This window comes from Notamacropus eugenii, chromosome 5, assembly GCF_028372415.1.
Source record: "Notamacropus eugenii isolate mMacEug1 chromosome 5, mMacEug1.pri_v2, whole genome shotgun sequence".
In the NCBI taxonomy this organism is placed as follows: domain Eukaryota; kingdom Metazoa; phylum Chordata; class Mammalia; order Diprotodontia; family Macropodidae; genus Notamacropus; species Notamacropus eugenii.
In genome coordinates this window covers 271190038-271659304 of record NC_092876.1, presented here as the reverse complement: position 1 = coordinate 271659304, position 469267 = coordinate 271190038, and the positions used below count along the sequence as shown (strand labels likewise).

Here is a 469267-nt window from a genome sequence, read left to right as displayed (position 1 = left end):
TGCTGTGAATATTGCCTTGGCGATACACCTGGACACTCTCATTTCCTGAGTAAGGTATCAAAGCTCAGTGTGACTTGAATTCCATTTCACAGCCTCCCCTTTAATACAACTTTATCCCCTTCTACTCCATACACCAGATGCCTGGCTAAGTAAGGGAGGTCCCAGAATGGTCAAAGGATCATAGATTTAGAACTGGAAGACACCTTAAGGGGCATCCATTTCAATTCCTTCATTTTACAAATGAGGAAACTGAGGTACACAGAGATTAAGTGAATTAAAATGACTCTTTTAGTTTTTCATGTCCTTGATGAGCTCTTTTCCACAACTTCCTATGTACAAGATAGCATGATGCCACCTTTATTTTTTTAATTTTAAAATATATTTTACTTTTCCCCAATTACATGTTAAAATAATTTTTCTTTTTCTTTTTAAGTTTTGAGTTCCAAATTCCATTCTTCCTTTTGCTCTCCCCTGCTGAAGATGATAAACAATCAGATATAGGTTATACATTACAATCAGAGAAAACATTTCCATATTAGTCATTTTGTACAAGAAGACTGATATAAAAGGGGGGAAATGAAAGAAAGAAAGTAAAAACTGGCATGCTTCAGTCTGTATTCAAACAATATCATTTCTTTATTTGGAGGCAGACAGTAGGTTTCTTCATTGGTCCCTTGGGATTGTCTTGGATCATTGTGTTGCTGAGAATAGCTAAATAATTCACAATTCTTCATAGAACAATATTGTTACTCTGTACAATGTTCTCCTGGTTCTATTCTCTTCATTTTGCATCAGTCCATATAAGTCTTTCCAGGTTTTTCTGAAATCATCCTGCTTGTTATTTCTTATAGCATAATAATATTTCGTTACAACCACGTACTACATCTTGTTTAGCCATTCCCCAATTGATGGGCAGGTGCCACCTTTAGCAATAAGGCTGCTCATTAGACACAATTATCAGGAATCTATGCCTACCTAACAGTGAAGGGACATTTATTTAATCTAGTTCCTTACTATTTTCAGTGATGATGTACCTTGGTTAGAGGGGCTCATCTTTATAAGACTCAGTGTGCTATGATACTCTGATTATTCCACCTTTCATCTCCTTTTAGATTACTGCATATGGTTTTATTTTCTATACCTTTGGGAAAGGTAGTCAGGAGAATATATCTCTCTATCTTTCTGTCTCTGACTCTGTCTCTGTCTGTCTCTCTCTGTCTCTCTGTCTCTCCCTCTCAAGTTTTAAGTTACTTACCAGATTTGCCTGTGCTTCTTGGAAGATAGCACACAGAGTAAACCCAAGATGTCTGAATAGTAATGAAATTCTCTGCTATTCTGGCTTCAGAACTAGTTATTTGTTGCTTCACAATTGAGCTCAATCACCCATGACTGGGAAAAATTACATTGCAATGTACTTCTTTGTGACAAATGACAATATAGCCTGTTTATATCCACCCTGGATCTTTTCCACTGACTCTTTGGTAACCTATAATTTCGGCTCTTCTAAGATTGTGTTGTTTTATGATATAGCCACATAGCATCTCTAGGAGCATATTAACGTTAAAGACAATAACTTCTGTGGCAGCAAGTAATTTGGAATCGTTGAAGTTACTGTATAATTCTTAAAATAGAAGCAACATGGTAAGGTGAATAAAATTACATGCATGGATTGGGACACCTAGGTTAGAATCCCATTTTGGATCCTTACTAACATTGCAATTTGCAATGGCAAGTCATTTCACTTCTAAAAACTTGACTTTCCTCATGTCAAAAATGGGGATAATTTTTGCACTATTTATTATATAGGACTGTTCACAGAAAGTACTTTGCAAATGTTAAAATATTATGTAAATGTGAGTTATTATCTAATATTTTAATAGATAATACTAGTGATCCCCTTATCCTGTTAATACTTTGAAATAAAAACAGAAAAGATATAGGGATTATAGGTTCACAAAGGGACAGATTTTGTAAATAATGTTTTTCAATATTTTATTGATGTTTGTTAATAATATAATGTTTATTAATGAAATCTGCTACCACCTGCCTCTATTCTCCTTCACCAAGATGCCTGTGTTTATCCAACTATTACTTTGGGAGTAGAAATGGATTGTGAAATTGTAACTATTTGTCATTGCTAGTTTTCCCTCTCACAAAACATCATCCAATGTTTCTGACATAATCAGAATACAGGGTAAGATGGAACGGTGATCTGACAATGCGGCATGTTTTATATTCTTACATTCTGTTCTTAGATCCAGTATGACCTGATCCACCCTTAAATCCAACTGTACCTTGTAACAGCAGAGGAAGGGTCAGGGTTAGAAAGAATGTGTGTTTGTATGTGTGTGTGTGTGTGTGTGTGTGTGTATGTGTAGACATGAAGGGATCACACATGATGTGACTTCACATAATGGAAGCTAATGTCTACATACAAAATACCACCACATATAAGGACTTCCTGAGTGGGTCTCAGTTATAAGATCAGTTGAAATATAAGAAAAGGAGAAAATTTACCAAAAAAATCAAGCCAGACTTAATCATCATCATTATTAGATGGTGTTTATTAATCATCAGTACCTAACATGTGTTACCATAAAATAGAGAACAATCAATAGCTCTCCAGGGAGGTTACGTTCTGAAACAAACCTATCAGTATCCACCTGTTAGAAGGGCTGTTACGTGGCTGAAATGAGATGATGTATGTAAAGTGCTATATAAAGATCAGTGATCATTTCAGTAATGGTCTAACATACGTCCTCACTTACATTTAATAGGTTTAGCGCTGTAAGTCTGAGGTGATAATAAACCCCCAAATGTTTATAGGCGAGAGGCTAGTTTCTTTGCAGTAAATGAGTGTGTTTTCTATTTAAGTATGGAACGCCACATCTTAGCATAAAAGCAAAATTGAGTATTTATTATTAGCACTTTTTAAATACAAGCCAGAAATAAATGGAATCACATATATTTGCTTTCCCTCCACTCTTCAGATCTTTAGAAAAACTATTCACAAAGGCTTATTAGTCACCGAGGATTTATTGAATGCCAATTTGGTAGAATATTGACTTGCTTCAGGAATGGGGCAAAGTAACACGTGGGCATCTCCTGCTTTGAGAAAACTGACTACGTGAATATACAAAACTTAAGAACCAATAAAACAATAATAATGACGATAATAATAATGTGTGTGCACGTGTGCGTCTGACATCCATTCTGCAGCAAAAGATAAGATTTTTTTTCACAAGAAAAAATAAAATAAAAATTAAAAAAACATTTGTTTACTTAATGTATACCATGTAAGATGAACCCCATTTAGGAAAAAATGCTAAAATCTTGGGTTTTTCACAGTCATTATTTACCTTTTGATTAGAGCCATGTTTTCGCCATTGAGCAAACTCTAATGAAATGTAAAATGTTACAAGTGGAAAGGACCTTTAAGATCCTCATGTCTAACCCCTTCCTTCTATAAATGAAGGACACAAAGATTCAAGTAAGCTAAAGTCCGTTATCAACAGCCCACTTGCTCTCTCAAATGGGATCTAGCGCCAAGGAAACATGTCTTAGGATAAAGGAGGCACAAATTTCTACTGAATTTTATTATCCCAACCTTGATTTTTATGGCCTCCCTTGGTTTCTGACACTATTCTTAGACTTTGATCCTGCTTTTCTGATGCAGTATCTTACTGACCGATGAATGTCTGATTTTTAATTTTGGATCATTTAATCTGTTCATTCCAAAATGTGGTCATATTTTAGGACTTTCCTGATCCACTGTCATAGTATCATTGATTTAAAGCTAGAAGTGATCTTACAGAGGTCTTACAACTTATCATGTTTATTTTAAAGATAAGAAAATTGAGGCCCAGAGAAGATATGTGACTTACCTAAGGTCACACAGATAGTGCAAGAACAAGAGTACAAACCTGGGTCCTTCAACTGAAATTTAGTGCTCTTTCCACTATATCATCCTTCCCTTTCCTAGGGGCTCTGACTCTCAAGCTGAAATTTCCACCTGTTAATCACTCCACCAATCTCTTGAGTATTTGGAGTATCCTGGCCCCTACCTCTTATCCAATAGGGACCCAGGGAGATATGATAATGTGTAAAAATGCTAGTCACATGAACTCATATGTAATTTATCCATCATATGTTCATGAAACAATGGGAAAAAAACATGCTAGAGGAAACAGGCTAGAAACTATGCTTTTCATTTGGTCTTCACTGTCTAATAAGGATAGCTATAAAAATCTGAGCAGTGAGGGTGGTTGTTGAATGTACTCTAAATACAGAATTAAAAGTATTGATTTGCCAAACTCCTAACAGATTGTGGAAATTAATGTTTTAGATATGTTATCATAAAGCATAAAGAAATTACAGGGATCGATTCTCCATTACCAAGTGTAATCAAAATCTCTATCACATCGCCTCCCTAAATTTGTTGTTGATTCATATGCGAATGTCCCAAGGAATATAAGATCCAGGTTCATCCTTTGGAATCTAAAAAAAAAAAAGAAGAAGAAATTAGGATATGTGTCATTTTATTAAAGGTGTGATAACACCTTTACTTTTATTTTACTTATTATTATAGCAAATCATCTGTCATTTTCCACCCAACCCACTCCTTTTTGTGCACATACCCTGTCCTAGCTCCTCTTCTCTCTACACTCTCTCAATGATCTCATTAACTCTCATGGGTTTATTCTTCTCTATGTATACACCTTCCAATCCTATATCAGCAACAACTTATTACACGGCTCTACTTGGATTTCCCATAAGCATTTCAAACTTAACATATTCAGACCAGAACTGGCTATCTTCCCAACTTCCAAGTCTTGTCCTCTTCATTACTTCTATAGAAATCACCAGCCAGTTCCTCAGGTTTACAACCTTAATATCATTCCAAAATCTTCTCTCTCACTCTGTCTCTCTCTCTCTGTCTCTCTCCCTCTCTGTCTCTCTGTCTCTCTGAATCTGTCTCTCTGTCTCTGTCTCTCTATGTCTTTCTCTGTTTCTGTCTCTCTGTCTCAGTCTTGTCTCTCTCTCTCTCTCTCTCTCTCTCTCTCTCTCTCTCTCTCTCTCTCTCTCTCTCTCTCTCTCCCTCTCTCCTCTCACATCCAATCACTTGTCAATTCTACCTCCACAACATTTTTCTCATTCATTGCCTTCTCTCCACCTCTCAACTCATCACCTCTCACCTGAACTGCCATAACAGTTACCAAATTGGTCTTATACAGCTTAGATTTGAGGAGAAAAGACATCAAAGGGTGCAAAGAAAGGATAGGTAGGATCTCAGGGACTAAAATTCTACAGGGAAGTCTACCAAAAAAGGATGTCAATAATGAAATTCTGAAGACAAACAATTCTGATGAATATAAAAGGGGGAAATTGTCTAAAGAGAATACCATAGATATAGAGAGAACTCATCAGTCAACTTAGAAATTGGAAGAGTAAGGACCTGAACACAAGTTTTCAAAATCCAGTGCTCTCTTCACTGTAGCATGAATACAAAGTGTGACATAATCCTGTAAGAACAATGTCAATAGTACTGAATCTCAGAATAAGCTGAGGCTGAAGAAAGCTGAGGAAATTTCTAAGGTTTTTTTAAAAAAACTTCTAAGATAAGGACTGAACCTGTAGAAGGAGATGCCAAGATGAAGAAACTACCTCTACTAAAGCAAGTCAACACCTTCTCTGCAATTTATAGAGAACTGATTAAATTTTTTAAGAGGTTAAGTAACACACAGGGTCACATGGCCAGCATGTATCAGAGGCAAGACTTGGACTCAAGTCTTCCTGGCCCCAAGACCAACTCTCCATCCACTCCACCATTCAATCTCTCCTTTTAATATTGTTGAAGAGGAGAGAAGAGTAATAAAGAAGGAATAAGACTGCTGCTTCAAAAAGGTGGAACAATAATGGAGATAAGGTTTCTTTTGTTCCTCTGGATTTCTCTGGCAAGAAGGATGATCTTAGGGGCAGAGTCAAGATGGTGGAGAAGAAAGACACACATACACTAGCTCTTACCCCACAGCCCATAAAATACATGTAAAGAAGAACTCTCAACAAATTCTAGAGCAGCAGAAGCCACAGAACAATGGAGTAGAGATTTCTAGCCCACAGTGACCTGAAAGACCAATGGGAAAGATCTGTTGCACCAGACTAGGAGCAGAGCCCAGCCCTGCCTTGGCCATGAGGCACCAAGAAAAGCAGATCTGAGCAGGCTTCAGGGACAGAATCTCCAACAGCAGCATAGATCCCTCAACCCACAGGTGCCAAAGGTCAGTGAGAGGGTCTTTTTGGCTGGCTGAGAAGGGAACAGGGTGTCCCCATAACTCGGGCCTCCTCAGGAGGCAGCAATAGAAGCAGCAGCGGGCCTTCCAAAGCAGGCAGTAGCCCACATCCATTGTTGAAGGTCTCATTGGAAACCCCCTGAAGGAAGTGAGCCCCGTGTGGTGGCCCTGCCCCCACCTGAGCAGCTGATCTTAATCTCACACTGAATAGCAGCCCTGCCCCCACCTAAAGCCCCTGGAGCAGCTCATCTGAATCTCAGTCCCCACTGCTTGCTTGGCAAAACTAGAGGAGAGGTGGTTGTGGAGAGAAAACTCAGAAGTCAAGTAACTGGCTGGGAAAATGCCCCAAAAAGGGAAAAAAAATAAGACCATAGAAGTTTACTTTCTTGGGGAACAGGTGTCTCCTCCATCCTTTCTGATGAGGAAGAACAAGGCATACTGTCAGAGGAAGTCAAGGCCTCTGCCTCCAGGGCCTCCAAAGGGAAGTTAAACTGGGCTCAGACAATAGAAGAGCTTGAAAAGCAAGTTAGCAGTTTACTAAAATAGAACTAAAAAAAATGCTGAGGAAAATAACAGCTTTAAAAAGAGGCTAACTCAATTGGAAAAAGAGGTCCAAAAAACCAATGAGGAGAAGGAGGCTTTAAAAAAGCAGAATTAGCCAAATGGAGGAGAAGGTTCAAAAGCTCACTGAACCAAATAATTCATTGAAAGAGAGAACTGAGTTCAGGGAAATGAATGACTATGAGATCAAGCAGTTAGTAAGCAAAACCAAAAGTTTGAAAAAATAGAAGAAAATGTGAAACATCTCATTGGAAAAACAACTGACCTGCAAAATAGATCCAGGAGAAACAATTTGAAAATTATGGGACTACCTGAAAGCCATGATCAAAAGAAGAGCCTAGATATTATCTTCCATGAAATTATCAAGGAAAACTGCCCTGATATTCTAGAACCAGAGGGCAAAATAAATATTGAAAGAATCTACCTGTCACCTCCTGAAAGAGACCTGAACAGAGAAACTCCTAGGAATACTGTGGTCAAATTTCAGAGTTCCCAGATCAAGAAGAAAATACTGCAAGCAGCTTAGAAAGAAACAATTCAAGTACTGTGGAAATACAATCAGGATAACACAGGATCTGGCACCTTCAACATTAATGGATCGAAGGGCTTGGAATGGGATATTCCAGAAGTCAAACTGAGAATGAAACCAACAATCACCTACCCAACAAATCTGAGTAAAATACCTCAAGAGAATAAATGGTCACTCAGTGTTATAGGGGATTTTCAATCATTCATATTGAGGAAAAGACCAGATCTGTATAGAAAATTTTACTTTACAATACAAGAATCAAGAGAAAGATGAAAAGGTAAACAGGAAAGAAAAATAGTAAAAGATTCTCTAAAGCTGAACTGTTTACATTACTACATGGAAAGAAAATATTTATAACCCTTGAATCTTTTCTCAGTATTTGGGTAGATGGAGAGATTGTACACACACACACACACACACACACACACACACACACACACACACATATAGACAGAGGTACAGGGTGCTTTGAATCAGAAGAGATGATATCTACATAAAATAAAATAAAAATTAAGAGGTGAAGGAGGAAAATACTGGGAAGAAAAAAGGGAGAAATGAAACAGGGCAGGCTATAACTCATAAAAAAGATAAGAAAAATCTTGTTCAGTGGAGGAGAAAAGAGAGAAGGGGAGAGGGGAAAAATGAAGCTACTCTCTCCACATGTGGCTGAAGGAGGAAATAACATGCTCACTAAATTTGATATGAAAATTTATATCACACCACTGGAAAGTAGGGGAGGAAGCAACAAGTGGGGTGAGGGGAATGATAGAAGGGAGGGAAAATGGGAGAAGGGAGTTACTAGAAATAGACACTTTCAAGAAAGGACAAGATCAATTGTGTGGGGGAGAAATAAGAGGGAACAGAGTAGGACAGAGGGCAATATAATTAGTATTACACAACATGATTATTATGAAAGTCTTTTTGCAAAACGTCACATATTTAGTCTGTATTGATTGCTTGCCTTCTCAGTGGGGTTGGGGAGGGAGGAGAGGAGGGAGAGAAGTTGGAATTCAAAGTATTAGCAACTAATGTTGAGAATTTATATTGCATATAATCAGGAAATAAGTAATGCAGGGAATGGGGTATAGAAATTTATCTTGCCCTAGAAGAAAAGAGAGAAGATGGGGATAAGGGAAAGGTGGGGTATGATAGAAGAGAGGGTACATTGAGGGAAGGAATAATCAGAATGCAAGGTATTAGGAAGCAGGGGGAGGGGAGTGATGCGGAGAAAAATTGGACATGTTACAAAGTGAAGTAAAAGCAATTAGTATTAAAACAACTGACTGAATTAATTACTGAGAATAAATCAATGACATCTTTAGTTTGGGGGAAAGAATTTTAGTCTAAACTTCCTAAAGGAAGGTAACCTCTGGTAAAATATGGCACTGATGGAAAAGTTAAGGTTTTAATGGTAAATTTCATTTTATGATTGCTATTTAATCAGGAACTAGAACATGTATAGAAAGGCATGCCACTTAAGACTTGCTCAAAAGATGTTCCTTAGCCAAAGTGAAATTATAATCATATTTGAAACCTGGTTATTGGAACTTGCCATTTTTAGATACTATGGGACTATTAAGTGACTGTTCTTCTGAGTCTAACTCCAGGTATGGATAGCAAGAAAGACAGTCTGAGCCTCCAATTCATGATGCCAGTAAGCTGGTGAGATGCTGGTATGAACTGAAAAAGGTGATCTCATGGGAAGAGTGGGAGAGTGGCTGTTCAGCCTGGTCTGAAGTAGGATTCTCCTGACTCAATTTCCCCACTGACATCCAGCAGATTTTAAGCCTGAGTGAATGCAATCTAATCCTGCCAGGAATTACCATGAAGTTGGAGAGATATTGTATCCCTGCAATGTCCCTACTCTCAGTGGCAATTTCCTATAGTCAAAAGGTTTGTAAGCTTAATACCAGATCTATTAAATTATAGAGCATTGGTAGGGGAACATCTGAGGTTAAGTCTAAAATTAGGCTATTAGGCATAGGATCTTAGACCAACAACAATAAGTTAAGGTCCTTTAATTCTTAGTAATACTGTAGAGACAATTAAGTCAAGAGCTTGTGAAGTTAGCAAACATAAATATTATTTGTGTCTCAGTTGGTTACTGTTTAAAAAAAAAGTTCTTTTGTGGTCCATTTTGTAAATGCTTTAAAAAGAAGTATCAATTGATCAAAAGTTTGAATTGTTTTATCTGTTATAAATTGTGTTAAAAATGAAAAATAAAATAAAAAATAAAAATAAAGGATGATCTTTCAATTAGAAAGTTTAAAATAAAAATAGCTAAGAGATATAATTAATATGTATTATATTATATATATAATTAATTAATAAATTAAAACCAAAGTTAAGCATAGAGATCATAAGTAAGCGCTTAGACGCCATTGATAAGTTCAGATCACCTGGCACAAATGAACTGCATTCCAGGGTACTGAAAATTGTCAGATGAGATTGCTGAGCTACCGTCAATGATACCTGCAGATCATGGGGAAGGTGAAAGGTACTAACAGATTAGACAAGGGCAGATGTCCTAATATTTTAAAAAGTGCAGAGGACAGAACTTGCAAACTCTAGTCCAATGATTTTAAATTCAATTCCTGATTAAAGGGATGGTTTGCAAACATTTAGATAAAGACGCTGTTTGAAGTAGTCAGTCAGCCTTTCAGGCCTTGTCCAACAATGGAGAAATAGTGAAATCATCTGGAGTTCTTGATCTTGGCCTTCCATGGTCCATCTTGTCTATTTAGGAATTAACTTCTTTTGTTAACGGGAGGGGGAGAGAGCGACAGAAGGAGAAACGGAGGAAGAAAGAGACTGTGAGTTTGTGTCTTTGGACATGGTAAGAGATGATGAAGAGTTATTCCACAACTAAAATATTTGATAAGACAACCCAAAAATGCCACTTGTTTTCAAACAGAAAAGAGCTAAGCCTGATCATGAATGGATTAGGGGACAGGTTAAATTATAAAGGCCACCTATATCAGACTTTTTAAACCTAACTATTTCTTTGCAGCTAGATGACAAAATTGTTAGAGTATGGAACCTGAAGTCAAGAAGACTAATCTTCCTGAGTTCAAATCCAGTCTCAGATATTTACTAGCTGTGTGACCCTGGGCAAAGCACTTCATCTTCTTTCCCTCAGTTTCCTCATCTGTAAAATGAGCTGGAGAAGGAAATGGCGATCCATTCCAGTGTCTGCCAAGAAAACCTCAAATGGGATCATGAAGAGTCAGAATGAACAACAAAAGTCCTCTTCATTGTATTTTTTTCTTTTTCTTTTATAAAAGGAACAATGAAAACTTTTGAGTTTTTCACTCTAGAGCTACAACTTTATTATTTCATACCCTCAGTAATCTGAAGGGCTCTATTTAGATACAACAATTATTCTAAAAATTATAATTCCCTCCACCTCTCATTTTCCTCTACTTTGCTTACAGGGGAAAATTATTTTCGTGGTTCCTTCAGTCTAGTTTCAAAAAGAGAAAAGTTTTAATTTTGTTTCTTTTGAAAGATACGTACCATTTTTGTAAATTTGTCTTCACAGGCCATTCTAATCTTTTCAGGGGTCAATGGACTGTTCAACGTGAAGACTCCAGAAAATCCTCTTTCTTGTCGAGCTGCAAGTATTGCATCATGCAGGGCAAAAAACACAGAGGATCCCAGGAATAATGCAGACTCGCCCAGACCCTTGGAGGAAAACAGATGCAATGGCTAAAAAAATCCAGCTTTCTTTATATTTATGTATTTCATTTATATTTAATCTCAGCATAAAGATGATCTAATAGCTGCAAAATGCTTTGCAAACCTTAAACTGCCAAACAAGTTTTAGCTATTGTATTTCTTTCTTTATAGTCCTCGTTGAGTACAAACCATTAGCATTAACATTATCTGGTATGGTGCTTCACACCTAAAGAAGAAGCATTAATTTGCTCCCAGCAGAATGTAAACTCCTTGAAGGCAAGGGAATTTTATTTTTGTGAGATTTCCTGTTTTTTTATTCCCAGTATCTACTACAATGCATCTCAGAAACATGGTTTAATAAATACTTGCTTTATCCTGAATTGAATTCCCTCCTCAAACACTTTCCAGTGAAAAAGTCATTCCTGTCCAGTGTACCTTACCTTTGATGAATACAGAGTGCGTGCAACTTCAGAAGCAGGCAAAAAGGAAACATTGAATTCAGCAGGAACATCACAGAATGAAGGGATTTTGTAATGTTCTGGCCCCCGAGTGTAGAGGATTCCTTCAGGTGAGTATTTCAGTTCCTCTAATGTATAAAGACCCACACCTTGAATAAACGCACCTTCAATCTGATGTGAAAAAGTGATAAGGAATTAATTTTTCCATGTACAGTCAAATATCATCAGGTATGTTAAAACAAATGTTCTGCAACTTTAAGATAATGTTTATTTTTAAAATATTTTAACATTTTACAGCAAACCACATACTCAGGCTATGACTCAAATAGCAACAATAAATTTAGAAGAAGGAGATCTGGGTTCTAGTCCTGACCCAGACATGAACCAGCTGTGTGATGGTAGGCTGGTCAACTTACTTTCTTGAGTCTCAGTTTCTCATTTGTAAAAATGGAAGAATTGTACTAGATGATCCCTAAGGTCCCTTCTGGTTCTGTTAATAACAATTTCTTACCTTCATATAAGTATGGGACAGGAAATAGACTCGTAATTTGATTGGTAGGAGTTCCTAGGGAGGAGAGTCCTTCTGATGGGGTACTAATGATGGACCTCTGAAAGGCCCTGAACATTCACATGTGGCCAAGGTCCCTGGCATTCACCTGGAGAACCCAGTCCTTCCCAGTTAATCTTTTCAACTGTCCTTTCCTTGTGGCCCTTGTTGGCTGCATCTGGCTCCACCCTAGATGGCCACTCCTTGATTCCATCTATACTCTTTCTCCATTATAAAGGTTCGATCTGGCCTCCAATAAAGTGCTCATATTCAGTTATCAATACAAGTGTCACAAATGCTCAGATTTCTTAAGAATCTGGCCCCATTGTCAATATAAGTGTCACAATAGCTCATATTTTTGAAATATTGCCTACCCCAACTGGTGTTCTAATAAATCTTGTTTTTGAAAGAAGTCTTGGGTCGAATTCATTCAAGGCAGAACCCGTGTCGTTTGCCCTTGAATTTCAGGGTTCCTAGCATCCCTAGACCTCAACACTTCTACCAGCAGAGGTCATTGCCTTCATTGCATCTTGAAGTCTTAGACACTTGCCTAGAGCCTTGAGTATTTAACCTATTTTTTCAGGGACAGATAGACAATAGCATATCAGAAGTAGAATCTGAACCCAGGTCTTCCAGGCTTCAAGACCAACATATTTCTACTTATTTCATGGTGAACCTTTAATAGGTTCTAAGTCAAAACTGACTTGTACCACTTCTTTCAGACTTATTATTCTTTCAGTTTGCCCTCTCCCTATCAACCCATCCAGCAGGAGCCATGGTTAATCATGCATAGGAATGCTAAACTAATCTCATCTCTTTTTCTGATAGGATTTCCAAACTGATAAATATGGGAAATGCCACTTGCATTGAATATGTCTGAATTTTGGAAAATCACTTTATAAGGTTTCTCTTGACATGCTTGTGGACAAAATGCAGAAATATGGATTGAAAAATAGTATAGTTAAGTCAGTTTGGACCTGACTGAATTAATGGAGCTAAAAGGTTGCAATTAAGGGATTGATGTCAACTTGGCAGGAAGTCTCCAGTACAGTGCAGCCTTTGATCCTGCTCTACTCAGTATTTTTGTCAGTCACTTGGAGGAAAGTATAGAGGGCATGATTATCAGATCTGAGAGGGATAACTACCATACTGCAAGTATGACATAAGATCCACAAATATTTCAATAAGTTAGAGAAATGTTCTTATCTGAGGAGATGAAAATTATTAGGTATTAGGTAAAATCCTATATGAATCCAAATATCAACTTCACAAGTATTGGATAGGGGAAATATGCTAGATGAGAGTTCATGTGAAAAATATCTAGAGGTTCCAATCAACTGCAAGACCACTAAGATCTTCCTCCTATACTGTTAATCCTTTTCTCTCTTTTGAAGAAAGTCTGGTAGAGTTGAAAGAGAACCAGACTTTGAATCAGAAATATCTGTGTTCAAATCCTACCTGAGACATAAGCTATGTGTTACTCAGCAAGTCACTTAATTAGTTAATCTCTCTAAGGCTCCGATTGGTAACCCATAAAAACTGAGGATACTCACAGCACCTACTTCAAGGGATTTTTGTTTTTTTGGTGAAGATCAAACGACATACTGTACGTACAGCCCTTTTTACCTTAAAGCCCTATGTAAGTGTTAGCTACTATTGACTTCTGTTGCTGCGTTTGGCTCAGTCTCACCCATGTTCACAGTCAGAATTTTTACTCTTGCTATTTGTTTCCTGCATCTGTTCCCTCTTCACTTACTGAATCCCTATTGATCATTTTAAAATTCTATCTCAAATGGTATCCCTTTCCATAAAGTCTCTCCAGGCCCCCTACACAATGGTAATATTTTCCATCAGACCTCATTGAGCACTCTGTTTTTAATTCTAAGATGCACTTATCCTGTAACAACCTCCAGTATTCACCAAGAAGTATCCTATTGCCACTCTCATCAGATTGATCTAATCAGGAATGAATGATAAAGAAATTTCTTTAAGCACTGACTGTATGGTCAAGCATGGTGCTAAGCACGAAAATACAAGTAATGAAACAGTCCCTGACCTCAGAGAACTTACATTCCAATGGGGGCAAACAAAAAATAAAGAAGCGCTAGGGGGAAGGGTTACATATATGTTGGTATAGTTTGGAAATGGACAAGAAATGACTCGGAAGCTTGTTTTCAGGCACATTAAGGCCAAAACAAAAACAAAAACACAACTGTTAGAGCCCAGTATCCCAGGGTTATGAAGGGGAAAAGGAGGCTAACCAGAATGTAACCAACATAGTCTGGAAATGTTTGTACATTTTTAGCTGTCTTTACAATGCTCATTCTCTCCTCTGCGTCTTCATTTACGCATTTCCTATGGCCTGTTATGCCATATCCTTTACCTAATTAACTAATAAGCCAAGCTTTAGAGCCCAATTCATACTTTACTTCAGCATACCATGATGACTTCCCATTCTCTGAATTCCATTAGTACTTTTTATGTGATAAAGGAAAGCAAGTCTGGGAGAGTTTAATATTCTTTATCAACTAATTTTATTCTTAAGAAAATGATCTAGATTAATGGTGTCAAACTCAGATAGAAATGGGGGCCACTTAACTATTTATAAAGATTTCTTTGGGCCATGTATTGACTTAGAAAATCACACCTATTTACATATTTAAAACAATTAATATATCACATTTTAAACATCATTATATACTCAGATACTATTCTCTCACTGATTCCTATGTATTAGTCTTATCTCTCCAACTAGACTCTAAGATCTATGTTCAACATTTTAGTCTTTGAGGCCTTGTGGCCAAAACATTTATCATCCTATAGACAAACTCTTGATGATTTTTAAGCTTAGTATACTTTAGAATACCCATACTTTTCTTGCCAACTGGGTACATAGTAGGTGCTTGATAAATATTTAGTGTTTGGTTGATTGGTTTTGTAGTATTATGGCCTCAGAGAACCTTACACTTCACATTCTATTTAGTGGTGGGAAATTTTTGGCCTCGAGGCCACATGTGGCTCTCCAGGTCCTCAAGTGTGGCCTTGAAGTCACAGGTTTCCCACCCCTGGATAGGTTAGTCTTTTTTCATACCCAAACTTCTTTAAAACAGCCCAAATATTTTCTGTCCTGATATGAGGTAATAGGAATAATTTTGGGCCCAGAAAGAAGAGAAATCCCCAGGACGGGGGAAGGATAGCCTTCCATAAAATTATGGCACATGAAACTAATGAGTAACTATGTCCCTGAAAAACCCCACAGCATCCTTTCACTCCAGTCGCACCTAAAGTCAAGTGTTAGAAATACAGAAAGAATGAAAAATAACAATACTTACCTGACCTATATCGAGAGCTGGGTTGATACTGTGACCAACATCCATGACAATGTCTGTTCTTATATTCTGTTAAAAAAAAAAAGATCCATGGATGCTTTTTGAAAACCAATTCTAGGCAGAGGAAAATGCTGCCTCCGGCTTGGCGCTCATTCCTGAGTGATGCCACCACATCCCCATTTCTTTCAGGAGAAAGAAGTGACAAAAGATTCTATTGAGTGAAAAGAGTTTTCAGAGTGATAGCAATAAACCAACCATCTTATTAGTTTGGCCACTATTCTCTCTGTAAGAAATAAGTAGTTAACAGAAAATATGACACGTCATAAATTATCAATTAAATAAATTGATCCTAATTCATCAAAGGACACAACATATTAGGAACAGCTTATACTTTTTTCTGTTTTCTTATACCTCTAGCACTGTAGCAAGATAGGATAAGAAATAGTATTCATATTCCTCCTGCTAATGAATCGTTTATAGAACTTAGTGTGCCACAGTAACAAGAGCAAGAAGTAGTTCATCTCTTATTCCAGGTTTTTATTTTCCTATTAGTGAAAGGGTGGAACCTCAAGGCTGAAACTGAGAAACCAGAACATCTCTACTAATCTGCAAATGAAAAGCAGTGTATGGAGGCAGTCAGCCTCTCCCAAGAGACCTGAGGATTCTCATCTGTCCTGGGAACAGGATTAGCTACAGAAATCAGTGGAAGGGAAAGTATAAAAACTGAAAGGTGCGGTGTTTGAGGGTATGTCTTTGTCTAGATCAGACATGCCCAACATGCATCTTACTATACTACTGAGATAGACCCCAGGGTGTCTGGAATGGAGGGAGGGAAAGAGACCAGAATAAAATGTAGTTTTCATCTGATTTTGATGTGTCGCTATAATAATTTTTAAAAAAGAAATGCGTAAGTAGGTTTGGTTTTCTAAGTCAGTACGGGCCCAAAGAGATCCTTAAATATATTCAAGTTTGACACAATTAATCTAGATCATCGTCTTAAGAAAATTAGTTGCTGATACAGGATTCTAAACCCTCACAGACTTGAAGCATTCACCTTACATGTTTAGCAGGGTAGAGTAAAGAAAGAGCACTGAATTAGACTTTATTATACTTGGTGCCATTTACCTTCATCTCTTCTATCCTCCCTACCCCCTTTTCAGCTTCCTTCTTCCTTTTATGTGTTTTCTTCCCCCATTAGAATATAATCCTCTGAAGAAGAGGGACAATTTTTATTTCTTGCATTTGTATAATCAACACATAGCACACTGCTTTACACATAATAAGCACCTAAAAAATGCTCATTGTCTAGACTTATTAATTGGTCTGGGGCTCAGAATATTTGGGTTCTAGTCCCAACTTTTTTCACTAACTCTTTGCGTGACCCTGACCAAGTCATGTCACTTTTCTGGAGCCTGTGTTTCCCCTTCTACAAATGAGAGGTCAAACGAGATGCTCTCTAAGCTTCCTTCCAGGTCTGGGGGTCTCTATTTTGGTGAGTGAAGTTACAAAGGACAAAGTTCTGCTGGATGCCTACAGGCCAAGGAAGTCTACAGGAGATAACCATCCAAGTGGAGGATGCGAGACAGTCCCCAAAACCTGCCATGACAGGAACATGTTCTGTTTTCAAAGGAGCAGAATCTCCTGCCCTTTGCCACAACCTAAGCATGGAAAGGGTGGCAGGTGACACCAACAGGATGAGAATCAAATGCTTATCCCAAAGAAAAATAGCACACCATGGTACAACAACAAGCAAGGAGCATTCATTCTAGTACCATCTTCTGCTAAGTAAATGACTACCCACCCAACTGAATTGCTAAGAACTACCGGGACTACTCAGGATGCTCGCCTTGGGAGAAGAGAGAGCAGTGGGAAGATTATAGCTTATTAATCAAATAGTAGTAGCTCCTATTTGTATGGTACTTGAAAGTTTACAAAGTATTTTCTTCATAATAGCCCTATGAGGGAGATAATACATGTATTATTATCCCTATTTTACAGCTGAGAGAATTGAGGATTAAAGCCATTAATTATAAAAGAGGAATCCTCCTTCTATTCTGCCCCCTCCCCTGGGTCTCTGCCCTGCCCCCTCCCTCTCTCCCCCTGCAGTCCCCCACTCGAACTTTCTGCCAATAAACAAAATTCCTGGGTATTTCTCAAATTATATTTTAGACTGGTCATAGTTTTCTTCATCATGTGAGGAAACAACCTCTTCTGGGGGAGATCATGACATTCCCATGATTGCATAGAGAATCTATATTGGGACTAATGTATATACCCAGGTCTCCTGATAAAAAGTCCAGTGTTCTTCCCACAACAATGGGTTGCCCCTCTTAAGAAAGAGTAAGGTCAACTATGACAGCAGGTCATCTAGAATTCTGTAGGCTCTGCATACAGTGAATTCCAAGCCCCCTGCTAAGACAAGTCAGCAGGGATGTTTTTGTAGAACTCCATGAATTATGTTCATAGTATGTTACAACTTTTGCCTAGGACCTTGGCAGAACTACGCACAATCTGGAAATTTGCAAGTCTAGATGATCCAGAAAACCTTCTAATCTCCTTTCTCATGGGAGAAGGGCTAGAGAAGTCAGATATATTAAGGAGAGATGAAATGTTGTGTAATGATACTTGAAGATCTCTCTAATATGTACTCCAAGTCCCAGTGATAAGCATTATGTCTGGATAGAGACCATGGAGAGTTGACCTTGCTTGAGTTTCATGGCCAGAGCCTTGAAAGCTTGGGGTTAGAGAAGCAAGGCTCATGAATCTTAAAAAAAAAAAAAAAAAAAGAATTCCATTACGATGATATATTCAGGCCACATGTTCGTGATAAACTTAGTCCTGCCCATAGTCCAAAGACATCACCATGAGAGATGCTGGGGTTGTTTTGGATCAGTGCATATCATCAAATCAGTGTATAACAGAGCCTTTGGGCTAGTGGTACATTATTCTCACATTAGCCTTGGGATTGTTTATGCCTATCCTGATAGCTTGTTCCTCTTGTCAGCTATAAGCATATCATTGTTTACAGTAATCAAGGTCATGGGCACATGTATTTCCTAAAACTGATCAGTCAACTTTTTTTTTTAACCCCAGAAGAGTTTATTTACTCACATGATGAGGAAACTTATGACTAGTTTAAAAATATCATTTGAGAAATACCCAGGAATTTTGTTTCTTGGCAGAAGGTGGAGGGAACGGGTAGAGCAAGGAAGGTGGCAGAATAGAAGGGAGACTACTCCTCTTATATAATTCATAAAACTATAAAGGTAGTACAATATTCAATGAAAAATTGTATGTGGTCCATTACCTGAGTAAAGGAAGTCACTTCTCTGACAACCAGAAAATAGAATTCTTAGCTTACACACAATAAATTTAGATTGATGGCCTGAGACTGACTCAGCAGGTCATTAAGAATGCTCTATTATTATTTTTCACATAAGAGCTTAGAATCACTGGTCACCCTGGTATGATAATACCTATACATATACTTGATAACACTTTCTGGGCTATATATTCATCAGTGGCTTAAAAATTCTTGTTTTAGTTTGTCCCTCCCAACTCTGAGATTCTGTGATTCTGACATATAAGACTCGCATCACCTGCTTCAAGGGAGGGATGGAATTCAGACTACAAATTAGGCCTAGGTTGGAGACTGTATAAGGAAGCAGTTACCTTATGATCTCCTGTCAGACAGTCGACTTCAACTTCTGAACAGGCGGTTCCATACACAAAGTAGGCAAATGGATTTCCTTCACCTTTTTCCCAGTCCATGTCAGACTCATATCCCCTGTTGGAAATATAGTTCTTTAAGTATCTTACAAGGGGTAGTTTTAACTGGGAGCATATTGTGGTAGAAAAAACATTGCACTTAAAAGTAGAAGACCAGAGTTCAGGTACTGGCTCCATCATTTACTGGACTACTAGCTGAGTAACAGTCTGTTGTTATTCAGTCATTTCAAACGTGTCTAACTCTCTGTAACATCACTTGGAGTTTTTTTGGCAGAGATCCTAGAGAGGCTTGCCATTTCCTTCTCCAGCTTATTTTACAAATGAGGAAACTGAGACAAACAGTTAAATTTACAGGCTAAGTGCTTTGCCCAGGGTCACACAGCTAGTAGGTATCTGAGGTCGGATTTGAGCTCAAGTCTTTCTTACTGTAAGCTGCACACTGTCTCTACTGTGTCACTTAATGGCCTATGTGTTGGCATATGGATCATTTTACTTGTCTGAGACTGGCTCTTAACCTCTTTTCTTCATTTGGCTCTTCAGTTTCCTCATCTGTACACTATGGATATAATACTTGGATTAACTACTTTAGAGAGTTGTTATAAGAAGACCACTTCATAACTACAAAAAATTTAAAAGTGAACCAAGATCAGTTTTTATTATAGCAAAAATTCTGGTTGAATTGTATTTCACAGCTATTGTAAGCTGTGTTTAAAACAAAAGACCTAGAGAACAACCAGACCTCTGGAAGATGCAGCAAATTGTTTAGACCACTGAAAGGCAGAAATCTTGCAAAATACCTAACCATCATTTCATTCATGCTAGTGTTTCCATGCCACTATAACCACATTCACACACACACACACACACACACACACACACACACACACACACACACACACACACACACACACCCCTCTTGTTTGGGACTCATTTCAAACCTCTATAAAAGTCTTAAACAAATGCTCTAGGTCATATGAATGTCCCTCCAAAAGTATTCCCCTCTCAAAAAGAGTTTTGACTGATCTGGGGCTTAATCTAATGTGAAAGTCTCAATACTTGCTTTTTCTGATAAATACTCAAAGCTATCCATACCTTCTGGGCCAGAGGAGTCAAACGTATGGTTCAAAACACTCTTGAATGTAGCCTGAACCAGATTAAAATGTAACTGGGAAATATTTGACAGAATATATAACAATACAATAAAGCACAGATAATGTTAATGTCTGGTTTTCTAGATCAATATATGCCCACAAGGATCCTTATATTCGATTCAAGGGTTCCCATTTCTTTCTGAGTTTAACACATTTCTGTTCTAGACTAACACTAGGCCACTAGGAGACAATTTAAGAAGCTTACATCCAAATCCCTTGGTCTCCACTGCCAAGTCCTAGCCTCCTATGACCTATCCCTGTAACACTGTAATGGCACCACTCTCTCCATCATTTTCTATCATTAATCTGGACTTCCATTTTCAGACCAGACAATCTGCGTGTGTTCCTTGTCTACCCTTTAGTATTTCAATGTCAGACACATTTTGAGATTATAGAGTAGGACAGGGACAACTAAGGTCATTAGTTTGTTAACACAAATTCTTCCCTTCTTTCTCTATGTTTACTCAAGGCTGAACATGACTCCCCAGGAATGATGAACAATTATTTTAAAGTGATAAAAAACAATCAGATGTAGCTCTCCTGCCCTCTCAGGAACTTTTGCTGGGCATTCCTGGTAAATTTTGTTTTTGTTGCAATATCATCTTTACAAATTCTCCCATGAACCCATCCAGCCATTGGTACTTTTAAATAAAAAACAGCAGCTCAATGTTAGTGCCTTATACTACTAGAAAATATAAAATACCTTTTGTCAAAATTGCAAACAGAACCAAAAGGTCCCTTGGTTCCATTATCTTTTAAAGGCATGTTTTTAAGAAACATTTTTATCTGTTTCTTTGAAATACTCTAGATTAGTCTTTATCTTTGAAATTCTTCCTGTTCTCACTTCAACAGAGATGGTACGGTCTCACTTCACATTTTAACAATTCTAGGAGAAGGTTGAAAGAGCTTTTTTACCTGAAATATCCAGTTGCTGAAAGACTAATGCTTTGATTAAAAGCTTCTTGTGCCTGCAAAAGAGGAGCATAGCTTCTTGTATGATGCAGTCCAAAAAAATGCATTTAAAAAGAAACAAAACCTAAATATAACATTTCATCTATGTTTTCATTTCTAATTTGATTCTAAATTAAGTAATACTCTTTCTAGTCAGTAACTGCTACTTCTTATTACAAATTAAATTAACAGCTTGCAATAGCATGCAGAATAATTTTCTGTTCCAATTTCAGTGCTGGCACTTTCCCTAACCTTAGAAAGTCTAAGTATTCTACATCTTAGTCTTTCAGAGCTTCAGTAGACAAAACATTTCATTGCCCTCTGACCAAACTGGTAATGATTTTTAAATTTGGAATGTTCATATACACATGGATTTTTAACTTCCTCAGTGTAGCTCACAACCCATACAAAGATAATGGAACAACCAACCCATTCTACAGCTCTTGTCCACATTCTCCCATGAGTTTGCGATGAGGCGGCAGCGGGGGGGGGGGGGGGATGGCATAGGAATTACGCCCCTTTCTCACTTTCTCCTCACATTGTAAGGGTAGCAATATTTTCCATATGGACAGCGTGTCTTTTCTTCCTATAATATAATTATCGTATTACCTCATGAATATTTTATAATGAGTTTAAAATAATTTCAAAGAATCTACAGCAGTGTTGTTGTTTCCTTTTTCCATTTTTGGGGGGAGAGAGGAGGACTAGCAATCATATTGTCAAAAAAGTAAAAGAAGATCCTTGAAGCATTTTTAAAAGCACAGAATGAATACAAGAAACTTCATACGGAAACATGAATGAGCATGACAGCTTTGAAAGCAATATTTTGAATTTGTTATGTACCTAAAAGGAAAAGTAACTTGTACATAATGGAAATTTCTGGTTTCATGTATAATTTTCATTTTCTTCTCTACTTTGTTTATAGAAATGCTTATTTACTTGGCATTTGTTTAGAATAAAAAAGTGAAAGAATCTGCTGCAGGCATTTATGGTATCTGTGAGTGTGTTTTTTGTTTCCATATTGTGGATATGTACTAATGTTAAAAAGGAAAAAGAAGAACATAAAAGCAGAATTCCATCAAATTCCCTCAGTTGCCCTGAAAATCCCCCTAGCTATAATGTGTACACAACAGACTTCAGAGACAGGACAAGGTATTCTGCTCCTTGGGCAAACTGAAAAATTCTATTCTTTGTGTACTGGCACTTGTGTCATTACTGTAACGTATGTGATGACTCACCAAAATAAATATACCCATATGCCATCAATAATGAATTTTATGACATTCAAAATTTGTACACATATCAAAGGTGATGTCAAAATGTCCCATTATATATCCCTATGGACTACACCCCGGTTAAGGTACAGCACAGGGGGAAAGAATATTTGGAATCCAAATGTGTACTTCAAAACCTGGCTCAGCAACTTGCCAACCGTGTGACCTCTAGGAAGTCACTCTCTTTAGGCCTCAGTTTCTTCATCTGTATAATAAACGGGTTGGTCAAATAATTTCTTGTGTCATACGGCATATGATGATTAGTTGAAGGAACTGGCGATGTCTGTCATGAAGAAGAGAAGTGTCAGGGGAACAACACTGCTTTGATTAAGTATTTGAAGAGATGGTGCAATGAAGAAGGGTTAGACTTGTTCTGTTTGGTAATAACCAAGTTCAATGCATGGAACTTACTAAGATGCAAAGTGAGGTTTGATGTCGGGAAAAATTCCAAATAACTAGGGTGATTCCAAAGTGGAATGGACAGCTTGCAAAGGCCATGAACCCCCATTCACTGGAGGTCTTCAAACAGAGGTTGACTGGCCACTTATCAGATACTTAGTGGTAGGGAGGGATGCTGAGGTCCCTTCCAACTCTAAGTACCTAGGTTCTGTGATGCAATAAAAGCTCACGGTTCAGGACAGGAAAATTTTACCTTAGAGTAATCCTGGGGACCTGCTCTTCTAGTTGCCAAAAATACATGGAATCTACTCATTTCCAAGAATTTTTTTTTATCACTTTAACCCTAGAATATTTGATTTTTCCACTCTCTAGGAAGCAGATGGCCCATTAAACAAAATGCTGGAGAATCTAAAAGTGATCCACTAAAGAGATCAAAATCCAACCCCAAACTTCCCTTTATTCTATTTATTTCCATTCAGTGTACCTTGGTACCACCTTTCATAACCCCTTATTAAAGCTCTTTGATTTGCAAACTTTCCTTGTGGCAAGAACTGCCTCTTCTGGGGGTGGAGCCAAGATGGCAGAGTAGAAGGACAGATCTGCTCTAGCTCTACCCCCATGGGAAGAGAAATGAGAGCAACACAAGAAAAGCAAGTCAACAGCTTGCTAAAGGAGACCCAAAAAAGTGGGGAAGAAAATAACCCCTTTAAAAACAGGCTAACTCAATTGGCAAAAGAGGTCTAAAAATCCAATGAGGAGAAGAATGCTTTAAAAAGCAGAATTAGCAAAATGGAAAAGAAGGTTCAAAAGCTCACTGAAGAAAACAGTTCTTTAAAAATTAGGATGGAGTAGGTGGAAGCTAATGATTTTATGAGAAACCAAGAAATTATAAAACAAAACCAAAAGAATGAAAAAATAGAAGACAATGTGAAATACGTCATTGGAAAAACAACTGATATGGAAAATAGATCCAGGAGAGACCATTTAAAAATTATGGGACTACCTGAAACCCATGACCAAAAACAGAGCCTAGACATCATCTTTCATGAAATTATCAAGGAAAACTGCACTGATATTCTAGAACCAGAGAGTAAAATAAATATTGAAAGAATCCACCAATCACCTCCAGAAAGAGATCCACAAAGAAAAACTCCTAGGAATATTGTAGCCAGATTCTAGAGTTCCCAGGTCAAGGAGAAAACATTTTAAGCAGTCAGAAAAAAACAATTCAAGTATTGTGGAAATATAATCAAGATAACACAAGATCTAGCAGTTTCTACATTAAGGAATGTCAGGGCTTGGAATGTGATATTCCAGAAATCAATTAAAACCAAGAATCACCTACCCAGCAAAACTGAGTATAACACTTCAGGGGAAAAAATGGTCATTCAGTGAAATAGAGGACTTTCAAGCATTCTTGATGAAAAGACCAGAGCTGAATAGACAATTTGACTTTCAAACACAAGAATCAAGAGAAGCATGGAAAGGTAAACAGGAAAAAAAAGCATAAGGGACTCACTAAAGTTGAACTGTTTACATTCCTACATGGAAGGATAATATTTGTAACTTGAGACTTTTCTCAGTATTTAGGTTATTGGAGGGATTAGGGCACAGGGTGAGTTAAATAGGAAGGGATGATATCTAAAAAAATAAAATTAGGGGATGAGAGAGGAATATATTGGGAGGAGAAAGGGAGAAATGGCATGGGGCAAATTATCTCTCATAAAAGAGGCAAGAAAAGCTTTTTCAATGGAGGGGAAAAGGGGAGAGGTGAGAGGGAAAAAGTGAAGCTTACTCTCATCACATTTGGATTAAGGAGGGAATTTGGTATGGTACTCAATTTGCTGTGAAAATCTCTTACACTACAAGAAAGTAAGGGTGAAGGAGGGATGATAGAAGGGAAGGTAAATGGGAGGATGGGGTAATTAGAAGCAAACACTTGGGGAAAGACAAGGTCAAAAAAGAATAGAATAAATGGGAGGCAGGATAGAATGGAGGGAAATATAGTTAGTCTTTCACAACATGACTATTACGGAAGTCTTTTGCATAACTACACATGTATAGCCTATATTGAATTGCTTGCCTTCTCAGTGGGGATGGGTGGGGAGGGAGGAAGGGAGATAAGTTAGAACTCAAAGTTTTAAAAACAAATCTTAAAAACTGTTTTTACATGCAACTGGGAAATAAAATACACAGTTAATGGGGTACAGAAATCAATTTCCCTTACAAGAAAATGGAGGGGATGGGGATAATGGAAGGGAGGCATGTGATAGAAGGGAAGGCAGATTAGGGGAAGGGGTAATAAGAATGCATGGTGTCTGGGGTGGGGGAGGGGAGAGATGGGGAGAAAATTTGAAACTCAAAATCTTGGGGAAATGAATGCTGAAAAGTAAAAATAAATTAATTTAAAAATTTTAAAAAAGAACTTCCTCTTATTCTTTCACATGAAAAAATCTTACCCAGTCCATCCATGTGCCATGAGGGTTTTTGCTAATGATGGGTTCCAGACGTTTTCTAAGAATTTGACAAGCATCCTATAATTGATGGGAAATATGAAAATTATGTTAGTAATGTTGTGAAGGAAATAGTAGCTTTGTGAAATAAAATTAATACCAGTGTACTTGAGACAGAAAGTGGTCCATAATTTAAAAAATATTTAAAGCTCAATTAGATGCAAACCACTAAATAAATCTCCAAATTAATTTACTATTGTTAATGTCTATGAATTTATAAGAGTCTAGACTATAAGCTCTCTAAAATTCATCTTAGTTCTTCCAGTGCCTAAAACAGGGCTTTGTACTCATCAGGTGCAAATAAATATTTGTTCAATGAATCAGCTTCATTTGTCCTTGCAACTTGTTTATTCCTAAGAACAAACAATCTACTACTAATTCTGACAATTATGGTTTGGTAAATTGAATGTGAGTCAGCAGCATTGTGTGATTGTTACGTAAGTGCTTGTACATGAACATGCCTTAGAGGAAGCTGGGGCCAGGCCAGTAAATTCAGCTCATCCTGGAATTAAACAAAAGCTATTACATAAACTATATAGTACAATGAACCACCTGAGGCTTGAGCAGTTGGCCAGCAGATGAGTACAAAAGTGAGAGAAGCTTAAATCAAGGCAGAATAATAATCTTCTTTGGAGGCTGGACTTTATATGGAGCTTGTCTTTATGTGAAAGCTAAGGGGTTTAGCTGGGAATGAAGGGGATACTGACTGACTTACTCAAAAAGGCATACTTTTCCTACAGCATCTGGTAGGATTTTTTTTTTTCCCAAGGTATGCTGATCTCAAAGAATGTAGTCAACTTAGTTGAACATTCCAGGAGAAGGATCTATGTGAAAAGAAGATGGGGAAGATCCAGCTCCAGTTCAGTTCAATTTAAAAAATATTTATTAAGCACCTACTATATGCAAGGGATTACAATATAACTACTGGCAAAAGGAAAATCCACTCCACCTTTGTACCCTTATTGCCCTCTGCTCCTCACTATGGAACTTTCCTGCTCCAACCAGATTCATCATCTCACTGCCTCCCAAATTCATTTTGCATATTCTAATCTCTCTGTCTTTACTCATGATATTTCCTATAATTTGGAATGTCCAACTCTCTTTTCTCCATCTCTCTAAATCCTACCTATCCTACAGGCAGCATGATAGGAAAAGAACATTGATTAGAGTTAAAGGACCTGAGCTCAGATTCTGACTTGATAGCTTTCTTTAACCTTAGGCAAGTCATTTAACTTTCTTGGACCTCAATTTCTTCATTTGGAAAATGGGGAGTGGGGTCACACTAGATAATCTCTAAAGTCCTTTCTTGCACTAGATCTATGATCATGTAATCCTACTTCACTTCCCTTACCACTGACAGGCTGTTCAGGGAGCTCCTATAATGAGAGTTCCCCATGCTGACAAAATCATAGAGCCTTCTGTATTCTCTTCTTTACTGAAGAGGAAACTGAAGTTAAATGACTTATCTGTGCCCACAAGACTAGTAAGTATCAGAGGCAGAATTTGAATCTAAGTCTTCCTTCCTCCAAATTCAACAGTTTATCCAGTATACTAGATTGTAAGCTTCTAGAGAATAGGAAAGATCTCGTAGACATCTTTGTAATTCTCTACCTCCCTTCCTCCCAATACCTTGAACAAATTAGAAGCTTAATAAATATTTGAATGATTTTCCCTTCTCATTTCTAAATATTTCTTTCAGAATTTACTGGGCTTCACTTACATTATATATGTCCCAAAGTCTTGGTGTACTTTTAAACTTTCACAGTTTAAATTTATTAAAAATGTAAGATTTTGGAGGCCTTCTTTATTTTGTCATGGAAGTCCAGAGATTAAGATGTTGGTACTCTGATCTTACCTGCACTGCCATGCCATTGAGATCTGCCACCACAGATCCTCCTGAAACATTTGCATTAGGGACAGTTTCAGTGCTTGTTCCACGCAAGTGAATATTGGTCATTGGCATCCCTAATTCACGACTGACAACCTAACAATGAGAAAAGCTCTTATTAACATATGTTCAATTCCATTCAGAAGACATTAAATACTTGCTATTTATAGGCTCCTGTTCCAGAAGCTTGGAATACAACATAGACTCCAGTCCTTAGCAGTTTGTAATCTAATAATCTAATAATAATTATGACGACAATAGCCGACATTTTAAATACATTTATTTAGACAGTCTAGTAAATAACATTATATGACCTGATACAAATCTGAGAAAAGACAACTTCGAAATCAAAAATCAATGTTTAAAAATGTTTTGTACATTCCTCTTTGTCTTAAATATATGTGTGTATATGTACATGCATATGTACATGTATATATATAGATATAGATATAGATATAGATATACTCAAATGTGTGTGTGTGCATGCATAATTAAACAAAGAAAGGGAAAACTATTTGATTGGCCTGGGACATGGGTGGGGCACCTGCAGCCTTCAGGCCACATGTGGCTTTCCAGATCCTTAAGTGCAGACTTTTGACTGAATCCAAATTTTACAGAACAAAAATTGTACTGTATAGACACACACACACAGACACACACACACACACACACACACACACACACACACACACTGATATATTTGACTACGAGTTGGAGGAACCACCTGACTTAGAAGTTAGGAAATTACGGATAACCTTGGAAAGAACAGTCTTAGGCAAGCAGTGGCATGGGAAGCCAGCTTGAAAGGGCTAAGAAATGAGTGAGAGTGGTGAGAAAGGGAAAGTGGCAAGGGCACATGGTTCTTTTTAAGAGTAACAATTTAAAGGAGAAAAGATGTAGGATGATAACTAGAGAAAGTGGCAGGGTTCACTCCAGCATGTCTGCGGCTAAGGTCCCTGTTGAGAATTGGAGAGGCTGATAAATTGGGGGGCCAGACTGTTTGGGGGGACACTGATGTATACGGGAAGTCCTCTCACCTTCTCTCCTCTAAGATCCTGCCCCACTAGTCATCTACAATGAAAAAACTGTCATTTCAGCCTCAGCTCTTTGATAAATTGCATAACCTCTCAAAACCTTAGTTTCTTCATCTGACTAATGGTGATGTATCTGTTCACACTCTAAAGAGCTTAGAAATTACATTAACATCTTTAGAGACTAAACAAATCTGTCCGATAAGTCCCAAAGTATAATGACAGTTGACATTTATCTAACACTTTAAGATTTGCAATTTTTTTTACAGACATCTCCTTTAATTCTCAAAGCAATTGTTGCTTTTAAAAGCAAAGTCACTCTTATCAGTCCCTATTTTACAGATGTATACATTAAAGCTTACGGAGGTTGTGACATCTCTAGGCTCAAAAGCCACTAAATGTCTGAAATGGGATTTAAACTCAAGCCTCCCAAGTCCAGGACTCTGCCAAGATTACATTGGCCAAAAATAATTCATCAGATAAGAAAACTAAAGCCTAACGATATTAAATAATTTATCCAAGGAACCTAGGCTGAAACCCCAGTCTTGATTCAATATTAGAGTAAGGGAAGGGTCCTGCAGGAAACAGTAAAGTGTCATTTTAAAGGAAATGGGTGGAGAGAGCTGACCTTGTCAAGAACCATGGCCATCTCTTCCATGAAGAAAGAAGTAAAAGAATAGAAGGATCCTGCAGGATACTTCAGAGAAGAGGGGCTTAGTTTCTTCATCTAACAAATGATGTTTGGTCTACATAATCTCTAAGTTTTCTTACTGCCATGGGGTAGATTTTTCTCCTATGCCTCAGCTCGATAGAAATATCCCTTCAGATAATCAGAAGCAAACACTATTGTAGGGACACAGGTCAAGGGAGAGAATGGAATAAATGGAGAGCAAGACAGGACAGAGGGAAATGTGGTTAGTCTTTCACAACATAATTTTATGGAAGTGTTTTGCACGGTTACAACTGTATGACCTATATTGAATTGCTAGCTTTCTCAATGAGGGTGCAGAGGGAGGGAGGAAAGGAGAGAGTACGGAGCTCAAAGTTTTAAAAGGAATGTTAAAAATTGTTTTTGCGTGCAACTGGGAAATAAGACGTACAGACAACGGGATAATCTATTTTGCCCTACAGGAAAATGAGGGTAAGGGGCTAGAAAAAAGGGGGAGTGACAGAAGGGAGGATAGACTGGAGAAAGGGGTGGATGGCATGCATGCTCTCCAGAGGTGGAGAGTGGGGAGAGATGGTGAGAAAATTTGGAATTCAAATACTTATAGAAGTGAATGTTGAAAACTGAAAGATAAATAAATTATATGTATTAAATTTTTTTAAAAAAGAAATGTCCCTTCAGAGGTTCCCAGTTATTTTGCTCTCATTTTATACTCATGGAGTCATACTCCGAATCACAATTTGGACTTTTGACCAGTGAGATTACTATTTTCAGTTTTCAGGCCAAATATTTTTATGATTGAAAAATTCAGAATTTGGGAATTATGTCAGTGTCTTCTGAATTCAATTCAATAAATTGTATTAGCTTCTTTCACACCTTGGCCAGCTAAAACATCATTCCTGGTCCCCCTACTTGTTAGTGCTTTCTTCCTCAAATTATTCTATTTACTTAACACATGCAAATGTATGCCCTGCCAACAGAATGTAAGCTCTTGGAGGGCAGGGTCTCATTTTGTTTGTTTTTTTTCTCTGTATTCCTAGCAACTGGAATAATGCCTTGTATACAGTAGGTTACAGGATCATTTTATTTAGAGCTAGGAGTGATCTCAGAGGTCATCTGTTCCAACCCCCTCATTTAACAGATGAGGAAACTAAGGCCCAGAAAGAAGAAATAATTTGCCCAAAGGAAGCCAAGACCTTTTAGCATTTGTACAGGGGTCTTCTGATTCCAAAATCATTGTTTCTTCTACTTGAAATATTCTCTTCTTTTTAATAAAAGGTATTTGATAACTACTTGTTGAAATGAATTATATTATTTGTTCCTCTACCTTAATACCCTAACGTATTGATTTATTAAAATGAAAATGTAAAAGTGGTATAACTGCTCTCCTTTAATTTTTCCCTCTCACTTCCAAAACACATACACACACACACACACACACACACACACACACACACTCACACACACACATGCACATTTATTTATTCTTACCTGAATAATTTTGGTGTGAACACCCTGGCCCATTTCAATGCCACCATGAGTCACTAACACAGATCCATCCAGATAGATGTGAACTAGAGCAGCTGCCTATGGAGAAAAAACAAAATCCAATTTGGTACTGCTTTTGACTCATGTTATAATTACACACTCATTCGTTTAAAACAATTTTCTTTGAAACAAAACACACACAATTTGACCAGTGGCAGGATATCATACACAGAACAGAAGCCTAAGTTTCTTTAGTGGATGACTCAGATATCAGCATAAAGCTTTCATACTCAATACAACCACACCCACAAATCAGCCTTTATCCCAGTCTTACAGCCATCAATAAATTCAGGCTCCAGTAAATCTGGTCTCAATGTATCTGCCACACCTGTATAATCCTTGGGTGGCATATCAGGCAAACACTTAACCAAGCCATCTTACTGAGATGTGGTCACCACTGCAGAACTTTTCAGGGTTGCTTATGTAGGAAAACAGATAATAGGATGCTAGTCTAATAGCTACATGACGAGTTAAAGAAAAATAATCACAGGACAGATGTTAGGAAAAAGTTTCATTCTAATAGTACTGGATTGAAAACACTTCAAGTGGATCACCAACATGGTAATCAAAGAGCAAAACATCATGATAGAGAAATTTTAAAAATCCAGTTTTCCAGAAGTACCAGAAAAAAGAAACAAGATAAAATACAAACACGATAAAATATGAAATTCACTTCTGGAAAAAACTCAGTTCTCCATAAATTGGTTCATTTCAAGGTATCTTCTCAAGGTATATGTTTCTTCTTCTAGTAAACTTAGAGTTTTGGACCAAATGATCGCTGTGATCCCTTCTAAGTCTGACAGAAAAGTATGGTTGGGTGTCTCTGATGCTAGGACCAGAGGAAGAATTCAGTTCCAGCCTCTAACTCGGGAATTTGCCCCAGACCAAAGAGGAGACTACATGCAGTTCAACAGCTCTCAATTTGCAGGGTCTCTCAGTGGGCTCACTGAAGAAAAGAATAACTCTTTTAAAAATCTACATGCAAAGCCTCAAAGAAAAACACAACTTGAACACAAATCAAATAAGAATTCCTTGAAGAGTGAAAGCAAGAGGTTTTGGGTTGAGTTGCTTTAAGGAGCTAAAATAATTTTGAAAACAAAATGAGAGCAGTGTAGGAAAACAGGGGAAAAGAAATAAGAACTGCAGAAGAAAGATATGAATCAAAAGTAGCTTAATGCAAGAGTTACAAAACCTAACCAAAGAAAATAATTTCTTGAAATGTATTGTTGGCCAAATAGAAGCTAATGATTCTATGAGACATCAAGAAATAATAAAATGAAGTCCAGAGAAAGAGAAAACAGAAGAAATTGTGGGGTATCTGATAGAAAAAGCAGCTGTCCTGGAAAATAGATTGAGAAAAGAGAATTTAACAATCATTGAACAACCTGAAATTCGTGGGGGAAGGGGAGGAGGAAAACCTATATATCACATTTCAAGAAATTACAAAAGAAAATTGCGAAGATATCTTAGAAACAGAGGGCAAAGTAAAAATTAGAGAATGAACTAGTTCCTGAAAAAAAATGCTCACAGGAATATTATATCAAAAATGCAGAACTCCCATGTGAAGAAAAAAAAATTACAGGAAACTAGAAAAAAAGAATTCAAGTTAAAAAAAATAGCAGTTAGGATTATAAAAGATTTAGCAGCTAGCCTTTAAAGGGGCAGAAACCTTCCGATAGGATATTCTGAAAGGATCTAAATTTATAAACAGGAATAACCTATACAGCAAAACTGAAGGTAATTATACAGGGAAAAAATGAATCTTTAATGAAATAGAAGACTTTCAAGTATTGCTGAAAAAAAGACCAGAATTGAGTAGAAAGTTTTACATACAAAGAGTCAAGACAGGCATAAAAAGGTAAACATGAGTGAAAAATTATGAGACTGAACAAAGCAAAACTGTACATTCTTATATGGGGACATGACATATGTAGCCCTTCAGCACACTATTATCCTTAAGGGTAATAAAAAGCATCTAATTATATAGAAGGTCTGGGTGTGATTCTGTTACGTTTGGATGACCTCTAAAAATGAATGGAAAGAAATGGAAAGAATAGGGAAGAAGAAAACACTAAGATGGTGGAAAGAGGAGGAAGAATGGGAAAAATTATTTGACAAATGGAATATATAAGTAGAAAACTATCTTATAAGGAGGTGACAATGAAATGGGTGAAGGGTAACATTAGAAACTACATTTCATCTGATCCAATTAAAGGAAGGACACACACACACACACACACACACACACACACACACACACACACACACACACACACACACACACACACACCCGTGGGAAGAAATTCATCTTACCAGATAGGGAAACACCAGGAAGAAAGGTTAAGAGAAAGGGGGTGAACACAATGGAGAGGAGACCAAGGTATGAGCCAGAATCAAAACAAACTTCTAAGGAGGTGGTGGGGAAAAAAGAGAAAAAAAGTATAGTGAATTAGAATGGAGGAAAATATACAATTAGCCATCATAACTATGAATATTAATGCTATGAACTCATCCATAAAATTGGAAAGAATTAGTAGAGTGGATTAGAAACTAGAATCCAACAATATAGCTTTTAAAAGAAATACTCTTGAAATAAAAATGCTATACAAAGAATAAACTCAGGGGTTGTAGCAAAATCTACTATACCTAAGCTAAAGAAAAGTGAGATATGATAAACTTTTGGAGAACACTAAATAAGAATAAAACAAAATATACATATTTGTCAGCTGTTCATGGAAACTTCACAGAAATTACTCTTGGATTAGGACATAAAAACTTCATAAACAAATGTCTTCCAAAAAGAGAATGCTAGGCACTTTTTTAACCAACCATATTCTAATAAAGATATATTCAATAAAATGCCTTTGAAGCAAAGATTAAAAATTTATGGAAATTAAATAATTCAGTCCTAAAGAAGAGGGACATCAAGGAACAAATCATAAAAACAATAATTTCATTAAAGATAATGACAAAAATGAGGCAACATACCAAAATTTGTGTGATACAGGCTATTTAGGGAAATTGTTATATCTCTAAATGCATTCATCAGCAAAAGAGATAGAGGAAATTAATGAACTTAGTGTGCAATTAAAAAAGAAAACCAACAGATTAAAACCCCTAAATTAAACATTAAAATAGAAATCCTGAAATCAAAGGAAAAATGAACAAAATTGAAAGCAAGAAAAAGAACTAAATAAATAACACTAGGAACTGTTGGGGGGTGGGCAGTGGAGTTAAAAAGATATGCCTGATTAGCTAATTTGTTTTTTAAAAAGAAAGAAAACATATTGACAGTATCTAAAATGAAAAACAAAATTAATTCACAACTAATGAAAAGAAGAAATAAATCAATTATTAGGAGCTATTTTGGCCAACAATATGTCAATAAAACTAACATTCTAAATGAAATGAATGAATACTTACAAAAATACAAATTGTCCAGATGAACAGAATAGAAAATAAATTTAAATAACCCGATCTTAGAGAAAAGAATTGAACAAGCCATAAATGACCTCCAGAAGGAAAAAACAGCAACAACTAAGGACCAGGTAGATATTTAAGTGAATTCTACCAAACATTTAAAGAACAATTAAATCCAACACTACCTAAACAGTTTGAAAAAATTGGTAAAGAATATATGTTCTACCAAATTCATTCTACAGTACAAATATAGTCTTGATATTTTAACTAGGGAGAGTCAAAACAGGGAAAATTAACCATATACCAATATTTCCAATTAATATTGATTCAAAAAAATTTAATCAAATATTAGTAAGCAGATTATAGCAAATGTCACAAAGATCATATACTATAACCTGACTGGATTTACACTAGGAATGCAAGGCTAGTTCAATATTGGAAAAACTATAAACCATAATTGGCCATATTAATAACAAAGCCAACAAAAATTATATAATATCCTCAATAGATGCAGAAAAGGCTTTTTGACAAGACATCAACACTATTCCTGTTTAAAAACAAAAACTAGAAAGCATAGAAATATATGGAACTTTTGTTCAAATGATAAATAATATCTGTCTAAAATCAAAAGCTAGTATTATCTTTTCTGGGAATAATCTAGAAGCCAAGCATGTATGCACATATGTATATACGAATATATATGTATACATGTGTGGATGTTTATCTGCATATATGTTTGTGTGTATACATATATACACACAGAGCTGACCTAGAGGAAAATATAATTTTGGTTTTAACCAAAGGTTTCTTTTTTTATTTTACCAAACTATATTTTTACTAGCTTAACTTTTCCACAGCAAAGCAGCATTCTTTGGCCTCTATATAGCAGACTTACTTGACCAGCAGGAAGTGAGCAAAGACCAACAGGAAATTTCAGTGGAATAAGTGCAATTCCTTTCTTCTTCCAATAATTCTTCTTGTTGAAGTCTTCTACCCTTGCTTTCCTTGCATAGTATGAGGAAATCTCTATGCATTCATTCCAACATTTCATTAGGTTGCTTGCATCAATCTCCTGCTTGTAGTGTGTTTCATGTATTCCTTTGTACATGTTTATCATTCTCACCTTAAAAAGAAATTTCCAAAAATGATACAAAATACAGCCTTTCTTCTCTTCCTCTCTATCGTACTCATGCTTTAAGGTCCTACTCAAGTCTTGTATCTTCCATGAGGTCTTCCTAGATTACTCTAGCCAACAGTATTTTTCTGACTACCAAAAGCCTCTTCCACGGAGATCTTATTTAGTATCCTAAGCTCATAGAAGCATAGATAGATAGTTGAAAGGGGCCTCAGAAACCATTTAGTCCAACCTGTTCATTTTACAAGTAAAGAAATTAATCCAAGGAAGTTAAATGACTTGCATAATGTCATCCAAAGCTGTACATTGAGACAAGGTAACTACACATCAGAAAGCAATAAACATCAAAGGTAGGATTTGAGCCCTATAGTTTTGCCTGATTGACTCTTTGGCATAGGCCAAGAACTAATCACACCAAACCCAGACAGGATTACGCTGACTCTGAGGACCAGATCTGGCAGAAGCAGGTGGTCAGTCAGAGAAAATCAAGAACAGTGAAGAGACAGATCTAGTTCCTTATGCCTAAAGGACCATAACTGCTAAGATCTCTATTAACTTGAAGTTTCCCATTTTGGTGTTATTCCATCCTTTCCCTGGCAGGCTTATAACTAACCCACTGAACACTTAAAAGAAAGGTTGAATACTATTGTCATGAAAGCAGAAAAGTTCAGGAAAGCTTGTGTCCCTTCCTGCAGACTAAACTGAATGTTGGGGAACCTGGTTGAAAATGAGGAGGTGGAGCTGACTAGGAACCAGTAGGGATCATTAGCCAGGAAAGAAAAGAATGTGGTCACAAGGATGCAGTAGACTCATCATGCCTACAGCAAGGACTTTTCATTTTCTGTGCCTTACTTTCTTCATCTATAAAATGGGATAATTGGGCTATATAATCTACGGAATTTTTTTCTGTTCTGATATTCTGTGTGTTTTCTGTTATAGGATAATTTAGTTACCTTCTCTGGTGGCAAACCACTTTGGGCTGCAACTTTTGTTATGCATGATTCTGTAACCAGCGCAGCTTGGGGAAAACCAAATCCACGCAAAGCAGTGTTAGAAGGTAAATTGGTTTTGCAAGCAAGTCCTCGGCAGCGTAGGTTTGGGATCTTGTAAGCATTGTCCAACTTTAGGAGACCCATCTGTATTACCTGTAGGAATTGATCAGACAATCAATCAACAAGCAATTTTTTAAGCCCCTACTTAAGAAGTGTCTACCTGTCAAATGCCCATGTGTCAAGCACTGTCCTAGGTCCTGGAATAAAAGAAATCACTGATGGGATTGTAAGTACTTGCCCTTCCTACTCCCTGTTTCTGTTCTTCCAAACTTGAGACAAAAAGTAGTCCCATAATAAAAGTGGATGTTTGACAAAGAAACTTGAGTCTGAGACTTACTTTCAGATGATATACAGCATCCAAAGTCAGAAGGCAAAAGTATTTCAAAGACCTTCTGATCTCACTAGTGTACAAATAATCAATAACTCATATTTACTCTACTTTGTTATTACAAAATGGTTACATATATTATCTCATGTGATTCTCACAAAAGTCATGCTAGTTACTATAAGTGTTATTATCCCCATTTTCTAGATCTGGAAACAGTTTTAGAGTGAAGGGACCTGCTCTGGATCTAGATCTAGCTTGGACAGTGAAACAAAGTTGGGAATGCAATCTAGCTCTGATTCACATTCAGTGATCTTTCTACTACCTCATACAGTTTCTCCACCAATAGTTCCTTACGTAAACAATATACATTTCTAGTATTATATAGGTTGGATAATCCTGGTATAGCAGATACAAAGCTAGTCTATACTCCAGGAAGACCAACACTAAAGACCTACTTGTAATACTTACTGACTGCTTGACCCTGGGCAATTCACTTAACCTCTCAATGCTCTAGGCATCTCTCTTCTAAGACTACAATTTGTGGAGAAAGTGACAAGTGCATTAGTCAAGGAAGTTGCCTCATCTGAAAGTTTCTTATACCAAGGAAATCATAGGCCTACTCCCTTCCTGTATTATAGCACTAGAAGCAATATTCTCTTGATGTTTATTGCATAAACCATATATATATATATATATATATATATGTACACATATATGTATATATGCATATATATAACTTCTGTAATTCCATAATTAAATAACTGAATGTATGTTTATCCATCAATACTTACAAATTGAGAGTGATCCAATGTGAAGCCACCATTAGCATAATGTACAACATCCAGGGCCATGATCCTACCATCATTCATGAATCCTACCTAAAGAACAGAACTTATCTTTTAGAGACTGAAGGAAGAAAACATTCCCTTTAAATTCTAATTAGCTGCTTCTAAAGGCTAAGCAGGTTGTCCTTCTTTTCTATGGATACAAGACAGAGTCTACTTACATTTACCATTGAAAGTAGAACATTCTTGTTTTTTCCCTGTTGTCACCTGACCTCTAGCAATAATTTATGTCAATGGACAATAATACATAAAGATATGAAACAAACACTAACAAATTCTCATAGCTTTTGTTATCACCTCTGTAGTCATTGCTTTAAAATCTACATCTTCAGGCCTAATCAAGATATTCAACTCGATATTATATTTCTATTGTCTTCGGCACATTTATACTTAGATGATGCACCACACTAAGTATTTCTCCCACCAAATTCATTATTTTCTCCCCCAATTGATTCCTCTTTACAATCAGCCCCGTTTTGGTTAACGACACCATCATTCTCTTAATCACCTATCTTAAAATTATACTACTTCTCCCTCTTCTCCATTTACTCCCTTTCTTCCATCCAATCTATCGCCAGGTCTTATTTATTGCTTCTTCGTAACATCTCTTAAATTTGCCCATTTCTCTCCATTCCCATTAGCGTCACTCCAGCCCAGATCTCTACTGGCTGCCTAAATTCTGCAATAACTTTCTGAAGTCTCCCTAACTCCAGATTCTCTCATTCCATCTCAGAATCACTCTGTAATATCACCCTATGATATTAATCATATTAAAACTGCTAAAAGAACGTGTTTATCATACTACTCTGCTGCTTAAGAATTCACAATTTCTCCCTGGTGTCTATACACCAAGTGTCCTAAACCTGGGCAAATTTGTTTTTCTTCTTTAATGTATATTTTGATAAATATATTTCAGTATATTTGATTTCCTTTGTAAATCTTACATATTTTGTTTTATCCAGTGAAAAATATTATTCTGAAAAATGCTCCATTATCTTCACCAAACTACCAAAGGGGTCAATGACAAAAGAAGTTAATACCCTCTACCCAAGTTCAAACTTCTTGCACTGTTTTGTATCCAAATCTTTTCACAATATTGGACTCACCTTACCCAAATCCAACTTTACATTCTCACAACTCAAGCACTCACTGCTGTGGTCAAGCTAGTTTCATACTTTCCCCCAGTATTCACATCATGCTCTTTCCTTCCCTATGCTCATAACCTTCAGGACATTTTGACTTTTTTCTTCTACTCACTTTGTACTTTCCAAGGTAAGGATGACGGCCTCCAGTTATTAATATATCTTCTCCACGTTCCAGAATGCAGCGGACTGGACGGCCAGTTCTAAAACCAGAAAAGGTCATTTTGTACCAAGTAAGGATAAGCCATAAGAAAAAACAAATATTTTGGATTTATTTAAATCATTTTCTTTCAGTTCATTTCTCAGGCTCTACTCCAACCTAATCCATCAATGCTCCAGTTTGTGCAGGAACCTCTCCACCCCTTGACCAAGCTTATTGCTTTGGTGTTCTCTGCCTATAGGAGAGTTTCACTGTACCAGCTTAAACTTTGGGATGTTTCCTATTCCCCTCATGGACCTCTATAGCTACCTTCCCATATAAGAAAAGGGTCTTAAGATATTTCTTCAGGGCTTTTATCATATATCAGTTGTATTGTGTCTACCATAATGCTAGACTCAAAGTAGGAGTTCAGGAAATATTTCTTATAGTTAATTAAATCTATGAATCTGAAACTTTCCAAGTCAAGCCAAATATCCAAGGTTTCATTTTATAATATAACATCTGGAAATGCTTCAAGGGATGGCTTCTGATTGAGAAAGTGGAACAGAGAGATTGTCATCTCTTTGCTCTATTTTAGGGATAAGATTAAGGATCTAGAATCATCAGGTATAGTGCAAAGAAAACTGGATTTAAATTAAATGACAGGAATTTGAATCACAGCTCTACCATCTATCACTTGGGAAATTTTGAAAAAGTTACTTGATGTCTCTGAGGCTCTGTTTCATCAGTCATAAAGTGAGTGGGCAAATTGCACTAACCTATTAGGGTCCATATAACTTTAAAATTCTATGTTCTGAGACAAATATGAACTCCCAAAGGGAAAAAATTGGGACCAGGTAGATTTGTGAGCCAATTTTATCAAACATTCAAAGAATAATCCATTCCAATCATACATAAACTAATTGCAAGAATGGAAAAAAGATAAAATCCTACCAAATTTCTTCTATTATACCTAGTCTTGGTTCTTAAACCAGAGAGAGTCAGAACAGAGGAAGAAAACTACATGCCAATAAGCCAAATGAACACTGAGACAAAAATAACAAATACTAACTGAAAGGTTATAGCAACATATTACAGATATTATACATGATGACTAGGCTGGATTTATACTAGAAATGCAAGTTTGGTTCAACATTAGGAAAACTATAAGCATATTAACATCAGAACCAACAAAAATCATGTGATTGTATCGAGACAAAAAAAATTGACAAAAATTTGACCCAAAAATCTCAGTGCAAGTTTGATTTTTAATAAATCAACACTCATTTCTACAAAGATCAAAGAAATAAACTAGAAAATACAGGAATATATGGACTTTATCTTAACATGGTAAATAATATCTATCTAAAATCAAATGCCAGCATTATATGTGAAGGGAACAAATTTGAGTCCTTTCAATAACATTAGGGATAAAGTAAAAATGTCTATTGTCACCACTAGTATTTGATATAGTGCTATAAATACTGGTTACAGGAAAAAAATTGAAGAATTTGAGGGAATACGTATCATCAAAGAAGAAATAAAAGTGTTAATTTTGCAGATGATGTAATGGCGTAGTTAGGAGAAACCTAAGGAACTGACAAAAATTACTTGAAACAATAACTTCAGCAAAGTTGCAGGATATTAACAATTCTACAAATATCAATGACATTTCTGTTATTTTTTCTAATAAAACCTAGCAGGAAATGATAGAAAGAAAATACCATTTAAAAGAACCACAGAATGTATAAAATATTTGGGAGTCTGCCCACAATAAGATACACACAGGAAATATATAAATACACCTACAAAACATCATTTGCAGAAATCAAAAAGACCTGCATAATTAGAAAATATCAATGGATAGGGCAAACCAATGTAATAAAAATGGCAATACTACCAAAATTAATTTACTTAAACAGCACCATTCCAATAAAACTACCAAAGTACTACTTAAACAAAGTAGGAAAAATAGTGATGAAATACATCTGGAGGAACAAAAGGTCAAGAATAATAAAGGAAATAATAATTGTAAAAAGTGGAAAAAAGGGATGCCTAACATCAACAGATCTCAAATTGCATTACAAAGCGGTAATCATCAAAAAGATCTGATGCTGGTTAAAAATTGGTTGATCATTGTAACATATTAGGACACAACTTATTGGAGCAAATGCATTTAGTAATGTAGTGTTCCATAAACTCAAGCCCCCTGGATTATGGGATAAGGACTTACTACTTCAAAAACTGCATAGCTGTCTTGTAAAAACTGGGCTTTGATCAATACCCTACTCCATATATTAAGATACTCTCCAAATGGATATATGACCTTGATATCAAAGGTCATATAATAAACAGTTTAAAGGAACAAGAAAAAAGTTACCTTTTTGATCTATGGACAAGTGGATAGTTCCTCACCAAACAAGTGACAAAAAAGATCACAGAAGATAAAATAGATCATTTTGGTTACATAAGATTAAAAAGAATTTGCAAAAACAAATCTAATTCAGCTAAATTAGATGAGAAATAATTAACAGGGGAAAAAAAAATCTTTGCAGCAAGTTTAAAAAAAGTTCTCAGTTCCAAGGTACATGAAGAACTGATTCAAATATACAAGAATAAGAACATTCATGAATTGATCAATGATCAAAGAAGCTCAGCAGAAAGGTCTCAAAAGATAAAAAATACAAGATTTTTTTTAGCCATATAAAAAAATAAATCATTGATAATTAAGAGAAATATAAAACACTTCTGAAGTTCCACTTCATACATATTAGGTTGTCAAAGTTGACTCCACCCCAAAATGCAAAAGTTGACAAATGATTTTCTTAGACTTTATTCCTCTCTGAATATTTTACAATCCAGTAACACTGGCCTCCATGCTGTTCCCCATACTCTTTCTCCCTATTCTGTGCTTATCATGGGCTGTTCCCCATAGCTAGAATGTTCTCCCTCATCACCACAGCCTGTTTTAGCTAGCTTTCTTCTAGTCTCAGCTAAAATCTCATCTTCTGAAAGAAGTCTTTGCCTGGTCCCCCATGGTGCTGGCACTTTTCTTCTGAAATAACTTCCACTTATCTTGTGTGTATAGAATTATTTGAATATTGTCTTTCTCAGGGGAAACATGACCTCCGTGAAGACAAGGACTGTTTTTGTCTTTCTTTATATCCCCAGTGCCTAGCATAGTGCCTAGCACAGAGTAAGCCCTTAATAACTGCTTCTTGACGTTTTTATTTGTTGGAAGGGCTGTGGAAAAACAGGTACACTGATGTGCTGTTGGTGGAATTGTGAATTGGCACAGCAATTCTGGAAAAAAAATTGGAACTATGACCCAAAAGTTAGTAAACTATGAATACTTTTTGATTCATAATAGCAATACTGGGTCTTCCCCTCAAAGAGATCAAAGAAAGAGGAAAGAAATCACATATACAGAAATTTTTACAGAAGAACCTTGGTGGTACAGTAGACAGAGCCCTGGAATTGGATTCAGGAAGATCTGAGTCCAAATCCAGCCTCAAGCACTTACTAGCTTGTGTAACCCTGGGTAAGTCATTTTAAGACTGCTGTCTGACTAAGTTGTCTCATCTGTAAAATAAGGATAATAAATGAACCTACATTCTAGGGCTATTGTGAGGATAAAATGAGATAGTATTTATAAGAGCTTAGCAAACCTTAAAATGTTATATAAATATCAGTTACTGTTCTCATTGCTACTGTTATTATAGAGACAAAGAATTAGAAACTAAGGAGGAACCATCCATTGGAGAATGACTGAACAAAATTATGGTATGTGAATAATACAGTGGAATACTACTGGCTTATAAGAAATGAAAAAAGAAGTGATGTCAAAGAAACCTGGGAGAACTTCTGTAAACTGATGCAAAGTGAAATGAGCAGAACCAGGAGAAGAATTTCTACTATAATATCAACATTACAGAAAAGAGCAATTTTAAAAGATTTAATTAAGAACTTTGACCAATACAATAATTAACCATAATTCTAGAGGACTAATGATGAAGAATACTACCCACTTCCTGACAAAGAGGCGATCAACTAAAATTTATAATGAAGCAAACATTTGGGGGCATGGCTAATATGGGAATTCATTTTACTTGACAACACCTATTTGTTACAAGAATTTTGTTGCTTTAAAAAAAAGATTGGGGAGGGAATGAAAGAGGGAGAAAAAATAAAGGTTTGATAACTAAAAAAATATCCTGTTTCTATGACTTTCAGAGGAAAAGAGCACCAGACTTTGTTTCTCAGCAAAAACAAAAAATTAAAGCTTTTTGGGTTATTTGGTATACATTTGACCGATGAACATGATTTATTGCAGAAATGAAACAAAATTCTCATTTATTTAAAGGAATCCCTACATTAAATAATAACTCATTCAATAGGTAGTTAAACCAAGTAATTATTACCAAATCAAGTCTATTGTCTTTCTGCTTTCTAGGTATTACAATATTTTCTACTATGGTTTTTCTTTGTTTTTTTTTCTGTAGCAATTTATAATTATGTTGGTTTCTACAATTTATAAATATATACAGTTTATTTTAGCCTTAAAATAGAAAAAAAAATTCTGGCTTATTTCAATTTTTTTCTCATTGCAGGTTTTTTTGTTTTCTTTTGTAAATTGGACCATGGAGTCTCCTCCATTAAAGCAGAATTAATTGGGAGTACACCATGTTTCCTGGCTTTCCTTTCACCAAAATTAATTCACTTTCAATAACTCCTATTTATAAGCTTTTTTGTATTTACAAAATACTTTGTCTTCCAACAACTAAGGCATATAGGTAGTGAAAGAATTATTGTAATACACATCTTAGAGTTAAGTAAACTGATACTCAGAATGATTAAGTGACTTGCCTAGGATTATAGCTAAAAGGGGTAGAATTAGCCTGACTCCAAAAGTACTTCTTACTGTACTGCCAACTCTCTTGCTCTCATTAACTATAACACTTAAATTTCCACTTACTTGTTTGCTGCAAATGCTGTAATAGCTGCCAAGATACCAGTTTTTGTTGCTTTTCCACCAAAAGCTCCACCAACTCTTTTGACATGACACATGATCTTGTTAGATGGAACCTTTAATATGGAGGCTATTATGTCCTGTAAATATTAATTTGGATTAATCTCATTCCTTTTAAATAAGAAATTTAACTCCTATCAAGGAGACAATTATATATGTGGGGGCAGGGGAAGGGGGGCAGAGTGCTAGCTACTATCTAATCATTACTATGAAGAGAAACATGACTTCCTAGGGCAAGGAATACAAATACTGGAGTAGTGAAGACTAGAGAAAGGTAATTTTTACTGATTAAAATCCCCTTTTATTCAAGGATATACAAAAACCAAGTCAGAAGCAATCCATGTTAGCTTATAAAATCTAGGTATTTTCATTAAATTATGAAATATCCACCTAAATAAAAATGTTTAGGGATTTTTTAATTTTCAGGAGACATAGAAGTCTTGTCCCTATTTATCAAAATTATGAATTCGGATAGACATATTGATATATTAAGAAGCAAAATTGTCTGGGAGTTACAGAAATTCCCAAATGGAGAAAGAATACTGCAACAAGGTCTTATATCATGCTATATTTCACAAAATTTGAGAAATGTATCCAAGAGATGGAGATAAACATGTTTTAAAGGGTTGAGAACTCACCGTCTTAAACTGCATTGAGAACCTATGGGCTGTATTTATAGCTAAGCCTGGCAAAATGGACTGTTTGTCAGAGGTACACTGAACGTTCAATGTGATGAGTGTAGTTCTACGATGATTTTAAGAAGTGTGAAGAATTTGTGAACTCAAGGCACTTTTATAATAAGTGACTGCAGCAAAAGGAGGACATGTTACATATTAAAAGGGTTTTTTAAGATGCAAAATGTTAAATGGTTTATTGCATATTAATAGATGTCCCAGTTAATGAACATGTCACCATAACATTCTCTGTTCTCTGATTCTGTCACCCCCAAAAAGCTACCCTACAGAGTACTGCATTTCAAAAACCAGAGAAATATTCATTTCAGCATGGCATTAAAAAGTATGAAATTGAGAGTATTTTTTAAGTAGGAAGTGAGGTTTGGGATTTGTTTTTTGTTATTTTGGTTTTTGTATTGTTTTTTGCTGGAAAATTTTTAGAATTAACTATGTCCCCTGGACAAGATCTTTCCATTACCTGTGCTTGCTTGGGATACTGTGTTGACACATAAACATCCATTTCTTTGTCCTCTCCAGATGGAACAACAAGCATGCTGTGAGTTTCCATGTAAAAATGTTCTTGGCCTCCGATGTGAATCTCACCTATTATAAGAGGGAAAACCAACAACTCTCAAATATTTATACAAAACAGCATGGATGACAAGTTTAGGGGCAAGTAAGGTAGGGCAAAATCTGCACTATTGGCTACCCAGCCTTAATCTCATTTTCACAAGCATTTCCACACGCAGCATCTGCAACGTCCCTTCCAGGGACTATGTTGTCTAATCCTAGCCATCTATAAGTCCCATAGGCAATATTAATTCACATTTATAGGACTGAACTGTTGCCCTAGATGGGAAAAGCACAGGATTAAGTTATAAAATATATCTGGCTTCTTAATCTCAGAGACAAAAGTCCAGTGCAAATATAGGTACGAAATATAGATGGGAGAGACAAAAGAGAAGTAAATATACTCATAGTGACGATTCCCCTTCCCCCATACCGAAGGCCATCCCAGGGCAATCTTTTCTGTCCCAAGCTTTTTATTCCTGATCCCTCCTCCCCACCTGCCCAGTCAGATTTCTTCTTCCTAAGTCTCATGGATTCCCCTGAAAGCTCCTCATCATCAGTGGGAGAGTAGATGATAATGAAATTAATACAAGTCAATTTTCTGTCATATTTCTGAAGGATTCAATGTGGACACTAACATAGATGAAAGTCAGAAGCTCTTCAGTCTTTAAGGGAGGCAGTACAGTGTAGTGGAAAGAGTGTTAGAGTCAGAGAACCTAGATTTAAATACTGACTTTGCCATTTGGCACCTGTGTGTCCTTGGAGAAGTCCTTCTACTTATCTGGTCCTCAGTTTCCTCATCTGTACTTCATCTACTCTATACCTCTCTGTACCTGTATGTGTGTATGTGTGTGTGTAGTACCTGTTTTTATATGTGTATGTATGCACTGTACCTATTTATATATATATATGTACATACAATGTACCTGTTTACAAGTTTATATTATATACAGTGTGCCTCTTTAAAATGCGTGTACATGTATATATGATGTACCTGGTTTTTTATATGACTATGTATACCTGTGTGTGTTTGTATATTTATAATGTACCTGTTTATATATGTGTGTATATAATGTATACATGTGTAAATATACTACACCTATTTACATATGTGTATACAAGGTACCATATGTATGTATACACATGCATAACATAACATATAACATATATAAATATAGTTTATATGTGTGTATAATATACCTGTTCATATGTGTGTTTATAATGTATCTGTTTATACATGTATCTGATGTTTATATATCTGTTTATATGTATGTATATACACACATATGTATATATAATATACCTGTTAATATGTGTGTATATGTATATATAATGTACCTGTATGTGTGTATATTCTCTACTTCATCTACTCCATACTTCTTTTCGATATATCTGTGTGTGTGTATGTGTGTGTATATATATGTATATGTACATATATATAATATATGCATGTATGAGTATACATAATGTAAACACACACACATGTGTGTATGTGTGTATAAAACAGGTACATACAAGAGAAGTACAAAGTAGATGAAAGGATTCCTCTGAGAGGTATGCAGTAGCAGTTAGCCCCTGATGCAGGATGGGGCATTTGGGCTGAATCTTAAAGAAAGCCACACATTCTGTGAGGTAGAGGTTAGAAGGGAGAACATTCTCAGAATGGAGAACAGCCAGTGCCAAGGCCCAGGGAAGATGGAATGTGATGATCAGTAAGTATGGCCTATGAAAGTAATGAATGAGAAATCATTACATTAGAGTAGGTTTGGCAAACCACGTAAGCTGACTAAACTCTGCTTTGAAAGAAAGAGCAGAGAAGACCTTTCATACAAGTTAGATTCGTCAGCAAAAAGTCTGGGTAAATCAGAGACCTAGAAAAGCAGGGTGACAGAAGGTACTAGAAACAAAATACAGATTTCCTGACTTGTTGGTGACTTACTTAACAACTCTCTCCTTCTGAAAGTGGAGTTGATAGATGGAAAAATGGAGAAGTGATTGAAGAATTGTAGATTTTTAGAGCTACAAGAAATCTTATGGGTTGGGGTAGACAAGGATATTAGATTGCTTCAGGTAGGTTGATACCTGTAGGGCAGTATATTCAAGCTACCAAAACTGATTCCCAGAAAGCAACTGAGAAAGCTCTCTGTCTGAGATGTACCTGACCTAATAATCCCTTATTAGAAGTCCTTTAAGAACTCTCAACCAGGCTTAATAATAACTCACATTCACACAGCACTGACAGGTTCACAAAGCACATCCCTCACAACAACCCTATGAGGTCCACACTACAAACATTATTACTCTCATTTTACAGAGGAGGAAACAGACTCCAGGAAGTGACCCGCCCAGTGTCACAGGCTCCCATGTTTAAAGCTAAAACGCTCCTCTGAAGTCATCTAGTCAACCCTTCTCCTTTTACAGAAAAAAATTAGACAGATCATTTACGTGACTTGCTCCGGGTTACACATTAAAGCAGCAGAGCCTGGACTTGAACCCAGGTCTTCTGACAGAAGCTGGCAACGTTGCATAACGCTGCCTCACTTAAATCCCGTTCACAGGCAAGTAAAGATATCACTCATGATGTCACTGATCGTCACCAACAAAGGACAAACAAGAAGACATGACGGAGCTGAAACTGATGCCAAGATCTTCTATGGGTCCTTTCTCTTGCCCAACACTGCCTCCTCACGTTTAAGGCGCAACTTGCTTTACCTTCAAGTATTTGGTCAACAGTTTTAAATGCTTCCTCCACGTCTCCGTAGTCTATTTTTGTTTCTGTCTCAAGGAAAGAGTTGTGCTGTATAGCATCCTGAGAATAAGATGGAAAAAGATAAATATATATGTGTATGTATAGATAGATGTATGTGTATAGAGGTGGGTGTGTATGTGCGTATATGTGTGTATATGTGTGTATATGTGCGTATATGTGTGTATATGTGTATATATAGATAGATGTATATGTATAGAGGTGGGTGTGTATGTGCGTATATGTGTGTATATGTGTGTATATGTGCGTATATGTGTGTATATGTGTATATATAGATAGATGTATATGTATAGAGGTGGGTGTGTATGTGCGTATATGTGTGTATATGTGTGTATATATAGATAGATGTATATGTATAGAGGTGGGTGTGTATATGTGTGTATATACGTTTATTTATTTATTTATTTTAAAAATAAAGATAATTTTTCTCAAATGTGGGGAGAGGAAGTGGAAGGGAGAGAAAATAGAGTTTCGTTCATTGAAATAAAAAAAGAAAAGCTGACCAGCAGCAACTTAACATTACATAACACTCAGCCTCACTGTTTTCATGGTTTGAGTCTCAGAGGCCTTCTTCCTATGGCTCTGCCTATGCCTGGCTGAACTTTCCCACAAATGATTTGTGGAGAAGCCGAGAAACCTCAGGCACACTCCCTGAGGAGACTGTACAAATAGGGCAATTTGAGATCTCCTGCAGGTGGAGGTGATGGGGAGGATGGAAGGGATTGTACTAGCGATTTACAAATGGTATATAGAGATCTTTCTGTGAACGTAAGTGTGTTCTCTAAGTAATAATTATTCATTATTCAAATAGTCAGGATAACAGATACAGTTTTCCAAGGGCAGATTTGCCCTCCCTGTTTTAAATACTGAAGTTCCACTGAAAAGAGTATAAAAAAAACAGTTATGCCATCATAACAGTGATTAATTTCAAGTGTTGAAGAACATTGGTAAAAAATTATTACGAGGCATTTTCCAAAAGATAAAATTGAATAACGCACTAATCAAACTTATAAAAACAGTGAAACTAGGGGAAAAATAAACACAACTGAACTAAAATAAAATTTGTTTTCTGCTTCTGAAGCAGCTCTGAGTGCATCAATTGCAGCAAAGTCCCAGCTCCTTTCCCACAGCTCCACTCTTCCTATAGATCCTCACAAGTCATGGCAAATGGATGTTATCTCTGTCTCTTGACAAGTGTTAAAAAGGAGTCGTACCACATAAACTACTACAGATTCTGAAACTGCCATGCTCAGTTTTGATGGTTATTTGATGGTGGGTGGTTTTAATTTTATCATGCCAAAGTCATAACTGATATATTCTACAGTTTATTTAATCACCTCATTTATTTTCTAACTAAGCTAAAGATAGTATCTTCTGGGTAAAAAACAGAACCATGAGCTCACACATAGAGAGCAAGAAGGACCTTTAAAGTCCTTCTTGTACAATCTCCTCATTTTACAGATGAGAAAACTGAGGCCCAGAGAAAAGCAACTTGCCCAAGTTTTCGCAGGCATTAAGTAGTCCTTAAAGACTTTGGATTCAGGTCTAAAGACTCCAAGCTCAGAACACTCTCCACAGTACCAGGTTGCCTCCCAAAGTTAATCTGGAAACTCTATTGAGCAATTTTCTTTTTTCAAGATCATGTGTCCTCTGATTTCTAAGCCAGCTTGAGCCTATGTATTTTCCAAATATTTCCTGGTGAGAGAAGCCAGCTGACTTTGATCTGGATTTGCACATTTTACCATTCTCTACACACCCCTTTAATCCATCCATTTGTGTTTCAATCAGTCTTAGATTAGAATTCAGGATTCTACTCCACACCAGTGTAGGAAACATTTGTAAAGTTGGGATTTTTATTTTGGGTGGAGCTTTTCATCCCATAATTAGAGGCTTTATGAGTTGTTTCTTAATTTTTTTTTCCCTGGATGATGTAGAAGGGAACATTTCGAAACTTGGAAGGAGGAGGAAGAGAAGAAGGAGGAAGAGACAGAGTGATCATATTTAAATAGAGCTTTAAGATTTGCAAAGTGATTTAGGGTACAGTGGACAAAGTGCTGTGTTCAGAATCAGGAAGACCTGAGTTCAAATCCAGCCTGAGATACATACTAGCTCTGTGACCTAAAACAAGCAATTTAACTTTTCTTAGCCTCAGTTTCTCCATGTGTAAAATGGAGATAATAGCACCTACCTCCCAGGACTGTTGTGAGGCTCCAATGAGATAACAAGGGTAAAGCACTTTGTAAACCTCAAAGTAGCATGTAAATGCTAACCATTATTTTTCTTATGTCCTCATTTAATCTTCAGCGATCTTTATGAGAACTTTGTTAAGTACTAAAGAAGGATCTGTAGCTTCCAAAATCAGATGTTCTTTTGTTTCGTTAGGAAAGGAAATGGGACTTGTACAGTGGTGTTCAAAACAAATCTATTACGTAAGTAATGATCCTAACTGTTCTAAAAACATGGGTTTTGATCCTAAGGACTCTTGATCCTAAGGACTCAAGGCAATCACTTGAATAGCTTCCTGGTTCACTAAAAAGGCTTGAACTTTAGATTTTGAAGAAAAGCTGGTCCTTTTTTTTTCTTCTTTAAAAACAAATTTAGGAGTACTTGGCAGAGAGCAACAGGATGCATAGTTGTTTTGGAACAAACTGTCTTGGAGACTCAGCCAGTTCCCCACACACACTTGATTTTTTTCCTATGACAAATAATCCTGTTGTAAACATAAACTTGTTCTCTAAGTAATCTCAAAGCACTCAAAATCTCTTTTGTTAATTTTATTTCTAACATGTCAACTTTTAAAAATGATGACATGCTTTAATTGCTTTATTAAACAATTAAATTAAAATGAAACACATACATAAGAACATGTAAGATTTCAGAGAGAAAAATCTAATAGCCTTTGGAAACTTCCAAAGTGATTTTGGAATCAAAAACTTCATTTTGAAATGTGAGCAACTATGAAATCTATAGGCACATGAGAGTACCCAAATAAGCATTAATCTTATAAGTTTATAAAATGATGATTTAAGCTTATAAAATGTTTTTCTTATATAGGAAGATACACGTTGGAGAGTAGCAAAGTAGGACCTGAAATTGGACTTTACAGGACAGAATTCATTTACTCTTTCTTCAAAGTTTGGCTGAATGGTGCTGGGAGATAAAGGGAGAGAGAAGGCACAGCTGTCTGTGTCCAGGGACACAACTTCCCCTAAAGACTGATGGCTCCCTTGTCTCCTAATTTCTAAGAGAGGAGAACCCCTGAAGAATTTGATAATCACCTCAATAGTCAGGATCAAAGGTTCCAAATCACTGTACTCAATCTTGACCAGACGAGCTGCTTGCCTAGCTTTAACATCTGAATCAGCAACCACTGCACACACAAGCTGGCCCACACCAAGGACCTAAAAAAATACAAAGACCATAGGCTTTTTGGGGGAGAGGGGCATGTTTTATTCTTCTCTTGTGTCACATTCACATTCTACTACAGAATTAGGTACACACATCAGTCTTACAAGTTCTGAATGTATTCACATGCTAAATGATGGTGTCTGGTACATCATACATCCAAAGTTCAAAAGATCCCAGTTTCATTGGTACTGAGTGCAACCATTCCATGCATTATTAGTAGATTGTGTGCTGTTGTGTTCAAATAAATTCAGACTAGCTGGCTAGTCCTTGAATTCAACACACAGGCTATTTCTTCACCTTTGCTTCTTAGGATCCCTTATGTACCTCTAGGCTCAGTTCAGATGCCCCATGTTCTGCTGGAAGCCGTTCCTGATTGCCCCAATTTTTTTGTGCTTTGTCTTCTAATTATCTTGTGTTTATTTCTCTGTGCATCTGTCATATCCACTATAACCAGCACCACCAGCACCACCACCACCACCACCCACAACAGAACATAAGCTCCTTGAGGGCAAGGACTATTTGGGTTTTCTCTTTGCATCTCCAGAGACTATAACAGTGCCTGGAACTTAATAAAATGTTTAACAAATTCTTCTTAAATCAAATCCAATCTTTCTGAGTAAGAGAGTAAAGGAAGGACTTTGAAAGGAATTTAGCACAGTAGACATATGCTGGACCACACTCCTATTTCTTCTCTATAATTTTAATTTCTAGTAACAAAACTTCTGATAACAGTGAGTCATTAAGACATTCTTTCTATTTCTTATGAGAGATGTGTCTAAAGATGGGGCATTACAAGATTGTGAGACAAACTTCTGGCTTAGAATTTAATGTATTTTACTAGAACTTTTCGGGGGATGGGGAGCCAAAGCGATAGAATGAGACAGATGAGAAGCTCTTGTCTAGTTCTTTTATTAACTTTGGTTCAGTCCAACTTCTGAAAAGCTAAAAATTACTTCAGCATTTTCTCTGTATATTTTTTCTTTTGCTGACATTCCTTTCCCTTTGTATTTACTTCCTGTTCTTACTCCTTCTATTGTCCAGGCTAAATATTCCTAGTTCATTCCACTAATCCTGACATGGTATGGTCTCCTGTCCCCTTACCAGCCCAGTCACCTCCCACCTCTCAAACATGATTCTCTTCTTAATATAGCCTAAGACTACCTTAATTTATTTTTATACCTTGATACTTATATAAATCACCATAGTGGTCATCAATGTGGACATTGTCCCGGTGCATATTCCTACTTCCAGTGGTTCTGGGGTAGAGAATATGCAGACGACATTGTCATTGTCTCTTATGCAATGTAAAAATGAATAATTCATATCTCAAAGCACTTCACAGGCTTGAACACTGTCCTATTCCGTTTCATCCACAAAGCAATCATTTCACAGGCAATATAAAACAATCTTGTATTTTTAGTTAATATTTACTTAGTGTCCACAGTTCTCAGCTAACTGCCAAAACACCCTGGCTCTGTCTCATGGGGTTTACAGTAGTTTCTATTCAAGGTCGGTTTAGCTCAAGTTCTAATGATTATTAAAAATCTTTTTTTTCTGTGACTTTTAAAAGCCCTGTTCTGTTTTGTTTTGTTTAGCAAATTTCCATTTATTTTGTACTTCTCAGTTTTTCCATATTCTTGCTGGTGGAAAACTCCCCTGGGAAGACATTGCCCTACTGACCACCCTCTGCAGTGCTAAATGTTTCTTCTCTCATGTCCCTGGACAAAATGGGCCAGGAGGAGTAAGTAAACTTGCTCAGCTTCTCAATCAACTTCGAGACAGCCCCTTTGTTCCTCCTTCAAATAATTATTCTTTTCATCTAGATCAGTGGTGTCAACCTCAAATAGAAACAGTTAGGCTACATATTGATTTGGAAGACTACAAATTAACATTATCTGTGTATTTTTATTTTTGTTAAACACTTTCCAATTATATTTTAATCTGATGCAGGCTGCTCTCAGGAGTTTTGCTTCCAGTTGCTGCCAAGATCCCTCAATACAGATCCTTTTCAGTCATCTACCAGCCTCCAGGTCTTTCCCCCCACTTAACTGATAGTTGTCTTCTCTACCCCAACCACTGCCTTCATTTTCAAGGACTTCAATACACATGTTGATGTCCCTTCAGACCTAACTGGCTTCCCAGTAAATATGCCAATCTCTTCAATTTCCATGACCAGCACCTTAACTTCCTCTTGACTCCTCATGGAAACAGTGATCTTAAGTCATAGCATTCATAACTAAGCCACCTCCATGATCTGGAACTACCTCTCTGTAATCATAGCCTTCTATTCTTCTATTTAGCCCTTTATCTCATTCCTCCTAACCTGATTCTTCATTCTCACTAGCATGTCCAGTCCCTTCACCAATCCCTGTTCTCCTAGTCCCTTATCCCCTCCTCTGGCCTCATTTTTTTTCCCTCCAATTTTATCCCCATAGTTTTACTTATAGTTCTACTAGATATCATATTCTATGTTTTAAAATCTTTGCCCTCTTGTGCTATTGCCATTCATTCCTTGATAAACCACAACCCAGATCTTCCAATTTTAAGATCACTCCTCTTTTTAAAAAATAAATGATATAAATGATATATTTTATATAAATCATTTATATAAATAGCTACATGGGAAAATGACTAAGCAGATTTTGGCTTATTCAAAATGTGAACACAAAATTTCATAATAAAGATGCAAGGAACCTTGGAATAGTTTGGGAATTAGTACATTTTGAAAATTTTATGGTAGATTTTTTTTAAATGTAAGTGATGTTTATGGGGAAAAGATACTTAAAAATAATAAAAGCATTATACCTCATCAGTTGCCAATATTTCCTCACTTTCAGGAAACTCCGAGAAGGAGTTTACGCCTTGAAGATCTTTACCTGTCAGGACATCAATGACTCCTGGTAGTTTAAGAGCTTCTGAAGAATCAATGGACCTAGATTAAAAAATAAATTGCAGTGTTCTCTCAGAGAAACATACGTCAAATCTGAAAGCTATTTAGAATATGGTCACTGAAAAACAAGACACAAAATGTAAGATACACCTAACAACTACTCCAATCTAATTATTTGCTTCCCTTTCTAAATGATTCATTGGCTCATGAATTTTGGGAAAAATGCCCCCTTCTATTCTTTGTCCCATCAATGTTTTTCCCACCTACTCTAAGACAACAGAATGGTGGCACCAAGATGGGTTTGCCTGGAGAGAATACAGGGGAAAAGCCTTGCTTTCATGCAAAGATTCAATTTTGCCCTTTGAATATGTGTGTGTATGTGTGTGTATATACATATGCACATGTATATGTATATGTGTATGTACATACACATGCACATGTATATGTATATGTGTATGTATATACATACACACAAGGAGTTTTAGGAACCAATCTACACTGACTAAAAGCAAGTCACAGAATCATATATTTAGAACTGAAAGAAGCTTCAGAGGTCTACAAACTAGAACAGAAATAGAACCAATATATGGAAGTTATTGAAAGGCAAATTTCAGTCCCAAACAAGGAAGAACATTCTAATAGAGCCTTCACATAGTGAAATGACCTATTTCAAAAGATAGCTCACCTCCACGGAAATTTTTCAAACAGAGATTTCAGAGGATTTTATAGAGAGGATTCCTACACTGGAATGGGTATGTGAACTAGGTAAGACTAGAACCTCTCATGTTTCTTCCAACTCTGAGATTCTTAGATTCTGTGCCTCCAACTCAAGATCCTTCATTAGGAATGATGAAATTATTTTGTGACAAATCCTGAAGTCCAGTCCCACCATGACCCTGGCTCTCACTGACAACCTGAGCAAATAATTTATCCTCTTTTTTTTTATTTTTAACTTTCTCTCTTACACTAGCAGAGCCCGTTTTTATTGGCAGCATGTTTCAGAGGTTAGATGACAAAGCAAACTATGATTGCATTCCTCAGTTCATGATGGTACTTACACAATCTTGGCATGAGCTCTTGAACTTGTTACAAAAGTCAAGAAAAGTTCCTGGTCATGCACAGGCATGTCATCACAGTAAATGGCCTCACCAGTTGCATGCTTTATACCAGATTGGTGCATGATGGGACGCCCAATTGGATCTTGAGGAAACTGTTTTGTGTCTACCTTCTGTTTAGTAAACAAAACCATTTTTATGTATCAATAGAGAAAACAACTGCATTCTTTGTCTCATTCCTACATTCTTTTCATTTTGCTTCTCTCTAACAAAGTAATCATAAAGTACTGCTGATCATAACTTTTAACTACTCTCCCTCTCTGCAAAAGGCTCAGAATACAAGTAAGAATTTTATGGTCATTGAAGTCTTATAGAAGTGTAAAGATTTCACTATATTTTAGAGATCCAAAGAAACGTGTGTTGCATGTCTGTATATCAGTCCTGTAAGTAATACTTTAAACAACTTAGTTTTGTTTTGGGGTTTCTTGTTTTAGCCACAGTACAAATTAACAAGTTTACTCTCCTTCCTTCCCCTCAACACCTATTTAGACTTGATGCTGGTAGGTTTTCCCAAGTAAGTGGGGAAGAGTAAGAGGAGAGATGTCTCCATGATATAAGAATGGAAATAAGAGATTGGCAAAACTCAGAAGCCATGCTGGCAACGTGTGTAGAGAAGCAAACTCCCTCTGTTGCTTTAAGATACACGCGTTATTTCCTGCAAATGCACCATCTCGTTTTCAACACACATTCCCCATGCAGAACATGCATGATATCTACAATCTCTGCCTTTATAGTTTGGAAAAATGCTACTAACCTGGTACCTTAAAACAGTCTCATACTGTTTGGAATGGAAATCTTCTAAAACGCTTCTATACTCAGCTGGTACAGAAGGACAGAGAGAAGGGTTCTGAAAGGAAAACAGTTTATATTTTTTAGTGTGTCAAACTGTGAGCAAAGCTCCAAATCACTTAATAGCCAACAGTTCTATTCCAAACTCAACATTCAATTGCTCATCACCATCATCGCTAGCAAATATTAATTGATTTGTCTTCTGTGTGTAGGGCAGCTCTGGGGGAAAAGAGGCACAAGACATGGTCCTTGTCCTCAAGTAATGAATGACAATCTAGCTGAAGAGGCTGAGGACAAAAACTACAAAACACTGAAGACTGCCTAGTGTGGCTTTCTCATTTTATAGATGAAAAAAATTAATATGGAAAGCTAATACAAAAACAATACAGCATATGCATAGTTTTAAATAAGTTTATATCATTACCTTCTAGCATTTCTTCCATTTCTTATTTGATCATTTTTAAATAAGAAATTATAATTTCAAGATCATATACTCAACTTTTCAAAGAGAAGGAGACATTATAAGAAGATTATTATGTTCATAAATGAAAATCTGGCAAAGTGGAAAAAGTACCAGATTTAGAAATGAAGGACTGGGACTTATATTCTACCTTTGATACTAGCTATACAATGAGAAAAAAGTCATTTAATTTCTCTGAGCCTCAATTTCCTCACCTACAAAATGGGGATAATAGCCTCAGCAGAGAGGTGGTAGAATGAAGCAATCATTATCAGGAACAGCTGATTTATAATGCTTTAACTTTGTGTCTTTATTCCAAGAGAATATTCTCTTGGGGGTGAGTTTGATAGTTATTGAGAAGTAACAGGAATTTTTTAAGACTTTCAATAACAATTTACTTTTAAAATAAAACATAGAAAAGAAAATCTACAGTACTTACCCACAAAGGTTGTTTTAAGGGTCAAATGAAATAATGCCTATAAAGGCACTTTGGGACCCGTAAGACACTTAATAAGTGTCAGCTCTTATTGTTATTATTCAGTAGCATGTAATTAAAGCAGCTCTGTGGTTATTAATGAACGCCTACTTCTTCCTGAAGCAAAAGTCCATCTTTACCTCACTATTTTTTTCTGGTGATACTATGTGGCTATGAATCATGTAATATTACATTTAATTAAATCTGTTGGTGACTCAAGGGGAAGTGGAGAGATACATGGCAAAATAAGTAGGGTGAAGCATATTACCAAAGGAGGAATGTATACCTGAAGAGGCATAAAAGACACCCTTAAAAAACTGACTGTGGGCAAGTTATCTAACCTCCCTGGGGCTTGGTTTTCTCATCTGCAAAATAAAGGAATTTGACTTGATGATCGATAGCTTTTCTTCTAGTTCTAAATCAATGACCCTAAAATGTATGACGAGAAAATGAGCAAGTTACAGAAGCAAAGCATAACACATGGCCAACCCATGTATTTCACTGGTACCCATGTAACGTCGGTGATCTAAAACAGAAACGTCGGCTGCTACAAAACTCTAGAGCATAACCTGAACCAGGTTAAAATGTAATTAGGAAATGTTTAACAGGATAAATGAAAGTACAATATTGTTTGTTGTTGTTCAGCTGTTTTCAGTCGTATCTGATTCTAAATGACTCCATTTGAGATTTTCTTGGCAAATATACAAGAGTGGTTTGCCATGTCCTTCTCCACCTCATTTTACAGATGAGGAAATGGAAGCAAACAGGGTTGAGTAACTTGCCGACCCAGAATCACATAGCCAGTAAGTGTGTGAGGCTGGATTTTAACTCAGGTCTTCCTGACTAGGCCTGGTGCACTACCCACTGTACCGCCTTGCTACACTCCCAAAAAACATAAGATAGATAACGTTATTTTGTGGTTTTCTGATTTAACATGCACCTGCAGGGATTCCTTTCTATTTGAGTTTGACACAACCAATCTAGGACATGGCTTCCAGAACACTGGGTAGACCACTATAGAGGATTTCTGGGATGATATGGGCAAGAGTTGAGCAGAATGAAAAGCTGTAGATGGGTTATGATCTGTAGTGAGCCCTTTTCATATCAATAACAGATTCATCAAAGAATAAGAACATTCTTTTTCTTAGTTTCACCACATGACAAAGGAAAAGGTTTTACTAATAAGCCAGAGACTGGGATTTATAGAAATAATTTTATTTTCCTCTTTTGATCAATATGCTTATTTTAAAACTTCTCCCTCAAAAATAGGCTACATCACTATTTAGTAAAAGTAATATTTCTCGGCTTCAGTTTTCCCACCTCTAGGGGGAAAAAAACACTTTTTTTCTGCCAATCTCAAAGAACTGGTGGCAGGAAAAGATACAGTAAAGATAAAGTCTAGAAGAAATTTGGCATTTCTTAGTCAAAGTTATCAACTTTGGGAAGTCCTCACAGTGATCACCAAAGGAAGAGTCCCTGGGGAATCATAATCATATTCACATTCATATGGAATTTTATGATTTAAACAGAGCTTCCCTCACAACCACCCTCTGAGACACATAGTCCAAGCATGACTATTCACCTCATGGGTAAAAAAGACTGAGGCTCCAAGATGTTAAATGACTTGTCCATAATAATGCAAATATTAAATATCCAAGAGAGGATTCCAGCTGAAGTCTTTTGGCTCCAGATTTAACATTCATTCATTCATTCTACTATCCTGTCCCTTCTGTAACGAACATTTTATTGTTGTTGCCATTTCAGTCATGTCTAACTCTTTGTTAACCCATTTGGGGTTTTCTTGGCAAAGATACTGGGGTGGTTTGCCATGTCCTTCTCCAGCTCATTTTACAGATGAGGAAACTGAGGTAAACAGGGTGAAGTGACTTGCCCAGGGTCACACAGCTAGTAAATATCTGAGGCTGTATTTGAACTCAGGTCTTCCTGACTGCAAATCCAACCTTCCATCCACTGTGCTACTTAGCTATCCTATCTAAAATGATAAGGATGACAAAATGGAGGTACAGAGAAATGAAACTGCTAGGAAGGGATAGAGCTATGAATACAACTCGGAGCTCCCAGTCCCACTCCAGTGACCTTTCCACTACACCACATCCCTAGCATCAATCACACAAATGTAAGGAGAAAAAGACACATCGACAAAAAAGGGAAGAACAGAGACTCTTAAACTGAAATCCATGAAACATTTACCTTTTAAAAAATATTTTGAGAACTATATTTCAAAAATTCATAATTCTACATATGTCATTTTATTCATTTGAAAACTTTATTATGAGGAGGGATCCATAGACTTGCCTGAACTGCCAAAGGGTCCATAAGCAAAAAAAGATTAAGGACTCCTGGTATATATGAAGTTGAGCAAATCAGTCACCACTGCTGATGATGGGTCCCTAGGGTTCTCTTTGTACACTAACAGCAGCACATCATTGCAGATAAGTCAGATGAGTCAATAATAAGAGATGAGAGTTATATTAAGAATAGCGTTTCACCACAAGGAAGCCATAGGAGTAAATAGTAATATAGCATTATATAATATTTTGAGGATGCAAAACTTGTCATGCCTTGTACATTACCTCACCTCATGAGGCTGGCAATACAGATACTTCAATCTCATTTTACAGATGAGCAAACCGAGACTAAGAGAGAGATTAAGAGACTTGATCATAAAAGTAGTGTCTGAGGCAGAATCCACACCCATTTCTTTCCATCTTACCATAGTGATATTTTGTTGGCAGAAAATCCATTCATATCTTAAAGAACACAGATGTTCTGCACCAGGGGTGGGGAACTTGCAGCCTCAAGGCCACATGTGGTCTTCTGGGTCCTTGGGTTCAGCCTTCTGACTGAGTCTGCTCTAAAGAACAAATCCTTTTATTAAGGGGATTTGTTCTGTGAAGCTTGGATTTAGTTGGGATGAGTAATTTTCCCATATTTGTACATGGAATAAGAAATTTTTCTGTGATAATCTTATCTAGTAAGCTACAGAGTACTTTGTTCACTATTTCTTAATAATGTCCTTCAGAAGAAGGAAACAGATGTCAACACTATAGTAAACTTACCATCATCCTCAAATTCCGCAGGACTTCTAAGTAGAATTTGAAAAGAAAGCTGACAAGGAGGGATCTCTTGTATTCCACCATTCCACCCGGAGCTGAGGCTGGGAGTAAAACTTCATCTAGAACTGACCTGCAAGCTTTGCCCAGCATCTCCTCATTCCAGGCTCTACCAGAGATAGATTTAAAAAATTAAATAGTAGAAGTCAATATACAGAAGCCATTAGCTGACAGATTTAGAGAGCCTATAGAACAAAGAATGGCTCTTGAAATAAGCTAAAGGTTTTTATGCTCATGATCACATTACGTTACAGGATAAGTCAAACGTTAATACCATTTCTCTGACTCATATAAGTGGAACCAAAACAAAATTTAAAATGTGCTGAAAAGTAGTTGTGCAGCACTGCCCCTCTTTATTCCCTCTCCTTCTATATACATACATTTATGTATATGTACATACATATATACACACATATATACATATATGTATATGTACATAAATATGTACATGTATATGTATGTATATGTGTGTACGTGTATATATGTATATATATACATACCTACCTATTCATATAGAGAAAGAGAGAGACAAAGACAGGTTGCATGTTTGTGTGCATGTACATGTGTATTTGCCAGTCTATATTTAAATTGCTTATGCTATTTCAACCTGGTAAGTAGTCACTCTCCCCGGGCAAAGAACACATATTTCATGAATTTTACTTCCTTCAAAGCTATTATTGGGAAACAGATTGATAAACACATACATGTACAAGAGCCAAATTCTTTGTATTCATTTTCAAGACAGCCCTAAAGTGTGCACATGTGCACACATATACACACAAACAAACACACACTCAAGAATGGTACAAGGGGGAAATCACTGGATTTGGAATTGGAGAAGCTTAGTTAAAATTTTGCCCATGATATTTACAAGCTGTGTAATCCTAGAAAAATTGCTTAACTTCTCTGGACTTTATTTTTTTCATCTATTAAACAAGAGAATTAGATCAAATGATCTCCAATTCCCTTTGTGCTAATATCACTATCTGAGGCTCACTTGAGGCTTTCCTAAGATAGTATCATCCATATGTAACAACGGAACCTTAACTGAATTCCACACACTTTAGTGTAGATCCCATATATGTTTTCCTGATAATCATAGAGAAATGATGACTTTGATGAAAGGAAGACTTGGCTTCAAATACTGCCCCAGCTATATGCCCTGCCCCAGGGACAAGGCTTTTAACCCCTTAGTGTCCTAGAAACTCTCTCTCCACTACAACTAAGTTGCAAGTCTGCAACATTTGCCAGAATGTAAGCTCTTGGGGGGCGAGGGGCAGGATATGTTTCATTTTGGCCTCTGTTATACACAGAACCTAGTATAGTATCTGGCATATGTTAGGTACTTAATAAATGCTTGTGAATTGATTGGTGGGAGAGTTTCCACATCAGAAGGTCCCTACACTGATGAACTCTTAGGTTTGAACTGAATAATGAGTGAATGCATGAATGAATTAGGTCAACTCTGCTACTTCACCATTAAGTGACCATGGGTTTTAACAGCAGGACCACAAAAGTGGCAGCTCTGGCAGGTCCTACCAACTTGGAAGGAATTCAAGTTTGGGCCCTCTGATGGGCCCTACTATCCTCCAGGACTAGCTTGGTGTGAAGTAGGTCCTTAGCAGGAACATGGCCCTACTAGCTCCTACAGATGGTCTAACAGGTCTGCAAGGGTTGCAATCAGTGTTGGTGGGAGAGACACCCACACCAGTAAGATGTCTGAAGCCATAAAGGATTTTATGTTACAATCAATTAGAAATGTCCCATCATTCTAAGTCTGCAGACATCATATTGTACCTTCCTGTGAGTTTCTGGCAGAGTTTCTTAGCACAGACTGTGGTGGAGCCAATGCCTCCATAGAAAATACAGATGTCTCTAACGATGTTTGTGTCTTCTTCAAAAAGGACTCTCATTCCAGAAATAACAAATGCCAGAGCATTCTGTTGACGTGGAGCTTGTCGAAAAGCTGAGACAAATTCCCACTAAGGACAAAAGTTAAGCAGAGAAAACATTAAAACTGCAGGTTATTCAGTAGCTAAGAATATGTGCATATATACATATATATGCATTCACACAAATACAATATTTGCTAAATGACTAGCCAGTAAGCTGGCTGGTAAAGTTGAATTTTTAAAAACCATGCTTCACCTTCAGAAAATCATGTAGGGTTTTTTTTAAAATCCAAAATCGGTAAAATGATAAATTGAAGGGTGTTAATTTGCCATCCCTTTGTAAAAAGGGCTCTTCACTTTACAAAAAAGCTCCACCACATATTTCCTTCAGATAGCTATCTTTCACAGAGGATATGAAATATAAATGGTATAATGAAAAGTAAACCCACAAAATTTGTATCCTAGGTCCGGTTCTGCCAAAAATGAGCTGCGTGACCCTAGCCATGTGACACACTTCTTCTCCATTCAATAACATTCTCCATTTCAATATAATAATGACTGAACAATTTTATTTCTGAACAATTTTTCAGAAACATGAATAGCAAGAAATATCAATATAACACTTTCCACCTCTTTTTCCCAGTAAAGAATACCTGAATTTCTTTTCTCTGTCTCCCCCACTGACAAACCTAGATGTCCTTGTGTCTAGAGGGAGAGGTAGGGAAGAAATATTCATTAAGGACCTACTAAGTGCCAGGCATTGCAGTAACTACTTTACAAATTATCACATTCAATTTTCATAACCCTGGATGGTAAATGCTATTGTTATCCCCATTTTATAGTTGAGGAAACTGAGGCAGACAGGTTAAGTGACTTGCCCAGGGTCTCACATTTAGTGTCTGAAGGCTGGATTTATACTCAGGTCTTTCTGTCTCCAGGCCTAGCTCTCTATCGACTGCAGTAGCTGTCCCAGATGGGTTAATATGTGCATGTCACACACCATTCCTATGAATACCTAGAACAAAACTTGTCTAGGTTCTTTACCATGGGGAGGGAAAATTGTGGAGCAAACTATTGCCATGGACAAGTCAAGTCAGCAAGCATTTGCTAAGCACCCACTATGTGCCAGGCCTGGTACTAAACAGTGTACCTACAAAGAAAGGCAAAAAAAAAAATGTCTCTGCTCTCAAGAAGCTCATCTTCTAAAGGGGGAGACAACCTGCAAACTGAGTACAGATGAGATATATACAGGACTAATTGGACCTAATCCCAAAGATCCAATTTAATCCCAAAGATCCCTAATATAAAGGACTACTAGGAAAAGCAGAATGTGGGACCTCAGCTGAGAATTAAAGGAAGCTTAGAGGCAGATGGAAGGGAATTCTGGGCCTGGAGGGCAACCAGTGAAAATGCTCAGTAGGGAAATGAAATGTCATGGAAGTCCTATGTTATTAAGAAATACATTACTTTTCAATAGAAACATTTTCTATGCCTTCTTCTAACCCCCAGAACAGGGAAAGGTATATTCTTCAAATCTTATTTAAAGGAAATAAAAGCAACATGGGGTAGAACCAAGTATAAGAAAGTCTCAGGTTAAAAAAACAGCTTTCTATTTTAAAAAGAGAAAGAAACAGAGAAGGAAGAGGAGTATGGTAACAAGTAATATTCAGTATGTAGCATGAAGATAAGGTAACTGAAATGCCTGAACTTTGCCCGAGCTGCTTGTAATAAAATATTTTCTGGAATTGAACCTTTCATTGTGAATACAGAAGGCCAGCATCTTTCCCCTCCAAATTAGGTCTGATAGATAATTAATTCGTTTGTATTAGGCTCTTTGGTAAAACTAAGAAATTCCTTACCTTCCTAGAATAGGGGATGTTCACTGAGATCAAGATTTCTTCTGGTTTGAGATCTGAACTTCGTGCCTTCATAAGAAACTGGTCATTTAAAGGAATTTGTCGCTTTCCATCTGTTGAAAAAAAAATTGCAATTTCCACAGATTCTATTCTGTCCCTCCCTCCACTAGTCTATTTTTTTCCTGGAGCAAGCCTGTGATTTTATTTGGGGTAGGGAGCTTATGGTGAGGATTCCCCTCTATCAAAGAAGATGGACACTTTCTCTGGACCTTAGAGAGTTGCCTGGGGACACTGAGAGGTAAAGCAATTTGTGCAGGGTCACACTAGCAGTACATATGAGAGGAGGACTTGCACTCAGGTCTTCCTGACTCTGAGGCAGGCTGTCTAACCCTCTCGGTCTGTTCTTCACATGATCAGATTCTGATAAATGAGGGAACTCATACAATCATGTACCAGAAGGAATATTAATAATATTTAGTATTGTTACAGTGTTAAGGTCTCAAAGCTTAAGGTATTTTACAAATATTATCTCATTTTATCCTCACAGCAATCCTGGGAGGTTGCTACTATTATTATTTCCATTTTACAGATGAGGAAAAATGAGGTAGCCAGAGGTTAAATGACTTGCTCAGAATCACAAAGGCAGTTAGAGTCTGAGGTCACATTTGAACTCAGGTCTTTCTCATTCCAAGTCTACACATTGTCATCTTACTGCCTCAAAGGAAAAGATTAGTTGGATTGGAGGAAGTCAGTTTTATTCCTAGCTATAACTAATAATTAAATAACCTCTTTTGATTTTTCTCTTCCTTGTTAATATCCAAACAAACACATATATATGTTCATTATCTAAATATATTATGGAATTCCTTTTGGTGGGTTGCAGTGGGGCTACTCAGAGGAGAGCCCAATAGCTAAGAAATTTTCTAATTCTGCTCCTGAGAATACAATGTTTTCATCATCCTCCATTCTCAGTCACTTGGAAGTTTATTAACCAACGTACTGCCAACAATACAATATGAATGTATGCTTCAATCAAGCAAGTCAACTAGTCTGTTAATGCTTATGCTTTCATCTCTTGCCCCAAGCTAATGTTTTATAACCCTCATTAATGATATTAATTTCTGTAAATTCTCTCTTTGGAGTTTGTGGAACATTCTTGGATCCAAAAATTTCTATACTTCACCTAGAAAATTCTGGGGATAAGGAGATATAAGAAAAGAACACTTAACAATTAGAAAGTTTATGGCAGGAACCCTATGCATATACAGGAGAGCTAGTTTATATTTCCAGTTGTAGAATAATGGCCTTAGGGTATGCCAAGTAGAATTTCTAATGGTTTTGGGCAGCTAGACAGCACAGTGGATAGAACACTGGTCAAGGAGTTAGGAAGACCTGAGCTCAAATCCAGCCTCAGACATTTATTAGCTGTGTGACCCTAGGCAAGTTACTTAACCTCTGTCTGCCTCAGTTTCCTCATCTGTAAAATGAGCTAAAGAAGGAAATAGCAAACCACTGCAGTGTCTTTGCCAAGAACCACTCTGAAAATGGGGGTCATGAAGAGTCAGACACAACTGAACAAAAACAAAAAAAAATGGTTTTGAGGATTGTTGTAACAAGGAATTTTTTTAATATACTACCAAATGTAGAAAAAATGAGATGTCTGTTGAGATATCACAAAATTTAATGTGAGATTTAACTTGAGTCACAGTGTGATATAGCTGCTAAGAAAAAGTTTCTGTGATCTACACAATATCCAGAGCAAGGAAGATGATAGGACCTACTTCTATCTGTTCTAGTCAGACTGGCTCTAGAGCAGAGATGTCAAATTCAAAAACTCCAGGTGCTCTGGAACCAGATTAAAAAGTATCAGGGAAATGTTTAAAATAAATGTACAATACAACATAGATAATGTTAATTTGTGGTATTCAAAATCAATACAAAGTTGATATCACTGCTTTAGAGCTCCGTGTTCAAATATGGGAACCACACATTTCAAGAGGGACATTAGGAAGAGGCACCCAAGATGGTGAAGAGACTCAAAGAGCAGTTAAGCCAGGGGTGGGGAACCTGCTGCCTTCAAGCCACATGTGGCCTTCTAGATCGTTAAGAGCAGGGGTTCCCCAGTCAGGATGTGAACCCAAGTCATCTGACTCCAAACCAACACTCTTTCAACCGATAAATAAATCAACTAAGAGATATATACTAAAAACATTTACTGTATTCCAGACACTTTCCACTGGTCTATGCTGAGATCACAGGTATTAAATCTTTGATTTCATTAATGCAACTAAATCCTGTTGAAGAGATTACCACTTGATGCAGGTTGGCATTTTTTCCTGAAATATTTAGTCTTAGAGAGTTACCTAGAGCACTGAGAGATAAAGTGTTTTGTCCAGGGTGATAAACTAGTTTTTTCATGAGTAAGATTTGAATTCAGGTCATCTGGTTGGTTCTATATCAACTTTGCCATGCTTTCCTCCATTGATATGAGAGCCAACTGAAAATACTGAAGGGGCAGCTAGGTGGTAAAATGGATAGAGTGCCAGGCCTGAAGTCAGGAAGACTCCTTTTCCTAAGTTCAAATCCAGACTCAGACTCTTACCGTGTGACCCTGGGCAAGTCATTTAACTCTGTTTACCTCAGTTTCCTCACCTGTAAATAAGCTATATAAAGAAAAAGCAAACCACTTTAGTATCTTTGTCAACAAAACCCCAAATGGAGTTATAGATGTGACTGAAAAACGATTCAACAACAATCATGTAGAAGAGAGATTCAAATTATTATATATAGATCCAGAGAGATGCAATAGAACCAATGAATGAGTCATAGGCAGATTCTGACTCAGTATAAGGAAGAACTTCCTAACAACTGCTCCCCAAATAATAGTTGTTTCAAGATGTTAAAAAAAATGGTCTGGTAAAGCGGGGGAGTAAATTCCACATTGATAGTAATGTTCAAGCAAAAGTTAGAGAACCACTTGCCATGGATCATAGATTCAGAGCGCTTTCAAGATAAACTAATTCAGTTTCCTCATTTTTCAGATAACTGAGGATAAGTAAAATGGCTAAAGGTCACAGATGAAATAAACAGTAAAGCTAGTACTTGTACCCAGGTCCTTTCCCTCCATATCCATCACTCTCCACTCTTCCAGGTGGTCTCATTTCTTGACCCTTTGAAGGGAATAGTAGGTAGCAATTCTTGCCAAAGAATTTGGAAGTTCTGCAAGTTGTAGACCCTACCTTGACTTATAGGAAATGCATCTCCTCTTCTGATCAGAAGTTAGTTTCATACTATCAGATAGAGACAGTAAAAATTCTTGAGTCAACAAATTCTTCCTATCTCATTGTAATGGAACCACTTTCATTATGATGGGCTCAGGAAATTCAACCAGGTGGAGACAACTAGATATTCCTATACTATTATTGGTGGTTAAAACATCTCAGAACACAGCGATCCCCTATTAGAACAACTGCCCATTTGAAGCACTACATGGTTCTTTGCACAGGTTCTATGGCAGCTATTTGAAATCACGTATGGCAACTGCTGAAACAGCTTCTATAACACCAGTTTATTGCCCTGTTTAGATCTTTGTCTTTTGCCTCCATCAGGGTTTCTTGACTGAACCATGCCTAGCTCCTTGATATTCATTGCCTTAATATAGCTGAACTTTGCATTTCTAGACTCTTCCTAATGCACCATGACTGCTTTTCAAGTCTCCCTTGAAGGAACACTATTAGAGTGATGAAATAATATTCAGGAAAACAACCAGCTTTCGTCACAGGCTTGAGTTCACTGAGAAAGGAAAATCGTGTGAATTATAAAAGGCACTGTTTGTATTAATGGGCATCCTTACTTCCCCAGCATCTACTACAGTGCCAGGCATATAGTAAACATTTAGTAAATATGTATTTATTTAATGATTGGCTGCCCAAGATCCTGAACCCTCTCTAGAGATAAGGATAGATAGGGACTTGATCAGTGATTTCGCTCATTTAGGAAAATTCCTGAATGCAGAAACTTTCTACCAAAGCAGGTCAGCACCTTCTCTGTCTAGAGTATGGAAAAGTAAAGTGCATTTCTCACTGTCATATAACCGGTATGAGTCAGAGTCCTGGCTCTGAGAACAGTTCCTGGTCATACAGTTAGTGTGTATCACAGGCCTAATTTTGAGGCCAACTCTCTATTCACTATACCTAAAAGGAAAAAGAAGCTGGACCAGTTTAGGAACTGAAATACAGACACACCCATCCAGGGGCTATGAGACAGAGATCATTTCAATTATTTCTGATCAAAGGTCCTTAATCTGGAGTCCATGAATGGATTTTCTTTTGTTTTATAAAATAGTTTCTTAACTGTATTTCAATATAAGTGCTTTTCTCCATAATCCTATATGTTTTATTTTATGCATTTAAAACATTAAAAGGATCAGTAGTCCTCTTCAGACTGCTAAAGTGGTCCTTGAAACAAAAACGTTTATTTTTTTCTGATGATTTAGCTACAGTCCTACTTGAAAGCAGAAGATGAAACCAGGCCAGTCTTTTCCCATTCTATCCATTTGATTTATCATGGCTCCCTCTCTGACACTTTCTATGCCTTTTCTTATAACTTACCTTTTGAAGCCAGATTAAGGGTACAGTTACCCACAGCCAGAAGGGGATTCAAATCTGATGTTGAATGTCTACTGATGATGCTGCCTCCTAAAGACTTTGTAAAGAAGACAAAAGTTGGCATCTTAATTTCATTATTATCACACTTAAAAACATAAGTGCAAAAAAATTAATCAAGGTTTGGGAACCTATAATATCTCTTCTGATCAAATTGAACATGTGTCACATAGTGCTAATAGCAATCATATTATGAGGTTTAGCATGGAAAAACACCTACTGCCACATTCCTGATCTGTGATCCTGCCAGAGTCCTCAGATGCTTTAAGAGAGCCTGGTAAGTTTGAGTCTTCTCTGCTGGAAGCTCCAAGACCACATCAGTCAAGATATCTTTCAATTGGGCTAGGCTACAACCAGCACCTATTGTCAGCCCTGAAACCAAATCATTTAAAATCAGTAAGATATAAGCAATGTTAATTACCTAACCTTGTTACAGAATCATACTACAGTTTTAAGCTTTGGATCTGAAAAAATTATAATGGTGCTTTATTGTTATACAACAGATGAGGCATTTCAATGAAAATGAAAAGGAAGAATAAACACTTTGTAGGCTGGCAAACTTATCTAACACTACCTATAAGATGACTGATCTAGTTGATATTGCTTAGCTATAGTTGAGATTCCCTTAATCATAAACTGATTATTCAATAATAAAGAAGAACTTAGTCTCAGATTTGTCATTTGCTAAAGAGAAGAAGATAGCAAGGAGAAAAGTGACTACATTGTTCATAGCCTTTGATATAGTAATTATACTACTGGGCCTGTGCCCCAAGGAAAATGAAGTCAGAAAGAATGCTTCCAACAGTTAGAAGCACTTTTTTGTTATAGCAAAAAAAAATAAATAAAACAAAACTGGACATAAAATGAGTATCCAGTGATTGGAGTAGAGTTTCAAAAAATATGTTATATGAAGGCAAGTGAAATATGTTGCTCTAAAGAAAATAATAAATACGTGAAATTCAGAGAACCATGGGAAAACTAGCATGAACTGATGCACAGTAAAATAAGCTCAACCAGGAGAACTATATGCACAATGTAAAATGAAAACACCACTAAAAGGCAGCCAAACTCCAATTACCTGTAATGACCAATATTGGTTTTAGAAAAGAGTTGATGAGACACTCTTCCCTCATGATGGTAAAGATGTAGGGGTTATTAGTACAGTAGGTGGTAAATACTCTCAAAGATGGTGTTTGCATCAAACTATTTGGATTAACTGCTTTTCTTTGTTACAAAGGGTGATGGAGGGGCAGAGCCAAGATGGCGGAGTAGAAGCAGAGATCTGCTATAGCTCTCCCCCAAAATCCCTCAAAAACATGTAAAAAATGACTCTAAACAAATTCTAGAGCAGCAGAAGCCACAAAAGAAGCAAATTTCCAGCCTAAGACTATCTGAAAGGTTGACAAGAAGGGCCTGTCCCACCAGACTGGGAGCAGAGAGGAATTCAGCATGGACCATGGACAGATCTGGAGCAGGCCTCAGGGGATTGAATCACTAGGGCTGCTTCAGTTTCCAAACTTCTCAACCCACCAATGCAAAAGATATCTTTGAAGGTCAGTGGGAAGGATCTTTCACCTGGCTGAGAGAAAAACATGGTCTGTCCCCAGCCCAAGCCCCAGGGCAACTGAAGCCACTGCTGAAGCAGAGGTCACTCTGCAGAGGAGTGCCCTCCATTTAGCAAAGAGCTCAAAACTCAAATAACTGGTTGGGAAAATGAGCAAATGGGGAAAAACAAACAGACTATAGATTCTTACTTTCCTGGTGAAGACTTATTTTCTTATACCATTGATGATGGGGAAGATCAAAACATACAACCAGAAGAAGACAACAAAGCCAAAGCTCCTGCATCCAAAGCCTCTAATAGGAATTGGTCTCAGGCCATGGAACAGTGCCAAAAAGGATTTTGAAAATCAAGTAAGAGAAGTAGAGGAAAAATTTGGAAGAGAAATGAGAGTGATGCAAGGAAATCATGAAAAACGAGTCAACAGCTTGCTAAAGGAAACTCCAAAAAATGCTGAAGAAAATAACACCTTTAAAATTAGACTAACCCAAATGACAAAAGAGGTCCAAAAAGTCAATGAGGAGAAGAAGGTCTTAAAAAGCACAATGGGCCAAATGGAAAGAGAGGTCAAAAAGCTCACTGAAGAAAATAATTCCATAAAAATTAGAATGGAGCAAATGGAAGCTAATGACTGTATGAGAAATCAAGAAATTATAAAACAAAACCGAAAGAATGAGAAAAAACAGAAGACAATATGAATTATCTCATTGGAACAGTAACTGACCTGGGAAATGGATCCAGAAATGATCATTTAATTAATTTAAATTATTGGACTACTGAAAAGCCATGATCAAAAAAGAGCCTAGACATCACCTGTCAAGAAATTATCAAGGAAAACTGCCCTGAATTACAGAACCAGAGGGTAAAATAGAAATGGAAAGGAGATTCTGAAAGAGATCACAAAAAGAAAACTCCTAAGAATGTTGTAGCCAAATTCCAGAGTTCCCAGGTCAAGGAGAATATATTATAAGCAGCCAGAAAGAAACAGTTCAATTATTGTGTAAACACAATCAGGATAACACAAGATCTAGCAGCTTCTACACTAAGGGACCTGAGGGTTTGGAATATGATATTCCAGAGGTCAAAGGAGATAGGATTAACACTAAGAATCACCTACCCAGCAAAACTGAGTAAAATCCTTCAGGGGAAAACAAACAGAACTTCAATGAAATAGAGGGCTTCCAAGCATTCTTGTTGAAAAGACCAGAGCTGAATAGAAAATTTGACTTTCAAACACAAGAATCAAGAGAAGCATGAAAAAGTAAACAGGAAAGAAAAACCATAAGGGATTTATTAAAGTTGAACTGCTTACATTCCTACTTGGAAAAACAATATTTGTAACTCCTGAGACCTTTCTCAGTATTAGGATAGCTGGAGAGAACATATATACATACATACATACACACACATATGTGTTTATGTATATTGTATGTATACAGGGGGCACAGGGTGAGCTGAATATGAAGGGATGATATCTAAAAAAGAAAATTAAATGTTGAGAGGAATGTACTAAGAGAAAGAGAAAGGGAGAGATAGAATGTAGTAAATCATCTCACATAAAAGAGGCAAGAAAGAGCTTTTACAATGGAGGGGAAGAGGGGGAAGGTGAGAAGGAATAAGTGAGAGGGAAGGTGAGAGGAAAAGGAATAAAATAAATCCTTTCATTGGATTTGGCTTCAGGAGAGAATAACATAATCAAATGAGTACGGAAGTTCTTCTTACCCTACAGGAAAGCAGGAGGGAAAGGGATAAGAGAGGGGGGATAATAGAAGGGATGGCAGATTGGGGAAAGGGGTAATCAGAAGCAAATACTTTGGTAGAGGGACAGGTCAAAGGAGAGATTAGAATAAATGGAGGACAATACAGGATAGAGGGAAATATAATTAGTCTTTTATAATATGACTGTTATGCAAGTGTTTTGCATGGCTATACATGTATAACCTATATCAAAACTGCTTGCCTTCTCAATAAGGCTTGGTGGGGAGGGGGGAAGGGAGACAATGTGGAACTCAAAGTTTTAAAAATGAATGTTTAAAATGTTTTTACAAACAACTAGGAAATAAAATATATGGACAATGGGGTAGAGAAATCTATCTTGCCCTACAGGAAAATAGAAGGGAAAGGGATAGAGAGGGGGAAGGGGTGATAGAAGGGAGGGAAGATTAGAGGGAAGGGTAATCAAAATACATGCTGTCCTGGGGTAAGGGTAGGGGGAAGATGGGGAGAAATTTTGAAATTTAAAACTTTGTGGAACTAAATGTTGAAAACTGAAAATAAATTTTAAAAAACAAAGGTTGTTTTGATGGGGGTATATTGATATATTGAGAAATGACATATAAATAATAAAAAAGAAATATAGTTGGGTTGTTGTTTTTTTAAGAAGAGGCAATACTCCAATACAAAATTTTCTCTTTGTGCATAATAATAACTGGGAAGAGTTGTTACTTTTACTTCCCCATTAGGCAGAGTAAATCATGTGGTCAAAGCAGCCAATAAGCAGAAAATCTAAGAACTCACCATTGTCTAAATAATTTACAGCATTTAGTTCTGCAATTCTATCAGGAGAGATGATAACTGGATGAAGAATCCCTTTGAACTTCATATCAGGTCCTAAAGGCATCAAAAAATGAGAAAAAGACTTTAAGGAACCAAAATAGTTGCCCTTTTAATCTTGAAATCATGATAAAAACTGATGAATGACCAAAACATCAGGAGTTTCATTGCTTCCTTTGAAAGCATTCAGTGTGTGAAGGGTTGTTCAAATCCTTTTGATCATGTTCACATGCAACAAGCTCCCTGATTTCTACATACCCACAGTGGTGTTTCCCATGACAATCGGTGCATCTGGGTACTTGGCTTTCACTTCCAGAAGTTCTCTTAGTGTTACAGGAGAAATCCAGGTTATTCGTTCCCCATAGAAAACCCTTGTTCTTTTAGGCTGTTTCTCAGCCATGATCTGGTAGAAAAACAACAAAACTTTAAGATTATCTTGTGATTGACATGTCTTGCCTACATTTTTGCTCTATTCTTGAATTGTTTACCACCTTTGAAGGAATAACGAAAATGACTTGCAATCATTGCAACAGTCTGACTCAGGAATATGAAAATAAAATTTTAACAAAAAGTATTGATCAAAAGCAAAGCAATATTTTGTTCTGTCTCAAGGGAGTATTCTCTGCCTAATAGCAGAATTTTCAATATACTTCTTGAAAAATAAAAAGTTTCCCATATTATGACACATGTATATATATGCATATACATATATATATGTTAATCATTTCTAAAAAATCATTCTACTTAGGAGATAAAAGTGAGAATGGTGGATACATGGATACATTAGAATTGTGGTTGCTACATTAGGTGACATAATCTCATGACATTTTCCAGTGACAATGGTCCATGAATTGTCTAATCTTTCCCCCTACTCTCCTTTCTTCCCATTGCACACTGAAGCAAAGTGTTGACTAGATATTATTCACCTCCAAGAAGGAACCTGGAAAATTACCCATTGCTTCAACACCTTGATACTTTATCATGAATTCTTACAGCATGGGTACAATTGTACTTGGCTTACCATTAGTTCAGGGGGGAATATAAATTCTTGGGTTGGATCCAATGGCAAAAACTCCTCTTCTTGAAAGAGTTTTTCACATGTCTTGAAAGAGAAAATCCCAGTGGTTACTTTTAGTACTCTAGTTGGCTGTGAATAAAGAGTTATAAAATAGACCCCAGAACTCAGAACTGATGCCAAGGCTCTTCTCCTTCTGGGCTACCTTTTCTTCATCTCTAGATGCGAGTGTCTAGGGATAGCTAGAAGCACCAGTGACAAAACAAATAGCAAGGGCCGACTGATGAAAAATTATTCCGCATTTTGTAACCTTTTTTCTCCCTTTTTACTTTGTATATTTTTCCCCTTTCTTTCTTTCTTTTGTTCTTTCTTTCCTTTCCTTCCTTCCTTCCTCCTTTCTTTCTTCCTTCCTTTCTTTCCTTGTTTCTTCCTGTCTCCCTTCTTTATTTCTTTCTTTCCCTCTTTCTTTGCTGTCTTTTCCAAAACCTTAAACCCAGTACACTCTGAAGTCCATAGATTAGACAATTATTGCCCTAACTCCACTTAATGGCTGTTTTCTGGATGCTCCTGGCTTCAGAGTGATTATCAATAGTAACTGTCCCTCTTTCCTTCCCAGCTTGATTTACTTATATTTTTTTTCTTTTGCTCATTAAAGGGGCCATTCCTGATTCCTTAAAGAGGCCAATTCAGTGCATGGACATTACTTCACTCTAAGTGACTCCCTGAATAGGTCTTAGTCACAAAAGGCCAAGGTCTCCCATTCCATCCTGGGCTGTCTCTAGTCATCCTGATGAATATCTGGGCACTGGATCCAGATGGCTCAGGAGGAGAAAGTGAGGCTGGTGACTTTGCACAACCCTCCCTCACTCAGAACAAAGTCAAGTGCAAGTCATGTCACCATTTCTCTGATGTCATGGTCTTCTTCAAAAATGAAGGATGAACACAACAACAACTTCTCCCTTAATCTTCCTAATTTTGCTTTGCTATATAGTAATTTGCACATAGTAATTTGCACAAATATTTGCTGGATTGAATTAAATTACTTCCAGGTCCTCTTCTCTCTTTTTATTTTCACTTTTCTAGCCACCTGTCTACTATCCTCTTCCCCATTCCATCTCTTCTGCATGGGGAATGAAATGATAACAACTGTAAAAAGAAAATGGAAAGCTAAATAGGAAAAAGAAAAGCTAGTTATGGAACCTTGTAAGAGTCACTTCACTCTCCTGTCTCCTTTTTATACAAACTCTGAGGGCAAAAGTATGGCTTCTTTGTACTAAACATGATGCTGAGTTTATGTAATATGCTTCAAAGAATTATAATGAATGTTAATAGCAAGATTCATCATTTGGTTTCTTGGGTGAAATTGATGTCCAGGGTTGAGCCAGAAGTCCTGGGCTTACTCCTTCCAAAGTTGAGAAACCTATAGGAGTAAAAATGTCTTTTTTTGGACATCCTTTTAAAGGATCATTAGCCAACAGTGACATCAAAAAGATCTTTCCTTTTAAATCAACTTTCCCTTTTAATTATAGCAGTCATGGGGTACTTGAAAGAAGCCTGTATAAAATAAAGGAAGTGATTATGGTTCTTGAAAGAAAGTTAATAAATTGATTTGACCACCTTTTTCCACTGAAAGAGGTTAGGAAGCGAAGCAGAAAAGAAAAATCTCCCACCCTTTTATTCATGAAGCAGTTTGTAGATAATGCCATAAAATGAACTTGATGGCTAATATAATGAATATAATGTCTTGGAACGAACAATTAAATACAGCATCAAAGGGATACTTTTACAGAACTTTGATCCTATGGCAAACTATGGAAGAGGCAAAGGTTGTCTTCTTCACTTACTGTCTTCTGTTCAGTGACCTTGCTTCAAATGAGGTACCACTGGCCAGGCACCACACCAAGCTTCACAATCTGTCCTCTTCCTTCCTATCAAAACTATCAGATCTCTTCTAAATAAGGGCTAATAGTTTTAGTAGGAAGGAGGAAGAAAGAATGTGAGACAGCAACAGTCAATATAGACATCACATTTCCCTGACCAGGTGGATTTGTATTTCAACAAGAGACAGTCCTTCAGCCAAAAGCAATGCTCCTCTAAGATGGAGGGAAAGATATCATTGAGTTAGAGAACCCTCCTGGGTGCCTCAAATTGCATCATATGAAAAACCATCCCTTCTGCCTACAGGTAAGACAAACTAGCTGCAGTCCTAGGTGGACCTTCACAATAAACTGTTACTTAACTCACCCTGTTTCCTTGCTCAGAATCTAGCAATTCACTTTCATCTCGATCCAAGCAGCAGATGCCATTTTCCTTACTCTGACAACAATTAGTAGCCTAGAGAAAACAAGAATAGATTTACTGCTAATTGCTAGAAGCCTTAAAGGAAAAGAATTATGGTAGCAATTAATAATTAGAGGCTTCCCTATCATATTTATAAAGTGTAGTACATAAGAGTGGGAGACTATACAGTGTAGAGGATGGTGGCCCTGCTTCTGACACAGATGAGCTCTTTGATCATGGGTGAGCCATTTAACTTTTCAGTGCTCCAGGTTGACTGGTCAAGACTTAGCTGTTGAACCAGTGACAGGAATTCTAGAACACATATTCAGACCAACCTTTTTCACTCCAACGCTCCCCTGCCAAATATCTGAGTTTCTGATTCTTATTGAGAAGGAGAGAGCTATATCTTATTCCCTATTTGTTTCATCTGTATTAAGCCTAAAGACTATGCATACTGCTTGACATTCAAATGCTAGGTTTTTAATTATTCAGAATTGAAATAATCACTTAATATTAGTGAAAAGATCTGATGGATAGAGAATTGGACTAGTAATCACCAAGGCCTGGGTTCAAATTCCATCTCTGACAAATAGTCTGTGTATGAACCATAACTTTTCAGTGCTCTCTCTATAGTGAAAGTTCCTCAACAGGAGCTCTCTGCCAGGTCTATTATTGATCCTGTTCTCAGAAAGATAAATATTTAGAAGTTAATTGCACATGTGGTTTTTCTATTGGGGCCAAAGTACTGTTTGGGTTTTTTTGTTTTTGTTTTGCCATTCAGTACGTAGTTAGCTCCCGACATAGGTGTTATATAAAAGTAGCAAAGTCCTTAGTTTTAAAATTACCAGTGGTTACACTTTCAGGATGAAGGATGTATACGAAATGTTATATATTAAATGGAATATTTTGAAATAAGATTAAAGTCCTCAAGGAGCACAGTTCATTTCTTGTTCTAAACCAATAGTCTCTGACCTGGATTTGGAAAAGATTTCTCTCAACCTTTGTCCAACCACCTGCTACAAATCCAGCCTTTGTTACATGTTTACCCTATCTTACATTGCCATTAAATCTCTCCTCTTTACATAGGCTATCTTCTTCCTCATTTTCTCTTCTTGTAACCACTAGCCACCTGAAAAGGTTTGTCTCAAAAGCCGCTTGCTTAAAGAAACCTTTCCTGATTCCCCTAGTTGTAAGTTCCTTATCCCACTCCCTTCGAGGACTGTGAATCTTTTTTAGTATAAATCTTGTACTTAAAAATATGTGAAGTTATCGTATCCCCCAAGTAGTCAATTAACAAACATTTATTAAGTACCCTACTATGAGAGAAGGCACCATGATAGGTATATGTGGTACGAATTTTAAAAATGAAACCATCCTTGACATCAAAGAACTGACACTGTCTTGAGATTTGAAAGAGCCATTTTGAAGGATCATGGGCAATAGGGGAGAAGAACGAACAACATGTAAATAAATAAGTGCATGCAAAATATATGCAATACTTACACTCATAAGCATTTATGAGTATAAAATTACATAAAGTTGAATGTATATGTACAGCCTATAGGAGACTGTACACCATCTTAGGGAGGGGAAAGGAGAGGGATGGGAAGAAAAATTAGAACTCAAAATCCTACGGAAGTGAATGTTGAATTCTATAGAAGGTGAACGTTGAAAACTAAAAATTAATTAATCAATTAATTAAAAATACATAAAGTTAATAAAAGGTAATGGGGACAGGGAATCGGAGAGGGAAATGAGGAAAGGCTTCATGTAGAAGGTGGCAGGTAAGCTGAAATTTGAAGGAAACAAGGAACTATATGATGTGGAGGTTAAACAGGGAGTGTATTAAAAGTAGACAGCTTGTATGTAGGAATGAAAATAGGAGAGAGAGGAAGTTTGGCTAAACTGTAGAGTATGTGAGGAGAAGTAATGTATAAGGTCAGACAGGTAGGTTGGAAGCAGGTTATAAAAGGTTTTAAATGTGAAACAGGGAAGATTGCATTAGATAAAAAAAACCCAAACAGGAAGCCATTGGGATTTATGGAGCAGAAGTGTGACAAGATCAGACTTGTACACTGGTGAGCTGGTGAATATTTAAGAACCAGCTCTCTGGGAGGAGAAATGCCCACGCAGCATTCTTTTAAGTTTAATCTGCATTCTTAACATTTTCCTCTTCATTTTCTTAAGTATAACGAATCAACAAAGCAATAAACCATTTCCTGACTTCTGAGGTGCAAAATGCTCACATTGAAAACTTAAGTCATGCCTTCTTGGGCCAATACAAACTGGTTCCAGGACACCTCTAGACCTGTACTTTAGGAATATCAATTTGGCAGCAGTTCAGAGGTTGGATTGGAAAGACTTGAGAACATAGAACTATCAAAAGACTGTTGCAATAGTTCAAGCAAGGGAGGATGAAAGCATAGCTTGGTGGTCTTGAGAGTGGAAAGATGGGGATAGAACAAGAGATGTGAAGATGGAAAGACCAGATTTGGCATCTGATGAGAAACTGTTTGGGTACGGAGGAAAGGGAGGGGTTGAGAATGGCTCAGACGTTTTGAACCTGAGTGCCTGGAATGGAGATATCCTTGGGGGAAAAAGATAAACAGTAGAATGTAAGCTCCTTTGTTATTTGTCTCCCTAGTTTTGGACACATTGTGGGCATGTAATAGTTACTTGTTGGCTGACTGATAAAACATTCCTGTTCAAGAGCTTTGAATCAAAATAGGGGAGCTAGGCAAGGAGAAAACAATAATACTGTGGCCATGTCAATAGCATTAAATACTTCCACTACAGTCAGTTATAGCCATAGTATCAAAATAATGATGATGATAATTTTAACAACTTATATTGCCATAGCACTTTAAGTTTCACAAATTAATAAACATATACATGCATACATATGTAATGTGACTTTCACACCCTCCATTTGTGAGGTGGACAGTGCAAATATAATTATCCCAATTTTATACATAAGATAATTAAGGCTCAGAGAGGTTGTAACTTACCCACAGCAATATAGGTAGGTCTCTAGTGTTCCCCTGGATAATAATAACGGATGTGTTATTATTATGCAATAATAACAGATGTAACCATATCTCCAAATCCTTCTCCCTGCTATCTCTACCCTGACTCTTGCATTTTAATTCACTGGGGAAAATTAAACAAAATGATGTTTCTTCTTTCTTACTTTACAGAAAGTCTTGCAAGCATCTACTATGGGCCGGTATCCAGTGCAACGGCACAAATTACCTGCATGAGAAAAACAATACACCAGTGTTAACCGTGCACATGAACCTGAGTTTCAGTCCTCCCATGTATTGCCTAGTTTTTAGCTATAATGGGAAGTGTGTACATCTAAATCAGGGCACTGATGAAAACTTTGGGCCAAGCTCTCTCCTCTCTGTCAGGTATCTGGAATGCCTCATGGAGAATACTGGAAGAGGAAAAAATGAAGAACACGTATTCTAACAGCTCCAATATGTTGTTCTCTAATAACAAGGGATCTACGACCTTCTCCATGTGGATTTTTTCTTCACTAGTTCAAGTCACAATCAGAAAATCAAAGGATTATAGTTTTACAGCTGGTGGGGAGTTCAGGGTCTAGTCCAGGGGTGGGAAATCTGTAACCTCAAGGTCATATGTGGCCCTCTAGGTCCTCAAGTCCAGCCCTTTGACTGAATCCAAACTTGGACTTAGTCAAAAAGGCCTCACCTAAGGACCTAGAAGGCTACATGTGGCCTTAAGCCTACAGGTTCCCACCCTTGGCTTAGTCCAACCTCTTCTTTTTTACAGAGGAAAAAAATGGAGCCACTAAATGGCTTGCCCTGAGTCACACAGTAAGTGTTAGAGCCAAGTAATCCATCTATGGCTCCTAGTTTTGTAAGATTCTTGTCTAAGCCTTTCAATAAATCTTCATACCCAGGATATGCCCAACATACCAGAGGCCTGCCTACAAATCTTTTACCATTTGATAGATATCACTTCTCTCAGTACATGACTAACTGACCTCCTTTTCCAGTCATAAATTAACTTGGATCACAGACTTACAGAATTTCAGATTTGGAAGTGACTTCAGCAACCATCTGATCCAACTCATACTCAAAAAGAATCCCTGTCACATTCTTGACAAGTGGTTATCCATTCTCTGTCTTAAGACCTTCAATAAGGGGCCATCTACTACTTCCTGAGGCAGCCCATTCCACTTTAATAGCTAACATTTCTATAGCTAGCATGTATATGGTGCTTACTATGTACCAGGTACTGTGCCAAACACTCTACCATTATTATGTCATTTGATCCTCAGAATAATCCTGGGAGGTAAGTGCTATTATGATCCCCATTTTACAGATGAGGAAACTGAGGCCAACAGAGGTTAAGTGACTTGCCCAACTAGTAAACATCTAAGCCTAAAATTGAACTTTGGTCGCCCTGACTCCAAGCCCAGTTTTCTACTTGCTGTGTCACCCAGTTGCCAGTTCTCGTTGTTGGAAGTCTTTTTCAACATTCAATCTTAATTTGCCTCTTTGCAATATCCAGCTGAACCTGTGGCACTAGACAGAAAATTCCTTTCCCTCTTGTATATGACCACCCTTCAAATATTTGAAGACAATGACCCTGTCTCCCCTTCAGTCTTCTCCAAGAAAAATATCCCTTTGACTGATCCTCTCATATGACATAGACTTAAGGTCCTTCACTTTCTTGCTCATATTCTTCCATATGCCCTGTGACTTAGTAGGGATTAAGTCCTTTATACAGCTCTAGATGAAATATCACTGGATTTTCAGTCTTGTGGATATGAATACTCTTTCTAATGAGGCAGATCAAAATCTAGCCATACTTTCTTGACCTCTACATGTCCTTCCATAAATCCTCTATGGAAAGGTTCATCCAGTTTTCTAGGGGAGTCTTCTCAACATGCAAGCTTAATCTTTTTTGTGTCATAGGCCCCTTTGGCTGTCTGGTGAAGCCAATGGACCCCTTCTCCAAATATTTTTAAATGCATAAAACACATGTGTCTATAAAGGAAATGAATTATAATAAAATCCAGTTATTAAATAAATGTCATCAAAATATTTTAATAACAAGTTCACAGACCCTAGATTAAGAATCTCTGCTTTCGATTCTGTGCCATTACATGGCTACCAATGGAAATCATGGGCAAGTCAACAGCAATAAATTCGGTAAATGAATTTAAGGCCCTTCAAAATCTTTCTCCAGTTTACTTTTTTGAGCCTTCCTTAATATTATTACCTTTCGTTCACTAACTGTTTTAGCCAAACTGGACCACTAACAGTTCTCGAAACTCCATTCTATCTCCCACTTCTTTACATTTCCTCCAGTCATCTCCAATACCTAGAGTGCCATTAAAGACAGAGTACTGGGCTTGCAATCTTGAAGACTTGGGTTTTCATCTGGCCTCTGGTGCTGACTAGTTCAGTGACCCTGAGCAAGTCACTTAATCTCTATCTACCACAGACATTTCTCTCAGCTACTAAGTTTTAGGCTAAATAACCTATGACTGACAATCATACATCTCCTGATGTCTCTTTTATGATGCTTTCAGTGTGCAGTTTTTGACGGGAATATACTTCAGGTAACTTAGATCAACCATATCACCCCAATGCACTCTGATCATGGTATTCCATTATTTTGAGTCCCATGGTACAACTAGAAGAATATTGAAGTTAAAAAGGATGGATCTTTGTTTCAGAGAAAAGCTTGGGGTTATTAAAAACACTGCACAACTTCTTGAATGCAAATCAGCTCTTTCCTATTCATTCCAGGTCTATTCATTGTCCATCTAGAGAAAAGATTCTTAACCTGAAGTCTATGGATTCATTTTTAAAAATATTTTGATAATTGCATTTCAACGTAATTTCTTTCCTTTACTATCTTATATATTTTATTCATTTTATGCAAAGACATTTTTTTGAGAAGAGGTCTGTAGACTTTAGCAAACTGCCGAAGGGGTCTAGAGATTACAAAAAAGGTTAAGAATCCCTAATCTAGAGTATCTGTCCAAGATTTTTGTACTGAAGGACCAACTTTATGTGCTACCATCCAAATACACATCGTAGTCTGGACAAGAGACATTCTTGTTTTTCCAATACAGATAGATTTGGGTTATTGAGAATTTATTCTAGGAGACACTACAGTGTGTCTGGACTTGACGTAATCTGTACAATTCCATACATTAATGGGATAATCTGAAGGACATCATCATCTATAAGGAATTCCTCTTCCATTTGGATTTTGCCTAATTCCATGACAGTGGCATATGCCTTCTGTGAGCAGAGATCTCCCTAATAGAATTTTATGTTAAGTATGTTACCTCTGCTGCATTTTTCAAGGACTCATATGATCTTTCATATGCATTGGAGGCACATTATTGGAGTAAAGCTTTTAAGGTGCTACTTTGCTCTACAGAATCAAATGATTTTTAATAGTCAACAACAAAAAAAGACAGTGGGATATTACAATCTCACTTTTTTACCTTTCAATTATTTCTGTGACTATAAAGTTGTTGTGTGGTCAGATACAGAATATCATTTATGAAAACCTGTCTTTCCTTCTCATACATGCATCAATATATGTATAGATCATTCTCAAGATTTTTCTTTACTTATGAGAAATTAGGCATATGGTTCAGTACTGATATTTCCTCAGTCTTTTATTTAATATCATAACTGTCTGTGATTTTTTTTTCCTCACAGTCTTTGGAGTCATCCCTTCTTCTTTATATTTTTTAGCACCAATTCCTCGGTGTCCTCAAAACTGCATAATTTTCAAGATGGATCTTCTTCTCTGGGTACAGCTAATCTAGTCTACTTGTTCTTCCCATCTTTGTTGTTTCAAGAGCCATTTTCACTTTCTCCTGAGCACATTGGGAACTAGGATGCTAGCATCTAACCTTGGTGGTTCCATCGTCATTGGTGGAGGAAAGAGTTTTATGCGGAGATCATGAAAGCTTTTTTTCACTTTCTGCCCACCCATGGTTCTTCCAGTTCCTTCCTTCATTGTTCTAGGATGATGTAGTTTAATTAGATCGCTCATCAAACTTTTGATACACCCTTTTTCTACTCTCTATTATTTCTTGCTGTTTCTATGAAGCAATATAATTCATGATGTTCCACCATCCTCTTTCAGAAAATGCTACAAATGAACCATGTACTGCCAAAGGCTACTAGGACTTCTAATTTAGCAAGGATAAATTGCTTACTTTTATGATACTCTATGAACCTTATCATCATTAGGAGTCATAGACATTATTTAATTAAAAAGAAAGCCTGCGAATGGTTCTGCTATGTATTCATCTTAAAAATAAAAATAAAAATAAAAAGGGAAGAGAAGAGAAGATTAAGGGATATGATATCACAAAATCAGGATACATAATTAGACATCCTACAAACAAGGGGGGTGCTAACACTTGAACCTTACCTCTCATCTGAGCTGATCAAAAGAAGATACACACATGGTTGAATGCAAAAAGTATATTTACTCCAAAGGGAAATAGGAAAGAAAGTGAAGAATGGAGAAGAAGATATTATAGAGAGGGTAGGTTAAGTGAGGGATTAGTCCTAAGCAAATGTATCCTTAAAATGTACAAAAATATTTATCACTTTCTTAGGGATAGCAAAGTATGGGAATCTGAGAATATTTCCATAAGTTAGAGAATGATTGAATAAGTTATGGTATATACACACATATATACCTATATCCATATAGAATACTATTGGGCTGTAGGAAATGATGAAGTAAAAAAAAACTTTTAAGAACTGATTCAGAGTGCAACAAACAGAACCAAGATAACAATTTATACAAATTCAACAATATGGTAAAGACAAACTACTTTGAAAAAATTAGAAACTCTGATCAGTATAATAAACAATCATGATTACAGACAGCTAATGATAAATCTATGCCATATGCTTCTTGATAGAAAGTTAAAGAATTCAGAGTGTAGAATGAGAAATACAAATTTTTGGACAAGGCCAATACAAAATTTTGTTTTGATTGACTATGCATGTTTGTAACCAGTTTTGTTTTTCTTTCATTCTCAGCGGTGGAGGAGAGTGACTTTAGGTTGAGAAAAAAAGGGAAATTTTTGCTGATTAAAAAGATAATGTAATTCTTTAAAAAAAAAATGTAGAAAGTAAATTCTACAAGTTAATATCAGGTAGTGGTATCTATTAATTTTCCAAATAATCCTGTTTTGTGGGATATATGAAATATACTGCTCTGGAACCAAGAGAATGTTGTACATAGTCACAGTAATAGTGTATGATGGAGAACTGTAAATGACTTAGTTATTCTCAGCAATACAAATGATCCAAGACAATCCCAAAGGAGTTGGAATGAAGCATGTTGTCCACCTCCAGGGAAAGAACTGATACTGTCTGAATATAGACCAAATCATGCTATTTTCTCTATTCTTTCTTTCCTTCCTTTCTTCCTTTTATCTTTTCTTCCTTCCTCATTCTATCCCTCCTTCCTTCTTCCTTTCCTTCCTTCCTTAATTTCTTCCTTTTTTTAAGTCTTCTTGTACAAAATGATTAATATGAAAATGTTTTACATGACTGCACATGTATTATACTATATTTGATTGCTTACCATCTCAAAGGCTAGAGGAGAGAGGGAAAGAGGGGTAGAATTTGGAACTCAAAACTCAACTTTTTTAAATTTTTTAAAAATTGTATTAGCATGTAATTGGGGGGAATCAAATATTAGTTTAAAAAAAATGTACTGCTCTGAGTCTCCAGTCGTACTTATTGGAATTAATCATGGAAAATTTTAGTCCATGGGTCACTTTTCTCCATAGTTCTTTGTAAACACTTCAAAATTCTTATAGAATTTTTTGTACTTATTAGAAGATTCTTCAGTTAGGTCTGTCCAATGCAGAAAACCATACTGGAAGGGGCGGGTCATTTGCCAGTGCTATGAGAGAACTGAAGGACGAGTTGGTTTGAGTTTCTGGTTTCCAGATTTTAGCACTTTTTAGAGGGAGATTTACCTTTTCCTTCAATGTTAATGAATGTGACCCTAGGTAGTGTGAAAGGATAGCCTAGTGTGAAGCTGATTTTGATTCTGAAGGCTCCCTTATCAGTTATGATAAAGTCAATAAATTAGTTTCATCAACCTGGATTTAAATACAGGTTTTTCATCTCACAGTTTCAGATTTCTTCCAGCAACTTCATCAGCCTCCTGCTGGTCACAATTTTAGGTCTAATTCTCATTTTTATATGAACAGCATGTTAAAGCAGCCTGAACTTCCTTCAATTATGTAACATAGCTTTGAAGTTTTAGTCTTTTTTCTATTTTGCTATTAATGTATTTTTCTTTGCTCTCACATGTTGCTGATCTAACTGAACACTGGAAATTGATTCAAAATGACTATTACTTTGGTCATTTCTTATCTGATTAGATTATTCAATTTTATTTTTATAAAGTTATTTTATACCTCTCACACTTAGTACCTCTTGATTGAAGAAAGTATTCATGACATATAAGCATTAAGTATCTTTGTATAAGTGTTTGAACGTTTTCATTCCTTAATCCTGAGAAACATTTTCTAACATATTTTTCACTATCCTCTCTTATGCTCACCTTTGCACTGATATCATCAAATTAAAAAGCAGGTGATGACTTAGTTAGGATGGTCTTATTAAGTTCTTCATAGAATTTCTCTAGTTCCCTGTCTTCTGCAACTAAGATGTACAAGGTACAGACAATAGGTCAGATTCAGACTGAGCTATTTCTTGAAAAATAGTCTTGAAGAAAATTGAATTAATACCTACCTCCAAGAGCTTCCATTAACTGATCCATGGAGGGCTTTGGAATGTTTCTCAAAAGAGAGTACAGAGACATCACCATTCCAGGACTACAGAATCCACACTGAGTCCCGTGGCATTTGGCAATTCTTTCCTAGAATAACAGACAACAGTGAGAACTGAGAGTGTGATTACTAGTTCACAAATACTCACCAATACAAACACTCTATTAGCACTCTAATAGTCACAACACAAGTTACTGTCATTGGAAGAAGTTTAATCAGAATAGCTGCATCATCCTTTATACACAAACATGCTACTACTGATTCACGGTCTGTAAGAAGTGAACTTTGATATGTTCTTCATTAAGCAGAATTGGGGGTTCAATCTGGCTGTAGGTCTTTTTCCTATGCAGAGCGATTTGGCTTATATGTAAATAAACAGTGCAGTGGATAGAGTACTGGAGTTGGAGTCAGGAAGACCTGAGTTCAAATCTTGCTTCTTGCTTTAAGTTACATAGATAATAAGTGACAAAATGAGCATTTTAACCCAGGTGTGTGGATGGAAAGGTAGATAGATTGGTCATGTATTGAGAATGAAAGAGAAAAGACAGACTAACCAGGTGGTACATTGGATAACTCATTATCTGAAAGGAGCAAAAGGAAGGCCTCTGATGCATTGAGTAGATCCTCTATGGAAAATTTGTAGAAATGAAAGAGACAAGAATCACAAGGGCTAAGAAAGCATGGTAGGATTTAATGAAAGGAGCATCTGAAGCATCAGAACCATGACTTTATGAAAGTATCAAAGCACCAATGGTGGAAGAAGAAACAACAAATATGTTCTATAAACTCTCACCTGCACCGGATGAATCCTTCTTTGGGTGTTCCCTATGCCTTCTACTGTGGTGACAGCAGCCCCAAACAGAGAGCATATGGGAAGCAGGCAGGCATTGGCAGAATAATGTCTTCAGAACATAAAAGAGAAAAATAAACCAACTAGCCTTCTGTGAACAATTAGACAATTATTTTAATTGCTTTATGTGGGTGGAGTTGCTAACCAAATTCTACTCACAAAGTAATATTTTTCTAGCTATGCTTTCCCCTGCCTTTATTCATTTCATTTGCCCTTTGAGCAGGTACCTAGACATCATCATATTATAAATAGCTTACAATGATGTCAGTTTCTGACCAGTCAACCTTGCACAGTCATTGTTTTGACCCATTTTCATCTCCAACTTCTGGTCAAAGGAGTAGGTACAGAGAAAATGGGCCAATAATATAATTTCAGCATTATTTTCCTTGCAGTAGATGAGCTGATTGATATGTCTAGCCCAACAGTGACAACAAGAACAAAGATGTAGCAATAGAAAGATGAACATTTCCATTCTAAAAGGGATGAAGATTACTGATAGACATCCTCAGGGGACATGATAAATAGACCAAAAACTTACAAAAATAGTTTCAGAACAAGTAGATATTAATATACTCAGCAATAGTAAAGGCTGATAGTAAGAACATCATTAAATTTCTCAAATATAATCATAAGTGGCTTATATCTGGATGGAAAACATAAAGTAACTAAGATCCAAAAATGGAACAAAAAGGTCTCCGGGTAACATTTGCATGAACTCAGTCAACAACATGTTGAGCAGTCTTTAAAAAGGCTGAGTCATGTAGATATGTTTGTGGAAACAGAGGGATTTGTGATAGCAATTCAGGTCATTGCCCCCCAAAATTATGGGAAGGTTATCCTTAAAGAGAATAGATTTCACAATCAGTGTAGATTATGCAAGGAAATGAAAGAGAATATGCAACAAATTACTTTGGCTACAAAAGTTTAGTAGTTACTGAATACCTAGCAAAACATGACCTGACTTAGGGTTGGGACAGAATCAGAGGCATTTAGGGTTAGAATCAGACAGCCAGAACAAATCACCAGATTACAATCATAGAACTCGAAACATTCTAGAAAACACAACCAACAGACTTGACAGGAGTCAAACCATTATTCCAGATCAAACTCTTGCTCACAATTGCCTAGACATGACATTGAGTCAAAATTAAGAACATTGGTTTAAATAGATGCCACTATCCCAAATATCCATAATTTTGAAGTTACATGAAACAAAAACCTGACCTAGCCGATGAAAATCACATTAGGAGCAGGATGAGGTACATATTATTGTTGCTGGTGTCCTGTCTGCTACTGAAGTGGTACTGAGGAAATTTTCAGAGAGCTTACAATGGATGAGCTTATGTCCTAATTTATTGTTATTCAGTCATTTTCAGTCATATTTGGCTTTTTGCAAGCCCATTTTGGATTTTCTTGGCAGAGATACTGGAGTATTTTACCATTTCCTTCTGGAAATTAATGTGGAAACTAAGGCAAACAGGGTCACACAGCTGGGAAGTGTCTGAGGCCAGATTTGATCTCAGGAAGATGTCTGGCACTATTCACTGGACCCACCTAGTTGCTTGCAAACTTTTAAGTACTATGCAAATGTCAATTTTTATAATTTCTACTATCATAGCCCTATATATCTATGACAGAATAAAAGTTCCAAATGATAAAAGTTAACTCATCATTTTCAGGACCCTGAGGAAGGATACCTTATCTTCTTAGTTCCTGGGTCATATCTTGATATCATCACCGTGCAAGCTCCGCAGCCACCTCCTCCACAGCCATATTTTGTCCCTGTCAGACGGACTTGAAAGGCAGTAGTCAAAGGAAACCTTTTTCTGATGTTTTTCTCTGAATTATTTCACTAAATTCTGACTAAAACAAATTTTTCTATGCAGTCCTCTAGTGGTGGAAATTCAAGAGGCTTAACTTTGAGGGTGAAAAAAAGGTTTCTTGGTTGCTATTAACTGGTAACAGACTATATGATAAACTTTTGATTATCTTTCTGACTCAATTAGAGTCTCCTCTTTCTCTGCAGTTCAGTCCCAGGAAGCTGGTAAGCAGTAATATTAGGCTGGGAGAGGGGAAAGCCTATGGTATTTGATCATCTGATTTTGGATGTGTTTGAGCCTTAAGCTATGTGTCTGTAACTTTGTCCCAAAGACAAATAAATATAAGAGGTTTTACTGTTTGTTGTTTATCTCAACCCCCAGAAGGAGAAAATCAAATCAACATCTCAACCAGGGGTCTACAGGGGAAGATATCATTGCTATCTACCTAACATTCTTTGGCTATTGCAAACTGTCACCCTCTCCTAAATACTGTCAAGGGATGCCTAGGTGGAAACAGCATCCTGCTGCTACTGCTCCAGACTCTTTCAATCTCGTTCATATCAGCCCTACTCCAGAAATCTAAAATGGCTCTGCCTTTCCCTCCTGATGTATCCTCTAGAACCCTCCTCTATTATTAGCCAACTTCTTTTCATCTTAGATCTTTTCCTATCACACACCTTTAACGTCCTTGCACTCACAAAACCTGACTGTCTTCATTCCCAGCTCCCACTCCCAGAAGACACTGCATTCCTAGCCATGCTCTCTAAGACTGGATGTACCTTCTACCATCCTGCTTCACTTCCTCATGTTCAAGCAAAGGACCAGGAGAAGAGCAAATATAATCCTTGCTCTTCAGTGTGACTTCGAGACCCTCATTCTGCTGCAACCTTACTCAGGGACTTCTCTCCCTCTCAATTTCATTCCATTCATTTTTATCACCCAGTCCACAGTCTAGCTGCTATTATTTCCCAGACCCCTCTCCCTCTTTCTCAAGGAGTGCAGCACCTGGTCCACAATTTTCCAGACCATCTCAGCAATTCCCTTCCTATACAGGGATTTCAATATATGTTGCTATCTCCTCAAAGACCATGGTCTCCTAGTTCATTATCCTCCTAACTCATAATCTATACCCTCACTCCTAGTACCTAGTACAGTACACTTCACAGATACATAATAAGTGCCTGATGAATTCAAATCAATTTTTACCTACAATATTTCTGTCTGTGATATAATTGATAGGTGAGAACGGACTGACTATATAGTGCTATTTTAAAAAAAAAAATTCAAGGACATTCACATACATTTTTCTGTATCCACAGAGTAGTTTCATCAAAAAGATTTTTTTTTAAGTTGACATGAGAATAGGGAGTAATTTTAAAGCTCATGCCATTAAATGAAAAAGCAATCTTCCTCACTCTCTTCTTTATTCTACTGTTTTCTTTTTTAAAAAAACTTTTTTAGTCATATCTTTTGTTTTTAGGACATTTTCATTTTCAAACAGATCATTCCAGGTCCTCTACTCAAAGAGCTCTCCCTTAGCACACAAACTTTAAAATACTGGGGTAGGCAGAAGTAGTTCACTGTAACTAATCAACAACTCAATTGTGTCTGAGAGGATATACAATATTACAAACCCATCATCCACTACCTCTGAAAATATGAAAAAGAGGTCCATTTTTTTCAGTTCTTTGAAATTAAGCTTGGTCATTATAATGTTGTTCAATTTAAGCAGTTTGTTTTGATTGAGAATATTTTTGCACATTTCAAAAGCCATCCACATCAAATAGTACTGTAAATACAAATCTCACTTTCTTCTTTAGAATCTATTCCCCAATTTTCTTCCCCCTTTCCCCTTATGAAGATATTTTATTCTCTTCCTGGTCTCATTTTCATGAATAGTTCTCTTGCACATTTTTAAAATAATGTTTCTCAATTCTAAAATATTGACGAGTGTGTCCTCTGTAATTCATTGCTTTAATTCTCATAGCTCTAGTCATCTGAGGCATTTGTGGTCTCCTTTGTTCCACTTCGCACATCTCGAGCAGCGTCAAAGACAGAACTAGAACCTTGGTGGATGGATGGAACAAGAATTTATTGAGCACCTACTGTTTACCAGAAACCATGCTAAGCCTTTTACAAATATGACCTCATTTGATCCTACAACAACCCTAAGAGGTAGGTGCAGTTATTACCCCAATTTTACTATTGAGGAAACTAAGACATACAAAGGGTTACATTACTTACTTATCCAGGGTCACACAGCCAGTAAGTGTTTGAGGCCAGCTTTGAACTCTAAGCCCTGTGTCTATTCACTGTGCCACCTAATTGTGGAATGGAGATGTCCCAGGACTGTTTCTATGAATTATGGTTTTAAAATGAGAATGAAGTTTACAGAGCATTTTTTGAAAAACAGCTTTGTAAGGTAAGGTAAGTGATGCAAGTCCACAGATGAAGAAATCGAGCTTCTCAAAGTTTAAGTGACTTGTTAATGGTCTTGCCTACAGTGATCTAATGAGTTAATAAGTTTCTAATATGGGATTCAGATCTAGGTCTTCTGAAGCTGAAGCAGTCTTCCACTCAGCCTAGGAGATCACTAATGAAGTTGAAAGAACACTAGAGTCAGAGAACCTGGGAGTGAATCCTCACCTTCTTATTTACTACCCCATATGACCTTGAGCAAGTGACTTGACCTCTGTGACCCTCAGTATTTTCCTCTGTATAATGCCATCTAGGACTTTTCTAGCTATAAATCTCTGGTCCTTTAATCCAAGTCCAATCCCCATATTATACAGATGACTTGCCAAAGTCACACAGCAAGTTATCATTATTTGTTGATAGATGACTGTGTTCTTCCTCTTTATACACTATCCCTCCACTGATGCAGGAAGAAAGTCTGCCTATCCTTAAAGCCCAATTCCAGTGTCGCCTCCTATATGAAATCTTCCTTGAATGTCTCCATCAGTAACATATTCTGCCCTTTTGAGCTTCCCAAAGCACCTGGATTCAAATCCTACCTCTGCTTTTTACTACCTTTGTTACCTTGGGCAAGTCACTTAACATTTCTCCATCTCAGTTTCCTCATCTGTAAAATGAGAGCCTTGGACTAGATTACTTCTAAAGTCCTTTCCAGTTCTAAATCTAAGCTCCAGTGTACACATAAGGTTTTCATTCTGTACCACTGTATTTCATTTATTCTGTATTGTTTTGCACTATAAGTTGTATCCCTCTACACAACTATGATCTTCATATGGATAAGACTATGCCTTATTTAAACTTTGTATCTTCCAAGTACTCAAGACAATGCTCTGAATACAGTAGATGGTTAATAAATGTATGACAAATTGAAATGAACCCATCAGACATTTTTTGTGTGCTTTTGAAAGAGCCTGGAAAATTACTGAAAATTGGCCCAAGGATTTGCTGTTGGATTTTTCTACCACCATACAACTTACAAGGGTGAAATGGAGACTTTTAAGTTTACAAGTTGGGGGACTGATCCACAAGGGTAGTCACTAAGAGAAGGAGGAAAGTAGCCCTCAAGAGAAGAGAAAGCTTGCAGCCTGGAAGTGGGATGTTGTTATTCAGATCACAGGATCTTAGATTTAGACTGCAAGATATCTTGGAGGCCATCCAATCTAACCTTCTCATTTTACTGATGAGAAAGCCTAGGCCTAGAGAAGTTAAGTGACATTCCCAGGATCACATAGCTATTAAGTGTCTGATGCAGGTCAGGTCAGGAGGTACATCAAGAGAAGACATCAAAGCCCCTGAAACAAGGTAGATGTGTTATACATGTGTAGGCCTGCCATGTTCTGTCTCTGTACTTGCTCACCCTCTCCACTGATCGTATATATATTTTTGGGAAAATGTACTTTAAGTGTATCTGGCAGAATGTTCAATTATAAAATTTCTTATTACAATGTTTCAACCTACAAGTCTGAGACAGCTGACACAGGGGAGGTGGGAGGGTAATACCAGAGGATTGCTACCAATTTTTTTAAGTGCTTGATGTAAAACTATGTCAAATGAGTTATTTCAATTACAAACAAACACAGAGACACAGATGGAATGAAAGGATACGTTTCTTCCTCAAGTATGGCAATAGCATTGTTTCAGGATCCACATTCTTCTCTGTTACCTGAACCGAGAAGAAAAAATAGAGATTTATGTTAAAACATTGATCCAGGGTCACAGATTGCTAGATCATTTGCTAGAAGAAAAAAGCTTTTAAGTTATTCTGAGACACAACTTTTCAAGGGAAGCAATACCCACTTTGGTATCTGCTCTGGGGGAGCAAAAGTTTGAATCAAAGTTTCATTTGGGTAAGGAGACAATATGGCAGCTGGGACATTGAAGGAATTCACAAGTATTGGTTTAATTAAATAGAATATAAGATATTGGAATTAATTATGTAGTTAATGTTCCTGGTGCATCCAGGTAATATCCACATAATTCTTTTCCCTCCCCTACTATTGCATTCTTGAGAGCTTCCCATTTCTCCTGGGTTGATTCCCGCTGCTGAATATTAGTTCATGGGATCATACCTATCCTTCTCTGAATCCTTTGAAATCTGCTCTCCCAAAATAACTCATATTTACATTTTACTTTAACATTTGGAAAGAGTTGACAGCCTGTTGGCTGTTGAGGGGGCTCAATCTTGCCTCTGAGACACGTGACTATTTGGAACAGTTAACCTGTCTGAATCTCCAGAGATTCTCAGATACCAGTTCTTAACTCAAATCCATCAGTAGATTTCAAGGAGTCCATTAACTTAGAGGAGGAAATAATGACAAATTAATTTTCACTACTCTCTAAGTGAAATTTAGTATTTCTTCCAATTATCACTTTTAAAAATATCATGCTGAGAAGGGGTTCATAGGTTTCACCAGATTTTCAAAGGGGTCTGTGACACAAAACAAGGGTTAATAACTATTGCTCTTAAGACTTATTGACTGAATTTTAAAGTAGATGTCTGCCATTTATGGGATTCCCATACCAATGACATTGTATCTATCAATAATAATTAACATGGAGGTAGGAATTTCTATTAGAAACTGTACTTGCCAATTTAATCAAGGGGAATGATAACTATTTTTAAAATTAGCTTTAATAAGAATTATAATCTTATAAGAAGAAATTTATCTTTATAATAAGAATAAAAAAGAAACTGTTTCCTTTCCAAATAATTTGATTAAATTCCAAGAGACTGAAGCAACTAGGTAGAACAGTGGGTAGTGCTTTGGACCTGAAGTGAGAAAGAACTGAACTCATATCTGACATCAGACATTCACTGTGTGACTCTGAACAATTCACTTAACTCTGTCTGTCTGAGCTTCCTCCTCTGTAAAACAGAGATGATAATAGCACTTACCTGCCAGGGAGGTTGGGAGGGGGGGGGCAAAATGAGATAATATTTATAAAATGCTTTGCAAACTTTAAAGTGCCATATAAATTGAGCACTTTATATAATTAGGTATATAATTATATAACTTTATATTTTATGTAATTATATAATTTAATTATAATTTATAAATATAATATATAATTATATTTACATATTATATTTATATATATAAATATAATATATAATTATATTTACATATATAAATATAATTAGGTATTACTAGCCTTGAATCTACTTTATATATTTACTTTGAAAATCAACATTACATAAAAATCTTGCCACCTAAATGTAGTACAATGCCCTACAAGAACAGTTTGGGGGAAGGTAATGGCATGTAAAGCATAATATAGTAGGCTACTATAGGATAAGTCAGACTATCAGTTAAAGACTTGATAGTTGATTTAGAGGAGTCACTTAAACCTTTCTGTGACTCAGTTTCCCCCTTCATAAAGTAGAGCAATAATTCCTGAGACTGGTCTTAAACACAGTAACTGATCATTCCAATAAGGTTCCTTCTACTGATACCTTCCCTGCATTCCCTGAAAGTGCTCATTTCACTGAATCACACTGGAGTTCCCAACAATCAAAAATCTAATTTAGTTAATCAATAAGATGTCTCCTTCTAAAAAGACAGATAGTAAATTAGCAAATATGACAAAAGATGGAAGAGTTCAATGGTTGGAGGCACTGCATAAAGACAGCCTCTCCTGCTGGAGCTGTAAATTGGTCTAACCATTCTGGTAAGCAATTTGAAATTATATTAAGAAAGTAACTAAAATATTCATCCTCTTTTACCCAGACATCCCCCTGCTTAGGCATATACTCCAAGAAAGTCAAAGACAGTAAGGTCTCATATACACTTAAACATTCATAGCAACCCTTTGGGCTGAGAATTAGAAATAATGAAGATGCTGGAGAGTTCCTAGACCATAACAAATATAATGGAATAGTACAGTACTATAAGAAATGAAGCATATGGAAAACTCAGTGACGTCTTTGGAGATATATACAAACTGATACAGAGGAAAGTAGGAACGAGGAAAACAACACACATTTCAACTATGACAACTCAACTGGAAAGAACTACCAGAAAAAAAAAATCTCACACTGAAGGCTTTGTAAATATTACCAAGTTTGGCCCCAGTGAGGATATTAAGAAATCCACCTCCCTCTCTTCTTATTTTTGGGTGGAGTAGGGGAGAGACTCTGGGTAGATATGGAACATTCCATTAACTGTCACACTTAGTATGTTGGCTAGTTGTGCTGAACTGCTTTTTTTTTAATTCTGTTACAAAGGAAAGGAATTATATTGAAATCTGGTTATCTGTATATCAATAGGCGTACATGGATCTAGTTCTCTACCCTATCAATGGAGATATAGATCTGTATAGGTAACTTGGTGGCACCCTAGTGAGCCAGGAAAACTTCAGTTCAAATCCAGCCTTAGTAGCGGTGCGATCTGGACAAATCTGTCTGCCTCAGCTATGGTTATCCCCTCAGGGGTAACAGTCACCTAACTTCTCTGGTTGCAGGGATCTTTGTAATGTGCCTAGCACATGACAGGCATTTTATAAATATTTATCCCTACTTCTTTCCTTCCCGTCTTCAAACATATGGTCAAGTCCACCTTCAGTGAACTCACCTTTCTGCCATTCACATAGAAGAGCAGTTCTGATGGTCCGTTTAAGGAGAAAGACATGATGGCAAATGAACGCACTGGTCAGCTAGGTCTGGTAAAAAGTTCACAGAAACCTTGGCAGGCTCCGGGCGCTGCCAGTCAGCGGACAGCAGCTCAACACAACTGACCCAGGCAAGGCTCCAGACTGCACCTGGGAAGTTCCGATTGTCCGCCCCGCCCCAGTTTTCTCTGACCTAGGCTGGACAGAGAGTTTCGATGTGTGCCCCCAACCCCTCCCTTTCTCCCAGTAGCATTTTAGAAGAAAAAGCCTCCTTTCTTTTCCCTTGCTCCTCCCTCTTTCCCCCTTTAATTCCCCAAGCCACTCTCAGTGACTTTCCCTCCCTCTTGCCTTTTCTCCTCCTTCTCTCTCGCCCTCTCCACCCCTTTCCCCCGCTCCCTGTCCTCTCTCTTCCCCCTCCCGCCTCTGGTCTCCCCCTCCACTCTAAGGCCTGAATTTTATTTTCTTACCCAGAGGATTTTCAAATGGTACACAGATTTAAGTAGTCTAAAGACCTGATTAGGCCTGCTTTTAAAAATTCAACCCAAAACAAACAAGCAAAAAACATGAAAAGTCAGCCCACGTTGTCGCCAGAGTATATAAAAGGAGAACTTTAAGAAAATTGTCTAATTACTTTTACCCAGTGATACTTTTCCTCCGAAATCCATAGCACGTATTGTTTTAACGGGCAATCTATGATAAGGACCGTAAAGTCCTTGAGAAGCCGAAGTGTATGTGTCTGTGCGTGTGTCTGTGCGTGTGTCCATGTATATGTGTGTTTGTGTGTGTGTGTGTGCGTGTGCGTGTGTCGCAGTGGAGAGATCGCCCAGCCTAGAGTCAGGAAGGCTCTTTTCCCTGAGTTCAAATCCACACTCTTACTAGCTGTGTGACCCAGCGCAAGCCATCTCACTCATTTGTAAAGTGACCTGCAAAAGAAATAGCAAACCATTCTTCTGCTAATCCCTGTTCTGCTCTTGCCTCAAGAATCCTTGAGGGATGCAGGTGGATACCAGGGAGTCTGATCTAGTATTTTTACACCACCAGCGTACCCTTCAAGAATGTCCCCTTTGTTATCCAAAGAGCCCCCGGTCCACTTTCTTCACTCCCGATTTCCAATCAATCATGTTGTCCACACCAATTGTATTATCTTCCTCATCTACCCAGCCCTGTTCTTTGTTCTATGCTTATAAAAAAGGAGCTGCATCTCCTCCTCTGGGTCATTTGTAGCCATTTGACCAATTTTATTAAGAAGTTTGTGTCTTGCTAATAAACTGATAAAACTCAGGATTCTGTACCCCAGTTTGCCTTTCTTAAATTCTATTAAGACATAGGCAAGCCTGTGTCTGGGTTGGGACCTGTGTGTGCCTTCTTTGGTTTGGTAAGGACACTTGAGAGACCTTGAAAAGCAGCGAGCATCTTCTTCCTCAGCATTCATGCATCGGGGCGTTGGTTGGAGGAGCCACGCAGGACATAAAAGTTCCTACACAGACTGAAAGGGAGTAAACCAAAGAGAGAGAGACCTCAGGGATGGAAGAGCCCAGTTGGCATCCAATGAGCTATAATAAGTGGAGAGGAAATACGAGAAGCCCTTTTTCACAAACAACTTTTTGAGGCATGAATATGCCTTTTTTCACAGATTACAATTATTCTAAGGTTCTTCATGGCTTCTTATTCCTTTTTCTGTGTGGGAATAAAATGCCCTGTGCCACATCGGATTCACGTTTGAACTGAGGACTTTTATTTTTAACTTTCCGTCCCCTCTCTTACCTGTCCCGCCCCCTCCCCCACAAAAAAAACTGGGAAGGATGCGATTACTCCTCAGGAATCAGAAGTAGGAGTAGAATTGAAGCACTCGGAATCTAGTTCCCATATTAAAAAAACCCAGAGCAATGAATCCTGGGTAGGTAAAGGACAGGTGTTGGTAAAAGTCCCTAGTCTCTGTTACCTCGGTGGAGCGGTGCCTGGTTAACTTCTGGACTTCATATTTACTTGTTTATTTCTATTGACGGACGTTTGATACATACATGCATGCATACATATGTGTATGCATGTGCGGGTGTATGTAACTACAGATCATATTCAGGACAATTTACGTTCTTCAGCCATTTGACTTTCCTAGATCAAAACCTGGACTAAATTTAAGGAATTACGGATTTCATCTAGGACACTCTAAAACATAAGGAGGTTTAATGTAACCAGTTCAATGTCATCCACAGGCAAAACCATTTGAAGGATCCTCCCCTCTACAGAGAATCTCTCCCTAACTTGGACTCTGTGTTGTATCCCCTCCATGACAGTGATAAATACCTTGTGAGCATATACTATACCCTGGTTGAGGTTAATCAATAAACAATCATCAAGTACCTACTGTGTGCTGCTATTATGGTAGGTGATGAGAATACAAAAAAAATGAAGGAAACAATCCCTCTTTTCAAAGGTCTTATGGTTCAAATGGAATGAAATAATAAATACATTAAAATATCCAGAAAAAATAAAAATAGAGACAAAATAATTAACTGTAAGGTTGTTTAGATTTTATTATATTCTGAACTTAAATAAAACAAGCATTTCCATAATGTAATAGAAAAGGGGGGAAAAGATGGTTGCACATGAAATTGCAAACTATGTACAGTTTGGTATTCCTTTTAAATATACATGAAAGTTATCATGCAATTTTTTTTCTTCCCTCCCCACCCACCCTAGAGATGGCTACGATTAGACACAAATATGTGTAAGGGGTCTGGAACTCTCGGATTATCAGGTTCATGATGCACTCAGGAGAAATTTCTTTGAGATGCCATGTCCTTGCATGACTTACGTGATGGACCACCCCTACGCAATTACCAGCCTTCACAATTATCTCGAGCAAGAACAACAAGAGCCAAGCATGTAAGCATAGCAGACAGCATTTACAAACTTCTTGCATGTATGGAAGTAGAATGCCTATATATACTCTGAGCTAGCTGAGAATAAACCGAGTGCACACTATCCTTGCTCCCGCCATTCATTCGCGCCCGGAAGAAAGATCTCATGCAGGCATGAGATCTTTGGGAACTTAACATTTTGGCATCTAACGTGGGGCTCCTCTAAAAAATACTCGGTTCCAGAGTTAGAGGAGCGGACAGCTCGGGCAAGTGCACACCCAGATGGAGGAACGGCAGGAACGCTCCCATAGTTTCAGTTTTCAGGACGACCAAAGGCAGCGGGAAGCACCTGGGGCCAACCGGTTTTTTGGAACAAAACCGCTGGGGAAAGTGGTGTAAACGTCGTTTTAACACAGCTTATCAAGGGGCAACACCTATCCACTTCACAAAAGGAAAGCCTCCCCGTGGCTAGTTGATAATCCTTCCTGTGAAGCAGCGTCATGGAAGGTGGTAGGGGAGCAACTTTGGGAACTTCCTAGAGAAAGACCAGAGGAGGACACGGAGCCGAGGGGCCGCTTCTTCTGCGAGGTCACTTTTGCTTTGAGCTCGGCAGCATTAGTTTCACTTTAGCAAAAGGCTAGAGCCCAGGCGTTTTAAAGAGACAGATGAAGTAATTTATGTGGTGAAAGGCATGAAGGAGCCGGAGGAAAGGACTGTAAATCTTGAAAAGTGGGAAACAGTAGGCAATCAAATGAGTGTGTATTATAGAGAGGTCAGACCAAGTGCTTCTCCTGTTACAATATTTTCAATTTGGAATGTACTTAAAATATGTCTTCAGAAACCCAAACAAGTACTGTTAGCCACAATAACAATAAAGGTAGATGCAGCCTCTAGTACAAAAGAGAAGGAAGACCTGATGGAGTGTGTCACACAAAAATTTAAAATAGAGTCTGCTCCTCCATTCTACAAGTCTAGATCACAAGTTTGTGAAAAAGTCCAGGAGCCTAAAGGGATTGTACAAAAAGTCCTTGGGCAAGGCACAGAAATAGGAGAAGGAATACTTTTGGAAATGAGGCTAACATTGGTATTAATAGAAACCCCACATCCCTGTTACCCAGGAGCCGCTACAAGAGAACATACCCCTCTGGATTTTTTATTCTCATAGAAATTAATCAATTATGGACCAGATAGTCTTTACATTCAGTCTCTTCTAGACAGTATTTCTCAGACAGTCCTATACCCCACTGACTGGTACAATGTAGTAAACCACTCTTGAAGGACGAGATTACTTAGTTGGAAATCTGAATTGTATGAAAGATGTTTGGAACACAGTGATAGAAAGTAAGCCAAAGTTATCATTTGTGCAGAGAATTTCTGACAATTTTTTTTCTTTCAGTTTTTGGATTCTTTTTTTTATTGTTTGTATATGTGTTCTGTCTTTACATGTTCTGTGTGCGTGTGTTTGTGAGTTATTACGGCTGGCTCCACTGTAGCTGGAATTTGGAGTGTTATCTCTTTCCCTCCCCCTCGACCCTTCTCTCTGATGGCTGCAGCATCAGGGAGGAGAATGGGAGAGAGAAAGAAAGAAACTAATCTTATATCATTTAGTTTATATGACTGCTAAATGCAATTTTACATAAGAATTACAAGGAAATAATATGTGAAGTTTTAAAGGGGCTTTAATCAAAGCCCACTAGGAAAACAACATGGGTATGAAGTTTTAGGAAAGCATAAAAGTTCTGGAAATTATTGGAAAGTTGTTGATAAAATTCCCTCTCTCTTTCAACCTTCTAACCCTGGCCAGGTTGTGAAGGTGGAGAGAAAGACAAGAAGAAACTGGGGAAATTTTTCCCCTCATATCAGGAAGGCAGATTGACTAGCATTTTAACTATCTCATGCCTCTCCTAAAAGAGAAAGTTTTTGTATAATGGGATACAATTAAAAGGTAGTTATTCTGGTCATATTTTAAGTGAAACATGTCACTCCTAATTGGATGTTTAAGACAGGTCAGAATTTGTTGCATTATTTGACACTAAGGCAAATTGGGAAAACGCATAAATCTGAAAATGAAAAAAAAAGACACCTCAGAGATAAAGCTTTGAACTCCCAAGTGGAAAGGAGGGGACTAGGCACCACTGGACTTTGTTCCAGAGTCACTCTCACTTCTACTTGCAGTTTCAAAACTTTTTCTTCCAAAAACGTGTTTAAGGAGTGGACACAGACGTGAAATTTTCTTGAGTAAAAGTTAGAAACATTAAGATTTGTATTTTACCCCGTAATCCAGAAATGGTGTTAGAGAAAGCAATTTGTAATCTGAATTTTGTGGAAACTGAAAGATGTTAGAAAAATTGTGTAAAGCCAGTTATGTTATTTTGTCAGTTAAAATTTACCAGTTAAAATTTCATCAGTCCTACTAACCTTATCTTATAATGTTTTGTAATTGCCATTTAGAACACCAGGTATTTTCACCTTTGCCTATTAAAGAAGTTACAGCTAAAACAATTTGGCTATCATTTATAAAAGTTGTAAGTAAGATTGGTAACTAAATTTTTGGAGTTGCTGCTTTAATGCTAAAACCTAACATTGTCAATGGCTCATTGTGTGTGGAAAGAAAGAAACTGAGTAAAAATATTATTTAGACTGGTTCTGCCCATTCAGAACAGTCCTCCTGTATGTTTGGGGGTTGGCAGGCATGGGATCCGTGCCAATTCCTTTTATTTTGTAAAACTGCCAAGGCCCCTCTCATGTGGACAAGGTCATCAGTCCTAAGAAAGAAATTTGTTTGGCTTATGTAATTCATAAAAAATGAATGGGACTTGCTTAAAAGTTTTAATAGATAGAAAGGATTTTTAACAATTGACTTTTATATCAGGCAAGTTTTAAATTTGAGAAGGAAGGATCTTTGATGTATGTGAGTCCTGTTAATCTTTATTACTTATTGCAACTCCATGGGAATACAAATAACTGTATTTGGCTTTAAGTTGTGATGAGAGAAATTTGCTGTTTAAGGTAAAAGCATTTGGGATCATAAATATTTTTGTTTAAGTTGAATAGTTGCTTGCATTAAATCAGTATCTGAGAGAACTACCACAAGTTATTCAGAGTGAATGTGATCCTGCACTGTTAACAGGTGAAGTTTGTACCTGGAAAGGAAATACTGAGGGGACAGTTCTGGACTCAATCTAGAATGGGTTCCTCCTGGTCAGTTTCCCTATTGTGTCTTTTTTAAAAAGGAATGTTTCTTCCCACCTGACTGCTCCTGAGTCTGGCTATAATACAGATGCTGCATGATTGGAAAATTTCAATCCTATCTGAATTCAAATAGAGTCATAGATATTTTATCCTGTCATATTTGCTATATTACATGTCCCTACTTTTTTCTTCTATAGCAAATTTCTATGATCAATAGCAAGTGACCAGCAAAATATGTGAGCCCTTTTGTGTAATCTTACTGGGAAAACTAATATTATTTTTATTTGAAATTAGAACATGTTCATAAATTTGTGTAAACTACTTAAGACTTACCTTAAGATGCCTTCATTGTTTGAAAGGATTTTAAAAGCATTAGTGTTTTTCTGTAATCAGTCTCTTACTGTTACCAATATGAGATTACATTGCAAATTTCTGACTAAAGCATTTTGTAATATCTAGGAATTCTGTAATAATTAAGAACTTGGTTTGTTCTAGTACTTTGGGAATTCATGTTACTTAAGGACATTTTTATACCAACTAAGTTTTTATGAATTTTAATTTTAAAAAATTTATTTTTGCTTCAAAGTGAAAAGAGAACTATCATTTTAAAAGGTTTCAACCAATTTTATTTATAAAAGTTTAGTGACTCTCTTAACATCAGGATAAATTTTCAACTGTTTTAAAAGAAAAAGAAATATTTTTAGATGAAATGTTTTTCAAAGGAAAGGGGGGTAAAGCCTACTAAATTTTCATTTTCAAGATAATGTATTGCTAAATTAATATGTAATGATGCATAAAGCAGAAAAGATCTTACTGTTTTAAACTGAATTTGTGGTCATTCCATGTCCTAAGCAAAAGTTAAAATTAGTGTTTGAACTTGTTGATAACTTAATTTCTAAAAGTTTTTCTTCCAGAACGAATATTATCCAGAAAAAGATAAACAAGCCTGTGAAACATCGATGAAAAACTATTTAGTTGTGAGATTCAAGTTAGAAATCTGTTTTGTTTAAGACAATATAGCTATGCTAGTGAAAATTAATAACTTGTGAGCTATCTTTTTTATAGTAGAAATATAAAAGAAAGTGAAGCAGTCTGAATAATGGGTTCAAGGGATCTGGAAAGATAAATAAAGGCTTGATTGAAAATATGGAAAGGAAATAAGAAGGTTCGGGACAAGTGGGAGTCATCAAAAACCCACAATCCCCAGCTAGTTGCTCTGGGAACTTTTGTACCAATCTCAGAATATGTATGTTGAGAAAGTGTGGGAAAGTATTTTCAGAAGACAGAAAAATGATATAACTACCATGTTTAACCCCTTCTGGTCATTTTTTGGCCTTTGTTTGCTTAATCTCCTTGCCAGATTTGTCTCCTCCAGGTTTAGTGTCTTCCACTTTAAAGATGACTGTTCTGGCTTTTTAAGACCCACTGTCCATGACCCATCACCCTCTGGACCTGGCGTTACACTAGCTACAGATCTCTCCAATGTCGGGACCCTGTGAGGCAGGGACAGCTCTATGTCCACTCTCAGCAGGAAGCAATTGAAGAAACCGAGACCTTCATCCCTTACCCCAAAAGATTTGGGTTTCATCTATTTAAAAAGGTGGGAATGATGGAGTGTTTGGGTGCATATACTTGGGCCCTAATGCTAAAATCACATTTAAAAATCATATTTCTCTCTAGCCTCAAAATACTATCTCCAGCAGCTTCTCCTTCAAGGACACAGCCTGCCCTAGCAACTCCCATTATCTCCCTTCCTCCTGTAGTAGTCAGCTGCACCTAAAGAACTCAACTGCCAGCTATGTACCGAACTGACTACGTACTGGGTCATAATGACATTTACTATTCACTGATCAATTATGTGTATCCTAGATTCAGACATATTTATACTCTCAATTTTTTGAATGTCACCCCATTACTATACCCATCATACATGGACATCATTGGCCGAACTTCATTGACTGTGACACTAATGAGGGACAAACATTGAATATTTCAGGATATATATTAAAATCCTGGCATAATATCACTTTGAAGGATAGGAATGATTCCAAGACGCAGGGATTTCCAACACAACACTGGACAATGATCAAACAGAAAAACTATGCCAGGGGTGTGGAAGATCTTTGCGATCACTGGGGGAATCCATGTCCTATATTGAAAAGAACAGGACAAATGGGGTATTAGCTAAACACACTTATACAGCTCAAGTATGTTTGGGGGGACAATATGCATTCATGTGGGGGCAAAAGGAAATGTTACTATTGTAAAGAGTGTTAACGGTACCTTACTAGGGACGAAGAAGGACATTTATAACATCACCTGCTTCAGCTGCAAGGTTTCAGAGTGTATAGATTATAAAGCCTCCGGTGAAGTGTTCACTGTAACATGACCAAAATATGTACTTATGCCAGTAAAGACTAAGGGTTGGTATAGATTCAGAGCAGATCATATTTTCTGGGAATTAGAGCAGAAGACAGAAACTGGGGTGGGACCAAGGGTTAAAAGATATATTAGTTATGTTATCTTAGGAATATGTTTGCTGGTATCATTGATTACATCCTCATTATCATTGGCTATGTCAGTATCCACAGTACAGAATGAAAGGGTACAAGCTAACTTCACAGAAGAGTTGGCACGAAAATATGTCTTTAGGGTTTCAGGAAGAAAGAAAAATTGATTTGGACTTTCATACAGCGATAAAGGAATTAAGAGCTGCTATTGTAGCAATTGGTGATGAGGTGGATAGGTTGGAATTTCATCAACGATTGGTATGTGATTATCGCTGGACCTTCCTATGTGTGTCTAACAACCTGTATAATGAGTCAGATTATGATTGGCAAAGGATCAAAAACCAGTTGAATGGGGTTATTGATAATCAGAATTTGACCCTGGAAATTGAGGATTTATATAAGCTTGCCCCAACTATGTATGAAGCAGCAGATCAAGGTTTAACTCCTGATATAACTGCACAAAATATTATAGATTTCTTCAAACATTTATCCATTCCATCTATTTTCAGTTATATAGCTCATGCTGGAATTGCTTTTATTACGTGCCTATTAGTTATTTTATGTATCCTACTATTTACTGTTAAGCTTGCACACTTGGTCTTAAAAGGTGCGGTTAAGAGGCTAGATCTTAACACACAAGTTCTCTGGAAAGTTCTTCATGAAAATAAGAAGGGGGAATTGTAAGGGGTCTGGAACTCTCGGATTATCAGGGTCATGATGCCCTCAGGAGAAATCTCTTTGAGACGCTATGTCCTTGCATGACTTACGTGATGGACCACCCCTATGCAATTACCAACCTTCACAATTATCTTGAGCAAAAATAACAACAGCCAAGCAGTAAGCATAAGAGACAGTATTTACAAACTTCTTGCTTGAATGGAAGTAGAATGCCTATATACACTCTGAGCTAGCTGAGAATACATGGAGTGCATACCATCTTTGCTCCCGCCTCATTCATTTGTGCCTGGAAGAAAGATCTCATGCAGGCATGAGATCTTTGGGAACTTAACAAATATGTATATGTATATATACACACATATATGTAAAATCATTCTATATATACTTCTACTTATCAGATCTTTCTCTGGATGCAAATAGCACCTTCCTTCATGGGTCCTTTGTATCTAAGGTAGCAAACAATATTTTTCTCCATGAACAAAAATCTGTTGTCTTTCCTTCTAGCCTCTCACACTCAATAATGATAATGAGAGTTAAAGCTCTTCCCCACCTACTGATGGACCTGCCCATTAAGGGAAGCTTGATTAGGGGAGGCCCACATCTTTTCTTAATTTCTAATGAGACACTGGTTCTCAAGGGTTGTGATGTCCTCTGTTCTGAAAAGTGTATATGTACTCTGAGGTAAGTTTTATTTTGGTGTTTAGTTATTGGAAGAAGGTTTGTGTGCCAGATGAGACTCTGGGCAGCTGCTAAGGTGCCCCCCCAGTTTTGAAAACCCAGATTTTGGTGCTTCTCTCTCTGGTAACTATGGATGTATGTAACGGTCAGACAGTTGGATCTGTCTGTTGATCTGTGATGTATGTATTGCTTATGGTCAGACAGTTGGAAGCCCTGTCTGTTGGTGGATCTTTGTTTCTCTGTATGTATTCTCTCTGAAGTTCAGGGTGCTGACTTTTTCCCCTGAACTAAATGAATGATATATGTGCTTGATAAAAGTGATTGTTGACCCCTCAAAATTTGCTTTCCTTTTACAAAAGCAGAGCTAAGAACCTGTGCAGTAGGCCCTGCTGTGTATGTCAGGGGCCTTGTTAATACACACTCCTATTAAAACAGAACAAAACAAAAATCCTTGTAATAACTATGTACAATCAAGTAAAACACATTCCCACATGGTCCATATAAAAAAATTTATATCTCTCATTCTGCACTTTGAATCTATCAGGAGATAGGTAGCAGATTTCATCATCAGTCCCCTGGAAACATGGTTGAGCATTATATGTAAAGTTCTTTTTCTGCTCAAGAGTATTCTTTTTCTTATTACATGTAAAGACAGTTTTCAACATTCATTTTTGTAAAACTTTGAGTTCCAAATTTTTCTCCCTCCCTCCCTTCCCAAGACAGTAAGCAATTTGATATAGGTTATACATGTATAGTTAAATATATTTCCACACTAGTCATGTTGTGAAAGATGAATCAGAACAAAAAGGAAAAATGAGAAAAAAAATGTGAAAATAGTTTGCTTTGATATGCATTGACTCCATATTTCTTTCTCTGGATGTGGTTAGCATCACGAGTCTTTTGGAATTGGCTTGGATCACTGTATTGCTGAAATAACTATCATAGTTAATCATCACGCAATGTTGCAGTTACATTTATAGTTCATAAATTGTTCAAAGTGCAGAATAAAATCCTGTATTCTCACTACCTTTTTGTCAACTCAGTGTTTATAAATACATGGACCTTGTCATGAAATATTTCTTGGGAAAGCCTGTCTATTCTCTGCCAAAATCCCTCATTAAAGATCAACCAACAAGCATTTATTATGCTCTTGCAATGTGCCAAGCACGTACTTAATGCATGAACGTATTCTCATAACATTTTAACTTAAATTTAAAAAAGCAGTTCTTGATATTCTTTGCCTCTTTTTTTCTCCTTTGCATTAATGGCATAGTCCAAGCTAATGTCCCTGATCTTGATATCTTTCTCTAATACAGTACTTATAAAACATATGCAAAATAAAAAATTTTAAAGTTTGATTTAATGATTATAAAAATATTTCTTTTTTTTTTAGTTTTTAACAGATACTTCCACAAGGTTTTGAGTTTCAAATTTTCTCCTCATCTATCCCCTTTGCCCACCCCAAGACAGCATGCATTCTGATTACCACTTCCCCCAAACTTCTCTCCTTTCTATCTCTATCCCCTCTATTTTCTTGTAGGGCAAGATAGATTTCTATACCCCATTGCCTGTATATCTTATTTCCCAGTTGCATGTAAAAACAATTTTTAACATTAGTTTTTAAAACTTTCAGTTCCAACTACTCTCCCTTCCTCCCTCCCCACTCATCACCACTGAGAAGGTAAGCAATTCAATACAGGTTATATATGTGTAGTTATGCAAAACACTTCCATAAGTCATATTGTGAAAAACTAACTATATTTCCCTAGATCTGATCCTGCCCATTTATTCTATTCTCTTTAATTTTCCACTCCTGCCATTTGCCCTCCCTTCTATCATCCCCCTACCACCACTTATCCCCTTCTCCTCTACTTTCCTATAGTGTAAGATTGGTTTCATACCAAATTGGAAGTTCATATTATTTCCTCCTTAAGCCAAATGTGATGAGAGTAAGGTTCATTCTTTCCCTCTGACCTCCTTCCTCTCCATTAAAAAAGCATTGTCTTGCCTCTTTTATGTGAGATAATTTGCCCCATTCTATTTCTTCTCCCTTTCTCCTCCCAATATATTCCTCTCTCACCCCTTAATTTTTTTTTGTAGATATCATCCCTGCCTATTCCATTCACCCTGTGCTCTCTATCTATATGGATACAATCCCTCCAACTACCCTAATACTGAGAAAAGTCTCAAGAGTTACAAATATGATCTTTCCATGTAGGATGTAAACAATTCAACTTTTCTAAGTCCCTTATGATTTCTCTTTCCTGTTTAACTTTTCATGCTTCTCTTGATTCTTGCATTTGAAAGTCAAATTTTCTATTCAGCTCTGGTCCTGGTTATTTCAACAAGAATGCTTGAAAATCTTCTATTTCATTGAATGGCCATTTTTTCCCCTGAAGAATTATCCTCAGTTTTGCTGGGTAGGTGGTTCTTGGTTTTAATTCTACTTCCTTTGACTTCTGGAATATCATATTCCAAACCCTTCGATCCCTTAATGCAGAAGCTGCCAGATCCTGTGTTATCCTGATTGTATTTCCACAATACTCGAATTGTTTCTTTCTGGCTGCTTGCAATATTTTCTCTTTGACCTTGGGAACTCTGGAATTTGGTTACAATATTCCTAGGAGTTTTCCTCTTGGGGTCTCTTTCAGGAGGCCATTGGTGGATTCTTTCAATATCTATTTTACCCTCTACTTCAAGAATATCAGGGCAGTTTTTCTAAATAATTTCTTGAAAGATGATGTGTAGGTTCTTTTTTTGATTATGGCTTTTAGGTAGTCCAACAATTTTTTAATTGTCTCTCTTGAATCTGTTTTCCAGGTCAGTTGTTTTTCCAATGAGATATTTCACACTGTCTGCTATTTTTTCATTCCTTTGGCTTTATTTTATAATTTCTTGATTTTTCATAAGGTCATTAGCTTCCATCTGCTCCATTCTAATCTTTAAGGAGTTATTTCCTTCCATGAGCTTTTGAACCTCCTTTTCCATCTGGCCAACTCTGCTTTTTATGGCATTCTTCTCCTCATTGACTTTTTGGATCTCCTTTGTCATTTGGGTTAGTCTATTTATTAAAGTGTTATTTTCTTCAGCATTTTTCGGGGGGGTCTCCTTTAGCAAGCAATTGATTCATTTTTCATGATTTTCTTGCGTCACTCTCCTTTCTCTTCCCAATTTTTGCTCTACTTCTCTTACTTGATTTTCAAAATCCTCTTTGAGCTCTTCCATAGCCTGAGACCAAGTAATATTTTTCTTAGAAGCTTTGGATGAAGGAGCTTTGACTTTTTTGTCTTCTGTTTGTATACCTTGGTCTTCCTTGTCACCAAAGTAAGATTCTATGGTTTGATTCTTTTTCTGGTTTTTGCTTATTTCCCCAGCCATTTACTTGACTTTTGAGCTCTTTGTTAAGGTAGTTCTCTGCTTCCAGTGGGGGTGGGGAGTGTACTGCAAGCCACTGGATCCCCTCACAATCTGTGGGACTCGAATCACCCGCTGACTCTGACCCTGGTGTGGTTGCTGTGGGCTGCTCCATGGACTCTTCCACCCCCTCTACTGGCTTGGGACTGGAGACCAACAACTCTACTCTCTCACATAGGTCCCATAGGTTTTTTCAACTGACCTTCCAATTTGTCCTCAGTGTTTTGGGGTCATGAAGTCTGGAAACTGCCACAGGTGCTCGAGATTCAGTCCCCCCTCCCCCAAGGCCTGCTCAGTTCCCATCTGTGCCAGCATGACCCACACTGGACTGCACTCTGCTCTCAGCACAGCACAACAGACACTTCCTGGCGACCTTCCAGGCTGTCTTGAGCTGGAGAGTTGCTTCATTCCATCATTCTGTGGGTTCTGCAGCTCCAGAATTTGTTTAGAGTCATTTTTTTATAGGTATTTGACTGGGTTTGTGGGGAAAGCACTAGCAAGTCCATGCTGTTACTCCATGATTTACACAAAAACATTTCTAAAATAATTTTTATTAATGATAAAACAAACCTTTTTTTTTTGCTTTCACTAAGAAAGTATGTGAATATGTTCCATTTTTTAAAAATACTGCTTCAGCACTTGATGTGATATGAAGTTCAGATACTTTGTGAATTAGTCCCTCCTGTTCTCACAATTGTGATCCAGCATGGATCTTCTCTGTACATTTGCTCATCTTGAGCTGCTTTTCCCATCTTTGATCTCTTTAGTGTCACTGCTATTTCTTCTATAAATCTAACATTTATAACACTGCTGAGACAAAATTGCTAGGATGCTACACCTACTTTTTCTCCCTAAAGGGCCCTTTACTTTGGTCCCAAATACGTTTTGGAGACCTCAGTTCTGAGGAGTTTGGCCTCTAATGAGGAAGGCCAGTCTTCTCACATTTTTCAGTTTGTTTGGCCCCAACCTTGAGGGAAAATTCACCAATATCTTAAGTTTGGGCTCCTATTTAGTGCTCGCCAAGTGAGTAGAGGGTGGCAGGGAGTAAAGTATTCAGTGCACCCTGAAGTAAGCTGGTACAGAAGAGTATTGGGACTTGGAATTAGGAAGACCTGAGTTCAATTCCTACCTCTCTGGGAAAGTGATTTAAACTCAGCTTCACTTTCCTAATCTGTCAAATGGAAATAATAATGGCACCTATCTCCAAGGTTATTGTGAAGATGGAATGAGGTACCATGTAAAGTGCTGTACAAACCTTAAGGTGCTATATAAATGCTATTTTTATTAAAGAAAGTATAGAACAAGTATTTATTACCTAAACACAAAAGCAATGCAAAACACTCACACATGGACACTGATAGAAAGATAAGACAGAATTCCGGAACTTACTACTAGTGCTATTCCTTCTTGGAGTAATTCCATTTCTCTCTAAGCTCCACTACTGACACTCTAGACCTCTTCACTTCTGCCTCAGTTGTCTTCTCAACCTGGAAAGGGCTTCACCCCTCTTCCCATTGTTGATTTCCTGACCAGAACTTCCACTGGGGAAGTGTCTACGACAGCTATGGTTCACTTCTTTCCAGGTTCTGCTCTTGGATCTCTGGACTTTTCCATTTCACCCCTGCCAGGGTAGTTTCTCATCCTGCCTTTTCCTCCACCCCCAACTCCTGCTCTGCAGGTCCCTTTTTATGTATTATCTTTCCCCTACAGAATATAGCTTTTTAAGGCTAGGGACCGAGTTCCTTTTTGCTTGTACGTATGAGCTCCTAAAAAAAAAAAATCACTGTGCTATGCAAAATTACACAATTAAAAACCACAGGGCTTACAAGAAAAATGGGGTTGGAGCACCACACATAAGCTTTTTCAGCAATGTATAAAAAGATAGAAACCTAACAAAGATGATACCAATTTTATACATTATATGGTTAAGAAATGTGTAAATACTACAGCAAATAGTGGCAGCTACTCAAGGCCTCAGACTGCTGCTTGGCCTGAACCCTTGTTTCCAAAGTTGGTCAATGAACATTTATTAAATGTTTACTATGTGCCAGGAACTCTGCTAAGTGCTGGGATGCAGATAATCCTTCCTCTTAAAGAGCTAATAATCTAATTGGGAAGACATGAAAATAACTAAACACAAACAAGTTACATATAGGATAAATTGTGATAAATGATGTCTATATTGTATCATTAGCCCAACTTATGCATAGGTTAATTATGAGTGGAAGTAAACTCATATTTAAAATATTTGTGATGAATTCTAATTTTTTGGTTCAAATTTTCATGATTCGATCATTACTGCTTTACTTTGTAATGTGACCAATGAAGAGAACAACTTAGGAGGAGTGTCGGTGCTGCTGTTTTTGTCTGCCTGAACTCACAATAGTGTTTTCTTCAATTCACAGGTTTATTTGCAAGAATCTTTTAATGTCACGCATCCATTTTATGAGTTAGTTAAGATATCACATAGTATGTAAGACTGCTTAACTGGGCACATACAAACTGCAATGTGATCAATATAGAACGCTGAATGAACAAGTGAGAGTGCCACTGTTAGCCTGACCACATGGATGATGGGAAGGTCTATCTAAAGCATTTTATAAACTCCTGCTTTAGGGAAACCTAGAACACAATGACATGACAATTTATGGGATATGGAACAAGGATGCTAGTGTTAAATCCTTCTACTAAATATTAGTAAAACTTAACTTCTTTCCTTTTTTGGATTAAAATTAAATAGAAGTAGTAATAGTTTCTTCTCCCACTGAAGTGGATTGTTACTTGTGCAGTTGCTGGAGTATGCACACTCCATTTTGGAAATCAATGGTTTAGAATTTGTAGTGTACATGAAGTACTCCATGGGGTGCTGGTGGCAAGCACTTTTTCTTTAAAAAACACCAAGCGGATGGATGTGCTTTTAATTTAATATGCAAGCAGAGTTGCAACACACTACGTTTACTGAGAGCAACTGTTTTATCTAGGAAAGCAGCTTCACAAAGGAGAAGGTGTATTGGCAGGTGGTTTGAGTGTATATTAAACAACAAATGGATCCAGCCCTATACAGAAGACTGGTCCATCCCTTAGCCTTACTTCTATAGGGAGAAATCACATATCACATGCACATCAAATGGGAAGGTGGGCTATAGCAGTCACGTAAGTCACTGACTAAGAAAAAGGCCACCTTTAACACCAGCTTTCTGATGATGAGCTTCTTTCTTCTTCGTTAGGCTGTCAGTTTGTCCCTTGGCCCCTCAGAGAATGCCTCAGAGGATCTCAGAGGTCACCGTTCCAACATTTCTAATTTTACAGATGATGAAAGGAAGGCCTAGGGAGGTGAAACGATTTGCTCAGACACAGAATTTGAACCCTGGACTTCTGTTTCTCAGTAGAAGCTCCAGAGAGACTACACTCCACTGCCATAGCCATCCAAATGACTAAAGGCAATCAATACAAAATTAAGTTTATTAACAAACAGAACATTTTTATTACAATTATAAAAATACACATAAGAATGTTTTGTTGAATGTTATGCTTACATAGCAATTTGCTTTTATTTAGAAAAATTTATAATAGCAAAAACATGAGATTATGTAGCATGAATGGTCTTGATTAAAACTATTTTATAAATGGCAAAATTAGAAAAGTTACTTTACATACATTTGTTTAAGCTTACGAATGGAAAATGCATCATTCCATATTTTTAAAAAAGAAAAAAAAACTACTTAAAGTATTTCTTGAGGGTTTTCCTTAGCATTTTTCGATTTTCTTCCTCTTGACCTTTTAGATTTGGAATCCAGAAAATCAGAATTTGTAAATTCATCTCCTCGTCTCAATTTGCTGCAGAACAGAGAATTAAATTAATATATCACATGAACTAAAAACTCAAATCTAATGCTTGCTACTGTGGCAGCATGAAAAAAAAATTACCATTCATGTTCAAAAGTTGGTCATTCAAAATGTAAAATTTGTTTATGTACTTCAGATATATACATAATGAAGAAATTCAACTTAAATGCTTTTTAAGCATACACCTACTACTAATGTCAGAGATATAAAGAAAAACTGACTATCCATGAACAAATAATTTAATCTTTCTGGATCTCAAGTTTTCTCATGTGTAGAATGAGGAAATTTAGATCTTATTTTTAAAAGAAAAGACACCAAGAAAGCAAAAGAAAAAAAAAAAATATCTATATGCAATGGCAATAATGTAAATAGATGGATCAAAAAAACTGAGTGCTGTGTAATTATAATGGCTAAACTGACCCAGAGAAGAGTGGAGAAAGCATACCTCTCTCCCTTCATTACAGATTTTAAGAAAACTAATTATATCCTAACATAATTATCCAAATGTTGAAAGTTCAAAGTTCACAAATCCCTTAAAATCTCTCTAAAAATCCCAGGGGAACTGTCTGTTTTAATATGTAGGTAGATATTTTTTTGAAGGGAGGAGAGGGGAAAGAGGCTTCCCTATCTCGCCCAGGCTGCAAGTGCAGTGACCACTCACAGGCAAGATCTAACTACTGACTGCTATAGAACGTTTATTTGGCCCAATTTAGCTCTCCTTGGGCAGGCTCTTGAGGCTCAACACACTGGTGCCAGATTTACTGCAGACACCAGATCTGCCTGCTTAGCCCACCGCAGCTCAGAACTCCCAAACTCAGGAGATCTACTAGTCTAAGCCTCCTCCAGTCGCAGGGAATCAAGATGAGCACTTCAGATTTTTTTAAAATGTAGTAAGATTTAAAAATTAGAAAAGTGGCCACAATATGATTATACCTTGAACATTGATACTATCCAAAAGGTAAATGCATTCCCTACTCAAATTCTCTTTAGTTTTGTATTGAGGGTTAAGATAACAGTGTTCTATAGCAAGAAGCTCCTGACAGTAAATCACATCAGGGGAGAAAATCCTTAATTGATGTTCTTTGTTATTTGGTAATTTGGCAAATTATGGGTTTATAGGTAAGGTGGGGATTTGGGGAAGGCAAGGCTTAAGTTTTGGGGACCCAACCCTAAATCTAACTCTAATCCAAAATTAGGTTTGAATCCTGGCTCTGTCACCTGTGATGTATGTATCCTTTAGCTTCTCTAAGCCTCAGCTCATGTGATAAATGAAGAGACTGAACGGAGTGATCTCTAAGTGTTCAGCTCTAAAAGCTCCAAACATGAACATGGAGCTTAGTTTTTACTCTTTCAAGCTAGCTCTCCCTGTCTCTTGGCTTTCTTTTGCTGCCATCTGCTGGTTTAGTTAATCTTCTATTCAGCTATCATAACACTTTAGATCTTGATAAAATATCAGGTCTATTCTTTATGATTAGATCAAATGTAGAAGAAACTATAAAGTCCTTCTAACACTGCTTCAAGTGTAAAAAAATACCCTTAAGTATTCTCCAAAATATGATGGGATTCTCTAAAATAGGCTACTACTTCTCTTCATTTCTTCTGGGAAGCACTCTTTTATGCTAACAAGGATAGTATATGTTGTAGGAAGAATAAATGTTTTCAAATTGGATACAATAAATGTAAATTTAAGTGTAAGACAATTGGAACTACTGATCAAACTACAGGTGTTATTTGATTTGATTTCCTCATCTGTAAAAAGAAGATGAATTTATAAGCATTCATTAAGCACTTATTATGTGCCCAACACTGTTTGAAGCACTGGGGTTACAAATGTAAAAGTGAGACAATCCCTGCACTCCAAAGCTCACATTCTATCAGATGGAAACAATGATATAGGGGAGTGGTCGCCAGAGAAGGGTGTTTTGGTCTGGGAAGTCACAAAAATGGTGAAGGGAACAAGAGGTTCTTTCCAAATGCAATTCTAATGTTGACTCAGTTACAACTCACTAAGCTAAGAGGTGGAAGAGGGGAGGGTGATATTACGTACAATGGCAGGGTGAAGAAATAGTCACAAAGCATTAGCTGGAGCTGAGCGACTTAGCTCCTCCCAGTCATGGTCTTTGGAAGTCTAGCTATGTAACAACACTTGTATTTTCTATCTCACAGGGCAGGTGAAAAAAATCTTAAAGTATGATATAAATGAGTTGTTATATACATTTTTGGGAACAAATCAAATGGGATCAATGTAAAGCCACTTAGAGGAACAAATCTAGGATTACAAGGATAAATTTCCCTAAACTCTCACTAAAATTGCATTATATAGTCAACAAATTTTTTAAGCACCCTATTTACTATGTCCACAAGGCAGCATGGCAAAGGGGACACCAACCTCTGTTGGGACTGGAAGCTCAATTCCGTGTGGACAGTCTCGGGCGGGTAAAGGTGGGAGCTTCTAAATCTTAGAGCTCTCACGAGACCCCCCCAGGAAACGGCAGGGAATCGAGGTGAACCGAGCTATCTCGAGGAATTCCGCCTCTTCCCGTGAGAAACGTGATGGGAGAGAGATCTCCCCGCCCTCGAGATTGTCCCGGATCTGGGCACACCTAGTTACCTAACAGCACGGTATTCAGATGCAAACTATGCGGTTGAAGGTTAAGTAGGACTGAGGAAGCCTGAAAGCTCTCTTAGCACATGAGGAGCCAAGAGGACAGTAGGCTCCGCTTTTCTTCTTTCCTCTCTCCCCTCCCCCTCTCTCCCCGCTTGTACTTCTACTTCCAATCCCTTAAGATCCTAGCCTCCTTAGGAAATCTCCCCCTCTTCCTCCTAAGGAAGACCACCCTGCACTTGTAACCGAGACCCTGAAATAAAGCTCAACCCTTGTTCGACTCTGGAACGTCCTTTCTCTCATATGAGCATCCGGTTTTGGCCAACCGAAGACCTCGGAGGTGAGGTAAGAAGACTCGGGTAGTCCACACAGGCCTCTAGGCCTGGCAGTTGGCGCCCCAACAGAGGACTGGGAGCGCAGATAATCCTGGGTGCTTTGGGAACACCCGGAAGGGGCTGTGAAAGAAGCGAGTCCCGAATCCTAGATTCGGAAGGAGAGAAAGAGTGAGAGAAGCTTCCCACACCCATGGGAAAAGGGCAGAGATGGGGAATCTACTGCCAGTAATAAAGCCAGAGGAACAGGAGGTCTGGGCTGAGAAACTTCACAGGGAATGCAGGAAGGCGGGGGTCACAATAGAGTTAGATGACCTCCGAGAATTTTGTAAAAGGATTTGGAAAGTTTCTCCTTGGCTCAAGCAGGCAGGAATATCAAGAGAAAAGTGGGGAGCGGTCGGAGAGCAAATGACTGCTTATGAGCAACAATACCCTGGGGAGCTGGAAGATTTAGATTTCCTGATATTCGGTGTAATTAAGAGCCTGCTGGAAGGGCCGGAGAGGCCAGGGCGGGATTGGAATGAGAGTGGAAGCGGAGAGAGGGGAGGGGAGAACACGGGAGGGACGGAGAGTCCAGGCAAGCAGAAAGTTAAGCGGAAAGTTGAGGAGCGTAAAGAAAAAATAGACTCGGAGCTCCATCTAGCGGATGGAAAAGGCGAGGCAGGGGAGAATACGCCGTGCCTTCCCTCCGCGCCTCCTTATAACCTGCTCCATTGGTCAGACAGTCCAGGGCCACAGTCCAGTTTGGAAAAAGGAATAAGAAAGGCTATAGAGAATGGAGAAGATGTAGGGACATTTCCTGTGCTAGAAATAGCGGACCCCAGTGTCCCCGGTGGCGTTCGAAGGAGCCACATACCCATAGAGTGGAAGAGAGTGGGGACTCTTAAAGAGGCTTGTACCAAGCATGGCCCTAATTCACCCTTTGTCATAGCCATGCTTGAAACTCTCAGTGGTCAGTTCATTCTGACTCCAAATGACTGGAAGAGCTTAGCTAGAGCCTGCCTTACCCCCTGGGCAGAATGTGATTTGGGTATCAGAATTTTCTCAGAGGGTAAAGAGCACTACCGGTGGGCTAGGGGCTCAGGCCCCCCAGGCTTATCAGCAATTTACAGGAACAGGGCAGTTTGAGGCTACAGGAAATCAATTACAGTACTTAGCCTCCGATTATGTTTTGATTGCCGGAATGGCTATTGCCGCCTGGAAGGTTATAGCCTCTAAGAAAGAGAGAGAGTTTCCCATGACTAGGATTACGCAAGGAAACAATGAGCCATTTACTAACTTTGTGGCCAGGCTGCAGGAGGCAGTAGGTCGAGATATGGGAGAGGAAAACCAAGGGACAGAGATAGTGTTGAGGACATTGCTGCGGCAGAATTGTAATCATGACTGCAAAAAGGCAATGCTGGGACTGCCAAAGAATGCATCTGTTGAAGAAATGATACAGAGATGTGAAAGGGTAGGAAGTCAGGTCTACTTGGCACAGGTACAAGGGAAGTACCTGGCCGCCGCCTTAAGTAATATCTCTTTGGAGAAAAAATGTTTTAACTGCGGAAAACCGGGACACCTTAAGAAAGAGTGTAGGAAAGAAATAAGTACAGGGAGGGGCCAGGACCCTTGTTTTTCATGTGGAAAGCCAGGTCACTTAGCTAAACAATGTAGGAAGTCGGGAAACGGGGTGAGGGGCCCCTCGAGGGCCCCGAAAGTGTACCCTTTGGCAGAGAATCGGGACGGCCCCTTGGAGGGAGAATACAGGAGATTATGGGGCCAGAGGAAGGAATGCAACACCTTTACAGCTTAGAGAAGTGCCAGCTTGCAGCTCATCAGTTTGCCATGATCCCCCTGAGAGACCCCATACAGGAGGAATCCCTGATATTACAGAACCCCTCTCATGCACCCGTAGTTATATATACAGGAGTTTATCCCACCGGCACCACAGCACTTCCATGCTCCAATGTGGTAGCTGAGCCGGCTCATATAGACAATCAGCTTCCCATAGCTATTGCCCTTCCTTTAAAGCACTCAGTTCAAATCCAGTTACTAAAGGAAATAGGACAGAACAGACCCGAGTGTACAATCTGGCTCAATGGAATTCCCATGACTGGCCTCCTTGATACTGGAGCGGATAGGACCTGCCTTAGCGGTCGCTCAGTACCCCGGCACTGGAAGCTCAAAGAAAGCCAGAGACCAGTGTGGGGAATAGGAGGGTGCCAAAATACCTTAGAGACAATGCACCCAGTAAAGTGGGAGGCAGAGGATCGCCAAGGGACCGTATGGCCATTGGTGATTCCAGGACTTAGTTTTAACATCTGGGGCAGAGGCATTATGAGCCGCCTCGGGATGAGGTTATCAAATTTTTAGTAAGGGCCATTGCTGTTGCTCTGGAGTCCCCACCCTTGAATTGGAAGTCAGACACCCCGATTTGGGTGGAGCAATGGCCCCTGACTCCAGAAAAACTCCAGGCATTAAAAATACTGGTTAAGGAGCAATTAGCACCCTGGAATGCTCCTGTGTTTGTTATAAAGAAAAAATCCGTAAAATTCAGGCTCCTTACAGATGTTAAGCATTTGTAAGCACCTGGCAGCAGCTATACCAAAATAAACAGCCACTATGCATTCTTATCAATCTCACCTTGAAGGCGATCCTCGCTAAACAAAGAAGGCGAAAAGGTCGCCTAACACAATCAGAGCTTGATACAGATGTCTCAAAAAGCGCACATACTACTCCAGCTATGAGACATTTTGTGACTTTTCCAAGACAACCCCGCAAGGAAAGTAATACCCAGGCTGGAAATAAAGACACATGGGCCATGGTAAAGGATATGGCCTCAGGGAAATGGAAAGGTCCGTATAAGATACTAATATGGGGTCCAGGGTATGTTTGTGTCTCCACAGGAAAAGGTCATGCGTGGATTCCCATTAGAAGGATCCGTAGGTGGGAACCGATGTCGGAGATGGCGGAGACGCAGGAGGTGGAGACCCCGGAGAGCCCGGAGAAGGATCATATACCACCTGAGCCTGGACAGCTTTAACCTTGCTGCCCAGAGAGGAAGCAGCCCTCATCACAACCGCAGACACTGCTGCTGACAGCTTCCCATCTAGGCATCTCTTTCCACCGGCTGAAGGAGGACTTTGATATCACAAACCCAGGACATTGGGGGGGGAGGGGTGACCAACTTTTCACCTGAATACCACAGGCTTGACCATTCAGGCTTGGCCGTTGAGATCCATTTGCATGACTGAGGGGGTGGTGATGTGTAGGCGCCAGCACTAGCTGCTTCTCTTAGAATATGCTTTGGGATTAGTTGATTGCACTTCCCCTGTTGTAACTCAGCCATTCAGTTTCATCTTTGTTTTATTTGATGCCTCCCTTTGTCAGTTGTGCTAGCTGCAGATTTCTGTGTGAATGAAGTCTTGTTGTAGGGTACTCATATGCTAAAGGCCTTCCTAATCCACTCAGCCTCCAGCCACTGTTTGCTCTAGAGCCAGGTGCGCTCCGCGCATAACAAAGAAGGGGAGATGTTGGGATTGGAAGCTCAATTCCGTGTGGACAGTCTCGGGCGGGTAAAGGTGGGAGCTTCTAAATCTTAGAGCTCTCACGAGACCCCCCCCCAGGAAACGGCAGGGAATCGAGGTGAACCGAGCTATCTCGAGGAATTCCGCCTCTTCCCGTGAGAAACGTGATGGGAGAGAGATCTCCCCGCCCTCGAGATTGTCCCGGATCTGGGCACACCTAGTTACCTAACAGCACGGTATTCAGATGCAAACTATGCGGTTGAAGGTTAAGTAGGACTGAGGAAGCCTGAAAGCTCTCTTAGCACGTGAGGAGCCAAGAGGACAGTAGGCTCCGCTTTTCTTCTTTCCTCTCTCCCCTCCCCCTCTCTCCCCGCTTGTACTTCTACTTCCAATCCCTTAAGATCCTAGCCTCCTTAGGAAATCTCCCCCTCTTCCTCCTAAGGAAGACCACCCTGCACTTGTAACCGAGACCCTGAAATAAAGCTCAACCCTTGTTCGACTCTGGAACGTCCTTTCTCTCATATGAGCATCCGGTTTTGGCCAACCGAAGACCTCGGAGGTGAGGTAAGAAGACTCGGGTAGCCCACACAGGCCTCTAGGCCTGGCAAACCTCCATAGTTACAGTCATACTTTGCTCAATTATCTTAGTAACTAGGTTATGGTTTTCTGCTCCATTGTCTACCTCCTTCCCTCAGACACTTCTCTAACAAACTGATCTCTCATCTTCTCAGCCTCAAATGCATCAGCCTTCCTTTCTTATCCCACATCTTTCACAAACCAACATGCTCACACATTATACCTCATCATCTCTTTGAATTGCACCACCTTCAACATCACAAAGAAGTAAATTCAGGTTTGTTGTCAGGAAACCTTCCTGCTAACTAGACATACCCAAATGTGGAAGAGGATACCTCAAGAGGTTCTATTTTTCTTATTAGTGAAGGCTTTTAGACAGAGGCTGAACCTGACCCCTGTTACAGTGGGGATGCCTTTCAGGTATGGGATGGACTCAGTGGTCACTCAGAACCCTTCTAACTAGAAGTTTGACTCTGTGAGAGCTGGTCTTGGAATCAAGTCCTGACTCTACTATATACTAGTCATGTGAAACTGGGCAAGCCCCTTAACTTTTCTATGGGCAACTCAGTTCTCTCAAGATTATAAATTATACAATCATGTGATTTGTACTCCTTGAAGGAGTTTTTCACATCCAGACGTTCTCTCCTACATGGGTGAAATCACAGTCCAGCCCCACAAGCAAACAACCACGAAAACTTTGGGTGCACAGTGTTATTCTGGGGTTAGTGCAAAAAGGAACAGTCCATGCCTTCAAAGAGCTGACATTCCCCTGGGGAATACAATATGTACATCATAAGGAAATGCAAAATATATCAAAGTAATACAAAGTAATTTTAAGTGAGTGAGCACTAATAACTACAAGAATGGGATTGGGGAGAAGGGGAAAAATCAGAAAAGGATCTATGAAGGAGGTGGCACCTGACCTCTGTCTTCCAAGAAAGTAAGAATTCTATTCTTAAAAGGTGGGGATAGAGTGCATTCCATATATTGGGGACCACTTGTGCAAAAGTATGAAGATAGAAGAAGGATGACATGTACTGAAATGCCTAGGAGACCATTCTGATTGGAAAAAAGAGCACCGGAAGTAGAGTAATATAAAGTAACACTGGAGGGGCAAGTGGCAATCAGATTGTGGAAGGCCTTAAATTAGAGAATTAGGAATTAGAGAAATCATTGGAAGTTTTTGAGTGCATGTGGATACTAAACAATAAGATTTATGTTCTAGGAATAACAATTTGATAACTGTATGGAGGAGAAATTAGAAAAGCGAGGGAGAAGAGACTCAAAGACCAAATCAGGAGGCTGTTCTAATGGTCCAAATGAAGAGTTAATGAGTGCCTGCACTAGGGCATCTATTGTAATAATAATCAGCATATATAACTGACAATAATATCTTTGGTTCATCTGTACAGGAATTAATTTGAGCAGGGGCTTGAAAAATAATGCTGGGGGAAAAGTTCACTCTTAAGACACTAAAAAAAAATTGATATTTACCGATTAAGATTTGGTTCTTTATAGCAAACAGCAACTCGTCTTCTTTTAGTTGGCCAGGCTGAAGAAACGTCATCCAACACACTCTCAGATTTTGGAGAATCATTGTGGGAAATAAAACTAGTGTTTGTCAAATCTTGCAGTACTTTGGTATCTGGAAATAAAGGCAATCTTATATTTCACAGAATTTTTACTAGTAAACGATACAGTTATTTAAAATCATCTTCAGCATTACCAGAGAGGAAAAAAACAACTTAATTCGAAGCATAGCCCAACACATTAGTCTCCAACATTAACTGATCTGAAGTCACACATTTAAAGGCTGAAATATACTGTTTTGAAAGGTCCTCAAGTATTGTTCACAAAGCATTTGTGAAAGCTTTCATGAATCCTGCATCAGATTAATCATTTGGCAGTTATAGTTGTCAGTTAATTCAGTACTACATATCAAGCACCTAGTAAGATCACTGTGAAGGATAAATAAAAGCATAAGGTTATTAAATTTCATAAACCTAAATGTTTACTATGTGCAACATAACATACTAGATGTTCAGAATCTAATAATCATGATCAAATGCATGATTTAATACTTTGGATAATACTGATACAGCTTAATGTTATTTTCATGTAAAAGACTGGGTCAATGAAATTAAAGTTGATTGATTAATCTATGACCATATACCAAGTCCCACTTAACTGAACAAATAATGGTCATGTACCTACTATGTGAGGAATGCTATCCTACATGTGGAGAAAGCCAAGACGCCTCCCTCCCCGCTCCTACCCACCAATACCCTATAATACATGAGAAGTGCATGAGAGGTGTGAGAAAATTACTGAGTAAGGGTTAAGGGAGAAAAGGTCATTACTGATTTGGAGCAAGAGAAGGGACATCAGAGAAGCTTAACAGAAGTAGAGGCATCTGAGCTGGGCTTTTTAAAAAAATGGGTAGATTTTCACAAGTGCAAAAAAGGCAAGAAGGGCATTCAGGTATAAAAAGCACAAAGGCAAGATTCTGGGAAAGTGCTGGGCTTGGCTGAAGCTTCAAGCATAGGAAGACCAATGTGATGAAATAAAGCTGAAAAAGCTTAATTCAATTAAAGTGCGAGGCTTTGTGCTAGGCTCTGAGCAAAAAACAAACAGTACCTGATCTCTAAGTTAGATGGATGGATCCAGACTATAGGAAGCTTCAGTACTAAGTTAAGAAGTTGGAACTTGGCTCTATACCAACAGATCTTTAAGTTTTTAACTAAAGGAGTGGCACACTTAGACTAATCTGAAAGCACTATACAGTACAGTTCAAGGTAGAAAAGGCAGGAAGAGCTGGTAGGACTCTACTACCAAAACAAAAAAAGTCTATTATAATAGCTCTTGAAAGTGGTAATGAAAGCCGGGGCTACAGCAATGAATGGCAATGCATAAATGAGAAAGGGGGATTGTGAGATTAACTTTAGAGAAAAAAAATGACAATCCTTGACAATTGATTAGATATGGAAGGTAAGAAAGAGTTTAAAATAGGATTTGAGGATCAAGGCCCTGAAAGCTATCAAGTGTTGAGTCTCCAAGGCATTAGTTAAGACCAGAGATCCCAGATGCCTTTCAAAATCAAGTCTAAAAACTATAAATCCCTTCTGATTGTGTCTGTATAGATTTTATATACATTTTGTAAAGTATGTGTTGTTTCCCAATAAAAGGAAAGCTCCTTGAGGACAAGAACTGTTTCATTTTTGTCTGTTTCCCCAGGGCACAAGAACAGTGCCTAACACATAGAAGTTTGTTAATAAATGCTTGGTGAAAGAGACATACTATATTCAAAGTGGACAGAAGGTCCTTATCTTGTTCATTATCACTTTAAGTATTCTAATGCTTACCTTTTCCAATTGTCTTTGTTCTTTTGCCAACTTGAAATACCGTCCCTTCTGTCTTCTCTTCGAAAGAACACTTTTGCTCAGTGTCAGTCACCTGAAAGATGGGTTCCTTCAAAGTAACACTATCTGGAATTTTCTGGTCCCTAGCAATTAGAATGTCTGAATTTAACAAGCCCTCCTTTAATGTGGTATAGGGAGAAAATCGCCTTTCATTAGATGAATCCATCTGAACTAAAGACTTCAAACAAGAGCTCTTCTCCATCACTGGATTAAAACTGAACCCACTTGGCTGTATTTTGACTAATATTTTCTCATTTTCCAAGTTTTGTTCCTGATTAACTTGCTCAGAATCACATGGTATTAACCTTTCCTCAACAGTCTCAGGTATTTTTTCCCTGACTTCATTTTGATCAACTGGAGGAACTACATAAGTCTTTCGGCTCTTTTTTGACTTAGGTTCTCTTCTTTTATTTGCCACTTTGACATGCGATTCACTTTCTGCAGACACTTTCATGAAAGAACTGAGACATGTTTTTTTATTCAGAGTTGTAGTTGTGCTTTGTGTCTGACCCTTCTGGTGCTCAGTCTGCCTTTCAGGATCACTTTCCAGCTCTCTCACAGAGGGTTTTAAACCTGACTCTAAGGGAACAGAACATTGAATGAGATCTGCTGGCTGTATGAAGGTTTTGGGTTTAGGTTTTATCAATAAACTCATCGGTTTGCCTGATGAATTCGTGCTATACTTTTTATCTAGTTGTTGAAGATCTGAGGACTGATTATAATTTTCCATTTTCTTACTGATAACTTCTACACAAGGTACATTTTTAATGTTGTTCACTTGGTATTTAGTGTTTTTTTCAGGTTTGTTTATTTCTGAATTAAGGTCTTCCATGTGGCTTTCTTTGTGATACACAACTTGGTCATTATTTTCATGTAGCTGGTTAACTTCAGAAAATAATTCATATGTCCTCGTTTTTCTGCTACATTTCAAAGACTTTTTGTTTAAATTTGTTTTACTTTGTTTAGAAGGCTGCACATGAGTAATCTGCTTTTCTATATCCAATGAATTTTGAGTCCTACAATCAGATAGGCTTTGGCTACCTTTGGTACAATTAATGATTGTTTGTAGCTCATTTTCTAATATGCCAGAGACTGTTTCATTATCCTTTTGATTTGGAAAACATGTATCTTTGCTTGAATTATCAACCACAAATGTCCTTCTAAAATCTCTGCCTTTATCAAAAGTTTGGAAACTATGTCCCATACCACAATTGCTCTCCTGGTAAGATTTACTTGACATAGGAGGGAAAAGGGAAACTCTCTCTTCATCACTTACTACATATGTTTTTCTTGCCTTGTTCTTTTTATCATGATGCTGTGAAATTTGTCCCACGTTTTGCTCACTATCTTTCTGAAATGTTACACTCTTCAAGGTGTTCGATTGAGCAAACTGTTTAGTCTCCAAAGTGAGCTTTTGATCTTCTGATTTACTACTATCAGTGAAAGTAAGAGAACTGCTTTCTTCTGAATCCTTATCCCTTTCTTCACTGTGTAAATGTGAACTGGTTTTTGGTTGTACTTTTGACTTCTCTCTATTCTTTTCAATGCTTGAATCTTTCACTTTTCTAAAAGCTTTGTTCCCAGAAGACGCAGTCTTATGATGACTTCTATTTTTGACACCTGTTTGAACTGTAACAATTTTGCTAATTTCACTTGCAGTTAAATCCATATCAGCTTCATATACTGTTTTGTGAAGCTGCTGCTCATCACTGGGCAGCATCACAGTGGGGAACTTTGCATTAAGTTCGCTGACAAATTGAGACTGTGAGTCAAAACGACACAATCCATTTTGTTGTGTTTTAGTATCTGTATCTATAGAGTTGTCACTTAACTTGCTGCTCCGATTTAATACATTATTTGAAACTACTATTTGTTTCAAATCCACTGCAAGGGGAATTGCTGTGGGAAAATTACTTGATTCCCAAGATGGAAGACGCTTTTTTCTTTCAGTCACATTTCCAGATTGACTATTACTACGAGATCTTTTCTTTTTCTCCTGCCCAACATATTGAACATTATTTACTTCATTTGCTGAGGAACTTTCTTCTGGATGGGTCTGGTTTTCTATACAATAAACAGAAATAAATTTATTTCAATAATAGGTAGAGGAAAGACTTGTTACACTTATGGCTGATTACAAATTACTTCATAGGTCCAGCATGACTTATGATTCTATGATCAATGGAAAGTTTCTTAAAACCCCATGAATCTATGACAACTGGCTAAAAGTAAAAAGAAACTGTGAAAATGTTTATTCAAAATGTATACAATGGTGACTTATCTATAGAGATAAGCAGGGGCCAATGGTCTGGGCTGCCAAGAATCAGGACGCTAATCTTAGCCTAATCCCATGTTGTACTGAACCATTGCCACAAGTTTCTGGAACACTGAGAAGAGGCATTAGTGGTCAACTTGGGCTTAGTCCCTTACTCCTCAGGAACGTGAGCAGAATTCCCTAGAGACCAAAGCAACATGTGGTTGGTTATCTTAAGCAAGCTACTTTCCAAGATGGTCAGGAAAGATGTTAACATGAGGGGCTTTTTGGGACATGTCTGCCTACAAAGCTTTGCATCAAACTTGTGATTTCACTAGAATGAGGAATAAGTTCCTAATGAAAAAAGCCTCTAGCCACATAGACAAATACCTGCTCTACAACTTCTAAAAAACTACCTAGAGCTTTGAACCTAAAGTGACTTGGCTATAGTGCACACAGCCAGTATGTGTTAGAGGTAAACCTTGAATGAAGGTCTTCCTGCATCCTCTGCAAGCCCTCTACAACAAAATCTCTCTTGCCTATACTTGTGCATGCTGTAATACGAAAAGTACATGTTTCAAGAACTGAAAGGCCTGTAGAGAGGAGTCACTACCATGACGTATGACGGAGAGATCTATGTGGATGCAGATAAATGACTGCGCTTCCTAACTACAGTGCTGCATCTCTACATGTGCACAAGGCAACAGCGAAGGCCTTGGAATACCAAGTTTTTAAAGTATGGTCCAAATCTTCAACCATAAATCATGAGCTAGTCTCTGATAACAATTACAAAATTTAACCTCTAGAGATTTAATACAAGCACTTCATCTTACAGATGAAGAAACTGAAAACCATGCCCACACCTGGGGAGAAATAACCAGCAAAACTGAGATTCAAATGGTCTTCCAATTAAAAGACTAGTATTTTACTATGTTAAATTCATAATTTTTATCTGACTGACATGAATTATGTGCATAAAATATTTGGTTAGATGGAGTACATAGGTAGAGCACTGGGTTTAGAGTCAGACAGATCTGAGATCAATTCCAACCTCAGGAACTTCCTAGTTATATGACTCTGGGCAAGTCACTTAACCAGTTTGTCTTAATTTCCTCAACCAAAAAATGGGGATAATGAAAGCACTCATATTTCAGGGCTGTTGTAAGGATCAAATAAGATAATATTTGCAAAGTGCTTAGAATGGCTCAGAGAAAGCACTTAATAAATACTGGTTTCCTTTCTTCCTTCATTATAAAACAAAGGCACTTAAAAATTACGAGTTTTGGTTTGGGTCTGGGGTTTTCTGGTAGTACCAATTAAAATAATTTGAGAAAGTTTGCTCAGTCTCTATCAAAACAAACAGATTTTTGCTTACATTCAACAAGATATTTCATGAAAGTCTGATTCTCTCCTTTAAAAGCAGAGATTTTAGATTTCTACAATGGTTAAAAGCAAATAAAATACTTGCGGACCTTAACCAATCTGTATTCGCTTTTTGACCCTGCATTAACTTTTTTATGTACTCTCTCCCCTTTATGTTTCCAAATGAGGAACTTGAAGTTAAATAGCTTAGTGTAAGCTCACAAACATTTCATTTCTGCAACATCTAATAAAATCCCCACCTTCTTAATATCCTACCAATAACTGTGACAAAAAAAAATTACTGACAGGAAACTAACAGAGTGGTAAAAGTTAGGATTTCATTCTCTTTTTTATGCTTTTCTTGAAGAAAACAAAACAAAGGAAGGAAACCAACCAAATCTAAACTCCAGGTCCAGAATGACACAGCTAGTGTTCATTACCTTAATTTCCTCAATCTCTAGCTAAAATAAACACAGAATACTTTAAGTACCACTTATCAGTAATATAATTACAAAACTGATCAGTAGTTAAGTTCATTTTTACAAGAAATGATACTGAGGCATGCCAAGACCATCTCTGAACAGAATTTATAAGGATGGGCATTACCAGCACTGCCAATATACCAGTGATAGCATTTCTCCAACAAGTGGCAATGTTGGGGAAAAAGTGCTTGTTTAGCCTTTGCCAACATATAGAAATGGCAGATGTTATCATATTTTCTTTGATCCTAAAGGAGCACCATCAAGAAAAAGACACCCATATAAACTTTAATAAGATTCATTTTTTTAAAAGGTCTCACCTGCAGAAATGATATTGGTGATAGAAAAATTTCTCTCTGGCTTATCTTGGGCATCTATGTCCTGATTATTTTTCTCAGGACTTTGCAATAATTCCGAATGGAATTGATTAGATAAAGATACTTTGGATGCTACTGGAGTGAGAGAATCAGGTACTTTCTTGGTTGTGAGATTGCTGTCATACTGAAATGCCTCTTTATCATCATCGTCGTCATCATTTGCTGATGTAAGCAGAACTCTCATAGGCAAATGGGTAGGTCTGATGTGAGGAATTTCTCTATTTTACAAATGAAATGATTATTTAGTATATTTCATAGATGGTATCCAAAAAAAGAGATAACTCAAATGGATCTATGATTTCATTAATGTGCATATTTCCTCTAATGAAGTAGATTATAACCCATTCTGTACAACTCTTTTCCATGTTCTCCCATAAGCTTTCCAGAGATAATATTAAGTAAGAAATAGCTCAATGGTTTTAATTTTTATGCTCTTTATCTCCCCATCCTCAACAGACATGTCCCCATTCTTATAACTTTGATGGTCCAGGAAGAAGATCATGATAGCTATAGTCATTAATTGACCAATTAAACAATAACCTGACTCAAAAGTAAGAGGGTGTTTTCTATTCTAGGGTTTGAGAGGTGGTGGGGAAGCAGTGGGACAGAGGGAAGGAAAAGAGAGAAACAAAGGAGGATTCTGGGAAGATGGCAGAGTAGGTCAGAAAATTTTCGGCTCTCCAGATCTCTTCCACAAAACTGACAAAACATCACCTCAAAGCAGCAGAAATAAACACAGAGTAAAGAAGTCATCCTCCTAAGACAATCAGAGAAGGGAACCCCCCATCCCCATCCCTACCCCCAGGAAAGACTCTGACCTCCAGGGGCAGAGGTTTGACTTGACTGAAGAGCAAACACTTTAGGGCTGACTCAGCTTAATCAAGAACAACAAACCTTGGAGGCAACTGGGTAGAGAGGCAGCCTCAGCCTTAAAAAATTACATCTCCAAGACAATGTGGGGGTCTGACTGCTGAATAGAAGACTGAAGAAACTTCCACTGTCAAGGAAGCCAAGCACAGTTGTGCTGACCAGATTCATCTAGGGCTTTAGCTTTGAGAAGGAGCTAGCACATGGGGCAATAGTGAGGGGCAGGGGCCCTGCCGGCTGTGGGTATCTGCAGAAGAGCAGAGTCCCTGCTTTCAGTTATGGGGCAGAGAGGATAGTTATAGTTTGCAGACACCTGAGGGACTACAAGTAGAAAGATCATTTGTAGCTGGGGGCCCTAACTCTGGTTTAGGAGTAGAGAGGACCGCTCAAGATTGGGCCCAATAACAAATCTCAGAGACTAACTGGAAGAAGCATCCTGGAAGCCTGGGGTATCATTTCTCATACCTCAGGATTACAACTTTGATCACATTGATGGCTGCTAAAAAAAAAAAAAATAGATAAATTAAAAATGAGTAAGCAAAGAAAAAATAACCTAATCATAGTAACTGCCTATGATCTGAGTTCATAGTCAGAGGAAGATAATGGAGCTAAAAAAAAATCACTCCTTTTTCAATGGAAAACATCAAATGGTTACAAGCACAAAAAGAATTCTAGGAAAAACTTTAAAAATCAAATATGAGAGAGAAAAAATTTAGAAAAAAATAAGAGCAATTCCAAGAAAATCAAGAAAATTATGAAAGAAAAATAAACCAACTGGAAATGGGGAATCAAAAACTTAAGGAAGAAAATAATTCCTTGAAAACTAGAACGGGGCAAGGGAAAACTAATCATGTTCTAAGATACCAAGAAATCATACAAAAGAATGAAAAAAATAGAAGAGAAAGTGAAACATCTCTTCAGAAAAACCGATCGGGAAAACAAATGGAGGAGAAATAATGTAAGAATGATCAGACTACCTGAAAACTAAGATTAAAAAAAAGAATCTTGCTAAAATATTACAAGAAATTGACAAGGAAAATTGCCCCGAAGTTCTAGAACAAGAAAGCAAAGTAAAAATACGAAAAAAACCCGATCACCACCTGAAAGAGACTTCAGGAAGAAAACTTACAGGAATATTATACAGCCAAGTTTCAAAGCTCCCAGGTTATGGAGAAAATACTGGAAGCAACAAGGAAAGAAACAAACATCATGGAACTACAATAAGGATTACACAAATCCTAACAGCTACTACCCTGAAATACTGCAGGTATACTATATTCCACAGAGCAAAGGGAAACTTACCCAAAAGTTAAGTATAATTCTAAAGGAAAAAAAAAAACCAAAAATGGACATTTAACAAACTCAAAGACTTCTGGGTTTTTACAACAAAAACCCTTAGAACTTAAGGGAAAATTTTACATGTAACACCCAGGAGAAAGGTAAGGTAAACATTAAAACCAATTATAAAAGACTCAATAAGACCAAATTATTCACATCATATATGTGAAAATATTAGCAATACTCTTATGACTGTCATCATTATTTGGGTAGTTTGAAAGAAAAGTGTGGGCTGAGCTGAGGATGATGGAATGATTTAAAAAAAATAAAACTGTGCAGGGAGAGATAAAAAGGAGCAATTCTCTCATACAAATGAAGCATAAAAAGAAAAACTAATACAGAGGAAGCTAGTAGGTGGGAGGGCAAATAGTCCTGGAACTGTACTCTCAACAAGAATGGGTTAAAGAGGGAACAAAATATATAATGAGAATGATATAAAAGTCTTCTAAATTCAGAAAGAAGTAAGAGGGCAAGGGAATAAGGTAAGGGGAGAGGATAAGGGAGGGACTCTTAGAGAGGTAGGTAGGTTAAGGAATAGAAGGGCAAGGTAATGGGTAGAAGTAAAGCAGAAGAGTAAGAAGGGATAGAGTAAAAAAGTAGAGAAGGATAATAAGAAAAATAGGAAGGAAGAAAGTAAACAAGTAATTGTAGCTTAGAATGTGAATGGGATGAACTTACCCATAAAATAGAAATGGAGAGCAGATTAAAAATCTGAATTCAACAATATGTTACTTTCAGGAAACATTTAAAAAATGAGAGATACACATAAAATATAAAAATAAAAATAAAATAAAAAATAAAAAAAACATAAAATAAAGGGCAGGAGTAGAATTTAGTATGTATAAAAAAAAAGCAGGCAGAGTAATCATGGTCTCAAAGTTAAAGTTAAAATAATCAATTTAATCAAAAGTGAAAAATAAAGAAACTATACATACAATTTAAAATACCTAGATAGTATAAAATACCTGAGCTATACCTGCCAAAACAGACATAGGAACTATATGAATATAAACATATTTTTATACAAATAAACTGAGATCTAAATAATTGAAGTAATATTGCGCATAGGTAGGTAAAGTCAGTATGATTTTTAAATGACAGTTTTACATAACTAATCTATTTATTCAATTTCATCCTAATTAAATTACTAAAAACTTATTTTACTGAGTTAGAAAGAATAACAATAAAGTTCGTTTGGAAGAACAAAAGATCAGGAACTTCAAAGAAACCAGGGAAAAAAGAAGTAATGGAAGTAGATTCAGCAGTATTAGACCTTAAACTATATTGCTGAAGTGTAAAAAGGATAATCAAAAAAAGAAAGAAAGAAAGAAAGAAAGAAAGAAAGAAAGAAAGAAAGAAAGAAAGAAAGAAAGAAAGAAAGAAAGAAAAAACAAGAAAAATGGTGACTAGAAGAGCTAAAAACAACTTCAAAATAAATCTTTTGCTCCTCATTCACTTCATGGGGGAAAAGGGCAGCATTTTTTGAATCACATATATTATGTGTTTGCACTGCTACTTTCATCTAAACTATTTTTATGTGACATATGGCCCTATGATTCTAATATGAACAATATTTAACCTACCTTGACTAAAGGCCTGAACTCTAAATTTTTCAGGTCTAGTTTCTCTTTTATCAGGATTTGCAATTAGATAATGTTTTATGAAATGTGTCCCCTTATTGTGGATAAATTATACTTATATAAGAACCCCCTGTCATACAAGGGTGATAGGACCAAAGGTCACATGAAAGAATTTTTGCGAAAATAACAATATACATACATGTATTTACTTTCATAGTGCTACAAATGTTTCAGTGTTTTCCTCTGAAGAAAGTAAAGAGGAAAAACATTTAATGGAATTAAAAATAAGATATTCAAATGGAATTTGTATCTACAACGAAGTTTACAAATTAGAGATGGAACCAGGAAGTAGAAAGACCTCAAATATAAATAAACAACTCTAAGAACTAATTCCAAGTTTAATTTAGTTTAAGTGGTCAAATTTCAATGTCCACGTAAGTTATGAAAGAAAATTACCTCCCAGATGAATGGCGTAATAAATCCAACTGTTTACCAATGCCTTTCTTCTGGCTAGCTGGTAATAGAGAAGGACTCTGATAATCCTATCGTAGAAAGAGAACAAAAACAAAATGAGAGGACTGAAGATGGCTTATTTTTTAGTATCGTTGTTCCAAATCCTTTTTAATTATGAAGTTCCCTTCTGAAAATAAATTTAAAAATTGATTTAAACATAATATACAATTGATTTTAAAATTTAAAAATTGACTTAAAAATAGTAAATATACAATTGATTTTTAAAAATGACAAAAAGCCACTAAGAATTCAGTGATGTTTTCAAATTAATCTGTTTTATCAGTTACAACAGCTATACACATTAGAAAAACTACTCTGTGGGGTGTGTGAGAAAGATGGAGGAAAAGGGAATAGAGAGATAAAGAGAACATATTATTTCTAAAAGAATTTTAAAGAAACTACTAAGATTACTAATGCCATCTACTCTAGAAGTAAAATCCAATAGGAATTTAAAATTTCCTTAAAGAATATAATGAAATGGACAGATACTCTAGATCAGGATTATGGAATATTAGAATTGGAATGGGCTATAGAGGTAATTTTTTTAGTTTAACCTCATCATTTTACAGATGAAGACACTGAGGCACACAGACATTAAGTAATTTGTCCAAGATCACAAAAGGGTCTGTCATTAACTCATACCACTTTTATCAATGGAGGACTACAATAAAGTTGGTTAGAAGAAACAGAAGGGTAGACCAGTGGAATAGGTTAGTTACTCAAGACACAGTAGTCAACGAATATAGCAATCTACTGTTTGATAAACCCAAGGACCCCAGCTTCTGGGATAAGAAATCACTGTTTGACAAAAATTGCTGGGAAAACTGGATAACAGTGTGGCAGGAACTAGGTATAGACCAATGCCTGATACCATACACAAGAATAAAGTCCAAATGAATACATGATCTAGGTATAAAGATTGATATTATACACAAATTAGTGGAGTAAGGAAGAGTGTTATTTATCACATTTATGGAGAAGGAAAGAATTTTTGAATAAACAAGAGATTGAAAGCATTATGAAGTGCAAAATGGATAATTTTGATTACATTAAACTGAGAAGTTTTTGCACAACCAAACCCAATGCAACCAAGATTAGGAGGTAAGCAGAAAACTGGGAAAGAATTTTTGCAACTAATGTCTGTGATAAAGGCCTCATTTCTAATATATGTAGAGAACTGAATCAAATTTACAAGAATACAAGTCATTCCCCAAGTGATAAATGGTTAAAGGATATGAATAGGCAGTTTTCAGAGGAAGAAATTAAAGCTATCTATAGTCCATATGAAAAAATGCTCTAAATCACTATTGATTAGAAAGATGCCAATCAAAACAACTCTGAGATACCACATCACACCTATCAGATTGGCTAACATGACAAAACAGGAAGATGATAAATGTTGCGGAAGATGTGGGAGAGTTGGAACACTAATTCATTGCTCGTGGAGCTATGAGCTGATCCAACCATTCTGGAGAGCAATTTGGGACTATGCCCAAAGGGCTACAAAAATGTGCATACCCTTTGACCCAGCAATACCACTTCTAGGACCGTATCCCCAAGAAATCATAAAAAATGGGAAAGGGTCCCACATACACAAAAATATTTATAACAGCTCTCTTTGTGGTGGCCAAAAACTGGAAATCAAGGGGATGCCCATCAATTGGGGAATGGCTGAATAAATTGCGGTATATGATTGTAATGGAATACTATTGTGCTATAAGAAATGATGAACAGAAAGACTTCAGAGAGGCCTGGAAAGACTTATATGAACTGATGTGGAGTGAAAGGAGCAGAACCAGGAAAACTTTGTACACAGCAACAATCAGTGTGCAAGGATTTTTTCTGGTAGACTTAGAACTTCATTGCAATGCAAGGACTTAAAAAATTCCCAGTGGTCTCTTAAGTCAAAATGCCTTCCACATCCAGAGAAAGAACTATGGAATTCGATCACAGAATGTAGCAGATCATTTTCTTTTGTATTTCGTTTTGGTTTGTTTTATGATTTCTGCCATTCATTTTATTCTTCCATGCAACATGACTAAAGTAAAAATGTATTTAACAGGAATGTATGTGTAGAACCCATATAGAATTGTATGCCATCTCAGGGAGGGAGGGAGAAAGGAGGGAGAAGGGAGGGAGAAAGAAGGGGAGGAAGAGGGAAAAAAAATCTAAGTTATATAGAAGTGATTGTAGAACACTGAAAACATAAAAAAATAAAGTTACTTAGTGGCATAGCTGACACTACCGTTTAACCTAGTCTGGTCTAGAGTTCCTTCTAACAGACTACACCATCCCATCTAGATTAAGTCCTCTACCATACGAATGTATTTAAAAATTTCAAATGGACAAGGATGGAAGATGGGGTGTTATGGAAGAGGGCAGAAGGAAAACAATACAACCTTTCTTTTTACTTTATGTTTTCTGTCCTCTACACATAGTTATCTTTATCCACTGCAGAAGATTTCCTTTTATTAGTCCACAAATGCAAGAGTCAACTGCTGTCCCACTTGTTCAGTTTCCAATGAGGTCACATAGGACCAGCTTCAGTTGTCTAAGTGGAAAAAAGCAGATTCACTGGGAAATTCTAATGGAGTTCACAGTGAATATCTTTTAAGGGAAGAAAAATCGTTTTGTTTTGGGTTTTTTTGGGGGGGTGGTTATTTTTGGTTCAGGGAGAATATCTTTAAAGCTAGCTAAAAGTAAAACATTTTCTATTTTAATTGCCAAGCATCTTGTTTCAACTAGTCTTTCTAGAGTTCAGAATACTATCTAGTTATGCAGTGTTTTAAAAATGCTATTTGATGACAGTAGTAATAATAATGAGTTGAGTTGGTCTGAGAAGATCCACTGATTAATAGTCAACATGATTATTTCACATGTATGTGGCCTAATTTGAGAAAATATTTTTAGTCATTTGACAGATACAGTATAGTTACCCAATTATTACCAGGTTATATAAGATTTAGGTCATTGTAAGAATAATGAATATAAGAATTATATATGATTTAGGTTATTATAAGAATGAATAAATTTATTAACTCAGCATTTTGTTTGTTGTGAAGGACAATAGTTTAATTTAAGATAGGTACTTTGCTTACAAAGGCCTTCTTCAGACACTGAAAGCTCCCTAGTTTTATCAGCTGCAACTCCCTTTATATCTCTACTCTTTAGAACAATGGTATCCAAAGTTGTGCGCTCCCAAAGTACGTGATCAACCAATGAGAAGTTGAATCTCACTATCCCTGCAACAGCTTGGGGCTTTTCTGAACACCGCCACATTATCCTTCAACAAATCCCTCTTCCCAGTTCTCTGCAAGAACTCCCCACTTCCTGGTACATCCCCAGCCAGATATAAAGTAAGGGCCGTCAGAAAGCACCCATAGCTCTGAGCAGTTGTTGGGAAAATTCCTTCTACCATTTCCAGCATAGCCACTCCTTGTGTCTACATCACCTCCCTTTTTGCTTTGCATTTAACAAGTCTAAGTCATATAGTAATATGTGCATATAATTTATAAATACAAATTTATATGTTGCAGTATGTATTCAAACATTTTGTACTGAAAGGAATGTACAATAAAGTTTGAAGGACATAGTCTTAGAATTCAAGTGCCACTGGAAAAATGCTGACACTGAGAAAATTAAAACGTATAATTTTCTGAACAAGCAGTATTTTTAATGAAGACAGAAGGAGCATCAAATATAAACAGGAACTTAATACTTTTGCTAACTACTATCTGCTACGATGCTTGCCATTAATTAAAACAGATTGAATTTGTAAAGGTATGGGGTAAATTTTTGTTGAATTTATAAAGAAGCTGGCATTTTTGGTAGAGATAATGATTACAATTACACGAATTATGCCAACTATGAATATTATTAGCTTACAGCGACATCTACAAAGGTAATTTGCTTTAAGAGCTTAAGGCTTATAAGTTATCATGGTATTTCCCTTTGGTTCTAATTCTTCTTTACAGCACGACTAATGTGGAAATATGTTTAATATGATTGTATACATATAGCCAATATCAGATTGCATGCCATCTTGGAGAGGGGAAGGGAAAGGAAATTTAAAACTCAAAATCTTATAAAAGTGAATGCTGAAAACTAAAAATAAATAAATATATTTTTTTAAAAAGACAAGAATTATGCCCATTCTTCAGTTTGCCATCTTTAAATTAAATTTTGCAGCCAGAACTATGCATTGATGGTGCGTTTGGAATATTTCCTGCCTTTACCTTACACAAAGAGAGCTTAGAGAATAAGAAATTAACTTTCATATCCAAAATTCAATAACAAGAAAGTCAAATCTGAAGACTAACATTTCAAAGACAAATTGATAATATTAATTTTTAAAATAATAAAAATTAGTTCATTAAAATATTAATGAAATCCCACAGAATTTTATTTTTTTATAAATAGGACTAAATTGGTATTTCTAAAAGTGGATTCCACTGACTCCTTTTATTCCACACTGTGAATATTGAGGTCCATGAGAAAAACTGTAATGTCTGTAGCCTTTCTTCCTTTTTTAATGTTAAATATTCTAGATACACCAATAAATTTTTTTTTTTTACTGCATATGACATTGTTTCAACATGAAAACAGATGGATTTTCTTCAGGCTCCATTTCATCTATGACCTGTGTTATCTTTTAACTTACTCATTTTTTCATGGCATTGTAGATTTACAGGTGGAAGACACCTTAAGAGCAATCTAATCCTACCATTACTGCTCACTTATGTCAGTCATGCCTGACTCCTCGGTGACCCTGTTTGGGGTTTTTGTGGTAAAGATCCTGGAGCAGTTTGTCATTTCTTTCTCCAGCTCATTTAATAGATGAAGAAACTGAGGCAAACAGGATTAAGTGACTTGCTCAGAGTCAGAGGACACAGTAGGAATCAAGAAGATGAGTCTCCCTGACTTCAGATCTCGCACTCTACCCACTGCAGCACCTGGCTGCCCCAATCTCACCTACCCTGCCTCCCCTCATTCTATAGAAGAAGACACTGAGAAAAAGACAGAGAGCTTGTCTAGGATCACAAAAGCAGTAAGCAGAGGATTTGAACCCAGCTGCTCTGACCCCCAATTCTCTTTCCACTACAGCACACTACCTTCAAAACAACTTGTAATATATAATGGAACTGTAACCAAAACACAAAATGAGAAAGAGCTGAATGTGTAGCAGCGTAAAAGAAAAATATATCTAGACAGCAATGGAACACAAATCATACAAGTAAATAAACAACGGGGAAGTCTTGTGATGGGTCTCTTTTAAAAATCCTCTCTCAAAATATTCTTTTAAGAGCCCTAATTTGTCACTGTTAGAATCTCAAGTAGAATACTTAATTTGTATACTTCACTAAGAATGTAAAAGAGAAAAGTAAGGATAACACATACTTGAACTGGTGGGATATATACAACACTTGGAAGTTTTTAGGAACACTAGAAAACAACTGGGAACTATTTAAGTCTTCTTGAGTTGCAAATAGACCAAAAGGTCTTCAAAACTATTAATTAGTTTTAGCAATATGTAACATTTATAAGACTGACACTTACCTCAGGGTGACTTGTCATTTCAATGGCAGATATCAAGTTACTGCTCACGAAGGCTTCTGTTTCTATGAGGATTTTATGCTATAGGTATAAAAGAGACTTTTTCATCAAATCAAATAAAATTCAAAGTTAAATTCATGTAAAGTCTATTGAAGATTTGCAAAATTACTTTTGGTGTTGTATGCTATTTCTCTATTCTGACAAACATTAACACAGGATGAAACATTGTTAACAACTAACATTGTTCAGGACCAAGAGAGGCAGCACGGTGTAGTGCAAGCATGTTAAACTCATCTAAATAAAAACACAATATAACAGAGATAATGTCAGAAGTCAATCCATGGCCCATGAGAATCTGTTTTTGAGTTTTGACACCACTGGTGTAGCAAGTACAGACCTGGCCTCTAATCAGGAAGACCTGAGTTCAAGGCCTCCTGTGTGACGCTGGGCAAGACACTTAACTTCTCAGAACTCTAAGCAATTCTGTAAGAGTCTAAGTTTGCAGACAAGGTGCCAAGCAACACTGGCAAAGGAAAGCTTCCTCATTTCAGAGTTCCCTCAATTAATGAAATCACAGCTTCAATCCCTAAAATTATTCTTAAGGATCATAGATATGGAGTTTACAGGGGCCTCAAAGTCCATGTAGTCCAATCTCCTCACTTTGGAGATGAGGAAACAAAAATCCAGAGATTAAGTGACTTATTCAAAGTCACACAGGTTAATACAGCATTTTAACAGGTCTTATGATTACAAAGAAGAGTTTACAAAGTTTTCTCATAATCCTGTGAGGAAGGTGAATCATTATTCCTATTTTTCAGATAATGGAAGTGAGGCCCAAGTAACTAGTTCATAACCATTATGTTTAAAAGTCTTTTTAAAGCAGGGTCTCCTTAATACAAGTTCAATATTCTATACACAAAAGTAGCTTCAGAGAGAGTGAAACCACAAACTATTCAACAGTCTTTCTTTCATCCTTTCATGACAACTATCAGAAGGCAGTAAGTAGTTAGTGACCCAAAAGTCTAAATCCGTAAAATTAAACTTTAAGCAATTCTCTAAGACTCTAAGACGCAGAGAAAATGCCTATCTGCATTAGCTGAGAGAACTTCACCATATGGTAGTTCAGTTTAATTATATTTTCTTTTGATTTTAGTTTTGAGTCTTTCCAAAATACTCCCCAAAACAAATTCCATAAATATTGGAAGGGTGAAAAAGGGGAAGTGGTTTGTATTCAGAAGAATATTAAATAATAGTCTGGGAATTCTCCTTCCTTCCCACACTGATGGAAATGGATTAAGATCATCTCTTTCAAATTCCTTACAATATACTTAGGAAAGTATATTGCTTACACTCAACAGTTAAAGGTTGATGATTATAAACTATTGCAAAGATTAATGTAAAATAAAGAGAAATCTACATAGCAACTATCTTTCTTTTCCTATAACTATAATTTCAATAATTTACAGCAAGGAATTTCTACAATATTCTTAGATGCTTTGCACATTTTTTTCTTTCGTGTATACAAAAATCCAGGTGAAAGGTCTTAAGCGATCACATAAACTTAAATACAACAGAGTACAAACACCGTACCAGATTATTTAGCTTTTGACGAAGAAAAGCATTTCGAAAACTCAATTTCTCCACTTCTTTGTGCAACAACATTTTTTCAGTTGTAAGTTTTCGACAATTTTCTTTTTCTACACTCAGAGCCTGAGCCAATGCCCTGTTGTTGTGTTTTAAAGAAATCTTAATGATAGAAGAATTATCTATGCAAAGAAAGAAGAAAACAGTTAACATATTATCCTTAGAGATGCATTTCATCCATACATCTACCTTATCTTAAAGCTATTTCCATTTATGTCTGATTTAAGTGTCTAAAAGAGTGGATAATCAGGAGGTAACTGTATGAATCAGAAAAGACAGCCTAGAGGTGAAGCCTAAGAGCAAAACAAGATGGATCACTGAATGGGTTGAGACAACTTCCCTAAAGAACAGAGAAGGTATGAATATCATCACCATGCTAACAATCATTTATAAAGCATCTATTACATGTACCAAGAACCGTGCTAAGTATGGAAGAAACAAAGAAAGGAAAAAGAATTCCAAACAGCTCTGTTCTCAAAGAGCTCACAGTCTAATGGGGAAAGATAATATGCAAATAACTAGTATAAATAAGACACACACAGGATAATTTGGAGATAATCAACTGGGGGAAGGCATTAGCATCAAGGGGACTAAAGAATGTATCTCAAGACAGAACAGAGATACCAGAAGATAGACTTCATGTACGGTAATTCAGAAATATATGTCACGTATGGAACAATTTTTCCAATACTGCAATTACCTGACTGACTGCTTCCAAATCACCAACATAAGGAAGCGTGATTACTTCCACAGTTTTGGGAGACAGAGTACAAGAGAAGCAAAAGCAAAGCAGAATTGTTATTTCATAGAATTAGGATAATCAAACTGAAAACCCAGAGCAAACTACTTTTACAACTAAATCAAATGCTTATGCTGCCAATAGTTTAAGCAGATCAGCTTTGGGTACTCACTTCAAAGCTGGCAGACAGTCTAAGCCCCATGGGATACTTACCTTCACCAAACAGATCATCTTAGCAGTTATTCTAGACATTCATGGCAATCTAAACTTGAACTCATCACTTATAGTGACGTCATACTTAAAATTCTGAAATATTTTAGTAGGATTGTTTTACTAGTAAAGTTTGTAAAGTTTCCCTTAAATTGCACTGCCCTAATGAATTTAAAGTACAACTAGATTTACGATTTTTTTATTTATAGGCAACTATTCAAGAATATATAAATTATTTAAGATGAGTTACACTGTGGATAAACCTAGTTTTTATAAAGAAAATCAGGTCTAAGTTGAGCCATCCCATGAAAATTGAGCAATCCTATGAAAAACACTAGGGAATATAGATGAGTTTTGCTAGAACAATCTTAGAAGGTGTAGCCTATAGGCATCTCAAATAGTCTCCAGAAAAGCTAATAACCTGGAAGAGAAAAATGGCAAGGCCAACAGAGAAAGCAATCTAAAATTGCTGGAAGCTAGAACAGGCTATTTTTCTAGTGGCACTCTTCAAGCTCCTAGTAATAATTCGTATTTCCATGGCACTTTCAGGCTTACAGAATATTTTCTTCACAATAGTAGTATGAAGGAGCAGTGCAAGTATGTACCATCTGCAGCCTAAGTCTAAGAATAAGGTAACTAAGGCTCTGAAAAATAAAGTGGGCTCCTACCAGTCATACACCAGGAGGGAGAATCTGAACTTGACATTCAACATTCTTTCTACCCCATCACAGTACAATTCCCGCTGTTCCACAAAGCTATCTGGGTTCAAATAATCCTAGCTGGGGCTGGACTGAATTAGTAACATGAAGCTCTTTAAACCACAATAAGGGGCAGAGTCATCTGTTACTAATAGACTACTGATGCAAAATTTGCTTCATTCATCCACAGATAGAAGGCTATAATAGGAACCAAGGCATGGATGCTCCCAGGATACTTTCCCGCAGCTTCTAGAAGAGACATTCATTAACAACCTATGGAAATGATTTTGTCACTTGAAGAGTTGTTTCCATCAGGATTGGAAAGCAAATCCAAAGGCCTTCCATTTGGGAGGCAAAAGTGGAATCAAGAGTGTTAAATAGTCAAAACTTGCTTTTGTACCCGTCCAAACTCCCAATCATCACTATCTCTTTTCTATTGTTCCTAAAACTCTCATGGACTTCATGCTAAATGCATCCAGTACTGCTGTGATCCATTTAGGCCTGCATTCTTCAAAAGAAAAGCATGCTCCAGAATTACCCTCAAATACCTGCATGTCAGAAGAAAAGAGGCAGCTGCTTTTGAAGTGATGCCAATTCCTCCTTTAAAAATGATCTTGAATTATTTTTCAGCATTGGCAATGGTTACTCTGAGACACTCTAGGTATCTGTTTTATTGCTGATAACTTCCTTTTTCCTACTATAGACACTATATATCACATAAATTCTACCAAGTAAGGCTAGGAGTTAGAAGAAATGAAAAAACGGTTTAAAAGTATGAATTAATAATAATATGTATATACGCACACAAATTTTAAGAGGATTTTGTACTTCTCAAAATGAGGAAAAAATGTGTAAGTAGTTGGATAAATGGTGGTGAAAGCAACAACTTGTTTACATTTAAACATCACTAACATTTTATTTTTATTGCTGATTTAAAAAGCAATGAACTTACTTATTATTTTGTTTTTTATTTTTGTTGCAAGAGAAGTATTCCATTTATTGACTCTTGAAGGTTTCTTGTCCTTTACATGTCTCTTTATTCCCTGAGTGAAAAATAAAGAAGTTGCAGAAGTGCCTAGATCCTCCATTTCTGAAGCAAACATTGCACTGTTGGTTGCTAAAAGCGGAAGGGAAAAAAAGGCAAAATTAGTTCCCTCCAAAATTAATTTTTATACTTTGTTTACCTGATGTCATCTCCCTGGAAGTTCAGGTTTGATGTTGAGAGGAAATTGAGGCACTCAGAGGTTAATGAACAGTTAATTTAAGAGGTTTACTTACACCTAACATACCAAGAAGAGCATTTAGCTAAAGCAGACAAGGGTCCTCTAAGTCTCTATATGGAAAAATATCTAGTCAGCAAAACAGGATGCAGTGACTCACTGCATGGTCTTCAGGAATACACCAAGTGTTGAGGATACCAACCTTCATAAAAGCATAAAATCTGTTATGCCTCTTGATGTGACCAAGAAGGCACATCGGCAGTCAAAAGTCACCAGGAACCTTTATTAAGACATATACAATTTGAGCGCTGCCCAGGCAAGTCTTGGCTTAATTGCCTTTTAAGGTTAACTCATTTTAAGGTGGGGTGGGGAAGCCTGGAAGATATTAGTGTTATAATATATATTAATGGATAATTTAAACCTTTCAGAGTTCTTTCACATAATCTCATAAAGCAAAGCTCTAGTCAAAAATAAAGGAAAAAGCTTTCGTATACAGCTTGTTATCACAGTCCCTGAGTCTAAGTCATCAGAGTAGATCACAGGAAAGCAAATAAGCAAGTAAAAGACAGTACAAAAATGAAGTCGAATTAAATAGAGAGTATTTATTAAGTGCCTACTATGTGCCAGTTTCCCCCTGTGATAATCACTGCAGATATAGAAAAATATAATGGTCCCTACTCTCAAGAAACCTACAATCTAAGAGGTAATCAAAACATAAAAAGGAACAAGAAAGGTGAAAAGATCTCCAAGAAATGGCAGGGAGCAGACCTCAGACACAAGTTATACCAGGGACAACAACCCTGAGGGTCTTCTTCTCCCAGTTTGATTTTTTTTTTTTTAATTAAAGGGGCCATCCCTTGACTCACTTCTTTAAAGAGGCCTGTTCGCTGAATGGGCGTGGCTTCACTCAAAGTGAGAACCTGAAAAGACCTTAGCTTAAAAGACCTAAGGTCTCCCACTACATCCTGGGCCATCTATATATATATCCTGATATAAAACTCTAGCCACCTGACCCCGATGGCTCTGGAGGAAAAAGTAAAGCTGGTGAGTTTGCACAGCCCACTCTCACTCAAATCAAAGTCAACTGCAAATCATGCCATCATCTTCCTGATGTCATGGTTCTCTTGGAGAATGAAGAACAAACCACAACCACACACAACCTGGGAGGACAAAGTAGCTGAAGAAGTATAACAGAAAGTGAATTACACTAGGAAAGGTAAGTCTATCCAAACCCCAAAACCCAGAATTACTTCCAACAGCTACCTTCTCCTTGCCTCCTCAAATGCTATTGAATGTCAATGAAGGAAACCATAAAACCTCAGTAATGTCAAGACATTTTTATTATCTAATCTAAACAGTGCCTTTGCTGATCTAACCAATCCTTTAATTGACTGCCTATCACACTCCCTGCTCCAAACCTTGTCTTCTTTCTTCAAGTCACCTACACTATCCTTCCTTTCTCCTTCTCGGCAAAGGGTCTTACCCCATATTTTACCAAGAAAATATGAGCTCCCCAATTCTATACCTCAAACTCCCCTCAGCATCATCCACCATTCTTTCTTCTTTGCTACAGTATCAGAAGAAAAGGTGATCTAAGAAAGCCAATCCCTCTATTTGTGTTCTTGATCCCATCCTTTCCTGTGTTGGACTGGGGTTGGTCCCTTCAGTCATCACTCTTTCTATTATCTTCAGTCTACCGTAGTCAGCACTTACAGATTTGTAACAATTGTCCCTATCTTTAAAAAACTTTCACTTAGCCCTGGTATCCCTTCAAGGGATCATCCTCCCTTTTCATATCCAAATTCCTAATAAAAGGCACCTACAGTAAACCATCCCCCAACCCCATCCCACATCCCTGCCTTGTGATTATTTCAAGGTTGTCACAAAATTATACAAAAGAGTACAAAAATGTTTTTAATTTTATAACTTAAAATAAACAGGTCATATATTACTTTTAGAAAGTGAAGAGAATAACCAGAAATCAAATAATTAGAGTATGTCACAACTCCAAAAAAGATTAGGAATCACTGATCAGGTTTTAATGCTGATGTGCTAGCAGAAAATGGGTAGATTTTTAAACCTAAGCATTATAGGAAGTTAGCTTTGGACTTGCATTTGGACATCAAAGACAATGAATTTCACAGTTCAAACAGGACCTTATAAGTTGTGCATTCCATACCACCTCCTCATTTTACAAATGTGGAAACAGAGATCTGCAGAAGTGACATACTCGAGATCACTTAGCTATTTGGTGACACAGGCTGAACCCAGGTCTCCAAATTCCCAGTTCACTGTGTAAATCGGATGTACAGACCCTATTCAACATTGTTATTGCTAAATACGAATAAATCGTTTTTTAAAAACCACAGTCTGTCAGAATGCCTACTTGCCCAATTACTGACACCTTTCCTACTTACGAAGCACTAACAACATTTGGCACAGTTCTATGATACGTGATCCTTGGTCCTCATGGAGCTGAAATGCCAAAGAGGTATCCATTTGTTTCAGTGATTTCCGATGGTAAACCTACTGGACTGAGTAGGGTATTAGTCTCAGGTCTGCCAGGGTGTGCAAGACATGTCACGTCATTTCCCTCCCTTGGGCTTCAATCTATTCATATGGCAAGTTACCTTTGGGGCGAGGGGATCAAGACCAGCAATGTTAACTGCTGGGGTTGCCCCTGTGTAGAAACGCCCTGCACCCACAATACGGATCCTTCTCGAATTGGAGTCTCGGAGAGAGCTGCCTGGAGCACTGGGAGAACTTCAGGGTCTTTCCAAGGGGTCACTCAGGTTGAACCCCTGCCTTCTAGTCACATTTATACAAGACTCAACATCACTAAGCACGACCCCAACTACAATTTCGCGAAGGCGTGGACGCGTTACCCCCGTTTGAGAAGTGAATGTGCCCGGCTCAGGGGGCTGAAGGGCTCCCAACACCGCGGCCCAGGCTTCGAGGCAAAGACCCAGCGCCCCAACATGTCACGACGTTATGTGGCGGTTCTGCTTGAACACCATCCCCAGCTTACTCGACCCGCCCCGCAGTTAGAAACGCCCGCTACACTGGCATTCTCCGCTCTCAGCTTCCGCTGGGGCCAGCACAAGAGGGGTAGGGCCCTGCCCCCGTGCCCAGGTCGGAGGAAGGCGGCCCGCGAGCACCGAGGGAGGGCGGCGAGGGAGCACCGGCACCCGGACCGCCCAGGAGGCGCCGCGACCCAGGGCCTGGCCGTGCCCTTAGGACCGAGGGGAGGATGCTTCTCGGACGGCCGCGGCCTCTGCCGCAGTTCGCTTACCGGTCCTTCGGCGTCTGTCCCGGGGATCCTGCCCCCAAGCAGAGGCCCCAACACCAGGAGCAGCACCCCAGCCTCCCTCCGCGGCGCCCGCTCAGGTGCCTCTTTTGGATTTTCAAACTTCACAGACGTTAATAGTCTCCGGGCAGTCAACCAATGACATTCCAGAGAAGGGACGTTACGTAGGCTCCACGTCTGCGCGGGCCGGAAGGGCCCGGAGTGCCCGCCCCCAAGCGTCCGGGAGCCGGCGGTCTGGGTGAAGCCAGCTGTTTGGGGGCGGGGCTCAGAGGGTGGGAGGCTGGGCGGAGGGCTGGCCACGTCGGCTTGTTTGTGTTTGGAGCTGCTCGGGAGCTTAGGTGGGCGGATCCGGCACCCGGCGGTTAGGCGGAAGTTTTGTCCGGAGGCTAAGGAAAGGGGAGGCCGTTTCCGAGACTTAAAACCCAGGGAATGTCATTTAATAGCCGTGGCTCACGCGAGGTGCCTCGGGGCCGACGAAGGCCTGAATGCCTCCGGATCTCCGGTGTTTCCTGGGACGCTTAGCCTGCCCAGCCCTCGGCCGGACGCTGCGCCACGCGCTCTTCTCCCTCCCCGCAGCCCCGGGAGGTGGGCGCTGTTATTACCCCATTTACCGAGGAGAAGATGGGGGTGCCAGTGCTGCACGTGACCTTTGCAGAGAGCCGTTCTGTTAGTGGGAGGTGGAGGCCAGCGATGAATGAAACAACCCCGACCCAAAGGAGTTTCCAGCTTTAAGGAGCATTTATTCTTCTTCACATTTATATACTTCTTTCTCCTAACGAAGAAATTTCACATACTTTTGTCTCACAGAATTATAAAATCTTCAAGGTGTAGTCCGGTCTGTTTCAGCTCTAGTGAGGAGAAGTAACCTGTCTCATTTTGGACAGGTTTGTTTTGATCTGAAAGGTGGATTTATCTGGTGAACATACATACATACATATGCCTATATATATTCAATGCTTGATTGTACTAGCAGTCATAAAAAATACTATAAATTGTGCGCATATGAATAAGATCTCTTTATTGTACTATTGAAAAAGCAAGATGGACTTTAACTGTTCCAGATAGTCTACCCATATGTTTGCATCTATTTCTAACTCATTAGTAGATCCTTAGTTTTCCTCACTTGTCATCTTAAATATTTTTATCCTCTGCAATAGTTTTAGCCCATTTTCATTGCAATCTAAGCAGGAGCCTTTAAGGCCTCTAGGTATCATTTGTTTGGGTCAAGAAAGAAAAAATGATCATTTCTAATCAGTTATCAACTTCTAATTCGTAGGTAAATTATCTTAGGTTTTGTGTGTGTTCCAGCTCAGTTTACATTCCTGATACAAATAATTTTAATAAAATAGAGTATAATGGAATAACATTTGTAGCAAAGAATTAGAAAACAGTAAACGTACTTTGATTAGTAAATAACTAAAACTGAGGTCCATGATTGTTAAGGAATATTGTTATGATGAAAGAAAGGATGAATTTGAACACGGACAAGTGTGGGGAAAGTTCTACAAACTATAAAGTGAAGCAAATAGAACAAGAAAACAATATACCCAATAACTACAACAGTGTTAATTGGGAAAGACCAACGCCGCCAATAAAACCCAAACTGAATGCTTCGAAATCATAACCAACCTTGGGCTCAAAGAAGAGAAATGAGTGTAGAATCCACTGTGTTCTTTGCAGAGGTATAGGACTATGGATGTAGAACACTGCTCAAATTATGAATCTTGGCTTGGTTAATCAGTTACACTGGTTATAAGGAATGACTGTGAGGGATAGCAATAAATTTTTTTAAAAAATATTTTTCCCCTTTTCTATGGCAGTTTAAGTTAAAAGTTATTAACTAGCTTTGGTTTATTAATAAGATCAGCAAATATCTCATCATGTTTTTATACAAGTGGAGATGGACCAAGAATTACATTATGATTTATCTTGTAGTAACCTTCTTTCCAAATTTCAAGATACATGCTAGAATATTCTTTGTTAAATATGATATTCCGTTTTCAAGTATTCATTTATACTCAATGAATTGATACTCACAAAATTATAATGAAATAAAATTTTGACTTATCAATATGGTCTGGGGATACTGTGTTCCAGATATAAGTCAAGATGAATCCTATAGACTCCCTTTTTGTTTCAAGCCTTGCTGTGGAAAAATCTTTCTAAAAGTTAGTACTACACTTCCCTTTCACGCTGAATACAGTTGAATTTTTCTTTAATGATCTCGGATGATACAAGGCTTCAGTATCATTAATGTGATCATCAGTTATCATTGTACAATAGAGTAGATCTAGAAAGTGTACAAACTTACACCTCTAAGCTCATCCCAGGAGATACCAGGGTAGTTAAGTTATTATTTTTTTAATACCTGACGAGCTTGTTTTCTTGGCTTTTGTCTTTTTGGTACAGTGTATTAGAAGGAACAATAGATTGTGATTTAAGACACCTGGAGCTATTCCTGGTTCTGCCTCTAATGTTATGTGTGGATGGGGAAAGTTATAGTTTCTTTATCCATAAAATGAGGAAGTTGAACTGGTTGATCCATATGATCTAGCAATGTGAAGTACTTTGTAAATTATAAAGCCCTCTTTATAAATGTCAACTATTACTACCACTAATGCTATACAATACTAAGGTTTTAGCACTCATCATTTTTTGTCTCAGATACTTTCCATCTGCCTTATTTTACCTGTGTTTGAATGGCTCCTTATAGCAAGGAATAGTTTATCCTTCAGATTTATGGAGAATGGAGGAATTTATGACCAAACAAGAGATAGGGAACATTATGAAATGCAAAATGGACAATTTTGATTACATTAAATTGAAAGGGTTTTGCACAAACAAAGCCAATCCAACCAAGATTAGGAGGGAAGCAGAAAACTGGGAAAGATCTTTACAACTAGTATGTCTGATCTCATTTCTAAAATATAGAGAACTGAGTCAAATTTACAAGAACACAAGTCATTCCCCAATTGATAAATAGTCAAAGGATATGAACAGGCAGTTTTCAGAGGAAGAAATTAAAGCTATCTATAGTCATGCAAAAATGCTCTAAATCACTATTGATTAGAGAGATGCAAATCAAAACAACTCTGAGATACATCGCACCTATTGGATTGGCTAATATAACAAAACAGGAAAATGATAAATGGTGGAGAAGATGTGGAAAAGTGGAAACATTAATTCATTGTTGGTGGAGCTGTGAGCTAATCCAACTACTCTGGAAAGCAATTTGGAACTATGCCCAAAGAACTATAAAAATGTGCATACCCTTTGACCCAGCAATACCACTTCTAGGGCTGTATCCCAAAGAGATCATAAAAATGGGAAAAAGGATCCACATGTATAAAAATATTTGTAGCAGTTCTTTTTGTGGTGGCTAAGAATTGTAAATTGAAGGGATGCCCATCAATTGGAGAATGACTGAACAAATGGTAGCATATGAATGTAATGAAATACTTTTGTGTGAAATGATGAACAGGTGGACTTCAGCAAAACCTGGGAAGACTTATATGAACTGATGCTGAGTGAAGTGACCAGGACCAGGAGAACATTATACACAGTAACAGCCACAGTGTCTGAAGATGGTTTCTGATAGACTTAGCTCTTCTCAGCAATGCAAGGACCTAAAATAATTCCAAAGTACTCATGATAGAAAATGCCATCCACATCCATAGAAAGAACTATGGAGTCGGAATGCAGAGTGAAGCAGATTATTTTCTTTTTTGTTTTGTTTTCTTTCTCATGCTTTCTCCCATTCACTATAATTCTTCTATGCAGTTATAACCAGTGTGAAAATAGGATTGTATGTGTAGAGCCCATATCAGATTGCATGCTCTCTTGAGGAGAGGGGAGGAGGGAAGGGGAGAAAATTTAAAACTTATGGAAGTGAATGTTGAAAACTAAAAATAAATTAATAAATTGAAATTTAAAAAAAGAATGGCTCCCCATTATGTGTTTATTCTGGCATTTAATACCTTCTTAAGGCTTAACTCCAACTTATATTCTCAATTTTATTTCACAGCCGCCTTTATATACTATATTCCAGAAGAAGTGAATGTGCCCCTGGACATTCTCTGAAGTAAATATGTCATGCCCTGCCTCCCCTTATTGTATTATGTCAATTTGTCTCTTTGTCATGGACAATGATTGTTGTTGTTTGCTTCATCCTTTGTTTTCAAAGAGGACTAATGATATCATGGGTGATGTCTTGATTTGCAGGTGAATTGAATTTAAGTGAGGAAGAGCTGCCTAAAGTTGTCTTCCTCTCTCTTCCTGAGTCATTGAAGTCCTGTGGCAGGACAAAAGTCAAAACGGCTGACAATGGTCACATCTCCCTACCTCCCTGATGGGTTACTCTCAATCTGCTTTAGCCCATCTCTTTTTACCAGGGTATAGCTGCTGAATTATGCTACAGCTTCTCAGAACCACAGGTGAGAGTTGGGTGAAGGAGGACACCATAGGTGGATGAGCAGCCCTGAAAAGAGCTTGGCAAGCCCTCACACCAAATGCTAGTGCATGGACAATGGTAGTACAAGATTGGAGACAGCACATGCATCAGTGAGATCACAGGCCTATCAAAGTATACATATTATACCTAACACATATAGTAGGTTCTTATTAAATTTTGTTGCATTCAATTGGCCTTTAGTTAGTGAAAGTTTTTGCTGTCTAGATAAATAGAATATGTAAATTCTACATAGATTCCTTTATATTATTAACTTTTAAATCATTAAAAAGAAATAGCATTAAATAAAAATCATCTAAAGAATGCACTCTTCCATTTGTTAGACAAAAGTAATATATTGGATGAAGTATGTGATATAGTATCATCTAATTTTACTGATATAATAATAATTCCTGTTTCTCAAATAGCAACATTTTCTCCAGTGACAGGCAATTGTTAGAGGGAATAGGACATAAAGAACCAATATCTGTCAGAAAGACAAAGATCTGTCAAACCTATCAACTTTGCTTTCCATTCTAGAATCTTATATGTTTTCTCAACTTATATTGTGAAAATAATTCATCCTGAAGACATTAATTCAGCAAACTCATATTGAATATCCATGATTTGTAAGGCAACATAATAAATACTATATCTGTGTCATAAAAGATATTACTGTGTTTTGTGCATGTATAAACTAATATCCTTCAGTAGGAAAGAATAATGAGCAAATTTATGAATTATCTTTTTTCTCCACTGAAGTTCAGTTCTGATACCTTATCATGGTATGGAGCTAATCCTCAAGGCCAGAATTTTACCAGCAAAGTTTAAATTTTGCCAGATCCTACCAAGCTGTAAATGTTTCAAGTATGGGCTGGGTAATGAACTTTAAGGTATAAAACCCAGCCTCGTTAAACTCAGAGAAGCTTACAGTCAGGTTTCCTATGAAGTGATGACTTTTTCAGCTACAGTATTTCTTAAAGACCTATTAAGTCTAAGTGTAATTTTAATAGGCATTGAGGTGGAGCCCACCCAAATAAAATGACTTTATTTAAGTATTTGTCCCCGAAGCTAATTATCTAATCAGACTTTTAAATGATACTTTTTAATGCATTTTTGCAAAAATTGTAGCTAGCATTTATAAGGCACTGTGTTAAGTGTTTCACAGATATCTCATTTGATCCTCACAACAACTGCTATTATTATTCCCACTTCCTATTGAGAAACTGAGGCAGATACTAAGTGACTTAGCTAAAGTCACCCAGTTAGTAAGTGTCTGAGACATAATTTGAACTCAGGTCTTCCTGATTCCAGGTCCAGGGCTATAACTTTTATACTGCTTAGCTTCCCCTATCCTCACATCTGCATTGATTAGACGAAGAATATTAAAGTACCTGGTGAACTGAAGGCTTCAAAATTGGTTTTCTATTGACCAATTTGGTAACTCTTAATCAAATTATTCATAGATATGTTTACTTCTTTAGCTTTTGCAACACAGGATTTGTGAATCATAATTTTCTATTTACATATGCTTATCATAATTGCAATATGAATTGACCATATGTCCCACAAATGATATTTCTGATTATCCTAGGATACATGAAAAAAAATGACTCTGCCAGTTCCTTTTTTGCATCTCATCCTTCTATTTAGTTATTCTTTTTTGTCTTCTGGTTCTTTAGTTTTTTCTTCTGGGCTCTTATATAAAGAATTTCCAAGATAAGTCCTCCAGGTTCAACGTACTTTTTAGGCCTGTCCTCTCTCAAAATCATAGCTCAAAAAGCCCAACTAATGTGCGTCTCTCCCTCCTCTCTAGTCAACAGCAGGACACAAATAATTTGAGGCAAAATCATTTTATAAAAAACAAAATACAGTGAAAAAAATTTTAATAGAACTAGATTCTCTCAAATATCAGAAGGCTTCTCATAAAGAAACACATCATCAAGAGGAAATGGGAAATGGAATATGGGGGCAAACATGTAGAAAACGTCTGGCCAGTTCATGATTGTGGCAAAGCTGCTTATGAATCCAAATGCTACTGCATCCTATGGTTTTTTAGCTTCCACTGAATGAGCTGTTTTCTCTTCTTTGATATTGATCTTATGGTGACTGCTGTAGCTGCTAGTTACAGTAATCTCTGTTGGATGTTACTCTGCTAGTTTTAATCTCTGCTAGGTGTGGTTTTGATGGTTTTGATGGTGGTTTCTTGGAATGAGGTCTCATAACCTTGTTCCCTCTATTACCTTCTGGGATTAGCCTTTTCAGGGTTTCCTGAAGGCTATCTCACCTTCCCTGTCAGCTTAGGTATAATGGCTAGAGTATTTCCCCAGTAAAAGTACAATCAGATTTCTTTATTCAGAGGTGCAGCATCCAGTTAGCAAAAGCCAAACAGGAAGCCCCCAAAAGAAAATAAAGTTTTTTTTCCTTTGATACTCTTGTATCTAGAGGCAGATCTTGACCTTTGGTAACTATTAAATTAACTATTTAGTAACTATCAAATTATTAAATAACTATTAAATTTAGGGTTAAAGTTTCCCCAAAATCCTTTCTGGCTCAATGTGTGAATTAATTTGAGCTAGAACAAAAAGTAAACTAAGGAAGCAAGGTCACTGTTCTCCACCCACTTAGCCAAAACTCCTGCTTTTATTATGGATATCATTCAGCTGCAAAGCTCCTAGGGCTGACAAAATAACTTGCTGTCTTCCTGCACATTTATAGCAAGAATTTCTGTATGGATATGACTTATTTTTTCCAGTGTTAAGTCTACTTTTTGGCCACTAGGCAAAGGATTTTATATTTATAATACCATCAGTTAAGGTAATATTTACATACAGTCTAAAACTGTCAGCCCTAGAACATTCTTTATCTATCACTGCAAAAGTAGAAGAGCACATTTAGGCACAGGACCAAAAGCCATTTTGTATTTTCCTTTCTTTCTAACAGCCACAAGACAAGTGCACCAGAGCTTAGTATGGTCACTCCTGTGCTTAAAAGAGTGCCTGGAGCAAACCAGGTATTTCTATATTATTTAGATCAAATGAGAAAGGGGCAGATAATGTGAAATCCTGAAGAAGGGAGGATTATATGACTACCAGAATTGGGAGGTGAGAGAGGAGATAAGGAAGTAATGTTTAAATATGGTCCCTGTGTATGCCCATCCTTACTGGTGATCTCATCTCTGTGAGGGAGAGTTTATCCTGAATGAGCATGGAAACAGGGAATCTTTTCTTTTCCCTTTTCACATCTGCTACTTAATTAAATGTCTTTTACTTTGAACTAGTATGTCCTGTGATTGGATTGTGAAAGGTATACACTTTGATAAGAGCTTGTGATAGTTTTGAATGGATGCTGACCACTAAAGTATCTTAATTTGAAGTAGCTTTACAGGGGGAGGAGGTTGGTGTGTGTGTGTGTGTGTGTGTGTGTGTGTGTGTGTGTGTGTGTGTGTGTGTGTGTGTGTGTGTGTGTTCAGATGCTATATGTGCATAAGAAATATTGTCATTGATACAACGATGGCTTAGGGGTGTAGAGGACAGGCAGACAGAGAGACAGTAACATAGAGGAAGCACGAGAAGAGAGAGGAAAAGAGAGAAGAGAAGGAGAGAAAGAATATGGAGAGGAGAAGGAGAAGGGAGGGGAGAGGAGAGGAGAGAAAAGGAGAAGAGAGGAGATGTTTATGGTAGGTATTGAATCTCCTAGGCAAGAGGTAATTTGAGCCAATACTACTGTGGTTTTAGTGGGTATTGAGAAAAGTAATGGATAGAAGAGATGTTTCAGACAGAATTAACAGGACTTAGTAATTGATAAAGTATAAAAGGTAAAGGAAAGGAAACATTCAAAGATAACATTTAAATATCAATACTTTGGAGACTGGGTAAATACTGGTATTACCAAAGCTGCCATGTCAGAACAAGAAGTAGATCTGGCATGAAAGATTTAAAAGTTTGATTTTAAACATGCTGAGTTTGAGATACTGTTGGAAAATTCAGATTAAGACGTTCTGTAGACATTTGGAGATGCAGGTCCAGAACTCAAGAGAAAAGAGATGGCTGGAGTTTTGGAAATATGGTAGGAATAGAATTTATTTTCTTTTTTTTTCCTATGCTAGTAATCTGGCTTTCTTAAAACTGTTATTAAGAACTAAGGGATACTCACTCTTGAGATATTCTTGTATCTAGGTTTCTATAGCAAAGAAATTAGTTCTCAGCTTTCATACATCAAATATAGTACAGGGCTTCATTTAATCTCACAAAAAGCACAAACGACTTGTACTTGATCCATTCGTGGTCTAAACAATTCTCCCTCACTCTCTAATGGAACTTTACCTTCCTGCACTATCAACAGGATCTATATAGGGGTATACCAAAAATCCTAGTGAAGTTTGAAGTTTTAATAGCTTATTTAAACTATTACATTAGAAGCTCATCTAAGTTATTAAAGTTTTAATAGCTTAAAACTGCACTAAGACTTTTGGGACCCTACATAGTCCTCTAGGGTGTCTAGTATTATCACACGATTGAGATCCTCTCTCCCCTGCAAGGAGAAAGCATTCAGAGTTGTTGGAAGTAAAGCAATCCAACCCTAAAGTGAGTTTGAATTTTCCTAATAAGCCTTCATGATAGTGAGACTACTGGGTTGAAGCTCCCCAATAAGAGAAAAACACTGAAGCTCCAGAGAGAAGTTCCTGAAAAAGAGAGAGGAAAGAGATTACACAAAGAAAGCAGAACCAGGTCCTCTTGATTTGGGAATATCTGTATTTGTGATGTTTCTCCAAGGAGTCTTTCAACCCTGAGACAGCATTCGTGGCAGAGTAGTAAAGGAGTTAATCTTGACCAAGTTTTTTCTGGGCATATCCTTTATATTAGTAAATGAAAAACGTAATAGTAAAATCTACTAATCTTAATAAATTAATTTTTAACCACAATACTATTTTAAAAACCTTGAAAAAGACCTTAAATATCATTCTTTTAAAAATTATTAGTGATAAGAAAGGAAAAGATTCAATTTAACTTAGTAATACAGGTCAAGAACATTTAGACATGGAATCAAAACATATTGTCTCTTGAAAATACATTTACTGTCAAAGTGATAAAGTAGAATTAGTTATTTCTGAAATCTTTCAGCTGTCATCATCACATCAATCATTACTAGTAGTTGAGCTGTCTCTTAAGCATCCACTGATTTTGAAAAGAAATATAAAGTAGTTTAAAATGGTGATGTATTCTGGCCAAAGTTTTGGCAGCATAAGTAATTAGCTCTACAAGTTTGGGTAGAGAAAAAAATGAACTTAGTGAATTTTATTTTTATTTGGAAAAAAAAGAAAGAATAAAAGAAGAAAGGGAAGAAGGAAAAAGAAAAAAAGAAGGAAGGGGAAGGAGGGAGGGAAAGAGAGAGAGAGAAAGGAATAAGGCTAAAATGAGTAACTACAACAAAAAGCATGCTCATTGAATCAAACTTGAAAATTCAGCAAAAAAAAAAGCCCAATTTAAATAAATTTAGGTTTGTTTACTCTTCAATTGAAAGAGTTCTTTTGATAATAATTTTTAAACTCACTAAATTTTATCCTTTTCAGCTTCGTTAATATTTTTGTTAAGATGACAATTCTATATATAAACATAGTAAAATAATTTTCTTAGGAATATAAAATTTTTATGTAGAGATAAAGGGCAAGATACTGAGTGGTCAGAATGATTTATGTATAGAGAAAGACTCAAGAACAAACAACTACCATAAAATATAATTATGGAAGAATTTGATAAAAAGTTGCCATTTTTCAAAAAAAATTTTTTTGATGAAATTTACAGGAGAACAAACAAACATGAAATGGAACAGAACTCCTGGTATTTCTATAGTAAGCCGTCCTCATCAGTCTTGATAAGGAATTCACTACATTTGGACATAATGCATTAGGTACCACCTTAGTAACGTGTTCTGTGTGTAACTCCAGTCCCAAAGCTCATTGGTATTGGACTTGAATATCAACGTTGGAGTCTCCAATAAAGATTGAACAACAATCAAAAGTTATTTTGAACCTGATCCCATCCCACAGACATAGTTAAGGGAGCAGATGAATATAATTCTAACCCAGTACCCCCTCTTTCTGAGAAAAGCAAGGTAGCAGCCTCTGACCTCTGCCCTCCTACTTCCTCTCCTGAAAGGGTGTAGTCTCCACTAGGGAAAGGTAGGGAGAAAAGAGGCTAGAGACATCTATTCTGCCTCCCTTTGAGCCACACAATGACACCTCCAATACTACATTTGCCAGAACAGCCTGGGCCTCATTGGCATATGTGGAGTTTTGCCACATATACAAGGAAGTAGCAGAGACAGGGGCATTTAAGATGAAGTTAGGAAGAGTAACTGGGACCAAATAGATAACATAGAAAAAAGCATCTATATTGGAGACAACAATTTTAAGTCTACTTAGTGATTTGTTTTAAAGCTCTTAAAGATGGTATCAGGGTGCCAGACCCTTTTGCATGGGCAAAATATGCCAAAAAACGGAAGCATTTCAGAGAGAAGGGGACAGATGCAAAGATACATTGTGAAGGTAGAAATGACAAGGTTTGACAACTGGATATGTGAGTAAAGCAAGAATGAGGAGTTGAGGATGAGATGAGGTAGCAAACCTGAGTAACTAGAAAGATGGTTGGTCGCCCTTGACATAAGTGAGGAAGTTTGGAAGAAGAGTGGGTTTGGAGGAAAAGACAATGAATTCTGTTTTGGACACGTTGAATTTGAGATATCTACAGGACATAGTTAGAAATGTCCAAAAGAGTCAGTGATACAAGGCTGGAGCTCAGAAGTCAGGCTTAGGCTCAGCATATAGATCTGAGTCCTCAGTAGAGATATGAGAATTAAACCTATGTGAAGTAATGAGGTCACTAAGAAAGTGTATACATAGAGAGAATAGGCACCAGGCCAGAGTTTGGGGGGAGGTACATCCAGAGTTAACAGGACATGATGTGGATAAGCCAAGAAAGGAGATAGAGAAGGAACAATCAGATAAGACAACTAATAATAGAAGGTCACTACCTGAAAAACCAGAGAAGGGAGAGTATTTGGGGGGTGAGGGAGATGTCAGCAGTGTTAAATACTGCACAAATGTAAAAAAAATATAAGGACTGAGAAAAGCCCATCAGATTTGGAAATTAAGAACTCATTGGTAACTTTGGAGAGAGTTCAGTCGAGTGAAAAGGTCAAAAGTCCAACTGTAAAGATTGAGAAGCAAGTGAGAGAAGTGGAGATAATTGAATATTGACAATTTTTTTCTAGGAGTTTGGCTGAGAGGAACAAGTGATAGAAGATAGTAGATTAAGAGGAATATTAGTCTAATGAAAGTTTTTTTGGTATTTTTTTTTAAGGGCAGGGGAGACTTGGAAATGTTTGAAAGAAGCAGGGAAGGAATATTAGATTAGGAGAGATGGAAGCATTGGGGGTAGGGATTATTGAGATGGTAACTGTCAGAGAAGAAGAGAGGAGAGATGGGGCAAAGAGTATATGTAGAAATGTTTGCTTTATTGTAAAGAAGGGTTATATTATTATCAAAGACCAGAGTAAAGAAGGGTAGAGTAATGGATGCTTTCAAGGGGTTTTCAGATAAAGAGAAGGGAGAAGAATGAGTTTGTGGTAATTGGCTTATATTTTCTCAATATAGTATGAGGTAAGATCACAAGGTAAGCTGAGAGGGCTGAGGGAGGAGGTCTAGGAAGGTTGAGGAGAGAGGGGTTTTGGAGCAGTTTCTGTGGTAGATGAGGAAGGATAGGGAATCCTTTAGGGAGAATTAAATGTATTTTGGTAACTGTGGAGGCTTAGTTGAGGTAAGATAACATTCATTTGTAGTAAATGCAGTCTGCTCAGTTCTATGACTTCTTCCAGTAAGGTGGCTCAGTGGATAGAGCACTGGTCCTGGAATCAGGAAGAACTGAGTGAAATCTGACCTCAAACACAGGGTTGTTGTGAGGATGAAATGAGATAATATTTGTAAAGTATTTAGTACAATGACTGACATGTAGTAGGTGCTATATAAATAACAACCCTAAAATGCGCGATTCTACCAATCCCATTCAGTAGTATGTAAGTTGTATTGGAAGAGATGATGGTTAGAGGAATCTAGCTGTACTTTGGCAAAGCAAGAGCTCTGATAGGACAGAGGGAAAGAGATTTGAGAGTGGAAGACAGTATGGAGCTGGATTGTTAACTATAGGGTTGAGATGGAGAATGGAGAAAAGTGAAGTTAAAGCAATGATAATAGTCTGAGAAAATACTGAGGGGTGGAGGGGTTGGAGATTATAATGAGGTTAAAGAAAGGACTGAGGAGTAATAAGGCATAGGGATAGTTGGAATGATAGGCTATGATCAGATAGATGAATGTCAGAATTTTTTATCACAGAAATGAAATATTTATGAGCAAGGGCAAGACCTAGGGTGTGATCATTCCTCTGTGTCTGAGGTGGAATAGAGGAGTAGGTCATGGGATCTCAGGAGACTGAGGAACTGGGAGGTTATCCAACCTCTACCTGAAATGCTGTAAAGAGAGGGAACCTACTACCTTCCAAAATAACCCATTCCACATAGACTATGAACTCTTTAAATGCAGGGATTGTTTTATTTTTTATTTTGTATCTTAGTGCCATGCAGTAAGCATTTAAATGTTCATTGGTTGATTGGTACTACTTGGCAAACTATAATTGTTAGAAGGTTTTTTCTTTACAGCTGTCATGCACTGCTCAGAGTTAAACAAGTCTAACCCTTATTAATATAATAGAGCTTTAAATAATTGAAGATAGCTATTATATCCCTCCTAAGGCCAAAAATTCTTGTGATCATGGGATCCTGGAAGGAAGAAATTATAAAGTCCAATAGAGAGGTATGTTGTTTATGGGAAAGATAAGTTCTTGTTTGGTGAAGTTGGAGGTATCTATGGTACAATCCATTTGAAATGTCCATTGGACAGTTGGTGATGTGGGATAGTTCCCTCACCAACCTGTCATCTTCTTTTAGACACATTCAGACTTTCAGTGTCCTCCTTAAATATGTCTAGAAGGCACTCAGAATCAGACACAATACCACTAAGATGATATGATTAGGACAGAGTATAGTAAGTTTATCACTCCCCACACATTCTGGGAACTATGTCTCCCAATGCAGACCAGACTAGCTTTTTGGTTTTTTTTTTTTGCTGCCATGTTACATCATCAATTTCTGTTGTTCACTAAAAAAACCCGTGATCTTTTTTCACATGAATTATTGTCTAACTATTGCTGTCTCATCTTGTACTTAAGAAGCTGATCTTTAAAAAAAAACTAAAATTTTATGTTTATCTATTAGATTTTATTTTTGTTAGATTCAATATCATTCTAGATTTTTTGAAAAAATCTTTACTTATCCAATGCAACTTTGACAAGCATGTCATGCTTTCATTTGAGACAGTGATAAAAAAAAAAAATCAACCAATATAAGACCAAAGACAGATCCCTGGGGTTCTCTATTAGAGACTTCCTTTTTCTTCAAGTCAACTTGACTCCTCAGTGCCTATGGATAGGGTCCAGTCATTAAATGAATTGTGAATTTACCTAACTGTACTTTGATCTAGTCCAGATCTTTCCTTTATTTTCTTCAACACAAAGTTGGAGGTAAGCATGAAAGACTTTGTGACTGCCCCCTCTCCCCAAAAAAACAACTAACCAACACTGGCTTAACCTAGCTAGGTGGTGCTAGGCCTACAGTCAGAAAGACTCATCTTCTTGAGTTCAAATCTGGTTTCAGACACTTACTAGCTATGTGACCCTGGGCAAGTCATTTAATCTGTTTGCCCCAGTTTCTTCATACTCAAATGAGCTAGAGAAGGAAATGGCAAACCACTTCAGTATCTTTGCCAGGAAAACCCTAAATAAGAGTCATGAAGAGTTAAGACACTACTGAAATGACCGAACAGCAAGAAACCCACTGGGGATAAAATATAGGGCTTTGTGCTTTGCTGTGAAGGTTAACTCAATGAATTACAGATTATACTTTCAGAAAAGAAATTAGAGAACTGAGCTTATTTGTTCATTAACTGTCTTGATTTTCTCCAAGTGATTACAAATCACTTGATGATAGTCCCTTTATCAGTGCCATAGTTTAAGAGCAGAATGAAGTATAGAAGAATATTGTTTGTAGGCGACTGATCAAATAGGTATTTTAACAATTTTGATTTATTGAGCTAATATTATGAATAAGGTATAGTGTCTAAAGATGAATAAGATGAAGATGCCCTCAAAGTGTCTTCATTCTAGATGGAGAGATGGCACTGTGTAGAGTGCACTGGATTAGGATTTTTTGGAAGCCTGCATTATAGTCCTAGCTTTGTCACTTGAACAAAAGTTCCTTTACTTCTCTGGACCTCAGTTTCCTCATTTTAGAAAGGAAGCTGTCAGACTTGAGGCAACATTAGCGTCTGGAATACTCCTGAGCACAACTGGAAGGAGATTAAATGTAATCAGGAATTATCTAGCAAAATACATAAAAATACAGTGGAACATAGATAATCTTAAAATGCGGTTTTCTGAGTCAAGATGCTCAGTTTCTGTTGGAGTTTGATTCTACTGAGCTAGACCTTTAAAGTTTGTTCTGGCTCAGACATTCTATCATTATATTCTAATAATTAATCAAATATTTTTAAAGAGATTACTATGTGCCAGGGTCTGTGCCAGGTACTGGAAACACAAAGACAAAAAATAAACAGTTCCTGTATTCGGCAAGCTTACAGTTTACAGGGGAGATAATACGTACATATATGTCTAGACAGAACAGTTACAAAATAAATACAGTATAGTTTAGGGAGGGAGGGTATTAGCAATTGAGGGAGGAGTGAGGAAGGTTTTATGGAAGGACTGGTGCTTGAGATATTTTGAAAGAAGGATTCTATGAGTTAAAGGATAAGGAGGGAGGGAATTCCAGGCATGGGGAATGCCCGTGGCAAGGTGGTGGTTTGGGAGATGGATTTCTGTGTGAGTGGCAGCAAGAATGCCAGCTTGGCTCGTGGATGGAGTGAAGAAGGGGAAGAACGCGTAATGCCAGGTGGACAGACTATGGACCCTAAGAGAGTGCAAACAAAGTGGCACAGGAGGCTGACTGGGGTGCCCAGAAAGGCCTCAGAGGAGATGCCAATGTGAAGGAGATCTTAAAGATGGGTGGGTGGTGGCCACGGGGGCAATGCCACGTTACAGGGGCCAAGGAGCGCTGGGCTCTGGAGTCTGTCCCTGCTTCTTTTCCCAGCCCTGCCTTCTCTCCTGCGAGGGAGGAGAGCCTTCCTAGGAAGCGGGGGGCTCGGGCAGCCTTCCCAGCTCGGACATCTCGGGAGGCGGCGGTCCTCTTTCCTTGAAATGAGCACATTTAGCGGCCGTTAGCGAGGCTGTCCGGGAGGCCCTGCCCTCGGCTGCGAACGAGGGAGCCGCCAGCCCAGCTACCTCTCACTCCCTCGGCGCTCCGGGGCCCGAGGGGGCCCGCTGGGAAGGATGAAGGACCCGGAGGTCGTTCCGGATCGGAACCTTAGTGACCCAAGGGTTCTTCAGCTGCGTGGAGTCACCCCGAGGCTCCCCGGCAATGGAGCCACTTCAAAGAGATGAGTGGGAGATGCTGCTGCAGGAGACCGGACCGGACCGGACCGGACCAGTTGGCCGCCCGAGCACTTTGTGGGAGGGGCCGAGGAACGCGGGGGACAAAGCCCGAGAGGGCAGGGCCAAGGTCACGGCGGGGCCTTCGCATGCACCTGTGTGCCACGCGGGCCACGTCTGAGCCCGAGAGGTCAGGATGAGGGGGCGGGGAGGCCCAGGGCGCTCCTTCTCCGCCCTTTCATAGCTTCCCTACAATAGACTTTCTCGCGGCCCGGGGTCGCGGCCCCGCCGGCAGCCTCGGCTCGGACGGGGGAGGGGCGGGCGCGCGGCCAGGGGGCGGGGCTTCCTACTTCGGCCTCCGTCCCCGCCCCTGCCTGTACGCGGCTGCCCTCGGCGGCCCGCAGTGGCCCACGGGGGCCGCACGGGGGCGCAGCCCGCAGCCCGGAGGTCGTAGAAGGAGGAGGAGGAGGAGGAGGAGGCGCCGCCGAAGCAGCCGCCGCCGCCGCCGCCGCTTCCACTTCCGTGTCTGGGCCGGCTTTGTGCCGCCGGCCTGAGGTCGGCGTAGGGGAGGGAGGGAAGCCTAGTCCCTGGTTGCCCCGCCTCGGCTCAGCTCTCCACGCCCGCTCGGGCCCCCGTTCCGAAGCCGGTGGGGGCCTCGGTTCCGGGCCGGGGCAGGCGACCCGGGAGAGGCGGGGACGCAGGTAAGGAAGACTGGGGCGGCGACGGGGGCAGGGGAAAGAGGGGAGAGGACGGATGGGGACTCCGGGATGGGTGATGGGAGCGAGGCCGTAGCGCGCTGAGGTGTGTGAGGGGTCCCCTCGAGTCCCAGGCCGGAGGTCTGCGGGAGCCCTGCGTGGCCAGGAAAGTTCCCAATGCCAGCCCCTCCCGCCCATATTGCGGGGGCGCGAGCCAGCACAATGCCCCCTCCTCCGCCCCCGTCCGCGAGCGCCACTCCTCCCCCTCCCCTCGGCCCCCCGCCGCCCCGCGGGGTGCCTCGGCTGGGACCGGGACGCCGGAGGTGTTTCCTCCGCCCCGCGAGGGTGGTTTGGACGGGCTAGAAATGACGATCCCCACGGTGGGTTGGGGAGAGTGAGGGAGTCGAGCTCCCCTGCGCGTGGGGATGGTTTCTTTGTATTTCCGTCCCCCGTGTGGCACAAAGTGAGCGCTTAATGCCTGCTGGTGGCTGGTCCGACTGATGGGCAGATGGATGGATGGACGGACGGACGGACGGACTCCACTGTGGGGAAGCTTCTGGGGATGGACTCAAGCTATCAATTGCCACTCAGAAGATATTAAGCGACAGGAATTAGTTTCCCTTGCCCTCAGGAGCTTGCTTTCTCCGGGGGGTAGAGGTGGAGGAAAGACTGTATGCATAAGGTAGCTGGCCCCTGGAAAGTAAGGGGGGAACCTTAGAACGCGGGTGTTTCGTCCCCCTCCGCTGATTAATATTTGTAAATGCATAAAATACAACTAATAGTATCATAACAGAAACGCACACTGAAATGGTCATCCAAAACACAAAAACACAACGCCCAAGGAAGTTCACAAACCCTGAGCTAGAGAGAACTGACGGACTGCTGCAGAGGACTGTGGGGAAGGGAGAGAGCGCAGGGGAGGAGGGGTGGCCGGCCAGGGGAGTTGGGGGAAGGGTGCATTCCTCGCAGACAGACTGTGTGTTAGTTATGCTAGGTGGGTGTCTGGGGACGTACAGTTTAGAACCTAGGAAAACTTGGGATCAGGTTCTGCCCCTGACACATACTTGTCTTGTGCCTCAACCTGTCAGTGCTGACCTGCATTGATTGGTAGTGATTCCTCTCTTAGCTGGTTCCTGTACTAATGACATCACAGGTCCTCTCCCTTTTTTAAAAATTTAGGACATAGTGGTGTAGCTGATCTTACTCCATCCATGTGGTTATTCCTCAGGCTTCTCTTTGATTTTTCTTAGAATGAGGTCCAAAAGCAATTTCTAACTAAACAAAAAAAAGTGTAAGAAAAAGTAGGGTTGTCTTTTGAACCTCTTAGTAGAGATTTTAAATTTGGTCCCTAATTTTTGGTAATCTAACTATTGGTGCCAGGAATGATTTCTGTCAAAAAACTTTTTAGGTCCTATAAATTTAACTACTGTTGGTGATATTTCATTGACCTCTTGCATTTGAACCTTTTAAAAATGGATTTTAAGTGTTATCTCTTTTAACACCATCTACAAAGTTCAGCCAGTATAGTATAAAGCAGACTTAAAGAGATTCTTTTTGGACTTGGAGGATGTGTTGGCTGCCAGCATACTCAGAATTTTGATCTTAAGTGACAAAAGTGTAGGGTTAGGTTCTTCCTACTTTAATACTTAAGAGAGGTGTGAGTATTCTCTCACTAATTTCTAGTCAGAAAAAAAAATTTTTCATTAGTTGCTGTGGCTGAAAGTGTTCATTACCTGATGGTAACCATCTGGTGATAAGCCAGTTCTGGTAATAAAGCTAATTCCTCTATCGCAGACGTAGATAGACATCACTGGGTCCGTATTTGAAGCCTTTCCAGCTTGGTAGGACTTGCCAAAGCTTGCAAAATATTGGTATAGTTTTTGATGACCTAGTGTCACTTATGTGTTGAAGCTAGGCCTCAAAGTAGAGTTTTAGTAGAAAAGACCTTAGTTAATAAAATTTAAATTACGATTACCTCTGTTAACCTTATCTGTTAAGCATTTATTAGCAATTATTAACTACTTAACTGAATATTTTCTTGTTTAAATTCTTTCAACAAATAATAAACTCTTGAAAAACTGACTGTTGATTTCTTCAAAGCCTTATTTCATACCACTTACTGTCCCCAAGTGGAGCTTTTTCCATTCCCCAATCTAGTCTTGCCCTCCATCTTCTCCTAACATAAATATTTCTACCCATTGAAATAATTTTCTCCTAAGAGAGTAAAGTGCCACCTTCTCTATGAAGACTTCTGAGTCTCCCCTTCTGCCAGCTTATATTGTCCTGCTTTGTAACTCTCATACCTCTGCTTTTTTTTTTTTATGCATTTAATTATATTGTAAGTTTTGGTATAATTATTTTTAGTTATGTTTGACTCTCCTCTTCACCTGTTAAAATATAGGGACCTCAGTCTCTTGAGTCAGACCAAGTAGTTTTTCATCTTTGTATTTCCAGTGTTTAACCGTGGTATATTGTCCAAAACTGCGCTGGAGCTGTGATCTCATTGATATAGGATGTAGGTACTTCTTCCACTGATATAAATTGTAGCTTATCCATTTCTTTTATGTTCTGGGTCTGTTTCTGTTGTCCCATAAATCTGCCATGGTGGAGGGGTCCATCACAATGTGTTGAAAGGCTTTCTTGAGTTCTTTGGACACATGCAGACTTATCAACTATCCTTGGTTTCATTGATTGGTTTTTTAAAAAATTTTAGCCATAGTGCCTTTAGTAAGTATTTATTAAATTAAATGGAAATGGTAGCTCTTAATTCTGTCAAGATTAACTTTCAGTTATTGTACTGTAGTATATATCTGAAAATAAAATAATTCCATAGTTCATTATTTTTATTTCAGTTTAGTTTTATAATTTAAGTCATTTAGTCAGAAAATATTTGTATAAGAATCAGTAATTTTAAAAAGCCCTTACCTTTTAGCATACATTGAACTATCTTATGTGTTAAAGCACTTTAATTCAGTGTTGCTGTCACTTAAGGTGAATTTTAAAACCCTGGAAATAGATTGCTTCTCATGCATTATAGGAAATAGTGGTTGTATGTATCTTTTTTTTTTCACTCACAAAAATTCATATGAGCACAACTGTTTTGCAGATTTGGATAATACTGTGGCCTAATAATTAGGACAGTTGGTGGGAGCAATGGAAGGCAGCAAGGAAGAAGAGGTGCTGGATATTCTCAGACTTAATGTGGGAGGCTGTATTTATACAGCCAGACGTGAGTCCTTGTGCCGCTTTAAGGAGTCGATGCTTGCATCTATGTTCAGTGGACGGTTTCCTCTAAAGGTGGATGAATCTGGTAAATGTATTAAAGTTATAAACATTGTTATAATTCTTCATTAAAGTGGGTTTCCAGTTTAACTGTTCTTCAACTTTCTGAAATTAGATGGTGTAGTGAATAGAGTGCTGGGCCTGGAGTCAGGAGGACCTGAGTTCAGATCCGGCTTCAGACACTTTTTAGCTTAGTGGTCCTGAGCAAGTCACTTAACTACTCTCTGTCTCAGTTTTCTTACCTATTAAATAAGGATAATAATAGCAACTACCTCCTGGGGTTGTTATGAGGATTAAAAATTAGTTAATATTTGTAAAGTGCTTTGCAAACCTTAAAGATATAAATGCTAGTTTATAATAATAAGTATATTAGTTAATGATGTCATTGAACAGAATATTTGGTATTTTCTTTCTTGTTACTTTATACAAAAATGAAAGAAGTACACCTTTTTTTGTTCGGTCTAGGCCGATGTCCAAAATCTGTGTTGCTTTGGCTCAGTTAGGGAAGAAATGAGAAAGCATCAAGGCCAATAGAGATCTAAAAATGTGATTAATTTTATTTGGAAACTCAATTTGCATTAGAACAACTTCATGGATAAAGGTATTTAGGATGATTAGATGTATTAGTCTCTCCCTGTGTTCTTCACAGTAGAGCGCTTATTTCTGTGGAGAGAGCAGCTGTCTGACGTACAACTGACAAAGAGCAACTAATGTAAGTGTAGAATTAGTGTTAGAATTTTTACATAGTCTTGTTACGTGATCTGAAGTATGCCTGAGGAAACATTTCAATACAGTGATGTATCCAGAAGAATAGAAAGATGCAGAATTTACTGCTGGATACAGAAGAAAACTTTAAAGAGCACAGTTCCAGGGCTCTGATGCTGTTCTTAATCATCCTTTGATTCACCTTGGGGCCCATAGAACCTGTTTCATGTTTCCTGTAAGATCAGAAGATTTGGATAATTCTGAAGAGTAGAGGTATTCCTGGTGCTAATGCCAGTGAAGTCTAAAGAAATTACTTTTCCAGCTGAATGACAGCTGGGAAAAGATCATAAAACCCTCCACAAAGCTGTCACTCCATGCCAGTAGCTCAGGCCTAGAGTGCTAAGTTAGGAAGAAGATAGGATTCCAGTTAATAGACAACATCAGGGAGACTGAAACCTCCCCTCTTACCATATGTCCTCCAAAATGCTGCTGTTTTACTGTTTTTTAAGTCACTACTAGAAAGGAGTATTCCAAAATTGGGGTAGATTGGTGAGGAAAAAGAATTTTCTTTTTGTTGGTCTGTTAAACTGTATAATATTTAGAAGCAATGTTTGGCTTGTTATTGTCTGTATTTTTCAGTTTAAGCAACAACAGGGACTGGACTTAAATTTGAAATACAGACGTCAGATGTTCCTTGAGATATTTTAGTACCTAGCATAAAATGTCCCTTGCATATAAATCATTACCATAGTAGGTCTCTTGTCCATGAGATAGGGGGTAACTCTGTCCCTGCCGTATGGCTAGAGAAGATTCTTCCTTCCCAATTGTGCTTGAAAACTATCATTTATTCTTTTATCTTTCCTTCTCTATCTAGTATGAGGGACCACTTCCCTTGTAGAACAGCAGCAACTAGAGGCTTCTTTTGCTGGATGTGGTGGTGAAATGTATTCTGTGTCCCAAGTACCAGGCTGAAACTTGTAATGCATTTTTCCATAGAAACAATGTTATAAAAAGTGCTTAGTTTCCCAGGCCAGCTCACAAGTCTTTTTAACCCGTAATCTAGCTGAGTTGCAGTACCACCACATCAAGCAACTGACTTACACATGAACTATAAATATAAAACCCATTTTTAAACTGGGGACTGTGTATTTGCTATTCCTGTTTCTAGATAAGTGATCTATCGATTACTGTGATTTACATTGAAGCTTTTTATTTGCAAGTATATTTTATAAACAGTCATGTCAAGAAAGTTCAGAGACCTGAGTTCTAGCCCCAACTTTGTTACTTAACTTAGTTGGTGAACTTGCAAGTAGATTTCTTCTCCCTTTGCCCTGAGTTTTCTTATCATTAGAAAGAGAGGGATTTTACCCATAAGATTTTGTGAGTCTTTTAAGTTTTTTTCCTAGGTGAAATAATGATCAGGTGAAAGTAGGAAAAAAGCTTTTTGTAGAAAGTACCCATTAAGAAATATAGTGTAAGCAGCAAATGATCATGAAAGGTCCATGGACTGGTTAGGTAAAGATTTGGCTTGGCGGAATTTTGTTGAAGGTCTAATTTATGTGTCTAATAATTTTTTGTATTATATATGTTTCTAGGAGCTTGTCTTATTGATCGTGATGGAAATCTGTTTAAATATCTTTTGGATTATCTTCATGGGGAAGTTCGGATCCCTAAAGATGAGCAAACCCGAATTGCTCTGCAGGAGGAGGCTGATTACTTTGGCATCCCTTATCCTTACAGTTTATCTGACCACTTGGCCAATGAAATGGAGACATATGCTTTAAGGTCAAATATAGAACTTAAAAAGGTCTTGGCATTTTCTTAAGTTTCTTTTAAAGTATTTATTAACTCATATCAGTCAGCATAAAACAATAAAAGCACATATTTTCAATTGCATGTTTTATATAAAAATTGTAAAGATGTTTCATTTTTCTAATTTCAGAAGCAAGAATTAATTTATGTTTTATGCATTGGATCAAAATAACCACTCTAACAAAAAGCATAAAAACCTGTTATTGTTCCTTGGGACCTCTCATAAGGTTAATGTGTTTCCTTTTGAGTTTGAAAGAGGTTAATATTCAAATTATTTATATACACACACACACACACACACACACACACACACACACACACACACACACACGTATATCTATATATGTATGATTTTTTTCCTCATTAAGGATACAGTATTCCTTAATTACTTCATTTTAGGAATGTTCTGGCTGCTACTGTATTTTTTTATAAATTAACAGTGATGTATTGTGGCATGTGAAGGGGTGGTCTCTTTACCATAATTGGCCTTTATGTTAGGAGAATTGCCATATTGAAAAAAACACTAAATTATACCAAATTTAGTGAAGGTAACAATTTGTAAATATGAGGATTAATGTCATTTTATGACCATTAAAGTTTTTTTTTTTTACAATATGCTTTTTATGACCATGTTTTTAGCACTTAATACGACTCAGCTTTGTTAGTTGCCTTTCACTCCAGTAGTAGATGTTACACATTTTAATAGGCATTTGGTACCAATTAAAATTGAGTTAGATTAATTTGTTTAGTCTACTTTACTTAGCGCTTGTTTCAGAGACTTTAAGCTAATAGTCCATCACTATAGTATGATGAAGTTGAAGGAATGCTATAGGAGATCTCAGGTCATAATACTCAGGAAGGACAACTGAGTGTCTTTTAACCAACCTTCTTGGACCTTCTTATTGGCTGTTCTTGTTTTGCTACTGAATTTATTATAGGAATTGATTTAGGTAAATGAATTAATCTCTGTGGACATCAGTTGCTTCTTCTGTAAAATGAGGATTAAAAACCTTACCTGTTTGAAAGCTGATTGCTGGAAAAGATAATCTTTTGATATTCTTCTTGAACTTTAAGATTTATATTCTGTGATGCTTTTGTTCTTAACTGATAATCAAGAAAGAAATTATTATACCCACATTCGTATAGTACACGTTTATTTCATGTTTACTGCATTGATAGTACTCTATTGGGAACTATAGAAGACTATCTATCTGGACCATGTGTTATGCACATGCGTGTGTGTGTATGTATGTATATCTGTGTGTTTCTTTCTGCACATAGAGACACACAGGAGCACACACACACACACACACGACACTTGGTCCAGGAACTTTCAGTATGGTTTAGATTAACAAGATATGAACACATTAACATTTTTTAAAAAAATGTAGACAGCCTAGCACTGTAGCTCATTCCTGTAATCTCTGTTATTGTGGAAGCTAAGGCTGTTGGAATTCTTTAAGCTCTGAAGTTCAGAACTTAAGTGGGTTAGGCTGTGGGATATCCACATTACATTCAGCTTTAAGTGTTGGAAGTTGCATTTAGCCCCAGGTCTCTGTTAACTCCAAGTACAGTAGCCTTTTAACTCTACCATATTGCTTTCAAAGAGAAAAGTCAGTATGGTAAAATCATTCTCACTGAATTAAATTCCGATTTTCTGATTTCTGTTCTAGGCTTTGACAGACTTCTGTGATTCTTATGGGTTAGCCTGCAACAAACCTACTGTTTGGGTTCTACACTATCTCAGCACATCTGGTGCAAGCTGTGAGAGTAGAATTATTGGTGTATATGCCACAAAAGCAGATGGAACTGATGCAATTGATAAACAGCTCGGAGGAAGAATTCGTAGCATTTATAAAAGGTAAGTACAGATTTGATTTTGAAAAAAAGCAAAGTTCATCTAACATTAAATACTTTCAATGTATGTTACCAAAAAAAACAGCATTGTGTGACTGTAAATGATATCAGACTATATAAAGTTTGTATTTTTACCAGAACCACGAAAAACATTTAAGAATTCTGTATTTAAATTAAAGGAGTTTGTAGTGTGGGGTAGGTGTTTTGGATATTTTAAGAAATGTTTGTAAATGAAGAGCAGTTATATTGATGTAATTTTTTTTTTTTGCAAGTGCTTTGTCATTAGCCTTATATTTTATGTTTTTGGGAATCACGTTATCACAACGAACAGAGGGAAAAGAGGCCTCAGATCATCTAACCCTTCCAAAAGATGAAGAAATTAAGAGTGGTGATTGTTACGAGTTTTATCTTAAGAAGGTCGCATGAAATCTAGATAATCTCAACTCTCCTTTAGCTGACTATAGAAAAAATTTGAGTAGGAGAGTTTTTCTTAAGTTACCTGCTCCTTTTTAATCTCCCTTCAAGCAGGACTTTTATCCTCATGCCAAATGCTTTAATATGGATGTTCTTTAAGGATCTGCCCTTGACCCCCTTCTCTTCTTCCTTTGCATTCTCTCTACTGATAATTTCATTCAATTTATAGTATCCACTGTTATTCCTATGTAGATGACTCTCAAATCTGTATTTCTCTTATTAACTCTTTCTGTGACCTTTAGACCCACATCTCCAGCTGCCTTCAGGAATCTCTACCTGAATTCCCATGGACCCCTCAAACTCAACATGTCCAAGATCAGGCTTATCTATCCATCTAAATTTGTTTCTTCTCCAACTTTACTCATTCTGCTTATGGCACCATTGTTCAATGTCTGTCCTGTTTGAAGCCTTAAGGTTATCTTTTAACTTTTCCCTTTCATACTTCTCATATGTAGTTAGTTACGAAATTCTGTCAATTCTACCTTTGTAGCACATTTGGCATCTATATCTTTTTTTCTATTTCCTGTTGCTTCAACCCTATTATAGACCCTCATTGCCAACCCTGTGGACTTTTTATAGTCTCCTTATATTAGGTCTGTCAACTCCTATTTTCCTCCCCTCCCAGTCATCCTTCAGATCTAATATATGTGATCAGAATAATATTTTTTATATCTTATTCTGATATTACTCTTCTGGTAAAAATTCTTTGAATTCTTCTTGCCTTCTGAATAGAGTTCAGATCTATTTTTGTCTTTAAAGGGCATCTGTAATCTGGTACTGCATTATGTCATAGTATTCCTCTTCACATACACTGCAACCCACCCTAACTCATATAGTCTCTCCTCCTCTCCATGTCTGTGTCTTTGCTCACACTGTTCCATTGGTCTCAAATGCTCCCCCTTCTTTCTTAGTCCATTGAATTCTTACCCATCCTTTAGAATACAGCTCAAATGACACCTTCTGTGATGCCTCCCTAATTTTACTACTGTTTCGGTTCTGAATCTTCCCCCTGGAACCTTAAATAGCACTTGTTTGCAACTCTGATGTATTTGTCATCTAATGTTGTATATTATGGTTATCTATGTTTGTGTTAATCAAATCACGGTATCATAAATTTATAGCTAGCAGTGATCTTAGAGGTCTTCTAGTTCCTTATTTTACAGATGAGGAAACCAAGGCCCAAGGTGGTTAAATGACTTGTCCAAAGTCATCTAACTAGCAGAGCCATGATTTGAATTCCGTTCCAAATCCAGTTCTCCATCCACTTTACTTTGGGCATTATGTCCCTCTTCTAGATTGTAAGCTTCATGAAAATAAGAACTTTTACCTATGTTTCATATCTTCCATTTTACCTAGTAGATTTTTTAACAGTTATTTAATTTTCCCCCGCAATTACTTGTAAAAACAATTTTAACATTTGTTGTTGTTTTTTAAATTTTTGTTTCAAATTCTCTCCCTTCCCCCACATTGAGAAGGCAAGCAATTTGATAATAGTTTACACATGTTCATTTATGCAAAACACATTTCTATATTAGTCTCTTTTTGAAAGAAAATACAGAGTAAAAAAGAAAAAAATACAACCAAACAAGAAAAATTTTAAAGTGTGCTTCAAAATGCATTCAAACTCTGTCAGTTTTTTCTCTGGAGATGGATAGCGTTTTTCATCATAAGTCCTTTGGAATATCTTGGATCACTATATTGCTGAGAAAAGCCAAGTTATTCCCAGTTGATTGTGGTACAGTATTATTACTATATACAATGTTCTCCTGGCTCTGCTCGTTTCACCAGTTCGTGTAAGTCTTTTCTGAGAGCATCCTGCGCGTCATTTCTTACAGAAGAATAGTATTCCATCATAATCATTTACCACAACTTGTTTAGCCATTCCCCAATTCATGGGCACCCCCTCAATTTCCAATTATTTGCCACCTCTATAAGAGCTGCTATGATATTTTTGTACACATAATTATTTTTCCATTTTGCGTTTTTATCTCTTTGGGATACAGACCTAGTAGTGGTATTGCTGTGTCAAAGGGTATGCGTGGTTTTATAGGCCTTTGAGCATAGTTCCAAATTGCTTTACAGAATGGTTGAATCAATTCACAACTCCTACAACAGTAAATTAATATCTCAATTTTCCTGCATCTCCTCCAACATTTGTCATTTTCCTTTTCTGTCATATTAGCTAATCTTATAGGTGTGGAGTGGTACCTCAGAATTTTTTGCAGTTCTCTAATCAATTGTGATTCAGAGTATTTTTTTATATGATTATAGATAACTTCATTTACTTCATCTGAAAACTGCCTGTTCATATCCTTTGACCATTTATCAATTGGGGAATGACTCTTATTTTTATAAATTTGAATTAGGTTATCTATATATTTGAGAAATGAGGCCTTTACCAGAGAAACTTGCTGTAAAATTTTTTTCACAGTTATGATTACAAACTGTATTTCCATTCATCTTATTTCCCCTCCTGTGTAATTCTATTCTCTCTCTCCTTTCACCCTTTCCATCCTCAAAAGTGTTTTGCTTCTATCACCTCCCCAGTCCTCCCTTCCTTCTGTCAGCCTCCTCCCCTTCCTTAACCTCTTTCCCTTCTATTTTCTTGAAGGATAAGATAGATTTCTATAACTAACTGAGTGAGGTGATCAATGGAGTATTTCAATTTCTGTTTTACACTTTGGTTCTAGATTATTAGGACACTTTTCCTTGATAATTTCTTGAAAGATGATGTCTAGGCTCTTTTTTTGTTTTTTGGTCATGGTTTTCAGGTAGCCCAATAATTCTTAAATTATTTCTCTTCAATCTGTTTTCCAGGTCAGTTGTTTTTCTGAAGGGATATTTCACATTGTCTTCTGTTTTTTCATTCTTTTGATTTTGTTTTATCGTTTCTTTTTGTTTCATGGAATCATTAAGCTTCTGCTTTTGTACCTCCTTTTCCATTTGACCTATTCTGCTTTTTAAGGAGTTCTTCTCTTCATTAGATTTTTTTACCTCCTTTACCCTTAGGCCTATTTTGTTTTTTAAGGTGTGATTTTCTTTTGCCTCTTTTACTTCATGTATTTCTTCATGATTTCTTGCATCACTGTAATTTCTTTTCCCAGTTTTTCCTTTGCCTCTCCCATTTGATTTTTAAAACTTATTTTTGAGCTCTTCTAGGAATTCTTTTTGAGCCTGAGACCAGTTTACATTTTTCTTTGAAGCTTTGAATATAGCAGTTTTGACTTTGTTGTCTTTTTTTGGGTTTGTGTTTTGATCTTCCTTGTCAAGATAGTAACTCTTTATGGTCAGGATCATTTTTTGCTGTTTGTTCATTTTTCCAGCCTCTTTCTTAACTTTTGCTTTTATGTTAATGTTGGGCTCTGCTCCTGGGTGGCAGGGGCACTGTCCCAAGCTTCAGGTTTTTTGTGTAGATGTTTCCAGAACTGCTTCGGGGGGGAGGGGGTCTGTGAGTTTTCAGTTCTTCCAAGATGGTATGATCTAAGGAGAGGCGTGTTTTTTTAACTACTCTCCTGGCCTGTGCTCTGGTCTGTGTGTTACCATAAGCACTCTTTTCTGTCCTGGAAACATGACCAGGGTCCCTGCTCCCCTGTAGCCACAAGCTCTGATATGCTAGTGCTCTTCTTAACTCTGAGACTGATTCCCAGTGTTGTGACTTCAATCTGAATATGGGCAGTGCAACAGAGTCCTGCCCTCAGTGCCAGTATAGGGACCCCTGTGATCTCTTTTGACCAATTCAACCCCTTTATTGTCTGTATTCCTGATTTGCTTAGCAAATCCCTTAGAGCTAATACAGTTAAAGGTAGTGTAGCATAATATGTAGAGGGCTAGTTTTGAGTCAAGAAAATCTGGTTAGGGAAGACCTGGGTGGGAGTCCTGTCTGTCACATATTACTTGTGAATCCTATGAAAGTCACTTAATCCCTTAATGCCCTAAGACTCTAAATTATGAAAAAGTTGCTAGTCTGCAATGGTAGAGGGGGTTAATGAAACCATAGGCCTAAAGGGACCTTTAACTAAGTCACAAGCCCTTTGTGAACAGGTATTATCTTGTATTTTTTTTAATCCAGTGGTATATGTCAGGGGATGGGGGTGGCATTATGGTTAAGTATTTTGTAAATATTCATTATTTTTTTCCCCATTAAGGTATGCAGTGACACTTCAGTCTCTCTTAATTGCCCTTGAAATAAGTTTTGAAAAATTAACTTGAAAGATTTCTTGATTTTTCTATGTATATTCTAAAACAATGTGAAGTTTTCACTTTACTCAGTCCTATCAGTTTCTTAGCCTTTTCACATATGAAGATCATTTTTTAAATATAAATTTTATTTTCATATATTCCCAAATGTTGGTAGTATACTTTTGGTGACATCTCTTGAAAAAACACAGGGTGACCAAAAAAGTACTTGAATTCAATAATACTTTTAAATGAATTTTTGTCTTATTATACAGCATCTTAACCCACTTAATACCTGTACGTATGAGACATTATTCAGTGTATAGAAACCATTTTTGCTTATTATACTGAGAAATTTAATGAAGTTTCTGGAACTGTCACTTTGGGAAATTAGAAGTCTGGTTGGATTGGTAAAAAATTTTCAACCTTAAATCTGGTTCTGCATCCAGCTTGTTTGAGTATTGAGATTTCTGTGACTAAAAATGCAAAAAATCCATTTTACAAATGTATTTTATGGGAAAAGGAATAAGGTACTTTACAATTTTATCCAATATTTTTGGGGTTTTTGAACGAACAAATAACTAGAAGTGAGCCAGATCCTTTTGGATGAATGTCTCCTTCCCTCCCTTCCTTCTTCCTTTCCTCTTTTCCTTCCTCCCTCCCCTCCACCTTTTTTCTCCCTATGTGGGTCACACTGGAAATGCAGCAGCCACCCAGGGACTCGATCCTGCTTCTGATCAGGACAGGAGCTCAGACTTAGGCCATTTCTGCTGCCACGCCATTGCTCCCTAGGTAGTCTGATGCCCCCCCCCTCTCTCAAGGAATCACACTAGTGGTGCTGTGCTATATATCTACACCTGATTGGCTTAGCCCACTATAGCTCAGAACTTTCATGCTATAGTGATCCACCAGCTTCAGTCTTCCCCAGTAGCAGCAGTTACTGGCCTGGGTTAACACACCCATTTGTGAAGAGTAGTTTTATTTGGATTTTTAAAATATTACTAATTTTTTTAATCAGTAAGGATCCATCTTCTCTGCCACCCCGTCTCTCCACTACATTGAGAATGAAAGAAAAGCAAAGCCCCTTTTTTATCAGTATATGTAGTCATACAAAACAAGTTTCCATTTGACCATGTCTACACACACACACACACACACACACACACACACACACACTCTCTCTTTTTCTTCTTTCTGACTTCTTTACATTGTAGCATGTTCCATCATTACTCTTCTGGAATTGTAGTTGGTCATTACCCTTTTGTTCCTAATTCTTTTTAACTTGTTTGTCTTTACCATATTCTCATCTTTGTATACATTTTTCTCCTGGTTCTGTTCACTATACTCTGCACTACTACATGTAAGTCTTCATAGGTTTCTGAGAAACCATCTCTTTCATAGTTTCTTAAAGCATAATAACATTCTGTTGCATTTATATACAATAATTATTTCCCAGTTTATAGGCATCCCCTCAGATTGCTATTCTTTGCTAGCTCAAAAACCTATGAATACTTTTGTACATTTTTGTGATTTGTTTTGCTTAGGACTAATCACTTTCTGAGTCTATGCTGCCTCTACTTCTCCTTTCTACCTTCTCCCCTTTCCCTCCTATTTTTCTGCTGAGTGAAATGTATTTCTGTCTCCAACTGCATGTTTTCAATCCCTCCTTTGACTAGTTCAGATGAGAATGAGGTTCAAGTATCAGCCTCTCCCCTTCTGCTCCCTCATCCTCTTTTGAATAGATGTCTACTTGCATATCCTGGTTATATGAGAGAATGTTCCCTAAACTAATTTCTTTCCCCTGCCTCCACCAAGTGTATTCTTTCCCTCCCTCCCATTCTATTCTTTTAATATCTTCAGCACATAATAGAACCACTTCCAAGCCTTCTGTCTAATTAGACTCCCTCTGTGACCTTTGATGATGATAGGGTTCACAGGGAACATCTATATCATCTCCCCATATTAAAATGTAGGAAGTTTATTCTTGTTTAATCTCTTATGATATTTATTCACTTTTACCTTTCCATGTTTCTCTTAACACCTGTGTTTGAACTTCAAAGTTTCTACAAGGTTTCTTCAAAGTTTCTTTCTTTTCATCAGGAATACCTGGAAATGCTCTATGTCATTAAAAAGTTCATTTTTTTTCCCCTTGTAGATTATATTTAGTTTTGTTGGGTAATTTTTTGCTGTAGGCCTGTGTGTCCTTTGCCTTCTTTATGGTTTTCTGTAAACTGCTAAATTATGTGTGATTCTCATTGTGGCTACATGACATCTTTTGTTCTGGCTGCTTTCAGTATTGTTTTTTTCTTTGACCTAAAACCTCTTGATTTTGTCTAACATTCCTGGGAGTTTTCATTTTGGGGAATTTATTTCAGGAAGTAACTGGTGGATTCCTTTTATTTTCACTTAGTCCTCTGGCTCTAAGAGATCTGGGCAGTTTTCTTTTTAGGATTTCTTGAAATAAGATGTCTAGGTTCTTGTTTTTATCATGGCATTCAGGAAGTTTGTTTCCTCAATCAGTTTTCCACGTCATTTATTTTTACCATGAGATACCCTATGTTTTCTTCTATTTTTTTTCCAGTTTTTTTTACTTTATTTTAACATTTTTTATTGCCTCATAGTGCTGTTGACTTCTGTTTGGTCCATTCTGATTTTCAGGGACTTTATTGCTTGAGCAAGGTTTTGTACTTCTTGGACCAAGCTATTAATTCTTTTTCTAATCCTCTTCCACAGTGCTCTTTCTTTTCCAGTTTTTACCTCTAATCTCATTTCATTAATAAAGGTACTTTAACTCTTTTAAAATACAAAATAAAACTCTTGCTTCATTTCTTTAGGGAATTCTAGTTGAATTTGTGCCCAAGCTGTATTTTTTTTTAATAAGGCTTTATTTGTAGATGTTTTGGAGTCATTTTTTTCTTCTGGGTTTGCATCAGTGTCCCTATGATCATAATAACTTTTTATCGTGGGATTTTCTTTTTCTTTGCTCATTATTCCAGACTACTTCCTGACTTTGGACTTGATGTTACAGTGCAGCTCTGTGGCACTTCTGGGTGGAAGGTTTGAGCTGGTTCTCTGGCTGCTTTCTTAGGTTATTTAGTGTTACATTGTTTCAGGATCTCAAGAACAGGCTGGGAACTTGCAAGCTGTTGGTTTTCCCAAAAAAGATCTGTTCCAGGGCATCGTCTGATTGTCACTCCACCTGATCTGAGCTCTGCGTTTTTGACCTGGGTTTGGGTCTGAGCAACAGAATATTGGTGCTGGACTCAGCCATTGTCAGCCAGCTGGGAAGCTTTTGCTGGTTCAGAGTGATAGAACTGCAAGCTTCTCTCTGTTCGGGGATTCCTACCTTGGTTATTCCACTGAGTCCCTGCTTGGCTTCTGGGGTCTGAGCACCATTGCTGCTACTTGCTTCTGAACTTACTAATGTTTTAGTATATAGTGTTTAAGATTGTTGGGAGTTGGAGGGAGTGGACGTAGGTACCCTTGTCATTCTGCCCTTCATCTGGGACTAGGAACTGAGTAGTGGGCAACAAAGTTGCCTTTTCACACCTGTCCTGATCTTAGTGCCCCAGTACACTTCTTCTTGTCCTGGCACCTCTTCTTGTCCTGGTTCACAGTCTTTGCTGGGGTGCTAGAATGTTCTGCATGACTCCTGGTCATATCCCATCCCGTCTGCAGAAGTCTTTGGCTGTGTCTCTATGCCAGCCTGGTCTGGAATATGACTCACTGTGACTTTGTCTTGGATTTCCCCATCAGGATTCAGTCAGGTGCATTTTCTAAGTCTGTCTGAAAGGTTTTTTTCTTGGGGGGAAAAGGGGACAGCAGAACTTATTGTACTTCTTCCTGCTACTCTCCCATCTTGCCTTTGTATCTTCCATGAAGGCATGTTTTAAAGAATTATGACATGAAAGTTTTTAGGGGTTTTTTCTTTTGATATCAGATATGAGACTATGGCATTATTAACATTCATAGAAGGGTTACTGAATCATTCATGTCTTCACTCAGGAACTCATTGTTTATAATTCATATTTTGTTGGCACTGTATAATGACCAAAATGATAATAATGCTTTGGTATATATACTGATTTAAGGGCTTTTCCCACTAATTCTTCAGCCCCTTGTAGGGAACCACTAAAGTAGATACAGATGTAAAATGTAGGCTGATATTAATACAGTATATTAAATGTACTATTTTTCTTACCTTTAAAAATATTTCTAGAGAGGCTGGAAATAATGTTCAGTACATTTGGAGCTACTATTCAGTAGCCGAATTGAAGAAGATGATGGATGCATTTGATACTTGGGAAGGTGAAGGTATGATATCAATAATTTTTTTCCCCATAGTAGCAGTTAAATTTAGAACCACAAAGTGTATTTTAATAGTCTGGTGCTTCTGTTAGGGAAGTTCTCTGAATGTGTCCAGCAAGAAATTGTGAGACTGTTCAGGATAGTATACTGATGTGGTTTAGTTATAAGGCCATGTGTCATGCGTTGCTAGTTGTAACCTACTTTTATTACCTTATTGTTCAGTTCAATGCAACAATTTGTTTTTTGAGTACCAACTGTGGGTCTAGAAGTATGCTTAAAATTCAGTTCAAAGAAGATAATAATTTGAAAAAGGGAGAAAAAATCCTATGTAGTTGAATCTAGAGAATGTGATCCAAAGCCAGTTAACATTTTAATGACACATTCCAATTTGTAAAACATATTTTTGAAATTAGATTGTTTTTTAAGGGGATTCATAAAAAAATTAATTTTAATTGATACATTTTGTTTTTGAATTTACTTGTTTCCAAATATGACCTTCCTTCTCTCCTACCTAGCAAAGCATCTGTTATAACAAAGAGGGAAAAAATTGAACAAAATAGACCAACACATCAACCAAGTCTTGCTGTTTATAGTATTTCACATCCTTAGTTCTTCAGCTCTGCAAAGAAGGGCAGAAGGAGCATTTCCTCATTTCTCCTGGGCCAAGTGTGGTCATAATTGCACAGTGTTTAGTTTCCTTTTTTTTTGTTCTTTCCATTGTTGTAGTTGTTGTTCGTAATTTTTCTGGTTCTGCTTACTTTACTAAACTGCTTACTTTACTATGTATCAGTTCATATATATCTTCCCATGTTTCTCTGAATTCTTCATATTTATCATTTTTTATTGTGCAATAAATATGACATTACATTCTTGTATTTTTTTAAGCATTCTCCAATTTATGGGAATCTATTTCCACTTCTTTGTCTCTAGAGAAAGTGCTACTATGAATATTTAAAAGTTTATTTAGTTTTCTTTCAGTTTTTGACCTCTTTGGGATTTGTGCCTACTAATAGGATCTTTGGGTCAAAGGGTACTGACATTTTAGTCCTTTTTAAAAGCAGAAATTCTAATTGCTTTCTATAATGGTTGGATCAGTCCATAGCTCCAACAGTGTATTAGTATGCTTATCTTCATTGACTGTTCCTATGTTTTATTATCTTTACCAACTGGATATGTGTGAAGTAAAACTTCAGAGTTAGTGTGATTTGCACTTGCTCTTACTATTGATGATTTAGAATAATCCTTGATTGTTCCTAGTTTGCAGTTCTTTTGAGAACTATTTGTTCATCCTGTTTGAGCACTTAGGATTAAGAATTCTAAAAAGGATCCCACCGTAGTTTCTCCTTTTAACAATTGGGAAGCAGTGGGCTGATCAAGGGGACTCATTAATGAACAAAAGGAACTTACTATCTTTACAATATATAATAAAATCTTAACTCTTACATGTATGCCCATAGAAATGGAACAAATGTGTTAGTGGTTCTTCTTGCCCACTTGTGTGCTTTCTAATTGTATGTAGGTGATAGAAGAAAAAAGGGGGATTCTATGTATACCTTTTGAAGAGCTATTTTTAATTGATATTCCCTGGGGAAAGAAACTAGAACTGCATTTTCATTGTTCTACAGAACTTCTGAATGAGGAAATGTTCTCTATTAATGGAGTTGGCACTTTTGTGTAATGTATAATCTTAGAGAGTTTACCTAGTGTCCTACAGGCAATATGTGCCAAATTTTGAGGCCAGCTCTTTTATCTTCTCTGCCATAGTATGTCTCATATTCCTTACTCTTAGAAAATATTCAAGTATTTTCATAGAGGCTACATGTTGTATGCTGAATTCCTGTCCTTTTTCTTCAGTGATAACGGTAAAATAACACTTACAGTATTTCCCTTTTAGACAGGGATTGATAATTAGTAACTTATGAAAGTCCCTTTAATGGAAAGGGCCTTAAAGACCCTCTAGCTCAGCTTCCTCATTTTGTCCAGTAAACTGAGGCCTAGAAAGGGCAAGTGACCTGTTCAAGGTTGCTCAATGTCAAAGGTGGAATTTGAACCTAAATTCTCATAATTCCGATCCAGTGTTCTTTCTGTTGTGCCACCCTTCCTCTCCTTAATGATTTGGTTGTAAATCTGTTGTGAGATTTATGTTCATATATTTGTGCTTCTGTTATAGTAGAATGTGTAAAATGAATAGTTCTACTTGATCTTATATGGCTTTTTGGTGCTGAATATTTTAATATAGCATCTCCTTCTGATGTTTTCTTTTGCACTGTAGGTGTTAGCTACTGGCGTGTTCCACAGGAATTGATAGAATGCTGGACTCTTGAAGAGCGACCTATACAGGGAAATTTTCGTCACATGGCTCCAATTAGAAAAAGGTATTTGATTTATTGATTACTCTTCACTATCTTGGTCAGGGATCTATATTTTTGTTGTTTATTTAAAAAGAGAAAGCCATCATTGCTTCTCTTCAGATAAGTTCTGACATGACAAATAAAATTTTTTCCCTCATTATATTTCAGAATTTTTGGTGTTTATTACTAAGTTACCTATATCATGTCACATTCATTTGGATTTATTTTGATTGAACAAAATTTGACCCCATTTCATTGACTTGCAGCTGCTTAGACAGCTGGGTGCAATGGGCCTGGAGACAAAGACCAAAGTTCAAATCCCGTCTCAGATCCTTAGTATCTGTGTAATCCTGTGTCACTTGACCTTTGTCTGCCTCAGTTTCTTCAGCTATGAAAGAGGAGTTAATAATAGCACTTACTTTTCAGAGAGGATCCGATGAGATGATCTTGGTAAAGTGCTTTGCAAATCTTGAAGTACTATATAAATCCTGTTTATTATTATTGACCAAGCAGCACTTAGGTGGTGCAATGTCTGTGATAGAGTGTTGGGCCTGAAGTAAAAAAGACTCATCTTCCTTAGTTCAAATCCAGCCTCAGACTTGCTGTTTGACTTTGGGTAAGTTACTTCACCCTGTTTGCCTCAGTTTCCTCATCTGTAAAATGAGTTGGAGAAGGAATGGCAGACACTCCAATATCTTTGTTAAGAAAACCTCAAATGGGGTAACAAAGAGTTGGATGTAACTCATAACAACCAAACAACAACAAAGGGAACTCCCAGGTGAGGAAACCCCTTCCTCCCTATGCATCAATCCACACATGGATAACTTAGCATCTTAGAGAGTTGCTTAGAGCCTTGAGAGATTAAATGCTTGCCCAGGGTCACACACAGCCAGTCTACAAGTTTATGATTCCTAAAAAAAGCTTTGTGTAGAGGGGTTGGGTATTGGAGGAAGGGGAAGATGGAAAGAGGGGGGAGGGAAGGAAGTGAGAGAGGAAGAGAACCCTCAGAAAAAGCAAAAAGAAGAATGCCTTTATAAAGAGGGGAACTGGGAGCTCCTTCTTGTCCTCAGGAAATATTGGCTCCACAGAAACTTCAGATATTTCATCCCCTTCACATTTACTTAGTTGGCTTAGTGGGGTGAGGGTCAGGGTAATACAAAGGGACTTTGCATTAGTCTTATATAAAGACTGAGACCTGGGGGAGTTCACAGAATGTTGCTGGAGAGACATTGTCCAGACTGAGGGCCCAGTCCTTGTGGAAACAGCCTGATGAGAGGACAAGCATGGAGCTTAAGGCTACCCTCTCTGTCTTCCTATGGTAGAGGGATTTGACCCCACAGGGAAGAACTTGGGACTTGCAGGTGAAAGTTAGAGAAAGGCAGTATTGGGATTGGAAAATATTCTCTAACAACAGAGTTATCCCAGAGTGGGAAGGGGTGCCTAGGGAGGTAGGGAGTGCCACCTGTCATCAGGGTGTGCTGGGATAGGGAGGGCTATCCATCAAAAGACTGCACCCAAAAACCTAGAAGGCCACATGCACCCTCTTTGGGTGTGGCCTTTTGACTGAATACAAGTTTTACAGAACAAATCTTTCCATTAAAGGGATTTGTTCTGTGAAGCCTGGATTCAGTCAAAGGGCCACACCTAAGGACCTAGAGGGGTATATGTGACCTCAAGGCCTCAGGTTCTCCTCCTCTGGTAAGGACAAAATAATGAAATTTGCAGTGTAGATAGGTAAAAATAAAGTCAACAGGGCTAAATTTTAGGGTGAATGCATATTATGCTGTATCCAAGTATTCCATTCACTGGGATTCTTTTAACCTCTGACCAATTCATAGTGATGAATCTGCTGGTCATCAAAATACTTTGTTATATTTGTCATAGTTTTAGTGTTAATTATATTTTAATATTTTCTGATTTCCAGTTTTTCCAGTTCATTTGTGATCTGTGGTAATTTTATTAACCAAAATATTTAGCTAGCTAAATTCATTCCTGACATTTCCAGATAACAGTTTATTCTTTATTCTCTTGTGTTTTAGAAGCTAATTTTGTTTAAATATAATAAATACAGTATAGCAACAATTATATGCCTATTTTGTGCAGATTACTATCCTAGGCTTGGGTATATAGAGAGTTAAGACACAGTCTTTGCTCTTAAAAAGTTTATAGTTTAGTAAATTTAGTTGAAGGGGGAAAGATTTAGAGGTTTGATCTGATATTGGATAAAGCAGTTGTTTCATATATAGGAAGGGAGTAAAATATATTTCTAAAAGAAGGGGAAGAAAAAGTCAATATAAAAGAAAGTTATGAAGACTAAGCATTTTAATAGTGGCTGTTTTCCACCTTTTTGGTCTTGCTTTTGTTCCACTTTTGGTTTTCTGATAAAATGCATTCTTAGTTTGTTATTTTTCCCAAACTTGCCTGATATTTCCCTGAGTATCATTGTGTAGTGGAAAATGTACAAAAGAAAGATTCTGAGCAGTACTTATAGCTCAGCCACTGAACTGGTCAAGGATGAGTCATATGGCCTCTTTGAATCTTGGTTTCCTCATCTGCAAATTGGACTGATAATTGCTGCTCTTTATGTAGCGCTCCAAAATTTATGAAGCTCTCTCCTCACAACAGTCCTAAAGGCAGTAGTCTGGATGTTACACATTTTACACATGTGGAAACGAAGGCTGTGAGATGTGAAATGATTTGCCTATGGTTATAGATCTTGTCTGTATCAGAGATCGGAAATTGAACTCAGTTTTCTCTTGACCTGAGTCTAATGTTCTCTACTTTATACTGTATTGCTTCTTCAGTGATTTTCAAATGTTTTTTAAGGCCCTTCCCATCTCTGACTCACCATAATGTGTGATTCTGTTAAAGTCTCACTATACCACGGGTTTGGTTCAATTGAGGATCAAATCCTGTTTCAGGTATGTAGTGATATATTTTATAGTTCTTTCAACTGAACTGAGAAGCCTCTTTTTTCCCTTATGCCAGGTTCATAATTCAGTTGTTTATCATTTGAGGTTTGTCATTCAGAACAACATTTCTTATAGAAGTGATGACAAAGCTATTTATGAGATTGCTAACTTCGTCTAGTGTGTTTGGTTTTATACAGGACATTAGCTTCACCAGTTTTTAAAAATTTTGGGGCTTGAAAGAAACCTTTCTGTTTAGCCTGAAGATTAACTTTGGAGACATTAATTCACTCCTGTGGGGTGTTTAAAATCTTGAAAATGACAGTCCTTTATATTTACAGGCGCTTGATAGCCTTGAATGAAGAGGAAGAGGATGGTGTGAACTGTAAAGCAGGACCTAAACCCATTAGATTTTTGGGTCCTTCGACAAGCACACATATCAAAGTCAAGAATTCTGCTTCAGTAAAGGTGGTTACATCTAATACTTCAAAAACCTCTTCCCAGCTGACAATTAAGCGGCCCAGTAGTGGCAGTCATTTAGTTCGATGCCATACAGTGTCAAAAACTGTACCTGACCCTGGCATTTCATTGGCTGTGAATTCACAGACACCCTGTGGAACTGGAAGTGCAGAAAATGGTGAAACACATACATCTCCAGTGCAAGCTTCCCTGTCAGAAAAGAAACCCACCCCTGCTCGAGTGATCAAACTGAAGCGGACTCCCCTGTGTACTGTAACACCTTCTCAGCTGTCCTCTCCAGGAATAAATAAAACAAACCACCCGGGAACCCCACCTGCTGAAATGCCCAATACTTCCAGTGTGTGGGCCCAAAACGTGAAGAATGAGAATAACTAACAGTAACCAGTGGTGGAATTAAAATTTCTTGTCTTTATTTCTTAGAACCTCTAACCCATATGGTACAATGAAGTTAATAAGTATCTTTTGATACAGTAGTCATGGAAACTACAAATTTGAGAGTTACTGGGGAGTTAGTGGGCAATAGGAGTTTTGACCGAAGGATTAAGCAGTTAGGACAGATGTATTGTTTTTAAAATTTTGCAACATTTAGTTTTTACATAGGCATAGTTATGAACCTCAAGTTTTAAAAGAAGTGCTGGACTTGTTTTAATTTTTTTATGGCACAAAGGCAAGAAAGCAGCTTAGCAACGAGTCATCAGATTATCTTTGTCCTAACTACTTCAGGAAAAGAAAAAGATAAATCTAAACTTTGACTGGGACTAGAGCACTTTCATATTTTCATATTTATTGAAGACCATGGCTTGGTGTATGTGTCACACAGCCTTAATGGACAGCAGTTGGTATCTGTATTACTATATTTTGTGTTAGTTAAAAGGTTGGAAAATAAAATGTTGAACTACTAGTTTGATCAAGTGGAAATAACCCCCATCCAGTCTAGGCCATATAACAGGAAAATATAGTAAGGACATATAAGACAATACTTTGAGATAATATCTTGACTGTTCTCTCTCTCTCTCTCTCTCTCTCTCTCTCTCTCTCTCTCTCTCTCTCTCTCTCTCTCTCTCTCTCTCTCTCGCACACGTGCGTACACACACACAATTGGCCTTTCTACTACTTTCTTTTTGCAAATTTGTTTGGATTTAATGTAAGGAGAATTACTAGGGCATAAATTCTAGGGTACTTATTTAGAATGATTTGATTAGAAATTGTTTTCTCTTATTTTGGTTAACAGGAATTTTTTTTTTTTTTTTTTTTTACATTTTGAGGGCTCTTTGAAATAGCAGACGTTGAAAGTTTAACTATCTTTTAAAATAAAGCTAATATTTTTCAAAAATGACCAAACACTAAAGGAAGACACTCATTACACAACATAATTTGTATGCATATAACTTTCCACATGGGAAGATGAATTTAAGATTTTTTTACAGAATATTTGGATGAATCATCTATTTTTCCATGAATATTCAGTTGCATATATTTTACCTTTTACACTTTTTATTTTATATCTGAACTCTTTCTACCTTCAAGGAATAGCATGCCTTTTGTGTTTTTACAACTAATTTCATAAAACAATACTTTCTACTTCACTATTCATCAGAATACTTGGACCAATCTGAAAAAGTAAGCTAAAGATCCTTAAGAGGACTAATTTTACAGAAATAAAATAAAACTTTTCCAGAAAAAGAAATTGTGATGATTTTTTGTGAATGTGCATTTTCCTAGGTCTCACTGCCCTTTGATAGCAATCACATTTGCAGTTATATAGATTGGAAACTTTTCTTTTGACTTCAAATAATGCAGAAAATAATTAAACATAAATAGAGAAGTATGCTATCACAACCATACATATGCCAAAGCCTTTGGAGTTTTCATTGGCTAGAATTTTTAATAGGTGTGGAATGTTGAAGATCTGTGACAGTGCTGCCACAAAATAACAATCTCCCATATTCAGTGTGTTTAAAACATCCAGTCCTTGAAAAGATACTTACTTTATCAGAATATAGATATTCAGAACTTTAAAGAATATATTGAGTTCTCATATTCATCCAGAAGAGCCAGTATCGGGAGATCAAGGTAGATTGTATTGGCTGACAGTGTCAGTTTGTTTAAGACAACTAATAGCTGTGTAGAAGGTCTTTGGATTTTCTAACAATGCTGTGTCTTTTTATGTTAAATATGTGAAAGGAAACCAGTTTAGCTTAACCACCCTTTATTTGGTTCCTTTGAAAATTTGGTTTGGGGCAAAATGTAAAGGAGACTGAAGAAACCAGGGTTGGGGAGGGAAAGTTAAAAACTGGTTCCAGGAAACAAGGTCAAATGGAGTGGGTGGTATTACTAAGCTTTTTTTCTATCTTGATACGATCATTAGTTTCATAAACAAAATAAATTCCCATAATATTAAAGATCCTTAATTAAATCTGATACAGCTACACAAATGTATGTACCTTTATAAGGGAAATTGGGTAAGCATGTGGATGGCTTGATATACTCTGCCATTCCTGGGAAAATGGCCTGAAAGCATATCTTATAGATAGTAGGTTATTGATATTTTTGTTTTAATGTTTCTCTAGTAGCCCTGCAGTTGGTCAGGTAATGGAATCTACAACAGTGGTATTCATATGTCAGTATCTTTAAGGCCAAAAATAATCTTAATTTACCTTGTTCTATTCAATGGAATCTATATTTTGGGAGTGATTTACACAGATAAAGACCTCTTCCATTAGAGGAAAGGATTTGAAGTTAGTAAAAAAAAAAAATTAAGAAAACCATAGTAATTTTTGGATTTAACATAAATCAGTTCAGTAAAAAAGACTGAAAGGGATATGTTTACTAAGATGGAAAAATTCATTTTGGAGTCACCAAAAAAAAGATTGCAAATTATTACCAACATGGTCCTTAGATTGTTCTTTATAAATAAAAGCATCTTTAGTTGAAGTAATCACAACAAATAGCTGTAAAACAGATTAGAAAAAGAAATGCTGTGCCCAATATAAAATAAGTAGAGGAGTTTAAAGTGGATAGGAAATAGTATCAGACACTGCCTCTATAATGAGAGTTTTGACTAAATTTTGGCTGTAAGCTGACACAGTGAATTGTGTTGATTCAAACTGGTGTTCGGATCAGTTAGGTCAAAACAACAGCATGTCTCAGAATAAAAACATTCAAGTTTCAGACTTAATGTCAAGAGTTGGGCAAGGAGTTTTAGGATACTTGAATTTTAGTACTCTGGTACCCTGTGCTATGCAGGTTTTCCATTTGTTAAGTGGGGATTAGATACTTGGGTGTCTCTTCTGCAAAGGGGAATACAAGGAAGTATCTTTTAAAAGTTTGCAGAATGGCTAGGGAAATGACCATTGAAAAGTTGAAAACAGGCAAAAAGTAAATTCCAAATGATTACTATGAACAACAGTTCTTAGAGGGATTAACAGCAAGGAAAAATCACTTACCTGCAGGTAGTAAGGGGAGGTTTCACTGAAGAGGTGAGATTCTAGCTGGCCATTGGAGGATTGGAAAGGTTTGCAGAAATAAAGGGGAGGAAGGGCATTTCGTTTGGGGGTATGGGTGCAGCAATGACAAGGAGCTGGAAAGACATAAGCTATGTTCAGAGAAAGGTGAGTACTTGTTCTGAAGCAGGGGATTTGAGTAGTGAGCAGTAAGTCTGGAAAAGTAGGTTAGGGCCAGAAATAGAGGGCCCTGAATGTCAGGCTAAGACGTATGAACTTTATTCTGTAGGCAGAGAAATAATGAAAATGAGCTGTGACGATGAATGTGACAGTGGTTGGACTGGGGTAGGGCATCTACATAATTATAAGGACCAGTGACATTTGTATGTGATAGTGCTTTATTGTAACTTTTGCTAATTATTATAGTTACTACCAGTAAGAACTGATACATAACTAAGATGTTATCTTTTCCCTCATGTTTAGAGCTATGTAGAGACCTCTAAAGCTTCATCACTACATCTCAATGAGGTAGGTAGGTGATATATAGTCCTGGTTTATTGATGAGAAACTGGGACTGATACTCCTGGGGCCATTCAATGTGTCATTCCCTATGATAATCAGAAGCTCAGACTCTTGTCTGAATAGCAATTTAATTACTCAACACAAGTTAAACTTAAGTTGCATTGTTCTCATGCTCAAAAAAGATAAACGTATTTCCCAGACTCTACTTAAATAAAAATTGAGAATAACCATATAAGTATACCTTGCTTTATCCAAAAACAAGTTTCAAAAATTGTAAAATCACATGTTAAGTGTACTAGGTGAACTCATTAAGTGAAGTCATTGGTGAATCAATTTGTAAAGGGAGAAATTGTAGGATTTATGTATATTGTTTGTGTTCAAATAGTTGGTACATAATCTTGATCAGAATACTATATTCTGCAAGTTTGTACTTAGTGAAATGAGAGGAGAAAAGCACTACAAAATATGAAAAATATTCTAAATGGCTTATCTCTTCCAGGCATTGTACTTATCAGGTAACTAAGAATTTTTAAAGGTGACAGTGAGGTTTCTTCATATGTATGTCTATACTTTTAAGTATTGGAGTCTTTTAGATGGTGTGTTTTAATTATCTAAGAGCTTTTAATGATGGCAAGGTTTTTCCACGTGTATTTATATACTGAAACTATCCACTGAATATTCTCAATTAAATGTTACATGTTCTTTTCTTAGTGAATGAATGAATGATTCTTTAAGTTGGTTTTGCAGTTAGTACGTAGGATTTTGAACATTGAATATAGTCAAAAGTAAACAAGAATACCTAATGAAAAAATTTGTTTCCAGCTGCTTCCAGAGTTCCTACTGAAAGAATTTGGATGATGGTACAGTCTTTAGTAAAATGAAAGCTACATTTTCAGCTGTATTCTTGTCAAACTCCTGAGATACATACAGTATGTATAGTTATAGAAAACCTAGTTTTTCTTTGTCACAGCCTTTGTTCAATGTATCTTGCCCCTAACAGACCATATGTATTTAAAATTTTCTACACTGAAAGTTGATGCAGACAGCTGCATTTTAAGCCAATAGAGTTTCGTAGGAACTCAGTGTTGTATTCTGACTATACATGTAGTTGCTTTATGGCTTTGTTTTACATCCATTTCTTGTTGTGATCCCAAACCCCACATTCCACTAGTAAAACCCTCCTTAGGCATGTAAAACTAATGAGTACAGTGTCTTAGGAGTGAGGAATTTTTATATACCTACTGAATGTGTTTTTTACACCATACATCAAAGATGATTTCGTCATTATGGATACTGATTCCACTGATGTGGATCACAGCCTTTCCTTGCCCCACTGGTAGGTTCATGAATTACTGTGGACAAAAAAATCTGGTGACCAGCCTTATAGTAAGGACATTCTGAAAATTTAACTAGGTGGGCTCTTAGATGATAGTTCATAACCATGTCTCTAGTTTGCCAGATCTTCTGTTTTCTTGGCATAATTTTTGAGAACCAAAGGTTGCTGCAACATGTTGAGGTATCAGCAAAGTATTTTTTTTAAATGACAATTTATTTGCATCATATGGGGGGAAAATACCAATAACCAGCACCTCTCATTTTTGTCACTGCAGCTAAAATATTTTAGAAATAACAGTTTTTCTAGTAAAGAAGGCAGAAAAGGAAGTTCATCCAGTAGAATGTATGTTCCTTGAGGAGTTTTTGCCTTTGTTTCCCCTAACACCTCAAACAAGTGACTTAAATGTAGGTCCTTAATCTATGTTGTTGAATTCAGATGTTCAGGATTGTAGCTGAATCAGTGATGCGGTAGAAGTACCTCTGTCTCTGGAATCTGCAGGCCTGGGTCCATGTATTTCCACTGTCATTTACAACTTGTATCACCTTGGGCATTCAGTCACTCAGCTTCCATTTTATCAAATATAAGATCAACGGGACTGGAGTAGATAGCTCCTGATAATCCCTCCAAGTATATATCTGATATATGGTCATTTTCATATACTGGTCAGCAGATTACAGTTGAAATATAACAAAACAGTCTTTGACTATTACTTCTGATTACCTGGCCTCTTTGCCATTGTCCCGAGAGGTTCTGTTTCCTGAAAATTCTCATCCCTCCCACTCATAGACTGTTCCATGTCATATGCCCAAGGCCTCTTGGATGGAATACTCTAAGCAAAGCAATCTTAGCACCTTCCTCTCAACCATTGCTTTCTCTGGTTCAGCAAGTGAATTAGAGGAAAGACAGCTAATGGTTTCAACTAAGCAAGGTAACAAACTTGGTATTTTAAAGATGCAAGTGAAAAATAGTCATGTAAAAAGGGAGAGAAAGGAGTCTTGGGCCTTTAAAAATATATTTTTCAAGACTGCACTTACATTTCTGGCTTCTCTAACACGTTAGACACTATTTCATGAACATCTGTGGCAAAGATGGCACACAGACATGCTCTCCATCCATACCACTCCTTAATTATGAGCCTGAGAGGACTTAAGATCTCATTTCTCCCCTTGCCTTTTAAAAAGGCAAGTCCTTTAAAAAAATCCAAAGCTAGAGATGACCCTCTTCTCAGCTTTCTGCTGGCACTAATTCTTTACATTTATCACAACCATGCCTTGACTTACAGTTATTTCTGTACGTCATAACTTACTAAGATTGTAAATGGGGGAAAGGATTGTCATCAAACTTCATTTTTTTGTATCTCTAGCCCATAGCACTGTTCATTGAACACAGAAGATTCTTAATATATATTTATTGGATTGGATGGATGGAGGTCTCTCTTCTCTGGAGTTAGTGTATGGGTTCATTTTAATTGAACTCTATAGCTTTTCACAAGCCTTCAAAGTCTTTCATAAAGGTTTTTGAAGAACCAGAATCTTAAAATGGGCTAATAAATTTCTTCTGTGTGTGATTTTTTTGGCAAGAATTTTCAACAATGTGTTATGTCAGAAGTCTAGGAAAAAGCCTTGCGTTATTGAGGCATGAAAACCATTAATGTATACTCTTGCTACCAAGAAGTGATTTTTGTGTTCTAATTTTCTGTAAAAATCTTGTGTAGTAGTATTCATTTTTCTTAGTATAGTGATCATCTACAATGAAATAAAAATTCTTCCTGAAATGTATACACTTGCTCTGTCAGACTAATTTATTTCAATTAACTTAATTATTCACAACAGGTTGGCCTACAGGCAGGGATGGGGAACCTGCGGCCTTGAGGCCACATGTGGCCCTCTAGACCCTCAAGTGAAGCCCATTGACTAAATCCAAACTTCACAGAATAAATCCCCTTAATAAAAGGATATGTTCTATAAAACTTGGACTCAGTCAAAAGGCCACATTCGAGGACCTAGAAGGCCACAGGTGTTCTCAAGGCCGTGGGTTCCTTACCCCTGCTAGAGGATCTTTAAGGCCATAGCCCCTTTCCAATGATCTCATGAATAGCCAGCTTCAAAGTGATGGCATTTTCTCATTTGAAACTTACTTGATATTATTAAAATTTACTTTCTTTGGAATACTATCTTTTCACATAAAGGGCTATTCTTATGCTTTTGTAAGGATTGGAGCCCATAATCCAAAGGGCTCACGAAAACTGATTTTCCAAACAAAATATGGTTAAAATATGCCGTGAAAGAACTAACTTATTTTTTATGAATAAATTGTAATAAAATTTATATGAAGGGTTTTCTCAGAAAAAAAAAAAATTGCCACTCTTCTCAAAGAGCCTTTATCTAGATGACTGCTTCAGTAGTGCAATCCAAGATCATAACAACTAAGAATCAGTGAGTTCCTGATACTAACGTAAAAAATGAGACATAGTGCGTCAATGAGATTGATGGCTCAGGGAAGAGGAGGATGGGAAAATGTCCTCATACTATACTATGAAGAATATTACAATGTAAGTAGATTCAACCCAAGAGTGAAGCAATAGGTGAGGTTTAATAATTTAGTTTCTTCATTCTACCTACAAAATTAAGAATTGCAACTAAAAGCCATCAAGGATTTTGGTAGTATATTCAAACAGTGCATCAATACGTGGCAGGCTAATTTATTCTTTACTCTTATAGTTTTTGTCAGAAATTTAAAAAAAAAAACAAATACATGTCTCTTACAAATTTAAACCTTTTAGATTGTAGTTAGACTGTAAGCTCCATCGGAGCAGAGACTGTGTCTCATTCATATCTGCATCTTTTGCCAGCTCATAGCCAGTGTATTACATATAGGAAGTGGTACTTAATGTTTGTGAAATTGTTTGGTTTACCTTTATTTACTTAACACAATTTTCCTAACTTTTATGTTTGCTATCGAAGTTCTTAGCTACATGCTCTCTTAGTACCAAAATTAAGCAATGGGATGTAAAACCTGCTACTCTTGAGCCACATATGACTTTTCAGAGCGCCATGTTGCTTTAGAAACAAGTGTAAAAGGAAAAAAAATTACTATCACAAGTCATATTAACACTCTAACATTCCAGCATCAGAGACATAAGACAGGTCTCTAATCATTTTATTTAGTAGAATTGCTATAATTAAAGTTTAAAAACTTTTATTATTGTTTTTACATTTTGTTGATGAATCTTAGCTGTTACCCTTGGTCTACTTGATAACCTATGATCTAAGTAAAAAACCATTGCCCAGATCTCCACTCTCAACTTCTCCTAGCTTCATCTAAATGAAGTTCAACCCTAAACTTTTGTATAGTCAGAAATCACACAGCTGATACCCTGGCCAAGATGTTTAATTACTTTTAGTCTCTGATTTAGTAATTTTGCCTTAGTCTCACTTGGATCAGCTTCCCTACGGACATCTTGTGGACAAATATGTTTACTCTGCTGGTGCTAGTATGGGTAACTGACATGTAAACTGAACTCTTCAAATATATCTTGTTGGATATGTTTGCATTTTCTTATCCAAACTGTTGTCCTTTAAGAGCAGTAAATTTTGCATTAATTTCTTGAGCTTTAGTGTATTAAAGTTTTTTAGGTCAGGCTTAAAAGGGTACAGTTTGAACATTAATGTAGCAGGAACATGAGTGAAATTCTTGATTCTCTCATTGTAACTGTACCTCAGTGATAACTTGGAATTCAAAAGATCCCTAAATTTCACAGATGGAGCTTTAGACAAAAAAATTGAATTGTAGGTGAATTATACTCTAATATTTTAAAGATTTCAGTTTAAGTTTTTCCTGCTCCTCTGCTTCAGACCTCATTTTGTTTTGTAGCTCCCATGCATTTGTTATGTAATATTGCATGTTTTAGCAATTAGTATTGGTTATTTGATTCTCTCAGACCACAAGTCCCATGAAAGCAAGGATCACATCTTACCTAAATTTTAAATCTAGACAGCTGAGTAGCTCAGTGTTTAGAATGCTACACTTGGAGTAAGCATGACTGACCTGATATTAATCCAGCCCCATATAATTACTAGCCATCTGCCTCTGGGCAAGTTATTCAACCTGTCTGCTTCAGTTTCACTTCTTTAAAATGAAGTTAATAAAGCACTTACATTCCGGACTTGTTATAAAGATGAAGTGAAATAACGTATAAAGCTCTATGCAAAACTTAAAATGCTATATAATAGTAATAATAGCTAGCATTTATAAAGTGTTTAAAAGTTTGCAAGGCATTCTACAAATATATCATTTGATCTTCACAGCCATCATTATAGTTACAATGATTATATATATGTACATATTATATAAATGTACTTATAATGATTATATTAATATCATATCACCATTTTACACGTGAGCAAACTGAGGCTGAAAAATGTTAAATGATTTGATTTGTCCAGGGTCACATGGCTAGTAAGTGTCAGAGCCGGGATTTGTACTTAGGTCTTCTCAACTTCAAGTCCAGCATTCTAGCTATGCTTATTATTATTTTCCAATGACTAATTCAGCTTACAGTATTTAATACTTGTTGTTTTCAATTATATCTTCACAGATATTTTAAAGGAATTTTTAACCCTTGGTGAAATAGAGAAAAATAAAAATTTAGACCATCCCTGTATTTGCTGCTGTGAGTTAAAATTTCTAATATCACACAGAAGACTCCTATGGTCATATTAATAATTTTTACTAGTTGACGCTATTTAAGAATGTATTTTAATAAAATAAATTTTACATTAAATTGTTGACATTAGGGTAAAAACAAATTAGCAAATGTTTACAACCGGCTTGCACAACCTGCAGACTGCAGGAAAACATGCTCTACATTTTTCACAGGCCACTTGACATCCTTTGGCATGCCCCAAGTGGTCCACAGGCTGCAGGTTGTGCAGTCCTGGTTTGCAAGCTAAGGGTTAAAAAAATTAGATCTTGGAATAAAAGTGTAATCAGTTATGCTACTTTTTAACCTCTCTACATATGCATATGCATGTATACCTACCATGTATATATGTTCGTAGGTATGCTTTATAGGTATATTTTGAGTCAGTTTTTGCTTCTAAAGAATAGTAGGAGACAGTGGGTTCATGGGATATTGGCAGACAACACTGGTATACAATGCAACCTGTTTACATGTGTATACCAATATATATATGCTCATATGTGTATATACATGGACTTTATTGTTGGAATATGAGCCAGTTTTTGCTCTCAAACTAAGGAATTGTAGGAAAAAGTAGGTATGTAGGGTTTTGGCAGAGAACACTGGTATACATTACAACCTGGTAAGCCCATTTTTTTGCCTAGAAATCCAGAATTTCTTGATTTACCTTCAAGGCTGAAAACTTTATCCTGCAAAATGCTGATGGTGAGTCCATTTTAAAACTAAAGTCTCATTCTACAGAAGTGTAGGCAGACATGCAAAATCCTTCTATCTTACATGGACTTAGCCCTTCAAAGATTATGACTTGAGATTCTGCAATTTAATATGGGAAAACACTGATTGTGGTGCTATTTTTCTTCTGTGTTTGAATAAACAATTCTTCTTTCTCTGAGTATGATTTGACATTGTGAATTCCATTTAAATGTATGGGTGCCCCAGGGACTTCTAAAAACTTTCTATAGAGAGAGCAAACCTCTGGTACTTGGCATAGTAAGTATACTGATGCCATATTCAGTGCAGGATGCTTCTGTGAAGAGATCTGGTGAACTCAGGATGCTGAAACACTTGTGGAACACCACAAGTTGAAAGCAAGAAGTTGTGCAAGGAGGTTGACCAGGATGTCCTCTGTATGCACCGAAGTCTGATTGAAGTGTGGTAGTTAGAGTTGGGTAATGATGAGGGGAAGGGCTAATTAAGAGAACCATGAGTTTGTTAAGACCAAAGAAATCAAGAGATCATTGAGCTTATGTCACTGGTCAGCTTCCCCTCTTCATACCGGATAGAATGGCCAAGACAATATGAAAAGAGCTGTGTTTCTATGTGTGAGATATCTTGGTATACATGAAAGAGGAGTTTATTTTGCAAAGAGTATAGTAAGTATATTTTCCCCAAGCAATCCCATATGTAACTTTGTGTGGTGTCTCAAATGATTAATATTTTTGCCAACGAAGCACAATGCATATTGCATTCAATAAAAATTAAGCTTGATCTAAGACTATCCATTCACACAAGACCCAAGCAAATGTCAAATGTAGCAATTTTAATAAAGCAATATGTGTATACAATTTTCAGAAAACACCAGATGTTAAATTCCACAAAAGCGCATATCTTAGCTCACTTTTGCCTGTCCTTCAGGATTTGTTTTGCAACATTAACTTCTCTAAAAACAACCAACAGACTGATACAACTGCTACGACATGGTAAAGTTGCTACTGGGCATCTGATCTTTAGTTTACATCTTGATTCTCCTAATGAATGAGTAAATACTGCTTGGCTAAAATGCTGCAACGTCTCGATGAAAAGAAGCTTCAACGCATCAAGCAAAGCCATGAAAGGCATGAAGCAAGCTATAGCTGATTATTAGAATGGGTACAAATTATCAAGAGAAGATGTCTGGATGACATAGGATTTGCATACTCTGATCAACAATCTTGGCAGCAATTAGATCAGCACCTTGGGTAGGGAACCAAAACTGGGTGAAAGCTGCTTTTCTCTTTCTCAGAAATGATGGTTTAGGCCACCAAAGTCACCGCTGGCACAGAGAGAACTGCAGCATCTGCTGATACTTCTATCCTTGTGGGACAGAGATTACACTGAGTAACCCTAGCAACGCTCCCACGGAAAGGCCTGGCCTCAGGGTTATCTACAGCATGCTGCTTTCGCCTGGGCTTCTCTGAGTGGGCCAGGTTTTCAGAGGCCTTGGGTGCCATGGGTGGCTCTTGGTTTTTGGTGATGCCCTTATTTTTCGGCCGGAAGCTATTGTGCTGTTGTCTTCTGTGATCGTGTCTCGGGTTGCCCTTTATGGGATAATCTGCTTCATTAATGTTGCCTTGTGACTTGGCAGCACCATTCAGCCTGTTGTTATGATACTGTGGATTAAATCTTCGTCTCTGGCTAGAGGGGCCATTCTACCGAGAAGGAAAACAGATAGCTGTTAGATAGCTTTGGCTTCATGTTAGGTTAAAGGCTCTGCAGGGAAAAACACCCAAACCATGAATATCATTAGTCATGACATCTCTAAGTCAACACATGGTTTTTTTCCTTCCTCTAGAAGAATATGACAGCTTACAGAATCTTGGATCTCAAAGAATAAAACCTTTAGTTGTTGAGCTACATTTAAAGCACAAATCAGACAGACTGAAATAAAGATGTGTATCCTTCAGAATGATTAAATGAAGTGCCCCAGGTCAATATACTGGTTTAGAACTTGTGAAGAAATTTAGGGAAAAAAAGGAACTGTTTTCAGTTGATAACAAGAATTCTGTAAGACCAGGTTCACAAAAGTTAATAAGTAAATTTAGCAGATGTAAGAGATACAGCATTATGCAATTCTAAGAAGCCTTCTTAAAGACAATATGAAACAAACTGCTTTTTCCCCCTTTTAACTGAACTTGATTAACATCAATATTAAATTATATTAATTATTCTGTGAAAGTGAAAGAGATGTTATCTCTTAAGGGCACACTAGAAAAGCAGGAGGAAAGTGAAGGAGACAACCTGAAGGAGACAACCCCTGGGATCCTGTGTTTAAGGCTTCTACGTTGTGTTGGACAGGAATGGGGAGGTAATTATTTGCTTATGTGGTAAAGAAGTCATCATAAGAACAGCTTATGTCATTTTGATATGTGATCCTCCTTGAAAATTCTACATCCAACTAAAGAAAAAATGGGTATGGCTCATAATCCATAAACTAAACATAAATGAGTACAGAACCATCAAATAAAATAAGGTGTATACGCTCCTAGTTCCAATCCCATCCTGCATTCATGAACCTCTTTCATCTATGAAAAGGTTATTAGAGGTCAAATTATGATGGTAACTGGGAACTTAATCAAAATATATTTGAATGAATTCTTTGCTAACAGTTTTTTCCTCAAATCCATACAGATACTCTCTCTTCACCACCCTTATTTGTCAAAACACATATGAAGTTAGGCCTCTGAATATAGGAAATCCTGGAAAATTCCCATGATGCATCCTGCTGCATGGAGCTTCAAGAAGACAGGAATAATGGGAATTGGTCATATCATTTGAGGACTGATAGAATTTAGTGTCTAGCAGTTGATGCTCCCTCTACCTCTAGAAAAGAATGAACTAGTCCACTGGATAGTAGATAAATGACTAGATGATACTAGAAGACTTACAGTCCCTTATGACCTTGACAAGGCAGCTAGGTGGGCAGTGGTTAGAGCATTAGGCATGGAATCAGGAAGACCTGAATTCAAATCTGGCCTCAGACACATACTGGCCATGGTAAGTAATTTAACCTTGTTTGCCTCAGTTTCCTCATCTATAAAATGAGTAGGAGAAGGAAACAGAAAATCACCCCAGGGTCTTTGCCAAGAAAACCCAAATGGGGTTATGAAGAGTTGGACATGACTACTTAACAAGAAGGACCTTGATGATATCTGCCTTACCTGTTTAGTAGCTGGTATGACTTGGGGAGAGGTTTCATTGGTGCTTGGAGGATTACTTGGCATTTTAGTGATAGCTGCTTTGTTGTCAGAGGTCTTATGACTTGATGGTTTTCGATTATAGGTGTTCTGTTTTCCAGATGCTGTGGTGTGCGCATTCACCACAGGCAGCAGTGAGCTACAGGGTGTTCTTGAGGAGTAATTGTTTTTTGGATGTGAAACTGAAAAACAACAACCACAAATACTATCAGTATTGGAGGGAATGTTTCCCTTGCTTATTTTGGAGATGAGGAGACTCTCAGTTGGTGGGAAAGAGACCTGTTAATATGTTAGGAATTAATTCTCAACCTTCCATTTCTAGATGCTGGTCAGACTGACCAGCATATCTAAAATGTCTTACATTTACTAATGCTGTCTTATCTGGCACTTCACTAAAGAAAAATTTCTTTTTTCATGCACCCTCCCCTCGCCCCCAATAAAGCTTCCATCCAGTAACCACAGGTAATTCCAAAGCTCATTGAAACAACAGAAGCTAAGCTGGTAGACTCTTCGGAGACAGTTAATATAATTCCTGTGGTTTTCCCAAAATGTAACTTTTCTAACAAATAATGGTGACTTTTCTTATAGGTCCTAGGAAAGAGAGGGAAAAAAGCAGTACTTTACAACTCAGCCTTCACTTGAGTTTTTTATTAATGCTGAGCATTTTTTTATTAGACCTCAAAGTGTAAGATTTTTCTTCCATTCTTAGAAGAGAACTCTTCCTCTTGATCTCAATGAAGAATGGTGCTGTTGAGGCCTTTCCTGTGGCGCTGGTAATCACCAGTTTGGATTGAATCCTAGCAACGGGGAACCAACCCCAAAAACCCATGGGCGTAGCAGTCATTATATTCCATGCTGGTTACTTTTCTATCCTTTCTTTTAAAACCTGCATTTCTTAGCAGTCCTTGCTATGCACAATGTAAGATCTTTACAATCCCACTGTTAGCATGCTATGGCCAACCTTTCTCTCACTGGGTCTGAGAAAAGGACACTCTCAGCCACAGAGGGTTGATTCTGGTCTTGACTACTTGGCAAGGACATGTTTCTGCCCACTAGATGGTGCTGGAGTGACGATGATGCCTCAGGCAGAGCTGGGAATCATCACTGAAAATTTAACTTCATTCTGTCCAGAAAGCCTGGGTGGAAACTGACAAACAGTCAGCTTTCAATTAGGAATTATACTCCTTGCTAATTTTTTTTACGGAAAAAAGCCAGAATGGGGATGGAGCCGGGGGAAGGGAGTAGATTCCTTCTGGAAGATGTTTGGAGCATATAAAGAAAAGAAGACCTTTTGAAGGTGCAGTCAGTTCTCAGTTGTCCAGGTGCAGATTTACTAGTGTGAAGATCTTCCAGGCCATCTCCTTTCCCTACTCCCTCCTTCTGCTATCTGTGATCCCCTGTATGTTATTTATTCCCACTTCCACTGGAGAGTGGGTTGAAACTGGAAAACTCAGTGTATAAAGTTTGACTGTTAGGTCAGGAATGAAGGACAATCCAAGCTAATTATCTGAAATGAAGTCTTTGAACTATCTGTGGACTTCATTGAAGCCATGTAGCTGTAGATTGTATCTGATCTCAGAAAAGAGTAGACTAAGTTCATGAACATATTGCACAGACAGCAGCTGGAACACTTTACAACACAACTAATTATTTTCAGATTTATTAGAAAGTCTTACTAATGTAGGCATCTCAGCTGTTTTAAATCAGAAGAGTAGATTAGCTTTCTATTCTTTAAAAAAAAGGACATCACAAGATGAAAGCTTTAGTTGATCTATTTTCCATATAATTAGTCATCTCCTCCGTGGCATATTGGCATCTGAGGATCCTGAGTTAAAATTCTGACATTTCTGATGAATTGCTGTAGAATCTTAAGCAGAACAACCTCTATAGGTCTCACTTGTATAATAATTTAATGACTCTATTAACTCATCATCAGAGTATTTGTTCCACCAGGGCAGAACACAACCCATTCATGCTGTATCATTCCAAATGATTCTTGTCCTCTAGGGCAGGGTACCTCAAGGGTGTTATGTACCCTTTTGGCAATCCAGTAAAGCCTCTAGACTCCTGATCAGAATAATGATTTAAATGTATAAAGTAAAATACAAAGAATTATGAAGGAAGTATATATTTAAATAAGTTAATAAAAATATATATTTTTTAAAAAGCAGGCTCATGGACTCCAGGTCAAGATCCTTTGCTATAGGTAGTTCTTATTTAAAAATACATGTGTGTGTATGTATTTTTTGAGCATCAGTGCAGTACTCCAGGCACCCCTATTTTCCCTCACTCCTGCTACATTACTGGATCACATTTTCTTGAATATATATTTTTGGAAGAAATCTTTCATGTCACTTTTAGCACAAAAATCATTGTTGTTAACATGTACCACATATAAACTGACCATGTGTTTTTCTCTTATTATCTGTTGGATCAGTTGCAGTTTAGTTCATTGGAGATTGTGGTAATCCATTTGTGGTAGCCATTCAGTAGTGTGTGTGTGTGTGTTTGTGTGTGTTTGTGTGTGTTTGTGTGTGTGCGTGCGCGCGCGCACGTGCAGACTGGAATCCTCAATGTGATATTCAATTTCCAAAATGCAATCAAACAATCTCTCTTTATCTTTTCATTCTGGGTCCACCTCATTATCCATCTTCAGTTTCTGTTCAAGATATTTGCAGATGGATCAACTCATTGGGCTGCCTATCTAACTGTTTCTCATGATCTGGGCAAAAGGCATTTTTCATTCACTTCATTTCTCCTATGTGGTTTATCAGGATGATTACTTCTGAGTATCTGTGGTGTATTCTGTGGCTTGATGCAGTCAGCACAATGTGATTTAGAAAGAGGAGCATCTGAAGGACCTTTTCTACTTGATGTCTGTGCAGGATGTCCTCTTTGACAACTGCACACATCTCTGACCTTCATGCTTCACTTGACATTCAGAAATAGTAAACTGTTGAACAGTTATGTGTGTTGTAACATCTATCAAGAAGTCTTGTAGGTATGTAATATATGCATGGGAGACACCTTGTGAAAGAAAAGGTGAATTATGTACTCCAGGGAATACATACAAAATTTACAAACAATAAATTCATTGGGATTTTGTATTTTTTACATGGATCAGTCAATCAAGTAACTGGAGATGTAGTATGCAGTGGGAAATCAAAACCTTCTCTTTTTCCTTCTTGTATCTTCATCACTATGTATGTAGATCATCCTTATAAAGATATTACATAGGTGAGAAAATAGGTACAACATTTAGTATTGTTGATGTCTTTTCAGTCACCTTTTTTGGGGGCAATAGTCCATGATTTTTCCCATTCTTCTGGAATCTTCTCCTCTTTGAGATATCTTAAAAACTGATTCCTGAGTGCTTTCAAAATGATGCCAACTTCAGGCTTGATTTCTTCTGAATTTCATGATCAGGTCCAGAAGTTGTTCCTCCTAACTTCATTTTCTTCCATGCAATTTTTACTTTATCGTGTAACACCCTGTATATTAGGAATGTCTGAATCCAAATGTGACTGTGGTTTCACTTCCATTAAGAAACTGTTATAGAAATGATGTTAAATCTGTTCCACTTTGCATTTAGGGGATGATCTGGATTAAATGGGTACCTAGCATCTAAGTTCCTTTATAAATATACAGTCATACATATATTCCCCACCACCAACTACAATTTAATCTTCTTTGTTAAAAGGATGATTAAAATACTGACCTACGTTTTAGGATTGGTGGGAAGAGGACTGTGGGTATTATAGATAACTGAAAGTCATACAGTATGTTCACAGAACTCATTTAGTATGCAAGACTCACTTTCTCCACAGAGCGTGATTTGGGTCTTGAGCTGTTCGATGTCACAAGAGAACCTAGCAGATCTTCCCAACTCTTCATCATATTTGCGTTCACTGACAAAGTGCTTAAGAGAAGGACAATTAAACAGAGACATTAAAGTAAAAAAAATGTTGGTGGAAATATTCTTCAGTGTAATAGTAAAGTCATCAATGATGAATCACACTCTAACTCATTTGTAATAAAGTACCATGGAGACACAAGGTTTGATTCCCCTCTCCCCATTCCAGCCCCTACCTTGTTCCTGGCACTCCCAGTTCTCTTCCTGACTCCAGACCCCTGCCTGGAATTTTAGGATTCTCAACCCTCATCTAGGATCAGCTAGCTGATCCTTACTAATCCTACCCATTCCAGGAGGACTCTGAAAATTCTAAAAGCTCTCTGCAGTCAATGGATGAACTGATAGAAGACTTTCAAGAATTTTTACAGGCTCAATGGTATGTTTTTGGAGATGTTCTCTGCCTAATGCCTCTCAAATGACCTCATCTGAGTAGGTCCTGACTCCCCAATTCATAAGGCCCTATCTACCCAAAAAATTCCTCCCAGAGTTTCCTCTCAAACTAGGCTTATGGTAAACTGAGCAGAGATGAGCTCTTCTGAAAATGGAAACTCATCTGCCTTCCTTAGGATGACTCCAATTCTCTGCTCCTTCAATCACTCTAGAATACTATGCTGGAGATTTTTTTTTTGGGTGGAGAGAGGGGACAACACATGCAGAGGTGAGACTGAGAGGAGTATCATAGATTTAGAACTAGAAGGGACCTCAGTTCATTTGATCCAATCCTCTCATTTTAAAGATGATAAAATTAAGACCTACTCAAATTAGATGATTTGGTCACCAATGCAGAGATGGGACTTGAACTTAGGTCTGAGATTTGAATTCAGTTCCTTTGACTCCAGGATGTTGTCTAGATTGCCTCCTTATTACAAGAAAGTATTCTGGACATGAGGAATGTATTCATAGAAGCTTGTAGGAAGAAAGCTTCCACATTCAACCTTGTTCAATTTCAACTGCTTCAATTTAAAATTCTCAACGTCATACAAATTCTCTCTCTGTTTCTGTCACTATCTCTCTTGCCACAATAACACACACACACACACACAGATACACATAGACACATACACACAGACACAGACACACACACACCCCTCCACTATGGGTCTGTTCTCAGTGAATATTTAGAAAAGTTCAGTCCCTCTCCTCTACTGAAAATAAATCCTACCATGCCTTCTTATACTTAAAGACTGTTATTCAGTGGCCTTTTACCCTTCTCTAGTCTCCATTTTAACCTTCTTGAAAGAGAACCTAGCATATTATGTCAACTCTTTAGAGAAAAAACCACCACATACAAAACAAAAACGATGATCTTATCTCAGGCTCAGCACTCAGGCTCTGACATTTCAAGACTTACCTTAATTTCCGCCCGGAGTTCAGCCAGCTGTGCCTCAGCCATCTGACTGGATAGATCTGTAAGTCTCTTTAATTCTTCGGCTTTTTTCTGACGAGCAGTCAGAATTTCCACTACCAAGGAAGAAAGAATAACATATTAAGGGCAGAAATTTCAACATGTTAATGGATATATTTTAGAATCAATCTTCCTTTTTCATATTGACTTTTAAATACACAGCCATGCTCTGTTTTCTGGTTTGGTCACTGAAACTGGTTCCCAGTGCAAGCTGTTACTGACTGCTACCTAATTCCCTTCCCATGTTTTAATCCCACCTCCTCCTCCTAATTAGCAGTCATCCTCCCCACCTTTTTACCTCTTCTCTGCATCATTTTCTGTCAAAAGTTCAAAAAGGCACCTGATCTAATTTCATCCAAAGATCTCAAATTTCAAAAGGGGAAATGCTAAAAGAAACAAATATCTTAAAATACAGACTGTGAAAAATTACAAGCTGTCTAAAAGCAATTTGAAATTCGATGCAAATCTGGATCACTGTGTGTGGCATGGGAATCCACTGTGAAAGAACAATGTTTTGTTCTGTATCTTGAAAACTGTCTAGAACATTTCTGGCATTTGTGATAGACATCAAACAAATTAAACATTAAATAATAAAATAAAATTTATTGACAGATACAGTCTATATTTCATCCATCCAGATTCACTTAGGGCAACTAATTGCCATTCAAGCTATTCACCCCGATCTGACTTGACACTGTATACTTTTAGGGAGCTAAAAGGTTCCCAGATGCCTCTGGGAAATGCTTCTGATGATATGCTTCCACTCTGCAAAAGAAGTCAAGTTCCAAATCTAAGCATTTCATGTCTATATTGTAAAGGTCCCCAAAGGCACATTTGCAAGAGTAAGTCAATGCCAACTTGAACTGGAATGATCCAAGAAGAGTATTCTTCAGCATCTGCACATGTGGAGAAGACGCTAGGGAGTTCTCAGCCTCTACATTTTCATACATCTGTCAGCTAAATTCCAGATCCAAATAGACCTAGTAGCCCACAGGCATTTCATGTGAATTTGTGACAGTTCCTAAAATACATTAGAGCTCGTAAAACAATGAATAAAAACACACAGTAAGACTCCATTTACAATGTTATCTTTTAACAAACTCTTACATCTCATTTAAATTCTATAATCACTGCCTCCATTTCAAATAGACAAACACTGTCTGCTATAAGAAAAAAAAACATATCTAATTGAGAATGTGTATATGGCCATTCATTTAAATTCTTGCTCTATTAGGTTTGAGTCATAGCACACCTCCAGAACTACAGTGCCAAACATGATTTCTGATTGTGAGAATGCTTAACATACAAAATATCAAAAACGGGCATTTAAATGCCTGAATGAAACAAAGTAAAGAATGAATCAGGAGTTAAAATACCCCACAAACCATATACCATGTCATTAGACTGTGATAGACATATCTTTTCATAAAACTTAACAGTGACAGTGCTGTTGTGATATTAATAAAGTAATCAAACCATAAATCATGTAGCCCAATGGAATGTCAGGCTGCCATAATTTCTTTTTGATTACTTACTCCCTCCCTCTGATTTACCAAGGCACATTTCCCAGGAAAGATTGATTTTTGCTAAACAGCCTCTCAGAATACGTAGGAGCCTGCTAAAATATTCAAATTTTTTGTGTGTATTTCTCTTTGTTTATGGGGATGATGGTGGTAGTGGTGGTGGTGCAGACTTATATGAAAGGTGGGATAGGATGATATTTTGCATGATTTATTATCAGGGTGGAGTTAGGGGAAAGTAGCAGTTTCTTTTCCCAAAGGGATCACTTGAAAGTGCCTGAGAGCAGTGATTGCAGAATGCAATTTGGAATTAGGACAAAAAAAAGTTTCTAAAATGTCCAAATTCCTTTCACTCAGAGGTGAAAGCAATGGCTAGGCATATACCTCAAAGAGAACCTAAATGGAAAGAAAGGGGTGTGTGTGCATGTGTTCATAGTAGCACTTTTATAGCATTAAAGAACTAGAAACAAAATAGATGATCACAAACTGGTACATAAATGTCATGGAATATTACTGAATCATAAGAGAGGATGGATTTGAAGTACAGTATTCAGAGAAGCATAGGAAAAATCTGATCTGATGCAGATAACACAAAATAATTATACACATTGACTGCAACAATATAAATGGAAAGAACAGTAAGAACTCAAAAGACTTGGGTTTAAATCCTGCCTCTGACGTTTACTAAGTCTGTTACCTTTTGACAAGTCATTTCATTTCCTTGGGCCAGTTTCCTGAGGTTTAGATGTCCTCTAATTTCTCTTCAGCCCTAAATCACAATTCTATGAAAAACCGAATGCTGTGTAATTATAAAGTCCAGGCTTGGCTGAGGAAAAATGAGAAAACGAAGCTCCCTTTCTCCTTTGTAAGAGGTGAGAGACAATCAATTGCATATACTGTCAGAATTGGTCTATGGTGTTGGTTAGTTTTGCTTAACTGCTTTTTCCTCCTCCCATCTTTCTCTTCCTTGTTACAAGAGATAACTCACCATGTAGTAGCTGAAAGGGATATGTACATAAATGAAAAGAATAAAAAAAAAACTTAATTAAAATTTAAAAAATTGTAAAATTTGAAAAAGAAAGTAAGTGTCTGGGACCCAAAGTGTTCTTACCAATCCAACTTTAAAAATGTAGGACTAGAAGTTCAGAAATACAGAAGGCATATGGCATATTCTCAAATAAAAGTCTGAAAGAATTTATGTGAAACAGGAAAGTATAATAAGATCAACTGATGGGCTCTTTTTTCAGGACCATAAAATAGGAAAGAGATGGTGGTGAATGTTCAAGATGAAACTAGGTAAAGAGATAGAATAATAAATCATAAAATGTTAGAGCTGGAAAGTGTATCTAAGCCACCCTCCTCACTTTTCAGATGAGGCCTAGAGAAGTCAAACAGCTCATTCAGAGTTACAAAGTTTGACTGCAAGTCAAGCATTCTCAAATCCAAGAACTGTCAGTTCCCAAGGTACACTACTAACGCTCTCTGACTTTTCTTTATATTCAATTTTGGAGCAACTGACAATTAGATATCATTGTTCTTTTCTTGAGGCAGTAAGACTAAAGCACTCGCACCAATGGCAGTCAAATACCAAAGATTTCATCCAAAAGGATGTGAATGGGCCCCCAAATAAGATTGCAGGTGCAGAATTACCAGCCAATTCCTCCTGTGCTCAAGTTAATGTAAATGTGCATGTAAATGAAGACATGTGCATCAGCAATCTTTGGAAGCATTTTACATATATTCTACATTAACATTTCAAAGCCATTCATTATGAAAAAGCCTTAAAACTTCAGATCTAAAGCAGTACTTCTTTTGGGGCCAATATTATCACCTCAAAGACATCAATCAAAGATTCAGGACTGAACCTGAGGTTCATTTGATCCCATCAGTATAAATAGAATTATAAAGAAGTTTTGAAATATCATTTTTTCTCTCTAGAAATATGAACGGGAGGAATGGTTGAATGAGAAACTTTATACGCCACTGTATTCAGGACCCGACACGTTACTATTATATTATTATCTATATTTTTAAAAAGTATCTAGACTGCTGAAATGTATTTTCTCTTGCATTTATAAAATCCTTTAGAATTTTAGGAACACACTAGAATACTGGAATCACAGAATTCACGAGGCAGAAGAAATTCCCTTAGAAATCATTGAGTTCAATTTCCTCATGTTACAGATGAGGAAACTGAGGCCCAGAAAAGTTAATTTATTTGTCCAAGGTCATACAACTAGTCACCTTCAGAACTGGGGTGTGAATCTAGTTCTTCCTATTCTCAACACTGTATTTCTTGTATTGTACCATCTTCATTTCCACCTCTTAAAATGCTTAGTTGACTTCAAAGTTAAGCTCAAATTCCACTTTCTACATGAAGCCTTTTCTTATCTTCTCAACTGTCTGTGTCTTCCCCCACCCCTGTGCCTGAAATTTACTTTGTATATATTTATGTGACTGTCTTGTTTTCTCTGATAATATACACTCCCTGAGGGCAGGAGCTATTTTCCTTTTCCCCCTCTGTATCACTAGTGTCTAGTACTGTTATATAATAGACAGTTAATGCTTGTTGTTTATAACATGAACCTTACTGATTCAAAATTCATTATAAGGACTAATTCATTTTAGATCTCTCTTAGGGAGGTTAATTACCAGAAATACTAGAAAAATTTGTTATGATATTTCTTAAATTGAGATCTATCAGATGGTACAGTGAATAGAGTACTAGGTCTGGACTCTGTGAGTTCAAATCTGGCCTCAGACACTCACTAGCTGTGTGACCCTGGGCAAGTCACTTAACCCTATTTGCCTCAGTTTCCCTATCTGTAAAATGAGCCCTAGAAGGAAATGGCCAACCACTCCAGTATCTTTGCCAAGAAAACACCAAATAGGGTCATGAAGAGTTGTACATGAACAAAACAACTCAACCACAATAGATATGAACCATAATATAGACCTTAAGCAATTTTTATTTTTCTGGAGCACTGGGATGGAGGCCTTAAGAAGCTAAAATATGTGTAAAAGGGGAGTCTAATTTCTCACTAAGAGGTAGGCCATCTCCTCCCCCCCTTGACTGAACATGAAATGCCTGGATACATACATACCTGGGAGTAGTGTAGTACCCTAAGCCCTGTCGACTTCACTGAGTGGTTTCTCAGTGCTAGAAGCATATCCGAAAGGAATTCAAAGTATTCAGATGAATACTCTTAAATGTGTTTTTCTCCATTACATGGAGTTGACTAGAACAAAAGCAAAGAAATGAGAAAAGGAAGAGAAGAAAGAAATAAAGAGAGGAAAAGTGACAGTGAGAAAAAGAGGGAGAGAGAGAGGAGGAAGAAGAAAAAGGAGGAAGAGAAGAAAAAGCAGAAGAGCAGGAGGAGTTTTTTTTCTTCTGCAACTGGTCAAAATCAAGGAATATAAAAAGGATGGAAGGAGAATACCCAAAGGGCCTTCATATTTGGATTATAAGTGTCTGGGGACTTACAGAGGAGATCTTTGGTACTAATGGTTCTTCATTCAAGGGTTTCTCTTCTATTCTCCTCTTCCTTTCACTAAAACTTTTTTCTACATCAACTACTCAACCAACAAATACTGATTAAGTACCCACCACTCACCAGACATTGGTGATACAAATATAATAAATGAAGCAATACCTAAGGCACCAGGCAGACTTTCCCAGGTCTTCAGGATGGAGTAATGTAAGCCAAGAGAGGTGAGAGGACTCCTCAGATTATAACCAGTCATTTCATGTCATGAGAATCTCTGACAGAGGGAGTAAAGTAAGTTTCTCATCCATCATACTGTCCTTAGGCATTGGTTTTGAGGTTTTAATTTATTTCTTTAGTTTGTAATTCCTTGTTAAAATCTTGCTCTAATGTCTAATTATGCCTTGGAGGTCAGTGTAATCAAAAATACGTCAGTGCAATACAAGCTCTGACAGGTCCTGAGATAGAAAGACCCTGAAATACGAATCCAATGCCAGACTGGTTATCTCTTGTCCAAGGACCAGGCTAGCTAAGTGCTCAAGAGATCTTCACCAAAAGGCTGGCTCTAGTACTTCTCATTATTGTTGTGCCTGTTGTTGTTATTTTGCCTTGTCAACTCATGAAGGCTGTACAATAAAATACCAAAGGTTTATTTGCTATGTTACTGGAAGCAGATCATAGCACTAAAATAATCGTGGAAGTTCTGCAGTTTGCAATCATGTTGGTGTGTTCAATCATGTTGGTCCCAAAATTCCATGGAAAGTAAATTAATTTCACTTACTAAGTGCTTCAGTATGGTGCAGTACATCTTTATTGGATGCGTTTTGGAGTCAGGAACTTGGTTAAAGTCCTGTTAATGACACACACTACTTGTATGACTAAGGACATGTCGCTTAAAGCTCTCTCTGCCCCAGGCAACTTTCTACAGCAACAAGTTGCTTATCTGCTTTGACAGAGAGTTTCCATGGGATAAAATCATCAGTTTCAACTTCAGAAAAGAACCCAAAAGAATACTCAACATGAAGAATCAGTATGGTACAGTGGATAGAGTGTTTTAGCTTGGAGCCAGTAAAACGTGGGTTCAGATCTTACATCTGGCACTTACTTACTGTGTGACTCTGAGCAAATCTCTTCTCAATGTGTTCCAGACAACTCCCTAACGGTGGCAGTATGGCATAATGACCTCACATCTCACCTCTGATAATTACGGCCTTTGTGATCTTTGGCAAATGGCTTAATTTCTTTGGGCCTCAGTTTCCTTATCGTAAAATGAGGGAGTTGGACCAGATGGACTCTAAAGCTACTTCTACCTCTAATTCTACGATCCTATGATCAAGGATATTATAGAGGTACCATGATGGAATTTTTCACACCAGTATTTCTTCACTCTCCAGACCTTTCACTTATTTGCATACATGTTCAACACTATGCTAGTACTATGCAGGAAGATACAATCTCTTTCCTCAAGTAGCAGAGAAACAAGACGTATGAAACAACTGGAGAACAATATGAAGACAATATCCAGGTGATTTCAAGATATTGTCTGTTCACACTGTGTACAGGAATTCAGAATAAGGGAAAGATCAATTTGATGTTCTGTTCTGCACGTGGAGGATGGATTCAGTTGATATAACTGCTTCAATTATGTGGGAATGGACTGTGTTCATAGTCCCAAACCATTCTAGGAGAGAAATACTCTTCAGAAATGCTTCAAACGTCAATACTTTTTGGTTTCTGATATGATTGCATGGGGAAGAGAAGAAGGTCAGAATAGAACCTGAGGGCTTTTTTTTTCCTGTGAGAAAATGATGTGATATTGCCCTGGCATTGTGATGAGAAAGCATTGCCAGAGACTATATACAGTAAAATCTACTGTTACCACTTTCTCTGAAAGGTTATGAAACTGAGGAGGAAAACAAGCCAAGGCTGAGAAAGGCAAAAACTGTGCTCATCTACTTTCGCTGAAGAAATAGGATGTTTCATGAAAATGCAACCATATTCTAACTACAAAGGCTATGAAACCATGTTAACATGCCACCTACACTGGCCCACAGGCTGTGGAATGTCATCAGAGCTGCTGAATGTTCAAGTCTGAAAAACCTTTACAATTCTATGGGCACTTTCTCAGGGGAGTCCGACCTGCCATGCAGTGCTCTTTCTGGAGGAAGAAGAAGCACTGTCATTGGATCAGGGAATTCCCCACCTACGTCCCTAACCCAACGGTCCATACTCAGAACTCATCTACCACTTACTTGCTTCTTCCTTAACTTTATCCATTTCTGCCATTAATGAGACTTCTTTGTCAATGATGCTGAAAGAAAAGGACACATTATTAACCAAAGGTTGACTGTAATTCACCAAACATTTTTAATCACCTACTATTGCCAAGCATTGTACTTGATCTTGGGGTCAAAAGGTAACATTCCACATCCTCAAGAAACTTATGTTACTCTGGGGGAAAAAAACATTTTTGATAAACAGTGAATGAAAGAGAAATTACTTTTAAAAGAAAATTAAATAAGGATTAAGAAAAACATTACTACAAATGCTTGTATTAGATTATCAAACTATTATTTTACTTACCCAAATGAAAGAAGGTAAACTCTAAATGATGTTTTATTTTATCATTACCAACATAATTTAATTCAACAAACATTTATTGATTACATACTATACCTAAGGCATTGTGTGTCAGAGATTGAGGATGCAAAGCACTGGAATAACGGCTCCCAGGGAAAAATTGGTTTTTACTAAAAATACAACTGATGTCTTGATATCTGGCCTCCATATTATCTAAGTCACTTAGTGAGTTCTCAATTGTCCTCAAGTTGCAGCTTCCTCTGGTCTGATTTGGTGATAATTCATTTCCCTGAGATAAGGACTATGTGGCCTATTTACTTTTGAAATGAGTCAATTGAAATTAATTTTCTCTTGAGAATTTTGCAGAGCTCATTGAAGTAATTGGTGCCTCGTGGGTATCACAAAAGCATGGTGGAAAATTACTGAGAATCATAACTGATTGGTGGGGATAACGAAACATGAACCACCTGGAGAACAAAGACATCTGTAGGAACTTTGCAGCAAGTAACTTGGGAATGGTGATTTGGAAGCTATTTCTACTCAAGAAGTCTCAGAATCAATGTGAATTGTGAAGAACTCTCCTGAATACATATCAAAAGTCAGTCAGATACATTGCATAACAACTGCAGAATGTCATCAATTACTCAAATTTAACATGGCTTAACGTAAAAACATGGTGGATCATTGCTGTGTGACCAAAAGAAAAATACAGAGAACAATATTCGCATGTCAACATTATGCTTACATAGTCTTACAAGAAAACACTAAATATAATCTGTATACCCGTGCTCTATCCCATCTTAGACACTCTTGGTTGCTTTGAGATACCTGCATATATCCTAATGCTATTTGGCTATTCACTCATTTATTTATTCGTTTGGCGATGTTGATAACATTGACAAAAGTACAGTGGCAAGAGTGCTGGTTGAGTGATGTTGGGGGAAGTCATTTAGCCTGTGGGCCTCAGTTTCCTCATCTGTAAAATGAAGGGGCTGGACTAGATGCCTTCTGAGTATCCGTCCGCTCTGGAACTACTGTCCTAAGATCCTAGTAACTTTCATTTACATTGCATTTTAAAGTTTGTAAACTATTTTAGATACATTTCCTTGCTGGAGCATCCCACCTAACCTGTGAGGTAGGTACAATACCTATTGTTAATTTGTAATTTACATAGGAAACTGGGGCTGAGGGAGGTTAAATGATTTGTTCCTACCTACGCAACTAGGCAGTGTCAGAGGCACGATTTCAATTTAGGTCTTCTCTGATATAATGTAAGCTCTTTGAGGGCAGGGGCGTTTCATTTTTGTCTTTATTTCCAATATTAAGACCATTCCTGACACACTGGGCTTAATAAATGTTTGTTTATTGATATTTGATTCCAAGTCCAACGCTTCACCTACACCAAGCAGGGTCTCCTGACAGTACTGCAAATCATGTCAGAGTTGATAATGACTTGGGTGACCATTCCCTGTCACCAGTAGAGTACAAGATGGCATTAAATAGGGAAGTGTTGATGTGTTTTATGTACACTTGAGGAAGCAAATGAAGACATGGAACTTGGTGTTAAATTACACTTTTCCAGTCCTCTGGGAAATTCAACAGACCTTGGAACAGCTTTAAAAGTGTTTTTTTGCAATCTAAGAGCTGTATATACAGATAACTCTGTTTTCAAAGCTCATGGGTAGGAAGGTATGATTTTGCTGAGTCAGTGGAGTGCTCTGAACTGATAAGCCCTAAAAAAAATGAGCCTATAGCAAAGAAACCTCATAGCACCCAACTGAAGAGTTTCATTAGCAATACAGAACTGAAAGCTGTCACTGCATTTCATTATCTAGACAGCATATTGTCCAATTAAACACCATACTCACCCCCCCACTTCTACTCCCATACTGTTTCCCCACTACCTACTTCTTTCTTAATTCTTTGCAGTCTTGGCTTCTGACTCCATCACTTGACTAACATCTCTCCAAGGTTACCAGCGATCTATGATTCTTCTGGTCCTCTAAGCATTATCCTTGACTCTTTAAACTTTCTCACCCCATATATTCAATCAACTGCCAAACCCTGCTATTTCTGCCTCCCTAACACTGCTCTCACTTGACCCCTTCTCTCTACTTCCAAAGCTACCCCCTTAGTTTAGGTCCCTATCACCTCTTACGTAAGATTATTGTAATTGGCCTTTTAATTTGTCTCCTTACCCCAAGTCTCTTCCTACTCCAACCTATCTTGCACACAGTGACAAAATGATTTTCATTAAACCTGTGATGCCAGGCACTGTGCTAGGTGCTTTATAAATTTCTTACTTTATCTTTACTGAGATGTAGGTGTTATTATCTCCATTTTACAGCTGAAGAAACTGAGGCAAATACAGGTTAAGTGACTTGCCCAAGATCACACAGCTAGAAAATGTCCGAGGCCAAATCTGAGTTCAGCTTTCCTTGATTTCAGGCCTCTGCCTCTTAGAGCTGCCTCTCATAATTTCTTTCTTTCTTTCTTTCTTTTTTTTTTACTTTGCTAGTTCTGAGCCTATATTGTTCTTTTTTTTTAATTTTTCATTTTTAACACAGTTCAAATCACATAAAACAATTCCAGCTTTTGGTCAGGTAATACTTCTTCTAAAGCATTTACAATGTAGATCACAAATGATTTTTTTTTTAACTCTCATACTTTCTTACCACCAAAATATAGACTGACTTTCTCTAAGAAGAAAATGAGTTGCATCATCTGATGGTACATGAGTTCCATCATCTGGTTGTCATAAATTTTTTAGCCAGAAATGTTACTGCACCCAGAGCCCTGGGGCTACCAGGGACTATACAAGAGCTACCCCTACACCCTTGTATCTCCCACTCCCTGAAGTGCTTCATCCCCCACCATGTGACAGTGAAAGAACGTAAGAGATATGGGTACAGAAGGGATGGAAATTGTTTCTTGGTTGGTATACTGTGCTAGGTGGTTATAAGTCACGGTTATGCAAAAATCTAGGAATTCTTAATCCTGGGAGAAAACAAACAGTCTGATGCATTAACTTATGATTAAAAGATCTGCCGAGTTCAATAATGCTGAATATTCACCAATGCTAGGTAAATAACAGCACAAGGACTCAAGATCAAATAGGAAGTTGATGATTCAGTGTACAAAACTAATCTGGGTGGTCATAGCTTCTTAGGATTTGCCCCTTTCCCCATTTAATCATCCATAACACTAAATCCAGAACTTTTCTTGGCTTAACACACATCTGAAAGAAGTACAGAGTGACTTTTCCAAGTGACTTTTTCTCTGGCTACCCTACGTATTCCCCATGTCATAATTAGAATAATTTGAAGTGCACCAAAATTAAGTAATCTCCAATGATACATACTCTAATAAACAAAGCCCACAGGACTCCCATGCTGACCTTACTTTTCTTAGGACTGTCCTTTCTTCTTCCCAAACATACATCTTCTAATTTCATCTAAACTGCTTTGGCAGTAAAGTTTTATTTTGGTGCCATAAAAAGCTTTTATTACCAAAGCAATAAGACCTAAGGAGAAAAGGAATGCCATGACAGCTCTTTTGTGTCTTATTATATAGTTAATCACTGTGATAAGGGATCATTTTATAAAAATGTTGCTCCTCTCTGGATTCCTTCCTATAGGATAGTTTAAAAAAATCGATTGAGAGCTACAAGGGTCCTCAGGGCCCATCTAATCCTAGACCACATAAGATAACATAACAGGAGCTGAAAGGCACCTTTAGAGGCATCTAATTTAACTTCCTCACTTCAAAATGTGGAAATTGTGATCCAAAGAAATCAAATGACTCGCTTGAGGTAACATAAGTAGTAAGAACCTAAGTGGTATTTGAACCCAAGACCAGTGCTCTTTGCACTGTACCATGTAGCCTGACTATTGATGGAAACAAAATGAACTTACTCTGATAAAGGCTTTTACTTAAAATTTGTACAACCCAGATATGTATGGCAAAACTGTGATACACTAAAAAAAATATGGTGTGGTGTATTGAGTGGGTCCCCTGAAATCTGCTCTCCTAAAATACAACTAAGGAATGATCCTGGAGGCAGATAGACAACAAAGGTTATCAGCCTGGAGGACACAATATACCTAATGGGTTTGGGATGTAGGAAGAGGAATTTAAAGGGGAATTTTAAAATGAAGTAGTACACTTCCAACTAGAGTTTTCTTTTAGAGCTAAACCAGGGCCACCTTCCCCCCTGATGAGTTTTCCTCAGGGAGTATGTTTGTAGTGAGTGAAATTGTCTGAGATCATCTGGTCCCAAGCAATTTCACATCAGTTCCTTCCAGCGGAGAAAGTGACTTTTGTGCAGGCCTTCCTCAGCTCATCATCTATCAAGTGGAAACAGAATGGGGAGATAATATCAGAAATCAGAAGGAAAACAGAAAGAAGGGGTGGGAAGGGGCAGAGAAAAGCATCCAGGAAATGAAGGCACATCTCTCTCCCTGCAGTTACTATACAGAATGAGAAAATGGGGGAGATAACAAGGGGGTGGGACTTCATGGGGAGAATGAATCCAAATGAATATAAATGCAGTTTTTGAGTTCTCCTGGCTCCCCCAAGTGGTATAAATCATTTAAATGAGTGAGAGGCTGCATAGTTAGGGTTCCCAGCATAAATAATTTCCATTTCCACCAGTAAAGACAACAGAGGTAATGAAAAAGCATTTTCCTCCACTTTGGGTCTTGCTCCTTATTATCACGTTAAGATTAGGAACTGTGCAAACACAGTGGAAAGACGCTTTGATTTCTGACAGCTTTTGGTAAATGTTTCTGTGAATGTATAAAAGTGAGCCAGTGCATGTTTGGGTTAATTTCCATACTAGGGAGCTGCCCTGAACTAGGGCTAAGGGAGGGGCCCTTCCTGAATTCCTGCCATTGTGCCTACAGCCTCCACTCTACTCTTTATCCTGACAGCTCTCACTGGAGGACAGGGAGGCACCACGGCACCCCAACAAGACCTAATGTGTCAGTCTTGTATGGAACCGATGACAGCGTATGCCCAACACTGACTTGTAATTTCTGCGTCAAGGACACTGGGTACTGGTATCTATGTGTCCCTCTTCTGAGGTATGGCCAGTATATCCACATTGCCCAATGTTAGGGTGCTGACGCTACTGTTCCAGTGGCTCTCCCTGTCCTTTATCCATTCCCTTCTTTTGTCAAGACTCAAGGTAGTAGATAAAGTTTTTAGGAAGGCTATGATGTTGGGACAATTGAGAAAGGACATCCTTTTTCTCAAATAGTCCAGGCAAATATCATGGTGGATGTGTCATTACTATTTTTCACAGCTTAACTTCACTGTTCTTCACTATTCTCTCAAAGCTGGTGCCTCTTCTTGTGGAGCCTGGGTTCTTTCCCTGAACAAGCTTTACCTGAAGGAAAAGACCCAGACTGCCCTGTGGTCAATGCTCTATTCTACACCAGCCACACTTAACCATTCTTTTGGGTAAAGGTTTTTATCCTCCCCTATCATTCAACTAGAAATGACACGGGACAAAAATGGAGGAAGAACTTTCAGTCATTACACTGGCCCTTCATGAAAAGATAACCCTGCTTCCAACCAAGACTGGGACACTTTTGTCCTGGAGGCTGAAAGGTGATACTGCTCCTAATTGGCTGACAGAATGCTGAACATCATACTGCCTACCTACTAAGAGATTTACGAAGTTGGTTCTAGAGACTCTTGCAAGAGACACATTGAGGAGGGATCTCCCGGGAGGTGGTGAAGATAGAAGTACTCCTGAAAGACAGACTGTAACACTTTGAGTTGTGGAAGTGTACAGCCAGTTGTGATGTTTAATTTCAAGAGACACAGTTTATAGGTAATTAATAATGATAGCATTTTGCTAATAAAAGAGGCTTTCTTGTGTGCCAAATACCCTCATGGTGGTGTATCATGGCTTACATGCCCTTGGAAAAATGGACATTCCAGAGCATGGCAATCAACTCTGACTGGTTAACAATTAATGAGGGAATGAATATTACAAATGAGAAGTGGGCTCACTTCAATGAGGGGCTGAGAGAATGCAACACAATGAACTCCTCCTCCTTTTATTCAATTCCTTGTAACTTTGGGTGGGATCTGACCACCACTGAGGAGAAAGTTAATTCAACCTTTAGAGACTGAGTTCTGAAATGAGGACTTTAGAAAAAGGGGGTACTCTCGATCTCCCCAAATCACTGGTTACTAATAATCACTTCTCTCACAGTCCTATGCTTGGGTGAAAGCTAGGTTACACTTATAAGGGACCAGCCTTGTATGGTCTTAGCTGTTCCTCTGTTGACCGACCTTCTATCAACTAAATCCCTCTGCATCCCCCAGGGTCATCTCCAGTTGTTCTGATCCATAGCTGGCTCTGAAGATTTCCAGATGGCACTGGAGGAGAAAGTCAAGCTGGTGACTTTGCATGGCCCTCCTTCACTGAAATCCAATTCACTTGTAAGTCATGGCATCATCTTCCTGACTTCATGGTCCTTTCTGAGAACTAAGGACAAACCATGCACGACTTCCATCCCCCATTTCCCATCCTCTTGTCTAGGTCTTAGCATTAGAGTCAACTGATCTGACTCTGTCTAGGCTGGATATCATACCAAGTTTTAGGTTTTTAGATAATAAAGATGGTTTCTGAAAACTCTAAGTATCTCAGTCTGGCTAGAATATGTATTGACAATAATTAGCTCTGGCCATGGTAATTCCAGCTTTGTGATAGTCATTTCTTTGACTACACTTTCCTCAGATGAGCCTAAATTGGAAGGAATTCATTTTAGATTTCCTAGCCATACATCAGTGTGGGGAGATGATATAAGGAACCATGTGCTTAACCTCTGGCTCCTTGGATAAGGGTGATCCTTTCCCAACATGTTCTTTAAAGACCTTTCCTCATTGTTGTTCCAAGATAACAGATGGCTCTGGAGGAGAAGTGAGGCTGGTGACCTGCACAGCCCTCCCTCACTCAAAACAAAGTCAAGTGCAAGTCATGTCATCATTTCTCTGCTGGCATGGTCTTCTTCGGCAACGAAGGACGAACACAAAAATCCAAGATAACGTTGGTAATTCCCTACTCTACCTTCCTGCAGGTTTCAATGGTTTGAAAGTCCATTGAGAATAGCTAGTTCTTATTGGTGAATGGTTTTTCTAATTGATTGCCTTACATGAGCCACTGGAGACTGTTTTGCATTACAGGATCTATAGCACCAACCCCTCTTTCCTTGAGCTTCAAGGACTTGGGCTGCTTCATGTTTAGGATTCCCTTTATTCTATTCAGATGCTCAACTGCACATTCTTCCTACTAACTCCTCTTTTTTTTGGAACTTCTTGGATCTTGGATCATCAACAGAACTGAGATTACAGACACATTCTGGGGCCAATCAATAATGGATGCTTTTTACTGCCTCTTCTATTTGTTCTCCTTCCTACCCCACCCTTACTTTGCTCTCACATCACTGAATCAGGGCTCATTCCATTCCTTTCAGGAATTCCAGATTCCTCTAGAATCCATTCTAGATCTCAGAGGGAAAAATGCTTGGGACACAGATTAAATAAAATCACACTGGTACTATAGGGGACGGAGCAATTAACTAAATTACTTAAAATGTAGGACTGAGATCATGTGGTGATTTGGAAGTAGGAAACTGGGTTCCAAGTACAGGCTACATTGGAGAAAAGGCCTGGAAGCAATTACAGGATGAAAGCACAAAGAAGGCATTGATCGGCTTACCTGAGAAGCCCAGAGGTGAGGTGTACAGTGATATCTATTTTCTTTTCATAAAACAATTCACAAAGCACTGGAAGGAAGATGAGTGAGCTATGCTAGGAAATAGCTGAGTGGACTAGTAAGCAGGGATAAAGAGATACAAAGGGAAAAAAAGATCTACGTTGGTGAAAAGGTGGGAGGGAAACTCAGAAAGTTTGGTTTAGCATTTCAAGTTTTAGAATTCCATTATCTTCAGAAGGAAGTTCATCTGTTGTTAACATAGAAAATGCACCCTGTATTTCCTTGACGGATAAGTCATCCAACCAGAAATATAATGAAAAGAAGGAGCTTAACTTTTGTAATCACACTGGAAGATACTGCGTGCCCAAGTTCTTTTGGATTGTTCCAAAATATTCATCACCTTTAGGAACTCTCTGGTAACATCAAAGTCATGTTCAGTACAACCAGATACAATAAAAGCTTATAAAGTGACCCAAAAGTCATTTTCTCAGGGACTCAATCTGTTGAATAGCATTTTCCAGATCAAATAATGACACCAGAGAAGCATATTAGTAATACTGCATGACTCAGCCACACAGATGAAAAGCCTCAGTCTCCTTGTCTTCCAAACACAAACCCTGACAGAAATGAAACACTTGGTGACTACTTGAATTTAGAGACTTGTCAGGAATAAAAAGTCAGAATGTAGAGTTCAAAATAAAAGGGATTTGTGTGTGTGTGTGTGTGTGTGTGCGCGTGTGTGTGTGCGCATGCACATACATGCACACACACACAGAAGGGGAAGGGGAAGGGGAAGGGGAAGGGGAAAAAACTAGAAAACTTGTTAAAATGCTAAGACAGAGGCAGAGAAAATGGGTTAGATGATATTATCTACCAGATATTATCTACTGTTTGGCACAGTGGGTAGAGCGCTGGACCCAGAGTTAGAAAAATCTAAGTTTAAATGCCCCTTTAGATTCTTACTAGCTGTGTACTGGATAAAGTCACTATCTCAGTTGGTCCTAATTTCTTCATCTGTAAAATGGGGATAATAATAGTAACTGCCTCCCAGGGTTGTTGTGAGGATAAAATGAGATAATTTTGTAAGGCATTTTGCAAACCTTAAAGTACTGCACAGGAGCCAGCTATTATAAGTTGTATAGTTATTTGGGTTTAGAACTGATTCATCCATTTTTTTTTTCCAATAAATGCCTACAAAGTTCTAGCTACCACATCAGCTTCTAGGCATATATGATAAAAATTAATCAGTCCCTGACCTCCAGGGGCTTACATTCTGTTTTTTTGGGGGGGGGGGAGGTGGAGGTTGCGAAAAATATGTACACACTAAAATAAGTACAAAACATACAGTAAGCAGACATAAGGTGATTTCCAGTGGGGAGGGCATTAATAGCTGCGAGAATCAGGATTCATGTAGGAACTGCCCTTGAGGTGAGCTTGGAAAGAAGCCAGAAACTCCATGAGGTAGAGATGAGCACAGCTGAATGACTGGCCCCCAAAGTGGTTAGTAACTGGTTGGCATCGAACATACAGGGTAAGCTCTTTGGGGGCTGGGAGAAGTTTTTACTATTTTTTGGTCCTTGTATCCTCTGCACATCTGTCGATGCTTGCACATAGCAGGCACTTAAGTGTTTGTTGATTTGAGTGCCTTAGAGATCTGTGTTTGAGCCTGGGCTGTTCCACATTTTAAAAATTAAGGACTTGGATGAATGCATAGATCAAATGTGAGATCCTAGCTATGCTTCTTGAATCGGTGAAGATGGAAAGCTGGAAAGATACAACCATGCAGGTAAATAGAATCAGGTCCTCACTTTATCTCAGCGTCTTAGAATGATGGGACAAATCCCCTAAGACGAATTTTAATAGGAGTAGATACCAAGTCCTCCACTGGAGTACGTTAAAACAAATCAACCTCACAGGTATAATATGAAGGAGGCTTGGCTATAACGCAATTACTATTAAAAAAGATCTGGGGCTTTCACTGAACTTTAAACTTAATATGAAAAAACAGTGAGACAAAGAAGCCTGAGAAGCGAGTGAAGCTTTGCTGTTCAGTCATTTCTGTTCAATTCTTCATGACCCTATTTGGGGTCTTCTTGGTAAAGATACTGGAGTGGTTCTGTCACTTCTTTTCCAGTTCATTTTACAGATGAGGAAACTAAGGCAAACAGGGTTAACTGACTTGCCCAAGGTCACACAACTGGTAAGTGTCTGAGGCCAGATCTAAACTCGGGAAGATGAGTCTTCCCAACTTCAAGCCTGGTACTCTAACCACTATGCCATCTAGCAGCCCCTAATGCAAGCTTAGGCTGCATTAATTTAAGCTCAATGTTCAGAATGATGGAGGCAAGAAGCCTCCTGTACTGTCCTCTGGTCAGTTCACAGTTCAACTACTGTGTTTAGTTCTAGGTGGCTCCATTTAGGAAGGACCCTGACAAACTGGAGTCTATTTAATAGAGGATACCTAGCATGATGAGGAGACTGGGGAGACACCACGAGAAGCAGTTCAATTAGAGATGATTAAAAAGATAATGGTGGGAGGTGGGGGAGGCAGGAGGGCATGAGGCCTGCCTTTAGATATCTCAAGGGCTCTCATGAAAACAGGTTAGATTTGTTCTGTTTGACCCCAGAAAGCTGAAGTAGGAGCAGTGGGTAAGAGTTGCAAAGGGAAAATTTTGCTTCAATGTCCAGAAACACTTCTCAATATTCAGTTATCCCAAGTACAAAGAAGTGTCCATCACTGTAGGATTTCTGGACAAAGGCTGGATGACCCTTGTAAGGGGTGTTATGGAGGGATTTTCTGTTCTGACACTGATTGGATCAGATTGCCTTTGAGGACATTTCTGTTCCTGGTATTCTGAAAAATAAAGTATCACAGTTCTCTATGACTGTAAGTTGCTGCCCATCTGCATCGTCACAAGGAGCTCCCTACATTTAATGAAATTCCAAGTTTGGATGTAAAAAATAAAAACTCATTCCTTTATCCACTGAATTAAGATCATTTGGGATGAGGCATTTTCTATTTAGACACCACACATTTCTTTGAATTGTGTTGTTTCTCTTGAGGAAAATGTGGCCCAGAAAAGTCAGATCACTCAGTCACTAAAATTACATATTCCCATTCCAGAGAGTGGTCCATTATTACCTCAGATGCAGATCACCTCCCAAGTGGGCATGCAGTACACCATGCCCCTGTCTGGCTAAGCACCTCTGGGGAGGCCACTGCTTCTCTCCCTTAAGCTTAAGGAATATAAGCTGTCTTCCTCTGACTCCTAGGAAAACTCATCTCTATTCAGCCAATGGTCTTTCCTGCCAGGGAGCAGTGTGTGCTGTTCAACATTTCTTTTTTTTCCCTCGTACCTAAAATCTCTATCTTCTGGATAAGTGTGCCCCTCTCTCTACCTCCCCTTGAAAGCTAGGGTTGGCACATACAGTAAGGAGAAATTTACTCTCAAATTATGTCTTTGTTAATTTGTTTCAGTCACATCCAACTCTTAGTTACCCTATTTGGGGTTATCTTGGCAAAGATAATGGAGTGGGTTGCCATTTCCTTCTCCCACTCATTTTACAAATGAGGAAAAGGAGGCAAACAAGGTTAAGTGACTTGCCCAGGGTCACATGGCTAGTAAGTGTCTGAGGTCAGATCTGAACTCTGGAAGATGAGTCTTTCTGATTGCAAGCCCAGCACTTTATTCACTTTGCCATTTAGCTGCCCCCTATCAAATTGTACCTGCAGTTAATTTAAGTCATTATACCACAAGAATGTTCCTATTAAAATGAAAATAGAGACTCAAAGAATCTTGGCGTTGCAATGGACCTTTAGGAGTTAATTTTGTTTGACTTTCTCCCTAATAAACAACTCTCTACCACATCGTTGATAGCTGGGTCCCTGGACTCCACTTAAGCACTTTCAGTGACACATCTTCCACATTTATGCTCCATTTTTGGACAGCTGTCATTATAAAAAGTAATAATAATAGCTTTTAAAAAAGTGCTCTGTGGTTACAACATGCTTTCATATATGTAAATTTCATTTGTTTTTCACAATAATCCTCTGAAATAAGTGTAAATATTATTATGGCCATTTTACAGATAAGAAAATTGAGCCTTAGAGAGAAGAAGAGATTCTCCAAGGCTACAAGCTAATAAGTGGTAGAACCAAGATCTCCTGACTGTAAGACACATTCTCTCTCCTCTGTGTTAGGCCTGTTTATTTATAAGTTCTTCTTTACATTGGGCCCAAATTTGTCTCCTCTTGCTTTCCATTGAATCTTTGGAGCCTCACAAAATCAAATAATTTTTTTAAAAAAATACTTGCTGCAAATGCTATGTACTTCCTGTTTTCTCTTCTCCAGGTTCAATATTACTATTTCCCTTCACTTTTCCTTATAGGGAATGATTTCAAATCCCTTCACCATCCTGGTCACAGACATACTCCTATTAATAATGCAGCTAGGTGACCCAGTAGATAGAGCCTTGGACCTAGAGACAGGAAGACCTGAAAACAGTCTGCCTTCAGGGACTATCTGTGTAGCTCTGGACAAGTTACTTAATCTCTTCTTACCCTCGGTTACCTTAATTATAAAATGAGTATATTAACTGCTCCTACCTCCCAGGGTTGTCGCTGCAAATAAAATATTTGCAAAGTCCTTTGCACACCTTAAAGAGCTAGACAAATGCTAACTAACACTACTGTTTCATATACAGTATTTCATTTGAGCTTTGTAACCTCCATGGGCAGGTATCATTACTAGTTCCACTTTACAGATGGATGAATAAATGAATGAAAACACATTATTAAGTACTTATTATGTTCCAGGTACTGTACAAAATGATGGGGATAGAAATACAAAGAGAAAAACAGTCCCTTCTCTTAAGGAGCTAATCAGAATAGACAGCATGTGTTAGAGCCAGGGAAGTCACGGGGATAGCCAGTGGAGTCATTCCACCATTGACTGAAATGTCTTCTTCCAGGAATAGTTGTGTCGATTTGGTTACTGTTCTAAGAGCTAGAGATGGAAGAGGGGTGACATACGCACACTAAAGTTCCCAGACATGTCCATGGTCACAGTCAGAGTGTGTCGAGGGAGGATTTGAATTCTGGACTTCCTTGCTAGCATGCAACACACTATAACATCCAGCCTCTCTTAACACAGGATTCTCAGAGCTGAATAATATGTTTCTAGAACTGTAGTTGTAATATGACCAGTAAAGAACACCGTAAGGCTGCTACTGCCTTTATGGAAGCCAGTGGTTCAGTGTTGGACATAAAAGTCATGAAGATTCAAATCTGAATCCTTTCTCTTAGGCTTATGCATTTTGGAACTTTGAGTAAGTTGTTAATTTTTTTTGAGTGTCAGTCTCCTGATCTGTAAAACAGGGACAATACCTACACTGCCTATTTTACAAGCTTCCTGTGAGGCTCAAATGAGACAACGTATGGGAAGGGCATTGAACAACTCAAAGCGTTATATAAATATTAGTAACTATTCTGGATGCTGTAGTTCTAAAACACCACCTCAGAGCACAGTAGCTCTGTAGTGTCTCACACTGATCTTGTGATCAATTAAACCACCTTAGGAATTATATGAGCGGAATGAGAGACTGACGCATGTGTAAAGCCCATCAACCGACGTAACCAGTCCAGGCGGAGGACACTAGAGCATCAGTTCTGGAAGAGTTTAGATGACACATAAAGGAAAGGCCACGACTGTGGGACAAGTGTGGACACCTGCTCACTGGCTGCGCTTGGCTAACAAGGTGTTTGGGAAGAGCATTTGCACAGACAGAACTGTCAACATCTTTACAAAGGGCTGAGTCGTCTTTGGCTTTCTCTTTGCTTTACTTGTATCTGGAGGAGTGACACCAGGTGAGAGAACATGTGGTGGAGACAGCGGAGTCTCCAACTATGGGGGAGCAAGCCACATGAATCTGGGAGTCAGAATCTATGCTAGGCTTTGCAGCCAGTACAGTTCCAAGGAACAAGAAGCAATCTTCAGGGCTGACCTCCAGGATTCCAACCCAGTGGAAGTACCCACTGGGTAGTACTCATTTCACCTGGTCACAAACTTGGAGGGATCAAATGCTATGTAAGCAATGAGTTAAGTTTTGAGCTTATTTTTCTAAGGACTAAGGTGATATAGAGGAGGGTATGCTTGAGAAGTACTGGGGAAAATGCTTGTGTATCTGTTCCTGCTACATGTTTGAGGCAAATACATCTTTGTAAAAGCTAATTGATTTTAAATGGCTAAATGGCAGTGGAGTGATAGTCACTGACCCTTAACCAATGGAGAAACATGACCAATGGGGGCTTGAGCAGATAGGAGGAAAATAGAGACACTCCACAAACTCCTCAGGGTACCCCGGAACCCTGAAGGGAAATGCAGTTTGCCTGATTTTGGGAGAGAGCTACAGTAATATACATGAGATAGGAAATGTAATAAACTTGTTTCTCAATTCTGTATTATGTAAATGATTAAAAATACAAAAACAAACAATAGACTCTCTATGTATTTAAATGTTAATTTGTCCATTTTCTAACTTCTACTGATCATTTTGAATCTCAATTCTGACATCCAGTGTCTTAGTGATCACTCCCCGATTGATGTTGTCTGTTACTTGGATAATCATGACATCTTTACCTTCATCTAAATTACTGATACAAATAGTGAACAGGACAAGGCCTTGGATCACCCCTAGAGACTTCCATGTAAATTGACATGGATCTAAAATCAATACTCTGGGTATGTCTCCATCAGCTACTGGCTCTACTTAACTGTACTATCATTTAGTCCTCCCTTTGTTATCTTCTCCATAAAGATATTATGAGAAACATTCACAAATAACTGAAAAACAGGACCCCAAAGCTTCCCTCACCAATGCCAATACTGCATATGGCCCAAATATATAAGGATTATGTTTTGGAAATGTATATATAATAAGCCTTATTTTTCTGATTCCTTGGATATTATGAAATATCCATAACCTAAAGGTTTAGATTACTAGAAACAATTAACTTAAAACATGGGAACTAAGGGGATGGAAAGAATTGTAAATACCAGAGGTTCAACAGTCTCCTTTAAAGGACATAAAAATAAGATATCCTTACCCTCCCTAAGACTGTAAGCTGCTCAAGGACAAGGACTATCTTTCTTTTTTACATTTGTATCTCCAACACCAAGCACAGTGACTGGCACATAGTAGATACTTCATAAATGTTAACTGACAATCCATACCGACAATTTGATTCTAGTTGTTAAGAGTTACATGTCCTGGAGGAAAAAAATGTTAAGAGGCAACAGTCAACGAGCATTTGTTAAATGCCATGTTCCAGGCACTGTGCTAAGTACTGGGGATACCAAGGAAGGCAAGAAACAGTCCCCAATCTCTAAGAACTCACAGTCTATTGTGGGTGGTAACCCACTAACAACTATGTATAGACAAATGATATACCAGGTAAACTGGAGATAATCCAAAGAGGAAAGACTTCTTGTAGAAGGTGAAGTTTTAGCTAGGACTTGAAGGAAACCAAGGAAGCTAGGAGACAGCGATGAGGAGTAAAGTTGTGTGGCTTCGCTTGGTTGAAAAATCACATATAAAGTGTAATTAATGGGTCGGTCAACTTGAAAGGAAGTCCTGGGTGGAGCTGGGGAATAATTTGTCCTCTGCCCTGTTATAGTCAACATTTTTTCATTGACTTGAATGAAAGCTTAGATTATATGCTCATTGAATTTCATGGATGACACAAAGATGGGCTAGATAACCAAGCAATGGATGGCAGTAAGAACTCAAAAAAGACCAATATATCTCAAAGAAAGAAAAGTTCTAAAAGAACAGAAAAAAATCACAAACAATATTACCAAAAATAAGATGTTGGAGAAGACATCAACAATCACCACCTCACAGGCCAACTTTCTTGTCTTTATAAGAATGATCTACACATGTACTCTTGATGAAAACACAAGAAAGAAACTGGTAAATTTTCAGATTATATCTATTAGCTAACATGTATACAGTGCTTGGGCAGCTAGGTGATGCAGTGGATAAGATGCCAGGCCTCAGGAACTTACTAGCTGTGTGACCCTGGGCAAGTTACTTAACCCTGTTTGCCTCAGTTTCCTCATCTGTAAAATGAGCTAGAGAAGGAGATGGCAAACCATATCTTCACCAAGAAAACCCCAAATGGGGTCACAAAGAGTCAGACACAACTAAAACAACTGAACAAGAAAAATATGGTGCATATTATGTTGCAGGCACTGTATTAAGTACTGTACAATTGTTATCTCATTTGATATTCACACAACTGAGGGGTATAGAGGATAAGAGTTTGGGCTGTTTATTACTTATTTTGTTCTATATCCAATTTCTGAGTATCTTTATCAAGCAAGGTATAAAAGAAAGGAGAGACTTATCCCTGTCATGGAGGACATCCTCTACAAAGCCCAAAAGGAAAGATTTGATATATGTGGCTAAGGTCTTCAGATGCTCTTATTTGCAGATGATTCCTCAATTACATTAAGTCATTACAGAGCGTCCTAAATGAGATCCATGGCCACTCAAGAGAGATTAACAGAACTATCCATAGAAGAATACCAAATGGATGAAGAATGTACACTGCCCAGAAGATCACAAAGATTTAGAGGAACAGTTCAATGAGTTAATTCATCAATGAATATACCTTGAATATACCATAAAATTGAAAAAATAAGCAAGTAGGATAAACTGTAATGGGAAATTGCATAGCTCCCCACCATAAAATACCATGTTCTTTTTTTTAAACACCAATATTCTATAAGTGAATACAAGAGAAGGCAAGTACAAGTTACACAGACTGGTCAGGTATGGTGCTGTAGTCCACACTGTTGGAAGAAATATCCTCAAGGATAAAAATCACTCAGGTATTTGAGTATTATCCCAGGGATCCTATATAGCTTTGAATTACAGATCATCATGTTGTTAGAAGGATCAAAATTGTAGGTTACCCAAACAACAGAAACACCTATGGAGGGTATAAGTAGATGTGCAAGCAGATTTGTAGGCTTTTACCAAAGATAAATTCATGTTCATAAAAGATCTCATCTAACACGCACATGAATGGAAAGGGAGTTGGGTCAGTCGTGGAAAAAAGACACAATAACTGAACACCCCAGAGGGTTGCACTAGAATGTTAATGCTTTAGGTTTCAGTTGGTCTATGATTTTGGGGGACTTGTAGAAAGGTCCTTAACTGGCACAAATGGAAACGTTTCATACCTTAGTAGACAGCCTCTGAATTGCTGAGGGGCTCTGAAATGGTTCACAATTATTTAGAACTAGAGACTTGGGGCATCACTCTAGAAGAAGTATGATCTCTTTGCCCTTCATTCCTCCTTACCTCAAGTCTAAGCATCCATCCACCTACCCACCCATCCATCCATCCATCCATCCATCCATCCATCCATCCATCCGTCCGTCCGTCCGTCCGTCCGTCCATGTCTAATCTCTGTCTATACATACAGGGGCAGCTAGATGGTGCAGTGGATAGAGCACCAGTGCAGGAGTCAGGAGGACCTGAGTTCAAATATCACCTCAGACACTTGACACTCACTAGCTGCGTGACCTTGAGCAAGTCACTTAACCCCAATTGCCTCATCCTGGGTCATCTCCAGTCATCCTGATGAATATCTGGTCACTGGATTCAGATGGCTCTGGAGGAGAAGTGAGGTTGGTGACCTGCACAGCCCTCCCTCACTCAAAACAAAGTCAAGTGTAAGACATGTCATTAGACCATGATGGCAATGAAGGACAAACACACATCTATACATATGAAATTTTCTCTTATTGCTGAGATACAATTGTTGTACTTGTCTAAATTTTACACAATAAAGAGCTGAGAAACATAGAATCCTTGGGTTTACTGCCTTGCTGCCTCTTATTAACCATCATCACAATGATATAAATAACTCATTTTGGCATAGCATTCTACAGTTACAATTATATATTTATGTATGTATGTATGTATACATACATACATACATATGTATATGCTATACATACACATACACATACATATCTTACTGTTTAGGGGCAGTATTTACTAAATGCTTGTCTGGTGCCATGAAGTAGTTAATAAACCCTTGAAAGCAGCTCTCTGTGTTTCCATTAGGATAGGACCCAACTAGAGCAAAGTGGTTTACTGCCTTTGGAAGAAATGCTGCATAAATACAAGATACTTCTCTTATAATGACTTGCACTGCTGCTCTGCCCTCGTATAGCTAAATTAGGATGACAGGCATCATCTTTTACTTTTTAGTATTGCCATCTATTTTGCATTTATACAAACTTATGTAGGAGCAAATGCATCTTTTTTTCCCTTCTAGTTTCCCACTCAAAATTTGGCATATAGATAAGAAAAATGATAGCACTTTTTTATGGAAGTACATAAAAGAAAAACTATCAGCTGTGTTCTTTTATCCCCAAGAGTCCTTTTCCTATGATGACAATTTCCTGGGCCCCCTTTAAAAACCATGTCATTAGGCTGGCTGACGAGGAACCTTCATTTGCTGGCAAGATTTGGAAGACTCCAAGGTCCAGAGCTTATCAGAATCCACTCCTTATCCTCTACCCATTATTGTTCTCCTACTATATTCCCCAAAGGATTCTCGGTGAGGAAAGAGAAAAAGCTGACTTGCAATAGAGTAAGTGTGCTACTGACATAATGTAAGTTAATCCATGAATGTAGCTCAGGAAGGTTCTTAATACAAGGTACTATTTATGATGGTTTCCTGGGAACTGTACCCACATGGGCGGGGAGGGGAGAAGGGCATTTTTGTACTTTTGTATTTGTACTGTATTTATCAACCACCTCTTCCTTCATGTCAACCGATTTGTCCAGTCCTTACTGTGGCCCCAGGGAAATGTCTGAAGCATTGAAAACCTCTGGGAGGAAAGGAAATAGTAAATGAGAAGTTCTCAGCACCAAAGAGCAAGCTACTCTTATTCAGAATGACACATTTTCACAAATGAGACACTGAGTGGAGGCGGGATTTAAAATACACTATACCAGAGGGACCTGCCTTAGCCTCAAAGTCATGGAAACCTTGAGCATCTCCATCTTTGTGATATTTGCTCTTTTTGCAATTCCAGAATGAATCTTGGAATTTACTTCTGTTTATTGGCCTGGTGGGGAGGAGGTAGTGGAGAATAAGGGACATCTGAGACAATTCATCAGGTAGGACAGCAACAGAGCCCTCATACTATAGCCCTCAACACATCAATATTCATCAGCCTCTTCTCCTGCTGGGGCATTGTTCTGATGGCATTCTTTTCATGTGTGTTGATCAGTATAGTTTCTTCTAGGGTGCCAGTAAGGAGAAAGTCTATTTTACAGGGGCAGGAATCTAGTTTGTTTAATACCATACTTTGCATAGTATCTAGCATCAAATAAAAAACAAATTGATGAGAAAAATAAAATTAATTAGGAAGTGCTGGTTTATACAGGTTGTGTCCAATGAAGAATCATGGAATGTTAGAAATGAAGAGCATCTGAGCCAACAACCTAATTTTATAACTGAGAGATGGAGACCCAGAAGAGTTAAGGGACTTGCCCAAGGTCACATAATGAGTTGGTGGCAGAGCTAGAATTCAGGACTTATGATTCCAAGTTTTTTGTCCTTTCTATAATTCCTCCTTGTAGAACTGGCATACTTCCTGGGATCGAGGGCTCTTGTTATGTATTTATTTTACGTGGATTTTTGTGTTCAATACCCATTTAGTCCAAAGACCTGGCCTGATTTAGAAATAACTGAATGCAATCTTTTGATTTTAATGGATAATTGAATGTTTTACAAAATCAGAGAAAGGATACTTGTGTAGGCTACACTTTCGGCTAAATCCATTACGATAGCCCTTATGTTACAGATGTCGAGTTGCCTAGAGAAAGACATTGGTTTTTATTATTACCCTAACTACACTGTTCCAAGTACTCCGGTCCTTAATTTGCTTAAGACGCCAGCTGAGACACTCCGCTGTATGTAGTAGTTACTATTTTGGTTTTTGAATGAAACCTTCCTAACTGGCCTAATAACTTCCGGTACGAGAAACTGAATATCACACTTCTTGTCCCAGAAATGGAATAGTCTTATACCATTGCGACTGAACATTCAGCCTGAATGCCATGCTTCCTATCCAACAATAGAATAACCTAGTATCTGTTTCTCAAGGCAAATATTTTTTTGAACACTTTTAATCAAAGCATAGTAGATGGCACCTCAATTCCAATGGCTCTTTTTATGCATTAAAAATGAGAGATGATTTTTAAAGCAAAAGTAAATCAGAAGGGCTAACCGTGAACAATAAGTCATAGTAAAAAGTGGACTGTATCTCTGGTTCTTCCATTTTTCCTTCTGGCTTTACAGCAGAATAGAACTGTAAAAATGGAAAATTTGAAAAAACCTCTGTTTCTTCCTCAGCCATTAAAATGTTCTTCTCTCTAGATAGTAAGAATATAATTTGGCCTTTAATATTTATAGATCGATAACTTACATTTCATCTAATGATAATATAGTTAATTTTGTGTAGTATTGGCATAAAAAGACAGGGCACTTTCATATATCCACTTTTTATCCCTCCATTCAGTGGCAGGGAATTACCATTTCCCAACTCTCATCTCTGGGACTCAACACCATTGGGAGATGTTCAGAGCTGCTGCATTGAGGGCACTTGCTGCTTTCTTGAGAGGTTCCAGGAAGAGTCACAAAATTTGAGGGGTAGCAAGTCAGAGGGGACAGTGTACTGAACTTGGAGACAGGAAAACCTGGGCTCTGAACCTGGGCTCCCATAGCCAGCTGTGTGGCCCTGGGAAAGTCACTTAAAAAAAAAAATCCTCTCTCTGTGCCTCAGTTTCCCCATTTGTAAAATGGGGGGAGTTGTCTCAATCATATCTAAGGTCTCTTCCAGCTCTATATCTATGATCCCATGATACTAGGCTGGGGAGGCTAGATTGTAGCCAGAAATAATCATCTTCTTGACTTCAAATCTGGCCTCAGACACTTACTAGCTGTGTGACCCCGGGCAAGTCACTTAACCCCATTTGCCTGAATTATTCATTTTTTACAGAAAATGAGCTGGAGAAGGAAATGGCCAAACACTACAATGTCTGTGCCAAGAAAACTTCAAATCAAATGGGGTCACAAAGTGTCAGACACTACTGAAAATGACTGAGTAACATGATACTAGTCCTGCCCTCATTTTACTGGTGAGGAAACTGACGTCTAAAAAAGATAAGGTGACTTGTCCAAGGTAACATAGCTGGTTATGGGAGAAAAATCTCATCTATTTAAATTTTTTGCCTAGGACTGGTCCTGGCATTGTCTTAGTGAGAAGAAGGTACATCAATGTTTCTTGCTTTTTTGACAGAAATATGCTTTCAAACCAATTTTCCTTTTCTATCTGTAAGCAAAAGAGACTAAAAATATGTCCCCCACACTACCAAATCTCCTACACACAGGTTCATTACACTCTTTACATCTCCTCCGAGTCTGCTTTTAATTAGATGCCAAATTGACAATACTACCTAACATAATCTTTCCATCTCTATTTTGGAACACGTTTTCTCCCTCAGGATAGGGTAGAGCTATCAAGTAGTATTTCTTTTCTTCACATTTTTCAAATCTAATGTGTTATTGTTCATGTCAAGCCGTCAAAATCAACTTGGATGCACCAAGAGATATGAGATTGATTGGTTCAGACAAGAAACAATTAAACCTGAGAGTAATTATTTCCAAAGGATCATAGATTTAGAGTTTGGTATATGTGGAGTGGGGAGGAGAAAGACTTAGTGGATCAATGGATAGAATGCTGGGCCTGGAAGTCAAGAAGACTTGAGTTAAAAATCCAGGCTTAGACACTTCATAGCTGTGCAACTCTGGGCAAGCCACTTAAATTTCTTTTTGCCTCAGTTTCTTCATATGCAAAATGGCAATAGTAATAACCTCCTTCCAGTGTTGTTGTGAGGATGATATAATTATCCCTGATGCACAGTTACACCATATAAATGTTATCTGTCATTATGCTTATTATCTAAACCAATGCTCTGATTTTCAGATGACATAACTGAGGCCTACAGAGGTTCAGTCACTTGCCAGAGGTCACACAGCTGGTAAGCGTTGGAGTCGAGATCTGAACCCATGTCCTCTCGATTCCACACTCTAAAAATAGCTGACATTTGTGGTGCTTTAAGGTTTGCAAAATGTTTTACAAGTAACAATAATAACAATTCTTAACATTTATATAAGCGCCTACTACATGCCACGCACTGTGCTAAGCACTTTATAAATATTATCTCAGTTGATCTTCAAAATAACCCTGGGGGAGAGGGCAGAGAGAGAGGTACTATTATCATTCTCTTTTATAGATGAGCAAACTGAGGAAGACAGAAGTAAATGACTTGCCCAAGGTCACCCAGTCAGTAAACATCTGAGGCTAGGTTTGAATTTAGGCCTCCCTCACTGCTGACCTGGCACTCTATCCACTGTGCCACCAACTGACTCTACATACACAGAAGAACCAGCTATTTTACTTTGCTTTCTCCTTTGTGACTTTTTCACATAGATGCTCACATTGTAAAATTCATTTTATAAATGAAAAGGTTGTTAGAACAAGATGTATTATTTTGAGCATCTAATTATCATGTCTCAATAACTTCTCATCTCTTCCTGGGAAATTGAGACTATTCTACAGAGAGCCCTAATTGATAGAACAACACCAAATTCCAGGCTGGCTTTTCTATTCCAGCTCCTCAAAATAATTCTATTTATTTAGCAGTGTACTCACACAGATTAGTGGATAAGAATGAAGAACAGGTTCACTCCAGGCTGATGTAAACTATATTTCATTAGTATATGAACACAATTTTTTACCCCCTCCATTAGATAAAAAAATAATTTCTATGGATTTAGGCTATACTATGTTAGGAAAACTGGACCAACAAAAATCTTACCTCCTTATTCCTACAATTCAAGAAATGATGAGTTTCAGAATCCCCTCTGCAAGGGTTTTCACAGAGGCTCCAAAGTCTAGAGAGTGCTTTGAGATCACAAAATGATTATCCCTTTAGAAAAGGAATGGGTAGGCCAAGGAGTCGATAATATAAAGGAAGATTGATGTAAAACCTGCATATGTAACCAAGGTTGGAAGAGCTCACTAACTGTAGCTACCTAATGGAGGAAGCAAGGAAACAAGCATTTATTAAGCACCTACTATTTGCCAGGCACTGTGCTAAGTGATTTACAAATATTATCTCATTTAATCTTAAAAATAATGTGCTTTGCACACCTTAAAGTGTCATGTAAATGCCACCTAATCCATGTAATTATTTTTGGATGAGGTTGGTTAATGGTTAAATTAGGGGAAAAAAACCACCATGCTTATTTCATAATAATAGCATATAGTATAAATTTGACCTTTTCTTCCCAAATGAGGACAAAGTAACCCTTTGCCAAGTAGGTGCTATTATCATTTTCATTTAACAGATAAGGAAACTGAGGCAAGCAGAGGCGAAGTGACTTGTTCAGAGTCATACAGCAATAAGTGTCTGAGGCTGAGTTTGAAATCCTGACTCCAGGCTCACCACTTAGTTGCCCTAAAATAGGTTTCTTCATGGGTATGTAAAGAGCCAATGGGGGCAGCTAAGCAGCACAGTGGATAGATCACCAGCCCTGAAGTCAGGAGGACTTGAGTTCAAATCCAGCTTTAGGTACTTGACACTAGTTGTGTGACTCTGGGCACTACCTTGCACCCCCTCCCCACAAAATGTCAATGGAAACCTTTGCCTTGGTCTTTCCCAAACCTCTTAGTTGGCAATAAACACCCGCCCAGCATTTTATTTCACATAATATTTTGCTCCTTTCTCATGTACTTATCACATATGATTTTGTATTATAGCTACATAGAGTCTAAAAGTTCCACGAAGGCAGAACCCATGTCATCTTTCTGGGTCTTGGCCTTACAACAGACTCAGATGATGCAGGGTCAGACTTCAGCTCTAGCTGTGTGACTCTGACCTTGGGTTACGTTAATTAACCTTTCTGAGCTGTTTCCTCACCTTAACATGGGAAGATGATAGTTACATTATTCTACCTACCTTTCAGGACTATTGGGGATAAAATGAGAATTTAATATATTTGAAGAACTTTGTGAGTATTAAGCACCATGTAAATGTAAGATATTATGTTAATAACAATGAACCGAAGGCACTGAACTCTCATTGGACTACAATCCAATCCAATGTTAAAATTCTTTAATTTTCTTTAGGTTACTCCTTGCTCTGAGTAGTTGAATAATTCTAGCAGAAAACAGTGTTAGAAATTGTGGAGTTTTATTATTGAGCCATGATCCATCAGTATATGGAGATCATATAACAACAACAATGAAACTACATCTCTATCTAGGGCTTCAGATTTTTCAAACTGCTCATCACATGCTGTCAAACGCATTCTGGAGCTATCTGAGGCCAGTAAGAAGGCTGTCTTTTTCATCTGACACTGATGGCAGGATACAGGGGAAAATGTACTGGGGCTCTGGAGTCAGGTGAGCTCAGGTTCAAATTTTGCCTCTGATACCTCCTACCTACCAGTGGAACCCTGGGTGAATCACTGACTTAACTTCTTTGAGCCTCAGGGGAGTCTTATTTTAACCTATAAAATGAATGAGTTGAATAAGATGTCCTCTGAGATCGCTTTCTGCTCTTGATCTATGATTCCAGTAACCATCACTGGTGGACAATTCTTCAGAGAAGATTTATAGTATAAATCTACAGAGTATGATAAAGTATAATCTACAGAAAAAAAGAAAAACTTTGTAAGGGAGTTGGAGAAAGTGGTACAAGCAGCCCCTTACCTCCATGGGCCTGTTCTGCACTGAATCTTTCCTAATTCAGCATGTTGCGTTCTTTTCTACATCTTTATTTTCTATGAAACGAAATAGTTGCTAGGTTTTAAGGGCCATCAGTTGCTGTTAGAATAATCCCAAATGGCATGTACCATTATTGTGGTTCAATTAAGCAGAACAAACATTTATTAAGCATCAATTATGTGTAAAATATTGTGCTATTTTGGGGCCACAAAGACAAAAATGAAAACAGTTCCTGGATTTGAAGCATTTACATTCTACTTTTGCTAAAGAAACACAGAAACGTAGAAAATGTGTGTGAGTCTGTCGTCGTCGAAGAAGACCATGCCATCAGAGAAATAATGACATGACTTGCACTTGACTTTGAGTGAGGGAGGGCTGTGCAGGTCACCAACCTCACTTCTCCTCCAGAGCCATCTGAATCCAGTGACCTGATATTCATCAGGATGACTGGAGATGACCCAGGATGAGGCAACTGGAGTTAAGTGACTTGCCCAAGGTCACACAGCTAGTGAATGTCAAGTGTCTGAGGTGAGATTTGAACTCAGGTCCGCCTGACTCCTGTGCTGGTTGCTCTATCCACTGCACTACCTAGCTATCCATGTATAAAATTTATTGGATCACTTACTGTCTCAGGGAGGGAGGAAAGAGGGATAGAATTTGTTACTCAAAGCTTTAAAAAAAAGCTTTAAACATTGTTTTAACATGTAATTGGGGCAAATTATATACATATACATATATATACACACACACACAGACATACCTATTTATATATGTGTATGTACACACACACACACACACACACACACACACACAGAAGTGTTGAATTAGGACCTGGGCAGAGTTCAAATTACTTGTTCGAACTCCAGAGGCAGGTATGTCAATGCCTGAGTATTAGCTGATATATAGGGAATATAAATTTTACCTTAAACTGGAAAAGAACACAGAGATCCCATCTTCTACTTTCCTTATTTGAGAAATGAGGAAACTAGTGCTTAGAGACTGATTTTAAGTGACTTTTATTTAAGTCAGTGTAATTGGCTTTATGAGTCACAGAGGTTACCTAAGTGGAAGAACCAGGATAGGAAGAACGCACATTCTCTGAGTCTACCAAATCTCTTTCTTTTCTGAAGCTTGGTACTGCAGTAGATAAAGTACTAAGCCCAGAATCAAGAAGACCAGAGCTTAAATCTTGCTTTAGAAACTTATTAGCTGTGTAACTCAGGCTAAGTCACGTTAAACATCTGTGTGACTCAATTTCCTCATTTGTAAAAAGAGGATAATAATAGGATCTATCTCCCAGGACTGTTGTAAGGATTATGACAGCAAAGCACTCAGCAGTATACCTGGCACACAGGAAGTACTACACAAACATTAGCACTTATCATTATGCCTACTACTCCTTAGCTTCTCATAATCTCAGTTTTCTCATATGTAAAATGAGAATACTAAAAGAACCTATCTCAGAGAGTTGATGTAAGGATCCAATGAGGTAACATATGTAAAGTGGTTTGCAAACCCAAGAGGGCTATATAAATGGTAGCTGTTACCACCATAGCTGTTCTAGTTATACCACACTGCTTCTTTCGGGGTCTAAACCAGAGTCATCAAACTTGTGGTGCCCAAGGCAGACAAAACTCAGTGGCTGAACCTGATTAAAATGTAACTGAGAAATGTCTCACAAAATAAATGAATATACTACACAACCTAGAAAATGTTAATTTGTGGTTTTCTAGGTTTATATGTGTCCTGTAGGAATCTGTTTCCATTTGAGTCTGACTTGCACTGGTCTAAAGCTTTGTCTTCAGGAAGGCTTCAGACATTAGACCTCAGAAGGCTTTCCCTCACTGAGCTAGCTCTATGGTACAGTGGCTAGAGTACAAGTCCTGGAGGCAGGAAGACCTGAATGTAAAACTGGCCTTAGACACTTACTGGCTATGTGATCCTGGGCAAGTTGCTTAACTTTAGTTTGTCTCAAGTTTCCTCAACCATAAAAATAAAGATTAAAAAAAAAAAAAAAACAATAGTACCTACCTCACAGGGTTGTTCTGAGGATCAAAGGATATAATTTTTGGAAAAGCACTTAGCACAGTCCCTGGCACTTAGTAGGAACTATATAAATGCTTATTTCCTTCCTTGACAGAAGCATCTGGTGTCTCTCAACACAGAACTATCTTGTTAGCAAGTGTACTTTGGCCTTTAACAATAATAGACTTTTCAATCTAGGCTTTGGCACTCATAGATTCAAAGGGATTTAAGGAAAGTTAAGATATTGCTAAATTCATTTCATTTAAAAGGACTAACCCTAAATCACCTCAAGGCAGTATTACTGATTCTGCTCTTAGAGGCTGCCAAAGAAAGGAATTTCAGGACCTTACCTAAGTTTGCTACAAGAGGTTATTTCCTTATCTCAGACTGATATGGCTAGAAAAAAAAAATTTCCTTTTGATAGAATTCAAAGTATTAAGCTTCCATGGATTGGTCAAAAATATCTCATCTATTTGCAGAGTGTTTTGTTCCATATCATTTGTATTCTTTTGTGCCAGCTTTCTAAACTTCAAAGAATTATGTGGATCAGGTTGCCTTTCATTGAAATGTACTTTCTCTTCCCAGATCTACTCTTTAGCCTTGCTTAAAAGGCCAACTGGTAACTTGCTTCCCTGTGATTTTTATGGATTAAAAAAAAGTTTCCCCTCTGACGCTGGTACCTAGGAAAGTACCCCACCTGCCATAAGTTTCTAGCTCCTGGGTTAAATGGCTTACCAAGTGTGTAGCTCAGCAAATGCAGCTTTGATCTTCTTCACGGAATTATCTACTTCCTCTTTGATCATTACTCGATACCTGGTCAGAGACACAGTGCAGCGTTGCAAGTCCTTCACTGATTTCTCGATATTGGGACCTAGCATTAAATGTCAAGCAAGAGGAAAAAATAATGGTCAAAAAGACTAAAGGATCTTTTCATTTGTGAAGACAAAGTTTCCAAACAGAGCTCAGATTCACTTTCTAGCACACAAAAAAAGCAAAGGCCTTGCCTTTTTCGAATGTTGGAAGCATAGACAAAACTTCTCATGGAACGAATTAAGTTGTGCAGAGGAGACACTGACTTCAGGGCAATTGGGCTTCTTGGAGGTACCCAGTAGAAAAGAATGGGGATGACACCAAACTCTCACTAGCAAACTTGTTTGACAGGGTCATTCTGGTCTACTCAACCCTTGTGCTCTGCCATAAACATGGTTTCTGCAGTTTTCTGGCTGTCTTGATCAAGGAAGCTCTGGGTAGCAGAAGTACAGAAACTCTTGTAGAAGAAAATGACTGAGAGATTGGGAAAGGCCTAAATGAGGCAAAGGCAGCATGGAACACGTATGAGAGGTTCTTCAGCTCAGGATAGGCAGCACGTGATTACAGAAACAACATTCAATCTGGGTCCATCCGAGCTCACCTTGCCCTGTTTCCTGAAACGGTCACCAGGGTTTTGTAGCTTTCCCAGAAATAAACAGGCCAACTGCTCTTATCTCAATCAGGGCATATTGATTACATGTGCGCATATACACTCACGCACACACAAATACCTTTGCAAAAACTGAGAAAGTCTATCACTCTGGAGTCAAAGAAAACAGATACTGTTGGATGGCACTGAGAAAGGAGAACGCTATTAAGTGTTCTGGTAAACGGAAGTACTTTTCCAAACACCCCCTCCTAGTTCTATTCAAGGAACACTTATTAAGTGCTGACCAGGATAAACACTGTACTAGGCACAAAACAAAAGGTAGCCCCTATCCTCAAGTTTACTTTTTATGGGGAGGAAAGAGGTGACAATAGTGGACAGAGTAACACAAAATGTGCAGGAAGTAATAATGATGTAACCTTTTATTTGAGGGTTGGGGTGTTCTAGTGCTAATTACTGGGCAGATCAGAAAAGAGGTTATGTAGACATTTATACTTTATATGTATCTTGAAAGGGACCAAGAATTCGAAAAGGTAGAGGTGAAGGGGCACATCATTCCAAGCAAGGGGATGCACTCTAAAATCCCCTCCACCTTTGAGATTCTGTGATTCTGTAAGCCTTTTCTTTTCTGAATAATCATGCATATACACACTAATAACATAACACTTTTTAATATTACTAAAATATTATGTAGTGTTACCCACAATCTCTATTCACCAGTCTTTTTTTAAGTAGGTAGCACAGAATTAAATATAAATAGATTAAAATGTTTTCTGATGGAGATATAACAGTTTATCTATGGCAAGGAGTAGTTTCATTTAAAATTTTTTAAGTTTACTATTTGAAAATATATGCTGAATAGGTTAACTGGGCAAGAAAATCTTATGATAAAATACTATATAAAACTGGGCATTTATGCTTATGAAAATAGTGGCTATAGGGCTGGTTACATAGGAAGAGGACTTGTTCTACTTAGGTGTACAAAACTGTTGGATGAATAAGGAACAAAGAACGCCCACTATTTATGAACATCTACTGCAGAACTACAACTGCATCCTACTTCTCTTTTCATTTAAAGGCATTAGATTTCTTCTGTATATACATTAGTGCCGATGCAAAGGCTTTTTGTAAAAGACTGGACACATAAAACGTACTGAATTGCTTGCAGGAAAGAAATCCCTTTACCTCTCTTTTTCAGCAAATCCTCTGCTGTTACTTCAGAATGAGGTGCAGGGGTACATGACTTCACAATAGGTGTTTTTGACTTCGGTCTGCTTGTGTTACAGTACTGCTGGGCTGAAGCTTGCAGGCCATCTGACCTCTCAGTTCCAGGCACAGGTTTTGGGTTCACATCTAGAGATAGCCTCTGTCGCTGCAGCCTGCTGCCTTCTGTAAGAAAAAACCAAACACTAATTGTAAAATGATAAGCTAAGAACGTTGCCAATAGTGCAATGAAGATGCAAGATTGTTTTGTTTACGTGTTGGCAATGGTACCTATCATTGCAAAAAGGAACAGAATCCCCAGAAGATAGTTACCAAATGATTGGCATTAACAAAGGAGTTGAAAAGATTTTTTCCCTCCAAATCAGTAAATGTCTAAGAAGTTTTAAGCAGGATTTCTTCAAGATAATGCTTTCGAAAACATCACTGACTTCTCTTCAAAGTCCCAAGTTCATGATCATCATCCACGACCCAAAGCTTGTCCAAAACTGAATTCTTTATCTTTCTCTTACTCCTCGAATATACTCCTCCTTCTAAAGTTCCTATTTCTGTTTTTTTTTTTAAATTAAATTTAAGCTATTATTTCCCCTCCTATTTTCTCTCATTTCCCACTGGAAAAAAATAAAAAAACAAAGCCTTTGTAACAAATCTGGTCAAGCAAAATGAATTGCTGCAATGACCATATCCAAAAAATATCTATCTCAATCTCCACCTTGAGTCAATCACTTGTGTGTCAGGAGGTAGACAGAATGTTTCATCCTGCATCCTCTGGAATGGTCATTACTTTGATCAGTTCTGAAGTGATTTAAACTTCTTTGTCTTTACAGTGTTGTTATGTCAATTATTCTACTGGTGTGACTGACGTCACTTCACGTAAATTTTCCCATGTTTCTCCAAATCTCTATTTCTCTTGATATTGTCTCAATCACCCATGCTGGAAACCTCAGAACCATCTTTCATTTTTTTCTCTCCTTCAACCCCTCTCATCCAATCTAATCTTACCTCATCCTATTGATTGCTCTATACCTCCATAAAGCTTTTGAATCTACTTTGTCATTTGGATTCATGTTACTATCTTCCTGATTTAGACCACTGGTACCTACCCCCTACCAGGATTATTATAAAGCTCTTCTAAATGGCCTCTAGATCCTCCCCACCTCCATCAAAGCCATTTTCCTAAAGATGATCATATTACATGCCTGTCCAAAAACTTCAAGAGACTTACCATTAACTGCAGAAGAAAACAACAGTAATTTAGCTGGCATTCCATAAATCAATCAATCAAAAAGCATTTATTAAGAGGTCATCATGTACAAGATGCTGGGGAGATATAAAATAAAAAACAAAAGACTTGCTCTCCAGGAGCTTCTATTCTAACGTATAAATACCGAGATGTTTTTGGACCAGCCCTAAGAACTCACTGGGACAGAGTGGCTTTGAAGGCAATTCTCCATATCGATGCTGATCAGCACCTCCATATATTTATATTTGTACTCTTATGGTGTTTCTGTGAAGCTGAGAGGGAAACAACTTTCGAATGTCACACTAATCAGTACGTGTCAGAGACAAGACTGGAACCCTAGGTCTTCTGACTTTAGAGACCAATTCATGATCTACTGTGCTACCTCATTTTCATATTAGTAAATGCAAAATATATAAGGAAACACAAAATACAAAGGAATCACAAGGTCATTTTGTTCTTACTGCTCTTCCTTTGTTTTCAGAGGACCAGTGACATTATGGAGTGATGGCTTGACTTGAGTTTATCAATGTGAGTTGGATTTAAGTAAAGTACAGCTGCACAGTCATCAATCTCACGTTCTCTTCCACAGGCATCAAAGGACGGTGGCAGGACAAAAGTAAGATGACTGGCAATGGCCTGGGATGCAACAGATGACCTCTGGCATCTTTGATATCTGACCAAGCTCTAAGCATGCCACAGGGGCTGCATCGGCTGCCTTCATGGTTGCTGGAAGAAGTTGTTCTCATCTGCTCATTTTCCCAGGACTAGTCTTCATATGATTGAGGGAGACTCAATCAACCCTCTCCTTCCTAACTCACCTACAGGTGTGAAGCTTGCTGGTTAGCCTCAACCAAGGCAACTTTAGTGGGGTAGGGTGTCATCAGTAGCTTCAGGGAGAATCAGGAAAAGGTTCACAAAGGAGATGACACCAAAGCTGGCTTTGAAGGACATGAGGGATTCTTTGACATGGAGGTGAGAAGGAGGTGGTATCTTCTAGGCATGGGGGACAAACATCATGGCAAAGATAAGGGATAATAGTGGATGCAATGGTGTTGTGAGCCATAGCAAATAAGCCCATCCAGCTCAAAAAGGTGAGTAACATATGTCTAGAAAGGTAGGATGGAGTCAGATAGTACAAGTCTTTAGAGGCCAAAGAGAAGAGTTTATACTTTACTTGAGAACTATTTGAACACTCAAGCGCATTGAAGATGATTATATGGCTGCAACCTACCTGTATAGTTTTACTTTACACTACCTTCCCTTTCTGTATGCCATGTTCCACCCTCCTGGGCCCATAAAACTACTCCCTGATCTTATCCTTCCTATAGATCATATTCCAGGTATGGAATGGACTTCTTTCCCATCTCCACATCTGTTCTTCCTTCAAGGGCTGGCTCAGCTATTGCTGCCTTCACATGAGGACTTCCCTGATTGCTGCTGCTATTCATGTGTTTTTCAGTCATGTTTGACTCTTCATGTCAAAGATACTGGAATGGTTTTCCATTTCCTTTTCTAGCTCATTTTACAGATGAGAAACAGAGGCAGACAGAGTTAAGTGACTTGTCCAGGGTCACACAGCTAGTAAATGTCGGAGGCTAGATTTGAACTCAGAAAGATGAGTTGCTCTATTCACTGTGCCACCTAGCTGCCTATTGGATCCTATTAGCTAGAAATAATTTCTCACTCCAAATGCCTCAGACTTTGTTGGCCTCATCAGTCAATTAATCATTCAATCAAGTAGCATTTACTACTATGTATCTGGCACTGTGATAGGCCCTGCCACTACAAAGACAAAAAATGAAAGTTTCTGACCTCTAGGATTTTGTTTTCCTATTCATTTACCTTATTCTGACTTGTACCATAATTATCCTGCCTCTGACATTTGGTCAAGACTGATTCTCTCTGACTATGTTGATAAAACTACTTGGTTACTGGAAAAAAGTAATGCATATATCTCTATATACACTTATGATATGTGTCTTCTCTCTCTCTCTCTATATATATATGCATATGTATATATATACATACCTACATACACACATACAATTTGATTGTATGACTTATCCTCCTACTAGAATGGAAGCTTCACATGGGCAAAAACTGTAAAGGTTTTATCATATTTTTATTTCCAGAACTCAGTAAAATGCTTTGTGTAAAGTAGAAGACTAATAAAATTTATCAAATTTGAATTTTGAATTTTTATTTTGTTTTTTAAAAAAAGAAATGAGAGAATAAAGGGGAAAAGAAAAAAAAAGAAAACTGCCAAATGAAATAGTTTTTTCACTGTGGTTAATAAGAGCCTAAATTCTTGTGACTTAATCATTCTATCTAATTTTCTATGATTTGTGCATCTGTGATTCACCAGGCGGGGTGAGTAGATGGCAAGCTGGGCCTGGAGACAGGAAGATGTGACTTTAAACAAACCTTGCCTCAGACGCTTATATCCCAGATAAGTCATTTCACCTCATCTCCCTCAGTTTCCTCATATGAAATAGTAACAATAACCACCTACCTCCCATGGTTGTTGTGAGGAACAAATGGAGGAGTATTTGTAAAGGGTTTTGTAAACCATAAAGTGCTGTATAAATGTTCTCTTTAGAGTTTGTGTGTGTGTGTGTGTGTGTGTGTGTGTGTGTGTTACATTAACAATTGTATTTTGTGCCTACTGACTCTTTTGGATAGGCTTTTTGGAATGAAAGCTCCTTAAAGGCAGGGGCTGTGTCATTGCTCATCTTTGCACATTGTATAGTGTTGGACACCTAATACGTGCTTACTAAACACTTGCTAGATTGAGTTATATTAATACTGGGGTGCACTGAATGGGTACCTTAGAGGCCTGAATTATTTACTATCTTTCACTAAAACCTCCGACAGGCCTAGCATATTTTTTTGTCAATAAAGTAGTTTAGAGTTGAGGAATTGGTTTTTACTGAGGCAGAACTACCTGGAGCCAGTATAATTCTGTTACGCCTCCCACTTCTATTTTCTCCTTATAACTGGTGGACTCCTCTCCCAACACACTGACAAAGGAGGGTCTGTTACACTTAAAAAAAAAAAAAAAAGGAAAAGGAAAAGAAACTCCAAGCAATTAAAGTTGTACTTAAGGGATAATTAATTACATCCTGAAAATAATCTGGGAGATAAAGTATCAACAGTGAAACTGATATATTTCCATGAAGAGGAGAAATCAGTGTCTTGTGCTCCTTAGCCCTGGGCAAAAGGAAGCAAGGGGGAGGAGTACGTAGTTCCTGGCATCTAAGTCTTGGACTGTAGTTCCAGTTACACCACCAAATCCCAGTGTGACTTTGGGTAAATTCCTTGACCACTCTGGGCTTGTTTTTTTCCTTTTCTTTCCTCTCCTTTCTCTTTCTTCCTTCCTTCTTTTTTTTCTTTCCTTCCTTCCTTCTTTCCTTTATTTCTTTCAAATTAAAAGAAGTTTATTATAAATACATCACAACAGCAACACATTGACAGGCTGATCACTGAAGAGCCTGGGCCTGTTTTTCATGTGTAAAATAGAGATTAGCTTGCTCTACCAAGGTAACAGACTTGTTTAAGGCACAAAATGACTTAATGATTGTAGAATGGAATTTCTGAGCTCCAAGGGTCCTCAGAAACCATCTAGTAGAGTGTTTCCCAAATTAATCTGTCCATGGAACATTTTTGGTCTTAAACTATATTGAGACACTCCATACATGCTCATCTGGGAAATGTGGGGGGCCTGGCATATCCCTGGGATTTAGGGAAATTTGGGGCCAAAACAGAAATAGGAATATAAGGCAGGTAGGTGGCACAGTAGTTAGAGCACTAGGCCTGGAGTTAAGAAGACCTGAATTCAAATCAAACCTCTGACGTTTACTAGCTATGGGACCCTGGACAAGTCACTTAACCTCTCTGTGCCTCAGTTTCCTTTTGCCCAGTTGTGAGGAAGAAAGAGAAAATAAAGTGTTTAACATAATGCTTGGCCTATAGTAGGAATGCATATAAATGCTAGTTATTGTTATATTTTCATATAAATGCTACAGATAATATTTTTGATACATACATAATTTTATGTTGACTAAGCTACTATGAATATCAACATTTTCTCAGAGAACTTCTAACTGTATGACATAGATCACTTGGATTACACAAATAGAGTTTGAGAAATACTGATCTAGTCTAAGACCCTCCCTTTACAGATGAACAAGCTCAGTCATATGATAAGTTAATGGCACTACAAACCATAATGCACTAGGAAGATATTCTCTTTTACTTCTTCCTATTAATACTGCAGCAAGTGCAAGAAACTTAGGAAAACGAAAACATTTGTCTAATTGTACATGGTGAAAGATGCCAAGTGTATTTCAAGCAGTATTTTTTACTAAGATTTTCTGAAAGGCACATTTAGCTGAAGGCCTATAAATGAATTTGTTCACTAATTTCCATACTGCTAATAATAATTAACTATTTTTTGTTGTTGTTGTTGTCGGTAACATTGCAAGTTATTAATTTTCTTGTCCCTTTTTCTTCAGTTAATCTTCAACTAACATTTATGAGAAACAAGATGTTGTATTAGAAGGAGTCAGAAGTTTCAGTTTCCTCATTTATAAAGCTGGGATAATAGTATCTTCACTCTTTTACATTACTGGGTTTTTGTCATTTCAAACTATGATGTGCCTTTTAATTATGGGCTATTTTGTGAGCTAATTTCCCCTTAGTATTTACTGTGGTCACGATACTATTTTCTTTTACGCTAAATAAAACTAAATAACAAAAGTTTTGAGTTATAAAGTTGTTTTGCTCTTGCATTGATTCAGTATGAAGTACACTGACAAGCATACTTCCAAGTTTACTATTTACAAAACTGAAATTGCCCCATGGAAGATTTGAGAGGTGTCGAGTGATGGATATAAAAACTCCCTTCATAACAAAATCACATAAGTTAAGTTAAAACATTTATCCTGAGCTCTTAAGTCTAAGTCATTTTATTCTACAAAACTACTTTGGATATTAATGTAGAATTCGTAGGTATCTATGCTAAGTTAAACAAAAAGAAAAGAAAGGCAGAAAATTAAGCAGGCTTTTAAGGAAGTTTTAAATTAAAACTGGAAAAAATTAAGGATAATTCTCACATTTATATCAAGAGGCTTTCTGTTTTATGCAGTACAATAATTCTGGATAAAGCATCCAAGGGGGCAGCTAGGTGCCAGGCTTGGAGACAGAAGGCTCATCTTTGTGAGTTCAAATCTGGCCTCAAACATTTACTAGCTGAGTGACCCTGGGTAAGTCACTTACCCCTGTTTGCCTCAGTTCTTTATCGTAAAATGAGCTGGAGAAGGAAATGGCAAACCACTCCTGTATCTTTGCCAAGAAAACCCCAAATGGGGGTCACAAAGAGTCAGATACAACTGAAACGACTCAACAAGGAGGCAAAGGACCTAAGTTCAATTCTTGCCTCTGATACTCCGTGACCTTGGGGCACAGCACTTAACCTTCCTTGTCTTCATTTTCCTCATCTGTAAAATGAGAGGGTTAAACTAGTCTTGGAGGCCTCTTTCAGCTCAAGATCTACGATTCTATGTCCTGTGAATCCTAAATCCAGACATTTAGCCCACCCCTATTCATTACACCTACCTGAAATGTTTGCACATGTGAAAAGAGGGATGAAGCCTTGCTTTGCTTCAGGCTTACATGCCATACAGAGTAACGATCACAACGTTCATGAGTAGTTTGGGTATGAAAATCCTACTGACTGCTGGACCTAACACTACCTCAATGGGATTGTCAAGCCCCTCTTGGAGGGATCTGAATTTGATTCAAGCTAAATCCATCATTCAATTGCCTGCACATCAAAGAAAGCACAGCTTAGCTTGAACTTCTTACTGTGTACCCTTTAAAACTTAATTAAGAGAAAATTACAGCACACAAAGAAACGTTTGGCCAAGGAACGTGAATAATGTAAATAAACACTCCAAGCATGTGTATGCTGTGACCGATCAAAGCAGTGACCCCTTAGCTGCAGTAAAGGGCTGGTGCTACAAGGAGGGTTAAAAGGTTTGCATTGAAATTTACCATTCAGCGGCACAGGTTCTTCTGGACTTGTCCCTCTTCTATTCTCTCTCTTCTGGTAGCAGATGAAATTCATTTTTTTCAAATGGGAGGCATTGTTAAAATCAGAACCCTAAAGAAAATTTGTTTCTTTTGAGCTTCAAAGAACAGCCATTTTATTTTTGGAAACTAGAGGCTTTAAATTACCACCTAATACACTAGCTAGCAGCTGTGGAATAAGAAAAGACGTACTCAGGATTTGAAAACTGCTTAAATGTAAGATAATGCTAATTAGCATGGGGAGAGGGTGGGTGTTATCGGAGAATTAGGATGTGAACAAGCAGAAATATGAATAGATTCCCTGGCAGTTGTTTTTTTCAGGTTTTTGAAGTTCACCAACAGTTGCCTCATTGTTAGTAAAAACTTTGAGAGTTGGAAAGTTTGTATGCCAAGAATGTTACTGTATACTGTATATGCTGTCTTAAGAAATAGCTAATATTTTAGGAAACTTAGAGGACTAGCTTTGGATTTACTCAAACTGTAATGTGCCACATAATCCTGAACTGTTAACGGGAACCACTCTTCCCTTAATGCTTATCGTGGGCATGGTACTATTTGCTTTTCTGTCATGGTATACTGACCCTCGAACTAAGTAGCAGGAGTTCTGACTTGTAAAGATGTCTACCTCTGGCACTGGAGAAAGAACTACCCAATTCTTCTATCCTAGAACAACAGGAGGAAGAACTCCTCTACAGAATTGTGGATAGTACTGACAACTCCATTAGTTACATAAAAAAGTATCCTAGGAGTTTTTCCTGGTCAGTCATCTGCCTTCAGCCTCTATTAGAGGCTGTTAGAGCACTCTCACTCACCAGAGGAACCCTCTGTAAGCTTCAAGAGAATGGCCCTTGATTGTGGAGATGAGTTATTGGAAGCATATTACAAGAGGTTATACCCACACTGGAACATCTGGGGGTACTTTCCAAACAAGGGACTCCTGGGCTCCAGCTGGAACCTCCCTCTTCTCCTTTCCTCCTCAAAAAGAGATATAGCCAGGAAAACATAGAGAAGTAAATGGAGGATGTGGTAGTTTCTGAAGTTTCTCTTTATTTCTGATATAGCAAAAAATATTATTCATCTTCAGGCTGCTGCCAACAGCATTCTTATGTTGAATCAGCAGAGGGAAGGAGGAGAAGGAAGATGTAACTTCTGTCACCGGTTAGTTGAAGCACAACATATTTCCCACCTATTCCACTAGTTGGAAGAAAGGGACAGCATTAACATCACCCTGTGACTGTCTCAGTGGACCCCAATTAAGTGTAGGGCAGGGCAAGGGGTCAGTATGGTATGGCTCACTTGCAGATGTGATTGTATCTTCTTTAATATCCAACAAATACTTAAACAAAAATGGTGGCCTGATAAGAACTTAGTTCATCTAATGGGTTAGCCATCCCTCCCCACTCCAGATTGGTGTCATAGGTATATTTGATAAGGATGTCATTCATCTCTTCATCCACATCCTTGATTAAAAATGTTCAACAGTATGGATTCAAGCATAGATCCCTGAGATAACCTCCAGGAGACCATGTTCCAAATTGAATAGGAACTCTTTAATGACTACTCCTTGAGTCCAGACATTCAACTCATTTGAAATCAATTTTTTTTTTTTTATATTTGTCCTATATCTCTCTATTCTCCCCACAAAAATAGCTTGTGACATTTGGGCTCTTTGATGGTTCTGGTTAAGATTCTTCTACATATCCTACAAGTGCCACAACCAATTCTGCCACCATTGACTTAAAGGTCTCCAATTTTAAATGCCATGGGAATGATGATGGCAGGAGCTTATGAGTGAATAGGAAGCTTGCCAATCAATGTTCATGCACTTCCGTCCAGGTTTGATCCTTGAATCTGTGACTTCAGAGGAACACATAGAATGCATCCAATGCTTTTTTACTTGCTTTTTTCTTAGACTGAAGAAGTGTAGGGGATGATTCTTTTTAAAAACACATCTCATGAAAATAATTTTTCTTGGGAGAGCTATGAATGTACCCCATGGGTATGTGTTAAAAGTTATCAAACATATCTTTTCAAGTCCTTAACATTTGAAAACTTCCAAAGGCCTTTTCCTTTTCTGCTCTAATTTCCTCTCCCCCCAACTTTGTATAATTTACATGTAGTTGAGTTGTACTGAAGGAAGTTTTTATGTCTACAAACAAGTTATTCAAACCTAACTTCAAGAGATTATGCCAACTACTGAGCAGTCCTGAAACTAATTTTCAGCTGTTTATATGCTCACTTACGATGGTGCCAGAGACGACTTTTGAAGATGTAATTTCAGAAAAGCACATTTGAGCAAAACATAGTATTATAAAGCTGCTCTATGTTAAATAAATAAATAAATAAATGCATTTCTAAATGATGCACTGATAAAGAAAACAGGATTCTGCACGGCACTGCCTAGCAAAATTACTGGCTTGTAATGCGTCTGCTTCCGAAGTCCCAAATTTTCATATTACTCAAAGCACACTTTCACTATTCACTTAGGAGTAGATAAAATGCATGAGACTTTGACCACTCTATGATACCTGTAATATAAAAAGCTACTGATCTCAAGCAACTGATCTCAGGATTACTAAACATACATAGCAAAAAAAAAATGTACAGCAAATGAAGGCTCTGGCAGTTCAAATCCATATAACTCAGTAAATAAGTTCTTCCCTCCCTCCCACTGCTAAATACTATACATGATTATATCACATATAATTTAGTTTAAGGTACAGGAAAGCTTCGTTGCAAAATGGTGATTTACTATTGTAAATCACCTGCCTGTCAGAAAAGGCAGACATAACCATAAAAACCAACATAGTGATTCTTTCTATAGATATGGTCTATACATTATTGGTCCCAGTACGAGAGCAGCAAGGTGGTGCAGCCAGGCATGGGGTCTGAAGGACTCTTCTTCCCGAGTTCAAATCTGGTCTCAGATATTTACTAGCTATGTGACCCTGGGCAAGTCACTTAACCCTGTTTGCCTCAGTTTCCTCATCTCTAAAATGAGATGGAGAAGGAAACGGCAAATCACCCCAGTATCTTTGCCAAGAAAACTTCAAATGAGGCTCACAAAAAGTTGTACATGATTGAAAAATGACTGAACCACACAGACTAAATTGAATACAGAGGACATGAAGAAACCTACAAGTTATAATCTACACTCAACCAATTAAAAAAACTTCTTGGATCAGAAAATGTAGAAAGAATGCTATAGAGATGTGTAATCAATCACTTGACTCCTTGTATGACCTCATGCATGTCCTTTAAAATCTCTAGATCTCAGTTTCCTCATCTTTAAAATGGAGGGGTTGGACTACATGATTTCTAAGATCTGTTCCAGCTATAGAACTGTAGTCATATGAATAGGCTAGACCATTAAAGTTATTGTTACCTTTAAGAAAATCATGGGCAGAGAAAGCCACAGTCGCTCCAAAGTGACAATGTCTTCTTCAAGAGCATATGCTTCTTGAAGGCAGGGACATACAAGGAGATATATACACACATATATTCATATGTGTGTGTGTGTGTGTATATACACACATGCTTATACATTCATGCATCTCTACATCCCCATCGCTCCTAGCCTTAGAACAAGGGCTCCATATACTTCTTGAATTCTAGTAAAATTTGCTTCACTTTCAGTTGGAGAATGAGAATACAGTTCTATGCAAATGCACTGCTTTAAACATGAAATGTATACTTTACAGGAAAAATAGCAACCTTTATGCTCCTTTAGAGACAGATCAAAACTGAAGGAAAAATTATGAAATGGAGTCATGCATATCTCAGTAAGCATGTTGTGGTAACTATTAATTGGGACAAATAATGCAAAGCCTCTCTGCTAAAAAAAAAAAAAATCAAACACCAAACCCAGACTTTAAATAAAGCTGGAGAGCAAGCCTTGTCTCCAAGCTAACACAGAGATGCAGATACTGGGGTTGCACAATGCAGGGGATTTACTAGTCAGTCTGATTTAGATCCAGGAAAAGAGAGACAAGGGGAAGAATCTGTGTTTTCCTGTTGGGCTTATCTGATTACATACTCTCTTTTCCTGTATATGTCTTTCTCTATACACACATACACACATTATATATGTGTGTTTATAAATATACGTGCGTGTACGTTTTGATGCTATTACTTGGCTTGTGTAAAAGCTTTAACTTGAGCTAATATATATTCTGTACATATGGATCTATATAATACATGCATGTGTGTATATACATTATATATATAAAACTCAGAGTAAAATACCTTTTTTATGCTGAAGTTTAGCTTTTATGGACTAAGTAGTTTTGTGTACTAAGTAGAAGTACAAATTTGAATCAAGCCTGCAAACTTTCAAATCCTTCTGTTGACATATGCAATGCAATGCAATACGAAAAATTAAGTCTCTAATAATAATAGCATTTACACAGTGCTTTAAGATTTGCAAAGCACTCTAGAAATATTTTCTCATTATCCTCACAACAACACTGGGAAGTAGGGGCTATTATTGTCCTCATTTTATAGTTTTGGAAACTGAGGCAGATAGATGTTAAATAATTTACAAAGAGTCATGTAACTAGTAATGTTCTGAGGTAGGATTTGAACTCAGATCTTCCTGACCATAGGAATAGCTGACAGGGTGGAGAACCTGAAGTCTCGAGGCCACATGTGACCTTCTAGGTCCTTGGGTGTGACCTTCTGACTGAGTCCAAGTTTTACAGAACAAATCTTTTCAATAAGGTGATTTGTTCTGTGAAATTTGGATTCAGTCAAAGGGCTGCACTTGAGGACCTAGTGGGCCTCACGTGGCCTTGAAGACCGCAGGTTCCTCACCCCAGGACTCTAGCACTTTATCCACTTTGCCACCTGGTGACCTACCATGTACATGGCACTCTGCTAGGTGCTGGGAATATGAAGATAAAAAGGAAAGTCTCTATTTTCAAATATTCTGTGGCAGAGGTGGATACACACATAGGCATATATGTGTGTGCATGCGTATACATATACACACATATACATATATACATACATAGTATATCCAACACATATTTGGTAGGCACGGCAGTGGATAGAGTGCCAGATCTAAGGTTAGAAAGACTCATCTTCTTGAGTTGAAATTTGGCCTCAGACACTTACTAGTTGTGTGACCCTGTCTCTCTCAGTTTACTGATCTGCAAAATGAGCTGGAGATGGAAATGGCAAACCACTCCAGTATCTTTCCATAGGGTCACAATGAGTCTGAAACAACTAACATAAACAAACACACACATAAAATATGTATGTGTGCATACTTGTACACACACACGCAAAGTGTATACAGAGTAATTTCAAAGTGTCTCTGAGCTGTGCTTTGTGGGGACCCATGGAGTCTCAGGACACTTCAGACATGGGGGACTTTGGAAGGAGGCAGATGGAATGCTGGGTTCAGGAAAGAGTTGCTAGGCCAATTTGACTGAACAGACAGTGACTGAAAGGGGATTAAAATGAAATAAGACAGGAGAGGTAGGTGGGAACCAGATTACAGAAGGATTTAAATGTTCAGCTGAGGATTTTCTATTTTATCTGAGAGCTAATAGGCAACCACTGAAGATTTTTTGAGTGAGTGCCATAAACTTGTATTTTAGGAATGGCAATTTGGCAGCTTTGTGGAGGGATGTGTTTTTGTTGTGTCACTGAATGAACATATAGGAATTTTTGACCTTAAATTGTGGAGGATGGATTAAAAAAAAAACAAAAAACATCAGAACCCAAAGCAAACCAAACCCTTTAATTCTGTTCTCTGCTTTTTTGTAGGTATTTTTCATTTAACAAGTCACACTAACACCCCTGAACCACCTGCACATCTCTTCAAGCTAGCTTAACTGGTTAAGACTTTAGAAAAAAGGGAGATTCTGAATGTCAAAGTGTTATAAAAAGATAAAACACATGATTCACAGTCTGTTGCCCAAATGGGCTATCCAGAGCAAGTTTCCTTGAGCCTGTTTCATTACTAGCAAGTCTGATAAATGAACATCCGTGAACAGAATGAAGATTGCCTTTTAGTCATGCTGAAAATCCCCTTGTCTGCCTGGAATTTCATAAGGCTATTCTGTTTTATTTCTTTAGTTACTATTGGTGATCGCTGGTTGTTATTGGTCACATGGTTTGTTCTTCATGTCTTCAGGAGCTAGGATGTCCCTGTTTTTTTCTGTAACTGGTTTGGAGTAATCATCTAAAAAACAATACCTAACAAAACTGAATCAAACTCTACAGAGGGAGCGCTGAAGTAGGAGTCAGGTGACCTCGGGTCTGTACCTGGCTCTGCCACTTATTAGCTATTATTATAAGTCACTTAAATAGCTCTGAGCCTCAGTTTCCTAACCCATACAATGAAAAAGCATTTGACAGGTTTGGGGAACCTGTGACCTTGAGGCCACATGTGACTTCTAGGTCCTTGCGTGCAGCCTTTTGACTGAGTCCTTTTATTAAGGGGATTTGTTCTGCGAAGTTTGGGTTCAGTTAAAGAGCCACACTTGAGGACCTAGAGGGCCACATGTGGCCTCAAGGCCACAGGTTCCCGGCCCCTGGACTAGGATGTGGATCTCTCTCAGCTCTAGCTCTAATTTTAATGATTTAGCTTGAGTGGAAAACTTGCTTGTTCATTGTTTTTCCATCTGCTGATTCTTTTTCATTATGAAACCTATTGAAAATTTTATTAGTTTCTTTGTCAACCTGCTTTCTTGAGGGGGTGGGAAGAGGATAACATCTATTCACCTTTCATTAGCTAGGATCAAATCTTTTTATTCAGAGTTATAATAAGCATGGCACTAATACTAAAGTAAATAAAATAGGTATTTTTTTCTCCTCTACCTCCCAAGTAGCTGCTCTCATTAGCATGTTCATATCTTGTTGTGAGGGCCCCAATAAATGCTAGATATTCTGAATGACCCAGTGGCAAAAAGAGGAAGCAAGAGTAAAAAGATCCTATTTTGAAGAAAAAATGAGTCCAAAAATGCATTACCAAATAAAACAGACAAATCATAGGAATGCTGATTTATAGAGTAATCTGCCTACAGTAAGAGGGGGATTAATCAATGTTTGAAGGGTTTCTTTAAATTGAGAATTCCCCCTGTACATTTCTGAAAGATATTTGAATTTCTGGAACACATCTGATTTACACAAAACTTCTTTGGGAGAAATCATTTACATGATTTCATCAGTGGAAGGGAACCCACAATGTGGAAGCATCTTCCATTGATTTGGGGCAGGGGTTTTTAACCTGAATCCAGTCAGTCAGTCAATTGGCATTTATTCACTGGAAGGTCAAAGCGGAAGTTTAAATACTTTGGTCACATAATGAACAGATGGGACTCACCGGAAAAGACCCTGAGACAGGGAAAGATTGCAGGCAAAACGAAAAGGAGATGGCAGAGGTAAGATGGCTGGAGAGACAGCATCATGGAAACAATGAACATGAACTTGGACAGACCTTGAGAGAGAGGGGAGGAAGTAAGGGCCTGACATGCTATGGTCCATAGGGTCATGAAGAGTTGGACATGACTGAATGACTGGACAGCAACAAAAATGTCCAAGGAGTCCCTGAGTAGATTTAAGGGGATCTGTGAACTGGCATTTGAAGAAAATTAAATCTTTATTTTCATTAACCTCTGACTAAAATTTACCTTTTCCTTTAGTTGTGAATACAGACAACAAACTACATTATTAGTAGTTACATGTGACTTTGTCACTAATAGAAATCACATGTATTTTTATTTTATTTATTTTTATTTTTCATATCACATTAAAGTTGTTGCAGACATTTTAAAATACCCTTTATGCTCATCGAGTTAATAGATCTACCATTAGATATTTTGCTATATCACAATTTATTTTTTGAATATTTTAATAGCTATCCTTTGAAATATCCTTTGTTTTCCTTTTATTCAATATATTTTATCTTATACATTTAAAAACTTTCCTCTGAGAAGGGGTTCCCAGGTTTTACCAGGCTGCCAAAGGGCTTCATGATACCCACCCTGCTAGGGTCTCCCCCCAAATCACCTTGCATTTGCTCTGCATATGTTTTCTATACCCATTTCTAACTAGCTATTCGTGGAGACTTATGTCATGTTTCGTTTACATGTGTGCATGTTGTTTTTCCTCTAGGAATATAAGCTGCTTGAGAACGTTTCCCTTTTGTGTTCCTAGCACCTGGCAAAATACCTAGCATATAGAAGATGCTAATTAATGCTCACTTGTTTTCTTGATCATCAAGTAATACTTTTGTAACTTATGAGTTACAAAACAGTGTTTCCTGGAAGACTGAGGGGGTAAATGACTGGCCCAGGGTCAAATAGTGTGGGTTGGAGTCAGGACTCAACTCAGGTTTTTCTCACTCAAAGACCAGCCTTCTATTCACCTTGCCAAGTGGACTCCCACAGAGAACAATCAGGTACACCTGGATTACATTTCCTTTAATGTGTTCTACTTGATGGGCCTTTGGTTTGTGATTAATGTCAAAATGATAACTTGAGCAATTAGATTTTGAAAGTGATTCAAATGAAAATAATATCAAGGCAAGTTGGGATTCTGCCACTCCTTAATTATTTAATTTCCTTCTTCTCAAGCTTAATAAATCAAATCAGTGTGAAACTTATAGCATAATAAAACACTAAAGGAAAAAATAAATTCCAGATTGGTACTGGTCGAGGAGTGATTTTTTTCATAAAGAATTCATTTTATGATAAAGGTTGTCTATACAGTTCTTGATTTTGAGTTACATTTTTTTTATTTTAGAAAATTACTGTTCTGAGCCCAATTTCAGAAATTCATTGGGGCAATATTGATAAGTTTTAGCTATTTAATGTGAATTCATTAACTATGAGACACATCTTATGATTTTCTGCTTCTCTGTTGTTGTTTGTGTTATTTCAAATGACCTCTCTCACTCCCCTTCCTTCAAAGTCCTTTTTGTTTTTCAAGACCCAACCATAATCCTCTTTTTTTCCTGAGGGGTTTCCTGATCATCCCAAATTAATGTGATCTCTCTTTTCTATACTTTATATAAATTTTTTAGTACTTAACTATTCTTTTTTTTTTTTTTTTGGTGCTCTGTGTGTGTGTGTGTTGTATAGACAATTAAATCCTTATGGTGTCTTATGTCTTTGTAACCGCTGCAGTAACACCTTGTACATAGTAAAATAAAGTCCCATGAAGGCTAGAGTTCCAAAGGCCCTTAATGATTATCGAGTCAACTTATTAATTTTACTTAATGAAGAAACGGAGATTCAGAGAAGTGAAATGATGAGCTCAAAAACTTGTGAATAAGAAAGCTGAGGCACAGGCATTTCCTTACTCTGAGGAACAGTGTCCTTTTTACTGCAGTCTACATCCACATTTGTCACTGCAATATCAACATAGATCCTCCAAGCACCGGAATCAATGATCCTAGGCTCGGTGTTTCCATTTTTGTCAAAATAGGCATTTCCTTAGCTTGTTCCATCAAGTCTGAAATCTTCTCATTGGCCATTTAATGCCCCATGGGATCTAATCTATTAGTTGGGCAGTTCTATTTTCTGTCATCTTTCCTACATTGCCCATCCGAAGCTTTTCCACACGACAAGCTGCCTTCAAAACATCTGCCACTCCTGACTTTCAATGGAATTCCTCCTTTTTTGAATGATAACAAAATGACAGAATTTCTAAACTGTATGGGACATTAACAGTGATGTCTATCTAAACATTAAAAAGGATGAAAATGATGAAAATGTTAATATTAATAACAAATGGCACACACAAATGGTAAAATGTTATGTTGCCTACGCTTGCCTAGACATAACACATATCCAGAAAAATCTGAAGACATTTTACGTAGATGCTGCCATGCCAAATACTCACAAGTCTGGGTGGAATATAGCTATGAAAAGCTTACAAAACACAGTGATAGCATCCCTGCTGCTCTGTCTGCTATAGGAGTATACAGAGGAAGCTTCCGCTAGTCTTATAAAAGGCAAGCTTATTTCCTAACACTTCTATTCACCAACAAAAAGCAGTTAGTTTGTCCACTCGTTATAAGTTCATATAATATTAAGTATGAAAGAGTAACAGAGGAAGAAAGCATTTATTAAGCACCTGCTATGTGCCGGACACTGTCATCCTTCCAACAAGGCTGAGAGGTAGGTATTACTTATATCTCCATTTTACATTTGAGGAAATTGAGGCATAGTGAGATTGTGACATGCCCAAGGTCACACGGCTAATAAATATCTGAGGATGGATTTGATTTCAAGTTTTCCTGACCCCCAATCCCGTGCTCTATCCACTGAGACACCTCAGAGGCCCACTAGAGGAACGGATTCTTGTCCCAGGGTCATTTCTACGGACTACTTCAAAAAATGAGAATTAATGATGATAATCATAACAACTCATTTTAAAGTTGGCAAAACATTTTCCTCAGAAACAGCTTTATGCATTAAGTAATTCAGGTATTATTATCCCCATGGTATAGATGAGAGAAAATGAGTTTCTCAGAATTTAAGTGATTTGCTGGTGGTTATAAATAAGCGTCTAAGGTGGGATTTAAACCCAGATCTCTTGATATGTTCAGTATTTCTTATACTCTGCCAAGAGATCATTGACGTAGTTGAAAGAGCTCTGGAGTAAGAGAACCTGGGACTGAATCCTAGCCTTTCCAAGCGCTACCCTGTATGATCTGGAATGAGTCACCTGACTACTCTCCATTTCAGTTTTCTCGTCTGTATAGTGGCGTCCAGGCCCTTTCTTGGTTATAAATCTGTGATGCCATCATCCAAGACCAACCCCCATATTTTACAGATGGCTTACCGAAGTCACACGGCAAACAAATAACAGTAGTTATTTGTTGAAGTGAGGTCTATATTATTCGTACATTTAGAAATTTGTTAATCTGAGTGATTTTGTCTGTTTGCTAGAAAACAAACTATGTCCAGAAGTATAAAAAACAACGTTTTTCTATATATACAATATACAACCTTTTGAGAGAGGTAAAATGTCTAATATATCATACTATAGTCAAAGGAATATTTCCTCGTAAATAGGTATGCTTCATTTTATAGCAAACATTTTAGCAAAATGAAACATAAAAATAGTTTCTATAAAGCCACAATGCTATTTCCTTATCAGTTTCTATGATGTACTCAGAAATCCATCTCTAAAATCTTCCATGATTTTTTTTCTGAGTTAAAAACTTTTGTTGAGCAAGGAGTTAAGAAGGCAGCTTGCCCCGAGGCATCCTGGTCACTTCAGCACAGCTACAGTGCAATGCCGTCTGCTGTTAAAGTCAGCAGCTGGCATGTTCCGTTTCTTTATAAAGGGCCACTAGAGCTTTCCTACCTCCCTTTAGGATTTCTGCGACAAGTTGGGTATTCATTGTCTCTCAATACGTTAAGAGAAAGGTTTTCCTGTGGTTATTCTGTTTTCAGCTGAATCACTCTCAGACAGATAGCAAATCTTTTTATCTGTAATAGTTGTACTACCAACACAAAAACCCATCCTCTTTGCTTTTGCTTCTTCTGCGTCCTGGTAAAGGAATGCTCATTCTTTACCTAGCACACACACACTGACCTATAACTTCTGCTGGTTCCTGAAGAGGCTCCTCAGTGGCAGAAGTTTTCTTCTCCCGAGGGAGCCTTTCTGTTTTTTCAGGGGCAGTCTCAGTGGCAGAGTTGTCCTTGTCGCAGCCATTCCCATGGCAGTTATACGTTCCTGGTGGCACCTGGGAGGCTGTTTCAGTCTTGTCCACCTTATCTTTAACATCTTTATTGCCTTGGTGCTGCTTAGACTTGCTGCGTTTTCTTTTATTGTTCTGGAACAAGCGATAACAAGGAAAGAAAAATTATTCCACGTGAACCTTTGAAATAAAAGAGAACAATTAGATGTATGAATGAAATGTGTTTTCACATTCATTTTCCAGCTGTTCTAACAGAACCTGGGGGAAGTAAAGCTGCATTATTTAACAATTACGTGCAACAGCTAATTCACCGCCTACCAAATGGCAGGTAATGCAACTGCAAATATCTGAGAAATCAGTGGAGAGATTTGTAGCATAGAGTACAATTTAATATAAACAATGCTCCTGAAAGGCATGCTTCCAAGTCCCAAGTAGTACCAAGTACCTACTGTAAGTAAGGTGCCAGGTAGGCACGGATTAAAGGAAAAAAAAATCCAATGGTTCTTGCCGTCAAGTAGCTTATATTCTACCAGGAACAGAGTGGTTGTAGAAGAACAGTATGATGTGCCTGATAGCTAAGTGTTATATAATGTAAGGAGTGATGGAGGGCAAAGGAAAGTTCAAGCAAAGTGCCCTTAAACATTTGAGGAAGAGATCAAGGAAGGCTAGGCAGAACAGTTAGGAGTGGTACCTTGAAGAAAAATGAGTTATACAAAAGACAGAAGTGAGGAGAGAGTGTATTCTAGGCATGGGGGAATGGTCCCTTGTAGAGTAAAACAGGGCTGGAAAGTTACACTGGAAAGAGATTGCAGAGGATTTTCAATACGTGTGAGTTTGAATTTTATCCTATAGACAATGAAGAATCATTGACAGTTATTGATTTGGTCAATGACAAAGTCATACCTTTGCATTAAGAGCATCACTTCTGTAGTTAAAAGCATGCACTGGAAATGGGAGAGGCTGAAAGCAATCATAGAAGCAATTATAGTAGGACGGGCAAAGGACAACGTATTGGGTCTGAGCTAGGATGTGTGATATGTGGGTGGAGAGAGTGGGGGAAGGCTGCCAGGAACACCGCAGAAGTCAAACTGAGCAGAAAGAACAACGACTGATTAAGGAGCAAATGGAAACGAAAGAATCAAGTAAATTTCAAGACTGTGAACCGAGAAGACTGGAAGGATGTTGCCATGCTCAACAGAAATGAATAACGCTGAAGAACAGATGAATTTAGAAAGGAAGGTGATGTTCAATGAGAAGTGATGGCAGGTGGGAACAGATGAATTTAGAAAGCATGGTGATGTTCAATGACAAGTGATGGCAGGTGGGAGATTGGATGGACTACTTACTAGGTAGTTGGAAATGTGGGACAGGAGTTCAGTAGAGTGCAGGAGATATAGATCTGGGAGTCATTTATGCAGAAATAACAGCTAAATATATAGGAACCAGAGAAATCACCAAATAAGTGTAGAGAGAGAGGGCACCTGGAGTTAGACATGCTGGGATACAGATAACAAGCATGATATGAGGCCATGATAGAAGAGTGGTGGAGAACCTTCATTATCCAGACATCTGCTGATGCTCTCTGACAAAAGTGAAAAAATTAGTAATGTCTTAACCTGCCTTAATTATAATTTCATCTTTTAAAAGCTAAAGGAACCAATCAAGGGAGGAGGTTTGATTCTTGATCTTATCCTCACCAACATGGAGAGTAGAAATTATAGTAACCAGGACAAATTTGTGATAAAGAAGAAATGGGAAACCAGGTATAGACTAATCAGAGTTTGATATTCTTTTATGAAAAAGTCTGATGGATACATTTTATTTTTTCACCAGTTATTTCCCAATATGAAACATATCCTAGATTTCAGGAGGGATTTCAGATAAATGATAAGTAGGATAACCATTAAAATGATAGAGGGGCAGCCAATTCTAAAGAAGAACAGAAAAGAAACGATTCTGATGAGGAGGAAAAGGGAGAGTTTAAAGAGGCTGTTTAAAGGTAGAGTAGTGGGCCTGTAGTCAGGAAGGACCTGATTTCAAATCCTGCCTTAGACACCTAGTAGCTTGGTGACTGTGGAAAATTCACTTAACTTCTATCAACCTCAGTTTCCTCAAATGTAAAATGAGGATAATAATAGCATTTATCTCCCAGGGTTGCTGTGAGGATCAAATGAGATAGCTTATCTACAGCGTTTTATAAACTTTAAAGTACAGAAGATGCAGGCAAAGGCAGGTAACTAAGTGGTCCTTTAAGAACAGTGTCAGGTGTACTACTGTTCAGAATGAGCTGAGGCTGGCAAGGAAAATTTAGGACAACAGAAAGGGTTTTGTGAGGAAAAGGAAAAAATCAAAGGTGATATCAGCTCACCGCTTAGGGTGGATGAGAGGATAAAAACTGATATTTAAGAAAAGGTTTGCTCCTTGATTCTAATTTTGTTTTCTCTCTCAAGGAGAATGATCTCTGACCTAGAAAGAACTATACAAAAACAGCTAATAAAAAGATATCCAAGATAAGTAAGGAGATAGTAAGAGAGCACCTAGTTGCCTCTGGTAAGTTCAAGTCTCCTGGCCCAGATGAACTACATCCTGGAGCAATGAAAGCACTGGCAACTATGACTGCTGAGTCACTGTCAATGATATCTGAAGGGCTGTGGAGAATGGGAGAAGGACTGTGGGACTGGGGCAGGGGCAAATGTTATCCTGCCATTCAAATTATAGGCCAGGTAGCTTGGACTGGATTCCTGGAAAAATTCCAGAAAGTATTATTAAAGGTATGGCCAATGACTATGTATAAAAAGAAACAACGATGCTAAAGAATCATCATGACTTTATCAAGACCAAGTCACATCAGACTAACCCAAGCCTTTCATCTCCCCCACACCCCACCAATAGAGAGTCAATAAAACTCCTTTCTGTTGTCCTAAATTTTCCTTGCCAGCCTCAGCTCATTCTGAACATTAGCAATCCTGCTACTGTTCTTAAAGGATCATGCAAGGCTTTTATATTTACACTTTATTACCTGTCCTTGCTCTCATCTTCTGTACCTGTCTTTTAAAAATTTAACTCAGTTGATGATTTCCCTAGACATTAGTTTCTTTAATAATAATAATAGCTAGCATTTACATAGCCCTTTAAGGTTTGCAATCAATGGCCTCTAAAGTCCTTTTCAAGTCTCAATCTATGATCCTGTCATTTCAATTCCTTTTATGATAGTGGTGCCACACTGGTAGATGATTATAGTGCTGAAGACAGAGTTTATTTAGATTTTAGCAATGAACTTGACAAAGTCTCTGATGCATTTCTTGGAAAGCCATTTAACCTCTCTAGGCTTCACTTCACTTATCTGCAAAATGAGAAGATTGGACCAGATGGCTTCTGTGTTCCCTTCTGCCTCTAAAACTTTGATCCTATGAACTCTGTGATGATACACATTTCCCTGGATGTGGAGAGAATGGTAATAAATATGTTCTTTGCTCATAGGCTTATAGCCTTGAAACAGTGTAATTGTGTTTTTATAACAGAGTACACTCAACAGGTAAGGGTCCTCGGAGTATGCATGTGGGGGCATATTAGAGAAGTAGGGTACAAGCATGAGGTGTGAATGTCAGCAAATTCAATATATAAATAGGAGACCACATTTCCCCTCCTATTTAGAAAGTCATAATGAGAGTATGACCGGGTTAGAGAGGAAGCATCCTTTCCTTTGTGTTCAGAGTTCATAGTACCATGGGATCATATATTTAGAGCTAAAAGGCAGGACATCTCTAAGCTATTAAGGTATTGTTATTCTATGAAATACGCATACAGATGTATGTATATACATACATAGGCACATACACATATGCATGCATATATAAGCATACCCATACATATGCACAGACACATTATACATGTACAATAAAAAGTACACATATACACATTAAAACACATAATATTATATGCACACAAACATATATACATGTGCATACAGTGCACATATGTGCTCCTATGCACACATTTTATAATGCATATATGAGTACAGATTGTGTGTATATATGTACACACATAATGCACACATGGTACATACAGATGTGTGCACGCACCCACAGATATGTACGTATATGAATATAGACAATATACTAATATATAAACGTGCATGCATATGGGCACATGTATACATATTTTTACATGTTATATAATGCACGTGCATATGTGTCATAGATTGTGATTCTATACACATATCATCTACATACACATAATGGACATAATACATACATAATCCATAAACATATGTATATATATATACACAGGTACCTATAGATCATATGCGTAATAGAGCACCATTCAGTCCTTATATACATAAGCATACACACATACACACATACATATGCATGAACAATATATTCATATATAACATCCTTATATGAATACATACTATACACATTATATGATATATGCAAGCATGTATATATATACATACATACATCATATACATACAAATACACACATTTATACATGCTGAATCCCCACATACGCACATATATTATCAGAAAAGGTCTCATAAGATGACCCAGACCTAGTGCAGGTTACTTTTATTTGAGGAGGTATGTGAAAGTGTCTTTAGAGATTTCTGGTCTACCCGAGCTGCTATTTGATACTTGTCCTCCATGCTCTAGGATAATTTCAGATACATCTGGTCTGGAATCCTTTTAATTTCTGGAAGTAACTACTCTTGACATTTTTCAAAATAAAAAGATATAAGCATACCTGAGGATAGAAGATGTCTCCCTGAACATAGGATTGTGAGTGCACAGAATAGCAGAAGAGGCTAATAGAGTGAAATGCTTGCTTTTTTGTAAGCTTTGTGAATACAGATATGGCCATGAATAAAATCAGCACAAAACAAAATGCTACAGTAGAAAACCAAAGGAGTCTGGCTGGGGATGCAACTGTTTTGAGATTAACATTGAATACTTTACCTTCTTCTTCCCCGTCATATTCCACTCTTTCAGTACCTGAATTGCACTGCCTAGACAGAAAAAAAAAATCAGTCAACAAACTGTGAGAATAAAGCAGTCACCCCAAAAAAATATCTTCAGTATACTATCTTAGTAAAATTTTTTAACTGGTTTATTTGTTAAAGTATTCTGCCTTAATAACCACAACCTTTTTTTTCAACATGCCCAACATAAAATTTCTTATAGTTTCCAGATTTCCATCTTCATGTCACAGGATTTTTGCCTTACTGAAATATTAATTCCTACTACTTTTCCATCACTATATTATCTATATTTCTTCACTATATTATGTCAGAGACAATGACGTGTTTTTTGATAGATACACTGTCAGAGGTAATATTAATAAACTTGTCACACTTGATGAATGGAGAAGTATATCTATAACCTTCTCGGTGAGAAAACAGAACAAAACAAACCAAACCAGATCATTCCAAATTTTGATAACTACAGAGGACAGGATATATCATATAATTCAATCATACTTTGCTCTTTTTTATATTTCTGTTTGAGGCCTGTGGCTTATAAAGTAGATAGAACAGATGATCCAATCTTGATCTTATAATACAGTGATGTAATTGTTTATGAAATTACTTTAAAACACTGAAAGTTCATTATAACCAAGTTTTAGCTTCAGTTGCTATCACATTCCATTTACATACATACAATATATAGTAAATTTCCTGTAATTCATACCAACTGGGGAAAGACTAAGTTGAATGAATGAAAAACCTAGATTACAGAATATGTTAAAAATACACTAAAATACTTTCAAGTACATAAATCATCTTAACAAGTCTGATAAAGTTAATTTGTTCACTGGCACAATAAGTCTATTTTAATGACTGGACTAATGTGTGATTGGTCTAGCAGTTGTTTATCTTTTAAAGAGACTTGAGTGGTTTGATGATGAACGATGAACGCCCATAGGGTCACAATATTCAGCAGCATGAAACTGTCAATGTTCTCATTGTTTGGCTAGAAATGAAAATGGCAAGAACAAGGTCATCACTGCTGAAATTTGGGTGCTAAGGACTTTTCTCATAAGGGCAAGTAGCCATGGATATTGAATTAGTGTTAGTAACTGCTAATAGAAAACTGTTTTGTGTCAATTGTTCTCGTTGCTCAGTTGTTTCAGTCATGTCCAAACTTGTGACCACATTTAGGGTTTTCTCACAAAGACACCAGAGTGGTTTGCCTTTCTTAGAAACTTCCCCAAATTATGCAGGTCATCCTGATTAATCTTGGTTAATCATTTGATCTCTGAGGAAGAAATTATAACTCAGTAAACTCCTCCAAGTGTTTTACAATCCTCCAGGAATTTCTTAGTTAGAGCCAATCTGCAGTTCTCTTGAAATAATTTAAGGCAATTTCCCTTATTTTGTATTTTTCATCTGCAAAAGAGGTGCCCATTTCCTGCTTAGTTGTGCAACATCAAATTTTCTCTCCAACACCCCAATCTGTATAGCTTTATGAGAATTACACGAAGGACCTGTGGACATTTAAACCAAAGAAGAGAATGCTGAGGCCAGGCATGATGACAGTCTTCTAATATCTGTAGGTTTGTCATAGGGAAGGATTAGATGTGACCTGCTTGGCTTCATGTTAGGGTAAATGGGAAGTTTTACCAGTATTTGGAGCTGGTCTAAAGTGGAAGGGGCCTTCAGAAAGAGGTAAATGAGCTCCCTGTCACTGAAAATCTTCAAGTGGAGTCCGGATGACCCTTTATAGTGGGGGATTTTTGTTCAGGCACAGATTGGACCTTCTGACTTGGATGTTCTATGATTCTGTGGTCAAATAACAATAATCCAGACAATGAATTTTCAGAGAAGAATTCCAAAGAAGAAAAAGAACTAATAACATGAATGAATGGAAAATGCCTGAAATAACATTTGTTAAGTGCTTACTATGTGCCAAGTAGCATGTCCAGAAACTCTTATAATTCAGTTTGAAATCTACTTGGGATGTTTAAAGCTATTTGGACCACCCATAAATAACCTGTGTACATGAATTTCAAGATGCCTGAGGTCTATTAAGCGTCTACAAATCTAGTGCCTCTTAAAGGACTTCTAACAAATGATCTTGGTTCTTTGTAGTTTTTAAGAGGATTTCTATTGGTCCACCAACCAGTGAATAGTGGTTTCTTAGTAATCAGAGGGCTTTCTTAATGAGGCAACAACATTTGCAAGGTGAAATTTTCATGGGAGACAAATTTTCATGGGAGACTAAATACAAATTGATTTAGTGACAGTCTATCAATTACTATGCTTTTCAGAAGGACCACTTTGTATTCAAAACATTTCCTGTAGGGAGCGTGGGAGCCCTACTGGTGAGGAACCACATCAATCCAAGTTATGGAAAGTGGTTTAACAGACCCTATTTGAAGCATCAATTTTCCTTGTAAAGCATGCAGGGACATAAAACTAGATAGTTGACAGAGCTAGAGATGAAGGGGCTGTGGGGTCAAGTTTAACCTTTCCCCCACTTCACATTGAGGTGTGGAAAGGGAAACAAGTCAGTAACAGCAGTCATTTGACTGGTAGGATTCATACAGTGGTACCAAATAGTACTAAAGATAGTGCCAATCCCAGTATGCCTGCCACCTGACTTACTATGCAAACTCAGGAATTTTCCTACTTCTGCTTCCAAATGGCCCCTCTTGGAAATGGCTGACTTTTTGTTGTCTAAACATAAGCATAAAACATGACACTCTCAGTTGCCCCAGGCCAGTTGGACCTTGTGTATGAGACTGGTTCTGGCCTTGTGTTATCATCCTATGTCAGAAGCAGGACTGGACAACTGGGGTTTAAAGTGGTAGGAAACAGAACAGGTATATGTATCTTCCATATCCTTTCTTCCTAAGAGCAGTTTGTAAGGCTGCAAAGTGGCACAGTAATTAAACTTCTAGACTTGGAGTCTCTAAGATCTGGGTTCCAATCTCGCCTCAGACACTTACTGGTTGGATGATGATGACCAAGACACTTAACCCTTCTGAACCTGAGTTTCCTCATCTGTAAAGTGGGGATGATAATAGGACCTACTTCACAGGGTTGTTGTGAGGCATAAATGAGATAACATGCATTAAGTGCTTTGCCAACTTTAAGACTTTATATAAATCTAAGCTTTTTTCAATGAAAAAAATTTAGATAGTTATACCTACTGACATTTTAAAAAGCTACCACCTTCTAAGAATTTTCTATTCATAGCAGCAAAGTTAAAACTTGTTATTTTTGATTTGTTACTACTGTTGGGGGAAAAAGCCTAGAGAGATCAGTAAGGAACAGAGGTAGATATAAATAAGAGAAGTTTTGCTTGAGTGGGGATAACAGGGTCATACTTCATGAATAGAAGAAATCAGAGACAAGCTTATGGAGCCCCTTAAGCCCTGAATGCAAGGACTCTACTCATAAGAACAAATAGAGCAATGCTGGTTGCATCTGCTTTAAACTCAGATGTGGTGAATGACCTTCGTAGCCCAGGAAACCATTAAATCAATGTCATTCTCAACAAGACACCATGACCATTAGTAGACAATGGAATTGATTGTCAAAATGCCAGTCAAGTCTGATTTCCATGACAGGTGAATTGCCTATGATTAGTAGGATTATAACTGTTACCTTTCACAGAAAACATTTAAAGGTTTTTCCAGGAGAGGAAAGTCGTTTTCAGTACTTCTCTTACTTGTTTTTTTTAAAGTGAGCCATGGATCTAAAGGAACTTATAAAAAATTCAGACAGTCTGACCAGAATTTGTTAGAAGAAAAATTAAAAGAGAGAAAAATGTTGAATATTCAACTTTCCTTCATTCAACAAGCAAGCATCCACTATCTGTAACGCCCAGTGGTGGGCTCCTTCTTAAGGAACTTATAAGATAATGGCTGGTTTTGATCTCTCTGGCTCAATGGAAAATTCAGGCTTACCATCCATGAAGGCTTGAACTGCTCTGTCCACATTATTATCAAATTGTTGAAGCACCAGCACTATTTCATTATTGCTTTTGTTGGGGACAACTGATCGGACTGCATAAATCTGGAGGAAAAAAAGAAAACAATTATAATTTTTCTCAATCTCAAAAAAAGAATAAAATATACATAGAAAAGACATGTAAAGAAGCTTTGAGGAGGCCCTGAAATATCAACTAGTCAATGTATTTCCTACAATAATCACTGGTTTACTGACTGATTTGGGCTACTAACAAGTAGTCTTCCTTTTCTCCACTTAGCTCATCCCATAGGATCAGATCATAGGATCATAGGACTTAAAGCTAGAAGAAACTTCAGGAATACTGTATTCCATCACTTAGTTTACACATGAAGAAAGTGAAGCCTAAACGAATGTCTTTGTAAAAACAAACAAAGATTTTGGTAGATTTGTAGAATAAACAAATAAACACATAATATGAACTTCAGATGACACTAGCGATTAAGCCATTAAGTACACCTAAAGCATCCAGGGAAATAGAAATTTATTCTCTTTATCATCAGTAACTTTCATTGAAGGCAAATTCTGATGCCAAATTATATTTTTCAAAGGCTATGCAGTTGTCATGCAATACGTGATAGGTTCTACCAACTTGGAAAGACTTTGACTAGGCATCTGCCATATGAAATCCAGCCAGTTAAGTTCAGGGAGACTATGAAGGGAATGAAACACTGAATATCCAACATATTCAAGATCTTTTTGAATTCTGTGATTCATCCAGTGTGTTGTATATTCCTTCCATCTTTGCGTCACTTGCAAATTTGACAAACAGGCTCTTTGTAGCTTTATCCAATCACTGATAAAAACATTAAACAGAACAGGGCCAAGCAGAGCTCCCTACAGGGAGGCTGGTTTTCAGTTGAGCTTGAATCTAGATCGTATGAAGGAAAACAGAACGAAATAAGATTGAAGCAGAGGTTAGAACCAGACTGGAGAGGTTTTGAAATGCTGGTCTACATAGTTCAAATTCCATCTAATGGATAATAGAAAACCAAAGGCTTTTGAACTTGATTAAACTTATAAATTAGGAGGATTATTTTACTTATAGGAAGAATTATAAGAATTGGAGAGAGGAGAATTTGGATGAAAATAACTCAGTTAAGAGGCTATTACAACAGGCAAGGAGAGTCAGGGTAAAAATGGTAGCAGTACATGGTGGGTAGAGGTGCTGGTGAGGGGGAAGAAGTGAGAAATTTTAGCATCAGATACATGTTTAAAAATATGATGAATTTCACTTTGGACATGTTGAGTTTGAGGTGTCATTGGGACATTAAAGTAGAGATATCCAGCTGGAAGTCAGACATGTACAAGTGAAATTCAGTGAAATTATCAGGCTAGATATATAGATTCAGGATTTAGGCAAGTAGATTGTGTCTTATTTATCCTTTTATTTCCCTGAGGGACTATCACAATACTATGTATGTGGTAAATGTTTGCTGAATTGAACTAAATTGTAAATTACAAATGCAGGATTTAAACAAAAATTTGAGCTTTGTAAATATTCACTATCTGGGTCTCACCAAAAACATACTTTTATAACTGTCAAGAGATGTTCTCATATGGCGTGAGTGGCAGGAGAAATATAAACAAATCACGTGGAATCAATGTAAGCCGTATCCACTGTGGAATCAATCTGTTATCATAATAAGGAAGGGGAGGGGGCAGGAGAAAAGCAGCTGCTGCCGATATCCCTGAAGAGATGCCAGCCTGCTTCCCATTCTGGGGATGTTTGCAACTGGCATATAAAAGCAAGTGACATGTATTCAAAAGCTAACCATATCATACTGTTAGTGAAGAGGAAGAAAAAGGTAAAAAGGATATGTTAAAACTGAAGCAGTGGTGGTGTAGGGATCTGGTGTTACTGGAGGGCTTTCTCTTTGCCTCCATGATGGTGCTCCCTCCTGTTGTGTACATCCCAGAAGGAGGTGCTGCGGCTGGATACCAACGTACTTGAGGTCTCAGGTGTAGAAATTACAACCAGACGGTAATGTGGTGAGTAATGTGTGCCAGAAAGTCAGCCTCTTTAATATCTCTTCCCAGGCCATTTTCTCTTTCTTAGGGTGGTACAAAGTTAGAAATCCCAAGATCCCGAAACAAGCAGCAAAGTGACGGGTAGAGACAGAGAGCACTTATCTGGTTATACCAGAACCCACTGAGCAATTCGATTGCTATTGCTTTCGCTCACCATTTTTCTCAAACTCAACCAATTAATGGTAAGGGGATGGTGGTTGGAAGTGAGAGCATTGAGGGGATTAGGACAGCTAGCAGCTAACTGTGGGTATTGGGTGAACCACACTGACTCCATCTTGTGGCTCAATTCTGGAGCTAGTTCAGTTCCCTTTCTATTCAATTAAGGGTCTAGTCCAACTTCTGTCTTGTGAGAAAACTTGATTTAATTGTGGAAATGGAAAGAAAACCTTAATTCATTGTTTGAACCTAGCCCAGCATGGCTGGGAAGCTGGATCATCCATACCTCCTACTCAGAGTCTCTTAACTAAGGACTGAGGTTATGCTGACCAGAAATCCAGTCAGAACTAAAGATTGATGCAAGGAGTTTTCTCACAATTGTACATCTCAAGCAACCCATATGTCTTGTCTGAAAACTGGTCCGATACTGATCAATCAGTTATTGCTTCCAAGTTCCTTTGATTGTTTATAGACACTTGGGAGAAGTGGGAAATCTCTTTTCCCGAATTCAGGGAATTGCATTAGTTCACACTCTCCCAACTTGGAAAATCCCTAATCTTTCCTCCAATTAGAAATCAGATTACCTAATGTTATATGTTGTTTCCTTTTAATTAATTGATCTTCTTTGATTAATTTTTTAAAATGTATAAAAATCTGTCTCTTTCTACATTCGGGGTCTAGGCCTAAGCTGAGGAGGTCTGGTCCTGGTTTGTTGGGCAACTGCCATACATTACTTAATAAATTGATATGCTCAGATCAAACCTTTATTTCCTCAGTCCTTTCATCTTTCACTTGCCAGAGGAGGGAGAAGAGCCAGGGGAAGAAAAAAGTCATCTGTTATCAATGCCCTTTGCCCTGGCATGGTAGAAAGGCTTACTGTCATGTGATTGCTGTACTTATGGCTGACATAAGACTCACTCAGTCCTCATGGATCTGGGCAATTCTCATTATAGGCAAACCTCACAGACAGTGTAGGTTCTGTTCCAGACCACCACACTAAAGTGAATATTGCAATAAAATGAGTCACCCATTTTTTTTTTGGTTTCCCAGTGCATATCCAAGTTGTTTCCACTATACTATAGTCTATGAAGTGTACAACAGTATCATTTCTAAAAAAATGTACATACCTTAATATAGAAATATTTCATTGCTAAAATAAAACTGTGAGCCATACCTGTGCCTTCAGCAAGCTCTAACATTTTTGCTATTGAAAGCACTTGCCTCAGTGCTGATGCCTGCTGACTGATCAGCGTGGTGGCTGCTGAAGACTGGGGTGACTGTGGTAGTTTCTTAAAATAAGACAACAATGAAGTTTGCCACATCCCTTGGCTCTTTTTTATAAAAGATTTTTCTGTAGCATTTGATGCTGTCTGGTAGCATCTTGCCCACTGTGGAACTTCTTTCAAAAGTCAATCCTCTCAAACCCTGCCACTGATTTATCCACTAAGTTTATGTAATATTCTTCAATACTGTTATGTTTTAGGGAACAGAGAGGTCCAAAAAGAGGAAGAGATGCGAGAACGGCTGGCTGGTGGAGTAGTCAGAACACACACAGCATTTATCCATCAAATTTGCCATCTTACATGGGCGTGATTCATGGCCCCCCAAACTAATTACAATAGTAAAGCCCTGATCACAGATCATCATAAAAGATATAATAATCACAAAAAAGTTTGAAATACTGTAATGTGACACAGAGATACAAAGTGAGACTACGCTGTTGGAAAAATGGCACTGATTGACTTGCTCAACGTAGAACTGCCGTGAACTTTCAATTTGTAAAATAAAATAAAAAAGCAATATATGTGAAGTGTGATAAAGTGCAGCAGAATAAAATGAGGTATTCCTGTACTCCTAAAATTATGGGAATTTCTTTCCTGCTTATCTAATCTATGTGCATGGTAATCTAAGGTACCTTCCTCTGTCCCTATGCGACTGGACTTGGCTCCAGAGCAGATGATGGGGAGAGGACTGAATAGATTTAGAGCTGAAAGACAAATCTGTCATAATAAAGATGAGGCCCAGGAAGATCAAATGACTTATCTAAAGTCACAAAGGTAGTATCAGAGCTGGAATCTGAACCCACATCCTCTGACTCCAATTCAGTAATGTACCACAATACTTCTGTCAGTCTTGTGACCATATGTAGGCAAAAGGAAAACATCCAGAGACTGCCCAGAGCTGATGTGATAACAAAAGGTGCAAGGAATAGGATATGATATGGCTATGAAGTCTAGGCTGGTCAGGCAAGCTTTCACAGCTCATTCTACGTTCACTCTTAAGAACTGATCTTCAGGGAATCATGTGGCCCCTCACAACAACATGCTCTAAGGTTCTTTACTCTTCTTCCACACATAATTTGTTTGGATTTTTGTTATATTTATTTATTATTTAAAAACTCCATTTCTCCTCATCCAAGTTGGTCTTTTTTTGTCTTCTCTTTATCCTCTTCCTTCTGCTTCCAGTATTTCATCGTCTTTGAATCATGTTCTTGTTGAGTTGTTTAAACCATGTCCAACTCTTTGTGACCCCATTTGGGGTTTTCGTGGAAGAGGTACTCTAGTGGTTTGCCATTTCCTCCTCTAGCTCATTTGATAGATGAGGAAACTGAGGCAAAAACAATTAAGGTACGTAGTCAGGATCACACAGCTAATAAGTGACTGAGGCGAGATTTGAACTCACAAAAGTAAGTCTTCCTGACTCTGGGCCCAGCACTCTATCCACTGTGCCATCTAGCTGCCTCTCTGAATTATCCCTTATGCTAAACAGAACTTTTACCCTACTCTTTCTCTAATCCTTTCCAGAAAGACACATTTTCTCCACCAGTAATGCTAGCTAGTTTTACAGATTAAGAAGAAAATGTAGTATTTAGAGATCTAAATTCATCCCAGTATGGGGAAAAGAGTTTCATAACCGAGACTATACAAGAGAGAAGGGTGGTAATGGGGTGGAGGAAGGAGACCAGTAAGCAGTTATAAGGAGGCAAATGTCATTTATAAATAAAGAGGAATTTCCCAACAATGAGTACTGTCCGAAAGTGAAATGGGTTGCTTTGGGAAGGAGTGAGCTGTCCATCACTGCAGGTGTTCAAGTGGAGGCTTAGTGACCTTAGGCAAGTCCTTAACTTCCCTGGCTTCCATTTTCCCATCTGTAAAATAAGTGTGTTGATTTAGATAATTTCTAAGTTTCCTTGCAGTTCAGGAATTCTGTACTACCTTATTATATTCTTTCTGGCTTGTCAGAGATGCTACGGGAAGGATTTGAGCTTCAAGTAGAGATTGTACTAAATTACGTCTAAGGTCCCTTTCAACTGAAATCCTGAAATCCTGCAGTCTAACCAAACAAAAAAAATCATTAGCTGAGTATGTTTCACAATAACATTAATCTACTAGCTAATTACCAGCATTCTGAAGTTAATTTACACTTACTACTAATAATAGAGTTCTTTGTTAAAGCTGATTCTGGTGTTTCAAGTCACTACCCTTTGGTTTTGTATTATGTTAAAGTCTTTAATAATTATCAACATTATGACCACGTCTCTTCAGAATATCCCAGATGCTTTAAAATGCCATTGTTTTGGTTAATTTATTTGATTAATGTGAGAAGTTTTTTTTAAAAGTCTAGCCTATCCTCCTTTTTTCCACACCAGCAATCAGATTTGCATATAGAGCACATTTTTTCCACCCCTTTTGCTGTCTGTTTCCTCACTGCTGTATTAGATACCTCCCTCTTTCAGAATTTGAGGTTATTAACTGAGTTTTTCTAGTCACACCTAACTGAGCATACTACACTCAATTCCCAGAGGAAGATATTTAATTAAAAGAGAAATTCCAAGCTCTAAAGAAACAAAACTAAACCTAGATGCTATATAACTTTGGATAATCCACAGCAGCTTTGAACTCTAATGAATTTCTCTGGAAAGATTTATTTCTATTTTAATCCCTCAGGTTTGGCCAAAGTGAGGGAAGTGGTACTCTGTCAATCTTGATACTTAAAACTATGTATCTTTATTGCAGATATCTAGAGGAGGGGTTCTTGAACCTCTTTGTGTCATGGGCTATTTTGACAGTTTGGTGAAACCTATGGAGTCCTCTGAATAATGTTTTTCAGTGCATAAAAATAAAACATACAGGATTACAAAGGAAACTAGGGCAGTTTGTTGACATAGGGGGATAGAGTGTTTGACTTGAGTCGGGAAGACTTATCTGCCTGAGTTCAAATCTGACTGAAGACACTAGTTGTGGGACCCTGGTCAAGTCACTTTACCATTTCTCTCAGTTTCCTCATCTGTAAAATGAGCTGGAGAAGGAAATGTAAATCACTCCAACATCTTTGCTAAAGAAACCTCAAATAGGGTTACAAAGAGTTGGACATGACTGAAAAACGACTGATAAGATTATAAAGGTTAGTATACACACATGTGTATATATGTATATGTATTTGTGTATATATATATACATATATGTATGTGTATATACATGTGTATATATATGCATACACACACACATACTTGTATTATGTTTCTGTATGATTGTTGGATATATTGATTCCCCATCCTGAACCTCAGTTTCCTTTGCTACATTGCTACAAAACAAGGAGGTTACACAAAATGATCCTAAGGTCCCCCTGCCAGTTCTGTTTTCCTATCTTTGCCTCTGTGCAAGCACATGGAAATACAGGAGTATTTCTCACTACATTCACTGAAGAATAGAATTCTTGAGAAAATATTTAATTATTTAAGCCTTAAAGTAGTTTTCTCATAAGGTGATTTTAGATGACAAGGATAGTGTTATTGTGAGGCTGAGGTAAAGATCTATTCTTTTCAGCCTAGTATGCTGCTTAGTCTGACTATTCTGCTTTCCAGCCAAACTCACCTGCCTAATTTTCTTACATGACATTCCATCTCCCATCTCCCCCTCTCTCTCAGCTCTTTTTGACCCCATATACCACCTAGCTGCCTGTGTACCTGGAGTGTATTGGAAAAGTTTCATGAATAAGAAATGGGTAGGCCTTACTGGTGTGGGGAACTCCCAGTAAAGAAATCCTTTCTACTAGTGCTACTTGTCAACTTATGCGTAGTTTATAATGTTAAAGAGTTGTCTAGGGGCACTGAAAGGCTGTAACTTGCCCAAGATCACAAAGACTAAATGTGTTAGAAGGAAGACTTGACTCCTTGTCTTTCTGACTCCAAGGTCAGCCTTCCAGACACTATAACACACTGCCTCTAATAACATATAATAATGCATAATAATGTATGTGTGTACAACATATAATAATATATAATAAGAATTTTTGAAATGCATGACTGTTAATCAAGCTTGTTCCTGTTTTTGACTCTGCCTCAGGTTTGTATTGTTGTCTAAGCCTTTAATCAAAAAGAACTACTCCATTCTTAATTGGTACATGCCAGACTGGTCTCCCCCCAAGAGGAGTTTCACACCTATGTCAGATCATTAGAAGCTAACTTTCAGCATGTTCCTAACATATCTGGGGATCTAAGAAAACTCAACAATAGAGAAGACTCAGACTAAAGTCTCAATACTTCATTAATAGCTTGCTTTTGTCTTTGCAAAACTTGCTTTTTCCTCCAACTTAAATTTTGACCTTACAACTTAAGATTCCAAATGTTGATTTCTCTACTTGAAATTGTCACGTGGTCAAATCTGGTTTGTTTTTTAGATACTTGTCTTTGAGCCTGACGCTGTCCGGACTTTACTTTTTGTGTTTTAATCTCCAATTCTTTTCTCTTTCCCCACTATGTTTTATTTGTCGTTTCCTCTTTTTCTTTATGTTCTTTGTACTGGCATTTATCTTGCTTTGAACAATGAGACATTTTTTGCGCCATTTGGTAGTTCTTGAGTACGCAGTCTTTATATTATACTCATCAGTGTAGCCAGGTCCCTTCTTTCATTGCCATTTGATTCACCAGTAGATTCTAACCTACCTGAGGTTAGTGACTATATTTTTTAAAAATTCCTATATCCACAGTATTTTGCATATAGAAGTCTCTTAATAAATACTAATTTGAATTGAATGAACTCCTTCTCAGGATGTCTCACTTAACAGCCATTCTTAGGTTCCCTTATTTTTTTTTCAACCTGACTAGCTTTGTGACATTCCCTTTAAAAATTCTTTGTAGCCACTGAGGTTTCAGCTCAGTGATGAGTCACTTAGGTTTCACTCAAATAATCCAAATACTCTGCTGACCTTGGGTTTTGAACAATTTGATCTTTTTGGTACGTCTCTAGAATGTTTAGTTGTATTGAACTGTACTGTAGACCAGCCTTTTGGATTATTTTGGATCAAAGTATTTATGGGACTCTTAGAACCGTTCCAACAACATGTATCTACAAAGCCACGATGGCTACAATTCAATCTGAAAATTATACATGTACTTTTGACTCTTTGTACTTCAATGGTAGGGTCTGAGGAATTTTCATGAAATGCTAGATTTGTTTATTATTTTCATTGCCAAAAATCCTACTCATGAATTTTTGTGGGATATTAAAACGGGCATATGAGAGGAAACAGTATAATGAATAGAGAGCTGGTCTTCAAGCCAAAAGACGTGGTTTCAAATCCTGTTTCTGATGCATATTGATTTTGTGATCCTGGGCAAGTGACTTAGCTTCTTAGTGTTCTAGGCAACTCTCAAAGACTCTAAGTTTCAGAAGAGGTACTTATGTATGGGTAGAGGGAGTTTTCTACATTTCTCTGAAGTCAGGAAGACATGAGTTCAAATCTAGCCTCACAACTTACTAGTTGTATGATCCTGGGCCAGTCACTTAACTTCTTTGACTCATTTTCCTCAACTGTAAAATGAGAATAATAGTACCTACTGCACAGGGTTGTTGTAAAGATCAAATCAGATATTTGCACGGTGCCTGACACATAGCAGGCACTACATAAATGCTTCTTCCCTTCTCATCCCCTTCCCTTATACAAGTGAAATCCTGGATGTTGTTTCTATACCTAGAAAAAGGCTATCACTATCTATCTCCCGGAGGTAGCTACTTGCTCAGCATATCTCTGCCACTGGGTGCACTCTATATTCACATTATTAAATAGCTCCATCTTCAACATTATCAACTAGAGTAAGGAAAACAATTTGCCATCCAGCAAGCCTACTTTTTCACATCAATGAGAAATGTATGGAGTCATTTCTAGGTTCCACTCTTCCTACCATTTTGAAAGGAAATTCATAATCGCCTTGGTTAGTTCAGCATTTCTGAAATGCTGAGCTATTTACGGATTCCTTAAAAGCAGCTCATCTGTATATGTTGTGCTTCAGCTGCTGTTCCTCTAATATTATCTACACATTAATGAAGGCAGTCCTCCTCTGAATCTTTTTGGGAAGAAAATGCTCTTTGCAGTCCAATACTCTTGCACCAAGGATAATACAATTTAATTGCCTTTTCTGGGATCTACTCTTCACCAACAAGCAGATGTGCATGAGGTACTGTCATGTTCTACTTGGCTTGCATTTTTGGACTAAATTAAAACCCAGGTGACAAATCAGACTTAACCTTTTCACTGCAGGAACTCAGATTTAATAGGAAGAATGTACTGCCTACTTGCACAAAGTAATGAAAAAGCAGTTTTCAGAGAATCACAGAACAATGCAGACATAGTATAACTCAGTTTCAGCAGTTGACAAATTCTTTCAAGATGTTCTCATGAATAAAACAGAAATATGGAGGCTAGAATGTGTCATTATGTGAATTTAAACTTGGATGAATGAATAGACCCAAAGAATAGTCATTAATGGCTCAGTCATCTTGAAGTAGGAACCTCAAGATAAGGTGCCTTAGAGGATTTTCTTTGTCCTGTTCTCTTGAAGGTTGTTGCTGTGTTTCGTTTTTCTTTTTCTTTTAAATCAATGACTTGGATGATTATCTAGACACCATCCTTATAAAGTCTGCAGGTAGCATGAACTTGGGTAAGGTAATGAATATGTTAAATGAAAGAATTGGGACCCCCAAAGATCATTAAGTTAGGATGACAGACAATCTAATAAGATGAAGATCAACTTCTATAGCATAGAATGGGGAAAGTATGGCTGGACAACAGTTTATGTAAAAAAGACCCAGGTAATACAGTGGACTGGGAGCTTAACAGCAACCAATGTTATAATAAGGTCACTGAAAAAGTTTGCATTAATGGAAGCACAGCAGGAAGAAAGAGAAATAAATCAACTAGCATTTTTTAAAGTATCTGTGCTAGGCACTAGAGATACAAGGACAAAAGTCCTTGCCCTCAAAGAGATGATATCCTTCTTTTGGTGGGTTTGGAGAGGTTTATGGGGGAGAAAGGTAGGATATACACAACATGCACACAGAGAAGTAAATACTACTTGTGTGCATATCTATATGAAGAAAAATGTGTGTACATGCTAAAATATTGAGCTATTTACAGATTCCTTAAAAGCTTCGGCAGTTGTTCCTCTAATATTATCTACACATTAATGAAGGCAATCTTCCTCTGAATCTTTTTGGGGAAGAAAATGCTCTTTGTAGTCCAATACTCTTGCACCAAGGATAATACTATTTAATTGCCTTTTAGTCACCAAGTCACAATTAGTCACAATTGCCTTGATAGTCACCAAGAGATGATGAAGGACTGAACTAGGATGGTGGCCATGGTTAGGGAGAGAGGCTACAGATGCAGCGTATGTCAGGGAGATAGAAGTGACAAGATTGGACAACTGATGTGGGGAGGGGGTGAGTGGGAAGGAAGTGGTAAGGATGATTCCCTGGTTGTATACACATACACACACACACAAACACACCCCTATATGTGTCACCTACTATCTACACACACACAAAATAAATACAAAGTGGTTTTTTATGGGGCACTAATGACTGACAAGGCTGGGGTACCTGTCACCTCAAGGTCACACGTGGTCCTCCAGATCTAAATCCAAACTTCAGTTTCTGTGAAGGAGGACCCCAAGAACCTAGAGGGCCACATGCTGCCTTGAGGCTTCAGGTTCCCCACCCATGGACTAGGACCATCAGGAAATGGCTCTTGAAGAAGGTAGCACTTGAGCTAATTTCTGAAAGGATCTAAGAAGTAGAAGAGAAAAGGGAGAACATTCCAGGCATTGGAAACAGCCTGTACAAAAGCACAGATATGGGACAATAAATGTCAGGCAGGGAGAATGGAAAACAAGTCAGTTTTACTAGAATATAGATATAAAATATGTAAGGGGGACCAATGTATAATCTACCTAGAAAGATAGGCTGGATCCGGACACCAAAGGGCTGTTAATGCCAAACAGGGTTTGTATCGAAGCTTCTTCAGCAAAACTATGCTTTAAGAATATCATTCTGGTAGCTGGATGAGTGATGGATTAGAAGGGGTAACAGCTGGATATAAGAACATTAATTAGGAGGCTATTTCAATAGTCACCAAGAGATGACGAAGGCCTGAAGTAGGGTGGGGGCCATGGTTATGGAGAGAGGCTACAGAAGCAACCTATGTCAGGAAGATGGTATTGACAAGATTGGACAACTGATGTGGGGAGGACATGAGTGGGAAGTGTTGAGGATGATTCCCTGGTTGTGAACCTTGATGACTGGAAGAACCTTGGTGTCCTTGACAGAAATAGGGAAGTTAAGAGAAATAGGAGAAATTAAATCAATAGTTAAGGAGAAATAATGATGACTTCACTTTTGTACTTGTGGGGTTTGAGATATCTATGAGACATCCAGGTGGACATGTCCAGTAGCTATAGTTCAGGAGTATGATGAAGTCTGGGTTTGTAGGCTTAAGAGTCTTGTCCACAGATATTACATTTGAACCATGGGAGCTGAGAAGTATAGAAGAAAAGAACACCCATGATTGAACTGAGGGGCAGGAAGACATAAGATGAGGATCCCACAAAGAAAGGTGACAGCCTTATTATATATACTCTTCCCTAGTCAATTTAATGCAATAAACATTTATTAAGTGGTTGCTACATGCCAGATATTACTCTGCTTGGTATTGGCCAGACTACATCCTGACAACTGTGTTCAATTCTGCATTCCACATTTCAGGAAAGCTATTGACAAACTGGAGCGTTTCCAGAGAAAAGCAACCAGGCAACCAGGAGGGGAGAGAACTGGAACCATGCCATATAAGGATTGGCTGAAGGAAATGTCACAGTGTTGTTTAGTCTGGAGAAGAAAAAGCTTGAAAGTTGGGGATCAGGGAGTCAGGAATGAATGATGCAAGTATCTGAGGGTCTGTCATGTGGAAAAAAGGATTAGACTTGTTTTGCCTGGCTGCAAAGGACACCCGAAACACAGTGGGTAGACATTGTAGGGTGGCAAATTTGAACTCAATATAAGGAAAAAAATTCCTAATAGAGTATGTTTTTAAGAGAGTAGACACAGAATGCTATTAGATCAAGTACAAAAGGAGAGAGTACAAGAATACATACAGCTACTTGAGTATGGCCTGTGGAGTACAAAAATTAAAAAGACATATCCCTATATTCGATTAAAAGTTTTTGTGCAGAGACTGCCATGATAAAAGCTTTGCTTCAGGAAAATTAATCTCACACTGGGATGTAGAATAGATTGTAGTGGGAAAAACACTACAGGCTGGGAGAGGACCAATAGGTCAGACTAGAAATAATGAGGGCCTGAATGGAGTACAAGAAACAATGAGGAGGTATAATTTACATGAGTCAGTAAGTGACTGAAGGGTAGGGGCAAAGGGAAAGAAGAAATCAAAGATGGGTCCAAGGTTTTAAACCTAGGTATCTGGGAGAATGGCGATGCCACCAATAACATAAAGAAATACTGAACAAAAGTTAAAGGGTTGAACAGAACATATCATTAGAAACCACCTCATCCATAAATCAAGGACACTTTGGTATGGTTGTTCAAATAGATATGAATCCGTCTAGTTGTACCAAAGTCAGTAAGTGTGGCAGAACCACTGGACTGGGAATGAAAATGACCTGGCTTCAAGTCCCAGCTCCATTACTAACCACGTGATTCCATATTGTGGCTGTGCAGTTGTTTCAATTGTGTCTACTCTTTCTGACTCTATTTGGAGCTTTCTATTTTATAAATGAGTCTGTATTTTACAACAATATTTCCCTTAGCTCCCTATCTTTTTGCGTGGGAAGAAGGGAGAGCTTCCTGGTAGAGATATTTTCTAGGTCTTTTTGGTTCCTTTATTGTAGCAACTGATTCGTATTGGTTAAACTTCCTTCAGAAATTGTTATTGTTTAGTCGTTTTTCAGTTGTATCTGAGTCTTCTTGACCCCATTAAGGGGTTTTCTTGGCAAAAGTACTGAAGTGGTTTGCCCTTTCTTTCTCCAGCTCACTTGACAGATAAGGAAACCGAGGCAAACAGGGTTAAGTGACTTCCCCAGGGTCCCACAGCTAGTAAATGTCTGAGGACGGATTTGATCTTGGGAAGATGAGTCTTCCTGACTCCGGGCCTGACCTCTATCCACTACAGCCACCTAGCTGCCAATGTGACTTGATCTTGTGTCATTGTCTTATTGATCCTACTTATAGTTAACTGATTTTGTCCTGTAACTGCCTAAATCATGATTATCTGTCTCTGAACTTAGTTCCCAATTCAGCCGGTCTACAAAAGGATAAGTTTAGAAATCCAGTTCTCTTGCTAATCACTATTCTGTTCTTGCCTCAAGAAATTCTGCTAGCCTTGGAAGATGCAATAACTTGCCCCAACAGAGTCGTGCCTAATATCTCTGTACCACCAACCCATCCTGCAAGGATGCCTGCTTTGCTATCCAAAGAAATATGGACCATTATCTTGTAGATAGACTTAAACGATGAACACTTCTTAGTAACAGGAGAGAAGGAAGGGAATTGTCCCAAGTTGCCAGTCCCAACTTCCAACCAATCATAACATTCCCCATGCCTCAGCTATGTAACCAATTAGATTACCCTCAACACCATGATGTCACCTACCTCGTTGTGTTCTTTGTTCTGTGCTAACCAAACCTATAAAAGGGGAGTTTACCTTTTGCTTGAGATCTTTGGCTAGAATTTGAGGCAGCCATTGACCCATCTTATTCTCAGGATTCATGCCCTCTGTACTCAGAGAAGCATGCCTCAGTTCACCTTTTTGTTAAATTTCACTTATGACACCATACAAATCATTTCACCTTTAAGCACCTCAGCTTTCTATCTACATATGAGAAGAAATTTGTAAAAAAAAAAAAAAAAAAAAAAAGAAGAAGAAGAAGAATACTTGTACTGTCTACAAGTTGTTTTTAACAAAAGCATTTTTGAAATGATGAGGTTTTTCTTTTATTTTTAAAGTCAACCTACAGCAGGAAGTTTTAGCCTGGGATCTGTGAACTTAAAAAAATGAACAAATTAGGGAATTCTGTTTCAGTATAGTTGCAATCCTATATATTTCATATGTTTAAAAACATCTTCTGAAAAAGGATCCATAGGTTTAACCCAGTTGCCAAAGTGATCCATTGCACAAAAAAAGGTTAAGAACCCCTGAACCAGAGCCATATTTTGCCATCAGACTCTCAAATGTTTGAAACAGAAGGATAGTATAGTGGCAAGAATTCTGTACCTGGAGTCATGAGAGACCTAGGTTTGCATCCTAGCTAAGACACTTACTGCTTTCTTGACTCTGCATGTCATTTAATTGCACTAAGACTCAGTTTCCCTATCCTTAAAATTGGGTATAATGCTTGCAATAACTTTTTGTGCAGTGTCGTTTGAAGAAAATGCTCTGTAAAATTAAAGTGCAATGTAAATACAAGTTGTTATTATTACCAAAGTACTATATAGAGGTGAGCTATTTTTATCCAACCCCATGTCTCCATCTTGCCCATAAAGCTATGATAAGATTTTTCTATGATTTTCACTGAAATTTCAAGAAAAAAAGCAATCCAGTCTAAGCCAGTTAACTTTAAATAAAGGTAGTCCTTTTATCAGCCTATAAACTACTCTTAAATATGTCAAGTAATTCAACATTTTGTGGGACAGTCAATTTTGTAGAAGTGGTTATCATAATACTAAATGAAAACTGACAGTATGTTTTAGAAATAACTTCTTTAATGGACCTAGAAATAAGATTAAATTCTTGACTTGCTGCAGCATTTGACATGATAAAACAGACTTTCTCTGTTAAAACGATTAATAAAATTCTACAAGGCTACTTCAGTCTTTTAAATTAGCTCATAAGTATTTTCTCATATCTAAAAACCTTGACCTTTAAATGCTCACCTGTCGCATCTATTGTAATCTTCAAATGCTTGACATTAGTGGTATATGCATTTTTAATCTGTAGTGAGACAAATACTTGGAAAAATAGGACTTAGGCACTTCAAAGATTCATGATTTTGACAATGCAGGCAGCTTGTCTACAGGTGCAAATACATCTCTTACCATGACTGGACAGTTTCCATATGGGGAAAAAGACAAAGTCACCAACCTCCTGATGATGAGCTGGGCTAGTTCTCAGAGGGCACACTCCCAGCTGCCCTATGTATTCAGTTTTTTCATCTTGGTGAGACTTGCCTTAGCTTGTGCTTCCCTGGCACACTTCTGAAGAACCCAAGGTCACCTCCATGTTACACTGAGGCATCATAGGAGAATTTTATGTGGAGAAAAAGTCCTTCTAGACAATTTTAATTGTTACACCTGCATATTTTCCATAACTGTACCTGCTTTCTCACCCATGATTTCCCAGAATGACTAGTTGGACATGCACATAATTTCAAGCCAGCGCGAAACTTTAAGACCATTAAACATTTTTTTTTTTGAAGTTTGTTTTCAGGCAATGGGTACAATCATCCTCAAAGGCATGGATGTATATGAAGGTAAATATTCTGAGCTATAACTACTTGCTTCAATAATTTTCTCTGGTGAATTTTGATATTTGGTTTAATCTGAGGTACTTTTCAGAAGGATTTTTTTTGGTGTCTTAATTTGAACAGAAAAGTAGGATAGATCTTTGCTCTAGCTCCAATTTAGAATCTTAGACAATGTAGGCTTAGTTGGTTCACCCCATCTATACCTGGAGAGAAGATAAGGGGGCAAGGCTCTTGGGTCAGCTTGTATATAAGTCTTGACTTGTCACCTAAGTGCTCTTACCTTTGAAGCAGTGGATAAAGCAAGCACCTGCTTCCTGATTTCCATCCAGAAGCTGTCAGATTGTTGCATATTGCCTTCTCATACTGTGTCCTACAGTCTAACAGATCAACTTGTTTTCTCAAGATTTCATCACTCCCAAATGTACAAAAATATATATAGAAGCTTTCTTTTTCATAGTAGCAAAAAACACTTGAAACTAATGGGGTACTCATCTATTTGGGGAATCATTAAATAAATTATGGTACATGAACATGATGGGATGTTACAATAAAAGAAATGATGAAACGGATGATTTCAGAAAAAAAGGAAGACTTATATGAATTGATGCAACATGAACTAATGAAGTGAGCAGCACCAGGGTAACAGTTTATAGAATAAATAACCTTATGAAGAAAAAACAAATTTGTAGAACTCTGATGAATACAATGACACCACGATTCCAGATGACTGAAGGTGAAGTTCCTAACCTCCTGACAGAGAGGTGATGGGCCCAAAATATACAATGAGGCATCTACTTATGAACATGACCAACTGACAAACTATAATTGGTTTGTATACACATATTTGTTATGTGGGTTTTCTTTCTTCTACTTTCAATAGTATTTTTCCAATTATATATAAAGACAATTTTTAGCATTCATTTTTTTTACAGAATTTTGAGTTTGGAATTTTTCTTCTTGTCTCCGTCCCCTCCCCTCTTCCTAAAATGGTAAGCAATTTGATATAGGTTATATATATGCAGTCACAGAAAACATATTTCCAAATTAATCATAGTTGTGAAAGAAGAAACATACCAAAAGGGGGTAAGTTTTTTTTTCTCTTTTTTGTTTAATTGTAGGAAGAGGTATTTACTGGGAATACAGGGATGAATCTTTACGGCTTTCTGTCTTATTATAATTAGTCAGCTGACAAATACTTATTTATTAAAAACCTACTACGTCTAAGAACTGCACTAAGTACTGGGGATACAAGGAAAGGCAAGAAATAAGCCCTGCTCTCAAGGAGCTCACAGTCTGATATGGAAGAAACATGTGATCAACTGTACAAACATGATATAAGCAGAATAAAGAAGAGATAATAGACAGAGGGAAGGCACTAGTACTAAGAAAGATTGGAAAAAATGTCTTGTAGAAGACTGGGGTTTTAGCTTGGACTTGAAGAAATCTAGGGAAGCCAGAAGATAAAGATGAGGAAGTAGAGAATTCCAAACATGAAGGATAGACAATGAAAATGCTTAGACTCTAGAAATAGAGCGTCTTATGTCAAGAACAGTAAGGAATCCAGTGTTTCTAGATTACAAAGTACCTGGGGAAGAAGTGAAGTGTGAGAAAGCTATGAAGGGGTGTGTGAATGTGTGTGGGGAACAGATTGTGAAAGGTTTTGAATGTCGAACAGGAGATTTTTATATATGATTCTAGAAGTTGCAGGAAGCCACTGGAATTTACTGAATAGGAAGATAGCATGGTCAAACTTGCTCTTTAGGAAGGTCAATTTAACAGCTGAGTCAAAGGAGAACGGAGTTGAGAGGCTGGTAGACCAACCAAAAGGTTATTGTAATAGTTCAGGTATGAGATGACAAGGGTCTGCACCAGAGTGATGGCAGAGTCAGTGGAGAAAAAGGAGCATTACAAAGATAAGACTGGCAGGACTTGGCAATAAATTGGGCATAGTGGGGTGGAGAGTGTGTGTGTGAGAGAGTGAGAAGTTCTGGGAACTGGAAAGATGATGGTGGTCTTGACAGTAGTAGGAAAATATGGAAGAGAGAAGAGTTTGGGAGGAAAGACAGCAAATTCTGTTTTGGACATGTGTTTAAGATGTCCATGAGACATTCAATTTGAAATGCCCAATAGGAAGTTGGATATGTGATACTAGAGGTCAGGAGAGAGGTTCTAAGTAGATCTGGAAATCATCAACATAGAGATGATCACTGAATCCATGATGAGATCACCAAATAAGATAGTATAAAGGAAGCAAAGAAAAAGACCCAGAGCAGAGCCTTGGGAGATACCCACAATTAACCAGTATTACCTAGATGAAGATGAACAGAAAGAATGGTCATCCACTAGACTTCTTTGATAAAGGTTCTATAAAGTTGGGTCATTATTAGATTTGAACTTTAAATAAGTAAAATTAAATGAAATGCCAAATTGCGTTAAAGCTGACTCTTCCTCCAGTGTGGTACAGAGGTAAGAAGGTAACATTCTAAAAAAATGTGAAAATCATATTTAGTTTTGAAAAAGGTCAGGGAAAAACTGACTTGGTTTAAGTAATGATTTGGGTACAAACAAAAATCTGTTTGACTAGACCCCAAAAGTAAAATTTTATAAAAAGTCAAACCATTTCACCAAGTGTACTGTGGCACAACCTATGTCTTCATTTGTGCATAGAATTACATAATAGTGCCGTATCTGACACTGTAGTTACATGGCTTTTTTTTTAAAAAATGGATATTATTATTATCACTCATTACCTAGAATCTTGACTCTTCTACTTATTACCTGTGACCTTGCTAAGCCACTTAGTATCTCTGGGTCTCAGTATTTTCTTCCATAAGGGAAGGGTTTGGAACACATGATCTCCAAGGTTCTGTCCAGCTCAATGCTATTCTCCCATGAACCTATGGACTTTTTTTTGCTCTTTGTCCTCCATCAGGATCCTGAAGTGCTTTATCCTTAACAGGAAGAATGGAACACCTGAAAAATACTGTATAATAGGGAAACACAGACTTATCTAAAAGAGAGCTTAAAGATCCAATTATCCAATTCTTTCCTACTAGAGATCAAAGAAACCAAGGCCCAGAGAGCTTATTTTTTTGGCCTGTTCAGGACTGCACAGCTAGGCCAAAGTTGGGACCAGTACCAAGATCTCATGACTCTCAGTCTAGTTTTCCTGATGAACTAATTTGTTTATATCCTCCATATATGTATGAGACATTCTCCTTCATACATGTGACTTGCAACAGTTGTTTAAGAAAATGGAGTCTCTGAATATTCTTATTCTCCCAGGAACGTTCTACAAAGTCCACATTCTTGATGGCTCATTTTCCTTTGAGGTCAGACTCTGACAGTCAGAATTGCCAAGTTTTTAGAAGCCTCAGAAGAAGATGGGAAAAATGGGGCCGAATTGCAGTAAGATGCAAGCATCTGGACAGCACATGGGACAAATAATATATAAACCAAGCGCAAATAGGAATTCAGAGTAAAGGGATATCAACGGAAGTTGCCCTTTTATTTTTTAGCATTAAAAACATGAATGATTTGCTTCAGGGGACCATTTATTTACCTATACATCTATTTATTTAATTTACAATTTAGTGGATGTGAAACATTTACTGAAATGGATGTGGAATACTTGTAATTTCTGAGTGACAACACTTTCTGCTTTCATATCGATTTCTTCCCATTCTTCCCATGAAGTGAAGACAATCAGAGAGCCTCTGACGCCCAATCAAACAACTTGAAAGAAAAGTTGGAACTTGTAGCAAGTTTCTTTTTTTCTACCCGAAACTGGTTTTGACATTTCCATTTGTTCATTTATTTCCTTAAGACTCTTCCTCAAATCTCTGCTGGTTGCCAAGCAACAACACCAGCAGCAGTCTATGCATAAGCATTAGGCACTAACTGCTGTCAGTGTTTCTCTCTTTTCTGATAAAAGGCAAAGAAAATTTAATGACTATTTCCTAAGAGAGGGTGATAATGATGAATAAAAAATATTTCTGGAGGGAAATTTGGAAGCTTGTTTTTTCTATCTGAACCAGGGTATGTGTTAATTTTACTTAAACATACCTGAAGATGACACATGAAGGTTATTCATAGAAAGTGTATGTACTTTGGTCATTAGAAAACAACTGCACATGATCTTGACAGCTGCTTTAAATCCAAATATTTAATTAATTAATCCATCTCTGGTGATACTGTGGCACAATTAGAACACAAGTCCCCCAAATAAAGAATTGGTATCACATTCTGTGAATCAGCATTTCTATTTTTTTGTCCGTAGGTCATAGCATCTAGCTTGTAAATCTGATCATTCATCTACTTCTCATAGCTTTTGCTACATTTACCTTGTTATAAGTAAATCCAATGAAATAGTTTTTCAAGATATATTTTTAAAATGCTTTCATTTTGATTTGGTATTAAGCCTCTTAAGTTTACCCAAGGACTCTAAACAGATACAAGGCATTTTCTGCTCTCACAATTTGTACTCTATTTAGTAATTTTGCTAAATATAGCTTAAAATGTTACAGAAAATAATAATCATAAATTATGTTATTACTCATAAAATCAAATGTATGCCATCCTACTGTGTTATACTGTATAATAATTATAGTAACAGGCAGGTAAGGTGGTGTGTTGGGGGCCACTACGTGGTACAATGGGGAGAACACTGGACCCAGAGTCAGGAAGATCTTAATTCAATTCTGGTCTCAAACACTTACTAGCTGTGTGACCCTGGACAAGTCACTTAACCCCTATTTTCCTTAGTTCCTTGTCTACAAAATGGGGACATATTGGAAAAGGAAATGGCAAACTACTCCAGTATCTTTCCCAAGAAAACTCCATGGAGAAACTCCATGGGATGGGATCATGTAGAGCTGGATATCACTGAATGACTGATCAACAATAAGGTAATGCATTATATAGAGCGCTGGGCCTGGAGTCAAGAAAACCTGCATTCAAATCCACGCCTTAGACACCTACTATGTCTAAGCTGTGTGACCCTGGGCAAGTCACTTAACTTCTGTCTGCCTCAGTTTCATCATCTGCAAAATGAGAATGGTAAAAACACCTACCTCCTAAAGTCACTATGAGAATCAAATGAGGTCAATGTAAAGCACTTAGCATAAGGCCTGGCACACAGTAAGGGCTATGTAAATGTTAAATATTAACAATTGTGATTAATAAGCTTCTATTAAAAGTAGTACACATTAGCTGCCTTCACTTCCTCACTACCCTCTTAGTCTTTAAGCCCCCGAAATCTGGCTTTCATACCCATCTTTCTCCTGAAACAAGGCCAGCTCTTACTTGCCAAGTACAAAGCCTGTTTCTTGATTATTTCATTCGTTCTGAGCTTCTACAGCACTGCTCTTCTGTTTCTAAACCTTTCTGTCTGATTGTTACTTTTTCATCTCTTTTGCTAGTTCAGCTTTCTTTTCTCATTCCCAAAGTCTAGTTGGCCCCCGAAGCTCTGTCCTTAGTTTTCTTTTTTCATTTTCATTTCTCTATTTTCTCCCTAGCTAATGTTATCCATTCACATCAACCACTTCAGTGATTAATTTTGCGCCAATGACCCCCAAGTATATAGATCCAGACCCAATCTCTCTCCTGAGTTTCATTCTTGAATTCCAAGAATTCTACTGGTTCTTCATTTGGCTCTCCTACCAGCATCTCAAATCAATACCCCTCAATGACAGAATGGACATACTTCCAAAATTGACCATTGTTATCTGTGTCAACTATCCTTGAAATCTCAGGTTCATCTTTGAGCCATTCTCCTTTGTTCATCATATCTGATCAGTTTCAAAATCCTGTTGATTGTAAAATGTTAACTCCACACAGGATTCACCTCCCTCTTCTCCACCCCATGCAAAACCGCTACTGATCTAATCTATGCTTTCATTGCCTGTAACCTAGATGACTGCATTAAACTCATAATTGGTTGTTCTCCTTGTCTCCCCCTTTCCCATTTCATAACTCAACTGCTAAAAATGATCATTTTAACGCACAGGTATAAATCTGTCATTTTCCAGCTCAAAAATCTTCAGTGCCTCCCTTCTTGCAAATAGAATAAAACACAAACTTTTTAGGCTTCAATTAAGGGCTTCCACGATACTCACTGTGAAACAGGGATAATATTAGCACTTACCTCCCAGAATTGTTTTGAGATCAAACAAGATAATATTGGCAAAGTGCTTTGCAAACCTCAAAGCACTACATAAACGTTAGCTAGTACTATTATCCCGTTTGATTAAATGACAACCCTATCCAAGGTGGGCGCTATTATTATCCCCATTTCATAAATGGGGCGACAGGCTGAATTAAGTGACTTGCTCAAGATCAACTCAGCCACAGCAGACACTTCTCTAGACTTACTGCACAATCTTTTCTCCTGTGCAGACTCTATATTCCTACCAAGCTAGCCTGCTACTCTTGCCCTCTTCTGACTCCATGCATTGGCATGCAAGGTACTGGAATTATGATTTTCAGATTTTGAAGAGAGACCATGGAGACCCTCTAACCTGTATCTGAAAAATGATCACCTCCAAGATATGCCTGACAAGAGGTCATCCAGCCTTTCAAGTACAGGAGAACCCACCACCTCTCAAGGCAGCTTTTGGAGAGCTCGAATTTTCAGGAAAATTTTTTACTTTAATTCAACCTAAACTGGACTCTTTGCCATTCCCATCTATTGTTTTAGTTCTGCCTTCTGGGATGAACAAGTATATTCCCTCATCACACGGCAGTTCTTCAAATACTTCAAGTCTGTCATGTGCCCACTACAGTAATTTCAGGTGTGAGTCCTTGAAAATGTTTCAGTAATAGCATGAAAGTTTTAAAAGGCAGGTCCATTTTTACATTCATTTAGTATAGACTCTTCACATTGTCATGCATCCAGTCTTCTGTTATTCTGGCTTGGAGGAATGGGCATCAGACTGAAGACAGAAGACTTAGGTTAAAATCCTTAGTGCTCTCTCTCTCTCTCTCTCTCTCTCACACACACACACATGCACACACATGCGCGCGTGCGCACACACACACACAACTTGTCTGATTTGGGATTCTCTGACCTTTAGCCTCCTCATATGTAGCAGGGGCATACTAGGTAGCCAGGTGGCTCATTGGAGAGAACACTAGACCTGGAGTCTGGAAGGTCTGAATTTGAATCCTGCTTCAGACACTTACTAGCCATGCGATCTTGAACAAGTTCCTCGCTGTGTCCCCATTTGTAAAATAGCACTCACATCACAGGTTGTGGTAAAGATCAAATTAGATTATTACAATGCTATTTATATTATTTATTTATTTATTTATTTTAGTATTCATATGATATTATAATATTTGCAAAGTATTCTACAAATATCATTTCATTTGATGTTGACAACAACCCTATGAAATAGGTGCTATCATCCCCATTTTGCAAATGGGGAAACTGAGGCAGACAAAGGCTAAGTGACTTGCCCAGGGTTACACCACTAAGTTACGAGGCCACGTCTGAACACAGGTCTTTCTCACTGCAGGTCCAGTGTTCTGTCTACTGCATCACACAGCAGCTGCTAATAATACACGGAAAGTGTTCCACAAGCATTAAAGGGTCATATAACTCTTGGCTATTGATGACACCTGCATCAGCTACCTTGCAGCTGATGATCAGGATCAAATGAGATCATGAATGTAAAGTTATCTGGAACCATGAAATACTATATACATGCCAGTGATTATTGTTATATTATTATTGGTATTTTGACTTTTACCTAAACATATACATTTAAATTCTGGGTTCCTCCACTACTAAAATGTTAAAAAAAAAAAAAAGATGCTGTCTCTTTTATATTGGAAATATATAGATTTCCATTAGAGAAGACTTCCTTTCGTTTCTCCTCCCAAAGCAGGGTTTGTTTTAAGAAAAATATGCACCTATTCTCAACTCCTGGCCCTATCTAGTTTTCATATTAATAATTTATAGCCCTACTATGTTCCATTATGGGGAAGATTATAATAATGTTTATGAAAATGTTTTGTCGGGTCTTTTGTATTTATCTGGATTTGTATTCACATATGCTTTTTGTTTTGACTTTTCAAAACAATCGAGAACTACCTTTAAAATGGTGCTTTTCTCTATTTAGATTTGTCTTCAACCAGAACCATCAATGTCATTTTCTTCGTAAATTCAGAGCAAGTTTCATAAGATGAGCTCAATACAGCAGCATAAAAAGTAAACCTCAAACCCACTTGTAAAAAGAAACTGAGTTGCTGATAGAGACCCAGAGACTATGGGACACCAGCCAGTACGTGGAGACTGCAGGACAGAGCAAGGCTGGGTCCTATTTCAACTAATTATTCTTGATAACTAGGTACTAATATTAATTGCATTTGTGGTTTAGAGAATAAAAGTCCTGTTGGGGCCTCTCAATTTGGGGGCCTGGGCATGGTTCTGTCCCCCCATTTCTCCTATCAGTTGAAGAGCACAGAATATTCTAGAACAGGGGTTCTTACCCTGGGATCCACACATTGGAAAATTTTTTTGATATTTGATATTTATGTTTCAACATATGTTTTCTTCATGATCTTATGTATTTTATGTATTTTAAAGCATTTAATTATGTATTTTTAAAGCATTTAAAAATATAATTCTGAGGATTCCATAGGCTTTACCAACTGACACAACACATTAAGTATCCCTGCTCTAGTAATCATAATGTCTAATAATAACTAGTTCATGTTAATAACAGCTTAAAATAAAGCTCTTTGAGATTTGTAAAGGGCTTTATAAATATTATTTTATATTTACCTTTAGTGGAACAAAGAATACTTGATTTGGAGTCAGCAAGTCTGAACTGGAATCTTACCTCTACAACATACCACCTTGCCCAAGTCACAATGACCTTCTAGTGTACTCAATTAACTCATTTGTAAAAAGAGTGGGTCAAAAAGATGATCTAAGGTCCCTTTGACCTGTAAATTCTATGATCCTATGAATATTCCTAAAAAATCACAATACTTACTCTAATTTTTCAGCCAGTAATAAATAACCCTTCTGGTTTCCAGCATGTCACTTTTTAGAAAGTTATTTAGAGAAAATTTGTGGAAATAAAGCATGTGCTAAATATAAGATCCCAGTTTAGAACAGATATATTATTATGCTCTCCCCTCCTAAGCGGTACTTGGAGACATTCTCAACACATTTGAGATGTTCGTGATTGGTAACACAAAGATTCAATGTTTAAAGACTACCTGGCAAAGAAAGATAACTTTTTTCTACAAAACTATATGTTCTGCTGAAACTTGAGTAGTTTTCTTTACTTAGAAAAAACTGAAAGCTTTCTTTCCTTAAGAAAAATCAAGTGATATTTCTATACCTATATTTCACTTTTCTGAAGTAGGCTCATAGATCTGGAGCTTCAAGGAACCTTTGAGGCCATCTAATCTAAACTGTTGATTTTACAGATAAAGAAACTAAATCCCAGGGATGTTAAGTTTGGATTAGGACTTGCCCAAGATCACACAGCATGTTAACTCAGGTCTTTTGACATCAAAGCTACTGCTCTTCCCATCACGCCATTTTGCTTCCTATTTGGTGAAGACATCAATGGACAGTAAAGTTTAAAGGATGAAATGATTCTGATATCAATCACAGCAAGAAAGCTAATTTAAATCTTTATGTTTCTAATCAGGAAAACACAAATTTAATCAAAAAACTAGTTGATCTGCTCAACAGGTAATGGTAAATGGAAATATCAGATGTGTTAATAACTGAACTTTAAATCATGAGGTATCTGTTTAGACAAAAACTGCTTGAGAACAGAAATGGAATCATATCCATAGCACCTGATATTGTATAATTCATACATTACAGAATTGGTGTATTAGTTGAAACTGAAGTGATGGGTGTGATCATCATTATCACAGGCAAGAAGGATTTTTAAGGACTTAATTGTTCACAGTATTTGCTAGGTATCATTATAAGTAATGCACCTCATTCCCTATGATCTTAAAATTCTATATATAAAGGAAAATTACTACATTATTATCAATTATCAGAGCTTAAATGTCATTTCTACATGGGTTAGAAGGAGGTACAAGTCAGTCATAAAAATATTTATAGAAACTAAAAACTAAAGAAGACAATTTACTCAAGAAAAACAATGTAAAATTTTAAGTCATCAGAGTTTCTCCATTATTTCTTTACAGTATTCTCTTACCAAGTTAAGAAATCTAGTAATCTCCTGGCATAATAAAAATACATAATTCACTAAATGGATTAGAGGGATACCCATCATTTGGATTCATAATACTTACTATTATAACATTCATTCTCTTTCATAATAATGCTGTTTTTTTCATGAGTTATCCAAAGTACAATGATAAAAACACTATCATATATGAATACATTTGCTGATAATATATGGGAAAATTTAGCCATAAATGACTAATACGTATTCCTTTAACACTGGTTAGGGATGTAGTAGTAGTAGTAGCAACAGCAGCAGCAACAAAAGTAGTAGTAGTAGTAGTAGTAGTAGTAGTAGTAGTAGTAGTAGTAGCAGCAGCAGCAGCAGTAGTAGTGGTAGTAGTAGTAATAGTAACTTCTCTTTATATTAGATTTTAAAGTTTATAAGATACTACAGACACTGTCTCTTTTGAGTCTCAGACAAAACCCAGTGAGGTAAATATTATTATTATACTGTTCCGTAAGATAAGAACTGATGTCTTCTTGACTCCAAGATCAGCACACTATCCACTGAACTATACCATACACTACACTGTGTTTTGAAGAAGGGTAAATATATTACTCCTATTTCCAAAGGAAGGAAGCAGGAGGAACTGGTCAAACATAGATGAGTGAACACGATTTTCAAGTCTGGAAAAATTCTAAAACATATTACTAAAGGAATGATTTGTGAACATTTCAACAGGTAAGTACTGAAAACTAAAAGCCAGCATAACCACATCAAGTATGGGCCATGCTAGACTAATCTTATTACTTTTTATGATAGGGTACCTAGACCAGTAGGCCAAAGGAATGCTGCAAATATAATAATACTACATTTCAGCAAAGAATTTTAAAAACTCCCATGCTATCCTTGTGGAAAAGTGGAGTGATGAGGACTAGATGACAAAGTAGCTAGGAGATTTTAGAAGTAGTTGAATTACTGGACGCCAATAATAATACATAATGAGAAGTAGAAATGAACCCAGAAGGAGGTTTCTAGTGGAGAGTCCCAGGGATGTGCATTTGTCTCTTTTCTATTTAACATTTTAACACAGAATTGCTAGAAGGCATAGGAGGCATGCTTATCAAATCTGCAGATGACATAAAGCTAGGAAGACTAGTTGGCACTTTGGAAGACAGACAGGATCCAAATAGATCTTGACTAGAAAATCTACTTTCTGCTCAAATCCTACCTCAGACACTTACCAGTTTTAAGTCATTCTGGGAAAGTCATTTAACCTCACTTTTGCTTGATTTTCTCATCTGTAAAATGGGGGCAATAACAGCACCTACTTGATAGAGTTGTTGTGAGGATCAAATGAGACCTTTATATGTAGAGTGGTTTGTAAACCTTAAAACAATCATCATCATCTTCATCATTGCCTTTATCTTTGTCATCACTCTCAACTAGGATCAATGGAAAACTCCCTACTGGGGTTTAAAAAAATCAATTTCACATGACCAAAACTGTGACTAAGATAATAGTTCCCATGAAAAAGATCTGGGTCTTTTAGTAGTATGCCAACTCAACGTCATAAACATAGCATGTGTGTGTTCATCCACCGTTGCCGAAGAAGACCATGCCATTAGAGAAATAATGACATGACTTGCACTTGACTTTGTTCTGAGTGAGGGAGGGCTGTGCAGGTCACCAGCCTCACTTCTCCTCCAGAGCCATCTGAATCCAGTGACCAGATATTCCTCAGGATGACTGGAGATGACCCAGGATGAGGCAATTGGGGTGAAGTGACTTGCCCAAGGTCACACAGCTAGTGAGTGTCAAGTGTCTGAGGTGAGATTTGAACTCAGGTCTTCTTGACTCCTGCACTAGTGCTCTATCCACTGCACCACCCAGCTGTCTCTAGTAGCTAAAGGGATAATGCTATCTGAGACTGCAGTGAAAATGGCTTAGCATCCAGAATATAAGGGAGGTAAGGAACAAACATTTATTAAGTATCTATGATGTACCAGGAAATGTGCCAAATGCTTTACAAAATATCGTCTCATTTGATCCTCACAACAACCTTGTGAGGTAGGCATCATTATCATCCCCATTTTATAGTCAAAGAAACTGAGGTTGATATAGGTTAAGTTACTTGCCCAGGTTCACACAGCTAATAAGTGTCTAAGCTTGGATTTGAACTCAAACATTCCTGATTCTAAGCCCAACACAGAGAGAACTGTGTAAAAGTGCAATGACAAGCTGGAGCACATCCAAGAAAGTATGGTCAGAGAATGGGATCTAACCTGGAGCTCATTGTTTGGATGGTGGAAATAAGAATGTTTGGTTTGGAGATAAGATTAGGGGATGGCAGACTAGCATTCTTCAGGAGTTTTCAGGGTCATCATATGGAAGAGGTATTAGATTTGTTTTGCTTGGACCTAGAAGGCAAGCTGAAGTTGCAGAGATGGACACTGGTATTAGAAAAAAAAACTTTTTCCTAATATTTTTGAGGAATCCCAAAGTGAAATGGACTGTCTCAGAATGTAGTGGGGTCCTCACTTGGGATCTTCAAGTAAAGGGTAGATGAGGACTTGTTGGGAATGTTTGCTATTTGGGTGATTCTTGTTCTGGTGCAGGTTGGACCAGATGGACTCTGGGTTCCCTATCACTTCTAAGAATCCACGATGATAAGATCAGATCTAGGTGGTATGGCCTCGTGTGTAATAAAGACCAAAAGAACATACTGTACTGGCAAGAAATGCTAGAAAGATTCAGAAAAAGGAGAGGTTATTGTGGGTTGGAGTACCGGGGAAAGGCTTTACCACAAAAGATAAGATCTCATGTAGGTTTTAAAGGTGATAGAATTAAAAATTAGAAGTAAGGAGGTATTAGTGGAAGAAACAAAGTATGTACATAGAGTATATAGTCATAAAAATAATTTTTCACAAGGCTTAGGGTCAAAAAGGTCTCATTCACTGAGGGAGATTCTTTTGATTACATTTAATTTATTTAACATCATTAAATGTAATAATGTAAATTATTTGAATTTGACTACATTTCCCAAAAAGTTATGCATGAACATATGACATGGCACCAATATCTTTTGCATATCATGTTGGGTAAGAAGGTTCTGCCATCTGAGAAAACTAAGTTGCACAGGTGTAGCTTTGCTGGTGCACTGGATATGGCCACATCCCATTCTGGGGCATTTGGGGGCTCTAGTCCACTTAAAATGCTCAGCACTCAGCTGGAATTTCCTTCCTAGAATACTCTGCCAGTTTATTATTTTTATGTTCACTCTGACTTCTGGGCCCCCTAATACATAATTTCTGGTTATCTCTCTGACTGACCATTCCTTGGTAGGTTTCTCATTTTCTTAGACCAAACTATACATAAAGGCTTCAGGCTGCAGGACATCAATCTGCTTGCAGGAAACAATAGGCAAGAGTGGAAATGAAGAATTTTGCGTCTTTCTCAACACTTGGCATTTGTGGGAGCTACAGGAATTTGGAAACTGGGGTAAAAAGCACTTCATGAATGTTGAAGGAAATAAAATATTTCTATTTTTTCCCCATACCACGGAGTAATGAAAGAAGTGCTAGACATGGATTCAGAAAAACATGAGTTCAAGTCCTGCCTCTGACTTGGGAAAATCATTGGCTTTCAGTTTTCTCAACCTACATGCACACTCATTCACATACATGCATTCATACACACATATGCACGCATGTGAATACGTATACACATATATGTATGTGTACATGTTGATATACATATTATTAATGGATACAGATATCCATGCAATATCTCTGAAATATAGATATCATTACTTCATCTTACCTTTTCCTTGATATTCACATGAGTATTGAGTTCAGCCATTTTTCTTAGTAAGACCTGTGAAGAAGAAAATAGAAGATTAACTTTACAATTCAAATGTTAACTTCTCCATGTTATTCTTGTATTTTTCCCACACCATAGTATGTAATTCCCTTCTGTTTAAGGCATAAATATTTCTTAATTTTTTTAAATTGAAAAAATATTTCAAAGCTAAAACTTTACTTCAGATACGCTCTATAAACACGTTGTGGTAACTCTTGTAGACAATTTAATGACTTTTATTCAGATTGTATGGAAATAAAACTAACAAAGACAGACAGATATAGATTCAAAATATATTTCTTCATATTCTATACATAAAAGAGTGGGAGTTAGAGGGAAATGAGGATGGAACTAAGATTGTATACATTTTTACTGGCTCAAAAATAAATTATTTTCATGTGTCATTATGAAAATATTTTTATTAAGTATCTAATTCATCCAATAACCATTTTGTGTGTACAAGCATTACAGGAAAAGGTGGCCCCTGACCTCAAGGCACCACTCTAGTTACAGTGCTAGTGCTAGGATTTGAATAGCAAATACCAAGTAAAAGCCAGGTAAACAAAAAAGTTTCCTACACAGGATGCTCTTCTCCAAACCTGCTTCTTGAAATTACCCCCACTGAAAGGTCTAGGTCACATTTCTTTTACTGTCAGGAGTAGGGTTCCACTCTCCCTCTGCCCAATTACCAAGATTCTCCGGCCCTGCTATCTTTATCAGGTAAGGATGCCTCTTTGGTTATTACAGAATCAATCAATCAATCAATGAACATGATATGTAGCAAGGCTCTGTCTATATCCCGAAGAATGAATTTCTTTGATTGAGTCAAGTAGGAAAAAGAAGAGTGATCAGCAAAGCACACAAACTAGCCAGTCTACAGGAACATTATAGAGTAAACAATTTTAGCAGTTCCCTAGCCAAGAGGGGTCCAACCCAGCGGTGGAAGATTTAATCTTGAGACCTGAGGATTCTAGTTTCAGTCAAACCCCTAAGAAGAAGTTGCCCTTGGGAGGTGAGAAGGCAGGAGTAGAGTTTCACACTATTTATCCCCTCCCTTCTACAGACTATGTTACTGGAGAGGAGACGACAGTAGGAAATGACATTCCTAAATGGGAGGAAACATGGGAACAGACAGATATAGGAGGACAGCCACCCAAGAGAGGAAGCAGCTTCAGGGAGTATGACTCTCATGGCAGGGACAATGTTGGATATGGAACCTCAGAGCCTAGCAGAACTTTATGAGGACTCTACAAAGGGAAGTATTTCATTGCCATCTGTGGTTGCTCCATGTGTGCCTTTCCATCACACTTTAATTTGAGGCTACTTTCCAGGGACTGCGTGTGTACGTGCAAAAGAAGAGAATGCTCCAGACTTTTTGGCAGGATTTTTTGTGCCTACTGTTCTTTCTGTACCATTTTATTAAGTACCTTTGTTAAGAGCAAATTAAGACGGTTGGCTGTTAGTCAATAGAAAGTATACAAGTTGGGGATCATGCACAACACCACTAGAAATCTCAGTTCCTCAGGGTTACCTCTAGAATTCCGAATACACAGTAATGCTAGTACCCAGGCGGGCCCACTGATCAAATGGGAATTAGGGAAACAGCACCTGGGGAATACTGCCTGAATATTTAATTTAAATTTGTCATAGCTATGGAAAATCACTGCTAAGTTTTCAATGTCTTTGAGCTCCTCTAAGCAAAGGATAAAAGGCTTAAAATGGAGAAGTAGGAGTTATAATGCAGAGGAAAGATAATACTTTAATCAAACAACAATTAAGTAACGGCTATTGATACTCATTCTTGTAATTTTCTGTAAGTTTTTGCTATATATAGTTTTCTTGGGGAGAATTAAAACACACTTTAAGCAATGGGTAAATACCCTCAGTTTCCTCCCAAGAGGTCATAGTTAGAATATGATTTCAAATCCAGTTTTGGTGCTCCTAGGTTGAAAGACCTGCAAAATGCAACTTTAATTCTGATACTACTCAATAAACTCTTTCCAAAACAAGAGTTTAAAGAGGAATTCTACTTCATAATGTTATCTACATGCTAAGTTAGTTTGCAGACAGTCTAAAAGCATTGTGGGTTTTTTTAAACATCTTTTTTCTTCCTTTCCACTCTTTTGTTTCCTTCACTGCAGAAGCAGAAACCGGTATTATAGATTTGTAGTACATCTGGTATTGTCTTTGTTTCATTCACTGCCACAGCCAAAAAAATCACCATCAATGGCCTGCCTGCTGGTGATAAGCCAGTTCATATTTATCTACACTGGTCTTCATGAAGGAGCTACTCAATTGCGAGGAATATATATTAGTGGTCCAGTGACCAATGAGTGGACATATTGTTGGAATGAATGAAACGTCAATCTCAATACTCTCACTATAAACAAAACCAGAAGAGAAATGGGAATTACAGCTAAATGTAAAGATATTCACAGGTTCTGCTAATAAAGGCGAATAAGTGAGGTTGGTTTTATTTTATGTACAAAGGCAAGAATAATCCATAATATTATGGGACACTTGTTCATCGTGTATTGCCATGCTCATGTCAAGCATTTGCAAAACGACCACCCTGAAAATAATTACAATTTATTCAGCAACATCTGTGGCTAGGGACAAAGAAGTAGAGAAATTCTATAAAGAATTTGATAAGAGCATCTAAATTGTCAATATTTAATATTCACTGACTTCAATGCAAAGGCAGGCATAGGAAAACATGGTTAAAATGTTAGATGTGGTTTAGAAGTAAGAATCAAGAGAAATAAAAAATATACAAAAATTTCACACATACTCATGAAATATTTTTTGAGAAGATAGTTGGGAGATTCTGGACATGGTGAGCACCAAATAAAATTACAAAAGATTTAATGGGCTATATTCTAATATTCAATCAATTAGGTGCTTTCTACGTATCACATTGTGTTGGGTATAAAAAGAGAAATAGTAAATAGCGGTAGGACTCATTTTTGAACCATGCATCTTTGTATTTGTTAGACTATTTACTCATTACATTAAAGAACAAAATTAATACCAAACTGGAAGAGAGTAAAAACAAGAAGCTGGAGTGCACAAGTCAGGCAACTCTAACCTGACAGATTTAAATAAGCTATTGACGCTGGAAAACAGGAGGTAGATAAAAGAACAAGCCTTTAAACAGACATCATATCAATAGCTAGGTGGCACAGCAGATAGAGTGCCAGGCCTGGAGTCAGGAAAACTCATCTTCCTGAGTTCAAATCTGACCTCAGATACTTGAGTGTGGGACCCTGGGCAAGTCACTTAACCCTGTTTGCCTCAGTTTCTTCATCTATAAAATGAGCTGGAAAAGAAAATGGCAAACCACTCCAGTATCTTTGCCAAGATGGCCCCCAAAAAGGGTCATGAAGACTCAGAACTGAAAAATGACTAAACAACAGTTTCTGAAGGAAGTTTAACCAGTACCAATAAACTGCCACCATAAAGGGACCAAAAGGGCCTAGAAAACATGTCATTCAGCAAATTCTCCCTTCTTGCCACACAAAAAGATAGGGAGCTAAGGGAAATACTTTTTAAAAATACAGACTCATTTATAAAATTTTATAAAGGAAGAGAGTGGAAGATTGTGAGTAGTACTGCTTCACAGAAAAGAGAGAAGCTGTGGAAATAGCTTTATAGGAAGCTTTGTAAGAGACTCAACTGCAGAATCATGACAAGGGCACATGAAGATGAATGTGAAGGGAGAACAAAGAACAGAGGAAAATGGGAAAGATTGTGAAGATTCCTAGAACAAAACATTTTCTTTTATCAGTGACGGAAGAATCACTACAGTTTAGATGGCCATCATAGTCTCCAATATGCTGCATGAATCAGAAGGAATCGCGCTAAAGAAAACTAGGGTGAGAAGAGCTCGTGGACTGAATCAAATACAAAGGACATCCCTACTGCAGTTGAGGCAATTTTGAAAGTACTGATGAGTCAATTTTGTCTTGGCAACGTATTGGTAATACACAGCACTGGCAAAGAACAGGCTAGCAAAACCTTGGGGAAAAACTCAGACCTTAGTATAGCCAAAATATATGTCCACTGGGAAAATACCAATAACTGTGCTCATATCTACTTTCCAATCTCCATAAAATTTTATCAGACTTTCTGCACATACATAAAGAACATCCAGATGAGATAAGAGAAGCTAACAGGGCAGGCATTTGCAGACAATATTCTATAGCAATACAAAATTCTATCATGGTTACAGTTTTTAAACTAAAAACGTTTTTCATTTGGTAGAACAAACGATGACTTCAAAGGCTTTTCTCCAACAAAAATTCAAGTAGATACCAAAATCATACAAGAATTCTTTAAAGATACAACAGACAACTTTGCTATACAATCTTCTGATTATTAATATCCGGTGTGTCATAAAATCTTGTCAAAGGTTTTTTACCACTGTCATGGAAGATAGATCTAAAAGAAAGAGATTCCCTGTAGGTCTGTGAATTTCCACAGATACTTTGTTTGTAGATAACGTTACGCTAGTTTAGCAAGACTTAAAACATTCAAGAATTGCTTAAATGAAACCCATAATTACTTCAAAGATTTTGGCCTAACTATTCTAACAGGAAAAAACCAAGTGAATGAAGAATGCTATTGTGCAGACTATGACATAGAGTTGATTGGTTCACCAATAGATATATTTTGGGTAGATAATTCATGATGAAATGGGTCTAAAATTAAATAGGAGTAAGAATGAGCTAGATTGAATTTGGACAATTATGCAGTGCTTTTAATGATCACAAACTTTCCCCTGAAACAAAGGCCATTTTTAAGAACATCAATAGGCCATTTTTAAGAACATCAATAATCTTTTAGTGCTGTCTGATTTGGCTATGAGTCAAGGAATTCTGAAGAACTAAAATTGAAGCTTACTCAGATGGCAAAAAAAAAGACATTTAGAAGGTATAAAATAGGCTAAAGAATATTGTCAATGAAAAATCTTACAAAATAAGTGGTATAAAAGATTCAAAGATTTGACTTTGAAAAAAGTCGGAGATATGTGACCAGAAAAGCAGAAGGGTAAATCACATAATGAGAAGAAAGGATATCAGTTGTGCTGCCCATTTGATCCACTGGCACCTATATACATTTAAGAGATCCTGCAGAAGGACCTGACATGTTTGGTGGACCCCCTATGGAGGACTAAAGAGAAGATGTGGACAAATGTGGCACTCAATGAGAAAGCACAGATGAGTTGTAATCTGCCCCTCTGTCGGGAATAGCCACTTCAATGAGGATAGATTCCCTCCAAGTATCAAAGTAAGGTAACTCTCAGAGGTAGAAATAATTTAGTTTTAGAGTCTTCCAAGTGCTCTCCATACATTCTACCTCCCTGGAAAGAGAAACTCTGTATATTCTCTCCCTGTACAGTCAGCTCTTTTTACACACTCCATAAATAACCCTCTTGTACTTAGGGGACCCTCTGCAAATAACTCCTTCCCAAGAGGAAATTTCATGTCTTCTACCTTGGCAGGTGGGAAAAAAAACAACCAACCTAGCTATTAAATAGCAGTTGGCAATTTATCCTCATCTACTCCTCCACTTGATATTCAAAATGGATTCTAGTTACTTTCTGATATCTTTTATAGTCACTAATGGTGTATAATGTGAAAAGAGGTAGGTAGAGAGAAATGAGAGCGGAGGAAGGAGAAAAAACGTAAAGAATATCTGAGTGGATGTTTCCAGGGAACAGAATCAAAGTGAAAAATTGAATCAGTCTTATGGATATTTTGCCTCTATTATGTCAAAGATCTGGATATTTCAAAACATCTAGGTGATTTTTTTCTTTTCAACTTTCCATCTTGAAGTTTTGACATCATGGGGAAATAATCTGAATTTTTCTGTATCAAAAGGAGGTTTATAAAAGCTTCTTCCCTGTGATTCATTTCTGTCATTTGTATCCAAAATATCTGGAAAATCTGGCTACCCTCTACCTTGTCAAGAAGGCCTTGCGAACCTCCTTAGCACTCCAAGAGCTTTTCTTTCATGGGATCATGTAGAAAAGTCACAGGGAGGTGGACCAACAGAATCTTAGCAGCATGTCTAACTAAGCTATTGCAGTTATAAGGACTTTATGAAAAACAGAGTCAGAACAAACAAAACAACAAACCTTAGGTGGCCCTTTTGAAGACTGGGGTTTGGGTGGGGCCAGCATTCCTTGAAATGGGATATCACAACACACAGGAAACTCATGGAAGGATTTCCACGAGGACACAATATTAGAGAGAGCCAAGGGGGAGGTCAGAAAGAACTGTTGCCCCATGTGTGTATTCAAAAGCTGAAGGGTTATTCCAGCTACACTAGACTTTCTGCTGATTCTCACAGGTGACACTTCATTCTAAAAGATCTAAGAAGTGAATCTCCCACAGTAGAATTTCAAGTCACCACTGCTGCAAGGGATTAGAGGTTTTGGGGGAAAGAGGAGAGAAGAAGCTCTTTCTATTGCCCATAAAGTCATCCAGCATAGAGGGAACAGATGACACTTGTTTGGGCTGTTTCTGAGATGAAGACTGTTAGAACAACTGAAATATTTGGGAAAGCGAACCAATAGATAAGTAAGTTAGGAAAGGTATTAATTCCCTATGGTTTGGGGTTCCTTATATACAGTATGCTGTAATAGAAAGGTTCTCATGCACTTGAAATCACAACATTGATTTCCAACGTTGGCCTTTAGCCAGCTCAATGATCTTGAGAAAGTCATTAAACTCTCCAGGTTTCAGTTGCTATATCTGTAAAATGGGGGATAGGCTACCATGACCTCTAAGGGTCCTTCCAGTTCTGTAATTCTATTTTTCAATTGGTTATTTTTATTCCCCTCAGATGCTTGGAGAAGAATGCATATTGACATGTAATGGTGTCTCATCATAGCTGTCTTTAAGCCCTACATTTTATTCTTCACAACACATCTCTGCTGTCCTAAGAAGCCTACTTCCAGAAAGTCTCAAGCTGATTTCTAGTCTCTTTCTCTATAAGCTCAACACAAGGAATAGGAATCTTAAGTATTACTGCATGTGCTCAGTCTCTATGTGTATGCCCTGAAGAGGAGAGGAGGAAATGCCCTTTTCCTTCATAATTTTACACTTACTTTCTTAACAATGGGACAAATTTTCTCCCTATTCACTCAGCAGTTTCCCCTCCTACTCTATAAATATACCTACCCCATTTAGTAAACATTTTGCAAGTGACTGAATCTCAATAGTGAACTCTATTTTCTCTTCTCTGGCAGGTGGAGAAAACAGTGCGGCAAGTGTTAGAGACACTCTTGACACTAATAAGGTATCAAGTAAAATTTATTGCAGCACAGGTTCAAAGGAATTGATCACTTTGGCCAAAGAAGGCTCCATCCTCTTTTCAGAAGGAGGGAGCACTGAATACAGAAGTGAGATAAGCTATATACCATTAGTTCAAGACAGATCATAATCTTTTCTACATGCCCATTATGTAACCCCCCTTAGTACAATTCCCCCCTCCCAAACATGCTCTAATATAGGACCCATGATCAGAAAATGAGGAGATAATTTTGTATGGGGAGTGTCTGCTTATATGCATGAAGTTCATTAAGCAAGCACAGTGAAGAAAAGCCTTCTCCAGGTAACTCTAGGTCATTTTTCTTGGCTACTTCCAGCGAGCTGGAGATTTGGTTCCTTTATCAAAAACTTTGTAATTTTCTGAAGGCCACTGTCTGTCTTTTGATTGGTTGAGTCCACCTGCAGTCTGTTGGCCTTATTATCTAAATTTATTCTCAATGACTTCATCAATTAACAATAACTTATTGTGGACACAACTTAATTTTCGCAGTCCCTCACACAAGGGTTGTAGAAAAGTAGTCAAAGGAAATTAACCATATTTTGAAGAAGAAATTTAAGTGATCATAGGAAAAAATGTGTCCCAAGTCACTAATAATTCAAAATGAAAATTAAAACATCTCTGAGGTTTCACCCTGCACTCAGGAGACTAATAGACAATAAAATCTCAAAGTAATTAATGTTGCAGGGATTATGAAATGATAGGACTAATACAAGTTGGCTGATCTGTGAATTGGTTCCACAATTCTGGAAAGAAGTGGAAAGTAGACAGAAAAGTGAGAAGAGTGATAATATTCAGTGATACCACTAGATATTTACACCAAAGAGGTCAAAGCCAAAAGAAAACATGCCATTTACATGAAAATATTGGTAGCACAATTTTTTGTTCACAAACAACTGGAAGCAAAGTGAATACCCACTGACTGGGGAACCAAATTATGGTATGTGAACGTAAAGAAATACGACTGTCATCAAAAGAGATGAATATGAAGAATTCAGAGAAATTTGACAAGGTCTGCATGAAGTCATGCATAGCTAAATATTCAGAACCAAGGGAATAAAATAATATCAATAGCTAGTATTTATAGTGCCTTAAGATTTGCAAAGTGTTTTATATGTAAACTTGTTTAATCCTTACAACAACCTTGGGAGGTAGATGCTATTATTCTTGTTTCACAGGTAAGGAAACTGAGGCAGAGAGGTTAACGGACATGCCCAGGGTATCACACAGCAAGTAAGTGTCAGGGCAGGATTTGAATTAAGGTCTTCTTAACTCCAAGTCGAGAACTCTATCTCCTATGCCACCTAACTTCCAATCACCACAAGAGACTAACAATAGACAATCAGAATTCACGTTACTGCGATAACCAATAAGGACTCCAAAGAAATGACAAAGAAAAACATCTCTCCCTTCACAGTAAAGAAATACTGACTGTAGGCAGGAGCGTGATGGTAAATGCCTAACAAGCTGCCTCTCCAGAAAAAAAATGTATCCACAACATACTCTGAATCTTAACGAGGGGGCAGCTAGGTGGCATAGTGGTTAGAGCACCTTAGAGTTAGGAGGATCTGAATTCAAATGTGACCTCAGACATTTGTATTATTAACATTTTATCTGTCACTTTCTTAAGTCTACGCAACAAACAAAACAACACATCAAGTCTTGGTTTGTAACATTTGTCGATTTCTGAGGCATAAATGTTTACAATGAAAATTAAACTACTGGCTCTGAGCCACTTGACCCGGCTCCAGCACACCACTGCCTACAGTAATAGCTTTTGGCATATGTACAGACTGACATTAGCAAGGATAGAACAATGGACAGGGCACACCGCCTCTGCAGAAGAACTGGATACAAATTCTTGAATGAACTTATACAGATCATGTAACTACCCTGGGCCGCAGCTTCTTCACGTGTAAAATGATGGAGTTGTACTAGAAACCTTCTGAGGTCCTTTACATCTCTAGGTTTGTTTCTCCTAAATGCATTTCTTTGCTCCAAGGAAGGTTTCTATTGTGGGCCTGGTAGTAGCAAACCCCTCTTCATGAGTTCAAATTCACCCTTAGATAGTTATTGGCTGTATAACTCTGGGCAAGTCACTTAATCCTGTTTGATTCAGTTTCCTCATATGTAAAATGAGCTGAAGAAGAAAATGGCAAACCACTCCAGTATCTCTGCCAAGAAAACCCCAAATGAGGTCCCAGAGAGTCAGGACTGAAATGAGTGACAAATAAAAAAATTGTCAAATAAAAGATTTTTTAAAAAACTAAACAACTTAAAAAAAATCTTTTTTTTTTTTTTTTAAAGCAAGCAAGCAAGCAATGGGCTGGTTGAAAAGTCTTCCTCATCTGCTCTTTCACTCTTCTCCTACTCCTTGTTTTAAGATGGATCTCTTCTTGAGTCTTATTCTATAGCCAATTCCCACAGCACAGTTGGGTGATTTCGAGGCTGTTTATCATTCAGAAATCTCAAATGGGAACTCATGGCACACTGCCATTATGCTTTACTGTTATTACACATGGTAGGTGCTGTCTCCCATTTTCCCCCTTTCTTAGAGCCTAAAACTTCCTTTGGTTAACTTCTTACTGTCAGGTCATTGGTGTTAGCAACAGGGAAGGGATAAGTAGATCTTATCTGACAGTCCTTTATTGCTGGGAAATCTACTCTGGGAAAACTGCCACCGCAGAAATCACTGTAATAGACAAACTATGAGTAACATAAATTGGTTGGAGCACCAGGAAGACCTGAGTTCAAATTCCACCTCAGATACTTAGTAGCTCTACGACTGTTGGCAACTCATTTAACTTCTCTCAGCCTCAGTTCCCTCAGTTGTAAAATGGTAATTCTAACACCATCTACCTTACAGAGTTGTTTGAAAGATTAAATGAGATTATATGTATGTACACACATGTATACACAAATGTGTGTGTGTATATATATCTTTTCTAAAATATACTATATATGTTAGTTATTATATGTTACAAACTCTAATTAGGTTAACTGTAAGAAATCAAGAATTTAAGTGACTTTATTTGGCCAATACAAGGGACTTGCAATGAACCTAGGCAGGAGTATGAATTAGTGTGAGCAAATCCTTTCCCTTCTTATTGGCACTATGCCTCTAGGCATCCATTAGCATTATGTTCCCTGCTAACCACTTAAAAGGATCCCAAACTTCCCTTTAGGCACTGATCCATATTTCAGATTTTTCCTCATCCCTTTTCCCCCATAAACATTTCTCTGTTACATCAGGGTCTGAAGGTACTCCCTCAGGTAACATCACTGCTTCTCTCCCTAAACTAAAAGAAACAGGTAAACAACTGGGCATACCACTTCTAAAAAGGATGTCAACTCCTAAGTGAGAAATAAACGTTCTGGATTTCAGGCACGTGGGCAGGAATGAAGTATGGAGGCAAGTGGGCCTTGTAGGACTCACTAGACCATGCCATTAAGGCAGCTGGCCATGGCTGCCTAAAGGAGGTACCCATTTCACCGTTACTGTTGAGTATTCAGGATTTCACTTTCCCATAAAAAATGTGGAAGATTCCTGATTTCTGGTGAAAATGACTGCGACTGGAATATCCTTAGTTTGGAACATTCTCAGCTTACTAACAAACGGTAAATTGAATATATTCAACTACAACTATAAAGGTTCTTTGCTTATCTATTAATTTAAGCAAAATCAAAAAGTCCAGAATAAAAATCAAATCATGTCCTCAGTGCAATTTTAATGAGTCAGTGTGATTTAGAAAATAATTTTAAAACTATAATTTATCTTTCAGTAATAACATCATAATGTAATTCACATCTCCTGATTTGCACATATATTCTTGTGCAAAAAATCTTAAAAATCAATAAAAAGCCTCTTGGTTCTTAATTCACATGTCTTGAGATTTCACTTCATTTTAGAAATACGTATTCTGTAGTCATAAAAATCCATTTTTATAAAAAAAACACAGCAAACCCCAAAGAAAATCAACTTCGTTATTTTGGTAAATCATCAAAATGGTTCTCCCTATTCCCCGTTGTTGTATTTGTCAAGCAACTAAATGGATAATCCATAAATGTGGCTGTAGCACAGGCTCAGTTTGTAAAAGTGAGTGATGTCCGAATTCTTAACTCAATTCAAATCAACAAATGTTTATTGAATGCCAGTTGTGCTCGAGGCAGTATTTTAAAGATACAAAGACAAATAAGGTCCAGCACATTGTCCTCGAGATGCCTACAATCTAGTAAGAATGATGAGGCACACACAAGTAACCATTATCAAGGTAGGGTGGTACAAGACCTGAGTTTAAATCATGGCTCTAACACTTGCTAGTTGTGCGACCCTGAACAAACTAGTTGCCTTCTCTGAGTTTCAGTTTTCTCGTCTGCAAGATGAGGATAAAAGCACTTTCACTGCCTAACTCAGAGGATCGTGCTTTGTAATCCCTTAAGTGCTGCATAAATATGAGTTATTATTACCACAAGGTTCTGTGGCCAGTGCCTGGTATAGTTATCTGGCACATAGTAGGCATTGAATAAATGTTGAGCTCAATTGCCTAACCTTATAAGAGCTGAGCCCCTTCTAACCTGGTATTCTTTTGTTACAGAGGCTATGCCAGGCAGAGGAGAAGCTAAGAGTATGAGCAAAGCCACAGAAAGGGGAATATGCAGGGCCAACTCAGGGTACAAAACCAAACTGACATGCTTTCTAGTCAAAGATTTCACCTAATATCACAGTTAACACCCTTATACTTCAAGGATCTATGATTTTGCCTACGTGGGCAGTCCTTCCGTTAATGTAGATCATGATCTCATAAAAGGTCTTCATGAGGTGCTTTGACCACATAACTCATGACCCTGCAGCTAAACTGGTGATGAGCTTCTCTGGACTCTGCTAGGCAGACCATTTTATGCAACCTATGACCAAGTCTATACCTGGGGTCTTTTCAGCTTGATAGTATCTGAGGTTATTCTCCTTTCTCATAACCTATAAAAACCTAAGGTCACTTTCATGTCATAATAAAGCATCATAATAGGACTTTAATAAAGTATCATAGCTAACAGCAATCAGAAATGTAATGGGCTCATTTCAAAGAGAAAAATTTTACCATAACTATGTAAGTGGAGAAATTGTGCCATTTTAGGCCATTTAATTAATAAATCCAAGGAAAGATCATTCATAAGACAACAAAGCCAATTCCAAATTAAGAGTTAAAAATGCATGACCTTCCTTATCAACTGATGTATATTTTGACAGAGTAGCTGAATTTCTGAGCATTCCACTATTATTTTTAGTGCCATTTACTTTCTTTGTTTTCACAGATCAGAGTATTTCAGCTAGAGTCAGGACTGTGTAGACTGGGTCTTTTGAAGGCATGGTCCCATTTAGGAACTTGTGACAACTCCCTTCTACCCCAGTCCCATTCTCCCTTCTCTTTCTCAGTTACTAAGGAATGTGTTCAGTTTGGTACTGTCTAATACCCATTCAGTATTTCTGAAGCTATCTTTTTAGATAGCTTATACTGCATCACCAAACTTACTTGTGTTTGAACAGTGGAAGGACATAATGGAGACTCCTGAAGCTGTGCCTTCCCGTAATTAGTCAGCTATACATCATTCAGACCCAGTTCAGCCAGCAAAGGTCTTTATTGGTGGTATGCTACAAGTTTCTTTTAATATGATGTAAAAACCAATCTGACAACTCAGATAGTCAGTGACATTTGTGGGGAAAGGAAAAGGGATTATTTTCTTTCCCTCAATGTCTAGCTTCCAGACCCTTCAAAACATGTGCAGATAGTGAAGGAGATGGAGGAAGACACAACTGTCATTCACAGATTCCTTTTCTGGGCTTGGTGGGGGTTCAGCTGCTTGGCTTCATCCTCAGGAGTTATTTTCGTGACCTTGTGTCCTTTTGGTGCAAATGAAAACATTTATTTTCAGTTTAAATTTTAAAAAATTTACTTCTTTTCTGAGTCATGCTGTCTGTGTGGCTCACAAAGAAACAGAAAAACTAGTAAGTATGAAATACCGAGACTGAGCACTTCAAACTCCTTGGTCAACTGTCCAGCAGCTGTCTTCTTCCTTTTATTTTTAAGCAGATGGGCTTATCACCCAATCCTGTGTCTCTTTGAACAAGTTTTCATGTAAAATAATGTATCTTATTTCTGTGAAAGAATCATTAGTTTACAAGACATGAAAAAATGTTGGAATTTCTTTAAGGCTTTTGGGGGTGTTTTCATTTTTTTTTTTTTATCAAATTTGACTTATTTCAGTTTCTTCAAAAGATTTCCTTTTCTAAAGGCTAACAAATGGTATTCCCCATTAATATAAGGAAAAGTACTGGGGAGAGACAAGAGCTTTCAAAGCTGTTTCATCTTATAGTTGAAAGGGGAAGAAGAAGAAGAGGAAAGAAGGAATAAGCATTTATTTGCACCTACTATGTGCCAGGCTACTATACTAAGAACTTTACAAATATTATCTCATTCGATCTTCATAACAATCCTGATATTATTATCTATTATATGTGCTGCCTAATATATAAGATGTATGATATAATATATATTATTATGCTATTATTATCCCCATTTTACAGTTGAAGAAACTAAGGCCAACAGAGGTTAACTGACTTGCCCAGGGTCATACAGCTAGTGTCTGAGGTGGGATTTAAAATTAGATCTTCCTGTCTACTGGCCCAGTGCTCTTTCCACTGCATTACCTAGCTGACTTTAGAGATCATCTGATCCAGGCTACGCATTTTATAGATGAAGAAACAGAAGCCCAGAAAGGCCATTACAAAGCCTTCACCAAGAGACAGTGGTTGTTCACACCTGTAATCCCTCCTACAAGGAAGTCTTAGGGATAGCTTGAGCTTAGGAACTGAGCTACATACCCCTCACTAAGTTGGGTACTCACTAAATCTGGCATCAATATGGCAAGTTCATGGCAGTATGGACCACCAGGCTACCTCAGGAGGGGAAAACCAGCCCAGGCTGGAAATGAAGCAGGTCAAAACTCCAAAGCTGATTGGTAACACTGGACCTCTGAGTGGGTGCTGCCCTTCCAGCCTGGCAAAATAAGGAGACTGTCTCAAAATAAAATAAAATAATAACAAAATAAAACCATCTTTATGGGCCTCAATTTCCCCATCTCTGGATGATCTTTAAAATCCCTTCCAGGTCTAAAGTTCTATGACTCTAGAGGACAAAAAATCTTGTTTAAGGTCAAATAGCTATTGGTGTCAAAGGCCGGACTAAAAACCTGGGGATCCTGATTCTTCGTCCAATATTCTCTTTATAATACTCTGATGCTTTAGAATCACAGAATCAGAGAATTTCAAATGTGGAAGAAGCCTCAGGGGTCATTTAGTCCTTTTTTACCAGGCTTTTCTTTTCTAGGTTAATGGCAAGTGTTGAATACTTTTTTTTTTAAGTGAAAGCAGCTCAATAAAGACTATTGGTAAAAACCGAACCCATTTCTCACAGCATTCTCCAAACATACTTTCTTCATGCTTAATAGCTACAAAAAAGGAAAAGAGGCAGCAGGTTTCCAATTTAGAATTAGAAAAGTTATCCCAAGAGTATTTTCAATCCAAATGGTTAAAAAACAGTTAAAAAAATGGAGTGTGACCATGTCTCTATAGGGAAAAGCAGAATCCCAGGTGAGAAGAGGATATGTATCATATTAAGGTACGTGGCTCAGTAAATAGAGTGGCAGGCCTAGAGTCAGGAAGACTCCGTCCTGAGTTCACATCTGGCTTCTGACACTTACTAACTGTGTGACCCTGGGCAAGTCACTTAACCTTGTTTGCCTCAGTTTCCTCGTCTGCAAAATGAGCTAGAGAAGGAAATGGCAAACTACTCTAGTATCTTTGCCAAGAAAACCCCAAATGAGGTCATAAAGAATCAGACACAATTGAAAAAAAGACTGAAGGGATGAGTAAGCCAGAAGTTTAAAACACAGGCCTGTCCCTCACCCCTCTGCCCCATCCCCACTCCCCCCCTTGCACATGCGCGCGCGCACACACACACGTGTGTTACTCAGAAGACAATCCATATCATCAAGCACACTTTTACATGCCCTGTACCTCTGCAATCCCATCAATATAAAATTCCTACAAATGGCCTAGGGTGGAAGGGATTTTAGAAATTACTTCCTTCCTGATTTCACAATTGAAAAAAGTGAGGACTCGGTGTCAATAACAATAATAAAAAGGTTCAATCTGTTCCACTTTCATTTCTCCGAAAGGAGAGTACTTAGTTTTACTTTCCAGTTCTCCTGCATGAGGTCATTGCTACAGCACTGGCTATGGCCTCTGTGACCCCGGGCAATTCAGAGCTCCAGATAACTCTCTAAGGGTATAAACTGCAGAAAACATGCCACTTGTACATGAAAAATTGCCAGCCACATTAGTAGAGGGCATTTCCTTACCAGAGAGTTCCCTCTCCCGGAGAAATCAATGTTCCAATTCCAACTGCTATATATATTTTAAGACTGGCAGCATAGTGCTGTGGCATTTTTAGTCAGAAAGTTCTGTTTTCAAATATTTCTAATACTAATTAGCAGTGTGACCACGGGTAAACTACCTGACCTTTCTGAGCCTCAGTTTCCTCAGTTGCAAAGGAGGGATACCTCAAGTTATAATTATGAGGCTCAAATGAGGATCTTTCATACACTTAAAGGTGCTTGCACAGCGCTATATAACATGTATTAGCTATTTACATATTAATTACGTATATACGATATTACAATTTTATTATATGTTATATAATATAATAATAATCTATATTAGCTATTTATTATATATAGGTTCTATAGCTATTAATTTAGATTTACAAATTTAATAGCTTAAAACTGTAATGACACTTTTGGGCCACTCCGAATAAATTTTATTGTTCAGTCATTTCAGTCATGTCTGACTCTTCACGATCCAATTTGGGGGTTTCTTGGCAAAGAAGATACTAGAGTGGTTTGCCATTTCTATCTCCAGCTCATTTTGCAGATGGGGAAATGGAGGCAAACAGGATTAAGTGACTTGTTTAGGGTCTCACAGCTAGTAAATGTCTGGAGTCACATTTGAACTCAGGTCTTCTTACTATTTATAAGTCTATTCTCCCCAACAGCTCTTCTGAAATGGAGTAACTGGCAGAATTAGGATATGACTACGTGATGCTATTAAATGGGAGTTCTCCTTTACTCAGAAAATAGCTTGAGGTTATACATTAATTCAAAGGCAGCTAGATATTATAAGCTTGTTGTTCCAGCAACTTCACTGCACAACTTCTAAAGGCAAACGTTAGGAAAATCCATAGTTAAAAGATTCTTTTGAAACACAGGTTATAGTTTGGGTTCAGAAATATCAATGCCAGTTAAGTTCTTTATGAGAAGAAATGGAAAAAAATAACGTTGTATTAAATGGGTGACTGCAAAATGAGCTAGAGAAGGAAATGGCAAACCACTCTAGTATCTTTGTCAATTCCTGTTTGAAAAATCTAGCGTCCATGGACAAGCGAAAACATCCATTCCCTTAGGGATATTACTTGGAGAGATACTGCATCAAGAAATGCAGTATCAAGATGGCAACCTTCTGAGCAGAGCTTTCCAGTTCTCCAGCCTCTGGTGACCTTCACTGTGGATGCTGCTGCCTGGGCAGATCTAGGCAGAACACAGCAGCAGCATCACAGACCCAGTTTTTAGCAGGTCCAACTTTGAGCTTCTCATTTTAAGTCTTGGCAAATGTTTATGAATTGAGGTTCATATTACTTTTTTCATAAAGTACCACACTAACCTTGCTTCAAGATGGAAATGGAAGACAGCAAAGGACATGGAAGATAAATAAAAAAAGAATTTAATGGCTGGAAGCCAAGGAAATGGGAGAGGGAGAGGGAGAGGGAGAGGGAGAGGGAGAGGGAGAGGGAGAGGGAGAGGGAGAGGGAGAGGGAGAGGGAGAGGGAGAGGGAGAGAGAGAGAGAGAGAGAGAGAGAGAGAGAGAGAGAGAGAGAGAGAGAGAGAGAGAAAGAGAGAGAGAGAATGGAAAGCTTTATTAGCATTGATCTTTGTCATGAGTTCTTCCATTTAATTTTAAATTATTTCATTTGAAGTTTCTGACATCTTAAGAATACAAAGAAATGCTTCAAAAGAAAATATGATCTCATATAAATTGCTACCTGACTAGGCTTTTGACTGCTTTGCAAATAGGAAGTATTTTTCTTTAGAGGAAAATAAGAAATCCCACAGAGATGTGAGTGACCCAGACCTCGCTGCAAGTATCCACTTGTACTTACAATTCTACTGTGCCTATGTCTTTAGGATGTAAGAACAGACTTTGAAGTATGTCCATCCCAAAGAGGTTTTGTATCAAGAGAAGTACCCTAACCTATGTAAAAATAAAAAAGGAAAGCATGAGAAGGAATTCTGCACTTCTCAGGCAAACAGATTAATTGTTGCTCAGTCATTTAAGTTGCGTCTGATTCTTCATAATCACATTTGGGCTTTTCTTGGCAACTTAGTAGAGTGGTTTGCCATTTCCTTCTCCAGGATTAAGTGAGTTGCCATTGAAACTCAGGCCTTCCTGACCGCAGGCTGAGCTCTCTATCCACTGTACCACCTGGCTGCCTTGTAAATAGATCAGTAGCTTCCAATATAACCTCTACAACTTTAAGTAAATCACTTCACTTTTCTGGGCCTCAGTTTCATCTGTAAAATGAGTGGACTGAAATAGATGAAGTAAAAAGTTATTCGACCTATAAATCTATGATTTATAGGGCCATGGTAAGGTGCTTATAATATGTTACGCTATTATTGGAATTTGCAGGTATTTTTTCCTCAATTTGAATTCCCACAAAAGACCATACCTAGCTTTATCTCACACCAGAAGCCATCAAAAGCCTCCAAGGACTCTACCACAACCTCTTCCCCTATCCTTGCCTCTACCTCCCCATGGGAACCACTACAGAATGAATAGGCAGCATCTGTTCATACTACTGACTCAGTAAAACATAAAGATAAAACTCAAAATACAAATGGGCCACTTTTTCTCCTTACAATATTCATTTAATTTTATATAAATACAAAACTATATATAGATTTTTCAAAAGATTAAATAAAATTTTGTGCTGATAGAAATGATAAACTCCAAGCTTGGCAAAAATAAGCCATTTTTTGGATTGCTAAGAGAGAGAAAGTCATTCATTTGTCACAGAGTAAAAATCCAGAGAAATGAACTACAGTATGGTCTCCCACATCTTTGGATCACATTTCTTTTCCAAGGTGTTAACAAATTTATAATACTCCTGAGATGTAAGAAAGAACTCTTCCTTATAATATGAAACATTGGGTGAATTTCTTAAAAGTCAGAGGAAGTCACGCCCCCCCTACCTTAAACCACAATTGTCTTAAGTTTAACAAACAGAATTCTTTCAAAATATAGAAATCCTGGCATACAGTAGAAGAGGGTAATAATAAGAGTCCACATTGCAGTGATGCCTATGGTTCACAGAATACTTTCTTTACTAACATCCTGAGAGGCAAGTAGAGGCATACATTATCTCCACTTTATAAATGAAGAAACAGGCCCAGAGAGATTAAGCCCACAGTAACACATTGGAACTGGAACCCAGATCTTGTGTTAAAGTCTAATCCTCATTTTTCTTTGCCTTGTTTCTTGTTTCTCAATATAAAAAGAGGAAAGCCTTAGCATTACGTATAATTGGGCCTTATCGTTTACACTGACTCCTCTCATGATGCCAGATTTCTTCCTCCTTTCCCATGATCTTTCATTATTTCCCCTCTGGGGAAGGTGGGAGAGGATGGGGAAACAAATCTCAAATAATCTAACTCTTTAGAACTGAAATAGAAGACAAGTCCCAACTTACGTTTTCTAGGTCTCCCTGTTCTCAAACCAGAGCTCCTAGGATGTGTGCTTGTGCTAGCCAAGTCCTTACTGGGGAGCTAGCTCCTTGTCTCAGTGCTTCTGCCCCTGGACTGCCTCACAGCCCAACAGTGTACAGTCCTAAGAGGAAGTACAGCAGGTGGGGCTGGGAGAATGAGGTATGTGGCAGGACCTGGGAGGGGCCAAGGCCCCAGCTGTTTGCCAGCAGCCAAACCACCTGAGGTTCAAATATACCTGTTAGCTCCTGAGACGCTGCTTTTTCTCTACTGGTAAATAAGTTCACAAGGTCTTTGCCCTGGCTACCTAGCACCCAGGTTCATTGAGATAAAAACACTCTGGCCCTTGAGAATGCCGGAGTTGTACACATTCTGCTCGGAGATAACAAGCAGAAAGAAGCGAAGGCAGAGATATACGCAGCAGCTTCTAGTTTGTCATAGTTCCAAAGGTCAGCCTATGAAAAAGGCTCCTAATCACAAGCTTGACTTATCACTGGCATCACAACAGTAAAGTACTTCGGTCCGCAAGGAGTTATCATTTTATAGGTATGGGTACTTCCTCTATCAATGCAGATTACAAGCACTCCATAACTTTGTCCATATTTTATATTCATGAAATTACATATTTTTAGGCTGCTTAGTGGAAGGAAAAGAAAGCTGGTTTAGAGTCTGAGGACCTAGATTCAAATTCCTGCTCAGTCACTTACTAGATGCATAGCACTGGGCAAAGTCATAGAACCCCTCTGGGCCTGTTTCCCCATATGTAAAAAAAAGGAGATTGAACTAGATGATCTCTCAGGGCCCCTCTAGTCCTAAGTCTACTGACTTGTGTACATATTAGTTCTGCCAATAGAACATCAGTTCTATGTAAGGCAGGGACCATCTTACTTTCATCTGTAATTCTAGCACCAAATTGTTTTTAAATTGCTTCCATCCTATCAAGCTCTTCATGACCCCATTGGGGGTTTTATTGGCAAAGATACTAGAGTGGTTTACCATTTTTTTCTCCAGTTCATTTTACAGATGAGGAACTGAGGCAAATAAGGGTAAGTGACTTGCCCATGGTCACACAGCTAGGAAATATCGGAGATGATTTGTACTCAGAAAGACAACTTCCTGACTCCAGGCCCAGCACTTTATCTGATGTGCCACCAAGCTGCCTTAGCATTAAATATAGTGCCTCTTTCATAACAAGTTATTTTTTTTAAAAAAAAAAAGAATGAATGAAGTAACAGGCATCATTAAGTGCCTAATATCTACCAGGCAATGTGCTGGGTGCTGTGGATAAAAATACAAAAACGAGACAGTCTTTGCTCTTAAGGAGTTTACTTTCTACTGAGAGGAATGAAACAGACTTGTAGATTAAGTAGATTTGGGATAGATGGATAGATAGATAGATAGATAGATAAATAGATAGATAGATAGATAGATAGATAGACAGACAGACAGACAGAAAGATATGTATACACCCATACATACCTAGTAATTGGGACAGAGGTGGTCACAAACAATGAGGAGATTTAATGAAATGCCTCTTAAAGGAATTGGTACTTGATTTGAGCCTTAAGGGGAGTCAGGGGCTCCAAGACGCAGTGGATAGAGTGCCAGGCCTGGAGTTAGGAGGACTAATCTTCTGGAGTTGAAATCCAGCCTCAGACACTCACTAGTTATATGACCTTGGACAAGACACAACCCTGTTTGCTTTAGTTTCTAATTTGAAAACAACTGAATGACAACAACCTCATCTACAATTTGGGCATGGCATCTTACCAATGCTACACTTCACTAAATCCTCTAGGTCTTATTCACACTAATTGTTGCCTAGTCATAACTCGACATTCTACATTTATACAGCTGAATTTTTGAGCCCAAATGTGTAACTTTACATGTGTACCAATTTGAAGTATATGTTATTATATTCAATCCATCATTCTAGCCTGTGGATACCATTTTGTATCCTGTTTTTGTCATCCAATGTGAGCTATATCCCCCAGTTTTGTGATGTCTGTAATGAGAAGAGCATTCTGTCAGCCTTCCATCAAGTCACTGATAAAATAATGTTAAACAGGTCAGGGCCAAGAAGAGAACCTGTGACCTTCTTCTGAGCCCACATCAAGCCCGGAATGACTACTCTTTGGACAAGGTCATTCAATGAATTCTCTAAAACCCTAATTATGCCATCTTCAACCCTACATCTCTCTATCTCATTAAGACAGAATGAAACCTTTTCAAATTTTTTCGCTGAAATCCATGTTTACTATGTCTACAAAATTCCTCAGATTTACAAGTAAATGTATCTTTAAAAGAAGAAAGCAGATTAGCATGGTGTAACTTGTTCTTGATAAAGCCATAATTCTTTTAATGATCACTACATGCCTTTCTAAGTGCTCACAAACCGTTCCTTTAATGGTACATTTTAGAATTTTGCCAGGAAAGGAAGTCAAATTTCTTGGCTAATTTTACCCTATTTCTCTTTCTTTTTTTAAATAGGGACAGAAAAAAATGAAAAAAAGTAGGAACTGTATTTGCCTATCACCAGTCCTGTGGCACTTGCATCTCCATGATGTTCTCTCCAACAAGAGCACAACAGTCAAAGTTGCAGCTTCTTAGAAAATACTCAGGGATGTATTTCAGCTGGCTCTGGTGATGAATTTACTGGGGGATAGCAAGGTGCTTTATTAGCATATATTCACTTATTTTCCATATCATTCATTAGCATATTTTCACTTATTTTTCATATCATTTTTTTTCATCCTTCCTAATCCAAAGATAATTTCCTTGGTTGTGAAACAAAGTTTAAAAAGTTCAGCTTCTCTCCAACGTCTGTTATCATTCTCCTATAAGCTTGTTTAATCTTAGTTTTTGTTCCCAACATAATTTTTAAAAAGTCTTTTTTTTGGTGCTTAACTTTCTTTCACAGATGCGGTTTATTTTGTCATTTAGCACTCCTGACACTACTCTTACATTACTGTGTCACTCTTGTAATTACACCCCGTTAGCTGCCTTTGATGTTATCTTTTAGTCGTTAAAAATAAAGATCTAAATTGGTTGATTAATTCCTCATTTCCACCCTGGTCTCCTTAAACAGAGAGCTCCACCCTTTCTTCCTCATTCAAATTGTTGGCATTTGTTTCTTCAAAAATTCATTCCTGAATCTGCTTTATTCAAAAGAATCTTAGTCTACAGAATCTTAATTTGTCCTTTTATTTTTGAACCTTCTGAAGTTACAAATCTAGGGTTCTCACCAAACTATATTTGGCATTCTCTCTTTTTCTATCCCAGATTCTAAGATGAACTTGTTACATCTCCTCAAGATTTCCATCATCACTATTTTAGCCACCTACTTATATTTCCTTCTTTGTCAAAATGAGGTCCAGAATAACAGTTTCCCATGTCACTTACTGGACTATTTATATATATATATATATAGGCTTTTCCCCCTCCCTCCATTGGTCATCACCTAAATACTCTGCTCTAATTCATGTTAAAGTACTAATCACTAATAAGAAATAATAGGTGCTCCCCTCAGGTGCACAGAAATTTTCATTTTCATAGAGGATAAGATATTAACTCAAAGGGAGGAAACTGACAGAATTTCTGATATGATGATAGGCTGTGGAGATCCCATTTGGAGGAGGGGCCTTCTTGGTGTCATCCAAATCATACTACATCTACCTACATGGATGAAGTATATAGCTTTGGGTATGTGTTGAAAACTTCACCTATTTATAGAAAATCATTATTTTTCCATATTACTGGACTATTCTCTCTTGTCAGTGACATTCTATGAAAATACAAGAATGGCTAGGAACAATGAAAGAATCTGTGATAGACTAGAGGATTTCACTAATAAAGAAGTGCTATCTTGGTACTAGTGCTGGCCAAAACCTGCTCCTTGGTATTCTTTCTTTTTCCTCTCCTGGTACCTTACTTTACAAGTCACCAGAGAAGGGAATGGCAAAGGTGGGACTCTTCTGATTAGCTATGGTGCTACTTTTTAGAAAAAGTAAAATGAGTGGATCCAGGTCCTCGTGGTTGGCCTAAGAGACTGATTTTCATTTTATGGTGGCTATAACCTGCCAGGAGTACCATCATTCTTTCTCCATAACCATGAGAATGGAGCAAAATATTTAGTATCAGTAACATAAATGTGCTACTAAAATCCATCTTCCTAGTCATATGACTAAGAAAGATGCACCAATTTAGGGTTCCCTTCCTTCATCACCACTAAAATTGATGCTCTAGAAACTAGTATCATAGTTTAGATACATGTCTATGACAGGAAATAAATAAATATTCATATAGAAAATAAAACCTCAAGTAAAGAGGAAAACTACTTGGAGAGTAACTGAAGCTCATTTTAATATTGGCCTCATGTAATTATATAAAAATGAATGAAGACATTAAGGATGCAATTTTGTGTCTCTTGAGGTTGATCTAATGTTATGAACAATAAAGATTTAGCTTGATCATTTTATGTTGCCATTAAAATTTTAGGAATCATATTGCTCAGGAATTAATCTCTCAATTTCCATTTTAAAATTCAAATACAAAAAAGAGACAGGGATTTATAACTTTTAAACCAACATTTTATAATAGGAAAATTAATAAATAATCACCTTATTTGTTATCTATGATAGCTAATATATAATTAACAATGATTAAAGAATATTCAAGGCCCTAAAAGTTTCAATAAATTACTTAAAATTACTTCATAAGAAACTGTGTTTCTGATTATTTCCCCCAGATATATTAAATCTCATTTTTTTCTTTTCTGTTGACTGCTAGTCATTCTGTATTCTTTATCATAGATTCCCTGTTCTCGTCAGGAATTGCAGCACTTGCCATTTTGGTATTGTATTAAAGATCACCTTATATAATTATCAAGTGCTTCTCCAGTCACATAACCCTGCAATAACTTCCATTTAAACATTAAGATCAAAGCCATCAACTCCTACTCAGATTTATGGATCTCATCACCCTTGGCAGCATTGCTTAAAACTTTCTCTTTGACCAGGTTCATCTCCTCACCACGGCTGGACTCATCCTTTAACTCTCCATAGGCTAAATCATTTGAAAAGCCTTCCACCTCTACATTAATATCTATGTCCACTGTCCATCATAGCAACTCTATGCAGTCTTTCCGCATTCAACAATAACTATTTCCTGACTAATGGTAAATCCATTTAATAATAATTGTAATAATAGCATTTATATAGTGCTCTAAGGTTTGCAAAATGACTTACAATGATTATCATTTTATCCTTACAATAACCCTGTTATTGTATCATCCTCATTTTACAGGCTAGGAAACTGTGGCAGATGGAGGCTAAGGGACTTGCCCAGGGTCATACGGGTCATTAAGTATTTAAGGCTGGAATTAAACTCTGGACTTCTTGATTCCAGGTCCAGCTCTCTTCTCACTGTGCCATCTAGTGTCCCACAGTGCCAATGTTCCACTAATTTTGTAGTCATATGCTTGTACATTTGTTTGCATGTATTCTCCACAGACACTGTGGCAATCTTTAGATGATACAGTACTTGAGAATAGCCTCTGTATCTTCTCCATAGCAAGTCCTAAGGTAGGTTCCAGGTACACTGTAAAGGCTCAGCCTGCACCAGCTGAATGGATTATGTTCACCCAGAATTTTGAGCAATAGCAAGTCTTATCACTCTTCTGGATCATTACTCAAGACATTAAATAAATGAGAACTTTTCTTCAGTAGTCCAACTGCTATAAAGACCTTTTCCAACTAAAAATAGGATCATTTATTATTTCCCTTGAAAGATTTTCTGCTAAATTTCACCCAATCCAATTTCAAGTCACTGAGATTTCAATGTATGAAATGCTGGATCACCTGCTTCACTGACATAAAGTGCTTCGAACTTCAATTTTATTTATATCAAGTCTGATGGAATTGTACAGAAGAGGAATGGAATTTACCTGCTTTTAACTTGTGCTTATGGACATATTATAAAATGTTTAAAGTTAACCACTTGTTAAGTATTCATGCTATACTAAGCACTACACTTAGATATTTAGGGAAATTATGCAAGAAATATAACATAGTCTTATATTCAAAGAGTTCATTTTGGCAAAAGGATATTGGAGGAAAACCACAAATGAGACCATAATTCAATTAAATCCTATGGTGTTGTGGGAACATCCTTGAATTTAGAATCAGAAGTCCTTGATTCAGCTCCCAGTAGTCCTATTTATACCTGTGTGACATTCTGGATAAGTCAATGAACCTCTCTGGGTCTGTTTCCACACAGGAAAAAAGAAAAGACAGAGCTTGAGGATCTCTGAAGTTTACCTTCAAAGAGCTGAATGCACAAATCACGACGATACAAGGCAGGCTGCTGTAAGTATAAAGGAGCAGAGAAAAAAGCGCTATGAAACATTTGGGAAAGGTGAGGACCTTTTTAGCTGGGGGCTTTGATTGTCACCCTGATCGCAAGTAAGGTAGAGCCATGAACTCCAAACCTCCACTGAAGAAGGGAGCTCAGCTTAGAATTTCTCATTTCTCATTTGGCTGCACTACTTTGGGGCTTCTCTGAGTTTTCAAGCCCATGACCAATCCTATTCACCCACTTTTTAGCTTCCTTTTCCGTGTTATCTTTCTCCATTAGACTGTAAGGTCCTGAGGGCTGGATATATATACACATATATTTTAAATATGTATATCCCCAGCAGTTAGAAGAATGAGTGGCACACTGACCGACTGACATCCGGTAGGACTTCATGAAAGAGGTGGCACCTGAGTGAGCTTTGAAGGAAGATAAAAGATTTCAATAGGCACTGATGACGGAGTCTGTTCCATAGATAGGTGACAGACAGTACATGCAAATGCACACAGAAGAGAGGGAAAAGATAAGAATGGTAGCTTCTGAGTAGTCCATTTTGGCTGAAAATAAACTCTCTTCCACCAGGAACAAAGTAATGTGAGATAAAGCTGGAAAGGTCAAATGGAGGTAGATTGTGGAAGTCCTTAAATGCTAGAGTAAGGAATTGTTTATTTATTAAGCCTCAGGGAATCACAGAATTGTGACTAGAAGTATAATGTGCTCAGGGGTACATTGGGAAGATAATTACGGATGACCGATTAGAAAGGGGAGAGAGTGAAGCCAGGGAAACCAGCTAGGAGGCTATTGCAGGAGGCCAGGTGAGGGCATGAACTAAAGTGGTTGTGGTAGGAATAGAAAGGAGTAGATAGATGGGATAAGGATTGAAGAGGTAGAAGTTATAGGACTGGCAACTTTCTGCACCGGAGCGGGGGTGGGGGGAGGAGGAAGAAGAGGGAGAGATGACTAAGAATGGTGGTGTCATCAATGGAAATCGAGCAGCAGTAACACAAAAACTAAACATAACCTCAAGTCTAGGTGAATGGGAAAATGGTGGTGAGACTGACAGAAGGTTAATAAACACAATCATAACCTCACTTCCGTGCAGAAGGAAGGGTCTATAGGAGAGGAATACTGCATCTACCGTACCCATTGATGTGTGAGTCAGCTTTGCTGAACTACTTCCTTCTGTTATTCCTTTTTCTCCCCCTTTCTATCAGGTTATTTCTTTTCTTTTTTCTTCTTTCCTCCCTCCCTCCCTCTTTCTCTTTTCCTTCCTTTCTTCCTTCCTTCCTTCCTTCCATCCTCCCTCTCTTCCTTCCTTACTTTTTGTTACAAGGCCCTGATGAGCAGGGAAGAGGCAGGGACATTCAGGAAAAAAGATTTAAAAAATCAATAAATATTTAAATTTTTTCAAAAAAGGAAAAAGCATAGGCTTAATTAATCAAATGCAATTTATATAAACCAGTATGGTGAGGTTGCTGGGTTCACCAGAGCGGCTCTAGCTAGTTGGGGAAAGTTTCGTAAAGATGACAAAGTGTTGCCCTTTTGTAGGAGAGGCAGAGTAGGACATGATGGGATGAACAGAGAATGGGATTCCAGTAAAGGGTTATGGCTGATATGAAAACCTGAAGTCAGGAACTTAGGATCAATGGATCCTTGGAGATCATTTAGTCTAAACCCTTCAGGTTACAGATGAAGAAACTGAAGAACAGGCAACCAACAGGACATGGAAACAGTAACCTTCCCTTGGCCATAATAAATCTGTTTTTCATTTTAGGAACTTTTGTTCTATATTTCCCCTTTATCCTAAGACTTTCACCTTCCTATCTGGTATCATAAGCATATGTGTATATTTCTTATATGCCCTGTTAGGCTATGTGATCCACAGGAAAAGAGATGGAATCTTATCTTTGTATCTTCACAGTGCTCTGCACACAAAAGGTATGTGAACAATATTTACTGGAGTAGAGAAAATATTGGACAGTTTGTAATTGCTTTACATTTGGAGCTGTAATTCTACTTCTGTCTTAGTAGATGACATTACCTACAAGATTTGCCACCTTTTGCAACATTTCCTTATAGTTTCAGGGCTGATCCAAAGAGACACAGCTTCTCTGTATTCATTTCTGGTTATGAAGCTCTAGATTTGGGGCCTTTCCAGTATTTCCATTACCCTTCTTAGAATGCTGGGCCAAGATTGGGATTTTTATCAAGCCCACTTAATGCACTCAACTTCTCCCCTCCCCCATTTTGATTTTATTATGACTTAAGGTTTCATCTAGCTCAAAATAAAGAACTACAGAGCAAATTAAAACTGAATTTCACTTAGCTCTACTGGAGCAATTAATGAAATTCTATTTGTGGTTTCTTCCATTTTCATTTCTACCTAGTTTCACATATTTTAATATGACCAATGGCCAACATAGCTTAACTACACCCAATCTTGAAAAAAATGCTCAGCCAAATGGAAACCCAAAGGCAAGCTTTGTTCTATTAAATTCTAACAGAAAAAAGATGGGGAAGTAAGCATCTATTAGAGAAGAAAAGCACCACCAACACGTTTGCTTTTTTTTCTTGAAAGGGACGCTAGTTTTCCTTAGCATGATTTCATCTTTCATTTGGAGCCTTCACATTAAAAAGGACTATACAGAATGAACTCCTTCTTTATTTAACAGAAGACTTGGAACGAGCTAGAGCCTGAGTAAAGACCACAGAAATGCATCTCTCAAGATCTTGCTCTATTTTCTTTAAAAATTGAACTACTATCCTATACGATGGGGGAAAAATAAATTTAACCATGACAGAAGCTCTCCATTTCCTCAAATGTCTGAATAACCAGCCCATTACCAGTATTTCTCCTGTCTCATGGCACTATCACACTCTCAGGAACTCCCATTTTGTCATTTTTGCAGCTTTTTCTCCTTATTCAAAGGTTTCCAAATCGCAGTACGTACATTGACAGAATTAAAGCAGTGCTTGGTATGGGGGAGGGATGCCAAGGGGATCCAAGAAAGAGGTGCTTCAGTTCTCCTCCTAACAGTTATATTTCTGGCTCTTCTAGCTATGAATGCATGAAAATGGCTCTGAAACACCTTTCCTGCTTTCTTCCTTTCCTTTTTCTCTTCTTTTCTTGGTCCCCATTCTTATCTATTTCATTTCAACAAATACTTATTAAGGGCTTACTATGTGCAAGGCATTGTTCCAGGTATTGAAAATATGAAGATTTTTTTAAAATGACAGTTCCTTCCCTCAAGAAATTTAAAATCTACAAAAAAATTTTTTTTTGAAGTGAGAAGGAAAGAAATAACATGTACTTGGTAAGTATAATACAAAGTAGGTTCTGATGGAAACAAGGTAGAAATCTCGTCAGAAATATCGAAAATAAACCCACTCTGTCATGTCAGGGTTTGAGGCCAAACTGACACAAGGATTACACAAGCATCATGAACAGGTTTTTTCCCTCACTTTCTTTTACTTTTTAAATTTAGAAAAGCTCTTAAGTTCTCAGCATGAATATTTATTAAGTACTATTTACCTTCATTTGCAAGTTAGCATTAAGAGAAAATACTATTTGAAGCAAAATACAGAAGAAATTATCATCACCTATATATACATGAATACTCCAGTCATAGGATCACATAATAGATCATAGAGGAAGGTGCAAGCTATCTTCTCCACAACATGACAAAATTTATAAGCTGGAAGGGACTTCAGAGGACACAGCATCCAACTCACACTTGAACAAAAATCCTTTCCATAGCAATCCTTTATCCATCCTTTGCTTGAAGACTTGCAGTAAGTAGGAATCCATTACTCTTCTAGTAGTTCCATTGTACTTTTGAAAAAATCTAATTGTTAGGTTGTTTTTCCTGATGTCAAGAAAAAAACTCAACAATTCCACTTATCGCTCTTAATTTTCACCCTAGATGTCTCTTCTACCTGCTAACTCTTAAGTCATCATTAAGTCGTCCTTTTGCAGAGTTTTACATATCCTCCATTCATCTGATCATCATATGGATTGATTGTAAGGCCGTGTTGGTCACCCTAACTGGACGTTCTCTGGTTGATGAATAGCCTTCCTAAACTGTGGCATCTAAAACTAAACCCAAGAACCCTGATGTAGTCTAATGAGAGCAGAATACACTTTAGGAGGCAGCATCTGTGAGTTGCTGTGGCTGAATAACGGCATCACCTGGTGTTAAGCCTTCTGTTGATTAGCCCCTCGGAACTTAACACAGCTGGTTTACAGAGGTCAAATGCACAGTCCATTGCCAGCCTGTACTAGAAATCTTTTCAGCTTGCTAAAGCTTACCAGAGCTTGTTCTAGAAGGCATTCAGGGTCACCTTCATGCTAGAATGAGGCATAAAAGTAGGACTGTAGTGGCAGATCATTATTATCAGTAGGAAATAAAAATAATGATAAATTTCATCATGTGGTTCAATTTAACCAGCTTGGTCCTTGGAAGACAGGCACAATCTGTCACCGGCCCATGCCTGCAGTTTCACTAACTAAGTAGAACTCGTTAGGGTTTATACTCTGGAGGCAAAGGCCTTCTGAATTCCAGGGTCACCTCCACATAAAATGGAGGCCCCTACTGGAACCAAGTATTAGTGGAAGGAAACTGACAATAGTAACACCAATAACAATACACACAGTGCTCTCCAGTTTTCAAAGCACTTTCACATACCTCATTTCTCTTGATCCTGTTCATTAAAGAAGCATTCTCCAAAGCAGCCTCAAGTCTCAGCTTGTCTACAGTCCTTAAAACTTCAGGCTCTCTCTCCCTCTCAGTCCTGGGCATCTCAGCTCTAACTTCCTTCTTTATTTCAGGGAGAGGTATGTTAATTGCCTCTTGCAGCTAGTACTAAATTATGTCTCCAGTACCTTGCCAAACGGAAACCTGGCCTACAGCTCCCTTGGCTCAAATCCTCGTACTTCCTCTACACTCCCCCCGCCCCTCTTTTTCTGCTTAGGTTTTTAAATTCCTCTTCAGTCTTTTTCTCTTTGTCCGAAGGAAAAGAGAGAAAAGTCTCCTATCCGGTTAACTCCGGGGTAATATTTCTCCCCTCAGTCTCAATGCCTTTGACTTTCAATTAGGGATTACTTGGGTTATTTAGGTACTATCCTAATTAGAACTTAATATCCTTTCTTCTATGAATCTTACTTTGTCCATTAATTTAATAAACATTCATTTACTTTTACAACAACTTTTATTGATAATTTTTGGTTTTACATTACCTATAATTCCCACTTTACTACCTCATCACTTTAAGCTATCACTTTTGACAAAGAACAGAAAAGAGGTTAAAGAAGTAGTTCAGGAAAACTAAGCAACATACTGAAAAAAATCTGACATTACATATACTGTTGCATGCCTATGATCCCTATTTCCTCAAAGAAGGGGCATGGGGGAAGGCAGTCACTTCTCATCTCTCTTTCTGACCAACCTTATTCATTATAATTCCACTGAATATCATTTTGAATATTCTGAACAACATTTATTAAGGGTCAACTGTGTACTCTAAGGCAGCTAGGTGGTATGGTGGATAGTGGTGGAGTCAGGAAGACTCCTCTTCCTGAGTTAAAATCTGGACTTGGACACTTACTAGCTATGGCACTGTGGGCAGGTCATTTACCCCTGTTTGCCTTAGTTTCCTCCTTGGAACAATGTGCTTGAGAAGGAAATGGCAAACCACTCCAGTATCTTTGCCAAGAAAACCTCAAATGAGGTCATGAAGAGTTGGACGTGACTGAAGATGACTAAACAGGAGTATACTCACTATGTGAGTTGTTGGGGGAGATACATAGTTCTGAATAAGATAAAGTTACTACCCTCAAGAAGTTTATAATTTAGTAATTTTATCTACTGCTCTTTTATAATGGCTACTTCATGCATATGCATCAAGATTCTGCAAATGTGATTTTTTTTTTCTTTTTCAGGAATGAATTAAGAAAGTAGCTTTGCCCTGCTTTTCCCCCAGTGAATATTTTACACCATATGTAAATACAAAACATTTTCATAAGACTTTTCCACAATGTACAAAAACAGTAATTTTCTTTTATTTCCTTTATACTGCTACCCTAAGGGGTCTAAGAGTGAGAAGAGGTGTAGTCATTAAGGAACTACACTTAATTTAACAACAAGATATTAGAGCAGGAAGAAATCTTAGGGGAGATCATCTTCTAGTTCATTCCTTTCCATTTATAATTGAAGCTCAGAGAGGGGATGTGACTTTTCTAAGGTCATATAGGTAGTAAAGTAGCAGAGACAGGATCTAAGGCAGGTGCTTTACACCATAGGCAAGACTGGGGGCTCCTGGGAGGTCTAATGGGATCTCATTTTGTGTCTAGAAGACTCTCTCTCTGGAAAAGTGAAGAGCTGTTCTTAGAAAGTGAGCAACACTAGCGAGACGTGTCTCACACTTTCCTACAGGAAAAAGGAGACTATTTCTCATTTGAGACAAGACTTTCAGTGTGCATGTGTATAAAAACTGTATCATTCCAAGACATTATGGTCACTTAATATGGTCATATCTCCTTTACATGTTTTTTTTTTTTTTTGAGAGACTTAACCACTAAGCATTCACCCTGAACCAGGAATTCTCTCCATATAATGAGGGATCATCTAAACATTTGGTCACTTGGTCCCTGCATGACAAAAAAAAGTCTACCCCACCCCAAGTCACTCTAATATTATACAGATGCTTCCAAATTGGAATAAATAGATCTACACTTGTCTTATTCCAAGGACCTCCTCCAACTGCACACTAAGATTTGAGTTTTAGATAAAAAATGGACAGGATGGTATTTCAGTTTCAAAGTGAACTGTGAATATGCCTGAGCTGTGTGGAAAAGAAATCCTACATGCAGGACTGTACTTCTGCTTACACAACAACTGAAAACGTACCTAGATAAACTAATCTCTGATAAATTAGTTCTATCTGACATTTAAATAGCTCTTTTAAAGCTCCCAAGTGATTTTCCATATCAGTTGCTCAGGACAGCCTCCTGGAAAAAAAAAAAAAAAAGAAAGAAAGAAAACCAACCCTGTAAAGTCCATAATATTGGTATTATTACACTCCTCAAGGACCTCAGTCACCTCTCTCACTTTCTAAATGAAGAGGCCAAAGCAAAGCCGGTAGTAATTGCCAAAAGCTCATTTTCCCCCTGACAAGGAGTGCGATCATCAACGAGGCACCAATTCCCCAGGTGCCCTGCTTTCCTCCTGTATGCAATCAACACCTGTCCTCAAACCTTGACCTTCACACTAGGTTCTGGCTCCCTCCCACCTCTCCACCAATGCCTGGTCCTGTTTTACCCAGCTAAGACCTTAGAAAAAACCCACCAGGTTTTACAGACTTCAGAGTCCTATTCTACCAGGACCTCTAGCTAACCTGACTGATTTCCATCCTCCCTAACTGCCCTCCCTATTGGATTTTCTCTCCATAAAGTGGGATTGCTTCTTCTGCTATAATTCCCCTCAATAATGCTGGCTTTACTTTCTCTGGGAGGTCTCCCATCTTGAGCTATGTCCTAGCTCACGCTGCTCTGCCCCTTCCTTCTTCTGCACCCTGGAGAACTGAACCTTATTCAAACTACATTAAGACATGCCTATTTTGCAAGAAACTGAGATTCAGAGATGTCAAACAGCTAGTGCCTGAGTTGGAATTTGAAGGACTCTTCTGTTTACTAAGCTACACTGCTTTTCACATAGTATATATATATATACATATAGATATAGATATCTATGTGTATATATATCTATATCTATCTATCTATCTATCTATCTATCTATCTATCTATCTATCTATCTATCTATCTATCTATCTATCTAACATATGTATAGCAAAGGTTCTTGATTTTTGTGTGTAGCATGGGTCCCCTGATAGTTTAGTGAAATCTAAGGACCTCTTCTAAAAATACTGCTTTTAAATGCATAAAACAGAATACAAAGGATGACAAAGGAGATCAGTTACACTGAAATACAGTTATCAAAATATTTTTAAAGTTATTTTTTGGTCTACAGACACAAACCAAATTAACTAATTAATATTTTAAAAGACCCCCAGGTGGCACAGTGTATAGGGTGCTAGACTAAGAATCAGGAATACCAGTTCAAATCTAGCACCAGACCCTTACTAGCTGTGTGACCTTAAGCAAAACATTTAACCTCTGTTTGCTTCAGTTTCCCCATCTGTAAAATGAGGATAATTACAGCACCAAGCTCCTAGGATTATTGTGAGGTAATATTTGTAAAATACTTTGCAAATCTTCTAGTGCTACAGAAATGCTAGCTATCATCGCTATTATTATTATTAAAAGAATAGAAGCAGAACTACAGTCAGTTTGTTACTGACATGAGTCGGCATGCTTGGGATTTGTTCATAAATTTTCATTCTCTTTGAAGTATACAGGAAAGCTAAAACATAACTGTAGATCCAGAAGGGATGTTAGCAGCTATCCTGTCCAACTTGTTCTCTTACAGATAAGGTAAGGGAAGTCCAGAGAGGAAGACAGTTGATCCACCATTACACAGTTGCAGAGCCAGGATTCACTAGTCTCTCTAACTTCAAATCTGTCAATCTTTCTGTTATAATATGCTGTGTCCAAAGCACAATATGAATATTAAAATTTGCTTTTGACTCTAGGATGCGCAACTAAGAACATCACACTCTATATTTATTTGATACTCCTTAAAGAGTCATGCCAAGTAGTTCAGATAATTTCCAACAAAATGTGTTAGTCTCTTCCTCCACCCCACCAAAAACACTCGGCACAAATTCCTTTTCTTATTATACCAAAAGAGTGAATTCTTATTTTCTTTAAAATGTATATTTACTTCTAGACATTCATGCCAAGTACTTGAGTCATTCAAAATCATTTACATTGGCTCTGATTTCTGCCTGCAATAACTTGCCAATAGAGAAACTGTAAATCAATTTGTCTCTGCTACTGTCCAGAGACCCTCTACCAACAGATTATATGTTCACTGATGTCATGACTCTCTGAATTGGTTATGGACTTTGTCCTATTCTGGGACAAAGTTAACAAATATGACTCCACAGGCCCCATGGTTTACAAAGACCTTTGCAGACATTATTTCATTAGAGTCTCACAATACTATTATAAGAAAAAGCAAAATTCAATTCAACCAAACACATATTAAATGCCCATTATATATACAAAGCTTTGAGCTAAGCAATGGAGACACAGAAGTGGAAATATGACACTGTTTCCACACTGAACAAATTTATAATCTAATAGGGGCATAGGAAAAGTACACAGATAATTATAATGTAAGTTAGTTTGGATAAACATTGAAAAATAATGATGAGCTGGACCCAAAATTGAGCAAGAAGAGGGGAATGGAATTGATGGCCATTGGGAAATTATTCAGTACTTATAATAGCCCCAAGCTTCTATCTGAAAAAAAAGTTCCATCTTTTTAACAACAATATTCTTCTGGTGAAGCCTCATGGTTTCCAGTAATGGAATACCATGATTCTCTAAAGTCGCCTAAAGTCCAAAGGACAATGAAGAGGCACATGTGAGTAGGCTATAACATGTCACTTGTTAGGAACTATATAAGAGAAGCAATGTAAAAGATGTCATTAGAGAGATGATCTCTAGGCAGTTAGATGGCACAATGGAGAGCCCTGGCAGGGAGGCAGGAATGTTTGAGTTCAAATTCAGCCTCAGATACATATTAGTTCTATGGCCCTGGGTAAGTCACCTAACCTCTTTGCCTCAGTTTCCTTAATTATAAAATAAGGATAATAACAATACTTATCGCACAAGGGTGTTAATGGATCAGATTGTAAAAAGCACTTAGCAGAGTGCTTGATACATAGGTGCTATGTAAATGTTTATTCGCTATGATGAGGGAAAAAAGGCAACTAAGTGGTATAGTGGACAGAGAATTGAACTTGATGGTTAAGATCTGGGTTCAGATCCTACCTGAGACAGTAAGACTTTGTAACAGCGGGCAAGTCATTTAACTTCCCTCATTCTCAATGTCCTCATCTGCAAAATGGGGATAATCATATCACCTACTTCACCAGAATCAAATGAAACAGCTTATCTATAGTGCTTCATAAACCCAACTGCACTACATAAATGCTAGGTATTTTTACTATTAAAAGAAGGGAGGCCAGTTACAAAGTGAGAGACAGTTTGGAAAGTAGGGGATAGTCCCTGTGCTACAATGGTATTCTTGCAACACCAGAAGATCTGGAGGAAGCCCCTCAGCATTCTGGATGACTAAATTATGGAGAATTTATGAGAAGATAAGGGCAAGAGAGCCTCACAGGATGAGAAGCTCTGGAAGAGCTGGGATCCTCACTAATAATGGGAGGGAATGCCTGTTATCATTAGAAACCAGTTAGAATGTTCTATGTGCAAGTTCAACAAGGAAGCACCCAAGTACATTTAGAGCCTTTACTACATGCCAATCACTGAGCCAAGCACTTTTCAAGTATTATTTAATGCTCACAACAACCCTTTACAAGAAGGAAAAGAAGGAAACTGAGGCAGACTTAAGTGACTTGCCCACTTTACACAGCTAGTAAATTCGGATTTGAATTGAATTTGAAGTGTGGTCCTCCAGTCCAATGCTCTATCCATTGTGCCACCTTGCTGCCTCTGGTGGGCAAGAACTTATAAAAGACTGGGAAGAAAGGAAGTATTCCCAGTCTTAAAAATCTATAATCTTTAAAGGATGAGATGCTCATCAATGGGCCTTGAGGAAGAAAATTTCATCAGGTATAGAGACATGGCATAGTCTATTCTAGAAAGGGGTTGGGGTGGGACACCAGTAGACAAATGTACAGAAATGCCTAGAACAAGATGACGAATAGTCCACTTTTGCCAGCAGTGTAGGGGGAAGGGATCAATTTATACCAATTAGACCATAAGGTAAGTCAGTGACACATTTACGATGAAAAGAAATCTGGTCCTGAACAAGTAAAAATCTTGATTAAAAGCAGAAAATGAAATAAATATCTATATGTGTAGGCTTTAGATATTCACCTAAATCTTACGTATTATCTCAATAATGTTGATAACTTTGTGAGACTAAAAAAACGGAAGGCATTTGAAAAGAAAGTTTAACTCATTTCATGTTAACATGCATATTTAACTCTACTTCTTTTTAGAAATTTTTCGGCAATTTTAGTTAGTGAAATGATGTGCGGCAGTGGAAGAGGTTTGCACTTGGACTCAGAATGCAGTGCCAGAATACTGATTACTCGCTCTGTGACAACACAATTTACAACCGCTCAGACCCTGGGTTTCCTTAGGGGTAATATGAGGATAACAATGTCATATCATCCTTCTTCATAATCTTGTATACATTACTGAACTACTACTAGTCAATGAAGCAGTAAATTCCTGCTTCAGCTTAGAAATAAATGGCGGTCTAGCACTGCTCTAGAGTGAAGTAGGGAGAACAACATTACCCAGTGACTATAGCAATGTGGATAGAAGGTACATGGAAGGGCAGGTGAACTCTGATGAATTGCAATGACTAAATTTAGTCTGGGAGAATAGATACTGACACTTCTCCCCTCTTTGTAGAGAAGTGGGTATCTATGGTCATGGCATACACTATCTGGTGCAGTTGCTGGGCTGATTATTTTTTCTTAAGCGTTTTTTTTTCTCCTTGTTATAAGAGAGGGTTTAATGGAGGAAGGGTAAGCACATTGAGAAATGATTGGTGCGAGAAAGAAAGGCATCAGAAAAACCTTAAAAAACATACAAAGCTTCATGGCTCTCAGTAGCCCCACGCTTTCCTAAAATGCCTAATTTGTCATCATGTTAGTTTTGGACACTTGGCAAAGTATATGAGAGGAGATGGTTCCTTATGAAGTAAGTTTTAGAAATACAAAAAAGTATATACAATTAGAGGACTATAAAATAAGAGTGATTTTAATTACTCCACTGACTACCTGATTTCCCATAAATTATAAGAAATTTGTGAGCTTGGAACAGTTGTTTGTCCTTCATGCTGGAAAAGGACCGGGAACATCACAAAGGTGATATCTTCACTTGCTTGTGAGGTGGATTTAAGTGAGGCAGAGCTTCATAAATCATGATCTCACATTTTTCACTGGTTAATTTTTATTGATTCACATTTTTATGTTTTCACATTAGATATTTCATAATAAGATTAATACTTGTGATAATAAATATTCCATAGAATGATTTCCAGCAACAATCAGGAATTTAGTAGACTACGTTAGAATGTATGCCTTCCCCTTCCTGCCCCCCCCCCCATCCTTATGGTTTTTCTTAACTGTCTTCATCTGTAACTTAGAAAATCCAAAGTTTTGCTGATAATTTGTTTTAAGATCAAAGGAATAAATACAAGTATAATTTAACATTTTGACAGCTGTTATATACAGCAGCCCATGAAATGGCAGCCATCAGTTAAATACACCATTAGGCTGTGAAGAGAAGGATCAATAGATTAATTTATTGATTGATTAATTTATTTATCATTAATGGACATGAGCTAATAACATACTAAACATGTCAGATAAGCACATAAAAAAGGCTTATGTCAGTCCTCCTTTGTCTTTTAGTTTTGATCCAAGCAAATTATTTCACTTTTCTATTTTTAAATAGGGTAAGGTTTGAAATAGATAATATCTAACATCTTGTGATACGACCTGTCATTTTTACACTAAGCAAGTCACTATTTTGTTGGTCCCCTTGTAATCAAAAGCATATATTTCATTTCAATTTAGCAAACATTTGTTTTTTTTGACAGTGCTTAGGGGTACTTGCGTCACGAATTGGGGAAGATACAAAGTTTAGATAAGACAAAATCTTATATAAAAGCTAGCTCTTATGGAACTAACAAATTGGGATCATGGCATATATATATATATATATATATATATATATATATATACATATATATATATATATAAAAAATTATAATATACAGTGTGTCTGTCATAATTTAACACGGTGACATTTAGCTCACTGGTACACAAATGGACAAAATTTGTGACTTCAGCCTCCTGCGGACAGAGCAGTAACTGGGCTCATGAATCACAAGTAAACCAGGCAATCTTAGAACCTCAGAGTACAGTAACTGGGGATTACTTTAGTGTAGGTAGGGATTAAGATAGTGTCTAAAATGGAAGTTAGAGCTTCTTCAAGGTGGAGGTGAAGAAGAGGGAATTCCAGGCATGCAGGCATGGGTATGTGTGTGTAGGGTGGGGGTGCCCTGCTCTGATCTGCTAAAGGAAAAAAGCCCTAGGAAAGTTCAAAAAGTCCTGAAGGAAAACTAAGTGCCCCTGCTAAAAATGACCCAAAGCCTCTTTCATCTCTGTGCAGAGTCTGATATCAACTAGCCATCAATTTCCAAAAGTCTTTCCTCCTGCACTAATATGAATCACCACCAGTCCACACAGGTTCTTCCCTCCTTTTGCCCAATGCCTGGTCCTATTAGATCCAGATGAAAACCTTAAGAAACCTACCACACTTTACTGGTTGAGGAGAGGGTGCCTATTCCTTTGAGGCCCCATGGGAACTCCATCCAGGACCCCAGCAGACTGTTCTTGGTCCATTTGTTTGGTGAGTGGTTCTCCTCAATGAAGCTGGATTGCTTTACTGTCTGTCTGGTAAGCGCTATGCTTCTCCGTACCGAGTTTTTAGTATTCTAAACCTTCCTAAGACTGTGTAAAGATAGGAAGATTGTGAACAGGCTCAGAGACAGAAGATGGAATGTTGTGAACGGGCAACAGCAAGTGGGCAAGGTTGGCTAGAAAGGAGTGTGATAATGAAGGACAGTGAAATGTAATAAGTAAGAAAAAGTAGGGGAAAAAAGGCAAAGTCAGATTCTGAAGGCCTTAAATGCCCAAAAGAGGAGTATCTATTTTTTCCTAGCTTGAGACAAGAGGGAGCCATTGGAGTTTCTTGAGCAGGTGAGTGACATGGTCAGAGAGGATACATGCTTTATGAATGTTAAATTTGGCAGCCGTGAGGCCTGCAACATTTCCACATGAGACCAGGTCAGATTAAAATGTAGTTGAGAAATATTTAACGAAATAAATAAAAGCACAATAGCACAAAAATAATGTTTACATGTGGTTTTCTGGGCCAACATGTAGCCTGCAGGGATTCTTACCTACACGTTAGTGGCCCCTATTTCTATCTGAGTTTGACAGGTTGGTTTAGAGGGTAGACTGGAAACAAGAGAGACTGAAGGCAAAGAGATCAATTAGGAGGCTCTTGATAAATGTTTCTTGACTGATTGATTATTGCAAGAGTCAGACTAAGAGGTGATCAGTGCCTCCCTAGGTCTATGGGTGTGTGGCCAGTGCTAGGCAATTCATTTCCTTTCCTCAGGCAGCCCATTTCTGCTCTGGGACACCACTGTACTCTGAAACAATTTTCATTGTTAGGAAGTTTTTCCTTACTGGGAGCTGTAATTTGCCTCTCTTCAACCTCCACCCATTGTTCCTACTTCTGCCCTGAAGGCCAGGAAGCAAAGCTTTAAAATAATTAAAGGCAGCCATCTCCTTCTTTCCCCACCACCCACTCAAGCCTTCCCTTTCCAGGGTAAATATCCCCAGTTCCTTCAACTGGTTGTGATCTCCAGGGTTCTCTCTCTGATCAAGGAAACACCAAATAATTTCTACTGTTGAAATTAGGCCAGTGTATTCATTTTCAGTGGAAAGAGTGAAATTTGGTGGAATTTTTTTTTTATTCAATAGAGTGAATTTTATATTACAAAATGTAATTCCCATTCATTAGCTCTTTTGAAATATGGACCCGTTGTAAGTATTTCCAAACCAGATGTGACACCACTAGCTAAACGATTGTTATTGCCCTGGATTTCCTTCCTTTCTTCCCTACTTTTCTTCCCTCCTCTGCAACTCCCCACCCCCACTAGACCCTCCTGAGCAACTCATTTCACTACTGTGGCAAAATTTACTTTATTCATAATTATACTTTTTTCTTTCAGTGATTTAAGGTTTATGAAAGGCTTTCTATGAAACAACTGCTGCTGCTGTTCAGTCAGGTCCAGCTCTTTGTGATTTCACTGGGGGTTTTCTTGGCAAAGATACTGGAGTGGTTTGCCATTTCCTTTTCCAGATCATCTGAGGCAAAAAAAAGGTTAAATGACTTGCCCTGGGTCACATAGCTAAGTAAGCATCTGAGACCGGATTTGAACTCAGGAAGATGAGTTTTCCAGATTGGACTCCAGGCCTGGTTCTCTATCCACTGCACCACCTAGATACCCTTTAAAACACCTAAGAAGATAAAAATGTAGCACAGTGGAAAATCTACTGGATTTGGAGTCAGAAAGCCTGGGTTCTCCTCCCAGTTCTGTTTACTACCTTTGTGACCTTGGGCAAGTCACTTAACCTTTTACAGCCTTCCTTTCATCATCACATGATCATCACCTTAATCATAGCCAGCAGTTATCTAGTGACTACAATGTGCTAAGTGGCTTTGTTTGAACAAATATTTTATTTCATACTCTGTGAGGTAGGTGCTATCATGATTCCAATTTTCTAGATGAGAAAACTGAGATAAACAGAAGTTAAGTGACTTGCCCACAACTGGACATCTAGTAAAGAACCTAAGGCTGAATTTGAGCCCAGGTCTTCCCAACTCCAGGCGCAGCACTTAATCCAGTGCACCACTTTGCTCTAGCTTCCTCATCTAAGTCCCTTCCAGCTCTGAAGTCTATGATCCTAATTAACAGTATTACCTTCCTCCTGCTTCCCTCTTCCAGAACAACAGAGGTGAAAGGAAAGGGGGCTCAGAAAAGGAGGGAGGGAGACAAAAGGTTCTCCCTGTGCCTGAGACTTCTAAACCCCAAAACTTCTACCACAGCTTCTCAACTTTTACTTCCTGGTCTACTCTTTCTTACATCCAGATTCAAGTCCCTTCCTTTACATTTCTACCCCCCTACCCACCTATCCCCAGATCCACTTCCTGGTAACAGAGCTAGTGGCTTTGACTGGGGGAGTCTCATTCCTATTACTTAGGGTTCAAACAGAAAGGCAGGAGATGTGTTCCTGGCATCCTACATGGGAATTTGAATATATTTTTCCATAGAAATATTGTTATACCTAGATTAAGTTCTGTCATGCCAATGGTACCAAGAGTTTAGCTCTAGAGCAGCTAGGTGGTACAGTGGATAGAGCACCAGTCCAGGAGTCAGGAGGACCTAAGTTCAAATCTTACCTCAGACACTTGACACTCACTAGCTGTGTGACCTTGGGCAAGTCACTTAACCCAACTGCTTCATCCTCAGTCATCTCCAGTGCTCTTGATGAATATCTGGTCACTGGATTCAGATGGCTCTGGAGGAGAAGTGAGGCTGGTGACCTGCACAGCCCTCCCTCACTCAAAGCAAAGTCAAGTGCAAGTCATGTCATCATTTCTCTGATGGCGTGGTCTTTGGCAACGAAGGACGAACACACACATGCTATGAAATGAGGAATATCATACTTCTACTACCTACCTCAAAATGTTTCCAGGAAAGCACTTTGTAAAACTTTATTCAGGGCACAAATAGAGATTATTTTGTGGGAAAGCTCTTCTTTATCAGTCTTTTTGCATTCCTTACTGCTTACCCTTAAAGAAGACACCACATTTTCCCACCCCTTTGAGTTCAGTAGGATATGGAGGCCTTCTGCTGGTTCTTCAAAACCACTTCTTAGACACCGAAACTGTTTCTTAGGATCTGGACTCTATGAGGAAATCAGGAGGTATCATGGACAGGAAAGGGTGACAAACAAATAACAATAATAGCTAACATTTATACATCATTTTGAGTTTGCAAAGTGTTTTTCTATGTATTGCCTTAATTGACCATAACAGTTCTTGGAATAGGTGATATTATCATCCTCATTTCATAGGTGAGGAAACTGAAGTGGTGAGAATCCACGAGACTTGCCCAAGGTCGCACAACTAATAAACATCTGAGGTAGCATTGAAGTTCAGAGCTTCTGGACCCCAAATTCAGCACCTCTCCTTCCCATTAGAGCCTTGGACCTCACCTCTGCAGCAGTTAGTCACACCACGCTGCCTGAAATCTGGTCATCATCTTTATCCCCATCCCACTGGAAACTGGCACACTGCGTCTGGAAGACAAGGCTGGGGTAGGTGAACTTTTGCCTTATCTTGCTTGGATCTATGTCACCATGCTACTTCCCATCCATCTCCACACCATGTCACTATGTGTGTACCTCTGTGTCCCCCATTTTCTTTATAGCTCCCCTTTATGTGTTCCCTTCCATTAGAATATAAACTCCTTGAAGGCAGAGACTGTCTTAATTTCTTTCTTATATTTATATCCACAGTGCTTATTAGCACAATTCCTAGCACATACCAAGTGCATATTTATTATGTCTTTCTGACTGTCCATCCATCTGTCCACCTGTTTGTCTTGCTAGCTTAGAGAATGGTCAAATAAATTACAGAATGTGAACAAAATGGAATGTTACTAAACTATAAGAAATGTTGAATATGTAAATTCAAAAAAATACCAATAACGTTACTATGGCCTGAAGATTACGCAGCATGAGATAAATAGGACCAGAAAAGCAATATCCATGATAACGACAACAATATATATGGCAAGACAAAAAACGAAAATAAACACTGTGTACTCATACTGACCAAGTTTAACTCCAGATAAAAGGGAAGAAAATGCACCCTCCTGCTCACTTTTTGGCAAAGGTGGAAGACTATGGACATGGAATATTGCATATACCATCAGACAGCTGATGTATGGGAAGGTTTTGTTGAACTTTTCTCCCTCTCTTTTTAAATCTTTTTTATGAGGGATGATTTCTCATGTAGGGGAAGGTATAGGTATATGACTGGAAACAAATATGATGTAAAAAAATCAACAAGATAAAATTATAAACTCTTGTGGAAAAAGGTGGTGGAAAATTAAGAGTGAGAAACCCCTAAAACAGTGAGAAGCAGAGAAAGAGAAAAAGGCTTAAGCATTAAAAGACATGAGAGTTTGGATTAAATTCAAAATCCATCTTGGTCCCAGAAAACTTATGATCATACATACTTACTGGCCCTCAATAGAGAACTGATAGGTTACAGATGTATAATCTTGTACGCAGTTTTAGTCGTCATCGCATTTTAACTATTTTCTCTTGTTACAAGAAAGTTTCAATGAATGTGGGGGAGGGTCATAACAGGAAGTAAAGGTGTAAAAAAACAAAAAGAATCAATAAAACATTCTAACAACAACGAGAAACAAATTCCCAGAAAGTTCAGCAAGACATGTAATTATGCCAGATTATCCAAAGAATATTTAAGCACAAAAATGGATAAAGAACAAACCCAAGATAGAAAATATCTGTGAAGATTTCTACAAGAAATTCTGTTCTTTATCAATGACAGTGATGCCACTATATTTAAATTCTAATACCGCAGTCCCTAATGTGTCACGTGAGGAAGTAAAAGATGTCAGCAAAGAAAATGAAGACAGGAAGAGGGGAGGAATTGGTCAAGAAGACACAAAGGAAGTTCATGCTGGTGTAATCACATTTTTTTGAGTGTTTAGAGACTGATTCTAAGATATCTGAAAGAGAGGATTCCAAATTCTTGGAAGAAACCATAAGGTTTTTTACAGCCAAAAAAGGCAATCAGGAAACTATCAATAACTACCAGCCATTATGTATCCTTTACCATCACTATAAAATATTTCTAAGAATAATCTACAAATGAATTGAGGGCATGTTTGATGAAAATATGAGAAGGAAACAGGCAGTTTTTCATAAAATACTCTATAGGAGACTAAACCTTTATAATCATACAACTGACTTAAGGGTACAAAGAATACAAGATTTCACCATATTCTCTACTGACAAAAAGAAAGTACTTGATTTGGTGGAGCAATGAGGCTTTCTTCCATGCACAAGTTAAAACCATGCAACAGATACAGCTTTAGTCTGAATACCCTGATTATTAATATCAGACATGCATCAGGGAGACATATGCTTGCCAAAAGTGGTAGCCACTGTCAAGGAGGATACAGAGACTGTAAGGATTATAAATAACGAGGTTCTCCAAGTGCCTGTTTATGAATGCCATTGTACTGACTACATCAATGTCTTGAATACTGTAAAACCTTCTAAATTGGATCTGCAATAACTCAAAAGACTATCCAAATAAGAAAAACCAAGTAGATGAAAAATAGCTATAATACAGACTATGATATGCACTTGAAGAGAGAATCCACGTAGTTTTGGACAGTATCTTGAACAGCTACTGCAAATGGGTAAGAGAAGGAGGGCTCACTGGATAGCATTTGGGAACATGGGCTTATCCTAAACATCTCTCATAAACAAAGGTCCACTTTTGTAACATCAATATTCTTACTATGATGTTGTTTGGCTGTGAGTCATAGCCAGAACCTTCAAAAAATGAAAGTTGTGGGTCATCCAAAGGGCAATGGAGAGATGTGGTGAGGGGTGAGTTAGCTACAACATATTACCAACTAAGAAAAAAACTGAAAAAGCAGTATAAAGGATATCATCAGAGAGATGCATGATAAAAAGCAAAAGCAGGGGATGACTGATCCGATCAATCATGCCCCACATCCAGGTAAGTTCAGGAAGTCAAGTCACCTAAGCACCCACAATGTGCTAAAGTCAACTGCAAGTCATGGCATCACCTTGCTGTCATGGTCCTCTTCAAGAATGAAGGACAAACACAACAACACCAACAGGGGTATAAATATAAGCAAAAGGAAAGAGGAGCAAGAAAAGTCCTTTTTTTCCCAAAGAGCTCACAGTCTAATGGAGACAACATGCAAATGTACAAAGAAGATACATACAAGATAAATTGAAGATAAACAACAAAGAGAAAGCACTAGCATTAAGGCGACCTGGGAAAGGCTTCCTGCAAGAGACAGGGTGTTAGCTGAGATCTGAGGGAAGCCAAGGAAGTCCAGAGGTAGAAATGAGGAAGGAGGGCATTCCAAACATGGAGGACAGCCAGTGAACATGCTCACAGTTTGGAGATGGAGTATCTCATGGGAGAAACAGCCAGGGGAGGTCAGTGTCACTGGATGTAGAGTCCATGGAGGAGAATACGGTGTAACAAGACTGGAAAGGTAGAATGGGGCCATGTTATAAAGAGATTTCAAAGCCAACAAAAGATTTTATGTTTGATTCTAGAGGAAACACGAGTCACTAGAGTTTACTGAGTAGGAGGAGGGGTGACATGGTAAAACTTGCTCTTTGAGAAGATCACTTTGATAGGTGAGTGGAGAAGGGATAGGAGTGGGAAGAGATTATTGCAACAGTCCAGCTGTGAGGTGATGAGGGTCTGCACCAAGATGGTGGCAGTGCCAGAAGAGAAAAGGGAATGTAACGAGCAATGGTGCAGAAGTATAATATATAGGATTTGGCAACAGAGTGGATAGCTATATACTTCTAGAGAAAGGTCCCTAGCATACTAGGTGACATCATTCACAGGACTTATGGGAAGATATGGACAAGAGGACAGAAAGATGTGGGGGGGGGGGTTATCATTTACATTCATATCAATGAGATCACAGACCTACTGAATTATAGAAGGACTCACAGTGCCTGCACTGTCACTCAGGTATTTAACATCTGAGTCATTTTTGATATATAACATTTAGATAAGACAAGGTCCTCGTTGAGCTTATTGCCTGCCAGATCACTTACCCATTTGGTCATGATTCCTTTGAATTCTGATATTATTTAGTCATCTCCCCTGACCACATGTCATTCGTAGACCTAATACTCCCTCTTGCATTATTCAGATCACTAAACATTTTTTAAAAAGTACTGCACGCTGAGGACATCATTATATTATCCCATCAGGAAATAATCGTGGAGTTCAGCACTCTGCTAGGGGCTGTGGGAGATACTGGAGTTTGATAATGTGGTTGGGGAGCTAAGGCAAACAAGTTCCTTTACATTTCTACGGGCATCATTCCAGTTGAGTCTTTCTCTATTTCTTACCTAGGCTATTACATATTACCCCTGACTATCTCCTTGCTTTCAGTTTGTTCTGCATAGTGTTGCTAGAGGAATCTTTCCAAAGCGAACCTCCAACCTTGTCACCCTCCTGTGATCCCTATTGCCCAGAAAATGAAATCTCAAACTCCACCAATCATCTGGCCCCCACTAATTCTTCTAGCCTTATTTCTTAACCTTTACTCACACTGTTTCCTCCATGTGAAATTGTCTTTTTCCATACCTACTGAGGCCCAATTCAAATGCCACATCCTGCACAAAGTTTTCCCCACACTTCTCCAGCTGGAAGTAATCTCTCCATCCTTTGAATCCCTTACCCACTTTGTACATCTCTTGGTGTACTTTCATGTTTTTATGCGGGAGCTTCTTGTGTTCTTTTCATCTCCACAAAACTATCAAGTTATAGAGGGCAGGGGGCCTGTTTTATTCATCTTTTTATCTCATTCAGCATGTAGCACAATGCCAGGCATTTGGAATATGTTCAATAAAAGTATGTATGTGAAGCAATAGGAAATATTTAATTACATTAAAAATTAAGTAATCAGTATGAAAGTTACCTTTTATGTTATAGACTTAAAGTAAGTGAATACTCTAAGTGGTGTAGCAAACTAAAGCAATGAAGAGGATCCTGAATCTCGAGTCAGGAAATCCCAAGTTCACTCCAGCCTCAGACACCTGGCACTGGGCACTGTGTGGCACTGGGCAAATCACTTAATTTATCTGTCTGCTTCGGTTTCATTATCTGTAAAATGGGGCTAGTGATAGCACCTACCTCGACTGTGAGGATAAAATGAGATATTTGTAAAGTGCTTTGCAAGCTCTAAAAGGCTACATAAATGCCGGCTATTATTCAGTAGACAATTACCACCATAAATAGAACGCCAGATTTGGAAGTCAACCACGCCTGAGTCCAAATCCCATCTTAGTACCTATTAGCTGTATGACCTCTGCTAATTCGCTTAACCTCTATGAATCCATTTTCTAAGATGGGGATAATAAAAACACTCTGTAGGATTGCTGTGGGGATCAAAATGAGTTACTCTTTGTAAAGTACTTTGCAAAACCCCAAGTGTTTGATAAGGATGATGATGATAGTGGTCAGGAAAGCTTCTCAGAAAAGGTGGGAATGAGACAAATGTTGAAGGCTGGGAAGGATTCTGATGGGTGAAGGGAAAAGAGGAATGTATTCTAAGGGTTCAGGGGACGATGAAAGCAGCACCATGCATGGTCTAGATGTGGACCACCACAGAGACTAGCCTAACTAACCACTAAGTGCATGCTGGAGAGTAGAGAGAAATTAAGTAGGCTATGTAGATGAAGCCTGGTTTAAGGAGGACTCTGAAGGTCAAGCACGGGAAGCTGGACTTCTCATAGTAAGAAATAAGTAGTCAATGCAGGTTTTTGAACAAGGGTTGGGTGGAGGAGAGCAGTGACATGAAAATAATGTCATCTGGCAGTCTTCTGTAGGTGAATGTATGTCAATGAGGAAAGACTAGTGTCAGGGCCAGTATTTAGGATGAGCTGTCAGTGGAATGGGAAGTGGTAAATGTACTATTCCTGATGGCCCTGCCAAGGGCTAAAGCCAAGAATGGTCTCTGGTAGAGGCTGAAGCTTCTCCACTTGGAAAGAGAAGAAAGGATGAAGTGTGTTTTGTAATGGCTCAGGATTGGATGGACTGGGAAATGATCGGGAGTTGGCACATCAGGATATAAGAATATAAGAGTTGTGGGACTAGAATTGGAAAACAATGTCCAAAATGGAAATGGGGCAGTATCAGGATAAAATACTATTTGAGGGGGAAAACAAATAGATCTTGTGCAGTGTCCACCTGCAAACTCTAACACCAAGATAACAAGAAGTCAATTCTACAAAGAATTTCTACAATTTGCTGTACTCAGTTTTCTTTGGGCATGAGTGTATTTTAAGTCCCCTCTCTGAGGCTGGACTTAAACTAATTTTGCCTGGAGCTCTCCTACACAGCTTTCCACATTATGTTCCAAGGAGTGTAGCCAACATACAGCAGGCCTTGTTTGGACTAAGTTCATAGTAATGAGAACAGTAAGTAACAGGTAATCTAGTAGAAATTTTTAAGGAGAAATTGCCAGGAGTTAATGATTATCTGGATATGTGAGGAATAAAAAAAAAAAATGAGCCAAAGAGAAATAAAAGGTTGATGCCCTCAAATTGACAAGTGATATCGATTTTAAATTTCTTGTTATGACTCTCTAGTCAGTTGTGTACATACTAGGCTGAGGGAAAAGATCATTCACACCTATGTTAGGAGTGCCAGGAGTGCACTGACTTTCTACTTCTTTCCCTTAGAATCATTAATTTCCTTAGAGCCATGACTTGCCACATCTTATATAGAGGCAGCTGGTGGAGAGGAAGATAGAGTGCTGGGCCTAGAGTCAAGAAGACCCAAGTTCAAATCCAGCCACAGATACTGACTAGCTGTGTGACCCTGGACAAGTCACTTAACTTGTTTGCTTCAGTTTCCTTGATTATAAAATGGGGATAATAATAGCTTAGGAGCCTGGCACATAGTAGGTGCTATATAAACACTTCCCTCCCTATTTTAGGCCTGTCCTAATTCTCCCAGTTTATCCTATGAGAAAACATGCCTTCCCCCCAATATTGTCCTGCATATACTTGTCAATGTACATGTTTCCCTCTAATAGACTATAAGATCTTTGAGGGAAGGGGCTGCCTTTCATTTACGTTTCTGCATCACCAGTGCCTAAGCACACTTCCTGACACATAGAAAGTATTTAATAAATGTTTCTCTTAATGAATAAATGAATGAATCTTTGGTTTATTTGCATATGGACTGTGAGGTTTAATTAGTCTGGAGGAGTAAAATACTTATATGTGTAAGAATAAAATAAATCTTCCAAGCACTAGATTATCACAGAATTTGTCAGAGGAGCCCATGTAAGACTGGTTTTCTGCTCTCAAAGAAGCAAAATTCACTTCTGTGACTAAGCAATTAAGTTCTGACAGCTGATTTCACAAGGGTGAATGGTCTACTCATGAAAACCAAATGAAAGAATCAATTGTATTATTCAGCCAGACTTTTCCCAGCACATGAGGGCTCCATAACACTGCTTAAGAAATAGAGGTTAACATTAGCATGCCTTGGACTACTGAGTAACATAGGCAGCATTGGTCGGTGGGACAGAACAATGAACTTAACTGGAAAGCCAAGGTTCTATGATCATCCAATCATCAACTGTGGGGAATATCATGTGATATCTGGGCCACTGTGCTGCTGTTCACGTGATCTGTGACTTTTATCATTCAATATGATAGCACTCTCACTTTTGTATCATCTGAAGATTGGATAACCATACCATTCATGTCTCTAATTATACTTGCTGCCTTCCCAGCATAACATCTCAAAAGCACTTTGAAATAGATACTGCCATGGAAGTAAAGAATATTAATATGAATTTAAAATGAAACACAAAAACTATGGAACCTCTTCTGCCTTGAATTAATTGAAACCTGGTTTAAGCATGGGACATCCCCCAAAGCTCTGACCTTAGACTTCTCTATCTAGATTTTCTCCTGTGGTAACTTCAATCCATTGGGATTTCCCATTTTTGTCCATATACACACCTGGCCTCTTTTCTTAAGCCCATGCCCAAGAGGTACTTCTATCTAGAAGTCCCATTTACAACTCAAACTCAACATGTACTAAACTAAACTTACCTTCTCACTGCCCCAAATTTTCCCTTCCTCCCAAATTTTTAATTTTTGTCAGTGATGCCATCCATCACCATCCTAACCAGGAAGATTTAAAACTTTGGAGTCACTTTTTACCACAAATCTCATGTCCTTTCCATTTAGCCAATAATGTGTAGGTGGATTTTCCCAAGACTATAACTTAGAAAAATAACCAAATACAAAAGCTAGTCACTGAAGAAATCTCATAATGTAAGCTGGGGGCACAGGTTAAGTGGGAAAAGTAATGACATGTTGAGCTTAGCGTTAAAACCTCCAATCTTCTGCCAGGCTGCAAATGCTAACAGCTCAAGAAGGTAATCTTTCACAATACTGCAGCAATTATCATATTTATTAAGCACTCTAACTATATAATTCCTAAGTTGTTTGGTAAAACACAGAGAATATAATTGTGCAGCTATGGATAAAAATACTCCTTACTTCCTAGTAGTAGTGAGCCTCTATCTTGGTGGTGAGTCACACTATAGACACACTGGGTTCATTATTTTTTTTCCAAGTTACTAACTTAATACAGACAAAAAACCCCCAAAAAACAACAACTCCAAAAACAGGGATGGAAAGTGTTCAGTTCAGACGAACAAACGAACATTTGTAAAGATGACTTGGAGATACTGCGTATTCCCAGGCTAAGCAAAGTTCACTTTGGTTCAAGATAAAACAGTCCTAGGAACTTGGGCCCTTTATTAGGCATTTGCCAAGCCATATGAAAATGTTTAGTTCTTTAAACTTTCAAGTGGATACTTAACTCTAACTTGAAACCCATTTATTTTGTGGCTTGCAGTTTGCCACCATCTAATCTGGTTCTCATTTCAAATATTCCATTCAAAACATGGAAAATTTGCTCCCAAATAAGCAATGCCTTAGGTTTTTGTTTTTTTCAAACACAGTTGTAAGGATAACTTTTTTTTCAATAAGGGACCCAAGATCTTAGATGCCTAGCTTTTTTTCTGGGATAATAGTACTTCAAAAAATTTTAACATGTTTTCCTTGAAAATGCTTTTTTGCTTTGGGACGTATATCAAATATAGCATTTTCCTGAATCTCACAAAATTACAACAATTCATGCTTTAATGTAGAAAACTAGATGCTTATAGTCAATAAGAGTGCCTACATCAAAGTAATTGCACAACCATGTTATTGCGCTAGACAGAATTGTGATGTGCTTTTGTGTGCCCTTTATATTTTCAAGAACAGTATTTTGTTGTTTAATAAAAAAATACAACAAAGCCTTCAGGCTTTAATCAAAGATGATACCCCAGGGAAACATTTGATGAGTTTGACTTCCTGGTGTGAAATTCAAACACAGTTGTGAAATACAAATCCTTTTCATCTACTAAAGTCCTAAAAATAAGAAACAAACCTTTATGAACCAGTGTGCTTAGGGAATAGAAACGTACAAGGAAATGTAACTCACAGACTTTTACTGGGCCCTTTTTTCTTTTTTCCTGATCTTTCTTCTCTTCTCTCCCCACGCTCTTTGTCAGTGACTTCAGCTCTGAAGGGATCAATTGTTATCTCTCTATATATGTCTCCTGGATCTGAATAATCAGCTCTAGTTTCTTTCCGGAGCTTCAGGCTCAAGTCACCAAATGTCTAAATGACATTTTTGAACTGGAAGTCCTACAGACATCTCAAAGAGAACTCATCTTTTGCCCCAAATCCAATCTTTTTTCCAGACTTCTGTATTTTTGTTGAGGACACCACCATCTTTTCAGGCATTCACATCAGCAACCTGGAAGTCATCCTTGTTTCCTGGCTCTCAATGCTCATATCTAATCAGTTGCCAAGTCTTACTGATTATACCTCAGCCATGTCTTTTGCATGTGTCCTCTTCTCTACTAATCCCACAATTTCTCTAGTCCCAGCCCCCATCACCTCTTTTCCTTGAATAATAAAACAGCCTTCTAAGTGATGGCTTTGCCCCAAGACTTTCCTCTTACCAATGTGTTGGTCACACAAGGGGCAAAGGGATATTCCTAAAGCACAGATCAAACTTTCTCACTCTCCTTCTTGATATACTCCAGTGCTTCCCCAGGGTCAAATACAAAATCCACTATTAGTATTTGAGGCTCTTCATAAGCTGGTTCCAACCTACGTTTTCCAAGCTTATTCAGGTACTTCTTTTTTTGCATTTAATGTTTATTTTATTTTGTTAATTACATGTAAACAGAAATTTTGAATGCTATGTTTTTTTTTAATTTTGAATTCCATATTTTCCCCTTGAGAAGGTAAACAATTTGATATGATTATACATGTTCAGTCCTGCAAAACATTTCCATATTAGCCATGTTGCAAAAAAAAATGCAGATCAAAAAAACCAAAAAAAACCCAAGAATAATAAAGAAAATTTCTTAAAAAGTACTTTTCAATCTTCATTTTTACACCATCAGTTCTTTCTCTGGAGGTGGATGGCATTTTTCATGATAAATCCTTCGGAACTATCTTGGATCACTATATTGCTGAAAATAAGATAGATCATTCACAGTTGATCATCGTACAATATTTCTGTTTGTGTTCAATGTTCTCCTGGTCCTGTGCATTCCATTTTGCATCAGTTCATGTAAGTCTTCCCAGGTTTTCGTGAAAGCATTTTGCTTATCATTTCTTATACGAGCATATACAACTTGTTCAGCTCTACTCCCATTGATGGGCATCCCCTCAATTTTCAATTTTTTGCTACCACAAAAAGAGCTACTATAAATATTTTTGGGTATATAAGATCGTTTCCTTTTTCTTTGATTTCTTTGGGTTACAGTAAAGCTACTTCTGGATCAAAGAGTACGTGCAGTTTTATAGCGCTTTGGGCACAGTTCCAAATTATTCTCTAGAATGGATGGATCAGTGCACAACTCCTCCACCACTGCATTGGTATCCTTTTTTTTCTACATCCCCTCTCATTTGTCATTTTCCTTTTCTGTTATATTAGGCAGTCTGATAGGAATGAGGAAGTACTTCAGAGTTGTTTTAATTTTCATTTCTCTAATCAATAGTGATTTAAAGCATTTTTATATGGCTACAGACAGATTTGAATTCTTCATCTGAAAACTGCTTTTTCACAGCCTTTGACCATTTGGGGAATGACTTTTGTTCTTATAAATTTGACTCAGTTCTCAATGTATCTGAGAAATTAGGGCTTTATCAGAGAAACTTTCTGTAAAAGATTTTTCTCAGGTCCCTACTTTTCTTTTAATCTTGACTGAATTGGTTCTGTTTCTGCAAAATCTTTTAAATGTAATGTAATAAAATTATCCATTCTGTATCTTATAATGCTCTCTCTCTCTTATTTCGTCATAAATTCCTTCTTTACCCACAAATCCTCTAATTTCCTTATGCTATCACCTTTTATGTCTAAATCATGTACTTTAAAAAAATTTAACGTTTTCCTTGGAAATTCTGTTTTGTTTTGGGACTTATATCAAATATAACATTTTCCTGAATCTCACAAAATTACAATTCATACTTTAATGTAGAAAAGTAGGTGCTTATAGCCAGTAAAAATGCCTACATTAAATATAATAATATTTATAATATATTTATAACACAATTATAAATATAGTTATTTATAATATAATATTTATAATAATAATAACAACCATGTTACTGATATAGACAGAATTGTGATGTGCTTTTGTGCGCCCTTTTTATTTTGGATCTTTGGGTCTGTCAAACACTAAATTACTATAGTCATTTCCTATTGTGTATTTGTGTACCTAGGTGGTACTAGGACCTAGGCAACTAGGTGGTGCAGTGGATAGAGCACCAGGCTTGAAATCAGGAAAATCTGAAATCCAATCTGGCCTCAGACACATTGGTTCTGCGACCCTGGGCAAGTCACTTACCCCTTATTTGCCTCAGTGGGGTCACACGGAGTCAGACAGAACTGAACAACAACTGTGTACCTAATCTATTCCACTGATATACAACTCTATTTCTTAACCTCTACCAGATTATTCTGATGATCATCACTCTGTAATACAGTTTGAAATCTGGTACTGTTAAGTCACTTGCACATTTTTTTTTTATTGATTCCCTTGATATTTTTATCTTTTTGTTCTTTCAGATGAATTGTTATTTTTTCTACCTCAGTGGCATCATTTTTTGGTAAACTGATTGACATGACATTGAATAAATAAATGAATTTAAGTAGAATTATCATGTTCATTTATCATTTATTTATATATTTTTTATTTTGGTTTGGCCTTCTTCTGAGCAATTAATATTTCTCCAATTGTCTAGATCTGATTTTATTTGTGTGAAAGGAGTTTTGTAATTGTGTTCGTACAGTTCCTGGGTTTGTCTTTCTCCATGTACTCTTAAGTCTAACCACACTAGCCTTCTTGTTTGTCCACATGCCCACAGAGTTCCCATATTCCATCTCTGATCTCTACATTCCTGCACTATTTGCATCCCCCCTTCCTGGCCCTAGCCATCTCTACCTCTTAGAATTCCTAATTTCCTTCAAAGTTGAGCTTAAATGCCACCCTCTATCAGTCCTTTCCTTTCCTCATCCTTCGAGGTGCTACTGTTTCTCCCTGCTCCCATTATCCTGTATTTCTCTTATATATTCTTACATGCATCTAGGCTCTCTCCTTCTATAGAACCTTGAGGGCAGGGCCTTTTTTCATTTTTGACTTTGTATCCCTAGCACCTGATATATTGTACATCTTACTAAATGTTTTTTGGCTGACAAATTATTATTATTTGACTAATAAAAGTTAACTGATAATTGTGAACAAGCTAATAGTTTTAAAAATTTTAAAAGATACTAATTCTAGATTTTAATTTCTGTTTTTTATAGTGCTATTCCATTTTTCATGTTTTAGGCAGTGATGGGATTATACATAGGTGGAAGGTGCCTCAGAGGTCTTCTAGTCCGATTTCCGGGATTTTCTTAAAATCAGATAAAGTAACTGAGGCCCAGGGAGGGTAAATGAAATACCCGAAGTCACAGGTAATAAGCAGTAGAATCAAAATTTTAATCCAGGTTCTTTGAATCCTCAGAGTACTCATTCTACTATATAACGCAATTCCCAACTCACAAGTAGCTTGTTTTCCAAAACTTCGTTTTCTAGTAACAACCATGATATAACTGGCAGTTGAGTTTCTAGGCCAGTCCTGAAAATGCCTATCAAACCTGTCATTCAGCTTGAGCTCCGGGTTCAAAGAACAAGGAACTATAGACCATAGGTGGGAAGCTTGTCCCCTCTGTCTTAGGTACAGGGCCAGTCCTTCTTGACTTTGAAATAAGAGAAGCTTATCCCCAGCATCTTCCGACCTCCCTTTCGGCACCTTTTTGGCACCACTCCTGAAGTCTAGTCTAGTATTTTCATGCCATTTCAAAGACCCCCTGACATTTCTGCATTAAGTTTGTGCACCACCTTCAGAAAGCAATAAGCTCAAAAAAATACTTAGCTCCCTTCTCCTGCAGCCACATAATCACAGAATATTAGGGGTAAAAGTTTTCCCAGAAACCATCAAGAGCAACTTGTATGAAAACAAGCTTGTTCTGCTGCTTTTGCTTGGAGACCAACAGTGATGATACCCACTACTTCTATCAAAGCTTCTGCCTCCTTCTCTGTACTTCCATCCACGATTCCTAGGCCTGCCATGTACCACTAAGTGTATTGCTCAGTCAAGTCCAACTCTGGACACGGACCCCATGGACCTTTACTGTTCTACAGGGTTTTCTTGGTAAAGACACTGGAGTGGTTTACCATTTCCTTCTCCAGTGGATTAGGCAAAGAAAGGTTAAGTGACTTGCCCAGGGTCACACTGCTAGTGTCTGAGGCCAGATTTGAACTCTGGTCTTCCTGACTCTAGGTATAGAGTTCTGTCCATTAAGCCACCAAAGTAGCTCCATACAGCCAACTAGAACAAGGCTAATCCTTATTCTAAATGACAGGTCTTCAAGGACTTGAAGACAATTACCACTTTCCATCTCTCCAGCATGGTGTACTCTAGTCTAACAGCCAGGGGTTATGCTAGAGCTACTTCAGAGGAACCTTGAGAGTCAATTGTTAAATTTTCAACACGTGCACTTACCCCTTATAAATCAGCAATTGCAACAAATCAAGGATTGATTTATTATTTTGGTGATTCAAAAGTATATCCAATGTAAAAAAGAGAATTCAGAGAGCCAGCTGTGGTGGTGTACTAGTACATGTCTTACAACCAGTAAGAAGAAGAAAAAAGTCTATCTACTGCTTTATTTTCTAACCCTTTTTTTTAAAACCTCAATCGTCATACAGCATATAAGCAATCCCTCTTGGCTTTGCCTTCTTTTGCATTTCCACCTGCTGCTCCTGGTTCTGTCCTCTAGGACCGAACAGGACAAAGCTAACCCCTCTTCCATATGACAGCCCATTTAAAAAATGTGCTTATTTTTAATTTATGATACAAAACAAGCATTTCCATAACAAAGAATAATAAAAAGTTGAATGCATATGAAATTGCAAATACTTAGAGACAGCTGTCATATTCCACTCACATCCCCCAATCTGACTCCTCTCCTCTAGAACTGAAAGGGACCTTAGTTATCTTCCAGTTCAATTCCTTCACTGTCAGAAGGGGAAGCATAGGACCCCCAAATCAGAGTGACAAGCTTAAGATCATGCAACCGCTTAAGGGGTGGAAGTAAGTAGAACCAACACTAGAACTTGGTCAACAAGCATTTATTAACCACTTACTCTGTGACCAATACAATGTAAAATTCTGGGGATACAAACAAATTTTTTAAAAGGGTCTTCTCATGTTTGCTGCAGACATTTTCCACTATAATATACCACCTTCTAGAGAAATTTGCTTTTTTCAAAGAAGATGCCTATCAATTCGAGGCAATCTCTAGTCACAGAACATTCAAGCAGTATAACAAAGTGAAGTGAAAAAAATCTAGACAGGGTGTTAGGAGATATTTCTGAGGAAGACTTCCACATGTGGTTGTGTCAGTTATCTGATCCCAGTCACAGCTTGTCAGAGTTCTTCTTCTCCTCCTCCTTCTCTTTCTCCTCCTTTTCTCTCTTTTTTATGGTTTTCCTTCCTTCCTTTCTGAAGCCATAGGTTCTTTAATAATTCTAAGTTTTAGTTTTGTTTAGTTTTTGAATAAGCTAAAGTTCTCATGTCAGTGGTGTCAAAAACTCTGTTGAGGAAGTGAGGGAGGGTTTTCTTAAGGGGAGTCTGTCTGTCAAAACTGAATGCTTATATAACTATGATGACAAATCTTGACCCTAAAGAGAAGTTGAGGTTGTACCTCACACTCTGCAGAAGTAGGGGAATGGTGGTTGTGGAATACTGCTTTCATGATAATTACAACAAGAACAGCAATAATACTTTTACAGCATTTTAATGTTTGCCAAATGCTTTTCATATATTATCTCTTTGTATCTTCACAATAGCCCTGTAAGGGAGGGGACTATTCTACAGACTGGAAAACTTAAGACTAAGAAAATTTAAATAGATTGCCGAGGATTAGTGATGAAGCTTTAAAGTAAGTGTCTGAGGCAGAATTAGAACTTAGGTCTTTCTCACTCCAATGATTCCCAAGGAGGACAGGAGGTGTAACACTATACTCAGAAATAAATGTAATGAAAACAAAACCAATTCAGATAAAATTAGAAGAGAAGCAGGCAAGTGGGAAAAATCTTTGCAGTGAGTTTTTCTGATTAAAAATCTCATTGCTATGATGTGTAGGGAATTGATTCAAATTTATTAGAGTGAGAGCCATTCCCCAATTGATAAATAGTCAAAGTATATGAATAAGAAAATTTCAAAGGAAGAGATATCAATGGCCATGTGGAAAAATTCTCCAAATCATTAATAATTAGAGAAATTCTAATTAAAACTACTCTGAGGTTCCAACTCACATCCATCTGGTTGGTAAATTTGTCAAAAAAGGCAAATGACAAATGCTTGAAGGGGCTGTGGGAAAGCAGGCATATTAATAAATTTGGTAGAACTGTGAATTTGGTTCAGTGAACCTGGAAAGCAATTTGGAACTATGCCCAAAAAGCTATTATATTGTGCATGCCCTTTGACCCAGTGATACTACTAAGTCTTTACCCCAAATTAATTAAAGGAAAAGAACCCATATGCACAAAACTATTTATAGCAACTCATTTTGTGATACCATAAATTTAGAAATGGATAGCCATTCCCCATTAACTAGGGAATGACTGAGTAAGTTATGGTATATGAATGTGATGGAAGAATTGTGCTGTAAGGAATGATGAAGGGAATGGTTTCAGGGAAACCCAGAAAGGCTTGTAAGTCTGTAAAGAAAAATGGAGGCAGCTAGGTAGCTCCATGGAGAGAGCGCTGGCCCTGGAGTCAGAAACACCTGAATTCAGATCTGGCCTCTGACACTCACTAATTTTATCAGCTTGGGTGAGTCATTTAACCTGTTTGTCTTAATCCACTGGAGAAGGAAACAACAACTCACTTCAGTATCTTTGCCAATAAAACCTCGTATTGGGGTCATGTCTGACTAATGGAATGACTGAACTACAACAAAGGGAAATGAGCAAAAGCAAAACAATTTATGTAGCAACCATGATATTTTAGAAACAAACAACTTTGAAAGACTTAAGAACTCTGATCAACATTTTGACCAACCAGAGGACTCATGATGAAATATCTACCCAACTCCAGATATAGGGGTGATGGATTCAGAGTTCAGACAGACATTTTTTCCAGATATGGCCAATGCACGATTTTTTCTTTTTAGCCTGACTATACATTTATAAAAGGGGTTTTTCCTTCCATGGGGAGGGGGTAGTGGGAAAAAGAAAAAGTGGAACTGTGAAAATAAAATACATCTTAATAAAAAAAGAAATTAACATGATGTACTAACAAAAGGTATTGATAAACATGAGATTAACATTTTGAAGGATGTTTATTTGTATATATGGCTTTAAAAAAATAAGAACAGTGTTTTTGTGGTACGGATGGGGCTGTATATACAACCACACTTCATTGCATTTTTTAAAACGTAATCCATAGTTGACATTTCTAAATGTCACGTTTGGCTGTGGAACACAACTCTGGCAATGCGTCAAAGGGACTGGACTGACTGCCTCTGTCACTAAAATCTGGTTTGGTCAGTCACGGCAAATAGCTAAACCATTTGCACAAATCCTATGGTATTTTCTCCTAAACTGCAAAGCACTTTCTCATATTCTGCTTCTGAGTGGTAGAGAAGCATCTGAACTGGAATTAGTTTAAAATGAATCCCTGCAGTAAGTTGAAAGCTATTTGTGTGTGCCACAGGATGCTGCCAAGAATGAAAGGATAGGTTGCTGAAAGAAAATCTCTCGATAACAGCTAGCACCCTGACTTCTGAGATAGAACAGGTGAAACAGAACTTACTATTTGAGAGTGATTATTTTCTTCTGGCTGGCAACACTCAACAAATCCTGTTATTCTGTGCTGATTGCAAAGCTAATATATTTTTAAAATTAATCTCTTTTTAGGGAGATGCATAATAGCAATGTTCTTTTCTTTTGAAAACACAGACCTCTTTTCCCAGCACATGCATGGTTAGCCTCAGTACATTTTCTCCCCATTAGGTGAACACATGATTCATTATGATAAAGTAATGGACAGAGGCAAATAATTACTTATGATTAGCTAAGCACAGATTTGCTACAACATGCCATCCTGAAGGCACTCCTCTCAAAAAGATAATTCAACTCTACAAATGTTTAACTTAATTAGCCTGTGGGAACAACAAGAAGGATACATTTTCAAAGGAAGTCACCAGGCAAAGCTTAGTGAGGGATCTTTACTGAAGGCCCCCTTTGGTATTTGCAGAATGTTCTCCTTGGAGACAAGAGAGAACAAATGGATTACTGTCCAGGAAGTTAAAAGAAGTTACAGTTACCAACAATAGCTAGATATTTTTTAGACTGGGAATACCGCCTTTATTGAGAAATTGGTTCCATTTCTACTCTCAAAGAAAAAATGACTCTGAGTGACAGTTTCAGATTTTCCAAATAAAACAAGGAAAGCAGGGAAGAAGAAAAGATTGTGGGACAATGGTACTCATGTTAACAAAAATTTCTCTTGGTTTCTCCATTTCTGTCTCTGTGACCCTTCAATCAGAAGACTTTCCTAACTACAAAAGATTTTTCATTTGTAAAATGAAAGGGTTGGACTGGTTGACTTCTGAGATCCCATCTAATTATGATGCTAGGATTTTTTTTTGAGAAAAGACTGAATGTTTTTTGTGGGATGGTGAGGGATGTGAAGATATCAGTTGGAGAGAGTTAAAACAAATCATGCACAAGTCCGTTATAATCAGTCATTCAATATGAGTACTGATTGAAAGAACCCAGGGTGACTAATAGGAAGAAGAAAAAACATGGGGGTTGGAGGGAATACTGCCAACCTTTAAGTATCCGAGGGGTATCAAGTGGAAAAGCAACAAAATTTATTCTGCTTGGTCCCTGAAGGTAGAATGAGGAGCAGCTGTTGAAAGCTGCAGAAGCAAATATTCAGGCTAGAGGTGACAAAAATCTTCCTACCAACTAGAGTTATCCCAAGTGGAGCAGTCTGATGAAAGAAGTGTTGGGTCTGGCTTCAATGGAGGTATCTTCTCCATTGTTCAAAGTTCGATGTACTTCCATATGACGTGGAAAGGATTTTTTCCAGGTACAGGGTGGACTAAATGGCCGTGGCAGTCCCTGCTGACTCTGAGATCCTGTGACTTATCTCTGCACAGGTTGTATCACAGGAATCTGACAAATTTTGTAGTGGGGAGAAGCGACCTAGCGATCCACTCAATCAGGCTCTTTTTGTTGCCTTGGGGACAGTGATTTCTTTGAAAAGCACTTGGTTTATTTTCATACCAGGCAGTTGAAGGGCGGTTAGGCAGATGTGTGTGGGATGCTTCTGGCCCCCAATTAGCAAAAAGGAATGATACTGACTTCACATTTCAACAAATCCATTATTCAAGCACATATGAGGGACTTCCACTTGGGTTGCACAATCAAAACCCCACCATTTCAGTCTGTGCTGCTTTGGACAAGTTTGTGGTGGGAAATTTTCATTTCCAGAACTGTTCTCAGAAGTGGTTAAACAATTACATGGGCTTTTTCATCCACATGGCCTTTGCCACCCACTCCTTTGCCCCTCTAGGCTGAAACGTCAGAATCAAGGTGGTTTGCAACAGCCTTGATCAGAAAGTACTTGATGAATACCAGATGTGACCCTTAAGGCAAAGGAGATGCTATCCCAACAGTCCCTTCTTCCCTGTATTCAAGACCAGTAATATCCTCAAACATCTTACACAATACAGTCATGTATATTTCTCAGACACATTTTGCCAGAGGCCCTATGGCCTTACACACACACACACACACACACACACACACACACACACACACACACACGCTTCTGTGGAGGAATTATGTTATTTTTGACAGCTCAGATCCATTGTTTTCCTTACAGCATATACAAGAAAAATCACTATGCTGTTATATTTGTGTGGCAGTATTTCTTTTCCTGGAAGGTCTAGTTTTTAAAGTTGCTAATCCCTTTGGAATGCTGCACTTATCACCACCTACCAGGGATTAGTTACCCTTTCACCTTCTCTGCTCACAAGGCCAAAGAGATGAGGGGAACAAGGGAGGAATTGTCCAGGGAGCTTCACCCTTTTGCTGTGTGCAGTGAAGAAGTACATTCCCACTTTTCCTAGTAGTCAAAAGGGAAAGAAGGATGTTATTAGAAGGATGGGATGAGAGGGAGAGTTGCACAGATACTGTTTACCTAGCTGAGACCCTATTTCATGATTTCTTCTCCCTTCCCCCAACTTCAAGGTGGTGGTGAGGAACCAAGATCAGTAGAGTTTTCTGAGGCTGTATCTGCATAGCAAACAAAACAACTCTTTAATTCACTTTGTGTTGGGAGGGGAGAGACAAAATTGGCTAAACCAGCTATTTGAGGTAGGATAATAAAAGGAGGGGAATAAAGCACTCAGATTCTCTTCCCACCCTCTACTCCCCCTTCTCAAGTGGCTGTGTTGGCAGTTTGTAGACTTAGTGGTTTAAAAACTGAGAAGTCAAGCATTTTGTATATAGGCTGTGATAACTCATTTTATGTTTCTAAGTAGCTGCCCTTTTCTATCTTCCTTATGCGATCATTTTGTACACACTACAGAATGGACCATGAATACAAATGACTGACTATATTCATCTTTGGGCTGCAAACTATGGGGCTCTCTCCCACCATCCCACATTAATGTAAAAGGCAAGGATGTCATGAAGTAATAGAGATCAGTATTCTTTCTTCAAGTCAACAAGCATAAAGTTAAGAGGTAAAAATGGAACCAGAAAACTAACAAAACTGTGGAGAACTCATCAGGGGCTTAGGATAACACTATCCTTGAAGAACATTTAAAAATAATAAAAAGCACTTTTTAAATACTCATTCTGTGAACAGGACTGCATTGGGAAGTCCAAGGATAAAAGAGAAATTTGAATGTAGAGTCTCTGCCCTTAAGGAGGATGATTGTGGGTGAAAAGATGTTTATAAACACATTTCTCAGACATTTGGGGTAACTAAACTCCCTTATATTAGATAAATCAGAGAAATATATCATGCCAAATATTTTATTACAATGGGTCACGGTTCCAATGTAAACATATCAAAAATGATTTTCCAAATAATCATCTGTCACTGTTTTTCAGTGTGTGCAAATTTTTCACATCTCAAGCTTCAGTCCAGGATTATGTAAATCTGCCATGAAGCCTGACGAGTATACAGGATAAATCCCTTTGGCAACAATGGCACATGCCACAATCCCAAGAATGATATTGCACCAAACAAAATATATCAGAAAGGAAAGTTACCACGTCCAGAAATTAACTTAAAACTGAGGATTATTTGCTCTTTGGTAAAATACAATGTGTCATCCATTTTTATCAACTCTAAGGATTTGAGGCTTGTAAGAAAGAGATTTTTGCTTACTTTTGGTTTGCAAATGTGCTACCACACACTGTTTGGTCAAAACTTTAATTCCACATCTATTTTTCATCCCTCACTTTCTGGGGGGATGCATCCTAAGCATGATTAGCTCACCCGGAAACACAAAATTCTCAGATGTTTCACACTTTCTACAGCAGATATGTAGCTGTTAAAGCAATTTACAGATGTGCCTCTCATCCAGAGCTCCCATTGATTTTACTTATTGATTTCACTTACTATAGTACTTTCCTTTTTAAAAACCTTCTTCTAAACATGACTGTGAACCATGCTGGGATGTTGATTTTTGTTGAAGACTCAAGTAGATTTGCTCCTCAGGAGCCTCTTTGGGAGTGACTGAGCACAGGGTGAGCACGGTCACCTACTTGAGCTTTTTATAGTATCACTTCTAGTATTGAAGTATGAGAGCTTCCTTCACTTCTCTGAGGTTCATTTAATGCTGGAGTCCTCAGGACTAATACATCCATTTAGTCATTCATAACTATAAGAAAATCTCTAAATAACAAAGATACGTAGCTATGGATTTATAAAGATGTGTATGTGTATACATACAATATCTTTCAATATATCTATCATTATTTCTGATAGAGAATGGTATAATGAATACAGAGCAATCCTTGGAACCAAGAACAATCAAGTTCAAGTCTTGCCCCTGATAACATACACCTGTGTGACCACAGGCATGTCACGAACCTCCAGGGGGTCTTCACAATTCTCTGAGATGGTAAGTTTCAAAGAAGGTGCTAAATTGCTTTGCTAGAGGAAATTTTCTCACCCATAGCTCCTTATACCAATTAAATAAAGATCCAGCTCCTATTCATAGACAGATAGATAGTGATATATGTGTGTACCTACATAATAATTCATATATATACATACACACATAGATACATAAATTCAACTGTTTTCAAAGGCTAGAGGAACTCTCTCTTCTCCATATTATAAGAAAATGTGAAGAATTTTTAGAAAGGATGGGGAAATACCTTTGATCCTAGAAGATTAGTATCTAGCATTAATTCTCACCCATAATATAGGCTTAATAAATTTTGTTGAAAGTGTGCTAAATTGAAAGGAAATCTCAAAAAAAAAAAAAGACTTTGGGAAGGCAGAGGAAAAGCAGAAATAGCAACTTGACAAATTGGAGGGTGAAAGACTGACACAGAAGAAGAAAAGAAAGAACCATTAAATCCTAGGTAACGTGATAGAAATACAAATCTTCCTACAGAAGGTCAAATTGGATTTGTCAAGGAAGGATCACAGAATCCTAGACTGAGAGCTGAAAGAGAAGACAAAGAGAGATATCCAGCACTCATTGAAATCATTGGAAGGATACAGACCTGCCAAAAAGGAAGGAAATTCCCTATGGACCCAGGAATAAAAGCTACACACTGTATGGTTGATGACTACTGAGGCAGCCATACCTAAACCTGACATCGAAAATCAGAAGGCATACTGTCTTCTTAGGTCTCTCATGTGGGACCTGAGGGAGAACTTCCTAACACTTGTCAAAGCTGATTACAGATCCTTCTGGTGTTTCTGATGGGGATGAATAATACTGCCAGAAGGAATCTGGAAAAAAATTCTCTAGGGATTATAAAGGACTGGGCAGGAACTACAGGGCTTATGAACACAGGTGGTATTCTCATCATTACTTCAGGATGAAGGCAGAGACTTCAAAAGAGAAAAGATACAGGGGCAGGAAATGAATATCTGGTTAAGAAGATGATGCCAGATAATGAGATTTGGCTTTCTAGACCACAGCTTTAGAGGACGAGCCTTTGGCCATGGATGAGTTGCATCTTAGCGAAGCACTGGGAAGAAATTTTTTGCCTGGAAATTTGTTGATCTGACCAAGAGGAATTTAAACTTCCAATAAAGGTGGCAGGCGAAGGTGGCAATGAAAAACTACCTAGATAAAATCATAAATGAGATCCATATAAGGAAGCAGGGGTGTTATATAAAGAAAAATAGTAAAGGGGCCTGGAAGTTTATAGGAAAAAAAATCAGAAGAGAAACAGCAGTGGTATTTAGGGTTTCAGATGTCTAGAGCTACATGCCAATGAACAGGACACATGGGGTTTAAGTACACTTGCAGTATATTAAATAAAGCAAGGACCTCATAAATACTTCATAAAACAGCACTGTATGAAATGAATGGTGAAGCAGCCCTGGTATCAGGAAGACTTGGGTTCAGATTCTACCTCTGACAAATACTGGCTCGGTTGTCATGAAAAAGTCTCAATTGAAGCTCTCAGTGCCCTCCGTTAGCTCTCTAAGTCTATACTTCAATATGAGCTCCAGTCAGCAGCGATGGGAAGAATGTCCACACTTGCAGATTCCCAAATAGATGAAATAACAGGTATATATCCAATCTCATAAATACTGCTGGTAACTGGCAGAATAGAACACATTCTGAGGAGATGACAACAGAGATATTTTGACACAAATAAGTGATATCAATATTTTTTTAAAGAGTTTAACCAATGTAAAGTATTTGCCACAATAAGGAGAACAAAAGAGCCCAGAAAATGCCTTGGTCAGCGAATAACTGACTTGCTTGTTAAGTGTAAGGAGACGGCTTCCAAAAGCAAAGCAGGTTAAAATATAAACATGTCTGCAAAATCTTAAGAAGGATGATGGGCAATTATAAGCATTATGATCTCATAAAGTAGAAACTGAGCAGAGAACAGATAAAACCAATTTAAAGAAGTCCCAGGATACTGCTGAGCCCCCTAGAAGAGATTTGTAATTCCTTAAAGGGATTTGTCCCGTACATCCACACAGGAAAGACCACGTACATGTCTGTTACTCAGACTTCAAAATGCATTTAGAAGGATATCCTAGGAAACTTATTTGTAACAGTATTTATATCTGGGACAGAAAGTACAGCTGAAAAGAAGTGGAATGAGAGCTGAACTGGTTTTGAGGAACTGCAAAGCTGATCCCAAACCTCACAAAAGCAAAGGTCTATCTTTTCACAGCTAACATTACTAGTATTGGTGTATGGCAGTGAGCTGTGGAATGTCATGGTCTCTAAAATACTACAGATAAATATCACACAGAGGGCAACGGAGAGAAGGCTACAATATGTAAAAACTGAGGAACTCTGAGGCATAGAAGTACAGGATGTTATCAGTGAACTGTATATAGGAGGAGAAAATGGACTGGTCATATGACAAGAGTGAGAGACGGAAGATAGAGAGTAGAATGTTCTATTGATACTCTCATAATTTTGGAAGACAGCAAGGAAGGCTTCCAAGCACACTGCGTATATACCAAATTTGAGGGGAAAAAAACGGATAAGTAAAACAGTTTGGAGAGGCACAAAGAGATTAAAATCTGAACCACTGGAGGTAAGTCCCAAATCAATGACATAACAGATTCATTTGAGTATTTGACTGAAAAAAGGAGTACAAATGAGAGCAAGAGTGGGAGTGAGTGGTGGTGGAGGGAAGGGAAGGAGGGTGGGAGAAAGAAAACAAGAAGGGAGAGAGAAAGAGAGCAAAAATAGAGCAGAAAAGAGAGAGCAAGAAAGAGAAGAGAAAGAGAAAAAGCCAAAAAAGAGAGAGAGGAGAAATAGGGGGAAGGAGAGGGAGCCAGAAACAGAGAAATCAAAAGATTGAGAAAAGACAAGATGGAGGAAAAAGAGAAAGGAGAAAACAAAAAAGAGAGAGGAAAGAGAGGCATGGGAGAGAAAGAGAGACAGAGAGGAGAAGAAGAAGAAAGAGGAGGAGCAGGACAGCATGGACAAGGAGGGAGGGGAGAGAAGAGAGGACAGCGGAGGGGAGAGAAGAGAGGACAACAGAGGGGAGGGGAGAGTTCAAGTTACCATGTCTTGGCAAGTCACATTCCAGGATACTAAAAGAACTTGCATATGTAATTTCTGTTTGAGGAATCTTAGAGAAAAAGAGAGGAGTAAAACTGGAGATGGTTATATACTGTTCCATTTCAAGGACTGTGGGAAGGGAGATTCTGCATAATACAGACCAGTGACCAATAACAATATGCATTTCAAGAAAAGAAATCTAGATTTATTAATATATGGTTTCTGAGAGTTGGCCACTAGGAATTAATCTGGATTTATTAAAAACAAGTCCCATCTGATCTTTTTTTTTGGACAATGTTACTAGACTGGTAGACAAAGGAAATCTCATAGAAGTAGTAGACCTGGATTTCAGCAAGGTACTTGAGCAAGCCTTTCTACATCTGTAAGGGGAAAGCAGAAAAAAGGGGGGCTGAATCCTATGCATTAAAAGAATGCAGAACTAGATTTCAAGAATGGTGGTTAACAAACAAGCATCAGCGTAGAGGAAGTGGTTTGAACCACTGCTCTCTGTCCTTGGTCCTGTCTTATTTAACATTTTTTTAAGTCAATAGAAATGGAAAGCTTATTAAATTTTCAGGTGACACAAAATAGGAAGAGATAGTTACTAAGATGGATGAAACCCTCAGAGTCCAAAAAGATCTCATCAGGCTGGAACAATAGTTAAATTTAAGATAGTGAAAATCAGTAAGGATACATGTAAAGTCACACACTCAGGCTTAAAAATTCAGTACAACTAAACGATAGTGAGTTGACTAAACACCAGTTAAGGAGAAAAAGATCTGGGAATTTTATAACTGAAAGCTTAATATGAAGCCAGAGTTTGTTGACATTCCCCTAAAATCTAACATAATTGCAGGCTATAGTAATAGACTATAGTATAGTATCATGTCCAGAACAAAAGTGATCTTAACGTACTTTTTTTTCACTTGTCCTACAATACTTGGAGTTTCCTTTGTGCAGTTTGGAGTGCTATATTTAAGGAAAGACAACTGATCAATTAAAGAATATCCAGAGGTGAACAGGATGGTGAAAAGACTTGAAAATTTGTCATATAAACATTCACTGGAAGAAGTGTTTAGATCAGAGAAAAGAAAACTTGGAGTCTTGAATCTGCTACTTACTTTAACTATGTGACCTTGGGTAAGTTCATTTAATTTTCTGAGTCTTCATTTTTTCATCTTTAAAGTGTGAGCTTTAAATTGAGATAGTCACTAAAGTCCTATCCAGCTCTAATATTGTAAGATTCTGTGATGCATGATACAAGGATGGTATGAACTGTCTCCAAATATCTCAAGGGTTACCAGAAGTTAAATTTTTTTACTTTGCCTTAGAGGACAAAGCTGGAACCAGTCTAACCATGTAAGTTAAAGGAATATAGATTCTTGGCTTAGTACAAGGAAGAATTTCCTAGAGCAATTAGAGTTATCCCTAATTGGGATGAACTGTCCTAGAAGGCACTAAGTCCTGGGTCACAGAAGACCTGCAGAGACTAGATGACTACTTGTTGGGGGATGATGATGGAAAAATTCACGCTTTAGTCAGGATTGTGCTACATGGCTTCCAAGTTCCCTTCCATCTCTACAATTTTTGTAACATAACCTTTCAATAAGGCAATCATAAAAACAAGAATTTGGAAAGATTATAAAGAATGGCCAAAAGGATCAATCAATTAACATTTATTTAGTCAGTTATTTTGAGGTGAGGCAACTGGGGTTAAGCAACTTGCCCAGGGTCACACAGTCACAGTAAGTGCTGCATCTGAGGCCACATTTGAACTCAGGTCCTCCTGACTCCAGGACCAGTGCTACTATCCACTGCACCACCTCAATTAACCTTTAAGTACTTATTATGGCTATGAGATTGTAGGAGGTACTATAGGGAATCCAAAGCTCTATGAGCTATATGTAGACTTTCCTTTCCAGGAATTTATAATCTGGATGAACAGAAGCCACATTCTTAATGCCAAAGATAGACAATAAAATAAATACCAAATGCATAATCTTAATAACATCCGAATAAACTTAAGAAGTAGAAGCAATAATCACTATAGAAATCCAAAGGAAGGAGATCACTTTTAAATGAAGGGGTGAAGAAAGGCCTCACAAATGAAGTTGAATTTGAATTGGATCTCCAAGTTTGGTTTCTAGGAAATCATGGGAAGTGGTAGCAACAAAGGCATGAAAGATGAGGAAATGCCTACAATGTTCTGAGGATAGTGAATAGTTTGGTGTTGCTTGAAAGAAGCTGAACAAAGCAAATTTTTCTTCCATATTACTGTCTTTCAATGCTTTGGTGTAGAGAATGTTCATAGTCTAATGGATAGAATGCTGGGCATGGAATCAAGAAGACTTGTGTTCAAATCCTATCTTAAAATTTTTAACTTTAGGACCACAGTCATGTCACTGAAATTCTCAGGGCCTCTAGTTCCTCACCTATAAGATGAGATAGTAGTGTTAAATGGTCTCTTAAGTTCCTTCCATTTCTAAAGCTATGACTTTATGCCCTCACTAACTCTTCTCTAAGTTAAAGAGCAAAACAAAGGGTATGAACCACATTAACCCTAAAGTCCCCTTAGTCCTAAAACTCTGTGATTCTGTATTATAAATATTCAAGCATATAAAGAATTATAACCCAGATGGTAGTCAACTGTTTTGTTATATTTTTTTATGATCAAACAATAAGATGTGGGCTTATTCTACAGGGTGAGGAATTTATATTTGATATATTTAAAAAATTCCTGATGGTGAGGGTTTTTAAAAACACTTTAAAGGGTTATTAAGATAAATCATGGAATCTTCTTTTCTTGAAGGCTAGGATAGGTAGTTGTCTGTCTGGAATAAGTGTGGATGTAGTTCTGTCTAAAGGCAAGACCAGACGACCTTTTAAGGTCCTTCCCACTTCCACAGTTCCTCTGGTTGACATTTTTCCCATGTGATTTGATGGTTTGGCTTCCTCTTTCCAAATATCTTTTAAAATATGTCTCTTTCACCTGCAAAGGTGACTAACTGCACTAAAGGGTAAAGGCAGTAGTAGCATTTTCATTTCTTGATATCAAGTAAATTGCAGTCGGAAGGTAAAGCCAAACCAAAGAATTACACTCCACTGGGTACTAGGAAAACAAACAAACAATCAAAACCCAAAACACTGGCTTTGGACTCAAAGAAACCTGGATTCAAATTCCATTTCTAAAGTTTCATGTGTATGTAACTTTGGGCAAGGAAGGAAGGAAACAAACATTTCTTAAGAGCCTATTATGTGCCAAGTACTTACAAATATCTCATTTGATCCTCATAACAACTCTCTGAAGTAACTGCTATCATCCCCATAGAGCTCATGTGATCTGCCCAGGTTGACACCATTAGTAAGTGTGAGAGGTTGGATCTGAATTCCAGACTTCCTGACAATCCCAATGCTCTCTATACTGTGTCACTTAGCTTCCTACGTTACTTCCTCTGTAAAATGAGAGGATTAGCCTAGCTGACCTGAGGGCCCTTTTCTGGCTCTATATCCAGGATCCTATGACCTCCATGCTTCCATTTCAGCAAAGGAAATGAGAAGAGTGACTAATAGAGCGAATAATCCTCTTCCTGATAAAGATAGCTGAATTATCCACTCCTCAGTCCCTCCTTGATTCTTTTACCTCCCACCCCAGAACCCCAATTTCATCCAGCCTGTGCTGGATTGTTTGCTGCAGTACATTTTCTTTGACTTCAAATGATTGACAAGATGGTGTTGCTTCTTCTGAGAGGCTAGAAGGCATCATGAAAAATCAATACTGGCTCCTGCTAGAAGCTGCCTAGCCCAAAGCTAATTGAAGGCCATCTGAACACTGTCAAAACTGTGTCTACTAATCATTGGTTTTGCTGGTAATGGTGTTTCTATATGTAACAGTAGCAAATCACTTTGAAATCAGCTTTCCATGTTCCCTTATTCAAAAGGAAAGCCAACAATAACGGCACCTAATAATCTGGTCAGCATATTTCTAAACCTCTCATCTAAATGCTGAACCTGGGTCTTATCTTTACACAATGTTACATAATAAAAGGTCCGCTGGCTTTTCTATTTTAAACTTCTGCTTTTTCAGGATTTATAGCAAGATGTTTTCAATTTCATTGAGCTTTAACTTGTTACACAAGTTTATGTTTAAATGCAAATTTCTTTCAAGAGGTAATATTTTGAGAAAATTGTTTTTAATCAAGCTTTTTACCCTGATAAAAATGAATCACCATATTCAGTTATCTTAGCAAGCAAGATATGGTATAGGGGAAAGTACACTGAATTTGGAGTCATGATATGGGTTCAAATTCTGATTTCCTACCAGAATCTCATTTATTACTTTTGCAAAATCCTTAGGCCTGAGGCTAGTCACAACCTCTCTGCTTCATTACGCATAAAGTGAGAGAGTTGAGTTAAATGACCTCTAAGACCCTTTCTGGCTCTAAATCTATGACCCTATGAAATGAAGAGCTGTCTATTATAATATCTGATTTCTTAATTGCTAAGTCTAGTGGACTTTTGATAGTTGACCACTCTCTCGTTCTGAATGCTCTCTTTTCTCTACATACTCATGGCACTTCTGTCTTTTAGTGTTCTTTTCACCTGTCTGGCTATTCCTCAGTCTTCTTTCCTGGATCTTCATCTAGGTTACCCTCACTATTCATGGGTATCCCCCAAGCCTCTACCTTCTGCCCTCATCTTCTTAAATATTATCTCTCCTGGTGATCTCATCAGCTCCCACTGATTTTATCATCTCATCATCCCATGATCTTGACATCAAGCTCTAACTTCTCTTCAAACCTCTAGTCTTATATCACCTGCTGCCTCTTAGATATCTCAAACTAGATGTCCTATAGACATCCCCAACTCAATATGCCCCAGAATTCATTATCTTTCCTCCCAAACCCACCTTCTTCTAAAAGTCATTATGACTGATGATCCTTTCAGTTACCCAGGCCTACAATCTCCGTGTCATCCTTGACGTCTCATGTGCACTCACCCCACATACCCCGTCTGTTGCCAGTCTTATTGTTTCTACCTTCATATTCTCATATTCTCTCTTCTGTCCACTCACAAAGCACCATCCTGGTATAGGGCTATTGCAATCACCTTGCCTCAAATTCCTGCCTCTAACTCCCTCTAATTCAGCCTCCACTCAGCTGTCAAAATGATTTTTCTAAATCACAGGTCTGCCCATATCACTCTCCTACTCAACAAACAGGTGGCTCCCTGTTACCTCTAGGATCAAATATAAATTCCTAGGTTTGGCTTTAAAGACTTTTACCACTTGGCCCTTCCTATATTTCCAGTGTCCTTACAATTTTGCTACCTCTTGTATTCTAGGATCCAGTGGCACTGGCTTTCTTCTTATTTACCGCACAGTACACTTTATCTCTTGATGGCCTCTTTACTGGCTATCCCCCATGCTAGGAATTCTTTCCAGCCTCACCTCCATCTCCTGGCTTCTCTGGCTTCTTTGAAGTCCCAACCCAAATCCCACCTTCTGCAAAAGACCTTTTTGAATCCTCACCCATATCATTAGGGCCTTCCAACTGAGATCACCTAACATTTATACAATATATATGTACATCTACATATATATGTGTGCATGTATATGTATGTATATACATGTATATACGTAAAAACATACACATATATATCTTGTATGTACACATTTTTGCATGCTATCTCTTCCATTAGAGGGCAAATTCTTTGAGGAAATGGACTGGTTTTGCCTTTCTCCATTTCCCAAACACTTAGCACAGTGCTTGGCATGTATTAAATTGTTTAATAAATTCTTTTTGGTTTGACCCAATCTAGTTTCATAGTGTGAGATTGAGCCTCCAGCTTCATTAACTGTAAAGGAGGGTGTTTATAAAGGTGTCTATAAAATACATATTAAGACCTCAGAAACCGAGTGGTCAGCTTAGCTTTCATGTCATTTTTAAAAAATGAGTAATGTACTCAGAAAACCAATCATTAAATCTTATAATGGTTTCAATTATGTTACAATCCCAATCTAATTAAGGACTAACTCTTCAATACACAGATACTTAGTCTGCAAAGACACTAGTTGTGAATGTCTCATTTTTATTTGTCCAGGAAAATGGACAAGTAAACTTAAAATTTCCATTCTATCAAAGAAACTCATTTTCCAATTCAAAAGGTAGAGCCTATACATGCAGCGATCCAATTTTACATAATCAGTTTAGATACTGAAAATGTGATCCTAAAAATGTTAAATCACATTTTCTTTTTAAATTACAGTGATAAATCATACTGCATGTTCCTGAGCTTAGTGTCTCCAATAAAGAAATCTTTGTGTTTCAAATTATGTGTTAAACTTCTGTAGGTTAGGTTACAATCTATAACAAATGTGAGAATCTTTAAGCTGACATTTCATTCCCCAGGGACATTTTTAGAAACTGGAGTATAATGAGAGAAAATGCATTTTAAAAAATTCTCCACTGGTCACAAAGGCAGTAGTATTTGAGGATGTGGAAAATGAAATGGAAGAGATTGGCTAAAATTATTTAGTTTGGCTAGAACAATAGAAGATAAGAAAAAAATAAGTGTATTATGAGTAACAGAAGTGGCAAGGGGGACACTGATGAAGTGTTGATGGATATTTTGTGCTTTGATTTTTTCCTTGTTAACATATTAGTATAAAACAGAGCTGGAAGGGACCTCAAAGGTCATCTAGGACAACCCTCTCATTTTACATATGAAGAAACTGAAGTACGGGACAGGAAAGTGATTGGTCCAAGGGCATCTAGATCATAAGGAACATAGGAAAATACTATGTGATCTTTACTGTTCAGTTATACAATGTTAAAGATAGGAAGGATCTTAGAACCATCTAGTCCAACACCCTCATTCGGAGATGAAGTGAAATGATTTACACAGAATATGTACTTCAGACGTGTGATTTTATCAACAGTAGTGCTCTCTCCACTAATGCAGACTGCAACTGCCTTACAACTTGGTAAATTATCCTCAAGAACTGCCTTTGCAGAAAAGTTCATCATCCATCAGCTAACCTGACGAGTTATCTGAACCTAACTAGACTGGTTCTCAAGTAAAGACATACAGTCTCTTTGGAAAGGCATTCTAACTGGGTGGGACCTGAGAAAGCCTGCATTCCCACTGGTATAGCCTTTGAGAACTCTGGAGTCTTCCTTATGCTGCCTTTCAGTATCAGATTTGGATGTTAGTAAAGACAGCAACATAAGAGGAGGAGGAGGAGGAGTCATATAGCCTCACCCAACATACTATTACTACAATACTATTAACAGTACTAGAGGCAGCTAGGTGACACAGTAAATGTAGTGCTAGACCTGGAGTCAAGAAGACAAGAGGCCAAATCCTACCTCAGACATTCATTAGATCTCTGATTCTTTGGCAAGTGTCTTAACCTGTTTTTCAGTTTCCTTATCTGTAAAATACTGGAATAATGGAAGCCCCTACCTCCCAGGGTTGCTGTGAAAATTAAATCAAATAATATTTATAAAATTTTACAGACTTCAAAGTTCTACATAAATGCTAGTGATGCTTCATCATCATCATATCTCAGAGCTCAGAAGTCATGGAGTCCAACCTGACAGAGAATCCTCTCTACCACATTTCCAACAGTTGGTCATTAGGCCTTTGCTAGATGACTTCCACTAGCAGTTGAAGCAGTTCCATTTTCTTTTGGATAACTTTAATTAATAGGAAGGTTTTATTTAGGAAAAGCCTGGATCTTCTGCAATTTCAACCCTTTGCTCCTTGGCTAGGAGGCCAAGCAGAATATGTTTCCTCTCCTAACCTCATGACAGACCCAATTCAAAGACCTGAAGACACATATGATGCCCCCCCCCCCATTATATCTCTCCTCTCCAGACCGCACATTCCCAGTTCCTTCAGTCAATGATATGGTATAACTGACATTTCTTAGAATGTTTAATGTCTTATGAGGCACCTTCATAGATCATCTCATACAGCAGGCAGCATCAGAGTCAATATTGTAATCTTGGTCTCAGTGCAATACGCATGCCCTATACCACATTCAGAAAGGGCAATGTTGGTCTGAATGTAGGCTGCTCTCTAATACAGGCTGTAACCCCCAAATGAATAACCTTTTAAAAGAAAATTACATACAAACACTGAAAAATAACACAGATTGTGAGCTACATTCTAGCTTTAAACAAGTGACATTTGGGGGAAAATGTCTTCTCTTGGAATCAATTCAGCAGTAGAGTTAGGAAACCAAGATATCGCAGATACATGTTTCAGTTTAAAACTGCATTTGTTGTTTGAGGGGTAATTCTGACATTCTGGAAGAAAAGGAGAGAAAAGTTATTTATAGCACCAGAAGATTTGTCAAGAGTAATTAGGAAGGAACAATGAATACCTTCTCCTAACACAGAACTGCGCTGGTTTTTTTCTTCTTTCTGTTAAGGCTATTCAGAAATATAGGTATAGATATGTACATGCATACACACACACAGAGGCATGACCTTACCCTCCAGAAATATACATTTTTAGGTAGTAAGACTGGCATGGACTTAAATTGTCATTTAATAAATATTAGTTTTCAAGGTGATTAAAGGTTAGTCTGTATTTGCTTAGAAGTAATGGAAATCCATTTTCCACTTTTCCTTATTCTGGATAGACTTCTTATTAAGAAGATATTAAAGGGAGTTATTTTATATATATATATATATATATATACACACACACACATATATGTGCATACATATACATACCCACACATATACATGCATGTATATGTGTACATATATACATATATACACACTAGGCAATTATTTTAGTTGTGAGAAGGAAATGTAGAAGGTCTATATGGAATTGAAGAATAAGGACAGCAAAGGTATAAACTTATCACCAGATCAGCACAGTAGTCATAGAATATAGGAGAAACCCTGCCTCTAGCTCCCAAGTAACAACAGGTGTAAATTACTAACAGCAGCCGCTCAGCAACAGTAAGTAGGATTGGCTACGATGATATAAAAATGTAGAAAATAGTACGAAGCAGGTGTGCAGGAACAGCAGCAGCAGCAAAAGCCAGTCTAAGACACTATCTGAATGTTCACTGGCACTAGTGATCATGTGACTCTCCATCTCATTTTGGAGGAGCCAAACTAAGTTTCCTGCATCATCCAGGTATACTGTTTACACAGACTAAAAGGATGAAGTAATCATAGTGGGGAACTCTTGTACTCAAGTAAGTCTTGGGTTTCCATTCTAGCATTACTATAGCTCCCTAGAGTTTTCCGGCTCTGCAGGTTTATGCTATTTGTATGTGTGTCCTGGAAGAATAATTATCTGTTGCCGTGACCTGTTTGCCTTGTACATAGTGAGAGTGTTTTAGACCCCATGCTGGTCTTAAGGTCAGGGTTAAGATCTGGAGGGATTGATTTAATGAGGCAAATTCAAAATAAAATCTTTTAATAAATAAAAATCCTCAAGAAAGATAAATTGACAGATGCAGCCCTCCAGCTCATCACCCACTGGGATGCACCCTGGTCAAGCACAGCAACAGCTCTCATGATAATAAAAATCCTCAGGGCAACAATTCCTTTTCTATACCAGTTTCTAAAGGAGTCATCAAAGAGCACACCTTAATGAATTTAGCCTACCTCGGCTGAGATCTCAATGATTAATGCCTCCTCATGTGCTTTAACTCACCAAGGTTTGCGGCCCTAGGCTGTTTCTTGGAACACAAGGCTTGGGAAGAATGATAAAACCTCGGACAGGGTGTGAGCCTGTTGTATAATACAGCTTGGTCAGATCAGTATGGGAATCCACCTTTACTAGGACTGGCAAGATTGCCCTTAAAGCACACACTTAAAGGTGTGAGGCTGAGGCTTTTCCTCTTATGACATAATATTAGAGAACAGAGGAGGTTGGAGGGATGGCAGCAGACAAGAGTGCTGGATGTAGTCACAGAACAAGAGTTTGGGGGAAATAACTTCATGTCTATGGGCCAAGATTGTGCCTTGAAATGGGTGTGTGTGTGTGTGTGTGTGTGTGTATAAATTACACACCTCTCCCACAGAGAAAGAAAGAATCCAGCACAGTTCAGTGTGGTGAGACAGTATACATTTTCCCCCCATCACTCTTGGCAAATTCCCTGTTATAACAAATCATTTTTCTCTCTTTTCTTCACTTCTGTCGTTTTTTGACTAGTATATGTATTCAGGAGAAAAGTCAATGGAAGGTTTTGAGGCAGAGGGGAAGGGGGTGAGTGAAGCATTATTTTAACTGAACATTTCACCCTGATCAGTAGAAAGAACAGCAAAAAAGCAGGGCAGGGAAGTCAGTAATCATAAACCACGGACAAAGCAGAGTACAGAGAACACAGTGAGATCATGGATAATCACTTGACCTCTCTGAGCCTCAGCTTCTCATCCATAAAATAGGGATACAATAACTGCAGGAACTACCTCACCCAATCACTGTGATAACAAAGTGAGGGAATATATGTACCGTATTTTAAGAACCTTAATTTGCCTGTATAAATGTCAATTAGCAATTCTGTTGTTATTCAGTTGTCTTCTCAATTGTGTCTGATTCTTTGTGACTCCATTTGGGGTTTTCTTGGCAAAGATTTTGGAGTGGTTTTGTCATTTCCTTCTTTAGCTCATTTTACAGATGAGGAAACTAAGGTAAACCGCTAAGTGACTTGCCCTGGGTCATGGAGCTAATATATGTTTGAGGCTGGACTTGAACTCAGGAGGATGAGTCTTATTGATTCTAGGCCCCAGTGCTCCATACACTGAGCCAACTAACTGTCTTTCAGTTAGCAATAGAACTAACAATTAAAGAAGACCATCTTTGGAGAGGTGATTTGGTTTGAAATGTGGAGAAAAAGGGGAGGATACAAAATAGGCCAGGAGTGTCATGTGGGAAGGATGTAAAGGAGGGTGGAATAAGAATTAGGAACTGAAAATGGCACCAGAATGCCATGCTTGGAAGACAGCAATGTAGACATGATTTCCACAGTGATCGGAAGTTGTTTTGGCAGGAAGCACATTAGGAGACACAGCTCATCCAGACAGAACGGTTGACAGAAGTGAAATCTCCTTAACAGGGACATCAAAGTGGGAGGCTGTAGTGGAGAACTGTGGCAGTGAGCATGGGAATGGAAGGGGGCTGCCTATGCTGCATCAGAAAAGGTAGAAAATAAAGGAGGAATTTATATGCTGATGTTACATGTGTTCAATTGCACTGATTTTGTTTCATCTTGCTCCTTCCCACTACCTTGAAACCTGAAGCCTCCAAAGCATGTAGCAGGGATGGCCCTGGGCAAAGTTATAGCAAAGATTGTCTCTTTTGCTAAGTTGGAGAGAGGGAAGAGAAGGTGGGTGCTATTTTCTAAACCTCTAGTTTAAGGATGCATCCTGAAAGAAGTCTGAAAGCTAACTTCATGGAATATCTTTTTGCGTTTAGATTTTACTCAGTTTTCATGGAGGGTGGCAGGAATGTTTAGAGTACTGCTTCCTACTGATGGAACTTTTCATTCTTTAAGAGTTTTGATTCTGAGAAATCCATTGGGTCCCACATCCTGTTGCTTTTCTGCATGGATCTAATGAATGTTTGTTGAATTAAAGTGAATTTTAAGAAAAAGGACTAAGAAGGAAGTAAACAAGTTCATAACATTTTCTCTAACTAGGGGTGAGGAGAAGGGGATGCAAGGGCTTTTTAATAGGATCATACAGATTTAGAGTGGGAAGGGGACCCTAAAGGCCATCTGGTTTAAATGTCTCATTTTACAGATTAGGAAACTGAGGTCCATGGATGCTAAATGATATGCGCAAGAACACACAGATAGTGACTATCAGATGTAGCATTTGAACTCAGGTCCTCTGACTCCAGAGGCAATGCTCTTTCCATTATGCCTCCTAAAGTACTCAGTATTCTTGTTTATAAATCCATTCCGCTAAATGATAGATATGGTCATCCAAGTGACGTTCCCTGCACACACTTGCAGTCATCTTGCTCACCAGCTGCTGTTCTAATGGTATTCAGATGTCTGCCCTCATCAGAATCCAAATTCTGAATCCAAAAACTTTAGACTATAAATTCACATATAGCCAGTATTTCTTTAAGAGTCAAAACAGTACATTTCAGGAAGTAATATTCTTACACACATACCAGGGTCTTTAAGACATTCTAGGCAGAGGTTCTGAAACATTTCCATCAGAGGTATTTTCAGCAGTCTGGTGAAGTCCACCTGTAGCAGCTCCCTTCTAAGAACAATGTTTTTAGATGTCCAAAATAAAGTCCAAAAGATTACAGACAAAACCAATCATACTGAAATATAGTTACCAAAATCTTTAAAAGACCCTAGGTTAAGAAACCCTGTAAGAAGATAGGGCACCTAGTGAAACATGGAAAGCTCATCAGTCTCGTAACAGCTGTGGTCCAAATGCAATGGATAACTGAGTTGTTTACCAAGGTGGGATTTAAAAAGATTTCCACAGAAACTTCGGCAATTTCACAAAGCATTTAAGATGCAACAAAATAAAAGCAGAACACAGAGTCAGACTCAACAATATATGCTTTTACTGTACTGTCTAAACCCATGAGAGACCTTCTAACAATGTATGATCTGGGAGGTAGGAGCAATGCATATGGTCTCCTTAATGTCATGACCTCTAATGGGAGACCCTGAAAATAGAGGATGATCATGAGGGCCCAACAACAGTACCATATGAAACCTAGAAGATCCAGCTCCTACAGTGCACCAAAAACTGGTAGGCCTTCTGACACACTCCCATGGCCTGATGGTATACCTTTGTCTAAGAGAGAGAATGTGGGATCCTAAGTACTCATTGAACCCCTGAAATCTCATCTTCATCAGAGTTCCCTGAAGCAGAAGCAATGAGCACTTGTAACTGTTGGGAGAAACAACAGCATGGTTCTAAGGAAGGAACAAGACTGTGAGAAGAGCAAAAAAGGCTTCATTTTGCCCTAGGGCAGTGGAGAGACAACGTGCGGTCTTCTGTCTTTGCCTGAAGTTCTCACACACTGGAACATTTCCCATTTCTCCTTATTCCTACTCCCTTCCGCTGCATCTCTGCCCTTCCAGGTTTCTTACCCTGGTTCTCCTAAAAGATTCTCCTAGATTCCAGTTCCGTAGACTTCAGATCCTTAGAATTTTGGTTCTCTTAGAGCAATGCTTCTTATCTTGGGGTATATGGAAAGAACTTCATAGGGTCTGTGAACTTAGGGGGGAAATGAACCTCTTTATTTTCACTAAAATTAAGCATTTCCTTCAATTACTATTATTATTATTTTTAAAGTAGAGTGTTAAAGGGACCCATGACAGAAAATGTGAAGAACATCTGGCTTATAGCTTGCCTTTTACAGACCCTGCTCTTCTAATCTAACCTTTCAACTCAGAACAACTAACCTGTACTTTGACTTTTCTTGTTCCTTGTTTAACAGCCCCATCCTTAATCAGATACAGGCCTGGGACTAATGTTAAAATTCCAAGGAGACAATCAAATAGAACTTCATTAAATTAGATCTTGTGAACATTTGTATAGTCCAGGAGGAAAATGACTTCTGTAAAATTTAGAAATCTCCTCTAAAACCCTACTCCAACGTCTTCTTGCATATGGAGGTGACGTTGGGTTCTGGAAGTCCTTTACAGTCGAGCAAGCTCTGGAAAGTACTTCTAAACAGGGAAGGCTTTGATAATGGGGCCTGGTGACTATATCTGTTGCCTGAGAAATAGCCTCACTAAGTAAAGTGAGATTGAACCTTTTGGACATGTTAATTCTTAAAGATCGTCAATTAAGCAATGAAACTTGTCAGGGTTGGCAGAGAGAACTTGAACCAATAAAATCATGTATAATTTAACAAATGAAGCAAGGTTTGTGAAAAAGGCAAATTAATGAAATAAATAAGATTGCAAGGGGATTATTGAGTTTGTTTATAATATCATTAGGTTAGAAAAGTACTTTGCAGTTACTACCTGGGCTAACCATTACTACTGACAAACTTCATAGTGTACCAGAAGCTACCATTCCAGACAGAAGAGACCACATCATTGTCTGCAAAGTCAAAATTTTCTTTATGGCATTCAAATCAGTTTTTCAAGTGCAAAATAGCTTAGAAGACCATTCTCTAGAATGGAAAATCATAGATAAAAGTAGTCTAGCTAAGTATGTGAGGTGATCTTTTTCTTACACGAGTCTCCCTTCTCACAATTTCATTACTTCTGTGGTTCAAAATTTTATTGGGAGGAGAGAATTTGGTGAACAATGCTTTAAAGAAAGAATGATTACAAAAGCATCTTCCAAAGATGATATAATGACTAAGATGAGAGAGACAGTGGGCCTCTTAAAATAAGCAGAACTAAGAGAATATTGTATACAGTAACAGCAATGTTGTTTTAAGAAAGCCTTTGAATGAATATGTCATTTTGACTATTATAAATACCCAAATTAACTATAAAGGACATATGAAAAAGACACTATCTGCATCCAGAAAAGGAGCTAATAAATAGAGGTATGTATAGAATAATTTTGCATATATACAGCTATTTGTGTCTAATGGTAGCCATCTTTAGGATGGGAGAGAGGAGAGGGAAGAAAGAAAAGGAAAAAATAAATTTATATGATAATATTATTATATATTTAAAAGGAATAGCAAATTGTACATAATCGATTTGCAGTTTCATGTGTGATCTTTTTTTATTATACTATGTTATGTTTGTTTTATTCCATAAATTAAAAATGAAATAAATCTAAAATTAACTCTTAAAAATTAGTTTTTCTGCTTTCAAAAAATACCCAATTTTAAATTTTAAAAAAATTAACTTTTAATGAATTATCAAAGTTCAAAGGAAACCATATTTTTAAAAAAATGCTCCCACTTTTCTGGATGTCAGTTTCTTCATATGTAAAACAGGGAGATTGAACTTCAATGATCTTCAAGTTTTATTCCAAGTCTATAAGCCATATAAATATACTCTATGTAAAACAAAATGGTAGTGGGAAAGTTTGACACATGTTCCTTATGTTGACTGTTACTGTTTTTATACAGGTTGCTCTTGTAGAAATGACATAGGCCCTTAATAGTATTCACAGATCTTCCTTAGAATTGACGGTTAGGACAATTTTATGTTCTTAGACATACAAACTGAAAAAAAATGGCTTTGGTTTATAGAAACTTTTGTAAAAGGTAAGTGGCAATTTTTAGGCACTGAATCTACAATCATTCTAGGAGATCTATTCTAAATTCACAAGGACTATGGTAAAGTAACTAAGAAGCAAACACTGGAGGATTCTCAGCAGACTCCATTAGACATATCTCAGAATGACGTCCCTTTATTTCTGCACTCTTAGACATTCTGTAGGTGTACTATCAATAAATCAGTACTTTGAAGATTAGTTTATTATAGTAATGCTCTCAAGGGTCTAAAAAACAGTTTAAGAAGCATAATTAGGGACTATATTATAAAGTTATGGAGAATTGTTGGAATGCTAATGATTATGGCCTATTTACATACCACAGCTTGGGGACAAGCAAGTTAAAATTATTTCCACACTTCTCAGTTACGGTGCACTATTATTTCTTTAGGCAAAGCACATCTATATGTAGGAACTTTTCCCTAAGGAAAGTTTCCATTGTACTATATGTTTGTGTGGATGTATAATGTATGTATATGCAGAGTTGAATATTTCATGTTGACATATATGGATAACAGAAACTTAAAATTTAGGGGATAATATTTGCAATTTGGTGATAAAATTATGATAATAATGAGAATGAGAATAATGAGAGGGAAGAGGAGGAGAAAGAAAAGAAGAAAAAAGGAAAGAAGAGAAGGGGAGAAGGAGGAAGGGAGGAGGAAGAGATGAAAGAGAAGGGAAGGAGAAAGAAGAAGGAGAAGCAGAAGAAGTCATCCATCACATATTCAAAGTTACCTTGTGCCAGGCAAGGTGCCTCTGCTTGGCGTCTGCCTCAGGGAGGCATTTTAATGGAGTAAGACAACATATAAAAGGGAGCTGAAAAGTAAAGGGAAGAGATCTCCACACAGGGACACACACGGTGGTAAAGTCTGAAAGCTAGTCTAGATCCTTCCTCAAAATGGAAACTCCAGGAGGAACTCACCAATGGCATGAGATGGCCTTGGGGAAGAAAGGAGAAACCACATGCTTCACAAATGGAATGTGTATCATGATGACTTATACGTATGAAATACACATGTATACATGTGTACATTCATATAATATACAATAACAGGAATCTGTAAAGTGCATTAAGGTTTACAAAATGTTTTTTATATAACATATATAATATATAATAAATTAAGCATTTTGCAAAGCTGCATTAACTCCTTTGCCTGCCAGTATGCCATTTACTTAGTACTGGAGTCCTCAACTTTTTTGGTAAGATTCCATGGATAACCAATCCCTCTTGCTCTCTTTTTCCTTCCTTTTCCTTGTACTCTACTTTATTAGTAGACAAACTGTATCACTCTGATAGACAGTAAGCTCCTTTTGGGCAGGGATTGTTTATGTGTGTCTTTGTGACCTCATGTGTAGCACAGTGCTCTGCATACAGCAGGTGATTAATAAAGTTCAGCCAATTTAATTGAATCTATCCATTTTAAGATTCATTCATTCATATTTGTCTTGTTCAATGAAATGAGGGCCCAGATCCACTGGCTATAAAAACTGATGGTCCTATAACATTTCTATTTTTGATCATAAATGGGTCTAGTCAGTCATCCCACTAAGTATGTTCTTGGCTCATGGTCAGCTGTTTGTGTTCCTGCAGGATTCAGTCTATAAATGAGACAGTTCATCTGTCTCCAGTACACTCCAGTGCATCTCCCACTCCACAACCTGCAGCATTTTCTTTTTGTTAGGCAATCATGCAACAACATTCCATACTTAGTTTTCTTTTTCTGTTGCAACCAGTATAACCCTAAATTTCTATTCATTCCTTTTCATGGTAGACTTTTGTGCCCAGATTTTCATAGGCACCTCATCAGGAGTTAGCACTGTGCCAATGTTACTGAAACCAATCCAGCACACTTTGCATATTCTGGTCCATCATCCTGCCAAAGATGGTGGCCAGCATGGGCATACTCAAGTATGTCTTTGATCTCCATCTACATGCACTGGGCCTACTGGGAAGTCTTTCTATGTTCATCCCTTTTACTTTAAGGAGGGTTATTTCTAAGTTTATTATCTTAAATGCCCTCTACTGATAAACCAATAGATACCAGTCTAACAGTTAGGTACCCCCTTTTCCACAAGATAATTTATATGCTCAAAGAATCTAGTTCAACATTGATAACTCTGGGGTGATTTGATGGAACATTATATAACAAATAGGTTATGTTTTCAATAGTCCAATCATCCATGACTTCATCAGTGTGGGTACTTTCACCCACAATACAGTTCTCTATCCTCCTATGAGTTAGTAAACCATCTTCAAAACTTGCTGTATCCCCCAAAAGTTCATGACTTTGTATCATGAATTGGGATGAGCCTCTCCAACCTTAGTGAGGCTGGTTCTCAGATGGTCCATGTGTAGCCCATCACTAGGACCATACTCAAAAGTTTTTCAACCCCATGAAGTCTGCCACAGCTTGCCTTTTGCTGATCTAGCCTTCAAGAACTCAAGGCAACCTCCATGTCACCATAAGACATTGGCAAGAAATTTTCGTGGAAATAGAAGATACTTAATAATTATTTGCAGAGATAGCAGAAATGATGTTTACCACATTGCTAAATCTTTAGTCTACAAATAATAATTTTAGTAATGTTGCACTCATATAGTAGTTTGAAGAGCATTTTCCTCATACTAATCTTTTTAGGTCAAAGATTTAGAGCAGAAAGGGACTTTAGAGTCCAACCCTTTCATTTTTCAGAGGAAAGAAAATGAGGCACAGAGAGATGAAGTGATATGTTCAGGATAATACAGCTGGCAAGTACCTGAGTGGTAAGTTTGAGTCCAGGTTTTCCTGGCTCGAGGTGCAGTAATAATACCACCTTACATTTAAATGCACTTGCCATGTGCCAAGGACTGTGCTAAGCACTTTACAGTCATCATTTCATTTGCTCTTCCAAACAACCTTGGGAGGTAAGTACTATTATCTCCATTTTATAGATAAGGAAACTGAGGCAAATGGGGTTAAATGACCTGCCCAGAGTCACACAGATAATAAGTGTCTGAGGCCAGATTTGAACTCAGGTTTTCCTGAATCCAGAGCCAGAGGTCTATCCATTGTGCTATCTAGCTACCTCTACCACTGTATCATATGGCTTCCTTGATTACAAGCTCCATGGCTGGGCTGTAAGCCTTAAAGGTAGAGACCATGTCTTCTACTTTTTTTCTTCTATAATGCTTTGTGTGCTCCCCAAAGACTCAAGCAATGATTTCTGACTGGCTGACAAAGCATGCTTCAATTTTCTTTGCAGATATCTCCGAAGAGGTCTTACAAATAATGGCTGTCGCAGCAAGGACTAACATTCAAGGTACCCCATTGAAAGAAGAATGAAATCTTTTTGGGAAAGTTCTCCGAGCAAAAAACGAATGTGATTAGACATACAGCTGGTACTGATTCAATTTCCAGAGCCAAAAAATCTCAGGGTCAGGAGAACAAAGATACCATAATGCTTTTACTATCGGATGTGGTTTTTTCCAAGTTCAAGTGCTCAAGCCTGAGCATCACTCTAGCTTTTTATTTTGCTTTCCCATGTAAAGACCTTCTAAGCACTAAGGCTTATGGGGTCCAGAGTATACAATCTTTCTCTTATTTCATGGCAACGTTATTTATGCTCTGATTTATTGGGAGTGCTACTTTTCTTAGAGCATTAGTCAAGATACCTACAGCCTTAGGACAACAACTGCCAACAGACATCTAACAGTTCAGGGGTCAGCACTTAAAATCTGACTTATAATAAACTATCACTGCAACCAGTATAAAGCCCTGGGTTGATAACATATTGAGGACAGGGTAAAAAAAAAAGTGTGAACTGCAGTCTGTTATAGCATGGCCCTGTTAAAAACAAACATTCATTAAAGGGTCCATGCTTAGTACCTCATCAGTTCCTTCCACGATGCAGTGGAGCCGTGAAAGAATGTTCCTTTGCGGAGCAAGGCAATTTAAAAATGTGTATCATATGCAAGATTGGTTATGGTATACATATGTATGGTTCTTTCTGATTATAAGGAATTTTGGCATTCGTTACAAGTGATAATGAGAAATGATTCTAATGGGACAGACCCATCCCCATCTGCTCTGTTATGTGAGTTCAAAGCTCACTCACCAATTTTTTTCCCTTAAAAAAAGCACACAGTTTGCCATATGCACTTTTTGCTTATGCCTGTTTCCTTATTGCAGAAACACAAATGACTAAGTGCCAATATAGAATCATTCATTCAATAAACATTCATTCAACAAGCACTGTTTTGGGCACTATTAACACTAGAAGAAACCTAGAAAAATACTCTAGATTATGTGGGTTCTTATAATTCCTTTTGTCATGGCCTCCTTTGATGGTCTAGTGAAATATAAGAATCCCTTCTCAATGATGTGGGTTTTTTAAAAAAATACATAATTGAAGAAAATGTTAAATTTCAGTCAGAGTTTAGTAAATATATATTTATGTGTATATATTTCCCATTTAAATTCACAGTTCCCCTGAAAATTATCCATGAACTGTTTTGGGGATCTGTGGACTCCAGATTAGGAGTTCCTGACCTAATACAAATACTTATTTTATTGGTGAAGTGGAGCAGCAAAAGAGATTAAATGATTCTCCCTAAGTCACACAACAAATCAGCGGTAGCAAAGACACCACAATTATGTTCTCCTGACATCAAATCCAATACATGTTCTGCCTCACTAGACTGGTTCTCTCATACAGCTGAGTCGTGTCCGTTATTGTTCACACATAATATCCGTAAGCAGGCTAGTGACATGGAAACCTTTGTATATATCTGCCTAAGAACTGTTCTGTTTAAATGTGTTTCAAAATGTTCACAGATGGGGGAAAAATGTCAGCTTGGAAGGTCTTAAGAACACTGGAGTAAATAATAGGTGTAGCGAATTTAAGAACTTGAATGCTCTTTCCCAGGGACTATAACTCCCAGAAGGCTTTGGGGTAAAGAGTAAATAAATCCTGGAATTAATTTCCCAAAGGCTTGAGTGGGGGATGTATGCATATCCCTGGGGAGAAAGATTTTCAAAAGCAAGGAGACTAAAGGGTGGGGAAAGGGAAAGTTTATTGCCATGGGGACAATCTTTTCCCAGAATCAAGAAAGGGCACCTAGTAGCCCCTCCTATAGCTCTAGTGTTGAGAGAATTTGAGCCAGACTCATGGTGGTCACACCATGTCAAATCAGTTTCTTCCCAGTCATGCCAAGGAGAGAAGAGTAATATAGCCTGCATACGCACCAGGTAAAACTTCTGCAGCTGTTTGAGCCAGGGGAGAACTATAGTTCCCACATGGTGCTGACTGTCATGAGTGACTGTTCTCAACTCTTCCCATACCCTGTGGGAGTCAGGGGGATCTGCATTCAGGATATAAACTTTCTATTTCTTTTTACCCTGCAGTGGGAGCCATCAAGAGACAAGGGAGGGAGGAAGACTTTAGATATGGGGACTTACATGTTGATTACTTGCACTTTATTATGCTTTTATCTAGTTTAATTAAACTGCTTCTTAAGGTTACAACTTGTACACAGGTTCTGAACGACACTTTGCTGACAGGATAGAAATAGAGTAGAAAGCTAGTCAGATGGGGGCGTAAGCCATCAACAGAGTATAATACCTTTAGATGAGAAGGATCTCAAGGGAAACACTGCGATGTGAGTGAAGCAGGAGTGATGGATTGACTGCCAACTACCCTCTTATCTGGGGTTCTGGCTGATCGCAGCGGATTGGATAGGCATTGCTACCACAACACCCTATTTCATGAGCAATCTTTATTTATTTATTTTTTTGGCAAAGTAATTTTCTCATAAATGCTGAGCTTCAAAGATTGGTCAGGAGTTAGTTGGAAAGACTTAGAAGCTAGCTTAAGTATGAGGGGTTAGGGCGTTATCCTCTGCATATATACTACATATTATGAAAAACCAAAATCACATGAATAAAGAACCAAGTAGAAAGTGCTTAGCATTAATAGTGCTAAGAAATAGCATGGGTTATGGTTGGAGCCAGAAGCATAGATGTGCACGGAGCATGGGACAGCAATGCCAGCACACCACATCTCATGCTCTGTGTATACCTATGGTCACAAGACTAACCTTGAATCTTGGCTATGACACCTAACTAGCTTTACATTTGGGGGAAGACCATTATATTACATGACCTGTAAGGTCCTTTCCAGTTCTCAACACTATCTTATTGCTCCAGTGCCTTCTGGAATAAAGAACAAAGGGTGTGCACCAGAAAGGGGGAAGATGAAGGAAGAGGGAATTTATTCCACTGTTATGACTTTGGACAAGTGTCTTACTCTCTATGAGCCTTCTTGTCCCTTTCTGTAAAATGAAGGCACTAGATGAGGTGACTTCTAAAGACCTTCTAAGCTTTAACACTCTATATATTCCTTAAGAAAAGGCAAGACTTAATTAATAATAAAAAGTTGAAATTTAGTGGGAGGGAGTACTTACCCAGGATCTAGATGATTACCTTTCTTTAAATCTCATGTCGAGAAAAAAATCAGCTTCTATAGGATAGGTTTTTCCAAACATATAAATTGATGGCAACTACAGTTAGGGTCATGGTGCCCCTGTGATCTGGAAAATTCATGTAAAAATTTTTGGCCCTCCCTTTGTATCAAAGTATCATGGTATTAAAAGATAAAATATGTTGATATTATACAATAACATACACATATTTTATGCATTTCTGAGTTTCTAAATTTTTTCTGTGTCATCTGTTGGCCTTCCCATGTTGTCTACAGCTTCCACAAAACTCCCCCAAAATTATCATTTAATTTCTTATGCTGACCCACTGTGATATACTGAAACTCAGAGGGAGAGAGAGAACTGCAATATGGAAAAGATAATTAAGTGTACCACATTTGCTTATTAAATCATTTGGCCTCCCCTCTTCTTTTGGTAGTTGACTCTCTGTATTAGCTCTTTTCCTATCATGTGCCTTCTCAGACAATCTACTTCCTAATAGCTCTGTGGGTAGGACTGTTCTCATTTTTCCTAAAAGGCTTTTTTTTTCCTATGAAAAGGACTAACCAGTCAGGATTTTTAAAACTGTAGCTACATTTTTTTCCTTCCTATTTTAATTCTGGTACTCCTACTTTTGCCTCAGTTCCAATATGCTTCAGTTTACTTTGGGAATATTTTTTAAAAAATAACATTCATATATTAGTCCCTGCTATTTTGGCAACAATATCTCTATTTCAATTATACACAGCACTAGTTCCTCATAAATTGGTCCTTTCAGCTTCTCAGTAATTTGCATTACAGGTTACAAATGGTTTGTAGAAAGTAAGGTTTTAACTTAATATATCACCAACAATATTGGTACAGCCTCAGTGGAGTCATATACTATAAACACATTGCAGTTTAACATTAAATTGTGCCTTCGGTGTCTATGTCCATGCACCACCCAAACAACTGCCAATCAATCGCTGCAGATTCTACCTGTATAACAACTTTTATATCCATCTCCTTCCCTCCACCACTTGTAATGTGACTACCCTTGCTCCTCATCTTGTCTACACTATTGTAACAATCTCTCCATTGGCTTCTCTGCCTCCATTCTCTCCAATCCATTGTTCACAAAGCTGTCAAATTAATATTCCTAAAGCACGCATTTGACCATGAACTCCACTGTTCCAGAAGCTTCAGTTATGCTCTATTTCCTCTAGGATAAACCTCTATGTGGCATTCACAGCCCTTCATGACATGGTCCCAATCTATCTTTCCAAACTGGTCTTATGCTACTCCTTGTTTTCTGTAAATGACAGTTCCTCTCCTGCCTTCTCTGTCTTTCTACAGGCTGTCTCCCTTTAATGGAATGCTCTCTCTTCTCCTCTGCCTTGGAGAAGCCCTAGTTTCCTTCAAATCGCATCTCAGATGCCCAACTCCTAAAGGAGGACACCCCTTCCCAGTTCTTAATGATCTCTAACCCCCTTCAAATATATTTGCACTGCATATATTTTGTATATATTTATCCATGTAGATATTTTTGCTCAGTAGAATGCAAGATGCTTGAACATAGGTAGTGATTTATTTTTGTCATTGCATCATTAGCACAGACCACAGTGCTCAGCACAGCTAGCCATTAATCTTGCTAAACTGAATTGGCTGAAAAAGTGAATAATTTAGTCATCATATGAACAAAAATGACCAACCATCCAAGTGGATATTTAATTATTTTTTTTTTTTACTAGACCTAAAGTTTAAAAAAAAAATTGAATTTACCTGTCAACACACAAAAAAAGTCAAAATGGTTTGAGGGTATAATGCTCCTAAGTTGTTTTATTGTGAATCACCATAAAAAATAAAACTGGCTCTAGTTAACAGTTAACATTTATGGAGAGTTTTTCAAGTTTGTTAAATGCTTTACACATTATCTCATCTGATTCTAACAACTACCCTGGGAAGTAGGTACTATATATAGTTCCATTTTATAGATGAAGAAACCAAATCTGAAAGCAATCGCATGACTTGCACAGTCACACAGCTAGTAAGTGTCTAAGGCAGGTTTGAATGCCAAACTTGTTGATTCTGAATCCAGCAATGACTCTATCCACTTGGTCACCTAAGGTTACTTTTTCAACAGTTCCAAAATGTGATTCATACAGTCTTAACATTTCATATATGTTGCTCATAAGCCTCCCCCAAAACCTTTGGTTGCTAACAAATTATTACTGGGATTTCTTTCCTCTCATATTCTTCACGCATCTTTCTACTCTCTCCCTATAGGATCAGTGTCATATATCCATGCGCAGAATGGGGCCAAAAGAATATTTTTCCATAAGTATATAAACATATATGTGTGTATATGGCAGTAAATGGGGAAAATAGTTCTTGGAATGAGAGGCATATGGTGGAAAGAACACTCGATTCTGCATTAAAAGATCTGGGTTCGAATCCCAGCTCTGTAATTTGATGTGGTATTGGGTAAATTACTATACTCAAGGACCTGACTTTTCTGAAAAAGGAGAGAATTGAACTAGATGACTTTTGAGGAACCAGGTGACCTCTACCCTCTCTTCCAATGCTAGATCAACGATCCTACATTCATTTATCCTAGCTATGGTAGGATCTGGACTAAATTTGGTAACTGCAGTTCTCAATGTGAAAGAGGTCAAGGTTGGAGAGATATTAAACCAGTCATTTACATACAAATGATATTAGGCCTTCTTTTTGGCAGAGGGGAAACAAAGGCAAGATTCAGGCAGTATGTCAAAGGAAAGGGCAAAAAATTCTTCTGGTGTCAGAGGAGATTGGAAAAAGAAGCCTTTTGTGCGAACTGCTCATAGTGAAGTTGGACCTAGACCCAGGTGTACCTTGCACTGATTCATGTAACAGGTTTCACCATCTGCAATCGGTGGCTCATTTCAAATTCACAAAGTGAGGCAGTAGCTTCATTCTCCCCAGCCACAACAATAATCCAAACAACTTCAAGAAATCACGTAACCCAGCCAAATCAAACTAGCTACTTGGGCCCCAGGGGCTGAAAGCATATTAAACAGCCCTTTGTCCAGATCAATCTGTAATCAGATTAACTAGTCTGTGTGTAAAGAAAAAGAAAAAAAAAACCAATAGTTCTTGTTGTCCAACATCCAAGTTTCAGAGCTGATCATGTAGTACAACCTAGGCCCCCCCATCATTTTACAGAGGAGAAAACTGAGGCGCAGAAACATTTAGTGACTTGCCCAAGGTTAAGGCAGTTAAGCTGCAGAGCTAGGGTACAAACCCAGAGTCCTCTGATCGCTACCCAACACTTTTCCCATCCCAGCACTCATAATAAACGTACAAAGATTAGGGACTGGAACTGGATCTGTAATTTATTGATATTGGTTGTTGACCTTTGTCCTCAAAGAGGACCAAAATGACATCACTACAATAAAGTCAAGTTTCACGACTGTGACTGATCAGACCAATACGAGCTCGGAATGCTCTACCACAGACTGGCACAGTTAGTCCATGTGAACATTTGGGCTGGATATTCCAAAATTACACATCCTACATTTATTGGTATAGGGGACACCCAGATGAAGAAATTTCCACTACCAATGTTAGCTGGCACTTTCTTTAAAATTTATATATTTAGAGAATTTCCTAGAACACTGTCAGTTTAAGTGACTTGCTCAGTGTCATACAACTTGTATGTCTCAGAAAAAGGACTTGAATCTAGTTCTTCCTGGCTCTGATATGAATAGTAAGAACTTAACCAAAAAAATTATAGTTGGAGGCTGTTCATCTAGTCTGCCTTTGGGCAGCACCACATCTAAACTAGTTTAGAGATAGGATTTTTTTTTTTTAGCTGCCAAGGAGAAAGATTGCACAGCATCTCTTGGTAATTTATTGTGGGGTTACACAACCTTCATTCAGCCAGTATGGAAATATTATTAAATTACTAGGCTGCAGTAGCCTCAAGGTTCTCATTTCTGAATATTCATGAAATGGGAAACCTGAAGAAATGCATATGAAATTATCAATAGAATTGATCATTGAGCACAGTCAACATTAAAGCTGAACCACTTTTCTTTCTCATTCAGCAGCACATGCACAATAAGGATAGATATTTTACTACATGATACTCTAAAAAATTTTTTACATGTTTTTTATTCTTGGATAACAAAGATTATGCATCCTAATCATATTTGTCTATTAACCTCGACCGGTGTTGTGTATTTTGAGAGAACAAAATATTAATTCAAGATTTTAAAGAATTCTCTTCCCTCTTCCCCCCACAAAAAAATTGTCAGGTAGCATTTCAATATATTAAGAAAAACCTGAGAACGTTAACACTGTAATCATATTGTAAAACGCTGGTTAAAAAAATTAACAGAAAAAATGCTACCTTTGGAATAGAGTCTGTCTTCTCTTATCCCCTTGGAATCAGTTGCCAAATTCTATTGATTCTTCCTTAACAATAGTTTTTACGTCTCACATTGGACTGCCTCTTTTCACTTCTATTCTTACTTAGGCCATCATCCTTTTTCACCTAGAGGATACAAAGGCTGAATAATACAGTGGAAAAAATCTCAGGTTTGGAATAATAAGAGTTCAAATCCTAGCTCTTTCCCACACAAACTGTATGGTTTTAGTTAAGTCAGCCCTCTGTGGTTTTTCTTTCTTCATCTGTAAAATGTGGGGATAGGATTCAATGACATCTAAGGTCTCTTACGATTTCTATGAATATTCTGTTTTTCCTGTCACCATTTTCTTTCTTCTTCAAACCATCATGTATATGTCTTGTTGACATTTCTTTGAGTTCAATCATTTTTTAGTTGTATCCAACTCTTTGTGACCCCATTTGGGGTTCTCTTGGCAAAGATACTGGAGTGCTTTGCCATTTCCTTCTCCAGGGTTAAGTGACTTGCCCGGGGTCACACAGGTAGTAAGTTCCCTAAGCCAAATTTGAACTCATAACAGTCTTCCTGACTCCAGGCCTAGGGATCTACCATAGAGTTTAGCTACCATTAACATTCCTAGGTTTCACTTAATCCCATCATTACAAAATTCAATCCTTCAGTAGTTCCCCCATTGTCTTCCAAATCTAGCATAAACTGATTGTTGTATGTTTAGAGCCCCCAACTGGACTCCAACTTACTTCCAGACTTATCTCATTACTATTCTTCTTCATGTATTCCACCCTTCCAGTGAAATTGGACTATTCTTTATTCTGACATCTTCTACTCCTATGCTTTTTACACCTCCATCCTCCCTAATGCTTGTGATACTTTCCCTACTCCTCTCTCTACCTGTAGAAGTCCTCCTGTACATTAATGACCTAACTAAGGCACTACTCCCTCCACTGAGCCTTCTTCTATCCCTTACACAGTCCTTTTCTCATAACACTACTTCCTTGATGCAAGTGGTCTTTGCCTCCTCAATTTTGCCATAATACTTTTCCTGGAACTCTCCTTTTCATGCATCACAATCTTCTTGTATCATAATTATTTGTGCAGATGTCTTTTCCCTCCTGTTAAACTGGCTGTTTTTCAAGAGGAAAATATTTACAATGGGTTATATAAATGCGAGTTCCTATTATTAGAGCCAATAGAGAGTAATGGAAAGGTACTTGAACTTTGAGTCAAGGGACATAAGTTTAAATCCTACTCAAAACATTTATTAAGTGTGAGGTGTTGGGTAACCATTTTTTGTTTTCAGAACTTCAGTTTCCCCACTTGTAAAATGGAAGTAATAATTAATACCGCTCTTTATCCTTCTTTTAGGGTGATCGCTTTTAGAAGGAAAAGAAGTGTGTAAATCATAAAGAATTTTATAAATATGAGTAATTATTATAAAGTCATTCCCAAGTTCAGTGTAAGGGAAGGAGGGTGTTTTGAATACTAAACTATTCAACTCAGAGCCCTGACATCTAATGCTAGCACTGTCTTGTGAGAACATACAAGTGACACATAAATCTAATAGCAAAAGCATTTAATTAAGATGTGAACCTATATAAATTATAACAAGGAAAGTAATCAAGTAGAAAAGCATTCCCTACACCTGCATACAAAAGAGTTTAGTCTAACTTTTTAGGGAAGTCATAATCTAATTCTCTTTTGATTCCTTCTCATTTCCCAGATTCCTTCTCAGAAGCACACAATCCCTTCATAACTCACAGCCCCAGTGGTGAACACTTTGAATATATTATAACCTGCCTTTTGGATTTTCCTTCCCAAGAGTCTCATAGCAAAATGGAGGACGGTAGAATCCTTTCACTTTGCCTCTGAGGTATCATGGCTCCTACACGTAGAGAAGCCATGGCCATGACATTGCATGTGGTCACTGTTCTGACCATAGGTCCATAGCTTGTCTTTCTGTGGCAGGCTCTACTCCCCACTCTTGTCATGTGGTGCACTCTCCACCAATCAGAGTCCTCATCTTATATAGCACCACACTGTGGTGCTATGGGCTCAAAAGCAATACTCTGGGAAGCAAAAGCTACAGAATCTCTACTAATGAAGCAAGGCTCTCTCCACCTGAAATATCGTAGGAAATGAAGTTCTGCAAACATATCTACTATATTATTTTTGAGAACTCAATTCTGAGTCATATTTACCTTTGTATCCCCAGCACTTGATAAATATTAGATGATTTTAACTTGTTGAATTGAACTCCTAGTTAACATGGCAGAAGGGACAAAGAAAATATTTTGGCAGTACCCAAATCCAATGGAGCAGTCTGCGAGTCAGTTTCTTTTTATCTTGTGTGAGCTTTATGATTGTTCAGTTCAATTCAATAAACATTAAGTGCTTATTACATGTAAGGCACTGTGCTAAGCACTACGGCTGCAGAGCCAAGAAAACTCCAAATGGGGTCACAAAGGGTCAGACAGGATGAATCAACTAAACAACACAAAAGCGTATGAATAATACAATGGGAATGATAGAGTCTGGGACTTTTGTGTGTCTTCAAGTTTGAGACTAAAGTCATAAAATATCAAAATAAATTGTCTACATCTGCCCTAGTTTGTGAGAAAGTTTTCAGAACTGTAACCAAGCAACCCTAGGGTTCTGAGAGATCTAATTAAGAAATGAATTAAGGGATTCATTAGAAACCCAGATTAGTCATTAGATCTACAGAGCTGGAGTTCTGGTCTAACTCCAACTTTGGCACCAACATCCAAAATAAACATGACCAGATAAGTGCCATGGCTCACAATTAAAATGGATTTATATGGCTTATGTTTCCATGTGGGACTTGACTCTTCTTAATTGAATTTGGCCCCTACTCCAAGTTATTGTGGGTTTCAGTTGCCATCTTCTTATTCTGATGTAAATATCTGGCAACAGAATCATATTGAGGGAAAAATAATTTCAATCAATGAAGTCTCAGGAAAGACCTTAAAAATGAGAATAATTCCTTTGAGTTGCAATTCTTTAAGTTTGCCCTTGTAGCCATATGTTTGAGATTAATAAAAACAGACAAGGCCAATCTCCAAAGTGTGACTTCCAGCTCTATCACTCCGGAGCAAGCAGCCAAGAAAGTCATGATTCCTACATATGACCATGATCAATTATGATATTTGTCCTATAATTATAATGATCAATAACAGCTGGAGTAACTCATTCTATGTTCACATAGAATTGATCACAACAGTTGTCAAATGCTACTGTTTTCCATCAAGTTTTATATTGACTTCCAACAGAATAATTGGGGTTTCTGATTATTGGGTATCCAATAGGAATTAGTTGTTCCCCTACTTGTCTGAAGGAAAAAGGATGCCAGAAGTTAACATATTAATTCTTTCATTTGCCTAACCAAGAAATGGGGCATTTTCTTGACAATCATGTGAAAAGTAACCTTGAGAAAGAATGAACCATTTGTATCTGCATTCCCTCTATTTGAACAACTGTGGGAAATGTGTCTTGTGGGAGGTTTGACTCAGGACTTTTCAGAAATACTGCATGAGGTGGAGATGTGAGAAAATGAAAAATGTATTTTACACAGGAAGAAAAAAAACACAACCCGACAACTCACAATTATCATCACCACCTCTCTGCAATTTAGAATCGATTTGTTACAGTAGACAGTTCAGGCTCAGTGGAAAAAGAAAACAATTTAAGCTGTATGGGAATTCTAAGCTGAAGATATTGAACAAAACATTAAGGTGCAGTTAAGATCCTGGATACCTGCACAGGGACTGGACTAAATTTGCCTTTTCTTCAAAAAGAAAGGTTTGTGCTAAAGAAGTTAAGTAAAGAAGATTGCAGGGAGCCATAGGAACTGGCTTCACAGAACCAAGTGTTTTCTAGCACCTTCAAGTACTTTAGCAACACCTAATAACATATAAATCATCTACATGCTAATTACAAACCATTCTTGTCCATTCTTTGAAAATTGTCTCTCTAAAAGACCTCTATTAGGTCCTTCAAGTTACTATAAGAAGAATAAAAATATATTTTTTTAAGGGTACACCCACAAAAAAGAATCTATTTATGTAAAGAGGAGGGTAAGCAGGGCAGTTAAGATCTATTGAGTTTGACAACATTATGGCTGTTTCTACCTGTGTTTTTCAGGAGTTCCACTAGCCCATGAATTCTAAGGTATTTTTTTATTAGCTCAAGATCCTATGATTCTGAGTGGCGTTAACCTGGTCCTCCAACTTTCCATTATATAGGTTCTTCTACCCATCACTCAAGTTTCATGTGTCCAGCAATGGAATCTGGTTTGTGTCATTCCTGGAGACGGCTAACTCACAGCCCCCATGATCCTCAGATATAGCTTGGAACGTCAAGTTAAGGCAACCTCCCCATCACAAAGCATCCTTCCAACCCCCTCAGCCTTCTTTATGGATTTGAGTGGCAGCTGGGTAGTGCTGAAGTATCTTATTCAGATTTACTCCTCTTTCCACATGTTTGACCCCCTATTCCCCAACAGAGTACAATACAGAAGAACACTCACTCTTCCTCTCTTCATATGACAGTCCAGTGCTTGGTTGTCCTATCAAGAGCTATGAAAAGCAAGATGTTCACACTATCCTACAGTGAATTCACCCACACTACTCAACCTACACGTACCTGAGGCACTGAAATTGCTGCCAAGGCTAGGTTTTAATCTATTCAACAAATGTTTATTTATTATAACACTATATTAGGCACTGTGAGGGAACAGAAACAAGTGAGACATGGTTCTTGCCCCTAAGCCAGGGTTCTTAACCTGAGGTCTGTGAACTTGTGATATCTAGATCTATCTATATCTGTACCTATATCCATGCCTACATCTATATCTATTCTATATCTATCTCTGTGCAGATAAATACAGATCCATAATTTCAATATAAATTCATTTGTAATCCTATGTATTTTTTATGCATTGAAAAACATTCTAAAAAAGGGCCCACAAACTTGATTGGACTGCCAAAGGAATCCATGACACAAAAAGGGAGGGAGAACTCCTGCCCCAAGAAGTAAAGAGACCAACAGTTATAAAGTAATTTAAGAACAGTTAGGAAAAGCAGCCCAATTATAGTGGAAAGGACACTGGTCACAGTAAAAATAAAATTAGGGTTCTACTTTCAATCCTGCTTCTCACTAACTATCATCATCTTCTTTGGATCTCAGTTTTCACATCTATAAACTGAGAAAAGTGGGCTGGATGATCTCAAAGGTCCCTTCCAACTCTAATATTAATTTTTCTTAGCCCAGAATTTATTATTTATTATATCATTAAATTATTTACAAATTAAGATCCATGTAAATTTGAGAAATTTTATTACTGTGTAATTACTATGTATCATTAAAGATCATAGATTTAGACATGGATGAGACTAATTAGAAATCACTGAGTCTAATCCCTTCATTTTTCAGATGAGGAAACTGAGTCTTAGGTAAGTTAAATGACTTGCCTCAGGTTATAGAGAAAGAGTGAATATTGCAGAATCAAATCCGAACCCAGATTCTCTAAGTCCAAATCAATGCTCATGGTACTCAGATAACAACTGAGAGAAGTGTGTAAGAATTATTATAAACTGTCCTGATGTTAGCCCTAGAGTCTCTGACGCTGCCCTAGAATAGAGGCTGTCAGGGGGATGTACTGCTATATGGGGATGTCATGAACCAGTTTAAGAGGATTATCTTCCCTTCCTGTCTGTGCTTAAGTGAATCAGAAATGAAGGAGATTAAAGAATGCTTTGATTTTTACTTTTTAAGTATTCCCTTCTCTTTAGCACAGTTTCATGGAGGACCCTTTACACTACAAACAGGTCTGTAAGTTACAATTCGAAGAAACATTCACTCCTCTGGTGCTTACCTAAACTTCACTTTAGTACCTTGTGGCCATTTTACATCTCCACACAAAATCTTTTTTAGTATGGCTACTTGTGTGAGAAACATTTATTTCTGTCCCAAAATGCTGTTGACTTAACTTAAAGGTCAGCTCAATACCTTTTAGATACATTTCATTTCTCATAAATGGGAGCTTTTCAGAAGGAACAGCTTAGTGATTATAATACCTCATTAAAAAGAGATTTAAAATGTTTTTTCAAACTTTTGATAAAGACTCAAAACTTTCTGTATTTCTTTGTGAACCAAAAAATAAAAATAACCCTCCTCTTTTTATTTTTTCTACTTAGAAAACTCAACATTACTGACTATATATCCTTTATAAAATGAGAGGATTAGATTGAATAATCTCTACAGTCCCTGTTTGGCTCCAAATCCTGTGATCTCAAATGGTATATAATGTAAATGTTGCCATGCGGAGTTATTATAAAGAGTTAGCTGTATATCTGACATGTTAAGGATCTTTTAAACACAACCCAAAATGTTCATTCACAATAATTATGGACATCCACAGAATGTGCTATGCCTTTCCAGATGCGACCAGAAAAACTACTGGACAAATATGAATGACTATGATAGTTCCTAAGTTAAGATATGTTGTCAAAGAACCCAGAGCCCAAGAACTGTTTCATTTTTGTCTTAGTATGGCCAGTGTCCTCTGTAGTACCTAGCACATAGGAGGTGTTTATTTAAGCTTGTTGATTGGTTGGCAAAAAGTGATAACTTTCACCAATTCCAGTTTTCTGTAAGATAACTGCAGCATCTGGCATCAGAAGGCACTAATGACTAGTGGATCTTGGGCTACATTAAGAAAGGCAAATTATTCATAATAAGGCAAATCATAACATCTGGAACAGTGTTTACTGGTAGGCATCATATTTTAAGAACAGTACATATTTATACAGTTAGTTCACATACACAGGTGCACACTTACACATATACTTGGATATCTTACAAAGAGCTTTCCTCTGATTTTAATATTTTTAAGTTGTTTTCAGACAACCCTTACACTGTACCTAGGGGAACAGGAAGAAGGGAAGAGCTGGGGTTAGATGCAAGTCCACCTAGAAACTTGGGGAATGGACTATGATTTCCTGAGAGCCCTTCAGATTCTGAAATTTTTATGTCTATCTGGTGAGTACCAAAAACATTGGGGTTGCTGAGGGGACATGAGAGAATTCATCAAGGAGGTAAAGTATGGGGTTCTAAATGTTCCAGGTTTTTTCTCTTGTTACAGTTGTGTTGATGGTATTGTGTTGGTAATATACATTTGAGGGTATTTCAAATAGTTAAATTTATGATAAAATATATGTGGTCAGAATTTATTGTTGCTGTTGCTTTATTACAGCAAGAAATATTGATTTCACTTGTTTTACTATCAAGGCATATTTATTGACCTGTGGAAATTAAAAATATCAGAACTGTGACAGGCCTAATGTACAGATTGAATCCTACTTCAATACATTTCAAGGGACTGACCAATCTCTTCTGCTATTTAGGAATTTTGTTGTATCAGTGTTTGAAATAAGTGACTAATTACTTGCAGTACAGAAATAACAGTTCATATTTAGGTAATATTTGATATATACTTTCATTGTGATGGGATTGTCTATGTAAATAATTATACAAAATGGACTTTTTGTGATGAAATTTACTGTGGGGAAAAAGCAGAAAATATCATTACATAAAAGTGGAGAGAAGAAAAGGTTGAACCAAATGAAAATGTGCAGATATTCAAGATAGTTTTCCATGTCCGTAAGTTTCTGCATTTTTAGAAACTGATCAAAATGACACTATTTATGCATTAAACAATCATCTATAAATACCTAATCTCTACAAAGAACCGTTGTAGGTGCTACAGGAAATACAAACTTTACATAAACACAGTTCTTGCCTCCATAGATCTTTTCTAGTGGAAGAATAAGGCAAATAAAATTGGATCACCACAGCATGCTCAAGGAGCTCGCTCTGCAGTTTCTAGGGCCATGTTCCGTGATGTCTCATAGCCCAACTGTGGAGCCAATAGACTTGTCCAATGAGAAACAACAGCTTCTTTGCAATATAATGTATTTCTGTTATGCATCTAAAATCATTACACTGAGAAAAGATCTATCGGCTTCACCACACTGCTGAAGGGGTCCATGACACAAAAATGACTACAAACCCCTGAACTGGAGGGAAGCCTCTAGCCTCTGTGGAGAACTTTCGAAAAAGATAAGAAGATACAGAGAGACTGCAAACTGCACCAGTGGGAAGGGTATCCATACCCAGGAAACCAAGGTTTCCATCAAAGTATTGAAGAAGCATTCTTACCACACAGGTTTAAAGCTTCACAGTATATTTCTTTGAGCTTTTATCAGTGAAGCTACATTAGGTATACAACACAAACATTTTGGGGGAGGTTGTGATTTCCCACTCACTGGAAATCTTCAAGAAGAAGCTGGATATATTTATTACCTGTCAGGGATAGTTGTAGAAAGGATTATTGCTCAGGAACAGGCTAGACTAGACACATTCTCAGGTGCCTTTAAACACTGAAATTTTGTCGCTTTCCTGCTATCATGGGACAATATGTTCACAGGAATACACTTGGCCTTGGTCACATTAAACAGCAACTGGTTGCCCTGGGAATTTTTATTAGGTTGTAGGAACCCTACCTATGTATGCAAGGCCTGGAGTTTCCCATCAAAGGAATCAGAGAGTGAGCAATGAAGCTTTAAAAAAACACGTGCCAGGATTGAAGGCTTTTATAGACAGATGGGGAGAAAAAGGAGCTGCAGCAATCAGCAGTACCAGTGGGGGCTGCATAACCAAGAAAGCATAGCTTTGCTATGGGCAGAGGCAATTCAGTGCTGAAAGCACTGAGTGGAGTTTGTCACAAGTGGATTTTAAAATTTGTTCAGGAATCTCTCTTTTTTATCTATCTACCCAATCATTCAAGCAATCATTCATTCCTTTCCCCTTCCCTCAATTGAAAGCATTTTAAAATGTCTTCAGTTTTAGCAGTAGAAACAAGGGATCAGACAAAAGAAATAAAGAGCTTGGGAATATGAGGCTCAAGAATTTTCTTAAGGTCAGGCTATCTAAATGTGGCCCCGAGAAGAGAGAATGCATGGAAATTATAAAATGGAAAGACCACTGGATTCAATCAAGAGACTCCAATCTAATGACTACATGATCTGGGGCAAGCAATTTCTTCTCTCTAGGCCTCAGTTATCTCATCTAGAAAAAGGGTAGATTAGACTATATGATCTCAAAAGTCCTTTACAACCATTCATTCTTTTTAGCAGATAGCATATTATCTATCTGGAATTCTAGGTGCTCCACCCTCCTTTACTACATGACATTCCTTTCAAGGCAATCCCAGGGGAAATATTAACAAACAATATTGAGCTTTGGGCTAAGTTTATCAAGTCCTACAAGACCTCTCCAGATCTCCAAGCTCATAACAGACAGGCAGTGTATGTTTTCTAAAAGGCCAAAATGGTTGAAAGGAAGCCAACACCTATGGATGGGGAAGTTCAGTGAAAGAATCCGGGGATATCCATAGGGGTTGGCTTCCTTTCAACCATTTTGGCCTTTCAGAAAACATACACTGCCTGTCTTCTATAGGGTTGGAGATGTGGCGAGATTATCTTGTAGGATTTGACTGGGGTGCAATTTGAGGACTAGACTTCAGAAGCCTAGGAGCCTTAGAAATTCCTAGAAAATGGAAAAGAAAAATATAGCCTTCATTGCCTAGAAGAAGGTTATAAAATACAACACAAGGTCCTGCTTTGTTATGAGAGATTTTCTTTACTACTAGGCCCTAATTCATGTTTTTCATTATAGGCTGAAACTGACAAAATGCCAAATCCCCATCCTCTGGCTTAAAAGAAGCTTTAGTTGTTTCTTTGTTCTAAGAAACTGGGCAGTAAGTGCTGACTGGCAAGGCCCATAACACTGCAAAGGTATAAAAAGTATCCTTGGTCTCCATATTAATTATACGTTTCTCATATATAACTGACTGGCACTCTAACACACTGGAGGTTAGGCTTGAGAGCTAGAAAGATGAGTGTGTAAAGGGACTGACTTTTTGGACAGCCTGTCACTTTTTCTACCTGAACAATTATTTAGGGGTTCTTTCCATCTTCATATGTCCTCCCCAAGCAGTTCAACACCAGAGAGTAATTGCATCCTCCTGTTAGCTTATTTCTAGTATGCCATGTCATAAATAACGATCAATCAATGACTCCTTGTTGGAGTCTTATTCTCAAGCATTAATTAATTCTGATGACTGTGAAACAGTATTATTTTCTTGTCAGGGTCAACATATTTTATTTTTGCTCTTTATGGGCAGTGGAAAGACCACTGGATCTGGAGTTGGAAGATCTGGATTCAAATCCCAGCTTTGACACTTACTCTACCTATGTAACTCTTGACAAGTCAATTAAATCTTCTAGGACTATCTCCCCATCTGTAAAATGAAGGTGTGAGACCAGATGACCTCTGTGTTTTCTTTTAGCTCTAAATCTAGGAACTAGTTATTCAAACTGATTTAATTACTCAATATGGATTGTTCTGAGTATCTCAGAGAAAAAGCAATCTATTGTCTGATCCATACGACTAAAATGAAATGGAAATTTGCATGATTATCCAACAAATAATTGGATTGGGGAGGGGGTACCTAAATTCTTCTCTCTAAGATCTGGCCGAATTTACTTTGTAGTGGTCTTTCAAAACCCCCTGCTTGCTTCAGTCCACAGTTTTGTCTACAGCGTCACAAATACCGAGCTTGGGGTGATTTGCCCAAAGGTTGCACAGACAGTAAGTGAAATAGCTTCTGGGGTTTCAACCATGTTTCTCAAACTTTGCATCTTGCTACATGCTAACTTGCTACATATGAGAAACCATACAATAAGCCAGACCAATGCATTAATGCCAGTATCATACCATGGAATCTTAGAATATGAGATTTATAAGGAAATCTAGGGATTTTCTACCCAATAACCTAATATAATAGACAAAAAAAGTGAGGCTCAGAGGGACCTGTTTAAGGGCATATAGCTAATTAATGGAAGAGACTAAGCAAGATTTTAGTTTTCCTGACTCCCAGGCTCAGGATCATTCTATTATACTCTGTCTCCCACAGTGAAATTAAGTGGCATTTTGTAGAATACTCCATAATAACTTCGATTTGTATGGTGCTTTGAGGTTTACAAAGTGCTCTGCTCATAACAATTCATAGGGTGGCCGGCGCAAGTAGCATTAATCTGATTTAACAGATAAGGAAACTGAGGCTCAGAATTTAAGTGATTTACTTAGTCACATAGCTACTAAGGGTTGGCGTTGAGATTTTAATGCAAGTATCCTCATTCTGAGTCCAGCACTCTTCTACTCACAGTATGTGCTCTCCTTGAAACTGATCTCTAAGAGGTAGAGATATTCTAAAACCATGTGTGTGCCTTTAACACCTCATTATGATCAATCATTCATTATTTTATCAAAATCTTTCTTGCCTCTAAAATTTTAACTTATACTACCCTCTTGTAGGAGTGGGGGTAATGAGCTCCTAAACATATTACCCAGAATGTAAAGTAAAATGATCCTTCTTTTTATCTGTTCTAACCCTCATCCTTCATGCCATACACTCTGGTTCCAGCATTTTGGTTCTAGTGGAATAAAAAGAGGATTGTGAACACATACGCATGCTCTCAGCCTTTCTCTTCCAACCTGAAGAGCCATAATCTTTTCAGATTGTCCTCATATGACCCCTCTTCTCCATTCCTCTTGACATCTGGAATGCCTCCAGCTTTCTTGAGGTGAGGTCACTGGGACTATGCTCATTATTCCAGTTGTTGACATGCATGAATAAGTCACTTCATGAATAGTGAGCTACTTAACTTTAAAACTATCTTGATGTGAATCCAATTTTTCAGGGCATTAACATCCTGGAAAAGGTAAGTTACAAAATAAAGGTAGCTAATATTTATATCTGGAGCTGGGAGGTTTACGTCACCCTTGGTACCTAATATCTTATTTTAGCCTTATAATAATTTGGTGAGTTAAGGAACTTGCAGGTTTCATTAGCCCTGTTTTATAAATGAGGAAACTGAAACTCAAAAAAACTGTGCATTACAGAGGCGGGATTCAAACTGAGGGCTCTTCTGACTCCAAGATTGGCACACTTTTGATAATACTACTGTGTGTGTCAAAATCATACTGTGGTATAGTTGGAAAAACAAATTAACCACAGAAGAGAATCACTTGCACTCAAGATAATACTTTACTCTTTGGGTCACTATGGAGTTAGGTTCATTAATGTTAATCAGGAGGTAGGCAACTTAAACTTTTTCCTCTCTCAACCCCTTCAATGCTTCTTAAGTGTGGGTAGCAACTCCACATGGGGTCACAGTGGATAGAGCACTGGACTTGGAGGCTGAAAGATCTGAGTTCAAATCCTGTCTCAGATAAGTATAAACTGTGTGGCCCTGGGCTAATCACTAAATCTATGTGAGCCTCAGTTTCCTCATTCTCAAAATGAAGATAATAAGAACACCCCTCTCACAAGGTTACTAAGAGTACTAAATGAGATAATATGAAATTACTTCCAAACATTAAGGAGCAACATTATACTACCTATTATTATTGTAATTCTTTTCTCTCTAACCTGACACAAGCTGAAAAGTAATCCTGTTTAGTAAATCAATTAAAAATAATCAAGATAAGAAGTATATATTTGCAGAGCTTAGTATAGTGTAAAGCACACTGGACTCAAGTCTGATGACTTAAGACCTGGTTTCAAGTATCGAACCTGACACTATCCATGGAATCATAGCCAGTCGTAAGAACAAAAGAAAGTTTGAGCTAGGACGAATTCTGAGAGGTAATTTAGATCAACCTCCTCATGTTATAGATTTAAGAACTAAGGTTGAAAGTTGCCCAATTTCACAAAGATAGGTGACAGAGGTGACATAAGATTCAAAGCAAGAATTTCAGAATCATAGAATTTTAAAGAGAGAAGAGGCCTCAGAGCCTGTCCATTACAACTCATACCTCCAAAGAAATCGCTAATCCAAGATACCTGATAGGTAGCTAAACAACCTCTACCAGAAGGCCTTCAAGGAGCAGGGAACCCACTGCCTCCCGAAGTAACCCATCCCGCTTATCAACAGCTCTAATTAGAAAGAAGTTAGCTGCTTTGCAACTTCTGCATATTGCTCCTGATTCTGTCTTCTGTGGCCAAAAGCACAGATACAGCTCATCTTCCACCTGACAGGCCTTCAAATACTTGAGGACAATTATGTATACTCCTGATTCTTTCCTCCCTTGGGCTTCCCTTCTCATTTGCTCCTATTCATCCTCATACAACAACGACTCAAGACCCTTCAGCATCCTGGTTATCCTTGCTGGATGGCTCCCGTTTATCAATGTCCTTCTTTGACTGTGCCACTGTGCACTGAACCCCACAAGCCCTATGTGGTCAAGGAAAGAGCACATTGGGATTCATTACTTATTCCTTTAAGCCAGTGGTTGTCAAAGAGTATGCTACAGAATATTAATGTACTGTGACTTCTGCTGGGTGTGCTTTAAACTTTTAGATGTGATTGCAGACAAAAGCAAATTGGTACATAACTGTCTGCTATCAATTTTACTTACTCAGCATATATAAGAAGAATAGCCACAAAACAAAATTTGCCTATTAAATGTACACAGTAGCATCGTAACAGGTCAGACCCTGAACTCCCAAAGTACTTAACAAAAATGGCTGCTTTTACTGAAAGGTCTGTGTGTATGGCGGAGTCCCCAACTCTCCTATAGTGAGGTCGCTTTAAACATTCGGTTACAGCATGACTCATGAAGTTATGACATAGACTGGTGTTCTAGGAGTAAAAAAATAAAAGTTTAGAGAATCACTATGTAAGTTATGCCTCTCTTAACGAAGCCCAAAGGCTTCATTAACTTTGGCTATCATATTACGCAGTTAACACATGGTGCAGGCAACAAAAAGCCCCAGATTTTTTAAAGACAAAAATGCTACCTAGCAATGCCCCCTCCTCACTTTGGCCATTTTGCCCTCTTTAATCTTTATTTTAGGATTACTTTCTTATTAAATAAATGGGTCAGGATAATAGCTAGCTACACATTAAATAGGTTGTTTTCACGAGCAGAAACTGTATATAAGAGTGAGAAAGAGAGAGGAAAGGAAAGAGAAAAAGAGAGAGGGAGAAAGAGAAGAAAAGGGAGAAGGAGAAGAAGAGGGAGAGACAGCATTCTATTTTTCCAATATAAGCCAGTACCCATTTTGTACTTGTGAAGTTGATTTTTTTTCAAACCCAGCTTGACATTTATCCCTACTGAATTTCAGATGTGAACCTTATTGGACCTCGTTTTCTTTACCTATGCAATGAGGATAAAAATACGTGTACTACCAAACCAAGAGGTTAGCTGTAGATAACACACTGCGTGAACTGCAGAGTACTATATAAACGTCCATTATTAATAATATACATGCCTGCAATGTAAAAACCTCAAAAGTACCACAAAGTAAGAAACTTAAAAAAGTGCTGAATTTTCAAGTTGGTGAAAATTGATTTTGTATTAATGTCATTATAGGCACTGCAGTAACACTTTCACATTAATCACAGAAGGACCACTTGCTCTTTAGATCTGACCCAAACGAATTCATTGCTTATACTTATATAACAATAAACATGGATGCTAATGAGCTATACCTGTGCTATGGCCTTAACATCCCTGGTTCTACCTCTATTTGTCAATTCAATTTTCAGAAGAAAATTCTGGAAAGGGGACTTAAGTCTAGAAATAGGGAGAAACCCTCTTGCAAACTAATAAACATGACTTAGACTCATAAGTTAGTAAATTATTTTGCTGAATAACCATTTTCCCAAAATAATTTTTAAAGAATTCACCAAGAAAGAATAATGTCAAATTAAACTCCAGTCTTCTTTTGTTCATTGGGTTATGGGACTGATAGATTGGGAAATAATGCGGCCCAGGGACTCTTAATTTGGGGTCCAAGGACCCTTTGGGTCCGTGGACAGAATGCAAGTGCGTCCATGAACTTGGGGGAAAAATCTTTATGTTCACTAACCACTAGTAGAAATTTATAATCCAATTATTGTTTTTAGAAGACTGTATTGTGAGGAGGGGTCAGCAGATTTTATCACACTGCCAAAGGAGAAAAAAAGATTATGAATTTCAATGTAGACAAAGTGTATATGAAGGCTAACAAGGCACTTAAATTCTCATATGGGGCTAATTATCCACATATGAGGACTCCTGCAGCCCACATATTAGCTTTATTTTTAAGTGTAATATTATTTTTGTTTTATTGTATTTTTATTTGTTTTGTTAAATATTTCTCAATCAAATTTTAGTCTGCTTCAGACTGTACTCAGGATTGTTGTGGGCAACGTGTTGACACCTCTGAGCTAGATCAAGGTAGGACTGGAGACATTCATTAAGTGGGTGAATGACAATACTCAGAGACTACAGACATACAAACTGATCTCAGCCTAAAGGAAGTTCTGTAGTGATATGCCGGAGGGATTAGTCCTCAAACTTATCCTGTTTTTTTATCAGTGCCTTGGATGTAGGCGAGCTTATCAAGCTGCTAGATTTATACATGATTAGATCTGAAGGTGTTAGATTCGGAGGCAAAGGACCTAGAGTCAAATCATGGATATACCACTCACAGTATGCTCTTGGGCAAGTTCATTAATCTCTCTGGGCCTAGGTTTTCCTCCTTTTTGATATTATAGGCTTGGACTAACTGGTGTCTAATGCCCCTCCCTTCGATGCTAAGATGGGCTTATCATTATTAACGTTAAATTTAATAGAGACAAAGGTTCTGGACATGTACAAGATGGGGAACACCTAGCTTAACTGTGCATGTGAAAAATACATAATGGTTTTTGCTAACTGTAAGCTCAAAAATGTGGTGTGCCGGCTACAAAAGCCTTAGGATCTTAGGTTACGGTGACAGGACCGCTTTTCTCTGTTTTGGTCATGCTACACCTGGAATTCTGCATTTAGTTCTGTGACTATGGGCAAGTGACAGCTTCTCCAAGCCTCAGGCTCCTTATTTGTAAAGTGGGGACAATAATCCCTCCTGGCCACTAGCTTCAAAATCATGCTGCCTGGTGTCTGGCCACCATCCCACCTCCTCCCCAGAAATCCTGGAACCACTCTGGCTTCTGATACGTGACTTTTGCCTTATCTTGCTGGGAATCAGACTTATAACAGCATATCCTGGCAATCATCTCCAGACCATGCTGCCACGTGGCTACCTCCTCTACCATTCTTGTTAGCTCTCCTTTATGCATTCTCTTTCCCCATCAGAATGTAAATTCCATATGGCATACCTTCTTGGATTTGTACCTCCAGCACCTGGCTTATTGTATGTCTGTCTTTCTGTTTATAATAACTATCTCACAGGGTCATTGCAAGATTCAAATTAGAAAACTCACAATTGTGGGTATTGTGCAAAAGTTAAAGCACCGTAAATATCATTTAGTAGCAGTTGTCATAGTGGTAAGAGTAGACAAACACAATGAGCACTGCTTTTTAAAAGGGGCAGCAACTATAGACAGGATCAGGGATCTCGCAAGCATGTTGTTTGTGGCACATCTGATGAAACTAGGGATGTTAAGCCTAGAAAAAGGAAAACTTTTAAGGAATATGAGCATTGTTCTGTTAGCATACTTTAGAAATCACCATATACGCCTGAGAAGAAATAAAAACATTTCAACAAATTTATTATTCAGCCATATGGAACAGCTTTTTCCCCAATAAACTAGTTAATTAGTGCTTACTGAGGCAGCCAAAATGCCGTGTTCCTCCCCTTCCTCTTTTCCTGGCCTCTTAGCCCTGTATTCATGAAAATTTCTCCTACACAAGCAGGCGGTTCCTGTGGATGCCTCAAAGACAGCTGCCAATGGTCTAGGAAACAGAAAAAGACTCAGACAGAAAACCATTCCAAATAAAAAGTATTTGAGTGTATGGCAGGAGTCCTTGAGAGAAAACACATCTTTGGAAAGGAATCTGGAGGGCAGGATTTACAGGTCAAATTTACACCTTATGAGCAAAACAAACCAGCAACAGTAGACGGGAAGGCTGCTCTGAGTCACTGAGCAGTTAGTTTAAAAGCATGAAAATTAAAAAAAAATTTTTTGTTATTCTGAACTTGACAAACATCATTGTGAATATTTCCATATACAAAGAATACAAGGTTATATAGGAAAATATGAATGTCTGTTACATACACTTGTACTTTTAAAATTACATAATAAATTTAACCTATGTTTCAAAGCTTCCCCACTAGCCTGCATCCCCCTCTGAAATTCCTTCTGTTCTCTTCTGTTCATTTTTTGGTGAATGCTTCAATGACGATCTTTTCTTAATTTTTTTTCTGCAGCGCTCTCACTACAGCCATCTCTTTAACGTCCTGCCTCCCCCATCTCCCCAAACAAAGCAATGGTCAGGTCCAAAGAGGCTTGCTTCTTTCTGTACCACCACTATCGCCTCTCCATTACAATGCTCCATGATCACTCTTCAGGAGTCACTGCCAGTCATTTCATGGATCTGAGTTCTTAGGTCTTTCAAAGCTGTTTTTCTTTATAGTCATACAGTCATTATATGAATTTATTCCCATGGTTCTACTCATTTCACTGTGCATTAGTTGATTAAAGTTTTCTCAAGTTTCTCTGAGTCCATTCCTTCTCATCAGTACTTTTGTTACAATAATATTCCATTATATCAACATACAATTAATTTGTTTAGTCACTCCCCAACTCTCTCTATTCCTAGTTCTTTGCTACAGTCCAACTAGTATGAATATTTTTGTATACATGAATTCTTTTTCTCTTTATTTGCTCACCCTGGGGGTATAAGCCTTGTAGTGGGATCACTGAGTCAAAGGATATGCACAATAAAATGACTTTTTGAGTATAATTGCTAATTTTTTTCCAAAAGGCTAGACACATTCACAGTTCCACCAGCTATGTATTAGTGTGTTTGTCCTCCCATAGCCTCTTTAAAGTGAGTTTGGTATTATCATGACCAAGTCTATAGATTTCCTCTTGCCATTGTGACCTGAAGGCCATCAGGCCTGATGCACGGGCAATATCTTGAATGGTATCCCTTCCCTGTACTTCCCTATCCTGTTTTGAACTCATCACTCACTGTCTAAGTTGGGGGAGGGGGTAGCTGTGAGGTACTGTATCAAAGCTGGAAGTATGGGCAGTTGTCCCAGAAGGGGGTGGGCCTTCCTGTGATACTCCTACCTGCCCCCTTCCCCCATGATCCCAAGCTGTGGGTTCCTCTTGTTAAACTCTATCCCCCAGGACATAAAAGGTCCTGTTGCCTTCAAAATAGAACGGCTGGTGTAATTCTTCCACAAAATTCTATTTAGCTATCCAAATGACTATCACAATTGCAACCATTCAATATAGCAGTACGATACAATTCTGGGGGTGCTTTTTAGCTTCTCTGCATCACCTCTTAATATAAGGTTGCCAGTTAACACTTCTTGATATCATGGTTCCTTCCTCTAGCCTTGTCCTAATTTGGTGCTTAGAATGTTCAGCAGACTGAGAAACCAGAAAACTAAGTTGGTTCAGCACTGTGTAACATCAGTGTCAATAAGGCTTTAGGTGAAGAGGTGCCATGTTTGGCTTCTGTGACAGCTGTCACTGGATGTTCCATTATTTCCATATACTCCAGAGCTGTGAGAGCTTAGGCTGTAGGAAGGCTGACCTTGACATACAATGAAATAGTGGCTCCCTGAATAATATCTTAATAACCCCCCAAAATATAATTCCACTTCTTAAAGTGACTTAGAATCAGGCCCTAGCTTGGATACCAGGAAAATGTAGCTGCAGGTACCACACAATACCTTACATTTAGCCAAAGAGGTATAAAGAATCCTTTCACTTGAATCAATGAGGGATAAAAAACACAATAAATTTAAATACACCCCCTCCCAATGGCCCAGTCTGCTACAAAAGTATGGAAATTATAAATTAATGCTGCCATGGCAACCCTGGCTGATTATATCAAAGAATTCACTGCAGCACATAAGTTCCCTCTGAAGGGGCTGTTAGAACAACACAAGAATTTATATCTCCTCTGCCGCAATCCTGGCAATGAGAGGCAGAGGGTTAAAAGTGCCTCCAATCTGAATTTTCCTTACGGTAGTGGCTTTACTCCTGCTCAGTAATCTGTAATCTGGGCACTCGATTACAATGTCATTTAAGTCTGACCTTATTATGATGTGGCCAGTTGCATACAGATAGATAGCGGGCAAGGTGATGGGCTATGAACAGTCAGTTCAATGTATCCTTTAAGAGTCAGACTGCATTTGGAGGCAGGGGTGGGGGTGCATCACAACCATTAGCAAAGTCGCAGTAGCTAGCATTCCATTTTCTGACTGCTCATTTGAACGTTACAAAATTGTACACAATGCCACAGAAAACACCTGCCTATCATAAGTGGCATTGTGTCAGATGGAATGTTCATCACTGCAGAAGGCACACCTCAATAAACAGCCTTGGCTGATTATGTTTTAGCAATCACTATAATGCAAGGAAGGCGGCCCACCCTGGGAACTCTACTGCTTCCAGTTAAAATTATGTCTTCTCTGTATAGTATATCTCCTCCCACCCCATGCCCCCCTCCTGTCAACCACAAAGGATGCAACAAAAGACCTTCTAAAGCACCCACAGTTTAGGAAAGAACGGTGCGAACAAATGAATGTGAATGTGTCCCTGGTCTCTAATTTGTATACGATTCTTCCTTTTTCAGACAATTCCTCAGTGGCTTTTCTCCCTTTTTTTCTTTTCTGTAGAAGGTAAAGCAATTTATCAGCAAATGGTGAAAATAAAAGATGACTTTGGTGGTGGATTAAAGCAGAATATTTAGAGATGCTAAAACTAGCATTATTTATTCATATATTATCCCCACATGGGTCAGTTTCTCTTTACTTCATTCAATGGCTCTACTTTGCCCTTCCCATGGTCCCAGCTGGAGATCTCACAATGATCCCCAATAGTCAGGTCTGGCTTCTGCCAAAATTGTGAAACAGAGAAGAGTGCCAGGTGTTCTCTGTCACCTTTATGTTCTCTGTCTATTCATCTGCCCTTAATCAAATTAATCAGCAAACCAAGATCAAACCAATGTCCCCAGGACTCCTTAAACATCACCATGTCTCTCCTCTAAGTAAGTGATATTCTTACCATCCATCCTCTTCCCATCAAAACCATGTCTTAGACAAACTCTTAGATATAATGTAAAAGACTGAGAAGTCTCTACGTATTAACCCTGTTAGGACTGTCTGAATTTTAATAGAGGTTAAGAAACATCTATGTGCTCCATAGAACCTATGTAAATGCTAGTTATAGAGGCAAAGAGAGCTCCGAGTCTGGAAGACCTAAATTCAAATCCTGCTTCAGGCACTAACCACTTTGACTTAACCTCTCTCAGTTTCAGTTTCCTAATCAAAAAGTGTGGATAGTAAGACCATTCTTACAGAGTTGTTGTGAGAATCAAATGAGAAAACATATATTATAACATAACACTTTTGCAAACCTTAAAGCACCATAGCTCTAATACTAGATGTTACTATTATTACTAGGAACCCTCTGATCAAAGCAACAAAGCATTCAGATGGTGGCATTTCAGGTACCAGAGGTGCAGGGGTGTCTTTGAGGGAGAAGGTACTGTAGAGAAGGCATACCAGCTATATCCTTTGTGCATGGACAAGAGTGGCTCTGCTACCATTCACGAGGCGGGATAAAAGATTAATACTGCCAAACTTAAGAAAATTGACCCCATTTTTCTTGTTCTTTTTTCCTTTTCTTCTATTTTTGTTGTTATTGCTGAGTTGTTTCAGTTTTCTCTAACTCTTTATGACCCCATTAGGGGCTTTCTTGGCAAAGATGCTGGAGTGGTTTGCCATTTCTTCTCCAACTCATTTTACAGATGAGAAAACTGAGGCTAACAGGGTTAAGTGACTTGCCCAGAGTCAGATAGCTAGTAAATGTCAGAGGCCAGATATGAACTTAGGAAGATGAGTCTTCCTGACTGCAGGCCCTTACTCTGTCCCCTGCACCACCTAGCTACCACCTCTTTCCAAATACAGTGTATAATCCATGTTCTTATCTATTTCAGTGGATTTTAAATCTTAACTGACTTTCCTCCTATAATTCATGGTTTCCACCCAATCTCCTCAAAGCTATTCTCTTTTACTTTAACATCTCCTACATCCTACATCCTACTTTAACTAGCCTACATGCCCAGTTAACTCTATTTCTTCCAAATGGTTGCCACTTTCCATTCTGGGGAAGCATCTTGGAGTTATGGAAAGAACATATTATTTAAATTTAGGAGTCTTGGGTTCAAATCCTACTTCAGAAACTAATAACCGTGTGACCATAATCAAAAACTTAACTCCTGTGGACCTTTATTTTCTTCTCTCAATGACAGCTATGGTACCAACCTCAGAAGACTAGGTTGGGGAAAGTACTTTATAAACCTTAAGGCATCATAAAGATATGAGTTGTTATAGGAAGTTAATGGGTCTAATGCCACCTATCAAGGACACAATATTTATCAACTGGGGCTTTCTAATTGCCTCTAAATCATTCTCTTAAATCCTATGGAGGGTCTCGGTTTTTAAAGTGACTACCGCTTTTAACCTTTGAGAGTGCCTATTGTCCTCAGTATCTGTGTAATAACAGAGTATGAGGAATGGACACTTGACGGACTGTCCTTTCTCCCCTGATCACTTAAAATCATAGGCTTCTAGATCTAGACCTGGAAGAGACCTTGGAGGGTATTGAGTCCAGCCCCTCCTTTTACAGGTGAGGAAACTGAGGCCCATTAAGTGAATTATCCAAGATTACACAGGCAGTAAATGGCACAGTCAGAGTCTGAACTCAGGCCTTTTGACTCCAAATTTGTCTCTTTGAGTTCAGCATCCTTCTAACCACACCAAGTTTTTCCTTCCATTTGTGGCTGCAGTTGTCATTTTTCAAACCAGTCTTGGCTATTTTGCACCTTATCTAAAACCCTCTATTTCAAGTGTAAGTAACTGACAGACTTTTATTCAGGAGCAGCTGAGTGGCACAGTGGATAGAATGCTGGGCCGGGAGCCAGAAAGATTCAAATCTGGCCTCAGACACATACAAACTATGTGTCCTCAGCTAAGTCACTTAACCCCGTTTGCCTCAGTTTCTTCATCTTTGAAATGAGCTGGAAAAGGAAATGGCAAACTGCTCCAGTATCTTTGCTAGGAAAATTCCAAATGGGATTACAAAGACAGACATGACTGCACAACAAAAAACCACAACCACAACAAACTTCTGTTCACCTGCACATGGGGAGCTGACATAATTATTCAAATTACAAGTGGACTTCTATGTCACAAAAGGTAAAGGTCCTACCCAAATGGAAAACCATGAGTGACAATTATGTAAAATGGTACCCTTGCATCCTCCCCTCTCCACCTCTTTTAGAGAATGATTTCTTTCCATTCTCCCCCACTTTCCAGTCTCCTCTATTTAGCAGGTTTCAGTCCCATCCCTACAGTAGTCCTTTCTGGTTCCATCCATTGCCAAAGTGTAAGTAGCCCTCATGGGGCCTGATCTGTGATGTCAGAATGAAGCAACTGCTAGCTGAGGTTTCTGTTTTCATAAGATTCCCTACTTTAGCTAGATTTGTAGTGATACCACAACGGTGTGGAAACTACTTACAGCACGTCTTTAACATTGAAAAGAAGTCTATAGTTTGGTGGAAATCTGTCCAGCTCTGGATTTCTCCAGTTTGGGTATTCCAGTAAGTGTGTTATATACTTAACTTGAACTACCGGATGTTGAATTCAACAAAGTAGTACTTTGTTCTGAACCATGATGAGCTGGCAATGTTGACAATGAATTATTATGTTGACTTTGCTACAAGTCATTCCTGGATTCCTCAGTATTTTCCATTCAAAGAGAACTATTAGTCTTGGGTTACTGTTCATTCATGCATGCATTCATTCATTCAACAAATATTTGTTGAGAATATAGTGTGTTCGAGGCACAATACTCCCAGTGATAGAGGCTGTCTGATGGGCAACCTCTTAGAGAATTTTGTTGGTTTTTTGATTCAGAGCTTTGATTTGATCAGTATAATGAACTTCCAGTGTGGAAACTTCCCTCTCCAATGCAAATCACCAATTCTGCTCTAATATGAGTCTTATTTGATTGAGGTACTGATTGGCTAAAGTGACGTGTCAATGGTTACACAGCTAGTATGTGTAAGAGCCACAAGAAAATTGACCTTATATCCACTACAACATGTTGCCTCTCTTGGGTTAGTTATTTGTTCACTACTTACATCGATATGTACATTTGGATTTTAACCTTTTAGACTAGAATCTTGAGTGTTACCATGGAGAGGTCAAGGTATTCTAACCAGAGACCTTTACTTCCAAGAACTTTATCAATGAACCCACTCAATGACACTGGTTCTACTGTTTGTAAGATAATTTTTAGCTAATTGGGTGATGGTAAAATACAACACTTGATTGCAGCAATCTGAAGATCCTTTAGGTTCCACTGTTCATGACTCTATGATAGATTCCCTAAAGGCTTTCTCACTTTAGGCAAAGGATGTTCACTGAGTGAACAAAATATCATTTTTAGTTTTCTATGTGTGGTACATTCCCACCTGAGGATTGTCACCTTGTTAATTTTGGGAATCACATAGACCACATGTGTACTTAGTTGGGTTTCTTTTTGGACTATATCAATGATTTCATTTGATAAAGGGAACTATATAAAAGTTTCATGAGGAAGCACTCTCTACCAGTGCAGTCAGCACCTAAAAATTAGCATCAGAGAGTTGCCTGGACACCTGAGAAGTTAGATGATGAAGCAAGAATGTTATCGTTTAATATGTGGTGGGATGATTCCTCTTTAAGGAAACTAGGAAGTTGTCTCCTTGGGACCTGGTTGATTCAAAAGATTCAGGGTATAAAAAGCCCAGTCTACATGGAGTCAGTCTCTAGAAGTTCTAGAAAATTAATATTGTCTTCCTGAGTGTTGTTGATTGCTGTGGTGAACATGGAGGTGAAGGGGAATAGTGTTTTATTTTAACTTAATTAGGAATTAAATCCTTTTAAATCTGATTCCAAGTTGTTTTTATTGCATGCTATGGTCCATGAAGACAGCATTATATACTAGAACCAAATCTGAATGACTACACTAGCCTGAGTTAGACTTGAACCAGAATAAAGGACTCACACAGGATCACTCAGGATCACTACGTCAAAGGCAAAACTTGAACCCAGGTCCACCTGATGCCAAGGCCAGATCTCTCTCCAATCACCATACTGCCTCTCACAGACTTAAGTCATTGTGTATAAAGCTGAGAGAGTTAAGATTCATGGAAAATATATAACATAGGAAGAATAGTGGCAAGGTCTAGAGGTTTAGAACTGGCCTCAATGCAACAAACTCCTTGACAGTTGGAACAATTTCAAGGGTTGCCAAACCAGGGTCTGCCCCTCCAGACAAGTTGCAAGTCATATGTTTACTGAAGGGCTGCTAAAATCTAGAAATCTTTGCCTAAGGTTTATGTATACGTATATGGTTAACATTCACCAGTAGGCTGTGCTTTTCAGGATGTAAAGGGTAGGGGGGCAGGGGGTAGGGGTGTAAGGGTATAGGTGTAGAGGTGTGTGTGTGTGTGTGTGTGTGTCACTGAAATTTCTTCCCAGATCACAATCCTCCCTTTTACAACCTGTTACATGGTGTGTCTTTCCACATATACTATCTACACTCTATGCATCTCTCTCTACAGTGGGGAGGGAAAACTTGCAGCCTCAGGGCCTAAGTCCTTTTGACTAAGTCCAAGTTTTACAGAACAAATCCTCTTATTAAGGGGATTAATTCTGTGAAGTTTGGATTCAAAGCACCATACTTGAGGTTCTACAAGGCCACATGTACTCTCAAGGCCACAGGTTTCCCACCCCTGGACAGGTAGTCTACATTAAGTTTTCTTTGTTTTCTCTATCTTTTTCTAAAACTTGCCCATTTTGTTCACCTCTCGCATCCATTTTAATCAGTATCTTAAACAGGACGAACCCTTTATTCCAAATACAGCACTGTTGTATTGAGATTTTCTCCTTAATCTCAAAATGCCAGATGTTTCTCAGAGGTTTTGGAAATGTTGTTTGGTCATACTGGAGAATGAAAAAGGTTGAGATAAAGTCTGAAAGATTATGTGAAGCTGGCTGAATTTGTGTATCATTGATAGTTTAATTAGCACAGTGCCTGGCACAGAGTAGGCATTTAATAAATGTTTACTGATTGATAAAATTGAATTTTTTGAGTTTTAAATGTTGGCATAAAGCTGAAATACTTTGCTCATGTTCAATATTAAGACTCCTAACTCTGGTCTTACAATAATGAAATCTTTATTGCCAGTGCAAAGAGGATGTCACAGCTGCACCACAGTACATCATTATTTCTTAACTTTGGAAAATGCAAAGTTCTCAAAATTCTCAGCTGGTTATCATGGAGATTGACTGAAACCATTGAAAACAAATTGAAAAAGCTTCCTACCACTTGATGTTTTTATCATTCCTGTGTAATTCCTGGCATCCAGCTATCCCCCTTTAGAGTTCACTCATTCAGTACTTCTTAAGTACTTACTCTGTGCCAGACACTGTGGGGTGGTACAAAAAATTATCAGGCACAATCCATTCCCTCAAGGAGATTGTAATCTAGATGGAAAAAGAAGACATCAATTCGTGAAACATTTACATAATATTAATATTAGGCAGTATGTGATTGTGAAAAAATAGGAGATAAAAATCATAATGTAGTGGAAAGAATGCTAGATTTGAAACCAGAAAACCTGAGTTCAAAAGCTAGCTCTGCCACACATAGTTCTTGCCTTGGGCAAATTATTTACCTTCTCTGGGTGTCAGTTTCCTGATCTATAAAATGAGAGGATTGAACAAGAGCACCAATGCCATCCCTTTCAGTGCTAAAGCTAAATGTTAAAGCTTAATGCTCTGACATTTTTTTCAGACGTAGAGCTAATTCAGTTCCTTCATTTTACAGGAAGTAAAAATTAAGACCCAGACAGGTTGAGTGACCTGTGGCTTATTTAGAGCCAAGTTTTGAATTCAGATCTTTTTAATACTAAACTTACTGCTCTATCTATGATGATGATGATGACTGATGATGATTATAAGAAGAAGCCAGAGTGATTTAGAGAAGTCAGAGATCAGTGTGACCTAGAATGATCAGAGAAGATTTAGGAGTGTGGAAATAACCCCTGAAGTGGAAGGACTTGACCATGTAGAGAAGAGGGAAGGAAACATTCCAGGTAGAAGCATAGTGTGAGCAAAGGATGAAAATGTGCTTATCATTTTGGGGAATTAGTGAAGAAAGTAACTGATGTGGTTGGGTTAAAGGTTTTAATTTGGAAAGTAGTAGGAGGTAAGGTTAGAAAGACATGTTGGGGCCAGAATGTAGTGATCCTAAAATGCTAGTCTGAGGAGTTTCATTTAATAGTACAGGGAATATAGAGTCCCAGAAGGATTTTGTCAGAGAAGTGATATGGTAAAATAAGTATTTTAGGAATTTTAAACTGGTAAGTACATATAGAATGAATGAGAATGATGAAAAACAAAGGTCAAAGTCATCCTTCTGAATATGTTGCAACAATCTTCACTTGAGGTGATGGCCTAGGGTGGAAACGAAAAGGAAACAACAAATCGGAGAAGAAAAAAATGCAAGGCCTAGAAGGGAACAACAAGTAGGATTAAAACCTATATATGAAAGGTAAAGGGGAGAGTCAAAGAAGACTAGGGTTCTGAATCTTACTGACTAGGAGAATGATAATTGCTCATAGAAAGAAGAAATCAGAAAGTCATAAAAAAGGAACAGGTTTATTAAAGATGCGTTTGTTTCAAATGTTGAACTTGAAGTGTTTGTAAGACATCTGGGTGGAAATATCCAATTAGTAAGTGGAGATATGGAATTGAAGTTTGGGTGAGAAGTCAGAGCCCAAGACAGATTCACAAGGACAATATTTAAGTACATCTGGATGGGGAGTATCATAGAACTTTGGGGCAGTGGTGCAGTGGATAGAGCACCAGTGCAGGAGTCAGGAGGACCTGAGTTCAAATCTCACCTCAGACACTCGACACTCACTAGCTGTGTGACCTTGGGCTAGTCACTTAATCCCAACTGCCTCATCCTGGGTCATCTCCGATAATCCTGATGAATATCTGGTCATTGGATTCAGATGGCTCTGGAGGAGAAGTGAGGCTGGTGACCTGCACGGCCCTCCCTCACTCAGAACAAGTGCAAGTCATGTCATTATTTCTCTGATGGCATGGTCTTCTTCGGCAACAGAGGATGAACACACATCATACATCTTTAAATAATAATAATAATGAAGAACACTGACCATTAAATGTATCTAAAATTATAAAAATGAAAAACTGTAAAGGAAAAAGCTGTAGAGCAGAAAATTCTAATATGTATGTCATTGAGATACATCTTCATGATGCCATTTTCTTACCTACACTGCTCACGAGATGCTATTCCTCACTATAATACTGACAGTATAAACTTCTTTGGAAACTAAACATATGGTATGTTTACATAACACAACATAAGAACACCAAATTAAGCCATTTTGAGATATCAAGGGAAAAAAACACCTCCATAAAACCCTATTTCATAAAAGGGGAAAAAGGTGAGGAAAAGGTGTCAGATTTCCTACATTTTAAGCCATGTATCATGAAAAGAAAGTTTTTTTATAGTACTGTTACCCTAGAAGATGAGATATCAATGGAACACTTGAGAGCTGGGCACAATTAGAAATGTGTGCACATATCACTGTACAGACCCCTTTCATAAAGGGGTCATTTGTGAATGTATCAGAAGAACCATGAGGGTAGTAGCTGCTTGCCTACAGGAATGATATGCTTTCATTCACTCAACAAATACTTCTTACACTCTTACCACGTGCAATATACTGCACCTGGGTGCAGGGGATATGGAAGAAAATTCAACATAAACTCTCTTCTTAAGGAGCTTGTAATCTTAAAAAATCTGGCCCAAAGCTGATTCCGAAAGTAGCATGGAGCAGTGACTACACAAGACTTTATCTGCTGTGGATCACACACAATGAATTTTTCATATGGTGAGATGGGTGGTAGTGGCATAGATCTTTCTGAACACAACCTCAGTTCAATTTTTATCAAAGACAATTCCAATATTGCTGCCCTAGGTTACTTTCTTCGATGTTAATAAAACTTGTTTGTGCCCTGAGGAAGAAACAACTGCTATCTCCCAAACACATAATAATATATCAAATCCACACGGCACTTTACAGTTTACCAAGTACAAGTACCTTCTTCACAACAACCCTGTGAGATGGGCAATGCATTGTAACAAGTGCAGGAAACTGAGGCTTCAAGAGAGTAAATGAAAATATAGGGTTATTCAGTAGAAAAGGCACTGAATTTGGAGCTAAAGTGGCTGGGTTCAAATCCAGTCCCGCCATTTACCATATTGTGACTTTGGGCAAGTCACTTACCCTCCTTGAGTCTCACTAACCTCATCTACAAAAAAGGAAAGTTGGATTTTAGATTACCTGCCTTACACGTTTAAATTTATTAGGGCACAAATCCAGGCTTCCTCCTTCCCAAGAGTTTTTCTTCCATTCTACTACTTAACTCTTCTAAATATTAATTGACAGTGGTGGCCAAATGTTCTCCTCACTTAATGTTTTGTTTTAGTTCAAAATTTTAAATACCTAAGGCTCAACTCCACCAAAAAAAAAAAAATTTAGGTTAAATGGAGTTGCTTTTGCATATGCTATCTCATACTATCATGCATTATGATACCAAGGTTATGAGCACCAAGGCTTTCCAGAGAGTAATGCAACTTATTATTACTTATGGATACTTAGAGAGCTCACTGGAAAACCTCAAAAGGCCATCAATACTCTTCCCTGAATGACCACTTGAAACCATCAGTGACTGCACAACACTAAACTGAATGGACTTTTTTTTTTTTTATCAAGAAGCACAGTAAAATAAAATTAGCCTGAAAGAAGTACTGACGCATTTGCCCATCAAAATTAAAGCATTCAACTAAGTAGATACTTAGACAGTCATTTCACATTTTCATCAGAGGCAGGAATCAGAAGAAGAAATAGCATTGTCAAAAATACACATCCTCCCATTTGGTTTGTTTGCTTATCCGTTAAATAGAAGCAACATTTCTTACATTCTAAAGATGTATCTTGCTAGCATCCTCCATCCCATCACACACAGAGACAAAAAAAAAACTTGACATGTTTCCTGGTACTTTGTTCCAACAAAAAGGCTTGAACAAATGATAGAGATTTGAGTTTATTCCAAAACTCTAATTAGGGATTGCAGGACTATTTGCCTTGTCCAAATAGAAAATCTTTACAAAGTTTTATTTTTTTTCCAGTTAAGGATCCAGCAAGAACACAATCGTACATAGAAAACACTTTTAATCATTTTGGTATCTAGGCTTCATACAGTAGTTTCACTGCAATTGTTTTTATCCACATTAACTGTTCTTAATCAGAGATCTGGTTTCACAGGGGGCTGATTTGTCCTGATTACAACGTGAAATCTTTATTTTAGGGTTGTTTTTTGAAAATCACTGACTCTGCCATCTTACTTTTCTTTTCCCAAGTGGGATTCATTCTGTCTTTTGCTCCTTTTCTCAGCCCCCCATTACACACTTGATTCTAATGTGTCAGGTGGAAAAATAAATCAAGAGCGGCAATGAATCTTTCCTTAAAGACTAACTGGCAAAGAGATCTTTAAATTCCTAAGTAACACCTGGATCCACCAGAAACAGGTTCCAAACTCTTCTTGCAGAACAAAGTTATGCCCCTCCAACTATTTTATAAGAGGAAAAAAACATACAAAAACAGAAGGAAAAAACCCCACATTTTCTAAAATTGAGGACAACGTAAATTTTTCTTTTGGTTTTTCTTTTTCTTTTTCCTACAATGATAACCCTGAAGGAGAGGAGGTTGTAATTATCAGGTATAATAACAATTTTAAAAAAATATTAAGATAGTGATCTCTTTACACCACATTCAATTTGATGCAATGAAATGCAAGGAAAGGATGCCATTTCTGAAGTTTAAGACTGTCTTTCACTAGTTCTCATATTGGGAAATCATATTTAAGCTCAGGTGCATTCTGCATATAATCTTAATCCAAGTGCTTCAAGGTCTGCAAAACATGGACATCTGCTAGAATTAGGATTCTTAGTAACTACAATCTTTTGAAGCTTAAAAAAAGTGAGCCATTTTAGCCCTTCCTTTGCAGGTCTCTCAAGAGGAAGAGTCCCACAGTCAGTGTTGTGGTCTACACCTGAAACCAGAAGATACTGTGTTTCAGAGACTTTTCTTTCATTCCCTGGATCCAGGCTGCCTTAGTGACTGATGGACAGGTTTTGTTTTGTTTTAAACATTACAGAGCCCAGGACTGCGCAGGGCAGCTTGTTATCTAGTCAGTCAATTTCAACAGTAATTATTTAAATACTTAGTAGCACATTTTGCCATAAGCAAAGGAATAAAGACCTCTGCTTCAGAGAGCTGTAAGCACACAATATTGATCTCCAAATAACCACAGCCAAAATTTTTACGCATCCAAGTCCGGTCCAGCTTGGTTTACTGCCATCTGAGTCAGCCAACCCCATACACATACATTTACAACATTTGACATGGTTTGTTTTTTTTTTTTGTTTGTTTTTATTTTATTTTTTGTCTAAGCTGTTCCACAAAATGCTGTAGAAAAATGCACTAAACATTGAGCTTCTATCCTTGCCCAATCATCACAGTATATATGCGAACATATGGCAACTCAGACAAACTGTAATGCAACATTTGATGAAAATATGGTGCTGTTTCAGCATTTTCTGCCCCGCAATCGCAACCGCACGGGCATGATTCAAGGGAGCAGGCTCCAGGAATCGTCTTCTAATTTGCTGAGTGTCATTTGTTTTCAAGTCATAATATCGACCGGGGCTGTAAAATGCAATCCAACTTCCTTCCGAGTCTCGCTTGGAAGGAATAAAATCCAGAATACAGCCCGGCGAGAGGGATAATTCGGGTGATGGTTACAGCTCCCCACGGCCGCCCTAGATCCTCGGAACCGGAGGAGGTGGCGGCGGGAGGGCTTTACCTTTGACTTTGGAATGTAAAATCTCATGGAAAACGGGTGATTTAGCGGGAGGATACGCCAGTCCCGAGACGGAGTAGAGGGAGGACTGGGCTGGCTGGGCTGGGCTGGCTGGGCTGGGCCAGTCGGTGCCTGGGAACGGGAGAAACCCTCAGCCAGGGGGAAGTTGCATTTTCGGGGGGGGGGAAGGGGGAGGCGGGCTGGTCCACGTTGGATCTCAGCGGGCCAACGTTTTCATCCTACACACGAACGGGCAGAAAAGTCCAAGCGCCCCTCCGCCACCTCTCCTTTGTAAGGGGAAGGAAGGAAAAAACGGGCTCACGATCGGCACGTCAAGTCCAGCCTCCGGAGCGTGCCCCAGGCGGCTTTCCCCACCACACCCCGCGGCTCGGGGGGTTTCCGTGCCGCCCCAGACCGCGGGCACGAACGTCTCTACAGAAGGGGCCAGAGGCTCCTGAGCTCAGACACCCACCAGCACGTCCCCGCTCCTGCCCTTCCCCCTTATCTCCCCCTCGGCTTTTCTCCTCTCTTCTCCCCCGCTAGGCAAACCCCTGGCGGCTGCGGGGAGGAAGGCGCAGCTTGGGCAAGGAGAGGCACGGAGAAGGTGGAGAAGAGGACGTGGGGGGGGGAGTGGACCGCTCCCGCACCATCGCCTCGAACCCCGGGCTGAAGCGCCGCATCAAGTGTTTCCCCCAGCTGCTTACCTCCCGGCCAGTGTAGCGTCTTGTGCTCGGCCCGGGCCCGGAGAGAGTGAGGGTGGAGAGGAGAGAGCGCCGCAGCTGCTGGCCCCCGGAGCCCACGGGGGAGGGGGAGGAGGAGGAGGAGGAGGAGGAGGAGGAGGGCTGGGCGCCGAGCCGCTGCTCCGCGGGTTTCCTCTTCGTCCCCACTTCGCCCTGCTCGGCTGGCGCTAAAAACTGAGAGCGCAGCCCTGGCTCAGCCCCCTCACCGGATTCCTTCACTGACACAACTCCGCGTCTCTGCTCTCCACGTATAGACACTCCCCCCTCTCACTCACTCAGGCTTTTCCTCCCTCCTTCCCTCCCTCTCAATGTCACTCATACATACAGGCACACAAACACTCTTTCTCCTTTCCTCTCCCTGCCCCCCTTCCTCCCTCCTTCCTTTTTCCTCTCTCTCTCTCTCTCTCTCTCTCTCTCTCTCTCTCTCTCTCTCTCTCTCTCTCTCTCTCTCTCTCTCTCTCTCTCTCTCTCTCCTCTCTCTCTCTCCCCCCTTTCTCCCTTCTCTCTCTCCTTTCTCCCTTTCTCCCTTCTCTCTCTCCTCCTCTTCCCTTCTTCCTCCTCTTTCTCACTTTTCTCACAACCTCTCTTAGACCATTAAGACCCGTGTCTTTTTTTTTTCAAATCTCCCTTCACCTTCATTAGTTACTTGAGCACTGGATTCTCTCTTCCCTTCAGTCCCTTTACCCTTGGACTGCTTTCTTTGCTGTTTCCACAAACCATCTCATCCCACCCCATCATATGTTTTCACCCTTGCCCCCTACTTACTCAGCGATTTTTATCACACAGCCCACACATGTTGCAGGTGGCCAACATTTTCACCCCCTCTCTGTCTTGGGTAAATGAACTTTGCTTCCACACAGTTCATAAGTTGAAAAGGGGGAAATGGCGATAAAAGCCCTGCTTTTCAAATGAGTTCACCTGTGAGCTTATTGGAAAAGAATTTTTTTTGATAATAAATCTAGTTTCCTTTATGTTGTGCATTTAAAAACATTATTCTTAGAAGGGGTCCATGGACTTCAGTAGACAGCCAAAGGGCTTGATGACACAAAAATGGTTTAAAAACCCCTGTTTTAGAGGATGGTGATATTTTCAGGGAATCAGCTAAACAAAATATAAACAATTCACAGATAGACAAAGAACCAAAGAAAAAAATTTGCCTTAGCTTTTCAATCGGATCTCAGAAATCCAACCAATCACAAGGGTGAATTCCCCCTCCCCTCCATGCTATGTTGTCTTTATTCTGTGTTTATATTACTTTCCCTGAAGATGGGGAACGTACACATTTCTCAGATGGAACAGGAGTGAAGGATAATTTACTTCAAAACTACAGAAAAGCAGTAAGCTCATCAGTATGGATATGCATGCCTCACACCATGAACCAAGTCTTGGGAGATGGTTTCCATGAATTGCTGTGAATAAAAAACCCTTATGGTTTAGTGGTCAACCTTTTGTGCATAAGCCTCTCTGAGTTTACTTAGGCAAGAGGATAGACGTGTATCTCTCAAGCTCCATTTGGTAGAATTTGCTAGAGCTTGTGCTCACTGGAATAGCCTTCAAGAATGAAACTCCTTTCCATACCATTATCCATCATCTGTTTCCCTTCCTCTTACTCGCTTTCTAAAACCCTCTGCAATCTAGCTTCCTGTACTCTGACGGCAGAGTTCATGGAGGGGAGTAATCTATGAGAATATGGGAAAGTTAGGAAGGTTCAGGTTGTAATAGCTCTAAATGTCAAATAAAGAAGTTTATATTTGACCCTAGTTGTAATAGGGAGACACTGGCATTTACTGAGTGAAGGTGGGGGTGAGTTGACATTGTGAGACATACACCTTAGAAAAATCACCTTGGCAGCTGAATGGAGGATAGATTGAAGTGGTGAGTGACTCAAGACAGGGAGGCCAGGTAGAAGGCTCTTACTGTAGCTTAAGCAAGAGGTAATGAGGGCTGTGGTTGTATTTAAGTAGAAAAGTGAAAGTATATAGGAGAAAGGTCATTGAGAAAGAAATAAGATCTGACAGTTGATTGGATATGTGGGGTAAGTGACAGTGAGGAATCAAGGATAATACAAGTTTCTAACCTGGGTGACAAGAAAGATGGTAGTGGCCCTCAAGAATAATAAGAGGGGCAGAGATTTTTTGTGGGGAAAGAACATGTTTTAGACATAAGTTTTAGAAAGATCATTGGGTCAGAGAAGCAAAACTAGAAGGAATTTCAGAGGCTATTTAGTTCAGCTATCTAATTTTACAAGTGAGGAAACTGAGGCCCATTTTCAAATGCCATTTGAAATATCTAATAGGAAGTTGGTGATTTTGGTACTGGAGGAGGAGACTAGGGCTGGATATCTAGCTCTGTGAGTCACCTGAGTTGTATTTATACTACATTTTCCAAGAGGACCTTGACATCAAGATGATGACATGACTCGCAGTTGACTTTGAGTGAGGGAGGGCTGTGCAAGGTCACCAACCTCACTTTCTTCTCCTGAGCCATCTGAATCCAGTGGCCTGATATTCATCAAGATGACTGGTGATGGCCTAAGATGCAGTGGGAGACCCTGGCCCTTTCAGGCTAAGGTCTTACAGTATTCTCACGTTGAGTGAGAGACACCCATTCAATGAATAGGCTTCTTTAAGTAGTTACTCAAGGGATGGCCCCTTTAATAATAAAAAAAAAAATCAAACTGGGAGAGGAAGACCCTCAGGGTTCCTGGGTGAAAGAGAAACAATTACTATTTAGTAATTACGTTCACTCTATGCTAGGTGAGTGGGGTTCTTTCTATGAGCTCCAGAGTGAATTGAGTTTAAGGCTTGATCTTTGAGCAAGGAATGTTAGGCAGTAAACCCAAAAGAAAAAAGGCAACTTTTGGCCATGGAGTAGAAGACCAGAGGAGAGGAGAGGGGAAGGGAGGGGAAGGAAAGGGGAGAGGAGAAAAGGGGAGGGGAGAGGAGAGGCTACTCACTCACAGGTTGTGTTTGTCCTTCATTCTCATAGAGGACCATGACACCAAGATGATGACATGACTTCCAGTTGACTTTAATTTGAGTAAGGAAAGGCTGTGCAAGGTCACCAACCTCACTTTCTTCTGAGTCATCCCACCTGAGTAGAGATAATAATTGAACCCAGTGATGTCTCAGTGAGCCATTGGAAGAGGACTTTTAGTTGGGTGATGTAACTATGATATTATAAAGAAAGAATAGAGCTATAGAATTCTATTTTTTAGCATGAGGCAGTGTGGTATAGTTGATCCAGCATAAGGGTCAAATCTGAATACCTGGTGTTTGGATCCTGCCTCTGAAACTTTGTGATAGTGAGCAAGTCACCTACCTTTTGAAAGCCTCATTAATCAATTAAGAGAATGTTCTATACAATAACAGAAATAATGTTTTGAGAACAACTTTGAGTGACTAAGTGATTTTAACTATTATAAATACCCAAATTAACTACAAAGAACATATGAAGGAAGATGCTATCTACATCCAGATAGAACTGATAAATAGAAGTATGTATAGAATGATTTTACATGTGTGTGTGTGTAATGGTAGCCATATTTGGCGGGGGAGAAAAAAAGAAATTTATGTAACTATTTTTAAAAGGAATAGCAAATTTTATATAATAGATTTGCAGTTTGATATGCAATCAACTTTTAAAATTATATAGTATATGCTATGGAAATGCTTGTTTTTTCCATAAATTAAAATAAAATAAATTTTAAAATCTTCATTAATCCATTTCATTTATCAAGAAACATTTGTGAAGTGCCTTCTTCACCAGTTATTTGACCACCTGGCTTTCTTGCCTACCTTCAGGCACCTTCCATTTGGAGTATTTTCTGTGATGTTCCCAAAAACCATTCTGTTCTATGGGGCAGCATGGCATAATGAGTAGCAGGCTGGCCTCAAAGCCAGGAACACTTGCATTCCAGTCTCACCTCTGATTCAGTTCTCTAAGAGTGTAAGTTTCAGAAAAGGGATGGAACAGTAGTGGTAGAGGGAACTTTCGACGCTGGAAGTTCTCTATGGAATTCACAAGTTCATTCCCTATTCCTATCTCCATTATGTTTTAGCCTCTAACCAGGATTCTATGACTACAAAAGGAAAAAAAATGAAATAGTCTCTGACCTCAAGAAGCTTATATTCTATTGGAGAGGGCAAGGGGATAGCAGCTGGTGGTTCAGGATACCTTATATAAGAGGTGGCTCTTGAATTTAACTTTAAAGAGAGTTAGGAATTCTAGGAGGCAGAGTGGAGGAGGGAGCGCATGGAGGTGGGGAAATTTGTGTGAGAATTCCAGCTTGAGCAAAGGCATAGGCACAGGGGATAAGAATTCCATTCTAGGAAAAGCAAATAGGCTAGTTTTAAACATCAAACAGGGGAGTTTGCATTTGTTCCTAGAGGTAATAGGGACCTACTGGAGCTTACTGAGTAGGGGAGTCACATATCTAGACCTATGATTTAAGGCTATCACTTTAGTAGCTATATAGAAACTGTTTTAGAGAAGGGAGTAAACAGAGCAGCGATTCTTAACCTGGGGAGCATGAACTTTTAAAGTATTTTAATAATTGAATTTCAACATAATTAGTTTCCTTTTTAATACCAGAAATTTTATGTATTTAAATACATTAAATATATTTAAATACATCCAATCCAATAATCCACAACAAGCCAACAATCCAATCAATGCCTAATAAGTGCCAACTGTGTGCCATGCACTGTGCTAAGTGCTGGGGATACCATTAATATAGATAGACAGTCCTCACCCTCAAGGGGCTTACAATGTAAAGGGAGAGACCACACAAAAATGAAGCAGGAAAGGGGGGACACAATGGGGTACCTGATATCAGGCCATCTTGTTCTGTGGAGCTGAAACCAGATAAAACAGTAGATGCAAAGTGAAGGGGGAAATTATTCTAAGAAAGAGTCCATTGGCTTCACCAGGCTGTCAAAAGAGCCTACACCACAAAAAAGGTTAAGAACTCCTAGTGGCGGAACATTTAGGAGGCTGTTTTAAGAGTTCAGGCAAGCAGTACTCTGTGATAGCAAAGAATGAGAAAGTAAATACCCTTTGGTTTGGGCATAACTCAAAAAACTACGATTCATGCACATAATGGAACATTATGGTGGAGTAAGAAATGATGAACATGAGAAATTCAGAAAAACACAGAAAGATTTTATTAACTAAAGCAAAGAGAAACCATCAGAAACCTGGATGACAATGCATCTGGTATTCAGCTATGCCAAAGAAGGGATTTGAAGGGTAATGGAGATTCTGAAGAAAAGATAAAAAAAGCTATCCTTCCACAATGCAGAGAGGAAGGACAAAATATGGCATGCATTGTCAAACACATTCTCTGTTTTAGAACATTCACTCAGTTGCTTTTCTTCATCGCAAGGGAGACTGAAATACATGTAAAAGGCATCAATAAAGTGTAATTTTTAAAATTCAGGAGAGATGTGATAAGTGCCTGAACTGGGAGTAGGGTAGATGTGACTGTATGAGTGGAGAGCGTGGGGAAGGATGGGAAGGATGGTGTAGACGTAGAATTGACAAGACTTCAATAAGCATTTATCCTCATCTGCAAAATGGGGGTAACTATTTCCATTATCTACTTCACAGAGTTAAGAGGAGTGCACTTTGGAAATTTTTAAGTGCTTACATGCTAGGAATCATTATTTTTATGAGGTACAAATGGGTATTATGAGAAAAGAAATATAGTTTCTCAAGCATTATGCATGATCACGGCATTGTAGGTAATGTATTCCAGAGGAAAGAGGGTGAAGGACAGATATGTCTCTTGTGTGATGGAGTATTAAAATGTCCAAATCCTTAGTCTTCCTCCTCATTAGTTGTAGGGGATCTCAGTAGCTGCTTGAATTATACACTTCCCAGATCTTCAACGCGTTTCTTGTGCTTATGCTAATTACATGCCACGGTCTAATATAATGGGTCCATAAATCACACATCATCAGTAAACCCAGACTGACAAAATACAAACACCTTTCTGGCAAAGTTCAAATGTGCTGACATAATGGACCCCTGCTGTCCCAGCCAGCTGTGATAAGGGATTGTTGAAGTATGGCTGGGAAAGAGTGAGGCTGCTTTTCTCACAGAGGGTTTAGAGCAAAGTGCTTCTTCAGTTGCTTTAGTATAAGAATCCCATCCCTTCACCCTCCTTGCAGAAGATTTGCTTTTTGAAGCTGAGTTGCCCACCCATGGAAAAGACAAATACCATTTCAAGTGTTTGTGTTTCAGAAGAAATTTCAAGTTGCCATTCACTTTTTTCAGTCATGTCTGACTCTTCATGACTTGATTTGGGGTTTTCTTGGCAAAGATACTGGAGTGGTTTGTTACTTTCTTTTCCAGATCATTTTATAGAAAGGAAACTGAGGCAAACAGATTAAGTGACTTGCCCAGGATCATATAGCTAGTAAGTGTCTGAGGCCAGATTTGAACTCAGGTCTTCCAGACTCCAGTCCCTGCAATCTATTGTACCACCTGGCTGCCCCTGAAATTTTTAAGTACCAGAAGCAAAAAGAAATTATCCATGTTGAAATCTGTCCTAACCTTTAGGCTTTGTGCCTTATCTTTGAAAAAAAAAAAGAACCTTATGGCCTCAATTTCAGCCTTTGTTTATTTCCAACTGAAGAATAACTACAGTTCTAAAATTCATAGAAAATTATGATTTTTCTTCAAAGGGCTTTAAAAACTATCTCTTATCAAACCTCTAAACTATCCTCATTTTTTCTTGTTGAGGCTACCATAATCTGCAAGACTCTACTTATATAGCAAAGTCAATCTCACAAACAGTACTCCAACTCCAGTCCCTGTGCTTCTAGATTAGCTGTTACCTATGCCCAGAATGCATTTCCTCTTCACTCACCTCTACCTTACACAATCCTTCTCTTCCTTTAAATTCAGTTCGAGCACTGTTTTCTACATGAAGCCTTTCCTGATGCTGCCGTTTGCTAGCATTCTCTCTCCAGTACCTTGTATTTAGCCACTTTGTATTTAGCCACTTTATATTTTTTACTATTTTTATTTGTTGTCTTTCTATCTATCAATTTATCTATCTATATCTAGATGTATTTATATAGATATCTCCTAATTGTCTTCTTCAATAGAATATAAGCACCTTGTGAGTAGGCATTGTGTCAATTTTTGTATTTCTATCTCCAATGCCTAGTGTGGTGCCTGGTGCATCTTGGACATTTGGTCAATGCTTGCTGTTGGATTAATTAGTCAACACACATGCTTGACTGAATATATCAAAGTCAAACACATTGTAGTTAGCATGAAGGGAGAGAGAATTTAAAAAAAAAACCACACAAGACTTCCATGTTTTTTTTACTTCTGAGGCTATTTGCCAGTAAATAATAAAGAAAGAGTACTGAATAGCACCCATATACCTACATGAAGCAAGGAAGATAAACATCCAGTTGCTTTTAAGCTAACTATGGTGTAGCCCAGATTGTACAGCCCAGGCTGATACAGGGGTACTTGTGTTGAGTCCTAAGGAACTGGATTCACATTCTCACTCTATTTATTCTCTGTGAGACCTTGGGCACATTACTTGAACTCTCTGGGCCTCAGTTTCCTTGTTTTTGTAACACAATAAAGGGGTTAGATTAGATAACCTTTAAAACAATCTCTTCTAATTCAAATCTATGATCCTATGTCTAGGGTAGGACAATTCAATTCAACCTTTTCAAAACACCTAGTATGTACAAGGTACTGTTTGACATTGGGAAAAGGAAGGTAACCTCCGACTTCACCTCCTAGAACCCCCAAACTTAAAAAGTCCTTGCCCTCAAATAAGCTTACATTTTATCTGCAGAAGATACAATATAAAGATCAAAGTAATTTGAGGAGGAAGAGGACATTGCCAACTGGGAGAATTGAGGGAACTAAGAAAGTCTTCACCAGAGGTGGTACCTGGAAGAAGATACATATTCTAAGAGATGGAGATGAAGACAGAATATAGAAATGGAATGTCGTAGTAGAAATGGAGCCCTTCACCTCTTCTGTCCCTGAAAAGACACCTTAAAAAATAATTTGGAAGGATGTTTGTCAAGTTCAGAATAACAGCAAAAACATTTTTAAAATATATTGGAGGAAATTAATTAAATTTTCCCAAGTTATCTTAGATATTTAATACAAACGAAAGGTATTTTATTAATATTAAAAAATCAGGCTTTTACAATTCTAGGAGATAACTGAGTTTAAAAGCAAACATAAAATATTTGGTGTCCAAATTAATTTACCTATGGAAAAAAAAGAGAATTCTGTTTCAAAGGAAAAAAAATTTAAATGCTTACAGAAAGTTCATAAAAAGCTTCACATACATCAAATAATAAAGCAAAACTTTGATGAGCTAAGCATAAATGAATAAGAACCATGTGGATTACATTTCTGTAAAAACATACATGTGCATAAAATCCAAGGAAATCAGGTATGAAAAAGACATATTTGTACTTTGGCCAAACATTGAAAGAAAATTGGAAATATTTGATGTGCCCATAATGTGATCTAGGTGCCCATCTGTTGCTAATATAACTATCCTATTCAAAATGATTCCCTATGCTTCTAATGAATAAATAATAATCTTTTTTCAAGCTAAAGAGTTAAGTAAAAATTTTCATTATACTATGTTGTTTTAAGAATGAATAAAATTAATTTTTGTGATATATCTAGATAGTTTAATTATTTTATAAATGTTTAATTCCTTTCTTTTATACTGACCCCATGAATAAAACAATACAAAACTCTTGCTTGTAAACATAGAAAAGCAAAAGTCCTATAGTCTATCTTGTCATTTTTACTTGTAAGGAAACGGTCTAGGCCCTCCCTCCTTTTCTTATATTGTACTATGAGAAAGCTCCATGCTCCAGGCCTGAAGTTTCAGACTAGTGGGAAACTCAGACAACTCACCCTAGTTCAAGAGTTTTTTCATGGCAAATGCTGGAATTTTGTTGCGTACTGGGAAGATACAGAGAGACAGGATAGGCAGTGACAGATAGAAAGAAAGGCAAATAGAGACAGAGACGAATTTAGTTCATTTCAGACTGCTGGAATATCTCAGAATGAATGTAAACTCTCACAGGTAATCAGAAGCTTAAAACCATGTAAGAAATAAATCCCTTCCCCAGTTATATGAGCTGTAAATACATGGGCAGGATGGAGAGGCGAATAACCTTGAAATGAGGAAGGGTTCAAGTCCTGCTTGTGACGAAGACTAGATGCATGGCCATGGGCAAATCACTGGACAGAGAAAGATAGAAAGACAGAAAAAAAGATACACAGAGACAAGGAAAAAGAGACAGAGACAGACCAGGGTGGGGTGGGTTTCAACTTAGAACCCTGGTTATACCTAGAACCCACCAGAAAGCTTCTATGTCCCCAAGAACAAGAAAAAAGGTATGGCCCATCTAGCCTATAGGTGAAAAAGATTGGAAAGGAATGGGTCAAATTTTGTGTTAACTGCACCAAACGGAATCTGTAGTGCAGATGAAGATAATAGGCATTTTTCATCACTAATTATTCTTGGTAAATATCATGGCCTTATAAGTATTTTTTCATTTTTCTCTTCTCTAAGAATGTCAGAAATCATTCAAAACATATTCCTGTATTAGCCATATTTCTTTAAAAAAGCAAAAAAAATAAAGAAACTGATAAAATTATATTTCAGTTTTCTTTCAGAGTTAATCAGTTCTCTCTCTGGAGGTAGATAGTATTTTTTCATCCTGGGTCCTTTGGAATTGTCTTAGATCATTGTATCTATCAGGACAACCAAGTCTTTCACAGTTGATCATCAATACAGCATTGCTGTTACTATGCACAAAGATCTCTCAGTTCTTCTCACTTCAATTTACATCACTTCATAGAGGTCTTCCCACGTTTCTCTGAAACTCCGCCCCCCCCAATCATTTTTATAGTCCAGTAGTACTCTATCACAATCATATGCCACAATTTGTTCAGACATTCCCAAATTGATGAGCATCCCCTCAATTTCCAATTCTTTGATACCGGGAAAGAGCATATACACACACACACACACACACACACACACACACACATATATATATATATATATATATACACATATATGTATATATATATAATATATTTGTACATATAGGTCCTTTTTCTTTCATTTCTTTGCGATATAGACATAGTAGTGGTATTGCTAAGTGACAGGGTATGCACAGTTTGATAGCCCCTTGGGTATAGTTCCAAATTGTTCTCCACTATGGTTGGACCAGTTCACTATTCCACCAACAGTTCATTGGTGTACCAATTTTGCCATATCCACTGCAGCACTGGTCATCTCTGATAGGGATGAGGAAGTACCTCAAAGTTATTTTAATTTCTCTAATCAGTAGTGATTTAGAGCATTTTTTTATATCACTATAGGTAGCTTTGATTTCTTCTTTTGAAAACTGCCTATTCATATCCTTTGATGATTTATCAATGTGAGTGACTTATGTTCTTATAAATTTGACTCAATTCATTATATATTTGAGAAATGAGGTCTTTATCAGAGAAATTTGCTGTAAAAATTTTGATGTTACTTCATTGTTTACTGTACCTTTTAGTAAAACTTAATTTTCCTGATTATCTTTCCAATTTATGTCTATTTTTACCTTTGAGAGCATGATTGCTACACCTGCCTTTCTCAATTCAACTGAAGCATATTAGATTCTGCTCCAGTCCTTTATTTTAAGTCTGTATGTGGCTTTCTGTTTTAAGTATGTCTCTTGTAAACAAAGTATTGTTGGATTCTGCTTTCTTATGCATTCTGCTCATTCCATTCATGATTATTAACTAACTCTTCATTTCCCTCCATTCCATTTTCTTGTTTCTTTTTTAATCCTGTTCTCCTTGAAAGTCTATTTTGCTTCTAATTATTACCTGCTTTAATCCATCCTCCCTTTTACCATCTCTCTCCCCACCCCTTGCTTTTCCTATCCTTTTCCCTTCCTATTTTCCTACTGTGCAAGATAGATGTCTATACACAACTCTGTGTGTGCATACATAAATAAATACACACACACACACACACACACACACACACATATATAAAATCTTCCCTCTTTGAACCAATTCTGAGGAGAGTGGGATTCAAGCACTATCCATGACTCCACTCTCCCATTTTCTCCTCTACTGTCAGAGGTCTTCCTTGAGGACCTCTTTTATGTGAGAAAATTTTTTCATTCTACCTCTCCTCCTTCATCCTTAATTTATTTTGGAGATCATTTAAACTTGAGTCACACGTATGTCTTCTGTTCTAAGTAGACTGCTTCTAACTGCCCTAATGATGATAAAATTCTTAAGAGTTATATGTGTCATCTTCTCATATAGTTTTTTTTGTATGTTTGTAGCTCATTTTATTTTTTTTATTTTTTATTTTTTAATAATTAAATTTATTTATTTAACTTTTAACATTCATTTTCACAAAATTTTGGGTTACAAATTTTCTCCCCTTTTATCCCCTCCCCCCCCAAACACCAAGCATTCTAATTGCCCCTGTGACCAATCTGCTCTCTCTTCTATCATCCCTCTCTGCCCTTGTCTCCGTCTTCTCTTTTGTCCTGTAGGGCCAGATAGCTTTCTATACCCCTTTACCTGTATTTCTTATTTCCTAGTGGTAAGAACATTACAGTTGATCCTAACACTTTGAGTTCCAACTTCTTTACCTCCCTCCCTCTCCACCCCTTCCCTTTGGAAGGCAAGCAATTCAATATAGGCCAAATCTGTGTAGTTTTGCAAATGACTTCCATAATAGTTGTGTTGTATAGGACTAACTATATTTCCCTCCATCCTATCCTGTCCCCCATTACTTCTATTCTCTTTTGATCCTATCCCTCCCCATGAGTGTCGACCTCGAATTGCACTCTCCTCCCCATGCCCTCCCTTCTATCATCCCCCCCACCCTGCTTGTCCCCTTATCCCCCACTTTCCTGTATTGTGAGATAGATTTTCCTACCAAAATGGGTGTGCATTTTATTCTTTCCTTTAGTGGAATGTGATGAGAGTAGACTTCATGTTTTTCTCTCACCTCCCCTCTTTATCCCTCCAATAATGAGTCTTTTGCTTGCCTCTTTTATGAGAGATAATTTGCCCCATTCAATTTCTCCCTTTCTCCTCCCAATATATTTCTCTCTCACTGCTTGATTTCATTTTTTTTTTAAGATATGATCCCATCCTCTTCAATTCACTCTGTGCACTCTGTCTCTATGTATGTGTGCATGTGTGCATGTGTGTGTGTGTAATCCCACCCAGTACCCAGATACTGAAATGTTTCAAGAGTTACAAATATTGTCTTTCCATGTAGGAATGTAAACAGTTCAACTTTAGTAAGTCCCTTATGACTTCTCTTTGCTGTTCACCTTTTCATGGTTCTCTTCATTCTTGTGTTTGAAAGTCAAATTTTCTTTTCAGCTCTGGTCTTTTCAACAAGAATGCTTGAAAATCCTCTATTTAATTGAAAGACCATTTTTTCCCCTTAAGTATTATACTCAGTTTTGCTGGGTAGGTGATTCTTGGTTTTAGTCCTAGTTCCTTTGACTTCTGGAATATCCTATTCCATGCCCTTCGATCACTTAATGTAGAGGCTGCTAGATCTTGTGTTATCCTGATTGTATTTCCACAATACTTGAAATGTTTCTTTCTAGCTGCTTGCAATATTTTCTCCTTGACCTGGGAACTCTGGAATTTGGCCACAATGTTCCTAGGAGTTTCTCTTTTTGGATCTCTTTCAGGCGGTGTTCTGTGGATTCCTTGAATATTTATTTTGCCCTCTGGTTCTAGAATCTCAGGGCAGTTTTCCTTGATAATTTCATGAAAGATGATGTCTAGGCTCTTCTTTTGATCATGGCTTTCAGGTAGTCCCAAAATTTTTAAATTGTCTCTCCTGAATCTATTTTCCAGGTCAGTTGTTTTTCCAATGAGATATTTCACATTATCTTCCATTTTTCCATTCTTTTGGTTTTGTATTGTGATATCATGCTTTCTCACAAAGTCCTTAGCCTCCATCTGTGCCATTCTAGTTTTGAAAGAACTATTTTCTTCAGTGAGCTTTTGAATCTCCTTTTCCATTTGGCTAATTCTGCTTTTGAAAGCATTCTTCTCCTCATTGGCTTTTTGAACCTCTTTTGCCACTTGAGTTAGGCTAGTTTTCAAGGTATTAATTTCTTCAACATTTTTTTGGGTCTCCTTTAGCAGGGAGCTGATCTGCTTTTCATGCTTTTCTTTCATCTCTCTCATTTCTCTTCCCAGTTTTTCCTCCACCTCTCTAACTTGATTTTCAAAATTCTTTTTGAGCTCTTCCATGGCCTGAGCCCATTGGGTGGGCTGGGACACAGAAGCCTTGATTTCTGTGTCTTTGCCTGATGGTAAGCATTGTTCTTCCTCATCAGAAAGGAAGGGAGGAAATGCCTGTTTGCCAAGAAAGTAACCTTCTATTGTCATTTCTTTTCCCTTTTCTGGGCATTTTCCCAGCCAGTGACTTGACCTCTGAATATTCTCCTCACACCCACCTCGCCTCCTGATCCTCCCAGCCAGTGTTTGGGGTCTGAGATTCAAATGCTGCTTCCAGCCTTAGGGCTTTTGGCTGGGGCAGGGCTGCTATTCAGTGTGAGATTAAGTTCAGGTGGTCAGGTCAGGGCAGGGCCGCCTCTCAGGCTCAGTTCCCTCAGGGGGTTTATGCACAGACCTTCCACAATGGATCCAGGCTCCCGCCAGCTTGGGGAGCCCCTGTCTGCAGCCGCCTCTCAGCTTCTACCTCCCGGGGGGGCCCGAATCATGGGGGCACCCCACTCCCCTCTCGACCCGCCAAAGAGACTCTCTCACTGACCCCCGTCACCTGTGGGCGGAGGGCCTTGTGCGGCCGCTGGAGATCCCGTCCCTGAAGCCTACTCGGGTCTGTTTCTCTTGGTGCCGTGGCCGCAGCAGGTCTGGGCTGGGCTGGGCTCAGCGTCTGCAGCGCGACGGACCTTTTGCGAGATGTTTGCAGGTCCCTCTGTGGGTGGAGGGACCCGCGTGGCCGCTGGAGATCCTGTCCCTGAAGCCTGCTCAGATCTTTTCCTCTCGGTGCCGCAGCCGTGGCAGGGCTGCACTCAGCTCCCAGTCCCGGCACCCAGTCCGCAGCATGAAGGACCCCCCGCGAGAGGTTTGCAGGTCCCTCCAGAACAGAAATCTCCCTCGCTCCAATGTTCCGTCGCCTCTGGGTGCAGAATTCGCCTTGAGTTACTTCCCTGTAGCCCTTCTATGGGTTGTGGGTTCGGAGCTATGTGTATGTGCGTCTTTCTACTCCGCCATCTTGGCTCCGCCCCCCCTCATATAGTTTTAACAGTTTAACTTTATTGAGTCTCTTGTGATTCTTTTTCATGTTTGTCTTTTGATGCTTTTCTTGAGTATTCTGTTTGAATGTCACATTTTCTACATAGTGCTATTCTTTTCATCAGGAATGCTTGAAAGTTTTCTATTTCATTAAATATCGATTTCCCCCAATACAGATTATACTCAGTTTTGCTGGATAGGTTATTCTTGGTTGAAAACCTAAATCCTTTACCTTCCAGAATATCATTTTCTAAGGACTCTGCTCCTTTAACATGGAAGCTACTAAATCTTGTGTGATCCTGATGGCAGCTCCATAATATTTGAATTATCTTTCTGGCTGCTTGCAATATTTTCTCCTTGACCTGGGAGCTCTGGAATTTGGCTATAATATTCTTAGGAGTTTTTTCTTTGAGATTTCTTTCAGGAATTGATCAATGGATTCTTTCAATTTCTGTTTTGCCCTCTGGATTGAAGATACTGGGGCCATTTCCTTGATAATTTCTGGAAATATGATCTCTGGGCCCTGTTTTTGATTATGGCTTTCAAATACTTTAATAATTCTTAAATTATTTCTCTTACATAGATTTTCCAGGTTATTTGTTTTTCACCTGAGATAGTTCACATTTTCTTATATTTTCTCATTCTTTTGATTTTGTTTTATTGTTTCCTGATGTTTCATGGAGTCATTAGTTTTCACTTGCCCAGTTCTAATTTTTTAGGAATTATTTTCTTTAGTGAGCTTTTGTACCTGTTTTTACATTTGGTCAATTCTTTTTTAAGGAGTTCTTTTCTTCAGTGAATTTTTTTGTTCCTCTTTTATCATTAGGCCAATTTTTTAAATGTTATTTTCTTGAGTATTTTCTAGTCACTTTTACCAAGTTCTTAATTTTCATTTCATAATTTTCTTACATTACTCTAATTTCTTTCCTCAGTTTTTCTCTATCACTCATCTCTTTTTAAAACTCTTCCAGGAATTCTTGCTAGACTTTGATCCAATTAACATTTCTCTTTGAGACTTTGCTTGTAGCTGTTTTCACATTGATGTCTTCTTCTGAATTTGTGTCTTAATCATCTCTGTTACTGTAGTAGCTTTTCATGGTCAAATTCTTATTTTTGGTTGTTTGCTCATTTTTCCAGTCTACTTTTTTACTTTGAACTTTATGTTATAATTGTACTTTGCTTACCTAATTGTGGGAAAGAACTATTGCAAGCTTTAGACATTTTTGTGTGATTGTTTTCAAAGTTACTTCTAGTGGTCTGTAAATTTTTGGTGCTTCCAAAGTAGTATGACCTGGAGGGAAGTATGGTCACTGCTCTCCTGGTCTATACTCTTTCTTTACCCAGAAAAAGTCCCCATAGCTACAAGGGCTAACACTACCTTAGAACTGAGACCAGGATGTCCAGTCCCTTGTGACCCACCATAATCACTCTTCTCTGCCCTAGAACTGTGATCTAGAACTGCCAATAGGCAATAGAGTTGTCAGTCATTACTAGCTGTACCTGGTGCCAGCAAAGGGGCCCCTCTAAGCTCTTTTTGAACAGTTGTCCAACTGCCTTATCATCTCTGAACTGAGAACTCCCAAAGCTGCTGTTTCTGCTTCTGTTGCTACACTTCAAATAGGCCTCCATCTCCACGTCATAGATCTCTCCTTCCTTTCCACAGACCTCCTAAATTTTCTTAGGCTGGAAAAAATGTCTCACCATGACCTTTTGTTCATTATGTTGCTCCAAAATTTGATTTGAGACACCATGTACCAAGAAATATAAAGATTACTTGGAAAATCTGGGGATGTTTAAAAAGAATGAAGAACCTGAGAAGTCATGATAGTTGTCTTCAGAGATTTGAAGGGCTATTCTGTGGAAAAGGAAGTATACTTGCTCTGTTTGACCCTAGATAGAAGAACTAGGAGTGGTACATAGGGGTGTGTGTATTCATCCTTCATTGCTGAAGAAGACCATGCCATCAGAGAAATAACAACATGACTTGTACTTGACTTTGTTTTGAGTGAGTCAGGGCTGTGCAGATCACCAGCCTCACTTCTCCTCCAGAGCCATCTGAATCCAGTGACCAGATATTCATCAGGATGACTAGAGATGACCCAGGATGAGGCAATTGGGGTTAAGTGACTTGCCCAAGGTCACACAGCTAGTGAGTGTCAAGTGTCTGAGGTGAGATTTGAACTCAGGTCCTCCTGACTCCTGCACTGGTGCTCTATCCACTGCACCACCTAGCTGCCCCATGAGTGGTACATAAACATTGCTGAAGAAGGATTTCAACTTACCATTAGCATAAACTTACCACCAAAGTGAAATGAGCCCCTATTACCAGAGGCCTTCTAGCACAGCCTGGAAGGCTAGTTTTGAGGGATTTTTTAGACATGATTCTTCTTAAATATAGGATGAACTAAGAAATATATGAACTCAAATCTATCTTAGAAATTCAATGGTCCTGTGATTCATGTTGTCCTTTTGTCTATGAGTCTGTACTCTAAAGAGCAACTAGTTGGTGCAGTGGATAGACTGCCAGGTCTGAGGTCAAGAAGACTCCTCTTCCTGAGTTCAAATCTGGCCTCTGATGCTTGCTAGCTGTGTGGTCCTAGGCAAGTTGCTTAACCTTATTTGCCTCAATTTCCTAGTCTATAAAAATGAGCTGGAGAAGGAAATGACAAACCATTTCAGTATTTTGCCAAGAAAATCCCAGATGGGGTCACAAAGAGTCAGGCATGACTAAAAATTGACTGAACAACAACTATACTGTTAATATCCTCATACAAAAAGTGATATAGGGAATGAATGTATCAGGGCACAATCCCAGAGCCTTGGGATAGAGTGTTTCATAGACACCACCAATACCAGGACACTTTCCAGTTGGTTTCTGTGACAGTATTGGTTTGATGACCATGAGACATATGAGAAAAGAAAAAGGGAGGCGAAAACAATGGCACCTGGGGACTCAATGCAGCCACATTTATCCCCCTGTTCTTTGTTGGGATTAGAGTTATGACAGACAGGCAGCAATCTGTGGGCATTACCTTTTTAAGACCTTAGAATTTCAGGGAAAGACAGGTGCATGAGCCAGACCAATACACCCTGGAGTTTATATGATGCAGAACTTTAAGGCCACGTACCCAGGTAGCCTACTATCTGGTTCATCTAGCACCTACATCTATAACCAAGAAAATTACTAAAAATATCTATACTGCTCCTGAATCCTGCAAGGACAGCCTATTGTGAGTTGACTGCCTAAATACTGCTCTCACTTTACTAGAAGGTGAGAAATTCATTATAAGCCACTGAACTTCTAAGTCGTTTCTTTCTCACAGCTGAGAAGACAGAAGAGAGTAAAAAGTTTAGGCTGAATCCAGTCTGGAAGCAGATGAGAAGTGATTAACATATTGCAGCATATGAATAACACATCCCCTGAGGGTTACCTCTCTAACTTGCATTCTCCGGTTTTCAGCTTGGGTACTTAGGGAGCAAGTATAGTCAGAGGTTCAAAGGATATTTGATGGATCAACTGTTAGATTTCATGGTCAATAGTAGGAGTTTCAGGCTTTGTTGGCCTCTGCTGGAGGCATATGGTTCACACTCCAAAAGAGTTCCTTGTCCAAAATGCCTTGACCTATCTTACTATTCAGCTACCTCTAGGGTTGGCAGGCTTACCTTTTTAAAGAATACTGAAGTGTGGTCAATCTATCCCCGCCAATAGTCAGCTACCTCTTCAGTTCTCATAAGGGAGAACCCCTTCACACTTCACTTCATTAATTTCTTAATATATCATTACTTCTGTTGCCTATCCCTGCTTTCTATGATTATATCAACTGACCTTGGGAGGGAACTAAATCTCATTCCCATTGTATGTGATAAATATGACTAAAGCTTATTAATTATTTATGTGATAAATATGTATTTGTATGTGATAAATATGACTAAAGCTTATTTATCATCTTTTAATCTAATAGAACTTTTCATTTAAGTATGAACTTGATGTTGAGGTGATTCATAAGCAGTGTGTCCTGTTGTTCAGTCATGTCTGACTCTTCCTGACTCCATTTGGTATTTTCTTGGCAAAGATATTGGAGTGGTTTGCCATTTCCTTCTCTTGCATTTTACAGGTGAGGAAACTGAGACTAACAGGGTTAAGTGACTTGCCTAGGGTCACACAGCTAGTAAGTGTCTGAGGTCACATTTGAACTCAAAAAAATGAGTCTTTCTGAATCCAGGCCTGTCACTCTACTCACTGTGCAACCCAGCTTTTTGCACCACCTAATGCAGTTGTCTAAGAGGAAATGGGGATTTTCCATGAGATGGAGTTGTGGGAGTCAAAGACATTAGAATCTGGAAGTAAGAAGACCTGCACCTTTCACTCAATTTGAGGAACAGTTAATTGACTTACCCACTGTCAAACATACTAAGTTTCAGAGGTAAGGTTTCAATCCAAGTCTTCCAGATTCCAAAGTGAGTAGTTTATGGTCTATGGGAAGGGGACTAGTATAGTACAAAAGAGACAGTATATGTATAGTAAAGTAGATGGAGTGATAGATTTAGAATCAGGAAAACTGGATTCAAAATCATTCCTTCTCCACGTATTGTGTGACCCTTCACAAATCAATATCTCCGAGTCTACTTCCTCATCTTGAAAATGAGAACAATAATACTTTTACTATCTCCCTCACAGGGCTGTTATGAGGGCAAATGAGATAAGTACTTTGAAAATTTTAGAGCTTTGTATAAACACTGTTTATTATTATAATAAAACTACACTGCATTCCTGATACAACAGAGTTGGCATACACTATTATCTTTCTATCAAAAATAAGGATACCTTATTTGCACAACTACAGAGAAACTTGCATTTCCCCTGGGAAATACAATGCCTTTTAAGATGTAATACTGGAAAATCTTTACAAATTGTATTTAGATGCTGAATAGGAGCTTTAGAGTTGAGGGGCAAGAGAACTGAGAGCCTAAGAGCAAGAAGGAATTCTCATGTTTATAACAATGTAAACATGTTCGGTCAACTGATGTTCACTACTTTTAAAACACAAGACAAAATTGATTTGAAAATTTCAGTTACAGAATATGAAAATAGTTCAGAAAGGATCACTTTAGGGTTAAAAAGCAAGACCAGCTGGGAAAGCCTCTGGGACCTAAGCTGAATTAACCTAGAGCAAAGAAGATTGAGAAGTGACTTAATAATTCTTTTCAAGTTCTACAGAGATGTTGACCAGCTGTTCCCTTTCTCTCTCCTGGGGACAGAACAGATTGGCTTACAGCGCAGCATGCAGGGTTTAAGGTTCAACACGAAGGAAGAATTTCCCAAAAGAGTCATTATATATTGGGGGGAATTATCAATAGACATTTTTCAAGCCCTTCCTTTTCCAGAGTCCTTTAAAACATAAGGTGGATTCTTATCTATCCAGCATAGTTATGATCTTAAAGTTAATTTTTCATATTATCCAAAACACAAAGCATATCAAAATATTTTCTAAGCACATTATTTTTTAAAACTTAAATTTTTTTCAACATCACTTTTATCTCCCCAAAACTGTGATCACCCTCTTCCTATAGAGCCCTCTTTTGTAACAAAGAAATACATGTAAACACTGACAGCCCATCAACATATGTCCATTTCTCTACTTCAGCATCTCTTTTCCTAAAGGAGGGAGGTATGTTTATCATTGGTCCTCTGGAATCAGGACATTGCATTAATCTGACCCCTGATGTTTCTTAATGTTATTTTCTTTTTTATTCTTGTGATTTTTTGCGTATTGTTTTCTTGGTTCTGTGTCTTTTAATCTTCATGACTTCATACAAATCTTCCTGTTTTTCTGAATTCCTTTTATTTGTTATTTCCAGTGGTGCAATCATATTCTATTAATTCTTGTAATTTGTTTAGCTATTTCCTAATTCATGGGCACCCATTTTGTCTCTAGTTTTTTGCCAGCATGAAATGTGCTATTAACATTTTGCTAACTATGGGAACTTTTCCTCTGTTTTTGACCTCCTTGGGGGTAAATACTCAGTAGTAGTATTGCTAGGTCAAAGGATGTGAATTTTAAAGCCACTTTTCTTTATGTTATTATTATTTTTTTTAATGTTTAACAATCACTGCCATACAATTGAGATTTTATCCCCCCCCACCTACCCCCCACTACCCCCCTCCCTCCCCACGACTGCATATAATTCTGTATAGGTTCTACATATACTTTCCTATTGAGTATATTTTCACTATAGTCATGCTATGTAGTCAGACTAAAATAAATGAAAGAAATCATATAACAAATCAAAACATGATACACAAAAACATACACATACATGATCTGCTACATTTTGCAAGTGACTTCCATATTTCTTTCTCTGAGTGTGGAAGGCATTTTGCCTTGAGAACCACCATTGGGATTTTTTTTTTTTTAAGAAGTTCTTACGTTATTACGAAATTCCAAGTCTACCAGAAAAAACTCTCGCACACTGTGGTCATTGCTGTGCACAAAGTTCTCCTGGTTCTGCTCCTTTCACTCAGCATCAGGTCATAAGTCCTTCCAGGCCTCTCTGAAGTCTTCTTGTTCATCATTTCTTATGGCACAATAGTACTCCATTACATTCATATACCATAATTTGTTCAGCCATTCCCCAATTGATGGACATCCCCTTGACTTCCAGTTTTTGGCAACTACAAAGAGTGCTGCTATAAATATTTTTGTACATGTGGGACCCTTTCCCATTTTTATGATCTCTTGGGGATACAGTCCTAGTAGCGATATTGCTGGGTCAAAGGGTATGCACATTTTTGTAGCCCTTTGGGCATAGTTCTAAATTGCTCTCCAGAATGGTTGGATGCACTTGCAGCTCCACCAACAATGAATTAGTGTTCCAACTCTCCCACATCCTCTCCAGCATTTATCATTTTCTTGTTCTGTCATGTTTGCCAATCTTATAGGTGTGATGTGGTACCTCAGAGTTGTTTTGATTTGCATCTCTCTAATCAATAGTGATTTAGAGCATTTTTTCATAGGATTATAGATATCTTTAATTTCTTTTTCCGAAAATTGCCTGTTCATATCCTTTGACCATTTGGGGATAAAGCCACTTTTCTATCATGGTTTCAAACTATTGTCTAGAAGGGGTGAACCAATTCACAGCTCTAACAGTGTGTTGATGTGCCTGTCTTTCCACAGCATCTCCAACATTATTTCTACCTTTTGTCATCTGGAATATATTTTTCAGTTCGGAATTGAACCTACATTTTTGGATACCAAAACCTTAAAGATGTAGTTGCAATAATATTTACTTATTATCAAACAGATATATAAATATTAGCTCTTTGTTGAGTAGGAGGAAAGGACACATTCTTTTTAAACATTATTTATTTTTCATTTTTAAATGATAAGGAATTTTTTTTTGAAAATCGTGATTGGAGGTCCTGAATTTAAAGTTTTCTGAGCTGTAGCTTGACCTTTTTCCACCTGGAGCATACACTGCAACTGAGGGAAGTGACAAGAAATGAGCTTTCAGTTTGAGGGGACTGTGGGAGGGGGGTGAGGGAGATAGTCTTTTGAGCCTAAGGGTTGTGGGATGGAAAGGTAGAGATGGAGCTTACTCACTGGGAATCTGGTAACTTTATATTTTAGCCAATTACTCTTATTAACTAGGTGCTAAACTCTGCTGTTCTTCTGTAGCTGAAGAACTGAAAAGTTCTTTGTTAGTACCCTCTAACAATGGCACTCTCTAAGCCCATCCTAGTTATGGTACATTGTCTTGGTCTTTATAAGGTTATAGATTGTTTTACAGTAGAAGATAGGGATAGGTAAAGGAGACAATTCTATATGTCTTTTAGCTCCAACAAAATAGCTTCTAAATCAAAACAATTTGCAAACCACTGAACTACATCAGCTTTCTAAAACTCCTCCAGTCTTAATCAGAACACTGATTCAGAGCTTGGCTCTGCCATCCTCTGTTACCTGTATGACCTTGAGCAGTCACTGCACATCTCTGGGTCTCAGTTTCCTCATCTGTAAAATGTGAGGATTACACTAGATCATCATTTCCCAAACTTTTTGGTCTCAGGACCCCCTTTACACTCTTAAAAATTACTGAAGAGCACTCAGAGCTTTTGTTTATGTGGACTACATCTATTGATAATTTACCTTATTATTATTATGAACATAATTTTTACCTTGCAGATATCCTAAAAGAGCCACATTTTGAGAACCACTAGAATGAAATTTTCTATAAGGTTGTTTCTTGCCCTTGAGATATGATCTTGTGGGCCTCGGTAATTATCAGAATGGCAACACTGTTAAGACAAATGGCAGACAAATTCACTTTTCAAATTCCTATTTTTCGTAGATTTGGCCAAGAAACATCTAAAAAGGTATTTGGGAGGGAACTGTTTTTTATTAAAAAATTAGTTGAGTCATTTCAGACTTATCAAAATGCAAGAGTTAAATGAAAAATTGTCATATACCAAGCTTTGGCACCTTTGGAGAGTTTTCATAAAGTTGGCAAGTCCAAACTGCCACATTTTAAATGGCAAACTTATCTTATCTTCTGCAGTATAAATCAATAAAGCTGTTCTGACTCCTGTCAGCATCAGGCCTCGCAAGCCAACTAAGCTGTCTTCTCATAGTTCTCATTCTGTGCACACTGAGCCGAGATAGAAGAAGCATAGTCACTCAATCACCTAGCAAGTATTTATTAAGCACCTACTGTGTTCTAGTTATTGTTCATGACATTCAAAATATAAAGATATGCTGAAACAGACCCTGTTGTTAAGGAGTCTTCTGTTGGGGAAACTGATATGTACAGGTAAATTTAAAACAAACATCTGCAGTATATATAATGTAAGAGATAGGATAGGGAGGACTAGTAGCTGGGGGATTGGGAAAGGCCTCATGTAAGAATTGGCATTTGATCTGGGCTTTTGTGGAAGCTAAAGATTCTAAGAGGCAGAGGAAAGGAGAGAGTGCTTTCAAGCCACATAGATTGGAAATACAATATTGTGTACAGACCCAGTTTGGCATGGAGTACCTAAAGGAACTAATGTACAATAAATCTCAAAAGGCAGCCCAGGACCAGATTTAAGTGCCAAGGAGAAGAGTTCATTTTTGATCCTAGAGGCAAGAGGGAGCCTTTGGAGTCCAGGGTGACATGGTCACCTTTGTGCTTTAAGAATATTGCTTCGGTAGCTTTATGAGGAAGATACTACAATAATGATGAGGAAAGTCTAGGGTGATTGCAGTATGAGCAAAGAGAAGCACCGTGAGAGATATGGAAGTAAAATCAATAATACCTGGCCTCTGATTTAATAAGGGGATTGGAGCAGGATGAGGAGTTAAAGATTACTCCAAAGGAGTGAACAAAATCCATAAGGTTTCAGAGCTGGATTGTACTTTACTGGTTATCTTATCCAACCTCCCAGCTGGTACAGGAATGGGCTCTATAGCATTCCTGATAGGTGGTTACTTACATTCAATGACAAGAAATTCACCACTGCACAAGACAGTTCATTTTGGATAGCTGTAATTCTTCCTTTTATTGAACTAGTCTGTCTCCGTATAACTTTCATTGCTGGAATTATGAAAAAATAAGTTTATCTATCTTCTTCACAATTCTTAAGAAATGGAAAGATGAATTTTATACCCCATCTATGTTTTCCCTTCTCCAGACTAAATATCCCTAATTCTTTAAAATGAGCCTTCATGACATGGTTTTGAGTTTGTATACTACTCTAGAGACCCTCACTTAACTATACTCTGTTTTGTCAGTCACCTAGTATTTATTAAGTACCAACAATGTGCTAGGTATTGTGCTAAGCAGAGTTGGTTAACATTCTTCCTAGACTGTGGTTTAGACCTGAAGAGAGGCAAAAGGTATAACCAAATGGATTCAATCTGACCACTAATTCTAATTAGAAAATATTGAAGCATCACTGACTCAATAGCTATGGCTGATTGTTTTGTCCTTGATTTAATGTTCTCATCAGTTTGGTGCTGGTACTCTGGGGTTGTGACATAAAAGGACTGGCTGCTTATGAAGCATCAGGACCTTCTAGTAAGTGGCCTCTTAGCTTTCAGTCATAGGAATTGCAAACTGTGGGAATCACTTGGAAATATAGAGCTGTCCCTAGGGAATAACCAATAGACCATAAAGGTTCTTTAAGCCATGGCACTGGAATGTAGATTGGATCCATATTTCCCTCCCTTCTTCCAGTGACTGACACCTCTATGCATTGATTGGAAATCCTGAGAGGAAACCAGGACAGAACTATCCAATGGTAGGTGCATTCATTTAATATTTATCAAGGGCCTCATCTATGCAATAGCACTGTGCAAGGAGTGGAGGAGAAAATAAAAGAAATGTTAGAAAATAGCACTTCTCTACAAAAGGAAGCAGCAGTGATAGACTGAAGAGAGCACTGACTCTGAAGTTTCAGGTCTGGAGTTCAGATTTTGCTACTTGCAGCACTTTGGTCAAATCACTTAATCTCCTTGGGTCTCAGTTTCTACATCTATTATAACAAGAGGAAAGGGTCACTCAGGTTCCTACTAGCCCTGTATCTAAGATCCTATGAGCCTAGTTGGGAAGATGAGGCATATACATAAAAAATAGTTGGGTAACAATACAAGGCAGCATGTATGTAATTCTGGGCCCAAATTAGCTCTACAAATATTGTATTTTAGAATAGGGGACATATTAGTGTAGGCTTGAGCAATGGGCAAAGGCAGGACCTTGAGGGCTAGCAATTGAATAGGATAAGGGGAAGAGAAAGGGCTTCAAGATGGTAGTATGGAATATTTTGGGGCAGGGAGGAGATCAACAGAGTTGAAATAGAGATATTGTATTGAATATAGTAAGAGATAAAGTGGGTAAGTCTTGTTATCTGATGCCATCCCCTCATTTCCCCCACCAGCTCCTGGAACTTATTGTTCTTATTCTAAATATTACCCGGCTTCTCCTTGGGTAAGCATGACTTCCTTTCCTCATTCTCTCTCACTCCATAGATGGGCCTCTGGTTTCATGAGCATAGGACACCTCCAACAAAGTTGGTAAGCAATTACTTGGCAGCTTGTTATCTTATGAGCACTGCCTAGAATGACACAGTCAGTATGTATGAGAGATAGACCTTAAACCCAAGTCTTCCTAACTTTGGGCTGGTCTCTCTATCCACAATATTAAGCTGCCTTTCCTCTTATTGCTCAGGCTCTTAAAATTGGGCTTTCATTCTTACTAACCTTTCGAAACTTGACTCTTAAGAGTTAGTTACTAGGGATCTCTTAATACACTAATAACCAAACCTAGTGTTTATTCTTCTTCTCCTCTTCTGTCTTTGTCCTCCTGACAGGCAGTATGGTGTAGTGCATATGGAGCTGAGGTTGAAGTCAGGAAGAGCTGGGTGTAAATCTCCCCTCAGACACTTACTAGTTGCATGTCCTCAGGCAAATCACTGAATGTCTCTGTTTCAGTTTCGTCATCTATAAAAGGAGAGTGTTGAACTTGATTGTCCTTCCTGTCTCCAAATCTATGACTTTGGGATCTTTGGTGCTGATGCAGAATCTAACACAGTTAGTGGTCCCCTCCACCGCTTCTCCCTACTCCTCTCCTATCTTGGTCTCCATGTCACGACATGATTCTGAGTCTCTGCCTACCCCTTTGCCCCCTTTTTGTCTCTTCCATAGCTTGTTTTCTTTTTCCTACTCCTAAATATGGGTAATCCCTAAGGTTAGCTTTCTGCTCTTTTCTTTCTCCACTCTCTTCTTCAGGGAGCTCATCTACTCTCACTTCTTTTCCACCTCTTTGCTGATGACAACTAAATCTATTTCCCACCCTGATCCCTTTTTCCTGAGTTCCAGTCCCCAAAGTCCAATTTCCTGGACATTCTACTTGCATGTATCACTGGAACTCAGACTCATGTGAAGCCATCATCTTCCCCACCAAACCAGTTCCATCTTTTAATACCCTTTTTTTTGGTTGATAGTACTGTCAGTCTCCCAGTTAACTAGGCTCAAGACTTCAGATTTCTCTCTGCCTTCTCTCTCATGCTCATTCCCTATATCCAACCAGGAACCTCAGTGTTGCCATTTTTCCTTCAAGAAGGAGTCAATGGAAGCTTTCAGGCAGGCTTTGCTGTTATTTAGTCATTCAGTTGTGTCTGACTCCTCAGGGACAAGATAAAATTGGTATTTTAGGAAGGGTAATCTGGTGACCAAGTGCATGATATTAGAGAGGGCAGACACCGGATGTGGGTAAATCAGGTAAGAGGTTGTTATGACAGCCTACATGTGGGATGATTTGAATTCAGATGATGGTATTGCAAAAGAAGAAGTAATGAATTGCAGAGACATTTCAAAAGGATTCTGTGGCCTAAAAATAAATCTTTGCCTAGTTCCTTGCACCCCAGGGGTTACAGCTTTGAAAGAGTCTGATCTTACAAACTCCTGAGGTAGCTCAGTACCTGACCTCTGGATAACCTAGAGTTCCTGCTCCAGATATATTCTTGTTCTTTGCTTTTTTTTGCAGGGCCATGGGAAAAACAACAGAGCAGAAAGCTGCCAAACTTGCCTCGGCCATGTTCTCCTAGGGTAGTGTTTTCCAAACCACGAGCTCCCGATACACAACAGCATCAAAGCTGTTGATCATCTTTTCAGCTGAGAAAATCATGTTCCAGAAGTAAAGTCATTTGCTCAAGTCTAGATCTGAGGCCAGGTTTTCTTGATTCCAAGTTCATTGTTCTGTACCATATTATTCATGCCTTCTTCATATATCTCTTCCCCCTACACCAAAATGTCTGCCCCTGTCACCACCATTTTTTGTCAGTGATAACGAAGATTACCCTTTTTCCTTTTTCTTGGCCTCCCCAGAGGTTTGTGCTCATTTACTAATCTCTAAACATGATATGAAATCAAAGAATGGGGGGAGGAACACCCTAGGCTATCCTGGGGCTGATGGGAATGGGGTGGGTGCAGGAAATCCAAGGTTATCTGAAAGTAAAATACTGTGAGCCCTGGCCATCTTGTATGTAGGTCTCACAATAGTATGAAATGAAAAGTTCATTGGATTTGGAGTCAGAGGACCTGAGTTCAAGTCTTGGTTTTACACTTAGAACCTGTATAACCTTAATAAGTAATTAAGTAATACTTAACCTCCACAGGGCTCATTTTCCTCATATGTAAAATAAAAAAAACTGGTTGGTGTAGGAAGGGATGATGTTTTACTAAGGCTCCTTCCAGTCCTAAATCTATAATCCCTGGCTATTACTTCACCTTTGTGAGCATCAGTTTCCTTATTTGTAAAATTAAAACATTGGATTAGATTATCTCCAAGGTCCTTTCCAGTTTCAAGTCTACGACAGTCCAAGTAGGAGATCCACTTTTCTCTCTCTGCACTCTGCCCTGCCCCTCAATAAGACTAGAAGGCCTAGGACTTCTTAGGCATTTATATCCACTTTAGGGGAAGAATCTGAATTAGGTTAACACTGCTTCCTACAGATCTGAGCTATGAATAGGCATTGGTTGAGGTCTAGAATTAACCTGCTTCAATGTCTTGTCTGGGTTATATACTCCTCCTAGTGCAATGCTAGATCAGAGTGATTCATATCTTTTAATTTATGGCATTTCAAAACTTTGAGGGGTCTAGGAATAAGAAGTAGCTCAGGACTCCTCCCACTTAGGATTGCCCCCCCTGCTGCCCCGCCCCAGCCCCTAGAAAATACCAACCACTTTCCCGGTGAGTATTGCTGATACAAAGATCCTACAAAAGAGAAAGAGCCCTAGCTATTTTATTAGGAATGCTGAGAAGCCAGTCTTGCCGTCACAGTTGTTGAGATAGTTAGACCACCATAAATTTGTACCTTTTACTGTCTTAACAACTTATTAACTGTCCCCAGAGGACAATAGGATTCAGAGCTTGAAAGGACCTTAGGGATCATTTTAGCCCACCCCCCACCCCCCTCACTTTACAGAGGAGGAGACAACAGTCAAAGCTGGGATTTGGCTGTCTAGATGCTAATTTGATCCCTTCACGATCATGTCTTAGCTGTGAGGTAATGTCTTTCTTTTTTTAAATTATTTTTTCAAAAAGATGAACTTTGCTTTTACATCGCAGTCCATTTTGGATATAAACATCTCCCACTCCCTGCTGCACACTGAGCCTTCCCTCGTAGCAAAGAAAAAAAATCAGCTAAACAAAACCAATTGATGTCAGCTGTCTGGAAAACGTATACAACACTCAATACGCATAGTCCTCCAACCTCATCAACCAAAAGAATACAGTATGTTTCCTTGTCACCTTCCCAAGGATTGGTCATTGTCTTTAGCATCCATTTTGGTTTTAGCTTTCCCCCCATTCACAGTGTTGTATTGGTTTTGTATAGTTTTCCTGATTATGATTACTCATAATGTATAATTCATATACAGTTAGTTCCTACAGAACTTATCATTTTTCTCTAAATTCATCATATTCGTTGCTCCTTATGGCTTGGTAATTTTCATTACTTTATATGCCATTATTTGTTTAGTAATGGGTGCCTGCTTTCTTCTAGATCTTTGCTGCCACAGACAATGCTGCTACGAATACTTTGGTGTACAGTATGACTTTTCTGTCTGTCTTAGAGCTAATATCTTTCTGATCTGTCCTTTCCATTTTATTTTCAACACTATCTTCCTTGTCTAAGCCTTCACTATCTCACACCTGGTATGTAGCAATATTTTGTTCATTAAGTTCCCTATCTCCTATCTCACCCTGGCCCAATCTGGTACACACAATCTCTCTGAAATAACTCTTTGAACACTTTCATCCCCTATTCAAGAACCTTTAATAGCTTTCCATTATCAAATATAGGACAATACCCAAACTCTTTTGATTGGCATTCAATGCCCTCCAATTCAATTCAGTAAATATTTACTAAGTATTCACTATGTGCAAAGCATGATTTTAGATGCTAGGGACATGAAGATAAAAGCAAAATCACCCTTGTTCTCTAGTATTTGTTTTCCAGCTCTTGCCCACTTCTTAAAAATTGCCTCCCATCATGTGCAAAAATAGGACAAGTGGTTCATTGCGTTTCCCCCCAAACAAATCATGTGCATTCTAGCCTACATGTCTTTGCTCACAGTCTCCCTGTCTAGCATTTTTCCCTAGTCTCTTCTCCTATTTGCCTTAGTCCTAGCTATACTTCCAGATCTAGCCCAACTCTCACCTGTTTCATGAAGCATCCTACCTGTAAAATGCTGGGATTGCTCTAGATTAGGGTTTCTTAACTTTTTTGGGTCATGACCGCTTTTGGCAGAATGATGAAGGCTACAGGCTTCTCCTTAGAATAATGTTCTTTAAATGCATAAGAATTCTAAGATAAAGGAAAACAATGATAGCAAAATATAGTAAAATAATTTTTAATACCCTTGCAGGTCCAGGTTAAGAACCGCAGGCTAGATGTCTGTCTAGCTCTGGAGGTCTGTGACTCTAAGATTTCTGAAGAGGGTCCCAGATTTTGCTCCTCATTCCCTGTTTTGAACTTACCTTTGTACATACTTAGCACTTAGTTGTTAATACTTATTTAGCCTGAGTATCCTATCTTATATTGTTTTTTATCTTTTCATACCTAAATCTTATATCCCTAACTAAAAGATAGATTTTGAAGGCAGAAATTGTATTTTATAGCCCTAGCTCAGTGCTCACCCCCCACCTCCCAGGATATGCTTAGTGTATGTGCATATGCTAATCACTTACTTCTTTTTCCTATTTTTGCATCAGTTCCCCTCATCCCCACCCCCTTTCCCCTGAGATCACATCTGTAAATTTAGAGCCCTAGACTGTCTAAAAGGCTGATAAACAAGTTAGATTCTAGACCTTGGAGAAGCCGTGGGAAGGCCTCAGGTTTTCTCATTCTGGTACTTTTCTGAAATTAAATTTAAAGATCAATAAACTGAAAGTACAACCATGCTGAATAAAAGCAGCACTTAAAAATGCACTTCAGATTAACACAGAACTGAAAACCTGAGTCATCTCCTAAGACTCCTAGTCCACGAGATTTCTTGAGTTAGGGACTTCCAGGGACCTCAGCTATCAAAAATAGATCAGCTCTTCTGATTTTAAGGGGTATTCAGAATATTGAGCTCATTATACGGAGGCAAGTTCCATTAGAAGGCATATTTTATTAGCTCCTCATTCTGCACTGTATTTTTCTGTGCAGATTTATGTGTTACCTGAGCGCCAAAATGTAGCACAATTGGCTTGTATATAGTGTGTTGGACACAGTGCCACGGTAGATTACTTATATGGGTGTTTGAATGATTAACTGGCTAGATTTTTTTTTTCAAAAAAAATTACAGGAAGTTAGATTGATTCTGTGGGAGTCTGGTATCTGGTCCCAGTCTTCTTGTGGCCAGGTTGTACATTTAGGGGGCCTCAGAGGCAACATTGTTCAATTTCTCTCATTCTACAAATGAGGAAATGGAAGCCTAGTGATACCTAATGACTTGCCCAAGTGTAGTGAATAGGAAAACCAGGATTTGAACCCAGACTTTCTGATTCCAAATCCGGTGTTATTTCCACGTTTACCATAGCGCAAGACCATCATTTCATCATTTTGTCTGTTTTGAGATTTGAGGACTAAAGCCAGCTGTTTATATCTCTTTGGATTTGCTGTAATTTTAGACACATTGCTATTTACTTTACTAGCAAAGTAAAAAAAAATCAGTACTATTTGGCTGTTTGCCATGTTACTCATTAGTTTTTGTTAAGCATAAATGTTGACTTGCTTTGATCCAGATAACTCCAGGGCCTTACAAGTTGGTAGAAAGATAAGGGAGACTGAAGTAGAAAGGTAGGATGTCTAATTATTATTTTGAAAAAAAAGTGCTTTGGGCAAAGCAACTAAAATGTCTATATGCTTTGGCCCAGAGGTTTCGTTGCTGGACTTATAGCCCTAAGGAGATCATTAATAAGGAGAAAGTCCTTTATGTCAAAATATTTATAGCAGAACTTTTTTGTGCTAGTAAATAATTGGAAACAAAGTAGATGCCCATAAATTGGGGAATGGCCAGATAAGTTGTGGTACAGTACATGAATGTGATGGAATATTATTATGTTATAAGAAATGATGAATATGATGAATACAGAGAAGTATGGAAAAATCTACATGAACTATGCAGAGTGAAATAGGCAGAGCCATGAAAATTATATCTATATCTATGTATATACTACAATGATATAGATGGAAAGATTAACCTTAAAATAATCAAAAGTCATCATTGTAAAATTTCCAAGAACAAGAAGTGCTTCAAAGAAGAGATAAGACAAACTCCACCCTACTCCTTTGAAGCAGTGGGAGGACCATGGGTATGATATCAGACTTTATATATGTGTATGTGTGTGTGTGTATGTATATATATATATAAAAATTAGTTTTTCTGATTGTTTTGGCCTTTTCTTCCTCTTTTTTCTTAAAAGAGGGGATAGCTCTTTGGGAGAAGGAGAGGAAGTAATATTGGGAGATACTGGGGATATAAAAACAAGAAAACAAAATTTTATGTTTTAAAAAGTCTTTTGGGGAAGAACACAGAGACAACATCCTGAAACCTGGGAATATCTCTAAGCTTCTTGTACCCATCCTGGATTTCCAGGCCTAAGAGACTAATTTGCTTTTTTGTCCAGAGAGCCTTAAAGAGGTATGTACCAGCTCTGAGGATAGAACCTTAACTATGAGTGCATGCTTATGTTCGTGTTTGGGGGGAATTCTAGTTGGTTCCAAGCTCCCACTTTGAGAATATCATTTATTCTTTGGGAGAAACTTAGTACCTTAAAAACCTTGAGGGGTTCTAGTTGCATACTTGATCTCAGTGTTGAGTAATCTAATCTACCTTCCCCAAATGGGGATCTTCTGGGTTGTAATGACTGCAGGCTGGAACTAAAGCAATCCTGACTCAAGCTGCTGCAGGCTTCTGAAACTGCTGCAGGGACTGGATACTAAGTGAGTATTTCCAGGCTGTTAAATGCATTGAAATGCTAGTCATTTTGTATTAGCTGTCAGAATTGTGAAAGAGAAAGATGTTTGAGGTATATCTACCTTCCCTTTAATATTTCCTCCCTATATGCATACACACTCTCTTGCTGAGGGGCTTTTATGTTATTCCCCCATTCTCCCTTTCCCATACAAATAAAAACTTGCTTTCAGAAACGGATGTGAAAAAATTAAGGTACAAGTCACTGACTGGGTTAAAAAAAGTGATAAAGGCAGCAAACTATTGGTTAGTGAACTGGACCTTGATTCCTGGAAAAATTTTAGAACATAGTATTAAAAGTATAGTTAGTGAGTATTTACAAAGTGGAACAAGAATCACAAAGAGTCCACATTGTCTTTTCAAGAACAAGTTATGCCTTCCCAATGGAAAAATGGTCAAAGGATATGAACAAACAATTCTCAAAGAGGAGACCAGAATTTTAACAACTATGTAGAAAATTGATCTAAATTATGAATAATAAGAGAAATGAAAATCAAAATAATTCTGAATTTTCACCCCATCTTTAGAAAATTAACAAAGATGACTCCAATTATGGAGGGGCTTCATAAACAGTTCCATTGTTGGCAAAGCTATGGATTGGCCTAGATCAGGATTGAGGAACCTGTGGCCTGAAGACCCTCCATGCTGGAGGTTCCCCACCCCTGGATCATTCTAGAAAGCAATATGAAATCATACTTTAAAAATCACTAACATTCCTTATGAGGGTAGCTAGGTGGTACAATAGATAGAGCACTGGGATGAAAATCAGGAAGATTTATCTTCTTAAGTTCAAATCTGAGTGGCCTCAGACACTTACTAGCTGTGTGAGCAAGGGCAAGTCACTTAATGCTGTTTGCCTCAGTTTCCTCATCTGTCAAATGAGCTGGAAAAATAAATGGCAAAACCAGTCCAGTATCTTTGCCAAGAAGACTCTAAATGGAGTTATGAAGAGTCAGACATGACTGAATAACAAAAATATTCCCTACAATTTTATAGTAGGCATATAGCTGCAAAGATGTCACAGTCAGAAAGGCCCTATACAGATCAAAATATTCGTGGCAGTACTTTGTGTGATAGAAAAAATTGGAAACAGAGTAAATGTCCAACAATTGGGAACTGGCTAATCAAATTGTGTTACCTAAATGTGACAGAATTTTGCAACACAATAAGAAACAATGAACATGAAGAATTCAGAAATACTCAGGACTTCTATGTAATAACACAGAATGAAGTAAAGAGAGGTAGGAAAATAACGTACGCTACAACAATGTAAATGGAAAGAACCAATATATATTGTGTAGTTATAATGACCAAGTTTATACCGGAGAGAAAATAATAAAATGCCCTTCTTTCCCTTCTTTGCAGAGGTGGGCAACTCTGGGTCTTTAAAATTATATAAAACTTTTTTAATCAGTAAAATTTTACCTTCTTTGTCTTTCACCTTAGCCACTTCTGTTTTTCCCCTTCAACTGAGAATATTACATGCTTATCAGATTTTCACATGACACAAAACTTATGGGTATAATACTAATAAATACCATCTATTCAGTACTTATTTTGTTCCAGACACCATGCTAAGTACTTCATAATTATTATTTCATTTGAGCTTCACAACAGCTCACATTTTATTGATAAAGAAATTAAGGCAAGCAGAGGTTAAGTGACTTGCTCAGAGTCACACAGGTAGGAAGTGTCTGGGGCTAGATTTGAACTCAGATCTTCCTGACTGGAGACCTGGTGTTCTATATACTGTACCACCTAGCTGCCTTACTAATTAATTAATACATTGGATTATAGAGTCAGAATTCAAGGCAAATTACAGTCTGAAGAACAAATTCAGCCAGCCTATTTTTGAATGACACATGAACTAAAAATGGTTTTTACATTTGAAAATATAATTTTATTTATTATTTGCTCCTGGGCATACAAAAATGGGCAGCTAACCATATTTCACCCTCAGGTCAATCAACAAGTTAGCAGTTAGTAAGATCTTGCTAGGCATCAAGCATTATGCTAAGAGCTGAAGACAGAAAAAGAAGCAAAAGACCTTCCCTGCCCTGGAGGAGCTCACAATCTAATGAGTGAGACAGCATGCAAACAACTATATTCAAACAAGCTATATACAGGAGAAATAGGAAATAATTCCCAGAGGGAAGGCATTAGAATTAAGAGGGTTTTAGAAAGACTTCCTGTAGGAAATGAGATTTTAGCTGGGAAGTGAAGGAAGACTGGGAAGCTGGGAAGTAGAGATGTGGAAGAAAAGCATTTCAGGCATGGGGGATGGCCAGATAGAATGTTGGAACTGAGAGATGGAATGTCTTGTTCCTGGGATAGCAAGGAGACTGTTGTCATGGAATCAAATAGTACATGATAGGGAGTAAAGTATAAGAGGAGTAGGGGCAGGTTATGAAGAGCTCTGAATGGCAAACGGAGGATTTTGTATTTGATCTTGGAGGTGAAAGGAAGCTGCTAGAGTTTATTGAGTAGAGTGACATGGCAACATGGTCAGACCTGTTCTTTAGTAAAATTCCTTTGGAGGCTGAATGAAAGATAGATGTGTGTGGGGAGAGACTTGAGGCAGGCAGACTCATCAGTAGGTTATTGAAATATTCCAGAGTTGAGGTGATAAGAGTCTGTACAAGTGTGGTAGAGATGTCAGAGAAGAGAAGGGAAATATTGGAAAGATTTTGCAAAGGTGTAATTGATAGGCTTGGCAATGGATTGGATTTGGAGTGGTGATTGTTGTCCTTCGTTCTTGAAGAGGACCAAAATGATATCACTCTGCTAGAGTCAAATTAAAATGTGTCTGACTGTTCAGACCAATATGAGCTTGAAATGTCCTACCAAAGGTCAGGTACAAATGATCCATATGAACATTTGGGATAGATTCTCTGAATTTGTGAATTTCTTATTTCTTTTGAGCTACTTCAATTCTACTTTGCTCATAGAGCATAGCACCTTCTTTGATGAGGGCATACTACACAGAGTGGTCCTGTGCCAGTGTCTCCCATGTCACACAATCAATTCCAAAGTTCTTAAGAGAGACCTTGAGAGTGTCCTTGTATCACTTCTTCTGACCACTATGAACACTTGCTTGTGTGAGTTCTTCACAAAATGGTCTTTTTGGCAAGTATACATTTTGTATTTGAACAATATGGCCAACCCATTGGAGTTTCACTCTCTTCAGTAAAGTCTGAATGCTTGGCAATTTAGTTCAAGGAATGATCTTAGTGTCTAGTATCTTATCTTGCCAGGTGATCTTCAGAATCTTCCTAAGATAATTCAAATGTAAACAATTCAGTTTCCTGGTGTATACTGTCCAGATTTCACAGACATACAACAATGAGGTCAGCACAACAGCTCAGTAGACCTTTGGTTTGGTAGTCAGTCTAATACCTCTTCTCCTCCGCAGTTTCCTTCAGAGCCTCCCAAACACTGAACTAGCTGTGACAATGCATGTGTCAACCTCATTATCAATGTGTACATCCCTGGAAAGTGCACTACCAAGATAAGTGAACTTATCCACAGCATTCAAAACTTCTCCATTTGTGTAAACAATGGTTCCACGTATGGTTGGAGTGGTGGTGGTTGATGGAACTTGTGTTATGGAGTGATGAAAGACAGTGAATAGTCAAGGATGACACATAGGTTGTGAGTCTGGGAGGGATGATGCTACTTTCCTTAGCAACAGGGAAGTTTGGAGGAAGAGAGCGTTTAGAGAAAAAGATAATGATTTCGGTTTTAGACATGAGGGGTTTAAGATGTCTAGCAGACATCCAGTTTGAGATAACTGAAAAGGAGTTGGAGATGTCATACTGTAAGCCAGCAGAAAAGTTAGAGCAGGATAGATAGACTTGAAAATAATCATCATAGAAATAATAATTCAATCCATGGGAGCTGATGAGGCCACCAAGTGAAGAGGAAAAGTACAGAGGGAAAAGACAAGAGGGCTCAAGAAAGATACTTATGGTGAGGATCCAGAAAAGGAAATTGAGATGAAGTAGTCTGATAGGAAGAAAATCAGGAGACAGTGATGTCCCAAAAACCTAGAGAGAAGAGGGTATCAAAAAGAGGGTCATAAATGGGGTCAAGGGATACAGAGAGGCTAAGAAGAATGAGGTTTGAGAAAAGGCCATTGGATTTTGTAGTTAAGAGATAATTGACAACTTTGGAGAAAGCAGTTTTGGTGGAATGATGAGGTTGGAAAACAAATTGTGGTGGGTTAAGAAGATAGTAAGAGAAGAGAAAGTGAAGGCACATATGATACACAGACTTTTGAAGGAATGTAGCCACAAAAGGAAGAAGACATATAGAATACTAGTGGAAAGAATCAAGTGAGGATTTTTTGAAGATGAGAGATGAGGTAGGAATGTTTATAGACATTAAGGAAGAAACCAGTAGACAGAGAGTGCTTGAATATATATGATAGAGAAAGGATAACGGAGGTGGCTGTCTGATGAGGAAGCCACAATGGAATGGCAATGTTTGTGCCCATAATGCTCTCTACTTTGGTAAGAAGTAGGGTAACTTCTTTGTGTGAGACAGGGTGAAGGATGAGAGAGTAGTCGAGAGCATCTAAGTGATGTGAGATGAGGAAAAGGGGAAAAAAGAGAGTTTATGGTGAATGGCCTCAATTTTCTTGGAGAATATGAAGCAAGTTTCTTGGATGAGGATTGGGGGAGGTAAGCCATGGGATATTTGAGGGGGGGGTGTGTGAAAAAGTTTGGAAGACCAGCTATGGAGGGTGGGATAATATATTGATAAGGGAGGTATAGAAGTATTACTTAGCAGCAGAGTGGATCCAGCTAAACTTGTAAAACATGAGTTTATAGTGGACCCCGTTACAATGGTTGCATGACGTTTTTTCATCTTCATTCAGCAGCACATTTGTGGAAAGGCAGCAGATGGGGGGAATGATTCAAGACTGGGGATTGTTAGGACACAATCAGCAATATAAGGGGGTGAGGGACTCAAGTTGAACTGGTTCACCAAGGAGTTAAGATGAGGAAAAAAGATTTAGTATAGGGGAGATGACCTGAGAGAATACTGAGAATTCGAGGTCACAGTGCAAACCAAGAGTAGACTTTGGTAAGAGAAAACAGAGGGAGAGGAGGAAATTCTACAGATTATGGTCAGATAAGGGAATTATGAAATTCCTTTACTTGGAGGTGCATTTGTAGGTGATAGAAAGATCAAGAGTATGATAGAATGATCAAATGTATGGGTGATATGAGATAGAGGAATAGATCATGGGAAGTGACAAGGTTGAGGAACAGAGTGGTGCAGGTATTTGATGGAGAGTCAATATGCATATTAAAGTCCCCTAGTATGGAGGCAGGAGTTGGTGAGGACAGAAGATTTGTGAGCCATGTACTATCACTGAGGCAGAAAGGGTAGTGACCTTGGGAGGAGGGGGGCAGGTCTGTAGATAGTAGCTAGCAGGATTTTGAGTGGTAGATGTGGATTGCAAGAATCTCAAAGGAAGAGAGAGATAAGGGAGGCAGGCTGTAGTTTGCTGACCTCTGTGCGAGAACATTGGGCTGTATTTAAGAAAATCAAATTTAATTAGGATAAATATAAAGTGAGAGGCAGTTTGGCATAATGCATAGACAAATAACTTCAGAATAAGGAAGGTCTAGGTTCAAGGCCTGACAAAAAATATTGACTGTGTGACCCTAGACCAATCATTTGATTTCTTGGTGTTCCAGTCAATTTTCTAAGACTGTAAGTTGTATAACAGTTACAAATTTGCATTGGTAAAGGGATTTTTCTCATTGGAAGTACCTGACATGTATGAAACTACAGCTCTGGCCTTCCTGTTCCTTTATCCCCCAAAGTAAAGTCTTGCACTTGGCTTCAACAATCATCTTCACTAATGGAATATGAGCAAGGTGAGACTAGATAGAGTTTATCTGAGAAAAATCTGGGGTATTTGCTGACTTGCAAACTCAGTGAAAGTTAATAGTTTGGCATGGCAGCCAAAGAGGGCAATGTGAATCTGAATTCACTGAAGAAAGGATTAGAGTCCAAGACAGGAGATTATAGTCCTGCTGTGCTCTCACATGGTTAGATCCCATTTAGTATGCTCTTTAGTTCTAGATGTCCTATTCTGGATAGGATATTTGAGAAGGATATACAAAGTGGGGTCACCAACATTGTGAAGTTAATAATTCACCAAATAAACATCTATTAAGTACCTATTCTATGATAGGCACTGTGCTAAGCACTGTGGATACAAAGAAAGGCAAAGGACAGTCCCTACACCCAAAGAGTTCACAGGCTAGTGGTGGAAATGCCTTAAGAGCATGCTCCATGAGAATACTGGGAGAGGGGAATATTTGAGGGATACATGATAGTTGTCTTTGAGTATATGAGGAACTCTCCTGTGCAAAAGAACTTAGCTGTATTTCACTTGGTCTTAGGGGTCAGAATTAGGGGTAAGAGGTAGAAATTTCAAAGAGACAAATTTAGGTTTTGTATCGAAAAACTTCCTAATGATCAGAATCACCCAAAGAAAAATGTGCCATCTTCCAAGGTAGTGATGTCTACTTACTTGATGTCTTTGAACAAAGGATGTGTAGTTACCTGTTGGGTCATTCCTTCTATAGAATATAGAAGGAATCCTTAATCTGTAATGTATTAGATTAACCCTATTATATGGACTCTGACTTCCAACCCGGCAATTCTGCAGTTTTGGAATGTGGCAAATCTCCAGAAGCCTAGCATTTTTATTTTTAATAGGAATTGAGTCAAGCCAAATGAGTGAATTGGTAAAGATTCAGCGATCAGACAAACTATTAGAGAAGCCCTGTTTTTAAACGTGGGGTTTCATTCCCAATGTCCCCCAAATCACTCCAGGTGAGAGGTTGCTTATTCTATGCACAATTATCCCTTTCACACTTCAAGTTTCCCCATTGAAGTGTCAATATATCCCTCGTTGGTATAAGAAATTAAATGGGAATTTGGGGGGAATTTTAATGGAAGCCAGCAGACAACACAGAAAAAGTTTAGAAACTCAAAAATGCATAGAATATATGTGCAATGTTGTATAACGTCAACATATTTTATCTTTTAACACCACAGTAATTTAGACTTCTTCTCTAGTACAAAGGGAGGGCCAAAACATGTTACACAGATTTTCCAGATCCCAGGGGTGCTGCACCCTTAATGTCCTCAATGTGGATGGGATAACTGTACTTAAAAATCTAACTCTGACTATAAGTGGCTAGAAAACTGGTTTACATCTTATTGTTACATAGATTTATTAGCTTTCAGAGTTGAAAAGGGACTAAAATACTGCATTATAAATCCTTCATTTTACATATGAAAACATTGAAACCCAGAGAAGTATGTTCATTTACTTAAGAACTGAGATGGAACAATAATCCTAATTTTCTAATTCCCAACTCAATGTTTTTTCCACTAAAATAGGCCACCTCTTCCTCTCTGACTCAGGGGCTTGACTACAATTTTTTCTGTATTAATTATTTTTAAAGGGTAAAACTTTATTGTGATTTTTCTAACACCAAAAAGGCCTTGAACTGAGAGTGAAAGCTTTATGACTTTCATTACAATTACAGGATTCAGTGTTATAGAAGACTAGTAAGAATAATTGGTCTGAAATAGTTGGCACTTTTTCATCTTCTCATTTAATTAAAAGTGTTTGTTAAAAAGTGATTTTGATTAGGATTCATATCTACTCAAAATTACAATGTCTCAATATAGGATATGCAGATTTCAAATCAGAGTTCAAATATGGAAATAAGGCATATTCAATGTATAATGTCACACTAAGAAATCTGTTACAGATGAGTTAATTGTACTATTGATCGGAAAGTTAATTGCTTGCTTTTCAAACATGCATTAATTCTGTTGGGCCAGTTCATTTAATAAATTGTCTTTTCCAGCACACTAGAGGGTATCATAGGGCCCTGAAAGATTTCATGTACTTCAAAGTTATGAAACTTTTTTTTCTTCTCATCAGAGATCAAGCTTAATAATGATTACAAAACATATATTTATAATCAATTGATTAGTACTTATGATGATCAAAATATGATAAGATATTTTAATGGAATTGAATGGTAAAATATTAAAAATAGAAAAAATGTTGAAAAATCTAAAATCTCTTAACTTGTGTGATAGAGGAGAATAAGTACTTATAATGTAGTTAAACAAGGATACTCTCAAGGTCTCTCTGAAGAACTTTGGAATTGGTTGTGAAACATGGGAGACACAGGCACAGGACCACTCAGCATGGTGTGCCTTCATAAAGAACGTGCTGTGCTCTATGAGCAAAGCAGAATTAAAGTAGCTCAAAAGAAATGTGAGATGTGCAAATTTAGAGACATTTCCGTTCCAAATGTTCATACTGAGTCTTTGTGCTTGACCTGTGGTAGAGCCTTCTGAACTCATATGGGTCTGATCAGCCGTGATCAGATACGTTTTATGTTGACCCCAACATAGTGATGTCATTTTGGTCCTCTTTGGGAACAGAGGAGAACAACCAGTATCCATGATTCAGTTTAATGCTTTGTGACTACTATGTGCAAGGTAGTGTGTTAGGTTCTGGGGATATAAGCAAAAACAATGTTACTTATCCTTAAAGAGTTTTTTATCTCTCACACCGTGCTGTAAAGTAAGTGCTGCAAGTATTATCTCTGCTTTATAGATAAGGAAAGCAAGGTAGAAGTGCTGAGGGGAGAGGACAGGTTATTTGGCTTCCTTCTATGATGCATGGCCCCAGATTCAATTCTTACCTGATGGGTTAGCTACTTTACCCCATTAGTTAGGCAATTTTGAAATGCATTAGCTCTTTCAAGTCAGTATCATTTATGAAATTGCTATACTAGGGCACTAAAATGGTAACCGGCGCCTCCCCAAAGTGCAGCCTTTCACCCAACCAATAAAAACACCATTACCATGAACACCATAGATTACTTGTCATTTTCTGAAAATTCTGTTCCTCCTTTATATATGACTTCTTATACACACACAATTGAATAATTTCCTGAAATAGAGGTAGCACAAGATTTTCTCAGGAAAGAAAATATATTCTATTCCAAATGTTATTTTGTTCCACTGCAACAGTAAGAGGTCACTGCCAATCAGGAAGGCTCAATATCTGTGACTTCAAATGCTTCCCATATTATGATGTGTGAAATAGCCCACTCTTGACAATTTCAGTACAGTGTTGGAGGTGGAAACGTCTCTTTTCCAACTCTGAAAAGTAACAAAAACCCAACCCACAACAATGCTTTTTATTGCTTTAGAATCATTAACAATTCAAAATCTGAGCAAGAACTACCTTAAAAAATGTCTTATTTTATGTCAATAGAGTCTATTAAGTAGGAACAAAATCCACTTTGCAACCTTCAGCTGGAAGTGTATTTGAACGTAATTGTAAATACTGTTCTCAGATTTCCTAGAAAATAAGCAGAACAAAGGAGGAATATATAAAATGTAATTTTCAGGTTTCCTGATTATGGCAGAAATCTGAGAGCCAAAAGGATTGAGCTAATGAGTACATGTTTAGGTTACATAAGCAAGCCAAGAAGCTTTCATTCCAGGTGATCTTTCCGGTGAGCTCAACCAGATATTCATTAACCTCAACCTTAGGTAATCAAGGAAAGAGTTGATAAACTCTATAAAGGGATCTCATTCCTCTGAATCCCTGCCCCCTACTTCATTGTTATCTGCCCTGCTTTTTCTCCTCCTAACCCTTTTATAATATATTTTTAAAAATGAGCAAATATGTGTTTGGACATTTATCCAGCCTTTGCCTGGCTAAACATTCTGAAGAAGACCGAGTAAAAGTGATTGGGAAAAATTATTCAAAATGGCACAGAGAAAATAGAGATCCATAAAGACAAAAATGACCTTAAGAGATGCTAGGTGTATAAAACATTGCATTTTAATGCAAATTACCACTAAGCATTAATTCTAATATTATTGTAGCTGTTTTGTTTTGTATCAACATTTGTATTTTCAGGGGTTAATAACTCAGCCATAAAATTAAATTCTGGGGGAAACTAGGTGCCCCAGATCACAGATTAACAAGAGGAACTTGCGTGGAACTTAAAAATGAAAATCTATTTAAGTATTTTTAGGTCATAGAAGGCCACTTGAAACCAAAAGAAATAAAAAATGAACTATCCTTTGTTCATTTTTTTCTTACCTTTAATTCTTCATTTTTTTCATTTTGACAGTTTCTTCTATTTTTTTCAGACACCCGTCTGAAATGATATAAACATTTAATTGTATTGATATATGTTATCATTGGCAGGTTTTTTATGGTTACAGCTGAGCTGTATGACGCAGTTCTAATACTTTCACTGGTGAATTTGGTTACGATACAAGCGAATCTCTAGATTGCTGGTGTTCCAGAAGTTCTTAAACTTAGTACTGCTTTATATTTGCTCCAAACTTGAAATTAGTGCTGGCAAAAAAAAAATACCAGACATGTACAGGAAATGAAAATCCACAATCTACCCACAGAATGGGTACCATATGGGTAGCAGGGTAACTCAGTATTTGGGGGGGGCAAAACAGCTTAGATAATTACATCTTAGGGAATGCCAGAATGAAAATCAGGAGGCCATTCAGTACATATTGTAGCTTATCAAAAAGCATAATATTCCTGCCTTTTCCTCTCTCCCCAACCCCCAGCACATAGTCATGTGGGAACTAGATGTGAATCAGACCCATTGACATAATCTTGTACAGTACGTGAGGTGAATTGGTATTAGATCTGAGAGGACAAAGTAGGCAGGACCCCACTCTCTGATTTAAAGTGGTCCATGTCTTTAAAAAAAATCCCTTGGGTAGGTGGAGCATGAAGCATTTAAGATACTTTCAAAATCAAATGGCTTCTTTTTAAAAAATTTTTTTAATTGAATTATGTTATTTGTTTTCAGTGTTTGACAATCATTTCCATATATCTTAGATTTTTTTCCCATTCGCTCCCCACTCCCTCTCTGAGATGCATACAATCTTATATAGGTTCTACATGTACATTCCTATTAAATACATGTTCATAGAAGAATTAAAATGAATGGGAGAAACCATAAAACAAAACAAAACATAACACAAAAGAAAATGGTCTGTTTCTATCTGCAATTCAGTTCTATAAATTCTTTTCTATAAATGTCTATAAATTTAGTTCTATAGTTCTTTCTCTGCATGTGGAAGGCATTTTGCCTCGAGTCCACTGGAATTTTTTAAGTCCATGCATTTCAATGAAGTTCTGTCTACCAGAAAAATTCCTCGTGCACTGTGGTTGTTGCTATATACAAAGTTCTTCTGATTCTGCTCCTTTCACTCAGCATCAATACATATAAGTCTTTCCAGGCTTCTCTAAAGTCCAAAATCAAATGGCTTCTTGAAGGTTCTCTTTAATAGACAGTATCCGACATCAAGAAAGAATCCTGGATTTAGTTAAAAAAACCAAACAGTTCTACTCAGCCCAATTATCTATTCCCAGTGCAGTGATCATCATTTCAATTCTCAAAAGGAAGGGACTTGGACTGGGTGACAAGGGCTCAGTAAATATGGGTGCATTTGGTCCACTACTTGTTTTTGTATGACCTGCTGCTAAGAATGGTGTTCACAGTGTATTTTGAAATGTAAAAATAAATTCTTAGTTCTCTAGGCTGTACAAAAACAGGCAGCAGAAGTCTGCCTACTCCTTACTCGTTGCTAAGGTCCCATTCAGTTCTAAAGTTTAGGAGGTAGTAGTACAATGGAGAGAATATTCAAGTAGGACTGAGAAGACTTGGATTGAAACCTAGTTAGTTGTCTCTCTCACTACTTGTGTAAGTATGGAATAGACATAACTTCTCTGAGCCTCAGTTTCCTCATCCATAAAAAAAGTACAATACGGATACTACCTGTCATCAGGAAGACTTGTTTTCAAGTCGTTCCTCTGATGCATGCTGGTTGTATTTCCCTGGGCAAGTCGCTTTACAAAATCATAGGTCCAGCCCCAAAAGCAAAACCAAAACCAAATTGTAAAGCACTGTGTAAATGTGTTGTGGTAAGGTGGAAGAAGGGGCTGACTTTGGAGTCAGAGAACCTTGGCTCAAATTCTGTCTGTGTCACTTATTTTACCTTTGTGAATTTGAACAAGTCACTTAAACTCCCTGTGCCTCAGTTTCATCAGGAAAATGGACTGGGTGACTCCTAGGATACCTTTCAACTCTAAATCTATGATTCTGTAATTCTAAACTGTCCCTTATTACCCAACGATACTGGACCAAGAGGGACTTGGGATCTTTAGATAATGGAAGCTTTAAAAAAGTGTCATTCTGACATTTTCTACATGTATCACCCCAACAAGCAAGGAAAGGTAGGTCTGTCTTATCTTCTCTAATAGAATGGAAACTCCGTGAGGCCAGGTGGATCTCGTTCCTTTTTTGTCCTTGTGGCCCCAGCAGTGAGCATGACGCTTGGTGCATTGTAACTAATAAAAAAATTGTTGAGTGAGTGATCTATAAACACCAATACAGCTAGAGTTTTAAGAAACTCAGATTTAAAATGTTGTACTCAAAGGTTTACTTTGCAACAAGGTCACATGTACAGCATACCATGCAGCAACTCTGTGGTCCTCTAGTGTGAAAACTGTGGATATGCCACTACATGCATCATAATGCCTGATGACATTCACAAACTGTTAAGCTTCCTGCTCGTTGCCCTGGTGATGTGCTCAGACTCTCTCTTGGTATGGAAACCCTCTCAGAGGGAAAGGGCATAATTTAGCCTTTATACTCATTATATCTTTGACCTATCTGTTAGGAAAAAGAAAGAAGACAAGTCAATGTGATGTTAGCTGGGCTTTTTCCTCCTTTCTTTGTAAATCACATGGCACTTAAGCATTGTGAATCTGGATTTGAGTGACTCAGACATTATTTGTTGGAATGAAAGAGATCAGATCCTAAACATAGGACTATACTGGAGATTTGAGAGAGATGCATAGCAGTGGTTCTGTTCTGCAGGCTATGTATAATACTTGCACATGACCTCTCAAAGTAACTGAGTTTTTCTATTGTAAGACAGTGATATGTATTGTTCACAGAAATATCTGTGCCCTGATCAAATCCACTGAGTAGCATCTGTTATGTTTTCATCATTGCTGAAGCTTAATGCAATTCATAGTATCATAGATTTGGAGTTGGAAGAGACCTTGGAGACCATCTGTTCCAACTGCCTTATTTTATAAATGAGGAAACTAAAAATCAGAGAGCTTAAGCCACTTGCTCAAGGTCAATCAGTAAGCATTCATTAACTGCTTACTATGTGCAAGGCAGGGCAGCTAGGAATCACAGTGGATAGAGTGCCAGGCCGGGAATCAAGAAAACTCATCTTCTTGAGTTCAAATCCAGCTTCAGAGACTAGCTGTGTTATCCTGAATAGTCACTTAACCCTGTTTGCCTCATTTGTAAAATGACCTGGAGAAAAGCATTAGCAAAGCATTCCAAGTATCTTTGCCAAGAAAATATCAAATAGAGTCAAGAAGAGTCAGATAAAATTGAAAAATGACTAAACAATGACAACATGTCAGGTTA

General features: G+C 38.0%; 4 protein-coding genes and 1 pseudogene across 14 annotated transcripts; 1 reads left to right on the top strand and 4 right to left on the bottom strand.

Annotated features, from left to right (window-relative positions):
* Positions 1-2896: 2896 nt before the first annotated feature.
* Positions 2897-95607, bottom strand: LOC140506070 (aldehyde oxidase-like). 3 transcript variants are annotated; one of them, XM_072612828.1, is made up of 36 exons: positions 95288-95593; positions 92322-92379; positions 88119-88215; positions 86365-86473; positions 85534-85660; positions 78927-78988; positions 78745-78777; positions 75701-75790; positions 73463-73543; positions 72700-72844; positions 72406-72498; positions 68548-68699; positions 68274-68367; positions 63667-63776; positions 61713-61897; positions 59862-60024; positions 55812-55904; positions 55001-55170; positions 53858-53984; positions 50923-51045; positions 47590-47686; positions 44786-44910; positions 43580-43713; positions 38581-38668; positions 37270-37356; positions 36052-36243; positions 34859-35086; positions 30487-30582; positions 27265-27393; positions 25356-25430; positions 21188-21240; positions 19065-19179; positions 15396-15461; positions 11499-11687; positions 10897-11064; positions 2897-4497 (listed from the first exon to the last, which is right to left on the bottom strand). In XM_072612828.1, the coding sequence occupies exons 1-36, from the start codon at positions 95342-95344 to the stop codon at positions 4447-4449; spliced, it is 4062 nt and encodes a 1353-aa protein (XP_072468929.1). In that variant the 5' UTR covers positions 95345-95593; the 3' UTR covers positions 2897-4446. The 3 variants fall into 3 exon arrangements, with proteins under 3 accessions (XP_072468929.1, XP_072468930.1, XP_072468931.1); XM_072612829.1 differs by lacking the exon at positions 78745-78777 and having other exon boundaries at positions 95288-95607; XM_072612830.1 differs by lacking the exon at positions 10897-11064 and having other exon boundaries at positions 3820-4497.
* Positions 84530-85071, bottom strand: LOC140506072 (ubiquitin-conjugating enzyme E2 L5-like; annotated as a pseudogene).
* Positions 95608-112117: 16510 nt separating the features above from the next.
* On the bottom strand, positions 112118-145290 carry SGO2 (shugoshin 2). 3 transcript variants are annotated; one of them, XM_072612824.1, is made up of 9 exons: positions 145071-145290; positions 141511-141675; positions 138858-139033; positions 137271-137348; positions 131658-131743; positions 127360-127634; positions 122888-125008; positions 121020-121170; positions 112118-112494 (listed from the first exon to the last, which is right to left on the bottom strand). In XM_072612824.1, the coding sequence occupies exons 2-9, from the start codon at positions 141659-141661 to the stop codon at positions 112380-112382; spliced, it is 3153 nt and encodes a 1050-aa protein (XP_072468925.1). In that variant the 5' UTR covers positions 141662-141675; positions 145071-145290; the 3' UTR covers positions 112118-112379. The 3 variants fall into 3 exon arrangements, with proteins under 3 accessions (XP_072468925.1, XP_072468927.1, XP_072468928.1); XM_072612826.1 differs by lacking the exon at positions 145071-145290 and adding an exon at positions 144409-144984; XM_072612827.1 differs by lacking the exon at positions 138858-139033 and having other exon boundaries at positions 145071-145172.
* A 16004-nt stretch (positions 145291-161294) lies between these two features.
* KCTD18 (potassium channel tetramerization domain containing 18) lies at positions 161295-185862 on the top strand. 3 transcript variants are annotated; one of them, XM_072612822.1, is made up of 8 exons: positions 161573-161827; positions 164276-164336; positions 164928-165131; positions 167404-167615; positions 169294-169481; positions 178347-178441; positions 180708-180810; positions 184037-185862. In XM_072612822.1, the coding sequence occupies exons 3-8, from the start codon at positions 164975-164977 to the stop codon at positions 184548-184550; spliced, it is 1269 nt and encodes a 422-aa protein (XP_072468923.1). In that variant the 5' UTR covers positions 161573-161827; positions 164276-164336; positions 164928-164974; the 3' UTR covers positions 184551-185862. The 3 variants fall into 3 exon arrangements, with proteins under 3 accessions (XP_072468924.1, XP_072468923.1, XP_072468922.1); XM_072612823.1 differs by lacking the exons at positions 161573-161827; positions 164276-164336 and adding an exon at positions 161295-161316; XM_072612821.1 differs by lacking the exon at positions 164276-164336 and having other exon boundaries at positions 161666-161827.
* A 9841-nt stretch (positions 185863-195703) lies between these two features.
* SPATS2L (spermatogenesis associated serine rich 2 like) lies at positions 195704-423704 on the bottom strand. Of its 5 annotated transcripts, XM_072612820.1 has the most exons (13): positions 423340-423557; positions 408207-408333; positions 298279-298332; positions 268227-268335; positions 264272-264321; positions 259208-259448; positions 240280-240483; positions 238413-238548; positions 210707-210765; positions 203396-203505; positions 201948-202050; positions 198096-198313; positions 195704-196586 (listed from the first exon to the last, which is right to left on the bottom strand). In XM_072612820.1, the coding sequence occupies exons 3-13, from the start codon at positions 298315-298317 to the stop codon at positions 196191-196193; spliced, it is 1665 nt and encodes a 554-aa protein (XP_072468921.1). In that variant the 5' UTR covers positions 298318-298332; positions 408207-408333; positions 423340-423557; the 3' UTR covers positions 195704-196190. The 5 variants fall into 5 exon arrangements, with proteins under 5 accessions (XP_072468921.1, XP_072468919.1, XP_072468917.1 ...); XM_072612818.1 differs by lacking the exon at positions 408207-408333 and having other exon boundaries at positions 423340-423704; XM_072612816.1 differs by lacking the exons at positions 408207-408333; positions 423340-423557 and adding an exon at positions 343881-343969.
* Positions 423705-469267: the final 45563 nt, after the last annotated feature.

What these genes read in the sequence shown, in the direction of transcription:
- KCTD18 (XM_072612823.1), top strand. Translation starts at nt 164,975, where the DNA reads ATGGAAGGCAGCAAGGAAGAAGAGGTGCTGGATATTCTCAGACTTAAT. An exon ending in TCTAAAGGTGGATGAATCTG is followed by an intron (nt 165,132 to 167,403) that starts GTAAATGTATTA and finishes ATATGTTTCTAG; the next exon opens with GAGCTTGTCTTATTGATCGT. An exon ending in TGATACTTGGGAAGGTGAAG is followed by an intron (nt 178,442 to 180,707) that starts GTATGATATCAA and finishes TTTGCACTGTAG; the next exon opens with GTGTTAGCTACTGGCGTGTT.
- LOC140506070 (XM_072612828.1), bottom strand. Translation starts at nt 95,344, where the DNA reads ATGTCTTTCTCCTTAAACGGACCATCAGAACTGCTCTTCTATGTGAAT. An exon ending in CTTGCAAGACTTTCTGTAAA is followed by an intron (nt 78,778 to 78,926) that starts GTAAGAAAGAAG and finishes ATTATTATCCAG; the next exon opens with GGGAACACTAGAGACCTACC. An exon ending in GTGGTTTGCCACCAGAGAAG is followed by an intron (nt 35,087 to 36,051) that starts GTAACTAAATTA and finishes TTTCTTTTTAAG; the next exon opens with GTGAGAATGATAAACATGTA.
- SPATS2L (XM_072612817.1), bottom strand. Translation starts at nt 328,673, where the DNA reads ATGCCCAGGACTGAGAGGGAGAGAGAGCCTGAAGTTTTAAGGACTGTA. An exon ending in AGTTCAAGCCTTCATGGATG is followed by an intron (nt 264,322 to 268,226) that starts GTAAGCCTGAAT and finishes TTTTCTGTCTAG; the next exon opens with GCAGTGCAATTCAGGTACTG. An exon ending in AATCACGCTCTGTGGAGAAA is followed by an intron (nt 198,314 to 201,947) that starts GTGAGTCTTGCA and finishes GTTGTTTTTCAG; the next exon opens with TTTCACATCCAAAAAACAAT.
- SGO2 (XM_072612824.1), bottom strand. Translation starts at nt 141,661, where the DNA reads ATGTTTGCTTCAGAAATGGAGGATCTAGGCACTTCTGCAACTTCTTTA. An exon ending in AATAAAAAACAAAATAATAA is followed by an intron (nt 139,034 to 141,510) that starts GTAAGTTCATTG and finishes TTCTTTGCATAG; the next exon opens with ATAATTCTTCTATCATTAAG. An exon ending in AAATGACAAGTCACCCTGAG is followed by an intron (nt 131,744 to 137,270) that starts GTAAGTGTCAGT and finishes TTTCTACGATAG; the next exon opens with GATTATCAGAGTCCTTCTCT.